Source organism: Cygnus atratus, chromosome 2 (genome assembly GCF_013377495.2).
Source record: "Cygnus atratus isolate AKBS03 ecotype Queensland, Australia chromosome 2, CAtr_DNAZoo_HiC_assembly, whole genome shotgun sequence".
NCBI classification, from domain to species: Eukaryota; Metazoa; Chordata; class Aves; order Anseriformes; family Anatidae; genus Cygnus; species Cygnus atratus.
Genome location: NC_066363.1, coordinates 96,239,747 through 96,744,113, shown reverse-complemented (window position 1 = coordinate 96,744,113; position 504,367 = coordinate 96,239,747). Strand labels below are relative to the sequence as shown.

At 39.7% G+C, this 504,367-nt stretch overlaps 7 protein-coding genes and 2 long non-coding RNA genes across 48 annotated transcripts in view; 4 read left to right on the top strand and 5 right to left on the bottom strand.

Moving 5' to 3' along the window:
* LOC118250043 (uncharacterized) overlaps positions 1–4,890 on the bottom strand; it is a 15,750-nt gene extending 10,860 nt beyond the window's left edge. For 2 of the 8 annotated variants that reach the window (XR_004779294.2, XR_007707908.1), the window contains exons 1-4: positions 4,708–4,890; positions 4,431–4,595; positions 1,908–2,014; positions 1–12 (exon numbers count right to left, since the gene is read on the bottom strand). The exon at positions 1–12 is cut by the window's left edge and continues 124 nt beyond it. This is a non-coding gene — a long non-coding RNA (uncharacterized LOC118250043). Of the gene's footprint in view, positions 13–1,907; positions 2,059–2,705; positions 2,838–4,430; positions 4,596–4,707 lie in introns of all 8 variants that reach the window. The other 6 variants (XR_004779291.2, XR_004779289.2, XR_004779293.2 and 3 more) reach the window with 6 other exon arrangements.
* Positions 4,891–144,650: 139,760 nt separating this feature from the next.
* On the bottom strand, positions 144,651–160,943 carry LOC118250037 (uncharacterized). 2 transcript variants are annotated; one of them, XR_004779286.2, is made up of 3 exons: positions 160,585–160,943; positions 149,803–149,937; positions 144,651–148,708 (listed from the first exon to the last, which is right to left on the bottom strand). It is a non-coding gene; the product is annotated as an uncharacterized LOC118250037 (long non-coding RNA). The 2 variants fall into 2 exon arrangements; XR_004779287.2 differs by having other exon boundaries at positions 149,803–149,891.
* A 7,658-nt stretch (positions 160,944–168,601) lies between these two features.
* NR4A3 (nuclear receptor subfamily 4 group A member 3) lies at positions 168,602–199,767 on the top strand. 2 transcript variants are annotated; one of them, XM_035550571.2, is made up of 8 exons: positions 168,602–168,991; positions 170,842–171,012; positions 173,496–174,379; positions 176,379–176,508; positions 177,474–177,646; positions 182,928–183,127; positions 184,354–184,532; positions 194,217–199,767. In XM_035550571.2, exons 3-8 carry the CDS (start codon positions 173,498–173,500, stop codon positions 194,477–194,479), a joined length of 1,827 nt encoding a protein of 608 aa, XP_035406464.1. In that variant the 5' UTR covers positions 168,602–168,991; positions 170,842–171,012; positions 173,496–173,497; the 3' UTR covers positions 194,480–199,767. The 2 variants fall into 2 exon arrangements, with proteins under 2 accessions (XP_035406464.1, XP_050564921.1); XM_050708964.1 differs by lacking the exons at positions 182,928–183,127; positions 194,217–199,767 and having other exon boundaries at positions 168,631–168,991.
* A 24,660-nt stretch (positions 199,768–224,427) lies between these two features.
* On the top strand, positions 224,428–262,412 carry STX17 (syntaxin 17). Of its 17 annotated transcripts, XM_050709198.1 has the most exons (11): positions 224,644–224,747; positions 225,712–226,305; positions 227,161–227,232; positions 227,926–227,994; positions 230,231–230,413; positions 237,528–237,593; positions 246,284–246,503; positions 252,323–252,441; positions 252,526–252,576; positions 254,608–254,694; positions 255,404–258,296. In XM_050709198.1, exons 5-11 carry the CDS (start codon positions 230,291–230,293, stop codon positions 255,641–255,643), a joined length of 906 nt encoding a protein of 301 aa, XP_050565155.1. In that variant the 5' UTR covers positions 224,644–224,747; positions 225,712–226,305; positions 227,161–227,232; positions 227,926–227,994; positions 230,231–230,290; the 3' UTR covers positions 255,644–258,296. The 17 variants fall into 17 exon arrangements, with proteins under 17 accessions (XP_050565164.1, XP_050565161.1, XP_050565160.1 ...); XM_050709205.1 differs by lacking the exons at positions 224,644–224,747; positions 227,926–227,994 and adding an exon at positions 224,480–224,543 and having other exon boundaries at positions 226,145–226,305; XM_050709206.1 differs by lacking the exons at positions 224,644–224,747; positions 227,926–227,994 and adding an exon at positions 224,485–224,543 and having other exon boundaries at positions 225,712–225,805.
* On the bottom strand, positions 260,020–315,443 carry ERP44 (endoplasmic reticulum protein 44). The gene is made up of 12 exons (XM_035550609.2): positions 315,246–315,443; positions 294,990–295,062; positions 293,278–293,317; positions 290,132–290,247; positions 276,231–276,415; positions 275,597–275,712; positions 271,275–271,332; positions 269,751–269,867; positions 266,739–266,850; positions 266,174–266,315; positions 263,095–263,197; positions 260,020–260,614 (listed from the first exon to the last, which is right to left on the bottom strand). Exons 1-12 carry the CDS (start codon positions 315,300–315,302, stop codon positions 260,513–260,515), a joined length of 1,221 nt encoding a protein of 406 aa, XP_035406502.1. The 5' UTR covers positions 315,303–315,443; the 3' UTR covers positions 260,020–260,512.
* INVS (inversin) lies at positions 315,441–414,932 on the top strand. 4 transcript variants are annotated; one of them, XM_050709195.1, is made up of 18 exons: positions 315,464–315,533; positions 321,687–321,858; positions 329,327–329,493; positions 357,479–357,652; positions 361,925–362,092; positions 367,867–368,047; positions 376,200–376,309; positions 380,715–380,886; positions 385,675–385,830; positions 387,323–387,552; positions 389,143–389,249; positions 392,424–392,636; positions 400,323–400,624; positions 403,022–403,177; positions 403,574–403,826; positions 409,871–410,100; positions 411,137–411,217; positions 413,936–414,847. In XM_050709195.1, exons 2-18 carry the CDS (start codon positions 321,753–321,755, stop codon positions 414,049–414,051), a joined length of 2,922 nt encoding a protein of 973 aa, XP_050565152.1. In that variant the 5' UTR covers positions 315,464–315,533; positions 321,687–321,752; the 3' UTR covers positions 414,052–414,847. The 4 variants fall into 4 exon arrangements, with proteins under 4 accessions (XP_050565151.1, XP_050565152.1, XP_035406511.1 ...); XM_050709194.1 differs by having other exon boundaries at positions 315,441–315,533; positions 403,022–403,826; positions 413,936–414,932; XM_035550618.2 differs by lacking the exon at positions 315,464–315,533 and adding an exon at positions 321,297–321,411 and having other exon boundaries at positions 403,022–403,826; positions 413,936–414,873.
* Positions 414,933–415,053: 121 nt separating this feature from the next.
* On the bottom strand, positions 415,054–467,598 carry TEX10 (testis expressed 10). Of its 3 annotated transcripts, none has more exons than XM_050709197.1 (16): positions 467,524–467,580; positions 466,990–467,034; positions 465,044–465,232; positions 463,856–464,562; positions 458,009–458,252; positions 456,024–456,136; positions 454,032–454,270; positions 449,269–449,404; positions 445,063–445,238; positions 443,426–443,603; positions 432,091–432,179; positions 430,828–430,961; positions 420,357–420,437; positions 417,798–417,979; positions 416,570–416,780; positions 415,142–415,288 (listed from the first exon to the last, which is right to left on the bottom strand). In XM_050709197.1, exons 3-16 carry the CDS (start codon positions 465,221–465,223, stop codon positions 415,175–415,177), a joined length of 2,784 nt encoding a protein of 927 aa, XP_050565154.1. In that variant the 5' UTR covers positions 465,224–465,232; positions 466,990–467,034; positions 467,524–467,580; the 3' UTR covers positions 415,142–415,174. The 3 variants fall into 3 exon arrangements, with proteins under 3 accessions (XP_035406514.1, XP_050565154.1, XP_050565153.1); XM_050709196.1 differs by lacking the exon at positions 466,990–467,034 and adding an exon at positions 465,382–465,445 and having other exon boundaries at positions 467,524–467,566; XM_035550621.2 differs by lacking the exon at positions 466,990–467,034 and having other exon boundaries at positions 415,054–415,288; positions 467,524–467,598.
* Positions 467,599–471,811: 4,213 nt separating this feature from the next.
* LOC118249965 (uncharacterized) lies at positions 471,812–493,760 on the bottom strand. Of its 6 annotated transcripts, XR_004779262.2 has the most exons (18): positions 493,448–493,619; positions 493,206–493,283; positions 489,723–489,791; positions 489,236–489,266; positions 487,590–487,649; positions 487,106–487,186; positions 486,292–486,428; positions 484,835–484,957; positions 483,438–483,480; positions 482,149–482,268; positions 481,187–481,325; positions 479,275–479,320; positions 478,887–478,946; positions 476,991–477,098; positions 475,152–475,248; positions 473,940–474,140; positions 472,833–472,984; positions 471,812–472,037 (listed from the first exon to the last, which is right to left on the bottom strand). XR_004779262.2 is itself a non-coding variant. In XM_035550501.2 (17 exons), the coding sequence occupies exons 2-17, from the start codon at positions 493,254–493,256 to the stop codon at positions 471,958–471,960; spliced, it is 1,446 nt and encodes a 481-aa protein (XP_035406394.1). In that variant the 5' UTR covers positions 493,257–493,283; positions 493,448–493,639; the 3' UTR covers positions 471,812–471,957. The 6 variants fall into 6 exon arrangements, 5 of the variants coding, with proteins under 5 accessions (XP_035406394.1, XP_035406395.1, XP_035406396.1 ...); XM_035550501.2 differs by lacking the exon at positions 472,833–472,984 and having other exon boundaries at positions 493,448–493,639; XM_035550502.2 differs by lacking the exon at positions 472,833–472,984 and having other exon boundaries at positions 493,414–493,616.
* On the top strand, positions 492,297–504,098 carry MSANTD3 (Myb/SANT DNA binding domain containing 3). 5 transcript variants are annotated; one of them, XM_050708721.1, is made up of 4 exons: positions 492,297–492,920; positions 493,811–493,922; positions 498,705–499,150; positions 500,377–504,098. In XM_050708721.1, exons 3-4 carry the CDS (start codon positions 498,736–498,738, stop codon positions 500,784–500,786), a joined length of 825 nt encoding a protein of 274 aa, XP_050564678.1. In that variant the 5' UTR covers positions 492,297–492,920; positions 493,811–493,922; positions 498,705–498,735; the 3' UTR covers positions 500,787–504,098. The 5 variants fall into 5 exon arrangements, with proteins under 5 accessions (XP_050564678.1, XP_050564680.1, XP_050564679.1 ...); XM_050708723.1 differs by having other exon boundaries at positions 492,297–492,909; positions 500,377–503,686; XM_035550505.2 differs by lacking the exons at positions 492,297–492,920; positions 493,811–493,922 and adding an exon at positions 494,826–495,616 and having other exon boundaries at positions 498,705–499,008; positions 499,102–499,150; positions 500,377–503,686.
* Positions 504,099–504,367: the final 269 nt, after the last annotated feature.

Below are 504,367 nucleotides of genomic sequence, written 5' to 3'. Positions count from 1 at the left end.
TAATAGATGCAACTAAAAACAAAATTACAGATATTTTTTTTTCATGTAGACAAAATACACTTAACTTGTAAATCTTGATGTTAATGTTGTAGCCAAAATGGATGTTTTTTTTTCTCCTACTTTATAAAAGATCAATTAATAAACTGGTCAGTCTCCTTGCTCAGTTAATATAGCAGGGAGAGAGAGGTTCTTTAGAAACATCATTATATTGACAAGTGAGACTTGTATCTGGAGTTTGCATCTTTAAAAAGAATCATATTTTACTGTAGAAAACAAGAGTTGCTTCCTGTGTAGTTTCCTTGGGCCTTGCTTAGTTCCTATTATCTTCAATGGTGATAATATGTAAATCTGAATTAATATTTTGGCCCTGAGAAAAAGAAAGAAGAGAGATAGAAGCATTTTTATTTCAATGCCTGCACAACTCTAACTTATTTTCTTAGTACAGATGAATCTACTGGTCACACAGCTAGCTTTTCTTTCACTGAACACATAGCCCCAAAGAGACTTTTGTCTGGTACTTCATGGATGACTGAAGTGTTTGTTCTGTGGGACATAGTCTGGTGGATGGAAAGGTGGAAGAGAGCCATTTTATCCCCAGCATGTGTTTATCTTGTTTTGTTGTACCTCCCGAGCTAACAAACACTCTTCTGGTCATGTGTTTCTACCTCTTCAGAGGAGTATGGAGGGTATTAATTTTCCATCCTTGCAGGGCATGAAGGAGGAAAGAGGGAAAAAAGTTATTTCTCAAGGAAGACCTCTCAAGCTTTTTCTGTTGATATGATCCACTCAACAGAAGGATTCCAAGTGTGAAATACTACCTGCTTTGCCCCTGCCCACCTTTACAGTTAAAGCAATACAGCATCTAAACTCTTACTTCTCATCTCAGCTACACCACGGCAGACCCACACCTGTATATCAGCAATAAGTATATTAAAAAGAACAGGCAAGTGTGTTGACTCTCTTCTCTTTGACATTCCTTTTTCAAACCTCTTTTGATAGTTTCCCCCCAGAAAGAGAGCGAGGAGTGTGCGCAAACACTTGTTCTCCACATCAAGCCTGACTGAACAATTCCTCTGCTATTCTGAGCTTCTGGTGAACTGAAAATTACCAGCTGTACTGATTTGTGACAAACTGTGTGTGTGTGCATGTGCATGTGCGTATGCATGTATGCATGCATGTGCATGTGCACTCTGGGGAAGAAGGAACAGAGACAAACAGAAACTATCATATGTGATGAAGGTAAATTCATTTCCATATATATGACACAATCTAGCATTTTAATTCTGTGAAATACAAATGCAAGCCTTAGCTTATGACTAGAAAGTATTTCTTGGAGCCCTCGTACAAGCACATTATGGAGCGTATGCAGAACAAGGAATTCTCAAATGCATTTCCTTGCTGAGACATTGTTAATGAATAGGACAGCAAACACACAAGTGCAGTCATCATTTACTCAAATTTGAAAAAGAAAATGAGATTGGGTTATGGAAGAAGACAAGTATGCTACTTCCACTTCATATCAGAGGATGGCTGGTCCACGTCCAGATATGTTCAGAGCTGATCAATGACAAGCTAATTTTGTAATCTTCTATAAAGAAGATTAGAAGCAATCAGGTTATCAGAGCTTAACTAGCTAACACTCCTCAGCTGATTTGCAGTGACAAACAGTAACTCATTAAGCTGCAGTAACACATTTGCCACCCTTTGATGTCTATACTCTTAGTTGCAAAGTGGTAACAACCTAAGCTTTTTTAAAATCAGTGTTATTTCACCCCTCGCATGTCAAAATAAACCACAGTACCTATAAAAAAACATGTGGTAACAACTCAGCTTCCTAAATCCTTGCCAAAAGTTGACTTCAATAGCTGTCTACAGAGTCTGCCAGAATGCTGTCAGCCAACTCATACCATGTGTGCCTTGTAGGGTAGTGGCTTCAAAAGGACATCAGATTTGCCAAAATCTCTCCATCTTTTCAGATGTAATCCTTGCCATCACTCATGAAATGTAGTCACATCTAACAGGAAGGAAATACACAACAGCCATCAGCACAGAGCACACCTAGGAGAAAATAACGAATGTTTTTAATCCCTGAACAGGAGCACTTTGTGTTGGCAAAATATAACTACCCAGAGTAGGATACATAATTACATATTGAAATAACGCTTTTAAAAACACTTTCTATGAGTTGTGCTTACCTGGGAACCTGGGAGCCAACCACTGTTTATGGGTGTTCAGACAGTTAGCTGAATCTCATAACCGATTTTCTCAAAGGACTGTTATAAACACACTGTGAAAACTGCCTCCCTTCTGAACATCACCGTCCAAGCAATCTGTCCCCACAACAGAGCTGCTCTTGCAGAAGGACTCTCCTCAGAGGCTTTCTAATCAAATATGCCCCATCTTTCACCAAAACTTGCTGTTCTGGGCAAGGAGCTGGACAAGAACTGCAGACTTGAAAGTCAAAGATTTGATTGTAGTTTCACCATAATCATAATCAGATTACCACTGAACGTGTACAGAAGCGCTCTGCACTGTAATTGCAGCAAGCCCACTGCATGTGGGACAGGTGATCTGTACTGCACAAGCACAGCTGAATTGCAGTAAGCATACGGGAGACAAGAACCCTCCTACTTTTAGATGTGCAATTTGGAGGTCTTTATTTTATCTAACAGAACTGGCAAGAACGCTGACCATCAGATACTTACAGATCAAGAAGACAGTCTGAGTGACGGCTCGCTGCAGAATCCACTCTAGTGAACTTAGGGGATACAGATCTTGTGTCTCTTTTGTGAACTCAGAATCCCAGGAGGATGGGCTAGGAGGAGGTCACTGATGAACTTGAAAAGAAATCTTATCACCCCCGTTACCACCGCTATTTGCTCTATGAAAGCAGCTCAAGAGCCCACAAGCCATGAGACACTATGGTTTTGCACATCAAACTGATCTAAAGGATCAGATGGAGTTTCATAACTGAATGGGCCAGTGAGCAAAAAGAAAGGAGACACCCAACTCCAAAGAGCTGGGCTGAGGCAGGGTGTGAGCTCATTCCACAGCAAAACTCTAACAGCAGGGCACACTGTGTGCCCATGTGTAGGGGGGAAGCTGGCAGCAGCGCTGTCAGTGATGGCACTACGTGCACTGGCCATTGGGGAGGGGTGTGTGTTTTTTTGGGGGGGATGCAAACAGCTTCAGCAGCACACATGGAAGAGAAGAGCAAGTGGTTGGTGGAGAACTCCCCCCTCCTCCCTTTGTCATCCACGGTGATTTATGAACCTCTCTGCTGCTCTGTCCTGGTCTTTTCACTGAAAGAATCCAGTTAGCTTTCTCATAATGGCAGAAGTAATTAAAAAGGAGATCAACTTCAGAGGAACATAAAACACACACAAAAAGTCTGTCTCTTTAATGATATCCCCTACATCCTTTACTGGCGGGGATTCTGCTAATCTAATACCTGTTAATTTTCTTTCTAATTAGGGCTATAGCTCACCAGAGGCTGTGTTATACTTAATTTGTTGGGGTTTTATTATATGGCTCAACAGTCAGCCAACCATTGTATGCATCATGTGATCCTGGTTGAGATCTTTCAGGCATTACTGCACACTGAGGCCCTTGGAGAGAACGTGCCACTACAATTTGTGAGTCACCCGTTCTTGCTCTGCCTAGGTCTTGTCATGTGTGTGCTTGTCAGGATTCATCTCCATCTCCATTACCCCTGGGGCAGAAGTCATAGTTTGTTTCTGCTCACTTGTCTGATTTTTAGCAGATCATATTCCCATCTTCAGAACCCTAAGCAAGTGCCATCTTTGGAGAATTTAAGGTGGAATTGTAACTGCTGATCAAATTCAACTCAAAAACATCTTCAAATTGATATAAAATATCCCCAGTTCAACCACTTTTTTAAGGCTGAGGAAGACTGCTATACAAAGGAAAATAATTGTTAAAACATTCTTTACTGTTACCAAAAAGAAAACTGTTTTTGTTGTTGTTCTTGTTAACTGTTTCCCTTGTCTTTCTGTCATTTTGTTACATATCTACTTCCAAGATTTTAGAATGAAGATGAGGGCTGAGGCAGATTTTATTTGTCTGAAACACATCTGAGATATTTATTAATTTTATTTTGCCAGAAAGCTTTGCAAACAAATTATGCACCAGTTAAACAATTAGCTGGGAAATCATCAGGAGAAAAACGAGAGTAGATCACAGATAAGCAAAGTCCATGGCACTTTATTGACCAGAACTCTATGGCACAATGTATGCATATAAAAGAACATTTTATTAAGCTACCATAAGCTGGCCCAGGGAACTGGCTATTTTTTTTTTCCTTTAGGATGTCTACTTCTGAATTGACAATGGTATTAGTATAACATTTGATCTAAATTGATGATTAAAGGTCACCAATAGCTGCCAAATATTAAACCTCATCAACCTACCTCCGTGAATGCCAGAAAGGAGGACATCTAAAAGTTCATTTGGGAAGTTCACAGCAAAGTATCAGCAAGGAAGCTGGCCTTCTATCTACTGTGTAGATGTACAAGATGCCGCTGAAAATTCAGAAGAGTGAGTTACTTTTCATCAGCCTTGGAAGAACATTTTTTCTAGGAACAAACAAACGAGGGTACAAGGTAATGTGTTGTACCATTTCTACCCAGCATAATAAGTCATCAGGAAATGAAACAACAAATATCAGCTGAGAAACTTCTACTTTACCTTCCCGTGGAAGAATGCAAAACACAGGAAAACAGACAACCCAAACTTGACCAGCAAAAGCTCACAAAAATGAAGGATCTTCAGATGGTGAGAGATGTTATACTGGCTGATGTGATATTACAATTGTATTTTTCTGAACATGCCCTGGCAGGCCCAGGGAGATCTCTAGAAAGGAAGTCCTTGCACAACAGGAAAAAATAGTGAGGGTGGGTTTGCACAATACACATTTAAATTATGCATCTCAAGTCACCCAGTGCCTGGTAGGCCTACGAACTTCTCAGAAGGACAGCAAATATATGTGTGTCCACTGGGAGTCTTCAGACTTCAGATTCTTGTTCAGATTCTTGACCAATAAGTCTCTAACCCAGAGACTGCCAGAACTACAGGGGAAAGATGTACCAAGAGAGGAGTCACTCCAGAAATGGTCTGTTCCTCTACTCTTCTGCAGTCACCTGCTGTTGGCTTCTCTCAGAGAGAAGATGCTGAGCTGAATGGAACTTTTCTACACAGAAAGCAGTTCCTTTCCTCTCTACACACTTGCCACGAGCATCCCCTTCCACCTTCAGCCCTGCTTCCACATGGTATTCCAGTGTCTGTCCTCCTTAAGAGAGACTGCAAGCATCAAGAGACATTACTGCTGATGCGATCATCAGTGACTGTTACTGAAAATCCATGCAGAAATGTGTGCTGTGCACAGGGAAGCAGAGCTAAAATATCCATCTCTCCTTCCCTCTCTCCCTTCCTCCACCTGTAACAGAAAGTCAAGGAATCTAAGTACCACTATCTCCTGTCAGAAGGCTATTTATATTCCTTAGGGAAGAGGTTAGCTAGGGCAAGTCATGTCAGAGTGGCACCCCTTGCATGAGTGCACCCATACCAAACATGCAAATACTACCATGTCCATGTAAGTGCCTAATTTAAGCCAGGACTTCTTAGATGTGCAGGAATGAGGGAAAAGGGCACATTTCATTTCATGTACACACGCTGGTCGAAATCACAATGCTTTGCTCCGTCTGGAGCAAAGACCTTCCTCACAAGAGGGACAGAGAGAAGGTCAGGTAGTGGAAGCACCTCAATCTTTTTAAGACAAAATGAAGCCTTGCATCTCCAGGAGTCCTGATCAGTTCCCAGCTGTAACTCTTTTGATGTAGGGAGCAGTGGGTGCCAGCTGCAAGTCAAGTTTGCGGTGACAGAGTAGGTCCAATGTGAAGCCAGAAACACAAGTCAGCAAGTCAGGATCAGCCCTGACATAAACAGAGTCATACACAGTCTCACAATCACTAGGCAAGTCCATAGTGAAAAGGCAGGTCCAACATCAAGCTAGGAATTCCGTCCACAGGTAAGGATCCAGCCAAGTCATCAGAGCACATAGCCAGGCATTACTACAACAGAGCTGGAGGCAGAGACAGGCACACATACAGCGTAGCTCAGGTAAGGTATAAGATCCAGTGGAGCCCCTGAGCAAAGGCTGTGGGGTGGAGAACCCAGGTGAGGCTTGCCAGAGCAATTAAGTCCCATTAATGCATGCAGGACCTTGACACAGTTTTTCTAGGAGCTGTGCTTTAGGAGAGGTGACAAAGCGTCAAGAGACTTTGGCCTGAGCCAAGTAGCACCCAGCAAAGTAACGAGACCCAGCTGCTCCAGCAGGGCTAATGCTGCAGCATTGTCAGACAGGCTCAGCCATTTCCTGTCCCATAGTTTTGCCCCAGAACATTTGAAAAACAAACAAATAATGGTTAGGACCAATCTTCAGTGACCATGCTCAAGAGAAGTGGCAGCTAGCCAACATGACATTTGCTTTCCTCGCACCCAGAAAAGCCAGCGGCAAACAAATTCTTAAGGGGGACTAGGATGAACATTAAAGTCCTCAGGTTGCACTAGATTGAAAGATGATTGCTGTAAAGTTTAGCACAAAATATTATCTTAATAGAGTGTTTTCATAATGTATGGTTTCAGTGCAAGAGCACAGAGCATTGCTTTTGAATTTCTCAGCTTCTGTTGTTTTCAAAGTCAACCTTAGGACTCTGATCATGATGTTTTTTTAATTGAATTTCTCTACAAGAAAACAAGTAGCTGGTCAAGCACTGGAACTAATGCAGCCTAATTTTAAATGGTTTTGGAACTAGTGATAACTAGCTTAACCCCACTTCTTAACCCTGCTATTAATGACCAGAGAAAGGGAGCCTACTCAGGAAGGAAAACTTTGCTGAGGAGTAGATAGAGTTAGTAGATAGGAGTAGATAGAGTAGATAGAGTAGATAGATCCCCGTTGTCTAGAGCCATTGACTCTGAATGAAGCATTTCCTGTGGCTGGACATTTACAACTACTCTTTTCCAACTAGTGTCTCTGACAGATAACAGGCAGCTATTTTCCCTTCATGAAGATAAAGAGAATCATTCTTTTATACTCTGGGCCCAATTTCATGAAGCATCTAGGAACATAGGATGCTCAAGGTCTCTGGCTCTTTATCAGATCTCACCAAAACTGGCCAGCTCATACAAAAGACATATGTACACGCATAGAAAGTGAGAGGAAAAGAATGCAGGATTGCATGAGTCTCATACCTTAGGAAAGCAGGCAAAAAAGAAAAAATGTGAATCACAAGATAGTCTCTCTAAGTCATTTTCACAGGAAGGTTGAAAAAGCTCTGTAAAAACAGAAAAGTGGACGTTTTTTTTTTGAGGGGATATGTAAAAACAACAATAAATAAGATACTCATATCTTATATTTCCTTGTAATACATAGATCAAACTGTCTGCAGACATTGAATAACTTACACCTTAATCTCCGAGGCAGAAGAGTAATGACATTTACAAAATGGAATATTACAAAGGTTTTGAGTCTTGTGCAAGATCAGGGACTGCATCCACTGCAGCGTTGAGAACAAAACCTGAGCTTTAATGTCTCAAACTATTGCAGAGGAAAAATTATATCTTTATTCTATTGCTCTTTCAATAATAGAGCAAGAAAAGAGATAATAACATGGGTATCGCTTCATCACATCTGACGAAATAGAACAGCAGCCAGCTATTTTCTTAAAATCTTTGTGGATTAGGGAAGATAGGAATAATTCCTTGACTTTTTTTTTCTCTTCCCTTTAGTATTTAACTATAAAAGAATGATAAGAAAGATCATCGTCTTTTGGTATTATTTCATGCTTCACCTCTAAACTGTAATAATCCTCTCCTTCCCCACTTGTTGTGCATCATATTATAGAAGATATGACTGGAAATGTTCTCAGAAATCAACCTAGTTCCTCCTTTTAACTCACTTCCAGCCATACCTGAGAGATAGTTGCCTAAAACCATGGCCAATGCCTCCTTTAATGATGGAAATCTAACAGCTTTCCTAGGAAATATAATTCACTATTAGAATACCCTTTAACATTTTTTTTCCTTGATTAGGTTCTGAATCTCCTTTACTGTGGTATAGATCTATTGTTTGTATTGTTTATATTTAGATATGGTGTCCTATCCATTTTGAATGCTCCAACAACAGACTATTCCTTCCTGCATTGGCATACCCGAGGAATATTTCTCCCATCCTCCTTTGGAGTTCTCCTCTTCAAAAAAACCTTATTCTATGAATTATTTATTTATTCATTTATCCTTCCTTGTCACAGACTTCAGTTACTCTTTTTAACCTCTGCAGAGTATCTCTATTTGGTCCACATCTTTTCTGAAATTTGGTTCACAAAATGCTATGGAACACTCCGGCTGAGATTAGTCCATATCAACATTTTGATATTTCCAGATGGTTTCTTTGGTTTGGCTTGATCTTGTGCAAGCTCTGGAAGTGTGTAAAGACATGTATATTTAGAGAAGGAAAACAAACAAAGAAACAAACAAAACCAACCAAACAGAAAAGCTGCAAATTAAATTAAAAACTGAAGAGTTAAAACCAAGTGTGGGAGTTTGTGGGGCAGAAATACAGTGATAGAATGGGTTATTACTAGCAATAACTAGAAGTTCAGAAAACAAAAATTTAGCCTCATTTGCTCCTGATTGGTGCCTTCTATTACTGCCAGCATTAATGATGCACATAAACTCCTTTAGAATCCAAAGACTTTCCACACATTCTCTCACTGTGATCTCCTATCCATCTCCTGGTAGAAGCCAATCTCCCATTCCCAGTGCGACAATACTTGCAAATTTTCTTCAAGTGCAAGTTCTTCAAGTGAATTCCTGAAGTTTGTTCCTCCAGCTTTGCAAATGAGTCCAGTGTGACCTTTTAAGGAACAGAACAACAGTGAAAGCTCCATGTACGCATTTCAGCTGGATCACACTTTTGATATTGTATAGTAAAGAACTATCTCTGCAAATAACAGAATAAACACTGAATGCCCTAATACTTTTTTTCCAAGTTTAATTTAAGTGAGTCTCTGAAAAATTGTGGGAAATGATTATCTCTTGATGAGACAGTAATCTAGTCTCCTTCAGTAAAAGCTGGGGTTGTTCTAGATGGACTGTGACTCCATAAGGCAGCCAGGATTCCTGAAAGTCTAGTTGTTCACATTGCTCTTCAACCTAACTGAAAACTACTGCTCATAAAGAACTGCAGACAAGAATTCTGACTGACTACACTAAGTAGAGCTAAAAACAGAGAATTTCTGTTAGCAAGATTTTTTTGTAAGGCACATTGAACCACATCAGTGGGATATGATATCCTTGGATGACCTGGTTTTCAAAATAATCTTCGTACAGCCACCACTGGATATTTTCTAATCTTGTTCCAACACAAAACTTATATTTGCCAGACCCTTTCTATAAGCTCTTGGCAGATTTATTGTCATGGTTCTGTGACAACTTCATCATAAAGAAAGTGCTCCAGCCATAGAGTATCCCTTGAAGCCTCTTCCAGGACTTCTAAAATCAAAATCTCAGTTCTGTGATGGGAAAACTTGCAGAGCCTTCTCCCTCCTGGGGCTATCAGACTTACAGCTTTGGGAAGCCTCAGAATCTGTATGTACTTGGGAATCCAGATTTTGGCAATATATTCCTCTTTGGATCTCCCCTGAAACAGTTATGAAATACCTGCTTTTCCAGGAATCCAGCAAATCCAGCAGCAATTCTTCAGGACACCTGTGTTTTAAACCAATGAAAAATATTTGGAAAATACTCAGGCTCAGGAACTTCTGACCTCAAAAGAGGTCATACTTGTCCATATACAGTTCCTTTTCAGAGATGGTCTTTAGCCAGCAGCCTGGTGTTCTCTTTGTCTCACTTCAAAGCTGTAGGGACACCAGGGAGGGAGGAGGATGAAGACAGATATTCGTAATTCAATTCTGCTAACAGCATGGTGGCCCTAATTTTCTGATTTTTTTCAAAAGGCCTGTGATTTTTTACATCACATTGCCTAAAACATGACTTCAGTGAAAGTCTAGACATTTATGGCTACATTGAGTTTTCTTCCTATAAATCCCCTTCTATTCATACTACAAGATCCATGCACCTTTCATGGTGGTTTTGAGCCAAGATAAAAAGAACTATTGATCTTCCAGTGTCTTGTGTATCATGTCTTTCTGTCTTCCACTCGCTTCTTCTACCATCTCTTTCCATAGTTTCAGATTCTTTACCTGACTGAGGATTAGGCCCTTTGACCATACCTACATATAATGCCTCTGGTGAGCTATAGCCCTAATTAGAAAGAAAATTAACAGGTATTAGATTAGCAGAATCCCCGCCAGTAAAGGATGTAGGGGATATCATTAAAGAGACAGACTTTTTGTGTGTGTTTTATGTTCCTCTGAAGTTGATCTCCTTTTTAATTACTTCTGCCATTATGAGAAAGCTAACTGGATTCTTTCAGTGAAAAGACCAGGACAGAGCAGCAGAGAGGTTCATAAATCACCGTGGATGACAAAGGGAGGAGGGGGGAGTTCTCCACCAACCACTTGCTCTTCTCTTCCATGTGTGCTGCTGAAGCTGTTTGCACCCCTGCACACCTAAAGAAACAATTGCCAGCTTTGCATGGTAAGTCTTAGAATACCAATGTGCAATTTTTTTCCTTTCAACAGAGTGCTATAGCTCTTTCCTTTTTGGTAACATAAGCCATAGAGCAAGGTAGAGAAAAGAAATTATTTTGAACCCAAGCAACTTCTCATTCCTTTTAGTTTTTTGTTTGTTTGTTTTTCCTGATTATATGGCATTCATGTAATTAATTTACATAATACTTCTGCAAAAGGTCTTGATCTGCTATGTTCTTTGTAACCCATAATTTGATTGAAAAATTATAATCCTATCCATTTATTCCCATACCTCTACCAGAAAGCATCAGTAGACTGCAGACCTTAGCTGATCCAAGATGCTGTGTCAGTAGCCCAACACTTAGCAGAAACCGCTAGAAATGAAGTTATTGTCAAAAGGTGACTGAAATGCTCCTCTAGAAATTTTTCAATTCCGTGTTCAGTAATCTGGAATAAACATGGGTTAGACTGTCACAAAGTAAAGAAATTGAGGCCAGTCAGTCTTAAACACACCTTAGCAACATCATCTGATAATAGAGAACAAATATTTACAAATTCACCTCTCCCTTTCTCACGTTATTGCCAAGAAAATGCAAACCAACCCAAAAAATCCAGTGAGTAGCACTATGGATTCATCATTATGTATAACACACCTCACACCTCCAAAGAAGCAGTGCTTTGTTGAGGTCCAACCTTCATACCAAAAGTGATTTAAAGGTAGGTCTAGATGTTCTTAGAGGACTTTTCCAACCTAAATGATTCTATGATTCTATGATCTGCTTTCAGAGCTCAAAGGAGGCAGTGCAGTGCATTGCTCATTTCTGTTCATTTCTGTGTTTCACTATTCTATGGTAAAATCCTGGATCTAATGAAGTCATTACAAACCTGTATTTTTAAATGAGTACCACTTTTTATTCAACAAAAATTGTTTCTATGCATTTTGGCATCTTTTAGACTCTCATAAACCAATTGAACCTGTTTTTCTGTCTTTGTCAAATCTATAGAATCAAAGAATAGAATCACAGAATGGTTGGAAGTAACCTTAAAGATCACCCAGTTCCAACCCCCCTGCCATGGGCAGGGACACCTCCCACTAGACCAGGTTGCTCAAAGCTCCATCCAACCTGACCTTGAACACTTCCAGGAATGGGACATCCACAGCTTTTCTAGGCAACCTCTTCTACTGCCTCACCATCCTCATCACGAATAATTTCTTCCTTAGGTCTAAATTAAATCTACCCTCTTTTAGTTTAAAGCCATTATGCCTTCTCCTATCACTACATACTGTTGTAAAAAGTCTCTCTCCAGCTTTCTTGTAGGTGCCCTTTAGGCAACGTAAGGCTACAATAAGGTCCTTCCAGAGCCTCCTCTTTTCTAGACTGAAAAACGCCAACTCTCTCAGCCTGTCTAGGAGACTTGCTCCAGCCTTCTGATCATCTCTGTTGTCCTCCTCTGGACTTGCTCCAGCTGGTCCATACCACTCTTATGCTGGGGGCCCCTGTGCTGAATGCAGTAGACTACATGGGATCTCATGAGAGCAGAACAGAGGGGTAGAATCACCTCCATTGACCTTCTGGTCACGCTTCTTTTGATGTGGCCCAGGCTATAGTTGGCTTTCTGGGCTGCAAGCACACTTTTCCAGTTCACATTGAGTTTGTCATCAGCCAACACCCCCAAATCCTTCTCCTCAGGGCTGCTCTCAATCCATTCTCCACCCAGTCTGCATTTGTGCTTAGGATTGCCCCAATCCAGGTGCAGGACCGCACACTTGGCTTTGCTGAACTTCATGAGATTCACACAGGAACCAATCCAAGTTCAAGTCTAAGTCCAAAAATTCAGTTCAAGTTAAAAAATTTGGACTCGGTCTTCAAGGACTTAATTGTCTGGAAATTCTTATACGTATATCTCCTTATAACTAAGGAAAAGTTATTTATCCAAGAATAGAATGTTCTCAAAGTGCCATCTAAGGCTAAAATTATTCTCCAAGGAACTGAGGATCATCACAAATCTCATTCCCTTCTTGTACAAGGTTCTTTGAGTTTACTTTCAGTAGTATGAACAGCAACACATATTTAAAACAAACAAACAAACAAACAAACAAAAGTTAACATAATGGGCATTAAAAACAAAAGCAATGTCAGTAAAGCCTTAGTAAAGTCAATGGTAATTCCAGATAACGCTACAGCAAAATTCAATTCAAAGCTGAAAGAAAATATAACTGCTCTTTGGAAAGTCATTTTGTCTTGAATAACCTACATCTAGCAGTGACTTTACAGTTGACATAGAATTTGAAGCAGCAAAACTCTACTCCATGTGATGAGATGTGGGACAAAATAATGATGCAAAAATAGAAGGATAAATATAATTAAATATGCCACTCAGAACACAGAAAGCTGAGGCAGGTGTTGTTATAGTTGTCAGCTTTCAGGTTCTTTCTCTCTTGAAATTTTCCAAATCACATCTTGACTCTTCCTTAAAAAGCATGGAAGAGCAAAGTAAGGAGCAGCTATCAGACATTTGGTTTTAGATCCATAATTCCAAGTGGTTTGAAAAGCAGTCTAAAAATTCTGCAAATCTGTTTAAAAAAAAAAAAAAACTTTTGATTTTCTTTTCTTGCTCCTGTAAGATTATGAAAGATGAATTTCTGGAGAATTAAAATCTTAGATAAAACTTGTAAAAATACAATTATTTCATAGAAATGTATCTAAATCACTTTCACTTGTAAACAAAACAGTCTAAAGGAAATTTTAGCATGAGAGCACTGAGTCTGGACTTCTTAATGAAGTCCCAGAGGCAAAAGTATCCAAAGTTGCGTTGTTTTTTAAGGACTGAAATGAGAAAATCCACATCATTGTGAGCGTGTTACAAAAACAACCACCACTGGCAATGGAGAGTCAACTGACTTCAGTAAATGAGGGAAATACTGGCAAACATAAACCTTGACCTCTAGCAGTGATATTCTCATTTCAAGACTTAGAGGTCTACACACATAACCACCTATTTCTGTCAGAGTCTACTCTGCTGCAATCCATCCCTGGGCAGACGGCCAGTGCAAAATCTCTCCAGCACAGAAGCCCCACTTAAGCCATGGGTTTAACAGGAACATAAATGAAGGGAGTGGTTGAAAATAACCTGCCCTTACAAGGCAATCATATTTCAGGATTCCCAAGCTACGGACAAAAGGCATCTGTAAACAAAAGAGTCCCTAAGTCCTGCCTTTCCACATCATCTTCTTCTCTTTGGAAAAGGAAACCTTGAGCAATTTCTGTGACAGGAACAGTTGCAAAGTAGGAAAGAGGGCTTTTAGTGGTTTTGTTTTTCTTTAAACTCTCCCTCTATGTCTATACTAACGGTAGCTGAGCGATGGAGCACACTTTTTTCCAGTTCTGCACAATGTGAGAACAGGGTGATGTGCACTTGTAGAACCTCTTTTGCAGATGGTGAGGTTTTCCTTGATGCCTTCGTCTTTTCCGCTAACTCATAATCTGCCCCCTAGCTTCCTTGGAGCCAAGAAGATGAGGATGATCTTTATATAGCTCTCCTCAGGGACTGGGTGAATCACAGAGTAACATCTAATCCCTCCTGCACTCCACAACTATATAACATCCCAGCTGAATATCAAGCCACAGAAAATAAGTTCCAGTTTTAAATACAAAAATCAGGCAGAAAGAACAAGCATGGTTAGAGCAGTTATCAATTTCCACCATTAAACTCAAACTGAAAAATTAAACAAAGCAAAGGTAAGAAAACAAAACAGAGATGGGCGAAGATGCAAAACCTGCCTAGGAAGGTCAAGATATCACATTCTTTATTTTGGCACCTGATTTTTCTTAAGTTTTAAATATATGTATATTTTAAAGGTATTGGATGAATCTACTGCATGATTTTTATTTTACTTTTTTCTGGAGAGGGCAAGCAGCCATGGTTTTTTAAATCCTTGGCCACCATGTTTGGTATCTGAGCTATATCTCATGTACTGTTTGTCTTTTCACGCCACTTAGAACAAATCTCAGCTGGCTGGAGTCCTAGCCCTGTGGACTGTGAGTCATGGATATTAAATGACCATCATGTGAGCTCCTGCATGCTGCCGTGCTTAGTGTATGACACTGTAAAGTTGTACAGTATCTTATCACAGAAGATCATCAACATGAATATACAGTTTGAGCAGGAGCACTTTCATAACAACATGAAATTAAATTCTTGTTTTAGCAAGCAGTAAGCAAAGGGTAAGGATGTGTGAATCTGAAGCAAGGGTACGTTTCCTTGTTTTTCAGGGGACCAGTAAGCTGCTGGTTCTGGCACAGCAGAACTGGAAAGAGAATGGAAAGATAATGTCTGCAATGGAGGATCTTGTTAGAAACTTTACGTCTCCTCAGGTAAATCCCACGGCATTCTTTTCGGGGGTAATTATAACCCAGTCCAGTCTTACTGATATATCCTACCAGCATAAGGAACCGAACATTTAAGGGTATGGCTATTGGGAACTAGGACAAATTCCAGGATTGGCTGAAATACTACCTCACAATTAAGACTTTAAAAAAAAAAAAAAAAAGATTTTTTTTCACTAATATGATGTAGACAATCCTTAAGATGGATGGTTTCAGTCTAGAAGTAGCCCAAATTAGAGGATTTACTGAGTAATGCATTTCATGCTAATCAATGCCATGCAGGAAATCTGGACTATAAATCAGACTAGAAAAATCTTTGGGCAAGGAGGAAATATTATTTTCAAAAAAATAACATTATTGCATTTCATACCTGGATAGGTAGTTTTATTCCATCCTGGTTATGAGTTGGGTAAATTCCTGCCATCTGCAGTAACATGAAAATCCATTTCAGAGAACATAGAAGAAAACCCCGTAAGAGTTAGCTACAAGAGACCACTTCCATCTTCACTAGCATGAGTAAGTTACTCAGGAAGGAAATTCTTGTTATCCAGTAAGAACTGTTCCCCAGTTATCTTCTGCAGGTTTCTGTGAAATTATGTACTGCCGTCAAAGATGCATGTGAGTCTATAATGCTTCAATCTTCAGTCCTGGCTCCAATAAAATGACTTCTCTTGCTGCCAGTTCCAGCTTAGATCTGTTTTTCAGTTTTGCATTTGTTTTTCCTCCTTGCAACAGCTACCAGCTTCTTCCCACTATCCCAGCAGTTTCCCCTACCTATGCTTATATTTCTACCACATCATAGCTCTCCTTAGGTCAGCCGAGCCAGGCATTCATAGCTTGCACTTTCTAAGAATTTTCGAGCACTGAGGCATTTAAAATGGATTAAGTTTCTTGAGTGAAGCATTGAAACCTTTTCATTTGAAGTCTGTTCGTGGGCCAAAAGAGACAGCTAAAACTCACTACTGATTTTTGGTATAGCAGTCGAGGTTTTTGCAGAGATAAATGCAACAGGAATCAGACGGGGAAAATTTATTTAAATTGATCCATACATCATCAAAATGACCATTATAAAGAGATCAACCAGTCATATCAGAGAAGATTAAAGCTGTTAATGCACTGTATGCAAGTTACCGTGACTGTCAGAAAAAATAAATAAATAAAATAAATAAATAAATACAACGTTGGGTAGTATTAATAGAAACAATATGTAAAAATACAAGTGTCACTAGAGATAACTGCAGTCTTGCATTCCATATTTTAAATATAGGTGCAAAATTGAAAAATACTATAGAACATCTTCAACTACTGAAAAGCTTTCAGGGAAAGAAAAGACCAAGAGGAAGCAGGATTATTCACAGAAGTACAAAGGGATACTAGATGAGAGATAAATCAGTCTCATTAACCAACTAGGAAGACCAAGAACTAATAAAATAAAGTATTAACATAAAAAATTAAAGTATTAACATAAAAAATTAAGACTGAAAATTAGGGAAATTTTCATAACTGTATGAATTCAGAATGAAGCCAACTGCCAATGCAGAAATGAGATGCCAGGAAAAGTTATGAAATTAATGTCACTGAGGATATTCAAGACACCAGCCTGTGGGGAGTCACTTCAGCAAAATAAAACCAGAGCTTTCTGGAAGCAAAGACATGAACCGGAGAATCCACTCACTACCTTGTAACTCAAAAGATCCAGAATAGCTTCTGTTAGCCAAACCATACTTTGTCACACATAGTCCCCATATATTACAACTCAGTTTACTTGAAATGAATGGCACAGACCAACAAGTATGCTGAAAACAGCCTCATAACATGCAAACAATCTGACTGTGACAGCAAGGCTAGTCAGAAACGCTGGGGTATCTGAGTAGAAGTCATTGATATTTTTCCAGCTCCAATATTTCTTTTTAATTTCTCTTGTTTAAGTGAAAGCATTTAAAAACTGTTTCTTGAAAACATACTGCAATAAAACCTCCAAGGGATTTTTATGAATAGATGTGCCTTGTTTCTAGGAAGGATTAATGCTTTTGTGTAAGGGTTGGAAAGTAGTTATACAAGCAAAGGAAAACAGAAGTCACCATTGATCTCTCAGAGAGATTGCAGGCCTGTCAGACTGATTTTGGTGTTTGGAAATAGAAATATTTTCTTCTTTTCTTTCCACAACTGTGATAACAGTCTGTAAGCCAACGTACAACTGAAGTGTCTCCAGAAATTACAGCATTTGCAAGAAATGCACTTTAAAATGATTATAATAGCAAAATATACTGAAAAGCTTGAAATCTGCATGCCCACAGGGCAACATAGCACTACATTTGTGATTTGATGTCACAGGGATGTAGAGTTATTTATTTTTATAAATACTCTTTAAGGAAATATTTAACTTTTCTCTCTGAGAAAAACATTAAACCCTACCTCAGAAAATTGTATAAGAGGAAAGAAATTGGGATTGAGATGGCCATGTTTTGGTTTCCAGTCACTGAAATCAATTCCACTCCACATATTTATTCCAGTCTTAGGATCATAGGCCTGATGCAATCAGACATATTTTATCCTTTATAATATGTACATACTTGTAACATTTCAGAAAGTTTTTGCTGTTTTCCGTGATTCTGGAGATACATGATTACTTTGGTTTTCTAAGGAAATGAGGTTTATATGATCACACAGTCTGTCCATTCATACATCTCTCTTTCCTCCTCTCTTTTGGAACAGCTGAGTAATTTTATTCACACTTGGCATATGGATGAAGATGTCAAAGATAAAACATTTCGACAGGTTCTGTGTTTGGGTAAAGGAAAGAGAACCGAGCTGGTGCTGTCAGAGGGATCCAGCCATGGTGCGTGATTAGGGCCAACAGCCAGGTGGCCACCAGCACCAGCATGTGTACATTGGCAGGGCAACCATTGCCCACGTAGTCCTTCCCCTGCAATGCTATGTGCTGCCACTTGCCCAGCCATTCAGGCAAAGGTCCTGGAACAAAGCTGGGATATCAGAAATGTACTACAGAAAACCAGCTTCTTTCTTCAGAAAAGAGTGGGGATTCCAGCCTCCAAAAGCACACAGCAGAACAAGATAAACCAGATCTCAGCACTGCCAAAATCATGTAAGTAATGAATCCTCAGCATTGCCAAAACAGAGACAGATATCCATAATTACTTAATATCCAGCAACACTGAGGTTCTGCAATAAACGTTCAATCACTCGGACACGTGCAGGGGTATGGTGTTGGATCTCTATTTCTGTGCCAGAATTCATCCTGCAGCACTCGGTAAGGCACTACTCAGCTTGGACTGCAAGCTAAGGGTATTAGTACCCACAGAAGCATCCTGCCCAGTGCTGGGAACTTCGGCACAGTTGGAAACCTATGTAGCATACTGGGTAGCTGTGCTGACATGCAGTCCAAACAGTGGCTTTGCTGCCATAGCTGCCATACTTTGTTTAAAGGTAGTTCAGTTATGAACTCAATCGGCTTCACGTGCTTCAGTATCATCATACAAATCAATGCATACAAAGAAATTATTTGTACCTCTCTCTGACCAGCCATCTTTCTGGAGGGGGGAAGGAAGGTCTTTAAAGAATTAGGGTTTAGAAAGCTTGAAATTAGTTAAGCAAGCACAAACTGGAGAGAGGACTTACAGAATAGAGTATCAAGTGGATAAAGCTCAAAAGTGCTATCCAGCCAACAGTCTAATTATGATAACATGTTATTTATCTTCACATTATCCCTGTTAGGCTGCAAATCCCTATAATTTTTATGTTTTACACACACGACACTGAAACACTGCCTGCAGTGTTGATGTCCACACATAAACCCCATATAGGCAACCTTCAAATTCAAAGGAGAGAGGGCACTTTGAGGGCAAAAGCTACCTGAGCAACTGCAGAAGTCTGCTTTATGACGAGACAAACTCCTTTCTGGAACCCGGCAGCATGTAAACACCATGCAGTTGGTCCGGAGCTGGCACTGACATCAGGAGTATAGGCACAGCCTCAGTCACGGGGCTGAGAGGAAAGGGAGACCTGAGACTGACAGCTGTGTTACAGGGAGCTGAATTGAGAAAGGCTAGGAGAGAGGGTCAAATTGCTGCAGAAGTCAAGTGCCATGGTGTCTGGTTTCAAGCAAGAGTCAGCAATGATCCAGCTGCATTTAACTCCCGTATATTTTTGTATCCAGTATGTTTCTTAACATACCAACTGCTATATGACCTGAAGTCCACATAGTGACACTTCACATGGATATAGGCCTATGAATCACCTCAAGTCAGAGGATGGGAGTGACTTTTCTGTCTCCTTAGGCAGAATTGTGCAAGAGATCACCCTTAGCTTAAAATAGTGTGACTTACAGATCCCAAAGAAGTGAAATAATACTTAATTTAGTTAAGAAGGTCAATGACAAATTCTGAAATGGGTTTTGGTGTGAAAGAAAAGAATTCCGTCTGAACACCAGGCAATCCTTCTGTGCTGTGCGGCTGACGGAGCACTGGCACAGGCTGCCCAGAGAGGCTGTGGGGTCTCCTCCCTGGATATCTCCAAAAGCCGCCTGGACGTGGCCCTGGGCAGCCTGCTCTGGGTGTCCCTGCTGGAGCAGGGGTGGACCAGGTGGCCTCCAGAGGGCCCTGCCAGCCTCAGCTGTACTGTGATCCTGTGAATTTATCAGGAATGTCTTCAAGACAGAAACTGGCTCTAGAAGGTAACATGCTCCACTAAAGTAGAGGCTATGTGAAGGACTGTATGGGATAACCCTTTCACTGGGGACAGCTAGTTAAATGGGCAAAGGAAAGAGAGAGATAGCAATCTTTCTGATGTAATTTTTGTCAGTTAAGCATAGATTTTCTTCCTTATGTCTTTTACAAAAGATTATAACTATTATGTACTTGGTACTTATAACTGTATGTCTCAACCCCAACCTAACTTGAGATGAGCATAGGATGGTTTTATACAGAAATCACCAGCACATTCCTGACCAACAGATGTGGCAAATCCCAAAGCAGGACCCAAAGGCACCTTAGCGTGCACACTCACTGCCCAACATACCTACCAGAGCATCCAAAGAGATGGAGGTCAGGTCAGGAGCTTGTTCAGGAGATAACACAGGAGACAGGAGAGGCAAAAGTATCTTCTAGCAAATGGTGATAAGCAATCTGACATGCAGTGAGATGCTAGGGAGGCCCTGAAGAACAACCAAATCATTAGAGCATCCTTTCTCCCACTGTGCAGAGCTGTGGTAGAGAGATACCCTGATGAGCTGGTATGCCATCCAAAGAATCTGGGCAGAGAAGGTTATTTATAAATTTCCCACCTTTTTACTCCTCAGGAGTCTGAATGAAAAACTATCCTGAGGGGTCCAACTTAAAACTATGGCCTCAGTTATCACATGGGAGATAAAGAACAGAAAGGAGCTTGAACAAGCAAAATAAGCATGCTGGCTTCAGTGTGATGATCATAACCCAGAAAAAAAAAAAAAGAAAAAAGAAAAAAAGAAAGATTGTCCCCAAAAAAGATTGTACCTAGTGAAGGTTGTTGATGAACAAACAGGATGCAACCATCAATCTGTTCATGAGTCTTAAATGCAAAGGCAGAAGAGGAGGCTGAACTCAGAGAGATATTGTACCTGGCATACCACATACCCATGTTGCCATGTCAGGTAAATTAAAGGTACTCCATCTTGAGTTGCTCAGCTGAATTTCAATTCACATATCAAGGCCAGTGACAGGAGTAAAGAGAGAGCTTCTGTGAAAGCATTTGATTGCAGTAGTGCTGAAAACAATTAGTAACGAGGAGGAAGGAGTCCAGTCACCATGAAAGTAGCACCATAACATCTGCCTTATATGTGCTACTGAAAAGGTAATTCCACTCTGGTTTATGGCTCTTTCTAGAAATGTTTACTGTGTGTGAGTGCCCAGGTGTTGTCAGCAGGGAGCTGCAGGGCTGTGAGGTGAGGCCAGGGCTGCCCTTTGCTGGCTGATGCCAGCCAGTTCTGATGGCCCCACTGCAGGGAACAGCTGGGCCTCGCAGCTACAGGTGGGTGCCTCTGAGAAAACATATGTAAGAAAGGGCAGAAAACACCACACAGGCAGTGAGAAGTGAGGGGAAAAGTGTGAAAGAAACAGCCCTGCGAGCACCAAGGTCAGCGCAGCAGGAGGGCAGGAGGTGCTCCAGGCACGCAGCAGCAGTTCCCCTGCGGCCTGTGGGCCCCTGGTGGAGCAGGCTGTCCCCCTGCAGCCCATGGAGGACCCCACACTGGAGCAGGTGAATGTGCTCTGAAGAGTGCCAAAGCCCATGGAGAGCCCACACAGGAGCAGGGGAAAAGTGTGAGGAAGAAGGAGTGTTAAGAGAGGAACTGTTAGGGACCAACCACAGCCCCTACTGCACTGCTCAGGGCTGGAGGAGGCAGAGGAGTCAGGAATCAATGGGTGAAGCTGAGCCTGGGAAAAAGGGAGGTTGGTGGCAAGGTGTTGTTTTGACTTTTGTTTTTGTTTCTCACCATCCAATCCAAATTTAATCAGCCAGTTTCCCCAAGTCGAGTCTGTTTTGCTTGTGATGGCAATTGGTAAGCAATCTCCCTGTCTCTATCTTATCCTAGGAGCTTTTACACCTTATTTTCTCCCCCTATCCTTTCAAGGAAGGGCAGAAAGAGAGTGGCTAGATAGGCATCTGGCAGGCCACCACAAGATGGTATTAACATCAGTTCATATGACTGGAGGGACTGACAATAAGTCATAAAGATGGGCAACTGTTCTGTCAAATAGTGGTAATGTGCAAAAACAGGAGACGAGTAATATTATTAATTAAGTTTGTCAAGGGAAAAATGTTTTCATCCTGTCTGAAGTGTTAGAACTGATGTAAGAACTATAAAGTACAGACCAGTGAAATTCAGATGTGTTTCATCCTGGACAGTCATTTCAGTTTCATATCAATATCGTTCCAGTATTGGATTTTTGAACACATGAGGACTTTATTGGTAATGGCTTGTTAAAGCAGACTTACTTTTAGTGTTACAAACACTAAAGATTAAGAGGATCTGTAGCTACATCGTCTAATTCACTTCATGTGTATCAAAACTTGCATGTGAAAAAAAATGATCTTGAAATCTGGACTTCTAGAATATGACTAGTATCAGGACAAGTCTAAATATAAGATGTCAGTTATCACTTTAGATCTTAAAATTATATAAATGTTAGGAAATGCATTTTGTGTGGCTAGTCTACGTAAATCCTCTTGAAATGTGTATTTTATATACAGAAGAAGTGCTGTGCAGTAAGAGTTCTATCCTAACACTAGGGATAACATGATTGTAATATCAGTTATGGACTATAACAGCCTTTGAGGAACAGAAAAGGAGAAAGAATTCGAAGTGTGAAACCTAGAGTTCTTGTGCATCAGCAGAAAAATTGGTGCTGAGCAACTTCACCAGGTAGTAAGCTCCTTTGTAGGCCATTTGTGACCATCTCTCTCTAGGCTGTGTGTTCAGTGCAGACCGTAGTATGGGGGCCAGCACCAGGTGAGTTACTAGCAAACTACTAGAAACAAATCTAGCTACAGAGCTCTCCACAAAATATTTTACTTTCCTTTTCATAGGGTTTTTCCAGATTCTGAGTCAGGTCAGGTACCTTAACCTACCTACGTTTCAGATTCCCTTTTATATTCAATGCAAATATTAATGTTTGTCACTTGGTAAAAGAACACACAGAGCCAAGGAGGCTCCTTAAGGTGGCTTGAGTGGCTTCAAACATCAAAATGCATACACATTTTAGAGAACATTGAGACAGAAATGGAAAAAATGTTTCTGAGGCATAGGGAAACTTCAGACATGTAGTGCATTTACTGCTCTCCCATGAGAAGCAAGACTTTAGAACTGACTAACACATGTGATAATGTAACACAACTGTGATGAATTTATACAGAAAATGGGCACCAAATACAGCTGGGCTGTCAGTGAAATCCCAATTTATGAGTCAGAATCACTTGAGCAGGTATTGCATGTGAGGCCCTCTGCCAAAGCAAACAAAAGTATTTGAAAGCAGTTCTTTCCACACTGTCCAGGAAAGAAAGACGATCCTGCGAGGCAGGTTCTGAGAAGAACAGGAAGAGAATAAAATTGATTTGCAACAATGAGCTGAAATATCCTGATAGAGAGAATTACTGCATAAATAGTTAAACATCTGTGATTACTCCATTAATGTGCTCCTCCAACTTCATGTATATTTGGCACTGGCTGGTTTTCTTGGGAATCATGCCATGGCCTCAGGCTCCATAGTGGTAGGCTGGATGTAAGTATGCCTGCTAGACACCATTGGGAGGTAATAAATGTCCCTTACCAAAGCAATTTTAATTTAAGGTGTGATTTTACCAAGCATATTAAAATCAGTACTGTCCCATCAACATCAGTCACACAGCTACAACGGCTCTGTGCGGCATGAGCTGCTAGCTATGTAAGTACATCCTACCACAATACCTGCACTGACAGTAAGGATGTTGTTTAACTTCTTCAACTTTTTAAAATTTTTTAACTTTCCTCTCCAACAAATTAACACTGTAGGGATATCAACAAGTAATTTGTGATTTAAGTGGTCTAACAAGTAATGATATTAAGCTCTCTCTGCAAGGTTCAGCTGACCTGGGAGGAAAGGGAGTGACTCAGACATCTGCAGGACCAGGCATATAACAGCCTCCTGCGTACTTTCCATGTCCTGAGTTGCAACTGCTCTGCAAATCACACTCAGGCAGAGCGAAGAAAAGCATTTCATTTCTAACTGGTCAGCCCAAAGGCATGACTCCACCCGGAGTTAAGAAGTTTTCTGAGGTTCCAGACTCAGGGACTGGGACATCTAATGAGGCTGGGAACGAGGAAAAGCCGTTTAAATGTCAGAGAATAAAGGAGCTGAAGCAGAAAGAGACAGATGTTCCTCTGGCACATGGCTAAACTGTCTGTGGGAGACTTTGGCAAAAGCTCGTGGTCTGTGTGTTCCTGTTGCTTGTTGAGAAGAACTGGGCTTTGTGTACAATTCTGTAAATAAACAAATGACCTCAAGACTATCCCAACTTTGAACCCATTTTTCATCCAGATGCACCCACTCTCCTGCAAAGCCTTGGTATTCAGTTTGCCATGAAACCAAAAGGGCAATGAGGCTATCATCCCCTGGTTAGCATACTGAAGTAGCCCAGCAACAAGCAATGCAAAACTGAACTACACGTTGCTCCATCCATTAATCTGCTCTCTTCCTTTTCCCTTTTAACAGTGGTGAGCCACAGAGAAAACAGAGAGTTGTTCTCATCAGACTTCAGACTAGGTCCTTCTTACTTTAATCACAAGAAAAGTTTGATTGAAATTAATAGGTTTGGGTTTTGTTTGATTTAGAAGATGCTTTAAATGACATTTCCTGGTTATATTTTGCAGTTTGTGGGCACAGCACTGAAAAATGCAAAATGAAAAGTAACAATAGTTGACCTAATATTTTAAAGTGAAAGGTATCATACATTAGGAAACTGAAAAAGAAGTAGTATATTAGGAAACTGAAAGAATACCACGTGTGCCTCTGACTTTATTTGAGCTGTATTTTATTTGACATATACTGGCAAGGTTTGAAAATTCAAGCAGATTAAAAAATATCCTCTGAAATTCTGCTACAAGATGGCCTGGAGAAAAGGTTTACATAGGCAAACACATCTTCTTGATTTATTTTCCATCCAACAGTGTTCTAAGACCAGGACTAATAATAGCAAAATAGAGTGGCTTGCAATAGAAATACTTAGTGGTCCTGTGGGTTACATAATAACTACATATCAGGAGCTTTCAGGAGTTGACTGACAAAAATGTGATGCTCTACTATGTTAATCTAATTAGAGCTGTTCTTTGCAGCTTCAACTGACAGTTTGGAAACCTGAAAAATTCTCTAAACCTGGACAGTCTTCCATTTGCCACAGTTCAAGAGAGGACCCTCTTCTTTCACTCTTCCCTTGAACTGTTTTCCATGGAATGCTGTCCATATTCAGAAAAAATGTACAGGTTGCCAAACTGTCAACTAAAGCTGTAATGAATGGCTCTAATTACGTTCAAGTAGCAGAGAGCATTGCCATTTAATCAAATCTGAGCCTTGTGAGATATTTGGCAGAAATACAAGAGAAAGCCTGAGGAATACATTGCCAAAATGTTAGTAACCTTTTATTCTAAATTCTGCTTGTCAGAGAACTGAATGCCAACTGCTTAGCAAAGGTTTTTGTTTTGTGTTTTTTTTTTTTTTTTTTTTTTTTTTTTTTTCGGAAGCCTATATGGTGTCATCATGAATTATTATCCCGTTCTATGACAACAAAGGAAAAAACAAAACCAAAAAACAGCCCCACAATTTCAAGACTAAAAATCATTATCAGTAAGTTAGCTTAATCAGTCAGCTACTGTCACGTCACCAGCCACAGAGGAAGGGGGACCTAACAACATCATTTAACTCAAGGAGTTTCTGCCAGTGCTCAGCTTCGTGTTGTGTACAGTGAGAGACATACTAGCACACTGCTTTGTCAGATTATCTTGTCTGACACTACCCCAGCTCCTTTTCAAATAGCACACGCTTTATGTTCTGGAGAACCATCTTACCCTAACAGTATGAAAGAGTAATCCTTACCAGTGTCTGGTAATCTTTATATTCCATGCCTTTTTACAAATCCAAAATTTGTTACTAACACCCAAATTATTTATTTACTTATCACTGTTTCCTTCAAGACATTTACATTAATATGTAAAGTATATTAAATATATATACAGATATATCTTATTCTTTCCCAAGAAAGGAATAAAATAATAATAAATTTTCCAGACATCTGTAAAGTTAATGCTTGGACAAGAAAGAAAGAAAACAAATTCTCTAGAGCTTTACAAAATCTATTCTGGAGGGTGAAGGAGGCAACAAAGGAAAGAAGTGTCTTCTTCCAGAGAATTCATTTGGTAATGTAAGGTTTTCAATGCCATTTCAGATCCGTTCCATGAAAGCTTTTGTGCCAAGAGCATTCTGAGTGAAACATGATAAAAGAGAAAGGACTTATATCTCAGATATTTCAGGTGCAGTGCAATAAATGACCATCGACTTTTTCTCTTCATTTTCAAGAGATGGCTTTCATTTATTCCACTGGGCATCATATTAGTCTTGTCCTGCCAGCCGTCACACAGCAATCCTGCAGCTTCATGTCCCAGCAGAAGGCTGGACATCAGCCAAGTCTCAATGCTTGCTATTGCTCTTGTTCCAGACCCATTTCCAGCAGGAAAGGCACACAGGAGAAGGCTTCATCCTAAGTTCCAAAAAGTTTCTTTATTCATATTTTTTTTTCATCTGCATATTCTGTGTTCAGTCATTATTGCTTTAAATTGTGTAAAACCTAAAAGAGGGGCAAGCCAGGCTCTTTGCAACCATCTGTCTAATAACTTAGTTGAAGTAGTCTCCACTAATATCATTACTTAACTTCCCAAACAGTGACAGGAGTTGTAGTGAGATGTTGTCTAGGAATAGACTGTCCTACAATGCTCTCCCTCCACAATGAATATTATCAGCCAGCTGCAAATAGCCTCTCAATTTATAATCTTTATCTCTTTTCCTCGCAGAGAACTGAACGACTGGAGTACCAGCCTAAGCCATTGCACTTTCTTTCCTTCTTGTTGATAGTGTTTCTAAGGAAGCCTCTTCTATTTTTCTTAAAGTTTTTTTTTTGGTGGTGATTTGTGAGGACAGTTTTGGGGACTACTGATGGATCTTTTTGGACAAAAGATAATCGTGCTATTATTTTTCTTCTGGAAAAAGCATGTTTTGAAGCAGCTGGTGAATTACCTTTCTGGTACACTGATGAAACGTATTAGCATGGGATATGTAACAGGCAACTTCACTGTTGATGCAACTAAAATATCAGATTAGCTAATATATGGAAAGAAAAGTTTTTTTATATTTTTTTAATGCTGGTTGCATCCTCCATTTTTTAAATGTATTCTTTAAATACATGCATAGGTCTTTCTGGCTTCAGCTAATAACAGATGTTTTAAACATGATGTAAAAGCTCCACACAGAAGGATATTTTCTCTCCTATCAACTTCAGTTTGAAGCATGAAATATAATTATCTTTATATCATTATCTTAGCCTGCATAGTTCAAAGAAATAAGGACACAATCTGGAAGTGTTTCCATGCCAAAAAATGTGCTAGCCTTTTCTTCTAAAATCTGAGTAGCACATAGAAGGGAAGGGAGAGAATCCTTTTTTTCTGGGTTAGTAAAAATGGAGTGTTTGCTTCACTTTATGTTCCAATACAAAGCTTAGTATCTCAACCACTCTTCTTTCAAGGCTAAAGCATGAGATAAGAGTGTTTGAAATGCATGGAAGACACTTAAGCAGAAATAGTCTGCTTTTAAGGCATGCTGAGTGCTTTCTTCAGATGATGTACCACTGGTGCCTAAGGAGAACACAGACATGGGCAACCAGAACTGAGGTCTGTTAGCGGGAGAAGTAACGTGCTCTGTTCTGTTCTGGCATACCCTGATACCCTAACATATACCCTATATAACCATATACCCATACCCTACATATCTCCTATGTTACTCCCAGGAAGAATAGTAACAGCAGCAGTATAATAAGTAAATTAGGTTAGAAACAAGAGCACAAAAATTAAATAGCTATTTTATATAAATCTTAGGATTCTGTAAGCTTCCTCTATGACCTTGATAATTTAAGGTGCAATCAGCTATTCCATCTATTAGAAATACCATTCATCTGATGACTGATAGGTACAACGCGGACATTTTCACCGGAGCTAATCACCTTAAGTTCTTCTTAGAGTCAATAAGCATCTAGTCAGTCTAATTAACACAATCTATGGAGCTATTTATCTCTGCCTTAAGCAGATTTTTAAGATAGGTCAAGTGAATCTTATGCTAGTGGTGCTCATTGCTTTCCACTGCCCATGAAAGCAGCATTGGTGCTTTAGTGGTTAGTGGTACATAGTGAGAGGAATCTGATTCCAATAGAATGTAAAATATAACAGACATATCTTCACCTTGAGAACCAAAACTGTAGGTCACTGCAGTCTTGCCAATGGGATCTTGCTGCTTTGCACCAGGTAAGAAATCAATTCATTTCTATTTGCTTTATTACTGATGGGACTCACAAGAGTTAGTAGCCTCTGTATTAGGTTGTTACTCTCTCACACACTAACATAATTATTTCAGCTACAGCATAGGGTATTGAAATTCATGTCACCTGACTTCAGCCAATTTAATAACATGTATAATGTCGGTATCAACCACCCTCATCTGTCTTATAGTCACTGAAGAGAAACGGGCCTCTCCACATGATGATTCACCTGACCTATCTTATACACAACCTATCTTAGGATTAGATGACTCACTTTCCAGGAGTGTTTTTCTTTGTATCAACAGTAAGGAGCACTAGATATTCAACACAAACATGGATGCCTGATTTTTATAAACATAAGGCAGGGCAGGACTAATTTCACCCACTGTCTCATTGTTTGCAAGACCTGGTGCGACCATTGCAGAGACCTGACTGCATAGTGTTTTACTGGAAGTGCTTCATCCCAGATAGTATCTCGTTATTTTCTTGTTGTTGTGAGGACAGATTTCAGTAATGCAAAGGACATATTTGATTACCTTTGAGGTTATTTTCCTTAGGAGAACAAGAATTACATACTGAAGTTGAGTGAAGATAAGAATTTTACTACAGGGGACATTGTTTCTTGCATTAAAAAAAATCATTCCATAAATTAAACTAGTCACATTTGTGTAATTTTTATATTTGGAGAAAGGGGAAATATTATTTTGAATGAAGATAAAATCATGGGAAAGTATAAGAAATGGATTAGGAAACTTTCCTTTCTTCAGTTGTGAAGAATTACTTCTACCTTAACTCAAGACCTCTTAAGGAGATGAACAACGCCTTGGGAGAGTTCATTATGGTCAGGAGAGAAGAGAAGAAGCAAAAAGCTTACGTATACATTGTGCAGTAGATCACAATGCAAAGATCCAAATGCTGCAGAAAATGGTTTACTTCAACAGGCTGCTGCTTTCCCATAGTTGTACAGCTACAAGATCTGAGCTGGTATATCTTAAAGTACATTGCAGAAAGTAGTGACGCCAGCCCACTTCATTGCGTAATGTATGCATATTGTATGACAGCCCCAGTTAGGACTGCTACAGTTCCTTGACAAGATGAGGATGAGTACATGTTAAAGCAGCCCATGTCCACAGAATGGCTGTGGAGATTTAGGGATCTAAAGGGTTTGCTGAAAGAATTGTCAGTAAAGCAATATTTCTCACTGTCCTACCCAGAAATCATTGCAAATGACTACTCCCAGTGTCAAAAGCCAAGAAGGCATGAATACTGCTCCATGTGAGGTCATTTTTAAATTGAAGGTGGAGATGGAGCATGGGCAATGTGCCACCATTCTCAGCTCAGTGCTAGTTTTTGTTTTTGTTAGTTAGTTTTGTTTTACCCGTGCCTGTAGACAATGCAGCCTTCTGGTCCTGATATTCCAGTATATTTGAACACCCAAGGACAGATAAAAGAATATACAGCACTCACTTCAAAGCCTTTCAGATATGTATCCATATCGTTTGGTACCCTAACGTAACTAATTATGATACCTAAAAGGAACAGCATAGCTCAGGAGTGGCAAGTTGCCCTGAACCTGCAGCAGGGTATGTGTAATCACAAAATACACACGTGTGACTCAGCTGTCAATAGATGATACTCAGTTTCATATAGAACTTATCACAATATTGGTGCCCACTGCTGTATCAAGAGCTACTACTCTGTAATGATTACCCATGGGTCAGTATTATACTTTGAACTTCGGATGCAACAGGCTGGGGTTCCCAACAGATTCAAGAAGCAGATTTTGCCTTACAAGTGAGTTGTAGCTTGAGGAGAGTACTCACAGCTTTCTTAGTCAACCACAAGTCTTGATTAGTTTGGTGGAGCAACTTCTCTTATCTTTTCATTATATAACACACTGAACAATTATGACAATCAAAATACGGCATAGGGCATGATTGATACAATGTGCTAATGTATATTTAGTCTTACATACGAGGACACAAATCTCTAAGATCTTCGTTAAAATGAAATTCTTTATAGAAATCACTCAAATCATCACAAGAACCCTATGGTCACCATTAAACCATGTTATACACACAATAAAATGCATAAAGGTGTTGCACAATCCTTACCGACGTGACATGAAAGCTGTAGCAAGATATCTGCTATAGGCAGGTTTTGTGTGTCCTTTCATAACCTGTTATTTCATACTGGAGGCTGACTAAGCAGTCAGGACAAATGACTTCATGCTGCAACACTGTGAACACATAAGCAATTGCAGACAAATACAGGAATGACAAAACCCTTTAGATGAGGATTCTTCTGAGTTCAACATGGACATTTCTGGAGGTATATAAAGTGCTGATTAAAACTTCTATTTTTAAGAAATTATGGACCAGCCAGCCTAAAGCTGGCCACAGAAGAAAATGGCAAAGAGCCTTGCAGGCCAATATGTGGAAAGTAATTCAAGCAGTCAGCATTTGGACTGTAGCTAGACCTGCAAGTATTCGGTCCTGACTGCATTAAGATGACTTTTGCAAACTGGTCTACCCCAGGATTTTTTTGCCATATCTTAACACATCTTACATAAATCAGCATAGAAGTCATTGCTTTTACATGAAGATTTATGGACACCAAGTCCTGGGAACCAGAACCACAAGCAACAATGAGCAATTGAAAAAATTAAAATGTTACAAAGGAGATGACTTGTTTCCCAATTGGATGATAACCAGGGATCCACTCATATTCATTCAAAGCCTTCTCAGAAGTATTTCTTCTCTTTTGACTAGCCCACACAACTCATCAGAAACTGTACAAAACGGGCTTTTTATTGCTTGCCACTTCACATCCTGAAGCTGAAAGATCCCCAGAAAACAGAGAAAGTGACTGCTGCATGTATATAAAATACACTGATAGGCCTTAATCTTAATTAAGGCCTTCATCATATAAATCAATGATCAGATACAGAGGCCAGTCAAGTGATTAAGTCAGTAATTCACCCTTGAAGAAACCTAGGAATGTCAGTTTCAACAGCTTGAGCTGTTCCCTATATCAAAGTTATTCTTCTGAAAGGCACCACAGACAGCTTATGTCACTCCAGGGCAAGTCTCCAGCCTCACAATCTCTCTTTCTCTCCCCCAAATGATTACAGTTCCTGCTAAATAATTCGGTCACATACTTAGTGCAGATGCTACCATGTGAATTTACGGCTTGGTTTGGGCCTGCACGGAGCCCTCTTGCCACAGCACTTAGAGTGCAAACCACCTGGCTGGACCTTCTACTTGCCTGAGTCCAGTCATGGCAAGTGTGAGGCTGAGCTAAAGGACGCGTCTGCATGATGTGCTACTGGAAAAAAGAAAGCTCCGAGGAGGACTTCATTTACCCAAGCGATGGCAAGGGATGATAATTCTCCTTGAGCAACTGAGAAGTTGTTGTGTTGTTGTAGTCACTACTGGTGATGACACTCTTGCAATTGCCATAAGGAACAGGAACTTCTGGGTATATAAATAACAAAAATATATGGAGCCTGATGCTTTCACCAAAGGTTCTGCTATTTCTGTCATGTGTCATTTCATATTGGCAAAGAGCGTAGGAGAACACTTAGAAAAAAAGCAGAGAGTGTGATAAATGCATAAACTAAAATTTTCAGGAGCTTAGTCTTTTAGTAAATATTACTAAGCAACTCTTCAAAAGTCAAAGAGTCAGAGAATAAAGAAAAAAATTACAGTCAGGAAAGATACCTGGAAGTACCATGAAGAAAGTTTAACTAGTGAAAACCAGCATGGTCTCAGGGAATGGGACTTTACCCATTTACACTAGAAGACCACTGAGTCCTGTATCTGGGACTGTGTTCAGTACAAGCTTCCCCTCAAAAACTTTCACCATCCCAGTTCTGCTAGTTCAAAAGTATCACTTTTTTTGAAACCCGATGCTTCCCAATATGAAGCTTTCACTGAGGGTAGGGGAAGGGAGAGGAAATTTGTCTTTCCTTTCATTTGTCTCCCCCAGTTGCACACTTTGGCATTTTGCCCTTTAAAGACAATTTTTATAAGAGTTTACAGACTCTTGCTGCTTAGAAGATCATAGAGTTCCTTTAATTAGCAGCAACTATGAGCAACTCATTCAATCTCCTACAAGCTGGTAACAGACATCCTACTAACAACAGTATTTCTTAGAGTTCAATATGGGTAGAAGATCTGTTTTATTCGACATATTCTTTGCCTGATTGAAAAATAGACAAAGAAAAGAAAACTAAGGAAAAAAAAAAAAGTTTTGACAAGTACTATGTTCAAACTAGCATTTTTCAGAGAGAAAGACTACAATGCTACTTCACAAAATCATGGCTGATGTAGTAATTTGTAATTCCTATAACCTATCAAGAGACCATTTAGGTATTTGTAGTTATATATTCCTTTAGTCAGTTACAAATCAGGTGGGAGCATTCATACTTTAAAGAAAACATTAAAGCAATGGAGTTAAGCCACTGTAACACAATTGTGGAATCAGAATCAAGCCAAAGCGGTTTTTACTTTAATAAGGCTCTCAAAGTCTCATATTGGAAAACATGCCTGCACAGCAAGTAATTTGGTACAAGTGAAGCAGGCAAAACAGGAGGTCTTTTTTCACAGATACCTAAAGAACCAACCACTAGTTTGGACCCCACCAGCCTCTGTGGGGATTGCAGAGCTTTCAGTACATATGTAGAGCAGAAGTTCAGATTTAGTTTCATGTTAAAGGAATCTAGGTCACAGACACCAGTTGTCCTTTGAACCAAACCATTGCATATAAACAGGCCAAAGATACACTACTAATCAGATAATTAAGGTAGACAAAGTTAGAGGCTAGATGCAGATAACTTCAGAGTAAGCAAAAAAGTGGCTGAAAACGTTTGCACACAGACTATTTTAGAACAGTTCACTCTCAGCCCGAAGACTGTATTGAAAGAAGATCCACAAAAGGCTGTCCTGGATCTAATGCTGTTTCAAATTTTCATTAACAGCTGCTACGAAGAAGCAGAGAGAATGCTTTATTTTGTCAATGACACAAAAGAGGAATGGCCTTCAAGTATGCTAGATGTCAACATAGTGGAGAATTGATCTGAAAAATTAGCCTGAGCATCATAAAGGGCACCTAATTGAAATTGTTATCTACAGAAACATAGGACATAAAACTACTGGCTTAGTACTAGTTTGGGAAAAACATCAAGCCACTTTATCATAGGCTGAACTTAGATTTTAGAAAAGTCACCCTGTTACAAACAATTTAAAGTCACATCAGAATGTACAAGTAGGAATACAGTGTCAGAGCAGGTAAAACCAGCAAGGCTGCAGGTGGAATATGGTTTGCATGAGGTCTAGAGCAGAAACGCCCATCTTATCATAAAATCACAGAATGGTTTGGGTTGGAAGGGACCTTAAAGCCCATCCAGTTCCAACCCCCTGCCCCCTTCCACTAAATCAAGTCACTCAAAGCTCCATCCAGCCTGGCCTTGAACACCTCCAGGGATGAGGCATCCACAGCTTCTCTGGGCAACCTGTGCCAGTGCCTCACCACTTTTGTCACAAAGAATTTCTTCTTAATGTCTAATCTAAATCTACCCTCCCTTTAGTTTAAAGCCTTTACTCCTTGTTCTGTCTCTACACTACCTGACAGAGTCCCTCTCCAGCTTTCCTGTAGGCCCTGTTTAGGCACTGGAAGGCCGCTATAAGGTCTCCTCAGAGCCTTCTCTTCTTCAGGCTGAACAACCCCAGCTCTCTCAGCCTGTCTTCATAGAAGAGGTGCTCCAGCTCTCTGATCCTCCATCTATGCATGGCACCATACACACCATTTTCCTTTCTCTTTATGGTAGATTGTTACTCTTAAAATGCCTGATGAATGCTAGCAGTGTAAACAATAATACAAAACAAAGGTAGCAAAACCAACCCACACAAATCAGTACTACGTTATTACTTTAATCCCTTCCTTTTCTGCAGAGCTACTAACAATCCCAAGAAGCTAGTGAGGAAATGACATCATAGCCTGGCCTTACTTGTCACAGTGTTGGTCAGCTGCTCTCCTGATAGACATTCATCAGCCTGCTGTGGCTTACTTGAAGCAAGTGACAGAAACTGTGCAAAGGATTTTTTAAAATTTTTTTTAGAACTTTACTAGGATTTTTTTTTTCACTTACTACTTAAGACAACAGAAGAGGTATGGAATCCCACCATTTCCAAAGTCCTATGTATGCTTTGCTTCCTTATTTTCTTCCCTACTCTACTGCACTTTCAGGTTGGGTCCATCCTGGAGACAGTCCAGAGTACGCCTTTGTACAGCCTGTCTATCTGATTCAAGCTTTCTCTGAAAGGTACGGTGAGAGGTTTTATTTTGTTGTTTTAAATAGACTTCAAATTCTCTTCATCAGGAGATGATCCTGACAGTCTCAGCCGCCTGCTCATGCTCCCATCTGACATCTATCCATGACCTAGCTGTCACATCACTATAAAGTTATCTGTTTAACAGCAGCTGAATTTCAGATCTGAAGACATTAAAGCTTTCTTTTATTAGTAGCCTTTCCTTTGGCTGAATGGGAACAGGAAAAACTTTTAACACTTTTCCCACATCAACCTTGCGTTGTGTGTAAGAGTTCCTCTAGAAGCCTTGTGAGCATTTTTTGGCCCAGCAGAGACACCATATCTGTAGACAGCTCTCATAAAAATTAAATGGACTTTAGTGCAGATCAAGATAGTTCATAACAACGGCTTGGATTCTTGTGCTGCCCATTGCAGCTCTGTGCATCTACTGATTAGCAAGCATGTATATTGCCTGTTTAGCCTGGAAAAGAGAAGACTGAGGGGAGACCTCCTTAATGTATATATAAGTATCTGAGGGGAAGGTCGAGAGGGTGGAGCTGGTCTCTTTTCATCTGTGCCCAGCAGGAGAAGGAGAGGCAATGGGCACAAACTTAAGCACAGGAGGTTCCGGCTGAATATGAGGGGGCACTTCTTTACTGTGAGGGTGACAGAGCACTGGGACAGGTTGCCAGAGAGGTTGTGGAGTCTTCTTCTCTGGAGATCTTCAAAACCTGCCTGGATGCCATCCTGCGCAATGTGCTCTAGGTGATCCTGCTCAGCAGTGGGGTTGGACTAGATGATCGTCAGAGGTCCCTTCCAACCCTGGCCATTATGTGATTCTGTGATTCTGTGATATGGCATTGTCTTTAGTGAATTAAAATAGCATGTCTTCACCATAGATAAGACATGTATCGTGCTTTTAACACTCACTTGAACAAGATAACCCCATCTTTCTGAACTCAAAACATCCATTTTAACAGGCAAAGCAAATTCTACTCAATTAACTTTAGTTTGTGTGAATGAGGCAAAATATGAGGGCCAGATATGAAAACATAATACAAAAAGATACATAAACAAAAGACAATAGATTTACAAGAGGTGGGAGAAGAGAATGTGTCAGAAATTTGCCAGTTTTGGTAAGATATACACATGGAGCGTTCAGAAGATCAGAACCAATTTATTTTGGTTGGTCTTTACCTTTTGTAGTCTATCTGAGGGACTGCGTGGTGCTATAAAATATGTGAAGAATTGATTCAAAAGTGCCTTTACATGTGTGAAACAGAACCATTAACTGTAAAAATACAGCTAATATGACATTTACTAATTAATATCTAGCATAAAAATTAGCTTTCTAATGTGATGCTAAAGATTCATAAACTGTGTTCCTGTCTAAGCAAAAAGATGCAAGTAGAGATTGTTTTTAAAAGTCTGTTGCTTTCTGTTTAAGTGGGAATTTCTTCCCTGAACACTTAGAAGTTTTCAAGACAAATCACATAAAATTCCAGATTTTTTTTTAAGCAGGAACTGTGGGTAAACATTTATACAGACAATGCCTACTTCTTTGTACACACACAAACAAAAAAGAAAGAAACATTTTTTCTCCATGCACTAGCAGACAGTTTTGATAATGGGTCATAAAGAGAATGAATTCAGATGAACTAAGAGCACTGAAGGTTTTAATTTACAAAATATTGTTAATTGTAAAACAAAAATCTTAAGTGCATAGTACTAAAATCTGCATTGTTATATCTTATTGAATTGGGTGGTGCACATCACCAAAATGCCAAAATTTCTCAGTGTGACTTACTTAAAAGGTAAGCTTCATCTTTTTGAAAAGTCTGTTTTGAATACACCATGGCCTGATTCAGCCACATAATTTTTAGATCCCTAAATTGGAGTGGGTGAATTTCATCCAGTTACTGTTTTCCAAATCTGTATTATTAGTGTTATAATTGTAAACATGCTAACTAATAGTTTAAATCACAAACAAAATGCAACATATCCCTTTCCCGGGCAGGTGTTGAGCCTTGAGGAGAGCTCTATGAAACAGCTCTGCTAGGAAGCCTCAGTGGTAGCTCTCCCTGCTTTACTCTGGAGCATCTTTTATTCTGAGGCTCTCACCCATGGCTCCTGCCTGAGCCACAATGTAGCTGTCTTGTGGCCCGTGCACCCTGGCATTTTGCACCTCAGCCTCCTCCCTCTGAGTTGGCTCTCTGGCTTGGCTGTGGCCCAATCACTATGTCCACTGGACGCTGTCTGACACTGGTTTTCACATCCAAACCTGGCCTACCACAGAATTGCTGACCTGTTGCTGACTTGACTTGGTGGCTTGACCTTAGACCTGCCATCCCGGTGTGGATTTGTCCGGCAGTCTGTGCTCCTGGATGAAGCTCTTGTCATCACTAGACCTGCTCTGCTTGCCATGTTCAGGCGCTGCGGGATGGCACCCTTGTTGGTGAGGACACTGCCCCTCTCTGTGCTCCCCACGCTCAGCTCCTGGCTCTCCTTCCTCCTGAAACCTGCAGTACCACCTTTGGTTTGCTAGAGTGATTGTAACCACACCTATGGGCAGGCTCAGAGAAATAGGAGGAAATACTCATGTTTAGGGAGCAGCATATGGAGAACAAAAAACATAGTGTCAACATGAAAAATGCCAGGTCTGGTAGAAATGGAGGGTAATTTTTGTATGAAAAAGTGTTCCGTTTTTGAAATATCGACTTCAAATGTGCATAAACTCAATTTTAAATGGTTCTCCACTTCAGAAACCATATTTAATGACACAGAATTATGATAGATATGACTATATGTGAGTACCTCATATTTTTTCCTCAAAGTTCACTCCTCTCACAAGTCCCTCTGATGTACAGCAGAATGATTGCAACCTTGGAAAGAGATGACACTCTTGATAAATAAGTTCCATATGTACTGCAAATTGCCACAGGTTTACACTGTCAATCTCCCAGCTGTGGCCTGGAAATCACCAACACAGGGAGTTCTCCTAGCAGTACACAGAGTGGAAGACATTAACTGAAACAATGAAAGGAGGGGTAAATAAAGAGAAAATCAAAGGCTCCTATGAGGATTTTCCTCTCTGTTTGAAGGTTGACTGAACAGGAATGCAGACAAGTCAACAGCTGTAGGTTCACAACATTCCTATAACTACATTCTCTTCAAACAATGCAAGTTAGTGTTACCTTTCTATACATAGTTTAAAAAAATATATTATCTGTCATTGTTACCAGATATTTGACATTTCTTCATTCCCTGTGCACTGATGCTAGGTAAGTATTCATATGCCAAACCATACCATATTTTCTACCTAGCTAGTAGCTTCTAGTCTTCTTTGAATAGAAGCTTCTGAAAACTTTCCTGTTTGAAAGTGAATGAATGAGGAAATATGAAGTATTATTTGTTTTGCTTTCTGACTTTTCAGACAATTTTCTTTGTGTCTTCTCCACAAGTTTTACTTATCCAGGCCATTTAACAAATAGATAACTACAAAGAAAACTGAGATGGGTTGGTCCTTTATGGTGTAATTTTTTAAGTTACAGTTGTCTTCAACCTCCTGTGAGAAATATCAATACTAGATTTTTATTAAATAATCTGATTTTGAAGGTAAGATTTAAAGGTGATATTGGCAAATGTTTGTGGACAGCGACTTTCCTCTTAATGGAACAGAAGTAAGGTATCTAAATACTTAGGCAGTTTTGCCAGTGCTAGTCTTGCATTCTGCAGTCAAGCTACCTCAAGCAGAAGAAAAAGTAGATATGACAAGTAACCAGATTTCCCCAAACTGTTAATGGAGCAGTATCTGTTCACTACCCTTTCATTTCTATTTCCTGGGGTTATTAATGTATTGCAGTTAGCTTCTAAGTAGTTGTAAGACCAAAAGTCAGTCAGGCTGGCATGTAATTATTAATATTTAACAGATAGAATTTTTTATTATAAATCATTATTAAAATAGCAGAAGGATCCGCAATGGCTAATCTCTCCCTTCCATCTGTAGCCAGTGCAGGAAGAAGTGCCCTCTATAAAGTGTTTTACAGTGCGAATCTAGCCTGTTTACTTTTTACAGACTATTCAAATTCATGTGTAAACTACAGTCCAGCTTGGGCCCTGCCTTCCTCCACTGTTCAAGCAGGTTATCTTCAGTAGGCCAGAGTGAGCCTTTAAGAATATCCTTGTATTAAGCGCGATTAAAACTACTGAAGCTAAGCATAGACTGTCTAAAGATCCTCTAGAAAGGCAAAGGAAATGAAAGCCTGAATACGAAGACACTGAAAAGTAGCAAGGAAACAAGACCTACATAAGCGGAGGTCCTCTTACAAGTCCTCCCACTCTGAATAGAAGAATTACAGTGCAGGTGAGAGGACGTTTATTTAGATTTATTTAACTTGCCTATATTTTGGAGAGTCTCCAGTTCTCAAGTCGGGATCTTCCATTTGATGATGGTGGACAGATAAAGCAGACAAGGCTAGTCCAAGACAGATCCTTAACAAAAGGGCACAAACAGTTCTTCTATTCCAAATTAAAATCACAGGATTTTTCTGTCTTCTCTGACCCCTCTGAAGATGTTGATTCATTGCTCCTTTTATTTCTGATCAAAGCGATTCATTCAAAATTGAGAAGTCATGAATTCATGTTACTGAGTTCATGCTTTGTGTAAAAGAACTTGCATTTATAAATTATGGTAAAAACACAGAGTACAGTGGAAAAAAAAAAGAGCAAATAATAACTTTGTAAGAGGAAGTTTTATTAAACTTGAAAAGTTAGTAAAAAATATAGGAAACATAGCTGCTCAGTTCCATCAGTTTATTATTTCTCCAGATTTTACTAATATGAAAAACATCATTCTTCTTAAATCATAGAAGACTACACTTTCAAAATGGATAGTTTACTTATTGCTAGAAAACGTGTTTAGTAAGAGCTCTGTCCTGAGAAATGCAGTGGAGCTTTCATGTATCAGTGTTTGCCCAGGCAAAATTTGTGTTTGTTCATGTAAATGTCCAGCTAGAACACATAAATATTGATTTGTTTGCATAAGAAATATATTTTTACTGGCAAAAACTTTTGAAAGTGTGGCCTAACATCTAGTACCAGACTATTTAATGGCCTTTAAAAGAGAATGTTAGCAGGCAATTTTTTTTTTGAAGCTTGTCAAAATATAACAAATTTGAAATATATGTGTTCAAATATCCAGGTTTGACCATTCTGAATCTTCAGTACAGCATTTCAGAAAGAATAAGGTTTCACAGAAAGGAAAAAGGGTTCTGTTTAAAACAGATACCTGGGAAAACAAAGACATGTTCAGTTCTAGTTACTGCATCAAACTTTTCTGATGCTAGGCAAGTATCCTAATCAGTCCCTCAGTGCCCAGCTGGAAAAAGTGGGAATACTGATACTTCTTTTTTTTTTCACATGGTCTTGCTTCATTAACCTTGAAGCTCTTCGGAAACAGGATTGTCCCTGATTATATGGTTAGGGTTTGCATGAATAAGACCTTGATCTCAACTGGAGGATCTAGGAACTACAGGAGCAGGAGTGGACAGTGTGCAATTAAAAGGGTGAAATGTTTCAATATTTTCAATAGTGCCTTTCTAAATGCATTTCCTTAAGTGCTCATTAAAAAAAAAAAAAAGGGTGGTGGTTCTAACTTTCTTTTGTCTAAGGTTCAGTGAATCAAAATATCTACTATATATTTTGAACACTGAAAAATAACGAACAAAAATATTCAATATTATAATTTAAGCAAATTTCAAATATTTTAAATTTCAGGTAGTAGTTTGTTGTTAGTGTTTTAAAAACAACAACAACAACAACAACAACAAGATAAACATGTTAGTCTTGAGAAACATGACATTAAGATTACTTCCTGCTGCTACTATTCTAACTAGTGGTCATGAAAAATGACTTTCCATGATTCTCTAGGAAGTTATATTATATGAGGGAAAGGGGTAGATTTTTTAATTATTATTTTGCAAGGATTTGCACATGAAACCAGAACACAACATGAAGTAAGATAAAAATTGCATCACTTTTGTCAAAAATGTATCTACTCCTCTACACCCAGGACTGAAAATAAATCACTTTTATAGGTGTACACTCTCTTCCATAGTAAATCAGCAACATTATGTCACAGGTAAAATCACCACTTTTCTTCACAGTTCTAAGTTTCAATACTTGTAATTCAGCATATTTTTTCATGGTAGAAAAGCACACTCTGAGTCCATGGACAATATTTTTCTTTTACATAAAAATGGGCCATGAGAAGAGGAACATCAAACCTGCAAATTGTTTTGGAAAAAAAAAAAAATGGAAGGAAAGCAATTATAACTAGGGCAGCACAAAAAATTGACTTAATGCTGGCTGACCAGTAGCCATTACCTACTTTTTCCACAATAAAAAAAAAAAAGATCAAAGGATGTTCAGTTTCAGATCAAATGAAACTGTTCAGCTTGGGTGTTTTTTTCATTTATCACCTATTTCACTATTAAATGTAACTAACTTCTGAAATAAAGTTTTTTAAATAAAAGTATTAAAAAATGTTTAGAAACATCATTATTAATTTGATAACTTTTCAGTTAAAACAACCCATGCTCACAAATGTTTTTATTTACTCCACATACAAAGAAAGCAATCAAAAATATTTCACTCAACTCTACTTGGCAGCTAGACATCTCTTGGTTTATGTTACTGGAATAAAAAAGATTTTTCAGCCTCTGAAAGCTCATGAGAATTGCTTCAAACCATCAATGTAAATAATTATGGGAAAATTATAGCTGTTTGAAATCAGAGGAAGTCTGACCATACTCTTTGTGATGGTATTATTTCAAAGGGACTGAACCTTGTTGAATTCAGGATGTATCTGGGCTAACAATAACCTAGACTCACCTACATGGAGCTTTCTGTAGCTGCAAAATTCAGACACAAAGCTGGCTAAGTATTTGAGGACAAACAGCACTTTCAGTTCACTGTAGATACACAGCTTTCACTACACTTGTGGCCACCATCTTGAAAGGACCACCAACTAGAGATGACTGAACACCCAAAGTCTACCTACATGTGCTGTCTCCCTAGAAAACAAGAAGCAGCAGTAACTGCTTACATTCATTGCTATGCTGGATCCATTGTATTGGATCCAAAGTGTAATCCATTTTGTCCAGTGAATCATTCTGATGCACCTTTTTAGGCTCAAAAACCTCCCTTCAAGTAGTGACACCATTATGATCGTTGCTGAGAAATCATTATGCTATTGTATTCTCTACAACTCTGCTCTTTCATGGCCTTTTTATTACTGTTATTGTCAAAGGAACACCTAGATTTTGTGAACAGAATAGGCATGCAGCTTGCTTTTAGCTACGTGTACTCAAGAAACCAGTCCCTGTTCCAATAGGTTGACAATCAGCCTCCATTGCTATTTCACCGCAGAGTTAGAGCATTTGTGAAACTATAATTCTACTTGCCACCCATAACTCTCCCCTAAAATTTTCTGGTGAAAGTTCCATTTTTTCTGTTTCTTCAGAAAGTAGTCAATGAAGAACTGAATTAATTGATTTTTCCAAGTCAGCAAAGGCTTTTGAAGTAACCACATCATTCGGCTTCTGAAGCAACTGTATGATTGATTCTTTTCCTGAGCTGTACAGTTCCCAGCCAGAGGCTGCAGAAGGTGGTAGAGACCTCATAGTTCCACATGTCAGGAACATGACTAGGTAATCCACATAAATTATTTCTTATTTTATTTGTGGATTTTGTTGTTGTTGTTTGTTGTTTGTTTTGTTGTTGTTGTTGTTTCTTTGTCTTTTTTTCTTCTCTTAAAGCTATTCCTATCACACTACTCACTCCTTGCTAATGATTTTCACCAAGTTCAAACCTCCCTTGGGCAGAATGGATACATCAGTTTAACGGCACCCACACTTCCTTTGTGGAGAGAGAATCTCTGTGTAACCTATTAGGAACAGTTCCCTGTCCCATTTTTGCTACAGAGCTGCACAAACAGACAGAGAAAGAGTGAACAGGATGTGTCCTGATAAGTCATTTTCTGATCTTAATTATTCTGATGCAATTCTGTTGAATTATCAGTCCCATTTTTTGCCTGTGAAAAGATGATCTGAGGTCTTCGCTGAACCCTGAATTTATAAATCTGTCTTTCTTATTCTGCCCTCCCATTTATCTAACGGTTGGTTTTACAGGACTTCACATCCATGGAAATTGGGAGGCTATAGGAAGTGGAACAGAATAGAATTTCTTTGCTTATTTTTTTCACTGAATACTGAGGAAACATTCCTATGCCTAACGCTAGCCAGCAGTGTTCAAATAATAAGATGCATTCCAAATCCCATGAATTTCAGATACTCAACATGTCTGGTAACTGATGCATTGCTTATTTTATCCACAATATAGGGGTTAGCCACAGGGAATAGAATTTTAAATGTCAATGAATCTTTAAGAAAATACTCACACAAGTGTACTAATACCATGTGTATAAAAATATACCACTAGGGAAGATATAGATTGAAATTGTTATATAAATGTAGTAATATATATAAAGTCAAATAGATGTACTTTAAGAATTTCTTTTCAGTGAAAAATATATGGACTACTAATTTCAGGCAATACTTTATGACATCAAAACAAATTAATAAATACTTCCTTGAAAAATAGCTGTTTAAGTATATAGATACATATATTGCTTGCTATTGCATTAAACCAGGTAAAGCAGAGAGGATATAAAGGAGCCTTTTAAATGGATCATACTAAGTCCTTCTTTGTTTCGTGTACAAACTCACTGGTTTCTGTTGCTTTCACGTAGCTTATTTCTAAGAACTGTATCCACGCTCCACTGTCCTCAGCAAGTAGATGTCCTCTTAGTCTACAGAAAAAAACATTCTTTGCCATTCTTCATCCCCTGTTCCAAGCCACGTGAGTACTTTCTTTCCCCAGAATTTCCTCCCTCAAACAAGCACTGTGTTTTTACAGTCCATTAACCTTTTTTTTTTTTTGTAATTCAGAAATCTGATTGTTTGCTTGGTTCAGCTAATCACCTGGAATTTGTACAAATCTATTGGATACTTTTTAATTTGTAAAAAGTAATTCATGGAAAAGTAATTTTAAAAGATCTTGTTTCTGTTTGTTTGCGATGGTCATATCAAAAAAAAAATCACATTCAGATACTGACTATTGTTACAAATGCAACAACCACAGTTATTGCAAAAGAAGTTTTATGTAAAAATATAGAGTATATTCTCTAGATTCCAACCATTCACAAAGTAATTTGATTTATTAAGAAGTTCTGACCTCCATACTTAGTAAGTGAAGTTAAAGACTCAAAACAAGAGGAAATTAAATAATAAATAATTTAGAGCAACAGAAGTACAACAATGCTGCAAACATTCAAAACAGAAAACTCCATTCACTTAGCTTGTATGACCTTTCTGAGCCTGTTTTTCACATCTATTCATCACAAGTGTGCTATAGGAATTGCTTTGCAAAATTGTAAATTCAGAGTGAAAACCGAAGAGCAGTTTTAGTTTGCAGGTACTAGTCATACCAACAGTAATTCATACTAGAAGCATGGCTCTCAGATTTTTCCTTAGCTGGATATAATCACTGTCATCTTCTTCCATTAACTTTAAATCTGGGCTTACACATAGAAACAGAAATGTTATTATATTCAGCATATCAAATACCTATAAAGAGTAACAAACAGGGCTGAAACTAGAGCAGTAAAGATGCTAGAGTTCCTGCACTGCTCTAACAACTTGCCCCACTGGATCACAGTCATATTGTTCCTGTTGATGGTATTTTATAGCAGAACTTCTCAGGCTTAGTTTACTCTGTGTCATGCTTCTTCACTGTGGTCAGGCACACATTTAAAAACCATGCAGAGCCTACCAAGTGATGTTTGATTAGTCTTTATTCTAATATAACAGCACTTCAGCCCACTGAAGTGCTCAGGAATCACTGCATTGGCAGTTCTTGATCATCACTGACCTCCCTGAAATCTTTATCAGATTTTTCTCTGCATAAGTCAGATTCTTCTCATTAAAAACAGTACATCTCAACACCAGGTGTTCCTCATTCTTACTGGCTGTGCTCATCATACCTCACCATAAAAAAGGCCTTAGACCAAGCTACAGACATGCAATATTGCTGCTCCTCAGTAGTTGTTAGTGGCTAAATATTTTTACGAAAGAAACAGACAATCCTGCTCCTGTAGCATGTCTTAGCTTAAATCATCCACAGGACTTTATTAGCAAGAAACGTTACCAAGTATTACACTTAGTGATGTGTTGGTCATATCTGATTACTTACTGCTAACTAAATTTGCACAGCGTCTTCTCATTGTTCTACACATTTGTTTTTTCTTGTCACTTCAAGCACAGTTGTCAGCCATCCTTTATATCATGTTTTCTGACTATTTCATGGTGAATTGACTATTAACATATATCAGCACGAATTAAAAGTCAGTGTAGGACGTCTGCACTATTGAAAGAATTCCACAATTATCATGGTATTTTTTCCATTCCTGTTTTAAAAATTAGCAAGGACCTTCCTGCCTTAGTATCACTTCCTGTCAAATTAGGTAGAAAGTTTATTCCCTCATTACACTCTACAAAAAACAAATTTGAATACTTTTCTTGGGAATCCAAAATTGTTCCCTGTGGCCACCCTATTGTCTTGAGCTATAGTATTACAAAACTTCTAGTAAAATTGTTTATTCTTATTATATTCCCACTTCTTTTTTACCAAGCAGCTACCAAGATGAGAATATCTAAGCCAAAACAGATCTGTTTTTCTGTAATTCCTCATATATTTGAGTGCACCCTCAGTAAGTTTGCAGATGACACCAAGTTGGGGGGAAGTGTTGATCTGCTGGAGGGTAGGAAGGCCCTGCAGAGGGACCTGGACAGGATAGGTCAATGGGCACAGGCCAGTGGGATGAGGTTCAACATGGCTAAGTGTCGAGTCCTGCACTTTGGCCACAACAACCCCTTGCAATGCTACAGGCTTGGGGCGGAGTGGCTCGAAAGCTGTGCAGAGGAAAAGGACCTGGGGATGTTGATCGATGCTCACCTGAACATGAGCTGGCAGTGTGCCCAGGTGGCCAAGAAGGCCAACGGCATCCTGGCTTGTATCAGGAATAGTGTAGCCAGCAGGACCAGGGAGGTGATCATCCCCCTGTACTCGGCTCTGGTCAGGCCTCACCTCGAGTACTGTGTTCAGTTTTGGGCCCCTCACTACAAGAAGGACATTGAGGCCCTGGAGTGTGTCCAGAGAAGGGCTATGAGGCTGGTGCAGGGCCTGGAACACAAGTCCTGTGAGGAGCAGGCTGAGGGAACTGGGGTTGTTTAGTCTGGAGAAGAGGAGGCTCAGGGGAGACCTTATTGCTCTCTACAACTGCCTGAAAGGAAGGTGTGGGTGCTGGGGGTCAGCCTCTTCTTGCAGATAACCAGTGATAGGACAAGACGGAATGGCCTCAAGTTGCACCAGGGAAGGTTTAGGTTGGAAATTAGGAGACATTTCTTCTCAGAAAGAGCAGTCAGGTATTGGGACGGGTTGCCCAGGGAGGTGGTGGCGTCACCATCCCTGGGGGTGTTTAAGGAAAGGTTGGACCTGGTGCTTAGGGACATGGTTTAGTGTGTGATATTGTTATTAAGGGTATGGTTGGAACAGATGATCTTGGAGGTCTCATACCAACTCCTCTGTGTAGCTCTTTAGCATACGTAAAACTATAAAACTTATATGGGACCTTATGAAGTGAGAAATTCCTGCAGTAGTTTTTTTATTTTAATATTCTCATATTAAAAAATTAGGATTTCACACCCACTTCCCATTTACTTTGGTTTATTTTTCAAAATTCCTGATGTAAAAAATAATTTTTAAAGTCTTTGATTTAACTTGTAGGTTCCTTTGTTTTAATAATTCATCAGAAACTTTGTTGTTGCTTCTAGCTCTAACTGCTTCCTTACACTCCTCAAAAAATAATAAAAATGATGCTTCCACAAGTTGTTCAGCAGCCTGGAAAATGGCTCTGAATCTTTGCCTTTATCCACTTCACCACTGAGATACTCATTAAAACAGTCCATTCTTTATATGACTGCATGCCTTATAATAAAGCTTCAGTATCAACACTCTCTGTACACATCAGTCAGTGGTCTTCTAAAGCCAGCTCTTGGTGACTAACATTACGTGATTCTGGCCTATTTTTTGGATTCTCTGCTCTAGCTGTGCCTCATTTCTTATTTTCAGTTTTTTAAAGGAGCAGTTTTCTCTCTTTCACAATAGCAGCCTGTATCACAAGTAACTTCCCTAAGTCTGAATTAAGTCTGTTGTATTAAGTAACTTTGTGGTTGATCGAGTAGATAAGAACTCCATCGCTGAATGGTAGTGTTCTTGCAAATGCAATTGTGAGGTACAATAAGGCAGTCTTCAGATCTGCAAATCTGATTAATGTGATTCCACTGTAAGCAGCTGTCGCAAATATAGTTCCTTCTCATTTTCCCACTTTAATACTTCAGTGTCAAGATAATTTTAATGTCAATATTAGAGTCCATTATATGTTCCTTGAGTTCTTTCTAGAATTGATTTCCTGCTTCAGTGAGAGCACATATGCTGATACCAAGTTTGCTCGCATCTGGCTTCAAAGATGGTGACTGCACCGATAGATTCTTTTTCACGGAGGTTTCATTTCTTTTCCATTCTTCCGAGATTAAGATGTGCTTTTGAGATACCCTTTTTTGCTTCACCCTATTTGGCTGGGATTTGGCCTTCAATGAGATCCAGATGTTCCATGTTCTCAGCTCTTATTCCATTTTCCATACCTGGGTAATTTATCTGTTTTATTGTTTGTCTTATTGGCTTTTTACCAAAAGGAGAAGAATTTCAGCCTTTGCCCACTCACCAAGCTAAAAGACCAGATCCGGACTCTGGCACATCCTCTCTAGCCTGCCCATTCCAGGAGGTTCTGCTTGCAGCAGAACATGTTTGGCATAGCTCCCAGGGCCGTGGGAACACACAAGAGCTGCCACCATGACTGGAGACTAATTTAGAGTAACAAATAGATTCAAGGGAGACCAAAGCAGCTCACAAACAAGTGGCAGACAGAGGCAGAGCTAAATTTACCAAGCAACACTTTCTGTCCACTCCTTGCTCATTCATCTCTAATGACTCTGTTTATGAGCATAATTACATTTTTCTGCAGGGTTGTTTGAGAGTGCATTTTTATGACTGTATCATGGAGCAACTTGCTAACTCCCCCCAAATAAAGATTTTGTTTGTTTGTTTGTTTGAATGATTAAATTCCAGCTGAAAGATCTTACTTCGCCAAAGAGGGCACAGAAGATCCTCTCTAATATTCATGAAAAAGTGTTATAAACTGGATTTTTTTATGAGTCACAACATGCATAAAATCATTCTTAATATAATTAGCTATTTTATTTTTAGATAACAAAATGAACTTCAAGGCAAATGTAAAATATCTATGAAGGATAACTTCCTTCACAGAAGGAATAATAAGCAGGATGCTTGACTCTTTGAAAAGTAGAACCATACTAATTTATCATTTTTATTTATGTCCTCTAAATTACTCTTAAGCCAGCCGTTATTCTAAAACCAAGACTAATACTTTACTAGATGTGCTGCAAACCATTTTAAAAGTATGGTCCAAATAGTTTGTAATACTAGAATTGAAACAAACAAAAAACAAAGAGAGAGATTGGATACATTGAATGAAAGCTGAATTTTTAAGTGGACAGCAAAGAGTTGTAAGGAGCAAATGAGTGATGCCCCGCTTACTGTATTATGTTAGTAGAAAAACTACTGTACCTTCTACAGTCACATCATTTCCACCAAAAAATATATAAATAAATAAATAATAGAGTCATATATTTGTCATGAATAACAGAGAATTATTTTTAGGCAGTTCTATGGTCATAAAATTAGAATTTGATTCAGAATTAAAGCTTCTCACACATTGTTCCAGACTATAGTAAAAACATCCTGTGGCCCTACAGATACCGGGGGAGCTATTATTGTTCACTGCCTCTGCATACTGTGTCCCCCTATTATGCCAATGTAATCATTTTATACATGCGAATTAACTCTAGAATGTTTATTAGAAAATATATATTTTTTACTTAATTAGCAGTATGGACAGCCAACTAACAACTTTTACTCTGCACTTAAAGGATTAGATTCTCTTAAAATACTGGCAAGTTTAGTCATGCAAGGCAATATATACCAAGCTCTTTCTGAAAACTGATGTTTCTTATGAAAACTATGGCTTTTGTGAATCTCTTTTAGGCTTTGACTGATCTCATCCTAGAATATATAGAATGTTTTCCCTTGCAGGCCTCAGCTGCCCTTGGATGGCTTTGCTGCTCAGCATCAACAAAACTATCTACTCATGAGCTTAGATAAATGGGAATTTACTGAAAGCCAGCCAAACACTAAAAACTCACTCTTAGCTCACAACAACCAGAGTTTGCAGAACATGCAATACAGTGAAGTGTATACATTTAGAGCCTGTTTCTTAATCATAGCTATTTGAAACTATAAGAAAACACACATATCAAATGTTAATCTTTTGTCTTGAAGGTATACTCATGCTGATGGGAGAGGACCATTACCCTCAAGGCACTGTCCACACCATCCTCAAAGTAAATGGCAACAGTCCAGTGGTCATAAATGGGACCAAGATGTGTCAAGAGTGTTTTCCAACTACATGATGAACTTTATGTTTTTGCCTGTGTACTTCTTATTACAATGCAATTAACAGAAGAAAGGGGACAGCATAAAGTGGTAGGAAAAGATCTTAAGAATTATTCTGCAATTAAATATGTGACAAGAAACTATCGATTCACCAAGAAAAAAACTGACAGGATTAAATAGCGAAGTAACAATACTGTTAAAACAGCTACTCTAGCAGAAAGTAGAACACTGGAGTAAAGCAGGGCTTTTAAGCTAAGGAAAAAATGTGAAAATGTGGAACATAAAAAGCCAGGAAAATTATACACTGACAAGTCTCTTCTCAAAAACAAAAGGAGTAGTAGAAAATTATTCCTTGGAAATGTAAAGCACTTTAGCTGAGAAAACACATGTAGAGCTAAGCCACACTAATATGCTATGGGGCTTTCACGAAGTGAAATTATACCTTCACCTTCTTAGATTTTGTTGAAATCAGCTCCTTTTCTCCCACACAAAAAAGGACAGGGCAGGGCAGGAAGTTGTAAAACTCAACAAACATGGTAATAAATGCTGTCCCTTCTAAATACTGTCCTTTGAAACACAGTCCTCAGAAAGTATTAAAAATGAAAACACACTTCATAAACACATTTGGATGCAGCTGCCAAACTGTGTCTGCAATAATACAGTAATGTGCCAAAATTATGCTACTGGCTGATCAGCCTCCACTACAATTTGAACATTCAGTCAGATATTTTGCATGTTATTGCAGATTCTGAGTTTATGGTTGCTTGCATGTCCACTCACTTGCATGTTGTTCAGGCCTGCAGACACTGACAATAATCAATATCAAACTCAAGGAAAAATCCTCAAAGGCCAGTACAAGGGTAACTAGGTAAGACATATGAATGGAAAATCTAAACTGGCCTCAAGAAAGGCATTTAAGTGCTAAAATTTAGATCCCCCACAACACGTTCTTTATATATAATGAACTATTTTTTTTCACAGTAGCAGCATCACAAACACTGTCACAAAAATATCTAGTTTTAACACAAGTCATCTAGAAATCTGAATAAGCAAGAACAAGCAGAACTGAGTGAAAGAAAATACACCAAGTACAAATCACTTTCTCCAAAACACCTCCAGAAAGTCAGGAAGAGGCATAAATTCTGTATATAACAAAAGACAATGAGCAGTGAAAACCAGCATGAGAAGAAGCAAAAGTGTCTATAGCACTTTCAAAGACATTGAAGTGGCTACTGGTAGAGAAATAGTAAACCTTTATCAGTTTAATAAGATCTCAGCAGGAAAGTTTAGGGCCAGCTTAGGGTAAGCAAGGAAAGATTCTTCAAACAGAAAAAGAAAGCAACGGGTGAACGCTTTCAAGACCTGCTAAGCAAATCCACATCTAAAAAAAAAAAAATTTATTTTCTCAGGAAGAGGCATGTAACACATCACATCTCAGCATACGTAAGAGTCAGTAAAAAAGATTGCAGGTAAATACCTTACAGCTGAAGGAAGCTCTAACAGGATGAAGGCTCTGGTGGTATGTCAGAAGATGCAGTGCTGGAACATTGAAAAAAGTATAGAAATCCACCACATGTATATGTTCCTTGAAAGAAAACACCTTAGACTAATGATGATATTGAATGGTCTGTATTTCTAATTAGTTTTAAGATTTGCCAGAATTCAGCTATTTGTTGCCTTTAAAGTTATCCATAAAAAAATACTCTGGTAGAGTTTTGTACAAAATCCTGAAAGGGGAGCCAGTTGATGGAACATAAAAACAGATCTAAGCTAAAGCATATCTCCATAAAACAACACTGAGAGAGAAGATGTTATGGTCTTTACAGCTTGGGTCACACCAGAAGTAATACAGGACTCAAGTGTAAGAGAGCTATCTTTGTGCCCCAGTAGTGTAATGGCAGCATGGACAATTTCAAGTCCATTTTCTTTATGCTAGGACTTTCACCTAGTGTGCAAATGAAACCTGTACGTTTTTTGTTTGTTTTGTTTTGTTTTTGTTTTGTTTGTTTGTTTGTATGTTTTTTGGTCATGATAGCATGTCTCTCTCTTAACTTCTGCATCTGCTTTGCAGTGTATAAGATAATCATACAGAAAATGCATCACTGGAAAAACTGCTGTATTGGATTTGAAGTGTGGTGTATTCCTGCAGGCTGAAATCAAACTCTTGAGAATGGATGGGAGTGGAATCAATGTTGTTCTTAAAAAGCAGATTCAGCTTTAGCTCAATATATCACTTCTTTTCAGAGGCAAAGGTCCAACACTAAGTCTCCCTGAGGGATGGGATTTATCACAAATAGAATATTCATTTGGTTTTCTTCCAATATTCTGTATTTGACTTTCAGAAGTGGCAATTTTTCTTCTTCTTATCAGAATGTACAACGTGCAGTAGCTGTTTCAATTTATATTTAACTGAAATTTTGTATATTAATGAAGTATGGTGTGCATGTGTTAGCTAAGTGGGCCAGAGCACAGTGTTTAGGCACATACTTGATTTTCCATCAATGAGTGACCTCATTAAAGTCAACTGGTTTCCTTGCTTAGTAAAAGCTACTGTGTCCTGAGTACTCTGCTGAACAGGAGTCATAAAGAGGGCTGTACCTGAAGAAGAAAGGTGGTACAAGAGATAATTAGAATCCCAATTCTCTTTGGAGGATATGATACTGGGTGCCAGGTGAGCAAAAGAAAGCTGAAAGTAAAAACATCATAATTTTTTCATGAAATCATTTCAGTTCTCTTTTCTATTTCCTTGCTTTAACACATTAGATCTTTGAATTGTAAATTGTTTTACATTATTTCTTAAAAGAAATTTTCTTACAAACTTCTATCCATGCTAAACTTTATGGAAATGATATTTTGCATGCATATTGGCAAAACCTTTGCCAATGTTACTTTATGTATGTCTTGAAGACATTGATGGTGATACACAATGAGCACATTTTCCTAGAAGTGAAATGGCCACACAGCATTTCAGGATGGGACCAAGAGAATATGGCAGCATTAGTTGTCATTGTCAATGAGTAAATTCGAGGTTAAAAAAAAAAAAAAGAAGAAAAAAAAAAGACAGTTACTACATATAATAGAGTACAAATTCCTGCACATAAAGCTTTATGAAAGTCTGTGTTGTGCTATAAAACACCAAAAATCTGCATTAAGATAGTAATAAATTTGTAAATTAAATTTTTTAAGAGTTAAGAAATGTCAGAATTATTGTTCTCTGCGTAACACTAAGCAAGTTCCATTGTACTTTTATATAACACTGATCACATAAATTAACTAATTTTGTACTATTTTTTTCTACTAGGATTTCTACCTCCATCTGGAACTCAACCAGCAGGCATTCAATTGGTCAGTTAGTGAGAAATTCTATGACATTTTGAAATAAATTTCCCATTCCTGACTTAAGGGAAGGTATCCCTGCTTATGGAAGGGTGTTGGAACTAGATTATATTTAAGGTCCCTTCCAACCCAAACCATTCTATGATTCTATAAGCTCTCTAATGGTACCCATTACTATAGATTCTGAGTAAAAGAATATTTGAAAATGTCAACTAATTGATCTTTGTAACACTGCTGTGAAGAGACAGGGTTGACTGTCCCTAATTTACAGTGGGATAGCAGAAACAAAGGGCAATTAAAGACAAAAATATTCATTAAATTTGAATAGTTGGATTTTAGGAGCTTTTGGTGATGTCTATAACATTTTATGTATCCAGCACTAGGGTCCTGTAGATTCCATCCCAGACAAGAGAGTAAAGTAATAGCAGAAAATTAAGAACACCTTTTAAGTGGTCATTTATAAAGCACTAAGTTTAGGGAATTCTGCCATGTCTACAACAAATAGAATCTGATTATCTGAATAACATCCAAATCTCTTAGAAGAACCTTTGTTTTTCACCCTCCCACAGTCTTCTGGCTCCTTTCTCTCACATCTTCTAATTTCTGCAATGAATGAAGGAAGCCTACAGAGAGCAGTCTCTTTGGCTGTGCAAGCCTCCTACACCATGAGAGCACTGTCCGTCATGTGTAAAAAGCAGGGGAACACCAAAGAATGGGAACACAATATAGTTGAAGACAGTTTCATAATTCACAAGGAGGGAAGAAAGTATTTTTTATTTTTTTTTAATAGAGTGTTAATAGGGCTTGGAATTCTGCTGTTGTGGAACTTTGAGAAATGGAACAATACAGTACGTTTACCTACCTTTGTAGGACAAGATTATGTTGTTAAATTAGATTTTATTGATAGTGATATCCACAAATGTTGTATTAAAGACATTTCAGAAATGTGTCAACAGATATAAGATATGGTCTTGTCATAACCTGTAAAATAAATGATGCAGAACATCTTTGATATTATACAAATGTATAAGGACAAGCTTACTTCCTTCTACTTACTCCTAAATTCCTAACCTGAAAATTTGGGTTCTTGTATCTCTTTCAATAAGTGACCCAGGGAATGTCTGCCTTCTGGAAAAAAATGAGACTGCTAGAATAAATCCTATCAGAAACGCTCCTCTTTGACACTGCAATATAGTCTAACCATATTTTAAAATATTTAAGAGTCGCTCTTGGATTGTACAAAAATCATACAATTTTATATATCAAAAATGCAATCTGGAATGTTAAGCAAGGATTTCACAAACATCTTTTTTTTATATATTGTTTTATTTTATTGTTTTTTAAATATGTCTTGTATACCTATTTTGACTGATGGAAGCAAAAACTGAACATACATAATAGGGGACAAGAAGTACACAAAGTACACAATCTTTTTAATTCAGATTAGCTGACCATCCTTCTGAGGTTTATAAATACAGGGTATGTGTTCATAACATTATGCACCCACGGTAGCTGTGGAACAGGGCTCTGGGGACATGTTTCCTGAAGACATTCTCAGTGAATGTAACATTAATTCCAGCAGAAAACACTGCTGGAATTACTCCATGGGAACAGAACTACAGAAACCACTCTTTAAGAGGGTAAGAAGTCTGATATGGGTACACTGTTGGGGCTGAGTGTATCATTCAACTAGAGAGGAAAATTATTTACTTGGACACTAAAGCTACTTCCAGTCCAAGTTTGAGGATGGATTCTAGTACTTTTATACTTGTTAATTTTCCACAGAGTAATAGCAGCTGCAATGCTTACCAGAGTGATGTGTATTTCTAGAAAGTGCCCTTGTTCCACCCTAAAACAGGAGTACTCTGTTTTAGGAGTTGCTTTCATCCTCTCTTCAAATTTTCTCTATTTTAGCAGACAACTTTGTTGTGAGTTTCTCTGTGCTGAGTCTCTTCTTGTTATTTCCAACTTGTATTTTTCAGCCTCCTGTCTATCTTTATCAGTCAGAGGACCCAACCTATTGATTACAGTAATGAGCAGAGTACACACTACAACTCAGGAGTAAGCCCCTTAATTTTAGTTGATTTCTCTCATCATATGTCAACACTGAGGTTTCTTTGTGGCCCACTCCTGAGCACATCCTGAGCACCCTCTACTTAAGATCTACTTCAGGTCTGTAATTTAGAATTAATATTTCTTCATTATCCACCTTCTCCCTTCCTCAAACTGTATAACTGCTCTACACAAAACCATTTTTCTTGATGGCTTTTCACACTTTCTGTTAGGTTCAGACTGAGTTCTAGAAGAAAAGGACAAGAAATCAGCCTCCCTCTCCTGAAGAGGATGGGTGCTCATAGGGGTGATGAAGACTGTTGGATGGCAAATGGGCTCCTTCAGCCAGGTCCCCTCCACAGCTCTCATTGATCAGTGTTGCTAAGGGTGCAGAAAAAATTAGCCCCAGAGTGAGAACTTGTTTCTTCTTCCCCACCTGCCTCACCAACGGCTATGTTTTCTGCTTTCTAATCCCATAGAATTGTCTACAGTTCAGGCTGCAAAGGTATCAGAGGGAAGAAAAGTATCATGGAGATGCCTGATAGCAGAAAACTCACATTACCATTGAGGAAATAAGGTTATGTTGATGAGCTAATGCTAAAGAAGCATCTTTTAATTAGTGAGCAGAAGTCTGATAGAATGATCTTTGAGAATCAACAAGCATGGAGGTCCTAGATGTCATTCTCACATGTTCACTTTAAACAGTAGAACTGCACTTAAATGAACCAAGTTTGAGTGTTTGTTACCCAGCAGATGTCTGCATAGTTAGGATTTCCTCATGGGTAAAGAACTATGTGGTTTTGAGCACCAGATTAGTTGATCCAGGATATTTTATTATTCTGATCTAGCCTGGTGGTCTCTAGAAGAAGACAATTCTATTTTCAGCTCATTTTCTTCTTTCTTAATCTTCCCACAAGCACGTAAATAAAATTGCCATCAAATTATATCTCACTGGTACACATTGCTGGTCTTTGATGTCCTTCTTTTATCTGTCCCATTGTATCCAGATATTTCTTTCATGTTCTGGTTCTGCACTTTTACATGTTCCCACACGAGCATGATTATTCTACAGCTTCAAGGTGGTTCGTATTGTTTTCTGCCATTGACAAAGGTTTCAGTCTCTGCCAAATTACTGACATGAGTTGAGATCCAACATATAGGTTAAAGTATTAAATGAAGCAACAAACTCTCTATTATCTGACTATCAGAAATAAAATACCCTTGTTGTCTTGGGGCTACATATACCACTGAAGTCCTGACAGAAGTTACACTGTGGGATTTAATTAAAGTCAGTTTTAGTGATGTAGTTCTTAAAGTCTAACCAGGAAGAGAATCCAGGAGAATCTATAGGCTGGGTCATGAAAGCCTACAGATTCAGCATATTCTTTATCTAGAAACCAGCAGGCTGTTTGAGGCAGTTTATTTTAATAGCTCACATATCCAAACTCTCACAGCTGATTCCCTTATCACTCTGTTTCTAAAATGTTCCATCTTCTGGCAGGCCTAGCCAGAGATATAGTCATGATCAGAAGTGGCAAGAAAGTGCTTCCAGAATTCTAATTTACCTCTGCCACCAAAGCAGGGGTAACTCTCACTGTTTTTTGAAGATGAACAGAAGAAGCCCTACATCTCTCTCTCTCTTGATCTTGTCTGTAATAGAAGTGAAATAAGCTCTAGAAGTACCTCAGAAAGAGGAGCAGGGTAAAGAAAAAGACTCTCCAAGGGTCCTGTATGAGTGTTCTGCTTCTTAGCCTCCCTACTGCTTTGAGCAGTAGCACAGAACAATGACTGTGTATGTCTAGAAAATCCAGCACATTGCTCATGAATGGGATGGCAAAGGGATGGATGAACATGGGAATACTGTGTCTGCTGATAGCAAAAGGGACTACATGGAAGCAAAGAAAATGTGAAAGAAAGCAGATGTCACTCATATCTTCACAGAAATCAAGTATCATTTCAAGAAGTGCAAGAAGGAAGATCTGACTGACAGGCCAGTCAGCTTCACATCAGTCCCTGCAAAAGCGCTGGAGCAACTATTCCTGGAGACCATTTCCAAACACAAGTAGGTCAAAAAGGTGATCAGAAGTAGTGTGAGTGGTTTTACCTAGTGGAAGCCATGCTTAAACAACCAGATAGGATCCTATAATGAGTATTTTCAGATGATGGGAAGAGTAATGGATGTTATCTCAACTTCATTAAGGTCTTTGAGGCAGTCTCATTAACAAACTCATATACAAGCTGACACAGTATGGACTAAATAAGTGGACGTGGAGGTGGATTGAAACAGGCTGAACAACCAAGCCCAGAGTGTTGTGATCAGTGACACAGAGACCAGTTGGAGGCAAGTCACTAGTGCCGTACCCCAGAGGTCGATACTAGGGCAATATTGTGAAACCTCTTCATTAAGGACCTAGAAAATGGTTCAGAGTCAACTCTCAGCAAGTTCAAAGGTCACATAAAATTGGGAGGAGTGGACTTCAGCAAGGTGAAAAACTGTGTGAATAGGAATCTCATGAAGTTCTACAAAGGGAAGTGCAAAGTTCTGCCCATGGGGAGGAATAACCCCACGCACCAGTACACAAGGAGGGCCGACCATCTGGAAAGCAGCTCTGTAGAGAAAGACCTTAGGGTCCTGGTGGACAGCAAGTGGAACACGAGCCAGCAAATATGCTGGTTGTATATGAACAAAAGCAAATGAAGAGGTATACAACAGAGAGAATGAGGTGAAAATGTACTTTACTTAAATCTTGCCAAATTTCTTGTGGAAGTTGTTTTATTTCCTCTCTGAAAATAAAAGTGGACTTGAATATAATCTCATAACTTCCAGGTAAGGACAGGAAGTCATTACGGACACACTAAATTGAGTCTGTTAACTTGCTGTCAATCACAGAACAAGATGAATGATAGGTTTGTTGAACAATCATAGCTTAACTGTTTAGACACCAGGCAAGATGGTATGTCTTGCACCAAAAGAACTTTGCTGCAAGCCCACCTTCAAGAGAAATTGCAACAATCAAGCCTACAGGTCCAGCTTGTAACTCAAAGGCACATGCTAATATCACTGAAGAAATAAAAGATTAACACAGGCACAATATCAACAAGTTGTGCTTCTGCCAAGAACATGTTAAAACTACACTTATCTGTGTCTGACAAGTGGAGGGGACACAGAGAGCAAAAACTGCACAGATTTCAGCAAAATCATTGACGACTCTAGGACAGATGATGGAACACATTACTAAGTTATAAAATGGCCTATGTGGAAATGAATGTCTGACTAATTCCAGAGCAAAGTTGGAAGTCAACATGCAACCAACAGATGCTGCTCCAAGCTCTTCCCTTCTCTGCTGCACGTTCCACATACCTATTTGTGACCTGTGGAGGAAGTTGGAATAACCCTAAAGTCAAGGTGTGTATCACTGGATTACAGGATCATAAAATAGGCAGGAAGGAACCCCAGGAAGTAATTTAGTCCAAACTCCTGCTTAAAGCAGAGTCAGTTATGAGGTCAGATGAAATTACTTAGGGCTTTATCAAGCCAGGTGTCAAAAACCTCCAAGGATGGTGCCTGTACAGTCTGACTGGACAACCTATTTCGATGTCTGATTTTCCTCATGGCAAAAAAACGTTTTTCTTACAACTACGGAAAACTATTGTTTCAGTTTATGTCATCCACCATGCACTGCTGTGATAAACCTGTCTTGTAACCCCGTTGGAGGTATCAGAAAGCTGCTGCTACATCCACCAAAAGCCACCTTTTTTTCCAGACTAGACAAGGCCCATTCCCTCAGCCTGTCCTCACGGGGCAAGTGCTTCAGCTCTTTGACCACCTTGGTGGCCTTCCATTGAACTCACTCCAGTTTATTGATGCCTTTTGCATACAGGGAGGCCCAAAACTGAACATCTTTGTGGCCCTCTGCCAAATTACTGCTGAATATGCTCCAATTTATGGTTTTAATTTACGATGTTTTTGATTTACCAGTAGGACAAAATTTGAACACAGTATCCAAATGTGGTCTTCTAACAAGTGCTGATTATAGGGGAATATTCACTTCCTGACTGTAGTTCTGTTACCACAACTCGGGATACTGCTGGCCTTCTTTGCTGCCAGGACAAATTGCCACCTGATGTCCAGCCTGCTGTCCACTAGCCTCCCCAGGGCCTTTCCAAAGAGGTTCACCCCTCCAGCTCTTTCTCCAGCTTTGTGCTCTTGCGCAGTGTCCTTCTTTTGCAGGTGCAGGATTTGGTATTTACCCTTATGAATTTTGTTAAGTTCCTATCAGCCCATTCATCCAGCTTTATTATCTTTGCTATTTATTTCTCAACCTGTTTAACTTATCACTTTATTGCCAACATCTTCCTCTGCTTTTTCCCTTGTCCATTTTCAGTGCCAAAAAGGAAAATCAAAACAAAGCAAAACAAAAAAGGAAAGAAAAGATGGAGGAAGAGAGAGAAGGCAGCAAGAACATAAGATGTGCACAAAGGAGGATGGAAAGAAGATGGAGGCAGGTTCTTTTTAGTGGTGCTGGGAGCAGAAGCAATGGGCACAAACTGGAGCACAAGAGGCTCCATATGAACACCAGGGAGCACTTATGTATTGAGCGGGTGACAGAGCACTGGCACAGGCTGCCCAGAGAGGCTGTGAGGTCTCCTCCCTGGAGATCTTCAGAAGTCGCCTGGACATGGCCCTGGGTGGCCTGCTCTGGGTGTCCCTGCTGGAGCAGGGGTGGGACCAGGTAGCCTCCAGAGGGCCCTGCCAGCCTCAGCCATGCTGTGATCCTGTGATAAAAGCTAAAACTGCAGCACTGAAATAAAAATATTGGTTTGGACATTTGGAAAACATTTTTCAGTATCTTAATAAATAAAAGACTTACTATTTTTTGAATCTTTCAAAATCGAGATGGGTGAAAAATAAGATTTTTTTAGCAATTTTCATTAGTTTAAATACATGATTAAGTAGTTTTGAAAACTTTAAAACTGTCATTTCTAAATGAACATTGTTGGAGTCAGATATTTCTCAGAAAGTTGAATTTTTGTTTTCTTCTAAATTCTGATGTTTTAACATTTTTCCCCTTCTAAAATGATGCAAAGTAAGTGTTTCCCCTAGGATATTTTTTAATCCACTTTAGGTCAACTTGGATGAAAAGTTTTAATTCTGACTTTTTTTGGCCTAACTTACAATATCAGAGTCCTAAATGAAATGCTTTTCCAAAATGAAATATTCAAATATTCTGTCATGACAAGATTATAAAAAAGTTATCAAAAAGCTTTGTTTTGATTGAAAGCAAAACAAACAAACAAAGTATAGTCAATACTGACAGTTTCCCACAGAACATTTACAACTGAATTAATTGACATTTTCTTACTAAGAAACATTCTGCTCAGAATTTCTGAGCCCCTTCCACTGACAAGTGCATGGAACTGTTGCTCTGCCCCAGGCAACCCACCATACATGCAAGTATCCTTTTGAGCTGAAAAACTATGTATTGAGAATATTGACCTTTTTAAGGTGGAATCGTATCACTATATTCTTATCACAAATGTAGAACAAGGAGGAAAAGTAGAGAAACTTTCCACAGAGGGACAGTTTCTCCATGTGCTTCCTCTGAGACAACACCTCTGTGCATTGCTTATGGCTCCAGATCATACCTAGAAGTAGCATCTAGTTCTTTAATTGGTTGTTTAATATGATTACATGGAAGATTTTTGACTTTCATCACCAATTATATTTAACCTGTATTAAAAAAAAAAAAAAAAAAAAAAACATTTTCAGTGTGCTACCAGTGATATCTATTAACTGTAAAGGCTTGCTGATGCACACTAGGCTTCCATTAATCACAAGGGCATGTTAAAGCATCACATACGTTTTATCATGATCTACACAATTTGCTGCTAATAATTTTTAATAATAATGTTTACATTAGCATTTGAAAGGTGATCTACTTTTGCAAATTATTGCATGGTTTTTAGATTTATTAAATTTAGAGAATAGACCAGAAATTACTGCCCTCCACTACTATTTATCCAACACAACAGAGAACCTATTAGGCCAGAAGATTTCTGTTATTCTCCCAACCTCCCTTTTTAGGACGACTTGCTGTAAAGATTTCTGCCCTTACCCCTAGACACAAAGGTTCCTACAGCACATTATTGAAAACTGAATGGTAAATGTTCATGGGGAATCTCTGAGTCAATAGACAATTTCACATTTGTGTGAGGTCTTAAATGTTTTCTACCTAGTGAAGTTCGTACTATTCTAAGACCATATCAGAGAGTTCCACAAATACAGTAAGGCTGAAGGTACATATACACAGTGTATACCATTTACACGTATTGAACTGTAACTGGCACAAGCAGAAAACTTTAGTCACAACTGAACCCAAACAGGAAATTAAAGAAAAACATGTGTTGTTTTGGCTCAGTTATGTATAATTTTGCATGAGGTACACCAGTTTATTCAAGCAGAAGAGCCTCTACAGATCCACAGATCTCAACAGATACAACAGGAAGAGCTGAGTATACAGTGGTGACCCCTACACATAAATATACTGAATACAGTAAACACATGGTTATATCCAAGATATAGATTTCATAGGTAATAGGCATACTGTCTTGTCTCCTATTAGGTGGAAGCTTCTGACTTAATATTGACTATATAAAGGCAAGAAGACAGAAAACAAGAATGTTGAAAAAACAGCTTTTATTTCCCCCTAATGTCATCTGGTCATGTCACTCATCACAGTTAAATCGAATCTCTAATTGCAACAAGCTATTATGAACAGCATTCATGAATTTATTACATGGTGCTATGCCAAGCCTGCATTTGAGCACATACTCTAGTAATTTCTAATTCTACTTCTACGATTATCTGTGTCTAAACTCCTCTTCACCTCGACATGACTTGGCTTGTTAACAAAAAGTGCGTGCGTACATACTGGGTAATATCATGTAAGACACAAACATACACTTTTTATATACATGTATACCCTTGCCTTCATCACAGTTTCTTACTTCTTTTATGGTCCTATTATATTTTACAATTTCATCCTGAATTAATTGGTTTGAAAACTCAAGAATCTTGCACCCTGTTGCGCCATTTACATATGCAGAAGATGACTGCAAAATGCATGCAGAACACAATATTGTCAATATGAAAATGTTTCACAGCCACATTGCATGAGGAGAGACAAGCATAGGAAATGACAGTCAATGAACCACACTCTTCTGTTTTTCATCATTCATATGTTGGGCACTGTAAGTCATTATGAATGCGACAAGATTGCCATGTCTATGACAGTCCCTGCCAAATCTGCAGCCACTTTTGAGGTTCTTTTACACAACTAAAAGAACAAAAATATAAAGGAAATTCAGTCCATAATATTCAGGGATAAATAATAAGACTGGGTGCAATACTATATATCTAAGACCAGTAAAGACACAAAATGTCTAGCAGTTACACAAGATGCAATTTTATTATGATCGTATGTCAGAAATATATTCCGAAACATTAAAACACAGGCTACCAGATGTTGAAGTGCATGACTTTTTAATGTGTTTCTTTAGAGCTAGAAAATAAAAAAATTGATGAAGTGAATGTTTATATTTAGCAATGGTTGGTGATAGCAAAAACAGTGTATTTTAGTTTAGTTTAGAAAAATAAAAAAATTCTAGGTCTTTTTCCTCCATTTGCTCATGTTTTTCTACCTAGACAGTAGTAAAGTCAGCAATTAAAATTAATTTTATTAATCTTCGCTTCCAGGGGTAGAAGACTGAAAATTTAAATCACAAAGCCCATAAACATCATCTGCACTCACAAAATTAGGAATTAATTGATTCTAGACACCACAGTGATCTCTGATTTCCAATTTTTCTAATGCAGTTTTTAGGTGGATCATCCAAAACACTTAAGGACTACAACATACAGCAAAACAATCTATCACAACTAAAAAGTAGAACCTTTAAATGCTTTTTAGCTGGTGTAGGCTCAACAGAATCCTTTGCAGTAGCAGTGTGTGGAATGTGCGCACAAATGAGGCTTAGCAGAGCAATGACATATAAGACATGAAAAGTACAGGTTTTGAAGTACCCAGATAATACTAACAAGATACAGGCAAATACATAAGAACTCTAAAATATTTAAATAAAAGCTTAACTTAAATATGTTAGAAAAACAAGTATTTACAGAAAGTCTTTTTCAAAATGTAATGTTACAACTCCTAATGACTGCTACAGTCCTTCGGTGGGAATTTTGCAGCCTCTCCTCAGGCTCACAGGGTCAGACAAGTGGCAACACCACTGAAGGCAAAAACACATACATCCTGGAAAATCATTTGCATATGTACATATATGAAAAGCGACAAAGTCCTTCAAAAGAGGAAGACTGCTTTTTTTTCTGCTTTCCAAAACATGTATGACAGAAAAATAGTCTTAATGTGTTTGTATTGTGTTTACAAAGAATAACTTATAGTGTTCTTGTTTTGTCCAACGTTGCCTCTTAAACCTCCCTTTTTCCATGACACCAATAGACATTGTCATTAGGACAGAAAAATGAAGAAAAGTAACATTTAAAAGCTTCCAGTGAGAAGGAAAAATATGAGGGATCCCTAAACCCAGACAAAAAGAATGAAATTGAAATCATGATGTCAGTCTTCTACAGATCTTAGTAGCATTTTCCTCCTCAGAAAAATATATTTTCCAACCATCATACACAATAAATATGTGCAGTCTGCATATATTTAGCTCCTGTTACAGACAGGGACTGCAGACATTTTTCCTTAAGTCAGTATTTCTGATTTTAATTTTCTTTGCTCAGTCAATACTTCCAGTGTAGTAAGAACTGAGAGGAACATTTCACTAGGGTTTAATTATTTGACCAACTAATAATAAAATAAGTAACTGCTGACAGATTTAGGTGGGTACCTTTTTCAGATATCTTCTTTATCATTTCTACTAAATATCTTTTTAATTTTGCCCTAAACATGTGAAAGAAGGATATAGTAACCGATGCTCTCCGGAATATTTTTCAGCGCTCTGTTGCTCTCATTAAACTCTATCTTGGCATCAGTTTTAAGGGGTTCCTTATGTTTTAAAATCCCACCCCTCCCATTCAGCCTAAAAGGGATGCCTACATTGCCAAAAATTAATATTTTCATACATTTTACTCATTAACATTCACTTCCTTGCTTTCAGCTCAGTATTCATGGGATCTTTTGAAATTATTTCTCTTCTTTGTGTGTGCTGTGATCTGTTAATGGACTAACTGTGGGCAGAAAGACAGATCATCTTTGTAGGTACAGGGTGATTTCTCAACTGTCTTTGCTGGCTTATTTCCATTCAACAGCTCCTTTTGCACACATATTATTACTCTGCCTCTTTACATTATAGCTTGGCCTGCAGCTTAACTGCCCTTTCTCTCAAACTTCATACATCCATTTTACTTTCTTTGTGTTTTCTGTGTGTAATTTACTAACACTTTAGAAAATAGGCTTTAACTGAATGAAGGAATGACGATTTCAAGCATGCATCCCAATCAAGTGTATGAGTGAGTGTATTCACATGAACGCTTCCACAAAAATCACAAGACTTCTGCACATTTGCACTCAAGGCTGTTCTACAGGCTGTTCAGCTGCTGAAATATCTTAGACAGACAAAACTGAATGAACTAAAAAGGTTTCAGACGTCCCCTTCAACTCTCAGTTCCATGCTGCTGTCTCGATAGACAGCCTTGTCCTTGTTCCACAGTTGTTAAATCTCTTGGGTTTTTAAACCTGCAAACAAGTGACTTCCCTGCCTTTCCACTTGAGTCTTGGTATTAACATTTCACTTCCAACTAGAGAAACACTACCTCGTTTCTTTAACTGCATTTAATGCAAATCAGTTCCCTTAGGCCTGTGTCTTGCAACTGCAGGTGTCCCCCTGAGCCTTTTCCTACAGCAGTGCTTTAGGTTTTTCAGAAAGGTACCCATGACAAAGCAGGCAGAAATTCCTTGACACAATTTCTCTGTTCTTTCAAAAGTCTTCTGTTTTCCTTGTCAACATCTCCTATGCTTCAGATACCTCAGCCCTCCTCTTGTTCGTGTTGTAGGTTGCAGTGTTTGTTCCATGACCTCTTTTCCTTGTTACCCTAGGGATGGTTGCCCAGGTTTTTCCGAGGAGGAATATAATCATGTTCAACTGGTGTTTGTTTTGCTTTGTTTAAGACACGTTCTACCCTAGTTAAAAAGTATCCATGAACAGTAAAACAGCTTGGCCTGACCTAGGCAGCCAACACCAACAGAATACATAGTCTTTAAGATGGCAAAAAGATGGCCCATTACTTCCCTCCAACCCAGGTATACTGCATTTCCCTTTGGAAAGGAGCTGCTACACAATGCCTGATTGCTTAGTAATGGTGGGCAGTAGTCTGGGACATTCTTGCTTTTCTTCATTTTGCTGCATTTCTCCTCTTACTTTCAAATCTATAGACATTTCCTTTGCATGCCTTGCAGGCCAGGCAAATTATTCATGTGCCATGTTTTGCACAAGAATACAATCTGATTGTCAGTGATTTCTTATGCAAAGATAAGAACATGCAAAACATATTGGCTATTTCATTGGGATGCTACAGTGCGTGTAGCAGTTTCTTCATAACCTGCTACACCTGGGAAAAAAACTGCAGCCACACAGTCTCGAAACACAAGTCACAAAACTGACTGGATTTCTCATCTCCAAAAAGCTTCAGTGGCGGTTTTGCAAAATGAAGCCAGTAATGACTTTTCAATGGAGGATAGCCAGGTGAATAGGGGCATTTTTACATACTGAGTGCACTCTTACAAAAAGCCTACAGGAAGAGCCATTTCTACAAGGTTTTTTAGAGGCTGTAAAATAATAGTGAGTTAAAGAATGTCATTAATGTTATCTGGGCCACATCATCCTCTTTGTTCTCTTGGTCAAAGAACAAAATGCCTGAAATTAAAGCTCCATTGTTCCATTTGGTGGACACCTAACTAGTTGAACCATACAATGAGTTAGTCGTGGCTATAATTTTAGACCTCCATTTCAGGTAGTCAGTCCCGCAACTATCTGCTCTGGCAAGACAATGCATGGCTATGGAAGTCAGACTTCCAAAAATAGTAAGCATTCTGCATTTTAGTGGGAGAGCACATTGGAGAGCTCTCATACTGTCATACCCTACATAATACTATCTCTCTTGCTGCTCCAGATACCATCTTTATGACTTTTGTCAGCTCCTCAAATTGAACCAAAAATATGGGAACAACTACTGTGTAAGAGCAACTCATAACTGGAAGTAGGCAGTTAATGCAGCCTTTAAGTTAAAAATGCACAGAAGAATCCCTTATTAACATAAGAATCTCTTATTAACAACAAAACATCTCTTTTTTCTCTCTTACCCATTCTCTGTAAATAGAACTCCATCAGACAGATTGCCTCTGGATGACTGCTGTCCTCAGATCTTCATTTTCTGCTTTTGGGTAACTAGAGGGATCATCTTTGGACTAGGGAGTGCAAAAATGTCTTCAATAGTAGCGCCTCCATTATTTGTGAAATCAATGACATTTCTGGCTTCATTCAAATATTTTCCTGGAAAAATATAATGCCTTTTTACCAGCTCTAGAAAGGAGTAATGTATGATGTATGTCTTGTCTGGGTGATATTACCACAATATACAGCAATTTTCATGTCTGCAGGTCCATTTTAAAACAAAAATATTTTCAGGTAATTCCTTTTTTTTTTTTTTTCTCTAGTCAGAATTTAGTTCTTTGGCTGGTAAGACAAGGAAGCACGTGCCTAACCAAAACACCTAAGTAGTCCCACTGCTTTTTGTAGGCATCTTTATATGTGTAAAAGCTGGTATCTTGGTAACCGGAACTCAAGGGCCAAATTCTTTGCTAGTGTCATGCAAGACCATTGCCTCCAATTCAGCTCCACTGATTTATAAGCCCTAAACGTACAATGAAATTTATCCAAGTAGAAAGTAGAATATAAAAGCATTATGATACTGTCAGCTTTACAGTAGAAAGCCTTGTAGCTGGCATTTGTTTGGAAAAATAACAAGCCTTGAAGATGTTGGCTACATTTCCTTAACAAGTCATCTTATTAATGTCATTCCTCTGTATGGAGGACACTGTGTTAATCCTGGGAGCTTAAACAGAACCAGAATTATATTAAAATTTTCATTTGTCAAGTTCTTTTGAATAAAATGAAGCCCACGACGACAAGACCAGCAATAAGATATGTGGTTCCTTCACAACCTACAGTTCTCCTCTGTACTCCTCTGTTCTTACAAAGCCTCAGGATCCAGGTTGCAAAACTGCAAATCTTGACTAAGTATCCAAGATGCAACTACTACTTTGATCAGGTAATAGTTTTAAGGAACATTAGTTAGAAGTTCAGAACAATTGTCTTGAAAGACTTACAGAGCTGAAGTCACTCACTGGCTTGCTCTCTGCTTGTTTCATTCAGCCGGCGGTTTTGTTTGTTTCATTTGGCTCCATTTCTTGCTTGTTTGTTTCCTGTTGTGTAATTTTATTCCAGCAAAGATTCAGACTGACTGAAGCTCTGCAATGTCCACAGGAAGGTGAAAGGGCAATGTACTGCAATGTTTGGGCTGTGTCGGATGTGCGGTATAGAACAATGTTCCTACTTGTGGTCCCCTGTGGATTAGGTACAAACATATATGGGCTGTTTTGTTCATAAAACCATTCAGCTCTCACACATTTTCCTATATCACAGGTGACTCCAATGTTTAATATAGCTCTAACGTAAAGAGTAGCATAGCTAGTTATGCAGAGATGAGTACCACTCCAAACCAAAATCTGTTTATATTTATATTTAACAACAGGAGGTGTATCCTCTAGCAGATATTCCAGTCTGCCTGGAAAGTGTATATGCTCTATTAAGAGAGGCTTACAAAGGCTTTGACAATTCCTATGGTAACCCAGTAGAAAGGCTGTTACCATGGGGACTAGCCAAGCCCATATAAACCTTCTGTCTTCATTAGAGTATCTCTGAGACTGAATGCTTTAACAGTTACTGTTCTGGAATAGTTAACAACAATCTCTGCTTTCAGGAAAGAATTCATTATTTCTTTCTGGTGCAAGTCCAGTTATTCTTTCAGCTTTCAATAATACTCACCAGTCTGAATACCTGTCATGTACCAAAACAGTGAACAGACTACAAGACAGTATACAGTTTAAAAAGCACTTTGATATTTCTGCCCCCAGTATTATATGATATGTACATTATGCATTTGAAGATGCAGTTAATTTAAGCATAAGGACAGAATAGATCATATTTCTTACTTTAAAATTAAGGAACTTGCATGCACAAAGTATATTCTATCTATGCCTGTGTGGAGCTGCTTATCTGTGAAGTTCTGTTTCCCATTCACATTCCCCTTCTCAGTTACTTGTAACTCTTTAAAATACTCCACAGAGAGAGAGAGAAAACAAACACATTTCTTTTGAATTGAAATGTTTCATGCTTGCTGGTAGTCACATTTGCTTCTCCTCTCCTCTCCTCTCCTCTCCTCTCCTCTCCTCTCCTCTCCTCTCCTCTCCTCTCCTCTTCTCAATTCAACAGTTTTTGAGTTACACAAGTGGAAATAAAAGATTTGTTTCTTCCATACGTTCTACACAATGTGTTTATACATTCACAACTCAAAAATGCCTGAAGGAAGAAACTTCAAACTCCATCTCAGCAATTTGAGTCGTCATTAATTTTCCCACCTCTTTCTTATATATTAATGAGACTAATTTCTCTTGTTTATGCTCTTTTCCTTTGATATATTTGTAAAAGCCTTTCTTAGCACTCTCCCTCCCATATCCTTGGGATATTATTCAGCACGTAAAGGCATGCTGCCTAAGCTACAATATACAGACCTCAAAGTAAATAAATGGAAGAAACAAACAAATGGAAACTCTAAATAAGCTTTGAAAACTTTAAAAATGTGTCCTCAATTGCCTTTGTCTGCAGTTGCCTACCCACATGTGGTAATGCAGTATGAGTTCTTGACTTGAGTCTTAACATTGACTGGGATAGATTAAAATGATTTCTCTACCTTAAAAAAAGCTGTAGAGGTACCCTGTACAATAATCTTTGAGACCTTTCCTAAAAAATCATATAGTACAGCTGTGGTCCCCTTGAACTTCACCTATATATATATACATATATATATATCAATACAAATTTTCCATATTTAATAACTGAAAGTTCTATTTAGGGCAAGAATTCACTCTTTTTTTTTGGCAAAAAACGACAACAACAGCAACAACAACAAAAACAGGATGTGTTTTTGATATAACTTTCTTCCACATTTGCATGTTTAAAAAGCAAGAACAGTCATTACAGCCCTCCATTTTGGATGGATGGCAATAACGTCAACGATTGATGCACCCAGCTGGGACCTTTGTATCTCTGCTCATTTCATGAGCTCTTGCTAAGAAGCAGAAGGATATAGTCTGAGATATTGAGAAACCTCAATGCTTTTATGCATTTGTGAGCCCAAATCTTGATCAACCTTCTACCAGCGGTGCAAGCTTAGGTTCTTCAGATAAGACTCTGGACTACTCTGTCATTTTTGCTGCATCTGTGACAAAGCCAGAAAGTACCATCACACTTCACAACTTTGTTTTTTTGTAGAGATGTTTTGTTCTCCCATTTGATGTTCAGTATAAGATGAAAACAGAAAGTAAAAATTGTTCTCTCTCATGTTTGTACCTCTTTTTCATGCACTAGAATTCTCAGAACAGTACCACACATGCCTGGAAGACATATCCCAGCATTTCATGCTAGCTGCTTTTTTTCCAATGTGAATTTGGACAAAAGGCCAAGGACAATATCAGCTTTGGCGCACATGCTGCCAAGTAGCACCTGATTCAATGTTACAGGATCTAAATGCACCTTCTAGCATGATATATAATATGATGCAACTCTTGAATCAGCCAGAGCATTTTGTACCACAAAGAGTTTCTTTTCCAGAATGGTGCTGATGTCCAAACTTGTAATTAGCTACACAAAATGAGAGCAAAACTTCACATGCTTACTTCACAACAGTGCAGCTAAGAGGGGGATAAAGAAGGCGTAGCTATTTAACAACTTTCTGATTGTGGTTATGCAAAGTGGTTTTTTTTAAAAATAAATACCACTACATTAAAAAATAAATAAAAAGAGAGAGAAAGACAGAAAAGTATGCAGCATAAATGGTAATGCTAGTGTATGCCTCGGTGAGGATCTGAGTTTTCAGGCTAACCTGGTTTTCAGAACTGCAATGTGATTAAGACCCAATTTTATGTGAGCTTGCTGAATCACTTTAGGCATACAGGCAAATGATCCATTGTATTCTCTCCCTTACATTTACATTTTATTACAATTGCTCACACACTCACAACAACCGCACATGCCAACTGGACATACAAGTGCGTAGACAGTTTGAAAATCTGGGTCTTAACATGTTGTGAAACATGCTGGAACAGTGGTTCACAGTGCACAGCTGGGCAAGCAGCCCCTGTATTGCAATGAAGTGTTGACTATCCATATCTCCCTGTCACTATAGTCCACAATTTCACAAGCATTCTCAGTAAAAAGCAATGATACCCATAAGGCACTGTACCAGAACCCTGTGAAACTGAACAGTTAAAGCAATTTTTCCATGGATGACCTCTCTTAAGAACATTTCACAAAGCTCTTAAAATACCAGCATTTATATGTTGGCATAACATTTCCATACCGGACAAAGACTATATAATGAATTCTGCAAGGCGCATGAGGCGACATTACTTCTTGCATTTTCATTTTATTTGCCAAAACTATATGTGCTTAGTTTGAAATGTATTTTTAGCTTGTCTGCTCATCTTTTCTACTTAATTTTCTGCTGGGCACTGAAGTAATGATATCTCAGCTAACCCAGATGGTCACACTTAGACCCTGACACCACTACCAGCACCCCTCTAAGGAGAGCCCAGTGAATGCCCTTGAATCAACCACGAACATGCCAGCTGAACAGAATAAGGTCATTTCTCACCCTTACATCTCTATTGCAGCAAGTAATTGCTCAAAGGAGTGAGGCTCATTCGATGATCGAGAAATCATTGCCAATTATTGCAGCTGTGAATGATCCCTGACCAGACTGGAGAAGGATCCTTAAGCCAGCCTCATGGCCACATACCAGGCACGATATGCAGATAGTATGATACAAATGGCCTAACAGTGTTTTAGAGGGAAAAGATTGGGTGCTGAGTGATGTGTTCATTCCTTCTGCGTGGTAAAACTTACAGTTTGAGATGATTCAGTTAGGGAGTATGTCAGCAGAGAGTTTTTAATCTTGTTAAAGAAAGCAGTCTTCCTTCCTATTGGATACCTACTGGCAGTCTCTAGAGAGATGACTTCTTCCCAGTGCTGCACAGGATCCCACTGCTCGCTGTGCTGGAAGGAATGTGTCAGAACTAATCTTACAATAACAAGTTGCTCTAACTGCTGACATGAATCTTGTCACTGACGTAAGCCTGAGTTGTTTAATTAGTGTTTATGAAAGGTGAAACGATACCATTCTTTAAAAAAATGATAATACTCTGATAATCTTTTATCATAACCACATACAAAGATTACAACCAAATGAAGATTACTTAGAAAGGGGAACAGTTATCTACAGTTTAATAAGGCAGATAAGGGATTTGGAGAGCACAGTATTATGCAGAAGTAAATACATAAGCTTTGGTTTCATGATATTTATTTCCTATTTGGCTTCTCATTAAAAACAATTTGGTGTTGAGAGAAAAAATCAGCTCATTATTATGAATATGTTCTGAAAAATAGGTGACCTCCACCATACTTTTAAAATGTAACATTCCAACAGTGATGGACTTGAAGTTAATTGTGACATTAACCGCATGGCAGAATGGGGATCAGTATTTAGTATACCCCTAATTAAAAAAAGAAATACTTCCATGATTCATAGACCACTATCAAAATGCAGAACTTCGTTTTCATCAGCAGCAGAAGCTAGCAAAAATACATCCAACCTGTCTTTGCTAGCTTTCTTTAAATTAAATTGATAATTAATGCTAAATTCTTGTAGGTGAATCATAACATACATATACACAGATGCGGTATATTCTTCCATCTTCAAAGAAAAATCCATTAAAAATGTTATTAAAATACCCCAAGGGACATTTTCAGGTGTTTTTCTACAGCGATAGCATTAGCTCATGATAAATTCTGCTCGTAGCTTCAAGAATGTTTAATTTCCCACAGTCAGATTGCTTTCTCCCATTGAAAATCCCATGGGAACTGGTTTGAATAAAGGGATACTCAGCAACATTCCTCTTATGCTGTATTTTCAAAGCTGATTTGTGCGTATCTCTAGGGAATCACCAGGGACATAGGGCTGCACACCAGGGTGGGAAAATGTTCGAACACGAGTATTCAGCACAGTGATGTTCTGTGCTAGCTTTTTCATGAATCTGCATTGGGAATGAAGCAGACAGCTCCGAAACATTGGACTTTCCCTTCCTCCATGCTCCTTTTCCACACACTTGTTTGTATACAGCAGAAGGCTGCTGGAGGTCTCACAGAAGGATGTCTGATGTTATCAAGATAATCGCTTTGTTCCCATGCTTCCCCTTTTACTTCCATGCAGAAAGGGAAAAGCTCTGTGTTAAATATTTTCCTCATGTCTCAGCTAGCTGGATCAGTCTTAGTTTTTCCATTCAAACTTCTGGACAGTTTGTAAAATCTCTTTCATTATTATCTTTCTTTCCAAGAGTCGCCACTCACCACACATTTGGTATAATTAATCACTTTGAATTTTGTCTCCAAGAAAAGACTAAACTCGCTAAAAGACAGTCATAGAATCATAGAATGGTTTAGGTTGGAAGGGAGTTTAAAGATCATTTAATTCCAACCCCCTGCCGTGGGCAGGGACAAGTAATATATGCTGTAATATGTGTCCACAGTAAACAGTACATACACAGCACTATCTTGAGCTTCTGTTATCTACCTACCTATCACAGTAGTAGGATCACATCTTACTTTCCTCTGAAAGCCTCTCCTCAATACCCCCCCAAGTTTTTTTACCCATTACTCTCTTTCTCAGTGAGTCCTGAAAGTTATTGTCTGCTCTCCATCTTCCCTGGGTGGTCTAGGTACGACAATACCATCAAGATTCATCTATTCTCCATCTTCTAGCCAACATCCTCTACTCTTACATGCTTCCTCTTGCTTACATTCATTCTGTCCACCTCAGACATTTATTCTCTTCATGCTGGTCCCTAGCCAATCAAGTGCAGTCCATTTGCATTTCTATCAATGACTTCAAAACATTTTATAGTCATACACATACGTCAGTCTTATACATGACAGAAAGGCAGAATTTTCATGCATGGAATCACAATACTACACAGAATTGAATATGGCCTCTTTGCCTCTTCTTTATTTTGTATCTTTTACTGGCACCTGAAGTGACTTTCAGAAATGGCAAACAGTCCTCTGGGTAAGGAGAGAACACCACAGGATCTCCATCACGGTACCTGGGTGACATTCTCCTCTGCCATTCACTGTCAGACTGATACCAAAAGAAGCTGGGCTAGCACCAAACACATCCCATCTAGATTTTTGTCCCCCAGGGGGGATACAATGTTTAGGATGGCTGCATAGAGGAAAAACCTAGTTCTCATTGATCACTGAACAGAAACTATCAAATGCTGCAGTGTTAGTAGGCCTAAAACAGAGTAATCTGTTACATGCATTCTACCCTGCACTGCTTTTTCAGATTTTCTGCCATTTCTGATTCACAGAGGCTAAAAATCCTATCACAACACTGGAATATAAATCATTTCCTGGCATCTTGGGGCTTTAGCTGCAATATCTTGACCAATCCCAAAGGGTGCAGCAGGGTCTGTAGGGAAGGCAAAGCAATGGGCCTGTCCCCTCTAGCTGTGGGTCTAGGAACCCAGTTCACCTGTATGACAGGCTTCTACACCATGACTTGGAGCATTCAGAGCCTCTCAAAGTCCTCCTGGGTCGGTATAGCTTTATGCCACCCCCAAACAGGCGGGTGGTTGTCAGGCACAATCTGGCCTGGACTTTTTTTCATTGTATGAAGTTGCTATGGTATCACCAATTAAAAATTCTAAAAAATAATCTGCATCTGTACAGCATGCTAAAATAACCTACCAAATGACACGTCCTTTCGTAGAAAGCAGTTCTACTAATTGCTGAGGGGCAGATTCCTCCACCCTTCCTCTCACTGAACAGTGCCTTCAAGCTGCAAATACTCCCACTGCTTTTAGCATTTGCCAAGACGAAGTTTTCCACAGAAACCGTGACTCAGGCTCCAAAAATCAAGAGACAGGCTTAAAAAATCATGAGATTTAACTACAGCAGGTGAAGCGTGTTGACTTGAAGGCTGGACTTGGCAAAGCAGGGATTCAACGTAAGAGACGACCTCACAGCTAAGAAGCAGGTGATCAGCAGCTTCAGCAGAGGGTGATCCCAGGCACATCTGAAAATATGTGGGTTAACAGACCTTTGATGCAGTATTTGCCGAAGATCTGTCGTTGATAGGGCTGACCTTAGCTGCTCTCCCTGGTTCTGACCCTCCTGGGTTGACATTAGGCCTGACCTCTTGTCTTGCTTCTGCCCAGTGGTTGCTAGACCATTGACAGAACCTGCCGTGGTCATCAAACTGCCCTGCTTCGGACTGTGCCTCCTCTGTGATGTCACTTCTTGTCCTCGGTGAGGTCATCAATGATGTCACTGTTCCTCCTCAGCGAGGCCACTGGCCCTGTGTGCCAGATCATCTTGCCCTGTGGAGCAGCCCTGCTGTCACCACCCTCTGGCAGCAGCTGTGCAGGAGTTTGCACAGTTTGCCTTTGTGCTGCCCACCTCCAGGCCAGATGTGTGACAGAAAGGCTCACGGCACAACCTGGAGCAATCTGAAAATAACCCCGGGGTGGCCACATGTCAGGAATCCAAAGGAGGCTCTGTGGTAGTGATGGAGTGCAGAGGTGAGGACCATCACTTCTTCCCTAATGACAGCCACAAACATGGATGTTAGCACTACGTGATGATCTCCTCTATGCAAAGTAGTCAAATCAGAGGACGGACTTAGACTTGGTCAGACCTGATGCAATGAGAACCTGCCTTATCTTATTTTCTGCTACTGTAGCAAACTTTTTCACCCCCCTATGTATTGGTAGTAATCTTTTATATCTTCTACCAGAACAGCGAGCCAGAAGATTGCAGAGCACATAAAATGAGACCTCTGCACTTTCCCTCTTCAGTTCAAAGCTTTCAAGTTCATCTTCCCCACACAGAGAAAGCCCCAAAGCTTTACAGCATCAGCCTGTTAGTGGAGGACAACTTAGTTTTAAAAAAAATTACTGGCACTGATTTGTTTCATGAAGTTTGACTCCAAACCCAGAAATAAGTTTTATCACAAGTTTTACAAGACTCTGTTAATTAAAGATAAAAGCATTTGTATCTGCTAATGTTATAAGCTTCCTATCTATAAATAATGGCTAATTAAATTCATATTTTATTTCATATAAGTTTATTAGATATTGGTCACAAACATGGTAATAGTCGCATTTACATAAGAGAGTAAATAAATCCAAATAAGCATCCATATTTTGGCAAGAAAAGCAGGGAGCTGTAATGCCATGAGATCAAAAAGATGTTCCTCTGGATTATGGAAAAGAAAGACTTGTAATTTGCAAAAAGAAAATATTAGTGTGTTTGTTGGTTGTTTTTTTGTTTGTTTGTTTGTTTAATGATTGTTGAGAAGAACTAAGTGAATAACTGTCTGGGTGCTGCAAGTGGGAACATGTCTAGATGCTATAAATTTAGAGGTGAATAATCTTTCTTTATAAAAAGCATAAGAAAAGTACAGAGAAGATGCTCCATCTTAAGGAACGTCCATATAAGCAGAATCAGCTTCCCTATGAGGAAATAATTACTGCAAGCTGCAAAAATAGAAATAAAATCTTTGACGAATGGCTAGTGTATGAATTCCTGTTACAGTTTATTTATGCAGACAATATAGTGTCTGGGATGAAACAGCTCTGTTGGCAGAATGAGCATGAGCCACTCTATGTGGGCTCTCAGAGCACTGCATGGGAGTGTTTACTTCAGCTCTCCTGGAACCATGCAGAAGTGACGTTATCATGCTAGAGCCTGAAATAGGCAGTGAAACCGCCAGCACCAAGACAAAACCGAGCATGTTGCTGAGATCTTCGTCATCTGACAAAAAAAAAAAAAAAAAAAAAAAAAAGACTAAACAAACTAAGAGGAAAAAGTAAAAAAGTATCTGAAACCTCCTCCCAGGCAGATCTTACTGAATTCAAAGAGAGGCTGCTGGACTCACTCACTCCCACTTTGCCACTGTGATTTGCCTGTAGAGTTTTCTGCAGGACAGGACAAACCACATCTATTTGCCCTTTCATTTCTATATGCCTACATTGCTTTATTCTTCTAAATAAAAGCTTAAAACAAATGTACCTATTCTCTGACTCCCATGCACAGACATCAAATTATGTACATAGAAATAGACAACAGTTCTAAGATACTGGGCTTATTTCAGGATATGATGTGAAGACATTTTTCAGGCATTTAACCATCATTTCTGCTTCTCCAAATATTCCTGCTGAACATTATTGCTATTAAAACTTCTTAGGGAGTTCTTAAATATTCCAGAGTTTATATATTCATGAAGTATGGGATTTTGAATATATCAGTTTTTGAGCCTTTTAATCATGCATTTATTATCTGAATACATTTAGTCACTATGCATTAGAGAAAAAAAATATCTTTTCTAGTGTTATTTTAAATAGATATTAATGATTTAACTTCAGCTGAATCTTCAGTGCTGTTTCCTCTATCTTTCATGACATTACAGATGTGTCATCTCAATTTGTTTGTTTACTTATTTCTAACAATTTTTAGTAACAGAAAAAGATGTATTATAACAAGTACATGAAGTGCTGTATCTACACTAAACTATAGCTTTTCACAACTTGAATACAATGTTCTCTAGGGCATCCCTTGGTAAAATACATTAGTATTAATACCAAAGCCTTTAGACTGGAAGGCCTGGATGGATCTCTTCTTTTTACTCTTATGCTTACCATAAGAACCTGATTTATTTCCAGAGGGCTGACACCCACCTAGTTTTACATTTTTCTGAGGCTGTTGTTATCTCACATTTCCTAACCACAAAGATGATATTCTGAAGGCTGTAATTGAGACAAGTGACCTACAATAACAAGATAAACATGATTTTTTCAATAGTATTTCAGGCTCTTGCAATGAAAGATAATTGCCACAAAGTCTTCCATATAACTCCTCACTTCTCTCTGTATAGTAGATTTAACTAATTTTCTACATTTTGGAGACAATCAGAACTTAGTTGGGTAAGATCCTGAGCAACTTCATCAAAGACTGTTCTGTTTTGGACAAAGTGATCTACAGAGATCTTCCACCCTAAATTCTTCACATATCCTGAATTTACAGTATTGAATGCAATTAAAAGTAATTCACAGTTCACTATAGCATTGATACACTTACTAAAAATAGCTTTTAATTATTGTATTTGATAAAAGCTAGTAGGGTTTTTGCTCATAGTCATCATTTCTCTAGTGTGTGTGCTCAAAGGTTTTGTTCACCTTCAGCAAAACAGCAAAAAACACTTTTCCCACTCTCAGTGAACAAAAGCATCTTTCATCTTCTTCATCCTTCCTAAAAAATAGGTTTTCTGAAAGTTAACTTCTTCCTCTCCCTATATGTAAGGTGTGGTTATATCACAATAATAATTAAATTAGAAATTATTTCCATCTCCACAAAAGTGTCCCAAGCTGATAACAGAGAAAATACTGTAAAATAATAATAATAATAATAATAATAATAATAATAATAAAGGGTCAATTATAAAACCCTGAAATATAATAAATGAGGAAAGAGAGCAAACAAGGAAATATTATATTCTTTACTATGAAATATCCAAGTGTTTGTTGTCAATAAGGAAGCCAGATGCACTTCTAAACTACAATTTGAAAGGAAGGTACACACCTTCAGATAGAGGAGATAGCAGAGTGGCATGAGTTTTCTCATAATGTTCCCACCACATCACTCTGGACTTCCTTGATCTCAGCTGCACACAGATAGTCTTCATCCCTAATGTGACCTCAAACGAGCACAGTCTTGGTGACAGAGTCTGTATTAGACTACCTCAGATGACAAGAAGGTAGTCCTTTGTGCATGTTGCTAGCTCTTTTTTCCTTTCTGGGGTACTATTTCAGCTGATAGGTGTATGTAGGCATTTAACAGGACCAGCGAGAGAAATTACTGAGGTGGGTCTCAACTGGCAAGAGGTATAATGTCAAAGATGAGCTTTTGCATAAAACCTCCTTGGAATTCCATTCAGAAGACTTCAAGTGCTTTAGTTTATTTCAGGATAACATAAGAAGACCATGCAGAATAAGAAGAATGTCAGTATGCCCTTTCTTAGTAAAAGATGACACAGTGGGAATAGCTAACACTGCTCCCATCACCTCTCCCAGACCAAAGTAAATAGTGCATGTACTAGGACTATGTTTTCAGTTATCTGAGTGGGAGCTGTCTCAGGCATAAGAGGTTTGAAACCAGCAGTACTGATAAAATCATATGTACCGTCCTACATGTGGTAGACCCTGGGTAAGCACAGAGCCACTAGCAGGGACCAGCAGGGGTTGAATGTTTCATGGTGCAACAAAAGCACTGCACTGATACATTAAAAAATTTGGAAATGGGAGAAATATAAAAGTCTCTGTGACTAAAGAGGACTGATTAAGGGACAGGCTTCTGCACTTTGGAAATAGCTCCAGATGACTTAAAAACCAGGAAACCCAAAAAGTTGTAGAGAATTTGTAGTATGTGAGATAATTGATGGCTGGCTGGTGCAGCAGTATATGCACTTCTACAGATTCCTTTAGTATTACCCTCACACAACGAAATCATAAGGGGAAGGAAACAGTTTTCATCACCATTTAATCACCATTGATCCCTTCAGTGATTCCAGAACACAGACGTTTTGCTTCTTAGAAATATGGGCTTATTGTGCTTATTCCTAAAAGTTTAATTGTGTTGCTATGAGCTGCCCCATGGGCTGCACAGAACTGAGTCAACAGCTGGAGAGAACAGCAGAGGAATCCTAACCCTGAGGTTATTCAAACTTTTATTTTTATACAACAGGGCAGTAAGAGGATGAGTGGTGAAATGCTTTAGGATGTAGGCAGGACCAGATGACACCAAGCTGGGGGGAAGTGTCAATCTGCCGGAGGGCAGGAAGGCCCTGCAGAGGGACCTGGACAGGTTGGATCGATGGGCAGAGGCCAACAGGATGAGGTTCAACAAGGCTAAGTGCTTGGTCCTGCACTTTTGTCACAACAACCCCATGCACACTATAGGCTTCAGACAGAGTGGCTGGAAAGCTGTGCAGTGGAAAAGGTTCTGGGGGTGCTGATTGATGCTCGCCTGAACGTGAGCTGGCAGTGTGCCCAGGTGGCCAAGAAGGCCAACGGCATCCTGTCTTGTATCAGGAGTAGTGTAGCCAGCAGGACCAGGGAGGTGATCATCCCCCTGTCCTCAGCCCAGGTGTGGTGAGGTGAGGCCACACCTTGAGTACTGTGTTCAGCTTTGGGCCCCTCACTACAAGAAGGACATTGAGGCCCTGGAGCATGTCCAGAGAAGGGCTACGAAGCTGGTGAAGGGCCTGGAACACAAGTCCTGTGAGGAACAGCTGAGGGAACTGGGGTTGTTTAGTCTGGAGAAGAGGAGGCTCAGGGGAGACCTTATTGCTCTCTACAACTGCCTGAAAGGAAGGTGTGGGTGCTGGGGGTCAGCCTCTTCTTGCAGATAACCAGTGATAGGACAAGACGGAATGGCCTCAAGTTGCACCAGGGAAGGTTTAGGTTGGAAATTAGGAGACATTTCTTCTCAGAAAGAGCAGTCAGGTATTGGGACGGGTTGCCCAGGGTGGTGGTGGCGTCACCATCCCTGGGGGTGTTTAAGGAAAGGTTGGACCTGGTGCTTAGGGACATGGTTTAGTGGGTGATATTGGTAGTAGGGTGATGGAAGACTATCTTCCATAAATGGAAGAGATGTCCTTGTGTACTCTTTGGAATGCTTTACACTTGCCTGCTGGCTGCATGTCCCACAAGATACCTTGCCATCAAGGCCTTGCTCGTTCCATTCATTTAGACTTTGACAGAGTCCAGTTCAGCTGGCTGAAATCAGAGGTGTCCACATAGAGGGATATAAACTCTACAGGCTTAGATATGAGCACAGATTAGCTATGGGCTACAATTCTGAGAACTAAAAATGGGAGCACTGCATCACCGGATGAGCTCTGAATGGAACAAAAGGATTAGCTTAAATACACGCTCAAAATAGAAAATAATTTTAGCAATGTTGTTCGACTATGAGGCTTTTTTTTTTTCTCAGAACTGATCTGCAAAGGAAAAACTATACCAGAGCAACTTCTCTTCCTTTCAGCTCTCCAGGCTTCATTCTCTTTCAGTACAAATTCTACAAACTAATTTAAGTATCTCAAACAATGAACTGGATGATTTGATACAGTCACGTCACCATGAGCACTGTGAATGTTGCCTCTTTTCTTGGAGAGCTTGCCAATTTACCTGATATTCTTTTGCTGTCTTACAGCCTGGCTGGCCTCTCAAGCAATGACTAAATCTTTGGGCAAAGTTTAGAGATTTGAAAAGTGAAAGTGTTATTTAACTGTGTGTATACTTTTCTTTTGAGAAGGCATGTTGCAATCAAGACTGTAAAGGTCACATCTCATCCCTCCCTTTTTTGTTACCGCTGATATGGGCAGGAAGATGGTCTTGTTTGTGGGGCAAATTACAGTCTGATGTGAGACGTGCAACCATTCAGAGCTCAAGATCAAAAGAGTTGCCCACTGGGAAACGGAACTGACCCTAGCACACTGCTTCATGGCACCTCTGACTCAGAAAAAGTTCCAGGTACATGCAGCTAGGCAAGACTCACTAGAGCTGCTGTATTTATCCAAGGCAGTTTCAGGACACCAGACAATGACTGCCAAAAATACATACTAAACAACCTCTGCTCATAGGATGTTAGGGAGTAAGATTTAACATGTGAGCAAAGATCTCCATCTCACACTCATTTTACCTTATACCCTGTTCCTCCAGGAGATGGGCACATCCTCACAACGTTATCTCTAGCTTCATTTACACTACTTATGAAGTCATCTTCTCTCCTGAACTTCCAATAGCTGTCCAAATCTGATTAAAAACTCTTTAACCAAGCCCACTAAGTTCCACAAGAGCACACCTAGCAGTAGATGTGCATGTTTGTTACTAGCACTTTATCTGAACTCCTGTGTTACACAACTATCTAGCAGTTAAGCCACTCATTAGGAAGAGGAGATCACTAGTTATTTGCAGCACCTCAGTACATTTTTTGACAGCTGTTAGGAGACGAACAATTTTAATGGTCTAATGGGAGAATCCAATTGTCCTGCAAAAGCCCAGAGTGCCTAGGACCAATGTTAAATGATCAGGGAATATACTTCACATATCCCAAGCACCAATCAGTTCTTCAATAATCTCACATCTGGCATTTCTTTGCAGTTCCTGCAATTGCTTTCTTAATGCAGTTCAGTTCAAGAGGATGTCTGAGAAACAACACTCTAGGGCCTATTCTAATATTTTAGTTCAGAGAGCTCTCTGAACTAGAGAAGCAAATTCATCCTTTCTGTTTTTCCAAGTAAAACTCAGTTCACCATCATTCCTAGTCTAGATACAGTTTCCTCATTTGCTTTTATTCTTTGTAACAGCAGGGAAAATTTTAAAGCTGAGCCATTTGTAGCTGTAACCCATTGAATTACTTTCTGGGGAAGGGGCTGAGAAGATCTTCCTTTGGAAGATCCTAGTGACAGTGTGTACGTATTCCAAATCAAAATGCATGCACCAATAAGTTGTTGAGTTTTAAAAAGCCCTTCCTTACTTGTTTGTAGCATAAATGAAGTCAGTGGGGTTTCAAATGAAATAAAACTTGGCACTTCTTCTCAAAAAGCCATATTTTGTTTTGCTAGATCTGCATAACTCAAAATTGTCTAAGTGAAAGTTTCTTGCACATAGGGGAGATGAATTTAGCTAAAGAAAGAAATTCTGTCTTAATTTAAGTCCCTAAGACAAACAGGTGTTTGTCTGTGCAGAATTTGTCCCTTTGGGTCCTTTTATTCTTCCCTTGTATTTACATTGTCTCAGAAACAACTGGGTAATCTCATGATCCACTCACATATAAAATAACGGCAATGACTCCGAGTCCAAAGCATGGATCTCCCAGAAATGAACAATGCCAGTCCTGCTAAATGAAATAAACAATGAGCAACAAAGGCAATGCTGAAAACTCCATTGAGAGAACTGTATTCTCTTATTTTAATTTTTCAGTTTTGCCCAGGCTATGAAGAAAACCATGGAAGTATAGCAGAATTCTTTTTTTTTTTTTTAATCAGTGTTTAAGTAGGCCTAAAAGAAAGCAATAGGGATGAAACACCCTATGCCTTTTACCATTCCGAAATGGTTATTTTTTGGTCTCTACGGTCTCAGGCAAGAATCACTGATGTCTGCAATCACATCATATATTCAGGAAGTTGCAAATAAATGTTCTTGCTTACATTTACCTTAATATAATGAATTAAGAATAATTTCAAACTAAGTAGGTAATGACATGACATTTCTTATCAATGTAGGGAGAATATATTAAATTGTAGTGCACACATACCCCAGATCTCCAGCACACCTGCTAGAGTATATAAAGTTTAGTATTTTGGACCAATCTGAGTCAAAAGAACAAAGCAGAGATCTTAGTTCCAGACCACACAAATCTGGAGATGTGTAAGTGTTTTCCGGAGGACAGCAGTAAACAAGGAGGCTTTTTGTCTCTCTCTCTGAAAAGATCATGGGGAGTGATGCTCAAACTTAAGGCTCCCTGGGGAGTTTTTCACAGCCACCAATCATTATATTTGAAGAAGTGTGCCAAAATAAATCTATTTCTTTTCTGTCTTCTATTTCAAGATGAAAACAAAATATATGTACGGTCAAAGTGAATGGCTAAAACAAACAACATCAAAAACAAAATTTTCCTCATTTTCATTGCTACATCATTAATGAACCATGTAGAAATGAAGGGAGAGAAAGTATTCCTTGGGGAATGTTTTGTTTTCACCATGAATTCAAGGGAATACACACTACAAGTATATTCTAGAAATGCAAAGGAACAGGGCGGGATCTGGTGGTAGCTGACATGCCAAAAATCAACTGTTACTACCAGTGACCAGCAGGAGACAATATTGTAGTGTTAATAATTCATGCTTAATTCCAACTCCTGAATAACTGTTAGCTCTGTTAACCACCTTCTTTTCTGATGGTCAGGAAAACATTAAAAAAAATAATTATTATTTTTAAGCTGGAGGGGCTGAAACATAAGCAGTAAGAAAGGAAGTAAGCAAGTAAGAAGCAGTAAGTTGGATTTTCTGTTGACCTGTGCTAGTTTACCTCTCCTGCAGATCTTTACTGCAGATCTGAGCAAATGGCTTTAGTCAATTGATAGCTTGCAGAAATTTTGTAAGAATTATTTTGCAACCTGTTCTGTGGGTGTTCTCATGTGCCTGATGTCATAAGGTAGCATGAACCTGAAGTCAGAATTATAAAGATATTTTCATACTAATATTTTGGAAAAGACTAGTTTATAGACTGCTGTATAAAGCAGTTCATCGGTTTGAACACAGAATGAATTCCAATATTCTGCTAATGTACAGAGATGTGACAGATAGCCAGATATTCTATGTACAGAGAGTGAGAGAGGCAAATATGTAGGCATTTTCTTCTAGAAGTGGCCCTGTAGTAGCTGTATAGACTGTGATATCCAGGTTCAGGAGAAGATAGGCCATTGGTGATGGTAGCCACTGATTAGGAAACCAGGAACGTTGAAGACAAAGCACATTCCCTGGTCTTCAAAGAGCTTTCTGGAGAAGGATCTACCTGCCCTCACCTCCTAGCGGAGGGTGTGGGAAGACACCGGGTGACCTATCAGCAGTCTCAGGGAAAAAGCAGAGAGGAACAGAACAGTATGAATAACTGGACTTCAGGAAAAAAAGCAGTTTGGCATTGTATGTTACTCTGTCAGCCTACCTTCCTAATTATTTCCTTTTTTCTTTGATAACTGCTGTTTGTTAAGTCAGTTGAATTTTTAACTCATTTAACTGTCTTTTGTTGCTGTTGTTGTTGCTGGGATGAAGACAGAGGCTTAAGCTGGTATTTCTTTACTATTTCCTCAAATATAAACATAGTCTTTATCGTGGCAAATCATGTCTCTACAGGAGGGTTGTAAGTATATGAAGAAAAGCTGCAAGGAGGAAAAGGTAGCCTATACGTTCTTTTCCTCCTTTTTTTTTCACCAGTGCAAAACAGAATATGGTCGCATTTATACTCATTACTCCATGAAGTTTAGCTCAGAATACAAGATAAACTTCATCATATTTCAAAATTTGGTAGAGAGAGGCCATAAAATCAAAAATATGTTTAGAGAATAAGACCTATGAAGAGTTTTCAGTGTGATTGAGCATGTCTGTAGTAACTGCCTGGTTGTAGAAGAGAGACACTGGTGTAGCTATTCTTAGAGATCAGCCAACGGGACCAACAGGCTTGTTTGTCATTCCACATGGCTCAGGAGGAGCTTGGATGCAGAGCTTATCAGTTCTGACAGAGACTCTATGATCTGTGTCAATGTGAGGAGCATGCTGCTAGTCTCTGAAGGCAAGGCAGAAGGAAAACGCAATGATAGCTAACTGCTGTTCACAGAGGAGCTGAAGTCAGACACTAAGCTTTACCTTGAACTGGGAAGAGGCCAGTTGTGTTAGGAAAAAGCATAGCTGGTGTCTACAGAGCACTGTTGAAATTCCAGGACACACTGCTTTCTTACCTGTGGTACTTTGTGTTTTATGGAAAAGCTGGCAATAAACAACTCAGAGACTGCATGTTAAATACACACTTCTTGTTATTATGGCTATCCCAAGACTAAGCTTGAGAGTCCTCTTGCTTTGTATTAAACATTGATGTAATCACTAGCCGAAGCAGTTGCAGAGCCTTTGGCTAAGTAGCAAGCAATCAGTATTTCTGGATGACTACTTGCTACCTCAGATGTCAGCACAGTGGATATTTATTTGCTGAGCAAATCACCGTCATAAAGGGTGACTGAATACAGTTATAAGATAGCAGTTCTAGCACAAAATGAAAACATTTTAGCTACATGATAGCTAACCAGTTTTCACATTTGTAAGAAAAGCATTAATATCTCATCTTCCTTCATCCTGAATCATTAGTGACAGGCAATGTGGGAAAAGGATTCACACTTAGAGTACAAAAGGAAAGATGGAAAGGGAGGAAATTTTCCTATATGAAGCTGGGCAGTGCTGCACTGAACTGTGGGACATCCCCTGTTACAGGCATATTGGAGAATGTTTGCATGGGCAACCTTAAATAAGGTTATGTAGAAACCACTATCATTTGGCCATGTGTTTCTTGTAACAGTTACACACACTGTTAAGCACTACTGAGACTGCTTCAAGTACATCTTTGATTCTTTAGAATGAAGGTTTTTTGTTTTTAAATGAAGACAATTAAAGTTTTATTCTTGGTTACTGACTTGTTAAGCTCATCTGGTCTGGCTTCTATGAGGAGTGGTATTGTTCTCTACATTGAGTCTCCATCTCGCCTCAGGCTTTATGACTTTTTTTTTTTTTTGCATAAAGATTGGCTTATACTTTATGGTGTCTTTCTCCTTTGCCTTGTAGATTATTGTCCAGGTTGCGCTGCACATAATCTTTTCATGGTAATTTAGCAAATGATACCTCATTCTTTCATGTGGTGTCGAGTTATACTATGCTCTCTGCATCAAATATATCTTCTTTTGACTTTGCCTTGCACAAGACCTCAAGATCAGAATATGTTGTGCTCCTCAGCTGAGGCCTTTTTCTTCGGTGGATTATCTGGACTTAACACAAATGATTTTTCCCTCTGTTCATTCAGACTCAAATGCCTAAGGACATAACCAGCTCATTGGTTAAATAACTTCCTACATCACAGCGGTATCTGGCTCAAACCACTTCAAGGGATGAGAAGAGTATTTATTTGAATAATTGTGCACAGTGATGGAAATATCACAGGGTTCTTTATGAATGATATCAAGTGTTTTCCAGTTGGCAACACAGTCAATAGCACAGTTGTATGGAGTTTTGTAATATTTGGTGATTCTTTTGTAAAGAGTTAAAACAGACTTTATCTGACTAAAAAATAACCAACTTAAAATGGTCAGGATCCTATAACATACTGTGACTGTCAGATACCTGCCAAAGCGTGGAGATCTCACTCTATGTCAACATAACAAGGACGTCTCCAAGGGGTCAGATCTGTTTCACAGCAGCAGGTTTAAGAGATGAAGAGCATTTCTTCCCCAGATGCACAGATAACTCTGAAAGATACAGGAAGACCCTCAAGCAGCTATTACAGCTATTCAGTTCAGTAACTGAATTCTGAACCACATCACTCATCCACTTCTGATCCCAGGCATGGTACTGCCCAGCAGTAAAACTAGCCTGCCATTTTATTTATTATAAATTCTGCAGGCTTAACAGGAAAAAAAATGGATTCTTCTCAGGTAGGTATGTCTGCTCTCTGTTTTATCTTTATTTGCCACTCTCTTTAAAGACACAGTAAACAGACAACATCCACAGCCCTGATGTAATTTATCACAGATAAAAGTCTATCCCTTTTTTCCCAGTACTACTCTCTACAGGTGAAGGCCAATCATAATTTCATTGACTCTGAAGTCCACAATGTGGCTTCAAGTTTCTGATCATCAGTTATTAACTTCTGCATAACTCTGTCCTGGGGCTTTATATCGCACTAGAGATGAACTGGAGACCAAAGTAGCAGTTTTGTGACGACATTATATCTCGGTGCTGCAGAAAGTGCTGCTAGTGGTTAGAAGACAGTTGTACAAATTGCAAAATCCAGTCTGGTTTTGTGGACTATCTGTCTTTTCGAGTCTTAAGATGGTCTTTTCTTGTGGTCCTTGTGATCTTTGTTAAGGAGACAGGAGAGTTATACCTTCAAGACTTCCTTTAGAGAGGACAACCATTCAGCACCATCAAAGACAGAATGACCTAACTCTCAGGGAAGGATTTTTTTTTCCTTGAATATAGAACCACAGAAAGGCCAAAGAAAGAATTATGACATTAGAAACTAAGGAAAGAGCAAGCAACAGAAACATAAGGAGCATATGGAATGATCTGTGGGCTAGACGTGGTCAAAAGAAGAAACCGCCTACAGAAGACAAAGGAGAGGAAGGAGAGAGAGGAGAGGAGTGTGGTGGAGAAGGGAGAGAGGGATTCTGTAGTTCGGGGAGAAGCCCTGAGATGCAAAAAGAGGATTCTGGTTGCCCTGGAGGACTGGTTAAAGTGTTATAAACTGATGAGGCTGCTAAGAAATATATGCAGGATATCATTATTTTCAGTTCTATAATTCTTTTATGCTTGCTACACTGAAAAATTATTGGATTTAGAACCTTTTGCAATTCTCATAGCTTGAGAAGTCTCACTGGAGCTCGTTCAGATTAAGGTAGCCAAGATGGTTATGGAACTGGGCTATCTTTCATATGAGGAAAGGCTGAGAGAGCGGGGACTGTTCAGCCTTGAGAAGAGATGTCTCTAGGGGAAATTTACCAAATGCACAAATATCTGACGGGAGGGAATGAAGAGGAAGCCAGACTGTTCTTGGTAGTGCCAAGACAGGACAAGAGGCAATGGGCACAGACTTTAACACCTGAAATTCCATCTGCCAGTAGGAAAATCAAGAAGCTGAAAATAGTTATTTTAAATTAAAAACAACAACAACAACAAAAAACAGTAGAAGAAACCTGTCTTCTGCAAAATCGATAACCATACTGCTATTTCAGGTAAGGGAGACAGTAGATGGCAGTGTCCCCCAGTACTTCCTAGGGAGACACAGGTCTTACACTCAACATCTCTGCTGCAGAACACAGACCCAAACTCCAGCCAGTGACAGATGCTAGACAGGACAGACTTCACTCCCCACCACAATTTAAAAGCAGGCAGTGTCTGGAAGAGTAGTGCTATGCAGCCTCTTATCTCTTTTCTCCTTAGGAAAGCCTCGCAGCTCACTTTTCCTGTCTTGCAAGTTATCCTACTATAAATGACAACTGACAGATGACAGCAGAAGATGATGACCATTTCTGGACTGAAAGAAACACTGGTCAGTCAGCTCATCAGATATGGTCTGTAGTAATGAATTATGACAGCTTTCCATTTTCTAAAATCCTGATATCTGGCCTTCAGACACAATGTATTAAAAAGCTAGGGAAAAGGTCTTAGGGCAGAGGAGAGATCTGGCTTCAAATTGTGTACTTCTGCTGCCTTCCTGTGTCACTGTGTCTCTCTGCATTCTGGCTCCTGCTGCAACACAGAAACCTCTGATTTGGAATATATACTCAACAGGAAAAAATAAATAAATCTCTTTTCCCAGTCAACAAAAGAATGATGAATAACTCCAGTGACTGAAGGAAACAGATTTCTGTGGCAGGTATCTAAATATCTACTGAAGTCTTGCACTGGAAATTGTCGGGTCTATTCCATTAACATGCATAAGACAAACATGATATAAAAGCCCTAAGAGAAACCTAGAACAGAGAGAAAATAAATACAGAAGGAATCAGCATTTTTAAATGTTTTTGGTTTTAATGATATATCAAAAACGGGATCTGCTGTGCAGCAGATACCTCTCAGAGTTCTCTGGAGGAAGAGGAGCATAACAAAGGGACTTAGCTGAAAGGTCAGGAATTGGAACATGCACTCTTTCAGCATTGCTGGATATTCTGTTCCCTTGTAAAAATCAACACAGCTCTGTCAGCCACAATATTGGTACATAAGAGCTGGTTATCTGACCTCTTCTCTGAGCTTTGGTATTATCTTGGACTCTGAAGACCATTATTAGAGTGTTCTGCAGCTAAACAACTGCTGCAGAGCACAGCGACATGAACTTTTGACACCTATAGTGGGATTAAAGCAGGGCATAGACTTTGCAACTGGCCTTGGGTGCAGGAATAAAGAATAATGGCAAACAGCCAATCTGACAGGACTTGTCACCAGCATTTAAAATTAGCCTTAATGAGTCATCCAGACATGTGCTAGATAAGGGGATCCCAAACCATCCACACTCTTAGCATCCTCCCTCTAAAGCTCCAAACCGATACAAAACCTTTCATTACAGCATGTAAGTAATCTGATTTTCATATGCAGAAGGAGATATAAAAAGATAATTTTAAGTATCCTCAGAACATAGTGTGATGCATACCATCAGTATATACAAGTATGAACAGGGGCAAGGGGAGGCAGGAGTGGATTAGTAAATCCAGTTTGATCATGAGGTAGATGCAAAGCTCTCTTTCTGTTTCCAGCATGATGACAAAAACTTAGCCTTGCAGAGTTGCAACAGCAAGGGTAAAATGAGGAATTTCAAGACTTCCACAGGAGAGGGTTGGGGAAGGTTCTCCTGCAGAAACTGCCAAACTGAAGAATTTGTGGCTAAAGCCATAAGGAAGCCACCTCACAAGCTGCATCTGTCAGTTTCTCTTGCAATGGCCCAGCAAGTGGTGCTAACATCACTGGGGGAGAGGGGAAGGGCCAGGCACCTGCACCTGAATCTCCCTCATATGCTGGTTTTAGAGTTTCTCCAAAGTCTTGATTGATTATTTAGCTCTTTTAAAGTGCTGGGAAGGTAGATTTCCCTTTGTGCTCACAAGAATTGGTTTCTGTGATCTTTGCCAAATGCATTCACTTTGTCATATATGTGCATCTCACTCACGTTTTGCCTGTGGAATGAAAGGTTGGCCAGGTTTATGTCTCTAGAGCTGAAAATTTCCTGGACAAAGCAATCAATCTGTGAGAATCACTGTAGGACATAAAAAGATAAAAATCTTCAACTACTTAGGAAGAAAATGAAGTATAGTTGTAAATTAATCCCTAATTTTAGGAGTCTGCACAGTACACAGGTGCCTCTAGAAAAGGTGTTTCACCACAGAGTGAACAAGGTGTGAATGGCAGAAGAGAGCTGTGTCATCACAGAACCATGAAAATGTGGTTATCTACTAAATGACCTTTTAAAATGCTTTTACATCTTTAAGTGCATCATATTATAGCTATCCTACTTCTCCAGACATTTTTCTTTCTTACAATCCTAGTACAATATATGAAGCTAGGAAGGTCTTAAAGTGCTTCATTTAGTAAAAAGTTATTCAGACCGCTACTGTCGTGCCCATGGCCACATCATAGGGTAAGAATAAGCTTTTCTCAATGACATCATCAGCAGTATCCCAGGAACGTGCTGGCATGTGTTCAGCATCAGTGTGTTCATCTTGTTTAACTCATCAAGCTGAATTGGCAAGTAATGTCTTCTACTACGGTTGAAAGGTCATTTCTGTTGGCATTTTCAGCTGTACCACAAGTGACACAAAAGACAGGAATGTGATCCAGAGTGAGATACGGGGAGGTGTTGGCCAGGATTCTGAATAACAGAATTTGCAAACTTCTCAGAGTCCTTAGTTTTCTTTAAAATAAGAAAGCATTGGGTTCATCCTTATGTTACAGAAGCCAAACAGTGACTGAATCAAGTGTTGCTGTAAATCCTTACCTCCTATTTGGCACTCTAGATGTTTCTGTGTTTTCTGTTTCTCCCTATCAATAGAACACCTCACCACCATCCTTTCTTTCAAGCATTCATCCTTCCAAGTCACCCTTCAGCCAGTGCCAAGCCCCGGCAGAATAAGAGCAGCACATAAAATGTGACCACAAAAGGTTCAGCTGTGCCCTTAAGCTTTGGTGTTCACATGCAGCGTACCTCACCATCAGACACAGCGTCACACTTTGCCCTAAATTGTGTGCATGTATGCTTGCATTTCATTTCACATATAATACAGAATATTTTTAAGAACATTTGTCCTATTCTCTAACAGTTGACATAAACATAAAGGTAATAAAAACTCTTACTGTCTGCTCTACCTACTCACATAAATCTGTATTGAACTGGGACATGCCAATAAGGGCATTTTTTAGATCAGCAATCTAAGAGCAAACAAGAAAAAAAGAAAAAAAAAGTTATATTTGCATTAAAAAGGATATAAAATTTTTCTTCCTTAATTCCCCTGTCTTCTTCAACAACAAGAAAAAATAGCCAGCATACTTCTTTCCCCAAAATGATAATGTGCTGAAAGAACAGACCTCTACACGTTTTATATTTTTCAACCATCCTCTGAAGAACCACTACGTCTTTTGTTTTTCTGCATAATGTTTCAGAAGTACCTAAAGAATTCAAATCACAATTTCAAAGCAACATTCCTCAAAAAACATGATAAAAAAAAAACCAACACCTTAAGGATTTACCTTAATTGTTCTGTTTCAAGCATTCTGCTCTAATTCACAAACTGATATGTTTTAATAAGGAAACAGTGGTTATTATCTGCAGAATGTAAGGTTCCAAAAGCCCCCCCCCTTCCCCCACTCCAAAAAAAAAATTAAAATCACAGTATCACATTCTAGATGTTGTAGTAAAGCTATTGGAAGAGGCTGCCATCCTACCCAACATGTCCACAACCCTCACATGCAGGAGAGAACAGGACTAGAGAAACAGAAAAGTATGAGAGGGATAGTTGGAAGACTTTTTGCTAGCTCTTTTTACAAGTGTATTCAACCAAGAGTGAGCTGCATATGAACATATTTATAATGTATTTTTACTGGACAACCCCCCTGCCTGCAGCAGCAGTGTGCATTACTTTAACAACTGTGGCACTGTGCAAAGCAAAAGGACTTGGGAGACCTCACTGTCATCTCTAACTCACCCCTGGCCACCAGCAGTTTACAAACTGCTCCTTGCAAAAACATATACCCCACTTCACAAGTCAGAGCAGTAAAAATCCTGACAGGAGTAGTCTCCTGAAAGATTTTCCTAGTCATTTAGAAATTTCGGGAAATGCAGGTGTTCTATTCCAGTGAACCTACTGAAACCATATTAAGGTAAAGTTATGGACAGGATCCTGATGGTATAAAATAACTCTCCCTCATCTTTAAGATGACCAACTTGTCTTCAGTCTTGGCAGTGCTCAGGCTCTGTGTGTTTCAGATCATGAATTTTAACTTCACGGTTGACCTATTATCTATGTTAAATGAAATGAAATTAAAGCTAAAGCTCAGGAAAAAAAAATCTAAGTTTTGTGATTAAACTGATCTTTTTAATTTTCCTTTTTGTTAGATAATCAGTATATTCTGTTGAATAACTAGTGTATTTCCTAATATAGCTGCAAAGAGTTTCACAATAGCATTCATTCATTTAAAAAAGGACAGAGTCAAAGCTCTACTGTCTTACATCATTTTCAATGAATGCTTTAGAGAGAAATGGCAATCATGAGACCTCCAGCCTACACAAAGAGGAAGTGGTTTTACAGGGTTGCCAGATTAAAGAGTGACATCACATTATCTTCGTCAATGCTGATTCCAGTTCTTCGATAATCAGGCAAACATGGAAAGTGCTGTTCTTGTATCACATGGCCAGACATCACTTTCCATTCATTAGTGGGGTTAGCAGTGCTTGCCTCAGCAGAAGCCCTGCCTCCTCTACTGTAGGAAACTTGCAGAAGCCAAGAAAATGTGACACAAAAGTGCAACCATCTCTATTCCCAGGCTGATCTGTTAAAGATGCACATTCAAAAGCCACTTGCTATTTGTTTATGCCACAAATCAGAGAAAACTGAAGAATCTGCTGCTTTTTCTTTATTTGTTTATTTATGTGACTAATCAAAGAACACCAAAGAATCTGGTGTTTTTCCCCCATTTCTGCATTAATGTGCTGTCACTTTCAATCCTAAACTGACCAGCAAGAACTCTGCAATTTTTGTGTATGTGTGAAATTTCTTACGAAACAGGGAGCCATCAATGTGCTTGCAGTACCCCTTTCTGGAAACCCACTAACGCAAACTGAAAATGATGGACATGATCCCAACCACCAAGAATTCAAATAGAGCATCATGAATTCTTTGGTGATTTGTCTTTTTCAGCAGAGTCCCACTAACTGCCAGGCTCGTACTTTCCTATTAAGTTCCCACACTGAAACTTTGCTGAAATGGGAGATGGCTTCATTTTGTAGCAGACGTTTCAGAGAGCTTTCCAAGGTGACAAATTAAGAAATGTATCGTTTCTCTTAACAGCAAATTGTGTTTAACCTCAAGTTTTGAAGTGAAGAGGCAAGGTCTTTTTATATAAACCTAAATATAAGTACAAAACATTATGTAGAATAGTTGATATGTGCTCTTCATCTGGAAGAGGAAATTTTCTGTCACACAGAGTTTCAAAATTAAGTTCACTGCTGTCTCTTAGCTGAGACTTAATGCTTCCTCTCCACACAGGGCACTAAGTAGGGATGCATAGTGTTCATTAAACACCTCGCACTGCATTTTCCACATAACTTCAAAAAACATGCCAAACTTTTTATGGAAGAATAGATGTGCTCCACCATGCAGCCCAAGGAACCCCTTTCTCAGAGCTCTTCCACCTCTTATGTGAATAAATGTTCTGTAGTACCAGCACACAGAGCGCCAGCACCACTGATGTTAGCACAAGGCTTTCTACAGAAAATCAAGGTACTGATGCAGAACACAGTGCTAGACGGCAGCCAAGGTGAAGATGAAGCAGTAGGCTTCTCGTTTCAGTTTGCTTCTTTATTCTGAAGCTACTGAAGAAGGAAAGAGGATGGAGAAGGGGTGCAACCACACTATATGACTCCATATTCAGAATTTCCTTAAGAAGCCAAACTAAAATTCTTTGGCACCTCAGTAGCATCTGCTGTCCTGCTTCCTCCTACAGTAGCACACTCACCTGAGTACATCCTCTGCCAGCACAAAGTTGCTGGTGGTCTGATGAGAGCCGACCATGTTCCCTAATTTAAATTGTTCAAAAGGCACCTGCAAGTGCATGCTCATCCACTGGTTCTGGGCCTGAAACTTTATTTCAGAAGTTTCCCTGATTACTAGGTGACTGGCAGAAAAAGCAAACAACAAACAAAACCCAAATTGTTCAGTATTACCTTTAAAAGAGCAGAATTAAAAACTTCATTTGGCTCAGGTAATCTGGAGTCAGTTTATCCTCACTCTTTAATCTCTGGGAACTCTGGGTAAACTTAGATGTGAGAGACACCAAATCTTATCACCCTACGAGCAAGTTGTTCCCTGAAGTAAAGTAAGTTCCCTTTTTCATTAGCACAGCTACGTCATAGGTGGTAGAGAAGGAAATCTCCCAAGCCTGTCAGGCCCAAAAGTGGTATCACACGACAACGCCCACAAGGTTAAATAAACACTAGTCTGATAAACCCCAGCTTAACAAAGGAAAGAATTACTGCTCCCTTTTTGAATTGGAAGTCCCAATCAAGATTATAATCCCCAGACACCATGCCTCAAAAAAAAAAATAAAAAATACTCAAGTATATATTGAAATAATTCAGCCAAGGAAGTCTGTCACCGCTATTATTATTCATACACTCGCATAGTTCATCTGAACTGAAGCACTCTACAAATGAGTACATCTCCCCAGGAGTTTTCATCATAAGAATGAAATTTCTCATCTCTCAAGAGGCAACAAACAGTAAATCATTTAGATCATGAAACCTGGATAGCAAGCAGCAAGTTCAGAAGAGCACATCTTATAGCAGAAATTCACTTCCTCAAAATAGTGGCATTTGCACTGAATTTATAAAAATCCATCTTAGCCACTTCTCTTAAGCTAGAGTCTTGGGTTCACAATGGATGAAAATGTTCTGACCACAGACATTTCCTAACTGAAAAGGAATCAGGAAGTGATGCCAGCCTGTTCTGTCATTCAAAGGTTTTGGCTAGTAAGCGTCACTTTAGACCTATATAAAAAAAATAAAAAAATAAAAAAAAATCACTTGTAATCATGGGATGATTACTTATTGCTTTTGTTGATATTACAAATTTGGAATCTAAAGGTCCAACAGAACCAGTAGGCTATTGTGCTACACGTTATGCATACTGCTGTAATAAGTAAATAAGTAGATCCTTTTACAGAAAAAAAATCAGACAGGTTATTGGGCTGTGGACTTTAAAAGCATAGCCCAGGCCTTAGAGCAACTCACCATATGAGACAGCAGTCCGCAGTCTGTGCCCTGTGACGGCACATTATTGGCAGGGTAGACTCCAACCATATGCTCTTTCTGTATTACTGATCTTATAGATGAAAAGCATGTTGTCTCTGTCTGGTCTCTTCTAAAATCCCAAAGCTTGGCAGGCACATTAGTTACCAAGCAGTTTTATTTAATCATGGAGAGAAAAAACATCGTAAAGTGAAATAAAGAATCATATGAGAAAAATTTATCTTTTTTATGAGTGTGTGAACAGTACTCTGGATAGGCACCTTTTGGAAGGGTTACAGAATGCAATGGCAAATGGTTTCTTGAGGGTGCCTTTCCTTTGTCCCAGCTGATCTCCTCCCTTACTCTGCAGCGTCAGAGCCTTTAGGTAGCAGGTACTTTCTATCCCTCCCTCCCCCAGCTCCCTTGCCTCTCTGATGCCATTCAGTTACAGTTTTCAGGTTGCTTTGATCTTCTCCCATGTGACTTTTCCCTCCAGGGTATTTCCACTGTGCTTTCTCAGAGGAGAAGATGACAGTCTCATGAAGCATAAGCTGCATGTTCCCCAAAGCCAGGAAACTATTCATGGTTTCGCATGAATGGACCAGAGCCTTCTTTCTCCTTTATTGTTCAAACAGAATTAAAGGGTTCCTTTGAAGGTGTAGCCACACAATAGCTGTCTTCCAAGCCTTTGCATGATCCTATTTCCAAATGAACACTCTTTTCACTCATCCACATCTCTGAGCACCAGCTGTTCTTCCATTTAGACCAAAACTGTGCAACTGCACATTAATTATCCTAGCTAGGAAACGTAGGGTCAGGTGGATCTGCCTTTGCACATACCAGATTCATCTGTTTCCTATGAACCCATCTGATTTTTATTCTGGTCCTTCTCAATGTCTTTGCTATGGATGACAGTTGAATGAGCGAGCTCTAGTGTGTTTTTAGAAATTACTGTGGACCCTTGTTCTGCTGGCCTTCCTATAGGAGCAGTTCCTTGATATGCTCAAGAGGTATTAACCTGTTCAGTACAAGTGAAGTTAAAGCATCAAGTGCTTTATGGATGCAAGCTTGCACAACAAGGTGCAGGAGAGGTTTTAACTACACTGAGCCAGAGCATTTTTCTAGGCTGTAAATTCACAGGAATCCTGTTAACTTAGCTGACACTTGATCATTGAAACCACAACACCTTTTGCATTGGTTTAGTTTTGCTATTCTGTACACTACAGGGCAGAGTCAACACACCTATCACTCCCCACATCAGCACCTTCTGTTCAGGTTTAGGATGGCTAGTGTTGAGCAATGAGAGTGTACCTGAAATCTAGTTGTGTTCCTGCGAAGATACTCAGATTAAGTCACAAGAAAGTTGCCTGAAAATTTGTTGACTGTTCCTCCCCCTTCCCTCAAAAGTCAACAAATACCCTTGTCAAAAACAAAAGAAGGAATTGTAGAAACTGGTAAGTTTCATGTCCAAGATGGAACATTTGAGGGAGAAAAACTCCACAAATCCCTTCAGGCTACTTACAGTAACATAAGAAAACAGCTTCCGTGTAATCCAAGAAAAGAGAAGGGACACGCACACACACAAGCTAATGATACACTGCTTCCAAGTGGATATCAAATAAAATACCAGCACATATTAGAGATGTGCTGAGACCAAAGTGTCCATCTTTCAACCTCTCTTATCATTCTCTTGTGTCATAAGAAAAGCCTCCACATCATCATAACTGAAAAAATACACCTCATTCAATCTGAACACAGTTTGAGCTTAGTGGTAAATCAGATAGAAACTGTTGAACCACCGAATGTGAACCATGATGTGGGCATCAGACATTTTTCCTGTGGTAATCCAAGAGCATGTGGGTACACAAAGTTTCTCTTTAGATGCACAAGTTGCCTTTACCTCATACTTTCCTCACAGTCCCTTCCTTATCTGTTGTGGAAAAGTCGCTTTCAGCATACACCAAATATCTGCTTCAGATTTAGAAACTGAGCTTGAAGAAAGTAATGTACAAGTCATTTGAGGAATATCTTAATCAGCTTGAAAAGGCTCCCAATGTTTCCAAACACCGAGGGTGATTACAAAAAATCTGAGTCACCTAAATTTTCTAATTACCTGATGAAATTATATTACAGAGTTTTACCACAGTCTGTAAGTTGTTCCATAATTTGTCATTCTCTAACATTTTATCTAAAACTGAACTTCAGAAATAACGGGCTATAATTGAAACTCAGTAGTCTCTCTATCTGGCTGCAACATGCTCATAATGATTTTGCCAAACAACAGTATCCTGTTCGTAGGACACAAAAAAATAACCATGGTTTTAAGACCTAAGAAGAACATGAAATGTACTAGGAGATGAATTCTAATAGGAGAGAAAACAGGGCTGTTCTTTGTGGAGTTTCTCTTAACAGACTTATTCATTTGTACCCATGTACATGCCTAGCTTGGGTAACTGATGCTGTACCGCAAACTGCACACAAGAGTGGATGTGAATTGGTGTCATTAAATCTGAATATCTAAGAATCACAACTAAAGGTCACAAAACTCCCGGCATTTTTAGAATGATCTTGAGAATTTTCTAATATATTATTGCCTTTGTCTACTAGTTTTTATGGTGATGCTACACTTGCTAACTGCACGTGCTTTTCTCCAAAGATAGCTATTTGCTTTAAGAAATAAGTAAATAAAGAGGAGGACCCAGAACCTCAACTAATCCGTAGGCTCCATAAGCAGGAGCTCCCCAGTCAGACAGTTGATGGACTTTTTAAAATAATTTAATCATAAAGACATCCGGAAGAAAAACACATGGCAGGAAAAGCAGCTAAAGAGAGAATAAATCACCCGCAACTGCTCTGCTTGCTGAATTGAATGTTTTCAGTCCATAGCAAGATTTTCAGTGTGCCCAGATGACTTTTGACTTTTTTAGATTTGTGGGCACTTGACACCTCTGAAAATCAGAACAGAAAGAAAATAAGACTTTCTCAGACAGTAAAGCTAGCTTACCAAACAGAAATGTACTTACCCAGCTTGAGGCTAAGGTTGTCTAGGAACGGCAGGCTGCCAGGGACAGCCAAAAACTCAGAAAACTCAGCCAGGAATGATCTGGACAGCTTGGTTTTCTGGTTTTCCAGACATATATTTGGGTTAAACTCAAACCATTCAAAATCTAGTCTATTCTGGTAAAAAAAAAAAAAAAAAGACCTACATGTTTCGAGTACATGGAAGCAATAAGGACAAGGCTCCAGTCGAGATGGATTCACCAAGGCCCAGCCCTAGGGCATCCTAAGAAGAGACGGACACCAGCTGTATGAGACAAGCACACTACCTGCACAGTCAGTTTTCACCTCTTGCCTTCACAGTCTGTCATGCCTGTGGAGGAGTAATCAGGTTGTTGTGACACAGTGATCAGAGTAGATTATACGGTCTTGATTTTTGATCTGGCTCAACTCATCTTTGATCCTTCTCCCTTTTGCAGCTCAGTACAAAGGTTTACTCATGTTGGCTATATTGGATTGGAAATAAGGCTGGAGTTTGCTTTTGGCTTTCAAAGTAGAAAGCCCTGTCAACATAGACTAATATGAGTCACCATTAAGTACTGAAAATAAATCAAAGTGTTCTGACCAATAGACAATCCTGTGTCCAAGTAGGAGGGATGACACAGTAAGATGTCATGATTTGCCACTGCCTGCTTATAACCTCCACTGCACTGACTTCTCTTTTAATGTGTTATTTGCACACCCTCCCCCTTCTAGATTACTTAAAAAACTCAGCGGAAGACAGACACTGCTCAGAAACCTCTATATTTCTTCCCAGTAAGGACATGCTGCTGAGAAAACACGGCTCCAAACACAGCTCCAGATTTCATGAGAATAAAATTTCTCACAAAGATTTCTAGCACGTCACTGCTTCGGTGGATAAAAAATACCCTACAAAAAGCATTTGTCATGGCAGGGCAATACTTCCAGCCCAAAGCAGAAAGCAGACAGATGACCAGAAATCAAGGAAAAAGGATTACCCTTAAAAAGGTGAACCTCCAGAAAGATCACTTTTCCAGAGTGAAATGAAGGTTCAGACCAGATCTTTCACCTATTATCTGTGGTCAACCAATAGAAAATTCTCATAAAAACTCCCTCATTAAATCCTCGTAGGTCACTGCTTTGCCATGAAGAGACATGTGCCCCTAAATTCTACCTGGCAGAACATATATCACTGCCCTGACAACAGAAGTGATAAACAGGGCTTCCACAATGATCAGCATCCATCAGGACCACATAGCTGCAGGAAAACAAAACACAACTAAGGATAGTAAACAGAGCCTGAGAAGAGCTCGTGTTAATCATAAAAGTACATAGCAACTGGACCATGTTTAATCACCTCCCTTATCATTAGGTGATTGTATAAGGGTAATAATGGCCCCTGCTCTAATTCTGGAGCTGCACATGGATGCAGGTAGAGCACTTAGGCAGGACTCGACTTCTTCCATGCTCCAGAAAAGAGTCTCAGCCCAAGCCAAGTGCATAGGTCAGGGCAGTGGCTGCAGAACGCTCACTCCTGTGACACGCTGACCTCCCCTCACAATGACACCACAGCAGCAGCCCTAGAGCGCAGCTGGTAAATTAGCAGTTTGCAGTGGCTTTCCTTCAGACACAGGCTTAACTTGGTGGGTTGGGAATATCCCCATAAAAAGCGAAGGGAATCCTTTGAGTTGTAACAGGAGCAGAAACATAGAAAATACTTGTACTTTGAGCACAACTCATTAAGAAATAAAGATCAAAGATTCCAGCTAGAGTCAACTGCTTTCCAAAATAATCTCTGTAGCTGCCATGGAAACTGCAGTAACCAACAGCCAGAGGCTCATCACTTCTGCATGGCACAGAAGTCAATTCAAACAGTGTGGGGACAGAGCACAAGCGAAAGGAAGTCCCTCCAAAACAGTACAATTTGCACAGCAGGCTGCCTGCATCCTTTACAAGTCAGAAAAATCTGTTACGAAGAGGTAGCCGATGGCTAGTGTTGGAGGTAGGGTATATCTGGTTGGTGCAGCCCAGTTCCTGACATGACAGGTGATTCTCATCCAAAAATTTGTACAGGAGCTGCTATCACTCATAGCAAGAGAAATTCCATTTTTCACTCTACATCTTCTTCAGAAAGTACAGACAATGCTAAACAGTCTATCCATCTATTAACTACAGATGCAATAACTGTTATGGAAGACTGTAGAACTATGTATTTGGTATGAAAAGCTAAGACAGAACTGGAAGACACAAAATCAACATCTGAAATTGGCCACAGGATGTTTGCCAAACCAGTTCCTCTAACCAGAGTGAAGAGCTGAAGACTACATATCTCCTTGAGTTTCGGATTGAAAAAAAAAAAAAAAAAAAAAAAAAGCTCTTCTGGCAGGGAATGCCATAAAACGCAGCATTTAGACAAATGACTAACCTTCATGATGCACAGAGTGGAGTGGAGTTTCCTTCCTATCCAGAACTAGAACTCAGCAGGCAGGAGAAGGAAGGGGAGGGAAGCAAAGAATGAGAGGTGTTACCAGCTCCTCTGAAACACCATCCACCTTCTGAGCAGCATTGTTTCCACTTGCTCTACAGGCAGGCCTCCTGTGATGTAAGAAGACACGGTTCTTAGCTTAGCAATGTTCCACCTTGCACAGGGACCAATCTGCAGAAAAGAGGAAGCAAAGACTTTTCACCTCTATCTTCTGCTCCACAGTCCACAGAAGAAGTCTTCAATGATTTCTAGTTCCTTAAATGTGCAACTCCAACACTGAAAAGCCTCCACATAGAAAGCAAAATAGGTTTTGTTATAGAGGAAAACATTGACACTTGGGTGTGTATGGAAGAGAGAGTGATAGCGCAATTGGGCAGAGTTCTCTGGACGTATGATGTCCCATTCTTCTCAATGTTTAGTGTCCCTAGACTGTTTATTTAGTTAAGGCTCCTTCCATAGCTCAGGCTTTTTGCGCTCTCACTGGCTGAAGTCACTAGATCTGTTTAATGCCACATTTGCTCACTTGCTGATCACTTCTTTCCCTTGCTCTGTGTATTCTGGGAGGTCATACCAGATACACCAAAATGGGGTCATTCTGCCATATGCTTATTTACTATGTGTGTTAGACCTCTTGTGTGCTATTTTTCACTTGTTATCCATCAATATATGTATTTATCTTCGAGTACCATATGGAGCAGTAGGATGGGGTATATATATGGAGGCAACAGATGGTGAGACTCTGTGTGATTAATATGTTCTCATAACTTTTTATTGTCTCTTTTTCTTACATGTTCTACTTTCAAAGTGTCATTACTTTTGTCGGCCCTGCTCTCATTTCTTTATTTCTGTATGCTGTAACAGAAATACAAAGAAATTTAATGTCTAGTTTTGAGATTTGTCTTTATAGTGTGCCAGGTGTTACCTCTATTGAAGTAATTCATAGGTTTTTCAGGCCATAAGGGCCCATGTGTTCTGACCTTTTTTTCTAACACTGGACACAGAATCTTACCCTGCAGCTTCTTGAGCTAAAGGAGTCTTGCTCCCAATTACTGCATGACCACTGTTGGCATTTTATTGTATTTCTTATGGCAGTCATTCTGCAAAACATTAAAACATGTTTTAGAAGACGATACGATAATTCATACTATTAATTTGTAACCTCACTCCATAGTACAATGGATTCACTTTCCAGCTGTGGCACAGGAGGCTCAAGCATGTTTCTCCACCTAATTCATTGTTTCCAGGAAGCTTTCTACATCATCCTTACCTGACAGCAAGGGAACGTTATCAAAGGTCTCACTTTAGCTGTATTGCCCTTCCTGCTAGGTATATTGTTTCCTTTACATGGAATTTATGTGTCCAACACTACAATTCTGGCACTTGCCAAAGTCACTCAGGGTGACTGCTCCTGTTTATTTTTATTGCCAAGCTGAAATGCTGCTTGAACTCAGGATTGCCTCCTTTCCCTTTAATCTTGATGCATTCTGAAAGGAAGTGCAAAACTGAACTGTTCACTGAAGTCTTCAGGAAGAAGTTTTGCTCTTACAACAATGTGTGCAAACAAAATCTTTCATCTTGATTGATAAGTACACAATGCTTTATTCACCAGAGACCAGGATTAGATGAAATATGAACTGTGACTTTCAGAAACTGCTGCTGAAGATGAGACCGGACTGAAGAGTCTCAGTAAGGATGGTGAGAACAGCGTATTTCCTTACTGTAGGGGACATAGCTTATAAATGCTATGCTCATATTCTATGATTTCCCTGAATCCAGATAATGTAAGGGAGGAACATACAGGTTGCTGAGTAGGCTGTTTCACCTATATAGTGCTAACACAGACAGAAATTTCAGATAACTGTCAATGGTTGCCTGTCAATGACTGTCACGAGCTAGACTGTAGAAAGTAACCAGAATTCATGGAAATACAGCTTGGAAGGAAGCAACCACCTAGGGCATAAGAAATTAATAACAGATCATTGAATGATTGTTTTTTGAATGGTCTTGAAACTCTGTGTTACACTACTGTTGATAATTAATTCTTGCTATGTGAAAGGAGGATGTGTGGAACAGTGGAAGACCTCGCTAACTAGATGTACAAATGTAACTCTGTGTGTTGTATTGAGACTGATATTACAAAGTACTGATAAGCTAGAGCTCAAATAATTGGTGAATCAGACTCAGTCAGGTTTTGAGTGATAACCAAACACCCACTAGCTGGATGAGAAAAAGTGAAAAAAGAGACCAATGATATGTCATCAGAGTTGGTTCTCCCAGTCTGCACAAGCTTGATGATAAAGAGTTGCTATTTCATCATTTTTCTATGAGGCGAGGCTCTGCTAATAAAAGGTAAATTCCACAGTAAGTTTATAAATTTGGGGGACTGTGAGAGGCAACCATGAAAACTGAGTGTATCATTAACTTATTAGCTGGTTGATCACTGTTCCTTCCTGGTAAGTCAAAAAAAAAAAAAAAAAGGAAGAAGAAGAAGTGTTTTAATCCCTTGTATGATTCAACTGGTTTAAGAAGGAAAAGTGTTGTGTGTTGTGTAGAAATCCAGCAGATAGGTTGCTGTCTTTGCTAGCATCTCAGAAATATTAACATTTTGTCTACAGGGAACATTGTTGTTGAATCAGATAAACTAAAGAGAAGAAACTACTCGTTTTCAAGAGCCCTGGATGCTCTAAATGTTGAGGATTTCCCAACCAGAGGCTGTTGGTTGTTTCCAGCCAAGAAGGATTTGGCAAAAGATCCAGATATGTTGTGAATGCTTTTCAACTTCTGGAGGTTCAGGTTATATAAGCACAACATGTTTATACAGAAGAAGGGGTAGTTATCTCAGAGGAAGAGGTGAGGAGAAGAGAAAGACTGCATATATGGGATAAATGCATGTTAATGGTCTGCTGAAAATATCCTGTGATGATAACAGATGTTACTGCCGTTACTTTTCATGAACATAATGTATGGGCAACAGCAGGAGTGTGAGTTAGTATAGCAGTACACAGGATTAAGCTTCCTCAGAAATAAATTGCCTTAACACGGTTGTTTTTAAAAGTATTCCAGAATGCATACTTTCATTGCTTATGTGCTCACTATAAATATTTTCACTATGAATAATTACGTGGTATCTTTTTGTTAAATAACAGCTGGTTACCTATACAGAAGACTTGAGTTCGGTATTTGAGTGCTATGCCTCGAATTTTAGGCTGTCAGGTTTCCTAACATATGCTTCAATTGACAGATCTCTTTCTTGTGCTGCAGCAAACATCTAATTGGAAGTACAAAGAGAAACACTGACTGCACATACTTTGTGCAGATATCCTACATATATTAAATATGTATAAGAGGAGAAAGTGGTGTACTGACCAATGTGCTTCAGATTTGAAGTTTTTTCTGATGTCTATAAAGGGCACGCTTCGTTTTCTAAGAATGCATGATTAACATGATTGTTTTCTACAAATAAGAGCTTTGGCTACACACTGGCAGGTACTAAGAAAATAACTTGAATTTCTTTTAGTTGCTGGTTGTTCTTTTTTTAAAACATCATTAAAAACAAAAAAAAAAACAAAACAAAAAAAAAACCACCCTGCAGTCCAAGATCAGAAAGCTGCTCTTCTGTGTTGCCTACTTATCAATTTGATCAGAATATAATGCCAACAGAAAGAGAAGCAGATACCATTTGAATAGGCTCGTAGAAAGACAAAAGAAACCATACTTTTTTCAGTACAGAGATCAACCTTGGTTTTGCACCACTTATATGTTGACAAAGAGATAAATACTCTACACTTCACATATTAATGAGACCTCCCCACTGATCTTCAGTTAAAACTCAGGTGAGCCTCTCTCTCTGTTTTTCCTTGATATCTGGCTTATACGACTGTTTACTAGCCTTCAAGATTTCAAATAAAGTATTTTTCCCCTCCATACATACCCAGTTTGATTATTTCAACACAATGGTTAGTCTTCTGGGATTATTGTTGTTAAGGTGTTTAACTCACATTTTCTAAATACTTATTAATCCAAATAGTTATTAATCGATTTCTGTTTTGTGAATGCTTTATTTTTGCAGAGGAGCACAAATCTTTCTTATTACTGGCATCTGACAAGAAAGCATTCCTATTGATCTGTTTTGTGCTCCAGAACAGGTAGGAAATTTCATCTTCCACTTCAGTGTCATATACATACCACAGTACAGACTAATCTGGTCTTTCCTTAAACCAACCAGCGAGAAATGATCACTTTTAAGCAAAACTACACTCTTGCTCCAGTAGATGTAACACAAAAACAAAGTAGCCCTCTTAGAGATCACATGGTCCAGATCAGGTTGCTTATGATCAGCTTATGACCCTGAACGTCATTTTATGTCTTGACTCTAGCCTTCTTCTGGAGCAAGGAATGAGTCTTTTGGTTTCAGCTATAAGAAGGTTTTAGTTTGCAACTTGTCATGTTGAGGAAGATCACCACCCTATCTAGCTAGAGAAGGTACTTGAAGCCTAACCCTGTGGCTTCAAGTACCTTCTCTTCACTTACTGCCTCCTCTCAGTCTCACAAGCATTCCTACAATTTCTCCTTCAGACACACCTTGATCAGATTCTCCTCTCCCCAAGCAGCATTTTACTCCACTGAATGTGTCCCAGTGAATTTGGGAACACTGAGTTTAGTGGGAGGCAAGCTGAAATAAAACACAGCTCATCATCAGTAAGTGGAGCAGAAGCAGGCACTTACAAAGATGGTAGCATGAGCAGGTAATGAATGATGGCAATGCATGTTTGAAATAAAACCAAAGTGGTTGCACAGTATAAGCAACTACACATGAAAAGGCAAAGACTGAATTGCAACGGATATCTTGATTCCATTTGGAAAGTGAGAAGCGTAGTGCTAAATAAGAAAACTAATACATTTCCTTCTTTTATTTTTGTTGTCTACTGACATGAGAACAGAGCCTTACGTTTTCCACTAAACTATGAAACACATTCATAACAGAACTCAAATATAGCTATTACCATATTTAAATATTTCTTCACTGCTTATTACCTACAAAGTTGGCTATAGTTGCATCCAATTCAAGATGATTACGACATGCATACGAAAGAGCTGAAGGGGAGGAGGGAACAACTTTTGTTCCTAAACAGCTTACCTCTTCAAAAAGAACAATGTTTACTGAGATAAATGAAGAGAGGGTGGTTGTTTTAGATCACTATGACTAATGTTAAGAAACAGCTGGTAAGGAATATTAGGTAATCACATACACAGGCTGCACATTGGGAACATTACGCTAACATACCTACTATAATTTTATTCCCTTCCCCACGCATTTATTCAAAGCTGCAGCTGTGATACTGGCTTTTGAACATTAGAAACTACCAGGAAAAGCAGCATGAATCATCATCTTTTGCTTGTGTTATTTAACTTAGTCACTCAAGTGCAGTTCTTCTAAGAGAACAATAATAGAAGGAAACTCAGTAGTTTTCGTTCAGAGATTTGTGCAGACTCCCTTCCCTTCCCTTTCCTTAGGTTCAATGAGGATGAAAAAGAGCCAGTTCAGCTAAAATACTCACACTTCCATCCAATATTTATAGCTAATCAGTCCATTTTCTGAAGAACATATAAACTGTTAGAAGACAAACTATTCAGAACAGTTGCTTCACCTGCCACAAGGCAATTCCTTTTCTCATAGGCTAAAATTGGTGACTGTTGACTAAAATCTCATAGTCAGTGGCAGAAATACTGAATGTAATAGTTAAAAAAATAAAATAAATAAAATAAAAAGAACTATCCATTATTGTTCTTTTATCAGAGATCATCACTAGATTTTCTATGAATTAGGAGTTCCAGTCACCGCACAGTAATGCACTTAGATAAATTTGGAAATTACAGCCAGGATTTCAGACATGTAGGGGGATTCTGTAATGAAGTGCTTGTGGTGGCCACCATTTCCCTACTGTGGGTTTGAATTGAGTTTTCAAGACTGTATTTGCCTTTGAGAGCACAGCACTTTTGTTCTACTGATTCAAAATATACCTGTTCAGGAAGGAGATACACAGGGAGGTTTGTTCTATAGAGATGGGATGCCTGTAGCCCCCAGCAAGTTCCTCTTTGCTCAGCACTCACCAACCTGCTGCTTTCTTATCAACAGGCCATTTCCTTGCAGTTTTATGATCCTGTGAACATGCGTAGTCCATACAGGTCAGCTCACTCAGAGAAGGGTCTCTACTGTTTCTGGGAAGTGCAACTACATTGGAGTCCCAACAAGCCACATTTCATCCTTAGATGAAAGCCACCTAAAAGTTAGAAGGTGTCTGGAAAACTGTGATTCAGACAGCAGACGTAACTGGGCATATCAGCAGTAACAGTCCTTAGGACCCCTGGATGTTGTCAGAGAGGGATGAGGAATCTACAGGATGAGCTCTTGGTGCCTCATGTTCTTCTGGATGCTCTGTGACAGGGAAACCACAACTCAAGCTGCCCTTCCCTTCCCTACATGGCTAACAAGGGATTCCTTCTGTCCCAGGTTTTCCCAGAACTTTACACACACACAGACAAAGACACACTTGCACAGAACAGATCTTGCTGCCTGTGACACTTTGGTTCACAGTTTAACCTCCAACCAAGGGGATATTTGAGTAAAGAAGAAACATATGCTGTAGAGACATTTCTATATTTTTAATATTTTACTTCCAATTTGCACAAAAGCATCTGGAATTATGCAGCGTAAGAAACATGTGCGTGCAATATCTGGCCATGCTTTGACATTTCATCAAGCTTCCCCTAACCATATCTCATCTCTCTAGCTCTGTTTTTTCTTCTGGACCACAGGTCTGTTACTGCAGACTTACTGAGATGTTGATGAGGCAGATATTCTAGGAAGAGCCCCATGCTCTTACCACATAAAATAAGAGAAAAGTGGGAAAGTCATAAGAAACAGACATACAGCATCAGCAATATCAAACAGATATTGTAGCAGATACTGTTATATACTTAAAAAAAATCAAACAAAACAAAACAGTGTTAAAAACCTTTAATGACAACAAACTGGTGGAAATTGCGTACTTCGCATTTTCGAAGGAAGCCACTGAACAGAGCAAAAGTTTATTGCTACAGATCTGTGCATAGCCAAATAGGAAAGTGTCAGAGTGTCTGGTTGGTAACCTCCCTCCAAGCTGAGGCCTCCAACTTTGGGAGTTCATTCACCTGCAGTCTCTTGTTTTCAGGTTCTAGATCATCTGTTTGACATCCAAAAGCTCCAATCCGTTTTTGTCTCCTCAGGATTGACAGCTGGTCTCTCAGGCTGTCTCAGGTTGAAGTACTTGAAAATCTCCCAGACCTTTATCTCCCCTGGAAGTGGAAGCCTTCTGGCGTACCATTTTGCTCTCTAAAGGAACATGATAGAGCTAAGTAAACCAAAATGAAAAGTCAGACTTATGAACAAAGTTCATAAAGACTGCGACACAACTTAGTTCATATCACAGTAGACACATGGATCTATACAAAAATAAGGCCTTCCTCCATTTCAGCATCCCTTCAGAGACTTCCTTTGAGCTTAGTTCAGATTTTTTGGACCAGTACTGGGATTTCTGATCAAATCATACCCTTCTTCTGAAACACGGGACACTCCCAACCTACCCTATGTTTTCTAACCCAATCCCTCCATTAAAGCAGGTCATTTGTCTCATTTTGTCTCGTCACCCCCTTGAGCCTCAACAGTTAAATCCACCAGAGCTAGACCCTGAAGGCCAAGCCTGTGACACCAAGCACTCTCTGGCATGGCTCCCATCTCTTGACCAATGAATTCCTCTCGTATGGTAATGCGTAAATTGGTTTGCAGCTCTCCCTGCTTTCCTCGAAATCTACTTTGCTTCAGGACACCATGACTATATGCAGAGTCCAAAGGCTTTCACTGTCTGAGATGGCTTCCCAGGATTCGGCAGATCCTCCATCTCAGATTACAAAGAACTAGTGTGGCTCTGAGCATGAGTGAGTTTTAGTCGGGACTGCTAGAAGACAGCTGATATGAAAGCACTATGACAGCTAAATACGTATGCTTTTATATAAACCTTCAAGGTCTTTGTAATATAAATGAAAACAAGATACAAATCCTAAAGTAAGAGAGGAACATCCCACTCTCTGGATCTTGTGACTGCACTCCATTGCAATACTCCTGCATAGAATCACTATGGAGCCCAAAGCATCCCCTGGCCTCCAAAAGAGAAAATGTTGAGTCTCAAGAAGCAATCTTACACCAGTCCACAGGGATATTCTTAGAGAGCTCAAAGAGGATAAATGCACTATTCCTGAGTTCACTGCTCCTCAGAGTTGCCTCCCACCATCCTACAAGCCATTACAGTCTGTCACAACAGTGACAGAATAAGATAGGAGGAGGGAGAATTCCTCCCCACAACTGTCAGACTTTTTAAACTCAATGAAATTGTGAGAAGCTCTATAATTGATTTTAAAATGCTGCAGATAAGGAAAACTATGAACGTGATTAAAAAATGAAGACAATTTGAAAAATATTTGTTAAACATTTTTTTAAATTTTTCTTTAAACAATTTTTTTACCAGAAGTGGTGAAATTTTGGATTGCAAATATGTATAAATTTTCCATGCATCTGGGCACACCTGCTAGCATATTCATGTGCCTATTTGGTTTTGGGTAACTCATCTGGAGCCACCTGCCAAGGCTTGAAAACATTTCTGTTGGCTAGCAAGTTTGCAAATACCTGGCTGGAAATATGAACCTCTCAGCCTGTATGGCCCACAAGTGAGCACAGACAGGTCTGCCTGCACATCCAGTATTTTGGTGTGGAAAAATATCATGCCAGTCCATCCACAGAGGAGAATCGCATTTTCAAGCGATCCACCTCAAACTCTGGAATCCTGTTATGCTGCCCAGTTGAGTAAGCCATAGCAGAGATGTCACTGGCAGTATTAATGTGGAGATCCCAAAGGCAGTTTCCTCCCACCTTGTCTCAGTTGGCTACCACTGCAATCTTAAGCTTTCTTCCCAAAGGGTTAGCTGGATATACTGGGACAGTGGTGCCATATGACAAACAGGAGATCAACCCAGCTGCCCCCTCTCTCTACTGTCTTTTCCAGGCTGGTTGTTTGGCTTACGAGGCAATGTTTTGGGGGGCACAGGGATGGCCTCTCTTGAGCTGCGCCATGAGTGATGCTGGTTTGGCCCCTGGGAGTGCAGATCTAAGAAAGGGGGAAAAACCTGCTGCGCAACAGCAGCTGGGAGAGGGGCGTGAGAACAGCCCTGCAGACCCCAAGGTCAGTGCAGCAGGAGGGCAGGAGGTGCTCCAGGCACGCAGCAGCAGTTCCCCTGCGGCCTGTGGATAGGCCCTTGGTGGAGCAGGCTGTCCCCCTGCAGCCCACGGGTCCCACATGGAGCAGATCTCCACGCTGCAGCCCGTGGAGGAGCCCCCGGTGGAGCAGGTGGATGTGGCCTGGAGGAGGCTGCGGCCCACGGAGAGCCCCGCAGGAGCAGGCCCCGGGCCGGAGCTGCAGCCCGTGGAAAGGAGCCCACGCAGGAGCAGGGGGTCTGGGGGGAGCTGCCGCCCGTGGGGGACCCGTGCTGGAGCAGTTTGCTCCTGGGGGATGGACCCCGTGGTACGGAGCCCCGTGGTACGGAGCTGTGTGGGAGCAGTTCTTGAAGAGCTGCTGCCTGTGGGCAGCCCCCGCAGGCTCAGTTCGGGAAGGACGGCATCCCGTGGGAGGGACCCCACGTGGAGCAGGGGCAGGGAGTGACCTCGAAGGAGCAGTGGAGACGAAGCATTAGGGACTGACCGCAGCCCCCATTCCCTGTTCCCCTGTGCTGCTCAGGGGGAGGAGGTGGAAGAGCATGGATTGGGGGGAAGGTGTTTTTCGTTTGCTTTTTGTTTCTCAGTGCTGTAGTCTGTTAGTAATGGGCAATAAATTATATTATTCTCCCTATGCTGAGTCTATTTTGCCCATGATGGTAATGGGTGAGTGATCTCCCTGTCCTCATCTGAACCCTTGAGCCTTTTTGTATCATAGTTTCACTTCCTTTTCCTTTGAGGAGGGGGAGTGTGAGAGCAGTGTCTTGGAGTTTAGCAAGCCATCAGTGTGAAAACACCACGCAGGTGAAGAATGCCTTGCTTGCAGGTGTATTTTCAAAAGGCAAGTTAAAGTATAGCTGATAGCTATACAGCATACACAGTTTCCAATGAGATTTACAAAAAAAAAATAATACAATAAAAGAAAGGGCTTGACTATTCAAAAATGCCATCTGGAGAGATGCACAGGACATTTGGAGATATTAAGTACAGGTTTATACGCTGACTACTACTATACACACTTCCTTGTACAAAAGGCACAGTCACTCACATAACAAAATCAAAACAGGGCATGAGAGGAAATCTCTTACAGTTGTGGGTGATAATTTAGAGTTTCCCAAAGTGAGGAATAGCCTCCTGTTACTTGTTCCTTGTCAGAGCAGCTGTTTTCTGACACCACTGGCTCTCAAACTGCCTCTGGCAGCTTGTTGGCAGGACAACACTGGGATTCCTAAACTTGCCCAGGTTGCAGATTTCCTAAAGGTTTTATTTGCATCTACTCTGTCCATTCTTACCATGGCTTCCCGAGATCCCTCTTAACACTAGGTTAAAGAAGAAAGTAACAGATTCATTCTATCAATGCAAAGCTGATTCTTCTACCTACATTTTTCTTTTCATTTTAGTAGTCGTGTGAACATCAGCTATAAAATCATATTGTAGTCTCACCCCTATCACAGACTAGAACTATTTCCGTGGCTCTTTTGATGAACCAGTACTTTCCAGAGATGGCACATGCCACATAAATTAACTTTAGGGGAATTACGTTTAGCCAAACTGCAGAACAGATAGTGATCAGACATCTGTCCAACCACTTCAGATAATTTCTGAAGTTTATTCCACCGACTTCAGGAAGAACTAGATTCAAGAGCCTCTAGTGGGCATGTCTGCATACTCAAGCTTTCCACTGACACCTTTAGATGTTGGTAGGAAATCATTAGGAGGATGCCAACACCATCAGGCCTAAGACAGTCATGGTTACGGTGATACCAGGATGCCTGATCTGTCTCAGGTACTCCCTGGCTGGCCAAGGAAAGCAAGCTGCTCCCCTTGGTCCTCCTTTCTAGGGAATCTGGTTTGACGCACACAGTATGGTCAGAACAACAGGTTTGGTTTATTGTCCTGAGTTAGGCTGTGGTGATCAAGGACAGGACTGCCCAGTAGGTACCCCCTGACAGCACTATTAAATGTCTTTAAATGTCTTGCTACCCTTTCTATTCTCTTTTTTTTTTTTCCTCGCATCCTCATTCTCCATTCTCATTTTCTCCCAAATAAACACCAGCCACCCTTATTTGCTATTTTTCCCAAAGGTCCCAGATCTGTTACATATGCAAAAATCAACTGTCATTTGTCATTCTTTTCTCTCTGACCTTCATTATTTTTTCTTTCTTTGGTTATATACTTCAGAGTGTCTTTCCTCCCTCACACTTCTCCCCTCAAATTTTGGGGCTTCTTGCCAAGAGAGATAAACCTCATTTCTTTCCCTGGAGGAGCAACAATTTTACAAAAAAAAAAAAAAAAAAGAGAGAGAGAGAGGGGGAGAGAATCTTAAACTTGCACAAATCCCATTAATAAAAATAGACTTAAGTAGTATTGTCTGCTATTTTTCTGGTTCTCTGATAGCAAAAACTGGTCCTACAAAATACTCTGAAAAATATGATTGCTTTGTGCAGTTTCTGTCCACTTCCATCTCTGACTGAATGCATCTAAATAGAAGCCACTCAGCTCTGCTTTGCTTTAAAATTGAATAGCTAGAATCCATGATCAACCACTGTGGAAAAACACAGAAGAAAGCAAATGGATGTGTTAGGGGCAAGGAACTTTTTTCTGTAGCAGAATTGTTGTACTTTCTGTAGTGACATCCCAAGCACAAACCGTATTGTTTCAAGGAGTTGCCTGGCTCTTCTAGGTGAAACTTTTCCCCTGGAGAGCATTATCCCTTGTTGGATATGACAAGGAAACTGAAACACAGCAAGATAAAGAGATTAGCCAGGAAACATCAGCAGATCATTGGCAGAGTCCGGAAGCAAGTACTTGTCTCCTATCTCCCAGGCTGATGCACTCACCAGCCAGCAGAGGTCAACTTAAGATGCATAGCCTATGTGCTTAGGTTCAGGCTCCCGTGGCAGCCCCATTCCCTTGGCCTGTCACCTCGTTTGTAGGACCACTGTCCCAAGCACCCTGGAAAGTCTTCAACAATTGTAGCAGAACTTGCAGCTTAAGTTCTTGAGTGGTGGTCAAGCAGAGCACCATATGTGAAGCTGCTACCATCGCCAACAGGGCATTTGATTTAGCTGCTCATCAATTGCACATATTTGTGGTTTTCTGGTGTGTGGGAAGCATACGTTCGAAGCTGGTCATGTGCCTTTCTTCCTCTCATATGATTTTGTGTGAAATCCTTAGCTATAACAAGTCCTACAATGCAAAATATATGTATATGCTGGCCTATTGCTTTATTAAGTTGTGAATACTAATGAAAAGAACATTAAAAAAAAAAAAAGTCTCTCCCAGCCAAACACACACCTGTGAAGTATTTTTGTGTAGTTAGCACAATGGCTGTCAGTACAGATGGTGCAGAATCACACCATTCTTTGGGAAATTCAGAGACTGTTCTTCATACAGGGCAGGAGGCTGGCTGGCTGGCATTCCCCTGATTGCAGCAGCTGGTATAAGGCCAAGTATTCATGTAAGCATCTACTGGCAGAGGTCTGTCCCTGTACTAGACTTTCTCCTTTATTCCAGTGCAAAACACCCAGGCAAAACCCACCTGTGCCATTCCCAGTACCCAAAGCCTCTCATCATTGCTGCTAATATTTGGTGAGAACTTTCTGGATGTTCATATAATACATGTTTGTAAGAACCTGGCATGTTCTGAGGAATGGGATAAAACAGCAAATCATACAATTCCAGCAATACTGTCATACCCCTGGACATACCAGTGGCATCCAAAACTCTTGTGGTAAAGAAGTAAAGCAAGTTTCTCCACACATATGATGGAAGAAAGCAGCCAGACTGATCCATTCTAAACACAGCTTCCAAGTAAATTGCAGACATAAGTGTCTATACAAAATCAGACTCAAGCTTAGTTTCAAAATATACACCTGCAGTCTGTGAATAGCTTTGTGAAATTATGCTGTCCTGCCCTTTTGTTAAGATTAACATTAAGATTAAAGAGTGAGTTGGAGATTTCCAAATTGAAGAAAAGAAGTATGAAAGTGTTAAACTAAGCTGACACCATGGAGGGGATATGTTACTTTTACAAGTTTATTTGTGAGAGTTTTTGGGTGTCAAAAGGACTTAATCACAGGCCTGAGGAGACTGGATCTGTGAGATCGTCTTGTAATACTAACGGCTGATACAGCAATGTTTCTTACCATGCCAGATAGTCAGCAATCCTCTGGAACCACCTCTGAAGGCATTCAAGACCAGCCACTGACAGACAGGGACCTAATCTTACAGGTACACCAGTCCAACTTGCAATTCTTAGTGCCCAGAAGCAGGTCCTTTTGGTATTTTAGCTAAGTAAGATGGCTTTTTGTAAAACAAAGGAGCAGGTAATAATAGAGCAAGGTTCAGGCTAACATCCAATTTATTAAAAAGGTGTTAAAATGCAGTTTTTCACAGGAAGGTGAATTTGCCCTTGGCCTGCAATTCATTAGATCCCAGCTCTTGCCTTCACCCTTTTGCCATGAGGGACTAAGAAAACAGCAGACATGATTCCCTAGAGCCACAAAACCTGGTACGTAGAGCTTATATGACAGTTTCCCCAAGTAAGGCTGAAAAACGTCTTTTAGGCTAAAACCTTCCTTTTCCTTTCAAGACAATTTTTATATTTAATGCACAGTTTCCCTTTATGGCAAAAAACAGGCTACATGTAATGGATGATGGTCCATTATTTGTACAATCAGCCAACATCAGCTATTTAAAAAAAAAAAAAAAAAGAAAAAGAAAAAGGGCCAGTGCTATTTTGGGGTGTATCAATAGGGTTATTACAGGAAAACAACCAACATAATTACTCCAGTCTAGACAGCAGTGACTAGGCCTTAATTGGAATAAAGAAGTTGGATTTGAGTACCACAGCTCTAAAAGCTGATTATGAAAAAAAAACACCCCCCAAAAATAAACCAAAGAACAATCAATTAGAAAATACAACCTATGAAGTTTATTAAAGGACCTAGATATATTCAATTGCTTTCCTCTCCCACCCAAATAATGGCTTTATGTATTATTACTTGTCAATATAAGAAAGGCAAGACCCGAACAAATAAATGCAATATGTTTAAGAGTAGAACCTTAATAAAGAGCAAAAATGTAATATAACAAGCTTCATAGCTGAAAGCTGTACAAGTTGAAACTACTGTCACTTTATACGGACACCTATTTATTCGTTACAGCTCAAAGAGATCAGTTTTGTTCTGACTAAAGGGCGGACTAGCAGTACAGTTACCAGAAATCCATATGGGATGCCATATTCTTGACAACCCAGCTTTTAATTGCCTCAGAAGTTGGCTCATCAGCTTTCATGGGTGAAAACATAATAGAAAAGGAAATACTATTTCTCATCCAATTTTATCTCATTCAGCATTCCTGTTGCCCTCACTGTTACACTATCAAATTCAATTTATTGAGATAAAACTGATACTAATTACCTTTTCAAACATTTCAGTTCTTTAGGTGTTTTTTAAAATCAATTTATATGTATTTTTACATGTTCAATTGAAATCAACATTAATTTGTAGCTTGGGTTTAACAGAATCAATATTTAGCAAATTTCCATACCATCTGTTTTCAAAAGAAAAATATTCTTCAGAGTGTGCACTCAAGATAGCAGTGGACATACTGAAATCAATGAAATCAGAAAGAATATTGAAAGAACAAGATCTTAGGGATAGAGTATTGGACAATTTCCTTACATGAGGCTCACAAAGCAGGTGCACAATGGAAACCCTTACCCTCCTGCAAATTCCTCTAGCAAAGGTTCCATGTTGAGACTTGGAAGTTCAGCCCGTCACAAAAATCTGTGATTTCCTGAAAGGCCAGCACATTTTCCAGAGAAAGCAACTGGATCGGTTTACATTTAGTTTTGTTTGTTGCAGCTTAAATACAAATTCAGGTATTCAGGAGGTGAATGAACTGCTTGGTATTCTCTGTGCTTTGATGTGAAGTGTTTTTAAGAATTAGACTGGTGATATATGATTCAGTTGTCAACTGTTTTTTGAGCTTACCTTTCACAAAAAGCATTACATCATTAATTCCAACACAGAGAAGAGCAGGCTGTTATGATTTTAAGAGTGTACCGTAAAAACAAACTTTTAAGTAGTTATTTAGTCATTCAAAGCACCACTTCCAACCTCATCATCCTTAAAGAAATTAGAAATTGCAATTAGGTAATCTTCACCTAATGTTGAAAAGTAACTTGGAATAGTGGGGAAACTTTTCAAGATCCCTTCAACAGCACAGTTAAGATAATGCAGTTATCTTAAGATAATAGTTTTCTGGAGATATGCTTCAGTAGTTCCAAATATTTAAGACTGATAAAATGAAATGTCTTCTGGAACTCTTTTGGCAATTGAAGAAAAGTGACTAAAAACATGATTACACATATTTTAGAACCATATAATGATTTATGTACAGCATACTTTGCTGTGTTAGGGACTAAGAGCCAAGAACATACTAGTGTTTCTGGAAAATCCGTGTTTGCTTTCTCGGTATAAATGATTATATGTTTTCAAAAGCCAAACTATTTGAATGCTCTGCACTTTTCCCATTTACAAATATTCCTAATGCAGTTTCATTGTCGCTTTTAGAACTAATCAAGAGAGAGAGGCTTGTTCCCCTTTCAGAGTTGCAATAATGAACAACTATCAAAAACATTGATATTTTCACAATTTGAGATGGTGGCTAGAGAGAAAAGATATGTCTTTTCAAAACTAATCTTTTAATTGTTTTTGCAACTGAAAGAAGAATCATTACTAGCATGTACTTAAAATTCTAGTTCTACCAAGAAGTATTGCTTCAGTTGTAGATAAGCCTTGGAAAAATGCACTTTTTAATCTTTTGTCACATATGAATGGCTCTGGATAGTACCAGTATTTCCTCAGGATGATTTCCATACTGAAAACAAGGTTTAATCAGCAGGATATATTTATCTGCAAAAGTTTGATTCATGTAGCAAACTAATGAAATAAGGAATCTCCTTTAAAACACGGAAAGACTGGTCATCTTCCTCAAAGGGGAATTATTTTCAGGAAGTTCAACACCTGGTTAACCAGCCTGCACATCTCATACAAGACAAAAAATAGATTTATTTTTTTAAGCCTCAGAATTAAAAGTTATGGCCTATTCCTGAAAATCTGGTGTGGAGCTACTTTTTCAGGTGAGCCAGGGACAAAACTTCAAGTTGGATGGGAACTGTGAGGCAGATTTGCTTAAAGGTTGTAAAATTAACAGCCCGGCTCCTCAAAAATGGAAGGATACATCTTTTCAAGTGAAAAGACAGATATATTATTATTGTATATATATCTGTATTATTATACAGATATATATTAAAATTCAAACAAGAAGAATTAACTCTTTAAAATAGAGGTAAACCAAGAGATTAGGTAAAACAGAAGTGAAACCTTGAAATGATTTGCAAAGGAAGGTCCTCTAGTTATTTTATTTTACTGAAGCACATCCTTTCCTTTAGGCTTCCTGACAATCTGACAAGTTGTTGTCATGAGGTGGATTGAAAACTGGCTGAAATATTCAGCTTCAAGGTTATTCACTGGTTGATCCATAAGAAGCCCAGCTGGATGCAGCGGTGTACCAATCAGCAGCAGTGTACTCCAAGAGTTGGTACTGGGTCCTGGACTGTTTAGCTTCTTTATAAGTGACCTGGAAGATGAGACAGAGTGCACCCTCAGCATATTTTCAGATCATACAAAGCTGGGAGAATGAGTGATAGGTCCAATGGGTGTGCTGTCATACACAGGGACCTCAGCTGGCTGGAGAACTGCACCAACAGAAATGTCCAGAAGAACAACAAAGTGAACTGCAAAGTCCTGCACCTTGAGAGGGAATAACCCCATGCACCAGTACACACCATAGGCCAACTGACTACAAAGCAACCTTGCAAAAAAGGACATGGAGGTGCTGGTTGGCAAGTGGAAAACGAACAGCAAGTCACCCTTGCAGAAAAGGTAGCCAGCAGCACCTTGCTGCATTAGAAAGAGCATTGCCAGCAGGTTGGTAGTGATTATTCTGCACTGTCGAGCTCTGATGTGACTGCATCTAGAGTGCTATGCAAGACAGACATGGAGATACTAGAGCAAATCTAGCAAAGGCCCTTGAAGCTGATTAAGGATTTGGAGTGTCTGATATAAAGAGTCTGGGAGAGCAGTAATTGTTTTTACCTGAAGAAGAAAAGTCTGGGGGGTGAGGGAGCACATCTTATGTATGTGTACAAATTCAGGAAATTCAGTGTAAACTTGAGAAAAAAAATTAAGGGTCCTCAAACAGTGGAAGAGGTTGCCCAGGCCAACTGTGGAGTTTCAGTCCTAGGAAATCTTTAAGACCCAACTGGACACAGTCCTGAGCAACCTGTTTTAGCTGGCCCTGTTTTGAGCAAGGGGGTTGAACCAAACAATCTCAATAGGCCCCTTCCAACCACAACTATTCTGTGATTCTGTGAAAGCTGTCTCTTCTGGAATCAGGCTGTCGAACCTGCCAGCCAGACAGTTTCAGAGCTCAAGACAACCAGCAACACACATCCTCAAGTACAGCCCCTGAAATTTTTTCCTGTCAGCTGAGACAGGCAGAGTCTGTACTACTGACCATTTACTGGCACAATACAGAAAGTATGAGAGGAAAGAGCTTTGCCAGAGGCAAAAGAGCTTTTTTCCAAGACAGGTTTTTATTACCCTGTTCTAGTCTATTTGCCTCATTTGTTACCACTACCCTCTTGTATGCCGCTTGTTTCTGAAGATTTCCAAATGCTTACAGGTGAGTATATTTTAGTTTTCCATAGTTAATATCGTACTGTTCACTCCACACTACTGCAGGCCAATGAAAGGACAAAGCAATACAAATATAATGATTAGCAAGAAGGAAATATGTTACTACATGACAAGAACATGGTATAACATAGCAACTTCTTTAAACATACTACATAACATTTATTACTTCTGTAGTTCCATAAAAAATTCTCATTATCACTGAGGGGAAGGAAGTACCAAAAATGGAAGATAATACTATGAGATATAACTAAACCTTCAAGTTTTGCATTCTCCTGAGCAGAAATGCAATCTTAATTTTGCAGATGAAGCAAGACAGTCATGGGGTTTTTCCACAGATCCTTTCACAGATTTCTTTATAAGGTTGAAAAATATATTGAGAATATAAAGAAATACATTGGTAACAGAAAAAAAAAATGTTGTTTGATCCTTCTGTTCCTTTTTTCCTGGTCTCCAGCTGCAGAAGCATTTGATGTCACCGAAAAGACAGTGATCCTATTCTTCCACAAACACCATCAGCAACTAACAGAAGAGAAGAACAATGGAAAACTTTGATAATCCTCCTCTATCTACAGGATAAATCAATGTTCTCAAAGCTCTCTGGAGCACTGAACCACTTCTTGAATCTTATGGACCATCTATGTGGAACAAATCACATGCCGAGGCGTCAGCTCATGACATAAAAAAAGTCATGTGAGGTTATACAGCAAGGGAGAAGCACAGCAGCAAAAGAAACCAATGGTAGACCACAGCTTCTACCATACCACACTGTTTAGCTCAGAAACATTGTATTTCCACATGGTTCTTCAGATCTGCTTCAGAAAGTTTACTGTGGCCTTTCAAACCACCAAGTTATTAAAGATCAAGTACATAGCATCTTCAAATAATAGTTTATCTAAATAAAAATCTAAATTTATCAAATAAACTTAATTTGTCCCCTTATTTGCATATAACATAAGATGTAATCGGGATTCTCTAATTTGCCTGCACCTGCACTTCTACAGGGACTAAAAATGTGTATCTTTGTCACCAGACCCATCTCCACCATATTTCAATATCTTCCCAATTAAAATAAATGCAAAGCTTTATGCACCTTGTGGGTGCACCAGGTACAGCCAGACTGGCCAGCTGTATATTGCCTGCAAGAAAGCATTATTTTCAGAGGGCAAAAGACTGTGCTATGGTGACTTACCAAAGGCTGCGCAGGACAGCACTTCATCAGCCACTATGTCTTTAGGGAGGTTCCTCTGGCAGAAATGACAAATGAGCATGAGTCCATTTGGCTTTAAGTTTGAAGGAAAATCTTCCTTTCTGCCATGTCCTTTATCATACTGAAGCAAAATATGTTTTTTAAAAATTTTAATGTTCTCTACCTGTATTACAAAATCATGTACATTGTCTGTAGTCCTGAAAGAACTCAAAATCCTATGGAGTAGACATGCAAAAAACCTTATATTTTAGTTATCCCCTGTGCCTTACAGTAAATCAGTATAATCTGTCTTTTATTAGGTTATTGGATGCTGTGGCAAGGAAAAAAATTTGGCTTTTAAGCACTCTGAAGTGAGTACTTTGAAGCCTCAGTAAGTGATAATCAAGAAAAATGGCACTAACATCTTATGATAAATCTTCTCTATATATTTAACTAGGATTACTTGTGAAGCCTCAGAAATTAAAATGATTATATATAGCCTTACTTAAGACTTGAGTTGAGTTTAATAAAGCATGTGATATTGGTTTTCAAAATCTTCTCTTTTTGAACGAAGGTGGCTACAGCAATGCCAGTCAAATGAGCTCTTCTGTGAATGGATGGTTCCCTTCACCCCATAAGCCTACTTGACACCACCATTTGTCATCAAACCACCTCCACATGGCAAGACAGCACATGCACTGTGGATAGTCCAAACAGACTCGGCCTATGACTGCCTAGTAGAATATCTGTTGTTTGCTTTCTGCCTGCCCCTTCCACAGCAGTATGCTAATTTGAGTCTTTTTCTTCCATGCAGCCACTAATTTTTCATGTGACTTGAAAGAATATAAGGTAACCTAGAACTCTTAAAGGTAGTAGATTTGGTTGAATTTGGCCAGCAAATTCAGAAGATATTAGTGTGGAACTGAGAGATGAACAGAGAAACAGTGCCATAGCACATGTCTCTTCCAAAAGTCTTGAAGTCAAGTTAAAAAATAACTTCTCTTAAGGAATCCATTCAACTAGAATTAGTACCTGAGGTTTCAGTGTTATAAAAGTAATTATAATTTTCCTCAAGGGAGGATTGAAAAATTTCTTGATGGCCATTAAAAATAAAAATAAAAATTAGAAAGCTCATGAAATCTCAGTTCTCTTGACAGTTATAAGAGCTTTGCTGTCAACTTCATAGTCTTTTTTCTTGTAAAGTCCTGTTATTTAGCAAGAACAGGATCATTTCTCTATAACATTTCTCCATCTTTGGGTAAAAGAACTATCTTCCTGAGTATCATTACTAGACTATGAAACCCAGGTGCTCTTGTCTAAATATTTCCAAAATGGAGGCTAATAACTGCGAGGTGCTTTAACATTTCTTGAAATGTAAAAACGGGAGGAAATGGACATAGAGAGACAATGAGACTGTAATTCTAAATAATATATAATTTAGTCATTCAATGTTTGGGGAACCTTAAGTTTGCTGCAGGCAATGAAGATATTTACTCTAACCTCTTTTCCACCTATATCATCTTTCTTACGTAATCGAGTTGCTCAGGGCCATCCAAAGGTCTACAAAAGTCAATGAGCTGACCTGGGAGTAGACTGGGAACTGCAATGTTCTAGCAGCAGAAGAAATTGTTCTGCAGTCATACATCTCTGCAAGCATCTCCCAGGTTTTGTTATACCACAAGGGAGACATTTTTTCACTTCTGTCTGTCAAGCTTTGTGGTCATAGACAAGTATTATCTGAATAGCAGCAGTTTCATGTCTATGCAAAGTTGTTCTTGAAAATTACATATGCACAAAGTACATATATAAAAGGCAGCTAAATTTGGTGCCTAATGCTTGCAGTTGTAGTGTGCCTACTTGAGTGCTTCATGCTTGTTTTGTTTTGTTTGTTTGTTTGTTTGTTTTTAACATCTGTCATTTAACACTGACATGTTTCTTTTCCATTTTTTTTAGGATTGGCCCCAGAGTCAACAGTTATGATAATTAAAATATCTATCAAAACAACTGATCTAAAAAAGCACACCTATAACCTACCAGACAATTGATGCTTTCATTGAAATATGTCAGGAGGAAAAGCTTTTTAAGAAATATTTAGAGTAGCTGGTAAAAATAACACTGAAAGTTTACCACAGTGGAACTAGCCCAATGTAGACATTCCCTTGGGAAATATGTATCATTTAGGTATTTATCTTCATTTCACTTACTGTGTCATGATTTTCTTCTTTGTAAACTGTGAAATAAATCAATTTCTGTCTTTAAGATAAATCACAATTCCAACTATTTACATTCAAAATGTGATAATTTAACTACTTTTTGGTACCAAAACCAATTACAAATATCTGTAATATCTACTTTTTTTTTTGTCTGGAAACATCTATTTCAGGTATTTCACTAAAAAAAAAAATCTGATAAAGAAAGGAAGTGTTTCAGTTCAACCTTCATCAGAAAACAATGCTTGCTCACAGTTTTTGATGCAGAATTAGAACAGGGCAGCAACTATTAAATTCCATAACCCAAGATCCTAGCTCTCTTGGGATTCTCAAATACATTCAAAAACTTCCTGGTGCCAGCCACAAAATTCAGTCTGAACAGAACCTGAACACATCTCAGTACTGGGCACTTCTGGGGACTTGGTGAGTGGCTGACATGGACCTCTTTTTTGAATAACTCTCAGCTCAGAAAGAAAGAGCAGTGAGAGCACATGCAAGTAATTGTAGACAGGAGAATGCTTTTGCAGATAGACTTGTAGCAAGAAAGATAAAGAAAGATAGCCTGGCAGCAAGAAAAGTAGCCACTGCAACATTGCCAGCCTATTGACTTCAGCAGACTGGAGGAGAGCTAAAAGACCTAAAAGAAAATACATTTGCATAATGCAAGGATTCCTCCACCAGGACAGGATAAAAATGGAAGTCTTAATGTGCAAGTATTTTCTGAATATTCATCAACTTGAATTTGAATGGTAGGACAGTGTTAAACAAGGTATTAATAAAAGAATAAATACACTTACCTGAAAAATAAGACTTTTTGAACATATAGATATTGTTTGAAATGTTTGGGTGCCAGAACAGCTGAATATTTTATTCACCCTGAGCTTCACGAAGCATGAAGAAGGAACCAAAACAAACCTAGAAAATTTAAAAAGTAAATGGAGAAACAGGGAAGGATGTCCACCGCTCAGTAGACTATACCAAAAGTTTTTGTGCAGCCTAGTCCCACTTAAGAGCTCAAAATGGTCATTAAAAAGTAGGTCCCACATAAGTGACAGCCCCCTTGTTTACACTGCCCTGCAATTTCTTTGACCCATACATCATCTCCTACACAAGTTCCTCTGTGGGCAATTCTCACACTTGAAAAGTTACCATCCTCTATAAGACTCTGGAGAAAGCAAAGATCCCCAAAGACAGCTATCATTTTCTGTTCTGCAGAATAATTTACTGGAGATGAAGAAAGGGACAAAAATCAGGAAGGCATGTGAAAAGATCTAAGGAAGGTAGAATGATTTTGCACCTCCTATAATATTTTAACACAATGAATGTGCTTATGTCACATGGAAATTACAATATTCTAAATTCAAGTATTTGAATAAATGTTTAAATAGGAAACTCCTTCTAAAGGTTATTCTCCTTCAGCAAAGCATGTGTCTGTCCAGCATATAACTGTGTGAGATTCAGCATGTTTGATTTAAATAACGTCCAGTGGGCGTTACTGAAAGTATTTTGGCTTTGAAAAAGGCTGAGCAAAACTCAGGAATCTGACAATGCACCAAACAGTAAATTGCAGTTCTGAGAGTCAGTCTCCGGAAACAATTGTATTTTCTCCACCTTTATTGAGCTAAGTTATTAAGCTAAGGAAAAGGCAAAGAAGGAGTGGCTCTAAGTATGAGTCAAAAGTGCTTACTTATGACAAAAAATGGCAGAGATGAACCGACATCCTTAGAATTACATATTTTTTAAGAATTCATTATAATTAATATATTACATGACTCTGAGATAATTAGTGAAACTTATTTGTCCATCCTTCCTGCACAGAATGAATGCTTGGAGAGAAATTGAAATAGATTTTAACTTGTTCATCATTCCTGTTTAGGACCCATCTCTAAGAAAGCAGAGTGTGCGGTTTTTGAGTGTCACAGGAAAGTAACCTTCTTCATACTGCAGGCCAGAATATCGATGTGCTGGGAGGTGACACAAATAAATATCTGTGTCTGTCAAAAGGGATACTGCAGATTTTCCCCTTTTTCCTAGCTTATGTGGCTGATGGGAGGCTGAGAATGACATCACAAAAAAAAAAAAAAAACAGTGAGAGCAACATTTCACCTGGATATGTTAACTGTTTTGATTTAGCAGGAGAAAATGCAATGTTTGCTATGATAAAATGTCATCCATCCTTCTCATCTGGACATCATTGGGGAGGCTCAGGAGCAAGGAAAAAAGCAGCAATTCTCCATGCTGCTTTCTGACAAGTAAAATGGAGAGGTTAGGGCAACCAGCAAAAATTATACAAAATATTGAATAATGTGATAGTATTCTTCCCATGAAGCTAACCAGAAGGGCCCATTCATCCTGATAACTTTTTAATAACAGCTATTTGTAATTGGTTTTGAATACACTTGTCCGGTACTTTAAGGGGCCTTCCAGTACCTAAAGGGGGCCTACAAGAAAGATGGGGAAAGACTCTTTATCGGGGAGTGTAGTGGTAGGACAAGAGGTAACAGTTTTAAATTAAAAAAAAAAAATAGATTTAAATTATATATAGTAAATGAATTCTCTCCGAGAATACTCAGGCTGCTGAGGCACAGGCTGCTCAGAGAAGCTGTGGATGCCCCATCCCTGGAGGTGCTCAAGGCCAGGCTGGATGGGGCTTTGGGCAACCTGGTCTGGTGGGAGGTGTCCCTGCCCATGGCAGGGGGGTTGGAACTGGGTGGTCTTTAAGGTCCCTTCCAACCCAAACCATTCTGTGACTCTGTGATTCTATGTTTATTGTATACATTAACTTAACCTAACCAATAATTCATGGACACAGTTTAGTTTTGTGGTTAGAACTCTTCCGTTAAAATTGAACTCTTCTTCTTGTCTCTGAAGATAATCACTATCTCAATCCTTTTAGCATCTGATACACTACCTCAAGCAAATTATTTTTTCAGATTTTCAGACAGGTTCTTTTATGTTAAAGCTCTGTATTTATTTGGGGAAATGCCACTCTGCTTCTGAGTTTTAATGATGTGAAAAGAACACAACCCATGCAATATCTTCTCAGGTTGTTTTAGAATTCAATGGGAGGCAGAAAATAACTTAACCACTCTTATTTATTAGTGGATCAGGGACTCTCCCGTGCGAAATGAAATTTGAATTATATTTATCCATGGAAAAATGGCACTTCATTGTAATGTATGTGCCTATCCACTATTCTTAATCATTAGGAGCTGGAAGAAATTATTAGCACCTAAATTCAGCTTCAACATGTTTGGTTGGAGATCTTTTGAAAATCTGAAATAATAATAATAATAATAATAATAATAATAATAATAATAAATAAAAATAACAACAATAATAATATCTACCACCATACGAATGACACTAAAACCATCACCTAGTTACTTCTAGTAACTTCTAGTTGACATGGTAAATCTTTTCAGCAAATAACCTATTATGCTACCCATACAATTATAAAAATGGATAATGTTACCTGGTTCTTAAAATTGGTAACGCCATATAAACTAAAATGATATAAAGATTTGAGATTTAAAAGTCAGTCTAAGCAGACTAAAGCCCCTGGACTAATTATCATCTTTCCTTACCAAATACCTTTTCCTGATTCTATTCCAGACTTTGCTAACTCTTACATGCCAGTTACATTACCTCTTACAGACCTTCTACCAAGATCAATAATAATGATCAGAGAAATTATTTTACTTCATAAATTGATTCTTGGACTGTGTCCTCAGTCAGGTAGAATTGAGTATTCATCTCATAAGTAATACATTGTTTGCTTACATACCTATTTGACTCACCTGTACTTCCAGGATGTCTGGAACAATATTTCTTCATTTATCAAGACAAAGGACAAGACCAATTAAAAAAATTCCTGGTTATGTACAGCTCAAGGTGGCCTTTTTCTCTCTCTTTGCATTCGCTGTTTGCATACACAGCATATCAGTGGCCTCAAGTACAGAAACAAATATCAATTAATCAATTTCTTTTATTCCACAGTTGGCTGAATCCATTCAAGGATGCTGTAAAGCATCTCAGTTATGTACATTAATATACTAATATGAAGAAAAATCAAGCTGAAATGCAAAGTTTAAAGCATAAAGTCTTGCCTAGCCACCCTCTCAGCCTCTTCGTTAGGAATTACTACTATTCCCCCCTTATCTGTTACATATTGATTTCTAGTTAAAACCAAATACTATAGAAACGTTATAGTTGCTACGGTCCTGTCAGAGGTGACTAGCCTTTTAGCTTGGAATTCCACTCCGATTTTCCTAAACTTGTAACTGGTCCCATATGCAATCAAGTCAGTGTCAAACACCTTCCTGAACCATTCAGTGAAATAAATGCCAAATATTGTTTGACATTATTGCAAGTACATCACTGGTTATTTGGATTAAGTCTTGATGCAGTGAGTGCCAAAAACAAAATGAATACTAAGTATCCCAAGTGCATTCATAATAAAATTAAAATCATTTTGTGGCTACCATCATTTGGTTATGGGATCAAAGCAAAAATAATACTAGATGCCAAAAAATCAAGCTCTTTTGTTGTAGCAGAACCATGAGCAATGAAAAATTAAACAAATACACTAGTGGAAGTATTTAGTAAGGCCAAAATCTATTTGCTAAGAACAATTTACAGAAATCAAACTGTTGTTAGTGAAAAGTTCACAAAATAGAGAAAGGATCTGTTTGGTTTGTTTGTTTTTACAAACCTCATTGCATACAAAGTTCCCTCAGTTTTCCTGGCATCTTTCTATGGTTATAATCTGGAAGCAATAATCTTTATCAGAGGCTTCCTTTAATTATCTCATTCTACATAATAACACAAAACACTCATGGCAATCTGCAGGAGTTACGGGTTTTGTTTCTTTGTCAGACTTCTCAGTGACAGACTAGTCCTCAACATCTGATTTCTAAATGCTTTCAAATCACCTCTTAATTTTTGTCACTCTGTCTGGAACCCCAATAATCGATAGAGAAAAGCTTATTGTCTTGAAGCAAAGCTTCAGGTTCTTGTCTCACATTTGATAAAACATGGACTATTATACTATAATGCACGGTGAGATGAAGGAAATCCCTACCACTTCAGAGAAGCATTCTGTAATTAGACCTTAACTGTGCTCTATTTACGAATTTGTAAATTCTGCCATTATGGTGTCTGCTATTTTTGCAAAAGTACTGAAAAAACAACAACAAAAAAAAAAACAACAGCTACACAACTTAGGTAAACAAGCACCTTGGTCGCTACATGGGCTGGCAGTCACCTGCTGCCTGTTTTTGCCCTTGCCCATTCCTCCTGCAGCACGGCTCTTTCCAGCAGCTGGGATGCAGTTCCACAGGGAAGGAAGGCAAGAGGGCACGAAGCACTTACGGGCTCTGGTTTGAGGGCAAGAGGGAGCAGCACTGTAAAATTGATGTGTAACCACATGCAAAGTCATGCACAGACTGAGCATATGATTGCCACAGAATGGCTCAATTCAGAATGAGAAACAAAAGGTCCAGCAGGGTGAAAGAGAATAGCAAAATGTATCTCATATCATAGAATTGTCCTTCTTGCAATAAACGCTCCCCTTGAGAAGAAAAGGAAAGCTGTTTTTTTTTTTGTTTTGTTTTGTTTTAAGTGTCCATGATTTTTGATCAGACTGAGAACATAGCATCACTAAGAAAAGGAGAATGCACAGAAAGCAGTTACAGTCAGCCAGCCAACATGACAGCTAAACACATTCATTGTATCAGAGAGATCTGCACTTTGTGTGTGGCACAATCTGGCCCGACCTCAAGTCACCCTTGCAGGCTCATTACCAACAGAGACCGGCACTGTTTTTGTAGACAACCTCAGGATGAAACCTAAAATCAACACAGATAAAATTACTATGACTTTATATAATACATATCTCAGAAAATAAAAAATTACACGAGAACAATGAGAAGAAGACCAACTTCTCTCTTCTACCAAAGTGACAAATTTCACTTCTTCTTTGCCTTCCTTTTTTCCCTGAACCAAGGTTTGAAGAACTATTTTTAAGATCTAGCACTCGAAGCTTGGGAAGTCCAGAATTAAGACTATCCAAACAAGCATAATCCCAGTTATCCACAAGGAAAACCATTTGATTTAAATTATGTGTTCACAGCCCAATTTTTCCTATGCCCCCCCTTGCCTGACACTGCTCACAGAAAGCACGATACCTACTTGCAGACCAGGCCACTGAAAACTCTTGATTCTGTGCCTGCTTCATATTCTACAAGGCTTTGTACATTACAGAAGCTGTCAGGGGAACTTCAAGGTGAGAGCAGACGTACGGCGTAGGAACCAGAAAGTCAGCCAGGTAAATGCACTTCCATTGCTGCTACAGATGTCACGGGTGACCGAAATCCCCAGGTTTCCCTCCCAGCTCCAAAGAGAGATGTTTTGCATTCCTCACTTTCAGTACGTCTTCCTTCAGGTGTTAGCTTTCAAGGGTGTGATCTGAACAGTCAATTCTGCAGCCAGGTCACAGAGGAGTGTGCACTCCCAGCACTGCTCATGGCCAGCTCTGCGAACAGGGGCAGTGCTGGGAGTCTGCCGACAGACATTGTCCTGTTTGTTATGTCATCTAACAACAACAACAAAAAAAAGTTTGTTATGTCATCAAACAAAACATTCTTATTCGCTTACATTCCTGCAAAATAAGAGTGCTACAGCTATAGGATAAGGACGAGATGCAGACAATTTTTGCCACTCAGTGTTACCCACCCTTGCATTTAGTGAGATAAAATCCTGGGGGGGGGGAAGAGTACAATCATAAATTAAAGATATATCGTACAAGTGAGGAAGGTGTCAAAGTTAATATTGTCCAGGTAACTGTTGTTTTTCTGTTGAGATCTTTATTTTGCCACGCTAATATTATTGCAGCAGATTAGCTGTGTGCATACTCATAGATGAGCAGCAAGCATTATAAACTGTTGAAGTTATGAGACAGAGAATTTATAACTAAATATATAGAAGTTTAGAGAAAAAAAAATGGAAAGAGTTCTGCTGTGGATTAAAAGAAATCAGATTGCCCCTGCATCCACTGGCAGAACAAATCTGACCTCTTTCCCATACAAAAATAACAGGGGAAATAGTTATGGAAATGAAGAGAAATGAACCATGAAAGGGTTACAGAATACAAAATGATCACGCTTCATGTGGCATACGGAAGGTGGCTAGAAATCGAGTGCTTGCTGTTTTTTCAAACACAACAAGTGGAGTTCATTGATGAAAGCCAATAGGAGACATATGAAAAAAGAAAAGAAGATGGTTCTTCACATAACAGGTGGAATTTGTTCAAAAGTAAACACTATCAGTACCTAAATAATTACCAGTAAAAAATGTAGACATATTGGATTAAGTTCAGATAAAAGCTACAAAAATAATTAAGGGAAACTAAACTAACAGAAAAGAAGGAAAGATAAATGAATATATAGTGCTGGATAAATGACAGCTAAGTTATGATTACATCTACAACAAATATTTAAAATGTGTAAACTCTACATTGGTTCATTAGCAGAATCATTTAGAAAGATACAGATACATTTAGAAAGATATTGCACAGATACCAAGGAAAAAAACATTAAGTTCCAAACACTGAAGTTCAATGTTCGGGAAAACTTTCATTGGTCTGTGAAATTGAATTAATTGGCATAATAATAGAATAAACACTAGAATCTATATTAATTTGTAAGTGCAGTAGGCAAAACTAGAGAATATTATAACAGGAGGTTTCCAAAGGATTTTCTAATCAGCAATTTGGGGGGAAAAAAAGTACTCTCTAACCAAGTTGATATTTTTTCAGGAAATCATAATTTTACTTAAAAATGCCATTCTATTGTTGACATTTCAAACTGCATTTTTTAAGTTTTTTTTTTTTTTTTAATTTTTGGTGAAGTGTACCAAGGGATGTATATATAAGGAATATAGAAAAGTGTATATAGAAAACTAATAACTAAGTCCTCCCAAAAGTTATCTCAAAAAAAAAATAGCATCCAGGGTAATCTCCTGAATCTGAAGAGTATACAAATGCAAAGAACTCAAAAGAACATCACAAGCATTGCTATTCAGTGTCACTACAGGTTTTGGCAATCTAATGAACTAGAAGGGATGCCTAAGCATTATCTGAGAGGAAAAATGACTTAATAGACTGCAATCAAGACAAAGAATGAATGAGAAATCCCCGGCCAAGAAATCCAGCAGTCTCTTTGCCTTACAGCAGATAGGAACAGCAGGATCTGGGCCAGAAGTTCGGATCTGTCACTGCATAGCAGCACAAGCTGGACTTAGCACAGCTAGGGCAGCAGCAAAGAGAAATAAACTGGAGCAGAACATGGGTAAAAGTGGAAGCACTCGCTGTAATCCATGAGCTAAATGCAGACAAACTAAGTAGGGAATTATGTGACTTTTGTCCTCAGATTTTTAAATCTGAGGAATTTCCACAGGAAATCATATCTTAGGTGTACAAAGATTATTTCTCCAGCCATATATTGCAAGAATCATTAGTTATGTATTTCTGAAATATGATAAGGAACCTTTGCAGACCATACAATCATTTAATTAATACGTGAAGTACCAGCTTTTTCCAGTTCAAGAACCAAAATTGTGTGATAAGTTCCTAATGGCCATGGTTCATCCACGGGTCTGGGTTTATACTTGTTTCATCTGCATAGACTGTCTAATTTGTTTAGCCTCTATGAAGAATTTGTTAACAGTAAATCAACATTGTCCTTATTTAATAATCTGACTGTGTTCTATCCTGCTGAGTGGAAATAGTCAATTCTGACTTTCAAACATCTTAATTTCAGGTCATTTTATTCGATGGGCAGCATTAGATAAAAAGCATCCAAATTAGAGCAAACATAAAAGTCTAACATGATTTCATTTGGCAAGAGAAATACACACTGACATTTCTTTTGTCATGCAAACACACGCCGAAAACGCAGGGTGAGAGAGAGTTGTATAGTACCGTATTTGTCATATACACATTAAAAGCCTCAGAGGCAGAGCCACACTGCGAATAACTGGGCTCCTGTAAGGTGGGTGAGGGCTTCCCTGAGGAGGCACCCCAGTGGTGCAGGGGTGAAAGGGTACCAGGGATCGGTAAGTGCTGCAGGACAGAAGAAAGGCAAGAGCTGGGCTGAGGCATGCCCCTTCTCATACATACAACAACCTCTGTCACTGCTGGCCGGCTGGGCTCAGACCTCAGTGAATGGAACTTCTGAAATACCAAGTGCTTAAACTGCTGTAATTTGTTCTGTTAGCACAACAAAGAAAGTGTTACAACTACTCTTCACTGCCTCACAAGCAGAATGAGAGGCTGAGAAAATGGAGATCTTCTCTAGACATCTATGGTGAGCAGCAGGACCCTCAAAATACTAGAGCTTCAAGGTAGATCTTGCTAGAGATTTTCTTCAGTGAGCTTCCCAAGGAGGACCAAAAGGCTCTTAAGTTAATAAATAAATAAATAAATACATACATACATCAGGTTGATTAGACTTGAACTTCTTCAAGCCTGGAGCATGAGCAGGTGCATCAGGACCTCCACCTCCCTCCACAGTCAGCAGAGTTCCTTGACCAGCTTCTGCCAAGGAACATGGAGGCACACAGGGAAAAGGAAATAACCCAGGAAGACTGCTTGTGAGTTTAACAGTGCTATTTCCACGTGCAGCCATGAAGACATCCGCACTGATGAAATGCTAGCCTGGTTCCTGGAGCACTGCTGTCCTAGGCCAGCTAACATTACACCAGCCAGTGCCCAACACAGTTTGTTGGTGTGCAGGATCAGAGGGTGCACCAGCACACTGCTGGCTAAACTGTGCTGTCTTAACCAAACCTCAGTGACAAATCCTAAAACTACTTGTGGGAGAACGAATAGTGCATGCTAATTACAGACTATCCATAAGGCCATCATGAGATTTCAACATAGACTACATTTTCCCTCTGTAAACTCTACTTTAAAAGTCTCTTCACTCAATAACATGACTGCCCATGACAGAGTAAATTAATAAAACAGTACATGTGATCATTTCAGCATAAAGTTTGAATGGACATCCTGTTGGCGTGAAGGAAGATTTTGGAGAGCAAAATTGGGTCTACTGGGCCTCAGTGGGCTGATAATGCTTCAGTACCTGGGGACAGCCCCGGGCACATTGAAGGCTGCAGCCTCGCTGCCCAATGCACAGGGTTAGGAAGGGATTTACAGCGCCATGGGCCAGCAGGCACAAAATAGGAAAGAGTGAAACAGAAGGTTAAATTAACTTCAGCATTTGACTTAATACTGGATTTCTTCCTTCCCTCAGAAAAGCAGAATTCCCTACTCTTTAATCCCTTGCAACATGGTCTTGCAGAATTGCACATTCTTCATTCTTCCTCACGGAGCTTAAGCTAACATGAGTTCATTTCACAGACAGGCAGAAGTCAGCACTGAGTTCCCATCCTGCTGTCAGAAAAAAGGGCAAACAGCTATATTATAACTATGACCACTAACTACCCACTTCTCTCAGAAAACACGCATTACATTATTTACTCTATGTAGTACATGTTACACTTCTATAATGCATTGTTTGTTTGCTTATGTTTTAGGATCTGTCTTCTGATCCTTCATAAAAATATTTTGCAATAATCTGATACAGATTTGGGGATCAAACATTTGCATTCCACCAGTTAAGCCCAGCTGTGGCTTCTGGAAAGGCAGAACATATTTTGTGAAAAGGCAAGTAGGAAGGTGACACTTTTTCCACTAAAATATTGAAAAATAAAAAATGACCCTACCTTTGGAATCAATGATTATCCTGGAAATCAAAAAGACTGCAAATGTTAAGCACCAATAAAAATTTAATTATTATTTTTTTATATGTCAAAGCTTATGTAAAGCACGTGCTATTATGTCTAGGCCTTAGAGTCCCACCTGCTTGAATTATGAGGTGGTCAGACACAAAGCTTTTTAAAAAGATGTGTAAAGGTAAATATAAAAATAAATACAAATTTGTAGTCCTTTAAGTCCCATAAGACATGAAAATGTGACCAGGTATGAAATGATGAGGTGACATATCCCTAAACAATCAGAGAACTGGAAACAATGGCTCAATAAAAGGCAAAACATCCCATTCCTCAGCTGGGGTATTTACAGACTGCTGTAGGAGAAGAGAGTAGAGAGGACGTGCTTCAGTCTCCTACTGCTTCCCAGTCAGGCACATCTTGGATGCTGGGACGGCCGTGAGGAGGGACTGCCTGTTCTCTCCCATCACCTACTGCCCTTAGGCTTCTGGTTTCTGAAACCTAGGCCTTTTGGGGGGTTATTTCTTTTAACTGCTTCTAGCCACAGGAATGAAAAAAGTGGCACGTCTCTACCAAAACCTCTCTGGGGGTGGCCCAGATTTAGCTATTGCTTCACTCGCCACTTCTAAGGAAAGGACCGTGTCGTCTCCTCTGGTGGCCAAGAGAAGGTAGAAGGGGCTACTGCTTCAGAGGGGGGGACTGTAGTTTCGTGGGAGGTGCATAGGTAGCTTCAGCATCACGGACAAGAGCTCGGCACCCAGTTCTGACCTTAGCCAGTCAGGGGCCACTTCTACATTTCAGCCTCACCGCGCCCCCAGGCTTAGTGCTATTACGCGGCTTTGCTGGGCAGCGCTGAGATGCTCAGCCCTTTGCAGAACGAAATCCACAGTGACTTAAAATTGAAATCAGGGTTACCAATAACTAAATGGAAATAGTGTTGTTTCCCAGAACACAGCAAATCTTTCACAATGTACTGGGGTGCATGTTTTTCGTCTCCACTGAGCTATGAACAATAGGGAACTCTCCGCTTTTATTAAAAACTTTGAGGGATTATTATTTTAGTTAAGCCTTTAAGAATTCATACCTATCTGGAAAGGGCAGCTTGTGTAATGAACTTCCTGTTTTCATCATAGCTGGATACTGCTTTTTGCTGTTGCCTGTTATTACCCAGTTAATATGAACTGCCTGGAGTTTATTTTTAGCTCACTTGAACCTATTGTAAGGTCTGTTCAAGAACTTAACTTTCAAACCAGAAGATGTAATTACTGCATCTAACACTCACTTTAGGAATACACTCTTAGGTCTTTTCAAACAGCCAAGGTATAAAGTGAAAATAGGTAATGAATAGTGATTGAATACCAGAAACCTGTACAATTCAAAAATTATCTTTTATTTTCAAATTAAAGAAGTCATACTCCATTCCCTTGATCTCCAATTAACACAGCAGAGAGGAATAAATATTTGCCAAAATGAGCAGGGTATATTTTTATTTGAGCAAAAAATGTACATTTATCAAAATGTCTTGAGATCATAAAATCAAGAACTTTGAATTCTTCTGCATCAAACGTTTTTTATGTATATCAAATCACATTTAGCACAAGTGAAAAATCTTTAAGATTGAAATGAGACTGAACGTAAACTCTGCAAATGACACTTTTTTAACAGTCTTTCAACTTCTTACAGAAAAGAAAATAGCAATAATAAAATCACATAGAATCACAGGGCAATTCAGGTTAGAGGGTATCAGAAGGGGTCACCTAGTCCAATGTCCTGCTCAAAGCACGATGAGCCATGAGGTTACTCAGGGCTTTATCCAGTCTAGTCTCAAAATCCTCCAAGGATGGAGGGTGCACGACCTCCTCTGGACAGCCTGTTCCAACATCTGAGTGACCTCATAGCAAGGGTTTCTCCTTGCCCCCACTGCAAAACTCTCTTTTATCAACATCTGCTTGTTGCCTCTTGTTCGACTGAGAAGTGCCATGCTCCATCTTCTTGATGAGCTTGTCCCAGCTCAGGGAACGTCACTGTTATGCCCCCCCAGGACTGTCTCTTCCCCAGGCTGAACAAGCGCTGCTCCCTCAGCCTCCCTCCCCAGGGCTGCAGACCCCTGGCGATGGCCCAGCACTGAACTCAGTCTTTCTTGCTTTCGGTCACCCAGAACTGAACACAGTACCCAAACGTGGCCTAACAAGTGCTGAGAAAATGGGAATAATCACTTCCCTTCACCTGTTGACTGTACTCCTGTCACCACAGTCCAGGACACTGCTGGATCCTGTCCAGCCTGCTGCCCACCAGGTCCTCTGGGTCCTTTCCTCAGAGCTGCCCCCCACCACTCTGTCCCCAGCCTGGGCTCTTTGCACAGGGTCTTTCCTTCCCAGGTGCAGGACTTGGCATTCGTCCTAGGGATAATTCCGTAGATGGTTCTTAAACATGAGCTTAACATTTTCCTCTTCTCTGTTTCGTTCTGCTATTGCAGACTCATCTTACTACAATTTAGCTTAAAGAGGTGGATTACATAAATCAGGATACATTTAAAATCTGATTAGATGAGAAAGAGAGATAAAGAAGTCTGTCTTGTTTGTCACGATGATTTTTTTCACTGTCCTCCATTCCTTATATACTTTTACACTTAATTCTGTAGCTACTTTGGCTTCAGCAGACTCACGAGAATTTACAGAGGCTGTACACCAAAATAAATCAACTATTTGTCTCTTGAGCTAGTCAAAGAAACTAAAGGTCACAGCACTTTCTATATGTATACATTTTGAATAATTTCAGTATTAAAACTTAACTCTAATAATCCTTATATTGTTTGCTTAAAGCCAACTTGATATTAGTAGTAATAAGTACTCTCCAGGAAAAGTGAACATTACTAGGAAACAGGTATATTAAAAAGGATTTACAGATAAAAGAGGAATTTAAGTTTGACAAGCCTATTAATGGTAGGCTCACTAAGTTTCAATTCATTACATATATCAGTGAATACAAAGGAATTTTTTGTTTTGTTGCAAACAAAATTTATTTCTGGCCACCTGCTGCCTGGGAAATTTCACAAACAATGTAATAGTTTTCAAAAAAAAGATGTTATAGGTTACAAAAAAGGATACATAGCATAAGATATAAAGATATATAAAGATATAGTTCTCTGTACTTTCAAGGAGGCTTTTGTGCAATTTCAAATGGCCAAGCAGTATTTACTTGAAATGTTTAAAAACGAAATGCAAAAGATTCAGGACTGAAATTTCAAAGCTAACTATTGCAGGCTGTTGAACAAAGGAAATTTATTTTCTTTTTTGAAGCTTTGATTTTTTTTGCTACGTCACTGACATTGTGATTTTTAAACTGTTTATTGCCTCTTACTTAAAATTCACCCTGGAGATAAAAATAAAAAATAAAAAAAAATCAAGAAACATTGTCATTACAATCCTTTCAAGACAATTTTCAGTGAAAGCTACTTGTGTTTGGTTTGCCATTTGAGTATCTATTCAACATTATGTCTGCTTCCCTTCTCTGCTTCTTTTTACATTTCCCTTGAAAATAATCTGACATCAAAGACCTCATCATCAAAATTACACAGCAGGTATTTGGATGAATTAAAATTTTCACAGTTAGCATATATAATAAATGACAGTTGTGGTGGGCTGACCTTGGGCAGCTGCCAGACGCCCACCCAGCCGCTCTCTCACTCCCCCTCCTCAACAGGACAGGGGAAGAAAATAGGTCAAGATAAAGACAGGGAGATCATTTACAAATTACTGTCATGGGCAAAACAGACTCAGCTTCGGGAAAAATAATTTAATTTGTTACTAATTAAAAATAGAGTAGGATGGTGAGAAACAAAGACAAAAAAATAAAAGCACCTCCCCACCACCACCACCCCCTTACTCCTAGGCTCAACTTCACTCTCATCTCCTCTACCTCCCTGAGCAGCGCAGTGGGATGGGAAATGGGGGCTGTGGTCAGTCCATAACAGATCCTGTGCCACTCCTTCCTCCTCACACTTTCTCCCTGCCTCAGTGTGGGTCCTTCCCATGAGCTGCTGTCCTTCACAAACTGCTCCTGCATGGGCTCCTCTCCACGGGCTGCAGCTCCGGCCCGGGGCCTGCTCCTGCGGGGGCTCTCCATGGGCCGCAGCCTCCTCCAGGCCACATCCACCTGCTCCACCGGGGGCTCCTCCACGGGCTGCAGCGTGGAGATCTGCTCCGTGTGGGACCCACGGGCTGCAGGGGGACAGCCTGCTCCACCTGGGGCCTCTCCACAGGCCGCAGGGGAACTGCTGCTGCGTGCCTGGAGCGCCTCCTGCCCTGCTCCTGCACTGACCTGGGGGTCTGCAGGGCTGGTTCTCTCATGTTTCTTTTCCTCCCTCCTCACTGTGCTGTAGCATTTTTATCCTCTCTTAAATACATGTTTGGCACCGGCACTGGATGGCAACAGCAGTGTCTGGCATGGGGCAGCCCCAGCCTCACCTCACAGAGGAGCCCAGCAGCCCCCTGCTGCCAACACCTGGGCACCAAAACAGCTTTAGTCAGGCTGAACCAAACTCTTTGGTCAGCACGTGCCCCGTGTTTTTCTAGTAGACTGATTCATCCCGATTGTTCAGCATCACCAGGACTCTCAGAGGAGACTCTCTTTTCATTCTGGACTAACCCCGTCTACCTCTGGGTGGAAATCTAGAACCACAAAGACACTACTGGTTTTGACATCCCTGTCCTCACCTGTTGCAGCTAGAAATATTACACATCCTGATGTTTTTCCACTGTCTTGGGTTCGAATACTAATGCTCACACACCATCATTAAAGTAGAAAATGAAAGGATAGATGAACTCTGGCATAAACAAGAAATAGGTGAGTGTTCTGATGTCCCCAGGAAAAGTGGGGAAAAATTGTTATTACCTGTGTTTTAAGCTGGACAACACCAGTGCCATGTATTTAGTCTCTGTTGTCCTCAAAATAAATAAAAAATGGCTCTTTTTAAAAGCTTGACCCTGGCAACAAAATGTAGCAGATTGGGGTGGATGGTCTTACTGCCTTTCTGCAATGAAAGGGAGGGAACAGGAGATTTTTCATCCATGCCCATACCGTAGATTCAGCTTTGTCTAGACCCATCACATTAACCAGACACTTACTCACCTGCAGAAGTTCAGCTGCACTTACTCACCTGTCTCCTGGGATTATTTTTCTATAAGGAGAAATTAGGCACATGAAAATTACATGGATGACACTGAAATTGTTTTGGTGTGCTGGTGTTAGCAGATCTTTTTTTAACGCTATCAGATATTTAATGACAACAAGTAATAACTCTTAAGTTCCTGTCTCACTGCTTATATTTTAATCATGGATATTAATATTTAGGCCTGGATTGTTCTCAGTTAAATCAGAATAAATTCAGAGAACTTACACTGGCTTTGTAAACTGCTGCTTCAGATTCACAAAGATGTACTAGGAGCAATGGTTTTGTACAGTAACTGTATTATAGATTTCACGTTCTTTAAGTCACAGCGTACTACAGGTACATTCAACTTCTTACAAGGTAAAGCATTTAAGAAAATGCTACTGATATATAATATTTGAAAAATACTAGAAACACTTTAAGTGCAAGAAACTGACATCAGAAAAAGTTATTTTTGAGTATTCAGCACCCATCTGTTGCAATTAATGACTTTAAAATGAAAGAGGAAACATTTTAACATAAACTTCGAAACCAGTTCACCTCATTGAGGTCATTTAGAGCCAAGGATAACCTGCCATGACAGGTCAAATCACTGAAGCACTGTATTTACGGGATGACTAGACAAGAAGCTCAGGAGGACTGTGCAGAGGTCTATATGAATACTCCTGCAGCAGTGCAGAGGGAATCCCAAGTCATTAAAAAATAAATTTCCTTGGATTTTCTGATGTGTAATCTGTTATACCCAAATATGACACCATATTTCATTAGCCAAAGAAAATACATCCCACACTGGAACTGGATACAATTGAACAGCTTTAGATGTTCAGTAAATTCACAACTATGCATCACAATTCTGGTGCGTCAGACCCCAAACTCCATAAAATTGCAGTATTTATCTCCAAAACCATAACTGTCTAAACATTTACATCAAGTTTCTTCCATAAAACACACATTGAAAGTTTAGAAATGTTGACTGAATCATTTCCTGTGACTCAGTGATCTGCTATTGCATCTGTGCAGAACACCAGGAGAGCTGTTTTTAGCGTGACAATTTTACAATTCAATGGAATGTTAATGGCCTCTTAAATTTCATATAAGACAGCTTCTTATCATGTCCTTAATCTCTTATCAGATGTTATCTCGAGTGAAAAAAAACTCAAGGCCAGATTATAACCATGGAGAGAAGAAGTAAGAAAATTCTCCCATGCAACCGATCTCAGATTGAAGATTAGCAGCAACTGTGTGCCAGCTATTTCCTGTGATTGATCAGATATCTGGAGAATCATTACTCTGTTCCCCTGGTTGTATGCTACCCAGGATACACAGAAGGGGGTGTGTGCTGCTGGAATTAGAAGCTGTAAACCTATTCCTATTATGAGCCAAAAGGAGTTTATCATGCTCTGAAGCCACCCTTAGAGCAGATCATCGATGTACAGGCTGTTGCAGCTATCTCCTCAAAGGGACTGTGCAACACTGAAATCTAACCAATCTTTAGATATGAAATGGAGAGAATACCACATCCATCCCTAAATCCCATTGGATATTTTCTGTGGATCAGAATGGATCCTCTGCTTCTTAAACAGGCAAACAGGTTTCACCTCCCCTCCTACCATACACAATAATCACAGAAACAATATTGGTGCATGTCTGTATTAACTCTTATGAAAAGAGAGAAACTGAATACCCACACTGTGCTGGCACATGGACAGAGTAAACGAGAGAGAGAGAGAGAGAGAAAGAAGGACAGAAAGAAGGAAAGAAAGAAGGAAGGAAAGAGAGAAAGAGAGAGAGAAGGAAGAAAGAGAGAAAGAAACAGAAAGAAAGAAAGAAAAGAAAGAAAGAAAGAAAGAAAGAGAGAAAGAAAGAGAGAAAGAGAGAAAAAGAAAGAAAGAAAGAAAGAAAGAAAGAAAGAAAAAGAAAGAGAAAGAGAGAGAAAGAAAGAAAGAAAGAAAGAAAAAAGAAAGAAAGAAAGAAAGAAAGAAACAGAAAAGAAAAAGAAAGAAAGATCCTTTTCCTCACCCTCCCTTTCTAACCCTTCTACTTACTTGAAGTGTAAATTGAAGGTGGCTAAGAAGTAGGTTAATATCTGAAACATGTTTTCTTTTACTATACACTCTTCCACTAACACCTTGATAAAGATACTCAGCTTTTAGAATGCACTGTTTGTTTGTTTTAGGAGAAGCTCTTACTATGCGATTGCTTAAAGCAGATAGGAGAGAGCGAACTGTGTGGCTTTTGTTGAGCCTGCATTTTAGAGCAAATATCTTTGAAGCACAGCCTACTGAGAAGAACAGCTTTTCACAGGAAACAGAAGAAAATACTGTGTGCTTGAGACAAATGGGATTTTCCTCGGGCAAGAAAGATGTAATAAACATCTCAATACAAAATTAGTTAGGAAATATGAAAGGTTGGGGGTTGATCTTTGCTTTTACAAAGACAAAGGGAGAAAATGCCTATACTAAGGACCAACAAATTCCTCTACAGCAGATTTCAGATATAACTAAAACATGAAAATAAGTGCTCTGATATATGCCTGCAAACAAACCAACATGACAACAGCGTTTATGAAATGGCAGAAACGTGGAACCTTTCCATCCTGTCACAGCACACCGACAGACTAAAGCAGTATAACTGCTGTAACACACCACGTTCCACATCACCCCTTGTTCTCATGCTCGTCATTTCCATGTGCACCTAATAATAGCATTTTCCATTCTTTCCCCTCCAGCTACTGTTCTGCATGACTCCACCTTCCTCCCCCTGCTCCCTGGTGCCTGGGTCCCAGACTCTGCCGTCCACACCTTCACTGCCATCACCTCATGGAGCTCCCAGTCCTTTCCCTGCCCATGGGTCTGCCTGCCCTGAGTCCTCCTCGCTGCCAGCTCCCACAATGTCTGCTGAACGTTTTCCTGTACCACTATTTGTAAATAATGACGCTTTAAAGACAAAACCCCAGAGTCTATTCCCATCCAAAGAGCTACAGTAGGTATGAGTTGACACGTAGAGGGAAACAAAACCCTGAAATAGCTGCCTCGCAGTTGCATGCAAAAGGCTACTGAGAGACAGCAGTGAGGACACGTGTAGCTGAAGGGCTGACCTTGATGCATGGTATTTGGCCCTTAAAGATTCTTTCTTTTTTCCAATCTTTGTCTTCTTATTCATTACCAGAATAGAAAAAGACGCTTCCTGACAGATGTTCTGAAGTGTAAGTGCAGGTTCCCTTTATCGCTAACACCTGTACCACTAAAACAGGTCTAGCTGTTGGTGGATCTGTTTATTATTTGAGGAAGACAATTTTTAAAAGAACAGAGTACAGAGAAAGTTTAATGCTCCAGATTTTTAAACCTGTTTTCCCAACGTTCCTTTACAGAGATGAAGATATTGAGCAGCAAAGAAAAGTCTACAGCCTTGGGTGAAAGGGGTGGGGTTTTGTTCTGGTCAAATGAATGTTGAAGTTATCAGTCACTCAAGTCAATTTGTCCACTGAGAACAAGAAATCAGACTTACAAAATAATATGATTTGGCCTCTCTTAGCCAAAAAAATACAATTCTCTCTGTCCTTAATTAATTTGTTTGGATTTAGAAGAATGCTCCTATGTTTAACTATTTATGTATAATCATCATGGGACTGAGGCTAATGTTGTTAGTTGATATTTGACCTGCCTTTTCCTATTTAGTCATTGCTTCTAAGGACCTTCATATTTATGGCCCATGTCTTCTTGCTCTAATCTGAATGTCCAGAGGAACAACTGCATGTACTAAAGCAGTGAAGTTTACTCCCAAGTAAGAAATCTGAGTCCCACATGGCTCATACTCAGTATTTTGTTGCTGTTGGACTCTTAATTATCTATTTTTTGTTAGATTTTGTTAGAGAGGAAATCATTCATGTGGAAGAAAAAAAAAAAGAATTAGAGGGCATGAAAGATACCTCATAAAAAGAGAAGACCAAAATCTAAGCCACAAAATTCAGCAAAGTTCAGGGAAATTCAAGCATGTCCAGAGCTAAATATACAGTTTACCTATCAGTTCCTAAAGCAAGGAAAAAAAAAAAAAGCATTTACAAAAAATGGATAAAGAAAAATCTTCAATTTAACAGGAAAAAGGTGCTTTAAGTCACATACAGCGACAACTGTAAGTTTGGTAAGTAGATAAGCCAAACTAGTGGTTCCCTGCAGTTGAAAGTATGAGATCTGTCTGCCTCTTTTTTCTTCTGCTTCTCTCCTTCTGTGCCCCAGCTCTCTTCCTCTTCCCTGCTCACAGCCACACCATCTACTGTTACATTTCATGGCTGTAGCATCAGCCTCTTCTATAGCCTGATTCAATCCCATGAAATGTCAGAAAACTATCCAAGACATAAATGGCTTAAATGGTATGTGATTTCAATGAATTAAATCAGTTCCTGGAGAGATACAAGTGTTAGAGAAAGCACAAAGTACATGATGAGAAGCGAGAGGGAGGGAAGGGTAGAGGACCTCGTCTTTTTGGTAGTAGTGGGCTGGTATGTCTGCTCACTATGTCTCATTTCACCACCCCCTAAAAAGACGCTGCATGAGATGTGGTTTTTTCCTACATATTCCACACCTGGTGTGGACCCATAACTGATCTCACATATTTGGTAGCTATCCTGGAATTCCATCAAAATTAGCATATTTACTCAGGAATCAGACTTCCTTCTATGGCCTCAGAGCACTCCATTATGCTTTTCTTAGTACTTTGGTTTTCACATCTCTTTTCCCCATTATTCAGTGGAGGTGTTTTTAATGAGAAGGATGCAAAACCTTCTGTCTAGGGTTCAGCAGCTCTTTCTCTGGTTTTAGAGCAGGAAGAACTATCTGCACTCAGATGGTCCCAAAACATCAACCTACAAAGAAGCCTCTGCCCAATATTCATCCTGGCTTGAAGGTAGAGCAGACACACAAAATTCTGCAGCTTTCTCCTGGCTCAGAAAGGGTTCTATGCTCAGCTCCATGTTTGCAAAAGAGATCTGGAAAAAATGTTCTTTGTCTGAATGTTATTGTTCCTTGGGGGTGGCAGAGCATGCCCCTTCTGCAAGAGAGAATAGGCTGCAAGGCCCCCCATGGCACACAGCAGCTCCCAGGGAATCTGTGATAGGCCAATACCCCCCCTATGCCTCTAAACCATCCACAGTCCCCGACAGCCACCATGTCAAATGACAATAGTGCAGAATCCCCAAAAGAGTTTCAGTCTTCTGACAATGAATTGAGAACTTTATTAGAATAAGTAGACCAGAATTCCCCTTAAGAAGGCACTCCCAAAGTATGGTCCACGAGGCCAGCCTAAACGCTCTAAGGCTGGCCTGCGAAACTCTATTAAAAACACTGTTTTCAACAGTGTCTCTTTTAAAGGTTTGACAAGACAGCTCAGTAGCAGTACCAGAGAAAGAATAAAGCTAACATTTCCTCCACCGGTCAGAAACTTTGGAAACTACTACCTCAAACCACGTTTTCCCCCATCCTCCTACTCCTGTCAGGGTTTTTCAGCCCCCTTGTGCCAGGTGTCCTCTTACAGATTTGAAGCTGCAGCAGATCCATCACCGCTTCCCCTTTTCCAGCAAGGTCCCGAATCTTCTGAAGGATCTAGAGCCACCCCCTGGTCAGCTTGGTGACCACCCTACCAAACTGGTCATCTTCACCCTGAGGAAACATCTGCCCTTTCAGTTCTTTGGGGCCTTCACAGAGGTGGACTCCCCCCAGGAGGCCTTTTGCTTGGGTTCCAGCATGACTAACCTTAACCTTCACCGCACACCACAGTCCAGCAAAGTTTACATACTTCAGTCGATGGCAGACACATATGGTCTAGCTCCAGTGATAGTGATGTCAGCAGGTATTGCCCAATATTTTCCCTATTTAGATCTATTGCATCTGGATTGCCTTATTTCGTCTTGCGTAAGATTTCCGTGTTTGCGGAAGGAGACCTGAAAACGCTGGGTTTTGACACCTACAAGCCTCCTATCATTTACATGAGGCCACTTGAAATGAAAGTGGACCTCTCACTTCAGCGGTGGTGTTCCCAGCTGCTGACTGGGCAGCGTGCCGGACTAGAAGATTGCCCTGTAGCCAAGAGGAGCTCACAGTGACTAATTTTGCTTTCAGACATCTGTCCCGATCTCTCTCTTACCAGCCTGTTCCCTTGTGGGGGAGTGACCTGAATGTTGTGTGCTTGAAACCACACTGTATTTTACAATGCCTAGAACGCTGCAACCCAAGAAACTGCACTTTTTCATGGCTATTCCTTCCAAGAAATGAAAGGGAGAAGATGCCTTTCTAAGATCTATTCATCATGGTTTTAGGTGGAAGAAGTATTTCTACAAATTTAGATCAGCCAGTAGCTACAACACGGGTAAGTCACAGAAACTTAGTGCCTTTCAGCAGCTAGTGCTCAAACTGGACTCTACATCTCAGTCTTATTCTAAGCTCTGCTCTCAACCTACCCTTTGCTTATGGATGTCCCCAAAACATATTCCCACACAGGTCATTTATCTTCCTACCACTTCCTACTGTATATTCTACCTGCCTCTTATCCTGCAACCAATATGGGGAATTTTCATGTATTTGGTTCATTCACTAAATGAAAAAAATGTGACTATGGAATTACAAGTGCTGTGTGAGGTAACCAACAGGAAGCGTAGTATCTACAACTCCCGTGGTGTTTATTTTGCCCCCCTTTTTTTTTTTTTTTGAGGTGGAGATGATGCAATAGACTGCATTTTTTGTGCAATAGCTATGATCAGATTTGGATGCATGTTTGATGCCTGTCTCACAGTTTTACCAATTCTACAATAGATGTGATTAAACTCTTTGGAAAACACTAGCTCTGTAAAACTCTCCTGGATGCACAGTGGGAGAATATACCACCTTCTAAAGTCTCCTCAGTCAATACAGCACTTAAACACTTAAATCTGACCTTAACTAGTCTCCAGGTATCTCTTTTTCAGGAACATAATAAAGTAAAGCTGCTCCTGGAGTTAGTAATAAGAATTAGCTTTGCTGCTTCTCTGACAATTAGCCCAGATTAAAGACTTGCTGCCTATGACACTTCCTCACTCATTAGAAACTTGGCCCTAGTGTTCATATAGTATGGTGAGGAACACACTGGAAACTTACCAATTTGACTAAAGAAAGGTGGGGACAAATAATGGATTTAGAAGCTAAATATTTGACTGTGTTTTGAAGTTTCAAAATGTCTTAACAGAGTTTCAGTTTCCTATCCTTTTTCTGTCCTTGGCACTACTATTTTCACTTTTCGTCCTGTCCTTGCACCTCCCCAGGATGAATGACGTCCCTTTGTGGGCATACAGAAGAAAACTGTTGGCAAGAAGCAAAACCAAAGTCAAATACTGGACCTATATTATGTGAATTGTCAATACTTTCAAAAAATGTCTTGTTGAAAATTGCTCCATCAGAGACCCCAGACACCCTCAGAACAGCCTCTTTCTGTAGTCCAGAGCAAAAGTCCCGTACATACTGCTTTGGGGAATATTAGTCACATTAGTAATGCTCACCAGTGTGGACAACAGCAGATAAGCATAAGCAGTTGTAATTAGTACTCTAAAGACTGTAGAGAAACATGTACATAATTTGTTTCATCCAGCAGACACTATCACTGTAACCAAAAGTGCAGAAGGACAGGCAGGTGCAAGTCAGCACCCAACTTCTAATATCAGAGAAACTATGCCATGTGTGTGTTTTTCTTCACCTACCAGACCCACAATCACAAATAATAACAATAACAACAATAATAATAATAATAAACACAAACAGCACCTGCTGGTAGCTGCTTATTCCCTCTAAATCCCCTCACCTTGCACGGACTAGGATACTATAAACCCCATCCACACCTAGCCATATTAATCTCATCATCATAGTATTTCTATTTTTTATCTCACCTGACAAACATGTAAAATACAGCTTCTTCTTCATTTTATTGTTACCTTTATAACCTTTGATTCATTGCTGAGGAATTAATTTAAATTAGTGGTACAAAGACAGCAAAAGTCTTCATGAGGGAATTTCCTTTGAAATGAGATGTTGTGATTCTGAACTAGTCTCTTTATACTGAAATGCTTCTGAAGCCCCCTTCTAGCCCTAAGAGGTATATTCTTTTCAGCAACAGCTATGCAATATATCTATGTTGTGCCAGTTTTACAAGGTACTCTGAACAGCAAATATGCATATATGTGTTAATGAATCAAATAGTATACAGAAATGCTGTAAATTACACTCATTCTGAAGGGCAGCATGCTCTTAGTCATGAGCCTTGGGATGCCATTTGCTGATGTTAAACAAGTAAACCTACAACAGCATTTAAGCAGGCATGAAACTTTCCTTTTCAGAATACTTAAGTTCTCTGCAGGCTCCTGTACAGATACTGCAACAAGTCTGCTAGAAACTAAAACTAGCTCAAGTTGTAAAATATTTTCACTTCCTTTTCTGAGTCTCTCTTTGCAAGTTGGAGGCCAGAAATAAAACCAATGCAACATTGACAAAAGATTGACAGCTTTTAAATATTTGTAGCCAAGGTAAAAACAATAATAATAACAATAATAATGTTCTATTTATTCTACTACATTTATTATGAGCAGTCTACACTATTCAAAAGATATTCTTATTTAACATTTTAAATTATTTACCTACCAAGAGCAACACTGTTGGGAAATCACATGAATACTTGCCTACATAGCTTTTTAAGTCTTGTTTTTTTCTAGCCACAAAACAAATTCAGTAAAGGGTGCGATGTGTTGAGCAAAACTGTTAGATGAACACAGACCTCCTAGCACAGAGATTAAGATTCCTTATTCTAGTAAAACTTACAGCTGAGACACAAAATTGTACTGGTAATAGTTGTGTTCAGGGAAGAGGAAGTTGTATTCTTTTAGTTATACCAATATAAATTGAAGCAGGATGAGTAAGAACAAACTTTTCTGCATATGCATATCCTCTTTCAGATCTAGGTGTGTAGGATGAAATTGCCACCACTTCTGGTGTCTCCTCATAACCCATCCCTTGCAGGTTATCACTTGCAGAGCCCTGCTAACAAAAGAGCTTGCATGAACACTCACATGAGTCCCACTGGCAAGGTCATCAGCTGTTTTAATCAAACCTTTTAGCTGTGACTGTAGAGGATGAGGTAAGCACACTTCCATTATAAGATTTATCAGGGCGATACTCTTCAGCAGCAAGGCCAACAATGAAGAGATGATATTCTGACATCCCCAACCAGCCCCGCTATTTGCAAAGTCAGCAGCTGTCACCACAGCCCCAAGCAACTGACTCGGAACAAAACAATGCCTGTCAGAAGCCAGCGTTTAGCCCTGCTCAGCCTGCAACTTATCCACTCTAGGGTGAACTATTAAGGTCTGAAGATACTGATTTATAACTTCGTACGTATACATTGCCTCACGGATGGGGACTCCCCTGCCATTAACATACAGATAACTCACTATTTGCATCACTGATGGAAATCTGACTACCTACTCCAACAGACATTAGAGTTGAGCTGGTATTCTGCTTTCTTATAAGCACTAAAATGCACACTCACCATCTGTGGAAATGTTCTGAAAAATCAAAGGGCTTCATTGAAAGCTTGAATATTTTGGACCATTATTCTGCAATGGCATTATAGTACCCCAGAATGAAAGTGACATCATATGCAAACAGTTAAGAAATCATTCAGCTGCTTCAACTAGAAGGCAAAACTACCATCACCTTTGGTTTACAAGATTTCCATAACATTATTTAGTCAAAAATTTCTTCTCCAGTCACATGTATAGCTCCATTGCTTGGTGTGAAACATGACTAGCTGATATGGTGTCACTTAAATCCTCTGCTGTGTGACTACATAAATACAAAATCTCTAGCTAACATTAAAGTGTTGGCTTCGGAATTAAAGAAGCTCATTACGTGAGTTGCTTAAGTGAGTTGCTCTGATATATTGACTTTACATCTTTGCCTTTGTGGTTTTTAACCCAGTGATCCTCCCCCTATTCACGTACTGTCCCAGCACTCATTACTACTGTTAGCAAATCTTAGGTACAACTTTTTAAAATATTCTGGAGTATAACAAGGCACTACATTGCAAGGCACCATACTTGAGTTGAAAGTAGAGCACTTGTATTGGCATATTCTAGTGAGTATGTCTAGAACAAGGAGGTCTTTTGCATAGTTCTGCTGAGGAGAGGAAGAAGCCTGTTTGGCTTGGTTTGGTTTTAAAATGATAACAATAATGATGAGCACAACATTGTAAACAAAGCTTTTTCTGGCATATGTACCAAGTCACTGATGCAGGTCAGTTTTCAGATATTTGCTGCAGCCCAACAGCCAATGGTACCCAATTGTAAGTTACTCAAGTAGCTACTCTAAAGTATCTTCTTAGCTCAAAATCATCAGCTAGAAAGGTGCACTTGGGACTGCAGAGAGGACAGAATCTTGTGACAGAACCTTGAGACAGAGGCCAAAAACCCACATCTTCCACCAAAATTTAGACGTGGTCATAAGAAACTGGAAACAGTCCTCATAGCACAGCTTATGTCTACAGTGCCACGGCAATGCACAGAATAATTAATATAACCACCCTGTACAATAAGCTAAAAAATCTTCAATTAATAAATGAATGGAATTTAAAATGTTACATAAGCTGCTAAGCTTTAACAATATATAGGTTTTAGGGTCAACAATTTTATGATTAGAGTATCTATCTATCTATATATATAAATACATTTCGTTTCATGATAAAACAATTCTATACTTATAAAATTAAACTACCGTTCCATTGAAATATTCTTCTTTGCACGGCATCATAAATGTAGTTACCACTCCAGTCAGGCAGGTAAGAATGACTTTCTGAGCCTTCTGACAAATTCTTCCCTTCTCTTTCTGGTGCTTCTTCCTCCATGTTCTACATAAGCTGTGATAAAAAGGTGCATATGTGGCACCATTAGTTATTAAAACATGAGACATTAACTGATGGGAGATACTCCCCAGTGCTTTGCTTTTCAGAATTCAGTCAGGGAGCAGGAATCTCAGGCATTGCCTACATTCAATATCCAAACTAAAAGAATTTTTAAACCCTTTAAAATTTTCCCAGGGTGGAATTAAAGAACTGAAAGACATTTTCCCATTATACTAATGTATGCATATCCTCAGAGAAAATAAAAGAAGGACTTGACTCAATCTAAAAGTCTTCTATTGCCATTATTAATGCTACAGCATGGTTCTGATTTTCTCCCTTTAATTGGCTATTTGGTGAATCAAAACATTGATTGCTAATGGTTGAATATATTCCATGCATGATCATACAGAAGTCCACACTGTAGTGTTGTATTACAACAGAAACACATATATGTGAAATTTCCTTTGGAGAGATTTGGTTTCAAACAAACGAATTATTGGCAGAGAAAGTTATTTGTTCACTATTTATTTCGTTTTTTTCTTTTTTTTTTAATCCTTACTTAATTATACTTCAGTATAGCCCTTTAAAAGTTCACTTTTACTTTGAAAACTAGCTCCATGGAAAAAGAAATTAGCTTCTTAATAGCTCCATTTTATTACATTTCAAACCCCGCACCATAACTTGTTACTCCAGCATATGGGTATCCCAGCAAAAAATAAACAAATTACTGCAGCATAATGAATTACTGTTCAGCAGCTGAGCAACGGTAACTGACCGCTTGCGTGCTTTTGGCAAAATCCAACGCATTATTTTAAACACCAATGAGGATATACATTAGGCTCTCCTCACAACCACAACAAAGCAGCTGTGTTTTTCCAAGACATGAATTTCCCTGTCAGACAGCAATCTAGGCTCTGTATTTCTTCCTGAACTACCAACACAGCCATGTACTAAGCTTTACGTCCCATATTTACTGGAAACTACCGAAGGCCCAGTGGCTTCAGCACCACCGAAGGCCTAACAGGAACATGATGGGGTACATCGAGGCCTAAAATGTTCTGGAGACTCTTTACTGTGGAGACAGCATAAAAATGGATAACAAATCTCACCTGGTCCTTGCATCTCAGGCTGCAGGGAGAAAGCTCATCCTTCTCCCTCACACAGAGAGAAATCACTCGATGCAGCACTCCCTGGAGACCTGGTTAAGTACGGAAACAAAGGACACCAGGCTTCAAGAACGACTTCTGGGGGGGAAGAAAAAGTTTTGCTATGAACAGGTGTTTGTTACAGTTAAATACAAGTTTATCTTACAGCAACCTGTGGGCTATGTTGGAGTCACCGCAAAAAAACTTTTAAAATTGTATTATCCAGGAAGAAATAAGAGCAGCCAGCACCCCTGGGTTTGCACTGAATGAAAACGACATGGAGAGACACGGCCTCAGCAAGGCCATGGTCCGTACATGCTGGCTCGCTGTGCACTCGCCTCCTCCTGAGGCAACGTCTGTGGAGGAGAGAGGTTTTCCTACATTTTTTAGTTTTCTTTTTAAATTGACCATCTACCAAGTGAATTTACAAATTCAGTGATAGTGATGAAGGCTGTACAAAAACAAGAAGAGAATAAACTTAGTGGGGGAGCTCCACCTAGCTGGCAAAATTTCTCTTTTTGGCCCAGTTTATTATACTTGCAGAGAAAGATATTACTTCGCTGGGCACGTTGCTTCCACACAAAAGCTCGCTGTAGAAACCACAAAGCCAAGCGGGCATCCTCCAAATGCACAGGGAGGACATCACACTATTGACTCTGCTGCATCGGAGTCCTGAAGCACGAGGTCCCTCCTCTGAGGAGACAGGGATATTTCGGAGGTCCTGTCGAGGAGAGAACTGGGGAGAAACAGTTCTGCTGAGTACATTCCCCTGGCTCATTCCTGCCTTCTTGTGTCCCACTCAGAATGAGATAAAGACACAAAGGAGCAAGCAGACTGAAGACAGAAGCATTAGAAACATGGATGCCAAGTGCATGTGTCGCATCTTAGAACCTTTGTCCCTGTAGCAAAGGAGTAAGTAAATTCATAGTCCTCTGTGCTTCACAATTTACAAAAAAAGAGCGGCTGAGTTACGTGTAAAGGATCAGCAAAGGCAATTTTTACTAAAGAAAATGATTTTACAGTTAAGTTCACAATGCCGTAAGATTAATAATTATTCCTTGACAGGCTGATTACCAGGATGAGATCTATGAGAAGGGACTAGGGTCTTTTCTCACAAGCTCTCTAACTTTTGCATTCGTTTGTTGCTTTGGGTGGTGTTTTTTTTATACTATTTTAATGACACTGTAATACACCCATGGTCAGAAGTCATTTTTAGTAAGGATAAAGCAACCTCTAAATTTTTAAGGCCAGTGGAATTTGAATGGCAGGGCAGAAACCTTGAGTTAGCTGAATTCAGTGTTATAACAGGTCAGGACAAAACCCAAAAATGTAAAGGAACTTTTCACCAAATTGAAAAACTAATCATGTCTGTCATTTAACCTTTCACTTTAATCAGTTTTTTTTTTTCTGGAAATGTGAGATCCTACACATGAAAGCAACTTTTTAAAATGGGATGAAGATGGATCTTAGAAGCCAAAGACTAGTAAGTCTGACCTCCATACTGACCTAGCCAGTAAAAGATATTACTAAGAGAATTGACTAAATTAAAAAAAAAAAAAAAAGGATATTTCATCAGTTTTCATAATGACAAAGAATTGATGACTCACGGCGTAATATTTGAACAGAACACCACTTTCTTAACTAGCTCATAACTTCCTTTGCATTGCAGGAAGAAAGACTTAAAACGGATCCGATCAATCCAGCATAATTAAATTTGATCAAGCAGTTGCTAGCCAGTTTCTAGAAAGAAATCTCTAGCTTACGCTTGATAAATGTGTAGAATGAGCTCCTGGCAAACCCAGCAACACACCTGGGATAAATTGTTAGCTTCCATGCAAAGCACATGTTTGGGATTTTTATTTATTTTACTTGTGTCATTTAAGGAGTCTAAGTAAGTTGTTCCAAGTTCTGGAGACCTCCAAAGCATTGGTGGACTCAGAGATCACAAACCTACAAAGACAGCTCTCACAGGCTTAAATTTGCTCTAGAGGCACTCCTGCAAGCACTGCACGTTCTTCTGGGCCTGCAAACTGAAAGGTTGGAAATTCCTGCTCTAACTGTAAAATGAATGCTTCAAGCCCTCAGCAAAGAAGTAGTTACAGGAAACGTGAGTAACACTGCATTTATGGCAAAAATAATTTCAGTCTAGCAACTTGAAGAAAGAAATTACTCAAAATGGAATATATATATCTGATTTTTATATTTTTAGAAGTTAATCACTTAGCATTGTTTATTAATTTTAAAAAGTGATATACTTGCCTCGAACATCTTTGTTCCTTGAATGGATTATTCCCCAAGTTACCCAATTACTGTCCTTTTTTTTTATTTTTTTTGCTGGGATATCAAACGCTGATACTCAGAACTTTGTCGTCGGCAGAAGTTTTAACCACAGAATCTCTATCAACACCTTCAATTTGATTCAGGAGATACTTTCCCTGAGGCCAACTTCTTGATATTTTCTAAGAGATGCTGAGCAGACCAACACTAGAAAACATGTATTTCAGCATCATCTCACTCGCTTTTTATTGTGTTGTGTTTGTTTTTTGTTTTTAAATAAGTGGAAAGCAGAGAGCTTGAAGACTTAATAAACAACAACATTCTATGTTTCATTTTCTTTTTTATTATCAGACTGAGGTCCAACAAATGGATCTGCCCTTCTGTAAGTACACGTATTCACAACATTGTCCTATTTATGTTTTTCCCTGAGTCCCTAGGTTCACAAATATGGAAATTTCAGTAAAAATATCTAAAATTTCTCTTTCCTGTCTTGCTTTTAAAAGGCTTCAGGGATGAAAGTAAGTACTCTCCAGCCTAGGATTCACTTTCCTGGTGGTTATGACTAGCTGCTCTTCCACAGACTGGCCAAGAAGCCACACAGGTGTAGTTGTAGGCAACTTCTGTGAAGTGACCAGGGGAACCAGTGAGAGCGCTCAGGCTGCAGGATCACCAGCACACAGGCAGTACCATCTCCTTCATCTTCTCTGCCTCCACTTTAGATGGCACCATCTCCTATGTCTCTTAGAAACTGGAACCTGGCTGAAGAAAAATGCCACTAAAACAAACACAGGGAAAGAAAAAGAAAAAAAAAAAAGAAAGAAAAAAAAAAGAGGCTTTGCAGTTAGGTATGTGAAACTGAAAAACCTTCTTTGACATTACTAAGATGCACCAGAGACTACACACCCTCAGACAACCCCACGTATCGTCTCTCACCAGCCTACTGAAAGGTCATAAACATTTTGATATCATAATCACCCAGCAAATCAACGTGTGCAGGGCAACAGAACAGGCCATGGTTTTCTGTATGTGTTTGTTTTTTTTTTTTTTACGTTGAATTTCAGTTACTTTCATCTTCTTACATTCAGAAACAAAGCCTTTCTTTCCTCACAACTGCTACATGCACACTCCACGTGCTCTGAACAAGACGTTTTGTCTGCTACGAACCACAGGGCTGTCCATCACAGGGACTGCTCCTGACACCAGTGCTTGGGACATATGACAAGCTCCACACGTCAGACCGTAACTTCACTGATGCTGCCGTCCTGTCCCTGGTCAACACTGACTACTTTGGGAAAGGTACACCATCCCTCTTGGGCCATAGGCAAGTGAAGGTCTTCCTGAACCAGACGCAGCATCACTACCTTTTGTGTTTAGTAATTAGTGGTGGACCAGTAATCTCTCAGATCATTGCTTTAACGTATTTACTCAAACTGCCTGTATCAATGAGTGCCACGGTGTAATTATTTGCCTTTTTTTTCCTTTAAAAATATATCCTCTTGCTTGTTTTCAAGCTTGCATCCTGAAGACTTCACTTTTGTGATTTATTACCAAAAAAGAAGCCTTTATTTGCCACGTCCTCCCCACCACCGCTCATGACTCTGCAGAGAGCTATCATATTCAATCCCTCTCCCCTGAATTGTTATTTAAGATGAAAAAGTTTTCTGTCCTTATATGAAAAACCTTGCACTGATCCTTGTTCCTGTTCTCAGCTTTTTTCCTAATTCTGCTATATCTTCCTTTTGATGAGGTGGCCCACAACGCATGCAGTTTTCACGATCTCCGTGGATTCAGGTAAGAGCCTGATGGGTTTTTCTTCTTATTTGTGCTCTTTCCACCCCTTCCTAACATTGTTGTACTTGCCTTTTTGACCTCCATTGAGTATCAAGCTGACATTTTCACAGAACTATTCACAATGAGTCCAGAATCCTTCCTGAGTGATAATAGGTAATTTAGAGCGCATCACTGTGTATGTATAATTAGTTGTTTTTCTCCGTGTGCATTATTTTGCATTTATCAATCCCGAATTTCATCTGCCATTTTCTCACTCAGTCACGCAGAATCGCAACATCTTCCGCACTGCTTTTCAGCCAGCTTTAGCTTCGATGTCTCTGGGAGCTTTACCATTCCCTCCGTTCTCCTCAGATTGCTTTTAAACTTAAGAGCACAGAGACAGCTGCACTGTGTCAGATCAGTGATCTCCCTAACCAGGTACTCGGTGCAATATTGACCAAAAAAAGATGCTTAGGCAACAGTGCCAGAACACATCCCTGGAAGGCTCTTTCCATTCTCATCCCCTCCCGAGTTTTCACTCTGTTTTTATACTCTTGATGGCTCTCTTTTCTTTATACTCTTTTTCTTCATATTCTTTATTTGTACTCTCGATGGCTCCCTTTTCCACACACTTGTTTACCCTCCCTTTGGGCACAGGCAAACTTCTAGTATTTGTGATGTCCTTGAGCAAGGAATTTCACAGCTTAGCTACACCTGGTGCATAGAGCCACCTCCTCTTGTTCCAAACCTGACATCCACCAGCTCCCTCTGGAACAGCAAACGCCTGGTCTCCAGTCACCCTCTAATGACACCCATGATTTGGTGGACTTTCTGTCATCATTTTTGAAGACTGAGCCAATTGGTAGCCATTTCAGAGCAGACTTACAGGTTCTTTAGGTTCAAGCCAAGAATTAACAGTGGAGCAAAAGGACTGCAATTGCCAGACGGGCCTCAATATTATCCAATGCTTTTCTGGAAAAAAATTATATGATATATATATATATATATATGTATATATATATATAGTGGGTATTTTCTCCCTGCTATTTAATCTACTTACTCTCATTCAAATGAGATCTACAATGGATCGGGGAGGTTCTTGTCCCAAGAACATTTGCAACACTTAATAAATTTTACTGTTGCACTTCAACAATCCACAGCACATCTGTAAGAGGAAATGTATCAAGAATTAAAGGAGGAATGCAGAAAAATTAAGATGAAGTTAAATATTTTTTAAATCGGTCTTCTGTGTTGCTTTCCAGTTAGCTTTCTATTGTCTTCTTTGACTGGGATTTGCCTTCACCCAAAAAGCATTTCTATTACTGGCCAGGAGACTGAGAGTTTTGAGTATGGGAGCCACAAGGAAGACTACTAAGAGCTGCACAGGAATAGCAGAAAAAAAATACACTATTTTTTCTATACTTCCATATACATTGTTATACTCGGAGTTCTTTTTAAAAAGAAACTGAGATCATCCCTGTCCATGCCCTAGGGTTTTTTTTTTCTGTCAGTGTGGAACGTCTAGATCGAAGCAAGTGAATTTCACGCTTAATTCCGAGGACAGCAAGGTTTACAGGCGTTCTGATGTGTTCCAGGAATGAATCCCTCAGTTGTGGGCTAACTGCAGAAGCAGTTTGTCTCTCCCATTCATTTCCCATTTTGCCAACAATGCCATTGTTCCCGTGGAATGCAGCTGTCATGAGCGGTCGTGACTGCAGAAGGTGCTCCCTAGGGCAGCTTGGGCCATTTCCATCCAGCATTGTGAAGTCTAAGACCAAAACCAAAACCTTGAACTTGTCTTGGTACTCAGCGGGGTTACAGTGCAACGAGCAGAGCTTCGGGGTGATATGCTTTCAGCAGCCTGTGTTACGACGGAGATAAATTGCTTCATTTTGCGTCAGCTTCGCAAATCTTTACCATATGAGTGGCTACTAGAAGTCAGTAGCCAGCTAACGCACCAGGATTCACCGCTTCTAAAGGCACTGTGAAACTGGGGGGGCAGGGAGCGGTCCAGTATTTATACAAGCGAGAGGCACAATCTGAACTCAGGAAACTGTTTAAATATAAATAAATCTGTGCAATTATATATCCATGACTCCACTGAATCCCACACATTGTTCACGCAAGAATTTATTTTAGCTTAATACTTAACATAAAAACGTCTTTCTTTGGTTTTAAGAAACAATTAGGACAGTTTTCAAACAGAAAACATTTATGGTTCGTGTGAAAGCATACAGGCAAGCCCACGTCTTCGTATCTGCACGGTCACTATACAAACTGATTTCTGCAAAGGGGATCGAGGCATCACTCAGAGAAGCGCAGGTTAACACAACCAGTTCTTGTCTGGATTGCAGAGTTTGCTTTCACAAAATTCAAAATCAAGCAAAGCCTTTATTCTTGAGTTACAGGACTTCAGTGCCACATTTCCCATATTCTGTTTTTTTCAAAAAGAGATCTCCCGATGCTCATTCTCCAGCTTTTATGACCTGTAGAGGATCTTCTGTGATATTGCCAGGACTTCTTCCACCTTCCGCTCCTCCTGGTTTGTCAGTCCTACCAAGCTCTACCACCAATCATTTCCAAACCACTGACCTTGTCCAGCCACCCTACCCAACCATCCTCCACCTGCACCAGTAATTGCCCAGTGCCCAAACAACCACAGCCAGGAACGACCCCCGGCTTCCTCAAACACACATTTTCTAGTTTCTCCCCGTTATTGACAGAAGAGGCTCACTTGAAACTAAAACGTACTCCAGATGGCTGCACTGGTTATTTCTACCTTTCTTTACTTCTGTAGCTCTTCTTCCACGACTAAAGCGCAAGCACTGGTAATCAAGCGCAGCACGTGCATTTTAAACATCAAGTGCGTTTGAAAGAGAGCAATAAAACTCCCCAAGTAAGTTGCTGTAAAAAAAAAAAAGTTACGGAACACATACAACATCAAATCCCTCCGACACACAGGGTGACGAGGGCTAACGCGCTAGTAACCGCCTCCCCCTCGCACTAAGACCACGTTGCCTTTTCTCACGTACTTTCAGTTTTGCTTGCAGAACAGTCGTAGAAAGACGAATCCCTCCTCTCACCTTGAAGGAAGAGGAAAAGGAAGGAAGTCCCCAGTCTTTCCTGGCTACTTGCCACTTTGCGTAGAGAGGCCTTAGGAATATTACAGGAAGACACTTTTTTTTTTTTTCCCTAAAAGAAGACGTGGAAAGATCACGTCGCAGGCTTCTCTCTCCTCTCCAACACAAAAATCTTGGCTCAAGGAAGATTGAGCCAAACTACCGACCAGATAAAGGGAGTGGGGGGTGAGATCTGCTCCCTGGTGGGAGACCATCACACGGAAAGGCACGGACAAATCTCATCGTACACAAGTAGCTGTCTCTATCACGTGCCAGATCCCTGAACATAGACTGCAAAACTACTTTCTAACTTCTATTCATGACTGAAGTCAGTCCTGAATGATAGAATCAATGGCAAAAGAGTGCATAATTAAAGCCAAATGTCAAAAAAATGTTTAGAAAAAGGCTGAATGGAGTAAAAGAAAAGACTGCATGCTTCAGATGTTAACCAGCAACTGCAGGTTTCATTAGCACTTCTTCCACAGATCACCAGCTTGTCAAGATAAAGATGTTATTAAAACCCTACAAAGCTACCACGAAATCACTCCTGACTTCACTTTTCATGCAGAAGCAAACTAAAGTAGTTAAGTAGGGAAATGTGACGTGGGAAAGTCCAGAACAGGCCCCTCGTGGAAGGAAGGAGACCTAAAACAGAGACTGGAAACTCTAGAGGTACCAGGCAGGAGAGAGATTAGAGTGAAAAGAAGAACAGAAGGCACAGAAAACAAGAAGAGCACGGTTTTTTTAGTGTTACCACAGGCATACGCTGCAACCAAAGGGTGACATTAACAAACCACATTATCTTGTGCTTACGATGTCAGACTCGAACCATGAAGTTGGCGCATTTTTGCCGCTGATGAAAAAAGAAAAACAAGGGAACCAGGAAAACAATGCCAATTAAAACTTCTTCAGAAGAAGGAACCAGCGCGCGCTGTACTGCTACAAGCACACACAAGAGCTGTACCAAGCAATACTTTTTACTAATTTAAATACTAAAGTGGATTTTGGTGCAATCATGCACGTTGCTATATTCCATCCAAACATGTTTTTCTAACTTACTTTTTTCATCTCAAATGAAACATTTCTGGAAAAGAAGCAACAGTAACTTGCTTAAGGTAAACAAAGTTGCTCTTACAAATACACACCACAGAAGTAATAGAAGGCGTCAAGCTTTTCTTCTTTTTAAAGTACATCTGACACACCTAATTCTGTAAAACAGACTGGAATGACTTCACTAACTAAAATATTCCTGTCTACCTGAAGCTACAGAGCAAACCGTTCAGGAAAGATATTCCTAAAGTATGTTTTGCTTTTTTTTTTTTTTGGTACAAGTACTCAAAGAATGTACGACATTGTCACATTAATATCAGATTTTCTTACTATCAAGTGTAGTTGCAATAATGTATTTATTTATTTTTACTGTTTGCCTTTTGAAATTACAGAAACTGTATCGATTAGCCTGATCACAGGCAGCATCACCATAGAGGACGTTTACTCCCAGCGCCAAGAATTAAGAGTTATCTGAGCCTGGGGAAACAACATAAAGGAAACCAGTGTTTGTTGCCCAGGGAGGTTGTGGAGTCTCCCTCTCTGGAGATATTCAAGGCCCGTCTGGACGCCTACCTGGGCAGCCTGCTCTAAGGAACCTGCTTTGGCAAGGGGTTGGACCCGATGATCTCTCGAGGTCCCTTCCAACCCCCACAATTCTGTGATTCTGTTTTGCTTCTCTAGCGCACCCTAAAAAGCCATGATGGCTCCATGTCCTGTTCATCCTTGTCTGCTTTCCCCAAAGCTCTGCCCTTGTTCTGTTTTAACTTGCCTTCTACTCAAGCTCACTACACTGGTAGAATCACTGCCCACATATTTAAACTGAAGGAAGAAAAAAAAGGAAGCGACTAGGTTGAGCACCACCGAGATCGCCTCCAAGTTCCCACCTTTCTCATCCTCTTTAATCCAAGGCTTTGGGAGCCAGCAGTGAGAAGTGACTCTGTCTTAAAGTCAGCTCTCCCCAGACTACAGCCAAGTACCCCGACTACTCTTCCCTTGGGACAGCAGCTCGCCACACACGTATGTGCTCTTGCTATCAAAAACCTCTTAAGAGCCAACTAGCAAAACGCTTGAACCCTACTGGGAACCTTCAGGCATCAACTGACATTAACAGAAAGCATAAGATAAGTGTAACAAAAGCTTGCTGACAGCATTTTTGTTCGAATACATCTGAAGAACCCAACTTGCCCACCAGTGGCGTTGCATGAGAGCTCTCCCTGAAGCTCTCTTTGAAACATCACCGGGCAGAAATATTAATTAATTAATAAAACTTTTCCTGGAAAGACAGTGCTGTGACTTGACTTCACCACAGTCAGAGGGTGAGGTTAGTTTGAGGGCTCGTTCATAACTAGACTCTTTCATCCTTTTCAGCGGCCTCTAGACAGCTGCCAACGGTGGGGAGTTCATACTTTGGGGAGGATTAGATTGAGACCAAGATACCGGCTGCCCCACTGGCAGCATCGCGGGTAATCTGTCCTACTGCAAGAGCGGCAAGTGTCAGAAGAAATCAGTCACAGGCAACCTAGCTGCCCCTAGTTTCTGCTCACCTGTGTAGCCACACACGCTGTCTAGCCAAACAGTCCAGCAAACTACAGACCTTGCAGATGAAGCGACTGTAGAACCGCGGAGTTTCTCTCCGAGCACGCAATTTCTGAAGGAGCAAACCATTTTCCTAGAGAACTGAAGGAGGCGGCACCTCCAGCTCTGAACTCCTGGAGGGCTGACAGTCTCCGCATGAAGTCCCAACAAACCGCGTGCATCGGGACAGGACACGTCTCCCAGACAAACTGCGAGATTAAGTAATGCTTCAACACGTCTGAGAACTCTGCTAGCTCCAATACGCCTATAAAGCTGGCGTTCCAGGCACAGCGATCAGAGATCAGAGAGGACAAGCATCGCTATTCTATCCACTGCTACTTGCAAGCCTTTCACTTTACCTGCAACGACAGAAGTGGATCTGTCTACCAGGCCTGAAAAACACACACAAAACTCCCCAAACGTGCACGGCTCAGTGGAACCCTACAAGCGCTGAAATCACTGATTCTCTTAACAGAAGTTACTTTTAAATTCCACTGATATAAAAGAACAAGCGTACAACCAAGCACTTTACACCCTATAATTTAAGTTATCCAATCAAATTTTGCATGTTGACCTACAAAATTAAGCCCCACGTATGACAAATGTTATATGAAGAAGCATCTGCTTTTTCCATTTACTTTCTTATTCCTCTGCAAATACTCTTTGGAAGACACACCAAGACTGCAAGCAATGAAAGGCATGAGGCTGTCCACAACCGCGATGCTCCCTTGCCCAGAAAGCTTACAATCAGAAATACGGAACGCTTTAATTGCCACCCCGTCCCGCAATGCTTCAAGTACTGGAATTGGACTCCTTTTCCCAGCATTGTTTTTCCGTGGGCTGGTTTGGCCGGTCAGGCAGCCATCTCTCCGAACCTCGCTCCACGTGTGTAGAACGCAGCTGGGATGCCCACACACGTGGGAGCCAAAGATGCGGTCGGCAACTCAGCGCTCACCTACAGAGGTTACTGCTGTGATCAGGCTCAGAGATGACAGGCTCAGGCTCCAGGCTGACCTGAGCGCTCTCCTACCCCGCCTTAGTCGCGGAGGCACCGCGAACCCTCAGGAAAGCCGTCCCCGTGCCTGAAGCAACACAGAGCCGCGGGGGCGGTAACCCTGGCAGGGGCAAGGCAGCAAACCGCCGCGGTGGGGGAAGAGCCGCCCCTCCAGCCGGCGCAGCTGCCCGCAGAACGCCCCACCTCGCTGCGCCCTCGGCCCTGAGGGGGCCTAACGGCACCGGGACCGCTTTCGGAGACGCTCCTCCGTTTCCGCAGGGGGACAGGAGATGGGGGGGGCGGCTGACAGGGCCGGGGGGCTCCCCCCTCCCCGGACAGGCCGCGGTGTGTGCCCCCGGGGCACGGGAGGAGGAGGAGGAGGAGGAGGAGGAGGAGGAGGAGGAGGAGGAGGAGGAAGGCCCAGGCCGCGGGGCAGGCCGCGGTCAGGCTGCCGTCGCCATGGCAACGCGGGCAGGCCGCTCTCCTCCCGGGGGAGCGCCGCGCGGCTGGCAGCCAGGCCGCCGGAAGTTTATTTATAGCTTGGCCGGATACGCGCTGACGTCACGGAGCGCGCCCGCCCCCGTGCGTCAGCGTAAGGGCGGACGTAATGGGAACGTGACACACGCACGGCGCGAGCTATTTATAGCCCGGGCGGGGGGGGGGGTGGAGGGCTCCGGGCCGTTTGTTTGCCCGCCGCACGCGCTGGGGGTGCGGCCGCGCGCGCGCTGCGTAGGCGCGGTCACGTGAGCGGGCGGCCCCCCGCCCTCCGGCCACGCCCCCGCGGGGGAAGCCGCGCGGCGCCGGCGGCGCGTGACGGGCGCGCGCTGCGGGGGGGAGGGGCGGGGATTCCCCCCCCCCCCTCCTCCGCGCGGGAAACCCCCCCCGGGGGGGAGAGGAGGGGAAGGGGGGGGCGGGGGGCGAGGGGTCGGCACCGGGGAATAAACGAAATGAAACCCGCCGAAAGGGGTCGTGGGTCGGCGGGGGGGGGGGTCGCGGCGGAATGGGTAAAGTCGTGGTTATGTCGCGACAGGAGGGGTAAAGTTGTCGTTATGTCGCGACAGGAGGGGTAGGGTTATTGATTTATCGTGACAGAAGGGATAAAGTCATTGGTTTATCACAGTAAAAGGAATAAAGTTGTTTTATCGCGATAGAGGGAATAAGGTGGTGGTTTTATCGCAATAAAAGGAATAAAGTTATTTTATAACGATAAAAGGAAAAAAGACTTTTATCACAAAAAAAGGAATAAGGTTACTGTTTTATCACAACAAAAGGGATACGGTTGTTGTTTTATCGCCATAAAAGCATTAGCGGGGTTGGAAGGGGGATACTGGGAGCGATTCCTCAATCAATATGGGCGGCAGGGGGCTTTCGCCTCCCCATCCCCAACGCAGTTCCTACGAAAACACCAAACCCGTCCTAGGGAAATACAGGAGATTACTCCGGCGTTAGCTCTCACGGCGTTCCCTTCCGCTCAGGCAGAGCAGCGAGGTCCCCGCCAGCCGGAGCTGAGCAGAGCGGTGCTCCTGTAGGCAGCCCTTGCAGCGACGTCCACTTGTTTGCCCTTCCAGGGGTCCCGCAGGAGGACGGACCCCTCCTCCGGCTGCCCCACGAGCGGCGATGGTGGGTTGTTCGGAGCCGCGTTCGGGTGGCTCGGCCTTCAGTAACTCACGTCCTCTCCCGCCTTTCCCCCAAGGCTTCTCCTGCTCTTTCTCCTCCGCTTCAGCAGGCGAGGAGCTGCCTGGCTCGCCTCCCTCGCTGCTCCGGCAGCCAGCGCACCTGCGCTCGGTGCACTTTGCTCCTTTTGTCTGTGGGTTTGCTTTGGCACCGCTCCAGCTCCCTCCCACCCGTCTGCAGAGGGCATGTGTAGCGTGGCTCCAGGTACGGCACCTCCAGCCTGCCCTCGGTTAGCACGGCCACCTGCGCTCAGGTCTGGACTCCGCAACCGTCTTCACAACCCCAAAACCCGGCTTCTGAGCTCAGCTCTGGAGCTGGAGCCATAAGCTCGAGCACCTACACCATGGGCAGCGGCAAAAAAAAAATATAACTTGACGGCCCATTGCCTCGGCAGCTGGAGTCTGCCCCATCCTCACCCAAAACCCTCGATCCCATCCCAGCCGAGGAACCGCTGAGCGATCCCTCTTGGAGACGGGCAGCCCCGATCAGCAGGGCAGTGAGAAGACAGACAGACGGACAGGGACGTGCTAGGAAGGAAAGAAACGGCGGGCCAAGGGGAGGTGGAAGGGGCAACCAACGCAACGCCGTGCATAGGTAAATGGAAGTTCAGAGAACGTCACCGGATCATTGCCATAACAGCAACGCTCTCTGAAGAAGCCTAAATGGCTATCTGGTATAAATTATTTATTTTGTTTGCGGCAATAATGTTGTATTTGTGGTAAGTAATAAAGAGACTCCTCCTTGGGATGGCAGGTTGGCAATTCGGTCAAGAACAAACTATGGAAATGAAGGGCTCAGAAGGAAGCCGTGGGAAAGGAACTTACATAATAAATAACGGTAATTTTTATCATTTTCCTAATTTTAAGGTAGACTGTAAAAAAATACTAATTTTTTAGTATTTTTATTTTATTAGGGAGGGAGAGGTTATAAACCAGCCCCGTGGCCTTGATCGTTCATTAAAACCCGTGTCTGTATTAATAAATGTTACTCTTTCAAGATCTTTGCTCAGGATAAGATGGGCTTGAGCTTTTTTTTTCCCCCCCCCTCTCTCTTTTTTCTCAAAGCGAAGACAATCAAATAAGATTGTCCTTTTGAAGGAACCAAGGCCAAAGCTAAATGGAGCTCTTGTGTCTCCCCGATAAATCCGGTTTAAAGCTGCTTCGTTATTACATAATTAATGCACTCAAATTAAGATCCCTCTGAATGTTTCTTCATCTCCTTATTTAATAATCTGCTGTGCTTGCATGCCTGAACCTTGTCTGGTCCCGGCTTCTCCCATTCCTCATCAGCTCTTACGTGGGCAGGAGGAATTACATTCCCGACAGCCCCTCCGCTTAGCGCGATCACGGCTCGGTCTGTGGGTTTGTCTGGAAGGGGAGCCGTTCCTTCCCTCTCTACTTTTAATTTTGGATCTCGGCAAGCGAGGAAGAATCGCCTATTGTCTCCGCAAGCCAGGCAGAGCGAGCAGACTGAGTCAGCCCGGGAACATTCGAGCCTCCCCATCTGTGGCACCGCCGAATTCCAGGGCGATTCCACCAGTTGGTGGAGCTTCTGCCTGGGAAAACAGAGCCATTGTGAACAAAGCATACTGCGCATACTTCTAGTGTTCATGAAAGACTTGGTTGGAAGTGTTTGAATCTTTCTCAAAATTTCTTCCTCTGGGGCAGAAATTTCCCATGCGTGGCCTCGATCCAGTGGGTCGTCACTTGGAAAATCTGAGCGCGCACCATCTGACCGTTTCTTTGACTAGTTGGGAAAAGAAAATAAAAACTTTTGACCGTGAATGTACGATGGCAGGCTAGATTAGGCTGGGGCTTAATTTAACCAAGACCAGGGCTTAATTTTGGCAAGGGGCAGCCTGCCAAACACAACACCAGAGGCTGAGCTAGGCCTTCCCTCTTCCCCACCGTGACCTCTGTATGACAAGGGCACCTTTCTTTCCCACTGGGAGAAGCAGAGAAAGCTGGATGAGCTCCTCCCTCTGTTTGGAAACACAGCGGTGATGAGCTGGGGGTCCCGGGTACCTGTTGTAGCATCTCACCCCCCTCACACAAACTCTCTGACCCGATCAGGGAAGGAAGAAGAGTCGGAGCTGTTGTTCCAGGCTGTCCAGATGTGGCTAGGTGTCGTGTTGACCAGGGTCACATCCTGTTTTCAAGACTCTGCTCACCTCAGCCAACGCCAGAACCTCGTGTGTTTATTCTCTGGATGGCAGGGTGCCTCTGAAGGGTAGGATTCCGGCCCAGGCCTCAATCCAACGCAGGCTTTAGGTGACCAAGTCAAAAACGGACCTGTTTTTTTTCAGTGCCGCGTCCCCTAAAAAGAATTCAGAAACCCAAATTAATCATCAAACTCTTTGCGTGCCCGTAGGGAGAGAAAAGGGTACAAACCTGAATACCTGCCACAATTGGATGGGGCCAAACCCCAAATCCCCCTGCTCTGGAGCAAGGGTACATAGCTCGGTGTACTTCTTGCAGGTGCAGTCTTGGGGTGTCAGAAGCCTTTCTGGAGATGGTTACCTACAGGATCCTTCAAAGGCACTGCTGGAAGAAGATGGGTGCTGCCTTCTGTTGGACCCAATAGAGCACTCCCTAGAAAACAGAAGATCTGGGATTTAATTCCTTTCACTGCTTAAAGATCCGAATCCACATCTCCTTATTCAGGAGAATGACCTGAGCACCAGGTTACTGGCTATCCAGGAGGGTACGGAGGGGAAGGGGAGCCTTTGCTTTAGAAATCACACTCAACAGCAGGGATTAATCAGGTGAGAATGCAAGTTCAGGTAAGGCCACGGCAGCATTTTTGTGCTGCACGCACTTAATGTAAAACACGCACGCCGTCCTTGGAGCAGGAGCGGGTACGCAGAACTCCTCTGCTCCGGCAGACAGCCCCGAGCGCCAGCCCGAGCGCGGTTTCACCACTTCAAACGGAGGGGTGAGATGCCACCCAGCTCGGCGCAGGGATCACAGCAGGCTCCTGGGAGGTGGGGAATGTGGGTTGACGCTCCCCATCCCCACCCTTGCCCCCCTGCCAGAGGAAAGCGCTTGGAGCTGGGTGCCCTGTCTCCTGTGCAAGCGCTGAGCCCACCGAGCCGTGTGTAATTAGGGGGCACCGACCGAGTCCTGTTTTGGGGTTTTCCTAGCAGGCAGCATCTAGGCAGAGAACTTTGCAGCCTCAGGACTATCCTGGACTGCTCACGCTCTGGTCTCGCAGAAGACAACTGCAAGCTCCGACGAGGAGTTTGCCATCAAGTTATCTGAGCATATTTAGGAATGGGTCAGTGGGAACTGGAGGTGACCCCCTCGGCCTCTCCACGTTGTTTGGTCCAACAGCCTTCCAGCTCTGACCTCACGTGGCAAATGACCACCTTCCCCAAATCCAAAGCAATAAGGGCGAGCTTTATTTCTCCCCCAGGTTCTCGGGGGCTTCCTCCCCTCATCCTTTTCCTTGTCACCCGTGAAGCCCCCACAGCGACATCCCTGTGGGCCTCCCTTCCACACCAGTGGAGCAAGCCCATGTGTACACAAGGGTTGCACAAGTCACTGCCTGGCCTCCCCGTCCCCATCCCTCTCCCTCTGCCCCCGTGTTTATGCTAAGCTCCACTCATGAAGGGCTTCTAGCTCCTTCCTAAGTATGTGGTGGCTGTCCTCTCCGCTAACAACAGGCTGGTTAATGACAGGCCCCGCTCTCCATGGAGGAGACGGGTGGTGGGGGAAACGTGTGGTGGACAAGCTGCCGGCCCCATGCACAGAGCTGGCAGCTTTGGGGCCATTTCCCCCAAACAGCCAGCGTTTTGTGCAGCAGTGCTTTACAACTGGAGGACCTGGTGCTTTGGGACACGGTTGGACGTGGTGCTTAGGGACACGGTTTAGTGGGTGACACTGGTGGCAGGGGGGTGGTTGGAGATGATCTTGGAGGTCTTTAACAACTTTAATGACTTCTATGATTTACGTAGCACGCTGAGGGTTATCTTGGAGGCTGGCAAAGCAGTCTTGCCGTTGTTTCGGGGTTGTTTGGGGGTTAGGTTGGGGTTGTTTTGGGGTGGGTGAATTTTACTCTCGGAGGCCCCTCGGAGGACGCCGTTTTCGCTCCGCGGGGGCCGGGAGGAGCCCGGGGAAGCCCCACACGGGGAAGGGGCCGCGGGTCCCCTCCTCTCTCCCCCCCCACCCGTCCCCACCGCTTTCCGCGCTGCCGGCACGGCGCTGCGGGCCCTTTCCCAGCAGCGTCGCGGAGACGACGACGAACGACTGAGGAGGAGGAGGAGGAGGAGGAGGAGAAATGACAGCATGGAAAGCGGCGTATTTTTACCAGGGCGGAAAGTGCCACCCTCCCCTCTCCCCTCCCCTCCCCTGCCCTCGGCCGCCCACGCCGGGAGCGGCATCAAAGGGAATCTCCCCGCGGCTGCGGCGGGGCAGGGCCGGGAGCCGCCACCCCCCCGTCCCGTCCCGTCCCGTCCCGTCCCCCCCCGCCCCCCCCAGTCCGCCATTTCGCGGCTCCCCGCTGCGCTCCGTTGCGTCAGGCAGGGCTGTCCCCGTGGCGGGGCATCCCCACGCGTGACCCCGCCGGGCACGGGCCCCACGCGTGGGGGGTGGGGGGAACCCCCCCGGGCCTCTGCCGGGGGCGGCGGGGCCGTTACACCGGGAGGGGGGGGGGGGGGGGGAGGCCCCGTGACAGCGGGCCCGGCTATAAATACCCGCCCGCGCCTATATTTGGCGCGGCCGGCCCGCCAACCGGCGACACAAAAATAGCCCCGCTGCGCCCGCCCGCACCGCAACGCCGCTCGGCGGGCCCCGGCCCCGCGGGCTAAATTTAGCCGCGCCGCTTGCGTCAACGACGCGGCCGCCGTGCGTCAGCCCGCTCGGCCCCGCCCACCGGGCGCCCGGCCCGCCGCGTCCCGCGCGGGGATTGGCTGAGGCGGCGGGGGGGCGGGCGCCCCCGCCGTGACGCGCGGGCGCTGATTGGCCCCGGCGGGGGCCGGCGGCGGGCGCGGGGGAAGCGGCGCCGCGCGGGGAGCCCGCGGCCGGAGGGATCCCCGCGGGGGGAGCGGGGCCGCCGGGGCGCGGGGCGGGCACGGCCGGGGGCTGCCGCCCGGCCCTCCCGGACCGCCCCCGTGGGACCGCGGGGCCCGGCGGCTGCCGGCGTGCTGCGGACGGGCGGGCAGAGCGAGGTGTCCGTCCGTCCGTCCGTCCGTCCGGGAGGTGCGGCGCCTCCCCGAGCTGGTCGCGGGTCCTGCGGGTGGGATGTTCCGGGAGAAGAAGGGGGAAATAAGCGGATAAAAGTGAAGGGAGAAGGGGGAGGGGAGGGGAAAGTTGGGGGAAGGGGAAAAAGGAAATAAAAGGGGAAAAGAGGAAGTAAAGGAAGTAAAGGAAGTAAAGGAAGAAAAGAGAACGAAAGGAAAAAAGGAAAAGGGAAAAAAAAGAATAAAAGGAAAAGGAAAATAAAAGGAAAATAAAAGGGAAAAGGAAAATAAAAGGGAAAAGGAAAATAAAAGGAAAAAAGTAAAAGAAGGAAAAATGAAAAAGAAATGAAAAGGGAAAAAAATAAAAAAATAAAAGATGGAAAAAATGAAAAGGGAATAAAGAAAAAAGAAATGTAAAAGGCGGAAAGAGAGTAAGAGGAAAAAAGAAAAAGGAAAATAAAAGGGGAAAAGTAAAAGAGAGAAGAATGAAAAAGAAAAGGAAATGAAAAAGGGAAAAATAATAAAAAAGATGGGGAAAAAAGGGAATAAAGAAAAAAAATGAAAAGGGAAAAAGGAAAAAGAAAAAAATGAAAAAGGAAAAAGAAAGAAAAAAAGGAAAAGGGAAAGAAAAAAAAAAGAAAAAATAAAAATAAAGGAAAAAGGAAAAAAAAAGTGAGAAAGGGAGCAGGTCTCCGGCGATCCCTCCCGAAGGCGCCCCGCGCCGAGCAGCCAAAGCTCCCGTCCCCCGCCAGCCCTCCAGCAAGGAGCCGGCGCGCCTGCAGCGCGGCAGCCGCCCCGCGCTCCCCGCTGCCGAACGGTCGTCACAGCGACCGCGGTGACAACGACAGCAAAATAGCGACGGGAGGGTGTTTAAGCGGCGCCGGCGGCCCCCGGCACCCCGTCCCGCGGCGGAGCGGCAGCTCGGAGCGCCGTCCCCGCGGAGTCCCGGTGCCGGGCCGTCCCTCACACCGGGCTCACCCCCGGCCCGCCCGGGCTCGGCGCGGCGGCGCACGGGGCGGGGAGGGGGGGGGGGGGGGGTCAGCAGCGTCAGGCTCCCATGGCGTCACGATTGACGTTTCGCATTCCAGCCGCTCTATGGAGAGGCCGCTAGGGCTGCTCTCACATAAATGACGTTCGGAGGCACGGAGCGGGAGAGCAGCGCGGAGAGGCGCCTCCGTCCTCTCTCTGCCCCGCCGCACGCACCCCGCACGGCAGCCCCCGGGTACCCCGCGGCCGCAGCCGCCGCCCGGCAGCCCCTGGCGGCTCCGCTCTGCCTCGCCTCGCCTCGCCTCGCCTCGCCCGGCGGGGACCGGCTGCCGGGGCTCCCCTTTTTTCCATGACTCGGGATAACGCGTCCTCCTCCTCCTCCGGAGCCTCTTCCACCGCCGCCGCAGCCTCCGCCGAGCCCCGCGGTGCTCCCGTCGCCGCCCGGCCGCTGGACAGCGCCCGCTCGCCCCGGTGAGGAAGCGGCCGCCGGGGACCCCGATGTAAAGACGGAACCGACACAGCAAGCGAGTACGTATGGGCACCGCCGGCACCCCGCGGGCGCCGCCGGACAACTTTCGGGGACGGGGAAGCGCCGCCGCCGCCGCGACCGCCCCAAACTTTCGCCTCCCCCCCCCCCCCCCCCTCCAGGCTCCGCCGCAACCGGGATGCTCCGGGTGTCCCCGTCCCGGTGTCCCCCCGGTGTCCCCCGGCACCGGCTCGTCCCGGGCCGGGCTGGCGGCCGAGCCGCCGGTACCGAGGGCTTTCTGCTGGTTGTTGTCATGGAAATGATGCTGCCGGCGGCGGCGGCGGCGAGTTCACGGCGGGGATGAATGGCACTCGCTCGGCTCCTTCCTACAGCACAACTTGTCGCTGCTGCTGCTGCTGCTGCTGCTGCTGCTGTCGCCTCGCAGGGTCGCGAGGGTCCCACCGAGCGCTGAGCCCCGGAGCCCCCCCGGCGGCACCGCCACCGGAGCGCCCCGGCACCGGCACCGGCACCCCGGAGGCTACCGGGCCCCGCAACGTGTGCGCCGGGGCACCGAGCGCCTCGGTCGCCGGCCGGGCTGGGAGCGAGCCGGCAAGGCGCTCTGTCGCGATATGGTGCCGCGGAAGGCCGTCGGGACAGCGCTATCGCGATAGCCGGCGCGCCGCCGGCGGAGGTGCGGCTCACCTGGGTGGAGCTGGCGTTTGGGTTTGGTTGTGTGGTTTTTATTTTTCTTTTATTTTTAATTTTTTGAGACCATGCGAGGAAATTTCCCAGGGTAAGCGCGGAAAAAGCTGATTCCTGCAGGGGGTTCGGCTGCGTGGGGCTCGGTGGTTTTTTCTTTTTTCTTTTTTTTTTTTCTTTTTTTTTTTTCCTTCTCCAGGAAAAAAAAAAAATCCCCCCAAACCCCACAAACTTTGGGAACGCGTCGCTAACTTTTTCCCCGGCCCGCTTCGCTCCGATTACATTCCTCGCCCCGTTTCTCTCTCCTCCGTGGAGACTGTCGTACGGTGGAGCCTGGCCCCGCTAAAACAATGGACCGAGCCCGAGCAGGAGAGGGTTTTCTCCGGAGGTTTCCTTCGGGAACTCGCCCGAGCCCCGTGGATTTTGGGGAGCGAGCGTGTGCGGCTCCGGGGTGGGGGGGGGGGAAGGGGGGTGTGATGCGCAAAGCCGGGAGCGCACCGGCGCTGGAAGCGGAGCTCGAAACTTTTAATTCAATGGAGCTTCCCCCCCCCCGCCCCCCCGCCCCCCCCGCCCTTGGCGGTCCCTGCCGGGTAAATGAAGGTTTCGAAACTCGCCTGGAGAAGTCCCGGTCACAATGGGAGCGTTTCACGCTTTTCCTCCTCGCGTTACGGGGTGGGGAGGGGTGGCACTCGGGGCTGAATGCGGGGCGCACGGAGGAAGAAAAGAGCTCTGACAAGGCGGGGGGGGGGGGGGGGGGGCTTATTTCCTCCTAATTTACAGCCTTCGCGGCTCTGAGCTCCTGGCTCCGGCGGCTGCTCTCCGGAGGGGTGCTGCGTGCTTAAAAGCTCACCGAGTGTCTCTAGGAAACCGGCGGCTCGGGGCGGGGGGGGGCGCATCCCGAGCCCCGGGGCCGGAGGGGGGGACGCAGAGAAGGAGATGGGAGCCGGGGAGGCACCGAACAGCCCGGCAGGCGGGCAGGGAGTAAAGGCGAGGAAGGGGAAAGCTGGGGAGAAAAAGGGGAAAAAAAAAAAAAAAAGAAAAAAAAAAGGAGCAGGAGTCGCAGCCCCCGCCGCAGGGGGCGGAGGGGCCGGAGCATCCCACGGGGAGCCGCCGGGGCACGGCACCCCCGGCCCGCGGGGTGCTCCCCCTGCCCACCCCGGGGCCAAGCTCCCCCCCCCGAGCCGGCTTCTGACTCTCTCCTTTCTCCTCGCAGCGCCCGGGTCGGAAGAGCGCCCCCCGCCGAGGCCAGCCTCCCAAGCAGCCTCCGCAGAGAGGTCCCAGCCGGCACGGAGCCCCCCGCCGCCGCCGCCGCCGCCGCCGCCGCCGCCGCCCGGTGCCGCCCGCCCCACCAGCCCCACCATTCAGCGCGCAAGATACCCGCCAGGTAAGCAGCCGCCGAGGAAGAGGAGAGGTGCGAGGTCCCCTACTCCCTCCCCGGGCTCCCCTCTTTAAGGGGGGATCGCCCCCGAGCGCCGTGGAAGGAGCGGATCGGCAGCCGCCGGGTGGGATGCTGGAGGCTCCGGGAGGAGCGCTGGCTCGGCGCATCCCTCATGCCGAGCTCTCTCTCGCAAGGATGCCGCTAATAGGATGAGAAGAATAACGCCGAATATTCCTGCCCTGATTTTTCACTCCTTCCGCCGGGCTTTGATGACATACCGCCCATCAGCGAACCTCCTGTATCGTTTTTTTTTATCATTATTTTTATTTTTTCCTAACATTGTTGGGTCAAGAAGAGAAAATCCCAGGTTATTTACTTTGCGGGGTGATTAATGTCGGTGCCCCGAGTGGAAAAGTAGGGGTTAGGATTAGTCAGAGGAAGGTGCTGGCAGAGGGCGAAGTAGGAGGAGTTGTGCGGAGCGCACCAGACCTTTACGTTGGGGATATTTTTTCTGTCCTCAGGTCAGACTTATTTTAGACTTAGGCTTTCTCAGCCCACTTTGAGCAGAATTCAGGGCCCTAACCCTGCCATGCTCTCCTTAACTCTCCTGCTAAGGAGATAAAAAACCAAAACCCCAAACCTGTAGCGCTCTGTTTCCCTGAATCCCTGCTCATTTTCTGAGCTCGCAAGAAGCCTTTTTTCCTTCATGGGGCTGCATATCAGCGCGTCCACTTGTGATGTTATCTGCCCGCTCGTTCAGTTGTGTTCCTCAGTGGAAGCGCGTGGAAGGAATTGCTTTCCCTTTCTATCCGATTAAGCAGTGATCAGTGCATTTTAGCAGGCAGTCCTTAAGCTAAACAAATGATAGTAATAGGGCTTGGCATGAAATGTGTGTGCATGGAACGGCACGGATGCAGATATTGATAGGAAAAAGAGACCTTTGTGGGAAGATACATAAATAAGATCGGGAGGCAAGGCTTGTGGAAGTGTTGAAGTGTTGTCCTGCTATCTTTTTTTCTTTAAATACGTGGATTTGCAAGCAGAAAGGTCTTCGCAATTTCAGAAAACAGCACTATTTTTTCTCCCACTTTCTGATGTTTTCTCAAAAAGAAGGAGGATCTGAATACTCTGTGACAACACGATAATTGAAATCTGGTGCTTGGTTTACATTTATCTGCAAGGCAGGCAGGGAAGAATGGAAAGTTGATCTGACACCTATTATTTGGATCCTTGCGCGGCAGGTTCCAGTGAATATTTAAAAGTTATAAGTGAAGGGAGTTCTTAAAATACAGAGGAAAACCCCATTATTTTTAATACAGGTTTTTTTTTTTTTTTTTAATATGAATTCTCTATCGAGTACTTTAGGAATATAAATTACCACAATTAAGAAGAGGTGAACTGCACTGACTTTTGATATACACTTTCTCCGTATTTACTTTTCTGATCTCTTTACGAGAGTATTTGTGCTAATTGATGCATTTTATTCCTCTGCTGCAGAACCAAAGCACATCATGCACCTTTAGTCTGGGTTGCAAATTCTGGGCTAGAGTCTCACGTTGTTTGGCCAGGTGAACCTCAGGTGGATTGCAGCATTGGCTCCATTATTTCTTGAGAGCAACCAAGGAAATAGTGGATTAGTAGGAAATGTAAAAGGAAAAAAAGTCTTTACAGGTACTGTGTTGCTGAAACCCTCCCGGCTACCAGTGAACCACATTAACTTTTACAACTAATGGACAAAAACAATTATATTGTCGCTTTCTTTTAAAAACAGAAATGCCCCTTACTTTTTCTCTTACATTTTTGCAAATTTAGGGATATGTTGTACCGCTCGCTTTTTTTAGGAGAATGTTCCACTACAGATAAGCCTCAAAAGTAGCAGCTAGACACCAGCCCTGAGTTATTAGCTGACCAGAAATATGCTTTGAAGGCCCAGAGCCGAGTAAGCAAAACTGATGTTTGCAAGTCTTAAGTAGCAAATACTGTGATTTGAGCTGTTCCTCTGACACCCGCTGTAGATGCTGTTCCTTTTAAACTAACTCTCGGTTTTAATATTATGCATTTGGTAATCTAGTTTACCCTTCATGAAAATTTTATGGCATGGTCGCACGCATACAGAGATAGATTTAGAGCTATAAACCATTCCCATTCTGCTTATCTAATTCTCATTGACACCTATGTATATTAAGCAGCGGATCTAGGGCAGGCTGGAGATGGATTCTCCTCTCGCTGACGCTGGTATAAATTCGAGTGGCACCAGCGAGCGGAAGAGAGCTCCCTAATACCTAATGCTCAGTCGATCCCTGATACATGTTCCTCGTCAATGACTTGCGCTTAATTTGTGTTTCCCATGTCCAGGCGAGAGTGGGAGTCGGGTGTCTGACTGAGCCCCACGAAATGTGGGAAAGCTTGTCGGAAAGAGGTTAGCGAGGGTCTGGACTGTGGCCTCAGCACGTGGGGCTTGGTGTTAACGTCCCCCTTTGCCCTTGCAGATATGCCCTGTGTGCAAGCGCAGTATAGCCCTTCACCGCCCGGTTCGAATTATGCAGCTCAGACCTACGCGTATGGCTCGGAGTACAGCTCGGAGATCATGAACCCTGACTATGCCAAGCTGACCATGGACCTGAGCAGTACCGAGATCACTGCCACTGCCACCACCTCCCTTCCCAGCTTCAGCACCTTCATGGAGGGTTACTCCGGCAGCTACGAGCTAAAGCCTTCCTGCCTCTACCAAATGCAATCTGCCTCCTCCAGCCAGAGGCCCCTCATCAAGATGGAAGACGCCCGGCTTTCCACCTACCAGCCCTCGCTGCCGCCCTCCACGGACGAGGGGATGCCCAGCACCTCCATGTACTTCAAGCAGTCGCCGCCCTCCACGCCCACCACACCGGGCTTCCCCCCGCACCAGAGCCTGTGGGACGAGCCCCCGCTGCAGCCCACCCAGACCTGCCTGCCTCCCGGCCACCTGATGGAGGCCGCCCCCATGAAGACTGTGCCTCCGCGCTTCCCCCTCTTCCACTTCAAGCACTCCCCCCCGCACACGCCAGCGGCAGCTGCCCACATGTGCTACGAGCCGGCATCCTTGAGCCTCCCCCTGGGCCCCGACAGGCCGGCGGCCGGGCAGGCCCCCATGGAGAGCCATTCGTACGGCCTTCCCCTGGCCAAAAGACCAGCCACCTTAGCCTTCTCCCCGCTCGGCCTCAACGCGGCCACCTCCAGCCTGATGGGGGAGGCCAGCAGCGGCGGCAGCGGCCTCCCCTCCCCGCCCAGCAGGAGCTCCTCGTCCGGGGAGGGCACGTGCGCCGTCTGCGGGGACAACGCCGCCTGCCAGCACTACGGCGTGCGGACGTGCGAGGGCTGCAAGGGCTTTTTCAAGGTGAGAGCTCCGCCAGGACGCGGGTCTCGCTCCCCGCCCTGCGCCTTCCATCTTCCCCTTCCCTCCCACCCGACCCCGCTGGGCGGCAGCAGGCTCCTGGCCTCTGCCCCGTCAGCGCCAGGATGTCGTGTGCCAGGGCTCAGAGCTCCTCCAAACCTCGTTTGTAACGAGATGCATCAGGAAGTCCTATTTCATTTTTCGGCAGGCGGTGGTGGTGCCATTCCTTGCACCCAGGCTGCTCCAGCCAGGAGGGCTGTGAGTGCAGCCCAGGGGGGAGACTTCAGGAGTGGAGCAAAACCAAATATTTAACTTTTATTTGGTTGTTGCCTCATCACTGCTCATCAGTTTAGGTAGAGAGCGAGCTCTCACCCATTGAAAGCACCTAGCCGAGCAGTGACAACACACCACGCCATGTCCCCGTGTAGCTTAGGAGGCTGTAAAGGCAGTCAGCAGCACTGACCCTTCTACATGAGGCAGCTTCTGAGCATGTGCTTATACTTTTAAGACTGGAATTCCTTCTTTCTGCTTTTAGATTAGGGCACTTCATAATTGCAACAAATTCAGCTTGGAGTTCAGGACTTTTTTTTTTTTTTTTTTTTTCAGAAACAGCCTTAAGTGAAACACTTGGTGTAGACTTTTTTTTTTGGGGGGGGGGTGGGCAGTCTAGGTAGTAGGTTCAAGATTTGTTAAATTTGGGGCTGGTTTGGTACATTTCTTTCTGCACAGATAGTAGTCGTGCCCCTGTTCTGGTAAAAGATTTCCTAAGTACGATGGGAACAAAAATAGTCCAAAAATAGATGTAGGGGAGGGCTCACAGCGTGGTTTTTTTTTATTGTACATAGAACTGCTAATATTACTTCGTTATAATCCTTTGGCAACATGCTAAAATACACATCTCCTGTACAACTCGCTTGTTGTTTAAAAATAATTAGAAAACGGACCACAAACAGCCTGGAAATAGCAGCTCTGCTGGGCCTGATCCTACCCCCATGGAAATTAATAGCATATCCTTCACTGGGAGCTGTGGCTAGAGCTTATTCTGCAAAATGATTTTCTCAAGTGAAACAGTTTTCAGTTCTAAAGTGCAATGAACACTATTTGCTGTGTCCCTTGTACTTACTGCATTGAAGCTGTTGTTTGAAATACAACAAAAATATAAAATAGCATTTTCCCATTAATTTAATTGCAGGCAAAGATTTAATACCAAATGTTGAACTGATAAATTTGATCCTCTCCTGATGGCTTTCCTATTAATTTCTTTTTGTGCTAAGTTATTTATTGATGTATTTGATTTTAAATATGGAAATGCATAATATATTTTTGCAACAATTTCTATTATATTCTCTCAAGGCTCACCAGGATTTTACTAATTTTAATTTTTCCTTATAGTTTTTAAAGCACTTTAAGAGCTAATTACATGTCTGTAGCTACAGTATCCCTCTGTCTATTTTCTTTTTCCCAAGCCAGGTTAGCTTTCCCAGAATATTTAACTAAATATGTTTTGTAGGGGGTTCTGGTATTTTTATTTTTCTCCCCGATGATTTTAATGGCTAACCAAACCAGTTATTGTGGTATTTGACTAACAATAGCGATAGCAAGAGAAGTACATCACAGATCATTTTGATTTTATTTTAATAAGGTCAGCAATAATCAAGGGAATGAACCAAGTAGAAAATTGTTCCCAAAGGGATATTAAAAGCGGAGATAATCTAATCCCCAAAGGTAGATGCGATGACCTGGTAATTTCAGATATGATTTTATCATTCAAAGTTGCCTGTCTCCAGAGACTTGCTTCAGAACAATCCTAGATGATTTTCATTGTCAGTAGCTAACACTAATAAAATTGTTTTTCCTGCAGGCTAGTGTGTTAGGAAATTAATTTTATCTAATTATATGAATTGCACTGTCGCTTTTCATGTTGTAATTAAAATACATTTTGTCAGGTTCTAAGTTGTTCACGAAACTATCGGTTTACTATTTCTCTGTTGCCTTTTCTCAGAGAACAGTGCAGAAAAACGCAAAATATGTTTGTCTGGCAAATAAAAACTGTCCAGTGGACAAGAGACGTCGTAACAGATGTCAGTACTGCCGGTTTCAGAAGTGTCTCAGCGTCGGCATGGTTAAAGAAGGTAAGGACTATTGCTATTATTATCCCAAATGGTGGAACATTGCATTTAATGAGTACGTGTGAGTGTGTGTGTGTGGACATGGATGTCTTTACTATGAATATTGCAGTGGTGGGGTTCCTAACTTGCCCCTGAACGTGCGCATTTGTCTAATAAGGTATTGATTTATTTTTTTTCTTGTCACCAAAGTTAGTGGGCTTATCATATTTAGACTTTCTGGGACCCCAGAGTTCGAGAACAGCAAGGTCACGAGAGGATAATTTGACTCTGGCCAAAATGTCTCCTTTACGAACGTTGAATGTCGTTCAGTAGTGCTGTTGGCTTCCACATATTATCTCACAGGGGGCTGCATGTCATTGTCGGGTGTGCATTTTTGCATACAGTCTTGTCTCATTCCCACAAGCTGATTGTAAATTTGCAATTAATTTAAATGGAAACAGGATCAACTCATTAGTCCCAATTCTGCAAATATTTAAGTACGTGAGTAATGCTGTGTGAGCAGTCCCATTGCAAATACCGACATGGATAATACAGCCTATATGGTGTGAACATATTTTTCGGCTGCTTTGAGAAAGCTAAAATTACTTTGAAAGAAAGACCCTGCCATATAGGAGGTGCACTGGCAGTAGTAACACTCGCGTTTCACGTTCAGTTTTCTTTCAGCAGTAGAGCCGTGTGTGTGCGTGCACATATAGGGGCACACAAGCGTGCTGCAAACAAAGCACGAGCGCTAGGAACACAGCTGGGCTTCAACTAAGCAGTCAGGCTGCTGCTGACGACCAGAGGTCTGACGCCGTTCTGGTACCGTTTGTGTTTCTCTGTGATCAAAGGCATCGGTAGCACGTGCTGAAATTGGAGAATGCTCTTGTTTTTGCTGGGCTGGCCATCGCGAGGGAAGCAGGTGCTCGGTCTGATCTGTCGTCTGCTGGTACCAGTCCTCACAACTGATCCCCCTCTTTTTTACGCAGTCGTCCGCACGGACAGCCTGAAAGGGAGAAGAGGTCGGCTGCCTTCCAAACCAAAGAGCCCCTTGCAGCAAGAACCTTCTCAGCCCTCCCCGCCTTCTCCTCCCATCAGCATGATGAACGCCCTCGTCCGAGCTTTAACCGACTCCACGCCCAGGGAGCTTGACTATTCAAGAGTATGTCTCGCTTTTCTTTGTTTGTTTTCTGCATGGAAGTGAGTCATGAACCGCATTCCTACTTACCAGCCAGTTTGCTAAAATGAAAATAAATGTGAAATTGGGGTGAGAGTAAAAGTTTGCCCAGCCAGCCGTGCCTATTCATGGCAGGTGGATAATGATGGGAAAGGAGGTGAGCTGGAAATCAGTGTTAGCGGCTGTTCATTGTCAGGGTCTCAAACACAAGGTTATCTGCTGTATACTCACATGGGGGAGTGAAAGCAACAATGCACAGGCAAACAGAGCGCTCTTCTCGCAAAAGGCTGTGCCAGAACACCAGCCATTACAAAACAATCGATTAATCTACCAAACTCAGTAGTGTCCATATGGCTGGTATCTTAAGTTTCAAGTTACAAATGCTAAAATCTAACAGAACTTTCCCGGTATGCTGTAAGGGTTGCATAAAGTAACATTTGATGGATTTATATTGAAATCAACAGGAATTTTGCCATTATTTAAACGGGGACAGGGTCTGGCTTAGGATACCCCAGCACGAATATTTGTTAAGCAAAATTCACATTTGTGAAACAGACCATTAGATCAAAATTCTAAAAGATTAATTCAGCAAAGCTTTACCACATATATATTTTTGTGACCTTGTTCTTTATTGTATAGTATTTGCCATTTAAATATTGATGGAATATTTTGAAAGCTTTATAAAACTGTTCTGTAGTTATTAAAATGTAGTATTGAAATAGCTTGTGAAATACACTTTTAGGTGGGTTGATACATGAAAAGAAAAAAATACAGCTAAGGAAAAACAAGATCAAATTCCTCCCTCTTAATGAAATATGATTAAGTCTCAGACTGTGAAAAATACAGCTGTATTCAGACAACATTTACATTGGCCATTTATCACTTGTTGCTAAGTAATATTTGATACTAAAACATATTTTATTGTAATCATATAAAAATATATTATTCTATTTTAGAATATGCTTGCATATATAATTTAGCAATTATAAGCATGTTGTAGCTTCTTTTCTTCAAGCTACTGTATACAATTGCATGTATACAACTCCACAATTTTATAGATTACTATTATGAATCTAGTTGTTTAGTGTCTGACAGCCTTTTCGGGGAGAACACTCTGGCCATACTTACACGTATTTTAACTTACCTGGAAGGTCTCAGGGGGTCATTCTGCAAACACTGTGCACTTTGGCAGGAATCTACCGGGTTCCACAGAATTACACGAGTATGACAGCCCAGTCCATGAAAGCAGTATCCAGCCTCGTGTACTTGCTTATAGGAGTAAAATTACAGAATTAAATGAAAACTCTGATTTTTTTTATGTGAATTTTTTCTTTGACCTCCATTAGCTATTCCTCTTCTAATGAAAACAGCCCATAGATCTCACTGCTAAACAATCCTGCTGGTCTTTACAGGAAGCATAGCATTGACAGCAGATTAATTTAGTTTTGGTGGCTAAAAGACCATATATGATTGTGTGTTAGGACCTACTAATATCTAAGTTTTTCTTTACATAAAAATGTATTAGTCTGTTATGCTTGGCAGTACTGATAATACAAAAATAAGCTAAAAATCAATAGAGTCGTATGTTTTTCATAAACTTTATACTTTTTTTAAAAGTTAAGGGAGATCAGGAATGACTACCGTGTAAAAACTGAGATTAACTAAACAAAGTATGCAGGAATCCTACTGTAATGCTAAAAAATCACTGTGAAGGATCCTGTGCCAGTAACGACCGGCTTGCGGCACGCTCGGTTAGGCTGTGACCCTGCCGTGCACCACAAACGGGTAGATCTGGAAACCTGGCTTGGCGTCAGTCCTAACACTTCCATAGCCACGACCTTAATGTTTAGCATGGTCTTCATGTTTGCAAGACGTAACGTCGTCTGGCCTGTTGCAAAAATACTAGTAAGAGTTTCAGAGGGGAACGTGTGGCCCTTCCCTCCAAAAAAGTGCAACAACCTACGCCAAAAGTATAAAATTAAATTATACAACCTACAAATTTTAAAGCAAAACACAGTGGAACCGGTTTTGTTGAGAACATCGCTACTTCTCCTTTCAGCACTGGTTTTAACTTACCAGCCCACAGCAATGGTATATTTAGGTACTTGGTTTCAAAAAGCAATTGCTAGGAAGAGAATTTGGTTTATGAACTCTTTAAAGGCCAAGGGCCGTAGTCAGGTCTCACACCTGTTTTACTGGTACAATTCCATGAGTTTAGACTTCTCAGTAAGCGAGAGGAGAAGCAGACCCTGCACCTTGCCGTCCTTCTTCAGGCAAAACAGCCACTGAATTAAATAGAAATGGTGCCTTTTTGGAGGGGGAGCGCAGCATTTAGCCAATAATCCCACCCCGAGCCCTGGCCAAAAATGAAGCAAAAATCCGTGCTTCTGACACAGGAAGGGGAGACACGTGGAAAAGGAAGCATGGCTTCTGGTTGTCGGATTGTAAATATGCAGAGCCAATGTTGTTAGACTTTTGCAGCTACAGCAGTCCATGAAGGTGTCGAAAAGCAGGCGAAGGGTAGGGCTGCATCGTGCTATCGAGCTCCCCAACACCAGGCTTTTTTAATTTTTAAATTAACGTTGCTCGCTACACACACATCTCCCTCGTGTGTAAGTCGGGCATCCCTTAACTCCTGACGGCAGCAGGGCAGAGCTTTCCCCGCTGGCTCTCCCCGGCAGTGCCTCCAGCCTCCTCTGGCTGTGCAGGACTCAGCCCCTCCGCTCACGGCCTCTTGACAGAGGCCAGGCTTACCAGCTGTCTTGGTCAGAAGTTAGGTCAAATATCACCTCTCCTCAATGAAATAACCACGGGGTGGGGGGGGGGGGGGATGAGGGGCGGGGGGAAGAAAAAGATTTGGGGCACGGAACAGAACCGTACATATGGTTTGTGCTTCCTTGCATACTCATAAGACTGTTGAATGTAAATAATATTTTATTTCAGCTACTCTTTGTAGCAAGCAGTGACATAGTCCTGTGGTTCAAAACTATAGGGCTCCCTATAATTTTTTACCTGTCTTCTAAAAACGCTCTCATGGGCTAAACTGTAACAACAAATACAGGTTCAATTTTTTTTTGGTGCATTCAATCTAATTAAGTGGCCCAGTGGGGTATACAGTACTGTAACATTCAGTTATGTGACAAGGTAGCATTCAGCTTCATTAGACAATGTTAAAACTTTGTCTTACTTTTGCCAAAGGAATGCTTTATGAATACTGAGAGCAATTTAATACCTGGCATAATTACGTCAACTTGTGATGAGTTATATTTTGGGTGAATGTAGGGTAGTATCTTTCTTCTTTTCCTTCTCTTTTCCCTCCTTTTCACTGATCAGAGAATTGAGAACGTGCCTTGCCTTAACACTGCCTGTAGGCAAGGCAGGAATTTCCATCAGCCTATATTTTCCATTTTCCTGTATAGAAAGGAGTCACAGCTCAGCTCCTGCACAGCGGAGCAGGTCTCCCAGAGTCTTGAGGAGCTGAAGGCCATGAATGGGAAAAGCCCACCTCCTCACACTCACTGTTTTGGCTTCATATAATGGAGGGGGTGCAAGGTGTCTGAAGTAGCACTCAATCTTTTCCTACCTACTAACCACCCTGGTGCATCTTGCTGCAGTCCAGTGCCAGGAGTATTATTTTGCACTGCCTGAGCCTTCCTCATCTGCTTCGTTCAGGTGGAGGACCGAACAAATAAGCCTCTTGCAGCATACAAATTGTCTACTGCTGTTCCCCATCCTGTCCGTATTTGGCCTCCTCTTGCTTCGCTGTCATCCTTCAGAGCAGCTGGGGCAGAGTTTGGCTCCTCGTGAACTTTAGCAGAGGGATCACACATTGCATTTGCTGAGTTCACCGTACAAAAGTCATGTAGGTAGTGAGCAGAAAGGGGTCATTCAGGGCTAGCAGCGATACCCCAGACATGGCCAGAGGTGTCCAGGACTTGTGACATCTTTGCTATGGTTCAACAATCAGACTGTGAAACCGTGTCCTTCATCCCTTACCTGCCAACAGCAACCACCTCCGGCGAGGACAGGCGGTGAATAGGACACCTGCCCACGAGGTTCTGCTTGCTGTTCCCCCTCTCTGTCCTGCACAGAGGTGACTTTTGGGTTGCAGTAAGCAGCCTGGGTGATACCTGCAGCCAAAGTGCCGTGCCTGTAGTAAGGTCCTCCCAGGCTCCCACTGCACTATTACCGACCAAGAAGAGATGTGGGTCTTTCTGCCTCCCCTCTGGCTTGGGATGCTAGGAAAACCTCTAGGCTGATGGACTCAGGCCCTAACTGCATGTGGAAAGTAGTTTCCAGAGGGTGTGCAGCGATGGAGACCACCCCAGCTTTTCCTGGCCGAGTCCCAGAGGCAGCGTTTGTGCAAAGTCTCTCCCAGAAATAACCCACGCGATGTCTGATGGGGAAGCTGCTGTTTCAATAAATTCCGAACTGTTCAGCTCCCGCACTTTCCAAGTGCAGAATCCCGTTATATTTTCCCGTTATATTTTCTGCTGTTATATTTTCTTCCCGTTATATTTTCTGCTAGAGAGAGCAGTGCTGGGGAAGTGACAGGGATCCAGCGGGGAGGAAGCAGGAGACAGCAGGGAAGGAGCTGTCAGGGGGTCGTGGGGAAGTTAGGCAAGCTGAGGCTGTCGAGCAGTTGTCTGGAAGAGTTATGGCCGCATCAGCAGGATAATAGGTTCTCCTGAACCTGAAACGCTTCCATTTGCAGGATAAGAGGTGATATGGGGCAGCTGGTTTACTTTCAACCAATTCTGTATTCAAATGAAGCGATGCTGCACATGTCAGATAAAAGATGATTTATCTTGCATGTCTCTATCACTGTCAAATAAAATGCAATTTGAGAGGTTGGGGAAGAAATCTGCATTTTGGACGTACTGAGACAAATTCATCAATGGGAAAATTGTTTAATTGTAGTAAGTTAAATAGTATTCCTCCTCTATTGTGATCAAAATTATCCTACCCACCAGACTGCTGTTTGTGTTTACTAATTGCATATAGGCACTTGTAAAATGTGATAATATTTTACTTAGAAATTTTAAGTGATTTCTCTAAGTCTGGAAATATTTTTGCGGTATGCATCTGAATAGCAGAACGCCTCTAGGTAGCCAGACAGGTAGCTAGACTGAGACCTGCTTAATCTGCCTTTGGTAATAACGCCAGCTTTGCCACAGAAGGAAATGTTGTTGGGCAGGTAACACTGCCTGTTTCTCCGAGTGCCCTATAATGCGTGTAACGTTGCTTTCTGTGGCTTTCATTTTAGTACTGTTCCACTGATCAGGCTGCTGCAGGCACAGATGCAGAACATGTACAACAGTTCTATAATCTTCTGACTGCCTCCATTGACATATCTAGAGGCTGGGCAGAAAAAATTCCAGGATTTACTGACCTCCCAAAAGAAGATCAGACATTACTCATAGAATCAGCTTTTTTGGAGCTGTTTGTACTAAGACTCTCCATCAGGTAACTATTTATTTCGTTTCCTCTTAAGCTGATGTGAAAAATCATCCGTCTAAATGCTTTTAAGGAATAAGTGTAAATATGGTGATACCTTTGAACATTGTCAATTTAAAACAAACAAACAAACAAAAAAAACCATCAGCAATGTCTGCATCCGCAGGATATGGTGTTTAATTTATTTTACGCTGCAAAAAAGAAAAAAAAAAGACAGTGATTTAAAAAGAGAGTATAGTTCTCACTAATGTGCTTCTTTTTATTTGATATACCACATCCTCTTCTTCCCTAGTAGTCAAAATTGATCCTTGGGTACAATTTGAGAAAGTTTGCTTCATGCTCATCAGCACAAACTATAGAAAAGCACTTTTAGTATAAAATCTTTTCCTCCCCCCCCCCCTTTTTTTTTTGTGCATGCACATCTTTGTAGTCTGTTTTTGAAAGGGATAAAGAAGCTTTAAAATCTTGTTCAGATTGTTTTTCTTCTTAATACCAAGTCATTCAGCAGAGTGAGGTGCTATTTGTCAGTCTGGCACAAGTTAAGACGTTTTACCAAAGACACTTTCAGGGACTGGGGAAATTCCAAGCTGGTGATTTGAATTATGCCCTTGTTTCTTTAGGTTGAAAATGACCTTTGCATGCAGCTTTTAACAGGGATATTGGCAATGGAGGGTGGGGAGGAGAGGAGAGCTTGGCTGTAATACCGCTCTTACACACAGGTTTTCACATAAAAGGGTCTATTATGTTATGTGTTGTGCATTATTACACGCGCTTTCCATTGTTTTTTCTTTATCAGTTTTAATAATATGAAAAATGCAGATGAGACTAAATAAGTGCTGAGAGTTGCAGAATCTCTTCTTTCTTCAGTTTTTATTAGTTTTGTGTTTCAAAACGCATGCACGTAGTATTCCTGTGGCTCAAACATATAGTATTTAATGTAAAATGTCTTCTCTGTTTATGCCTTTGGGCAGGACCAAAATCTTAACTAATTAGACAGCCTACACCACATGCTACAGCTAACCTCAGGCTTATAACTCTATGAAGTAAGCAATCATAGAAGCTTGTTTGTTGTACTTTTGCCCCAGGGGAGAAGCATATTGTCAAACGTGAATGCCCACATATGTCTCAGGATAATATGCCTTGGATTTTAAATGACAGACACTTCAATACTGGTTATGCATGTTGCTGTAAAGTAGAGGATGCATTTATAATTTTTTCAATTATTTTTATTTGAGGTCTGATACTGCTGAGGATAAGTTTGTATTCTGCAATGGACTTGTGCTTCATAGACTTCAGTGCCTTCGTGGATTTGGGGAGTGGCTCGACTCAATTAAAGACTTTTCCTTAAACTTAAAGAGCCTTAACCTTGATATCCCAGCCTTAGCAAGTTTATCAGCTCTAACTATGATTACAGGTAAGTGCTCCTTTGTTGATAGAAAGCTTCAGACTCCTATCACTTTACTTTGATGTAGATTCAAGCAATTTCAGTTAACTTAGCAATATTACAGGTAAAGTGGGTGTGATTTTTAAGCATTGTAATGACCATACTGAAATCGTGGACTGTAACATTAGACCATTAGATACACCTATTAAAACATAATCTAACTCTCTATTTCTTCATGGTTTCATTGTTTTCTTGGAATAGTCTCTAAAATGCAAACTGCTTCCAAGCAAACTGAGTAGCTCCCACAAAAGCATTTGAAATACTTGCTGAATTCCCAGAAAAGCCCAGTGAAATGACTAGAGCTAAGTCTTCTGCATAGGCATACTAATACTGGGGTGGCTCGAGAGCTAGAAGCCATACAGCTCGTATAACTCACCTCTCAGCAAGGCAGCTAGACCAGAAAGAGTGCTTCATGAGGGCAGGCAGGCTGATTTGGGGAGCCAAGGTACGACAGGTATTCCGTGTACTGCTTGTTTTGAGAGAGAAAATTGGAGAATAGTAAGAGAAAAGTCCCTTCTGCAGTTTTACAAAAGCTTTTGCGTGTGCGTGTGACCATATCACCCCTTCTGCCTGATGGGGTGAACAGCAGGAAACGAATGTAAGAACCTGCCAAATCTGGCTGGGAAGTACAAGCCAGGGGAAGATAATGTTATGAAGGGTAATTTTCTCATTCCTGAAACAACAAAGCCCCTTGAAGCACATGCTGCGTACTTTGGGCTTTTGGTAGCTTAAGAGGCATGGCTGGCAGAAGCGGGAAGGGTTGGGAGAGAGGATGCCTGACGAGCCATGGGAACACAGCAGAAGTCAGAGCAGCAGTCATCTCTGCTGAAAGCCTCGTGCTCGCTTCAGGACAGGGGCTATCAGAAAGGTACTGCAACCGTGTTGTCCGTGCGTGCTGGTGCTTCAGCATGCCTCGAGCTCAGTCTGCCCAGGGATCCTAGGAGCTCCGCTGGGATGGATATTGATTTCCTCCTGCATTTCAGGCAGCCACCGGTTTGCAGGCAGTAGCCTCAGCAAAATCAGCTGCAGTCTTCATTTTACCTAGGATGAGTTGATGCTTGGGAAACACTGAGATAAAATGCTCAGCGGCAAATCAAAAAAAAAATCCAAAAAAAAACACACAAAAACGCTATAAATTGGCCAGTTCCCACTGACATTTGTGGTACCAAGATTTTGGCTTCAGGGTTTAGATGGTACAGTTCCCTCCTGCATTTGAGTGAGGGGTTAGTTTCTACATGGAGTAACATTAACTCTTTGCTTCTTAGCAGAAGTATTCTCAGTTTTTAATTGATTTATGTTAATTTTTTCTGCAGTTTAGAAGCAATAAATTAAGGCCCAGATTCTTTTTTCTTTGATAAAACTCTTAAGTCCAGAATAACTCATTGGGGTTACCTTGTTGTACATGAAACATTTACAAAATGAACAAAATGTTACATTGAGAAAGAACTTTCCCAGCTTATTTTTGACTTCCATGTATAAACATTCACACACAAGCATACAGATATGCTTACATATATGTAATATATATGCATATATATGTATATACATGTGTGTGCATACATACCTATAAACGAAAACAGTATAGATGTACACATACGTATTTCTATATCTATAAATCAAGGACAGTTGCTGTTTCTCTCCATATATATTTACACACAGGCATATATGCTCACATATATATAGCACTTATCACTGATTTAGGTTATTTGCTATATAGTAGGGTTTTTGGTTTTTTTTTTTTTGATAGACACAGATCTATGGAGCTTGTTTCTGGTTATCTTCCTGAAGACTGAAAGGATATAGGTAGATAAATAGGATCCTCTACAAACTCTCCATGTGAATGTAGTAAAAGCTATTCTACAGGAAGAAAAGTTTTTCTCCTTACAAAGCCATGTCTTACTTTGTGTTCAGTCAGACATTCGTTGGTTTCCCTTACAGAAAGAGTCAAGGTTGTCCAGTGGCTGGCTCAGATCACCCTACAGCATTTAACAGAAATACCTCTTAATTGATAAAGCCCCACATTTCATCCTTTCCTTGATAACAGCCCTTTCAGGAGTTTGCTATTTTCTACTCGTCTCCCCAAAGTTTCTAATCAAATGGAAATAATTGTTGCTTTTAAAAGGAAAGCATTTCTGTCCATAAAAGATTTTCTGTGTTTGCCAAGCTTTTCTTGATTTTCTCCCCCTGTATGAGGTGTTGCTTAAAATTAATGTAGTTTTCTATTTATGCTTTTATTTCACCACGGCAGTGTATTTCTGCTGACTTGCTCTTGAGGTCAAAGTATGCCTTCATCCAGTCCAAGGCTCCTGTGTCTATTGATTTATATTCACAGGTTTCAGATCTCCAAGGGCACTTAACTAACCTAGGGACTCAATTGGAAATTTGGCCACCTGAAAATGGATGGCATGGCATAAAGATGAACAATATTTAAAAAAAATTTAAAAATGAGAGAGGAAATGAGGTAACTATAGCTAAGAGAGCATCACAGCCCAAAAAGCTGGGGCAGTGGTTCTTTTGAGAATTTCTCAATGATAGTATATTGGAAATATTCATAATCAGGAAAATCTTGAGATTTACCTCTGATATTGCATCCCATGAGAAATGGCTTCCTGTCCTCTCGACAGTTTGAGTATGACAAGTCACGTGCTGGTTTTCAGATAGTCCCACCAAAAGGAAAAAACAATGAAGATGAACTTTGGAAATCTGATTTCTGTTGAACATTTGCAAGTCACTGTTTTGAGGCATGGCTTAGATTTAGGTGGATGTTTTGTGTGCCATTTGTTGTCCTGCGGAGAAGGTGCTCTTCTCTCCTGTAATGGATTGTTGGAGGCAGTAGGTAGTTAGGAAACCCTGGTTCAAATCCTTTTCGTGAGTCAGAGCAAGAGAGAATGACCTTTTCCAGGAACATAGGATATCCGACTATTGAGTGTCACTGTCTTTTGTGTTAAGGCCGTTTGACATGTTTTTTGGGCCACAGAGTGGCCGTTGTGTATGATGATTTGGGGACAAGCTGGTGCTCAGAGAGACACCCAAGTCTCAGTGTCTGGTCTGATTCCAACAGGAAGGGAATCTGACCACGAATCTCCCATGTCCCAGATGAATATTAATGTCATTGGGCTGCAAGATATGAAGAAGCAGGAAAGCTGTTTTGTGAATTTAGTTGTTGGCTTTTATTAGAAACACGGCAAAACAAAATGTTGGCTTGAGCAAAATTTTCTTCATTATTACATGAATCGTTCCAGTTCTTATTTTACATTAGCCACTTTTTCATTACTTGATTGCTCAACCAAAAAAAGGGAAAAAATGAACAACCCGGTGATGTGCAACAGTCAGAGCTGGTTTTAATACTGTACAGCATCTGAGGTAGCACCAAATTCACAAATTCTTTCTTCTAGTACAAAAAATGTCCCTGTGAATGATGACTTGTTTGTTCTGCTTGATTTCCTGAGTGCTCTCCATAGCCCAAACAAGGACGTGCTCTTAGGAAACAAAACTTCTTCTATGCTAGTCATCGAAAGTATTGGTGAAGGAGGAAACTAAGAGAAGTCCCTGCTCTTTCATAGGTCCTCTGTCTGTTCTGTGAGGGTGACAGGGAGAACTAACACCCCTCTCCCAGTGAAGGAAGAGGGGATAACTGTTAAAGCTTGTGTTGGGGGCTAAACAACATCCCACTGTTCCCAGTGTCCCAAGATACCGAGGGCTGTTCTCTCATTTTTGGGGTGTCAAATCAGCTCCCCACTAACAGTTACGGTAGTTTCAATGCCCTTTAACTAACCTTACTGACTTGCTTGGATCTGCAAGGCTCCACGTCCTATCTCTACTGCAGCTGCAGATCACAGCACAGGAGCATGGTTGTAGGCATATATGGCCATTCATTCTGCTCAGTAATCTTGAAGAGAACAGCAGGAGACCTACTGAGTATGACAATACTCGCTAATTCACTGCTTGCTTTGAGTAGAGCTAGAGGTACGCACAGCGTAAGATAAACAGGAAAAGATTTTGTAAATCTGCATCCATTAGCAAGTCCATACATTTGTGCTTTTTCTGTTTATTACATGGGTCCTGGGAATTTCCAGTCAGTTCTACAGAAAGAAAAGTGCCATGTTGGAGTGCTGCTGAATTTTCAATTCCTTTCAGATAGGACGCAAGCTTGAAAGAGCACCCAGAATGAAAGAAATGTCGTCTGGTTTATTGTGGGCAGCTTGCAAACAGTTAAAACTCTTCAATGTCAAAGAACATCTTTTTTTCTTTAAGGTACTCCTTTAGGATCTTCCTCTCTCTGTCTCTCTTCTCCTTTTTTACTTCCCTCAGTTGGTTAAGAAGGGCTGGACACAACTTCCTCCAGAGCACATTAGCAGTGCTCTGAGCATCAGCCAGAAGAAAGTAATTAGAAAACGCCGCAAGACACTCACCCCACATCCCCATGAAAGCAAGAATTGAGTTCTGTCCTGTTCTTTTGCTTGTGGGTCACTCGTTCTGTTGGGACGTAGGATCTAATGAGCTAAAGAAGAGTGTCAGCAGGGAAAGAAAACTCTGTTCGCCTTGGGGCAGGTTCTGTCGTTAGTTCCAGTGGTAGATGCCCATGATGGCATCTATCAGTTGGGTGTGTTGCATAGACCACACGTGTCCCTGTGCAACCGCTCCATGCTGGACTTCCTCTAACTCCTACAGAGTGTTGATGGTCAAGCTGTGCAGAATAGACCACATATGAGCTCGGGCTATCTTTTAAAATACTCCTCTAGCCTCACGAATGACCATTTATAATGTCAAAATGTAAGGACTGAGGCTACAGCAAAGATCATCTAAAGGGCGCGCTCCAGCTTAGTTTCAGATTTACGCCTGCTCTAAAACTGCTCGTGTTTTCTTTCTCTCTCTTGTTGCTTCTCTCTTCCTCTCTGCCTCTTCCTTTCTCTCTCCACATCCAAATATTATTGTTTTGCACACTTGACACTCTCAGTGGGATGCTGCTGAGTACAGAGCATTCTAGCCCTAATTCAGCCAAGCTCTTTCAGCATATGTTTTATTTTAAGTATTTTACAGACCAGCCCAGAGCCACTGTATATACTGGGCTTATTCACACTCTTAATGCTTTGTTAGGCTGGCACTAGAACATTGAAGAATATTGTGAGGTTTCAATTAATTATGAGTTTTGTTTGCCTTCCTGCTGTTGGGCTTTCCGTTCCAGTTTACTAACATGGTTTTTAGCACCATCAGTCATACCAAGAAACAGTAATGAGTCCAGGCTGGCTAAAAAGGGTCCGGCTGCTGCAGTTCCCTTCTGAACATGGATTTGTCCAACTTGCCTGTGGAAGGGAGGCTCACCTACTCTTCGGCAGCAGATACCCTCCAGTCCTGTTGCCAGGATCCTCCGGAGTGGGTGCTTCATGTGCTGGGTCTACACACGAGCAGGTGGCAGACTGGAGGAGTGTAGGAGAGCCGGTTATAAAAAAATCCCTCCAGATTGCATTGTCTGCCTTCCCCCCTCCACTTTGACGAGGGAAATACTGTCAGCAGCTGAAGTGAAGTGCTCACTCCTCCTTCTCCCCTCCCACCATTTTGCTGAGGCAAGAACTCTTTCCTCCTGCAGCAACTGGTGGCCTGTCTTAGGGTGCAGTCTTCTTAAAGGAGGGAGCAAACTGTGATGTTCTCTGTGGTCATTCAGCTCACCTGGCTTTAGCTACCTTGCAGAGAGGAATACAGGGCACCTTCCGAAGATGATTCACCCACCTAAAATCTGAACCATCTTCTAAAACACCCATCCTTCCATTGATGGTAGAAGGAGCTCAGGTAGTCCATGCTCCCTGCTTGGGCACCCTTGTGAAGTGCCTGAAAGTTAGGCAGGATGAGCATGGGCCAGGCTGCAAGAGAAGAGGATGCTCCTGGCTCTGTCAAGTTGCAGCCTTGCTGTCCAACCGAGAACGTGCAAGGTGATCAGAAAGCTGTAGGCAACTGAGCCTTGCGTTTCTTTGAGTTATAGAAGGGGAAGAGGATTGTGAAGGGGGAAGAGAAAATCAGATAATTATATTGAAACCGAGACAATCAAGAGGCCTATTTTAAGTCTGCACCATTAATCTGCTGCATATCTGATGGGACTGCTTCTGACACCTCAGAATTAATGAAAGCTAAAACTAACCCACCCTAACACAGGGCACAGAGCCTAAGGGTCTCTCAGATCCTCAAGATCTTAGAAATAATCGCACTCTTCAAGAGCATTTTTCATAAAGGTAGCACTGAATCTGCCTAGCCCTGGTGTAATATACCCCATGACGGAGACTGGGGAAAGAAGGACTAGCACAGCTGGTGACAGCTTTCCCTGCTCTTTTACTCTCTTCCTATCAAGTTTTGGCTGATCAGCATAATTATAGCACAGAGCCACATTGAGATTCCTGGAAATTGTGTGTGGGAAAAGGGGAAAGGTGTAAAAAACTTGCCGTGTTCAGTTTGCCAGAATGAGCTGCTAAGTTTGCAGAGCTTTAGAGGCAAGACTTCCGATGAATCATTTTGACAGGCTTATGGAGAGCATCTTTGCCATAAATCACCGTTTTTCTTGCAAAAATCAATGATATCCTAAAACACAAGGCTGAGAAATCCTATATTCACTTTACCCAGGCCTTTTTAATTGTCCTTATAAGAAAGTCTGAATACAATAATATTTACACACCTCCTCGATCAGTTAGAGAAAATCTATTAGTTTTGACTAGCTGTCCTTCTTGGGATAAATCTTGGCCTTATCAGTCATGTGTGGATAAGAACATCCTGTGGAAGACAGGGAATGATTATGAGGCCACTGATTTCAGAAACAGGGCACCTACTTACCACAGGTGCCTCACTCTGCTCCCATACAGTTAAGTGAGAAAGACAGAGGGTCTTTCTTTGCCCAAAAGACACTGGTCATGTGGAAGAGGCAAAAAAAAATGTAGCAATTTGAACCCTAACTATTAGATTTGAATCTTTGATGTGAATTAGACCCAAGAATCCTCAAGTCTACCCAAGAGAGGTAATGGTCAGATAGTGATGGTAATGCCAGGGCAAAATACCCTTTACTAGCAGAGAGGGCTTCCACATCGATGGCTTGGACTTTACGGGTCTTCAAGGGATGCCTTAAGGAATGGAGACTGAAAACCCCTTCTTCCCATGAGGCAGTTCCAGTTGTGAGAAATTACACTTGTAGAGATTTGCAAGTAGCAAAGTCTATTTTGTGGGTGATTCATGCAGGAGAGGACAGTATGGTTTATCAGAGACTGCTTTCATGTTGTAGTACCAGAGAGCATGTTGGGGACGTAGTATGTCTTAATCCGGAATTTCCTTGATTTTGTTTTTTAAAGTAAGTCTGCTAATATTACAATCATTGCACATACTGTATTTTGCATTGGCTTGCTTCATGGCTAGATGTCACAGACACAATTTGTTCACGAAACCTTCTGAACTTGTCAATGTAAGACAAAGGCTGTTTAATTCTGGCTTGGAATGTTAACAACATTGCTGTGTGCTCAAGAGCCAGAGATAATTTTCCGTATTCTGCTATAACGCACAAATCTACTGAGGCATTGGTTTAAAAATGTAGTCTGCTATTTTGAAGTCAGTTTTGGATCCATTCTAGTATTTCAGCTCTGTAGATCTATAAAGATATCTTCGCTAACATAGCCAGGAGACAACCTCAAAACAGATTAAATATGGAAACTCTTCAAAGGCCGCAAGATTAACTTGATGTCCTGCAGATTCTCTCAGTAGGCTGGTGGTTTGAAAAAAAATACAGCTTTTCAAATTTATATAAAATATTTATCCTCCAAGATTTTTAATGGCAGAATCTGCCTAAGTATTTACTCCCAGTGACCTGTGTAGTTAAGGTTTACGTAATTACACTATACACCATTTACTGGAAAGGCTTTAAATATTCATTGACTCCTCATGTTTTAATGTAAACAAGGCACTTAGAATACACAGGGTTTTTTAATTCCTTCAAGGTGAAAAAGATGTCTGAAGTAGATGTTACTGCTTGGATGAGTGTTGCTTTGAAGCAACAGGGAATGATGATGGTACTTAAATGGTTCAGAGATTTAATGGCCAGAGATTTACACGGTTGCAGCCTGATTCTGATCCCAAAGTAGTATTCTTCAGGAGCTCGCTCTGCATACGTCAGTAAAGTTGCAAAATTGTAAAACGGGTGAAAATTGCTGGAAAATCAAACCTTTCCACTTCTGACTGCCTTCATTGAATTTCATCTGTTTTATTGGCTTGTCAAGAACACCTAGCCAGAACCGTTGGTAAGGGAAGGCAGCGAGGAGCTTATATACACACACCAGGGCAAGGCACTGCTGCGCCTGCTTCTGGGAGTAAAGAAAACTGTACTCATTTCAGGGTTTATCAGGGGGATGGACAGAGAACGTATCTATTGCCAGCTCCTCCTGGAGTGAAGAGGAAGGACCAGGACTTGTGGCAGTGGGCACGACATGGCCCGTGGCTGCCAGGGTTGAGGGAGAGGGCTAGGGCAGACAGACAACTTCAGATGCATCAAACATAGGAGATGCCAAAATTGCTCACTGCTTGTCCGCTGCCGCCACTGTTTTTTTTCATGTCTAATTGCTTAAAATTAATTTCACCTGCATTTTCTTAGATTAACTTACCCAGTATAATGCCGTTTCATGTGTAAATGGCCAGGACTTTGCTCTGAAGCCACTTCTTTCTTATCTGTGAATTTCCAAATCAAAGAAAAAATCAAAACGTCTCAAAACTGATATTATTCTTCTGAAATGTTATATTAATTCATCCATTGAATCTCGATAGCAAACAACACAAAATTATCTCTCTCATGTACCAATAAAGAGCCTGCTTTGAATGAATCACAAATCTGATTCATTGTACCTAAGCTTAAAGAACTGTGGATGTGTTTAGCAGCGTTGTAGCATTTTAAAAGGCTGTTCAAAGGGGAACAAGCCCCAGATCCCCTTCCTTTTAGGAGTGTTGAGGTTTTTGTGATGGATAACATAGCAGCCTTTTCACTTTAGCCATTGCTCACTCAAAGCAAAATAGTTAACTTCCAGGCTTCTTTTATCTCGAGCCTTTTAAAGATGAATAAACTAAAAAGCAGGAGCTGATCAAAATAACAAAGGATGGCGAGGTGCCTTTAGTTTCTTATAAGAGTGTCTGCAAATTCCTGGTGGAATTCTGGGCCTGGCGCTGATGGAGCTGGCTAAGGATATCGATCGCCACTTGAATTCACTGAATAAATAATGGTTGCCATAGTTATTGAGCATTCACAACTGGTGGGGAAGCACGGAAATCTCCAAAACACCTCCTGTGATAGTTTTGCTGCAAAATCACCCAATTAATTCTGTCTCATATCATGGAAATTATGCGAGAGATGCAGGATGCTTGGGCTCCTGGTACTAGAATTTCAATCATAGTTGAGCATCTCTGCTACCCATTGCAGCCAAAAAGAAACGGGGGCTTATCATCTCCTATTTCGTGTGACAAAAAGGTTAAGTGACATTGTATAACCCCAGCTGTTCTAAGAAATGATACACTTTTTAAAGCATGTTTTTGCTTTGAGTACCAGAGCACATACTTGGTTGCGCCGAAGAAAATTAATCCATTCCACTTGAAGGAGGGTTGCTGATGTGTTTGTGTTTGTTTTCTTGTGCCCTCGCTTTGCAGAACGACATGGCTTAAAAGAACCAAAGAAAGTGGAAGAGCTATGCAACAAGATCACAAGCAGTTTGAAAGATCACTTAACTTTCAGTTGCCAAAACAAAGGACAGCCGCTCGAGTCCGCAGAGCCTAAGGTACTGGGTGTTCTTGCTGACTTGCGCTCTCTCTGCACACTGGGACTGCAGCGCATCTTTTACCTGAAACTGGAAGATTTGGTGCCAGCCCCTTCCATTATCGACAGGCTGTTTCTGGACACCCTACCCTTCTGAGTCCAGCCACCCTCCTGAAAGGCAAATGCCCACCAGAGCAGGCAAATGGATCGTGACTTACAGCTAACATTTCTGCCCTCACTTAACAGAAAAGCAGCTCCAGCTCTAGAATGAGGTCTTTTCTGGCGCTTTGACCTTACAACCTGAGGCCTAAAACTTACTGGCTTACTGTTTGGGGGTTGTGTTCTTTTTTTTTTTTTCTTTTTTTTTTTTTCCTGTTGTTGTTGTTGGGGTTTTTTTTGTGTGTGATTTGGGTTTTTTAAATGGCTAATATGGCACTTTTGGACAATGCTATCCCAGCAGCAGTAAAAGCTTAACATGACTGTTTCAAACCTGTTGTTTAACACCTCATGGGACATGAGGAATAAAATGGTAGAAGCTGTGTGTTTGAAAACAAGAACAGCAAATAGTTGTTTGCCAGGGTAGTATGTGTTTTGTGACGATACCTTTAGCATACTTCCTGCATCAAGGGCACATACATCAGCACAATCGAAACAAAAAAATTCACTTTTTTAGCAAAGTACATTCAATTGAACATTTCATATAAATCCAATATAGCAAAATGACAATGGCTGTTAGCTCCCATGTTCAAGTGCAATTTTTTAAAGTGCTGTCTTACTAAGTCTTGTTTATTAACTAATTTATTTTAATATGAAAATAAATGGAAGAAACCAAGTGAGAAAATTACGTGCACTAACTTACCATGACAGAGTTTTCCAAACTTGATTCCATGTAGCGTGACTTACTGACAAATGTCTGTGGAAGACACAGGAACGACTGCAGCTCAGTTGTTCCCTAGACAAGGACATCCGAGTAAGTAGTGGCTGGAGCATACAGGGTCAGCATCAGGGATAGTTCACTTTTAGACTTTAACGTTTGTAACCGGTTAGTAAACAGACGCACGATGGTTTTAAAGAACAAGCAAGTCTTGTAAAATAGTATGAATGTAAGTGCTAGGAAGGATATAGTGGGCTGCGTTTAAACATTCCGTGTTCGTACTCCTTTTTGTATGTTTATACTGTTGATGCCATATTAATATGAAATAATTTGTTGCATAGTGTCTTTATTTGTATAAATGTTTGTATGCATGGTATATTGTATTGGCTTTGCCTGTATTTATTGCAATGACTGCCAGCTCATGGGAGCCCTGTTACACAGGATAACAAAATGGGGTGTTCACACTGACTCAGATACACCAGTTGGAAAACTATATACATATATATAATGTGTATATATATATATGTATATACCTATATTTGTGTGTGTGTGTGTGTGTGCGTGAGCGTGCGCGTGTCTTTTTATTAACCATTTGTATATAAAATATCTGTCAAATCACAAGCAGAGTTATTTTACAGTTTATTTGCAGTGACTTCTAAGGCAGTACTGTTTAGCACTTTGATATTAAAATCTTGCTCATGTTTTGCTAAATTCAAATAATATTTAAAAACTTTAGTTCTAAAAAACTTTATATGCACTGTATTAAGTCAAAATTTTGTTGGTCATTTTGCTAAGGAAATTTTTGAATGTCAACCTGATGTCACTGTATCTTTTGTTAGCTTTAAACATTCTAGCTTTTGTCTTTTTTTAAACTATGCTGTTTATATGGAAATTAAATTATACAATCAAACAGATGCCAAATGAATTGCCTAATTGCTGCAAAGGATAACCCAGATATCGAGTCACTGTATGGTTTTCAAATAGTAATCTGGTATTTTATCACTTACTATGTTTGGATGTGCTTTTATGAAAAAATTATTCTTATATCAAGATTTATAGTAGTGTCAATAGGGAAACAGACTTCTAATCACTATAGTTAATATTTCCGGTTTACCTGCAGATAATATTTGGAAAAGTATTGCTTTTTGTATTGACTTTTAAGCTTATGTGCAAACATAATAGCATAATTAAATATCAGAGAAGCTAATGTTTCTTGTAGGTTGCTGTAACAAGCCTGACCAGCAAGACAAATATATTTTGACTGAACTTGCTTTTGTATATACTATATATATATATATACATATATATATATACACACACTCACACACATGTGCGCATACAAAAACATACAGATGCAGAATCCGAAAGTATGTTTACTTCTGTCTCCTTGTGTAAGACACAAGGTCCTTTGAGAAATCCTTCTACCTAGGGACAAAGCCTGCAAGGTGCTGAGCACCAGCTGAGGGCTCGCAAGCTCTTCCCTCGCGAGCGGGCCCTTCCAATGCATTTTCATGCCGATCAGCATAGTGCAGTGAAATTGCTTTTTTGTTGAGCGAGGTTTATTTATTCAGTGGGATGTGAGTGGAGGTAGCAGGTCCAGAGCCCCACGTGAGATTTCATGTAGCCAGTGTGCTTCAGTCTTCCATAGATAGTCTTAACTGTGATGCTCTCCCAAATCCCATCATCTATGGAGCCGTCCTTCATTTCAACTTCAGTGCACAGATGCATTGTAGAGTACAACCAGTGACAGGTCACGGTGGTAAAAGGAAGAATTAATGCAGAATAAATCTACTACTTTCCTTAGAGCTCTCTCAGAGTGATCATGCCTTTGTCTAGGCAGAATTCAGGAATATATCAGGTGTTAAGGGAGAGTGCCTTGCTTTTGTTTCAGACAACAGTGTTTCAAGAGTTTCTTCACTCCGCTAACTGCAGTACTTTCTCCTTTTTTCCTTTTTTTTTTTTTTTTTTCTTTTTTGTGGTGTTAACCTGTGGGTTGAAAGAAATGCTCTTGTACATATACAATGTAAATTAAAATTATTAAATTGAATAACATTTTTTTCAGAGGCCCCATGTGTGTTGAATAAGTATGCTTAATTCTGTTAAACTCTGATGTGAATTTTTTATCATTTATAAAACATTAAAAAATTGTCGACTTGAGTCTTAAAAGTGGAAAAATTGGTGAAGCATGCTTAAGAACACTGGCAGTTTAATGGCTAGTCCTTAGATTAAAAGAGCTTTTATATGAATACAATAAGACCTGCAGTATCTGGTTACTCGGTCTCGATTAGATCCTGAGAGCTGGACCACGGCTGTCGCAGAGGCTGAACTACCCCAGGAGCAGAGAATAGGGACCCCCTTCTCCTCACTGTACTGCTCCTCCCTATCAGGAAGAGGTTGTTAATTAACTTGCAAATGATGACAGCCACGAGAGATGGAAGGGAGAGCTGTAGAGCTGGTCATCCCACAGCATGTGTGTCTGGCTAGAAAGAGGACAGAGCTCTGATCCCATTTTCTGCCCTGGTAAGACGATGGTCTCCTGTGGGCACCTGCAGCACTTTCTTTGTATGTGCGGCCAGCTCCTTTCCTTCCCATGCCCTCGATTCGTAGGAGGGATGACATCCCCTAGCAGACAAAACTATTTAACCATAAATGCGTTTTCTAAGCACTTCTGAGGGCATCTGCCACTATTCTGCTGTCTCCATAAATACTAATGCCTCCAGCACACCTCCGCAAGAGCTGCTCTGCAGGAACTGCTCAGCTGGAGGCTGCACCGAGTGCTGTGCTGTGCAGGACCTGCGGCTCCTTCTTGGGAAGTGCGGCAAGGCAAAAGGATGCACAAACTCTTCCAAAGTATTTATTGCTTCTTCTTCTTTTTTTTTTTTTTTAATAGCTTTTTTTTTTTTTTAAAAAGTAAACTCCCTAATGGGAATGTCAAGGAGTTTTGCTTAATAGTCCCGTTAGGTAAAACGCAGATCTTGTGACAAACCGACACCAGGGTCTGAATTTTAACCCTACAAGACTAAGCTTACCCCCACCAAGTTTGCGTGTATTTCAACTTGTAGTCACTTCAGGGATGGTAAGTTGTGTCCCTAGGCATGAGACCAGAAATGCATCCCGATCTAGATCACCTGCATTTGCATCCTTACGTGTGCCTTACGTGCTTGTGCTCCTAAACCACACCAGTGGCAGTGTCCTTGATGTGATGCCCGATCGTTGAATCCAGCCTCGGAAGCATGGGCTGAGTCAGGAACATGATAGCGGAGTCACCTCACCTAGCAGAGACCATCCTTGAACAGTAGGCCGACACCAAGGCACCCCAAAATGAGCAACTTTAATCAGAGGTGAGTCAAATCTCTTTCTACAGCTTTCCTACCGTTACTTGTCACATTCAAGTTCACTTATCCAATACACAAAGCTAAAATTTCCGTTGTGATGCAGCGAGGGGAGAGAAAGAGGTTTAATTGTAGAAAATTAAGCATGTCTGACAAAAGCGGCAACTCCCTCTATGGACCCTATGAAACACGTTGTTTGATTAATTATTTGTATTATAGCAACACCTAGAGGCCGCAGCAGAGATCAGGACCCCACTTGGTAGCTACCCTAATTCACACCTACAGTACTCACCCAGAGAAGCTCTGGTCCAAGCAGGCAAAGCAGAAAGAAGAGCAACCCAGGAAAAAAAGGAGTAGAGTGCCATGCCCAAGGGCAGGTAGCACTTTGCTCCCAGAGCTGGGAATAAAAACTTCTGCTTACCGAGTTAGTGAGTGCCCTTATTTTGATTTCCTTTTCTTTCCTTGGGCAATTTACACTTCCACTGTGTCAAATTTTATACATACACGGTAAAGCATTAAAAAATGCAAAATAACTCATGTTGTACTCAAACTGATCTTGTCTGCCCTATGTATATGAGTGGTGGTGGCCTGTCATCCATGGGACTGCTCAAAACCCTGCTCAATCCAATGTTTGGAAGCTGTGATACAAGCTAGATAGTATGTGGAAAAGAGCTATCTAGCTGATCTTTATTAAATTAATGAAATTGATCATTAGGAATATAACAAGATATGGATTAAACAATAATTATTAATGGATAATAAAGATTAACTTTTTAAAATGCCAAACTATTGATGCAGTAATTGAATAAATGGGGAGTCAATTAATCAGCTTCTTAAAGTTGATGACATATTTGTGAACTGTATCCCTGGCCTATATTTCTGAGATTTAAAAATAGAGTTATTTGTCGAATACAAGAAAAAGAAACTCATTTACCCTGTGGAAATGCTTTTAGCATTTTTTCTTTTGTTTGCTTTTTAAAGACACCTTTATTTTTATATTCACAGTATGAGATATTCTGGCTGCATTGGGTTACAGAAGAAATTTGACTGTGTGAAGTTGTGACATGGCTGTGTAAATTAGATGAGATTCTGACTTGAATTCACAGAAGCAAGGATTTTCCTTAAATAGAAGGGTGGGATTCCAGCTGTATGTAATTAGATATTATGTATGTACCACGATACGTATGTATGTATAATGGGACTACTCTAATGTCAAGTACAAGATTCTGAAGTCACGCAAGGGACAAGACCATGATAAATGCCATTTTTTAAAAATTGTTAAATATTTTAGATTGTTTATCAATTTTCCTTAAAAGAACACAGAACTCTGGGCTTGTTTATGTGGAACTTTATCTCGAATAAATAAATAAATAAATAAATAAGCTAAGTGAAATTTAAAGCAAAAAATGTGTTTAAGTAGTTGAAATATCTGGAATAGCATGAAGTCTTTAAACTGCTAGTAACGTGCTGTAAAAAAAAAAAAACAAAAAACCTCCTTCCACAATAACTTGCACTGTGGTCTGAGGTTCTTCCCTGGGATGAAGTACTGCAGTAGAAGGAAAGTGAATCACAGAGATAGTTTGATACCAGAAAAACTTTCAAACCTATCCGAAAGAAAACAGAAATTAATTTACCTTTCATGGGGCCTCACTATTTATCTTGCTGTGTTTCCTAATTAATTGACGATATTGATGTTTACACAGGGATTTGCTCCTTTCCAACTTTGCTTGATCCTGTGAAGAAGCCAGAACACTGCATTTGTAGTAGCACATTTATTCCCATGGCAACAGTCAGGGATTTCACAAACACTAATTAGGGCTGGCAACTTGGACTGTTTTCAGTACAGTCCCATATAATTTTCCCTCTTTTCTCCATTCCTCATTATACCTTACTTCAACAACTGACTTCCTTAGTACTTATGCAGTGCTTTCCCCACAACCTCAAGACTCACATAATGCCTTACCTGATTTAGCGCTGTCTGGATGCTCTTTACATCTACACCTCTGCACACACCCAGTTAAGAAATAACTGCAGTGCCTGCCTGCGTTTGTGCAAAGCTCCAGCTCTTACCCTTCAAATTAATCCAAGTTGCAGCACAACCAGTTGGTTTCTACACTGGTGTGTGCAAAAACAGTAAAGGTATTGATGCATAGCTGCATGTTCCCATGCAAATGTGCTGCCAGGTACTTGTAAAGGTAGATGCCAAACCTTGCTTCAGGTGCTACAAGCCTGCTCACCTAAGCTTAAGTTCTGTGAACATACAAAGTTCATGCAAAATATTTTAATCCAAGCAGATCATGAGCATTTCTAGACATTTAATTGCTATGTAATATTACTAATTGTCTAGTGTGGTTATCCACTTGGCTTAATGCCTTGATTTACTCAGAAGCTTTTTACAAAACCTGTGTTGGTAATGAACTTTTGAGCCTCTCTAAAAGGAAAATGTGTCAATTTATTAACAAAGAAATAAGACAAATTTATAATGGTGTCACCAGCAATAAGGGAGGTTTTACCTCATTAGGCATTCTCAGGCTATGAAAGAGATGTGTCTATCACAGACTCCCAGGATGGCTGAGGCTGGCAGGGCCCTCTGGAGGCCACCTGGTCCCACCCCTGCTCCAGCAGGGACACCCAGAGCAGGCCACCCAGGGCCACGTCCAGGTGGCTTTTGGAGATCTCCAAGGAGGAGACCCCAGGGCCTCTCTGGGCAGCCTGTGCCAGTGCTCTGTCAGTGGAACATTACTGAGCAAAGTAAAGATTCCCATTCTGAGGCTGTCTTAAGAACCAGTCCCAGCCAGTTTTCGAACCATCCTCGCAACAACAAAGAAATCCAAATAAAACCAAGTAGAGAAAAAATGCCACTACTGTCCTAATTTGGAAAGGAAAACAATAAATAAGACCAGTTAGAGTACATTTATAATCTAAGCCACTGTAAATAATTTAAAATTAGGATTAAAATGTTGGAATCCCCTGGAACCTCCTCATTAGGTTAAAGGTAAAGTCATACGATGGAGCGATTGCATCAGTTGACAAGGGAAGACCAACTGATGTCATCTCCCTGAACTTCTGCAAGGCCTTTGACACGATCCCACATGACATCCTGGTCTATAAACTGGAGAGATATGGATTTGATAGGTGAACCATTCAGTGGATGAGGAGTTGGCTTGAAGGTCACACCCAGAAAGTGATGGTCAATGGCTGTATGTCCAGGTGGAGACCAGTGACGGGCGGTGTCCCTCAGGGGTCTGTCCTGGGACCTGTACTGTTTAATATCTTTATCAACAGCACAGACAGTGGGATCGAGTGCACCCTCAGCAAGTTTGCAGATGACACCAAGCTGAGTGGTGCAGTCGTTACAACAAAAGGAAGGGATGCCATCCAAAGGGACCTGGACAAGTTATATAAGAGGGCCCACATGAACCTCATGAGGTTCAACAAGTCCAAGTGCAAGGTGCTGCACCTGGGCCGGGGCAATCCCAGACAGGAGCAGAGACTGGGAGAAGAACTCATTGAGGGCAGCCCTGCAGAGAAGGACTTGGGGGTTCTGGTGGATGAAAAGCTCAACATGAGCCAGCAGTGCGTGCCTGCGGCCCAGAAAGCCAACTGCGTCCTGGGCTGCATCACCAGAGGAGTGACCAGCAGGGTGAGGGAGGGGATTGTCCCCCTCTGCTCTGCCCTTGTGAGGCCCCACATGGAGTACTGCACCCAGGTGTGGGGCCCCCAGCACAAGAAGGGTGTGGGGCTGTTAAAACAGGTCCAGAAGAGGGACATGAATATGATCAGAGGGTTGGAGCACCTCTTCTATGAAGAAAGTTTGACAGCTGAGTATGTTCAACCTGCAGAAGAAAAGGCTCCAGGGAAACCTCACTGCAGCCTTTCATTACTTAAAGGGGGCTTATAAAAAAGATGGAGACCAACTTGCTGCTCAGGCAGATAATGATAGGACAACGGGGGATGGTTTTAAACTAAAAGAGGGGAGAATTAGATGAGAGGTTAGGAGGAAATTCTTCACTCAGAGGGCGGTGAGGCACTGGCACAGGCTGCCCAGAGAAGCTGTGGATGCCCCATCCCTGGAGGTGCTCAAGGCCAGGCTGGATGGGGCTTTGGGCAACCTGGTCTGGTGGGAGGTGTCCCTGCACACGGCAGGGGGTTGGAACTGGGTGGGCTTTAAGGTCCCTTCCAACCCAAACCATTCTGTGGTTCTATGATTCTCTGATTTTTTTTTTCTAATTCAGAAAAGATTTTATACATTATTAGCAGAAGAAGTAGTATTCAAATAATAAATTCTCAGTGTGACCACCACCTTTTTACCCTATATGATGGGGAAGTAAAGAGCCTCTTAAGTTACAGGAAAATGTCTCGTAAGGTATGAAGGAATAGAGAACTTGTCTTGACAGTAAATTAGTAAATGTTTTAGGAGATTTTAATTCAAAACAAATTACTGTACTTGACAAAGAGAGCTTATTGAAATAATATATAACTCATTTAAAAGGAAAAAAAAAAGATTTTATTTAGACATTCAAGTAAAAAGCGAACTGTTAGAAGAAGCCCCATATTCCAACAAATGGCAGGACAAGCTAACATGAACATGTAAAGAAAACCTTTGCTGGAAAAAAAAATTGCCTCCCAAACCTACTTCTTGCCTCCCTTTCTTTGAGGAATTGCACAAGTTTTGAAAACACTCCCTGCTGCCGTTCATTAAGAGGATGAGTTTTAAAATGCAGTTCTAACACTCTGGAGAAATGTGAACCCAGAGCCCTCCAGCTTTGGGAATTTTATTTTCATGGCTTCGTTTTCTTCCCTGTACCCTTAATTTCAAAAAGCATCATCGAACTCATGGCAGGGTTCTTTGTAACTTTTGTGAACTGGGCTGCAGTCAAGAATTTCCACCCTGAGTAATTTTATTACACGAAGTTTCCCGCCTGCCGTACAGGGCATAGCAGTATTCGGCACAGACATCTGCTTTGCATCTGATTTCTAAAGGAAAGTCCTGTGGATTGCTGGCCCTTTGAAATTAAGGAGTTGGGGAACAAGTTTAAGCAGTGAAAATAAAATTCCGAGGCTGGAGGGCTCCGGGTTCAAATTTTACAGAGCTACCGATGCTGTGTTTTAAAGTGATCTCTTGAGGGAAGCGCAATGGAAAGTATTTCCAGCAGCAAGGCGAACTGACGCAGCGCAGTCTTTTGGAAAAAGAGTCAGGATCCATTGCATAGAGAATTACATCCCTTGTAGATATGTGATAGCTGTCCAGAAGGCTTTAAATGAAAAACTTTTCAAAGAAAGTTATCGAGGATGGCGGAACCTGAGAAATTAAAAAAAGCAGGTATCATGAACTAAAACGAAATCTCCAAATTCTTGCAAAATATGAGATTTTTTGAAAGAAAGCTCATTCTAGTCCATGCCTCCAAAGCAGGGTCTCTTCCTGCTCAGCCTGAAGAAGAGGAGGTGCAGGGGGGATCTCATTGATGTGTATAAATACCTGAAGGGAAGGTGCGATGAAGATGAAGCCAGGCTCCTTCCAGTGGTGTCCAGTTCCAGTTCTTCGGTCAGGAGCAGTCACACCGTGCACGTCTGCTTCCCACTCGGTGCCTTCCTCTCCTCAAGGCCAGCGGCAGTGACTGCCTGGATGGGAGACAAAGCAGAGTGAGAAACTGTTTCAGGTTGAAACTAACCTGTTTTTTCCCATCGTCTCCTGCAATGCTGTTTGTATGCACTTCTTTTCCCATTTGCAGTCAGGATAAATTTTAGATCTGCTGCCTACCCCTAATGCCGAATGGGAGCAAAAAGAGCAGCAGGTACTGCTTTCACTGAGCACACCACTTTCATAGGAGTAGCCTGCAGTTCTCCCTGATGAAAAAAGGGCCTCATTGTGCCAAATCATCTTCACACGTGTAACTGGAGACACCCTCTGCTCCGAAGACATTTAAAATTAATGAAGCAAGACAAAGAAAAAAAGAGTTATAATTGCCGTATGGCTACAGCTTCTATGCACAGGTGTGTTTACTGATCTGCTGTCACATGGGAACTTCGGAAAAGTCAAGAAGTGAATCCAAGTCCCTCCACACCAGCCCATTCCTTTAAAAAATGCATATCCTTCCTCTCTTATGTCATGAGTCAGCATACTTTTCCAAAATGGTGTGTTCAGACTAACAGTTGTCAAATTGCTTGGGGAGATTCTAACCTGACATATTTAGTACACCCTTCCCACAGCTCTCACAGAAGCATACAGATGTCAACTCTGATCAGACTCAACCAGGACTGCAAAACACATCAGGTTTGTAGGTCTAAGATGGTCTAAAAAGCAATTCCTCCAAAAATTATTGCCCATTCTGCACGTGAAGACAGACACATGAAGCTTCAAAGGGCAGCATTTCTAGCAGGCTGCCCTAAAATAATAGCCTAGATATTAGTCTGATATTGTTTTCAAACTTAGAAATTTCTGAACCATAAGAACTCTTTTGGAAGTGGACTATTGCTTTGAATGTCAGATTTCAGTCTCCTCTGCTGTGGGGGACTAACCAGCAGGGCAGAAGAAGGAAGGAAGGAAGGAAGGAAGGAAGGAAGGAAGGAAGGAAGGAAGGAAGGAAAAGAGAAAGAAAACGTCATACAAGAGATTTGGATTTCAGTACTTACTGTTAGAAGAGTGATTCATATGACTGAACCACTTAGAAGACTGTAATTTCATAAGGACAGAATAGGAAGGAAACATTTTTAAATCAAAATGCATTTTTTTAATCAAAGACTACACATGGTTAGAAAGCTGCAGACAGTTTACAATCACTGAGGATTTTAATTTCGTGGATTATGACTGCCTAAGGACTCCCGTGCTAGTTCCAAATGAGGGTCCACTTAGCCCAGCATCCTGCCTGCCAGTAGCCAGAAGAAACTGGAAATGCAGTGTATAGAGTGTAAGAATACACTTACCAGCCATCTCATCCAACTGTGGTCTCCAAAACTTTTTTGATTGTGTAGCTCTATCAGTAAAAACATGTTGAGCCTGAACTCCCAGTATACGTATACTTATTTATTTATAAACTATATCCATGTACTATTGCTGTTCTGATATTTTCTTCCTGCACCCCCATGGATCACCTTGTTCACCCCCTGAGGTGCGGGCACCCAGCTTTGGAGACCACTGCTAGAGAGGATGTCACCACATTTTCATATCATTTCTAGAAACAATAAATAAATAAGCTTTTAAACATGGGGAATCTTGCAACCTATGCAGACACATTAGTTACTGGACCTCATTCAGATGGTACAAACCTGCCTTATTTGGCTTCCAGTAATCACGACCCACTTGCATTTACCTCATGCACGCTGAATGTGAGACCAGTTAGTAACAGAAAGGGACAATTTGTCCAAGCTTAAAAAAACCTGTTGCCGTAACAAGCTAGGAACATCAATTTAATGTGGGAAATATTAATAGGAACTGGAAATTGTTCAAGAACATTCTACTGGATATCAAAAAAAAAAAAAAAGTGCCACAAATTTACAAGTAGAAAAGCATTTGTGCTGGGGAAGAAAGAATTTGTGTAACACAGAAGATGCAGAAATGCTAGTCAAACACTAACAATAAAAATGCAAAGAATGAAAAAAAAAGGATAATAGCAGTAAACTGCAAATGTAAAGAACATATTCTGCTGAAAACAACAATATAAGAAAAGATCAATGGGCATCACAGTTAGAAGGAACATACAAGAAATACATTACAGTAAAACAAATTCTACACCAAATATTGTAAGAAACAGGTATCACATTTTGAACAAAAGCTCAGAAAAGACATACATGTTCATCACTATTTCTCTTCTGATTTCAGAACGAAGCAGGAGGATAAACCTGCCCAATAAAACATCGTAGGTGGAACAGAAAGCCTGGCATCAAGACTGAAGAAAAATACGATGCCGAGTCGGTTGCAATTACACATATACACATCAAGTAGCCTAGAGAGAAACAAGCATCATGGAAAAGAGGAAAAATTTCTAAGATCTTTGAATTGCCAACATATTCCACATATTGCCACATATTCCACATAATAAGGAAGAGTAAAGAGTTGATCCAGTTGATCCAGGAAAACAGACCTGTTGGTCAGATGCTGAATCTGGACACATAACCAGAAATTTCATTTAAGAGCCCACCAGCACAGAATCAAAATACTTTGTTGATTAATAACAATCGATACGATTTCAGGGAACACAGGTCTTGTGAAACCAAGCCTTCTGTATTTTATCTTCTTCAGTTTTCCTTTGGTTCACAGCTGTTGCCCTGGTTCACAAAGATAACTGCATTCATACAGTGTATTCATAGGTTTTCAAATAATTTGACCACGGATTTTGAACATCATATTATATGGAACTAGAAGGATATAAAGTTGGGAATCGGTTCCTAGCAGTATTTTAGTGCATGATTTTGTCAATACTACGTTTCCACTGATTGTTTGCACAGGGTACAAAAACATGCAGTATGGTAAACAAGGAGAACGGGCAATTTATAAAGAGTAATTATCTGATTAAAAGACCACATTAAAAATGTGTATAGAAATGTGAGAACGTACACTGAGGAGTAAGAAATACAGTCCTACAATACTGAAAACTGACTTTAGAGCAGGGGCTCAAAGAAGCTCTTACAGCTTATCATAAATCCAGCCGAAACTAGTGTAGCTAATGACTTCCCAACTGTTGCAGGGCTTGCAAGCCTTGGTGGGACCTAACAACCTTACCTGGTCCTGGCAGACCAGGACTCTGGACCACCTCCCGCGTGTCTGAAATTGTGGGGCTCAGTTTAGGGATGAGCTTTCATCCTCTTTACGCACGTGATCAGCCTAAGTTGCCTGACAGATTTTTTTTTCTGGTTCTGAATGAGAGAGAATTGTATTTTCCTACCTTTCTAGATCAACCTGCAAATGTAAACCAGATCTAGGAAGGACACTTGTGAGCTTCTGAATGCATCAGTTACAAGTCAAAATTTAGAACATGATACGTGGTGCAAAAACAAAATGTATGAAATCATATTCACATTCTCAATACACTTTTCCTTGCCATCTTCATGCTCCCTTTCATTACTTATCTCTTTTATTGGCATAAATGTGTTGGGAATATCTGTGCTCAGATGAATTCTCCAACACAAATGTGACTGTTGATGCATAACTGAGAGCATGTTCTGTTCACTAATTGTTAGTAATCGTGCTCCAATTCTGTATCCGAACTCTAATAATCAACTGTGGAGCAAAAAAATTGTAATGCAACTGATGTGACCAATCATATGTTGTAAGCAGCAAGTAGTGTAAGTTAATAACTCACATGCATAGACAATATATTCCTTGTCAGTCTTCATGTGAGGACTCTGAAAATTGTTCTATCGTGAGAAATCAAGATCAGTTCATGAATGTGTACAAAACAGCACTAAAATTACCCTATACTTTATTTACAATGAATAATTCATCCGGTCCTACTAACACCCATGCTGATACTGCATCATTGACCCAAACAGTTACTGTGTTTTCATGCCCCAGCAGAGGTATCACTTTATGCGCCACCTCGATAAAGGTTGCATGCAAACAGGGAAGACCCAGTCCTCCTTCTGGGGCACACGGTTGTCTCCATTAGCTTTAACAGAGCTGATGCATATATTTATGTTGTGATTTCTGCAATGTTTCCCATTTGTTGCTCTAATTTTTCTTTTATTTCCATAATTTTCACAGAGGCTTCTCTTCAGCCACTTTTTCTTTGTGCTACTTCATCTTGCCTTTTATCTTTATTTCACTGTCAGTGTCTGTGTAAGTTAGAACTGACATTTTTAGTTCCTAGGGTTATCTCAAGCTGGTCTGCACCCGGTGATACTCATGATGCATTTCTCTTCATGCCTGATATCTTCCCCTCATACACTTGCAGTTTTTAACTTGTTGATGTTTTTGGTGTATCCTGTATCAGCCTGTGGCTTGGTGGAGATCCACAGATCAGATGTGGCTGCTGTGAGGACAGCACCACTGTGCTTCAGAAGCACTTGGTAAAAATTACATTAACTGTACTCCATCTTGAGCCCATGAAGCCCCAGCTGTCCAGTCTCCGTGTAAGCTGTGCTATTTTTGGTTTGGTGCCTCCTTTTTCAGATTTTCTAACATTTTATTTCATTTCCTTAGTGAAAACATATGGCAAACAGATGCCTAAGCTGGGCCCTAGGCACCCATTTCTTTTTCCAGCCCTTCCAGAATATCTGGGAAAATTTTGAGGTTTATGCTAGTATACGTCGAACTTGCAATTTATTTCAAGTACAACATTTCAATGACAGGCATCAGTTTTGGAGGCAAATCATTTTAAAAACAAGTATCTGCCTCTTCCCCCCCCCACTGCAGGCAACCCTGAAAACATAAACTATCTACCAGGATTCAAAGATGGTAGCAGCTGGGTGTCAATCACAGGAAGAAGCAAGGATGATCTAAAGATCTTCCTTCTCCTTCCCACACGCACCTCTCAAAATTCAACATAAATCAGATTAATCTACAAACATCACTTTAATCTAAAAATCAGATTAATCTGCAAACATCAGTTTACTAGTCCCTCCTGTAAGTAACGCTCTCTGCACAATGGCATGCTCATGGCTGTGTGTGAGATAAAAGTGACACAAAACAATTTAGCATTTTCAATGACTTGAAAATGCTAAATCTAGCTCTACCTAAAAATGACCACTCCCCTCTGAGATTGGGATTCAGCTATTTTGCATGGATGCTGAGAGCGATGAGGTTGGGCAGCAGCCTCCCACTTGCTGTGACCAAGGCAAGTATGACATGGGAGACAGCATGCTCTAAAGTTACAGTAAAACATGAAGGCCTTCAGCAGGGCTGTCAGTTTTTGTCATATCATACACATTTTTCCCAGGTACCAGTCCTGTTTTATGCTGTGATTCTTCTCTCTCCCCTTTCCCGTTCCTCACTCTTTGTTTCTGTATCCTACAGAAACGCTTTTATAATTAATATTTCAATTTGTTTAATTTTTTATGACTTTCAAAAGTATATGTATATTCTGGATAAAGTTATTTTGGTAAGAGGAACCACACATTGATACTGGCATAATTTATTAAGGCTACCTTCTCATTAATTGTTCGCATGGGATCAGAAAGCCAAGAAATAGCATATCTGGTTTCTTTCTGCTTTGTCCCTTTCTCAGGATTCACTCATTCCAGATGTTTATGCTTATAACTGGATCTATCTCCAAGCATGAAGACACACAAAGTGTGTCTAGATATGTTCCAGATATCGCACATCAGAATGTAGATTTATTCACAACATTAAAATGTTTAATTTCGAAGCTATTTCAATGAACAGCCTCTTGAATTCATTGTCATACTCTCTTTTTTCCTCTCTTAAAATGTTGATTTTTGTACAAATGATAAGAATGCTGCAATGCACCATTTTTTTGTATCAATAAGCACAAAACAATTAATGCTGAATTTGATGATCTTACCATTCATAAGACGTACAATGGAAATGTATACATACACTGAATGAAATTGTTCTGAAATAGTACATGGTCAGGAAACACCATGAGCTCTGAGGCCATAGGGCTCCTCCAGAAGTGATTTACAGGTATCCTGTTCCATATTTTACATCAAAATTATCTAGCAAAAAGGAAATATAAAGCAACTAAGTCAACACCAAACAGATTTGTGAATTACATATGTAATTTCCAAGAGATGTTTCTTTTTCTCCCACATAACTTCTAGCAGTGCACAATGTTGCTTACAAATGAGGGATACCTTTTTGTTGTCCACAGAGAGGAAGGGCTAAAGAAAATTATGACTCACTAGACAAGGTAGGTCATTTTCAAGGGATATTTAGTTTTCCATCCAATTTATACCAACAAATATTTTTTTTTTTACAGATAAAGGAGCCATTTTGTGCTGTCTTCACAAAGGGCTAAAGAACTTAGTAAATCTCTTTGCACCAGGAGAAACACAAATGTGACTACTGGAAAGATGAAAAGCTCTGCAGCCCTCCCAGAACCAAACCTTTAAGTGTCTATGGAGCAGCTTCTTCCCCAGACTCCCATTGGTTAGCTGTTGCTTAGTTCTACTTGTTGCTTAGCTCTGCAACACAGACATCAGCAGCTCTTTGTGATGGAGGTGACCACCTTGGTGGAGGTGACCGCCATGATGGTGGTGACTGCCATGATGGAGGTGGCCGCCATGATGGAGGTGCCTGCCTTGACTGAGCCCGCTCAGGCCCACTAGCTGGCAGTACTGCTGGGGCTCTCTCACCTGCTGTCCTCTGGGGGCAGAAGACCTTCTTGCTTCACCCACATCTCCACACTTTCAGAAGTCTCTACAGGTCTCTCTGCTCTGAGTGAGTGACTGAAGTTATTCCTTCCAGCTTGTGCCCCAGACTCTCTGTTGTCAGCTGCTAAACCATTTCCACCGCACTCGATACCATGCTCTTTTACCTGCCTCAGTGCTTCTAGTCATTGTTTTACCAACAAATATTTGTTGCTAGTTTTGCTTGAGACAAGGTAGCTTGTCTTTAGTACCCATGTGAGGCAGCTGAGACCAAAGGTGTTGGACACTACTTGGTGCAGAAGAAATCCTGTGTCCCCTAGTCAGTAAGTGGCTGTGTTACCCCTAATCCCTTCAACCTGTGCAAATTTCTGTTTCACCACGGATTGATTATGCATCTCTGCCTACAGCACCACAGGAGAAATGTGACTGGAAAATAATTTGATTTCTGGCTTAATTTGATGAAACACACGTATTGGTTTCTAAAATGTAGGGACTTTTTTTTTTTCCTGGAATCAGTTTTCGAAGAAAACAGATTGCCATCACATGAATTAAAAATGGCATTTAACAGTGACTTTATCAAATGTATTGGAATATTAGCAGATATATTATGTGCATAAATGTAACACGTTTCACCTTCTTTATCTAATCCGAGAAGTTCTTATTTTCCATCCACCCACTCAGGCACACAACTATTCATTAGGTACGAAAATGAACTGCACACCTGAAATATATTCAGATTATTGTAAAACTGCCTCCACCTTGCTACCAGAACTGCCAAGGTAAAAATATCTGTCTCATTCTCAAAAGATAGATGATGATAATATAGAACTGCTTCTACTTCCAAAGCGCCTATACTAATACAAGGAGTCAAATCTATTTAAAAATAAATTCGCACTTCAACAGTTGCTGCGCTTGATGCATGTATTTCTCACACACACACACACACAAAATGTTAAAAAAGTTATTTCGCTGTAGTCAAGCACTTAGAAGTTAGGAAGTAAAGGAGCCAAGAAGAATCTTCCATGCATGAGGAAACTTATTTTTCCCTTTCATGTGCAAGTGCTATGATACAGTACTTAATTATGTGAAAATTTGCTCCTTCAACTCCAGAATCTACCTTGTTCAACCCAAAGAACACCTTTTCCTCTTTAAATTGTTCTATCTGAACCACCTGTGCCATGAACCCATACAGCCTTATTTAATATTGTCCTTGGCCCTTTCTTTTCTAAGCAAATGAAGCTCATTATGTTGTGCTACCCTTCTCTCCATCAATATCCCCACTGAAGACTTTTGAACCCACAGGGTGATTTCAACCAAACACAACAGAAAATCAGAGGTTTTAAGGACAAAAATTTCATTCAAGTCTGATGTCAGCAGGGGAAAAGAGAGCCCCCACAGAAGGAAAGGCATAAACTCTGCTCCGGCATCAGACCCTCTGGCAGCTCGGTCCTGGTGAAGCTGGCCTTCCCTCACCTCACTGCACCCACAATCACCCACCACAGCCCTCATCAGGCTTCTCCCTAACGAGCAGCTGCTTTTAAAAAATCGTTTAGGCCCCAAAAATGCTCTGGGTGTGGTAGCCAGGAGGATGATGATGGCTTTTACACTCCTTACCGCTGGCATCAACTTTTACACAGGATAAATTTGCTTCTTCTCTTCCCTTCTTTTCCTTGCTGCTGTCATTGCCTCAGTGTCTTGCTTTGCTCTGGCTGGTTTTTTTGGCTCTATCGTTATCCCCCACCTTGTACACTCAGCTTGTCATTAAAACACCCCCTCTAAGCTGAACATTTGGCTGTGCTATTTACGCTTGCAGCCCGGAAGTCTGTGGTAAAAATTCTCCATACGACGCATGTCAGGGCAATTTCAGTATTAGGTGATAAAAATTCCCCTTCTTTCTATGCACACGAGCCACCCTTCAGTCAATATTTCCAATAACTGTCCAGTCTCTAATATAATACAGCTGGGTCACAGATCACAGCAATAATGCAGATGTCAGACAAAATATATACGTATAAAAATGTGTATACTATTTCGCCAGGGTTCACCAGCCATCGCTGCCGAACGTGGATGTTGGACAACATATTGTAATTTTGCTAAATACTGCCAATACAGATGTTTATGCACCGGCAGGAAACGGATTTACTCCCACTGTTCTTTTTATTCAACCTTTGCTTCCATTTTCTCTCATCAGATAGAGGCGTAGCAGCACATGGTTGGTAACCTCTGGTGTATTCATAATCGCCGTATGTGCCACATACGTGCACCATCTCACATCAGTTTCACTGAATGTGCCTTTACTGCCACTCCTCATCACTGCAAATGATTGAAAGACACAGCAGGCAGTGAAAAGCTACAAAACCTTCCAGGTGCATTCAGTTGGCACCACCTGTAATACATCTCAGTAAATCTGCTTGTGTCCATGTACATCCAACCCATTCTCCCAAGAATTACCATTTCCTCATTTTGTAAAGTTCCCAGTGTTGCCTTGCAAAGTGTCCACCTCATTTTTTTTATTTTTTTTTATTTTTTTTCTTTTTCTTCTCCTTCTCTTGCTTTTACAGTTCTGATTTGATGGTTCAGTTTGTATCCACATTTATGTAATGACACATAACCCTGTGCTTTAGTAGAAAATGGCTATTGAAAGGCTGCAGCAAGCCCAAACGTCACTGTAGGGAATACTACAAAAACTACACTACTGACCTCCAATGAACAGAAAAAAAAATAAAAAAAAATAAAAAGAAAGAGAATAGGAACTTAAAATTTTAAGTACAATTCTATGCCTTGTAACTATGATATTTTGTTTGACCTCCAGTATGTCAGTATTGAAATAGGACATTTTATATCTTAAATGAGTCAGATCCTGGTGACACTGAAATCAGTGGCATAATCCCCACTTACTTTGATAAAATGTGAACATTATCTGAGAAATTTACGACAAAAAATATTTGTTTTAAAACGCTGCAGCTGCATTCCAAGTGCACTTTTTTAAGAAATAAGAAACATAAAAATACAGCTTTGTGTAGCTTGACATGCTCTTGCTTCCAACTTCTTTTTCTAACATCCAAAACCATAAAAGAGCTAAAATATAATTTTATATTATCATGTATATCTAAGGAGAGCCTACCTTTTTGCATTAAAATTTTAATTTTCCATACAATCTTCTTGTGAAATGCTATTAGTTATCACACAGAGCCTACTACTCAGACTTTGCAAGTTATTTCAATGGCAACTGAGTAGATAGAATAAAACTGCTGATGACTGCAACCTGTGAAGGAAGAACTATCACACAGCAAGTCTCTAAACCTCCTGTCAGTCTTATTTCCTAAAACGAGTCTGATGAGGTGACAGGCACGATGCTGAGAACAGGACCAAAGGTATCGTGGACAGGCTTGTTTGTTGAATGGGTCCAGAAGGTTTCAGACAGCCACATGAAAGAGAGTTAGAACATATCCTCCCACCTGGAAATGATCATACAAACGGAGTGGAAAGCATCATTTCTTTGCAAATCATGGCCAGATCCATGGCACTGACTGGAAAAAAGCCCCATCAGAACGATAGCCTCAGATGTGCGTTTCTGCATTTTGTGCAACATTTCTCAACATCTTCAGGTGAGGAGTTTTGATAACTTATGTATACAATTGGTATGGTGGTCACCAGTGCTGTCTGAGGGTCCTTTGCTTCAGCTGTGGGTGGCAGTGAAAGTACATCTTTAACACCTCTTCCTCTCCTTACAGTACTGACACCATTGCTACATATCCTTATGTGTGCTTTTAGCACTTCTGCAGGGCTTTGAGGTCTGCCCAGGGAGCAGTAGAGACCTAGGGCATTTGGACAGTGGAAAAGATGAAGAGCTTTGGGGGTGAGTCACACATACTGGAACAGAGCTGGGGAAAGGACAAGGACAGAGAGAAGTAGCAGAGTACTCTGAAGGTGGCAATGCAAAGAAAGGACAAAACTATTAAAAACAAGAAATGTGTGGGCTGGAAGGTGGCAGATTCCAGACTCCCCATCAGAAAGCTCCTCCTACAGTTCCCTGAAAGCCTCCTTCCTTATCCAAAGGATGCAGAGCCCACCTATAGTCCCTTTTATGCTCCTTTGTGGAACTACCTGTAATGACAACGGACTTCCACAGGAAGCACAAGTCACTTTATTGCTACTCTGCTTGCATCTGCATGCAGTCGTTTCACAAGGACTCACCATCTGTTGAGAGCTTCTGCTTCTGGAAATGCGTATTGCATGAACAGTGTCAATTGGTGGGATAGCTCATTTTGCCCATTACTTTTGTGTTCCTAACACTTGGAATGGAGGGATGCAGCAAGGGAGTTTAGGAAGGATTAACGTGTTCTCCTGAAATATATTTTGAAGTTGCTCCTGAAGTGGCAGATGGATGTATTATATACATAAATGTTTATAACATTTGAACATCAAATCCCTGCAGTGAGTCCTTTAACCTAAACAGTAAGACTGAGGTTCAGCTGGTCCCAGGAAATTTCTTTAGCCATTGGCTCTGAAACCGTCCCAAGAAACCCATGGCATTTTTAAATTCCTGGTAAACTTTCATCTGATTCACTGTGGTACTGAGAATTGTCCTTGGGAGGGCCAAACTCTAGTTTGATGAACCCCTGAGTCACATCCTCAAATGAGAAATGTAACCCACACAGCATTAGATTAAAAATATACCAGTGTATAATTTTAATATTCAGTCTGTCTTGGGTTTTTGAACTGTTTTCCTCGCACATGTCTGCTAGACTCCCCAAACAAACAAACTAGGAGAGAATCTAGACTTACTCCTACCATCACCCTAGTCCCCTCTCCCTGGTGGTGAGGGATATTCTGTTCTTATCCAGGCACTGCAGGATCAGTTCTGCCCCAGTTCTTGTCAGCCCCCACATCTAGCCACCATTCACATCAAGTTTGCCTGGGCCTTACCTTTAAATCTCCCAATACTAGAAGGAAAAGAACTGGCAGATTCCCTGTTTGCTTCCTACACCTGATGTTGAAGAGTGAAGGGATGTAGTGAAGGGATGCTGATAATTTTTCACAAGAGGAATGAAGAAGGAGAATAACAATGGTGATGTTCTGAGATATTGATACCCCCTCTCTCCAAAACTTTGGTGTGTCACTTGAGAAAATGATGATGATTATTCCTGTTGAAGGGCAGACACAGCAAGAGACTGGACAAGTCAGTAATAGGCATAGCCAAGGAGCAGTAAAATTCATAATAAAACCCAAAGTTGGGTAGCTGACTTTGCACTTGGAACACAGAAATTTTGTTTCAGTTTCTTTTGAGGCTTGAGGCTTATATGAGCCATTTTGTATTCATCACCACCATCCTATTCACTTTGGGACTGCTGTCCAACTCAAGAGATGACCCTCAGCGCGAAGTAGTCAGACAGACTGAAAATGACATCTGATCATATTAGTCAAATGATGCTGTCAATGTGCAAGGTTCCCCAACATGGTGACACACCAGTGGAAGGTTGATTTACCTGTCTGTAGCTGGTGTAAGAAAGGACTGTTCATAAAGGATTGAAATCCATCATGTGGACAGTATTTGCCACCTAGATTTAAAACTGTTAAAATAACTCAGACTCTGCACCACCCAAGCATTAAGATAATGCCCCTCCTAAGCTTTTGCACACAAAGCAAATATCTATATTCACAGTGCCTCACAGAACATTAATCCAATTACTATTTCTGAGGTGAGAAATGAAGCCATTTTAGTCATAATTTAGGGTTTAATTCAAATTGTAATAATGGTATTTTAAAAATAGACATCTTTAACTAAAAACTGTCTTTCCCACAGTTTATGATTTTTTCTTTTTTTATTTTTATTTTTGTATGTCAGATGACTGTAACAGTAAGAAACCAGTAATTTAATGGCTCATCAAAATACTAAGTGGAAATGTAAATATTCAGCGTGATGTGCAGGGAATTAGTAGTAGCATTAGCAGTAATGGGTCTTGCATGGCTAATTCTCCACATAGCTAGCTGAACATGTCTCCCAAAGTACTCCTCAAGAAAATCAAATTTCAATTACATTTTAAAGCCTTAAATATGCTTTGGAGGCTTTCTTTCTCTGAGACAAAACTTTAACATAGATCCGTCTCTACAAGACTGAACTTCAGGGCTTTACATTGTTACTGACAAATTAAAAGTAAATAGAGAAAGATTCGGATATTATTACAAACAAACTAACAAACAAAAACAAACAGCCCTTACTGTGGAATTAATTCTCTTTGGATCACCTGTATTTGTTTAACGAGCATCTTCACTCTACTGTTGCAGTACTTGAGCAGTTCACATTTTCAGTGTACACAAGACATTCCCGGTAAGGTAGTGAAAAGGTCTACCTAGCTCTGCAATGGAGCTGATGTCCAGCTTTGCACCTTTGATGCTAGACCATTCCTCTTTCCAAGAAGTGCTGATGAGCACCTCCGCAGCAGAACCACCTAACAAGGGAGAAAGAAACGTGTTTGACATCTGAACTTCAGCCGTTTGTCTTATGCCAGTATTCCACCTCATGGTTTACGCCTACCAAGAAGCAGAAGACATTGAAGGAGTTAATTATAAGTGACTGCCTTCTCATTTTGCATCTTTCAGAGAGAAAGGTCTGACTTCTGCCAGAAACAACTTAAACTTTTCAAGATAATACCAGCAACCATCACTGTAAAGGTCCAGGTCATGAGGGGTTCCATAGATAGAAAGAAAATGATAGACAGTGGAAAACGGGTAAGTCAGAAATACAGTGGTTCAAGACCAAAGACGGTTCTCATTTGAAATATTGTATTTTATGGGTTGTTAAGATAATGTTTCAGTTATATTTAAAATTGTATACCACTTGCCATGTATAAGAAATGACAGGTACCTTCTACTAAGAGATGTTGAATTACACCTTAGACATTCCTTCTCTTCACTTCTGACTCACCCTGCCTCCTCCTAGCAACAACTGCTTTCTTGTCAGTGAAAGCATTTCCTTGTAGAACTGCATTATTTGTTATGTTGCTTTCAATCGTTTTCGGTGCAACTGTGTGGCCAGTTCTTAAGCTGGGTAGGCAATCATTGAGCTGGCCATGACCATATACCACATGAAGCAAGACTTTGAGGTTACAGTGGAGACTTCCCGGAAAACTTCTCAGACAATTAAGAAGAAAGAAAAAGAAAAAAGAAAAAAAAAAGAGGGACATATTGAATACTAGGATTTGTTAGAAAAACAATAGACAACAATACTGCATGTAGCTGTCCACAAGGAGTGGTTGAGAAAGCTAGGACTTTTCTGCCCAACAAAAAGACACTTCAGAGCAGAAATGAGAACTACACAATAATGAGTAGCATGGAGAGGGTGGAAAGGAGTCAACTGTGCAAAAGAGCCAGGCTCTTTATGCAGAGGGCAGCAGGTCCATGAACATCCTTGCCAAAGAGGTTTGTGGCTGAAAGAACTTTACTTCCTTTGTAGGGGAGACTGGCTGAACATTTGAAAGAGACATCCACTGGGGCTAGTGAGAAAACAAACCACATCTGGTTCAGGAAACCACCAATGTAAAAATAATAATAATAATGCTGAAGTCTAGGAGAATGTTAAGAAGGAAAACCCACACATGCTTTCCCTAACTGTGCACTTGTGAACGCTTGTGAAAGTGTTGAATACACTACAAAGCTAGATGGCATGCAAGGCCTTTGCTGGAACCAGTATAGAGATTACTAGGTCATTATGCAGACAGGGAAATTCCTGAGTAACTGGAGATACCCCTTGGAGGCTGACATGGATTTTAAATCAGAAACAGTCTGATAAATGTTTTATCTCCAGAAAAACAATTTCCAATAAATATTCCATAATCCAAACTAGCCAGGCTAAAGAACTAATCATGTCTATTCACCTCATCTCTGAGCAGGAGCAAGTTTTTTGGCAGGGCTGAACAATGTACTGTCCTTCTGATTATCCTATACGGAGGAAGAAGGGGGGCAAAGACAACTCCAGAAGTCTTAAAAGTAGTCATAACATCGAGTCAGTGAAAAAGCATCCCAAATGAATGTGGATATTATAAATTTTAATTTATTCCTGAAATTCCCTGGAGTTTTTATTGAACAGGCTGTTGCTCATGACCTTCACGTGCTGGAGAATCAGCAGGATCAGAATTACTTTCCTAATTAAGCAAGAAAAATTAAAAATGCTTTAAAAAGCAGTTTAATCTAATCTGTTTATGAATGCAAGCCCACAATATTACACCTCTGGTGTGCAGTTAAAAGACATTCTGAATCCCTCTTTCAAGGGTGAATGGTTTTACAGAAGGAATGTTTACTAGTAAGTATGGTGGATGAAGTGTATAAATGAATGTTTGTTCAGTTGAGTCACCACTTTCTATTTTTTTTTCCCCTGACTACAGTTTGTATTTTCTTGCGTCAGGAAATGTTGTAATCTTGACAAAGAATGAAATCCTCACCCAGCTAGATTTCATTCTGGAAATTTTACCACTGACTTGAATGACGTTAAGATTCGATACAGAATTTCTAAGGCCTTACCTAAAAACAAACAATGAGCATTTACTCCAGTTGGTAAAAGTGCCTTGTAGAGAAACTCCTTTTTAATTTAGGGGAACTTGCAGGGATTTGGCTTAAGCTGATACTGATGTCGGTTGGTCCTATAACAAGAGAAGAATGGGCCCAAAACACAGCCCTGCTGAAAACATTTTAACCAAATTATCTGAACCTTCTCCTGCAATACAGTAAAATTGCTAATGTGACCTTACAAATGAAACTGAGAATATCTGATACACCACTGCCATAGCACATACTGAAAGCCTCTCGCTAGTTTTGAGGGCGAGAATTCCCCTTCAGATCCAGTGGCAATGAAAAGATGTTGGGGGTAAAAAAAAAAAAAAAAAAAAAAAAAAAATCTTGATTAAATTCCAGTCACGTGGAAGTTTCCAGCCACAATACTTGTTTTAGTATTTTATCACTTTTGGTTATGTTGGTGGTGGACTGATGGAAAGCACTGTAGGAGCCCCGCCATTTAAGACTCCCCAGGCAAAGTGCAGCACTTGCATGTTCCCTGAGTGCACCCCACATGAGCTCTCACCAGCTGGAGATGCCTATTTTGGCTTACTTATGTCAGCAGGGAAATTCTCCTGCGGACCAGGAGTTGTAGGAGATTTCTGTAGCTACCAACTTTCCTGCTCCACTATCGCTGGGGTAGGTCAACAGCAGCTGCTGTAAACCATTTGTGCATCGAGGTCACCGGGTGAGACCTGTGAATATGCTGGAAAAGACACAAATAACCAGTGCAACCAGTGAGGAAGTGTTCCTCTCAAAATAAAATCTGCTTTGTCCTAATAGATCTCCCTCCTACTTTTATACTCTATTCAGTGTAACTGCTCTGGTGAATAGGCTAATGTATAATAAACCCCTCCATCTTCATTACCACCTGGGAGACCTCCTTTCTGCAATACCATACAGGTGATCTTCAGCCAAATGTGGGCTGTTTTTGCAGCAAATTAAATTAAAAGAACATTGTATCAGAATTTCATCAATCCTAAAAACCTACAACATATTTTTTGCCATTAGTAGCTAACAGGTTTTCCCACAAATTAACCTGCAGTATTTTGTTTAGATCAGAAAGTTTCAGAAAATGCTGTATTCCTCAAAATGCCCCGTCAAAAATCGCTGAAAGAGTTTCAGTTTTTCAGGGATGTCTTTTGGAAGGAGATCTCAGTTTGAACCATGTCGCGCTCCTGGGAGACTGTGGGAGAGAGCAATGTTGGCTGTAACACAGTAAGGGCTGTTTTCCATGACACAATGGAAGCTTTATTACCAGTTCCTGCCAGCGCGAGTCTTTTGATAGTGAAACCAGTGTATCTGTAATAATAATGTATTAAAAAGGCAACAGAATTTTGAAATGCTCTACTGGAAAAAGATCTATCTTTGGGAACATAATGTAAGTATCTGGGAAGTTCTGCGTTTATTGAGCAACACAGACTGAAATACCATTCCTAGAACAACTTACCTCAGAGATCACATCTAAAGGAAAGATTGCAGGGAACAGAGCTGGGCGGTAAGATGAAGTGAAGGAGTCAAGTTAAACAAATTGCACATCTGGATCCTGGTTCTGAATCCATATATTTGAGAACTAAGAATGAACTCGTGGAAAAAGGAACTGCTGCAAAAGCTCTTCCTTAGCTGGATGTACAGCAGTTCTCCACCCTTTTAGAAGTCTTCACGGTCTGTATTTTTATTGTTCTGTTATTAACAGAACAGTTTCTCTGATAACAGTATAAGAATACAAGCAGCCATCAGATCTGTAAGAGGCCCTTCAAAAATGATCATAGACATGCAATACAAGTCTGAGTCCGTCTGTAATTCAGCAGGTCCAACTCCATCTGCACAGTAACATTTTTTCGGAGGTATCTTTTGCCTTCAGAGGTAGTGTTTTCCCAGACCTGAAGGTGGAACTCTTGTTCCTTTGATGATCTTTGTGAGTGCCACAGCATTTTGCATTGTCTTTTTTTCTGCCTTGAAGAAATAAGGAATTCTCTGAAGTCACTGCTGGGTTCACTGGGAGATCATGTTAACAATGGTAGCAAAACTGGACAGTTGGGTATGAATGCTGTGTGCACAATGAGATGTGCCAGAAGCTCTTCAGACATTGCCTGTTAGAAATCACACACACACAAAATCTTTCTTTTTGGAAACAACCTTGGGATCCTCTTTTTTTTTTTTCTGCTACATAGGTAGACTTCTTGGTCTTCTTCTGGAGCCAAGACATTTAAAGATAGAAAAGACCGAGTGGTCATATCAGACTGCACAGAATCTCTGACTATATATTCTACAGCAAAACTGCAGCTGTATATGCCTAAGCTATAGGACATCTTTGGAAAAATTCTCAATTTTTTTATTATCAATTTTGTATTGTTTCAAAATAGATTCACAGAAAGCCAACACTGCTTCTACTCCTCACACATCTCTAAGCCATACAAATAAAGCACACTTATGATAAAGGCACCTCTTCATCTGCATTGGATTGTGCTTTTAAAGTATCTAAAATTAATGTACATTTTCCACACCTTTCACAACTTTCTTCTGGACTCTTTCCAATATTTAACATCCCTTTGAAGTGCAAATACCCAAACTGGATGCATTATTTCAGTAATGGTTTAATTAATGCTATAACAAGGACAATACATCCAATCCAGTTGTAAATGATGTTCCTCTGGCTTTGCTTCAGAGTATTAGCAAAAGTTTTATTTCAGGAGCTCATGTTCAGCTGCTTATGTACTGTAATGCCCAGGACCTTTTCAGCGTTGTCTCATGGCAGTTACTCTCCCTCAGGTTTCGAGGGAGGCCCTGAGGCCTGATCTTCAATGTCAGCTTTCAATTTGCCTGTCTTAAGAAAAGTATTATTATAAACGAGGTTATCTTAAAAAGTAAGACATAGGATTTTATCTAAGTGACCCACTGTTACCACTATTTACAACATCAGAGTAGTAATTTTGTATTTTTGTCTAAGTCACTCCTAATAGTACCAGGTCAAGAATAAGCCTCCTCAGAAGACATCTGTATGACAAATCTTCACTTACTATCATGTCTCTTGAGAATTCTCAGTTGCACCGGTTTTGAATCCACTTACTATGAACTACATAGACTTTATACTCCATGCTGTATTTATGAGAATAGCATAGTTTTCTAACTTAGATGGAATCTATTAAATCAACATTATTACCTTTATGAACCAAACTTAAATTCAAATAAGTTTAATCAAATCTCTTTCATAAAAGTGTGTTCAGTGGTGTTTAATTATTGGCATTTAATGACCGTATCCCAGGTCAGAACTTCCATGTTTCTGCCCAACATCTGTGCCAAACTGGTTATGCTTCGTTAGCCTGTGTCATCATTACCGTTTTTTAAATATATGATCATTGTAAGCATTTTTTAAATACTCTGGCATTTATCCAGCTGTATCGTGAGCAACAGAACTAATAAAGACTGTGGATTCTGTGGATTTGGACCCTTAAGCCCCTAAACAACTTTAACTGCAGTAACTACAATTTCTTCTCCACGTGCCCCATGAAAAAAACATCTAGCAGTCTGGAATGATGTGTATGCAAAGTGGATGGCTAATATATACATACTGATTGTCTGGCTGATTGCTGCTAAGAAGAAGAATGTGTAGGAGCTGAGATTTTTGCCTGCTTTTCCCTGTCCGAGGAAACAAATTCAGGTTTTGAAATACCAATTTTCACAAAACTTACAAAAGTGTTCTCCAAACTAGATCAGAACTGGCCCAAAGGGTATGGAATGACAGACAGATGCACAGATAACATAAATAGTGTTCATAACATCAAAATTATCTTTGATTGGAGATCTTAAATCAGTTCTCTTAATACTATCGAGTACAGTTAAAAAAAAAATAAATCTATTTCAATAGTGGCACAGCATCCTCATTAATTGTTGCTATAGAGATATCGCTGGGTAGCCAGATAGTTTTCTGTCTCTATTCAGAGGCAGCAAAATGACCAGAAGTGATAGCAGGCTACCCTTGGATGTTTTGCTTTACGTAGACGAAAATTTGTCCTATAGCTGCCAGTATGCCTACCTATAGCAGCAGCTCTGGTAGCCAGAGGTTGAAATACTGGGACTGGGTCTAATTATCAGTGTAAGGTACAAACAGAATTCACGTATTTTCAAATTGGAATATTCATTAAATACTTACTTTCTGAATGATGTTGTAAATGGAAAAGGGCACAGTGAGGGGAGAACAGAACCTCACTGGCATGGCCTGGGTTGCATTTGTCCCCATAGCCTAATGCTTTGTATCTCCTAAGGATATAAAACTATTAGAGTGTGCCCTAATTAGCCCTATTAGCCCTCCCAAAGGAGGGCTACAAAGATGGTGAAGGGTCTAGAGGGGAAGACAGCTGAGGAGCGGCTGAGGTCCCTTGGTTTGCTCAGCCCAGAGCAGAGCAGGCTGAGGGGAGGCCTCATGGCGGCCTGCAGCTCCCTCACGAGGGGAGCAGATGGGCAGGCGCTGAGCTCTGCTCTCTGGGGACAGCGACAGGACCCGAGGGAACGGCATGGGGCTGGGACAGGGGAGGGTCAGGCTGGGTGTTAGGGAAAGGTTCTGCTCCCAGAGGGTGGTCGGGCACTGGGACAGGCTCCCCAGGGCAGCAGTCACAGCACCGAGCCTGCTGGAGTTCAAGAAGCATTTGGACAACGCTCTCAGACATAGGGTCTGATTTTTGGCTGGTCCTGTGTGGAGCCAGGAGTTGGACTTGGTGATCCTCGTAGGTCCCTTCCCACTCAGGATATTCTGTGATCCCTAGCACCCCACTGGGCAATGTGCCGGGCTTTACCTACGTTACGTGTTATGAGTTACAAACACGATTTAAGAAAAGCTCTCAAAGTATGTGGGGGTCACCAGGCAACCCGTGTCCGCCTTCCAGAAGCAGCCATTTAACCTTCCTCCCGCGGCGAGCTCCTGCCTCGGAGCCCCCCAGCTGCTCGCGGGGCTGACACGGGGGCGAGCCCCGGCCCCTGCCCTGCTTGGCTGCGGCTCCCTCGCCCACCTCGGGGGCAAACCGGGGGCGAAGTGGTGTGCGGGCGTGTGCGTGGTGTGTTTGTGTGCGGTGTGCGTGTGTACCCGGTGTGTGTTTGTGTCTCGTGTGCGTGGCGGGCGGGGCAGAGCCGCTTCCCCGCCGCGGGGGGGGGGGGGAGCCCAGACAGCTCCCTGCCAGCGCCCCGGGCCCAGCCGCCGCATGGTGAGGGGCCGCGGCGGGGGAACCGGGACCGCCGGGAGCGGGAGGGAAGGAAGGAAGGCAGGGACGGAGGGAAGGAGGAAGGAAGGAAGGAAAGGAGGAGGCCGGGGCGGACACCGGGTTCCGGCGATGGCGGCCCGGCCGCTTTCGCTTTCGCTTCCCAGCCGGGGGAGGCCCGGGGTCGGTGCCTGCGTCCGTGCCCTGCCGGTAGGAGCCGGCGGCGTTGGGTGGGAGGCTGCGGGGCGGCGCCGTGACCCCCCTCCGAGCCCCGAGCTCCAGCCCCGGCCCTGCCACGGCCCCGGGGCCCGTCCCGCTGGGGCCGCTTCCCCCGCGGCCGCTGCCCGCAGCCAGGGTGTCCCGGGCGTCCCGGGAGGGGGGCGCAGGGAGGCGACGGGTTTGGGGGATTTTTGGGGTTTTGGATTTGGTGAAGGTGGCCACAAGTCGCTGGGCCAGCACGGGGTTGGAAGAAAGTACAGCGTAAGGTGACGAGTGGCTTGGTGCTGCGTTTAGTAAGGTTTTCTGCTTCCTCCGGGAGAAGCGAGCTGGTGTAGTCCGCTCGGTGTAGGACATGCAGGACCATGCATTAAGGACAAGCTTTCCTTATGTCCCTCATTGCTCGCTGCTTGTGCCCCTGGTCTGCCCTGGCAGGGTGGGGGAAGCTCAGGCCTCGGCCACCTGTTGCAGCCATAGTCCAGGAATACAGGAAAATCCGTGTTAGAGCTGTAATTGCATGTTGCAGGGCGTTGTGGCCAGGTACTGCGGCTGTTGATCCGCTGTGAACTCGCTCTGCCGGTTCAGCAGTGCTCAGGAAACGTTGACGTTAGTCCCGTGATGTCTGGCCTTCTGTAGCTGGCTTAAAAGTGTGAAACAAACAATGCAAAATGCCCATCGAGTTTGCTCCGGGCCTCTCAAAATGCAGTCGTGTGCCCTTCCCTTGTCCGGATCTAGTTTGTCTTGCTGGATCCACAAGGGAACAGATTCACTGGGAGCCACAATCCTAGATTTCAGCCTGCCACGTACAGCCGCTAATTCTGGTGGTTCTGCAGGAGATCCCACGTGGACAGCTCTTCACCCCGCTAAGTGGCTGTTTGCGTCGCTTCGTGGACACTTCAGGGCTAGTCGCCCTGTATTTCACCCTAACAAAGCTGCTTTTCTCTGGTTCCTTTCATAGCCAGTGCAGAAAGGTGTAGTCCAGAACCAAAGGGCACCCTGGCTGTATCCCACACGTTCCTCACTCACTACAGGCCTAAGCCAAGTGAGCAGTGGTGAGTACTCTCTGCCACTCAATTTTGAGGCCAGTACTACTCTGAGAAGTGTTTCAGGTCAGCTTACTGAGAAAGCTGTTGTATATCTCTGTATTTCAGCACCTGTATTCTAATTCTTTGATTATTAACCTCTAAACTGTTATTTGCAATGAGAAAAGGAAAAAGTTTTTTGCCCGTATGGGCCTTAAAAACAAGGCATCTGTGCTGGAGGTACTTCTAGTAGCAGTGATTGTTTAAAGTGTCATAAGTGAGTCAACATCAAATTGATGTGTTATATTGCATTTCTCTGGGTGAACAGAACTCTTCAGATTTATTCCGCTTTTTCCTACCATATTTAAGTGGAGAACACTATGCTGTTTACCAGAAGTTCATGAGCATTACGTTTGATTCATACAACAGCATTTACTGAAATTTTTGGTACAAGTATGTTGCCGTCATAGCAAGACTTTTCTGGTTGACTACAACTGTATGACTCTGTGATTTCTGTGCGCTGCCACAAAGTAAGTGGAGATTTCTGGTTACTGTCAGAATTAAATTCACACTTTCACAGTTTGGAATTTTATGTCTGAAAATCCTTTCACCCTTTACACTTATCTGACTTAAAAAGTGAAATGTGATAGCGTATGCTGCTCGGACCTTGGCTATCTGTAAGAGGAAGTGATTTATTATTTAAAGATCTTGTATGCTTTATATAGCCATTTATTTAGTAAAATAAAGATCAAGCCAGTGAAATGCCTCAGGTTCTGTTGCTTTGTGAAAGGTGCTTTCAAACAATAGCGTGTAGACTAATCCTTTATGTAAGATATACTTAAATAATTTTAAGTGTGTGGGGTGAAGAAACTGGAGTTTCTTGAGTGGTAAGAATCATAGGTGATTTTCAGAAGTGCAGACACCAAGTTAATGATATTCTTTTACTCTAAGTTTACTTCATAATCGTAGTTCCAGTTTGGGGCCATCTCCAGAAAATGTAAATATTAAAAAGAGAGGTATATATAATTTTTGCCACCACCTAATACTTTGATAATGCTGCTACAGTATACTTTGGATATGTCTTTATTATTATTATTTAACACAACTGAAAATTATGCTGCATCTGGGTGTCGATCACTTTAAGTGTTACTTTTGTCACTGAAATATAATTGAATTTTGGTACATTAATTTTGGAAGAGATAATCTCTAACAGGCCTATAGCATCGGTGTTTGAAATGACAAGATTCTGTAATTTCTTTGTTTATCAAATTATCTTGCACAGTGAATATAATGAAGAACAGTTAATTACGTATGGTTTTATCTAACTTTTTAAATTACTGATTTAGTGATATGGTATTCTCTCTGGCTTTTTTGCTCAAACTTAGATGTATTTTAGAGAATCGTATCAGCGTATTCCAGGCTCACAGAAGTCTAGATTTGGTTGAGCTTGGAGCTTGGTAAGTACCTGTAGAGAGAAATGTCCCTTAGTGTGGCTGAGGGACAGCAGGTCGAGGGAGCAACTCTTCCTCTCTGTTTGGCACTTGTGAGACCAGCAAGGTGGTTAGGGGGATAAACTGGGAGAAACTGGGTGGTGTGAGTTTGGTCAGCCTTAATAAGAGAAGGTGGAGGAAGGGGAGATCTTACTGCTGTGTATGGGAAGGTGTTGAGTCAGACTCCTCTTGGAGGTGCACGGCAGTAATATGAGAGTCAATGGACACAAGCTGGATTAGACACAGGGAACGTTTTTTAGTTTTGTTGGTTTCTTTTTAACCCGAAGAATGGTCAAACGCTGGAGCAGGGGCCTGGTAAGGGCATGAGTGGCTATCTAACTGGGCAATGGCCTGTGCAACCAGATCTAGCTTGTGCTAGGTGGCTTCTGAAAATCCCTTCCAACCTAAGCTGTCCTGTTTTTCTATGATTACTCGAGAAACAGGTGTTAAAGCTTTGGAAATTAATTATTAAAATTATCCTTAGGAAAACACAAACACAATAAAGTATGCAAGAAAGCTTAGATTTCCTTGACATTGCATCTGGAACTGACATACTGTTATCACAGAACCATCTAAAGATAACTTTATTTAGCATATTATATTAACTTCAAAAAAAAATGGCAAATCTTTCTTGCATTTTTTCTTATCGATAATTTGTAGCTTAGAGTTTTTATTATGAAAGCTGCTACGTTGTTTGAGGAATCATCAAACAGAAGACCTGAAGAGAATGTAAGGAGTTTTTATGTTTCTTCCTAAGTTTCTTACCCTTAGTTTGCAGTGAATGGTAGGCATCAGTGCCTTAAAAAGGCTCTTAGACACTGTTGTGTTAGTGAATTTACAGTCTGGGAATTTCGATGGTGGAGAAAATGACTGTCCAGAGCCCTGTGTGCAGCTAAATACTTGAATTTTAAACCATTGCTGTATTCAGATTACCTGCTCAAGATACACGGCCACCGGCTACATTAACTCTCCTTCCAGAGTGGAACAATTTGAAAACCAACAGGTTAGGTGACTTACATTCTTATCAATCTCTAGATACCAGTAAAGGTTAGGTACCAAATGAGGGTGATTTTAGCTTGCTCTCAGCTGTATTTGTTCTACTGCAGAATGGGCTGTGGTTTTCCATTAGTTCACGTTGTGTGAGAAGTCCGAAGAAATTGTGTCATCTCCTCTTCAACACAATTCGGTGTTAAAGAAAAGCACGATTTGGAGAATAAATTTCTTTGAGGAACCGATTTTTAATTAATTCTAGCTCATAAACTAGTGGATTAGTTTGTAAGCTGTCAGGAAATTAAATGTGTGTTCAAAGAGAGGAAGTATTACAGTTTGGCATAGGATGCTTTTTATCTTTTGCTCACAGTAAAAAAAAAAAAAAACCTGGTCTAAGCTCAAAATGGAGTTCAACTGGGAGATATGAGTGGCTCTTTCAAAGGTTTTAGGGACTGTGGTGATCAAGGTATAGCGAAAGAACAAATGTATGTTTTATCACTGTGTATTTAGGTGTACTGTTTTTAGGAGGAAAGAGTAAAGCGGCACAAAAGGATATGAAATTCTTTTTACATCCTCAAAAATATGAGGCTACCTACTGCATGTTTATTTGAAGATGTGGATGAAGAGCTATTAATATTAAATGCATTGGGTAAGGAAGGGATTTTTAAGGCTCCTTGGTAGGTATCTCCCTGACTGGTTCAGTCAAGACCTGGTGTAATCAACTGGTGTCTGCCATGAAGGTCTCTCTGCCGACAGGAACCACAGAGCCCACAAAAATCTGAACGTTCCCCCTCCACATTGGCACACTGTAGTTAGAAATGAGAAAAGTAATGTGTAATTTTAACATTAATAATACACTTGGCTGCATGAAAAATAGGATTTTTTTTTTTACCTGTTACATTCTGCTGGGCCTGATCTGTAGCAGGAGGATTACACTGGTTTAATTACTTTAAATTAGTTTGCTTACTGGAAGAATAACCTGATGTAGTTGCTGTTGTAGCACAAGTAATTTAAGACAACTAATTCAGCATGTGTCTTTTTACTCACGCAGTTGTACAAAACTTTCTCATACATGTCTGCCCTTAAATCAACTTCAACTTTCTGTTTTTGTTACAATATATATATATACAGAAAGAAAATCTCATTTAAATAACCTCTGTTTATGCAGTACTAAAACTATATTATCTCACAGTAGTTTTTCTTGTCCCTCGTGTGCATTCAGCCTAATGGAATTCCTTTATATTAGTCATGTGCTCTATATATAGATGCTATTATATACAGCTATATACATGTTACTATATACATAGCTTATTTTAGAAAAGGGAAACTTTGGAATTATGTTTTATGCATTTGCAAAGAATAGAATTCAGGCGGCTTACGTACTGGTTCTGCAAATATTTCAGTAACCTGTTTAAACCCTTTGTGGGATGATGCCTTAGTCGCCAGCGGGGGACAAATGCAGCTTGGGAGTGGAAATCTTCAGTCAGATGCTCTTGATCTCTAGAAAGTGAAATTCCAGATATAATTTTATTGTGGAGTCTTTTCAGGATATGTTTTACAATTTTTCAGACGATTCAGAATGTTAATTGGTAAAACTTGAACTCTGATCAACCAAAGCATCTAATCACAAGCTTTATTCAACCAAAGGCTTCTACCTATCCTTATGCTGCAACATACATTTGCATCTGCCTTATGTATCTAGCTACTTTTTATGTTAGTGTTAAATTTTATCTATGGAAAAAATGATCCCCAAGTCCTGCAGATATATGGGAATAATGCATTTAAATGCAAATAAAATGCTAATAATGTATGCATTTTTAAGTAGTTAATGCTGTTCAAATGTAGTTTTGGAATAGCTGTGATTATTGGAAAGATGGAATTACCTTGTTTTGCTTTCTTTTAAAAAGTGATTCTAAATTATTACATTTTTGTAAGCCTGTAATTTTCTTTGTGTTTATTTTTTCTTTCCTTTTAGGGTTTTTTACCTTGGTAAAGGTATATTGTGCAAATATTAGCTTGAAAGGGGCTTTTTAGGATGTCTGAAGACGATGAAAAAGTTAAGCTCCGTCGAATTGAACCCGCCATTCAGAAGTTCATTAAAGTGGCAATTCCGACAGATTTGGAGAGATTAAGGAAACACCAAATAAATATTGAGAAGGTGAGTGTTCACTTTTTACTAATATAGCTCTTTTTACAGTATAGAAGCAGTCATCCTGAAAGGTTATACACAGATTTCAATGAAAAGTTGATTATTAAATGTTTTAATTCAAATCTGGCTGAAAATGAAACTTCTGTATTATTGTCTGGTCATTCGGTATGTACAAAAGCCTTTACGTTTGTGGGAACCAGTCACTTTACAGAGCGAGAACAAATGATGTTTTGTGTTAAAAAGTTGTGGTAAGGAAAGCATGCTAATATTCTTACTTTCTTTTTAATTCAGAGTTGTTCACTGCCTACTATTCTGAATAATTTACTGTTCATACCTATCTTTTTCTATATAGGTTTTTTAACTGAGCTAAAAAAATAGATTAAATTCATAAACTTAATAGGAAAATAATAGTACCACACTTTAGCATGTTTATGCTTCTTGTTGATATTAGATCACTTTTGATAGTGAAACTGATTATGTTTCCAAGAAAAACAAGTGCGGAGTTAAATTCTTGCGTATGCTATGGCCGTGCATATACTGCTAAAATAAACACCCCCAGCACAGTTGTCTGGCATGAAATGGCCTATGTCCATATTGTTAAACCCTCATATTCTGCAAAAACAGGATGGCTACATCCACACTGCTGTGTTAACTCCTTAACCACAGAAATTCTTTAAATAAGAGAGCCATTTGACCTGGACAAAACTGTGCCAGGGACAGTTATAACAGTTTAGCAGTACTGGTGATCTGATTTTAGACTCAAAACATTACCTCTGTTTATTAGAATAAATGTGTAGCCCACTAGCCCATGGAAACTGAGACATTGGTTCATCAAGGAAGGTGGTAAGAGATTTACTAGAACAAGTGACACCAATAAAAAAAGAAGAGAGTGAGTGACTCAGTAGATGAGCGTATCGTCATAATATCAACGCTGCAATGGAAACTTTGAAACTACTGATAAAATACGTATTTGTTTAGAAAAGGTTATGCTTACCACCACAGAAAAATGAGTGACAGGTGGTGTCCAGAGTTCTGCAAAATTCTGTACACACTGGTGGAAAATCATACATCATACACCTTTCACTAGGCTTATTCACAGCATATAAAATCCAGTGTATATGTAAATCTGTGCAGGACAGCCATCTACACTTTTTTAACACCTGGGGAACAAATGAAAAAGTTGGAAGGAAACATTATCATTTGTGAACGTGATTTTGATTTCCTGAAAGGTGTAGTCTGAAGGGTGTGTGTAATGTTATTGTTGAAACTTTTATATTTTGCTGCTGTCAGTTGTTCACAACTTTACCTTTACTGTAAATTTACCAAGTGTGCAACCTTTTGGATGACATTTTCCATGCCAGCTTTCTTCCTTGAGTAGTTTGGGGATGGGGAGGAAGGAAAATAAATCCTTGTATTATTTCCGAGAACATAGTCAGAAAATAATGTGTTGTTCAAGTGCTAGTCATTTCGTTTTATCAGAAATGGTTAGCTTAAGGGATAGCAAGTGGTTGATAGCTTACAGATAGTCATTTCTTTCAAAAGTAGTGACATGGTTGGAACAGTAACTTGAGTTCTGTTTGTGGGGTGATTTTTGTTAAAACTGTGCGTTTTGCCGTGCCTGTAAAAGTCTGCTGTATTTTGGCCAGGAGGTATGATTCTGAAAAAGAACAATGGTTTGCAGGTACGCAGTAGACACTGGTTAAACTCCACCAGCTGAAGATTACTGAAGAGTTATCCAGTGCTGAGCATACTCCTGTGCCTAGAAATTACCAGAAATCCTTCCCGGAGTTGCCAATTTGATATGTCATGAGTCTGAATGAAAACAGGAAGTTTATTTTTCTGTTTTCTTTCCCATAACTGCGTGCAAGAGGAATCTCTTCCTGGGTCATTTGAATAGAGGATAAAGAATTGGATGGGGAGCTTGTGAAGAAGTACCTCAGGATGCAAAGTGAAAATGCAGAAGTGGTGGTTGGCCATGGAAAGAGAGAAGAATTGGGACAGAGGAAGACTTGGGACTGCTGGGACTCACGGTGGCTGATAATAGTTGGGCTCCTTTCCTTACGGGTGTAATAAGGATGCAATAAGGATTCGAACTGCAATATTCACAAATTGCAAAGTGTAGTAGTACAATATTTGCCTGAAGCAATAGCTTCTTAATGAGATGAGCTATTTTTTCAGTCACAGCATATTGCTTACTCTCTGTTATTCTATATTTGTCTAATTCATTACATTACCTAGATGCCAGTGGATTCAGCATTTTCTTGTCTTGGAATCAGCCACTTTGCTGCGGCCCTGTTTTGTTCTAGAGGCCAGGAGCTGTTTCTGTTCTCCTTCTCCCACAGAGAACAGTTAATTGAGGTACTTTGTGTTGTAGCTGGACTACAGAGTGGTAGAGATCCAGAGTCAGTATTAGCCTGCTTTTGGGTGAGGGGATGGGAGAAGAAAGGAGCCTCGACTGCTGAATTGCTTTGGAGAAGCTTACAGCCTCCTGGATGAGTGTGCATGGTTTTGGTGTGCATGGCCAGTGCCTGGCAGTGGCTGCAGAACTAGCTAACGGCAGCTAGCAAAGAATAATATCAAATAGGGTGGGATTCAGGGTGCTTAGAAGAGAGCTCTGTAATGTCTTTGCCATGCAGGCTGTTTTATTCAAATAGAGACAGTCTTGGTAGCTAAGTTGTTCCAGTAAACAGAGGATGGCATAAAAGCTGTGCCCTTGCCTGAGAGGAGCAAATGGGTGGTCACTGAAAAAAAGGTAGCGTGTTGGTGGGAGGGGAGGCTGACCTGTCTGTACAGAATGGGAAATGGTTAACAAGGCACAAATGGTTTTCTTGCACTTTGAAAGTCAGTGGTGTAATTAGGGAGTGGCAATGGAGGGGATGAGCGTAGCTGTTACACTGCTGGAGTATTTTTGGAAGAGTTTCACTTTGTACAGCTAAATAGAATCTTTGCTATGTATTGTTCACATATGGGGAAAAACAAAACAAAACAGAAAAAAAACACTTACTTAGCATCCATAAACACCCCAACAAGAAACTTCAGATGGCACTGGGTGCTGTAACTGGGGAATGATCTCGGGAATTTCTACATTTGCTACATGTACCTGGCCAGTCAGAAGGGGTAGCCAGCTACTGGTCGATCCCACTGAAAATCTCTTATGTATTTAAACAAAGAATAATTACGTCGTATCTACCCAGATAGTGTCACCATGGAAAGGGATAATACACATTTCCACTTAGTTCAGCCTTGTGTTGCTAAACTGAAGTCTTTGTTGAGCAAGCAGCTCAAATGAGTTAAGCATTTTTGTTTTGCAGACAGAAGGGAGAATCTTTGTAAGGATGATGTTCTGTCTAGAAGAAAATGCAGAAATTTTATATTTTGAATGTAAAAATCTGAGGCAATCTAAAAGTAGTTAGGGCGTTCCTTGAGTTTTTTACGTCGTTGATGATGTCAGTGTGAATGATCTGTTCATTCAACATAATAAATTTGCGTATCAGAAAAATCCTTAAATACTTGTAAACACAGATCTTAAAATTAAGGTATTAAGTGCATTTCCTCTAGAACATCTCTGTTATGAAAGCTAGAAGAGGCAGTAAATATTCAGTGCAGATTTGTCTTTCTTATTTCGGTTAGCCATTAATAGAAAATGTCTGCATCCCTAGATAGTGTCAGTCTTGACAAATTTGATATTGGAATTAGTAATGAGTGGAATTATTAGAAACAAGTAACTATTCCTAAAACTTTTAAGTAAACACTTGGTAACTATACAAGGAGGTATTCAGCCATACTGAAGACTTCGTAACTTCTGTGTATCAATTAAAAAAATGTGACACAAGCATTTATGAGAAGTAACATATATGAGTATAAAACTAGTCCCTGAATGTCCATTTCTTTAAAAAGTCCACACTTTGCATAACGTTCTAAAAATTTGATTTTCTTCATTTTTTTAAATAGTTTTCGAGCTGTGAGAACTATCAATATTTCAGTTTACATTATTGATAGCTTTATGAGAACATGAGAACAAAAATACAGCAAACCTGGATTTGAAATCTATTACTCCAGATACTTGTAAATGATTAGGACATTAGCAGTAGTTTGGCTGAAGTACTTTCATAATCCTTTACATTTGTATATCTTATATACAATTATGGCATTTTAACCATAATGAATGTGTTACAGTACTTCTGTGAGCTGTCAGCATCAGCAGCTTAAATGGTTTTCTCAAAAACATTTTTTGTAAAATTAACTTTCAGCCATGCAAACCAAATATCCCTGGGGTAAGGGGATAATTTTGTAGAATCTAGTCTTGTTTATTTTACAGGCTACTTTTAAGCAAAAATCACTAATTATGTCAAATTGCTTAGAGCAGCAACATTATTTACTTATGATGAAGCCAATATCTCTAACCTCATTTCATGAATATTGATTTAAACCTGAGGTTCCAGAGATAGTCCAAACAATTAATCTACTAAATCACTGTTTGAAGAAACTATAAAATCAATATATAATGAAATTTGACCTTGAGTATACCTTTCCAGAGGAAGTGTCTACCATATATCCATCATCATAGCATCGCTTCTCAAGGATGACAATGAAACACATTTTTGAGTACAACTTTACATGTGAGAGCTTCTAAAGACTTAAACATTAAGAAATCAGTAATTTATGCTTGTTTTTATTTTTCTTTTTATTTTTTTTTTTACCCAAAGATTTCTTGTTTTTTAAAGTATGTTATCTGGATTAGAAGGCCTTTCACTCCAAAGCAGGGAATAAAATGTATGCTTATCAAAAGGAGTTTCAACTTTCTGTTAGGCTCTGTTAGAAGAAGGCAAGGTGGGGAGGTGGAGATACCGACATGCTGCCCTGAACTTTGTTAGTGATAGGTGACTGTCCTTAAAAAAAGCATAATCTTTTTTTAGCATTAGCTTTAATGCTTAAAAATAAAAAATAAAAAAATAAAAAAAAAGAAGTGCTGTGAGACACAGCATTCTCTTCTCTGTTGCTCTCAGTTTTAATTTCATTTCCTGTGACTGTGCCAAAGTTAAAGCATTTTGTGAAACACGTTGTCTTTGGCTAGGGACCGTTCATGTGGTGAGAAGATACCTAAAGGAGAGGTGACACAAAATGAGAAAATGAGAAATCTGGGTCTTACTGCAGTCTTCATCACAGTGTATACATTTGCCTTAGACGTTTATTGTCTAAACTGACATTTATTAAGATTTTAGAAACATTGGTGGGCATTGCCTGCTACAAAAATGAATGCAGGGGGTATTCTGGAAAGTTTTGAGTTTTCTCCATGTCTACTGAGTACTTTCAAAGACAAATGGAAGGGGTCCAAAGCATAAGCACAAAGGTCTTTTTCTAAAAACAGTTTTTAAAAAAGAGTATGACAAACAGGAAAAGAGATTGAGCGTCTAAGAGTAACCTTATGTTTTGGCATTCTGATGTGGATCACGAACTACTTGGCTATAGCACAATTAAATATGTGAATATTCCATAGGTATTTTAACTTCAGGGACCTCACTTAGTTTTACATGTAATTCTTAATGTTATAAAATGGCAATATCTGTCCTCAAAGTTTGCTGTCCGGTTTGTCCCGAGCCTGCCAAAGTGAACATTGCACAGGAGTATGGCCTGCTTTCTGGTGGGTGAAAAGAGGTTAACAAGGAAGAATTCTCTGACCACATGAATGTCATTGCCTCAGGTGTATTAAGTCATTGAGTTGTTTGACGTCATCACCTGCATACTATGAATTTCAAACCAGTGCATTAAATAAACGTGCTGAGCATTTCTGCTAGAGACGATGAAGAGCAATAAAGGTTTCCTAAGGAATTATTGTTCTTCTTCTTTGGAAAAATTCCTTTTTTCATTATTGAGAATGTGGACAATGTATTGTAGTCATTTGAAATGGAAAAGATATTTTTTTCCCCAAACCCTTCTTGTTCCCCCCTCAGAAATTCTTGTTTCAGTACTTTTTCAGGGTTGACTGAAGTGGAAGATCTAATGCTGATACAGACTTTTTGTGCATTTTATTTTAAAGAATAATGGCAATATTTTTAATGGGATGATAATTTATGCAGAAGTTGGTAGTTCCCTAGAAAAATCACTTTAATATGACTTAATTGAACATTAAACATTTTCTCTTACCGAGCACTACAGAATTCTAATACGAAAGGTCTGTTTTCTCTTAAAACAAGAAGTAAATTTATATTTCTTTTCATATTTTAGAAAACCGAGTAACTTGTGTTGCTTGTTGCTCTGGCCTCTATAATTATGCAGAGAATTATTAAAAGATGTACACTGTAGGTAAAATGATTTTTAAATTGGGACCAAAGCATATTAGGCAATTGGGGTGTTAACATCTACATAAAAATACATCAGAAATCATGGTAAATATTTTATCGTTTAAACAATTTAAAAGAATGTTCTAATATTGCCTAGTATTTTAAGTGGATTCTTTGATGGTTTTGGCCACTATTCCTGGAATCACAGTTTCTACTTTTCTATTATTTTACAAAGGCATTCTCTATTTTGATGACAGTGTATGTATCTGTTATTTAAGTCAACAGATAATAGCAGGGATTGATTTGTTTTTATGACAAAAAGGTTTATGTGTGTTCATATGCAGTGATTTTGCAAAACTTGCTTTCAGCTAGTGGAATAATTACTCCAGTCTGTCCTGTGGAAAGTGCTATATGTATAGTTTCCCACTGAAATTGGTGGAGCTTCATGGAGGTGCCAAATTTGCCTTGATATCAGATACCTTGTTGTCCTATATGACCAGTAACTGCTTATCTCCCATCCCCATTCCTATTTCCTTGTTCTTCTCTTCCTTTTACTAACCACCACGTAATTTATCGCACAGCAGTATCAGGATGATGCGATATCTCTTTTCTGTTAAAAACTGATGCCAAAACCCTGCAATTCTGTGAAAATATGTTTTGCAAAATTATTGACAAAATACATTGCCATTTATTTCTCTAATTTTGCAGCAGAAATGTCTATGACTCAGCTATTTTACCATAAGTTTGGGAAAATTAAAGTGATTATTTATTGCAGTTTCCTTTTTCTGCTTAGCCACTTGGTAAAAATAGCAATTATATGAAATATTTTTCTTTTATTTTAGTATCAAAGATGCAGACTCTGGGATAGATTGCACGATGAGCACATTAACGCAGGACGAACAGTTCAGGTAAGGATACTAAAATCACTGTGGTATTAATGGAATTAAATTCCATATAACACTGGTTGCTTCAGAGACAGATCTTGACAGAGAAGTGTATTTGACAGATGGATTTGACAGGTATGTGGTATTGCTTTACTTTGTTTAAAAGGTTAGGAATTTCCTAATTGTGTCTTATGAGGCAAATACAGTCAGAAAGGTTTTGAAACATATAACAACAATGGGTCATCATTGGGAATTTTCAGAATTCTTGAACGATACTTCTTAGTCACCTTTTCAAGTAAAGCTGTCTTATAATGAATTTCGTTATGTAAACTTATGGTGAATTTTTAGATACTGAGTATCATTCCAAATACACAAGTAACTGCTGGTATCCAAATCAGTATTTGTATATGGCTTTAAGTGAAACAAAGTTTGGAGGCTTTGGTCTTTAGTAAGCTATCCTATTGCATTACTAAATTAGATGATGTTAATGGCAATAATAAGATAATACTAGTTCTGAAGCATGGTTTCGGACCAAACACAGAACATCTGGACTACTAGTTTGGTGTGTAAATCTATTATTAGATGCATCATATCGTCAAAGGATGAAATACCAGACCCATTTGTCCACATGGCATCATCTCGGTGACTTCATGCATAGTCAACCATAACTCAGCAGACAGGGAATCTCACGTCTGTTTTTTAAAAAAAGGCATGTCTGGATGAAAATGGTGCCAAAGCTCATGCCAAACATCAGGCTTCATGCTGCTAAATAGTACGCAGCCAAAGAAGATTATCAGTGCAGAAAACCACAAAGACCAGATCTGCATTACAACATTCTGCTGACGCAGATATAACAGCTAGTGGTTATAACACTGCTGTACTGGCAAAACTCTGGGAACAGATGTATTTTAGCCAGCAGGAGAGGCATCTTGTGTTGGTTTCACATGTGGTTTTCAGAGCAGGGGTAAGATTTTGTTGCTAGAACAAACCGTTTGTGACCGTACAGCCTCAAGACAAGCAGGCTTTGTCAGTAGGAGTAGCACAGTTCTAAAACATTGTGTTTTATAATTATGATACTGTGAATTCCCATGTTTGTTGCAATACCTTCCCAACTCCTATGGGAAACGAGGCCAGAGAAAAACATGAAAAAAATCAGAAAGAACTTAATCCTAATTGAACAACAGTATTAGACAGAAGTCAGAGCTAGAGTTACATGGCTTTTTTTGAGGACTGAAAGGTATTAATGAGGTTTTATAGTGTAGATGATAAGTTATACATGAAATCCACTTGATTTTTCTGTTATTTGGAGGTTTGCATGCTTCTTATGTTTTTCATTAAACATTTTTGGAATTTGAATAAAAGGTTATTGTTAGTAGTGGCAAAACAGTCTGCCAGAGGTGTTTGCAAAATCAGTCCTATTAAAACAATGTCATTCCAGCAGATGTGGTATAGAAAGCAGGTGTTTGCTTATGTCTGTGCTCAAATCTATTTTCACGTATGAGGGGTAGGAAAGGCTACTCTTGGAACTCCTTATCATGAGTATCATTTGTCTACCAAGACAAACTCTATCAAGAGTTAGAGAAATAGCAATCATTTTGAGGACGTTGTTTTTAAATACATTAAGTGCTCTAATAAAAACTCTTACTTGTCTCTAGAAAGATTTATGTTTGTCTTGAGCCTAAAGCCTGCCGTTTTCACTTTCAGGCAAAACAAATTTTCTTATTTTTTATCTAATGCTTTTTGCTTTTAGATCTGGATGCAGGTTACACATTAACACACATTCGTGTACCTACAAAGGAGAATAAGTATCTGGGTCCATGCAAGAAGTGTGGAGTAGCTCTTTGTTTTAATTAAATAGTTAGTAGTCTGGAGTACTTGATAATAAATTATACGACATGTAGAATGTGTTTGCTGTAAGCTGTTTAAATGTTTACCAATGGACTTGTGATCTGTTTGTTTGTGAAGAAATCAGATTAATTATTGTGATACCAAATGTTCTCTGCAGCACACACTTTGCTCTCAAAATTAGATGTTGTAAAAATACATTAGGAATCCCTAAGTCAATATTGACCCAAGGCATCCGCCACAGGTTTTAGACAAATATATGCACAGCCACTCTACATTTAATCCATGTGCACGTAATTAGCCATTTTTCTGAATTTTCAGTTTACCCAGAATAATTACTTCTGTTGTACGTTTGATGATGGTCAAAATTATTATAGAAGGGTAGCATAAGTGTATTACACCTCTTCTTTCTGGTGACTGGGTGCCACATTAAAAACTTCTAAAAAGGAAAGTGAAGAAATAGGGAAAATCTTTGTATGAGACATGATGAAATACTTTCAGAAATACTAAGAAAATGGCTTTTGTATACAATACTGTTTATGGTACCAGTGAAGAGTCATGTAAAATCAGTTCACTACTGCAGCCTGTTGACATCTGTAGGGTAAATACTGCCATAATTCAAATTTTCTTTGACCTGCATCAAGAAATGTTTATGATACATCCTTTATAACATTACTTTGACCAAAGTACAGAGAAAGTAACTGGAGACAAGATTACATTTGCACAGTTAAGCTACTGCAATCCTTCCTTAAAATATTATTTATGTTTGAGAGGTTTTAAGATGGTGGATTTATTTACAGGTGCTGTTTACTTCTTAAATTAAAACAACAACATGATAGATAAGTGTCCCCATGTGAACCTAATGACGTTTGACAAGTCTAAGTGCAAGGTGCTGGTTTGGGGCAATCCGAGACATGTTACAGACTGGGAGAAGAACTCATTGAGAGCAGCCTGGCAAGGAAGGACTTGAGGGTTCTGGTGGACAAAAAGCTCGACATGAGCCATCAGTGTGCACTTGAAACTGTGGTGGTTTTACCCCACTGGGCAGCTGAACTCCACCACAACTGCTCTCACACTTCCACTCCTCAAAGGAAAAGGGGGAGAAAATATGATGGAAAGGGCTCAAGGGTTGATATAAGGATGGGGGGGATCACTCACCAAGTATTGCCACAGGCAAAACAGACTCAGCATAGGGAGATTAATATAATTTATTGTCTATCACTAGCAGACTAGAACAGGGAGAATTAAAGCAAACTGAAAACAACTTCCCCTCATCCACCCTCTTCTATGTTCTCTCCCCAAACAGCTCAGGTGAACAGGGAATGGGGGCTGCGGTCAGTCCCTGACGAACTGCTCCCACACAGCTCCGTACCACGGGGTCCATCCATCCCCCAGGAGCAAACTGCTCCAGCACGGGTCCCCCACGGGCGGCAGCTCCCCCCAGACCCCCTGCTCCTGCGTGGGCTCCTCTCTACGGGCTGCAGCTCCGGCCCGGGGCCTGCTCCTGCGGGGGCTCTCCATGGGCCACCATGGTAATGGGTAATGTTAGGAGCTGTGTAGGCTAATGGGGATAGAGTGAGTGAAGTGCTGGAGTTTCTGAGTGCTCTGGGGACATCAGTATTGCCAAGGACACGTGGCTGAAGCAAATAATTGTATGGGGAATTTTAAGGTAGCTGTTGTTGGGAGCCTTAGATAGAACTTCAGATTTTTTCCATAACTGGTGGAGATACCACACATTGCATGGAAAAGACCAAAGTCGTAAGTATAAAATGATCCTGTAACTCAGATACCCTCTGCCTTTTCAAGGGTTTTGGCCTCATCTCAGCCCATTGACATTTGTGTAAGGTGAGGCCATGCAGGTGCAGTGTTTATCCTCCTGTCCAGGGCCTCATGTTGGGTCAACATTGAAGCACTGCAGTGTACTGAACGCTCTTTGTTACTACCCCTTTCCATTGTGCTGTTATTTGTCCATAATGAGCAGCATGCTCTGGCAGCGTGGCCCGGGCTCTGTGCCATGTCACTGACAGTGCAGGTCACTGTGTGTGTTTGCATGCAGTTGAATGAAAACTGAATTATTTCCTTTTTTTTTGGTCACCGGTTACTTGTTCTCAAATGTAATGGAATTGCTTGCACACAAGAGACGGGTGTTTTTGGTACAACGTTTGTGGTGATGTCCTCAAGTGTTACGTATTTGAGTATGAAGTGGTGATGGTATTTTTAGGTGTCCTACGGTAAGGCTGTGAAAACACAGCATCAATTTTTCGCCATTACATTACCTTGAAGATTCAGCTGTCACCATTAGTGAAGAAAATACTGCTCTGAAAAACAAATACTGAAAAAGATGAAGAAAAGCGTTCTACTCTTTTGTGTAAATAAGGTTTATTGGTTTGCTGAAAATTGCTGTTAAGACTTCAGAATTCCTTCTGTCACTTTTCTCATCTGTCCAAAACATCTGTAGACAAACTGCCATTCGTAAAGCATTTAGGAGGAGCAGAATATGGGAAGATACTCTGTGTTTTTAAAGGTAATTCTAAAAGCTGAATGATTATTTTGATTCCCTCTCTCACTTATTAAAAAATATGTGCTGAGTAATGAGGTAAGCTTAATGGGCAGATGTGTGCAGGCATTTTCAGCAACAGGGACTTTTATTTTCTTTTAAAAAAGGTTTAAATGAAGCCCTCTTGGCTCACTTGTGTCCTTTTGTATTTTACTTTATGATATAAATTTATAATTTATTCTGTACTTTTTACTGAACTGTTTGTAAAGATTTCAAAAGTGCAACTACAATGTGTGTGACTTCTCTATTTCTTTCTGTTTTGGATGTGTTGATAGAGTCAGTAGGATTTTCGCAGTAGTTGTGAAAATCATGACACCTTCCATTTGCATTTCTGAAAAAAAAAAAGTTGTGTTTATTTACGTAATCTAGCATCCTGGTGGATCTCTTAGCCTTACCTCCAAATTTGTGGATGCCTTAGAAAAACTGGACTCAAACTCCATGTCTCTTCCTTAGTTCTGCACCTATTCAAGAACAGTGAACCTTATCTCAATAGAGTCCTTTGAGACCCAGTGATGAAAGCTTTATATAATAGCCATCACTCCCATTGTTAAACAAAAATATGCAAACAACATAAAGCTGTGAGAGATTTAGGGATTTTGGTGGAGAGGGCAGGATTAGAATTTATAATGATGTCGGGAAGAGACCAGAAAAATCAATATGGTCAGGGTTGGTAGGATTGCAGGACTTTTTCCAGTTGGGGCAGAACACTTTTAAGGAGGTTATAGACTGATTAGAGGGGTGAGTATTCAGAGAGGGGAATGAAAATGGTCAGAAAATGAGACTTACTTGGAATGACTGAAAATTTTTTTTTGCCCAACAAGTGCCTGACAGCGGCATGTTGTCTGCTTGCAAACGTGAAAAAGATTGCTGCACAGAGGACAGGGCTTGTCTTCCTCTGTTTTGAACAGAATTAGAAATACCTGGTTTAAAATGATGCAAGAGATTTCTGCATTAGATTTGACATGAGGAAAAACGCAGTGGGAATTAGGATAATGAATTCTTGCAATATAGTATCAAGAATGTTGCAGCTCTTCACAAAGAAGTCCTTTGAAAACCAGATTAGATAAGCAACTGTCAGAAATACAATAGGGACAGCTGATCATACTTTGATGGGCTGACTTCACAAAGTTTTTGCCAGCTTTATCCTACAATTTTTGTGAGAAAGCCATTTGAAACAGATTGTTACCTTCCTCTTCTTCTTCTTTCTTCTTTTTTTTTTTTTTGAAATTTAACAGACCAAAATTCCAAATATTAAAAAGAAAAATTCTGCATCATCTTGGCCAAATTTGATGAATTCAAAACTGAGGAGCTTGCATAAATTATTACCTTCCTTGCTGAGTAAGCATGGTTTTAAAAATGGAAGCATTTGAGAAGAGGATGATGTACTTTTATGCTCTCCCCAGAGATTAAGCTCTGTCCCATTAAAAAGATTATGAAAAGAAGTCACAGTCATTTGCATTTCTGTAACATTTATGAGGTTACACCCTGGTGAGCTCCTAAGACGCCTCCTGACAGCAGGGCTTCAGGCCCTTTTGAGGCTGATTCCATGTAGCTTCTGTTTAATTGACAGCAAGTGGAACAGGAATCCTCTCCACATCCACAGTCTAAGAGGTACTAAAATTAAATTCCACCAAATATGCAAATACTATCATTTGATTCCTCTGTCTTCTTTCTCACAAATATTTGATCAGCAGTATAATAATGAGCAATAAAACTGTGGTTCTGATCAATTTCACTCAGTCCTCTGTATATCATAGAATCATAGACTACTTTGGGTTGGAAGGGACCTTAAAGATTTTATATATATATATATATATATATATATATATATATATATAAATAAAATCATATATGATTCTTTCAAACAAAATAATTAAATACTGTGTCTAGATATTCCCATTCGGTCTTTTTAATTTCAATGCAAGTTTTTTATACAATGAGAATTTTGGCATGTGGTGGACTATGACAGTGACAGCATTCTCCCCTTCTTAGTGCTTATGGGCAGGCCATGGGAGAAAGTAACAAGAAGAGTAAGGTAGTTTGTTAAATGAAGGTGAAAAATGTATACAGAAAATTATTGCACCGTGTTTCTAATTCAACGCAGTATCTTGCAAAATTATTTTTTTGTGTCTATTTCCCTATTTGTTTTGTTGTTAATTAGTGGTTTTACCTGGGATTAACCTTAAATAATGTAGCCTAAATTGACTACTGATAGTATTAATTTAAGCATACAATAGAATATTCTCTGAGTAATTTGACAAATGATTTTTACAAATCAATAGTTCTTTCTTTGGTTGCCTAATAGGACTTGTGCAGTGTTACTTGAATTTGTTGTTGATTAATTTCCTTCTTCTCTAATTATATTTCTGTTATTTTTTTCATGCACGTTAAAAAATGTTAGGTCTGCTAGTGTATGTATAAATAAGTTCCATTTGCTTCCTTCTTGTCCAGGTATGCAATATTGCCTTCCTAAGGCATTACGTGTTCCTAATTTGCATTACTGAAAAAAACAACTTTCTTTTCCTAACCTCTCCGTGGTGTTAATCCATTCTCTTGTTCTGATATCAGAATATTCAAACCAATTGGTAAATAGTGCAATGAATAATATAATTTATTATATCTCCTTATAATATAATGCAGTGAATATAGTTTTTATTACAGTATTTTTTTATAATTACATAAAAACATGTCCTAAAGCAATGAGTAGTATAATTTGAACTATAAATTTCTTCCTTTCTTTTTTTAGAGAAAGAAAAGTTGCATGCATTTTTAGATTTTAAAAGCCTAGGCAATAAAATAGCTCTATGTTGCTGTAGACAAAAATTTATGTCACAGGAGATGCCTGCACACAGACTATTCCTGCTAGCTGTGAATAGTTCATACCTTCTTAAAACCCTTGTAATTAAAGAGATATTTTTGTATCTTATTGTATTTGATATTCTGGTCAAATAAATATTTTTGTCCTTCGTCTGAAAAAGAATATATTGTAAAAAACAACAAAAAAAGTAATCCTTCTCCTTTGTCTCTAAAGATGTCTTTACAAAATGAAATTGATTGCTTTGGAAAAATTAGGGATTGCAAATTATTGCATCCTGAAGTGTATTAATCAACACAGTTGCTTATTATATATTTAAAAAGAAAGAAAATTTTGAGAAGCAATCGCTTATTTCATTGGGACGTTATCTCAACTTGTTGCAACTTGTGTAAATATTTTGGGAAAGGACTAAATTGGATGTGCTCACCGAAATAACTTGAATAATTACATAATGATTTAATTAGCTATATATTTTAATCGAAACCCCAAACAAAACAGACTGACTTCTTCACTTGGGGAAGTGGATAAAATATAGAATTGACAACAAGAAAATTAAAAAAAAAATGATGGGGACAACTTTAAAAATATTTCTCCCTTGTTTTGTGGTTGGCTGGTACTCCTGAGAAATTAGCTCACCAGAGAACGTAATAGGCACCATCTTTTCCTTGACCTTTGGTTCTTTCTCTTCAGGGGCAGATAGCTTAATTTACATTCTGGAAAGTAGTCCACTTCCAAAAAGATTCTGACCACTATGTTCAGATGACTACTCTGTGCACTGTGTATATAAACTGTTGTTTTTTCTAAATGCCATTGAAGAGGGAGTTGCTGCCTCAAGTTTTTTTGTAGCGAACCGAGTGACGTTGTGTAAGAAAATAAAAAAAAAAAAAAAAAATGCAACAGACTTGACATGCTGGCTGTGATGTAGTGGCACCCCCAGGTCAAACACACCATGGAGCAGTGCTCTCCTCTATGCATAGTTCATGAGTTCTGACCGAGCTGATTGCTGCTGTCTTTCTCCGTATCAGGACCATCTTCCTCCTTATGAAGAGTAGGAGATAGGTTGGTTGTTCAAAGCAGATCATTTTTAGGCTGAGATACCGGAAGTGAGGATGTCTCTGCAGAGAGCTGTATTTTTTTATGGGGTGACTCTTCTGCAGGAACAGTACAAAGAGACTGAGGAATAGCATTGGTCATAAAATAGCAGAATGTGGGAGACCCAGGATGGGTTCAAAGGGAGGTTTCGGTACTGGAGGCAAGAGCTTTTACAGCACTAGGGAGCATGTCATTGACAGGTGAATCAAATGCGGTCGTACAGTGCACACTGGAAAAGGAAATGGAGGTAGGTGACCGGGAGCATACAGATTGCTTTGAAGTAGGCACCTTTATTTGTCTTAGTTTATTAAAACTTAGAAATGGCACTTTTTTATGGTCATTTAGAAGATATATTTGGTCAAGATGATAATTGCTTCGTAACCACGACTCTTAAAACTGTTACAGCAACTCCGAGCCAATATGAGAGAGATGGAGAAACTTTGTTTGCGAGTCCGACAGGAAGACATCCCTGTTCTGCAGAGAATGATAAATCCAGTGAAAGAGGAAGCTTCATCTGCCATAAAAGACTTCTTACAGCTCCATTCTGAATCTGCAGAAGAACTTAAAAGGCAACTAGAAGGACAGGAGGATGGCTCTTTAACCAGATCCATAACTGTAGGAGGAGGTAGGAGAATTTCCTTTCTGTATCTATTGTATCTATATTGCTGTATCCAGTGAGCATTTTCTGACCAGATGCGAATGAGTAAACTTAAAAGATATCAGTTGAATAATAATAGTTAAACAAGAAGTAGATTTTCTTTCCCTACACCACACTTTTCTCATGACCTGTTGAGTTTTGATAAGTGGAGGACACTCTAATTAAGTATCTTAAGAAACAGAGTAGGCGTGGCCTTCCATGAAGAAGATCCCATAGCCTTGGATCTTGAAATTGGAGACTGTTCCTAAGAAGAACACTTTGTGTTTCACTGTAGCTTGACTTCTTTCCCGCCCATGCAAATCACTTAATCATGTGCAAGTAATCATTTAGGCCATTTTCATTGAATAAGTGCTTTCAACATCGAAAAGAAAACAATTTTTATATGACAGAAGTTATGATATGCCACTGCTGAAATGTGTGGAAAGGTGGACCAAGTCTATATATAAAGGAGAATATCTCTTCCTGTAGCATTTAATCTTGGTAACTGACAAGAAAGCAGAAAATATTATAAATCTGTTGAAATAAAAGATATTGAAAACACACTATAGAACGAACAAATCAGACATTTGCTGTTTTTCTCTCCTTTCCGTACAAAATGTCTTTCATTCTTTGTTGTACCATTCTGTCTTCAGGGGAAGCACGCACTATGCTCTGGCACTGGCTAGCGTTCTCTGCTAATAATCTGTGAGAAAGTTGATTATGTAAGAATTAAATCCTTCTACATAATAGTAATTAGATTGATTGTTGCAGTAGCAACATTGTTTAAAGTTGTTTGGAAATGTCATGTCTTTAAAAGTGAAAGTATTTTCAGTCAATGTCATTGTAGAAGAACCTGCCATCCCATTTTATTTCATGGCCCTTCTTGTTGCTATATAAAGAACTACAGGGACTGTTTCAAGTGTAATTAACAAGCAAGGAATTCTAACAGGGAGAAAAGAAACGTGGATTTGGAAGACTGGGCTTGGTTTTGAGAACGTCAGGTGTAGTATCAGGAAGTGTTATGAAAGTCAAATTATATCAAATATGCAATTCATATATTCTTAGCAGACCAGTAAAAAAGACTGAATAAGCTTTTGACATATGAATTTTGCCTGCTCTCAGCGCCTTCACTGTCTTTTAGCTTTTAGATATTGTGAACTGATTATTCAGGAGTTTATCCTTTGTGGGTTTCCAAGTCTGGCTATTTGCTGCATCCTCCTTCTCCTCCAAAAAAAGGAAGATAACTTAGTTATTCTCTTGCAGTCCTCCAGGATCCCCTTAGTACTCTCCACAAGTTCTCAGAAATATTTGAACTTTCAGTGATTGTTTCTTAAATACTCAAGAATGAATTTCATCAGACTGTCAGGACTTGAAAGCATCTAGATCATCTAAATATTTTTAACCTGTTCTCTTTATGTTTTAGCCTATCTTTTTTGTTTGCTTGTTTTCCTTCTTGTTAAAATTAATTGCATCAAGTATCAGATTACAGCTTCCTTTTTTGTGTAAGGACTGACTTCATCTTTCTCTGGGTCATCATTCTTTCTTTACCTGGCACTGCACCTACTTATACCTCCTTTGTCTTCCTCTAATTTTAATGGCATTCGTGAAAACTGCCTTGCTACCATTTATGCCTTTGGTAGTTGTAATTTATTTGTGTCTTAGTCTTTCTGATATTAACCTTCCACATTTATATTATTGTTTTGTACTCATACTAGTTGTCTCAAAGTCTTGATATCCAGGGTACTGAAGAGTTCTTGCTGAATTCATAATTCTTTCCTATGTTATATGTTTTCCTCTGCCTCGGGACAATTTGCTGTTATCTTCAGTATAGTCTATTTTATCAGTGTCTGCCAGCTCTTCTACATTCTTTTATCCTTTAGGAACTCCTTCCCCATAACTTCTATTAATCCATTTGCTGAATTTGTTAATACTTCTTTTGTGGGGAGCTCATTGTCTTTGGTCTTACTCTAAGGTTTAGAATGGTGAATTCTTGTATTCAGTGATCCCCATCATCCGTATTAGCCATCGCTTCCAGGCTCTTTGTGAGCTCTTCTGTGTTATAATCAGAATAAAATTTAAAGCACCTGTTCTCTCGGTAACTTTCTGCAGTTGTCCTCAGTACATTCTGGTATTTTATTGGAAAGGCCTTGTCCTGGCTTATTGCTTTTCTAACAGTTACATGGATGGCAAACGGGAACTACAGTTTAATTTCGCAGAACAGGACTGTGTTTTTCTTTTTTTTTTTTTTAATCTAAAATACCTTTAAAATATGGAGGAAATTGAGCATAACCACACTTTAAAAAGAAAAGAAGTTGATCATATAGATTGGGATGAGAAGAACAGAAAAATATTATTGGAATGATATGCTCCTACGTGTAAGCTGAAGAATACAGAAATAGCTCATCCCATTTAAAGTGAAACATACAGTCAGGCAGACAACTAAATATAATTATACAGATTTTTTTAAGAAAGTTTGCCTGACTGTGAAAGCAGCTCTGTTGAATTGCTAACACAGATGCAATATATTGCCTATTCTTTTGTGCTTAGAGGCTGCAGTCCTGAAAGCAAATCTTGGCTGCTGATCTTAATCAAAGGAGCTTCAGTATGCCCATTCTTTGTAGCATGTTGCTTCCCATCTGGTGGAGAAGTAAGGAGTTTACAAATTCAGATTGCCCATTTAGAAGGCATGTCAGCAAAATGATGTAGTTCCTTCCCCCCCTTCACCATCCTCAGCTCAGATCCAATAGAAATGGAATTTAATTGCATTTTAAGCAAATATTAACAAAAGGTCAGGTTCTACTCTTAAAATTACTGAAGTCTTTTAACCAGTATATTGAATCTTGCAGAGCATTAGATTTTTATCTTGAGTATAATGAGGTGCGAAGCTGCTCTTTGAAATCTTGCAGAGGTGTTTTGTATTACTGCATTTCTGTGGAGATGCTGTAAGTGAAACTGGTGCAGTCACTTCCACTCTCAGTTCTATTAAAATTGGTTAGACTTGATAAAACATGAAGTTGTGAATATAAATTTCTTACTCATACTTTCAGCCCAAATGTGACTTTACCTTTTTTTTTTTTTACCCTTCTTAATCTTTACCTTAGATCTTTGAAGTGAGAGAAGAATTTTCTTGAGGATGTTTCTTTTCAGTAATTTTTAGCTATTAGAAAATGACAACAGTGTAATCTGACTGAAAACTTAAGTTCTCCTGGTTGTGTGCCATTCAAATCTTCAGTATTATGTATGTATTTTTAGGAATGTGCTCTTCTGCAGTAGGTCAGCATAGCTTATTAAGGACAAACCAGAGCAGGAAACATAATTTGTAAGGAGGTAAATTTGCTTAATGAGTTTTTTGGTGTTTTTTGATTTTTGAATTATGAATACTTTAATTTCAATCACCTTAGCATGCATGTGGCTGATTAGGGAAGAGTATGCTTTTCTTGGTAGAAGAAATTGGATTTTGAAATAGGATTGTGAATGATTGAAATGGAATAAAATACTCAAAACCAATGTTAAATGTCAGAATATTTAGCAAAATTGGTTTATCCAAAAATGCATACACTTCGATATGGGATTAACTATATTGAAAAGGGAAAAGGAGTATTTTAGAACTGCTTATATATCATTAATTATGACTGGCGAGGTATGCTGTGCTGAGTGCACCCCAAAAAAAGGGCCAGCCATACCCTGGGGTGCATTGGGCATGGCATGGCTACCTGGTTGGGGGAAGGGATTGTCCTGCTCTGCTCTGCGCTGATGCAGCCTCACCTCGAGTATGGTGTGCAGATTTGGGCACAACAGTATAAAAAGGACATAAATCTATTAGAGAGCATCCAAAGGGCTATGAAGATGGTGAAGGGTCTGGAGGGCAAGACATGTGAGGAGCGGCTGAGGTCCCTTGGTTTGCTCAGGCCCGAGCAGAGGAGGCTGAGGGGAGGCCTCATGGCGGCCTGCAGCTCCCTCACGAGGGGAGCGGAGGGGCAGGCGCTGAGCTCTGCTCTCTGGGGACAGCGACAGGACCCGAGGGAACGGCATGGAGCTGGGACAGAGGAGGGTCAGGGTGGGGGTTAGGGAAAGGTTCTGCTCCCAGAGGGTGGTCGGGCACTGGGACAGGCTCCCCAGGGCAGCGGTCACAGCACCGAGCCTGCCGGAGCTCAAGAAGCGTTTGGACAACATTCTCAGACATAGGGTTTGGTTTTTGGGTGGGCCTGTGTGGAGCCAGGAGTTGGACTCAGTGATCCTTGTGAGTCCCTTCCCACTCGGGATGTTCTGTGATTCTATGACTCTAATTAATCTGATGTTACAGATCAAAAATATGTTCTGGAAGAATAGGTGGTGACTGTAAAATCTAAAGTGCCTTCCGTGTCTGGATTTTTAAAGGAAGAGGGGTAAAGATAATTAGAAAGAAAAACAAGGCCCACATAAAACACTACATCACTTACTCTACCCTTGTCGCTCTGCTTTTCTGTGTATTTAGTAACTATAGCTGAGTATCGGCTTCAGTGTTAGAACTGTATTGATCTGAGAGTAGTAAGCTTTGGTCCTTGTTCTATTTTGAGATACTAGAATAAAAATGTTGAGAAATGGACAAATGTAATGAAAATGCATCATTTTTATTTTATCTTAATTCCATGAATAAGCATGCTCTATTACTGAATTTTTATCAAGAAATATTAATTTATTTTCCATTGTTTGTATCTGTTGCAGTAACAGTCATATAATATTATTACAGTACCTTGGCACATTCATTGTTTCTAAGGAAGACTTCAATGTAATATTTACACTTTAATACTGTTAGAACTATCTAACCAGTCTTCCCTACATTAAGCTTTGATACTAACCTCCCAAGAAAGTAAACATCAGTGTCCTATTAAAGTAGCTGTCTTCCTTCAGAAATTGTAGTTGTCTAAATTAGCATGATCTTTGCACCGTGTTTACATACATACATACATTCTCCAGCCTGCCTTTCATACTCTCAAGCTATTCCTTAATCCTTGCTTATGATAAGCCAAACTTGTTATTCTTAATTAACACTGAATTACTTGTCTATAAATATTCACTTGTCCATTACAGCCGTAATGGCTCAAGACAGGGCTCTTTGACTGGAGGAGGTATGTGCGTATCTGTTCATTATACCTGCTTTCCCCATTTTCTTCCACAGTCTTTTACATTCAATCCAGTTGATTTAGAAAGGAAGATGCTTAAGAATATCCCCTTTACACTGCTGAGCTTTAAATGTTTGCCATCCTTGCAGTACTGTTATGCAGTGGGACAGAGCACTAAACGTTTGGCAGCACATTGCCTAGATTTCACTGCTTTTACTTCAAGAACTTTTTCCTCTGGCTACTTTTAGACCCAAACGACTGACAATCTAACTGGTAGCATAAAAATCAATCATAAAATAAATAATTGTCCAGCTTTGGAAGTGAGGTGTTTTTATGTACTGTATGTAAATGAAGGTTTTGTCCCAAGCTGTGTTATTCTGTAAACTTTTAAAGCTCAGCTGATATAAAAGCAATTAACTGGGCCTAAATTCAGCAGTGCAATTTCTTCTTCATTCTCAGAACCGATTGTGAAAGTGCGCTGTTAGAAATGAACCCGTTTCTTTGGTAATAATTTTCTTTTAAGAAACTGTGTAGTGCTGTGAGTGAGACTTTTCCCAATGTGAGAGTTTTCAGGGCTGTTGTTAAGCTTGAATTAGATCAAATATCAATTTATTGATGAGAAACGTTAAGAGTGAGAAAACTTGCTTGTATCACCTGCAGTCTGACCAAGTGCATTTATTTGTAAACGTCATGTTTTTCATTCAGAAACTTTATATAACACGGAAGTGAAGGATGGGTCCCAAAGTTTAATCCAGATGTATTCTCCCCTTCCTGAAATACCTCAGAATGAAAATGCAGCTGAGTCCTGGGAAACTTTAGAAGAGGTATGCTGGAACTCCCTTACAGCTATCTTGATGTTGTTGTTTTCAGCAACTATTACAAAATAACATTTGTTTTTTTATTTGTAGGACTTGATTCAGCTTAGCCAGTTGGTGACTGAATTTTCTGTGTTAGTCAACGTAAGTATTAATTCTGCATTCTCTATTAGATAGAAACTTGTAAAAAATAAAGAGTGAATGGATAACACCTAGATGGGAAACAAAAGATGAGCAATACTTCTGTCCATAATCTGAACCCAGACCGAGCTAGCTGTCTCTGGATAACAACAGAATAGCAGAATGACACTAAGTGAATTTATTCAGTCCAATATTAAACAAATCGAGAGTTCAAAATCCTAGTTGCTGTCAGGAAATTCAGGGAGATGCCCATCACTGAGCGGAGGCAGAGCAGTGTCCCCACAGTTAGCTGAGGTGCCTGCACAAAGCTCCTGTCTTTGCTGCTTGGGACCCATGGTAAACGTGCCTCTGGTTTCAAAGCCTGAACATTTGATGCTTTCCAAAGTGGTAGGTGGTCCATATAATTATTACAAGTTATCTAGCACTAAATTGAAAGGTTTTCTTTTGGTTTTCAAGTAGTATCAGAAGAGAAATGTTCAAAAGCGTTAGTTTAACACACATAACTGCCCGTTATGGTTAGAAAACAAATAGCTCTTCCTTCAGTGAGCTGTTGCTACAAATACGTTCCTGGTTGTCCTGTTCATTCAGAATCTGTCAAGGTAAAATTCTGAGGAGACGGTACTCTTTTATTTCAGCACTAGTGATGGGTAATTACTCCTAAATTCTCATCACCGGAGCAACAGCTGATGTTCTAGCCAATGCCCCTTGCCATGCGCTGAACCTCAGAGGAAACACTGCAGTGCCAATTGATTCTTAACATTTCTAATTGTAATCATGAGGACAGACTTCAACAGACCTCACTGCACAGGTTGGATGCTTTCCAGGAACTTTTAATCTCTGAACTGGGAGTACTAGGAAAAGTCTGAAGATTCCCTCACCACTATAGTAACCTTTCCTTACCTTTATAAACACGGCTTTCAAATGGTTTGCACCTTTGTCACCCCCAGTTAGTTCTCAACGTTTAATTCTTCCTTTGCTAACAGGAATTTAAACAGACAGTTCTCATCTGCTAGGAGAGTCGTGTAATCTCCTTGCTGTTGGGTTAGGTGGGATAGGTGAGATAGCTTTTATCCTTTCTGCCGAACCTGTGCTAATTCACATACAAGATTGGTTAGGCTGGAAAAGGACAGATTTTTTTTTTTTAGTAGCCTGTTCCAGGAGTGGGCTTTGCACAGAACCAACATTAGCTATACTAGCAAGTGTCTGGAGTGTTTGATGGCGTGGATTAGATGGTAGATGAAGATACCAAAGCCGGTCTCAGCAGTTTCTGAATTAGAAAGAGGAAAAAGTTCCGAATGCCTTTTATTGAAGGTGAACGTTAGCCATCTCATTATTCTGTAGCATAAAATAGCCTGAGTGCTGCTGAGATTAAAATCAGAACAAAGAAATCCACAAAACCCTCTGTCTTCTGAGGGAAACTGCAGGGGAATCTGACTGCGTTTAGAGAAAGGATGGATGTAGTATTTTTTTTAAAGTGAAAGAACAGTGACATATAGAGCAGTAGCAAGAATATTTTCAGTAGCCACTATCATATTTGTAAAGTTAAGTCGCTGTTTTATAATGTCATACTTAAAGATTTTTATTTAGATTTCTTGGTATTGTATACCGCTTTGTTTGCTGGAATTGGTACTGATCTTATAAATGCTATCTATATAATTTTTTTTTGAACATGAAGCTCAGCAGGAAACGAAAATGCTAGTTTGGATTGTTTTGCCCTTTGGAATGCAAGTTCATCTATTCACAGGAAAGATTTAGAAATCATATGTTATGGGTTGTTTTCTCTAACAGTAGCAACACGTTGTGTAATATTCGCACCGTATTATTACTTGATAGTTAAGCTTTTTTTAAAGCAAGTTTGTATTTTCAGCACAGTTTATCAGATACTATTAATGAACCACCATTAAGGCTGCATGGCTACAGTGTGTGGCAGATGAAAGCGGCTGTGGGGCCATGATTACAGGCATTAAAATGGTGTGTATTGGCCCACTGCTGCTTCCCAGCAGGCTACCTCACTCATAATTCCTTTGCATCTAGTCTCAGCAGGAGAAGATTGACAGGATTGAAGACCATGTCAACAGCGCTGCTGTGAATACTGAAGAGGGAACCAAAAACTTGAGGAAGGTAGGGATCTGCTCCTGCTGGTGAATCAATGGTACTCTGCCTCCCAGCAATCCTCTGTATTAACCCCATTGATCTGCCGTCTTTAATGCTGAGGGAGCCAGCAATTAAGGAAATAAGGAAGAAATGGCCCACAGGTAGCAGGGAAAAAAAAATCAATCTCTTGTAATTTTCTATCACATCCAGGCTACTAGAAAATACCTTTTTTTTTCTTTTTTTTTCTGCAAGTCACATTAGATGATATTCTGATGCTACTTTGGTGCACCTGCAAGACAAGAGCATTCAGCGATTGGCTCACAAGAATCAAGTGAATGTAGGACAACAGGCTGATGATGGCATGCAATTTCAATTTATATGTCAGTGAGAGTTCCTAATAAGCCACAAGCCTGTATTTAGGCGTGTTATTGAAAAGTCTGAGCATTTTCTCAGTTTCTCGTTTGATTTAATGATGGAGATAAGGTAATAAGTAGTATATGCAATCAGCCAGTAGCATGTCAAAAGATCTGGTACCCAAATGCATACATGAGAGCTCTCTTTTGAATTGGTTTTGGTACGTACACGTGGGATAGTAGATCATTTTTTTTTAAATACTAATTTGTAAAGTGTATTTATCACCGAGCATTCAACTCATTGCCAAGAGAGGTGAAGGGAAAATGCACATCACAACAGGCAAGTATCCTAACTCTTTTTTTTTTTCCCTCTCTCTTTACAGGCTGCGAAATACAAGCTGGCAGCTCTGCCTGTGGCAGGTGCTGTCATTGGGGGAGTGGTGGGGGGTCCTATTGGGCTCCTTGCAGGCTTCAAAGTGGCAGGAATTGCAGCTGCACTTGGTGGTGGGATTTTGGGCTTCACAGGTGGAAAATTGATACAGAGAAGAAAACAAAAACTGATTGATCAGGTCTCTTCCAGCTGTCCGGAGCTTTCTTGCCAAAGAGCCAAAAAATCCAGCTGAAGTATAGGTTCATCACGACTAGGAACAAAAGTATAGTAGCCGTGCTAATGACAGACTTGCAGCCTTACACTTTAAATATGAGGCTGGGTTGTGTGAACCTGTGTGAAATTTTGCCAGCAAGTACTGTTATTGTGGGTGGGGGGAAACGGTAACGTCAGAACTTCAGAGCTTCCTCTTTTCAGATGCGATAAGTTGCATCAGTCTTTTAAGAGTTACCTGGGTAACTTCTTCTAATTACAGAATTCTTAGGTGAGATACATGCACAGCCGTAATGATGGATGACAGGTGTTTCGTGCTGATTTGCACAAAATGTCTTTCAAACGGTACCGAGGGAGAGACTTGGAAAACCCTAGTGCTTTCTCATGAACACCACCCAGAAGCTGGAACTTATATTGTAATTAATTATATTTTAATCTAATGCCTGTCCTCCAGAGACAGGGAAATAAGCTCCCATCCATCTTTCATGTTCAGAGTACTTCAAAATTTACTTCCCTTTATCAGAATTCCCAAACGCCTCCTGTGTGTGCCTGTTCAAAACTTGCACAGGGAAGCATTAGGTGCTATCGAGTAAGGTTAAAATGGCGGGTGAGCAATGTGGAGAAAAAATGTGTGTATAGCCAGCATCTGTCTGAATCAGCCAACTCAGATCAGCATCATCATTAGTTTTTTCCCATTTTCATTTAGTTTTTTTTAATTTGTAAACTCCCCATTTGTTCAAAGCATAGTTCAATCTTAGCCTCAGAAGCAACCCTTGAGGACTGCCATCAGAGAATACTCATTTCCCATGGCTCTTCAGCTCCTTGGCACATCTCAAGAGCACTGCAGACGGAACGAAGTGCCAAACCCTAACCATTCTGAGCCAGAAGCCTCGGCTTGCTGCAGGAGTGCTCCTGAGTAGATGCTGCTCTCGATTCTCATAGCCGGGCACCGGCAGCACTCCAGTGGGAGAGCTAAGTAGCTTCACTGGAAGGCGGTGCTGCAGCAGGGCCCGCTCCCTCAATCATATTTTATCCCTCAAAGGTACCATTAGGTGCCAGGGGAGAGGGTGGTGAAGCAGCGAGGCCCCGCGAGTTACCTGTTAAATGGTGCCCCTGGCAGCTGACCAGATCCTGGGACTAGTTTGAAAATGGCAACCTGATACTGTTTGCTTCACGATAAGTAATCCGTGCTTGTTCACGTCAGCGGCGCACCTCCTGCAGACTGCTTACTGCTGAGGCTTCTGCTCCCTCCTGCACTGCACGGCAGCCTCTCAGCCTTTTCAGTTGAGAGTTTGGGACATGCTGTACTGTGAAGCCTGCATAGGGCTAGGTACTGTTTATAGTAAATGCCCGTTATCCTTACCTTCCTTATTTTGCTGCTTAAGAAGCCCTTTGCTTCTGTAACTTCTGCTGTTAAGTACAGGAGTGCTACCGTTTTTATTTTCACCTAAGCTTCCTGTTCAGCACGTGGTCCTACCTCCATCCTTCCGGGACGGTTCCCACACTATTGCTGCTGCTGTCAGGAGGAACAGAAAGTTGAGCTGGGAAGCTGCTGCTTTACGTTTTTAAATTGTTCAGTTCATCCTGAGTGCGGCAAGCTTGCTCGAGTCCTGTTTTATTAGGTGAACACTGAAGTCAGTGTTCAGCGCTGAGGTTCCCGAGCAGGGAACATGGTACAAGGAAGCATACCTTTTAGAAAAAGCTCCCTTTTTTAACCACTGCTTTGATAGCATCATTGGAAAGAACCGTCTGCTAATGACAGATGATAGGTTTTTATGTCTAGGGACACGGTAAGCAACTGTTAGTTACAGCACAAGTACCTTTTTCTGAACAGTTCTGTATTACTTTTAAAATATGATTGAAATTGTTATCAGTCAGAGCATGGTGTCTATTTTAAGTAGGAGCGAGGCTCAGGGAAGCAATGTAACAAAAATAGTTTTCACAAGTAATCACGAACATTGTCAAAACTGCACGTGTTAAAGCTGCAGTGCCTACATCTGTAAAATCAGCTGGAGTGGAAAACATGACCCAAGTAATTCAGCTCATTTGCGCCTGTCATGCAGAAACCCTCTTCTTTAAACGCGTCTTCTTCGGATGTAAATACATTTAACGAGTCTGTAACAACTTCACCCTATGGCTGCTCATTCCTGTGATTGGTAGTTTCTACAGTTAAAGGAAGAAACTAAGGAAGAAGTTCTTAAATAGAAACTATGTTTGATTCTTTGTATGATTTAAAAAAACCAGGTCTGCTTTCCTACAGTACATTGCTAAACCACGTGCATTTATGTGCCAGCAGCCACATCAGAGATGTTGCAGGCTCTACTCTCTCCTCCTGAACTGGACTTAATGCCAGGACAATCTAAAGTCAGAGCCGAGCTACTGCTACAGCTTATACAGTCAGCTTAGTATGGGCTCATCTCATAAAAGATCTAGCACAAAAACTATTCTTCCTCCTTGCGTCTTTAAGGAAGCAATTTAAAAACATTGTGTACACACTAAACTGGGGAGGCTGTTATTTAAGCCATGATTTTTAAAATAGGTGGGTTATTTACATATGTGAAAAAATCTGGGCATCTGAGTAACAGAACTAGCATCTAAATTGCTAGGGATGTTAGTCAGAAGATATGCAAAATATACATAATTCTTTCAGACCAAATAAAAGTTTTTGCCTATCAGACTGTGTAGCATTTATTTATAACGTCACTTTTTATTTCCTTTCAGCATCTAAAAGCTTAATCCTTCAGCAATTTTCTATTACTAAAACCATTATGTTACTAACATTTAGGAATCCTGTACTGAGTTACCAAACACACACTTCAGCTATTAAAATATTTACATTGACTAAAATTAACACGAGTTCCTCAAGTGTCTCAGGCATCTAGTAACTGGTACAGAAATCAACTCCTGGAGTTTAATTAAAGAAAGAACTTGGAAAGATTTTGTTCTGTGTGGGGATAACGCTAATGTTTGACAAACTCCCCTGATAGCCCGGAGAAGAGTTAAAGGAAAGGTTAGCTGAGCACTGAAGGGTTAAGACCAGTGACACAGATGATCAGGAATTGAGGGGCTCAGTTTGAAAAGCTCACATTTTGTCCAGCGCTCCCTGCATGACACGCTTGCTCTACCTACTTAAATTCCTCATATCATCGGATACTTCAAAAGCTTAAGTGATGCTGACCACCACGTTAAGTGTAAGTAGACTTCAGCTGTTCAACCTTCTGCTTGCAAATAGAAAAGTCACTTAGAAGTCAGTAGTCCATCCAGGTCAATGCTTATTGAGAACCCAGGAGAATCTGGTCCAACTCCGACAAAGACACAATGAAGTGACTGACATAAAACTGATGCATCTCTCTATCGACCTGGCGCAGAGATGCCACAGCTCTAGGAACAAAGCCTTACTCAGAAAAACAAGTGTGGATTAAGAAAGGGGGCTGGAGGTGGCACATCCTTCCCTAACCAGGTGAAAGCACCAGCCCTTGGACCGCTGGTTGCATGATGAAGTAACATCTCTAGGAAGAAGTTCAGTCGTCTCCCACCAAACAGCAGTCATAAGTAAGAATCGGAAGGGAAAACAGGAAACTCAAAGGAGTAAGATGAGCACTTTAAGGCACCACCTGGGAATAGACTATGATTTCAGATGCCCTAACAACTCAGTTCTGGGAGCAGCGCCTGCAGCAGATAACAAGTGGCAGCCTTAAAACCCTTCCCCTGCTGCCATTTTGGATTCCAAGGGGAAGGTGGTATGAGTCAGCTGCCACAAGTGCTCCATTTGGAATGAAACATACGAAAAAAAGAGCTCTTAAACAGCCTCGCACTACCCTTTTAGCTACCAGTTCTGCATCTGCTCAGCTTTATCTCAGTGCTGGTCAGCACTAGCACCCGTCTCCTCAGAATCACCCCGGAAAGCTTGTGTGCCTGAGGCTGGAGGTGCTTCACAGAGCAGGCTCTGTGGGGATCAGCTTTTGGCACAGCTGCACAGGGCCACGTGGCTCTTCTCAAATAGCCGAGCAAGAATCCAAGAATAAGCAATAAATAAGGCAAAAGGCAACAGGAGTAAAACAGTGTGGAATGGCTGTTTAGCAGGCAAACGTCTGCCAGGAATGCTGTAACACTTGCATAGTGTTAGGTCATTTAAGACATCAGACATTTAAGACTGACAAAACAAAAGACAGCAGAGCACTCCTAGTCCTCTCCTACTTTGAAGGGTTTGTAACATTTGTGTTCCTGTAACACAGTTATGTGTACAGCACAGTAATTCCAGGAAACCGGAGCAGGTCAGTGCAGCCCTACCATCCAAAACACAGCCATCATCATTACAACTTTTCCTTTCCTCACCTGGTAATAGTCAGAATTGTTTAATTGCTCAAACATTTAGACCCAGTAAAGCACCACACAAGATTCTGTAAAACTTTAATTTATTCCCTTCCCAAGTATCCAGAATAGAAGACCCTCTTAAGTTGGAGAAAAATGTGACAAAGAAAGAGATTACCAGGATAGCTGTTCACATGAAGAAGAAGAGAAAGCACGTACTACCAAGATTACACAGAAAACAACCCAAAAGTCCTATTTAATGGGATAGTGCAAGTTAACAGCATGTCTCTGGCAAGGATACCTTCATTTGGATTATAAAAGTTTTACAGAACAGAGTTAGATCAAGAGTCTGGATGGGTCTCTGGTATTTTACTCTAGCATTAGGAACGTACTGTTTGAAAGATGCTGTACAGAATGACCCACCAAACAAATGTATTTACAAGCCTGGGGAGAAAAAAATTATTTTTCAGTTTATTCAAAATAAAAATACACATAGAATTATGAAAATATAGGTTTACTATTTCCACCACACAGAAGTCAATGCTGCTGTCTGAAAGGCTTGCAAGATCATTTCAAGTTTTTAAAGTTCATCTTTTTCCCTCAATAAGGTGTACCTATGTTCACTGGGTGCCAGCTTCTGGAATGAACTCTCTGGTGGGCTGCTTGCTAAATCCTGAATTGGCTGAAAAACAGAACAAACCGTAAAATCACTCGTTACACATTTTTATCAGCAATTGCCTCCATTAAATGAGCTTCTAACAGTTAGAGGAGTGCACAAATAGCCAGCATTCTCACAAATTGAGCTTTTTTTCGAGCGGGGGACATACTAAAAGTCCCAAGTAGGTAAATACACATCCACACACATATTAAGTGCCATCGGTTAAGGACATTTCTTTTGTTAGCAGATCTGAAAGGTAACTACCATCATACAAGTTTCTGTACAAGTGACTTAAAAGTCTTTCAAATGCACCCTACTATAGATTTATTTGAGTATCTGCTACTTGCTTTGAAGGTATTTTGGTTTGTGTTTGATTTTTGGATACCAGGGCAAAAGTACAATCTCTGCCAAAGTATTTTAAAAGTAATTTCCTGTGAAAAACCAAAAAAAACCCACATGTAACTCAGGGGACATGTATGACTTAGGAGAGCAAGCTCCAGCTTAATTTCCACCCACTATTTCCATTGCACAGGCATACACATCTTCCACAAGATGGCAGGATGCCATATAAAGATGAGAAAGTAAACAAAGCTAGGAAACTAGATCGTGTCCCTGTTCTCCCTCGGAAAACGCACACGAGAGCCAGTGTGCAGCTCTCGGCATCGAGCCTCTGCCCAGATGTGCGGCAGAATCCAGGAAATCGGCAGGCTTCCTCCCTCCCTGGCCAAACTTGCTCCACGTTGTACTGGCCTCGAAGTATGCCTAGCCCCAAGCCGACTGAGCAGCCTGCGCCTCAGTCTCCTGCTCTGCTTGACACTATTTCCTCCAGCTCCTCCCACTGACCTGAATTCAAGTTGCTCACTGAATTCTTGGGAAACACTGGAAGTTACCAGTTAAATGAACTAATGGGGAAAATTCGGCCTTCGTGTTTCCACAGCCAATCATCACAGTCAAAAGCAGTCATTCTCCCTGCCCAAGGCACTCTCTCCTATTCCACAGCCAATGTGCTGTGTCTCCTCTCCAGTGACTGCAGCTGTGGATCCCCCTGGTTCCTGAACTTACTTTCCATTTATGAGTTTACTTGAGCAGCCTACGCATGGGTAAGGTGTTAGAACAGCAAGGGGCTCGGCTTATTTCAGCATCACCAATGCCTGCTGCTGTTCTGAGGCCAGTTGCTCACAACCTTGCTTTGGGGCCAGTCACCCACAGAGCGCTGGGAACAATTCTTGACTCAGAAATCTGCAGGCTTTTCGTAGAATCACAGATTTGTTTGGGTTGGAAGGGACCTTTAAGACCATCCAGTTCCAACCCCCTGCCATGGGCAGGGACGCCAACCACTAGATCAGTTTGTCTAAAGCCCCATCCAGCCTGGCCTTGAACACTTCCAGGGCTGGGGCATCCACAGCTCCTCTGGGCAACCTGTGCCAGTGCCTCACCACCCTCACAGTGAAGAATTTCCTCCTAACGTCTAATCTAAATCTATCCTCTTAGTTTAAGACCATTCCCCCTTGTCCCATCATTATCCCAAGGCACCCCAATACGAGGGGAAAGGGTCTCCTCTGGGACCAACATGGCTCTTTGACGGCTAGACAATATAACATCTATGTCAAAATGACTGTATAAAAACAATTATTTCTTTAGATAGAGTCTGAGGTAACGAGAAGGTTGCCTGACAGACTTATATTTGCATTTCCCAGCATGACACCAAGTGCATGAGCAGAGGGGTGCATCATGGAGACCCAAGACTGAGTAAGACACAGACTGGGCTGAGCTGAGGAAATCAGAGCTAGAAAAGTCCTTTCTTCTCTGCCTACTGGTTAAAGCTCAGCACTGAGGTGCCGAGTTTTGTCTGAAGACGGATCTGGAAGTTATGTTCCTGAAGAGATCCCAGGAGTGGCTGCCATGCATGTAAATATAATCATCTTTAAGAAGAATAGTAAGGAATCCGCACTGACAAATGCAGTCTGTGACTACTATTAATGCCACTTTTTATCTGTATTAATAAAAGTAATAAGCCCCATTACCACTTATCACTCCTTAGTTGATGCTCTAATAATCTGCCTCCTGCTTGGATTGGTGACTACAAGTCAATAAATACAACAACTGATGTTTCCCCTTAGAAGCACCCTCTCAGTACGTTACGTGGGCTACAATGCATTTATGGTTTTATATCTATAAGTATCAGTTTTCCCTACTGAAAATCAAATGAGAACATAAGAGCAGCTTTATAAGCTCAAAAAAGTTGTCTAGACCAGGATCTTTCAGTGGAGAAAACAGATATTCTTACACTCCTTCCTTTATACAAGGAAGATAGGTAGTGTATTTCCCTCTAATGCTCTCCGTCCCTTTAACCAAAAGAAGCTTTTAAAGAAAGAGCAAAGCAGAAATGGCAACATTATGTTTCTATAACAGATTTCTCTTTCAGAAATAAAGTACAGCTATGACAAGGAAAAAAAACAGTCTTCATTAAATGGCCAAATTACATGTGTTTGGTGTATCCTTACCTGACCAGGTGCTACATCAGTTGGATCAGGGCCGTGATGAAACTCTCTATGCAATTTTCCAGAATGCAAGTCTAGTACAAATTGCTTCAGTTTACCTGGAACTCTGGAACAAATTAAACAAACACCCACATGTTTATTAGAAGTTAAGTCCAAACACAGAAGACAAAGTGTACTGTTTAGAGTAGCCAACTTCTGTTCATCTGGCACACTATGTTCACTTTCAAGGGATTAATAGAGGACAGAAAGCAAATGGTTTGTTAAGGTATCCTACCAGCTTCTTTTTCTTTCCACTGTCTCTCGAGAACACAGCAAGTATTTCATCTTTTCAATAACTCCCACCGCGTCGTACTAGCCAATAACTTCATTGTATACTCACTTCAGCTCCCCACTAACCATAATGTAAGGGAGAACAGCAGGCTCCAAGTGCACAGTTTACAGATACAAATGACAGTTGGGTAGCAGTATTGACAAAACATCTCTGAAAGGTTCTCTACTGCCTGAGTAACTGCATATACACTAGAGATAAGCACTAAGAGGATATCAATTTAAATCTAATCTGAAATCATCTACTGTCACCCACAGCAAACGTGCTAAACTACAGCATCCAATTTTATTTGCGAGATGTCAAAGAGACTAAAAAGCTTAAAAGGAGGAGTTGATCTAATAAGCATCAAAGATGAGATTAAAAAAATCAACACGAGCAGCACACGTGCAATCAAAAGATTGCTTACGGAGCTAAAAGATGGAGACAGGTTTAGTAGGGAGCCCTTCATTAGGCCAATTAGGAAAGTGGGACAAAGTGGGGTGAGGCTGGCTACCAGCTGTATTCCAGATCATTATTCAACTCTACGGACAAAAAGTAGCGTTAAGGTCGAGTCGGAGGGTATCAGCGCAGCAGTGCCGCTAACTGTAAGCGAGCGGTAGCACTTTGAGGGACCTCTTCCCTTCCCAGGCAGGATCAGGAATTAGCGCTGAGGTAGAGAAGGGTGTTCATTTCAGCCCAGCTGTACAAACAGTAGGATCGCTGCTCCTTGGGCTCCTAGGAGCCTACGGGTCAGCCATGCTGCTGACGACATTCCTCTCCAACCTCTTCTCCTCCCCTAATGCAGCAAGGGCATTTGGTGCCTACAGCCCCTTGTAGCTCCCCAGTTCTCTCTGAAAAACTCCAGCTGATTTGTTGAACGGTCCCTGTTATCACTTCCAACCTGCAACAGCAGGCTGAATAGGGCCAAGTGGCCAAGGCAGGAGGAAGACATGCTGCGTGAAGGTCTGATTTGCCTCTGAAGTGGCTGTTCTCCAAATCGCAACTCTCTAAAGAGGACAGCAGCAATACCAGTTGAGGAAATCAAAGTATGGGTATCCAAACCCTACGGGTTGGTGGCAGCAGTGAGATTACAAGAAAGAAAAGTCTGGGAAAAAAAAAAGACCAGAAAAATGTACTAAAATGGCAGAAATCCTCACAGGTGAAGAAGAGTCTTAGCATTAAGATTTTAAATGATCTCCAAGCACTCTTCATTTCCAAACCGTTTGTTACGTACTTCTAAGTACCAGCTCAATCTCCCAGAGCAAGACTGAATAATTATTTATCACCAAGCAACTGTCTCCAATCCTGACATCTCTCTCATCTTCATTTGTATGTAACAACTGGTATACAAACAGGCAAGTAGCTGTCATTATTTTGATAGTGTTTCACAGAAACAGAATGTGTAAAATACATAACGTGAAAGTCGAAATTAAACATCTCTATTACCCCTCTGTAAGAGATAATGATTTATTTTAGGACTGTTTTCAAAGTGACAATGAAAAGAGCGCTTTAAAAATGCAAATCACACTTTTTTTTTTTTTAAAGCATTGACACGTGCAGTGAACATGATCTTCTTCCAAAGAAACAGGAGGAGAAAAATAATCACTATGATTTTCAACATGCATAGCTTTAGATATTTGAAAAGCACTACTGCAGTTAGTATTACAAAAAAAAAAATCGAAGGACTACACTTTTAGCTTGTGGAGAATTATGGGGAAAAGGTGGGTTTGAACTCTCCTTCCAAACATAAACATTTCAGGTAGAAAAATGCCTGCTGGAATGGCAGAATTAGACAAGGTTATGCTGACATTGCATGTTAAATCTGAGCTTTGAATCCTTGGCTTCGACCAAAACAAATTATAATTAAAATACTCTGAGTTTCCAAAAGTAAGAATGGGCAAAGATTGAAGTCTCAAAGCCTAGACCCCTAACCAGGACTTCGAAAGCAGTGTATATGGAGGTATCTCCTTTGAAACAGAAAATGGAATTTAACACAACCTGAAGACAAAAACAGAACGCTTGAAGATTTCTTCAGGTCCCTGAAGATGTGTACACATCTTCACTCTTCAGCAGAACTGGGGAGACTAAACATCTGCTTCCTATGACTGCTTTCAAGGCAGCACAATATGAAAAGACAGGCTGATGTAAAAGAGGAATTATCAAAGCAGTATTTCACTTAAGCACCCCAACGCTTCTCTCTCATGTATTTTATTGAGATAATCTGCCACTGATCAACTGTTTTACACAGTGCACTTTGAAAACTTCAGAAACCCAGGCAATAAGGATTTCTCTGCCAACATTCCAGGCTAGACTAATGCAGGAAGGTTGGGATCGCAGAGCAGGAAAAACCAAACCAACAGGCTTCTTACACAGGGCATTTTACAATAGTCATTGCATAACAGCAGTTAGACATTGTCTGTTATTTTAAAGCTTTTAAAGTTAATTGGTACATCTAGAGCGATGGTAGTAAAAATACCATGCCAGGTTCCAAATACTTAACTATTAAGAAAAACAGCAAAACTTTGAAAGAGCAGCCGCCTTCTAAAAACTTAATGTGAGATTCTCTTCTAACATAAAAGCAATGAACTCCATTTAAACAAACACATCACACCCAGTCATACCAACTTAAGACTCTTACATTGACTTGCGCACAGGCAGCTTTACCTATCCCAGATTTATTCATCTTCCTATTATAACCCTATTTAAAATATAGGCATGTGTTTTCCTTTGTTCTTCTCAACAGAAAAAATAACACGCACAGAGAAGAATACTTACGAGAGGTCACTGAAGTCTGGAAAAACATACATGTGCCTGAAGCTATCAATAGCAATAACCGGACAGTCTGCTGGAGTCTTCTGAATATGGAGGAGGGGGTGCCTGAATTTATCACAGTCAGCATGGAGGAAGTTTATTGTACCTTGAAATTGTGTGCAGAAAAAAATCCATGTTAGAATTTATTTTATTTATCCTGAATCCTACTCTAAGTATTTTCACAAATAGTACAAAGGTGGAGATACTAAATAGATACAACGTGCAAATTTGAAATCAGATTTAAACAACTAGGCACACTAAAATAACAGATTTTCTGAAAGTGTTTTTGGCTACAACACAAGCTGAAGTTTTGTTTTAATGGCCTCTCAAACTGTATGAAATTGGTGAGACATGGACGATTTCTGAAATAGTTCCTTAATAATAAATTGTTTCAACTTTAATCACTTCTAGAGGAATCAATCCTCACCGTCAAGAAGCACATAAAACTAGGCTTCTGTTTGACGTTTGCTTCCATTCTACATTGAGTTCATCTGAAAAAAGTCTGTAGCAATAAAGAGTTGATACAAACCTTTTTCACTTATTAACTGTCGTGCAACCTCCTGTTGGAATTTCTCTAAACTCTCCAAGTCATCCTTCATGTGGAAAAGTATGAGAAAAGGAAGGCCTTCTTCTGTCAGTTCCTGTGCAGAAAACAAAAGACAAGATTCATTTCTTCCACTTCCTAAATACACTGAAGTGATTCCAGCAGTTTTCAAAGTCAGCAAGATCTCTGATTTATAAAGACCAAAAAAAGATATAATTAAGGACATTAACTGCTGACCTTTCATCTAAGACACCCAATTTACACAGGTAACTCTGTTTCTTTCCCCTTTATCATATGTAGCGGTTAAAAGATGCAAGTATTTCATTATTAACATTTTAGAAGTTGGTGATTTCTTAGCCTAACTCAACAAATGGGTATCTTTAACTATCTCCCATCCTTAAGAAAAAAAAAGCAGAAGCTAATGACATGACTGTACCGTTTACAATCAAGCACCACTCTTTTGCCAATGAGCGTGTCCTGACTGGTCAACTGCGTAAAGCATCATTATGAAACTCACATGCTGATACATTACTAAAGGTGAGAAACAAATGAAAATCTTTGTTGGACAGGCAAGCTTTAGTTCCTCGTTAGGAATGCATTCTTGCAGCCCGAGTGCCTTCCAAAGATCTCTCTTCAGGGACAGCTAATTGTATGAATTCCTGAAATATTTTATTCAGGAATTTTCTTTTATTCAAAACCAAAACAAAACATGAACTACACATATTTGCTTGCTTCAGAAGTCATTTTTTTGAGTCGAACGTCAGTTCAATTTACTGGAGACCAACTGAAGAAAGCCATTTACCAAAGGAAATGCCTACGATCTCACTTATCTTTCATTTGCACAACTGGTATACAAGCAAGTGCTGCTTTTTCTTTGTTTCCATTCTGTATCTGAATAAAGTCTATGCTTTTTGAGAAAGACAGCACTTGACAGCACTTCTACCACCAAATACAGTTTCTTCAGATACTTTCAATCTGCAGCAAGTTGGAAGAAACGCTTTCCCTATCAGCACGCAGCCAGTTTCATGGTGGACATGAAATAGCCAGCAGCCTCCTTTCAAGCGAGCCTGCAAATCGAGTCGAAGCTCAGTCTTTTAACAGCAGGTTCCAAAAATCCTCATAACTTCAGTGCTCTTGGCAAAACGGAAACTTCCCAACCCGTCACTAAAACAACCCCTGATCACATTTGCTCACTCATTTTTCATTTAAAATTTATAGTAGAAATTGTTGCATTCATATTGAAGTATTCTGGTACCATAAACGCAGCCTAAGTCACATCACTCCCTAGCTTTACTCTGTAGTATTGTGCAGTATATATTACGAGCCTATTTAACTACTATGCAATTTCAGCAGGCAGAAATCCCTATTTTAGCACGTTTAAATTTGTTTGGGTAACAGCGACACTGAAATTTTTAAACAAAGTTGCCAGGCAAAACATCGGGTTGGAATTGAAAATATTTGCCTAAGTAAACGGGAATTGAAGGTTGCAAGAACAACCAGAAAAGCCAAGACACAATGTGATACAGACTGACAGTGACGAACTTTGGCTTCTAAGGCTCAAAAATCCAATTTCACCATGGGAAAAGTACACTGAAAATCTATCCCACAGGTCTAAACACAACGGCATGTGGTATCTTTTACGTGGCAACTGACTGAGTTGCGAATGAAGATTAATATTTGTTTAACTAAGAACTTTCCAATGTAAGTTGGCGGCGTTGACTAGAAGGTCATACTTAAATTGTTTTGTGCATCCCACCCTATTCCTCCCTCATGCAAATTGAAGTGTTCTGCATGCCCAGAGAAGCAGTGTTACATACTGTGCACGTTCAGGATAAAAATTAAGAACTTGTGTAAACTGAGAACAACGGATTCTTCTGTCATGCGACCGATTCTTTGGTTCAAAACCAACGTGGACAACGTGCTGCAATTCATTACAAACTTAACAGAGTTTCTAGCAGATGCTGTGGCTATATACAAATACTCCCTCTGAGATGCTTTGACCTTTCTAATTGTTTTTTTCCCTGTTTATTTAACAAAAAAGTTATAATACAGATCTGAAAATAGGTGAAAAGAAGAGTAAGTCATGAAAGGAAAAAGAAAAGCACTGAAAGAAAATAAGGATAATTAGAAGAAAAAAATGTTTAAATGCATGCCCCCAAATCCCACTTTATGAATTACAGCTAAAGGCAAAAGCCAAGGAAAAGGACACGTGAACCTAAAAAGATTAAGAAGGTATCGGTCTTAAATACATTGACCAAAAAAAAAAACAACAAAAAAACCACGTTCTTTATTATGATTCACGGAAGTAGCCAGCTCCATAGATGGTTAACACTATTTAACTATTATTAGCCACTTCGGAAGTGGCTAACACAGTAACATTTTTCTACTGCTAACTTTAACATCAAATTTTAAAAGCTAACTGACTATAATTAAATGATGGTTCACAACTATTTTATTCTTTTGAACTGTCATGGACATGCTCACATGGATATTTTCTACCTTGACTAGAAACATTTTTTTCAAGGTTGTATTAAGCAAAAAAACACTTAAATAATATTTCTCTCTGGATTTTAAAACAAATCAGTATCTTGTCATAACACTTGCAATTTACATGAATAATACGGTCTACCCAAGGTGTTACGCACTCATGTCACTCACAGGTACTTACAGACACACATTCTTACACATGTATGCTCTTAGTGTCCAACTGCCCACACTCATCAAGTCTCCAGACACTTTTTATATGACCTATATGCATGACTAGTTGTTTTTTTTTTTAAACACTACCAGACTAAAAAGCTATCACAAATTTGCCTCCAGTGAATTTCAAGTCTAACTAAAAAGCTCCAGAACAGCGAAAAAAATCACACGACAACTATTTTCTGCAAAAAGCAAAGCATGCAGAAGGTTGTTGGGCATGAATGAAAGACCCTGAAAGACACATTTTGATTTTGAGAAGGAAATCCCCAAAGCAGAAAGGTAGAAAAAAATTCTTACCTCCCCATTTTCAAATGTAATTTCTCGAACTAGTGGTACACATTTATCTTGTGTCCATGCATAAATCAAATCAAAATTGGTTAGAGAGCCTAAATATACCATATCTGGGGCATTTTCCTGTTGAAAAGAAAAATACTAGTTGAGAAACAGTAAAAATGACATTCCTACTGACCTGACATAAAGGTGACAATGTCTATACAAATATTAAAAACCAATCTTATGCCCATATTCAACTGCCATGCATGTAACACTTCTATAAACTAAGTTACAGAAATACAAGCAAATAATTGCATGATCACTTATGCAATCAACTCCACTTCCTAAGATAACCTATGGGGAATTAACTTCTGTCAGGTGGAGAAATAACTCCATACCTAAAAATACCCTATTTTGTCCATACTACCCTACTCCTCCATCATGCATTTACATCAGATGTAAACTAAATGCAGATACTAAGCTCCTTCATGCTGGCAGTTATAAAGAATCACCAAAAAAAAAACCCACAACATAAAACAAACACACACAAAGTCCTCTAGGAGTTGAAACTGGTATTTTACATTTGCTTTGCCAAAGATATGAATAAATAATAATTTTCCTTTCCTTTTCCTTTCCTTTGTTCACTAGTAGTTATAACTCAGTGTTCAGTGCTACCAACTTTTAAATGTAATTAAAGTTTTGGTTAACACCAAGTAAAGCACAGTTGTTGTGGTTTGACCCGGCTGGCACCCAGCCGAAACCAGGACAACAGCTTAGTAAGCTGAGGGCATGATTAAGCACACATTGATTCAGAAATGCCATATAAGCCTTGTAACTTAATAAAATGTTTTGGCAGAAAAAGGTTTGAAGTCCCCTTTCCCCTTAGGTCACTGTCTTTTTTTAAAATTTTATTATTACGTAAGCGACATTTTTTTATGTATTTCAGAAAGGAGCATATGTGCAAATATTATGTTTCTAAGAAGTCTTGCAGATCTTTCTCCGTACTGGATTTTTCCTCAAGTTAAACTACGGGAGTTTGTTAACATGCTGTTAATTTCTACTATTTTTTTTTAAACGAAGAAAATAGCTTTTAGCTCCCCAATGAGCTAAACCACATAAGACAGGCAAGTTATAGTCAGAAAATTGCCACCTGCATTGAGAAATGGAAGGTTCACCAAGTGTTGAACTTCAGACTTTTTTTTTTTTTTTTAAAGACATCTATAGGAGAAAAAATATCTATATATACCTATATAGGTATATATGAGATAAATTGACTGCTTTACTACAGAAAAAACAATTTCTGGACACTGAAATAAAAAATGTCAGATATAGGTTTTGCACACTTAATTGGCAACAAATGACATCGAGATATTTTTCACTGGCTCTGAAACACCAGCTCCTATGACCCTATTTCTCACTCTGTTTAGCAATGAAATAAAAGTAAGATTAAAGATGCAGCAACATACTGAATGGTGTGAATATAGTCTCCATTAGTTCATATTCATATATAAAGAAAATTAGCAAAATAAAATACATAGTTACACTTACCCCTGGTGGCTTGTAGATTATATTGTCTCCGCTAAATCTCTCTGCTTTTGAAATAGCCCTACAACAAACCAACCAGTAAGCATGTCTCGGTACAGACAAACAAAATAACTGATACCAAAAATCATATTTTAATTTGCTATCTTCACTACATTTTTCCTTCAAAATGTGAAGAATCAAAGTGCTTGATCTTTAAAGTAAAGTGACTTCACAGATTCTTGGTCAGGCTAGGTGAGAGGGCAGTAATGGAAGCAGCAAGCCAGATCCATAAGATGAGAAGTCTGGAGTAAAGGCATCAAAGTGCAAGTGATGAACGCTTGTAGAATTTTGGATATGAGATCAGCAGAGAACAACGTTAATGAATTAATATGACCTTGTAAATTAAAAAAAAGGTAATAATTAAATACTCTTTCTTAAAAAAGGAAATGAGAGAGAAATGGATTTTTGTTTGTATTTATTCTTCCTGTTCCATTCTTTACATTGGAAATTTACGTCTTATCTACCTTTATAAAGCAGGGCTTTGCTAAACTCTACTGGCACAGCTAATGAGAAGACGGAGAGCAAACAAGCCCACACTACATCTGTTTTGAGGATAAAATGGACAGAGAGCACAAGATGCAGCCTGTGGCTTCCGACCACTATGGTACACGTGTGCCTGGAGAACACATGCAGCTCCTCCTAGATATTCACCTTAGCATTACACCTTAGTGAATTCCCCCCTCACCTCTGGCGTGTTTTGTGGTTCCTTAATCTCAACCAAAACAGAGCATCCCAAAAGCTGCTACCTTGAACCCCAGAATTGATCATCTCTTATTTAAATAGATAGGGACTGCTAGGCATGCAACATCAGAGAGATGCCCTGCCTTCTCTGCCATGCCTTGCTGTGCCATCTTAACTGAAGCTGGCTAAACAGACCCAGCTGGCTGATTATGCCTCCAGAGAATGAGATGAACCATCTATTCCTTCTCCTTCTTGCACAGACTAGGAAAGGAAAGCATGTCAACCTCTGGGAAGGCTGACAACCCCTGTTCCAGCTTCTTCAGTTATAATATCTCTTCTATGGACTCAATATAAACACTGCTGAAGACTGATTAAGAGGGAAGGGAGGAAAAAAAAGAACAAAGGAAAAATCTTAATTTATCTTGCTGCAGGAGGAAGTAAATCTCCCAGAGGTCTGAAAAGAACTGGAGGGCAAAGCAAAAAAAGACATCACAAGGCTTAATTCAAAGTACCTGTGTTTCGTTTACTTTATTTGATCCAGTTATCCTTCTCATAGCATGTACAAAAGATGCCTTGCCTAGTATGTTACACCTATCACTATTTTCGCCAGCTTAGAGATGTGTATTTTAAAATGCATTTTCGTATTCCAGATATGACTGCTCCAAGAACAAAAAATTAGGCTTCTTTGTAATCATCATCATCACTGAGGTGAACCACTTACATCCCAATCAATCCTTCACCAAATAACAAGAAAGTGAAGACATTCAAGCCCCTGCCCAATCACTGCTGATAAACTGGTAATACTTTGTTAGGAAATATGAGCTATAGTCTAGGCCTTTTGTGGACCCTCAAGAGTCCTCTTCTGTGTACTTCCATTTCAGTAGCTGCAACTGTGACTGATTTGTTTCAGACAAGTCAAAGTGGGGACATGAGGAGGAAATACTGAATCCCTAAAGATACTTCTTTTCAAAACAACCCAAATGGAAACACCAGCAGTTTGAGTTTCATCTCTCCTTGAAGCAATAACCTAGAAAGCAAGCCTTTTGGAACCATGTAAACCCCTCACATTTGCTTGCTAAAATTAAAACAGTTCTCAGATATGCCACTTTCTTCACTGAATTATCTACAGTTCATCACAGACCTTTAAGATAAACGTAATTTTTGGCGGCTTGTTTTCTGTTTCTGCATTTGACTTTGTATGCTGCAGCACAACAGCACATAGCCATGTTTTCCACTCCTATGAACATTTCAGATTTGCCCTACTGTAGTTCTACCTTTAAATACTAGCTCCGGTGTCTCTTCGTCAGTGCACCTCCTACCTCCTTCTGCTTACAACTCTTCTCTCACTCATCTTGCTCTGTGGTCCCCACAAACTGTAACAGAGTTGTAAAGATCAGCTGATTTAAGAATAATTATCTAGATGATCCTGAACTAAGCAGCACTAACGCTGGTTAAAAATAAGCTATTACAACTACCTGAGGCCAGAACGATTTTGACATAGCAGGGAACAGTTCTACCTTGACTGAATTATTTTTTTCCTGCCAAACTCATCTGTTTCACTTTTAGCCTACCAGAAGTTTGAACACGATGGCTCACATTACTGTCATATCTGCCATACCACAATACCTGCCAAACTCTTTGTTCATACCAAAGTCAGAAATCCCTCCCAGGGCCTGTTGGGAGGCTGAGTCAGAAGAGTCCGACTGATCAGGGACAGCTCCCAGTGAAACACTTTGCTATTTATAATCTCAATAGAAACCACTTATGCAGACTCCCTTGGAAATCTTTTTGCACGTTATTTTTTGTAGGAAGCTTGAGAGCTGCAGCCACTCAGAGCTGAAAACACTTAGTTTCCAGGACTGCTGTCTGGAAGGCTTCACTTTAACACCCTAACGGCTCCAGGCTAGAAAGGGAACAGAAACAAGGCTGGTGAAGTCAAAAATGACAAGCCTCTTTGCAGGACCTTAAGTAACAAGGGCAGGTTACAAATAACCAAACTCTGATCTGTTCCATTATGCTTGCTTACTGCCTACATACAAAGGAAAAACAAATAAGTAAAAAGCAGCCTCTACTTCAAGAGCGGCATCCAACAATTAAATGCTAACAACTGAGTGCTGGGAGACTACTGCTCATTGTACCAGGCTGACAAATAGCAAACCAAGGACTAACAGATTCAAACAATAGGGGAAAGAACCTTAGAAGTATTGTTACCTTTCTAATTATTCCTTTTTTTTAAAAGGCATTTCTGAAATAAATGATTAAAGTCATTTGAGGGGGTCAAAATAACTCCAAGTTCTATTAGTAACTCAGACTGGCTGCCCTGAGAACCAGAACGGATGCAGTTGTCAGAAAACATGCCTGAGATAATGGCCACTTCTTTGGGATGAGCCCAACATCAGTTGCACAAGATCTGATTATTCTCCCATGGCCAAGACTGTTTACACAGTCATAGGATATCTAATTAGGAAGTGGAATAAGGGAAAGCCACCTGTACTCCTGTATGTTACAAACACTCCCCTCTTTGCCTCCAAGACTTTTACAAAAAAAAGACTTCAAGAGGCATAAGAGACTGACAAAAATTTTTCTTCAGACAGATAAAATTTTCTACCTTGATCCAGTTGCTTCGCTATTCTTCATTCGCTACATTCAATTCAAAAAACCCTTAGGGCAACTGTATGTGGTATAAAAGCTAGTATAATCCATACAAATTCCTGATCTTGCAACTGCGGGTAGATTGCAAACCACTGCATTCACATTAATGCCCAATCACTTTAAATTGGTTGCTGCTGGCACATTAAACACTGCAGAAAGAGTCTATAATTGCATTTTATTATGCTACTTAAAAAGAAAATCACTCACTCCCAATTTATTCTGCTTTCCCCAGTGAATATCTTTTAATATTTTTAAACATTGGTGTAAATCTGTATAACAAGGAGAAATTTGAATTTCTTAAGGTTGTTCCAGGCTAACACCACGCAGCTCATCAGTACAATTGCCTTTCTAAACTGTTAACATGTGCAGAGACATAAAACTTGCACGACACAGACCCAGACACAGAAATCGGGCATTTTTTCCCCAAACTTAAGAGGAAACAAGCAAGAAACTCCTGAATTACTCTTTACAAGGAAAAAAAAAGGAAAAAAACTACAAAAAGAAAAAAGACTATGAAAACAGTAACATTGTAAAGAAAAAAAAAGATTGTAAAAAAGAATCAGTCAGTAAAGCCACAAAACTGATAAAGTTTCTGCCAAAAACTTTCCCAACTCTTCCTTACTTATTCCCCTGCAAGGAAGCAGGAGTTTTGCGACACAACTGCCCAGCAACCTCCCCTAAAACCTTCCCAGTTACATTTAAAATGATTGAGAAAGAGCAACAAAAAAGGAAGAGGAGGTAAATCAGTTAGATTTCACAACAAGCATTAGGATTAGAGTTTTCTTCCTCCTTCTCCTACACTTTTCTCAGTGTATTTATCTGAGGATGCCTAGTCTCTTCAGTTATACCACACTGAAATTATTAAAAGAAGTCCATTTAATTAAGCCACATACAGTTCATTAACATAATTTCAGTAATGAAGTCATGCAATCGAAGCATTTAAAAAAACTTACCCAAAGGCAGACAGGAATACACAATCATCATGCAAAATATTCGCTACTCTTTCAAAAGTTCTGTAATTGTCAGAGTCCTTTTGCTCGAAGTATCCAATGATATTTCTTCTACTGCGCTGTAAAAGCAAAGGTTAATTTGAGATAACTTCTAATGTATGAGAAACTATCAATACTCCCTAATGACATTAAATACAGAAATGCTGTTCATTCAATAGTCAACCGTATAAAACATTTCCTCTTGCAGTCAGATGGTGTGTATTAATACAAAGACTAATATTTTAATATTCAGAAGCCTTACTATGAATATTTTTCCAGTGAGAAACATTCAAAGTATCACCTTGTCAAATACAAAATACAATTCCTTTCAAGTGATTAAAAGTAAAATAAGTAATTTGGTAGTGGTGTTACTGTAACAAAACTAATGCAGTTGGAAGAGTTATTATATTGGAATAATTCCTAATACTGGAAGTAATTTTTTTTTTTTTTTAATGCTCGTTCAAAAAGTCACTCACAATATTTCTGAATGGAAAATCCCCACAGTATTAAACATGTACTTCAAGTACATCATCTTTCCCTTGTTCAACAGAAAACAAAACACAAACATATTTAGGAGGAAGAAAATCAAAATACTTACATCAGCAGTATTAATTTCTTCCAAATCCTGGACCTCCCGAATAGGATTGCTCTTCTGCTGCCTGATATAGTCTGCTATTGCTGTCACAGACCTCTGGCCCCTGTATTCTCTCTTCATCATCATTCCATTCCGGAAGAGCTTCAGTGTTGGGTATTTGCTTATCCTGTATCTCTGAGCTATATCCGCTAAAAAAGAAATTAAGAAAAAAAAAAAACAACCCTGAGCACAGTATCTTATATATTTATTTATACACACGCATAGAAGTGGAATCTCTGAGCCAGTAGCCCACCTCTTTAAAGAGCAAACTAAAAAAAGTCACTGTAGGGGAGAGAATGGATAGCAGCTACAGTATGTACCGACCTTCATAAAAAAAATCATGACCAAAATTTAGGTAACTAAAGACTCTGCTAAACTATATTCACATAGTACAGTTCTTGTGAACAACTACAAAAAAGCAGTTTAAATTTAAGACTATGACAGTATAACAGGAAAATGAGAATCTTAAAAGCTCCCAAAAATCTGAGTCAATCCACACAGGAACATTTTAATAAAACAAACCAGGCCATCTTTTTTTTAAACTTACTATGATTTTTATCTCACAGTGCTGGAAATGTAATTGTCACCTCTTCTGTTCTAGAGAATGTGAACGCTGTGCAAAATATTTCTTTTGGCTTAGAAGTCCAGAAGACAGCTGTGACAAATTCTGAGCTGTTCAGGTTTTGAAGATTTCAGCTTTCATCATTAAGAACATCTGTATACAAGTAGTGTGGGCATTCCCTTAAAGACTGTTCTTCATTCGCATCTGTCCAAGGAGCCCAACTTTATTTTAGACCTGGACTGCCTTCATGAAGCATAGTGCTTCATTCAACGATGCAATATATGTTTGTGTTAGTCTAACATAAAAGCACTATTTTCACCCCTAGTTAAATAGCTGATCTGTTATATATGTTGTTTAATTACAAATTTAAAAGAGTAATAACAAACAAAGGTTTTTTAACGATACAGAACAATTAGAAGAGGAGCAAAGAAAGCTGAGCAGAAGTAATGAAGCCCACTTTCCTATGTCCCATATCTTCAATCACTACTAATATAATCAGTTCTTCACTACACCTCAGAATATTTCAAGTGTCCCTTTGTCCCTCAATTAATTTGATTAATAATTGGGACACAAAGTTGCAACAGGCATTGGAGGTAGTTCCTAGCTATGCACTGACAAGGAAAATATAACCAGTAAGTGGTTAAAGGCATGACAAACAGAATCCATCACTCTTTTTACCACAACCTTTTGTACAGTGCAGAAGCTATTCTTGTACCTCTCCAACATCCAGCAACCACTTTAAACAAAGTTCGTAAGTACTTAATAGCTCTGAATGTTTTTCCCTCCTTCAGATGTGGTCGAAATTCAGCAAAAGCTTCAAGAAGTTTTATAAGGAGCAAATGGAGAAACAATGTCATTGTATAAGCTTTGGATTCTTAGGAAAACAGGGCTAAAAACAAATAATAGAGACAAATCATGCAATGCCAAGTAGATTTCCACATCCACTTTCCTTCCGTTTTTTTATTTGGTTTAATTACTTCCTTCTGTTTTCTCCTCCCCAGAAACGTATCTGAAAACAAAATACCTCAGTACCTGTGTGAAAACTGGGTGTCCTCTATTAAAACAGCAGGATGGGATACAGTTTACCTAAGCATCAATCTTGTTTGTACCTAAAAGCCAACTGAATCTCAAGGTACGATCACTCAGACCATTTTCCAGAGTTGCCTTATCCTCAGAGGTGACTAATTCTAGTCAGCCACTCCTCTTCCGCTTTCCTTTCTGCTTTTTTCTCTCTCAAGGAAAGAGAAAGTGAACTTTAATGGACCTATTTATCCTTCGGAGACACAAGTTTTTTTCAGTCAGCAGAAGAGAGGAAGATATTGAAACCGCGGGCTGAATGCACATCTCACTACCTTCCCCAGGATCACAGACCAGCCGAGCTGAAGGGACCTCTGGAGGCCACCAGGCCCAACGCCCCTGCCCAAGCAGGGACACCTTCCTACAGCAGGCTGCCCAAGAGGCTTTGGAAGATCTCCAAGGTGGGAGACTCCACAACCTCTCTGAGCAACCCGCACCTGTGCTCTGTCACCTGTACAGTGAACGAGTGCTTCATGACGTTCAGATGGAACCTCTTATGTTCCAGTTTGTGCCCTTTGTGCTTCTTATCTTTTCACGAACTCCTTCAAAGTCCAAGTGTACATCCCAAGTGACCTGGATTGGCCCCACAGTAGTAAGGCAAGTAAATGAGGGTCAGGCTGGATTCTGACCAGCAGCGTATCTGGAACAGTACTGAAAAATGTGAAAATTAACCCTGACAAGAACGTCATTTCTTCTTGATTACATATTTACCACGAAGCAGATTTGCTATCTTACTCCTACTCTTTTTCTTTTTTAAAGAAATGAGACAGAAGTCCTTTGTAAACTATTATATAAAGGCAGTTGTCACAAGCAATGCACTGAAAATGGGGAGCTAGCTATCTCTTAGCTGCAAAACAAAATTAAAATCCCATGCAACTTCTGTCCTCCAGAACATAAAGCTCTCCATCTCATTTCGACGACTTAGAGAACAAAAAACATTCAGTGAGAACACTCAGTGAAACCATCAGCAGCTTTAATTGCTGTGAAAAAGTTATCACTTGCAGCTTGAGTTACTGAAAACAATCTTTGTACCAGTCTGAGAACTTAAGATTTGCATGGCCGGGATGATAACCACACTTACTCCACCAAAACATTCTTGAATATGCCTCCAACCAGTAAGCTTAGGAGCCTCACTAAGCTCCATTCCTAACGTGCCTCACTATAAAAAAGACAAAATTGATAGGTTGAATTGTGGTATGAGAAAGGATTTGACCTGTTTCTTAAATACCCTGTTAGATTTTTTTAATGCACTGATTAAAGTTAAGGCAAAGACATTTTATCTCCTTAATTCAGAGTACTTTTATTTCAAATTAATATTAGTTTCTCAAAGAAAGACAAAGTACCTACCAACATATTCACTATTAAGTAGCAGATCAATACTTTTTCTTCCTTCCAAATGCTGCTACTTTCTAGTTGAAGTATGTAAGAGCTGCCTGCAAGAAGGATCACTTTGTATTTACTCACCAGAAGAAAAAGTACACCAGCAAACCGGGCATTTGCTGCCTTTCTCCCTTCTTGATAGAAAGACCTTTGGCCTGACTGTCTGGCAGCTTATCAAAATTTGACCAGGGTCTGATGAAAGACAAGGAGCCCTACATATCAAGGTTTACCCCCCACCCCCGGGCCTCTCAGAAAGACATTGAGATTAAAGACTGTTACTACACTACAAACCTCCACAGCAAGACAACAACAAAATTACCCTTTTTTTCCTCACAACATGTACTTTTTCTTCGAAGTATTTCCATAGTTATATGAGGATGCATGTGTTGCAGAGAGTATGTCTTAAGAGATCTTGAACATTACCCGGGACTAAGATTGCAGTCTCTAAAGCTGTGAATCTTCATCAAGCATGGACATTGTATAAAAAAATAATGGTAATAAAATTCCCACTGCCAAGAGTGAATTCAAACATTATTTCATAAGTCAGAGCTTGCATGCTCTTTATAAATTACATTGAGATCCCATGAATACTGGTATTTGAACTAACACAGAGAGATGACAGTCCTACACAAGGAAGTATTTGAAAACCATCCTCTTACAAAATATAAAATGCAAGTGCATGAAAAATTGTTTGAATTCATTCAAAAGTCAAACAGAGTAAATCTTAAATGTTTCATTAAACCCTGGCATTTGATACAGGTAGAGTTAGCACAAGCAGAGCAACTACATTATATTCCTTTTAAAATTGGAAATACATAATGCAAATACATGGAATATTGTTTGAATTCATTCATAGATCACATTAGTTATAGTAAATCCTAAATTAATTTTTTAAAATATTTCCAGCCATTCTCACTGACCATTTTCTGATGAACAAAGTTATTTGAAACAGATGAGGCTAATCTACCTAAAGAAAGAAAAAGTCTCCCAGCTACAACATCATATTTTCTTTAAATGGTTCAAACCTTGAGTTCATATTTTGCCCAATTACTCATCAAATCACAGGCCTACTACCTATGCCACCAGAATGGTTTCACACTAGTTACAAGAGGAAGCTACTGACATACTTGACCTTTTTCTCATCTTCTATGAATCAGAAGCTTAAAGCAGAGCTCAAACAACTGCTGAATTCAAGTGACTCTCTCCTCCCTGTTTCACATGTGTACATGTTGGCGTGAAACCATTCCTAAACCGCCCACACCTTCTCCCATTTATTCAGTATGCTCCAACATGAACGTCTTCATGGTTGCTTATTTCTCTTCACAAATGCACTGTATCGATAGTTATCCTGAGCTACGGAAGAGAAGACTGCCTCTTACAACAGGGATTAGTATCTTCTGTTGTTGTTTTGGGGAAAAATTAGCAAAAAAATACCTTTACATGAAACCTGAAATTTAGACTTATGTTCCCTAAGTCTCCAAACTGTCTTCTGAGCAAGCTTAGCCAAGAAAACATTCTTTATGAGCTATCTTTTCTGATCCTTATTTTTAGCTTATGTATTGCGTGGTCAGCCACTTCTCTTGCTGAGCACCGTGTATTCCTCTACTGAAAGGAATGATGAAATCCGTGGGGGGGGCACGTCGGACTGTTCACAAAGCACTTTACACTTCAACTAAGCTACACCTTCAAGCAAACATGCAGCCTATAACGTGACTCGGATGGCTTCAGACTTCATTGCCCTAGGTTAGCACCACAACATACCATCCCGAGAGTTCACCCAGTACATAACACATCACCGAGAATCCAAAGTCCACTGTCACTCAATTAAAATTAAGTATACAACGAAGAATATGCTGAAACACTGCATCAGGACGTGCTATTGAAGTAGACTCCCACCCACAAGGTAGTTAGTGAGGTTCTTCCCACTGAAAGATCAGCAACATTTACAACTATCTGGGTATGACCCCACCATTAGCTTAGTCCACTATTTCAGTCTTCCAGGGTCGTAATTCATACTACCTCCAAGAAAGAATTATTTTAAGCCTACAGACTGTCTTACAGAGAATTTTTTCCTTTCAAGAACCACATCCACTAGGATTTGAAAAACACTCACAGTTTTCCTAAACATCCACCCCATAATATAAGGCACCACCCAAAGCAATTCACATGCAGAACAGAGGACTAGGATCAACTGAAAAGTTATCTGGAAGAAAATCAGTTACAAAACTCAAAACCAATACCAGTAATTTCTGAAAATACACGTAGTGTCTCTTTTTTGTAATGAGGTTCTGCATGTTGTCTGAAGAACTAGAACAAACCCAACTACTGCATTTCTTAATTTTTAGATGACTGTTACAGGAGTTGTGTAGGGTGCATCCCTTCTTTGCCTCAAAAGCTGTATCAATATTGGCACAAACCAGTATGCTAGCTTGACTTTGCTGCATCTTACACTGATCTCTTTCTGTGTCAGACCACCTTAGCTCTTCCTCACCCCTTGTACAATACCTTCTGTCTTAAAGGCAGCAAGCTCTTTCAGCTATATATTGGAAGCAGAGACTACTACTAAATGAGTATTCTTCTTGCTCACTTGAGATCAATCACATCTCTTGAAGTCCTTCGGGCTACTTTGTCAGGGCATACTGCAGAAGAGACTGAAATCTGTCTTTGGCTGGTATCGTGCAGCAGGCAGGCTATGACTTGGTTGCCATCACGGAAACGTGGTGGGACCACTCTCATGACTGGAGTGCTGCAATGTCTGGCTATAGGCTCTTCAGAAGGGACAGGCAGCACAGAAGGGGTGGTGGTGTGGCTCTCTATATTAGAGAGTGTTTTGATGTTGAGGAACTTGAGGCTGGGAATGATAAGGTTGAGTCTCTATGGGTTAGGATCAGAGGGAAGGCCAACAAGGCAAGCATCATGGTGGGGGTCTGTTATAGACCGCCGAACCAGGATGAGGAGACAGATGAGGAGTTCTACAGGCAGCTGGCAGAAGCCGCGAAATCGTCAGCGCTTGTTCTCGTGGGCGACTTCAACTTCCCAGACATATCCTGGAAGTACAACACAGCCCAGAGAAAGCAGTCTAAGAGGTTTCTGGAGAGCGTGGAAGATAGCTTCCTGACGCAGCTGGTTAGTGAGCCTACCAGGGGAGGTGCCCCGCTAGACCTTCTGTTCACAAACAGTGACGGACTGGTGGGAGATGTGGTGGTCGGGAGCTGTCTTGGGCAGAGTGACCACGAAATGGTTCAGTTCTCTATTCTTGGCGAAGTCAGGAAGGGGACCAGTAAAACCGCTGTCCTGGACTTCCGGAGGGCTGACTTTGAGCTGTTCAGGACACTGGTTGGCAGAGTCCCTTGGGAGGAGGTTCTGAAGGGCAGAGGAGTCCAGGAAGGCTGGGCACTCTTCAAGAAGGAAATCTTAATGGCTCAAGAGCGGTCTGTCCCCATGTGCCCAAAGACGAGCCGGCGCGGAACTAGACCGGCCTGGCTGAACAGAGAGTTAACGTGGCTCGAGCTTAGGAGAAAAAGGAGGGTTTATAATCTTCGGAAAAGAGGGCGGGCTACTCAGGAGGACTATAAGGATGTTGCGAGGCTGTGCAGGGACAAAATTAGAAAGGCCAAAGCTCATCTGGAGCTCAATCTGGCTACTGCCGTTAAAGATAACAAAAAACGTTTTTACAAATACATCAACACAAAAAGGAGGACTAAGGAGAATCTCCATCCTTTACTGGATGCGAGGGGAAACTTAGTTACAAAAGATGAGGAAAAGGCTGAGGTACTCAATGCCTTCTTTGCCTCAGTCTTTAGCGGCAAGACCAGTTGTTCTCTGGATACCCGGTACCCTGAGCTGGTGGAAGGGGATGGGGAGCAGGATGTGGCCCTCACTATCCACGAGGAAATGGCTGGCGACCTGTTACAGCACTTGGATGTACGCAAGTCGATGGGGCCGGATGGGATCCACCCGAGGGTACTGAGCGAACTGGCGGAGGAGCTGGCCAAGCTGCTTTCCATCATTTATTGGCAGTCCTGGCTATCAGGAGAGGTCCCAGTCGACTGGCAGCTAGCAAATGTGACGCCCATCTACAAGAAGGGCCGGAGGGTAGACCTGGGGAACTATAGGCCTGTCAGTTTGACATCAGTGCCAGGGAAGCTCATGGAGCAGATTATCTTGAATGTCATCACGCGGCACTTGCAGGGCAAGCAGGCGATCAGGCCCAGTCAGCATGGGTTTATGAAAGGTAGGTCCTGCTTGACGAACCTGATCTCCTTCTATGACCAAGTGACGCGCTTGGTGGATGAGGGGAAGGCTGTGGATGTGGTCTACCTTGACTTCAGTAAGGCTTTTGACACCGTTCCCCACAACATTCTCCTCAAGAAACTGGCTGCTCGGGGCTTGGACTGGCGTACGCTTCGCTGGGTTAGAAACTGGCTGGATGGCCGGGCCCAGAGAGTTGTGGTGAATGGAGCCAAATCCAGTTGGAGGCCGGTTACTAGTGGAGTCCCCCAGGACTCAGTGCTGGGGCCGGTCCTCTTTAATATCTTTATCGATGACCTGGACGAGGGGATCGAGTGCACCCTCAGTAAGTTTGCAGATGACACCAAGTTAGGTGCGTGTGTCGATCTGCTCGAGGGCAGGAAGGCTCTGCAGGAGGATCTGGATAGGCTGGACCGATGGGCTGAGGTCAACTGTATGAAGTTCAACAAGGCCAAGTGCCGGGTCCTGCACCTGGGGCGCAACAACCCCAAGCAGCGCTACAGGCTGGGAGATGAGTGGTTGGAAAGCTGCCTGGCAGAGAAGGACCTGGGAGTACTGGTTGATAGTCAGCTGAATATGAGCCAGCAGTGTGCTCAGGTGGCCAAGAAGGCCAACAGCATCCTGGCTTGCATAAGAAGCAGTGTGGCCAGCAGGTCTAGGGAGGTGATTGTCCCCCTGTACTCGGCTCTGGTGAGGCCGCACCTTCAGTACTGTGTTCAGTTTTGGGCCCCTCGCTACAGGAAGGACATGGAGGTGCTCGAGAGAGTCCAGAGAAGGGCGACCAAGCTGGTGAGGGGTCTGGAGAACAAGTCTTACGAGGAGCGGCTGAGGGAGCTGGGGTTGTTTAGCCTGGAGAAGAGGAGGCTCAGGGGAGACCTCATCGCTCTCTATTATGGGTACCTTAAAGGAGGCTGTAGAGAGGTGGGGGTTGGTCTATTCTCCCATGTGCCTGGTGACAGGACGAGGGGGAATGGGCTAAAGTTGCGCCAGGGGAGGTTTAGGTTGGATATTAGGAAGAACTTCTTTACTGAAAGGGTTGTTAGGCATTGGAATGGGCTGCCCAGGGAAGTGGTTGAGTCGCCATCCCTGGAGGTCTTTAAAAGACGTTTAGATGTAGCCCTTAGTGATATGGTTTAGTGGAGGTCTTGTTAGTGTTAGGACAGAGGTTGGACTAGATGATCTTGGAGGTCTCTTCCAACCTAGACGATTCTGTGATTCTGTGATTTTAACTTAGGGTATTTGTTATTTCTCAAGCTCTTCCCCCTTTGTTCTAGTTCACTTAAAACAGCCTTTCTGCCTGCTACTCTTGCACAGATGTGGCACTACATTTACCTTAATGCTGTGTTATGAAACACTTAGTAATTCTCTCCTGCCAAATTACTTCTCTCATGACACCTGCACATACTCACAAGACCTGGGAATATCCATATAAAGCAGAGTTAGAAAATACCTTGAGAGACCATCTAAACCGGGCATCTTATGCTAATGACTGCAATACTGGTGACTTGCAGGTTGGCCCGAAACAGGTACAAGAAAAACAATCGATGATCTACATCAAACTCAGCCAGTAAGAAGCTGGGAAACAGCAAATCTAGACCACCTTCTGCTGTAAAGGAGCATTCACAACAGCCTTGCCTTCTCTTAGCGGGGCCTCATCAGTAGGTATCCCATAACCTTTTCCCACAGTCTAACAAAATGGCTCTCCTGAGGAGAGCCATCAACAACCTCTCAACCTCTTTTCTTTTACCTAAAGATAACTTTCAGACTGATTATTTTTTCCCCAGCTGAAATGGCAGGAACACGACAAAATACTTACGCTTGTTTACAGTTTCATATAATTTCATTTACAAACCCCCCAAACTCATGACACTAAGTTATTTTGCTTAACCGCACAGCAGTATGCAGTCTAAATAATTTTTAGGACATTAGCACACACTACAGGAACAGCTAGACCCAAAGAGATCAGCAGTTCATTAACATACTTCAAAAGAATAGGAGTTCCCAGAAAAGTCTGTCTAGCAAAGCACCTCAACATCCCACTTGCGAGTTTTATTTCAAAGCACAAAGACTGATTCAAACCAGCTATTATTTTTGTTTTTATTTTTTTAAGCCAGAAACCTTTGTGTAAAAGAAAATAATAGTACAGTAGGTGTTAAACCCCCATATATATTTGAGTTTATAAGAATCCTGTCCCAGAAATCTTAATTTTGAATTCATAGAAACTGTTCATAATACAAACTTTCCTCCAGAAACGTGAGTTCTTCTGTATTGCAATATTCACTTATTTACAAGAAAACAAAAATATAGTAAATCCATAGTACTAAGTAGGTTTCTAACTTTGCTGCTTCATTGTGTTAACAAAAAAACCCACACCACTCAGAAATAAACAAAAACAACAAAATAAAACCTTCCTAATAATGTATATGCAGAAAGATTTATAATTTTATAGGGAAGGTCACTTTAACTAAGTATTACATTATAAAAAAATGTGCACCTCTATTCCAAGTATTATTAAATTGAACAGAAAAAAAAACAAAGATTTGAACATCAAACAATGAAGAGAAGCTTAGGTATTTATGAGCTATAAAAGGTTAAAGTCTTGGAAACAAACAAGAGCACTTGCCTCAACAGATTTACCTTTAATGTATGTTTCACACCAGTGTAATGAGCAAAATGTGTACATTAATGATTTAACGCACACATTTCAGTTATAATTATCTTGCATGATATTGATAAAGCGGTGTAAACCATAACACATACAGAGGCTTAATAGACTGTTAATATTTAGAATTTGTATTTCATCACATTGGGGCCTAACTATCACTTCCCAGAAAAACATCTTTATATTGGTTATAAGAGCAGACAGAATGATGGTTTTGTCATTAAGCATCAAACATTTGGCAGTGCATCAATAATTCTCTTTAATTTGCTTTGCCCTCAGAAGCCGGTGTGAGCTGTTGGGACCTGCAGAGTGCTTCAATAATAGTGCATTAAATGGAAAGTATCTATGCCTAGCTGACCATTTGAAAGCTATTTTTGAGTGGCCTGACATCAGCTATTTGGGTTCCCTGCCGAGTCTTGGTTTCAAGAAACAGACTATTTGTAATGCAAATAATCTGCCATCTCTCACACATCATCTTCATAGTGAACTGCTAACTGTATGAAATCTGCAGGCACAAAACCTCCAAAAGTGTTGGCATATACCTTTTAGTGTTGCTAAAATATATAGACACATCCAAAAACATAAAGCTAAAACAGGAAAAAAGTATGTAAACTACTACAGAAGGGCCCAAGCCAGTTTTTATAGTAACATCCACCCTTCTTACAAAAAAAAAAAAAAGCAATCACTTATTACATACATTAAAATTATAAAGTTAAAATACTTATACATTAGAATACACCCAATAAACGTGTGCCATGAAATGTACCATTGCTTACTACCCAGCAAATAAACACTGGAAACTAGGAATGACACATAGGCCTTTGCTATTTTAATTCAGAAAGGCAATGCTACTTAGCAAAAGAGACTCGGTCTGTCGTGATAGGATTTCATTTTAATTTGCACATTTTACAGTTCGTGCAACGAAAGATGCGTTCATCTACTTGTTAAATGAAGGACAAAAAATACTAAACACAGAGAACTCACAGTATTCCAGTAACAAAAAGGAGGACCACAACGCTCGGCTGTCTCATACCACTTAGCCCTCTGCACCGACCCCCAGGGGAAGGAAAACAATCTCTGCTGTAGCATCTCCTCCTCTATCCAGGCCTTAGCTCTCCAACAGGCTCTGATCAGCTCAATTCAATGACCATATGAGAAGATTAAGTAACAAGCCCCTAAAGGGTTTCAAATACTTGGGGAAAAAGCAGCTTTCTGAGGCACATAACTGCCAAGGCAAGAACATCTCATGGTTAAATCCAGCAGCTCAAAGACTGTTTCTGAGTTCCGAAATAACTAAAGCTACAGGAAACAAAGTAAAGAGTTTGATGTAAATCTTAAGAATAAACCTCAACAACACAGGCTGATTTTACTACAGTCTTCTGGGAGAATTTTATTAAAAATTTCAGTTGATATCTTATCAATATCATTGACTCTATGAAAAGATGAGCTAACCAGACTGTTAAACACATTAAACACAGGACATTAAGGGCAAGAAAATAAATTAAAAAGAAAAAAAGAGTGAACCAAACATCAAACTGTCATTAATCCCCTCTCCTTCCCCAAGCCAAGTCAGTTTATTTTCTGATAAAAAATTCACTGATGAAAGTGATTGGATATATACAGAAGAATATGCAGAAGCAATTTCAAGTATGTGAGAGTAACTCACTTAATAAGCTGATATAAAAATACATATGCTACAACTGCATTTAGTTTCTACAACTGCAGTGTTAAAAGACCAGGGGTAATTCACTTATTCTGAGATGTACTGCAGGAGCTACACAAAGACAAAACTCAATAGAAAAGTTTCAGCAAAGACTGCATGTTAGACTTTGCCTTTAATATACTACTCCAAAAAAAATTCATTGCCTTACTTGGAAATTGACTTTAAGGGAGGGAAAGCTTGAATACTTAATGCTATGCTTTTGGAATCAGAAGAGAGCAACATTGTGTGTGAAAGAGAAAGAAGCTGACAACATGGTCAAGTATTTTAGACCTGGAAAGGTATTCCAGGCTCCAGAAAATAAGTAAGTAATCTATTATTCTAGAAAAGGCTGTTCAAGAATGCAGTTTAGGAAAACATACATTTGATAGAGACAACATTATAATGAGAAAGCAAAAAAGAAACAAACCACCACAAACAAACAAAACCCTCTTGGACTTAAAAGTCCAGGAGACTAAAGGACATTCTGTGCAGCACACGGCAGGCACCCTGTCTGCTGCAGCTGCTCTGGAAATGCTACAGGCAGATACAGAAATGTGCTGTTCTACACAAAAGGAGATCTGCTTAGAGATTCTACAACTGTGTGCACAATGTAAGTGTTCTTCAAGAACATATATGTTCAAACTTTTCTATCAACTTTTCTTTTCAACACGTCCCTAACGCTCCAAGATAGGAAGGCAGCCGAATGCTTCAAAACCGTTCATATTACACCTTAGGTGAGTAATACCATGCCTCTTTCCCGGCTGAGGCTTTAAAAGGCATCCTGTATCTCAGTGGCATTTAGGTTTCCTGCGGTCACAAATTGGTCTTACTGACCTTTGGGAAGGGACAAGACAATCTCCTTGGTCACTCCTAACAGTCTGAAAAGTCAGCTTACTTTCCACTTCAGATACCTGGTTGATCCTGTTCGCTTCCTTAAATGTATTTTTTATACCTGAGATCTCTTTCAAGATCACAAGACAGGTGCTCTTATTGTTGCGCACCTCCATGTATGCATACAAAATCGAGCACGAAATGGTGTCAGTGAAAGATGCTCATTTGGACTTACTGACTTTCAAATCAGCAAGCGAGAACAAACACATTTCAAGCCAAGAATTCTTATTTAGGGAAAAATCCCCTCAAACACAAAAAAAGTTAGATCGCCAAAACAGGAAAAAAAAAAGCATAAGTAAATGGAATCAGTTACTTTTCAGAGAGATGCAAATGACTTTTTTTGTCCTACAAGGTTCTCTCTCCACATTTTTGGAACACAGCACTAAAACACAACTTTTAGGTCAATAGTAAATCCCAGGGATATGCTACAAAGTAAGAGCAATTCAAATTTCCAGGTGTAATTCTTCTTACAAACCAACAGTTTCATAAAGACCAAATACTACAATCAGTATCAGAACTGAATTTCTGCTGGGATTTGAGGCCATTTGCAGCTGTTACTAATCTTTGGGAATTACAAGCTACTGTAAAGAAACTATGCCAACAAATGCTGTTCTTCCAGAAGCACAGAACAGTAAAGCAGACCTTCCGCTATAAAAAACACCATAATAATCTCAGTGCTATCCTTTTGTTTTTCAGTAGGTAGCAGATGTTCGTTACATTCTACTTATTATAGGATTATTTTAGGAAATTAAAAAACTTCTGGGATTAATATAAGTAAATTCTAGCTTATCTTCTTCATGTAATTAGGGGGACAGGAACATCAAAATAAGCTACCTTTTATCAATAAGTGTACAAACAGCAAAGCAGAACAGCTCAGGACAACTCTACTACCAGGAGTGCAAAAAGCAGCTTGCAGTCCACCAAGACTCTTAATCAGAGCGAAGAGCTGAGCAGAACATCTTGTCAATGCTGACAATTGCTGCTGCTGCTGCTTCTTGGTTGTGCTGTACTAGCGCTTCTCTGACTCCTCAATAACCCAATTCATTCTTACAACCGCAGACCTTTTTTCCTCTCAATAAATGTGACTTTCTTCTGAACATGCAAATACATGTCTATGGATAAAATGAGAAAACAGCACTGGAGATTGACTTGAGAAATTTGGAAGAAGAGATTCACTGATACGTACAAGCAACTGTCTCTGGGCTAAATGTAGGGTCAGGTTCAACTAACTACACTTTAGATTGCTCTTTAGTATTTTTTTTTTTTATACTTCAACTCCGTGAATAGCCTACTGGTGGGATATCACAGGAAAAAGAAAAACTACATCAGGATTTACTTACAGTGCTGATCACAGTCTACTCTAGCAAACACCACTTGATTCTTATCTGGATATTCTTCCTTAATTACATTAGAAGCTTCCTCAAAAATAGGATGCAGCATTTGGCTGAAGCGGCACCTGTGGAAAAGAAAAATATTTCAAAATATTAACTTGAAATATTTTGGTTGATGACTCACAGAACATTTCAATATTTGAGGGAAAAAGAAAAAGAAAGGAAAGAAAAGCTGCTGTACAACAAACAAAACATATAATAAACATAATCATGCCAGTAACTGATTGGATAAAAATAGGTTCAAAAGTAACTTCAAGAACTCAGGTGGGGAAAAAAACAATTCAAGATGCAACCCCCTGCTTTATTAGCTTAAGAAACAACATTAGTCAATTGTAAGTCTTCATAAAATACATTCTATTTAGAAAACTTGTTCTAAAAATTTGTTTTTCCTAACTGACTTATCTGTGGAGAAGGAGTTTTAAAAATCTAGTAAAAAGACTTGGGCTGTTGAGATTAAAATATTCACCAACAATCACCTTCAAGAAATATCAAAGAGATAACTTTACATGGGTCAACAACAGAAGTGTTGCTTATTATTTTATTGCTTGAATTTGATGGAAATTATGCCTAGTACTTAAACAGACTGTTAATAGATCACTATGAATAAAAAAATTCTATGGGACCCTTCTTCCAGCCATGTCAGCTTTTGAAGCAAATCGTCTTTCCGACCGTGAAAAAGGCTGTAGATGTTGGTAGATTAAAGAGGCCCCAGATGTTTTGGTGGTTTTGGGGAGGTTATGGTAACACTAGTGCGCAAGTTCATTATTAATATGTCAATAAAGTAACTTTATAAACTGTTCTTCTAAACACATCGCAGAATTTTCAACTGAAGACATGCAACAGCACTGTGGAAGTTGTCAGCATGAGACCTTGCACCACGGCATCTAAAAGCAAACCTGCAATAAACCAGCCCACACTGAAACACTGCCCAGAGCAGGAAATGTTCCAAGTGTAGAGGCAGGTTTTGCTCTGGAAATACAAACAGGGCTTAGGCTCATCTTCTAAGGCAAATCTGACTCTGGCCAGCACAACTGTACGTTACACATTTATGTAGCATATACGTGTTTCTTTGTCCCTCATTGTCCTCCACTCTTACAGCAGAGTATCTACATCAGCAAAACTGATCTGTTCTCATTCAATTTATTTATGTCGTAGGTTGGCAGTATACAATATTAGGGGGGTTACCCCTGAATGCCTATATATAACGATCATCATTAAGGTTGCAATAGTTTAAATTTATAGCTTGTTATCAACTAGTGAATCAACTTAAAAATGAACACACAACTTCCAATTGAAAGCAAGCCCGCTATAGAGAGGATCTGACCACAGCGGGGACTGCAGCAGGGGCTGTGCTAACATGGTCCTAAAATAAGACTTCTGTTATCTTGCTAGATCAAGTTCTAAAATAGCTTCCCGCAATTTGTCTTTTGCAAAATCCAAACATTATTTTCTCAGTGGCATATACTAAATTTCAGTGTATTAGAATTACTCTCATTAGGTTTGCTTTTCAAAAGATTTTATTAAAGATAGCCAAGAAGTAGTCCATGATCTGTGAGGGGTCTGCAGACCACAGCCTGAAAATAACCATATTAAAAGTTTTATTTATTTTAAAGGACAGCCTTTAATGTACAATTCTAAACAGAACAGGTAAGATATCAGAGCTAATTACTACTTATACCTAGTTAGTTGTACCATCATTATAAAGAAAGAAATCTCACGCAATTTACTTGGTAAATGAATGCAATCTCTCTACATAAAATTCTATTGGTTTAAATGTGCCTCATATCAATAGAAATTGCAGTACCAAATGAACAGATGCAAACTAATTGAACATAAAAATAGTCTATAAAATGACAGAGGCATATACAAAGGTTATTAAACTGATTTAGTTTGGTATAACGTTTATCTTTATGGAAAGTTTAAATGAAGGCATTAAAAACTTCTTCACTGAGAATTTCATTCTATATGAAAAGAGTGGGTATTAATTTTTCAAAATCGCTTTTAAAAATTAATTTAAATTAACACGAATCGCCTAAATGAATTATCAGTAAAGGCAAACTGGTAATTTTTCTTTTAAAATTGTGTGCTTGCTACTTCTAGGCCATATGGACCTACAGGCTTAGACATACAGTGGAATGTCAAAGAGGTGAAAGGAATTAGAAGTTTAATCCCCTTAGATGATATTTGATTCTGATGGCCAACATTTTGTGCACACAAAGCAAAACAGCAAGCAGAATATTTAAAGTATAATAATACTCTGGTTTATATATTGGTTTACATTATAAAGCTATTTACTTTAAACAAGAAAGTGATTTATTTCTCTGACCTCATTTTCTATATTAATTTGCATGTTAAATTCTATTTCCCCTGAATATTTTTCTGTTTTCCCCCTTGTTAAAGGTTCCTTTAGAAGTATTAATGCTGGAACATAACATTTAAAATTACTTCTAACACAATTAAAAAAATAGGGCATGGGTGCTTAAATTAATTCTAATAACAAATTTTATAGGCAATTAAAAAAAAAAATCCAATTAAACAGTTCCAGCAAAGTATGTCTTTCATAATGCCTCACCCCAAACTCTTTCCTTTTCTAGTTGCTCAGATTTCATCCCTCAATTCTCTACTTCTCACTTGGAAGGGCTTCCATATTAGAGACGGATTTGATTTTTAATGTAATTTCAGACTTTTTGTTCACTAGCACATATGTATGGGAGCGAAGCTGAAGGAAAATAAAAGTGGAATATTTTGGGTACTAGCATATGTTAAGAGACCAAAAAATTAATGAAACTTCTCTTGCTGTGAGAAGAGAAAAACAAACAAACAAGAAAGCCACCACACATCAATCACATAACGTGTTATTCCTTACTGCCACAGAACCCTTTTTTTCTCATGGAGGCCCTGAATGAAACAAAAGGTGTTAGAACAGCAGAAGGCGAAGCAATCAAGATGAAAGCAAACAAATAAAAAAAAAAGATCCAGTTTGAAAGTGACATACCACTGTAACTTTAATTACGATACTATTGCCAAACATGACAGTTTTCAACAGGCAAAAGTTTAAACATCGGGGAAAAAAAGAAAATACTTATGTAACTTACCAATCAGCATAAAAATTAACTAAAGCAACATCTGCATTGTCTGGGAAGGGAAGAAGAAAAGAATGTCACATTGTGAGGCAAACTACTTAGCACTTCAATCTAAGATTATAACAATATGCATACAAACAGTAAAAACTAATATTTCTAGATTATTCAGCACACAGCCCACTAGAAAACTGCTAGGATAAATCTTATCTGAAATATAATCTATAGCAAGTGGGAAAGTGATGAAAGAGGCCTCCAGTCAAGTATTTTATTGACTTTATTGATATATTAGATATTAAAGATGTCAATTCTTAAGACACAAAAGTAGTAAATGACACGAGACCAAAAGTAAGTCTTGATTTACAATTAAAGCACTCAAACCCAGAAGCTGCACTCTAGCATCTCTCAAGCATTATATGGTGTATTCTTAAGTGTTAGAAGAAAAAGTTAAAAGCTGAAGTGTTAAGGGTTAGCTCTTCAGGTGAGAAGAATGACAACATGCAGGTTGCCTGCGCAACTTGCTCTGATCTATCTAAAACTGCCTGACTTGCTAAAAAGGTGGATACTAGGGCAAAAGGTGACAAATTTTCAACACCCCAAACCTCCCCAATACTAAGGGACACTTGAAAAAAAAATACTATACGTATATATGAAAAGGTTGCAAAATAATGCTCTATACATCATTCTAAAATACAAAAAAAAAAAAAAGGAAAAGATATCAGAACTAGGAGAACACGCACTTTAATAAACTCCTCAGTAATAAATTGTGATCTTTGCACAATAACCATGCTGTAAACTGATTTTTATTACTAGTAATGGGCTAGATATTGAAAAAAATTGAGACAAGTGCTAGAACTATAGAACATCAGTCACACAGCTTTACAAAGCAGAAATGTTGCTAGATAAATTTGTACTATTGACAAAGTTACAAAGCAGCTACAAGCAAAGATTAAGACGTTAAGAACAGCCTGTAAAAGACAACATGCTAGAAGAGGGACTTTTTGAGAAGGCTGGAAAAAACTACAGTTTGTACTAAAAGTATGGCTTTAAGATTTTCATTATCAGCAAGGAAACTAAGTGGTAAACAGGAAATTAATGAAAACTCAGGGCACAGAGAAGTTTAGGGTTATCCCTAAGCTATGAAGTATTTAAAGTAGTAGGTGGGTACTAGAGAAGGGATTTTGCTTTTTTTCATTCATATGAAGACAACTAGACAGGCAAATTGCATGCTTTTCAGGCAAAAAGGTTTCAGACAAGGAATACACATCGGTTTAACTTTAAGACAGTAATTGAAATACTAATTTGTCTCCTTCCTATGAGGCACTAGAAATCAAGACAATGCTTAACCTCAGAAAAAGCACAGCTGAACAAGCAAGGCACTTAAGGCCTACCAGCAAGGGTTTCAGTTGCTGCTATTTTCTGAGAACTCTTAAAATGTTCTCTTGACAGGTTTTGGTTATATAATCAAGTGCTCCCATCTGCAAACAAGACACCAGGTATTTTTCTTAGCCACTTCAAACTCTCATTTAGATTACAGTGAAGCAATGTGGTAAGTGATACATTTGTTCAGACAGATAATTTTGATCACAGGTATTTAAAACTTCTATGCAGACTGCAATCCATATTTCCAAGGCTAGGGTATACATATTTATCTAATAACATTGCAAGATTCTCACCAATAAGTGGCCGTAGACATATTAAGTAAAAAAAAGATTCAAAGTACTCACTTAAAATGTCATCTATATTTCCACTATCTAGACTTGTTATTTCACTTCTTGTTGGATTAAAAAGCCAAGACACCTAAAAAGAGAAAACAAACCAGTAAGGTATGCAATGTTTCAACAGTAAAGTAGTAACATACCTAAGATTTTAAACACTGTGCTTCAAAAGCTGGAGAGGAAGAAACAGGAAAAATAACTGCAAGTCAGACCAAGAATTTCAGACGATAGCACTGCCACAAATAAACAGATAAAACTTTCTTACAAAGTTAAAGCAAAACTGGTACTCTCTTCATATTATTCTTCACTGTGATGGCACAAATATTACAGGCAGATTTTGTACCTTTAAGAAAAATTTCCACTCATGATTGCGTTCTGAAGAAAGAGGCGAAACCCACATTTTAGCCACCTAACAATCTTGCACAAGTGCACAGGCCCAGCACGTCACTGGCACAGACACCCCAGACTTTATAAAAACTGCAGAACTCACATCAGCACATCATTCAGTTACGAAGCAACTCGTGTATTGTTCTTAATGCAACTATTCCAGCAACACCCGGCTTCATGGAAAAGCACACTCTCATCTTCATTGCAATTGGCATAGCTCTTTCACCTCAAAATGCAGTGGGGGAAGAAAGGGGTTAAAGTTGCTGGTCTATCTCAGCAAGTTACACCTTACTTTCACTTCAGAAGAGATAGGTGTGCAAGTTTTTGAGCAGGACAATACAAACTCTTGACCGGGACATGAATGTTTCATGCCTGAGCAACCCCTGGCCAGAAAGTCAGCCCTTCTCTACGCAGGGCCAGGGCTTGGACTGCTCCACTGAGGTGCCTTTCAACCTGCTCTTCAATGGGCCTATGATCCTTCAGCTGGCAGGGGTGATAGGAAAGGGAAAGGAAGGTTTTCAGTAGAAAACTGACACATAGGCATACAGGTCAAGGAGTCATGTAGAGAGCAGAGCCTTAGGTTTGGTCTTGCTAGCTGCAAAGAAACTCTGCTTAAGCCTAGACAGGCAGACCTGACGGCTGGTTTTACCAAAGGCACCAAGGGAAAAAAATACCAGGAAACAAATGACATTCAAATCACATCATCGAGAAAAGCTGGAGCATCGTGATACGAGGATCTCTGTATTTATGGAAGAGCCCGATACCTCTCCTATGCCAGAACCATGCCAGTGGCTGACCAGGTACAGGTATGACAGCTTTAGGAAACAATTACAAGCAGCAAGTCCCCAGGGCACGCTTGCCTTTGACACTGTCTACAATTTATCAAAAGACTAACTCAATGTCAAACGTCAAGTTTTCCAGCATTTGTTGCCAATGCATATCAAACATTGACTTCCCAAAAACACGAGACGCGGTGGATGTCTTCTTTCATTACATTCAGCTTAAAAAATTAAGGCAGTCTTTTGCAGCGAGACGTTGTCGATAAGTCTGAAACTATCATTGTACACGGCACGTAGGTGAGGTTTCCAGCAATGATTTTCCATTCCTTCAGATCTGTGGATCACTAAACGCTTGCCAGTGAAGATACTGATCCTTTCGTATTTCCCAACTAGAAGCTGCTGGGTTGCAGCTAGAGTCCATCTTACCGTACAGCCTGACAACTCATCAGCTTCTGTAGAAGAAAACACCTAGCAAGGGAAAAGCACTGATAACTGGACGTTACTATATGCAAGTTTAAGATCTCTGGAGGCATTTGCACAGTCTTGCCGTGGCACCTGAAGTCTGCCGGACACAAATGTCTAATGGCTGGTTTTAAGATGACTGTGTACAAACATTAGTGGTTGAGCTGTAAGGTCCATGGCCAAAACTGACTGCAGAACACCACCGTCTGCTAAAAAGCACCTCATTAAGCGACCTATGAGCTTCTTAAGTCGTGGCAGGTCAGTACAGGGGAAGTACCTTTGAAGATGCTGTGTCACTGGCTGCTGACCAGCAAGAAGAGAGGACTCTGCCTTCAGTCTTTGCAGAGGAGCCCCATCGGCCGGGGCACCCACAGAGGAGTGACAGCTGAGGGCCACCAACAGCACGGGCACCTCGCTGTCACCGCCTGGGTGGTGCAAGGGATGACAGCCTCTGTGGTGCTGCTGCACGGAGGTGCTGATAGTAGTGGTTACGTTTGTGGTAACAGGCCAGCTCAGCGGGTGAATGAGCTAGCGTACTTTTTTTGGTACACTCGTGCTGTAGTGATTGCAAGTGTTAGGTTAGGTATAACTCGTGTATAACTGAAGCAGCAGCAATGATTAACAGTAACAGTTGGACTATTGTTTTACCTAACAAATAGTATTACCCAATATTCTTCTTGTTGGCTGCCATCTAATCTATAAACACAGGTGACCGCAAATTCATCTGCGGATTTCAGGGTTTCAGCTGCCCTGCGAGGTCTCAAAACCCTCTGGCTGTATGCTTTAAGATTACAGGGCTAACCTGTCCTGCATATAAGCACAGACAATGCTTGCTTACACAGAAAAATCACACAAGCCTCTAGATAGCGGGAACTTCAAAAGAATGCCCGCAGTAGGTTTTGGTGAAAATATTTCCACAGGAGCCTCAGATTTCATATTTTCTTAACATACCAAATGGGTAAGATATCAATTTCTTAAACGACTTGGCTTTTTCAAATACAATTTTACAGCAGCAACGCTAATCTCATCTAGTAGGATGAACTAAACATAAATTAAACATAACACAGATAAGTATTATGTTTGCGATCAGGAAACGGGCTGTGTTATTTAGCAGGTATACAGATCGGGAACTGCAGTATTCATTTGTAGATTGCTACAATACACTTTAACTTTCAATGCAAATATTTACCTGCAAAGTCAAAGTGCAGGGCTTACTAACCAATACAGTCTTCTACTGGATTCTGTGCTATGTACAGAAAAAAAGCAAATTAACCTAGCACACTTCTTTATAGCACAAATAAAAATTTTCACTGCTTTCTTAACTCTTATTTGCAGAAAAACATGGTGCAAGCTGCGAGTACCGAAACAAAGACTTCAGTTATCTTCATATATTGAAGATGAAATCAAGCTGTAGATCCTATTGCCCCTCCATATTAAACAGTAGTAGAGAAACATTGAGACTAAGAACTTATTTCCCCAAAAGCTACACAAATATGAGAGGATTGGAATACTTTTTTCCCCACTAGAAATATGAAAAATCCTATTTTGTCAAAATATATTCACAAGTATATTCTTAAATGTTTTATACCAACTAAACAATTGTGGGTGCCAAAACCTTCACAGTAAGTACATAGAATTAAGGAGAAAAAAAAAAGCTTTCTTTTCAGAAATACCACCAAGACTCACTTCAGCTGATGCTTTCATCAGGGTATAATGCCTGTAAGGAACAAAGCACACCCTTTTGACCCAGTAATGTCGCTGTCCCCAGAGATGCAAGATGGTTTGTGATATTACTACATTAATATTTAACACGAAGGAATATAAATTCGTATTTAAATTGTTAAGAAGCTGCACAGCTTTGAGAATATGTTCTACCCTTTGATGTGAAGCCTGTGAATGATACACAGGGGCAGAAAATAAGGTATTTTTGAGGAAATTGTTTCTGAACATCAGTTGCACACTATAAAGCAGGTATTGAACTTAAGTTCTGAAAAACAGTGGCTAAAAAAAACTTAAGGTTTTTTTTTCTCCAAACTTTTAAATGCAAATTTAGTATTCCACTGGCCTACATCAGATGGACACAAGTAACTGTTCACATTTGTAACCAGGGAAAAAGTTTTCCAACCAACTGCCCAAGAGCTCCAAACTCAGTGAAGGAATCTTGCAAAAACAAATCAAAAGGAAAACTGTCAAAAATATAGATATAGTAGAATATTTAAACTCTAAGTACTTGAAACCGTAAAAGTTGGATGAATGTGTATTTATAATTTACTCAATCTCTACAGAAAAATGTCAAAAAACGTGGACTGAAAAAGCAAGTGCAGAAACCACATATACGTTTACAGAATGAATGCATTGCTGAGGAAAAAAATGTCAGGAACTGAACAATGCATTGGCAAAGATAAAACTTAGTTGATAAGGGGAGAGGGAAGAGGAGATGACACTTGTGTACGTTTATTTGCTCCTCTTGTCCTCAGTAACCCTGCCAAACGCAGCCCGAATGGATCAGCCCTGTTTCCTGGAAGTTTCTGAAGATAACGCTGTGCTTGTTTTCACTGGGAAGCTCGGTTGGTACAGAAATCCTAGCGTTTCTGACCCACTTTCTTCAGTTGTGAGAAAATATTTTAAGAAATTATGCAGTAATATCACACGGATTTCTTTTGAATTTATCCCCCAAACCACACGCTGAATTGTGAAAAGAACCAGCGAGGGACACAGGAGGGGACAAACTCACAGCAAAACAATTCACTTCAAGTTTGAGCAACTCCTGGCAGGAGCCAGTATTTATTTATTTGCCTCTGAGAAGTAACTACACATTAGCTGACATTCTGAATTTTTCTAACACAAGACCTCAAAGCACTGCCCAAAAGGCAACATTGTCCTCCGCTGACATTATGGCAAAGCACTGCACAAGCTGCCTTACGTAAAACAGCAGGCCTGGACACAACCCATCCCACTCACCCCACAGCCCCTCAAAGGCAGACCTCTCCGACTTTAAACGCCACGTTTCAGATCCCTTTTCCAAAAAGGAAATGAAAATGCACGCCGCCATTTAAATGGCTCTTCTGCTGACAGCGCTGCTCTTCAGTAGCACACATCCAATTAACGAAGCCCGCTGGTCGTTCGGGAGGTTTAGGTAAAGCTTTTATCGACATTTTACTCTTAGCAATTAGTGCTGATAGTTCTTTCAGCGCTAGCCAGACAGGAGAGGCAGGCCTGGAGGTTTAGTGGCATCTCCTTCCCAAATTCATTTCATGTTACCCACCGTTTTCTTGCACAAGAGTCAGTTTAACTAACCGGGCACAACCTTAGAACTGCAAGAAAAGGGAAAAACCAGTTCTGTTGTATTTCAGTTTTTCACTTATTTCTTCTGTTAATTCACATAATGAAACGGAGGCCCTCACTTCCAGAGCAAACCGTCTGAAAAACACAGAAAACCTATTCTTGGAGCACTATGATTTCTAATTAGCACTACAGCTGCAAGGCAGCCAACAAGACCAGCCTTCATTTTCACTTGCTAAATATACCATCTACCCCTTTTTTCCTGCTGGGAAATCCTAGAGGCACACGACTAAACCGCCTCTCTCTCCCCTAGCACAGAATCATTTTATGTCTGGCAACCAGCTCCATCCTACCTCTAATCCAGACTGACACGCTGAAGTTACTACCTGAAGTCTTGGCCCCACAGGACTCTGCCGCTGACTCAGTCCCCAAATACGCTTTCTTTATGCACGCTGCTAATCTGCTGCTGCTCCGAGGTCTGCATTAAACTCACAGACAACTGGAAGCAGATGGGTTTACAGCCTGCTGTAGGATCCTACAAATTGAAAGGAGTCCCAGGGGAAAGCAGCGCTGAAGTTGACAGGCATTGTAAGAGCCCCTGAAGTTTGGCTTCGGAGCCATCAATCAGGAACATCCCACTGGTCCCGTTCCCAGAAGCTCCATAATGAACCACAGCGTCCAGAGCAGAGGCAGGCAACAGTAAATACAGAATGCTGGGGAAAAATAAGGGAAGAGAGACCGTAACTCACCCCCTCAGTAGAGTGGTTCGACTCTTAATTGTCATTGCCATATTCCAGGGCACGCCTGACCATTTCCATAATTTAGACTAACTGAAGGCTGCCATCCCTTATTCTGTCCATCAAAGAGGGTTTTTATTAGGGATATTATCTGTTATTATGAAACAGTGACCTAACCATATTAGTTCAAAATGCTAAATAATGATCACTTTGATGTATATTTAAGTTTGCAGAGCAATTTTTAAACTGATACCCCAAAAAATCAATTTCCTATTATTTTCTCTCAACAGCCACATCTTAAATTGAATCAGGGAAATTTTAAAAACTCAAAGGAAGCTACTGAAAACAGATTTAGGGATCGCAGTTACTAACCTCCCATGGGAACAGAGAAAATCTAACTAAATTCAACTACGGATAATATATATACACACGCACACAGATGTGAAAAGTAAACTTACTCCTTTAGCTAAATCATTATAAAACTGAATGGCCTATAAAGGCTAAACTGTGCTACAGAACCTGCGCAAAGCTAGGTAGACAGGCCACTATATTAAGAGGTAGTGCAATTTTATTTTTTTCTCTGCGTATCTTGTCACCTACTCCCATTTTAAAAGTGTCTCACGGGAATACTTGGTGTAGGTGCATATACCATCGATATTAAAGCAGAAGAAAAAGTTGGAAACAAGAAAACAAATATCACAACTGATCCCTATCTTTGCAATTCCAAATGATATTGATTCTACACTCTAGGTGAAGAAAACCACCTTGCAATTAATGGTTCCTACAGCTGACCTTGCCTGACTTGGAAAAGCATTGTAGGATTGTCATTCGTGCCATTTACGACTGGGAATGATTCACAGCCAAAGAGGTGTCTCAATGGCTTGTTGCCATAGCACTGAAGGCCCCCAGTAAAATGGGGTAAATCTACCTCCCAGCAGCTTGTGCATTCCTGTTACAAGATGCAATATGTTCACTCAGAGAGTCCATCGCAGAGAAGAAAATTAAACCTCGCTATCAAAATGTGCAATTCAACACACCGCATTTTTTCTGTAAGGCTATGAACAGCAGACCCATGCATCTAAACACAGTTTTTAAGCTCCGGTCTCTGGGCACAAATCTAAGGATCACTGGCTTTTAAAGGAATGCTCAAGTCAGGGCTCAAAAATGACACGAGGCGTGTTTAAAAAAATGTCACAGAGATAAGACCTGTAAGTTATTTTCAGTCCAACCCTTTTCTAACTTTGACTTACTTCCCTTCTTGACCCAGAGGGAAAAGGGCAATCTCCAGTGAAGGCCATAACACAGTTTTCCTTGTCTGAAATATCTCATTATAGGCAACGTTCCATATATCTACCAAAGGTGTAAATGGGCGTCTGAACAACTGTACTGCTTCACAAAAAACATATAAAGTAGTCCACATCTGCAGAAATATCAGCTTACCCTAAAGCGCGTTTCATAGCTTCAAAGCCATGAATTCAGCTCCCCAGGAAACTGCCTGAAAACTCTGAATCTTCAGATATTTTATTTACCATGCTTACTACTAATAGGAAACTAGAATTCCCCTGAAAAATAATATAACTTGTGCAGCTTTATAAGAAAAATAAAAAAAATCAAGGGGTGGCAGAACCTCACATTCCATTACCGCTTTCTTTATTTGACATGGCTACCAACTGCTCTGATTATCTGGCAGCAACGCGCTGATTCACTTTCAAGAAGGAATAAAGTACATAGAATTAGATACCCAGAAAGATTAGCACAAATTAAACATCAACAGCTGTTCCTGAAAGTCCATACCCTGAAGTTTCTGAACTTGTCAAAGGTATGATCCAGCAACATAAAATAAAGGGTAGCTTGGTCTTGCCAAGGAGAAAATTTTGATAGCAGAGCAGAAGTTTGCCAACTCTTTTTCACTATGTCAAGGAGAAAAGCCTGTTCTCCGTGAAGGCAATTGCTACACAACACAAAAGCCATTACCAAAACTGTTCATAGGAGAGAGTTTCAACCTTAGAGTTTAAATCCACGACTTCATTCCTCGTGTCACAGATTACACATGTACTCGTACACGTGTGTACACTTGAAATGCAAGTCAAGATTTTCTCAAGACTTTCCTCTGCATTTTAAATAAGTCACAGGCATTTTTAGACTTAAAATACCTTTGGAAATGATTTTGTTGTGTAGGAATAGAGAAAAAATTGTGAGTCATTTCATATAAATAGTCAAGTCTAAATAGAAGGCTCATTAAGGACTGCCTTTGAGACCCACATGCATCATTGCAGAAAGCAACCTACTTATCCCGTTCTTCACAGGATCGCCTACAGTCTTTCTTCTCACCTTTATTCCAGTCTTTATGGACAGGGCCAGTGCAGAACAGACAACAAATGAGGATTCCCTCTCTGTTCTGTCCTTTCTTGGACCGGCGACGGAAATGAAACCAAAACCGTTAAGCAATTCTGTGGAAGGAGAGGCAACCGAACTCAGGAACTCTTCTTTCAAGTGTAATCTCGGAGGTGGGAGCTGAAAGTAGCTGTGGTGTTTCATCAGAAACAGCATCTCCGACCTCACATGAATGCTTGTTGTCTTAGAAAATTCGATTACCTGCTCATGCACTCATTCCTTCAGATTATTCCATACCTGCTGCCTACGCACATCCTGCTGCTTTAAAAATAACACACAGTTCCTCTTAAGTATTAATTTCAGTAGATTTTAGTACATATCAGTAGTATTAGTGCTCAACAAGACAAAAGCCAATCCTTTTCAACTGAAATACCCAATTCCAACATCTACTCACTCTCAGTTGCTTATCTTTTCATTAACCATGTATTCAGTAGCGCAAATACAATCTATTTTCAATTCTGCTCCAAAACATCCAGTTATCTATCTCTTTGTGGTGTAAAAAAAGACGGAACTTGAGCAAAGACAAGCCTATTGAGGTTTACCTTTCATGCTGGAACTTGTTTTCAAAGTAGGTAGGAATCACTGAAGCCAACTGCTCAAATGCAAATTAAAAGGCTATCATAAACATGTATGAACTAGCCCTCCATGATAGAAATACCTCAGAGGCAATTTAGATAAAATATCAGTCAGGTGGCATAATGAAAGTGCAGCCTTCAAGAAATCTGCACTTTCACGTATCTATAACATTCTGCATACGATCCTGGGTAGCAACATCTTGGAAACAGGTCCCACTCTGCTTGGTCTGATTTTTGCTCTTGTTGCTGCCTTTTTTTTTTTTTCCCCCTCCGAGGATGAAAGTATTCATGGGCTCTACACAGCAGAACCCATAAGAATAGTAAGCAAGAAACCCATGCACATTTGCAAGCACAAAGCCAGTTCTAGAGGCAGAGCATTCATATCCACATTCACATCAGCACTGACAGATGAAGCATCAAAACCCTGTGACTCCACAGGCACAGAGTCCTAACTGCTTTAAAGCCTGCAGCTAATGCACTGTGTAAAAATGAAAAAAAAAAGTGAAAATGACAATTAGACCAAAACACTTAAGTGAAAAATACAGCTGGCGTCATTCTCCCCCACCCAAAGGAAAGCAAAACATGGTGCTTTAACTCTAAGGACAATATAAGGGAACACAAGCAGACACGTCAAGTCTGGTAACGTTGTTTAAGTTATGCTGTTCATATTAGTGCTGCTGGCTAGCCATATTTCCAAATGACAAAATTGGCTTAAGGATGTGGAAGCACGGCCAACTTGATTTGGCCCATCCTTATTTCATGCTCAGAGCAACAGCTGTCAAAACTAAAGCAGCAATACGCTCAGTGCAGAGGAGCGAGCGTGTGGATGACAACTAACATTACATTCTTACCCCCCTGCAGTTCGGAATCGCAGTCACGCTGCACCCTACAACCTCAGCCAAACGTACCCACTGATGAATGTGCCCCCAACCAGCCCCTTTTACCAACCTCAGGCCTACAACTTCCAGCAGCAGTACTTCCCGTACCACTAAGACCGTCCTCGTGCTACAGATTTTTTTCTTCCTTCAGCATGACCGACATGCCACCTTCCCTCAGATGACCTCCTAATGTTTCAGCAGGAGGTTAAGGTTTTGGGCAACTACCAAGACAAATACAGTGCTCTGCAGCATAACCATCCACAGCGTATGAAGCTTCAGTTTCTACATGAAAAACCATCTGAGAGCCAGTCCTGTGTTGCCGCTGCTCCTCCCTCTTTTTTCTGGGGAAACCAAACAAGGAAGAATACCTCACAACTTCTAAACCACCAACTTTCTAAGATACGACGGGGGGAGGGAGGGGGGGGTTGCTGCTTCAGCTTCCTACTCCCTTAACATCACAGCTCCGAACTTCTTCTCTTTTAGAAAAGCCTAAATCCATTTAAAACACCACCTTTGTTTATGCTACTTGGATTATTTTCATTTCTTTTCAGGCAAATTTGTGATGCACGCTTCACAAGCCTCCATTTTAGAGATGTGAACTACAAATCTCAGTATATTAAAGCTCACTGGCAACCCATTTTCTTGCCTGTAACAAATGCTTGGCCTGGATGTTTCAGGTTGGTATTTATTACTAGCTACCTTCAAGTGGCATATGAGAGGATAAGGATTTTTCCCAAATAAGCAGTAATAGAAATACTACTCCACAGTTGCATTCTAATTTATATAGTGGAAGCTGAAAAACCTCTGAAGTTAAGGGAGGAAAAAAAGATACATTTCACAATTAATCAATTCACTATCTTCTACGGAAAATTAATTAAAGCAATGCTGCCTGTACCAAAACAGGAAAAATCACCTTTAGGACCACATCTGCATGCGCAAGTTAGAGCTTTAAGAATGAGTGGCTAATTTCAGGCTGCACAGGAGCTATTTCTGCCCTAAACAGCTGCTAAGGGTGCACACAGGCAGTCAGTTTATCGTGGATTACGCTGGGCAGCAGAAGAGTAAATAATGCAGGGGACGGGACACATGCCACAGATACTTTGGAATGCACAAAAGAACGCGATAGGGATACCCCATTGCTGCTTTACATCCTCCAGGGAACACAAAACTCTGCCAGCGGGCTAACTCCCATGAAAACTTGCAAGCAAGCATTCCAGAGCAGTCCTAAAAATAATAGTACCACCTTCACAGGGCGCACCGCGTGAACTGGTAGCAAGTGTTGGACGCGCTGGCTCTGCAGTTAACCAGCTCAATGTAGGGTGCTTGCTGTTTGCAAAATATAGAAGTGGTTACTGTTAACCACAGCAAGCAAAATAGTTGCAGAAATCCTCTGCCAGGTATCACAGCGATGTATTAGCTTATTTTAAAAAAATATTTAACAGCTAGGTGATGCTAATTTTATATATGCATGCATATATACACCGTTGCACCATCTTAACAAATTCTGCTAGCCTATGTTGACAGGGAAAATACAAAAAAGACAAAAATAAAGAACCCTCTCCCCCCTGCAATTACACGTTCTTAACTAAAGCAGTTTGAAATGTCAGTCAAAGGTAATTCCTGAGAGGCCCCCCCACTCGCTGAGTTCCCTTCACTAATTAACAGATCATTAGGAGGAAAGAGCCCCTAACTGTTCACCCTTCCCACCACATACTGCCTTAATTACCTTTGTGAAGCCGCCCATTTGTCTTGCAGTCATTCTCTCCAAAATCCCAAGTGGATCGACTCAACAGGGAGAAGGGGAAAAAAAAAAAAAAAGTATTTTCCTACACACATTTATGAAAATCCATAATCTTCATAACTGGCAAAGAATTGAGGGGCTGAGCGTTTCCAGCAAGGTTTAAGAGAGGGGATAGCAATAAACCATGGCAGAGACAGAAGTGACAGGGGACTAAAGGAACAAAAAGCTCTCGGGATTACAAACGGGGGTGCATCACTGCAACACTTTCCCTTTGTGAAGCTTCTGAAAAAGTTAATTTTATCATCACTTCCTAGTCACGACAGCTATGGGAAACAGCAACACACTGCCACAGCTGTTGCTTTCTTTTTCAAGACCATTGGAACAGGCACCTATGCCTTGCCTTTCAAAGAGCTTCCTTGCTGAGCTCCTAATGAACAAGGTCTCTCCAGGTTTATGCCCAACTGCCACGTGAATCCACTTGGAGATGAAATGCAAGCTTCACTGCCAGTTATCTTACAACAGAAGTTAGATTACTCTTCTTCTCCCCACTTCTCTTCACAAATGTTAAAAACAAAAGAGGCCCCACAGCACAAGCTGACATCTTCACAGACCTTTTGTTGGATGCACCTCGATAAAACACATTAAAACCAGGCAAGAACCACTGATGACAGGCGAGACAAGTATTGCCGAGGAACCAGTCCATTTACTATATTCCATTTCCAGGGCTCCACTTTCTACTTCAGGCTTGTGTTTCAGGAACACCTTTTAGGATAGAAAGCTTCAGAGATAATAAAAATAACAAACAAGCAAAAAAACCAAAGTCTCTCTCCCAGTGCCAGGGAGAGTATCTTCCTTTCCAAAGTGAAGGCAGCAAACCACATACTCGAAATCTCCACGTAGGTTAGGATATCCTTAATTTTGGTCCCAAAGTGAAGCAACCGAGAGACTCCAACACACAGAATATCCCAAGTTGGAAGGGACCCACAAGGATAATGAAGTCCAACTCCTGGCTTCGTACAGGACTACCAAAAAATTAAACCACATGTCTGAGAGCATTGTCCAAACACTTCATAACGTAGTAACCCACTTTCTCCATGAAATAAGCCTTTGGGAGCTCCAGCATTTCACTTCTTCATGCTGAGAAAGCTTTCAGCTATAACTCAGTAATGATCAGGACTCGTGGTAATTGCCATCTATCACCTACAGGACACTCGGGTCTCGATAACAATTCAGCCCACTCCTGGAACACAGCTCTGAAAGGGAAATGGCCCCATGAGAGCCAGCTGATGCTCAAGGACAACCTCTTCAAAGCACAAAAACAATCCACTTCGCTTGCAGAAAAAGTCAGTAAGGTACGGCAGAAGATCTACACGGGTTAACACGGAACTTGTGGATGAGTTCAGAATCGGAAAAATGAAGTACAGAGAAGGTAGAGGTAGGAAAAGGAATACTTGGTAGGAGTAGAGAAACATTGCTCGAGCAGGCAGGAGAAATTAGAAAAGCCCAAGCTCAGCTGGAATTGAAACTACAGAGGGATGTTAATGGTCAACAGAAGGTTTCTACAGGCAACAAAAGGAAGACTAAGAGAATTGTAGGTCTGCTGCTCAACAAGCAAGGAACCTAACGACAAAGGACCCCAAAAAAGACTTAGGAACTCAATGTCTTCTTCCCATCATTTTCTTCTGATGATGTCTGAGCCCAGTAGTAGAATACTGTAGAAGGGAAGCATTACCCACATGAAGGTAAGATCAAGCTAGAAACAAACAAGTTGGACGTGCACAGACACACAAAAGCAGATAGCATGCGTTTTCCTGGGTCCCCAGGAGAATTATGGAGGCAAGTTTTCTTCCCAGAAGCCGTGTCCATCCAGCAGAGATTCAGAAATAGCAAATCAATCTGACCAATTTGATTGTCTTCTGTAATAAGATGACTGACTGTAAAGGAGTTGTTCCCCTCGACTTTAACAAGCTTCTGACACAGTTTCTCAAAGTATCCTTAGAACTAAATCGGTAATATATGAACTGAATAAGTGAACTATGAAGTGAGTGACACAACAGCTGGGCTCACAGGGCTCTCCCCAAAGGTACCAGGTCCAAGTAGTCTCTGGTGGAGTTTCTGCAAGATCAGTATTGGGTGCAAAAACGTTTGTCTTTACTAACAGCCAGGATGGTGGAACAAAGCGCCCCCTCTGCAAATTTCCTGAGGATACCAAATTGGGGAACTGGCTGATATGCTAGAGGGGAGATCTGCCACCCGGTGAGACCTCAGTCAGCTGGAGAAACAGCCTGACAGGAACCTCATGGAGTTCAATGCGGGCAAAGTCCTGCATCTGGGGTGGAATAACCCCATACAGGCTGGGAGCCAACTGGATAGAAAACAGCTCTTCACCATCCCCCGGGACAGAAAGGTGCTGGGGGGCACGCTGAACAGGAGTCAGCAGCGTGCCTCTTGCAGCAAAGGCAGCCAACTGCATACCTCGTGGGCTGCGTTAGCAAAAGCAGAGCCGGCAGACCAAAGGAAGTGATTCGTCCCTTTTACTGGCCCCTGTAGGACCACATCTGAAGAATTCTGTCCAGTGTGGGGTTTGTCTCTACCAGACAGGTTAACATGTGGGAGTGAAGTCCAGCACAAGGCTACCAAGATGAACAGTGACTGGAGAACTGGGTACACACAAAGAAAGGCTGAGACAATTGTACTTGTTCGGCCTTAAGAAGGAAAGGTGTAGCTGCTGCTATCAGCTACCCAGCTGCAGGTTATAGAGAAGGCTGAGACAGACTCAGAGAAGCACAGGGACAGGACAAAAGCTGCTGCTCCAAATAGGTACTTCAGACAAAAATTTCAACAATGTTTATAGGTGCTCGGAGGGATTCTAGAATCTCCATCCTTGGAGATATTCAGATCTCAACTGGAAAAGACCCTGAGCAACCTCACCTACAGTAGTCTTGCTTTGAGCAGGGAGTAGGACCAAAAGACCTTTAGAGGTTCCTTCCAACTGACACGATCACCGAGCTCCCAGAAGAAGCAATCAAAAATGAAAGTCTACAACTTGGGCCCAGCGGGTAAACGCAGTGAGACTCACCACTCCTCTTTGGCTTTAGAGAGAAAGCTTTGACAAATTAATGTAGATGAAGAAATGAGGGGAGGGCAGAAACCCCAAACATTTACCGCAATGAAAAACAGATGATCAGATTTACTTCGCTTACCAGAAACCTCAAGCTGCACACATAATTCCTTGGAAACTCAAGGTACGCAGAGAGCACCCACACGCACATAACTGCGTCTGATATCCCACCTTCACTCGGTTTTCTCTGCTTTCAGTATTTCAGACAGTGTGTGGTTTAAGATGCGTACCGCTACATACTTCACATTTTGCTTAGTGCCAGTGCAAGCAACAAAACAAAGTTTGCGTTCCATCGCCTACGCAAATCTCGTGCAGATCTTGTGGCTCGCTACAGGATTACAGGAGGTGTGCATGCACGTGTGTGAAGGAGCGTCCAGGTTCGGTTTAGTTGTATATGTGAAAAAACGAAGGAACTCTTCTGCAATACGTCTTGTCAGTTTTTGTAATCACCAGAGCGTAATTCAGCATGGACAGGGTCCTACAACTGGTTTGCAGAAACACAGCACCCTGACAACAGCATCTTCAAACGGAAGTGAAGAAGTATTCCCAGTTACTGTTGAGTACAGCCACCGCTTTACAGAACTACCCTTAACAACGTAAAATTAAATACCTGAGAGTCAATAAATTGAAAAGTCAAAATTTCAAAAATCTGTTACGAGCTTTTTAAAAATCCTATGAGCAGTTGGCATCGCTATTTTGAAAAAGGAAGTCACATTTCTACCAACTGCTGGCATGTTTCTGATGAATGAAGATGCATCAGAGAGAAAGAAAGCATAAAGATAGAGCCCACAGCAAGAAATTCTGCTCTCGGTTCCTTTCCTAATCCTATACAATGCGCCTGACCTCTTCTGTTTCTCGGGAGTTCTCTCCAGTTTAGAGTTTTGGAAGAAAACATTGCTTAGCCTTTGACATCAACACACTAAATTGCTTCTGCTCAAATTTCCAAACGTTCCACCTCTACATCGCTGAGAGCTCACTCTTAAAAAAATATTTTAAAATATTGCTAATGCATCTAAAACCACTCCATTATTGAAGCATCCATTACTTGAAGATATCTCTAGACTGTCATGAAGAGCTTGTGAAGCAGCTCTGGTGCACGATTATAAGATTTATAGCATATTTTTATATTTTCTTTTCATGCGAGACAACTCTCTCCCTTCAAGCAAACTACATTCAATAGACTCACATAAGAAAGTTTACACACAGAAAAAAAGCCAAGAAGTCACATAGAATATCTGCAAGCTATTCAAGCGAGGTTTACGGGAGAGCCTGCGAGGTAAACAATTGTTCCTCCTGAATAGCAGCATATCATCCTTAGAGACATTCAAGAAGAACTAGGTTTGATTAAAACAAAGGAGAGGACTACTGCGCAGCAATAGGAATAAGTGGCATACTGTTTTCCCAAGGAAGTGGCATGAGGACCAGTGTCTTGCTTAAGAAAGCTGGCCTGCCAAAAAAAGAAAGCAAAGCAGAAAGTAAGGATATCAAAAGAAAACAAAGATAAGGAGCATCACCTGCCAGTGACAGGATCTTTGACGTTATACTGTCAATAACTCATTTCTACATTTTCCAACACTGCCTTGGTGTGCTGTTTGAAGAATCATTTCAGGTTTCAGGAGCTATAAGCTTCCCCTACCCACCCGCCCCCCTCCAAATTCCCAGGGACGGTTCCTCAGTTAACAACTAATTTACTCTTCAGAGGGCATGACAGATGATGGACAACTCAAAACCCTTGTGCTATTCTTGCAGGGAACCCTTTTCATTATATAAAAGCTCAATGGCCTAAAATTTGCCTCCAATTATAGTCTTTGACTAATGCTCAAATTAGGAATATTTTGAGCAGGATTCCTATAAATACACAAAGAGAGGCAAGTGCACAGAAAGATGCTCTGAACACTGCAAAACTGTACAGAGTTCAGTTTCTCTTTGACAAAGCAAGTAGCGAACTGCCCATTTAACAGCAAGATAAGACATCATTTTTATTTAATTTTCATTTTTGCTACTGGGGTACTTGATGTCATGCTAACAAGACACAAAAAGCAACAGCAGTCAAACAAGAAACAAAAATATTACCCCACAGCATTTTTTTTTTTCCAATTAAAATTTTAATAGAAGACTGCAAGGTCATTGTCTTCTTCTGAGTTCCTCTTCTAAGTTCCTGCTCCTAGCGGCTGCAACTGCACTGCTATGTAAGCAGCACTTGGAAAGCTCAACTAAAAATATGAAAATTATAGCGTAAGAGCAACCGTAACAGTAGGTATTATCCGGCAATGCTAAACCACATCGGCTCACGGGGAAGAACACACAAACAGGCAGCGGTGCTACTCAGAAGATGCTCCAACTTTATACATCCTCAGAGCATCTGGGGCCAAGTATGTTCTTCCAAGGGTGTTGCAAAACACGTTAAGTAGGTGTTCTTGGTTTGTCTGGGACCCCCTTCTGAACAAGCCACAAAGAAAGGTGTAGCAGTAGAGGATTTCTGAACAAGCCACACAGAAAGGCGTAGCAGTAGAGGATTTCTGACACCTGATAAACCTCCACAGATTGAAAGGCAAGGACAGGGAAATCCTTTTACAGTTGCCCGAGGGGGAAAAATAATTAAAAAAAAAAAGGCAAAGAACTTCCCCCTTCCCTTTCCTCGCTATCAGTTGGTGGTTTCCTCTGTTCACATCTATTCCCCAGGGACACCGCCTGCACGAGCCTCCCAGCGGCTTCCTGAGCAACGTGACAAGTATCTGCTGTGCACGTGCAGTAGAGGCATGTGCGGTGGGGTGTCCTGTTCTACAATTTTCGTCATGCACCTGCAGGTGGAGGCAAACACAGAGCGAGATTGGGCAGAGCAAAGCCAAAGAACCACGCCTTGCCTTACAGAAGGATGGGATGAGGCACAGCGTTTATTTTGCTGTCTTGGATTCATCAGACCTGTCCTGCCTAGCATCAAGCCATATACCAATGTGGCAGAAACATCATTCAGCTACGAGCAAGAAGTGATGTTACTTATCCCAGTCTTGCCATCAGCTGGACACCACCCTCCACTGTGCCCTGCCTGCCCTTCCCCTCAGCTCCAGTGTCAGAGAAGCAGGGTTTGTGCCAGCCTGTGCTGCCCTGTCCTCTCCCCAGCCGCTGCTCGTCTCACAGCAGCTCTGATCCAGTACAATGCTAGCACGAGGCTGAAAAGTTGCAAGGGAAAAGGACTCTGTTGGGACTGGTGGGTATCTCTGTGCTGCAATCTAACCTCCAGCGGGATCAGGAAGTGTATTAGGAAATACAACGAGGGAGACCCAAAGCCCTCTGAAATTTTAGTGATCTCCTGCTGTCAAATGTTTTCAGACAAAATAATTTCTTTTCATATCGAGATCGTACCTTTTTCTTTCACAGCATTTCAATCCTCCACGTCTTTTATATAGTTTTCTGCACTTTCATTACAAAACAGTATTTCCTTCTCCCAGCCTTCTCCTCCAGATAAGCACAGCCCTTCCTTCCCTCCCCCTCAGGGAAGGCAGTGTCCTCCTCCCACCCCTGAAGAACTCCTGTTATACTTTCACAACACACAAAAGCAGTAACAATAAACCACACTCTTTTTCCTGGTCGCCAACTGCTGTGCTAATATACTATGTTGATTCTTCTCCTTGCCTTTACTTCCCCTCTTTAGAGATTAGATTTCATCACCTTCTAGCGCGTATCTGCTTTGAACATTCGGAAGCATAAAGCCAAGGCAGGGAGGGTCATTATGTACCAGGGCAAAAGCTCATCCATAACAACACTTTCGGTGTGCGGAGCTCTGGAAACAAAGGCAATATGTATGAAAAATAAAGGACAACTTCTTTCCCTCAGAGGTAGGCTGTGCAGAACAAGAAATATGCTTATCCAGAAGTTTGGAAGCTTAATTATTTTTAAACTTCATTGCTATTACTAAACGAGTCCAGCTTAGTAAGCTGTTTTCACGGCTGTATATCATTGCTCTCTGTTTTAGGAACCACTGATGTAACACTAATAAGCTCGCATCCACAAAATACACCAACTGCCATGCTCAAGGAGGCTCTGCTAGCCAGCACATCCTTTGGATGCAGAGCAGAGGGCTCTCTCAAACCTCGCCATACAAAACCACAGTCACGTTGTGGGTCATAAGTATTCATAGCTGTTGGTAAGGCAAAAAAAAAAGTTACCAGAACTTGGACGTCAATCTGATACACACTACCAGGTTCCCTAAATGCCACAAGAAAACAAGCATGGTACTCCGCAAACGAGTTTCTCAGCTATCTGAAAGAACAAGGATCCTCTCACACTCCCAGCCTGCTCAGGACAACTTTCACAAAACTCTTGACAAACCTACTGAAAGGAGTGATTCATTGTCTTGATCCAAGGATGTAACCAGGCACCTTACGACACAGGGGCATGGCTGATGTGACGCTGAAGAATTACACAGGTAGCATTGCACATGAATATATTAAAAAACAACTCTGATCTGTTTTCTTTTTCAAGTTTTATGTATACAGATCTTTTAAATCTCATTAGCAGTGGGTTTGAATAATCAATACGCAGAGAAACAGCAACTAAAATACGGGGAAGTTTCAGATCTTAGCCGCGATCTATTTCTTAAGTTGACGTGCACAAAACCTAACTGACACATATTAAATTTGCATGGATCCACTGTACCATGAAGAAAGAAAAACGCTTTCATTAATTCCTGTCCAATTTTTCAAACTTGTACTTGCCCATTTAAATGTCGGTTTAAAAACAGTACACACTTCTTGGTTTTGCACGCAGTACTTAATACAATGGTTAAAATATTGATTTTAGAACAAGAGTAATGTTGCTCACATGCTAACGCACAGATATGACCTGAAAATACGAGGTTCATCACTGTAGTCTCTCATATAGTGAGCTAATACACTATAAATAGCCATCTATATATAAACACCTCAAATGTGTTTTTTCAAGCCATACCAATCACGTATACTTACTCAGCGTGAAACTACAGCAAGTTCTTAATATTTTAACCAAAGCTTATCCAGGTAGCAGTGCATGCTTCAAAGGGATAACGAGCTCTGGTCCCGCTCATTAAGAGCTTGTCTTCATGTTTCTAGCCATTCATTCGTTAGTAGATATATTAAAGGGTATTTCCCTTTGGACCCCCAAGGCTCTACCTATCTTTACCTCCAATTATTCCTCGCTTTTTTTCTGGCCGATTTTACTATTTTGTTCAAAATAGATTGATTAAATATGGTGGTGTCTAAGACCAAATCTCGTTAAACTCATTCACGCACGTCCCCTTCAGCTCCACGAGTCGCTCATGGTGTGGAAGGCGCAGAATGTGGCCCAACACAGCCCTGGCAGCGCAGGAACCGGTAGGTCGGCCTGTTTAAAAGATAAGGCGGCCACCTTATCTCCGCAGAAGGCGTGCAGTAACGATCGTGTGTGTGTGTGCAAATCCGGTTGGTTGCGCGGCTAACGCTAAAAAAAAAAAAAAAAAAAAAAAAAAAGGGAAAAAAAAAAGGGGAGGGGGGGAAGAAGCCACAAGCTGACAACTGCAGGCAAATTCCCCCAGAAACTTTCCCCAGCTCCAGCCCCGGAGCCCAGGGGGGGGCTGCGGGACCCCGGGCGTGTCGGGGCCCTCCCGGAGCTGAGAGATTTGGGGCTCCCCTGGGGGGGGGGGGAGCCCGGCCCGGCTCCGGCTGGGGGAAAGGGGAAGCGGCGCCAGCGCCTTCCCCTCGGCCAGGCCCGGGCCCTGCCCGCCCCGGGGCCGCAGCCTATGGGCCGGGCCCCCGCCGCCGGCCTCCACCGGGCCGTGCCGGGCCTCTCCCTCCTTCCCTCCCCGCTCCCTCCCAGCAGGTGCCGTCCGGGGGGGGGGGGGGGGGGGGGACGGGTAAAACGGGGAGAAGGGGGTCGGGGAGGAGCCGTCGCCTCACCATGAGGAGGACGAGGCGGCCGGGCTGAGGCGGCGGCAGGAAGATGGCGGCTCTCATGGTAGACGAGGCGGCCGGCGGGGCGAGCGGCGGCGGCTCCCTCGCGCTCGGCGGCCGCGGCGGCTCCGCACTTCCCCCGTCGCCAGGAAACGCCCGCGGCCGGCCCAGCGCCGGGGCCGCCGCCCGCCTCCGCCACTCGCTTCCGGCGGGCTGGCGCGGGGCGTCACGGGAAATGTAGTTCCGAGGTGGGGGGGAGGAGGAGGAGGAGGAGGAGGAGGCGGTGGCGCCGAGGTGAGTAGCGGGGCGCTGCGGCTGCGGGGACCGCGCGGGGGGCTCCCCGCGGGGGGTCGGCCCGCTGCGCTGTTTGCGTAGCGGGCGGGCGGACGTTACGGCTGTTGCGGAGCGGGCCGGGCCCCGGCTGCGTGGCGGGCGGGTGGGGGGACGGGGAGGGAGCGGCCGCGTTGGGCGGCCCGGGTGGGGTGGGGTGGGGGATTTAGGGTGCCTCGCTTCGTCCCCGCTTAGGAAGCCTATTTGTGGTCCGAGCTGGGCTGTGAGGGGATGGGTGGGGGCTTGTGGAGCTCCCGCTGCATCACAGTGTGGAAGTTGGACCCCGTCACGCTCCGACAGGCTTTATGTCATTGACCGAGTTACACCTAAAGTTCACCCTCGCCCAGTAAAAGTCCAGGTTTTGCACGCAGGGCTTTCTCAAACAGCTCGTGGAAAGCTGCGCTTGGCATGCTTCGCATCGCCAGCATGTACACAAGCGTACGAGGAAGTGTGAGGAGGGAAACAGCGCAGCGCCATATAAAAGAAAGTCCTCATGTCAGCTTATTGCAAGTCAGGCCCCGTTTGGCCTCAAGGAAAAGTTTGGCTCAGTCACTCTGTGACCCTGCAAAAATCACTTAGCCCCTCAGTTTCGTGATGTGAGAACACCTATTTATGTGCATGTGTATACAGTATATACATATATATATGTATGTACGTATATATACACACACATGTGTCATAGAATTATAGAATGGCCTGAGTTGAAAAGGATCTTAAAGATCATCTAGTTTCAACCCCCGTGCTCTGGGCAGGGTTGCCAACCACTAGAGCGGGCTGCCCAGAGCCCCATCCAGCCTGGCCTGGAATGCCTCCAGGGATGGGGCATCCACAACAATTTTAACAGCCCTGTGTTTTGCTGAACAGAAAAATGCTGTCACCCCGATTATCTGTGTAACACAACATGCTATGAGCATAGTTTGGTGTGAAATTTTACATAACTTGAAGACCTCTTGCTGTCCCTGCGTTTCAGATGTCTTGATACAGCTAATGTTTCCGTACATGTTAGCTGAAAAGAGAGAAAGTGAATGATATTCTTGATTCCACTAATATAGTGTATGTTACGAATAATGCCAATTATGTAACTTTTTATAAACAGATCGTGTAGTTATTTCCTGATTTTTTTTAATTGTTGTTTTTCATCCTGTGCAAATAAGCACCTCATTTTGCTGTTAATGAGGATCTTTATCAAACCAGGTATCTTCATCTGGTATATTCCATATACCGGTTCATCTGCTTGCCATATACATGAGAGGAATATCTAAGGAAAGTTATGTATTTTCCTTTTATAGTTCCTCTTAATATTTCAGAATTTCTCTGATCCAGAATCAGAGGTCTGGATCAGAGACCTAATTTAAATTAGGTCTTTAAATGCAGTAATGTTACTGTACTGAGAATTACTGTAGAGGCATTTGGGTGCTTCTCTCACCTGTAAGATTACCGACGCTTTATATGGATGTGACTCTTCTTGTTTTCATCTGGAAATTATGAATATTTTTATTAATTCTCCTCAGTATGCAGGCAGTTTAATATTGCTTATTTATAAGTGGAATGCCTCTGGTGCTTTAATAAGATCTCCAATACTTGCTGAATTTTACACTGCTACCCCTGGATATTTTATTTTGTGGTTCATTTATTCATTTCCAACCCTAACTTGTTTGGGGTGACTTTTTAAGGACTGTCAGCAGTGTGAATTTTTTTAAATAAAATTCATGCTGATCAAACTGTATGGTTAACATCGGGAGAGTTGGGCTAGGCTAGGCAAAATGCAGGTTTTTTCATAATTGTTACTTCTCGTCATAACCTTTCCAACCTTTCCTCATAACTGCTACTTTCTGTCATAACCTTTCCAAAATAAAGGCACAGCAGATATGGCAGTAAAAATGCTAACAGAGCTTTGCTGACATGTGTTCCAGCTCCCATTACTGCCAGTTCTACACTGATGTAGACCTTAGCTTGGAAGCTAGGTCATGCTTCACTTCAGGAATTAGTCCATGCTTCCCAGAAAGTCCGTGCTTCCCAGAATGTTACGACTATTGTAGTCATCCCCCTAATATAATAAAAACAAAAAGGTGTTGTTAGAGTCTTGTTATTAAGTTCATCCAGTGAAGAGACACAAAGGTGATTAAGGGACTGGAGCACCACTCCTGTGAGAGATTGAGAGAGCTGGGACTGTTCAGCCTGGAGAAGAGGAGGCTCTGGGGAGATCTTATTGATGTCTATAAGTACAAAAAGGGAGGGTGCGATGAAGACAGAGCCAGGCTCCTTTCCGTGATGCCCAGTGCCAGGAGCAAAGGCAGTGGGCACAAAATGGAACACAGGAGGTTCTGTGTGAACACCAGGCAGCACCTCTGTGCTGTGCAGGTGATGGAGCACTGGCACAGGCTGCCCAGAGAGGCCGTGGGGTCTCCTCCTTGGAGATCTCCAGAAGCCGCCTGGACGTGGCCCTGGGTGGCCTGCTCTGGGTGTCCCTGCTGGAGCAGGGGTGGGACCAGGTGGCCCCCAGAGGGCCCTGCCAGCCTCAGCCATGCTGAGATTCCTATTTAGGATTTCCTTTGCTTGGTTCCATTTGACAACGTAGAAGACTGAAATGTATTAGAACCAGATGATGCTTGTCCACAGCATTCCTTTAGTGCACAAGGAAAACGTGTGGTTCTTTACTCTGTTGAATATGCCAGGTAATAAAGCTTTTTGAGAGCACTCAGAATTGGCAGTACAGGAGGTAGAAGCACTATTCTTCACTTGTTTGAGAAAATTGTCCAGAGTATTCAGATTCAGTAAGCAGGCAAGTCATGAGAAGTTACCTTCCAATCACATATCTCCAGACCAGTTAGAATGAAAACGGAAGAGAAAATCTGCAGTTAAAATGTAAAGAAAATGTAAGAAAAGACATCAGCGATAACTTTGGGGAATAAGACTACTAACTCAGAATTTGAACAAGTGTGCAATTCCAGCGGTGCATATAGGTCCACTTAATAACATAGAGGCTACTGATGTATTCTCAGTGACCCGAGGAAGCTTTTTGGGAAAAAGGTGGAGGCAAGTTAAATACAAGCTGTAGTCTCATACATCGAGTTACATAGCACAGGATCCATCTCTGCAGCCTTCTTCCTTCTTTCCTCCTGTTGAGATCACAGCTGAGTATTGTTGTGTTTCTTTCATATAGCAGGTAAATGTGTATAGCTGCAGGAACAATCGGGAGAGATGATGGAGATGCTGCAGCTGTATAACTGACACTGTTTCATGTTGGTTCATATTTGCCTAAATCAGAAATGCCTCACCTGCTTTTGTCCAATGTAATGTACAGAAGATAAAGGAAAACAAAGGCCATACTGCTGGGTTGGGAGGAAAAATTTCACTTGGAATGGAATGTATGAATTGCATGTCCTCAAAAGGCAAAAAAGTAGATTTATTGAGGCACTAGAAATGTTTGAAGAAATGTTTTCTTTAAAATGAAAACAGTCATGCATTGGGTCTTAAAGTATGTTTGGGCTTGTTTGGGTTTATGTAAGCTCTGTCCTCCCTGCATTGTCATATGTGCATCTGCACTTTTATTGACTTTCTTAAGCACCAGGTCAAGTGGAGCTTTTCTGTCATTTGTTGTGGTGTTTTATGGCACTTTGTCCTTCTTCCATAGCCTTAAAGCTGGAAATGTTCTTAACCTCCTGTCACATTAGACTCCCTTCTGTTGTCTGCTCCTGGAAGTTAATAAAGCCACAAATCTATCAATGACTTTGTTTATGAGAAAGATCGTAGAAACACAGAATGGTTTGGGTTGGAAGGGACCTTAAAGATCACCCAGTTCCAACCCCCTGCCATGGGCAGGGACACCTCCCACCAGACCAGGTTGCCCAAAGCCCCATCCAGCCAGGCCTTGAACACTTCCAGGGCTGGGGCATCCACAGCTTCTCTGGGCAGCTTGTGCCAGTGCCTCACCACCCTCTGAGTGATCACCTAGTTATGTGGTAAAGTAAGCATGCAAAAAATGTTTGGTGTTTTTTCTGAAATGTAGAGAGGTTCACTGGAAAGGAAGGAAGCATTCATGACTTCAAGAGATACCAAATGTTGTCACATTCTGGTGAGGTTTGCAGTGGAAGAGGAGAGCTGCAGGACAGAAGCACATTGTTACATAGGTTTCAGATGACCAGAAATGGATCCAGAACTATTCATGAGGAAAAATACTTTCCTAAAGTTATAAGGAGCTCTTCCTCATGCAAATAATTGTTGCACTCTCGCAGCCGGTCACTTCAGAGAGGTACAAATGCCGTGCATGCTTGGTGTTGGCAAGTTGATTGTTGGGTAGGGGACTAGGGTGATTCCTGAAATCATTTTATAGGGGTGCCTGCAACAAAAGTTAGGTTTGGGGATATATATATATATTTTTTTAAAATTAAAAGTCTGGTGGGCCATTGGTAGAATGCATGTTTCTGTAATGCATGTTCTTTAAGTGAGATCATTAGGCAATACCACATTTACAGCTTGGTTCTGGAGTCACCAACAGGAAGCAGAGGTGGATTTGTGAATACAGACAAGGGAGCACTGAGGAGTTCTAGTATGTGTATGCAGGCAGACCAGGATCTCGTGCTTCTCTAGTCACACCACTGCTAGTTTTTGTGGGTAGAGGGGTTGGAAGGTAAGGCATTTTATTTCTTATGAATGATGAACTTCATGTTGTGGCTCACGATTTTTTGAGGTGAAAATTTCCCAGAATTCTGTAGACAGTGTTAACTGTGGTAAGATTTGAAGGTAGAAGTTCAGCTGTTTGATAATTTTGGAGAAAATCAACAAGTTTTCAAGCATTCTGAAATACAGTGCAGACCTGAGCTGATCATTATCTTGAGGCACTGGTGGTTCAGTGAAGATAGCAATTCTGGTTCAAAAGAGACTAGGAAGGCAAGTGTATTAAACATGATTTAGGAAGGAAATAGAGAAGAAGGAAGAGAATGCCATCCTACCATCGTAAATCCAATTTTTTTCTACATCTTGAATACCTAGTGGAGTTTGCTTTACATCTCAAGGGGAGTGGATATAACAGAACCATAAAAAGGTCCAAATAAAATGGTCATACATACAGAAAAGCTTCTGCTTGGGGAAGACCTAAATAAAGTACAACTCCTTCAGGTAAAGGAAGATATGGTTGTGGAAGATATACTACAGACATGTAAAATAATTACCAGCGGATAAGAACTGTTTGTTTACTTTCCCTTCCAGTACATGGGATAAGGGTCTTCAAATGCCAAGAGCCAGCTCAAGATAGATGAAGGACAGCAGTTCATCCACACAGGGCTTGGTTGTGCTGCAGAACTCCTTTCCAGTGGGTGCTCAAGGTTTACATAAGCTTAAGAGGAGACTAGGCAAGTTTATAGAAGAGACATTCGTTGAAGAAAATGAACAGAATTTGCTGAGTTCTAAATATGCAAAAATCAAGTCCACTTCAGGAAGTGATTTAGCTAGAGATAATTATAGGTTGGGAGAAGATTTAGAAAGGAAGAATGAAATCATACATATATTAACCCTGTTTTTTGGCATTGGCCAGTTTGAGACAAGATTTAGGACCAGGCTTTTGATCTGATTCATTGTGGCTTTTCTTACACATATTTTTCTGCTTCTGTTCAGGCTTGAAGAAGGCTCAGGATCTAGAAAGCTGGTCTGATTACTTTGGTTGTACTGCTTGGTCAAATAAAAGATACTACTTCTGGTTGTAAACTTTGTCGTGCATATGTTCACAGGCTGTTATGGCAGACGGCCACCAGGTAGCAAGTACTGGACTATATCAAGTCGATACCTGATAACAAACTTCACTGATTATTGAACTGAAGCGTGCATGTCAGCACTCTGAAGAAGGGTCTGTTGAATTTGTAGATAAGCACTATCCTATTTGCAGACTTTTGCAAAGCTTATTGACTGAAATTTATGTTGAAGGCAACAAAACTGTAATTTATATATAGCCTCAATATAGGCTTTTTCTGTTTGAATCTTGCCTAGGGGTAGATTTAATCCATGAAATATAAATGTGTTTGTTCTATCCTGTCTTTTTAATGGGATGGTTTATTTTCTTTAGCATTGTTTGAGTCATTTTAGCATTATATCAATTCAGTTGTATTTCTTTCTTTTTCGTAGAACTGAATTCTTACAAAAAAAATGCTGGTGGTGCAGACCTGACCTATGATAATACCTTGAAAGAGTATGAATATTTCAGCAAACTGCCTCTTCAGTGGTTCCTCATTAGCATCTGAAGTGCATGCCGCTGCTGTTAATGGAGATAAGAGTACCCTCCAAAAGCTAATAGCAGGTAAATGTTTTCGTTGTAGGTGCATTTTGATGACTGCTTCAAGACTGAGGCTTTTGGGTTTGGCTTATTGCTCTGATCCTTAAGATATGTTTTTGTTTCTTGATTATATGTATTTCTAGAATAAATGTAGTATTGAAAATAAGACTGATTTTTCTGACCATTTATTATTAACTGTTGCCTTTGATTGGTACTTCCAAGTGAAATAAAATAGAAAATTGGTAAGTGATGCACCCAGAAGATTTATTCAGGACTCCTATTTCAGGGAATTTAAAATTCTGGAGAAGTGCTCTGGGCTGAAATATTTTGGCTGCATATCCTTATTTTTTTTAGAATTATTGATTTTTTTTTTTGTAAAATTTGATAAACTTTTTTTTCCTGTTGATTTGTATAGTTAATTGAGTCTTGTCGCTGCTTAGAATCGTGGGACGAAATAAGCCCTGTTTGTTACTTCGATGCTCATACACTAATGTTTCTTGAGAGAAATTAAAGTGAAGGAAAGAGTCTAGCCCTATGGAAGCTGAAGTTTAAAAATTCCCATCCATTAAAAATCCCAAGATTTCACCTTCCCTCTCTGCCCAGGAGCTGGTAGGTCATTCTAGGTTAGTAGTTTTCAAAAGCGGTGTATGTTCTGAGTTCCAAAAACAATCTTAGACACATTTGGAAGGCTGCCCTGATGAAGACTATGGTTTTCAGCATTTCTGATTAAATACAATTCCAGCTGATACTGTGAAAGTTTTGTTTGTTCAGCCTATATGAAAATTCCCTTCCTGAAGCTTGGTGAGGGTGAATGACTGTGAAATAATAATAATAATAAAAAAAACTTACTCTATATTTATGCCATGAACTGTCAGTTTTAATGGCTATAATGGACTTGATGGTAATCACCTTAAACCAACAAACCAATGTTTGTGGAACATTTTATAAACAACAGCTGGGCAGTCGATATGCAGATGCTTCTAGAAATCTGTGGGATGCAACTACTTTAAATACATGTTTTTAGAAGTTCTCTGCCTGCACGTAGAGGGGAGAAGGTCTGAGCTTTAAAATCCTGGCTAACAATCAGAAGTGACAAGAAAGATTTTGCTAACTTCAGTGTGTTTTTATTAATCTCACAGCCAAATGACATATTTTGAAAACACAAAGGAAGAAGTACTTTTGTATTGCTGGTATACCTTGTCAAATATACTGCAAAACAGACATTAGAAACAGATATGAAAATCACTCTACTTCTAAAGATGATCATGCAGCAACAAAATAAAAATGCTATGTGTTATTTGTACATGGGAGAAAAAACTACGTGATCCTTGCAGTCTTTGCTCTAATGGCAGAATTTGGCTCTTGCGCTTTGTTATGTCTTGACAGGATATGACACAGACTTTTCTTGTCCTGTCTGGGCAAAAGCAAGAAGTATTGCCTAGCAGAAGAAGAATGCATCAGAGTAATATTTTTAGCTGTTTACCAGGCACTGTTGAAAGTATAACTCAATGCCAGAAGTAAATTGAGGAATTGGCTCTATTCACTGAACTCGATGACTGCACTTAGCAGCATCATATAATTCAGGACAGTACATCAGTGTCGTGTGCGTGTGCTGGATTGCTTAACAACATGATGCTAACACAGTTTGCCTTTGCGTCGGATTATGCTGATAGCAGTATATCCAGGAAGATGAAGTCTCTCTTTCACCTTCTTTTCGGGAGGGAATAGATTCATTATTTTCATCTGAGTTTTCCCTTTTTGGCTGCCGACATAGGAGGGGCATAGAATTTGATTAAACTCTCTCTTAGGAAAATAGCAGCCTCTCTCCTCTGTTTGATAGTTACTTCTTTTCCCACCTGCTGCAGCTTGATGAGGCATGTGTGACTGTACACAAACATATACGCTGTATTTTCCTATCATTCATAAATATGGACACATATGTAATCTGCCCCCCTCACCAGTAAGGTGTAATTTTAAAGTAGCAGGTGTTTGAAATAATACAGTGTGCCTTAGATACTATCTTCTTTTTGACATCCTGTACCAGTTAATGAGCATAAATAGACAAAAACAAAAGGTTAGAAAGGTTAGAAGAAAGAGAAAGGGATTTTGGAACAAACTGTCCCTTTATGCTAACCAGTACTGATGCAGGAGTGTTTAAACGGCTTATAGGTTAAATACCATAAAGCACAGTATACGCCAAGTATTTATTGCATAATCCATATGCTAAGTCTTTGCATTAAGTGAGTTGACAAGTACTGTATGACATTGTTCTGGAATTGTATGATCTAAGGCTTTGGGGAATACTGACAGTATTTTCAGGTTTTTTTTGTTTTGTTTTACAACACTGAACATGTCTTTAATTAACATTGCCTGCAGTATTACAACCCATCTGTATGATTTTAATCTTAGACAAAAAGGGAGCAAAAGTTAGTTTTGTGTTTGGAGGGTCATTTTGCATTTAACACTTTTATGTAGAGTTCAGGGAAGATGCATCCAGTTCTCTAGTTGTTCATAAGAACACAGGAATATGTGTAATAGGCATTTATACTCAAATGTCCATTCAGTCCAACTACTCATTCTACAACCATTATTATGTACCACTCCGATACAAGTGTTTTTTAAATATCTGATACGATGCTTTAGTTTAAATGTTAATTATACAGTCTCAGTTGCAACTATGCAGTTCCATGCTTTTGTTTGATTCTTCTCTCTGCTTCTCTTCCATATTCTGCAGTGGGGGAGCTTGAATAAACCTCAAGTCAGGTATTACAAAAGGCATGATTCCTGCAGGATACAGGAGATGATCTGTCTTTTAAAAATAAAGCAGAATTCAGGTCCTCCTCCTATCCTCTCTTACTCCTGCTATGGTATGAAGAACACGGAGAGATGTTAGTGTCTGATGTGACTGCTTGCATAGCCTGTGAGGAAGCAGTGAGGTCTGAATGTGGGAGTTAAATTTCAGAACTGGGTTGCTCAATCCCATGGTGTTCCTGACCTCTGTTGGCAACCAGATTGTGAAATGCGTAATATGGGTGGGGTGGGGTGAAGGTGTTGTTCATGAAGAGGGAGGGATGAAACAAACTTCATTAGGCAGGCATGTGGAAGAGAATTTAATTTTGACACAGCACATTTTAATTACCCCAACGTGTAAATATTTAGAAGGTTATCTGTGCTTTTTGTGCTAAGCCCCCTTAGCACCTGCAGGTGATAGAGTAGCTCCTGATCCTTGTCCTCTCTCTTACCCTGAGCACAGAGAGGTCCCTTCAGTGAAAAACCCAGAGGACTCACCATTCTAAGGGCCCTATAGAGGCTTGCAAGCAAAGAAAATAATAAAAAAGAAACCTGTTGCTAGCTGAGAATAGTTTGTTTACCTTAAAAAAGCAGTCAAATCACTGGCATCAAGTTTTGAAAGTCTTGCTCATTTTTTACTCAGACTGTATGCAGTCATGGAAACCCTTTGTCATCAGCTACATCACCATTTGGGAGCTGGAGGGGAAAACAGATGTCTGTTGCTCCATTTGGGCAGGGCTGTACTTGAGCTTTAGGCCATTTTTGCTACTCATATCTTCACCCATTTCTTTTAGTCTCTACATTCTGTATATCCTCTAACATATAACAGAAAGGCAACTTGGAATTGGAGATTTAACTGCTGAGTTAAGAACAAGTGTCATGTGAGCATAAGCCACGTACATGTGTCTGATCGAGAGAAATGCAAGTTTTCATATTTCTTCTTAAAAATGTACCTGATTGTGCAAGTCCCATCAACTTCAGTATATTTAAGACATTGAGGCTCTGTTAACACTGAGCAGTGGAATATAGTGATGTCTAAATTGTCAGACTGAACTACTAATACTGGAAGAACTATACTTCATTAGCTAGAGGAACTGGCATGTTTGTTGGGATCAGTGCCATGCTAGGTTATGATTTGGAACTCATTTTGTGTACGTTGCTGCACAGGGCTGCGCGGCTGTTCATAACTGGCTTTGATTTTTCTGTAGTATTCTTTGTAAAATAGCAAAGGTATAAATTTGAAAAAAAGCATTTATTGTTAGCTAAAATATTGAGATGTAAGACATCAACAGCTTCACAATATATAAATCTTAAAATACTGTTTGTTTGGTTTGTTTTTTTCTAGTAGAGGAAAGAATTACCTTGAAATTGTAATTGTACAATGAAATTGTAATACTTTGGAATAAAACCTAGCAAAAATGTTTACAAGTTAAGGAAGATTAAAAAAAAAAAAGTTGTATTCCCTTGTTTAACTCATGTTACATGTCGAATTATTTTCCTAATGAACATGATATTAATTAAAAAAGTGATATTCCTTTCTGTGTAGTGCTTTCTAATGCGCTTAATAAAGAGTACAACATTTTTGAGCAGAAGTAAAGAATTATGGGCTTCAGAAATGAAATTGAGGTAACAATTAAATGAATATTTAAATACAAGTGCTTTTTTTCTCAAAGTTTTGGTTAAAAATCAGAATTTAAAGACAGTATCAACTATGTATGTAGTATTAGTAAAATTACATTGCCTATTTATTTTTTCATGACAAAATGTAGTTATATATAATAGAACAAATAATAATCAAAGACCTTTCAATTTAGCTTTTAACTCTCCTTTAGAAACATTAGAAACTATATTTTTGAAAGTCTTAAAATCACTTTTAAATATGCTACCATAAAAATAAACTTTTTTAATGTCTTCTGTTTTGATGTAAAGAGTAATGAGTAGGGTAGAAGCAATACTTTATCTTCTCCGTTCTAAACAAAGTTCAGACCAACTTCTTATGTAGCTTTTATATGTGGCCCAACTGGAAAAAAAATTCATGTATAAGTTTACAAATACAACTTTCCATTACTTGGTTTATTATTTGTGTTTTTGTTTTTGTTTTTTTCTTCTGAAGAATAACATATTTGGTCATTTGTTTACTGAAAATCTGAGACTCAGCTGTTATGTTCATTATGTGAAAATTTCTAAAGGGAAAAAAAAAATAAGAGGAAAGCTGTCTAGGGTATATGCAGTTCCCAGTGGCTTATCTACAGAAGGTGGAATCATAGCTATTCTGTATCCTCAGGGAGGTAATAATACAGTAGGAAAAGATAGCATCCTATTCAAACAGGTTGAAGTTGCATAGAAATACAAAACAAATATATACACGGTAGAAGTCTAAAAAATGAGACGGGAGAAGGAGATGGCATGTATTAAATGAGGCTATTGATAATGCAGTAAGAATATAAGATTTGTGGAAGGGAAGGCATCAATGTGGATAACAATTTTTTCTGTATACTTTGTGTTCTGATACATCAGTGGAAGCCATGTAGGTGAAAGAGTGGTGATACACATTTGAAAACCAAAGCAGAAAAGAAATCTTGATTTTGAAGAAAATTAATAAATGACCATATAAATCAAGATTAAAAGACAAAAAAAAGTAATGATTTCAAGTCTAAGAAAGAAATTACCATGTTAACATTCTCTTGCTCTCCCTCCAGCCAGAGGGTGAAGTGTCTGACGTGCTAAGGCAGATCGGAGAGCCTGAACTGACAGGAAGCACAATGGCAGTGAAGGTTACTCTCCTGTGTTGGGTAAATTTGAGGATCCGATCCTAAAACTAAATTGTTAGGAATCATTGAGGAGTTGACAAGTGAGATTTTGGTGAATCCACAACAGGACCAGCTCTTGAGTTGATCCTGATCATTGTGTAGGACCTGTATCAGAATGCTACTGAGAGAGATTTTGTAACCCTTGACGAGAGTGTGCATGCATAAGCAACAGCAATCTGATACATATGGTAACTCTAAAAACGGGGAAGCACCTTAAAATAAAAACACTTGTTAAGAAGAATCCAAATATGAGTCTGAAGAGTAAACTCCTTGCTTTCAACTTGAAGCAAATGGAAAATCACTTCTTAAAAGAAACAGTTTAGGAAGGTCAAGGGGAAGTAAGCATGGCTAAGCAGCAGTGTGAGGGTGGATGTTGAAAGCAAGAAGGTGTCCTTCGAAAAGCATAATTTGCGTCTGTGGAAGATAGACGTAAAAAAAATATTTTTTTTTCTTTAGGAACAACTTGCTAGAGGCATAAAAATTAATTATAAAACTTGCTTAATGTTGAGCATGACATGTAGCTCTAGTAGATTGTCAAGATGATGGGGGAGTCAAAGAAGACAAAGACATAGATGAAGAACAAAATTAATTTTTCTGCATCTGCATTCATAGAAGAGCTTAGAAAGGTTCCTGAAAGGTTATTTTTTTACAGAGCAGAAGGGCTTTTCTCCATGCAAATCACAGTCTCTAAGCAAGAGAAGGTATTACAGGATGAATCATCAGCTCTACCTGGTATTCACTCAACAGTTTTAAAGGAACTCAGAAATGAAGCAAGAGAGCGAATGATTGCTGTAACTGGTAATAGCATGCTTAACAGTGGTTTTTTTTTGGTGAGAGGCTTGGTTGGTAGGGAACAAATGTTAATCTTTAAATAGGGATCGAGGGGAGTATCAATCTGCTTGACTCTTCTACTAAGTGGATCAACTGAAATTATAATTAAGAATACAATTACTGGATATGTAGATAAGTATAATATGCTGGGGGGAGTGGAGATTCCTGTAAAGAAAGAGCATTATTACTCTGCTGGAGTTCTTTCAAAGCATCAACAATCATGCAAACAAGGGAATATTTAAAAAGAAACATGAACTTACCTGTAAAAATTCAGTGTTCCTTGAGTAACCGTAGATGACATTCCCATGTGGGAGATGTATTTAGCATTGGAATGTGTAGAACAGTTGATACTGAGAATTTATAGGTGCTAATTTCTTTGTGGTGATGTTATAGAAATATGAAACTTTGTAGTGGGGGATGCACACTGTAAATTTTTTTTGGACTCTGAATAGGAATACAGTGAATAATTTTTTTAATGATACCTCAGACTTCTTATTTACCCTAATTGCTGCCTTGCTAACCATATAAATTCAAGAAAGATCAACAAATATTTTTTGTAGTTTCCTTTCATAATGAACTATGAAGTAAATAATGGTATTGATGCAATATTGTCATCTTTATGCTTTTTAAATAAACACTGCAGTAAATAGGCTTCAAAGCTCATTTTAGTTACAGTGTTTACAGGCTTCAGAAAGACTCTTGGTTTACTTACTCTTGATATTTTTAAGTAACCTTTACAGCCAAGCTCTTTATAACTATTCTAAAACAATTTATAATTCTGCCACTGCAGAAAGTTACTGGTAGTAGGTGTATTTGTGGAGTTGGTGTTTTCTAGGTGTACATTTTACTGTCAATATATTTTGAAATGTCCTGTAAATGTTGGTAAAAAATAAGGCGAAAAGTAATAACTTTGTTTTTATGTCATACTCTGTTAGTTTGCTCATCCTGTTCATTTATAATAAAAGTACTATTTTACTTGAAAGTGTCCTTTAATAAAAAAGTACTACTTTTAGTTAGATATCTGTAGCGTTATTTGTTTTATGTATATATTTATTTTTTAGGAAACTCTGAGCTGAAAGATAAAGAGGACCAGTTTGGAAGAACTCCTCTTATGTACTGTGTGTTGGCTGACAGGCTGGACTGTGCAGAGGCTTTGCTGAAGGCTGGAGCAGATGTTAACAGAGCTGATCGTAGCCGAAGAACTGCTCTCCATCTTGCTGCACAAAAGGTAATTGCATAAGAAGTGCTCTGCTGTTATAGAAACTTAAGGCATTCGCAACAGGTATAGAGGAGATTTTCTTGTATTGAATAAGCTTCTAGTGTTTTTAGAGGCTTTCATTATTGTAAGAGGTCAATAATGCTGAACTACATATATTTAATCAGCGTAATTGTAGCTGTCTGAAGAGACAGTTCACTGATGTTTTTAAGAACTCATACTCTAGGAAAAATGGGCTTTGTCTATTTTGGAATAGACATTTCTAAGACTGGATTCTGTATGCTCTCATACTTCTTAGGATGTCACCATTTATTTCAGTGGATATAATAACGTGTATTTTTAACTGTTCATGCCATGGCTGAGAATGCCACGGCTACAGAAAAAAAATCAGTGCCAGGACCAGGAAGGAAATGCTTTACTATTTGTTTTTCCTTCTACAATTTCAGTCTATAATACTGTCCTATTACATTGTCCCAGTGAAGAGGTGCTAAAGGAAGATTTTAACAATAAAAGGGAATTTAAAGTATAATTTCAGAGCTGCAGTAGCTTCTGTGTGTTTAGTACTGGGGGAAGTGTCTACAGTCACAGGAGAATAAGCAAACTGCTGAGGGAGGGGAGGAGAAAGAAGGGAAAAAGAAGCAGCCAAAGGTGGGTTGTCAAGCTAGTCAAGATGTGAGTTCATAAATTATGAAACAGAGTCTACAGAGAAATTAAAAATTCAAATTTGAAAGAAACATCTTCTTATTTACTATATTACTTTTATACTGTGTTTAAAGCATTAACTGTTCAAAAGCTGGAGTTGTTTTGATCATGTAAGCTGCCTTTTGTTACAAGTTAGCAACTGCCTTGAGTTTTGTAGCGAACATCTATTTTTAATAACTTGTCACCTGTCCATAATCATCCACGTTGTTCAACTGTTTTATATACTTCCTAATATACCCTACTTTTTTGTGTTTATTTTAGTCAGGTTTATGTAAATGTAGCTATGGTATGGTCACAGTATTTAGTGAGGAGAAATGTCAGAGGCTTTTAAAATTGCTATAAGGTTATATGACCAGTTGCCTGGTTATATTGGCTTTATATTTTATAACGTGATGAGCAAAGGAATGTTTTAATCATATTAAAGACAAAACTTTATAAATTAAATTTTCCAGATTTTTAAAATACATTTTAGCATATTAAAACAACGTATTTTCTTGCTTAAATCTTTGTCTATATGTTTATATGGTGGATATTTGTATTACAGCTGTTCAAGGCAAGAGATATTTTGCCTTAGTGTAATATCAATTAATTACACATGCTCCTTGGTTCCTTTGTCATGCTGCAATCGTGAAGGGGCAGTTTGGTCCATGTGACACTTGGACCATGTTAGATGTGTTTTCTGTTGGCAATGCAGCTGTAAAAAGAGGTACCATCTTTACCTTCTGCTATTTTAACAGAAGATTTTATGCAGTCACCCACTTAGTGCTTAATGTGTGTTCCACCATCTAGCCACATAAGTGCTTGTGCTATCATAGTGCTAGGGTGGCAAAAAGTGGTCAGGAGACAGCCCTTGCAGCTGCTTTTCATTTGTCTGACTTAGCTGTACTATAAAACTGCATTCTATGCCTTCTGAGCACTTACTCACTATTGATGTCAGCATATGAAATTAAAATTTCATGTGTGTCTTCAGCCTTTCCTTATTAACATTATAATATATGCATTTTGGTCATGAATGCCTTCTGTAAAATATATAAAATTTAAATTCAAAACAACTTCATGTTCCATACAGTTTTGGTTATTTAATTAATGTTTTGCGTTCTTCTTATTCCTCTTTGATACTTTTGGTTTATGGTATCCTCTCACAATTTTTTTTTCCCAAAGTGAATGCTGAGATTTTCTTCTGTAACCAATACTGAATGTTGGCCTTCAGGCAGAAAAAAGAAAAATGTATGAGATCACAGATTTTTCAATTTTATTGTCAATGTTGGTTAATCACGAAGCTATACATTTATCAAGGCCACTCTGTAGTTTTTGTTGTGTTCAGCTTGGTGAATTAGTCAGTCCTGTCCTGTGTTCCTTCAAAAACCGATTTACGTGACTTTCAAAATGTCTGGTGAAAGGGGGCCTACAGGAAAGCTGGGGAGGGACTCTTTGTTGGGGAGTGGAGTCATAGGACAAGGAGTAATGGCTTTAAACTAAAAGAGGATAAATTTAGACTAGATATAAAGAGGAAATTCTTTACCCAGAGGGTGGTGAGGCACGGCACAGGCTGCCCAGAGAAGCTGTGGATGCCCCATCCCTGGAGGTGCTCAAGGCCAGGTTGGATGGGACTTTCGGCAACCTGGTCTGGTGGGAGGTGTCCCCCTGCCCATGGCAGGGGGTTGGAACTGGGTGGGCTTTAAGGTCCCTTCCAACCCAAACCATTCTGTGGTTCTATGAATTTTAGTCATAGGTATAATAAGATGTTTAGAATCACATTGCTTGGAGATTCATGGTCCTGTTTGCACTTAAGTTGCCTCCTAATTTTAATTTTTTACCTATGAGACCAGAGTAACAGCATTTGCAGCAGGACAAGCAGTGGTCAAGGACCTTCTGCCTGGCTGTTATAGTTTTTATTTTTAAATCTCTTTGCATTTGCTTGTCCAAATTCTGGCATGTGCAGTTTGTTGAAAAGGAATTTTCTTCATCTTTGTTTCCTCTTGCTTTGTGACTCCAAACCTTGTCTGGCCTACGGATAAGAAAAACAATATACCACGTAGCAATTATCTTCTAGGTTTACATAAAAGTTGAGGCTCAAATTGTTGTCCTGTGATTAAAATTGACTATATTTTTTCTAGAAAAATTATTACTTAATCTAGTTCCTACATAGGATTCCTTCTTCCCTCCCTTTCTTTCCTCAGTGTGGTTCCTGTTACATGGTAGTCTTTTTAATTTCCTTGGAATTTTTGGTTAATAATCAGATTTTGTATATGTTGAATGTAATCATGTGACTTCAATCACAAATCATCAGTATTAAGTTAAATGAATTGCACTGTAATTGTCTTTCTTCTCTAGGATGGGATTCTGGTTGGATAAGACTTAAATATGCAGGTGAAACATCACTCCGCTGTCACTGGGTAGTCTTGTCTGCCCCTTCTGGACCATGTAATAGCATGCATGACTTACACGTCTAATTTCTGGCTACACCTATGGGATTTACAAACCTGGCTGTAATTGGTGTGTGTGTGTACATACACATATGTACATACCAGGTCTCTATTACATCTTACTTTTATTAAAACTGCAAGATTTTACTTCATAAAAGCATCTCTTCCTCTCCTTCGAATAGGGAAAAAATGCTAACAACAAAATCCAGCATACAAAATCCTCATTTGATAATGCGAAGTTCTTCCTAAATTAAAGGTAGAAATTACGGCATTGCCCATATAGTCATAGAAAACATTATCGGATGTGATAGTCTCTCAGTAGTTCCTTATCATTTAGTATTTTTTAATGGCACCTCTAATTCCTTTTTAAGTAGTTACTTTGTTATTTGTAGTTACGTGGTTATCTCCCAGGTATTTTGGTGCACTCAAGTGCTTTTCCTTGTCCCACAGGTGTCCTAGAAGCCATCTTTCAGAACTGTGAGGTGTCAAAAATAGCTCTATTTTGCTTTGGATGTCAGTAAACAGTATCAAAGGTTCTGTGCTTGATATAAATACTGTTTATGGTCTCTGACAAAAATATTTCTGATGGCGTAGCTAGGAAGACCGACCCATGCTATTCCATCTTCTTTCAGATCCAAGGGGCTGGCAAAGGTAAAAAGCGAAGGTGATCTGATAACTTCAGCAACTCTAATGCGGTTTTGATATCTAGATCATCTTTACCAATTCAGGAGGAAACTGCGGTGTCAGAACTCAAAGTCACAATGTCATCCTTGTCTTGCCATGCTTTGTCCAAATGACTTTTGTCACTGGGGCGTATCTACAAAGCAATAGTTACCTCAGAAGATGTATCAGGTTCTCAACAAAGGGTTCTTGTAATTTCTCTGTCTCAGACTTCATTAATGTCATTCGGGACAATTCTCCCCTAGCCATCTTTCTCTATTAGCAGATTTGGCTTAAGTGTTCTTACAGCTTTCTTTGCTGAAAGTTCTTGAAGTTAATTAGATAGGGTCAGAAATTTCAGCTGTTAGTACTACTTGAAATATCAATGCTTTTCGAAATCAACTGTGGTTATACATTGACACGGTAACCTTTGCTGATTGGTAGCTTAATGATAATAATTATGTTCTTAATGATAAGTCTTCCATGCTTTGCTTTACATGTCTGCTACGAGTTTCCCCTTTGTTAAAGAGCTTACAAAAATAAATTAGTGGATCTGTAAGATGATGGGGTGAGAACAATCTCATGTAAATGCAGAAATTTATATTGCAGACATCTAAAGCCAAGCTAGTCATCCAGATGATTTTTTGTGAAAAAATGATGAAAAGAAGTAGGCAATTCCTTGATGTAATTCATTCACCCTAAAGTATAGATGTCTACATTAGGACACATTGAGTAGCTGAATCGTCCTTTTAGGCATCTAATAATGTAGCTTTTGATGCTGTAGATGTCTTAATTGAGACGAATCTCATGCAAAGCATATGTTTTAGCAAGTAATTTTCAACTCTTCATTGACATCATCTTTCATACTATCTTTGTTTTCTTCATCAGTCTTAAAATAGAGCTGTTTCAGTCTTTTGTAGGCAGAAGGCCATGTAAATGATTACCTGGTTGGTCTTCTGTGGGTTTTCCTCTGTTCCATTATTAAGGTTAAATGTTTTGGTGTCTCTGTTTCAAGTGGATGGGTGTCCCAGGCAGTATTAAGAGTGTACTCTTCAAAACAAGAAGGGGAGAGGTCAAGTCATTCACTTCAGAAAATTAAATAAAGAAAAAATGATACAAAATATTGCAGCAGTGCACCTGTGATGATTGCCAAAGGTGGTTCAGAGGATGGTTTGACTTCATGAACATGTGTGTAATTTGCTGGGAGTTGAGATGGCAACTGTTTGCAGCAGAAGTAAAATCGTTAACATAATTTGCCAGTAATTTCACACTGAGGAACTGTATTACTGTGTGGGTACAGATCTTTTTAAAACCCTAGAATTTAGATTATTATGAAATAAACATGCTGTGGAGACTGATGAGTGTACTGAGATTGCAATTTAACTACAGACATTCATTTTCACTTGTAAGCATTGTGGTAGCAGTTTTCTCCTAGTCTTAAACTGCAACTTAATTAAAACACCCACATGTGATACTTCTGAACAGAAATGTTTCTACATACCCAAATTGCCTGTATGCGATTTTTTTCATTTATCTTTTATTAAGTAATTTCAGTTTAATGTAAAAAAAAACCAAAAAAACACAGGCCTGCTTCTTTCAGAATTTCTCACAGAGGATGCTCACTTATTAGCAATCTGTTTACTCTGGGGAAGTAACTATCTCTATGAATTCCCCAAGCACAGCCTCTTGTGTTAACAAGGATAGAAGAAAAAATTCAATAGTTTTGCTGTTGGATGCTAATGATATGCACTTCAAATAATCTATCAGGTTGCTTAACTGTCAGGAGGATATTAATTTTTGGTTTCGGGAGCATTAATACTACCCCGGTGGGAAAATAAGCCTTTCATTATCTGAAAGCATTAAATATTCTGTAGGTTATATAAATTCTTTGCTGACACAGTTATTGATAAATAACAGTACGTCCAGGATGCAGTTAGGACTTCTGTGTAAAGTATATGTAACATATATGCTATGTATAATTTAATGATTCTTAATTTTTCTTAAACTAGCAAAAAGTGATTGTTCCTGGATGTTCTCCAGTAACCATACAGGAAAAGAAGGAAGTAAGAAAAGACAGCCTGTGGCAAGGATAAGGCATGGAAGAAAATTAAATATAAAAGGTAGTCTTTAGTTCACTTATTTTATGAAAGATTATTCCCGAGTCTTATCTAATGAGTACAGTCCAGGTAGTCCAAGAGCTCCAAATCCAGAATGTTATTTCCCCTTTCTTCACAAAGGAAAATATATTGATATTAAGGGCTCCTGAATAAAACTTTGCTGGGAGCAATTTATACATTTTTTTTCCTCGCTACCTTTTTCCAGATATGTTTCCTGGAGCTGTAATGTGTTCCTCTGTAGCATGTAGTGTAGATCCTCTTAAAACATTCATAAGGCATTATCTGAACTGTATAAAAGAACACATGCACTTCTTTCTTTCCCAATTTATGTCATGAATATAAATATATAATCATGGCATCTTTCAGAGATGATGGTGGTCAGTTCATGTTCTTTTTATCCTAGGCTGGTTACTTTTTCTGAAATTGCCTCTTAAGTGAGACCTCACAGTGAGCATATATTAATTCGGTGCATTTAGGTTCATGAGGTATGAATGAACTTTACAGTCAGTCTTTCATACTTTCATGCAAACGTACAATTTGGCTAAATGTGAAAAATTTGAATAAACAGCAGTCTGAAACATGAATGTTGGCCAGCCAGCCAGAAGAGGTGGTTTTTACTTGCAGGACTATAGTTCCCTTTGTGTGTAAGTAAACCACAGACAAAAGCTGTGATACGAATGTGTGGTGTGTTTTTTTTTTTAATTTCCCAAACAAAGCGTTCTTTCTAGTGAATGCAGCCTGAAGATGCTCAGGGACAGAAGGCACAGTTTCTTGTGTGTGACTTGTATGTGTTATATTACAGATATGCTGATCTAGCTACTGTTTTTCATCAGAAGGGTTGGTCCTGCCCATCCCTTTCCTGCCACCCATTTTTCACTACTGCAGAACTGCTCCCTGTTCAGTGGGTTAACAGAAAACTAACTCTAGAAAATGATGATTCATTTTCTGACTGTTTAGCACAAGTTCCCATGCTCCCAAATACTTTTCACTATCGGTTGTGCTGATGCTACTGTTGACCTGTGCTGTAAGCCAGGTAATCGTAATGGTTAAGAATAACTGCAGGGAAAGATTAGTGAAAAAGAAAAACTAAAACCACATTGTTACAGATAGCTCATTTACAATATTGTCCCTCAGCATGTTGCTCTGTCACCACTGAGGAACAAGAATAAAACAGCCAGAGATAGTACAGGGCTGGAACTTACTAAATGAACTCTGACATCGTAAAAAATATTCTTAAAATGTTAGGGTAGGAATTCAGCAGCTTTCCAGTTGAGTTGAGGGGAGGACAAGGGAAGTCTTTTGAATTTTTTTTTTTCTGTGTGTGTGATAAATAGAAGCTGTGGGTTTCTTTTGGTATCTTATCTGTCTCTGAAAATCTGCTTTAGACTTCATTAATATTTTCATTTGCCTCTGGATAAACCTATCTTGTTCTAAGTGAGCAAAATATTGAAGTATGAAATAGTGATCTTGAAATCAAAGTATTGGTCTTCTCTAAGGAAGCTCAAGTTCCCAATATAGCTACAGGGCATCTCAAATTTTGCAGTTTTACCACTGAAATATGCAGGGTGTTTTGGAACTTGATTGCACTCACACACACAAAAAAATATCACAAGATAGCATCTTGCAGAAACCATTGTTAGTCAGGTAGGCTCATTTGCATGAGGCTAGGGAGAGGAATGGTTGGTCTGAGAAGGTTCTGGGAAATCAAGCTACACTAGGTATTAGGAGAAAACTGTCTTGTGCATTTTTCAACTTCAGAAACTCTACATCTTGATTCATTATTGCACCACAAGACTGAAGAAGAGGGAAGGCCTTCCATGTCAGTTATGGTAAACATTACGGAGCAGCATAGTTGAAACCAATTGGAGCCCCAGTTTCCAGGGGGCACTTCAACTTTCTGAAAAAGTTTGACAACAATTTTGTTGATATGGAGATCTTGATTTGGGCACTAGTTTGAGACCAATATCCAATTCTTATATTTTTGGGCAATGTGTTTTCAGCTTACAGGCTTTGTCATGCCTTCATAACAGGACAAGAGCACGCGTGTTGATTACTCACCAAGTGATAAGTCTCTCTAGTCATTTGGTATCCAGCAGTCATCTTACAAGTCTGGTTTCAGTCATACAGCAGATACTAAGACATCTGAATCTGCTTTCTTGCTGGTTTTATGTTGCTACAAGATCACAGTTTAGGACAAGACTATGCAAAAATTTGCACCCTGGAGTAGCTCTTATGACTTCAAGAGCAGAATTTCAGAGTAGCTAAAGATCAGACTCTGTCTCTTTACAGGCTGCGCTGGTAAATATGGCATGAATGTCTGTAGGCTGTGGCACATGTAAAATTGACTGTTCAAAATCATTTTAGTAACTGTTGGTTACTGAACTTACTTGTTCTAATAAAATAGTTCTGAAAATACTGTTTGCAATTTGTTGCTGCCTCCCTCCCTGAATATACCTACTTTCCAGCAGTCCTTTTGTGCATCAAAGGAATTGCCTCATGCCTAAACAACAAGAAGTAGTGTCTGGCATTGTCTTTCCATAGGACTGTGTTGTGAAAGAGCAAATAAAGTTGGCTGAGGCACTAAAATGCATTATACTTTAAATATCTGATGGATTTGCACTATAGAAGCATTCTGTCTATAGCAGGCTAACTACTGCCATTTGTAATAGCAATATACTATTTTTCCTCATGTAGAATAGTAGAAACAAAAGTTAAAGGTGACTGGGAGAGGTTTAAAGAGAGGGTTTGCAATAAGGGCACTTGTGGAGTGTTTAGATAAATATTAAGTAGTAGAGTGTATTTGTGTGAAAAGGGATGGACCAAGCGTGCTTCTGTTTTAAATTTATACATGCACATGAAGTGGTGATCTCCAGTTGCCTGGGGCAATTAAAATTGTTGAAAGCGGAGGTTTCAGACTGACAGCCATCATTGTAGCATTCCTATTTTGAAAGATTTTGTTCTAGTTGTGAGGGTTACAAACCTAATTTAAAAGTATAACAAAGAATAAATACGTCTATGATTTTTGTGAAGATGAATAGATTAACTCTTGCAATGTGTAAAGGATGTTCAGATATGACTCCCGGGGAGGCACATGCCCTGGAACACAATTTGAAAAACACAGTGCTGTACGACTTCTGTTTCTGACCTGTAATGGTAGAAAAGATTCACATTTACCAAGAATAGCAGTCATTTTTAAAATATTTTAAATGTTTTGCAGAAAAAAAATTGGGAATACTCATTGAAGATACAACTCATTGAATTAATAAATCTAATTTTTATACAAAGGCATTCACAGATTTTGCTGGTGTCATTGGAAATTAAGGATAGTAATTTTTCTTCAATACTTGGCACCAGCTGGTACTCTAGTATAATAGTTTTTTAGACATCGTATTTAAAAATGAAACAGAAATGAAAAACTCTTAAAATGAAAAAGGGGGAAAAGTCCGAATGAGAATACTTTCAACGAAATAGACAAAATCAAATTGGGAGAATGGTATATATTCTTTTGCTCTGTAAATAAGGCATGTGTTAAGAATTAAAATCTGCAAAGTAAGAATAGACCATAGCAGTGAAAATAATCTTTGATAACTAAGGGGTTTCTAACATAAACGATAAAGGAATTTTTCATGCTGGAAAACCAAAACAGCTCCTGAGAATACGGTAGACTCCCCGTTGCTAGTGAATGAGTTTGCTCGATTCTCCCTGATGTGGAGGGTTCAGCTGCATGAGCCACTAGAGGTCTCTTTCAGCATAGGGAGTTTTGTGACAATTGAATTTTATAAATTCTGAACTAGTATAGTTTTGGAAAAGAATAAGTCACCTTAAAGGCTTTAGAGATATTTTTTTTATCACTGTAAAAATATATCTAATAAATGTTAGACTAAGATATTTTAAAATTATACTACGATACTTGAAAATTCAAATGGTTGTCTACTCTTTTCAGTGATTTATTATATTTGGAGTGCATTTTAGAGCAGTATAGCAATAATTTAACTTTATTCCTAGAAATACTATATGCAATTTCAACTTTTCAGTATTTTTTTCCAGTTTGCCTGAGTTTTATAAGACCCAGCTTACCTAAATGTCCTGTAGGTTCATTTTTTTTTTTAGGGCAATAGTAATCCTAAGGGACCTGCTTACCAAACTATTCACTTTAATATCTATATTTTATATTACTTGTATTATTATATATTGAAATGCATATCTTTAAAGAGTTTAATAATCTCTGATTGAATCAATAAATGCATATTCATCACCAAGAATATTTTGTTAAAATAGTCTGAGGACAAACATTATATATATATAAATTTATATATTTACTGAATTAATCTTTTTACAGTGTTTAGAGTATTTTAAATAGTATTACTTTGCCCTTGCATGTGATTTTCTAGGCATCTGTACATCTAGATGTTACACAGTAACATTTTGTTCAGTTAAACTGTGGATTTTTCTAAATTAGAATAGCAGACATTCATATTCTTATATCTGCTTAAACCAAAGAAGCTTTCATTTCATTTAATTGTTAATGTCATTTGATTTTAATATTATTTTATTTTTAGTAAGTAATTTCTGAAGTGTAGGAAACCCTTACTAGAAAATACATTCTTTCTGGCAGAGTCAAGAAATCAACCGATTAATGATGGTAGGGCAGTTCTGATTGCTTTTTAACTGTTTCAAGAACCTGAGTATTTTTGTTCACACTATTCCTGTAATTGTGTGATCTTAACAATGTTCCCAGGGTTGTGTTTTATTTAATTTTATTTTATATTTTCCCATGTTCATTTCCTGTCGTTTATTGCATTAAACAGTCTTATTTCAGGGACTGTGCCTCTGAGCACTGTTACTGCTTTTGGATACTACCACTGTACAAATACCAGATGTAGCTGATGTTGCTGCTTTGCAGTTTGCCATGGAGGGATGTGACTTGTGAGAGCCTACATACGTCGTCCTAGAAACATTATTGTTGAGGAGCAATTTAAGAAAATGTATAATGATAAATTCAAAACATATATTTCTGGCTTATATCACCCCATGAAGAAGACAGGGAAATTGGGTAGATATTAACTGAAGTGGTAACCGTAACATCTCTCTGCCATGTAGCTTGGGATTCCTTTTTAATGATGCAAGTCCTTGTCTTTCCTAGCTCAAGCTGGACTCTGCAGGGTTAATTTTTCCGGAGTTTCTCGGTGAGTTTGAGAAGAGTTCTATACAAAGGGAATCAGTACAGCCTAGTGGAGAGCGGAGTCATGAGCATTTGCATCCCTGGAATGTTTTTATTGACAAACGGTAGTCTGCTATTGACATTTGTGTCCCTTGATGATAGTTCTATCCTAGCTTATCTTTGCTGGTCAAATGCCTTAATTGTTCTGGCCTTTAATTCAGTCAAAGTTGGAGCACGAGTGGAAGAGAAAAGAGAAGGAACAGGTCTAACAGAGCATCAAGCTTGAGCTGTGAAGCTACTGGCAACGATCAACCTGTCATAATGTTATGATTTGTTCATTTTTATACCATTTATTAGCCTTTACTTGTTGTGCCATTTGGCCTCCAGGGCAGATAAAGTGCTGTCTAATTTGGTAGGTTTGCTTCTGTCAGAGTGGCCTCGACAGAGAGGGTGTTAGCTGTAGTGACAAATAATCAATAGCTGTCGTTGTCATGAGGAACGTGAGTAGTTGGGCCTTTCATCTGGAGGATTAGAGGTCTAATTGGATTGAGAATAGGGAGGGTGGGCTGTTGGGTAACCCTGTCAGCTATGTTAAGCTGTCAAATGTCAGCCTCGCTGAAAGGAAGAAGGGATAGTTAGCTTTCAGAAACAAGGAAGAAGACATATGAAAGCTTTTTTAAAAAGTAATAGGTAGAAAAGTACAACAGGCTAATGTACACTTTAACCCCTTCCTGTTTAATTATACATCTCTGCAGTTAATGAGGATGCATAGCATGTGCGTTTTAGCCCTTCTTACACAGGAGCACACACAGAATTCGTGTGGAATGGATTTGGCAGCATGAAACCAAACCAGACTGGTTCTGTGTCTTGAGAAAATGCAAGCTAACTACTTAACGGGGAATATAAATGCAAAAGATTATGACATAGAGAAGGAAATCACTTAGTAGAAGCTGTAAAGAAACTGAATATTTTGTATTAACGTTCTGTTGTAAAGATACGGTAGTCTTGCAGACGTAAGGAATTGTGTCAGGGCTGCTGTACGTGGAATAAGCACTATTATCAAGTCCTGCAATGAACTGTCAGTTGAATTTTGTCTGTATTTTCCTACTGTTGTTGCTTTTGATCCCTTGTTCTCTGCATGTTTCTTGGAGAAAGATTTGTGATCTTATAAAGAAGATAAATCCAATAAAAGTGCCACTATGCTAGTAAAACAAATAATTTTTTTCATATTAATATCTCAAGGTTTACAGCACTAAAATTTACCTTACCGGAATAAATAATAGGACTAGATTTTAAAGGAGGATTTGTTTGTTTATAAAAGTACTAGAATAGTGCTTTATTTGTTATCTTACTGTGTTGCTGTTTTCAAATCAAGTCTTAAGTGTAGCCATACCAGTATCTCCTTTCTCTATCTAACACACCTTTCCTGAGATCTGTAGTACATGGCCAAAGTTAGTCTTTACATCGTGGCCCACCTCTTTCAAGGAGCTATCATCATTAACTGCTGATGACCTTGAAATAGTGAAGCTTTTACTCATTGTGATACGGGTGTCTTAATCCAGCATCTTCATTTCTAGAGCTTTACCCAATACTTGCTACTGAAATCCTTGCCCTTCCGAGTTCTTTTTTACAGGTATACTGCCTTGCCATAACTGGCAATGATCTGCACTTTCTCCATTTTATCCCCTTCTTAGTCTAACTAGAACATCACTATTGGTGGTGTTTTCTTTCTCTTCTCCTGTAGTATCACTGCTATTTTTATTAACCTAATTAACTTATTTTCATTATACAAACTCTTCTTTCTCATTTTCTAGCATGCTATAATTTCACCTCTCTGCATCTTTGCTCTGCTTCTTTCTCAGTTAAAGTCTTCTCCTTGTCTCAGTTCAGCTTTTTATCTTCTTTTACCATGTTTCCTATGCCTGAGATAAGCTTTCACAACCCAGTCTGCCGAAGAGGACATTGTCAGGCCCCAGACATGTGTATTATCATACTACTGCCTCAATTGAGCAGTCTCGATCTCAAGCATTTCAGATTTCATTTTAAAAATAATAAGAAAAAAGTCTCCAGCTGCAGTGATTTTCTAAAAGATTTGGTAAACGTGGATCAAATGCAAACCATGATGATAGGACATTGAGAAGCTTTCCTTGTTTTCAAGCCCCAGCAAAAAGGAAGTAATTCTGTATAGCATATGGAATGATATCTTAAATATCTATACAGCCAGCTGGTAGAATTACTTTATTTTCATTTATCAAATTCATAGTTATACTTTTGTGAATAAAGTTTAGAAGAGCATCTGGGCTGGCAACTACCACATTGTTACTTTATCTGATCTTTTCTAGGCCGTCTTCTGTAGCAATAACTTTTCAGGCTGATACCAGTGAATAAGTGAAACAGTAAAGTGATCCTGTCCTCAAAAAACCAAGAATATTAAGTGACCATTTAAGGCCAAAAAAAACACCCCCGTACTGCATAACTTAAACTCAGAGATTTTGTTGGGAAGGCAGACTGGAACTGAACAGCATACAGACATGCTTTAGGACAGTTAGGCAAAATTTTGCCCAGTAAAGGTGAGTACTTTGTGCAGGCATGAGCAGTGTTTGTTTTTTCTTTCGACAGAATGTTATCCCATGGTTGGTGTTTGGCTGTTTTAAACTGACTTAATTATCCTGTTTTTCAAATGCTAGCTCTGTTTTACATACTGTTATCAAGTGGTAGTAACCTCTCTCTCATTTCGTTTTATTCAAAGGATAGATGAAAATTTCTCTAGCCTTTGAAAATAATGATTGCACCTTAAAAATGTGATTCTTACTAAACGTGGTACTATACTTGGCATGTTATGAGTCACATCCGAGTAGCGTTCATTTTGTTTCCCCTATTGCTCTTCCTTTAGCACGTTTAGCATTGTGGCATCCCTCAGTGCACAAGAGGCTTGCCCAGCTCTTCTCTCAGGACATTGATGTCTGCTGCCAAGTCTGTATTTTACAAAATAGCTTTACAGGCAGAGGCATCTCCCTGCTTGAGTGTCCTTTCCAAAACATCATTCTTGCATTAATTGCCCCTCTGCAGCTGACCTCACAACTGATCTTTAATGGGTACAGGAAGAAATATTGTTGTTGGGACTGAGAAACCCCTTACTGTTTCAGTCTAAATTTGTCACTGGCAAATTAAAACAGGACTATGACTAGTATGAGCTCATCAGTTTGGCTTAGTTCACTTCTGTGAGCTGTTTGGTGATTTCTCTCTGAACGAGGTGACTTTTTCTGGGTTTTCCATAGTAAAGAGTAAAGGTATCTGTTTTCATTAATTATTAATCTTAGTCTTTTTAAATTCTTTTTATTTCTAAGTGAATTACTTTTATGTTAAATGTTCCCCCATATAATCTTCAATAAGTGTAGTACCAGCAATAGATCATTTTGAAACAGGACACCTTTCTGCTGAATTCTCCAGGAATCTTCTATCAGGTGTCTGACACATCCTTAATCTGATGCTCAGGCTTGTCATTTGAATCAATAGTATACCAGATAGGATGTCTTCAGCATGCCAAGGCTATTGCTATAGAAGGTATTTGAAAAATAAATTCAGATTTTATGGCCAGCCACAAACTCCAGGAGCACTAATTTTTCATTTGTCTCTCTTCTTTGTCTGTAAACAGTAGGTTAAATTGTTGATTAAAGAGAATTAGGTGAATCACGCTTGAGACAAAATGGATGTGTATAAACTACATAAGCAAATTCTGTTGTTTCCTGGAAAGCAACAGCTAATGGCAGCATTTCATAAAATATAAATTTAATTTATATATTTAAATGATCTTTTTTGGTTTCTTTGTAGCCTAATTTGGAACCCTCTTTCTGTTACCTATGTTTTTATTAATGAAGAATGAGGAATTAGGGTTGAGAAATTAATGAAGAATGTTACTAGTTTTAATAATGAGGAAAGATTTCTACTGAAATATTAAGTTCTTTATGCTATAATTATCATCAGTATATGTAAAGCCTTCTGATGGGAACATTTAAATATAAACATATATACAAATAGAACATGTTTTTTCCATGTTCTACTAGTATGGTACAGATTTGAGAAGACTTGAAGAAACACCAGGCTTCACTTATTATTTTAACTGCCTATAGTCTGAGCAGAGACAAGTAAATCCAGTGCTTTTATTACTGCTAAGATGTAGTCTGAGTAGCTTACTAAGGCTTTGGTTTATTTACCAGTACTGTAAGTAGATTCTTTTTTTTTTTTTTTTTAATCTCATACTTCACTGTAGTATCTCTAGAAACTATGAAATATTGTAAGATATATATATATATATTATGTAACCTCAATTATCTCAATAATTATTTAAAATAAGGGTAAACTTAAGTTTATTACAGGTTATTCACAGTATGGATTACCTGTCTACTTCTGTAATAATCCTGGAAATTTCACTATGGCTGGAGAACTTTCCTCATAAATAGAATTTGGTATGTGTTTTTGTAACTATTTCACATGATGGTTTGTTATAGGACTTAATATGGTTGCAGTATATTTAAATCAATTAAAAGACATGACTTTCTTTTCAAGTAAAACAGGAGCTAAAATCATAACACCCCGAAAAAATCAGAGAGGGCATGCTCAGAAAAAGAGTATTTCCGCAAAGTTTTTGTTTTACAAACATTGTTGCTTCCGGGAGCCTGTAATGACATCGTGTGTGCAAGCTCGTAGAGGGATGCAGTTAAGAAATACAAGGTAATAGTGACATGGTACTGGTGAGAGCAGTGCTGAGTAGCGATGGCACTTAGTGTGCTTCCAGAATGAAAAACTACTGAACAAAATCTGGATTAAAAGTTAGGACTTTGACTAAACAAATAGCTGACATTCAGACTTGCTTTTGAGGTAGAATTCGAACATGGATAATATTTTTTTAATAATGTTATTATCGGATTTTAGATATAAATCTGTACACAGCATTGAAATGTATCTGAAAGAATGGAAAGTCTTGTGAACTTTGTCTAAATGCAGGTTTCTCCTGTTAAAGTTAGGTGCTTAAACTTTTTTTTTTTAATTTTTTTTTTGCATAAGGATCTTTTGTCTTGCTGAAATGCTTTTGAGCAACCATCCTAGCTTGTCTTACTTTTCTAGAAGAGAGACAATTTAGGAGACGTTAGATAATGTACATATAAATAAGGAGTAAGAGACTCAAACGTGTGCGAAACAGTCGTTATGCAAACTATACAGGTAACTACTAAAAGTGGAAAAAAATTATAAATTAGGACATTAATCAAAATTTTACTAGGAATGGAGAAGAATGTGAATATAGGAAAATGCAGCTTTTAAAAAGAAAGACTAATATATTTCAGAGATGATATTTTCTTAGTCTTTTAACAGTACTCTTAGTTCAATAGTGTTTAACCTAGAGCCATTTTGATGAAGAAAATGAATATAAAAACTATTTTTTGTACTCATTTTTGGGGGAAGGAAATTAGTGCTTGCTGACAAATCTTTCAAGTCACTGTGCAGTATTTCTTGTAAACTTGGACCTAGAGTATTCACAAAGAAGTGGGCAGTGATGCTGTAAATGTGGATGATGTGTAGTCAGGTTTCCTAGTAAATCACCAGACTGTGTTTTGGGTACTTGTGCCTGAATGACTTGAAAAAAATCTCTATAGGAAAACGGGTCTGTAACAGTAGAAGAGATCGACTGGAAATTAGAATGCTAATTGCATTTTCATTCTTGAAGTGTGTTTTTTACATGAAAACAACTAATTTCTGTAAGGTAGATCACACCATTTAGAGCTCACGAGCTGGAAACACTGCACAGAAAAAGACCATGGACAAATGAGGTCAAGAACTGTAAGATATAAGCACCTATTTTCCTTTAACTTATCCTGGGAAACAGTTTTACCTTGGCTTTTACAGCGCTGGTCAGTTTTTGTCTCTATTGTATCCTTTGACCGGGTGCCAGTTGATAGTTCTGTCTATTCCTATGGAAACCAAGATAGCAAAGCCAATCTTGCAAGAGGCTTTGGGAAGAAGAGCTCTAAGTTCAGACACTGCCTTGCTTTCAGTCAAAATGTCTGATGGTTAGAACTGGTCTCAAGTCATACTGGTGCTGTTGGCTGATGTATTGCCTAAGATGCTTTGCCAGATGGATGAGTAAGTTTAACTTGGAGACTGGTAAATAAGCTTTATAGCTATTCGGCTGTCTGAGGGGTTCTCTTCAGTTGAGTGTTTTTACTTTTGAAATGAGGATGTTGCTAACAAAGTAGTTAAGAGGTACTTTGTGAGATTAAACCCAGTGGCAAAATCAGCAGTGGTTTTGCTGTGGTTGACTTGAAAGGATTAGCATAACATCACGTTTAAATCTTCCAGTGATTTGCTGGATAGAAGACGTTGCATCATCCTTGTCCATGCAGAGATAATAAACAGAATCACAGAATCATTAAGGTTGGAAAAGACCTTCAAGATCATCTGGTCCAACCATCCCCCTACTACCAATATCACCCACTAAACCTTGTCCCTAAGCGCCAGGTCCAACCTTTCCTTAAACACCCCCAGGGACGGTGACGCCACCGCCTCCCTGGGCAACCTGTTCCAATGCCTGATAACATTTTTATACCTTCTATGTTTTAATGAAGAATGATTAGTCCAACTGTTAAGATTTATTGTAAAAATATAATAGAATAAGGCCATGAAGATGATCAGAGGGCTGGAGCACCTCTCCTATGAAGAAAGGCTGAGAGAGCTGGGGATGTTCAGCCTAGAGAAGAGAAGGCTCTGGGGAGACCTCACTGCAGCCTTTCAATACTTAATGGGGGCTTATAAAAAAGATGGAGAGTGACTTTTTTACTCGGGCAGATAATGATAGGACAGGGGGAAGGGTTTTCTACTAAAAGAGGGGAGATTTAGATTAGAGTTTAGGAGTAAATTCTTCACTGTGATGGTGGTGAGGCACTGGCACAGGCTGCCCAGAGAAGCTGTGGGTGCCCCATCCCTGGAGGTGCTCAAGGCCAGGCTGGATGGGGCTTTGGGCAACCTGGTCTGGTGGGAGGTGTCCCTGCACATGGCAGGGGGTTGGAACTGCATGGTCTTTAAAAGTCCCTTCCAACTCAAACCAGTTTGTGATCCCATGTTTCTAATTCGTTCCCTATTCATAGTTTGCGTACCAAAATCATATTTATTGTGGCAGAGATGGGGAAAAAAGTTACTAGGAGCTTGTATTTGTTTCTAATTTTGTCTATTCATCATATGTAGCAACTAAAACTTATATTAAAATGTATTAACATTTAAGCATACTAAAAATTTTATAAATGTGGTCATGAGTTTATTTGCTCAATTAAGAATAATATATGTGTTGAACTTAAATGGCAATATAGTATACGATAACCAGAGTGACAGCCTGCCATTTTAATGGTGACTTTACTCACTCTAATTAGGAATTGAGATTCTAAGTAACTATATTGATTCCTTCCCCTCCCCCAGAACTGTTTAAAAATAATAATCAAATAATAAAATCAGCAGTGCAAGAATCAAAAATCAAGGAATCAAGCAAGAATGCAAAATCAAGGAGTGCAAGAACGGTGCAGTCATACATGTTTAAAGTGTAGTTCCTACAGTGCTAATGACTGTTGTAACCAGGCAATATTAATTCAACCTCAGAGTGCTAGAAATCAAGAAGTTTCACTATTTCATACATAGACAATTTTTCAAAATCCAAGTGTTGTTAATCTATAACTCTAAATAATTATTTGAAATCTAATTAACATTTTTACTCGCTAGCCTATATTTTAATAACATTTCAGAAGAATTCTTGTCAGATTTCTGGCAGTTAGCTGATAATATAAGCATATCAAAATACTTCTTATGATGTTTGAATTTCTTGTGCTTCTGGAATAGTATTCTGTTTCTGTATGTATATTAATATATATCAAATTAGAATTATGATAGTCACAGCTCCATTTTTTTTTTTTATAAGTGTTTGATTTGTTCCCTGAAAACTGCTAACTAACTGGCAGGTGTTGCTGACAAAGTCCATCATATGCTCCATGTCATTCTAAGCAGTTTTGGATGTTTTGAGAATGTGCTTCTTCTCAAAGGGATGCTAATAGATGAAACAACCTCTAAAAAAGTGTCAGTTAGCATCTGCACAGCCCCTTTTCTTTCTGAAGACGTTACAATTCTTGATTTTGAAGATCTGTGATGAAGTTGTTATGTGGGGTGAAGCGTCCTCTCTTCTACACTTTCTTGCTGGAAAGAGTGCGTATAAGTACATTTATGTATGTAGTAGGAGTAGGCCAACAGCAGCAGTTTCTACACTGTCTGTGAACATGAGCAACTACCTTCAGTTGCCATTTTTGTTTTAAAAGGGGAAGCTCATGTAAGTGTTCACCCTTTTAATGGCTTAGCTAGCAATTTAGGAGTTCAGATTCTTTGACTTTCACAGCTTCTTGAAAGCATCTGATTAGCAAAGAGCTGTTCTCAACTTCAGCTGTAGCATCTGTGCTGATCTGTTGGCAAAGCATGCTAATACAGGGCAAGGTGGCTGCTATATTCTGTTTAGGTTTTAAGCTAGAATTGAGGTGGCTTTCATGTCATTCATGTTTTGCTTTCATGTTGTTCATGTTTTGCCCCAGTGAGTGTCTGAGCGCACAGTACAATTTATTATTTGTCACTGTGTAGCTTTATACTGACTTTAGAGACACTATTAAAAGTATCGATAGCTTTGTGTTGGACATGAGCAATGATTGCATCTTATCTCCGTATAAATCCTGATTACTTTTAAGGAGTCCTGGGTTTAAAAAGCTTAGTATCTAATCTGACTGTTTAAAAAACAATCAGACAAACCCATAGTAATCTATTTCACCTTTTTTGTTATCTTAGAATATGAAATATTGTATTTGGGGCAGAATGTGTTTCTTTGGAAAAGCGGAGTAGTGGCCTGACACGGTAAATTTTCATGCACACTTTTAGCTCTTGTTCTCCCCCAGGTTAGGTCTAAACCAAAGGAACAGTGTAGATTAGTGAATATGTAGGTAATAAGCTACGATACAGTTTGTTTTCCTGCTCTCAAGCTGTTGTTTTGTATCCAGATATACTTTCTTAAATATGGTTTGAGTTTAAAAAGGAAAATTAAAACACTAATAATATTTAAAGATAGTAAAAGTGTAATCACTACCCATACTATGACTGGTGTAGTATGAGAAAAGCAGACCTGTTTTAACTTAATAATTAATTCAGCAATGATAATTTTGTAGTGTTTTGTTTGTGAAAGAGTAAAAATAAGTGAATTATGTATTATATTCCTCTGAAGAGGATTTATTGATTGTTAAATAGTCTCTCTGTATAAAAGAATATTGAGAAAATTGTAATAAAGCATTTTACATAAGTGCTGCCTAATTAATAATGAATGTATTTCAAAAATCAAAATTTAATAAGCTAATAAATTATTAAGCTATGGTGGAATATATAATTATCAGATATCCTAAGCCCGTACTGTCATGGATGGTGGACTTGCTGTACTCTTACTCCTTCTCTGTTCTCTTTGAATGCACTCCTTTAAACAAGCAGACCTTTGCACTCCCTGCTTTTGTGGTGACTTTTATTTTTCCACTTGTCTGCAGCATTCTGTGCACTCACTGACTGGGCTTGCTTACTGCAATTCTTTCTGTCAGGAGCTGTGATCAATAGTTAATATCTGATGCTGATAAGTCTCATTTTAACAGTACACAAACAGCAAGGGGCAAGATGAAAAATAATTTTAATCAATGAAACATTCTTTGGGAAACATAATTTGCAGAATTTTGTGGCCTTGTGTTTTTTTGTTGTTGTGGTTTTTTTGTTTTTTTTGTTTGTTTGTTTGTTTTGTTTTTTTAGTACTGGTAGGTAATGTTTTAAGTAGGGAGGAAAGTAGCTGACAAAAGTAGTCTATTTGACCTCAGTAGCATGCAAGGATTTAAAATGAGTTTCTAAGGGATAAATACATAAATATAAATTGAAAATGGGGTGAAACTTCATCAAAAGTAGGTCCCTCAGGATTAACCCAACATTTTGCTAACTGATCTTCTAGACAGAAATTCAACAGATAGCCTTTTTAGGCCTGTACAAAAACGTTTAGTATAGTGCTAGGGGGAAAATTGCAGTTAAACGGGAAATTAGGGCACAAAATGTAAGTTATGGTGAACAATTTAATAATGAGCTGAAAACAAATACTGCTGCACTATGAACAATGAGATTGCAAGGAGTGTATTAGAATTCCTCAACAGTTGCACTTGAATCTACCCTTAGTCAATATTTTTCATTAACAAACTTGGCATCACAAGTAGTACTTCTTCTGAGGACACCAAGGAGTGGCACAAGGGAAGGCGTTATTATCGGCTGAAGACAGGACTGGATGTGTAGAATACCAGAAGTACGAGAATGCTGAAACTAATGGAAATGGTCAGAAATGTGATAGCCCGTAACGAAGTTTCATGTGCAGGGGCAGGGGGACAGAACAATTTATTCTGTATGTTGTGAACCTTTTATTTTAAAATGACTGAGAAGGATGTCAGTGTGCCAACGGATCAATTGATGAAGCAAATGCAGTCCTAGTGTGAATATCTTGTCAGGTACACCTAGCAATAGAGAAGTAGTATTGCTATTCAGTAGGCTGCTTTGTGGGACCTCTTCTGGTACGCTATGTAATATCTTCTTGCTTGTGTTCCAAAAAATTTGTTTAAAGTAGAATGAGTGCAGAGAGCTAGAGATATTTTGAGGAGAAGGTAGGGTTTAGCCTTTGTTATTGAGATAAAAAGACTGATGCTCGTTTAGGTTTTTAAACCCGCACTATACTTTTATAGGTATAAAGAATGTGGTTGGGGAAAACACATTAATTCCACTTAAATATCTAGGCATTTGTTGAAAAGGATTAGATGTCTTTACTCCCTGTGGGTGCTGGAGGATTGGATTCAGTATCCTAGAGGCTCATTTTTAACGTTCGGTTCTGATTTGTGGTTTATACATAAAAAATTCTTTTAATGAAATTCTAGTATTTCTTTCTGTTCTGCTGGAAATATATGCCCTGACCCCATCATCAGAGCTTATGACTGTCTGCATTGGAGAGCCCTTAAAAACCACCTCCTTTGTAAGGGGCACTTCTAAATTGCTTTATGTTCCTTAGATCTGTCTTCCCAGAACTGGCGAAGCAGTTACCTAATTTTGAGTTGGACGCAAAGCAGCATCTTCATGGTTTAACAGCTTGGTGTTCTTTTTAATGACCCATGCCATGTCTACCAGGAAGTTATTTTGAGAGACTGGGCTGCCTTTTTTCTAGCTCTCTATCAAACATTGTATTTGACTAAATCCTCACAAGTGTGGCTGTGCTGTAGCAGTCAGCAGTCAGCTCATGTGCGGCATGTTATAAATTATTACAAATCACTCTTTCAAGTCATGTTAAATATTTCAGATGGGTTAGAATTGTTACGTGTTTTGAAAATGTGGTCTCAGCAATGAAGAGAAATAATGTTTTCCCCACATATTGGCCCCTTTTAACCCACTGATGATGAGGTGCTGGTAGCCTATCCACGGATGTGCTTTTGACACCCGAAGAGGTGCGCATGCTCTTCTGACTATGAATATCCAGGAGACATCTGTGATGAAGCTGCTTCAATATACACATTCTTGGAATTAAGATAATAATGAGTCCTCCACTTCAGGTAGTGTTTTATTGTACAAAACAAAAGTCAGTAATTCTGGTTTTCACATTTATGTTTTTTATATAATGTTACCTTAAATGTCCCTATTTGACTTTCAGTTCACAGAAAGAAAATTGTATACATTTTACAGGAACTATACTCAGCTTCTTTTTAATTCTGAATCAGAAAAGCATCAGATTTTAGCCAGCTAAGAGAAGGAGAGGAAGTGAGATGTTCCCAGTAAGTACAAATTGCAGTTGCTGTTCTTTTGTCTCCCCATAGTGGAGGAGAGATCGACTGCTGACGTTGAGTGGCTTCTACTGATTGTAGTGAGCGCTGTATGTGACCTCTCTGCTGGCAAGTTCACTCATGTGGTTTTTAGAGGAAATGTGTATGATGTCTCACGCTTGAGGAGAGAATGCTTTGTCACCTGATAAGGAGGTTAACACTCCTTCCTGTATGCTAAGAAACTTCTGGAAGAATTTCCTTACATGAAAGATAACACCTTTCACAGAAAGCAGAATTAACTACAGTAATTTGTTGTTAGCTCTGTGTTAGTCTAAGACTCAGGCTTTATCAATGCCTCTTGGAAAGTATTACATTATCTACATTTATTGGAAAGGTAAATTAAAAAAAAAATCCATTAACAACTCTGTATATTTCCTGTGCTGCTAGATATCGTGTGGGGAACAAAAACATCTGCTAAATTCTTTTTTATTTTGAGTACTGGAATATTTGCACAGCTGTATTTTTATGATAGTGCTTTATATATGCTAGGTTGGTTGGCCTATGTGCTACTTACTACCAGAGAGCCAGCTAGTGGAGATGGGTAATGCTATTTAAACCTTCCCAAAAGTGATACCAAAATAATGATTGTTCTACATGTTGCAGTACTACTGAACTGCTTTGGACAACAGGGAAGGAGGAAGCTGTGTCTGCTTGTGTGTTTGGGGGGCTGAAACCTGGTCGAGAAGGTCTTCAGATGTTAGTGTGGCTTCACAGTGCTGCAGGGATCTCTCTCTTTACCTATACTCCATGTGCCTATGTTAGGTTCAGTCACATCAGATACCCCATTGTCCATAGGGACATGCTAGGGAAGAAGAGGACTGCTGCTCATGCAAGGAAGAGAGAAAGAAATGTTAATTCCCTACCATTTCCACTGCTTGAGTGAAGCTAATGTTTTCAATGCATTGGTAATACAACCATAAGTAATTTCAGGATCAAGCTACAACATGAATCATAACACCAATGTTACTAGTACAGAGCCTGCTTTTTCATAATTTCTTCACTTAGGTAACCATATCTGTTGGGTTGACCTGGGCCAGATGCCCACCCACCTGCTCTTACTCCCCCTCCTCAACAGGACGGTGGGAGAAACTAGGTTGAAAAAGCTCCTTTAGATAGATGAGAAAATAAACATGTCCATTATATCATAGGCCTGGAAAAGTAGGTAGATAAGAGTTCACTGGAAATTTTCCGCTAAAACTTGTTCCTGGAAGTAGACTCAATGAAAATACCAGACAATTTCTTTTTTTATTCTGAACAAACTTGCAGGTTTGGGGATAACTTCTTCAGTTTCAGGGATAATCTGAATTCTGGTAAATTCATTAATTATGTTTCTCCCACTGCTTTTTTCTCTAATAAAATATTCAAGAAAGGAAACTTTGGCTGCTTAACTGTTAAGCTCGGGGTCCAGAACTTTTCTTCAGTCATTGCTTGACTGCAGAGCAAAGATAGCTTATTTAACTGTCTACCAAAACCTGTTTTACTCCATCACAGTTAGTATAAGTGGCTGAAATTTTGAAATAAAAGTATTTCTTCTGATCAGACAATCTTATGCTGAAGCTAGTTGTCGACTTGTCTGGAACTGTACTGTAGTTTGCATACAGAGTTGACTGGGCTAGAAATAATTTTAGTAGGATATGGAGGAATTTTAATAATCAGAACTAGAATAGTAAACTTTGGCTATCAAGAACTGAGTCTTCTGTCTTGTTTGATCATAACATTTTCACATAGCATAACAATCATTTTAGAGGAACTAGCAATGTTAAGACACCACAGACTGGCCCAAAGTGCTTCGTGATGCTCTGCAGTCTTTGGGCCAATCAGGTGTGTCTTCTGAGTGAAAGGTAGCAAGCTTCAAGCTTGCCATACAAGAATTTTATAAAAATGAAGGAATTAGGCTACTAAATGCTTTTCAGATTAAGCATACTTTTTCCCCCTTCCGCCTAGTAAAACCTAAATTAAATCTGCCTTCAACCCATGTCTATTATATATTTATAAACTTAATCAGTAATCAGTTGAAGGTGAGGAATTTTTCCTTTGTCATTAATAAGGACAGAATTATTTTCTAGTGGGTGAAAGAAACACAGCAACATTTATGGTATTACTAAAGAAAAAGAGCAGCAGTCAGAAGTAAGGGTAAGAATAAAATCATTACAACTAAGTAATATAAAAGGATGTTGTCCTTACATTGGTGTTGTCTATGATGATGTTTTAATAAACAGTCTTAAATCATTTGGAAGAAAGAGTATCTTTCATGTTTCAGAATGAAAGGATTTATTAAAGATTAATTTCCTAAGGAGGGGGATTTGTTGGTAGCTAAGCATGCAACAGAATAATATAGTAGTAACTTGTGGAAAAATGGTAACAGCAGAAATAAAATAAGAGTACAGAGAACGAAACTCTAATAATAAAAATGCACATTTCCCAGGTTTTATGTATTTTCTTTTATCTTTCACTCTTCTTATCAGCTGAATTCATTCTAAAGGCACGGTATATTTGTAAATCTTCCAATAAGTATCCATAAACAAGAGAAAATCAAGTTTTTTTCTTTCACATGTATGCATGGACATCGAGTAGGAAATACTGAAAACAAAACAAATGTATTATCCTCTGTGATGGAGAATAGCAACTATATTTCTTCCAAGACTAATATTCTCTCAAGTTATTTAGTGTTGTCTTCCCCAGTCTAATTCCCAACCACAGCATGATACACTGCAATTTTAGCTTTTTTTTTCTTTTTAATGAGTTTTCCAAATCATCTTATATTTACCTGTAAAATATGATGGTAATAATGAGGTTTCTTACCCCTAACTCATTCTGAAATGTATCACTAATTCATTTTGAATGTGTTCTGCATGGATTAGTAGCTGTGCAGACATTATGCAGTTCTGCAGTTGTACGTCAGTGCCTACCTTGGTGCGTCTGTGTGTTAAAAGAACAGAATCCTAACCTTATTCTTCCCCTGACACCCAACAGAAGAAAAGAGTTAGTTACTCACTACTCGCTGAACTTGCTGTGAATGTTGTTGAAGAGCTCAGTAGCTGTGCTTTCTCTGGCAACAGAAGTTTGCATTTTCAGGCAGGTTTGTGGTGTGGGTTTTGGCAGACTTTTCTTGTAGGGCTTTCACTGAAGAGCAAGGGTCAATGACAACAAACTGTAGAAGCATGAAGAGGGTATTTTGTCTGACCTCATTCATGATTTGTCTTCCCTGTTTTGTATTTTAAATTATAATGTAGCAGGAAAAAAAATATCACGCATATATTTTAGGCATACTTGGTGAAATCCGCTATGCCCACATAAAGCTCAACTCATCTATTTTTATTAGAAAAAGACCAAAATAGTTACACGTGAAAACTGCCCTTCCAATCTTTATGGTTGCTGTACCACTCTATGAAAAAGGAAGCAGAAATATTCTTATGCCCTGGCACTGGATACTATGGGTGCCTCTGGAATCCTTTGGCCCATCTCTGCACTTCCATTATTAAACCTTAGTGAGATGGTTTCATGGTGGGCTTGGCAGTGCTAGGTTAAAGGTTGGACCAGACTATCTTAGAGGTCTGTTCCAACCTAAATGATTCTATGATTATGCTGACAAAGTTATGCACAATTCTGAATCTTATGGTATACAGAAATGGCCCCGCTCATTAGCATTGCTTCCGCTTGTCTACATGGCTACCTTTTTTTTTTTTCATTGTTTTTCCAAAGGGGCTAAGTTAGCGTACAGGATTTATGAAAGTATTGTAAGAGACTGGAATATGTTAATTTGCAGGTCATTCATAAGCAAAAGAATCCGAAGACATGACTTCTATTGATCTGTGTGTCAATTTGTGTAATTTGTGGTTAATTGATATTTTAACTTGTCAGTATGTGAAATTGGCAAAAGCTAGTATTTGGGGAAATCTTAAGAGAGCAAAACTGTAAGACAGCACACTCCTTTCTCTTTAGGAAAGTTGAGGTAGCAGGGGGGTGGGGATGTTTAGAATACGATCACACAAGCTTTTCTAGATCTAGATGTTTTGCTTTAGTAAGTTATTGCTCCAGCTGTCTATTACTGGTCCTCAACTGAAACTTACTGCTGTGGGTGGTTTCAGAAAAACTCAGTAGGCTCAGTACTGAAGTGGAAGCATCAAAATATCCTGTGTAGCATTTCAGTTACGTGTGAAAACCTCCAAGCAAGGGGCAGTAGAAAATCAAGTCTGGTTATACCTTAACTTGCTACAGCTTCTTAATGATTGCATGATTATATCTTCGGTTTTTGAAAGGCTTCCTCAGTGACTCGAGAAATAGAACCAAATTGTTTTCTTTGGGATCCACCCTCAGTTATTGGTCACAGGAGCATTTCTACCTTATGTCTTTTGAAAACCTAGTAAGTCCAGAGTGTTAGGTATCTTAAACGAGTATTACGAGGCTAGCTGTCCCATCCATTCATCATGCATACAATAGATCAAAACTCACATACACTTCTCTATTTAAAAATGTAAGAAACAATCACTTTTTTTCCACGTATGTTTTACTCATTCAGATGAGTACATTTTATCTCTCTCTGAATCATGTTATTTTTCTTCCTCTCGTTTTAATAATTGTAGTTGGTCGTCATGTTTAGTTATGTTCTTCATCTGATACCTGTCTGTCTTGCTGAAACCACATCTAATGGTTTTATTTCGGTTTGTACATGGTATTTCTGGAGACTAAACCGTTGAGAAACTGACAGTATTGCAGAGTTTTCTGTCGTACTGAACTGGGTCTTACACACACTCTTACAGGAGGTTATATATCTGATAGCAAATAGAAAAGCAAACTTAAAAATCAGGAGTTACTGTTTATTTGTTTGTTTTAATATTTATTGTAGGTTTCCAAAACCTAGAGCTGCTGATGGTTTTTTTTGTTATATTTTTTTTTAAAGTGCTGTAATGCAACAGTAAATATATCTAAACAATATAACCATTTGGTTTAATAAACTGAAATACATTTCTCATATGTTTCCTTACCCAGGGAAATTACCGCTTTATGAAACTTTTACTGGCTCGTCGAGGGAACTGGATGCAGAAGGACTTAGAGGATATGACACCATTACATTTAACTACACGTCACAAAAGCCCAAAATGTTTAGCTTTACTGTTAAAACACATGGCACCTGGAGAAGTGGATACCCAGGACAGAAACAAGGTAAAAATATTGCCTAAAGACAATACTTGTAGCAGCTTTAGAAATTAGATTTACATGAAACAGTTTGAGTGAAAAATTATTTCAGTACTTTAAGAAAATTTTTCAATGTGAAATAGTGCCTAACATGGGTATTATAGTGATCACCATTAGAAATATTAACATTTTCCTGATGATAATATGTAGAAGTTCATTGTACTTAGTTCACTGACGGTCATGTTGAGAGTACTTATACTCACACTCCATGAGTTTTACAGTCTAAGTCTTTCTGTAACAGTGTGTTCCTTGTTCGAATGTGGATAGCATAGGCTTATCTTGCCTTTTTCTTGGAAAAAACTCTACATGTGAAATGGATATTCATCTGCCCTTGTTATCTGTCTGGAAATCCAAAGGCTCCATTTGTAATTCCACTCTTGAACAATGATGTGGGAGGTTATACACTATATGTAGTGCAAATCTCATGAGTTTGCTGATGTCCCTTTGCAAAGTCAAGTCATGCTCTAACCCATCAGTAGAATTACCAGCCTGCTTTAGAAACACACGGAGTTGTAAGATGCTCAGGAAGAATCTACTGATGCTTGTTAAAAAGGGCTGTTATTAAAATGACCAGCCAAAACAGATCATGGATCTTAGAAATGATACAGCTCTTAAACAACTGATTTATTATTACTCTTTTTACAGAGATGATTGCTAACCCACAGTAATGACATGCTAACTCATTTTAAAAGAAAGAATAGTTTTTTAGCATTTAATAACTTGATTTTTGTGATCAATGTGGTCCTTAAGGTTGAGTGCTTAGCAATGTATGATTTGAAACTTTGGTGCAACGGTTGCCTCTATTAGCATGAGTGGAGGGGTATGAGGAGGCATAGAACACATTGATTTTGAATGAAACAGATTCATCCCTCTTGTTGGCATGTTTGATGCATGTTCTCTTTGAGAGATGATCATATTGTCTTTAGTGGAGAGATTTCTAGTAATTCTTATTGCTGATTTATTAGTCTGAGAATGTGTGATTCAAATATCATGTGCTCAAGCAGTTTACATATCCTAAAATCTGAAAGAGGCTTCTTCTTTCGAAGAATCCAGAGATACAGGCGTTTCCTGAGCCCAAACTTTCCCCCAGTGATATGGAAACAAAAAGTTAGACATTGTGAATGTAGACAGCAAATGGAAAACAATGGAAAAAAAAAAAAAGGAACTACCATTGACAAGACAGGCATGGATACAGCTGTTACTGATGGTAGAGGCTTTTTTATGCATTCATAAGAAATGTGTCCTCCATACAATTTGTAAGTGATCTCGGAAATCATGCAAAAACTCTTCCTACCAGGCACTAGTCTACCACTTATTCAAATGTCAGTGCCCTGATCAAGTGTACTTGGATCACCTCTTGTTCAGCGTACCAGTTTGGCAAGACCGGCCTCAGTGAATGCACATCATTCATATCTCGTGTACTATGTTTTCATTCTGTCATAAGAGGATGTAGTAAGTGAAGAGGACTGGACTTTCTAGTGGTGTTACTATTTAAACTCTGAAATCCTATCATGAAGGAAGCAGGATAAGACATCTGCAAGCTCAGTTTCCACCAAATGAATCTCCTGTCCCCTCCAGACAATAGAGTTGAACGCCTGTGCCCTAGCAATCAGCTGTTTGCCTTCCAGGATATTCTAACATGTATCATGGAAACCCTGGCTATAATTACAGCAGTCGTTCTGGAGACATCATGCTGACTTCCTGACCGCATTAATTAATTAACAAAGGTATCTGGAGACCAGCCAAAACCACTTAGGAACCGTGCCTTTTGTTCAGCAGATTTCCAAAGCAGTGTAAAAGCATTGCCAGATTTTCCACAAAATGTACAGCACTTTTATTCCAGTTCCTGTCATGAGTAGTCACAGTAGCAAGGATGGAATTCAGGCTGATGAAAGGCACTCTTGGGGACAGAGACCAACAAGTTTGACCCCGTTGGGTACATCGCTTATTCATTTCCCTTACTGCAACTCTGTGCATCAAGATTGTCAAATATAATTCCTGAACATGAGAGAGAACGAGTGTCTTTTATTTGTGTGTAGGCAATTGGCTGAAAAGCAGGTTCTAAGTGAGAGAAGTCAGTAAAGAAAGACTGCTTTGGTCTCTTGGTAATCAAAAGTTTCTGTGTTCATAGGGTGTCAGTTTCTAGGGATACTGATCAGCTCCACCTAAGAAATAATATATGTTAACTTTTCACGGGTTTCTACTGCTAGAAATGTTTCAATTCAGATCCTGACAGGCTATGATGGTTTGAACATGTTTTACGATGCTAGGCTGTATGTAATTGTGTGCAGCGTAAGTTTTCAGACCTTTTCTTGCAGCCCCTCTAGTTATGCGTCAGAATGAGCTCTTTTTCAGTGAGCTACCAAGTCAACAGAAAGGTTGCAGTATCGTACTATGTTACCATGGTACAAAGCTAACAGCTTAAAGCAACAAACACAAAGAATAGACTCCTTTTTGCCTTCCTCCTTTACAGAGACATTAAGAATAGGCTACTGAACTCATACATTCTATCTCACTATTCAAGGATGCTAATCCAGAGTATCACACTCGTAGACACAAATGTCCTGCAGCAGTTATTTCTCTCTGTTTTCAAATCAAAGTGCCACGTAATATCTTGCTAGGATGAGGGTAAGGGAAGAGGGATGGAGAAATAAAATTCATTCTGCTGCTTACAGCCCTCTGCTACGTGTCAGTTGGGAGAGGTGTCTGATCAATAGATCACTTGTTAATATACTAGCACTTCACTATTTAAAAAAACACATTGGTTTGCTCATATAATTATGAACATTGATAATACATGTAAAAAGCCACTGGCAGCCAGGTATTAGCAGTAGGATTATGGGTGGCCTTTTGATGTTTTATTGGACTACCGTTGGTCAAAATACATTAGATTCAGTAATACTCAATGTATAGAATTCTGAGTGATCAAGGACAATGTCAAAACCTTTGCTCAAGATGAATCCAAGTCCAGTGTCAATATTCAGTGCCTTCTTCCTCTAGAAAAAAGTAATCTTTTATTATGCTTTTATTTTTATTATGCTTTGATTATGTTCTATTATGCTTATATAAATACATGCTTTTTCATCAATTCCTATCATTTCAAGAGTTTTCTAAAATTAAGAGAGACCAAACTAATCACTGCAGTTCTGTATAGTTCAGCTCTGGTGTTGAAACCTGCTTCCAGTGATTATTCTAACGTGGACATGATTGCTTAATACCAAGATCCAATATTTTCTCCAGGCCTGAAATTGCTGCACCCAATGACATTGCCCTACTGGCTACTATTGCCCTATGGATAGTATTGTCTTGCCGTAGTCCAAGAAACCCTCATACAAACAGTCTGCTACCAGAAATACTTATATCCCAAGCATAACAACTTCTCAGTGTGGGTGTCACGTATGATGGCATGGCTTAGACCTGATTCAAGCCTCAGTAGCAAAGATCTGTGAGTATCCGCTCTTCACTTAGGTATATGGACCTATTGCTCAGGTCTTTTTAAAGCCTGTTCTCCAGTGATTCTGAGTTGTCGTTCACCCTAGGCACTTGTATTCTATTTTCTATCAATCCTTTTTATTTTAATATAATAAAAGATTGGCATTGTTTAAAGCTGGTTTTACCTGGGATTAATGTCTACTCTCTGTATAGAATGTCCCTTACCAGAAACCAGTATTGAGAGACTATTGCATACTTGAAAAATACCAGGACTGTTATCTTTACCCTACGTGAGGTATTTTTTCAATGTAGTGATATCAGTGCTAATCATTTGATAACCCTCCATCTCTGGTTTCCAGATGTTTTGGAATTGAACTCAGCTCAGAATTCTAAGGTAACTGCGGCAGGTTTATGGTTTATTCATGTTATGCACAAGAACTTAAAGAATTGTAGGATTTATATGGAGAGAACAGTGTTGTTCTAAGCAGTATTACCTACCTGAAGCACTTCCATGACTGCACTGAATCTGCAACATCCCCCAAAAGCGTAACTTTAGAACATCCATTCTTTGGGTTGTGAGTTACTGTACTTCAGTAATATTTGTTGATCATTAGTAAAACAAATAATCAGGCTACACAAACCATATTGTAGTGATAACGACATTTTCTTTTAGCCCTTTCAACCTCAAATACTCTTTCATTCTGTGAAAATATAATTAAATCATATTTCATGTTCTAACAAACTTTAATATTCATCTCGTATTTATTTTTCACCATGCTTGTAAAACTTGTGAATATTGTGTTCCAGCAAACTGCATTGCATTGGAGTGCCTACTACAATAATCCAGAGCATGTGAAACTTCTCATAAAACATGATTCAAATATTGGAATCCCTGATATTGAAGGAAAAATCCCACTTCACTGGGCAGCTAACAACAAAGACCCTAGTGCGATTCACACAGTGAAATGTATTCTGGTAAGAAAATCTATCATGTCTTTTTGCTATTCATTACTTAATGTGATAAAAACATTTTTGCTTTCTTGAAATTTTTCATTCAAGTCCACTGGCTCTTTGAAAATTGAATCATTTGCTTTTTTTAATATCAATAATTTTTTAAGAAGTCATCTTAGATATGTTTGCTATATTGATGGGAGTTTCTTCTTAGTTCTATAGGTGAATATCTTTGCTCTAAATCATGGTTTATGTATATTCTTTTAATTAGCTTGATGTGTTTAACTGTTCATTTTGTGGGGGAGGGAGGGAGGAAGGGATTGCAAGCTCTCCTGGTTAAAATGTCCAAGTCACATTACTCATTTCAGTTACATCTTGCACAGTGAATTCTCTGTTCTGTGTCTTGTCTTCATTATTTGAAAGTTTATTGCTAGTTAATTATGCTGAAATATCAAATCTTGTCTGTTTTGTCAGAACTCTAGGAAACAGTTGATCATTCATCAGTCAGCCCTTGATCAGTTTATTGAGAGACTTTCCAAATATTTCTTCTGTACAGACTAAATAATTTTTCGTTGATGACAGATTTTCTAGTTTCATTTCCTACACTGCCATAATAAGTACATTAAAATCATGTCCTTAGCTTGATTTCCACCTCAATTTTTGTTCTTTGTAAAATCCCTGAGTTTCACTAACATGGAAGGGTACAGAAGTCTCAGTTAAATTTTCCTCTCGTATTACAACAGTCTCCCTGTAACTCTGTCTTTCAAATGAGTTTCAGAACTAGACACGTGTTGGTTGTAAGCTAACTATAATGACTTCCATGTCTGTTTAAATCTGCTAAAAAGCAGATATGGACTGCTGGATTAAAATTTAGACTTTTCCAAACTTTAGATAGTCAAGATAAATGTTTTTAGAAGTCGCAGTGGATTGGCCCCAGCCAACAGCCAAACAACCACACAACCACTTGCTCGCTCCCCTCCTGTGAGGTGGGGAGGAAGGCAAGACGACTCATGGTTGAAGAGGATGCCAGTTTAGTAGGAAAAACAAAAGCTACATGCTCAAGCAAAGCCAAAAAAGGGATTTATTCACTATTTCCCATCAGCAGGCAGAAGTCAGCCACGTCCTAGTACGTAGGTCTTCAGCATGCTTAGCAGTTGCTTGGGAAGACAAATGATATAACCATGAAATCTCCTCCCTTCCTGCTTCTTTCCCTGAGCCTTTATTGCTGAGCATGATGTTATACGGTAAGGAATTGGGGTCAGCTGTGCTGGCTGTGTCCCCTCCCAGCCTCTTGCTCACCCCCAGCCTCCTTATTGGGAGGAGACAGTGAGCAGGGCAGGGCGTGAAAGAGAAAGTCTTGTCACTGCGCAAGCACTGGTAAGTAATAGCCATATGCAGGTGTGTTGTCAACGCTATTTTAGTCACTAACACAAAGCCTAGCACCATACCTACCACTAGGAAGAAAGTTAGCTGCGTCCCAGCCAGGCACATTACAAAAGTTCAAAAATATTTATCATCTTTCTCAAGGTGTTCTCAGAGATTCTCTTTAGGTAATTGAGAATCCTGACCATGGTAAAGTGTTTATTTTTTTGTTTATTTCTTTTCCCCTCTGACGGCTAAAAGAGCATATTCTTGTTTCTCTCTAGTCTTTTTTTGTGCATCAACTGAATTCTTTATATTCCACCTGTATAAGCTTATTGACGGGAGTAGTATATTACAAGTTAAAATGAAATAGTAATTTAGCTTACAGGATATGCTGTGAAAGTTGATGATTCAGAAGCATTACTAGATAATCTATCTGTAGATTGAATGTGGTGTTAAGTATAAATACCTTTTTTTTGGTGGGGCCTTCAAGTTTAATCCTTTGGTATGATCTTGTCTTCTCTCCAAACTGATGTGGTTTTCCTACTTACCTTTATAGATACCTATGTAGCAGTGTTAAGTCAACACAGCTAAATCAGAGCTCACAATCCTCCCCTACTTTCTCAGTTATTTTTCATCATATTACCCAGCTCCAGATCTATTGCCCAAGCATTACCTTGGGTCCTCATTCCTCCCCCAGTCTTCACATCCAGGTTAACTCTGTACTCTTTCAAATTCTTCCTGCATGTTTCTAATGTACACACACATACAGTTAAAATTTCTGTCATCTTGTGTCTTAACTTACGTAATGGCGTTTCTAAATTCATTAGTACAGTCTTGTAGTGATAGTAGCGCAAAAGGCCTATGACTCTGGCAATGTTACTGGCGCTCTCCATTTTCTGTCACATCCAACGCAAACTGTCTTTGCTTTCATCACAGAGTGCTGTAAGCTCTGTGCTGTTGCTCAGATAGCAGTTGGATATTGATGTCTGCTGCTGGTCAATCTGCATTGGCAGTCTTAGTCTGTTGACTAAGTTACAAAAAATAGCATTGCTGTTGTTTCTGTAATGTTATCTTTAACATTGTGGAAGAATTTCACAGAAAAATACTTTTCTCCAGTGTCCTACCCAGAATTGCCTAGTGCTGCTTTACAAAACCTCAACAAAAGTTAAGCTGATGGTTTTATTGAGGCCACAGTCTATGATACTGAAAAATACTGTCTTGATTTTTCTGTGCTCTGCCATCTGTATGCACCCATTTGTTGTCTCATGTTTTTAAATTCCTAGTAAGGATTGTCGTTCTGTTTCATATTTGTACAGTACTTATACCATTGGGATAGTAAAACTAAGCAATAATGAAAAGAGCTGAACTGAATGCTGAAAAAGTAAGTTCAGTTTGCACTGGTGGCAGTTATACGCAATTGGTTACATCTCTTATCGAAATCCATGACATACAGTGAAAATGGAACCAATGAAATTTTTAGGACGTAAACATGCAAAGTAGGGAGAAACTGTAATCTGGAGATCCTCTCATGGTCAACTTCCTTTTCCACCTTTCCAGATTCAGCAGTGCTTGGTTACATGAAAAACGTTGGGAAGATTTAAGGAGAAAAGAACAGAATAAGGTTCCATTAATATGGTGGAAGCAACTGCTTAGTACTCTGTCTCTGTTTTATATCTCTTCTCTTTGTTTATTCTTCATGGTAAGAGACGTGACATTTATTTATACAACACTTTCCTTTGTTGCCTACATTCCATTGTTCTAATTGCTGCAGAAAGAATGTGTAGCTTCAGTTTCTTCTGTGTATTGTGCTTAAGGTATTAATGTAACGTGACAGTTTAATTGTGGCTAGTTTTACAGATAAAGCACTTATAACGCAAAGAAATTATGCTCTTGAATGCGAGCACAAAGAGGCCTACAAAATTTTTGTTCAAGTGGACAAAAAGGTCAAAAAACATGGGTACTTTTAGACTAGAATGTAAATAGTGACTCTGTCAATAAAAGATTTCATATCATTTTGGAAAAGTGATGCTGTGGATCACAGGGGTATGTTCTGTGGAACACCTGTGGCTTTTAGCCAGGAGTTTTAGGAGTCATGTATTTTAATATGTCCTTGTGCTTTGGAAGGTTCAAAAATTAGCTTTCTAGTTTACATCAATAAATTATAGGTAAAGAAAAGAAGATTTCTTCTTTTTTTTTTTTTTTTCCTGTTTTGTTCAAACAGGTTTTCCTCTGGTGCAGTTAGAACTGTGCATGTCTTCATTCATTTTTAGTCATTCTTAAGTGATTCTCAAAGATTGCTTCTGATTTTCCTGCAGCGGGCTCTATACTCCCCCTGCTGAGCAGTTTGAATAGAAAGGAAATAAGCATAGTAACAGTTTTCTGTTGAGCAGTATTACAGCTAGGGAAGAGCATAAGACTTCACTTTTCACTGTAATGGCTCAGATAAATGCTTTTGAATGCTTACTAGAATAGTGGTATTCATGCTTGGATTACTGTGGTTTGTGCATGTAACAACTTTAACTTTGATTTTCTTTTTAGTTAGAGATTCACATTTATCAACTTATGTTTTTAATAGAAAATCTGTTATTGTGCTAGTGGCTAGACATGGTAATGAACTACAATATGTTTCAAGTATGTAATTTTTTTTGCCTCCCCAAACATGGCTAATGCTACTGATTTAAAAAATGGCATCCAATTTTTTAGATATGTAAAATAGGGAACATGAATAGTGGCTACATGCAGTGTAGAAAGTTAGTAAATGTTTAACTTCAGAAAAATGAATCAAATATTAGGAAGTTGACATTTTCTGAAAATAAGACAGCAAGATACAAAGAATCAGGGCATTGCAAAGTAGGTTACTACTGCAGTATTAATGTAGCCAGATTGCATTTAAGAAATGTAACTAACTTTAAACAATAAATACATTTGGAGCTAATCTAATAAATAGAACATATAGAACGTATAGACTTGGTAGATTAATATTGGGGTAGAAACCATATCCTGACTTTTTGCCGCTTGATTTATCGTTCTCAGTGTTAGGTGTTAATTTTCTATGTAATATTGCATTTCAAATAATGCAAATACAAGTGATTTTTTCCTACATTACTTTATGAAGTACACAAATATGTTAAAAGTTGCAATTAATTTAATGAGAAAAGGATCAAGAACTCACTTTGCTTCATTAACAAGCTGCACTGATCACAGTCTCTCCCTCCTGTTTCATAAGTATATTGTGGGGCATGGTGTGGCACAGTATTTTCAGGATGATCGTTTTTCTTGGTTATCATGGTTTGAGACCCACTCTACTGTTGGAAGTCAGTATGGTTTAAAAATCTCAGGACTATGTTCCTTTTCTCTTTTGCACAGAATTCACACGACTTCAGTGAGCTGTTGTTTTGAATCACTGCAGATAAAACAGCAGACTTGCTCCCTATAGTTTATTTAATCTCTTGTTTTGACATATTACTTCTGCTCTAGATGCTTGGTGTCCTGCATCCTGAATTTCTATTGTTCGGTTTACTGTTGTTTTTAGAGCTACCTCTTTTTTTTTCTTTTTTTCTTTTTCTTGGAAAACGAGTTTTACAGCTAATATTTCACGGGGCTTTATCATGTTCTCCAATTGTGGATCTCTGCAGTGCTAAAATGATGTTCATTTGTACCTGTTATTTGCCTCAGAAAGAAAGTCAGGAAGAGCAATCTGTTTAGAAAAAAGTTGATGAGAAGAAATCATCGTAATATGAAACTATATACCTGCAGGCCTTACATGAAAGTAATCTAGCATATTTTTAAAGAAAATGTGATGAAACTTCAAGTTATATCTATTAATTTCTACGTTATATGATCATATGACTGATCATGATACTTTTAAAGATTTTGTATGTTCAAAATTAAGGTCATTACAAGTAGATACATTCATTAGAAGTACTATCCCTTATTTCTATCCTGTTAGCTAGAGACTGACATCTCTGGTGGATAGTCATGTAGTTTTAAAATACTAGAAATGTAATAATAACGAAAGCTGTAAGATTAACTTGTGAAAAAAGGGGGCTGTCCTAGGAGAAAAATATGTAGAATATTTCAAAATATCTCAACTTTGAAAATCAAGTAAGAAGATCCAGTTATTTTCGTAAGAGCCCGAGGATTGTCTTTTATGTATCTGTGTAAGGAGTCACTTGCACAGATTGACAATACCACAGGGCATGTACTGAAAATCAGATCTTGAACAATAATTACATATATATTTAAATAAAATTCCAGAAGAAATACTTGAAAATAGCTTGTGCTATAAAAAAAATTAAAAAATTATTGGTTGGAGAGCTATATCCTACTGAACAAGGATGACTCTATAGAAGATATCTATTGTAAGACTCAAAATATCTGTTGAGTTTTTCTCTTTGTCTTAAGTATTTTTTGAATTTTGTATTTTTTTAAAGGAAGCTGCACCTACGGAATCTCTGCTTAACTGGCAAGACTATGAAGGACGAACTCCCCTTCATTTTGCTGTTGCTGATGGGAATGTGGCAGTTGTTGATGTTCTGACCTCATATGAAGGCTGCAATGTGACATCTTACGACAACTTGTTTCGAACTCCTCTTCACTGGGCAGCCTTACTTGGTAAAATGGACAATGCTGAAGTTGTTTAGTTATTAATTGATTGTGGTGTTTAATCTTTGTATCTGTTTTTTATTTAATTAAGGCATTGCATTATGCTAACTAATCTCTTAGAACAATAATATTCAGTTTTTGCTAGACCAGTATTAGAAGTTTGTGTGTAGAATGTTGGTTTTCTTTAGCTCCAGATTCTCCAAAGCACTGTAAAATGCATTTTCTCAACAGGCTATATATATTCATGATTTAGTAACAATTAGTGTGTGTGAGATGTTCTTGTGTGTTCATAGGTAAAAAAACTGTTTTGTTAGGAAACTGGGACTGAAAAAAAAATGGTACTCTAGAGCAGGGCCTCCAAAGAGGTATGTATACACTCCAGACTGTACCTAAGACACTGCACTGAGGTGCATGAAAAAAATATCAGAACTTCTATTTATATTTATTTTTCATCTGGAAAAAAAAAAAAACTTTACTAATTTTTGTATGAATTGACACTGGCACCCTTACTCAGTCTGTATGTCAGACAGTCGTGTACAACTTGCAAGATGCCCTGAGAAGTGTTGGCACTCCACAATGGAGAGGGGTTGATCATTGTGTCTTCCCTTGTTCATTTGCTTTCAGCATATTGTGGTGCATTGCAGTTTGCATGTACCCAGTTAAGTAGTTTTACAGGTTATATTATCTAGTTTTTACTGAACTACCACTCATAAAATAAACAAGTGACTTTAAAAGATACCTGCAAAGTAACTGTGGGTAATACTGATAATGCCAATACAAGCAAACGTAAAGAAAATGGCAGAGTTGATGCTTCTTTTATTCCTGGGACTCTCCATCAGCCACTTTTTGAGGTAAAAACAAAGACAATCTAATTAAATCTGACAATATGTTGTCAAAAAAATTACCAGTTATGAATAAGACTATAATATCATTAAGACTTATCAAAGTCTTATCAAAGTCTATAAAGTTATCGATAAGACTATAATATATAATATTTTTGGGGTAATAATACACAAAAAATTACCAGTTATCAATAAGACTATTTGAAATATGGACTGACATCTGCTATAGTTAACAATGAACCTTGCCCTAGGTGCCTTGAGAAATAAACTAACGGTCGTACGAAGCCATCATGATTAGCAAGACATTAAAAAGCTAAGCATCAAGAACATGAAGACAAACCTCTACATTTTTTTTCCAACAGTGTTTCAAGTCATGTAATAAACAATCCAGTGCTTTACAAAATTTCACTAAACTAAATGATGAATCTTTGGCAACCTCTTTTGTTGTTTGTTGCTTAATAGCGAAAAACAAAAAGCTGCATACCGTTGGGGAAACACTTGTTCTGCCTGCGGTGGCAAAAATGGGTAAAATAGTGTGTGGAAAACAATATGGCAACAAACTAAAGTGCATTCCTTTGTCAGCAAATACTGTTGGAAGAAGTATAGAAAACATTGCTGAAGATCTGCAGAAACAGATACTAGAGCAAGTTATGCAGTGTGGGAGGTTTGTGGTACAACTGAATGAAATTACAGATATTTCTAACTGTCTCAGCTTTAGGTATTTGCTAGCTTATTCTTCAATAATGAAGTAGACAAAGAACTACTTTGTGAGCCACTAGAGGGAAGATGTACAAGAGAAGATATATTCTCAACATTAAATGACTTGATAAAAGCAGAGTCTATGGAAAAACTGTGGAACCAGTGACCGGGTGGCTTCTTTAACTGGAATTAAAAAAAATGAATTCCAGGGTGAAGTTGCAGAGCTAGCATCGCATGTGATATTCATTCACTGTATCGTTCATAGACAAGCTATTGCAGCAAAGTTGAAGCCAGAAGCACACAAAGTGCTGCAGGATTAATCATCCATGTGATTAATTTTATAAAAACAAGACCTTTAAATAGTAGAATCCTTTACAGTACTTTGTAATGAGTTGGGGAGTGACTGTGAAGATCTTTTGTTCACTGGCTTTCTCGTGGCAAAGTGCTTAAAAGACTTGTCAGACTATGATTTGTCAACATCAAATAACCCATTTCTTGAGCCTAATGACTTATCATTCTGGCTTCGTTTCAGCCTCTCCTCCTCCAATGAGGCATTAAAAATCTTGACTGGTAAAAGAATCAGTGGATAAGCTCATCAGTTTCTGTAAAAATTCTGAGGATATTAAAGTTACAATGGCTTTTGACTATCTACTGATTCTTGCTGAGGCTGTATGTTCATTCACCTTACCGAGTCCTTGATTTTGGGGATTGTTTTCCTTCTTTGCAGTATGATTCAATTACTCACAGACAATTTCTGTTGCACTTTGAAATGCTGATGTCTAATGTGTGTATTGACTATGGAATTACAGGCATAATAATATTGTTCCAGCCCCTTTACCATCTCGTTGGCCCTCTGCTGAACCCACTCCAGTTTGCAAGCATATTTCTTGTACTGGAAAGCTCAAAAATTGATCCAGTTTTGTAGGTATGTTGTAACAAGTGCTAAGTAAGCAGGGATCATCTCTTGCCTCTGGGCGTGCTCCTATTAATGTAACCCAGAATACTGTTACCTTTCTTTGCTACTAGGACAATGCTGCTTGCTCACATCCAGCTTGCTGTCTGCCAGGTCCTTTTTTGCAGTGTTGCTTACCTGATGCAAAGTGCAGGGCTTTTCATTTGTCCTTGCTGAATTTCACAAGGTTTCTGTTGGCCCAACCCTTCAGCCTGTCATGTTATCTCTGGATGGCAGCCTTGCCCTTGAATATATCAACTGATGCTTGCAGTTTGGTGTCATCTGCAAGCTTTCTAAGATTGTCGTCGGTCACCTGCTCCAGGTTACTGATAAAGATGTTCAGTGGGATGGATCATGGGAAAGATCCTTGAGATAGTTTGTTGTTATAGGTATTCAGGCATAGTACAACCCATTAATTGCTGTCCTCTGAGCTCCATCCAACCAGCATTATACCCACCTGGTGATCCATGCTCCCAGATTGTAATGCCCTAACTTGGATGCACAAGTACTGGGGGAGATACTGTAAAATGTCTTGCTAAAGTCAAGGTAAGTAACATCTGCTGATCTCCCTCCTTTCACAGATCCAGTCCTTTTATCATCAAAGGCAATCTGGTTGGTCAGGTATGACCTTCTTGATCCATTCTCTAAGCAGAGTCCTGGGAGACCTTCTTGGGGAAGACTGAGGACAGGAAGGCCTTGAGTACCTCTACTCCTCATCTGTGTCTGCTCTCACTAAATCACCCACACCATTCAGAACAGGCCCACATTTTCCTTGCTCAGCCTCTTACTGTCAGTGTAGAGGCAGAAGCTCAGCTCATTGGCTGGGATATCCCTTGCCAGTCTCAACTCCGTTTGAGTTTTGTCTTTCTTGACACCATCCCTATGTGCCCAAGTGATGTTTATAAGCTTCTTCTTAGTAGCCTGTCACTGCTTCCACCTCCTGTATAGCCTTTTTGCATCTGATTTCTGTCACAGCTTCCACGCTTAGCCAAGTTAGTCTTCTAGTGTGTCTATTTCTTTTCTTAAATATTGGGATGTACTATTCTAGAGCATGGAGGAAGCTGTCCTTAAATACTTAACAATGTTTGTGAGCTTCTTTTCTCTTCACAGCTGCCTGCATGGCTTCCCAGCTACCAGTTTTCCTGCATAAACTAAAATCTGCTTGCCTGAAGTCCAGGGTATGTAATGCACTACCATCTTTCCTCATTTCCCTCAGGATCTTGAACTCCACAATTTTATGGTCACTACAACTAAGACTACTGCTGAATGTCACATCCCTAGCCAATTTTTGCTTGTTCATGAATAGCCCATCTATCTGTGCTGGTCCTCTGGCTGGTGTGGAGAGAACAGTACCGCTCTCTTCCTCCCAGAACTCCTTAATGTGGTGACACAGATTCTCAACTGAATTCCATCTGCAGGCAAGGATACCATCTTCTGCTGCCCCAGCCTTAGCCAGAAGGAGTGGACTCTCCCTGCAGGCCAAGACATTCTCTCTCTGGAACTCTGTTAGGGTTGAGTCCACTGTGTGCCAGGGGTAATAATTTTGATTGGTTCTGGAGACCATGACCAGCATTGTGGAGCACTTGCACATGGCCATCAGCAGAATTTCCAGCCATACCTGCTCACCCGTCTATGCAGATTGCTGTGGAAACTACTGCTTCTCAGAGCTGAAGCCTAGGCCTGGCTGCTATAGAGGTCTCTCCCTAATATTAGTTGAATGGGTGCTTTACACCCACTAGTCAAGAGTCATCTGAAGTCTGATGGGTCAGAGAGTCCAACTGGCAAAGTGTCAGAGCACTCCTTGAATAGCTGATGGGTCCTTAGACAGTGCTGGAGCTTGCTAGAAGCTTCTAGAATCTCTCTTTCCCCCTCAGAAGCAGACACCCTGAAGTTCCTAGATAGTCTGGAAGCATAGACGAGCTTCTACTGTGTGAATGGTTTATCTGTTACCTACTTCAGTTTGCAGCACACAAGCAAGTCATCCAGTGAAAGCCCCTGCTCACAGCAGGCCCAGTTAGTTGAGGTTCCTTAGGGCCTTGGTTCAGTTGAGTTTTCGGATCTCCAGACATGGAGATTCTACAGTCTTCCAGGGCATTTGTTCTAGTATTTGACCACTTCCGTGGTGAAATAGATTTCCCCAGTTATCAAACTGGGATTTCCCTTGTTGCAGCTTGTATTCATTGCCTCTTGCCCTATCACTGCGTACGTTTGAGAAAAGCCTGCTCCATCTTTTCTATGTTCTCCCTTCAGACAGCTGTAGGAATGAGATCTCTCCTCAGTCTTTTCTTCTTAATGTTGAACTGACCTAGCTCTCTTGGCTTCCCTTCATCTGTCATACCATCCAACCTCCTAACCACCTCGGTGGTCCTCCGCTGGACTCAGTCCAGTTTGTCAATGTCTTTCTTGTGCTGGTAGGCCAAAAACTGTGCAAAGTCCTCCAGATCCAGTCTCACAAGTACTCAGTAGAGGGGAAGAATCAACTTACCTCAACACGTTGGCTATGCTCTCGTTAATACAGCCCAGTTGTGGTTGTCCTTTGCCAGTCAGTAGGGCTCACTGCTGTTCAGCTTGTCCACCAGGACCCCAGGTCTGTTTCTGCAAAACTATTATGTATCCAGACAGTCCTCAGGCTTGTATCAATGGCTGTATTATTATTTTTCTTCCAAGTTATGCTGCTTTGTTATTATGAAAAATAGAAAAAAGATCAAGTTTGACTTGACTTAGCAGGAAATCTTGCTCACTTCTACTAGTGTCCTCTTTAAGAGGCACTGAATGAGATGGCCCTCACAAGAGAGTAAAGGAAATATTGCAAAGGCAAAAAATAATGGCAAAAATTACTCCAGCTCCTCCCCAAAACATGATCAGTTAGATTTTTTCTCTATTTTATGCTGTTGCTGATTACTCAGGGAAAGTTTATTTCTGTTCACATTACTTTCCTGAGACTCAGATGCTCTGTAAATTATGATGTTACATATGTGAATTCTGTGCTCTTTGGTTTTACAGGTTACAAAACTGTATCTTTGCAAAATAGCTAAAAACCTGATTAAATATAAATAGTCTAAATACAGGAAAATGAGCCTCATAAAAAGACAGGCACAAAAACAATACAAGTTTGAAAATTGACCTCCTCGTTTCCATTCTGCTCAGTGGAGAAAGAAAGAAAATAAATGGAGTGCTTGATAAAAAGAAAGAATCTTCCAACATTCTCACTCCCCTTTTAACAGACTTCATCCCTGTGATCCTTTGGGACACTACTGACAAAAAATGCCAATGAAAGAATCAAGTTGTTTGGTGGAACAAGTTATTGCAACTCCAGTGACAATATACATGTAGTTTGTTTATGTTTGCTTGATTGCTTGTTTTTGAGTTCTCAAATTTGTATTTGCATTTGCATTCAAGTTAGTACATTGAATTTCCACAGAGAAATTGTGAAACATTTTAAGTGTCCTCAGATCAGTCCCCCAAAGAAACAGTCATTATCACTTGTTTCTGTCCAAGAAGCAATATTTATTGTGTTTTGAAATCGATTGTGTTTAAAGAGAGAATTTTGTCTGCCGGAAAAATGGAGTGTCTTATCAAAGTGGGATAAAGGGGGAAGGTGTGCCAAGACCACCAGAGCGTTTGCGAACTTGATGAGGTCTCTAAGTGGCATATGCCCGTAAGGAACTTCTTACTGGTAACTCATGATTAATTTTCAGGGTTCTTTTCAAAGTTACATACTGCATGTTGTATATAGATCTCAACGGGTCTATGATGTTATTAAATGGTCTTAATAGTAGGAGTTTTTTAGTATTGCGGGGATGCAGTGCAGATATTCTGTTAAAGGTGATGGGTTGCTGGGTTGCGTGTGACTGTACCTCATGGTATTGTTGCTCCTGGTATTTCTCATTTTGTGAAGGTACGTGAAAGTCTCACCCAAGTTGCATGTCTTCTAAGTAAAAGTATTGCAGAAATGACAGTTCTTGACCTCGAGAATGGAGTTTCAGTGTTTACCTGGGAAAATCTAACTATCAATGTTCTAGTAAAATCCATCTTTGCACCAGTTTATTTACTGTTTCACCGAGTACAACTCTTTTTTTTCAACCCCCCTCAAGTCTTTCTTCTTATAGATGATTTAGGTAGACCTCCTGTCCTGATTAGAGTTCAGTTGCTCTTTTTCTATTTGTGTACTCAAAGTTTGGACAACTTTTTTCCAGTTTCTGTACTCCTGTGGTTTTTCTGCTGCAATTGCACTCTGAACCAGCTTCTTTCAGTGCACCTGTTTAATAGTCCTGAGATGGGAAGAAGATAGCAACATTATGTCTCTTCTCTATAGTGTTTTTTTGGTAGGAAGAGGCAGTGTGTGTGGTGTTGTGGTTCCAGGCTTGTCTTCATTGCTGAAAGGAAAGAAGAATTTTCCTGTACGCCCTAAAGCTATTGGTTCCATGTCCTTCAGGAAAATAGAAAAAAAAATCCCAAATGACTATTCATCCTTTTTGACACAAGCTGACCATTTTCTCTCATTTCTGATCCTTCTATACATACAACGTCTGAAAGTGCTATTCTGCAAAAGAAAGCTTGTCTAGCCCTTCACCTCTTAGGTTTTGAAAAGCTACATACTACATCTGTTACAAAGCTACATTTTCATACCATTATTGTTTTCATTAAGTAGTCTATGGCTAGTTGACCTATTTTTTTCTTCATTTATTCTAACGATTTATGTCAATTGTGCAAAAGGAGCATAATGCAAAATAGGCTGTTTTGCTCTCACACAAGATACTGGGAGATTACACTTGTAAAGTCAAAGGATTTTTATTTATTTTTTGCCTTACAGTATCTTCTTTAAAATATTAAATTATTCAGATATTCTGTGAGCTAAATATGCCTGTGGAAGAAAGCATATGAGAGGATCAGTTGATTTTAATAGTAATACACTATGTTGGGTCTTTGTTTTCCTGTCTGTGAGTTGGATATAAAGTTTACCCATCCTCCCCAGTTTTGTGATTTTAAACTGAAGACATTCAAATCTTTTAATGGAAGGAGCTGTGTGTGTCAGCTTGGTGGTTTTTGCAGATATAGCAACTGGTAGTAGTAGACTGTGCTCCAGATTCTGCTGTACGTAATTAATAATAGTAAGTAATTACTTGAAATTTTGTATGAATAAAACCTGAATAAAGAATCCACGCTTGGATGATGGACAAATGGACATCATTATTAGTCTATGCTGACTTTTCTGCTTCTGACTGGCTGTCGGTCAAATGCAGCGTCTCAGCTGAATCATCAGAAGCTTTTTCTGGACATACCTCATTCATTATAATATTAATATTGCACTTTTTTGACCAGCTAATGCTGGTTTCTTTGTTTAAAGAAGTGCTCTAATGCTGTCCTTTGAAAGAAGTATAAAATCTTTCTTGGGACACATTCCTAGTCATTCATCATTCTGATTTGTAGGCGTGCCTTAGAAATGAGGGTACAGAATATGGAACTGGAATACTATTGGGAATAAGGTGCATGCCAGGCTTAACAGTGCGATTATCAAGTCTTATGATTCTCTCTTAGTGTTTAGACCATTGTGGCTACAACACAAACATTATTTATTGACGTCTGTTCGTTTTCTTCTGATTTTTTAATAGGGAAGTGTTTAACTTCAGGGTTTGATAAATACATGTTTTTATTACATTTTTCTCAGGTCATGCTCAGATTGTCCATCTCTTATTAGAAAGAAATAAGTTTGGAACTATCCCATCTGATAGCCAAGGTGCAACTCCTCTACATTATGCGGCACAGAGCAACTTTGCTGTAAGTAGTACATACCCTAAGTGTAAAGTAAGTGTATTTTGCTGAAATATTTACAGTGTAACAAAGCATTTGAGTTGTTTTTGAAGTCATAAACAGTGTCAGCACAAGCTTAGTTCAGAGTTTTCCTAGTAGTTATATGAACATGTTTAATTTCAAATTACTAAAAATAAATTTAAAAATTTGCTTTATTAGCAAAGGCCCTTCGATTTATATGTTTGCATCAGAGCACACGATACTCACCTTGGTACTTCAATGGAAAGTAGAATGACACCTACTATTTTACAGTGCTTTTGCTTTTTAAGGCTGATTTCAGCAAAATCCAAGCAGTTATAAGGTATCTAGAGGAAGATCACCCCTATAAGGATTCACACAGCTGCTTCAGCAACAGGATTCACACAGCTGCTTCAGCAACAGCCAGACCAGACTTCGACTTCAAAAAAGTGATTAACTAATTAATATTTGCTATTATAAATGTAGCTGTTGTCTCATAAAGCATGGGTAAAGAGCAACAACTTTTGTCACAGTTCCTCGTGATCACCGTATTTTTTAAAGTTCAGTGTTTAGGCAAAAAAAAAAGACTAAAAAGAAAATTGGTTTCTTAGGCAGCCCAATTCTCATATTTTGGTAGAATATGTAATTTTTGTCCAGAGCAAGATCAGATACGGTAGAGCTAAGTAAAAAAAAGCCAGGAGTTTAACAACTGCTGGCCATAGGGGTTGTAGAAGTAGTTCTTAAGCACTGGAAGCTAGGAAGGCTCTTTTCACAATGAGCTGTCACTCACAGTGGAATTATGCCATGCATAGTAAGTTAAGAGCTCCAGTCTAAGTTTTCTTCAGTTGTATTATTCATAATCTCCCATTACATAAAGGGTCATCTAGTGCCTAATTAATGTAGTTATATAGTTTATATTGCACCATTTTCTTAACAGGGGTACTAATTTTGTCTTTGTTGCCACCAACATGTTGTTTTTCATAAAACAAATAAATTTTTAGTATCTTTGTATCTTGAATGGTTTTCAGAAGAACTACTGCAGGAGGCAGCTGACCAATATATATTAATACCACAGCTGTCAGGCCTCTGTTTCCTTGTGAAACCAACATGGCTTTTTTTTCTTCTTTTTGAAGGTGGTCTAAGTAAAAACGTAGAGTTGTGTTGTTTTATTTTGTTTTGTTTTATCTTTTTATTTTAGACTTTCATTGGAGCCCATTTCATTTGTAATTCATGCATTTTCACAGAATGTTTTAGTGATGCTGACTATTGTCCATTATTATGATGTGGTATGTACAGTTTGGGTCTGACTCACATACCTAAAATATTTATGCTGTAAAAGCCTTTCTCTCTAGTCTGAATCAGACTCTTAAACAGGGAAAGATCTATGGGAAAGATAGAATGTTTTTATTTACAAAATAGTGATTATCCCTGTATGCTTTTATTTTTTTTTCTTTTCTGTATTGATACATTCCTACAAAATAATTTTTCATACTGGCTTTATTTCTCAGAGCTTGATTTAGTTGTGTGAAACATTTTCATTGTGTTACTGCCTTTTGATCCCGCCAGCCAGCCAAACTATGACATATTTTGGGTTTTATGGGGAAGCAGAATAGGTGATAGAATCAGACATTCTTTTGTAATCTTGTGTACTTACAATGAATTTACTGTTTCCTGTCTTACATGACGAATGAAACAGGAGAGGCTCAAACAGATATACAAGCCTCTGCTGGCTGATGATGCGATCCAAGCACCAATGTTGGTGCATGCCTCAATTGTCTGGAGCTTCTCTCTCTTTTTTTTTTTTTTTTTTTTCCTATTACATAAAAATCCTAGAGTAATTCCCACCACTGCATTCCATATACAGTGTCAAACAACTGAGTGGAGACACATCCCTGTTTGTTTTGGCAGTAGCATCCATATATTTATGGTTTGAGAACCACATTATTCTTCTGTTCGCACTGCCAAAGTCTGGACAGGCATGGTCTGTTTCTGCATTAAAATAAGATGTTTCTTTGTCTGTAACAAGAAGAAGAAAGTTTGATCTTTTCTGTTTATTGTAAATATTTTGGTTGCTGTCAGTTTTACTGAATTCAGTATCTTGTTCTTTATTGTTTTTCCTCAGGTTATGTACTCACTCTGTGACCTTTTTGTCCTTTTTTTTTTGAGACTGAAGAGACTTAGGTTGCAATTAATTTAGGGGAAGCATTTATTCTTTAGACTAACTTATCCCCGATTATTATAGAAGAAATAGCTATAAGAAGAAAAAATTCCCAACATAACCACCCAAATAGGCTGCCCAAGGGTTACACGTCCTTTGTATCCCAGATAAAAAAGATCCAAACTGACATCCTTTTTTTTAGTTTCTGAATTTCATGTGTGAAGGCAGGTATTCTGATAGCATTGACCTTAATATGCAGAATGCAGGAGTAAATTTTATTTTTATTACTTTTATGGAGATATCCAAGATATTTCACTTTCACATACTTGTGTAGATTTACCACTAAGTGAAATATGGATACCCATGTCTTATTTTTTGAATGTTTAGTAATTCTCAGTTTCTTGATAGCACAGGATGAAAGGATCCAAGTTTACTTCCCTCCTTTACTGTTGTTTTTCAGCTTTGTTGTTTTTTATTCTGTTTTCTCCACATTTTTAATAGAGATAAAACACGTGGTTTTTCATGACAAAATACATGTAGAATTAAAATGATTTAATATTTTTATTTTCTGATTTCTTGACAGTCCTGTTCTAATCTCATTCCAGTTTGGTTTTCAAGCTGTGATATCTTCAGTTTGGAAAATAACTCTTACAACAGTATGGGATTTTCTTCCACTTTTTCCCATTAAAAATTCTAGGAAAAAAAAGCATAGTTAAAAGAAAGGTTGATTTGCTAAAACTTAATGGAAAAATAATATTACTTATTTATGCTTGTAGAATGTGTGCCTTAGTATTGAAAAGGTCCAGCCTTCTTACAGCTTTTCACTTTGCAGGATATCAAGCAGTGCAGAGTTCTGGTAGGGTGCTGAGTTGTTAGCCTAATGAGTCGCCGATTGTATCTGAGGTGTAGCGGTGGTCAATGTGAGTACACAAAGCTATAAACCCATGCTGTTTTGTGTGGAAGGCTTAATGCTTACATTCCTCATTATTTCTGGCTGGACCTTTTTACAGTAAACTGGTAGTTCAGATATGGACCCAAATTCACAAAGATGTTAAGATCTTAGATCACATTAACAAAAAGGAGAAATTTCTTACTTCTTTGGAGGGATGAAATTATAAATACTAATTAAAAAAAATCAACTGATCGGTTGGACTTAGCCTCTTAAACACCTTCATGATTCTAGCTTAAGCATTTGAGCCAGGGCTTTATTATAGCCAAGAAATTCTCATCCTACACAGGGCAGTGATGGAGCTCTTTTGTGGTCACATGAAGGAAAGGATAAAATAGTGCTAACACTAAAATTAAAAAAAAAAATCTAATAAAATAATAAATCCCACTTTTTTCAGATTTTAGTCATCACTGACTATTAATAGGTGTTTACCAACTGTTAGATACACAGCATTTGTAAGCCATTAGATAGAAAAGGAAAAACCTTCCCCCAATTCTTTTTCTTCCAGCAGTGATTACCTCACCCTTACTGTACTATGAGACGTATTAAGAATTTAGCAGAAGGCTAAGAAGGTAGATTTGTTTGCTGAGAGCTTAACACAAACACAGCATTTGAAAAAATAATTATTTAAATCAATCTCTTTAATTTAAAGAGAGATTTTAGTCTGACGTTTACATTGGAAAGTCTCAAGTGGACACAAGTGTAAAGAATTTCTTAATTATTTTTTTTACTTACAACATTTCAGTAATTAGTAACGTGATATAATTGAATATTAGGAAATGTGTCTGTGTTTCTCCTAAAGTCCTGTGTTTTTTTTTGTTTTTGTTTTTTTGAATGGTCAGACTTAGAGTTAAGCAAGCTAAAGTATTTGCACGTGTAGTCATTTTCAGGTTTAAAGCAAAAAAAATACGGCAGAGAAGTATTATGAAGGAAAATTATTTTAGCATCTTAACATTGCAGTAATATCGTGATAAGCCAATAATATTTTTCCCATTTCCCATAGCTTTCTTCACAATGATAGCAGTGTCTTTCACTTCCTTATGATGAACACATGGTATTTGACACTAAAAAGAAAAGAATGTAAAATGAATGACTGTTAAACTCACAGTTAAAGATGTGCCTATGAATGTTGAAGAGGAAAAGGGCGTAGTAGAAAATAAAATGCTTCTGTTGATCTATTAGTCTATATAAACATAAAAAGGAAAAAGGAAGCTTTGATTTGCTTCATAAACAGCCAAATGAGACACAATAGTTTCTTCTTGTTACAGATTCCTTTTAATGTTAATTTCAATAGTATGTCTTTTCAGGAAACAGTTGAAGTATTTTTGAAACATCCTTCTGTAAAAGATGACTCAGATCTTGAGGGAAGAACATCCTTCATGTGGGCAGCTGGGAAAGGCAGTGACGATGTCATTAGGACTATGCTGAATTTGAAACTGGATATTGATATCAATATGACAGACAAATATGCTGGCACAGGTAAGTTGCCTTTCAGTAAAGAGCCACTGGATGTTTCCAGTTAGTGTGATTTCCACCAAATAATGTTAGCATCTATAGTAATCTTTTCCTAGATACATTGCTTAATCCTCAAAATATTTCTGTATTAGTTTAATTACATATGTGACTTACATCTTTGCCTTATTGTGGGAACGAAACAAACTGTGTCTGTGCAGATTGGACCGGTTCATTTAAAACACAGCAAGAAGAGGATATGTATTGTTGTGTTGCTATTTAGTAGATCTCTGATCATGGGAAAGGAAGAGCTATTCTGTATTTTGAAGAATAAAATGAAATGTAATTACATAAAAAGCTCTCCCTGAAAATGCCTGTTAAAAACCTCTATTTATTTATCATTGTTAACCTTGAAACAATATACAACAATCTAACCAGTGAAGAGGCTGAACTATCATCATGAAAATTATTAAATACACATAGCTATGTGTAGAGATAGCGTACTAAAGAGAGCTATTGCACTTCTTTTGTCCAATCAAGAGGTTAAACTTGATAATACCCAAGTTTATCACACTATTGTCAGCCCAAAGCAAAAGATAAGTATACAACACAGTGTTTCAGAATTCAAACACACAAGTCATGAAATTCCAAATTTCCAATAGCAAGTGTAAATTCATCTCTTTTAAGGAAAAAAATGTGGTAGAAACATTGTATCTATGTAGTACATTCAGCAAAAACAGAGTAACAGTTCTGACAGGGATATGGGTGTTGACGGATATGTATTTTCAACAATGTTGGAAATAAAAGTAGAAGTAGTGGAGACATACAGTGTGCTGATGACATCTGAATAGAAAAAAAAAAGAGGAGTGTGGGTATATTGAGCATAAATTTGTAGCAGCAGTCTGTAGGAGTAACCTGTGTGAGAGGAGTCATGATCTGCCCTGTACCAGTCACATCCAGGTCACAAATTTAGAAGTTAAGTGCAGAAATGTATACTTATGCATAATAACTACTAAAATGTTAGCCACACTGATAGAGCACATACTTGTGAATAATACAGTTGAAGACGCTTTCCTGTGTGGACAGTGTTTCTCCTAAAAAGAAAACTAAATCATAAATGTGCAATCAGAGCAAACAAGAATGTGCATTGTAAGATTTGTTTAAATGAATGTTAACATCCTTGTTTTAAAGTGTACTCAGGTGGCATTATCTTGGCTTCACACACACAAACCGGACCGAGCTGCATGCTTAGGTTTAGAGAACTTTCAGTGACAATGTATCCTAAGCAAGAAAAAAAAACAGCAAGTTTAACAGCTTTTCTCTTTTCAGATTACCCTTATGGTTTCTATTATTGAATTACATAAAATTGTAAATAAGTGCAATGTCAGAGTTGCATGGTTCAGCATTTGAAAAACAGCAAGTAAGAATATTACTTGCAATTTGAAATGTTTATACTTCCTTTGGCTTTAGGGTGGTCTTTACGCTGTGAAATACAGTTATTATAAAGTTCTATTTAAAAATCTGAATTCTTGCTTTCCTTACAAACTAGCACACCAAAGATCACTCTTTTCAAGTTATGATGGGTTATAATTTTTGTCTTAAAAAGGGTGACAGATAATATCTCTAAAATCTCAGCCTTTGTGTCTGATGACTTTACAAACTACATACTCTACCACTTTATTTTTGTTTCATCTTTTAGAAGTCCTGCCTGGTTCTGTTCCTTTGTGACAGGTCCCTTTTAAATGCCTAAGAGTATTTCGGACCTTAAAGAGCAGTGACGTTGTAGTTGCTGTGTGCAAAACCTCCTTATAAAGGGGCTTGCTCTTTGCAGACACTAGTCAGAGTCCGTGCTGCTGAAATTACTCAGTTGAGGATTTCATGCTTGAATAACTCAGGTGGTTGGTTGTATTATCCTTGAGTCTTACACCTTTTGTAGCAGTGATGTGTAATCACTTTCTAATCTTGACTTTGTTGTCGGGCTTTTAATCCGAGGAAATTAATGGATTTTCCATTTACTTGAAACTGCCGTTGTGCAGAGCCCACTAATAGTCTTAAAGTTCAGAGCTGTGCCATTCTTTGCTTACTGTCAAGCAATCTGAATTTCACTATTGTGCAAATATGTGCGGTAGCATGAACTTTATTATAGTGAGCTGTAAACCTACAAGGAAGCCCAGGGCTAAATCACCTTCTGAATGCAGACCTGATTTTTTTCTGAAGATTCCGAATCCTCCCCAAGTTTTGGCGAGGGCAAAGTAGCGTTGTATTCTAACAGGAAACCATGTAGTAATAGAAAACAACCTACATGCCCCTGTGCCTGGGATACAGTTGCTGAGGAGAGTTCAAGTTTGTGTTTTGCTGACTTTTGTGCCCAGACCCGGTTAAGCCCAGTTATATTGCTGCGTTAACGTAGCTTTCTGCATTTACTTCAAAAGAGCAAGCTCTCCATTCAGCTCAGAGCTTCGAGAGAGCAGCAAGGCTCTCCTTATTGTGTAGGAGAATGACACCAAGGGAAAGGAATTTCACTGTTCTCGTAGAGCAGCGCTGCAGGAGCATTACAGGGGCAGCTTTATAGCTCTGCCGTCACTGCATACAATGGTGAGAGCTCTGTCTGTCGGCTCAACAACGGTCCTATTGTGAGCAGCTGGCCGAGGAATCTCTTCAGTCACCGTGACTCCCATCACAGAAAATTTGGCTTACAAGAAAATATTGAGCACAAAGTGCGAAACGAGATGCCTGCGTCAGAATGAGTGATCGAGGGGAAGGACCGGCCAAGCTGACACAGCAGCTCTTTTTCTATTGTATTGTTATACACACCCCATGTGTCATCTGACTGAGTGCTTTACTGCCTTTGGTTTCATAAGAAGTGCCGTACAAAAACCAGAACCTAAAGTTTATGGTGAGGTCAGGACATGAAAACCGGGCCGATCCAAATTGTATGAAGCAGCAGGGATCTCATTCCTGTCAAATTTCTACTTATAGCCACCCACTTGCCTAGCTAGCGCAGATCTTGCGGCTTACAGATATTTTTCGGGAATGTGATGAATGCCCCCGTGTCCTTTTTTTTTTTTTTTTTGAACATTAGTACCATCCTAACAGCAGCATTTCCATTATTAAGGCAGCACAACTCGTATTGTCTCAGGCCGTGACCCCATTTCTTGTAGGAAGTACCTCATTTGTCTGTACCACAACTCCAGTTCCTGTCACTGATTTTGAGAATCTGTGTTTTAAGGCAGTGCAATCCTGCTAGATTTGCTTCACTGTCATTATGAACAATCTGCATGTTTTAGCATCTGTGTAACAGGTTATGCCAGGCTACTGTTTCATAAGCTGCTTGAAGCAACATCAGTGGCAAACAGTGGCAGGCAAATACAAAAAGCCTGGCAGTTTGATAGTCTGGCTAAAGTTCAAGAAGCAATTCCTTCTGACTCTGGCCTTTGTGGTGTGCCTTTCTGTAATGCCTCTACTGGATCCTGACCCTGCCTGTTTTAACATTAAACAAGTAGAAACATGTAGGCGCTGTTTACAGCCCCACATCGTGCTCCTTTGAGCAGATTGAATTCTCACCAGGTTCGAGTATTTGTGAAATTTCATAGGGAAATAAGAATGCACAGCACAAAATGATGTGCGATTTATGAATTGCACATTTTTGCATTTTCATTCTATATTACTTGTATTTTGTCATCTATGAAATAATTTAGATGTGAGGCAGCGTACCTCTGAAAATGTAGATTATTTTATTCAATTGCTGACTGTAGGAAATAATCCAAAGCATTTTGAAATCAATTCGTAAGTGAAATCACCAATACATGTCCTCCATTTGCTTGGAATCTCATTGCTATCTGTAGTTTGCCTTTCTTTCAGAAAGAACCCTGAACTGGTTGTACTGGCATTTCAGCATTCTCCTCAACTGCAGGTGACAGTGCCAGCAGGATGCTGTGTTAGGAACTCCAGTCATAAGACACCATGTCTTTGCCTCTGTGGTCTTACTCCACTAATGTAGCTCTGTGTTATTTGTTGGTTTGGATTCGGTGAAATCTGCGTACTTTCAGAGATGAGAAGACAAAAATGCGGAAGAGTAGGAGTCTGCAAAATTAATTAGCCTAGTTTTTATACAACTGAACTTCATAAACTGTAAGGGTGAGAGGAAATGTACTGTCTGGTTTGTCCAATATCTTTTTCTCTTTTCTAAAGGAAGCAAAGAGTTGCAGATACTGTGTGAGATGTAATGACTTTCCACATAATTTTGTGTAAAATTTTCTCCAAGTAATTCTGAAAAAAAAGCAGAGGGATGAACAGCTAGGTTGTTATCTGGAGTTAGTTTTAATTGAGACAGCTTTGCTTGTTTGAAAGAAAAAATGGCACTTTCAAGAAGACATTGAAGAAATAATGAAAGCTTTATTTCTTTGGAAATGGGCAATTTCATGTCCATTGGGGTAATGCAATAAATGCCACGGAACAAAGGCAGAAGTAGATCGTATGATCTCTTAATTTTTTAAGCAAAAGCTGGTAAATGTCCACAGTCATCAGTATAACCCAGTTTTGCTGCTGTTGAGGTTAAAATTCCTATTTGTGCAAGTTAAAAACATGTTTCAGAGCTAACAGCTTTTCTGCTTATTGTGCTGTATTGCTTGTATGACGAGGAAACATGGATTGTGATTGCCTGTCATTTGTTATGATTCTTCAGTTTCTTACAGTTGAAAAGCAGCTTTTTCCACCAAAATAATCAAAGTTATTTTTTAATTTGACCGTTCTAATTGCGAACCTCCAAAGCTCATGGTATGGTGATTTCTTTTTCTTACTGCTTTATTCTTTCAGCATTACACGCTGCTGCGCTTTCTGGCCATGTCAGCACAGTGAAATTGCTGTTGGAACATAATGCACAGGTGGATGCTTTGGATGTCATGAAACACACTCCACTTTTCCGAGCCTGTGAGATGGGACACAAAGAAGTGATACAAACGCTCATTAAAGGTCAGCTGTTAAAAATTTTACAAACCTGTTCAGAATTTTGATGTTCCTTTATGTCTGGCTGTGGAATTAACGGCATTGCAGAGCAAGAATGGGGGTAGAAAATTACTCCTCTAAAGAAAGTATTGTCTGTAAGTACGCTTTGTGGAACAGTATTAGTAAATAAAAGAAATTTTCAGAGCAATGTGCGAAAGGGCTAGAAGAGTTAAATATAAACTTTCAAAACAGGGATAGTTCTTTCCACAGCTTTTTTTTGTTCAAGCCTGTTCAAGTACATTCTAGTCTCTCAACCACATCTTCCCCTGACAAGTCATTGTTTTGGTGTTTTTTTTCTTCTTTTTATTTTTTCTTTCAATAAATAAGAGCACATAAAGCTTTCTCTATGTCAGACATCACTTTTAGTTGTCTTTGGAAACTTTTTGACTATTTAAATGAATGCTTATTTTTAATTAAAGTAGTTATCAAAAATCCTAAATCATTAATATTTTCCCATAATTGGATTTTAGAAACAGTATTTTAATTGTAAACAGAAATGAGACTTAATAATGCACACAATTTTATATAATTGTGAAAGCTCTGCTGAACTGTACAAAATAGGGTGAAAAAACAGTGGTATCTTAGATGCAAAATTCTTTCATTTTAACCTCACAGAAAAGTTTGATGTAGGCTAGAAGCAGTCTCCCTGCTACTGGAGACAGTATCCCATTTATTGTCAGGTGAAGTATGCAGACTAACAAATTACAAGTTTTCTGTCAAACGACTTTTCTTAAAAGTTTGGTTTCCTTTGTTAACTGCTGCACTTTAACTTCCTGTTAAGCTCTTCCTCCAACCCTATATGCCATATAACTTTTGATGCAAGAAGCTCAGTTATCAGAATCCAAGTTATGATTAATTAAATATTTTATGATACAGACAGTCATTGTTGATGGCTAGTTTGAGTTTAGGTAATTGTGGAGTTTTATTTTTGTAATGACTTTTTGCATCTTACAAAAACACAGAGAAATTAATTATCTGCATAAAAGAGTTAGCATGCTTGAATTAAAAAAAAAAAAAAACTTTGTCATTCTTACACTGTGAATATTTTATCTTTTTATTCTATATTGTATGCTTTAGAGATTTAAAAAGGGGTTACATTTGATGTCTAGTTATCAGAAGTGATTGTCATCAAGAAATTTAAGTTTTACTAAAATTAATAGGCCTAGAACATAAAATAGCTAGATTTTTCAAGGCTGGTTGACAAATCTCAAGTTTCTAAAGCATCTGAGAGGATCTCAAAAGCTTATGAAGCTGTTAGTTTACTGACCCTCACTGAAATTATTTCATTGCCAATTCATTTTGGTTTAGGTTTTGAGTTTAGATAATAATGTTAATGTTACATTCAGAAGTATTTCTCTGAATTGCCAGTCTACCAGAAAGTTGCTGTTGAACATAAACATAGTCTTTGTTTTCTCTTCGTTCAAAATTTTCTTGTTCAAAAATTGATTTGTTGTTACAGGAGGAGCAAGAGTAGATTTGGTTGACCAAGATGGCCATTCACCCCTTCACTGGGCAGCCCTGGGAGGAAATGCTGATGTGTGCCAAATCTTGATAGAAAATAAAATCAACCCTAATGTGCAGGATTATGCAGGTAGAACACCTCTGCAGTGTGCTGCATATGGAGGTTACATTAACTGCATGGTAGTGTTACTGGAAAATAACGCAGATCCAAATATTCAGGATAAAGAGGTATGTTGTTGTTCATGAGGCTATTTCATTAACTTAAGAATAACCATAAATTTAAAGATCATTCTCTTCTCTGGGACATAGAAGCATTTTTGCTGCTGTTTATCATGAAATTAAATGCATCCTGACGTAATTTTCCCATGGCTTCACTTCTAAAGTCTTGAATGAAAAATAATAGTTTAATATGCAGCATGAATTGAAGACACACTTTTCCTTTATCATTTTTTTTCTTTGCCTTATCAAAGTGTGATCTTTATGACGAGTCATTTTAAGCATCTTATTTCTTCACTTTTAATGTTCCTTATTGACGAGTGATATAAGAATGTGATTTTGTAGTCTGTAGTGTGTTTCTTCAGCATGTATTAGTGAGGTAGAGCAAGTAAGATATTGCAAGTGAGATTATAGAACTTCTTCAATTATTTATGTGTGTACCTCTTCCAGGTGAAAATAATAAATAAATAAATAAAGGCACCAATGGTTTGTTTATATGTTCTTGTGCCATTGTTGAAGCAGTAAGTGGAATTAGGAGCCAGGATAATTGTGCAACATAGAACAGATTTCTTTGTTATTTGACATTATTTCTCTGAAGTCAGTAGAACTTCATCAATCAAAAGAATTTCACCCAATTTATTAAACTTTTCTTTAGTTATTCATTATAGGGCATGAATAATTCCAGGTAATGGAAAAGTGTTTTTTCTTATGAGTTCTCCAGAGTATTCTGGGAATGTTTTCCAAACCTGCTACCAGCTTCATAAGGCATCAGCCTGAATGCAGGTGCCCACATAGCTCCAGGCGACTTTTTCACGCAGAGACACTACAGGATGCCCTACAGCACTTGGGATTCATAGACCAGCTTGTTAGCACTGGACTCAGAACGTTTTTTTATGTTTTTCCATGATACCCAGTCTTCTAGCCTATTTCCTAAATTTGGAGTTCAGAAAAGCAAGATGCAGACACAAGAGGCGTGCCCTAGAAGTGAAGTGGAAAACCTATGTTTTGTCGATAATAACAGACCTCAAGGTATTCATACTGTGATTCTGTGATCCCAGTCCCGAGAATGGTGATAGTGGTTGTACAGAGTGCAGCCAGTGTACTGTACAGTGAGCGTATTGTGAGTTGGACTTCTGCTTCATGTGAGAGAAGTCACAACTGGAGTCTTTCTTTCTGTGTTTGCCCGAGCTGATAAGCTTTCCCTGAACTTCATCAGATTTTGATTTTTGTAATAATTCTCTCAGTCTTGTCAGAGTATTTTGGATCAACCTAGAAAACAATCTGAATTACAAAGGTTGCTGAGAGCTGCTTCAGACCAGGGCAGCATAGCTGCAAAGAAATCACCCACAGGGCTAGTCTCCTAATGCTAATTTTCAGCTACTTTATGTAAAAAAAGCACTAGTTTAGCAATCTAGTTTACAAAGAAAAAAGTAGGTGATTTCATTTTTAAATGATGTACTCTTTTATTTTAACAAGTGAGTTTATTTAGAAGATCTGCTTGTCCTTCATGTCCAGAAAAGCATTGAATTACAGTACGATTTGTAACTTATATTATGGTGTGATAGAGTTTGGGAATAATTTTTTTTTCTTTTTTTTCTATAGGGAAGAACTGCTTTACACTGGCTCTGTAATAATGGCTACCTTGATGCTATAAAGTTACTGCTTGGTTTTGATGCTTTCCCTAATCATATGGAGAACAGCGAGGAAAGGTATTACTTGTCTGAATGTGTTACTTTCTAATTTAGCATAAGTGCTACTTATTGATTTAAATGTTTAATGTTCAGGTATTTTCACAGAATCATGATCTTCCTTGTATGTAAAAGGAATGCTATAATCTTGAGCTTCAATTTCTAATGTGAAAAATCTCTTCTTTAAGTAAGACATTGCAAGTGTAAACTTCAACTGTTTATACTTTTGAACCTTGAGTTTATGGATTTCTACGTTCTAGTCTCATTTCAAATATTAAGGATGTTTTTCATTTATATGAAGTTGACAATGGATATGGAAAAATGAAAAGGCATTTCCGCTGCTGTTGGCATAGATTGGAATTTTTCTGTTTGATGGGAATACACTATGAAGAAAGAAAATGGGAGAAGTGTAATGTTACATTTTAAAATGGTGATTACAAATTACCTGGTGATTGACTGTATTCTAAAGGCCTGATTTAAAAAAAAATCTTCCTATAATCATAAAGAGGCAGTACATTTACACCTCTTTTCTTTGTCTTTCATTGACACGTAAATAATAGTTTTTTAAAAGTGATTTGGGTTGTGGAGTTCAAATTGGTCACCTGACCATGAAGATAATTAGTGTTAGCAGAAATTTGTAATGCTTTTTTAGAGGAGATGACCTCATCATAATCATAAATAAAATTATGATCAGCATGTCATATACATTTGAATATTTCAACATTTTAAATGATTTAAATACTTTTAAGCCCCGTATTTTAGTGCTAAGCTTGAAACTTCCTTGGTTATCCCAGTTTTTAATTGCTTTTTTTCCCTCATCATTTTTCCTTTGTTCTCTGCTCTAACCACTCAGATCTCTTTTCCTTTTCTATGTATTCTCATTTTTTTAGTGAGAAACACAAATGAAAGCTTTAAGTAGTTCCTAATTAAGTAGTGCCAATACTCTCTCTAGTAATTTTTGATAGAAAATTAAATAAACAGCTGTAGTTAAATTACTCTTAATAAGTACAATTAAAAGCCAATATTTTGCTAGAAAGGAGCCTGTTCTTTTCCTTACATTGCTGGAATGTACTGATGATATTGAACTATCAGAAAAAGACCTTAGCTGTGGTGTTACTATAGTCATTTAGTTAGTATCTATTTTTGTTTCTCTTCTGGCATTCATGTATGTTCTTATGTATAAACCTAGATTACTCAAAATATAACTAGCAGTATTCCAAATGTCAGCTCTTAAGCACTAGTCCATGTGCAGAACAAAGCATATCCCCAATATTTCGAGATGAATCAGTCTTTAATTTTCCAAAACACATATTTTATATATAGAAATTGCACAATTGCCTCTTAGTAGACACCTACAAAACCTTGTTTTATTAAAAGCAGTTTTAAAACAGCAGAAGTTTGGATAGTGGAAAAGAAAGTCAAGTGTTTTAAGAGAGAGTAATAACGACCTGGTGGATATGGTTCATCTAATTGGATGAAATTGCTTTTTCACTGAGTAACAGTTTCACAAAATAGTGATTTTTTTTCCAATATGCCTACAGAAAGAAGCTTCTCTTGATGTTCTTAGAGTGCGGTATGAGATACTAGTTCAAGATTCAAACCTAGCAGTTAAAACTAAATCGGCTTGTGAAAAGATAGAGCTGAGATTTCATCTATGATTTTAAGTTGCCCAGTTTCTTGCATGTGTGTAATCAAGTGCTAGTCTGAAGGGTGGTAAGTTTGTTGTTGTTTTTTGCATTTGGTAATCCAACGGTATGTCCTGGATGCATCGTGTGATGCCAGGCTAGCTTGACCAGCTTAATGCTAGATTACGTGTAACAGTTGATGGCCGATGTCTTCTCTGTGTGTTTTACTGTGAAGCCAGCTTGATTAAAAAGCTATCTGCTTTAGAGATTAAAAAAAAAATCCAATGGAAAAGAAAATTTGTAATAGCCTTTGGACTGACACAACAGATTAATGGGTTGTTGTGAGAAGTGTCCATGAGCAGCCTTGAATGGGTAGTGTCCAGTTACACAAACCCCTATTCAGATTTGATTGAGTGCTTTTTACTTTCTAAGGTAGTTCAAATGGAGTCAGAGAATCCGTGTTTAAGAATATGGGTCTGCATGACTGGGATCCATAATATTGTCTTGGTACATACATATTAGCAGCATAAAGCTTACTTCAATATCTTTTGTACCTGTAAAGTAAAATATTCAAAACCAGCTATACTTTAAAAACGTGTTTTTCTGAAATGAAGCCATTTCTGAAGTACCCAGTCCTGGGTTATCAAAAAATCTGTCTTTCTTTAAATGCTATCAACACACCTTGACATACAGATTTTCGTGTTATGTCATTGTCTTTATTCCTGTAGACACTTCAGTTCAGATACTGTTAATCTTTCCATCAAATCATTGCTGGGTGGCAAGTCCAATTGTGCTCTCTCTGTCTGTTTTTCTTTGCTTACCAGTATTGTGTCCTAGCAAGTTACCATCAAGAAGAACCCTAATTTTCACAATTATATGCGTTGACACTTACTGCTTGAAGATCTTGCATTATATGGTCTTGATTGTGGTTTGTGACTGATAATTTTCATTCACTAAATATCTTTGCCTAATGTTTCAGTGTTGGTGAGGGAGGCAGGCATATTTTGCTTCCCTATCGACAGTAGAAATTGGAGGAATTTTTTTTCAAAAGTGCTTAGGCAACTTTGACACTATTAAAAAGCAAAGGGATTTAATACTTTTATCACCTGCATCAATTTGAAAGCAGACTTAAGTCTTTCTAGTGCTTCTTAAAAAAAAATGTTATTCGTTAATGCAGATTTAATACTCTTGCTGGCCAGCTCTGCTGTCCTCAGTCATTGTTATAGAAGCTAAGCCAGATTCAACAGTAAATCTTCAGAACTTAAATTCAGATTGTTTGCTTAAAGTAGTTACTCCTGTGGCTAGGGCTTTGGAGGATTTGGGTCTGGCACCTAATATTGTCTACTGCCCACCAAGTTAGGAAACTAAAATAAGCCTTAAACATGATCATGGTATGCACAATGAGCAAAACAGGAAAATGATACTTAAAATAAGAACAATAGCCTACTGAAAACACTGCTTAAGTAGTCTTCATACTAGAAGTTGCCTTATTCAGGGTGAATCTCGTAACATGAATGCACATTATATTAGGAATCTAGTTCAGTGATGATTGCCGTGTTCTTTTTTTCAGGTACACACCACTTGATTATGCCTTGCTTGGGGAACACCATGAAGTGATTCAGTTCATGTTAGAACATGGAGCTCTGTCTATAGCTGCTATACAGGACATTGCGGCTTTCAAAATTCAGGCTGTCTATAAAGGATATAAAGTTAGAAAGGCTTTTCAAGAGAGGAAGAATCTCCTAATGAAACACGAACAGCTGAGAAAAGATGCTGCTGCCAAGTAAGTCTGAGACTTGAAATATCCTCTAGCAAACAGACATTTACTGTAAATTTATGTATATTAGTGTATGATTTTATCCATTACTCATCATCACTTTCTGTTCCTCTTACTAAAATTCATGAAACTTGCAAGCATATAATGGATTTTTTTTTGCATAAACTATGATGAAAACAGTTTTTCAGGCAATCCCAAATTAAATAAGAATGTTTATATAATGTTCATGAACAAGGCAAAATACCAAACGCCAGGAAACTAGCGTATTAGAATCATTATCTTTAGCTAATATTCTGTATGATGATAGAAAGTTTGGGAAAACATTTATCACTCTATAGTAGTGAAAATAATTATTGACCTAGCAGATCTTTGATAACAGTTTTGAAAAGAAATTAATAAGTAGATGAAAATGAATGAGATGTACTTGGAAAAGCCCAATTAAATAAGGCTTAACTAACCGTTTCATAGGGGAGGCTGTGCTTTTCTAGCAAACTGAACTCCTTCCAGATTTTATTTGTAATTTTTATCTTGGCAGTATCATACACTGCAGTTAGATTTTATGCACTTGACCATTACCATGAAATCATTAGATTAGATTATAGATAACTAACATATGCAGTTCGAATAGTTGTTTGTAAGATGTGTAGATTCTGATTGAGTTTCTGCTCTATTTAATTGAAACAATGGTAGCAAAGTGATGTAATTCTAAAATACAAAATTACAGAAATGATCATCAGAATGCTTTAGTTGGTTGATCTGTATCCTTAAGGTCCACAACATGAATAAGAACAAATTAGCACATGGTTTCTCTTAAAGAGATTTGATTCTGGAATGAAAAACATAACAGTCTGAAAATAGTTCTATTTTTTTTTATTATTTCTGTAAAAAGAGGTCATATGAATGAAGAGACAACATAATCACTGAACATAGAGGGTTTTTTCTTGTATCTATGTATCATAGACAAATCAGCTGCAGCTATATTTCAAATTAATTAGTTTGCTCTGCATAAGTGGCCAGTCTGACCTTCACTGGCTTTGATTGCTACTACCATATTGGTTAATACTTGTTAACGCCCATTGAGAATCAAAGCTAGAAATACCAGATAACTAATCTCTCGCTCACATCTTTAGCTCCTAAAGTTGTAACTTGCAGCCCTCCTACTGCTGTATTTTCTGAAGTTGGTACAAGTCAGACCCATGCATGGAGAAGCTGCCTTTGAAAATATTCTGAATATCTTATACATTTCTTTTTAATTTGGAGAACTCAGCTTCTTGCTGTGTGATCACAACTGACTTTACCAATTTGAGGTATTTATATTCTTTGTGATGACAGTCATTTTTAGAGGAATCTGTGATGCCCCATCCAGAAGATTAAACAAAAAGGGATTGCTTCATGGAAATTTGGGTGTGGTTTTTTCATTGTTTTCCTCTGTGAGTTTCTAAAGTACTTTCTGAAACTTACTAAGTTGTTGATTTGTTTGAAAACAATAGAAACAAAGTCTGTGTACCAAATACCATAAAAACAGAATTAAAATATAATTGGAGTATACAAGCAAATCAAGTTGACACATAACAAATTTTATTTAATTGCAATTTTATGATCTGTAATAAACTGGAGGGGACATTATGTTGTCATCATTCTGAATGTCCATCTGTGCAGTCCACAGTTAAACTTGGCCAGGGTGTTGTTACATACAAACAATTAATATCCCTACTGATGTTTAAAAATCTGCTCTCCAGATAAGAGTAGACATGTGCAAATCCAGAATAACGGTGAACTAGATTGAAAAAGAAACAAAACTAAAAACAACAAAAAAGCCTACTTTAGTGCATGGATTTAAACTTGTTTTGTAATACGTTCTTTTAGAGAGTCACACTTAACATAAATCAGCCCTAAATCTGCATGTTATTAATTAGCCTGTTCATTAAAAAAAAAAAAAGTTAACCACCGTCTCATATTTGTATTATTTTCCTGTGAAGTTACATTCACTTTATTCAACGTCTGTGAAATATTTGTCTCTCCCAAGTTGCACAAACCTATAACAAAGAATTAGTATGTTATAGAATAAAAATTGGTGCAGGGCAAAACAACATGCACATTATTATGTCATTGAGCAAAGAGATGTATCAGGAGACTGGCTTGGTTAAGCAGAGGAGGAGCTATGACAGAGATAAGAGGTGGAAGCAGTGACAGGCTTTGTGGAGAAGCCTAAAAACATCTCTTGGGCACATAGGGATGGTGGCAGGAAAGACAAAACTCAAATGGAGTTGAGACTGGCAAGGGATATCCCAGCCAATGAGCTGAGCTTCTGCCTCTACACTGACAGTAAGAGGCTGAGCAAGGAAAATGTGGGCCTGTTCTGAATGGTGTGGGTGATTTAGTGAGAGCAGACACAGATGAGGTGGAGGTACTCAAGGCCTTCTTGTCCTCAGTCTTCCCCAAGAAGGCTTCCAGGACTCTCTGCTTAGAGAATGGATCAGAAAGGAGGAGAGCTGCCAGCAATGACTGAGAATTAAGTGAGGGATTGCTTGAGAGAACTCAACCCAGGCAAGTTCATGGGACCAGATGAGCTGTGTCCAAGGTTGCTGAGCAAACTGACTCTTGAATATCTCAGAAGGGTCACAGAGATCCGGGAAAGTCCCCAATGACTGGAGGACAGCAAATGTTGCACCCAGCTTCAAAAAGGGCCAGAAGAGCAATCTGGAGAACTACAGACTGGTTGGCCTCACTTCAGTCCCTAGGAAGCTCATAATAGTCGTAAGCTGAAATGAGAAATTTTGACTGAAAATAAGGGAAAAAAAATTCACCATGAGGACAGTCAAGCAGTGGGACAGGTTGCCCAAAGAGTTGGTGCAGTCTCCATCCTTAAAGATTTTCAAGACCTTGCAGTATAAATCTGTGAACAACCTCATCTGACCTCATAGATGACCCTTCTTTGAGCAGAATGTTGGCCTTGATGTCTTCTGGAGATCCCTTCCAACATGTATTCCATATTGTGTTGAACCGATCAGGGAAGAAGCACTGCATTAGGACAGTAGCTCAGAAAAGGAAGGACACATTTAAAAAATGGTCTGTAGCTCTACATAGAGGTAAAATGTTGGACTTCTAAATTTTTTCAGAAAGAAGCTTTTCTTTTAGAAAACCTGATCTTTAGGAAGATCATGTAAAGTGTTTAAAACATATTCAGAGGAAAAACAATAATCAGGATATTGGGGTTTGAAAGGGCTTCAGAACTCATTCATCAGTTTTTCACCTTCCTTTTGAATTTCTCAGAATAAGTTCCTGAAACCATACTTCTCTGTTTTTCCTAAGTCTTCTGAATTTGATTCTGACCAGTTGGAGGAAACTGCCTGAGAACGTGAATATGAAAGGGAACTTGGATGAAAGTGAATAACAGTAAATAAGTCATGATATTTAGGAAGAGAAGAACAGAAAGAAAATAGTTCAATGAAATAGCCTTCCATAGATTTAGAAGACTGTTCCTAGGGGCAAGAGAGTGCAAGTAGATTATGAGATCCTTCAAAAAACTGGTAGTAAGGCCTGCATGCTGAGTGAAGATAGAAAGTATAGCAAGAGAGAAAATAATGAGCTTTTCAACAACCTGAAAAGGGAAAGCACATAGTGGAAAGTTTGTGCCATCGTCAAAAAATGCGGACAGAAATAAAATACAATGATAAAATTAGAAAAGCTGAGGTATAGAATACAAACAACTAGCAAGGGTTGTGACGTATCATAAGAAATCATTGTAAACATGCATTTTAGAAAGAGGCAAAAAAAGAGTTGGTCCACAGGTGATGGTAAGAAGACTGAAATGTTCTTTTTTTTTCTGTTTTTTTGCTGTAGTCTTCATTAGATGTCAAACTATGTTCAATAGCAAATGGAATTCATACTAGCAACAAAGGGTAGGAATGCAGGATGAAATACTGAAAGAACAATTTAGAGACTAATTGGATGAGGAAGATGCTTTCAGATCAGCTTGGCCTGATAAAATTCATCCTGGGATATATAGAAAACTAGCTGATATAATCATAAAAGGGTTACCTTTAAAACTTAAGGAGGACTGGTGGGACTACAGTATTTGTGTAATGAGCAGTGTCTACTTTCTCAAAGAGGAAAAGGAGAAGGCCCTATGAACTTCAGTACCAAGAATCACAGAATTATTGAGGTTGGGACGGATCTCTTGGGATCACCTAGTCCATCCCCACTCCTGCTCAAACAGAGTCAGCTAGACCAGGTGGCCAAGGACCATGTCCAGTCAGGTTTTGAATACGTCTGCAAATGGAGACTACACAAACTTATATTGTTTCTGTATAGTTCCATATGTACCTGGAACATAACGAAACGAGAAGTAATGGCTGTCCTGACTTTGCTAAGAACAAATTATGTCAAACCAATGCGATTTTCCTTTGTGACAGATTAATGAGTTTTGTGGCCATGGAGAAAAAGTAGCTCTCATTAAGATTTGCCTAAAGTTTTCATACTTTCTCGTGTGTTGCTTTCATTAGCAAATCAGAGCAAAGTAGCTTGAATTAAGCTGTAATTAGATAGGTGAAAAACTGCTTGGAAGAACGTATGCAGAGTAGTTCTTGATGGCTTAACCTTCAATTGGTGGAGGTATGTATTGATTAGAATTTCAGATAAATCCACGCTGGATCTCATACAATAGTGTTTTCACTTAAGAAGTAAAGCGTTAAATTTGCAAATGGTAGCAAGGAGAAGACTAAGCACACTGAAGTCTGATTTAGAAATCAGACTGGTGTTAATACATATGAGAAATGACTGAATTAAAAATAAGAGGTCAGGTAAGGACAAATGCACACCTCTACACATTTTGTAAGGCCAATCAACACAGGAATACTTGGCAGTAATTAACTGGCTTTTTAACATTTTTGTTAAGGACTATCTGTTAAAAGGTCATAGTCGATCAGAAGCTGAACGTGTCATGAGTCAACAGTGCCATGCTTTTAAAAGCAACCATGCAAGATTGTATTAGCAGGAGATAGCTACTTACACAACATGAAACATAACTCCTCTTTGTCCAGATAAAGCCTCAGCAGTAGTAGGATCACAGCTGGAGATCTGTTTTCAGGTAGGATTTTTAAAGTAACTTCTTCTGCAAGGATAACTCTGTAAGTGCTCTCCAGGCACATGGATGTGTTCTAAACTTAAAACGTTCTCCACAGAGCAGATAGAAAAAACCAAATGTTTTTAATAGAATAGAAGAGATTGAATTCATTTTAGCTGGATCAAAAAATCAAAGCATCTCTGTGTCTTCACAAATGGTTAAGGCTGAAACTGTTCTTTTTTGGGTGCCAAAACCTGTTTCCACTGCGTCACTTTTGTAATGAAGTATAAATTTAAGACTCTCAAGGACAAAATTCTGTTGCAGTTAAGGTGGACAATTTTGGCTTGCCAGGTATATTATCACTATCTAGCTGTAGTTGTCTAACGTTAGAGTCTGCATTTGGATCCTGTAGAGTTGCTGAAACCTCCTGAGAATGACTGAGAGCCCTTAAGTTAGAAACTTGTCTGCTTCCTTTACCTGTTCATGAAACCTACTCTCTTAATTGAGACAAGAGTAAAAATTGATTATTTTTTTTTTATTATTTTGAAAATATCTTTCACTGTAAAACAAACTGTATTTGTGACTAAATAAAGCCAATCCCAAGGGGAGGTTTGTAAGTATTCAGGAAGCTTAATCAGCTAAGCTCTACTCTGACAATTAGGATGATGGCCTATGAATAGGGAACTTTGAAATCCCATCCTTTTATTATTTCATCAGTTTCATCTGAAAAATTAGCACACAAATGAGCTTTAAACAAATCCCCTTTTACTTCTTCTCAACTTCCAGCCCTGTGTCATTTCCATAACTTTACAATTGGCATGTTGCTGATGTTAACGTTTTGAGCTAATCTGCTAGTCCAAAGAGTGCAGGCCACTGTCTTTCTTGTGTCACACAACCTGGCTCACACTTCCTTTTCTAACGCTGAGTGGAGGGTACTGGTAGTAGGCTGCTTGATTCGTGTGAAGAAGAGATAATGACTGTTCTGTGAATAGTAAGATCTGATTTATCAGATCAAATGGCAGAGTAATGGCAGTGAGATCCATACTGTACACGAGACAGGCATCCCCACGTAGTCTGTTTGTGGAATGCCGATATTATTTGAAACTAGCCCCTTTTTCCTTGCCACGGGGAATACTGAGCCTCAGGCTGCCAGGAGTGTATTTTTTTGATCAATTAACAGCTTTTCAGGTACAAAGTTCAACCAGCTTCTTCTGCGGGGCGTACTTCATGTGATAGTCCTGACAGATAAAGTTAAGGCTTCTCCCTGGCACGTCACACTGAAATGACATACACTGGCATTGATGCGACTCACAGGAACCGAGGATGGCATGCTGCATAACTAACCTGTCATATGCTGTGCTGTGAGCTAATGTGTCAACAGGCTGCAAACTATGTTGTAGCATTGGAAGCAAGTTAAAATACCAGGCAGCTACATGATACGACATTTACCAGCTGTCCATTCCAACATGAAAAGTGTCACTTCGTCTCCTAACCAGTGCTTAATTTATAAAAACAAATTCAGTGGTAGGTAGATAGGTAACGTTTGCTACTTGTTATTGGGTTATTCTGCTTTGTAGGAAAAACAATTTAAAAGGTAAAGTGTAATGATGTTTCATTGTATTTCAAAATAGGCTGCAAAATTTTATTGAACAGATGTACCTTTCATAACCTTGTCCAAAATTCTTTTATATCTGTGCTATTTAAAAGATACGTGACTTTTTTCATTTTCAGAAATCAAATATAATGATCGTAATGGTAAAATATGTGCACGCAAGTTTTTAATTCCCATCTCATGTTTTCAGTATTTATCATTTGTATAATGTGTAATCCATTTATGTAAAATCATAGAATCACAGAACAGTTTGGGGTGGAAGGGACCTTAAGAACATCTAATTCCAACACCCCTACCAAGGCCAGGGATGCCACCCACTAGATCAAGTTTATTTAAAAATAAATTCTTTAATTATCTACCAATGCCAAGTATATACCAGCAAGTTAGCCCTATAGCTAATTTGCAGTTGGTTGGTAATTGTCTGTATTAGGTATTACATAGGTAAATAAGAAGAATAATTTTCAAACAGATGACATGTCTTTTATGAAGTTTTCTGATTTTCAAATAAATACAATGCATTGCATTACTATTTATATTAAAGCATGGTTCATTACTAATTCAAAGCATTCTTATTAGTATCATGTTTCTTGTTTTCTGACACCTTTTTCAAATCCTTCCACTGGTACTTTTTTTTCCTTAGATTTAAAAAGAAAACTAATGTAAAGAGAAACTATGCTTTTCATTTTTGTATCTGCATTAAAAAAAAAAAAAGCCTAAGTTACACAGTTTTAAATTAGGGGGTGTTTTAAAATCAGTTTTTACTGCTGCAAAGTGAATGGGAAGCTGGCTTCTAAGGACTTAGCCTTCATTAAGCTGTAGCTGCAAGTTAGTTGCTATTTTGGATCAAGCTAAGACCCTTCAATATAACAGGTCGCCCTTTCTCACAAAAAAAAGATGTCATAGTCAAGATTTTGTTTTGTCAGTGTCAGGTTTCTAGAGATGAATGTGTTCAAGTTAGATACATGCTCCCAAAATTTTGTCTTTGAAATTCTTATGGTATTTACTATAATTACAGGAAACGTGAAGAAGAAAGTAAGAGAAAAGAAGCCAAGCTGCAGAAAGGAATGCAGAGCATGGAACAAAGTAAGTTTCGAGTCCAACAGAATCCGGTGAATCGAGACAAAACAACCAGCATCCTGCAGTTGCCTAACAAACAACCTGATATACAGAGTAAGAGACCTCTCTCTCTCAGTGCTTCCCAAATTCAACCAGGGAGAAACAGTAGAGGTTCACCTAAAGCTTGTCACAGCAAAGGGACACCAAAGGATACTTGCCCATCTTCAGAGCCTCAGAGTGATGGTCATAAAATCAGGCAAGGTTTGTAATAATTTTTATTTGGTCTGATTATTCTTTTTGTCCACGTCTGGGGAAATTCATATGTAGGACCTGTTTTACTCTGTCATTTCTTGTTCTTTCATTATTTAAGCAATTCATATGGGATAGAGTTAGATACAGATTCTTGTTTGTGTGCGCTGTCAACTTAGGTAGTCAAAAATACTGATGTGCACGAAAACATATCTACTTCTTCCATACTGAAAACAATTTACCTTTCAGTTATCAAGACCCTCTCTTGGCTAGTGCAAAATACCTGTGTTTGAAATATTTACATATGCCATGTTTACAGAAATACTCTTTTTTTTGTTATTGGAGTGATGCTAGGAAAGTTGACACAGGATCAACTCATGAAGTTCTTTGATCAGTTCTCTTGAGGTTTTTTAATCAATCCTCTTGTGACCAAAACTCGGATGGACTTCATCGGAAGTTTTACTGGAATTAAACATAAATGTAGATCCTGTGGGCTGTCACTTCAGAAAGATTTTCAGCGGTTGCAAACAGTTTTTTTGCACCTGCTAACAGTATGTAAAAACTATAGTTTAGCTGGTGGCTTTATTCTGATCTGTTCTCCACCCAGAAATCCTCCTTTCTATATATATTATCTCCTACGTATGTTATTGCAGCTGTTGAGTTGCATTAATTCTAGTAGCAGCAGCAAAGTTATTTTTTGAGTTCCGTACTTGATATTGCTTCTTTGCAGCTATCTAAGAAAGTTTATTTCAACATGAAAAGGTGATCTAGAATACTTAAATGATGTTCTCCTGTCTTTTCCCCAGTTGTTCAGATTGCTTTGCACATGCTGCTCTAATAACAAAAATGGTTTATGGTTGAAATAAAAAAGCATTCTACACGCCATACTTACAAACCAGGTAGTAGCTTCTGGTGAGTTAAGAATGACAAAGCCCTTTTTTCGAAGACTCTGTTCTTTTTTCTCACATCTGTAAAAAGTAACTTTTTGAGAGATCAAACTGATGTGACAGTGATGGAAGTTTCATACATGTGAACTGAATGTCAGCTCTTTTTTATTGCTGTTTTTTACTGCTGTTTTTATTGATGGCACTGGTAATTTTGTACTTGGCTTCACTGGGAGTGGAATTATGCCCCAGAAATCTTGGCATCAAAAGGCACATTTTTTTTAAATTGCAGTAGCGCACTTTCAAAATTGTCTGTTCCCCTGTTGTAATGAGAGGGAATTTCCTTCTGCATTCTGGAAGATGAGAAAAAAGAATAACGTAGATCTAAAAAATAATTAATTAAAGTAATACTCGATTAAAATAGATTATATTATAGATCTTTTTTCTTCCTGTCCTATAACAGACAGGACTATTTACCCATATGACAATCCTGTGCAAGTTAGAGTAGCCTCTCAGCCTATATTGACCTGTCACCATGATAAATCTTCTCTGTCAGAGACATCATTGATGATAATCCTGAGTTTCTTCTGTATAAACTGCTAATCTGCCATATTCTGCTAACCAGACGAGAGTATCACAAAAGTATTACAGTGAGGGCAAATATAGGATGGTTTTACCAGGATTTGGATAACCTGGGTGATTTTCTTTGATTTTAATATATCAAAGCTTTCTATCTTCGCTTTTTCCACTCTTACATCCCCTTTAACAGCCTGCCTGTCAGGTTTCATCCAGTCTGTTCTATTTCTCATTCTCCTGTTTGCTTCCCTAGTAAAATGTAAGGTGTCTGGTAGGAGGACATTTCCAGTTTTACACCCCAGTCTGGCTCCCAAGTCATTCTCACAAGAGTGTTTAAAAGCAGTCACCACACCTCATTTATTTTTCTGCCCTGGGTGTGGAAATTGGGAAAAGAAATCTTGCAACAAGGGAAAAATGGGAAGGACTTCAGAGTTTTATTTAGGGTATCAAGGGAAGTATTGACAAAACCATTGCCCTGGGTTTCCTGGGTCAGTATGCTACATTGACATTGTGTGCCAGGGTAGAGCAGGGTGGATAGAGCAGAAATTTAGCAAATAAATGCTGGAAACAATGACAGTCTGTTAGGGTGTCCTCACTGCAACCAGAAGGTGAGCTCACGTGGCTGCATTCTTCTGCCATGTGGTGAGCTGGTTTCTTTGGAAAAGACACTGTATTCAGGTAGGTGAAGAAACAGTTTTTCTCTCTGAACTTTTTTAGGCATCTAGTTCAGATTTAGCGTGCGAGAGAGAGATACTTGTAGAATGGTAAGCAAATGAAGAAGTTTGGGACTGTGCTATTCCAAGCAATCATTACTTCTTCTGATTCTTCCTGCTTATACTTTTTTTTTTTCATTTAATTGAGAAAAAAATAGGGTAATAAACCCTGGATCTAATAAACTCTGGATCAGAGACTGAATGCTGAATGTTTGTTTCCATTTCTCTGTTTAAAGAATTATCAAGAAAACACATCAAAAGCAAGCCCAGTTGTGTCCATTTCCATTGTGGCAAAGCAAAAGAGGTGACAAAAGTTGAAGCCAAGCATCAGGTTGCAGCTGCTGCGGAAGTGGGTGGAGAAAAGCACAAAGAGCACACCATCGAGGCAAATGGTACTTCTGCTCGTGGTAGCAGAAGGCATACTTCTGCTTGTAGAACTGCTAGTGCTGGGGAGAAATTAAGAGATCAAAGTCAGTCTTCGTCTGGTAACAGGGACCATGGGGAAGGAAATTCGGTGTTCTTATGCAACGTCAGTTGCGCTGGGGGAATTGCAAGAAATTCAAAGCAGTGTGAAGCTGTTCCAAAGGGCAAAAGGCATCAGCAAAAATCCAGAAATAAAGAGGTAAATGATGAGAGATGTTCACCAGCTGGTTCTAGTAGACCAGGGAGTGCCAAAACGGTATTTGTAAACACCAGAAATGCCAGCGTGCATGCCGTAGAACAAACTAACAATGTGGGAAATAATGAATTAGCAAAAAAGCCCTCCCCTTTATTGTCTGCCGAGACAGAATCTACCAGAACTGTGCCAAGAAATCCAGCAGCGTGTTCTGCCTCTGATGACAGTTTGAACTTGGAAAAAACAGGCGTAATTGGATCCAGGAATGCAGATGATCAATTATGTTCTGTCGCATGGCAAAGTACAAATATTGAACTAATCCCTTTGGAGATTCGAATGCAGATAATAGAAAAAGAAAGAACAAGAAAAGAGCTATTTCGGAAGAAGAACTATGCTGCCACTGTTATACAGAGGACATGGAGAAGGTAAGGCTGCTATTTCAGTAGCTAGAGATGGGATACAATTACATGTAAATCACATTAGACGTCAGCAATGTGTTTTATTTGGTCCTTTTGCTTGTAACATTACCGGTGATAAATCAGGAATTTAATAATCTTTCACCAAACAAGTGGAAGCGTGTTCCAGTTGCCTAGAATTGCATTAGTAAGTTCATAAAAAGTGCAAGGTAAGTGATCACTTTTAATAATTGGAGGAGTTATTAAACTTCTATTTCACACATTGATATTTCTTTGTAGAGCGTTGATCAGGATCCGCCTAAGCCTCGAGTTCACTGCTCTCACGTTCATTAGCAACCTTGCTCGTGTAGGAATGTGATTTTTCTCCAGCAGATTTTATGGTAACCAGATCCTTCACCACCATTTACTGACACACCCAAAATTGTATTCTGACTTGACTTTTAACTCAGTAACCAAACAACAAACAGTTTGGAAGCTCGGAGGGAGTTCATTGCCAAAACTTGAACCTGACTTGAGTATTCAGCAGGAATGACTGCAGCACAGAAGAGGCAGACAGGAAGGAGTGAGATGACCCCATTTGCTTTCCCACAGCATTGTCCTGCTTCCATGAATGCATGAGTTTTGACCTCAGAAGTAGAGTCATTCTTGATAAAACATGCACCTTAGTAGTTAATTTCTTCTCAAAATTGACAGGAGGAGTGTGGCAGCTGTAGGTCAGCATATAATACGTAGGTAGTTCCTATTTTCTAGTTTCGAATTTTTCTTCAGTTTTTATATGGATGCATAAAACTATAAGTTGCAGATTTTTACTCATAACTTATCTTTCCAGGTCTCTCACTAGCTTAACAGTTTCACGTTTTTATCATACAAATGCTTTAATATTTTCTCTTTAACATTAATTGCAGAAAAACTAACAGAGTTCAACTCTAACAACCTGTTTTGTAGTTTAGCAGTGATTCAAAAATTGTTCTCCTGAGCACATTGAATCAAAAGGAGCAGCTGGGAGATGTCTAGAAGCGTTCAGAAAGCAGTCACTTCCTTTCTTTATACGAAGGAAACCTGCAAGTCTCCTTCGACAGCAGAAGCAGGACTTAACGTCCAGCTGCCTGCGGAATAAACGCCGAGTTGCCAGGCAGACCTCGCTTCCCCTGGGTCTTGGTGTCTCACACACTAAATAGCAAATGTGGACATGGGGGAAGGAGTTCTGCCCAACAGGTTGGGGGAATTTAGTCTAGCCTGGTCTTTTAAATAGAGAAGGATGGGGAGGCACCTGCTTGCAGGAGAGGTTGGTGTCAGGCTTCGTGCCTTCAGCATTTCTCCCCCATCTCCTGTAAATATTTTTATTTTATTTTTTTTATATGCAGGCCCTTGACATCCCTGTGTTCTCTCTACTCCTGCAGGCAAGCTTGAGGCAGACATACTGGCATCTCGCTGTTAGTACCAAAATGCCTTTTCACACCTCTTACACTCCTACACACTGCACTTTTCAGTATGTTTATTTGTGTCTCTGGTAAGCAAGGCCACGACCAAAAATTGCGAGACCAGTTCTGAATTGCTGCTGTGCAAGCCTGCTGTTTTGAAAAGAAGAGATCTGGTGGTGTAATACCACGTAGCTCTGAAAGGTGGCAACCATGAGGTTGTGCCGCCTGCGTACAGTGGTGTTTCCAGGCTTGAAAAATCCTATGGACCTTATTTTGCAAGGGGAGTGCTACCCGTGTTCCCCATTGCACAAGACACCAGGTAGCCGAGAGGCAAGTATCACCAGCTTGTTGTTTGCGGAGTTTTGAGAACCCGGCACTTTTTACAGTTAACTTAGGAAGTGCAGAGAAGTTTTGTCCAGCACGGAGACAGCTGATGCTGGCCACTGGTGGAGGTGGGATGGGTTCCAGCACAGGTGCCCCATGGTCCAAGCTGGTGCTTTGTTTGTTCCTAACTGAAATATGGCCATTTAAACATTCACGTTGGCTCAACAAATACTTCTGTTTGCTCCAGCTCTTTTATTGATTAGCCAAAGTATTTCCCAGCATGAGGTTGGGTTTACAGCCCAGTAATATTCCAGTTTATCTCTTCGCTGTTGTTGGCATACAAAAGTGACATTGGCTTTTGTAAGTACACTCCTATTCCAGAGGAATGTTGACATTTTGGAACACGTTATTTTTAATTCATTTTGAGCCTTTTTGAGGGGTGAAAATTCTGACTTTTTAATACAGTGTCACTGTACACAGTACTTCTGTACTTCTCGCATCTTTGGTCTCTGTTTGCTATTTATGACGTACTTCGTATACCCACACGGATCTGCAAGTCAAAGCTCTCACTTTTTTTTCCCACCACTTCTGCCCTCAGCTCCCTTTGCTGCTTACTAGAGGCTGTGAAAATGCCTCCTTGCTTCCCAAATTTTCCCAAATCTTCTAAATTGTCCTTTAACTTCTCTTCTACTTTGAAACCTGAGTTCTTGTCTTGCTTTCAGATCCTTTTGGATACCGAAAAGTAAAGGAAGTCAGGATTAGATTAAGGGAGTACATCCATGCGTGATACTATTACTTCTGAAGGCTACGCTGTTTTCAGTCAACAGCAAATCGAAGTCCTTACAAAGCAGTAGGTGCCCGATACAGCTTTCAGTCGAAGTGTAAAGATACACACTGAGCACTCGTGCAAATCACCTCTCAAGAATCAGGATCTGAAGCCATGTGTCGAGCTGGCTTACCTCTGCAGAAATCTTTGCATTCCATTTAAATTTTTGATTATCTGAGGATTTTGGATAGACCTTTCCAAAATACCCACCTGTAAAACCATGGTGATGTGTTACCTGAACTGGAAGCGTATGAAGGTTCATCCATAGACTGGTCTCTTGGCACTAGGTGGTTATTCACTTACTTAAAAGACTGTGGAAAGTGTGGGGATTAAAGATTGTTTAATAATTTGTTATTTAAAGAAGTAATGAAGAGAAATATATATATTTGTAGCATCTACAAAACTCACAGACATAGTATAGAACATTAATGAGTATCATAAATCCTGCAAGATTACAAGAGAGGCTACATTTGCTACTCCTTCGCTCTCATTTCTTACATCTGCACAGAATTTATTGTTGCTAGAGCTTTGATGGGGCATAAAGTTTGCAGCAACACCACGATGCATTAATTTTGGTGGCCGTTTCGACTGAACACCGGGCAGTTCAGGGGGCAACGATGCCGAGGTGAGGGCACTGAGCTGCCAAGAGGAGTCGTGCTTCCCTCCTACCTTCTCTCTCAGGTCTATGAGCTCAGCCATCTCTTCTGCTGACGGCTCAAGTTCAACATGAGCTTAATTATCCAACTGTCCTGAAACCCATGTGGATGATGGGGGCTGTGAAATCAGACCAGATTTTCTACTCCCTGTTTCCATGCTATTACCCCAGCAGTAATGCTTATTTTCAAAAATATAAAAGCTCTGCCTCTTGCTTTGAAGCACAGACCATATACATCCTCCCAAAAGGAGGGTTCATGTTTCAGTTTAGGACATGGGTCCCAAGTCAGAGGGTCTCCCCTATTTGTCTCTGAGTCCAGGCTTGCGCTGGTAAACAGCCTGCACTTGTCGGCAGCCAGAGAACTGTACGTTAATGACATGTAGAAAAATGTGCTCGAGTCCTGGTATTTCTCTAAGTGAGGGTTACATGCATTTGTCTCACTCCTCTGCAAATTCTGCAGTGGTGATTTTCTTACTGGAAGTGCACTGAAAGCCACTGTGAGCCACAGCACAATGGCGCCGATCCCCTCAAGCATACCAAACTTCCCTTTCTCAGGAAAATGTTTCAATTCCCAGTGTCCGCAAACCTCACAAATGCAGTCCTCCAGAGTGAATGTCAAGGTGTGTGGCTTGCCAAAGGTTAAGTGCTCTTCCTGCTCGCTGAGGCTTTCGGATCCCCTGTGTGCCTCGCTCTCTCCTCGGGGGCACTGGGGCCTGTTCCCTTCTCTGCGGCCCGCAGTGAGTTGACAAAAGCTGGAAGCGATTTGGTTGCTGCTACAGCTGGGCTCCTGCTGGAGTCAAGGGTTTTCAGCCTGTTATTGCTACACGCACACCTTACCAGCAGTATTTTTGTGTTCAAGCCCCTCTAACACTGAACATGACCACCACTTGCCAGCTTTGTCATTCTGCACATATATCCCACCTTTCTTTTACGTGCGTTACCTTTGTTGACTAAGTAGTGGGTATTTTGCTAAGGCACCACAGATCAGATTCATAGTGCGCCAAACTTGGTCCCGTTCTGCTTTTTCTCCCTAGAATCAGAGCAATCTGCTACAGGAGGAGCTTCATTTAAAAAAATGCACACTCACTCTAAAGATATCTGCCTACACCTTCTGTGTTTCAGAGCCTCGCGGTTGTTTTCTCATTGCTAAAAGCTACCAGAAACTCTCTACAAACACTGAATCACGGCTGGGTGCAAAGGTGGCGCGCCTGTGAATGGTTTGTTTCATGCACCAGCACACGCTCCTGGCAGTAATTACTGAACGCCAGCAGAAAACAGCGTACTGCTCTGTTCTGCTCATGCCTGAAACAGTTCCCCACCTGTTTTTCCTGCCGGGGGGCTCACATGGCCCACCCTTAGCACAAGTTATGCTAGCAAGGCGCAGTCGTTGTCACGCTCCCCTCACTTTCTCTTCCTCTTACCCCACTGAAAAGTTCAAAGTGACGTCTTAGTTAACAAAACTGGAGCATTTCTTCTTCTGTCTCTCATTAATGCTCCTGTCCTGAAGTCAGGCAGTGCTTTACATCCTGTGGGCAGCGCAGGCACATACTGGCATGGCGTGGTTGCTCCCCACGTTTGGTACCTACTTTAACGAGCTGCGTACCAGCACACGCCTGGATTCTGAAGCTCCACTGAATTAAGACTAAATACGTTTTTTTTTTTCTTAGGCAGCAAATTTTACAGAGGTAATTTACAAAGCTTATTGAACGTTTAAAGTTATTAGGGCTGTAAGTGAGCATCTCATATCCTTTTGGCATGCCGGTGTGCTTTTGTATCCTCATTTCCTACATACGGTGGCTGGTTCTGAATACCGTAGTTCATCGGATCATAACGTACATTGAAACAGTTTGCGTCTGGTTGTGTTGTCTCTCGTTTTAATTTAGGACTTGTTGCAGATGGAGCAGCAGAACAAAATCCCCTCCTTCTCCCTCCTTCCTCCCTCCCTTCACCGAGGCCTTTTTGGATGCCTGCGGGGAAGCTGATCAATGCGTTTTGGCCGCTTACCAAACACTTATAATTAATATTTTACAAGTGTTACTCAATGCTCATTTGTGACAGGTTTGTGCTGGGAAGATTCAGAGTTAATTGCTAGGCCACTTAATTGACTTGTGAGTGTGAAATGCCAATATCCGATTGAATGCTTCTATCTGATTCAAGACCAAAAAATAAATAAAATAAGGGACCTCCTCGTCTGCTGGGGCCATCAGACACTCCAGGGGGAAGGACGGATAATCTGCGGTCACCACTTGGCACAGGACTGTGACCACACGCAAGAGGTTAGGAGCTGGGGAGGTGCTGAAGGGAAGGGGAGAAAAGCAAGAAGATCACTGCGAACAGAACAGGGCAGGGGGGAGCATCTTTGGAGACCATAAGGAAACCAGCACAGATTTCTGTAGAGATGGGCGGGTAGACTTGGCTTCTCTTGCATTGATTTACCCAGAATACAAAGTGGTAAAGCGCAGTCGAAAATGCGATGTTATTTTGTGAATACAGAGAAAATAGTATTGATTATAGTGCTACATCATAAATATTTATAAATTGTCTCTCCTCCAGATTTTCTGTGTATTGTGTTGCAGAACCGTAACCTTTGATACCCGTAACGCCAGGTCTTTATTAGCTGTGTGAAGCAAGGGATGCCTCTAGAATTGAACCCAGTTCCTACTTTTTCTTCTGAGCAAACGTTTCTCATCCGAGTGACTTGGCACATCAGTGGGAGTTCTGTTTCCCCAGTTACTCGTGTAATCCCCCGTGTGAACTGATGCATGGAAAGCACCGAAGTTAAAACAGGTCACCTAAAACAAGTGCTCTTCTCTTTTCTGCTCTCTAGTTACCATCTACGACAGGAGTTGTTTCGGCTTCTCAGTGCTAAGCGGCAGTGCAAAGATGAAGACAAATGGAGACAAGAGGCAGCTGCCTTCCTCATTCAGGTTGCCTGGAAGAAACAGCTGAACCATAGCCCTCTGAAGTCAGTTCCTTCATGTAAAAATCTGAAATCCGTGAACAGAACCAGCTCAGCCATAAAAACTAGCAAGCAGTCCATCCTCAAGCAGATATATGGTAATTCTGCTTTCACTGTATTTTAAATAACTACACTTTTATTTTTATAAGTTATAAAGTGTTCCCTGTGTTTTGAATTCTTCTATACCCTTCTTACCTTATCGTTAGGGATTTAAACTATTTGTAACAATTAGTTTGAGTCTCAGGTGCTATGGCTAGTTCTGTTTCTGGTTAAAAAAACACCTCTGTGATTTAACGTGGTTTCTTCTAAAGCCGTGTGAATCACCGTGTCACTATTCCAGCACAGGTCTTGAGCAACCAGATAGTTCTGTTGCCAGAGCTGCTCACGTATATAAATGTGGAGAGAGAACAGAGCAGTGACACTGGGGATAACTGGCTGTATCGATGCACAGTGGCTAGCTATATGGAACGCAGATGAACCTTTCAAATATTATTTTAAACTTCTATGGTATTTTGATTATTGTTATTTTTTTAAATACTTCACTTTGAAGAATGTGGTCGTGTTCAGTGTTAATAACTGCTTTGTCTGAAGACAGCCAATTTTTATTGGAAGGGCAAAAATCATCTTTTACAACACTGCAGTGCTGTGCAGTATGCCTGAATATGCAGTGCAGAAGAAAGCATCCTGAGGAAACAATAGAGGAAAAGCATTGTTTTTAAACTCAGGTTCCTTTGTAGGGTGGATCACTGATGGAGTAAAGACATGCTAGCTATATGTACTATAACAAGTGGTAAGTCACTTCTGTTATGGCTCTATAGCTTAGATAGCCAAAAATGATCAAAAAAATAAAAATAAAAAAAATAAAAGGTATCACTTAATGTTCCTTCTGTTATATACTATACTATATATACATAGTATACATATATAGTGCAAGACATTCAAAGTTTGCTTAAAGTTCTGTTGAAGTTGTAACAATTTGCTGTAGTGCAAAATGTCTCACAAGTATCCTCATTGATGAATGAGAGCATTTTTTTAGGATAAAATAATGCTGTAGCCTCTTTGAATAATTTATAGCTATACATAACCACGTCTTCATAGGAATAAACATAGAGCTGTTCTTGTTGTTTATTAAAGGACGTTCTCAGGAAGGCAAAGTATGTCAGCCAGCAAGACCTTCCTCTAAGCTGAAAGTCTCTGATGTGCCACTGGTCTCAGGTACGACACATACACTTTAACAATACTGGGAACATAGCAAATGACTTTAATGTTTATTTATTTATATATATGTGATTTGGGTCATCTTAGAAAAGAAAAAAAAACTGTTCAAGAGCTGGTTATCTCTTATCAAGACAAGTAACTACTACCAACCTGTTGTGATTGAATGTTCTTTCGCTACTTTTGGACTTGAGCACCGTGCTTTTACCCTTATATTGAATCATTTATATGAAAGCCTGTTTTGATTGGGCTAGGGAAGAGCTTAATATCATGGGTTTGTACAGTAATAAGCCACTCAGCTGTGGTTAAAAGCGCTTACAGATGCTTATGGCAGTGGTTCATCAGCACAATTATTTGCTAGCCCTATGGAAGTAAAGGTAGTGGGTTTCTGCATGTACCAAGAATTTATATACCTGTTTGTTAGAAATATATGCTTTAGTTCATGTGTAAAATTTGAAAATCCAAAGTTAGTCATCTAATCGCTAACATTTCTACTAAAATGCCTCAATGGAATTCCTGTCCTGTGCACAGGGCCTCAATTATTTCATAGATTCTTTTTATATACAGTGAATTTTAAGGAGAAAGCATGCATTTATCTGCTGCTTAGCACAGAAACCACATAAGAAGTCATTACTAGGTCTTCTTGGGAGAGCCTCAGTTGTGTTTGTAACTGAAATTTTATCTATGGAACGGGCACTGGGGCAGTAGGGTCTCCAGACAAGTACTTGAAAGTTGGCATGACGGGGACTGTCAAGACATGGCGGCAGAGATGGGGCTACAACACGTAATATACAATAGTAGCCAAAAACACAACCTGTAGAAATATTATCGAGGTCACTAAAGGCTGGAAGCTTTATGCATGGGGCAGTAGCTTGACAGGTAAGTTAAATATGAAGTCATGGTTGCCTCTCCTAGGGGTATTCCTTTGGTAGATGCCTGTTTTGAGAATTTTGCATCACCTGTAGTTCAGAGCCAGGCCACAGACCGATAGAAAAAGCAAATGGCTCAAGGAGACAGTGGTTCACATACTTTGCACAGGAAAGTAAAATACATTTTCCCACTAGTTTACAAAATGCTGACGTCAAAAGGCAATCCACCGGTAGACCTAGCCTTCGGTTTGTCATCTCTGCCTCAGTATGAGACTGAGGCTTTTTCTTCTTCCACTGTTTGAAATAACTGCTTTAATTAAGAGGCACAACCAGACAGGTGTTTGATTGCCACCTCTTCATACAGCCCCAAATCTAAATGTTAAAAGAGCTTCAGCAAATAATGCTTCTTTTCGTTTAACTTTCTAGGACAACAGATCTCCCTGTCTACTGCTATAAAAAGGCTTTCTTCTGAGGCTCGTGTGTCCTTTACTTTCATAACTTGGTGACGACTAGGATAGTGATAGGAACTTTGCCCAGTTCCTGCAGAACACTACCTACTTTTATTCACCTAATAGGAGCTGGGGGAACTTTAGCCCTTACTTAAAGACAATAACATGTTTTTCATCTGGCTGCCTTCGTGCATGACAACATTACGTTTGTTGGAAAAGTTCAGAGCTGTCAGTGGCTAATGCCAGATACTCTACTTGTGACGTAGGTGCCTGGAGTAGGTCAGCATGGACTGTTCAGTTTGAGTCGTCTCTTGCAGAAGGTGCAGCGGGGAAGGTGAAGACTGACTATCAGCCCTAGTTTTCATGTTCATATAGCTACTGGAAAAAGCATGCAGTGACAAATCTCTAACGGGAGACTGACACCAAACTCATTTAACTTCTTGGCATAAGCAGACCAAACACTTTGGGGTGGACACACAGAAGGCGGTGAAAGGAAATACACAAATAAGTAGGGAGCAGCGTGAGAGAGGAAGGGATGACAGGTAGAGAAGGAGAGAGCGTGTAATGGGCTGTACAGACAATGTGTAGATGTTAAGAAAAATACAAAACTGTTCTTGAGGACTGGAAAAATAGTGCCTTTGTGGTACAATTTAAAGTCGTTTTTTTAATATAGATACTTTTTGTCAATTCAGTAAATGACATCTAAAGAAGCTTTCTGCAGCAGGCCAGAAAGATAAGCCCACTTTTTTGTTTCACTGTCAATACCAAAAGTGTTCATGAAATTGTAAAGGAGATTTTTTTGAATTATTGGCATTAGAAAGAATGTTTGCATCCAATCTCTACAAATCTGGGAAAGGAATACACACTGCTTGTAGCACATTATACTAAATGAAAACATTGAATGAGTCCTGATGTTAAGCCAGACTCAAAACTGACGAGAATGGGCAGCTGATGTTCCTTTTTACTTTCTAGTAATTCAGGGAGCACTTGCTTTAACCCTGGACTAGCTTCCCGTATCTTCCAGAAACAACCCAGCACCTATTGTTAGAGGACAGAAATATTGCAAAACAAAATCTCTTGCTGCTCTTCAGCAAACTCAGCCAAGAGCCTTAATTAGTGACTGAACCCTCAGCCTCAAAACTCTCATACGGGTTAAATCCTAAATTAAGCTCCATTATTATGCCTGCATTAAACACACACGGTCATGTTTAACGGTCATGTTTAAGTTGTACTGAGTGCCAGAGAAAGAGCTCTTTTTACAGATAAATCAACAGTGATCTGTGAGGAACAACGCACATTTGTTTCCTGGTAGGTTCTTTGTGAAATGCAGAACCCAGTGTAACTTAAAACTTTTTTTCTCAGCTGGAGTTATTCATCAAAACTATTTTGTTCTTTTCCAGTAAACAACCTACAGTATGTTAATTTGCTGGAGAACATGGGAAGATCCAAGCAGTTTTCATACAACATGAGACTGACCACTGCTGCAAAATCAAAAAGTACAAGACTGAAGCACTAAGGAAAATGGGACATCATCCTGGTATAAATGTATTTTTTCCATAATGTGCAAGTCATCTACATCTTAAACTCGAACACATTTTCAATTTTGTATTATATCAACATTACATGCCAAGCAGACTGCTAAGGAGTTGGACTTTATTTTGTGTACAAATTAGTTTTTAAATGCAACTGTTAATTTATTTACTGACAGGATGAAATCTGAACTGCATTCGGAAACAGAAAAGTGCTGAACCTAGCATTGCAGGGCAGTTGCAGTGGTTCGCAAACATTTCCATTGTCAAAAGTAGGAATTTTGAATGCGTTTATTAAATGCAGTTTCAACAGAGTGAAACTGTACTGGAGATGTAACAGTTCTGAAAGACTGCTGTTCCATTTCACCTCAAATTTATTAAATGTACTTCAAAACCTAACCAGGAAAGGAAGTACAGACCTCATGCTCCACTCTCAGCTAGCTATGGCTTTGGAAGGACAAGTAGAAATGTTGACAAAAAAAATCACTCAGTAAATAAAGCTCTTTCCAAAGCCTATGGAAACTGCTAGGTATGTTTTCTACTTCTGAGATACTCCCCAATTATTTATTTGTTAATAACTGTATTTTTATATATGCATAAAATGAGTTTCTACAGAAAGCAAGAAAGGACAGGGGCCTGCTCTAGACAAAAACTTGTCTTTATATAAGCTTTGGAGCTGCCACTGTACAGTATTTACTTTGCACAAAGCCTTTAAAATACGAATTCACCAAAAATAAGTTATTCTGATTTCAAAATATATGTATTTCTATTTTTTTTCTAGTTGGTGTTACATAATTCTAATTATTTTAATTAACGTGATGCTTAAAAATAATAGCTGACTGGAGTCAATAAAAGTCTCTGTTTCTCTACAAGAACTTAAGCTTCAAGAAGATTCCTTAACTGACCCTTCACTGCGGTCTTTCACAAAAAGAAATTCCAGTAAAGTTACGTTTACTTGCTTGAAAAGAAAGCTCTTAGAAGCAAGTGTGCAGTTCTTTGTAAAATTTTTATTGTTTCACTTACAAAAAAAATTGACAAGCTTTGTTCCAACATCTTCCATTCAAAACTAAATAGAAGTAAATGCTTTACAATAAATGCAGTTCCACCTCTTTAATATACCGTGTTTATAGGGCCAGGTCCCTGGGGGTGAGAGGCAAGGTAGATGTTGAAACAGTAATGGAGGTCTGTTAGCCATTGCTCTTGGACTTCACCACTCTTCAGTGTCTAGAAAGAAGGGGGAAAAGGGGGAAAAAAAAAGGGAAAACTCAGTTTCACCAGCAGTACTAGTAAAGCTTCAGTTCGTTTCTACAGGTGCTCTGCTGAAGATACAAGACAGCCTTGTTCACCCGCATGCAGTGACATTTTTCATTTCACTTACACATTTAAACACGATATGCCTGTTAATGCTGAAATTACTGAGCGTTATTATTTGGTACGTTAAGTCAGTGGTACATTATGAAGCGTGTGAATTATATCAGATGCGTTTCCTTACTCTTTAATTACAGCACAGTTTGCTTACTTTCCAATTCTGCCATTTGTAGTCAATCAAAATGCAAATGAGCATGGTTGTGAGCTCAGTACCCAAGCCTACAGAAGAGGTGCTACCAACAGACCAACCCAGGCCACAGTCCAGTAATTCACCCTCCTTACCATTCTTAAGTGGTTAAAAAAAAAAAACCAACAAAACCCACAACCCAGCCAAAGTCAAACATTACAAAAACTGGCTGAGGCCTTTTCAACACCAAAGGAAGCCAAGGATCTCATTTTTCGCTAGAGAACCTGCATGGTACACTCACATCTGTTCTTGCCACCGCAAGGTTAAATTTTTGGTGATAGATCTTTTACAAAGTTACTACTGGATGGATACCTGCAGCTTACTTACTCAGCCTGTGGGCAATACAAACTGTCTGTGCTCAAAACTAGTAAGAGCTTTGCAAAGAGGCAGCTTCAGATCTGGTTCCTGAGAGGAAAAGCAATTGTAATAATCTCAAAAGTTCTAAAAGGTGGAAGCGTAAATAGAAGGCTGCTGGATTTTGCAGTAGTTGTGAATTAAAAAAACATCTACCACCTTTCTCTCTAGACGCTTGCATACTTGAGAGAGAGAATATATTTCCTCCATATGTATTAAGGGAGTTTGTCTGATTTAATTACATCTTTGTACACAGACATACCCCTGCTCCAATAAAACAGGAAGAACTAGCTTCTTATTTTGGGACAGCTCTCCATCAACCAGGCTGTGCAGGTCATCCACTGCCAGTGCCTTTTGTTACAAAGCTGGCCGCTGCCCAGACCCCCTGGGCTGAATCAAGCTAAATATCAGAACTGCCTGCCCTGTGCAGTGAGTACAGGAGCTCAGAGAAGTAGCAGCCTGCAACACAGCCTGCACTACCGAGACAAATAAAATGGTAACTTGTGTTTTACCAAGTGCAGGGTTTGCACTAATTCGTGAAAATAAACATGAAGTCTATCCTTGTGGTCTCCGGGAGCTGAGAAGAGGTTTCTCACCATAATGTCCTTGATAATCTGTTGCACCAGAAATTCATTTGTCATCATGTGGCTCCTGAGCTGACCATGCTGCATTAGCAAGCGAAGCAACTGAGCAACCACAGGCAGTTCTTCCCGACAGATCCTGCTCACTTGGAGACTTTGCAGCATCACCCTTAGTAATCGTGGCAGGAGCACTAATGCAGAAATACACGATCCCCACAGCATATCCCTGAGAGGGAAAGAGAACAAAAATTGAAATGATTAAGGAAGATTATTTCAAATACACTTCTGTGACCTAGGCCTTGTATTTCTACAAGGAAACGTACCTCTATGTTGAAGCCACTTGGCATGGTTACACTCGCAATTAGAGCTCAAGCAGAAAATTTGTACTGACAAATGCTATAATTGAAAATATTCTGAGATTATGGACAATACTGGGGAAAAAAAAAAATTAAGGTCCTGCCCTGGAGCTACAAGTGTTGCTGAAGCTCCTACACAGTGTAATTTCTGCTTGATGCAACAGGGAAGATTTTTTTTTTTTAATTTCATTTGTAATTAAAATACACCTCAACCTTTAACAGTCAACCCCCCCCCCCCCCCAAAAAAAAGCAATGCAATCAGCTTTTTCTAATATTTAAGTCATTAAATACAGTAAATGAAGGAGGTGTCTGGTTTTAAAAACACATCTTAAATCAACTCTGACCAACTCTTTCTTGTATGTGGAACAGTTATAGGAAAAATTCTGAAGTTTAAACTGTTTAAAGACATTTCTGCTATACAGGTAAATAAACTTACTGAAATCTGGTGTCTGTGGCTTTCCCCCCCCCCCCCTTTTTAAATCAAATGGATTTGCAGTCTATAGAATGACTCCTGAGAAGTTTTGTTAAAGCTGAACCATCACGTCAAGTACAAGCTTATAAAGACTAATCCTATGTGTGTTGTTTTTCAATGTATTTAATGAAACTAAAGGGTAAAGGTGAAGATTAAGGTGTAAGTATTTACCTTTCTGCAGCTAGGATTGTTCTGACATCTAACTAGAACAACTGTAAGTAAAAGCTTTAGACAAAACCTTCTTAAGTTATTGTTTTAAATAATTCCAGCTAAGTTTGCAGATTTTTTTCTTAAATCGCAGTGCTATTTGGTAGTAAGCAAGAGGGGTTGTCCTTTCATTTGACATCTCTAAATACTTGTTATATTTAGGTTATAAAAGCAGAGGCAATTAACACAGTTAGAAAAGCAACATTACCTTTTCTGTACATGTTCTGCATCCTCTTTGTCTAAAGTTAGCAGGAAGTACAGAAGACTGTAACAACAAGAGGCTAAGAACTTGTGTAGATTTTCACTTAGGATGCAAGCTTGATCCAAGAGCTTATTTATGGCACACAGAACAGACCCAGCTGTGCTATCAGGTATTACAACCAATCCAACCTGTATTAAAACAAAAATCCTCAAGTTCATCACTTTATACATGAGTTTTTCTGTTAAACAAACATCTAATGCCAAATGTTTCTATTCTTTCATATTATTACAAATATTACTTTGTTTCTATTCGAGTTAATACATCCTAGTACATTTTTTAAATTCCTGTTTTCCTTAGAAATTGATACCCAGAGCAAAAGAACGTTAAAAAACATTTGAGCCTCAGCAGTCACCCCTGGTTAAAGAAGGCCTACCATACCACTTTTATTGGTCAGTGACACTGAGAGGTGGACTTGAGCCTTTCTCATTCCCCAAACTGAAAATCCTCCACCCAGAAGTCCGAACAGAGTCGCTTACTTTGCTACAAAAGACTTTGAAGCACCTGCTGCTTCTCCAAATTCCTGCAACACACAGGAACACACTTTTCAAAACTGAACTGGTTTTTCTGTGTATAACGTTGCAAGTTACAAAGAGGACAAAATCTAGAATCAAATTTGAGAGCCCAGGTGTAGGTTATGCTCTGAGCAACCAGTACGGAAATAGACTATTATTCGTGTAAAAGTTGTAATGAATTTCTCCAGCTTTTAAACTTTCAACTCTCCAACTTCCAAATAAAAATCAATACAAACAGGCAGCTAACAGCGACTGTAACCACATAAGAAAACCAGCGTCTCTGTGCCACCCCCTGAAATAAACACATCACTCATCTCAAATGTATTCAAAGAGCAAATGCTTTAAGCCTTTCTCTGAAGGATGGTGCAGACAAAAAGAAGCTTTTGGACAAAACAGGTCTTTCCTTTTAAGCATATATCATGGGACAGAGCATCCCTTCTCTGTCTTGAAACAGCAGCGAGCAGTCACTGAGGCAGAAGGACATTCAGATTTACTCTCCAGACAGAAAATCTACTGGGGGCCACCAGGGCTCGTCTCCTTAGAAATCCAACGTGCTGGACAGGAATGGGAGCATTGTGATCGGAGTTAAATTAAAGCTAACGAAACACCGTGGGCCCACAGCTGGGGTGATGCTCTGCTGCTGTTAAAATGAAAGTATTAGCTTGAGTTTGAATTTTATAGGCGTAGTAAAACATATTTTTTAAAAATACACACATTGCTAATGGGGCATCGTTTACCTCCATAAGAAATTAATTAAAGGAGTTTTAAAGTAGCCTAATCTGCTCACCAGCACGTACACGGTTTTAAGCAGAGACAGTTGGTTCACTCAACGGGGTCATCTGTTTCTTTTAGGGAATTTTTGCTGTTGTTTTTAAAGATCAACAAGGAAGTACAAGTTACATAAATACAGAATATATTCCACTGGAATGCTTACTCATGTGGGGTAAGCTATAAAGAACAACGAAGGGTTCATGCTTTTGAATACTTCCAGTATAAATATAATAATGCACTTGGTGTGTTTCAAAGCCAAGAGCACAGATCATTGTCCCAAGCTGACCTTGCACTAGCTGGCTGCAGAAGTAAGAGAAGGATGGCGTTCATGTGTGACAAAAGATAGACTGCAGCTATCACCAAGATTACCAAATAACAGCTTGCCAAATTAATAGTGGTTATCGTGACCAACCACAAATGAGAACTTACAGTGAGCTACACAAATGTCTACGTATGTAGAAGCATCTTAAAAAACAAATTGCCCGATCTCTTAACACTGCTGATGAAACATGCCTATCAGCAAGTCTGGAAGATGTTGTGCACCCAGGCATTTCAACCTACACAAATCCAGTAGATGAGATAGCGCAATAGGTTTCCAGGTAGGATGCTGCCTATACAGTGCCTTCCTTCCCTGCTAGGTGATCCAGCTGTTACCACCCAGTTAGAGATCCTGGGCAGCAGTATCATCAGCCACAAAAATCCAGTGTCACAAATGTAAATGTCATTTAGCCCTCGAGGGACAGTGCAATAGGGTGCACAAGCTGATTTAGAAGCTGTGATTTAAGTCAGCCCCCAAAATCCAGAAAATAGTGACAGATAAGCCAACTCCTATGGAAGCTCTGGACCAGTAATTTTTCAGTAGGCTGTGGATATTTATCAGATCACATTATTAGGGAGTGCAGTGACAGGACAAGGGATAATGGTTCTAAACTTGAGAAAAAAAAAGAAAAAAACATAGAACAAGAAACCTTTCATTTATGGCTATCCTGGCTTGAAAACGAGTTGAAGTACTCAGAAGTCAAAAATAAAATAAAATACCTAAGTTTAGATATTAAAAATTACCTATTATTTTAAAACCCCACTGATCTTGTTGAAAATTTTTTCAAATACTAAAATTATATACAGATTATGTAAAATATGGAAGAAATGTATTTAAGGGTTATTGAGACTAGCACAAGATCTATCACAAGGAAATTAACGCAGAAAATAAAGTATTACTTACCAGATATTTACAGATGCCAGTCTGGAGAATGTCAAAACACTGACTTTGCGAAGGTATAGTGGACAAGCTGTGACAAATCATCTGTTTTAATGAAACAAAAAGTTGTATGTAAGTACTTAAACACGCAACCAGCAACCATTCACTGCATAGCTACACACTTTGCTGACGAACCTAAGCACAAAGTACCTATGAGGACACAGCAGCTTTGTCTCTAAAAGTATTGATTTTTGGCAGTGTTTAAGATTAACATTGTCAACATAAGTTGTTCAGTGGTTAAAGAGAGAATGACCTCCACCGTTAATTTTGTCGGTAGTCGCTTTTTTCCTTTAACCTATGTAACAGAACTAGAAGGCCAGAAGTACTCAATTTGCCTACAATGCCTCGCTAAGCCTACACTGCCTTTCCTCTGAGCTAAAGAAATTCAGAAAACAACTCCTAAATACTATTAACTAGCATGAAATAGCAAAAAGGCAATAAAATAGGACAGGAAAGAAATCTAAAGGAAGAAAGTAGCGAAGATCCATTGGTTACTACTTTCCCTCTATATCACTAAAAATGTTATATTCATAGTTGATACAGAAAGTAATACCACAAAGGGGAAATCTTGTTTTAAAGAACTGCCAAAAACTTTCTGGTGCTTATATTATCGAGCACAAGCAAACTATTAGCTGTCCAGAAGCACGACAGAGAGAGGTTAAGAAAAAGGTCTTCAAAGGTCTTCAACGACAGCAAATCCTATCAGTTCACAGCAACTCCTAGCAAAACAACTCAGTGCAAGCCTATAATGTGGACTACTGTCCTATTTCTTTTCTTATCCTTACTGTTTTTCATTAAAAAGAAGTTGAAGAAGACCCCATGAAATGCCATAAAGCCCCCGTACAGGATAAAGGGAGCTCTACTAGATCTGCTGGTACCTTGCATTGCAGTCCTCGGCAGACCGCTTTCTCTGTTCTCTCCTGTCCGCTTCTAGCCCTGCTAGAGCTGACCAAATTCAGGAGATTGTTAACATGCCTGCTCGATAGAACATGGACTAAAAGGTTGTCAGCACATCGCTAATGGTGATCAGGATTACACAGATCATTGTGCAAGTATTTTATTTCACTGCTAGGAGCATTTACAAGACAGTTTTGTAGATACTCTTGCACTGAATACCCTTATAATTGGTACTATACGTGTATTTTAAAATTAAATATTATTAACCTGCTGCATCCTAGATATGGTATTGTTTCTGCACACTGGCATTTGAAAGTGATAAAATATGAAGCACACGGGAGTATTCCCAAGAAGCACGCTGAAGACATTTGCATTTCAGCAGTGTCAAGGAATGCAATAAAGCTGAGACAGGAGGTTACCACTGGGGACTGTCAAGGGCAAACCCTGATGCCAGCATGACCTAGTATTTGAATGAGTAACACTTGCACAAAAGGTAAAACTACGCTGATGAAACACAGTGGCTGACAGAAACTCTGCCAAGACAGGAGGACTGGACTAACCTATAGAAGAGATTGCATGGGTCTGACGAGTAACAGATGGGGAAATTCAGTGAAACAAAAGTGGAAAGTCATGCCCACGGAGACTAATAAAACTTCTGTATGCAACCAGGAATTTTAACAACTGGAAATCAGGAGAAAACTGTGCATAACTGATTAGGAGGTGAATGGGATACAACTACAGGCAAATAGCTTTTAGGATGGAAAACCAGAGACAATGGCAATAGAAGTGATCAGTGCTACCAAACAGAAGTTTAGCACTGCTCTGTAAGACCCTACTTATTAGGCCATTTCTGAAGTACCGTGCAACATCAGGGTCATACCTCGTTGAGAAAGGTGAACTCAAACTGAACAGTGGTACTCATGGTTGGCTGGGATACAGGCAGGATGGAAATTAGGAAGGATAACAATGAAAGACTTCCAGGAGGAAGTGCAGGAGACTTTTGTTGCTCAAGAGCTCAGCCAGTTTACCGGAGGAGTATGCTATATGCTCGTGATTACATGACACCAGACAGGAAGTTCGGGAGATCCCTTTTAACTCAATACATAGCCACGAGGTCAACAAACTGAAGACCTAGGAGGCAAATTCAACTGGCCCACCCAGCAAACCACAGTTTATTATTAATAAAACCGTTATTAATCATTCCCCCTTAGGACCATGCCCCTGGAATAGCCTTGCTGGTCCCTGAAGGTTCTCCCTTAAACAACAAGTTGCATTTCATGAGGTAAAATTTGCTGACACGGATTTTTCCAGAATTGGCAAGGAGAATGGGCATCACAGCATTGAACGTCAGCTTCTTACAAGGGTTGTGGCAAAGTGCAGAGTATTTGGCAAGCTGGTTTTTCAACCTTTTAAATCTTTCTGACTCTCAAAATAGCACAAGCATTCCCTACACCCAAGCTTTATTTTCATACAATTAAGTGGGAGTGGTGATCCTTTTCAATTCTATAAATTAAATCCTGCTCGAAATGGCTTTCATAACAAACGTTATAAAAAGTGAAACTGAAATGTTATTAGATATGGAAATGAAAAGCAAAGAAAACTTAATTATCACATGAAAATTAGTATTTTTCCTGACAATTTATTTTCCTTAGGCAAGGGTCTGCATGATGTTTAATTTCCATAATAAAATGTCACAGCTGATTCATTATTTTACATTTGATTAGCATTTATCACATTTTTGGCGCATTCATAGATTGGTTTTGGACTAAAGCCAGGGCAATTTTGTTTCAGAGTATTACTGAGGTGAATGGACAGGGAATGAGCATTTTTTGATCACTGGGGGGGAAAGGGAGGGGTGCCTTTTTGAGACAAGCATTTTACAACAGGATTGGTTTCATTTGTTGTTTTTTTTTGTTTGTTTTTAATTTTGTCTGAATGCCCACTTAATTTGCTCAAGTCAAAGCCAAAGAAAAGCATGCTCTGAAATGCGAGGATTAACAGTTATTATGCCAAAAATACCACAGGCTTCATCGTTCATTGGCGGCTTCTCGAGCCGAGCCTTATCCGTCAGACAAGCCCAGCCACCCATTGCACCAACGGGCCCTACAACCACTACAGGGGCCTCCCTGCTTGCTGTACCGAAGACGTACCCCAACACCATCCAGCTAAAATGGAGGGAGGTAGGCAGGAAAGGTGGTCTGGGGGTGCTCTCTGCTCTTTGGGGATCCTAAAGCCATGGAGTAGACTTGCAATTTTGAGAGGAAGGCACCTGCCAAGGCATGCTTGGCCCACTGACAGGAAAAGCCTTCAGAAAGTTGGCTTTGCTCAGCCCCCTTGTCCCTATGCTGTGTATCAGGTCTCAGAAGATGGGTCAAGTCGCTTGCTAGTTTAGTCATCTTCAGGTGGATGAGTTTTTAAAATGCATTTTTGCTGCTGACAGCCAACCTAACTGACCCCTAATCCGATCTGAAATAGGCTTTTTGTGGCTCTAACGTACAGAGGAATCCATCAGTTTAATATTGCTCATCTGTTTGATGCTCTCAACTCCAAAAGACAGAGACAGGAGGAAGCCCAATCTCAATCTGAGCCCTCATGGCAAAAGCAAAAAGGACAACAGATGAACCAACAGCAAGGCTTTGTTCACGTGTTTAATTGTTCCCACTCCCTAACTCACTCCGTGTTTCCCATAACATGATAGATTCTGGGCTCGAAAAGCCTCAAGGGAAATATTTTATCAGCAACTGCCCAGTGAAAAATCTGCGTATTATTTCAAGTTTAATCATGCTGCCAAGTATTCCCTTTTTCAAAGAAAATTACTGACTTTCCACTGAAGATACACACAAGTATGAGCACGGAGAGGATCCAAGCACGCAGGAAAAATAATGAATCAAGTGTTTTAGCTAGCCACTATGCGGAGCCTGACCAGAGCCCCTCTAGACCCCAGAGCAGTGATTTTTTTCTAAAAGAAAGTTGGCAAACACCAGACGCTATATCCTAATGTGAACTTTAAAATGCATTTTTCAACTCAAGTCGACATCCACCTCAAAGAGCGGTAACTAAAATATAACAGGTTGTTCTGCAGTCAATTCCCAAGCCCTTGTGAAATGACTGTTTCAAGCGAGACCCTACCCCGTGTAGCATGTTACCGCGGAGCGTGGAAAACGAGAAGTTTTCAGGTGATGGGGCAGGCAATGAAGCTTGTTGTCTGAAGCTTGGCCAGCTTCTCCCGGAGCTCCCTAGCTTATCAGACAGTGTACTCCCTTGACAGGTGCTGCTTCTCTTTCTGAAATAAATTGATTTGACAGGGCAATATTAACAGTGCCCTGAGTTGTTGAGAAAGCTGCGTACACCAAGAGATCTTTGTTCACCTGCCTTGGCTAAGCTCACAGGGGCGGATGTGAAAGGTATTCCTGATTCAGTGACTCAAAGCAACACAGAAAACCCACACGATCACAACAACAAAACAAACCCAGAAAATAAAACCTAGGTTAAAAAAAAGAAATGCAGTCTGCAGGAGAACATTACATAGTTGTGCAACAGGGGAAAAAACACCATGTCTAGCTTTACTCTCAGGGTAACAGAAGAGGAAGGCAAAAGAACTACAAATGATGAAGAACATATATTATGTTCTACATCTTGATACTGTACATATTTCCAAAGATTAGATGGATTATGAAGCATGGTTAATGTCCAATTACTGGCTTGGAAACATGAACTGCAGCACACAAACCCAGCTTGCATCTGTTGAACTGCAGTAATTGCCTACATGCAGGTTCCTAGGCTGTGGCATGCAGTCTGATATTAAACCTATATTAAAAGTCAACTAAACCAAGTGAAGTTATCTTTATTTCCCATGGGACACAAAAGGCTAGGTGACAATCACCACTGCTCACCTGCTGTACAGCAGCCTGGTCACGTGTCACAATCTGGGTCTGGTAAGATTTGGTACGAGGAGGCAAAGAGCTATTAGCTGCAGTCCTGTTCTCTTGCAAAATGACAGATTTCTCTACTATTTATTTCTTTTATGACAAAAACAGGATTTATACTCAACAGCTAATGTGCTGTCTAGAAAGAGATGAAGCCATACCTGAAAAACAGCAAAGGTCTGGTTCACGTGTTTGCCCCCTCTCCAAGCAAAAGAGCTTGAAAACACTGAAAACCATACACCTGGGAAGCTAGCTTGGCTCACAAAGCCTGTTTTTTTGAGCAAATTTAGTTTAGGTATCACAAAACAGGATGTGAATTTATAGCATAATGCACAGTAACTATGGAGACATTAATTCACGTTAGCAACACGCAGTAACGTATCAGCTGCCAGTGATAAAATGGCCCAAGACATGCTGGAGATATAAGATACAGGTACAGTAAAGCTCTGGCCCTAAATACTGTTATTTAAAGTTTTATATCTTAAGAAAATTATGAAAGACATCTTTAAAAAAGAGCTATTGGGAGGGATTCCATTTATTTATATAATTTCTCTGTTTTGTTTCTTAGGAGCTTGCATTACTTTTCAAAAAAAAGCATTTTTGTTTCTAAATATTAAACTTGGATACGATGCATCTTTACAAAACAGTAATGGGCTTATACAGAATCTCCCCACCTCAAAGAGGGTAAAAATCAGTGTCTTTCTGGTTCAGACTATTTAGACTCAGTTGTTTTTTTCTCCCCAGTGAAACTCTGATCTTGGTATCTCAATAAAGACCATAAGCTGAAATCTTACAGGTATTTCAAGTCAAAATTTACGTCTTAAAATTACAGTAATTTCTGAAGTGTTGACCTCTGCTTAAAGCTAAGAGACAGCATCATAACTCCACCTCTTACTTCTAAAGATCGATATCCTCACAAGACTTTAATTCATATGCATTGACCTGCTGTCTGTGATTTGTCTTAATTTTCCATAGCGTGTCAGTGCAGACACAGCCTGCACAACTACTTCATTTTAAAACTTTCCCACTTTTGACACACTTTAGCATATTACATTACATACGTCCCAATATTTTTGAACTCGTCTTCTCTTAATAGCTGAGTTTACTAGTGATTGCTCTGAAACATTTTGCTATTTTATTCCTTCAAGTCAACTATGTGCTGAATATAATCCCAGAACCCAGACTTCAAGCAGACCTTCAGAATGATGGTTTGCTTTCCCCCCCCCAAGCATTCAAATGTCACAAACATCAAATATTGTAACAACAGAAATTATCATGTATACGCTGTTACCTTGTTAATCTGTTCCTTTCTGTTGGCACTATTTCATTTGATTCTGATAGAGCAATTCAATTACAGAGGAGTGAACAATATTACCGACAAACACTATAGGCACAGTTAAAATGAACCAAGTCTGAAGCCCTTCGGGCTGCAACAATTTATTCTGGAGCCCCATCTATTTTAGCTGCAGGGATATGATTGTAAATAATTGGCTTTAATAAGGCAGAAGTCATTGTAAGTATAAGCATTGTAAGCTCCAGAAGATGAACCAAGGTTTCCACATTTACATTTCAGCTCTTTCCGACAAAATATGAAGATTAACCTTTACAGTTACACCAAATGGCATTTAAAGGGACGCTTTTCTTAAGGATTGCTCCTCAAGTGAAAATCACCATTACCTAAAAGCCTCCACAAAATAAGGAACGTGGCTTTGGATTTGCAGTATTACCAATTACTGCTCTCTAGACAAAACGTACAACCAGCAACCACCTCAGAAGGGTTTTGTTACAAGCCACTTAGAAGCGTTAACTCCTACTGGAAGTGCATTTGTTTGGTCCTTTCACCAGTTCTGCTTACCCGCTGCACTTGGTAGCACGTGGTCATGTTACAACGCACTCGAACTGCCATCTGAAAATGCCTCAAGTCACTCTTTTCCTTTACACCTGGTTATAAACTGCTCTGTGCTTATCCACAGCCTCTTCTCCTCCAGTTGCTCATTTCCATAAGACTTACAGGAAACTACCACCTGCGGCTTTATCCTTTTAGCAGAGCACCAAACACTAGCCAACGGTATAGACAGTACTAGTGGTGGAAGGAAAAGAGTAGGATGGATGACTAACAGATCCTTCATCTTACCACTGATCACCAAATTCTCATTTATTCATAGGAAACCAGGCTGTCAAACCCTAACTCCACCAGCTCTTTATTTCCACCCACAATAAAATAGATTTCCTTTAAGAGAAAACCCTGAATTGTAACTACACAACATCAAAACTCTTTTAGAGAGACAACTCTCAACATAAATAGAGGCCAAGATGCTGCCTGCTCTGCAGCTAATGAAAGGCTTGTTTCACTTACTAGATGTTTTTCAAAACTACTACAAATATTTTGCTTAATAATACAGCACCACCATAAACTTGCTTATCCAGCAAATGAAAAAGATTCAATATTCAGAGACTGTGCCTCTGCTCAATTCCACCAAAAGCTACACCAGAAGCGTGACTAATTAAAGCTGAGTTTATTATTTCCTGTAGCGCTTTATCTAAACGAAAGAATTTTCTGCAACAGCTAAAAAAATTAATCTGAAATTGTATCAGTGAATGGGGGACAGCACTTCAGATATCTCATGAGAGTAAAAAAGCCTTCCTCTTACTGAAAAGCCACTGCACACCACGGCATGCACCTGGCCCCAGCACAGGGGAAGACACCCAGTGCCTCAAGTAACTCCCTTGTAACTCCTAGGCGAGGGAACAATTACAGACAGGCTCCATGTTACAGAGGCATTTCTCATTGGTATTTTTATTTTCTGACCGAAAACTTGAAGACTACCGGTTGTTGCACGTTTTTCTCCCAGCAAAAGTTTTCCATTGAACATAGAAATCTGGATGGACAGTCGGCCAAGTTTCTAGCTGATTTAAAGAGATTTAGTGCCTCCAACGCTCCCACTACAGACACATCTGCAAGTAGATGCAGAAGTCATCTGACAATAAATTAACTGAGATTTGAAAGACATCCACCTTTACAACAACGGCACCAACACCTTGAACTACATCCACTTTGAAGAAAGTGGTCTCCAAACCTACCTCCCTCACTCCCGGGAAAAAAAGAGCTCACCCATGCCTCAGCCCCAAATCCAATGCACTTCCAATCACATTGGCCTTTGTATCACATCGTCTTTCAAGAATTTCTAAAAAGATCGTCATAATTTGCTGGTAGTTTTCTTCTCCCCAAAGGTTGCAGCTCCGTTTTTTTTGGGGGGGAGAAGAACAGTTTATTCCATACCTGGTAGAAACTATTTGCTCTATAGAAAGTATTCCTGTGCAATATCTGGCAAATTTTGAGGAACTGAAAGTTTTTTCCTAAGCCAGGATTTATTTAATTTTAAATGGTCCAGCCCCCAAATCCTTAAGTTCTTCTGGACTAAAGTTCCCAGAATATTTTGTTTGCAAATTGAACACAAGTAGAATACAGCTCAGTATGTTTGAAGCAGGAGAACAGTGCTCAATAAGGAACAACACAAGGAAAAGAGACCCCCCATAAAATTTACTGAACAGAAAAGTGCATTGTTTGCTTATGGTCAGCCACCAGAACCCCAAGGTCCTCCTCTGCATTGCTGCTTTCCAGCTGGTCAGCCTCCAGCACTTACTGGTACATGGGGTAATTCCTCCCCAGGCGCAGGAATCTGCAATTCCCTTTACTGACCGTCGTGAGGTTCTTCTCTGTCCAGTTCTCCAGCCTGCCCAGGTCCCTCAGACTGGCAGATAACTGTCTGATCTATCACGCAATCTTTCCAGTTTTGTGCCACCCTGCAAACTTGCTGAGGGTGCACTCAGCCTTACCGTCCAGGTCACTAATGAAGAGGTTAGAAAGTACTGGCCCCTGGGGTACACCACTAGTTTTCCTTCCAGCTGGACTTTGTGCAGTTGTAACAATTGTAAGAATCTACAAAATGCCACAGATCCAGGTCCCATTGCTCCTTATACACAGATTTTTGTTCCTATTTTCTCTCCCGACTTAGTCCCCAGAAAAGACTTGAGGCAGACCCATAAATGCATCAGTACTGCAATGCTCCACATGGTGTCTGAATCCTCTTTCATGACTAATCACAGCTCTTTGTTTAATACCTGCGATCCACTTCTGAGAACCTGAGAGAACAACTTGTATCTTTCCCAAAAAAAGGTACTCAACAAGAGCAAGTTTCTGCACGATGACTCTTCTTGCTGGCACCAAAGCACTGAAAAGATTGTGCTAGGACAAGCCTATCAAATTTGCAAGCAGAAACCAAGGACACAAGCAAGCTATCTATAACCCAACTACTTCACTGTCCCCGAGTGAAAATATTCCTGTTGTGTGGTCTCTCAACCAGTTTTGATACATTTGCGGAAGAAGCAAAAAGGGGAAAGAAAGAGGACGCAAGGCGTGGCGTTTTCAAAAATAGACAGATATAAAATCCTTCAGATGTATGGGATTATGCTAACTCTTTGAGAAAGATTTGCAAGTGATCCCTCTGGTGAGTTCACAGAGGAACAATCCTGTGTTCTGTACAGAACAGGGAGAGAAAACACTCAGGTCTTCCAATACTGGAGAAAAGCATTTTGCTGAAAAAACACATCATTACTGCCCAGAAGAGACAGAACAAAACAAAAAAAAAAAAAAAAGAGAAGGAAAGTTCAGCTGCTCCTCAGCTGAAACTAACTGAAGACAGGATATCTAAGGATGTGTGTCAATCATGGTACCAAGTAATAAGTTTACTTAAACTAATTTCCTATAGATAACAGTACACATGCAATACATGCTTTGGACTCTTAAACTTTTACAAGTTCAGAGAAAAAAACCCTATGCTGCTTTCTTGAACAAAAAATACCAAAATATATCATACAGGTGTTATATTCTTCCTTTCTGTATTCATGACAAAATTCATAAATACCATAAAATTGGCATGTCATTAAAATATGATTTCACTGCTTGAAGTGGTTTCTGCAGGCTAAGCAATAAAAAGAGTTGAGCCATAATGAAGACCAATATTCACCTGTTCTGTATAAAGTCTGGTGGCTCAGATCCCTTCAGAACCAACAATAAAATTAAGCTTTTAGTTTTCAGTACTTACGACCTTACAAACAGATACCAAATTCACAATGAAGTTTCTAATCCAGTAAACTTTGATTAAAGTTTAAGCATCAGAAGTTATTCTAAACCACCAATGCCAATATTACACCAAAGTAAAAATCTCATTTAATGCAGTTGTTTTATAGTTAACTAAGGAATTTCTGAAAGAAAACTCTTCATAATTAACACTTTTACAAGTAGTTTATTTTTGAAAGCCAAAACGTTGGTCTTCATCTTATTAATGTTCAAGAATTTCCCACTGAGGCTTCTACCTATTTTTTTTCCATGAGCACCATTCTGCATACCATGTCTGAATATTTACCTTTTAAAGCACCTTCCCTCAAAATATTATCTGATAACTAATAATAAGAAGACATTAGCAGCTTGACAACTACAATATTTTTAATTCTTTTTCAACTCATGACAATATTTTAGGCATCTGTGGAAAAGGGATAAAGAGCATTCTGAGTTTCAATGCTGTCATTTAGAATTAGTGTTGATGTATTACCTCTGTCACAGCCCAGTGGTGTAAAAACTGGTCCAGATCAGTTAGGTAAAGACGGACAGGTGAAAGCTGTGTTTGGCTAATGTGTGGTTTTCCTCTAATGCCCTGGAGACTAGTCAACTCCTCTCTCGAAAACCCTAGAGAAAAAGAAGCAGTACAACAGCATCACAAGTCAAGCCAAGCACTGTTCTACTTAAACACCATCGTTGACAGAGAACTGTCTTTTAAATTATGTCCACATAACTATAGCGAAATACAAGTTCTGATTTCCAAAAGAAAATACCTATATTTTAACAACCAAGGGAATACCAATTTAAACTATAATGTGGTATATTACAAGACAGTACAAAGCCCACATTGTATTTTCAACTTGCTTATCTTTTTTTTTTTTTAAAAAAAAAGAAAAAACAGATATAATGCAAGACAATTCAATAGGTGTCCACAGTAACTCAGGAACTTTCTAATACAGCCTCAGGGGTTCAAAAAAAATTCATTCAACTAATTATTTCTAGCCAGGTATTAGATGTTACGGTGAAACAATTACTGCTCCAAAGCAGTCACTTCATTTTTGCTTTCATTTTCTGCATCATCAGTACAGCTGCCTTCAATACTTTATAAAGAAAAGGTAATTTTTGAATGCAAAGTGGCTGCTACAAATGATTCTCTTTACCACAAGGGCAAGTCAGTGGGAAATGTTTCCAAGTACCATTATACCATTTTAACCACTGTAACTTCTCAAACTTGCATCACCACAGAACAGAATTATTTTTGTATCTGAGTAAGAATATAGCAGCAGAAGTCATTCTGTTCACATGACAACCATGGGCAGCTCACTTCAATGTAGTTTGATTACTTTATTCTGATGGAATGTTTTTAATGGCGCAAGTACATCCACAGGAAATCCAAAAGGCACTCGTTTGTATTGTTATGAACCAATAAAATGCATTTAAATAAACCGAGAAAATTCTTATTCAAGCCATATGCTGAATATAGATTTTCCTCATTCTTTAAGCAGAATTCTGCTAGACATCAAGAAAAAGTACGCAAATATTCAGCCCAAATGGCAAGTGAAAGCAAAAAAAACCAGGGTGTCAAAAATCATATCAAGATAAAAAAGGATATACCACAACAAAAACAAGCAACAAGATTAGAACTACTCTCAGGAAGTAATTACTATACCATTTATTCCAAATTAAATCCAGCAATTGACTAACAAAACAAAATTTCATTTTGTTAATTCTAAATTATGACATTGACATGGATTACCTATAAGGGTTGAAAACAAGAAGCTGAAATAGTCCACATCATTCACCGAATTATCCTGCACTTGGCACTTCCAGCCTGCAAAGGATGATCTACACAAAACCAATAGTAGATAGGTTATTAAAAACCATATAATTGAGAATTCACAACCTCCTTGCATAATACAATCAATTAGCATGACTAAATTGTTAATTTTAGCATTCCTGTTTCTCACCGCTGTTGTCAGAGTAGCATTTTGAACAGCTTCAAAAACAGGACTTGGCTCTTTCAAGACAAGTAATATTGCATTTTGTGCCCCTACATGAGCTTAGGTTGTTATGTAGACTAAATTACTGAGGTAGCAATTTTTTATAAATACCGGTATAACCTTTATTACAGTGACAACAGCCAACACACAGCAAATTAAATTATTTTTATTTCCCTTATTTGGTAAAAGTCATTATATTACAAAGCTGGACTGTTTTTTTCATTATATCCACTAATTCTGATACAACTCTTTACAGGAACAATAGATACCATTTAAAAGCAGCTTCATTGTCTACTTCAGAGCAGCTAAAGCTATTAAACACAGAACTAAATTAAAAACTTGCTTTGCGATTTAGTGCATATAAAGGAGCAGTATACAAAGACAACAGCAAACCCATTATTAAAGCCGCCTGACACTTCACTTTTCAGGGGCAATCCGTAAGAAGACTACTTTCGTTTCTCAAATTAAAAGGCATACATCCCTGTGGAAGCTCAGAGCAAACGAAGACACCATCAAATGGAGGTGCCTTGCCTGTGCACCAACATAGAACCGTGAGAAGGCCAGGAGATGACAGCAAGTACCTCGCACACATTTTCCTCAAAACGCGTATTATTCAAGTTTTCTCATTTGCTGCTGCTGCTGGCACTTCTACTGTAGGCTACCAACCTTCGATCCAAGAGATTGCTGCTCTACCTTCTTGCAATTTTGCTAAATTTCAGTGCTTTGGAATATAACTTCCCAAGCCAGCTATCTGCCTCGGATCACTTTTTCCCAACTCCGTTCTGCCAAGCATCCCAAGTGGTTTTGCCCAGGGGTAACAGAGCTCTCAAAAGCTTGCTTCCCAAGAAGTTTTCACAGCTCCGTGCTCTGGGAATAAAACCACCAAGAATACCACGTGGAGGTTGGTACCCTCTCATCTGAGTGCTCACTCCTCCCATGAAGAGGGTAGGGGATTGCATGAGAAAGCTTGTCAGAATTAAGTTTAAGATAATAAAAAAAAACACTTTTTTCCTTGAAACAGTTAGCAGATGTGTCAAACTCTTCACTAAAGGACCGGTGAATGCAAAACTTTTACACAAACTCCAGATAATGGACAGAAACTCACTGCAGGCTAAAAACCGCACAAACCACAACAAGATCAGGAAATCCCCGAAGACAAAAAATCATTCTGGGGGTTGAATTGAGTGCTAGAGCTCTGCTTACCCTGTTTTTGTTCTTTCCTACGCACCTTGCTCACAGCCTGTGTTGTGGACAGTGTACTGGGCTATGCAGACCTGTTGTCCGTAACAGTGCCACTGCTTTTTCTCCTTACGTGAGCTTGCAACGTGTGTAGGATCCTGAAGCTTACAGCTCAATGTCCAGAAATTTTCCAAACGCTTCACCAGTTTTGGTTTGACGCCTGTATGTGACTATTTTCACACTCACAAAACAGGACAGGGGTTTTAAGCACGCCACGGTAAGTGTCACCGATGTGTACGCAAGAGGAAGCGGAGAGAATTGCTGCTCTTCTGCCCTGGGAGCATGGGGGCAGTGCCTGATCCCGAAGCCTGGCAGAGCTATTGAATGCTTTTAACACTCATCTCCAAGCAGAGCTACGCTGACACATGCACATACAAAAACAGAATCCTGAAATTCAATTACAGTTTACTTTTTTAAAAAGCCAAAGCTATTATACACATTAAAATAAGCCTCGATGTTACAGGAGCATTAAGGCTAAAAATATTTGAACACTCGATTTAGAAAGTGACAGAGAAAGTTGCCTACAATCTTCAGCTTCGCCTCTTTGTGCGTATGCTTTGGAGTATGATGTTGTGTGTCATTTTCTCTAAAAAAAATCTATTGTGTCATTTTCTCCAAAAAAAAACTCTATAAAAAATCATGCCTCATTCAAATCACAGCTGAATGGACTTATCAGGATTATGCAACAAAGGATGCTCTGACCTGCTCCTGCCTTATTACCTATAACATGCACAGCATATGAGGCATGAGAAAAAATAAGAAAGAAGGAGCTCACAAATTCAGGTGAACAAATAGGTTTTAGGGATTTTACTGGATTGTACAGTTATCTGTATTCTGAGATGCTATATAAGCCAAGGACCTCTTAAAATTGGAGGACGGAGTGAGGTAACACTTCTCAGAGTATCGTCAGATTAGGTACTAAATTTCTTTTAGAAAAGAAAAACCTATTATTCACCGTAGAGGTTTCTCTCGTGCTTTTCTTCCTGCTAGTTACTGCCAAAACTGCAACAGTTCAGAAGTGAGTAAAAGACTGAAAAGAGTAACAGCTGTGGAATAACACAGCTTCAAGTATCCTAAAGAGCAGCACGCAGACCCACCTGATCTCCAGTGCTCCACTTGTACTTAAAGAGAAATTGAAGTCAATCCTTTGCTTTCAAGACAGAAAAAGCTAAATATTCTGAAAAAATCAGCTCCTGTTTCATTGTGAATTCCTAAATTTAACAGGTACTTCCATGTTTCACATTTTCCTTGCCTCTGTTCCTCATCTGTAAGATATCACCTCCCCATCTCCTACTGCTGTGAAAAACACAGCACAAAAGCCCATAGAAAGGACATCCCTGTTTTCCAAGTGAGGTATGGACATAAAATAAATAAAAAATAGAGTCTTCTACTGCAGGACAGGGACAAAGGCAAAGCTAAGCATTATGAAAATACTCCTCCATAGTGAGCATGCTGCATTTAGCACACATTGGAGCACGGAAAAATAACCTGAGATCATGAAATCAAAGACAACCAGAATCTCACGTCAATATCAAATTAAGACTAATACCCGTGCCTTTCTAGTATTTCGAGTGCAAGAACAGCACTACAGCATAAAGAAAGTTTATTTAAACTAAGAAGTCTAATCAGTTACCTTTGAATTACCTTTGAATTGATTCAATTACCTCTGAATCCAAGTGTCTACAGTGTAGTTAAAGCTACTCAATTGTGAGATTCATGCTAAAGCAAACCAGAAATAAGGTAAAGAACATAGAACAAAAGAAATTTAATTCTAGAACAGATGCTGACATATGAAAACCACAAATTTTTTCAAAGATCTTAGTTAAGTATATTAACGCTACTACCATGGATAATTAAGAACTACGTGAATGTTAAAATGTTTAAATGCTCATAAATTAAACGTTAGTTAACAAAAACCTGATTTATAGATGGAAAAGAGGTGACAAGCTACCGTACCCTCCCTTTTTTGCATACATTTTTCCTGACAATGGGAGCCTGTTATCAAATTGCATGAATGAGACCTTTCCAGTCAGCTAGTCCAAACCTACATTAACTGTGATGAATTCCGTGCTGTAATTTCCATAAGGTTATCTGCTCTCCACGAGAACAGATCTACTGAGTTGTGGAACTGCACCTTTAGGTAACCTGTTCCGTTCACCAAACGGTATTAAAAGAAAAGCTGAATCCAATTAACTTAAAAATCACTGCTGTTCTTGCCATTAGTGTAGCCCGTATTTCTCAATGACAGCAGCAGTTCAAAGCACAACGTTTATCATTTCCTGCTAACTTTTAACTCCAGATAGACCTGGATGCCTTTGTCTGTGCTGTTATTTTCAGTTTGGGGCTATATCGCAGGGTTGCAAGGTAGAACAACATTCATTCTCATTCTGGAGAGCTATGTGCACATAAATAATGAAACACACTGGAAGGAACAAAACCACAAGGAAGTACCATACCAGAACTGTTGCACCTTTATGGAAGAAAAGTAGAAGACATTTTCCTCAACGTAAGCGTGCACGGCTGTAAAATCTGTTCTTTTTAAAAAGCCTTGTGCCAATATTTATCTCAGCTTTGGCATAGTTTATTTCTGTTTAGCTTTAATGAAAGCTAATTTCAGTCACATTAAAACACAACTGCAGTAACGTATAAACTCAGGTTCTTGCATCAGCTTCATCAAACCAGTTGCATGTCACACTGTTAAGGAGGATCAACACTCGGTTTTCAAACCGGTTTTGGAAGGGACAGGAAACCAAGACTGCCGCACAGATGTTGAAATTATAAAAACTTGAATATTTGAGTATTTCTCCGACTGTGTCCCCATCTCCCCATCATTCACACCAACTCAGTTCCAGGTAGCATGGGTCTTGAACACAAACTACGAGAGCAAGTGAAGAGTTTTTCCTCTCCCTTTAATACACTACCATATGCGGACAATCCTTTGTTAGTGTGAGCTGCTTTTTTGTTGTCGGTTTTTTTGGTTTTTTTGTTTTTGTTTTTTTTTAACTTCCATTATGTCTTTTCAAGGATCAAGTGTTTCCATTTGGAGATGTGGCAAAATACAACAAACATCTGCAAGGAATTAAGAGGGATTTGGAGAAAAATATGAATCCTATTTTAAGAAAATAACAATTTGAGCTATGCATTGTTAAAAGTAAGCTTGTCAGCTACTCATTTGCTCTAGGGCTGCAAAAGTTGTGCGAAGAAAAAAAAATTGCTTACACATTATAAGTGCCAGCCCAAATCAGAAGGAACATTCACTAATGAGCACAAGGCATTTACTGCCTGCTGCAATTTTAAGTGCAGCAATGTAATTCTTCTCCCCTCGGTTAGGGGATATCAAACCACAAACAAGAACCTGGAGACAAATTTAGAGGGCTGTGTCCTTAAACACGAGCTTAGCGTTCTCCTTCTCAAGCGTTACACTTCACCTAACAGCGAGCAAAGAAAAGGAAATTTGCTGAACAGATCTGGCTGAAGGAACGCGCTGTAACACACCCCAGGATCTGACTGTAGACAACTGCAGATCCTTCCTGATCCTGCAGCAAGCAAAACAGATCTGTCTTTTACCCTTTGGCCTCAGTGGCATCCAGTCAGGGAAATGCCCGATTTCTGAAAGCACATCTTTCTTTCTAGTTTATATTCAACAGTGCCTTAAGCATTTTTATTACCTTTTTCAACTCTCCTCCTTCATATTTGTGTCAAAATTGAGGGGTGTGGAAATAGAGCTAGAAAAAGCCCTTCACAGTGAACACAGACTTCATTATTCTCATATTTTTCTTAATAACCTATTCATAATTACGATGCCTTCTTATACAAGTATGATTTTCAGCTTATTCTTCAAGGTGTATCGAGCTGACTTTCCTTTGTACCACTTGTAAGGCTGGTGGTGGTGGGGTGGTGTTTTATTTTCAGTGAGGAAGAACCTCTCATTCACAGCAATGGGTTACAATAATCTCTCCAGGTTCTGTCCTGATTGCAAATGTTTTTTGGGAATATAACGTTTTCCTTGTCTACAACAACGCATTCACTAAGCCTTTAATAAAGTAGCATGTGGGCTCCCAGTTACCTACATTCTCACTGACCTCCTCGAGCCATGTTGTCAAAGGTTGCAGACCCCATAACTAGGGCAACTAAATAAAATATTAGCGTTTACCCTGAAAGAAAGTATCTGTAGAAAAATTTAAACTCCACTATGGCCCTAGAACATCTGAGTAATTATGTGGAAAGACAGAATTTCACATCTTTCAACGAACAGATGGTAAAAGTCCATTCCAGTTCTTTCTAAGCACCAGATTCCTGAGGGTAGCAGGAACCAACATGCCCACTTCCTTGATGTGATGCCAACTGAGCTCCCTCGTTATTGTCTGGAAAGCAACAGAATTATTTTAAAGTCACTATCTCTTAGGGAAATAGCCCATTTAAAGTGATGACAAGCAGAATGCACGTTATCCCCGGAGTTATCTCAAACCTATGAAGTCTAGGAATTCCCACACGATTTATGGCTTGCTTGGAGGGAGCACTCAGCTTTTCTGTGTATGGCCCTCATCTTTCTCCTTTTCCTACAGCAACGAAAACAGCAATTCTTTGTGAGACCCCAGCAAGGAGAAGCCCAACAAGAATAAGAAATGGCTGCTTGAAGCCGTTGGAGCCACTTCCAGATACTCCACTTCAAAAGATAAATGTTATAAATTAATTGCCTCCCACACTGTTTCATTTAAATATAGGCAGTGAAATATTACCTGTCCGATTCTCTCTCTGCTACAGTGAAGTAATTTCCAGACACTCTGTTCCAATAGATAAAAAGTTCTAAAAACTTGTAACTATTATGCACAAGTAAGGCACATAAATAAACCGCATTTATGTAATTCTGCTGAATAGATTTTCCTTACTTGTATCTCGAGACACGTTAAGAGGAGACAGAACTTTCCTCATAAAGTCAGCAATCTAATATCTTAGTTATTTGATCACAAGGTAATAGTCTGCATTTCATAGAATAAAATGCATCATGTAAGTATTTGGATTATATATTAACTAGCTGAAGTATCCTACCTTATACAAAGCAGAGGGCCTTGCAAAAGCATCTGTCATTCAATCACCACAAAGACACTAAGAACTACCAAACAAAACTAATAAGTCTACCAAATGGTGACAGGTGATATTCCTCTGCAACTGTTAGCTTTTGATATGTAGAGCATATAGATTTTGGTATGTAAAGATAAGACCTATCTTTTGTCAGACAAACAAGAAAATCAATCACATACAAGAAAGTGCATTTACAACATCTAATACAGGTCCATATTTAACAGAAAGATTTGCCTCAAATAGTCTTCCAAAAAGCAGTCAAAACCCAAGCATTTACTTCGCTGTTCCTTTAAAACAGTCCTGAAATAGCCTATCTTCTCTACAGACACAGAAAGTAGGAGCAAAAAGATTACACTGAAAACTCTTTCTACCTCTACTTTACAATATTGCTAAGGTTTATGACCTTAATCCCTATTAGACGACTCATAATTAATACATTTCTTCAATTCCTGGAGGGAATTCCTTATTTTTCTATAACCGTATCCTCATGGAATCAGCCAGGACTCCAATGTCAAGATGAAGTTACGACTGGAATTCCAAACCTAAGCTCCACTTACGTGAAACATTACATATTCCCTGCCCAACACATTTTAACCATTCTTTAATTGGTAGAGAACTGCTATTCATGTATTTACAGTCTATTTCAACAAACCATGAAATCAAGAATATTTTTTTTACATTACTTCTTTTAGAAATGCGGCACATTGCATCAAGACAAAAGCCTGTCTCAATACTTCAATCCAAGTAGTGCCACCTAAATAATGAAACCCCACCTTGCAGGTTCAGTGCAAACACTCTTAAAAATACTTCCCGTATCCTTCCATTTGTCTCCATAAATTTCAGCTTGTCGGAGTCTTAAATCAGAAGGTGACTCGGAGAACTTAACTCCTTCCAAGAAGTTATTACCTCTCATTTCTCTCACTCTGAGGTCACAGACTGTTCTTGTGTTCCTCCACACCCTTTCTCGCCCCTGTTGGCATATGAACAGGAGTAGGGGGAAGGATTTATACCCCATAAGTCTGGCACACCTCCATCTCTCAAAACCCTACCTGACTGGATTTACAATTACCTACATCTCAGGACCCGCACAGTAGGCACACAGCAGGCACTGGAGAAGAAGGGCAGGGAAATTAACCCAAGCCACCACCTTCTCTCCCTCATTTTCACCTGAAACTCATCAACTGCATCTATCCTGGTGAACCGACCAGCAGCAAGTCCTGTTCTTTGGCAACGGAGAGCAATCAGTGTAGTATGGCCACGTTCGTACCTTTAAACTGTCAGCATCCAAGACAGGGTGGCTATATTTAAGCCACCATTAATTTCAGGATGGTCCTTGCCCTGTGCTATCTGGAAGAGCTGTAGTGCACAGAAGCCAAGAGCATTGCAAGAACTCTTCTAGCAATACAACAGTATAGGTAATTACCCTCCCATGCTCAGAAACCTTCCCGTTATATATGGCATTACCGTCATCATCATCTTGATTCTCAGCACACAGAGTCCACCGTGGCTCACTTGGTCAGCTCCTGCAGACCAGCTGGCTATTAATTTCACCATCACAAAAATTAAAAATGGAAATTACAGGATGCCTTCAAAATCCATTTCCAATTAACAAAAACTTCCCAAAGTTAATATGCAATAATTAAATTTAATGTTTACTGCTTGGTACCATGACAGGGCTGTGGTTCAAGCCATCTGGATACATTTACTATCTACTTTTATAGTTTGTACACACATGCACACACACGAAAGATATGTAAGAGTTTCTTCATCTTATAATGATTGTTCCTGGGATAACTGTAGCAGTCTTATCATCATCCATATGTACTCTCATCAAATCCACTTTAATGTGGCTTCTCCCTGGCAAATAGACATGGGTATGTATGTGCATTCTCTGATGCACGTAAGAACGTACATGATCTGCCACTCAAGAGTAACGTGGAAATAAAAGCTTTAAAAGAAATTAAAAACAATTGCCAAATACAGCAGTGAGCCTCTGATGCTACTGAATGCAATCTATTTAAAGCACGACAGATAAGCAGGTGGCTTAGAAGAAAAGAGGTTTACAAGAACTCCCCCATCACAAAATTGAACGAAAACGTAACGGAAGAAAAACAGTGCCATCTAGCGACAATATTCATTTTTTATTCATAAGCAAGGTCTCTGAACGGACTGATTTGTATCAGTTTCTTTAAACACCACCATCATCTGAAACTACAGAAAACGTTCCATGAACCACACTGTGCCACTGAGCTGTGAAGTTGTATACATTTCGGTATAGTACTGTTCACCTCAAGAACTTCGATGTTTAATTCAAAGAATCACAAGTGCTGTAAATGACTACCAGAACTTACCTAGCCCCTATTAATTCCTTTAAGGCTTTACCTCTGCCATCCATGACATCCAGACATAAATATCTGCTGTGAAGTATATTCTATACCTCCTTCCTACAGTCTACTCCAGTATGTCTCTCTGCTTTTGGAAAATCTTGCTAGCGTTCTCAACAGATGATTTTCTCCCATTTAATATTTCTAATCCCGCTAAAACCGCATTCTCCCACCCTTTTCAACAGCCTTTTACACACACAAAGACAAGTTCCCCCTCCTTCCCAGTCTTATTTGCCTAACAATGCCAATTTGTTAGTCATTCCCCTTTATCACAATTTACAGACTATCATTCTTCATCTGCTCTCCTTTAGATTCAGTCCAGTTTGTCCATATCATTAGCTAAAAGCAAGCCACGAAACTGGACACAATAATCCAGTCAGGCTTTACTGATGATAAGAGCTAGAAAATTAGCTCATGTATCCTGCATGCAATGACAGGTGATGAAGTTCTTGAAACCCAGATAAAGTTCAGATCTAGAAAATGGACGACTTTTTTTTTTTTTTTCCCCTTAACTGCACTAATCCCTTCCCAAGCAAATAGATGCATCAGGCTTTTCTGTTCTTGAGAAGTTAATATTAATTGTTACTTATCTCAGTGTTTTTGCATGCATGGTGGCTAATCTTAGCCACCAGACAATGCTCCCAAAGAATTTTTTTTGGACATCTCCTTCACAGCAGCCACTAAAATTTCTGACATCATCGTGGTTCTCCAATTCTTAAAGGCATCCTATGTTGAAATTCTTACCATAAAAATCTATGATCAAGGCCATAAAAAACAAAACAACAACAACAACAAAAGTAAGCTTCACTTACATATTAAGAAGCTGAGCCATAGCTGAAAAAAGTCAAGCTTGTTTTCAAGTCCTTTAAAATTTCTACCACAAACTTTCAAGTTGGCAACGTAGGTGAGAGTATTTTCAATGCTGTTACATTCACTTTGTCTATAAAAAGGTTATTCAAATCTCTACAAGGATTTGCATTATTTTCAGATGTTTCTGAAGAAAACCAATCAGATTCCTTCTTTTTTAATACTGATTCCTCTTAACACTGTGGGTACTACCTTACCAAAGAAAAACAATGCTCAATCAAGATTAAAATCTTTTTTCCATACTTCATTTTTCATAGTTACTTCAGATCAACTTCTTAGGTAGATAACCCACAATCTTTGAATCCAACTTCGTTTAAAGCATGTTCCAAATGCCATAAATTAAGATCAAAAGACTTTCTTTGCACTTCTGAAAAAATGAAAAGTTGCTCCTCCTCCTCCACTGCCAACATGTAACCTACTTTTGGTAAGCGTACCGCCCCCCAGCAGTCTCTCTCATCTTCTGCCAAAAGGATCAAATGCCCGCAGACCACCTGCACCTTCTTGATAATCTTCAGCTACACTATTACTGTAAAAATCTCCCACACTGAAAATCAGATAAGATCTAATAAAAAAAAGCACCTTAGCGCTTATTACCATCTTCAGTTCTCACAATGCCTGCCTTTCATTTGGTCAGTTTGTCACTGAATTTGTATTATATGGCAAAGATTTTTTTTTTTTTAAATAAAATTGGAGATCCATATTCCCAAAACTACACAGATTTTCACTTTTACAGCAGTGACGCATTCTATAGAGAGTATTATAAATTTTATCACCATCACTTTAGTCACCTTACATGGCTATTATCAACAGGTCTGTATCTGGCAGTACATCATAATTCATACAAGCCTAACTCCTATTTATTTATCCAAGCTCCAACAACACTGAGGAACAGCAAAAAGCAAGCGTATTTTTTTCCAGAAGCAGCAAAGCAAAATAATGCAATGAAATCCCAGCAATCCTTCCGCTCACTTCTGTGGAACAGCAATCTCTCCCCACCTTCATAGTCAAACATGCTCAAGCCAGGAGAAAAACAACAGGTGTGTGAATGATTTCTGCGAAGACGCTTGCCTAGCAACTACAATTTACAGTTATTTAAGTGTGGTAACTATAGGAGGAGCAAGTTTTAAAAACTTTGAAAGAGAGCAGAACATGAGAATACATACTGGCTGGTTATTTTTCACTACAAACACGGTGAAGTCAAAGCATTTAGGAGGTCAAGTCTAAGTATTTACGAGGAAGAGCTGCAATCTGTGGCAGAACAAAGACCACCAGTGATAACATTCAGCGTAGAGAGTGCTCAACAGTGCATAAACCTTAAAGACAAGGAATATGATTTTAATATAAAACACTGCAGAAAATCACTCAATGTAAGGCCAGGAGAAAAATTTGACAGAAGCATTAACTTCACGATGCTAGTTCTTACACCCGGTGTTATCTTTTGTGTTTTAAAGCAGTGCAAACCAACTAGGAAGTTCGAAACGTTTTTACAGCAAACTAAAGCACAGGTTAAGCATTTTACCTCATGCGCAGTATCCCAATAAGAGTGGCAGCCAGCTCTGACGACATTCTTCCCATAATACAACAGCGACTCAAGCAAGCTAGCAAGCTGGCAGGGAGGCACGGTAGGAAGTACACCAGCTGAACCAGCCGCCGCTGAGCCTCAGCTGGGAGCAGAACCAGAGTGCCATCTAGCGGGTCTGAAAACATACAAAGAATGAATTAAAAGCTAGGCACAAAACATAGTTTTCTCCTACTGTCGCTAAAGTATTGAAAGTTTGTAAGTGTAGGAAGAATGAGACGTAAGTCGAAGAAAACTGAGGAGCAGAGGAAGCAAGGGTAACAAAAGCAGTAAGGAAGGCCAGTGGGAAATTATGAAGAGTGAAAATTATAACAAAAGAATGCTTATAAAAGAATAGAATCAAACACTTTTCACTTGCACAGTATTTTCCCAACTAACTAAAAAACAAACAAATGTCCTTCATTATGCAAATGTCTAGGGAGGCACTATGAAAATTATTTTTATAAATGCATCTCTCCTTGTGTTCCAGTAAACAAACGTCCACGGAGTTCCTCTTCTGCAATAATGCTCTAAGGAAACTGATTCTACACCAGTTACAAAAACTTGGGTTACAAGTTATATTTAGGTTAGTTTCCTATAAAACATATACAGGTGCTATGTTTCAGGAAACGAGTATCAAAACACACTTAGATCCAGCACTACTACCACAAACTATTGAAAAGAACTGAGTCCATAAGAGGAAAAAAAGAAAATCAAGAAGCGTTTTATTTAAATTGAAGTATAATAAAAATAGAAACATTTTGTCTTTTGATTTTTAAGCACATAGAAATCCACTGTCTCATTTCCAATTTCGTATCTTCAAGAACAAGTAGAAGCTTATTTTTAAACTGAAAACAGATGATACCACCTTATTTTATGAGCCCTGGTCAAGAAAATAGCCTAAATCTATCACAATACTCACAACAAAATTGCCAGACTGAACAACAATGCAATTCTAGAGAAGAGAACATTTTCATTTTCAGCAGAAAAGCCCATAGGTGCTAACAGGCAATTTATTATCGTCACAGGAACAAAATTCTTACAACAGTATAATCACATTGACGGACCCAAATACATTTTATTTCTTGCAAACAGGAGAATCTATTTCACTCATCGCTTTCAGAAAGGAAGCAAGGTATGCGTTTAACAACATATGGACATACTATTGTTTGTGTTTCCTGAAACAGCAAGTAGGAGTCCACAACCCAACAGACTATGTTCCCCCTTCCTTACGTAATGACAAGCAAGAAGTTCCCTGGACCCACAGAACTTAAACCACTTTCAGGCAAGGCTTCAGCTTCAAAAAGGAACCAGCATGCATTAAGTTAATAGGAAAAAAAAACATATTTGGAAAATTTTGGCAAATAGTATTAGAACATCAAAATGCCAACATTTTAGATACACAAAAACTTTCATACAAGTATCTCATGCAGTGACCCAGCATTCCTTTTAACCTTCACTGTAGGTGACTGATCTCTCCCCCCCACAATACACACTTCACATTCACCTAAGAAACACTTCTATTTTCCATGTATTGCAACTTTCCTAAAAAGTGATAGAAAAAAAAAAAATCAGTATGCTGTAGAGCAAAGTCTTACCGTATATTTGATCAGCAGTGGCTTGTAAACTTTGTAATAATTCTTTGTTTGAACGAGAAGCAGCAGAATGAATGATATCAATCAGCTGATTTGAAAGCTCGGGGTTTCTCAAGCCAAGCAGAGCAAGTTGCTGAGGTAAACCAGCCAACCAACGAGATAAAACTTTACTTCGACTTCTAAAGAAAGAGGGAAAATTATTTTGGGGAATGAAGAACAAACAAAAAGCCTTACCTTTTCCAGTCTTGACTAAGTTGCTTTAATGTTAGGTATAATTAAATGGCAATAAACTGCGACAGTATGATTTGCTTAGAATATTTCACCTGAAGATGTGAGCATATTGGTACGCTACTAGGGTTATAACAGAAGTATTTGTTTGGTACAGTTTTTGCACTACATACTTACAGCTTGTTTAGAAAGCAAGTGTGTGAACTGACCATATGCTGGCAAAGCAACGTTTCCATTTCTCATTAGATTTATCATTTTATATTATTACCATATTCTGGCTACTCCTGGACTCCCCAGTCGAGCCATTATTCATTACTAGAATTTCAAATTCAATTCTACCTTTACTGACGCCTTGGCTCTTCAATTCAGATAAATCTTAAAACAGAACGAGCAACTAGAACTGGTTGCTTTAAATAGGAGTCGATAACATGATTTTAGTTTCTTTTCTTTCTCTGTTCAAATGCTACAGTAAATCAACTATTTTTGTCAACCACAATAAAGTATCTTTTCTGCCCCCCTCTAAAACATCCAAACCCTCATTTTTTTTTAGCCAGCTTCATTTCTTAATCAGGAATGATGATTAAAAAAAGCAGTAATATTAAGAAAAAGTGAGACTAAAAGAAGTAAAAATTTTCCAAAATGAATCCTGGGTGATCAGAGAATGCTGTTTTCCCTTTTTTGATCTTATTATGTTTCTCTTTTTATTATATATCAATGAGTAAGTACTGAATTATTTTAATGAAGGTTTTCAGGTAGGTCTTTTACTCACACTTTTCAAATTTAAAAGTAATTTTTTGAAGTGTAACTTAACAGTTAACACAATAATTAAAGGAAGAATTCTTGAATCCTATTTATTGTCTTAGCACTGAATCCTATGGCACGCAGACAAACTTCAAACATGGCTCTCCTGAAGTTACTCTTATTAAGAGACGCACACTTTATTAACAGATCTGTTACATATGTATACTATAAAAATTACACCAAAAACTGTAGGGACAAAACCATACCACTACTCTCACTGTCTATAAGCCATACAGAGCTAATAGTTATTTATTTTCCCCTGAACAGTAACACAAAGCTACACACTGCAAACATAAGAAACACAGTAGAAAGGAAGCATAAAGGACAACTGGAAAAAATAATATAGTTGAATTTGCAGGATTAGCAATTAAGGAAATTTGACATAAAATTCAGGATGAAGAAATGTCAAGAGAAACTTTCTACTGTGACTTTTTAAAGTCGAACTACACTTCAAGGTCTTTACTTCAGAATTACCAATTGTGCCCTGAAGCTTAGGCTGCACAGCACAGCTCCACTGAATGAATAATGTGATCCCGCTGAAACCAGACACAGCATTAGGAGTATGGCCTCACCAGTACTCAGCAAAGACAAGAATTTTAGTCAATCTGCTCGTCACGTTCCTCCTACTGTAGACCACGGTGGTTTGCCTTACTCATGGGAGGAACGCACTATGAACTTATATGCAGCTTGGCACCTATTTTTTAACTGCTACTACTGCTGCTGCTCAGCAAGAACTGGTGCATGACTTTATTCTACTCCAGATACAGAGTTGAATACATACCCTTATTGAAAGGCGACGCGATTTCTCTTGGCCAACGTCAAGCTTCACCAGGTTGCTCTGAACTGAAGCCCCCTGCCATTTAGCACATGCCATTCCCTCTATCTTGGCACTGTCTACAAACTCACTGGGTGCATCCTATTTCATGACCCAGGCCACTAAACATTGCACAGCACTGGCCTTAGCATCAGCCCTTCACATATTCCTGACCAAACACTAAACTGATTCCAGTCAAATTCTCTGAAATTGCTGTTTATCATAATCACCCTCTAAAAGCTGGTAAGGAAAGAAGGAAAAACTCGAACAAGCTTTTCCCTCACCTGAGAGGAATCTTCGCTTATATTTATGACTTGAAGATTCTCCAGAACTCATTCCCTATTCAAACCAATTGGCCTGTTAGTACTTCAGGAAACTTCACTAATTATGGTTTTTAATTTCCTTTAAATGTCTTTGATGCTAAGCTTTAGAACCGGACAACCCCACTAGAGAACTGTTTTTATTTATCCTTTCTAGTTTAAACTAAAACAATCCAATTGCATAGACCAATCCTATTTTTCAAAGGCTACCGTTTCTGTGACAGTTTTACTTACGAGATCAAGTATAATTTACAAACCAAAACCATTCTATCACCTCAGTACTAAATAGATGATACATGTATAAATCAAGAAGTTCAAGTTGAAGGCGTCAGTAAGATTAGCATAACGCTGATAAAAATCATCTAATTTTCAACAGACTTAAAATCCCTCACCAAAAAGTTTGAGGAAACAAAATGTCTATAATAGCATAAGAGGACATTAAAGGTACGTGCCCTCCACCTTCCTCCCAGGCAACAGTAGGCCAAAATCTGCCATCCATTCTTTGAGAATCAGATACACCTAAAAAATAAAGTTTCATTTAAATGATCTTGGAAGTTGTTCTAGCATGAACTCTGCTCCTCTTATACTGCTCTCAACAAGCTTCTGAGGAAAAAAAAAATTTGAGGAGAGCAGCCATAAGAAGGCTAAAAGAGCTATAATATCAAGCTGAATGGCATAACAATACGGATGTCAACCAGGACCCACTTCCCAGTTCACATCTTGAAGACTGGAAAACACTGTTTCTAACGGAAAGAAATGGATTGTCCCAGTACATAAAGATTAAGCTATCTTAAAATGTCATCATACATAGGTGTATATATTCTTTTTGCAAATGATTTTGGCCTTTTGAGATTTCACTCTTCAGTTACTAAAAATGTTACAATTCCATGTAGAGGACTGAGAAAAGGGCAATAACAGGAAAGCTACTGCTGTTTGTGACATCTAAAAGTTGAAAGTTAAAGCTTTGTAGACATTAGATGGCCATATGATGCCGTGGATGAGATGCTCAGGACTTGTTCAGAAAACAGTGGTTATGTAACCTCAGGGAAATTAGTATGGAAAGAATCTTCTTCACCCAAAGTGAAAAAGAAGAGGAAAATGCTGCTTAGCCTTTTCCTGTCTTTCAAATTCCCTTTATTTTTTTTGATATTCATAGCATAACGTTAGATTTTTCTGTCTGTAGATCTAATTATGTGTATTCAGGCCTGATCACAAAGCAGGATTAAAAAAAGCTGAGGACTGACAGAAAATAACTATATTCCCGAAGCTTGACTGTGCTAATGGATGCCAGCATTTCTGGGGACCCTGAGGTTTGATTTTTACCTGTCAGCAGAAGCAGGTATCATTGGTATGATTGCGTGCCCTTTTCAGTTCTCAAGACTGATGCAGACTGATCTCTATTTAAGTATTTTACATAGTTGGAACCACATGGCTTGGTTGAAAAATACATCACCTTAACTTTTCCAGAATAGTTTGGACAAATCTTATGCTGAAAAACTAAAACAGCAATATGGAGAATCATTTCCTCTTACTTGGAGCTAGTCAGGTATCTAATAGATGCATATAACCGGGAACCCAAAAGGACAGAATACTTTCTTAAACCTAGTCTCTTTAAATCCACACATCCAAAACAATTGAAGTGTACTTTTATTAAAGAAAATAAATATGGTAGGCTAGACATGCACTAATGGAACCACTTAAGTCACAAGTCCATGACCTCGAGCTGGAGTAATGGACATGGCTCCATTGCAATGGCTGCACAACAGTGACGCATCTGGGAAGGACTACCACAGTCAGTAACAATGAGCTTGCAGAAATATACTCCAAGTTAAATCTTAAATCTAGTACTTATATTAGAGAAAAAGACACATAAACTAACACACATCAATCTCAAATCAAAGGGAACCTGAACTTTGAAATTTCAGTGACAGTGCCAAACCAGATCCACAATGACATCTTACAACACATAAATTCAATATCCTAACTTTTGAAATAAACATGCTGTGTTGAAATGAAAAAGAATATAGAAATATAGGTGTTTTTTACCTGATTCTTTGAGTCCTCAAATCTTCTTTTTGGTAAACTCTGCTAAAAAATTTCAAAAGCAATGTACGAACAGGAAAAAGGAGATTCCGTTGCTGGTATAGTGTATATACTGCTTTTATCAAGGGTTCTGTAGCCACTAGAATGAAAATAAAAAAATAATAATCAAATAGTGCTGCTTAATCTTCTGATTTCATACATACACGCACACATATTACATATAATCTGTATCTGCAACTACCTACAATTATTTCCATTGGGGAAGTACAAAAAGGCTTCAAAACAAACCACCGGATAAATCTGTGAATCATTAAAACACCTCGTTGTGTAGCTTATGAAAGAAGCACAACTATAGAAACAACATGTACGTGAAAACTTCAGAGCTTCCTGAAGACAGCTCATTAACTACCTCGAAACCAGTGCAATAAGTAATAAATTCCTGTTTTCCACAGCTATCTTCCACATCCTTTTTCCCTTGCGCAATAACTTCACATCACTGGTCTCCTTTACTCTTCACCTTGTTTCCAAAACCTCACCGCCACTGCCTTCAGTTATCTCCATACTAACCCTCCCTGCCACACACACATCAGCCTCATCAGCTCTCCACGTCTTCGAACCAGCTGGCTCCACACCACATTTGCTGATTAACCAGAAAATACATACCTTGAGAGCCACTGGCAAGCCGCTACAATGAGATCTGCTAAACTTGCACTGCAACCTTTTCTTCTCTGAAGCTTTAGCCAACTATGCTTTATCACCAGACTTACAACAATGTTTGAGTTCTAACCTCATGTCAAAGGTGGCTAAAACTGGCCAGCAAGTGCAGAAGTTATTATAGTAGACTGAAAAAGAGACCAAACATTTTCTTTAGAAGCCAGACTGAAATATTGGAAGTAAAAGTTAACAAAATGTGAAAAAAAAATAATCATACAAATATCTGAATTCTGAGAAGACAAGCCTAAAAGAACAGGGAAGTATCTGAAAAGATAAGAGACATGAAGAGCACTACCCCTCACTCAAGTTGTCTGAATAGGGCTTGATCCCAGTGAACTAATTGCTGTCAAGATGTACTTAACTAGCAGTAATCACTTATTTTCATTTTTTTCATAATCCAAGACGACAAAACTTTTTGTTTGCCATTCAGGTGTACAAAGCAGTTAAAGTTATGCATTCAAAACCAGACACAGTGACGTGTTCCACACTGAATAGAGCTACTTCTGCCCCTGGAGACCACATTTTAACAGGAATGCTCCATACTAAAAATGATTACAGGTCCAGTTCAGGGGCCAATCTTAATCGAAAAACTCCAGTAAAACCAGTGAGATACTGTACAGAGATTCTCAGGAAAAGATACACTATAAAAAGCACATGAAATGGCATGGCCATGCTTAATCATAATGCAGGGAGCCATTGAGAAGTTGAAATCTAACAAATCTGTCAACCAAGAAATACATCAAATATTAGAACAAATTTTAATTAAGATAAATTCTTTTTTTTTTTTTCCACTAGAAACATTAACTTATTCATTTCACATACTCCTCTAATGAAGATTTATCTTGGACTGCATTTCTTAAACAGAATGCTTGCTTATTCTCAATTAATTAGTAGTTCATTAATTAGCTGGAAATCACAAAGGTATTAATGTTAACGGAAAATTTTATAAGAAATAAATATTCTAAGCATGTAGAATATTCAGCCACCTTCAAAATAACTCTCCATGGCACGTTCAGTAAAGCAGGTCCTACTGTTTGAATTGCTTCCTATGAACAGAACAAGTTTAAAAACAAAAGCAGTTTTAAAATGCGTTATCTAAAAGTAGTATTTAAAAGGCCCACATTGTACAGATTTCCAAAATGCAGCTGAGGTCTTCGTAGATTTTTAACATAGTCCAGTTTTAATTAGCACGTGGCAATCCTCCTCCTGAAGTGACTGAGTGTTCTCTCACTTGAGGAAAATTTATCAAAAATACAACTAGCAGGTAAACTGCTGCTAAACTTATACCTGAGAAATGCAATAAAGCAACAGACCTTCTAATTACAAAGAACAGATCCAGAGTTTGATCTTAAACAACAGAGAGAAATCTTCAGACGTCAGCTTGAAGCTCTTCTACACATCCAAAGTAAATGGTACGTTTCATACCAGAATAAAGAACTACTCAAAATAGGCAGCTGTGAAAAAAAGGACTGCAAAGATACCACCATATTTTTGTTGCGTAATGCTGAAGATTTTGACCTTTTTTTTTTTTATTTCATCTCTCATTGTTTTTTCTGTCTAGATTTCCCCTTTTTCGATTTCCATTGTGTTTTAAGAAAACATTGACTTAAGTAGCTCTTTTTTTTTTTGCATTGTCTTCTTAAAAATATATATATACACACACACACCTTCTCAGGCCCTTAATCTCAATTTCAGATATGTTTTAAACAATTCAGATTTATCTTCAGTATGTGCCAACTTCTGGAATATCATCATATACAATACAGTCCAGAATTTCTAGAACACCATCAAAAAAAATCAGGAAACTTTTTTCCACATAGAATGGTTTAGGTTGTAAAAGGCCTCTGGATATCATTGGGTCTAATCCCCCTGCTCAGGCAGGATCACCTAAAGCTGGTGGCGAGGACCATGTCCATACAGTTTCTGAATGTCTCCAAAGAGAGAGATTTCCAAGGTGGGAACTCCACAACTTCTCTGGTCAACCTTTGCCAGTGCTCAGTCACACTCACAGTGAAAAAGTATTTCCTGATGCTCAGAGAAATCTTCCTGTGTTTCAGTTTGTGCCCACTGCCTCTTGTTGTGTCACTGGGCACCACTGAAAAGAGCCTTGTTCCGTTCTCTTTACAGGTATTTATAGACATTTATAAGTTTCCCCTAAGCCTTCCCTTCTCCAGGCTCTCTCAGCCTTTCCTCGTAAGAGAGATGCTCCAATCCCTTAATCATTTTCATGGTCCTTCACTGGACTCTCTCCAGTAGCTCCATGTCTCACTTGAACTGGGAAGCCCAGAACGGACACAGTACTTCACGTGGCTTTACCAGTGCTGAGTGGAAAGGATGAATCACCTCCCTCGACCTGCTGGCAACACTTCTCCTCATGCAGCTCAGGATACTGTTCGGCCTTCTTTGCCACAAGGGAACATTACTGGCTCATGGTCAACTCGGTGTCCACCCAGATCCTTTTCTGCCAAGCTGCTTTCCATCTGGGCGGCCCCAGCATGTTCTGGTGGATGGGCCTGCTCCTTCACAGGTGCAGGACTTTGCTCTTCCTCTCGCTGAACTGCATGAGGTTCTTGTCGGCCCATTTATCCAGCCTGTTGAAACTATACTTCCTCTACGTCTAGCAAATGAAGTTTAATCTTACATCTAGTCAGGCTTTTAGTACTGCACAAGGATTATCTAGAAGGGACAAGATAAATTGTTTACACAAACAGATACAGATTCCTGAGGTAAACAATTTCCTACTCGCAACAAAATTCCTGAACCTTTACAGAATAAGAAGACAAGATCCATATGCATCAGTCTTTTGGAAGTTCACTTAAACGTTTTTTTCGTTTGTTTTTAAAGCTTAAAGCTTTTATTTTCTGCAATCTTGAGGAAAATTGTTTTACTAAAATGGCTACTTTGGTTAGAAAAACACAAGCTATTCTCCCCTATCTGGCAAGAGTCTAGTAGACAAAGCAAAATTCAATGTTTTACTACAAAGAAAAGTGCGAAGTATCTGATATAATAGCTGGAAACATATTTCTTCAGTATCAACTCTTCTGCTTTAGCTCAGATGATGAGACGGGCACACCTCTCTGACTGTGGACTATTACTTGCCTTCAGCAGGAAGCTAAATTTTGTAGCATAGATAGGAATAATTAGTTATTAGCTTTGTTGCCAGGGAGATAGTGTTTTCTATAAATGCCAGTTGGCTGTGGAATTTAATTCTACCAGACCGGTAAGACACAATAGACCACTGTCACCTTTAGACTTACTGAGAAATTCCTTTCTTTAAGAAGTCCTGCATCAACCAGTGAACAGACATGGCAAACAAGGTCTTATCTGGATCACAGTCAAGCGTTATTTTGGTGAGGGGGTGGGAAGAGAACCCAAAACACTGTGTTGGTCGTGCAAGTCATAACTGCAAACGTGTTTTCCCTTGGAAGGGGATTAAAATCGAATGCTACAGCAGCTTTCATCTGAACTATCTTGGCATTTCATAGAATCATAGAATGGTTTGGGCCTGGAAGGGACCTTAAAGACCATCCAGTTCCAATCCCCTGCCATGGATGGGGATACCTTCCACTAGACTAGGTTGCTCAAAGCCCCATCCAGCCTGGCCTCGAACACTTTTCATGTTACCATAGAACTAGAACGGTCATCTGACATTACTCGAGGACGTCTACAAGCTACATTAATGATTTTAAATAAGGACTAAAATATTAAAATATCATGCAACTCTCCTTCCTTGTAATTATTATTTTTTCCAGTAAAGAAAAAAGGTATTCTTCCCATTTACAAGAATGCCTTAAGAAGTAAAAACAGAAGACAGGTGCACAAAAATATACTTTGTATATCAACACTATGAATCTAGCAGCATTCCTAATAAGGAAGCAATTTTCAATGCCACATACAAGGATATGACCATGGAATTCAATTTACCTCTACAGACAAAACACACTATGGATGTAACAACCACGGATGTAAGACAAAGTGACCTGAAAAGAAAAAAGTAACAATCTCTTTGTCAGTGCCTACATTTCGCTTTTCAGAAACTACTCACATCTTACCTTTGTTCTGCTGTATTTGCATTAGTCTCCAAGTCACACCAAGCAATCTGTTCACCTGCTTGCTATTCAGCCTGCTGCCATCCTGGAGAGTATCTGTCACAAATTTCCTTATCATGTCCAACCAACCAGAATCTGCCTGCAGTGTTGAAGCGCTTGCTAGTGAAACCATTATGTCACACAAGGTTAAGTTCAGTAAAAGATGGTCTACACTGTTTGAGGGTGTCATACAACACTTGTTGCTAAGGAGGAAAGGAGGGGAAAAAAGAAAAAAAATCAAAAAAAATTATGCCTTTTAATATACAGTTACTTCAGTAGAAATTATACCACATGGAGAAGAAAAATTATAAATACTGATATTTTAAAGCAAACACACTTTTTAAAAGAGTCTTCATATTTGACTGTTACATCCCATTCAGGTAAATGACAATTTTTGTTTTGCCACCATGATACCTATTTCTTGTATTTATAGCGGCAGTGAGAACCAAAGCTGTAAATTGTGTCTCTACGGCTGATTTCTCCTCTGAGACTTTTACCCTGGTCTAGCACCACTTTTAGGTGACTGAAACAGGAAAAGGAACACTAGAAAAACTACCCCTTAGTTTTGTTTTTTGTGTTTCGTCTTCTGTGAGGAATCACATGGATTTTGTCACCGTCAGACAACTAAAAGCACCATGAACAGCACAGAGAAATTCATTTATGTACCTTTTTCCACTCTCCTATGGAATAAGAAACACATTTATCACTGTTACTATATTCTTCAGAGGTCTGAAAGTCAAAATTAAGGGTTACCAAGAAAGGAATCAAGGATGTTGCAGCTTGACATCTGATGCTGGAACTTCAGTTCACGCTGACTGAACACCCACAGTATACAAAAAGAAAGTCAAAGAATTTATCTACAGAAAGCTGCACATATGAATACCTACATTCAGAATGTGATATAGAGTTGTGAAAATGACATAACAGAGCACTTTACCCTGTGCTAACTTAAGTCTAGTCACTCGTCAATTCAATAAAGCCAACTGTTAAAATACGGGGAAGTAAATCTCAAGGTATGGGCTTAATTTACACATTGCATAAATGCTAGTATCTTTTTTCATGTTCAGAACGTGTTGACACGAAGGGCTATCTGCAGTACTGTGATAAGTTTCTGTAACATTTTGCAAACTGGAGAAGGAAGGAAGCCTTAAAAGGCCATGTGAGATTTCTAAATGCAAGCCTTCACACCAATATATCGGTAAGTAGGGAAAACAAAAGGTAACTATTTTTATTTACATCACACAAGGCTAAGTTTTTGGAAGTCCTCAATTAATATCCAAAACAAAACCACAAAAGTCTCCAGTATCTATCCAACAGCATACTTATTAAGTGCAAGAATAGGGCACAATTTAGGAGTATAGTGAAGAAGGATGCACAGAACTTTACTAAGTCAGGGTGTCACCTACAAGACAAGAAACATGGTTGCTTTGCCCAACTACTAGTTCTCAGATTTTCAGTTTCAAGAAAGGGAGTTCAGGTCAAAACCTGGAAAAGCAAAACATTTTTTGGCTTTATCAACTTAATGGACAAGGCTAGCTGAAATGAAAATATTTCACTAGGAGCTATGCCGTACCTCTAATCTATGTGCCCTTCTAGGAATGGAGAATGCAATACTTGAAATACCAAACACGATTTCAAACAGAAATATACCTGCAGCACGATAATGATAGACCCTTAGAATAAAGCAAGATTCCACTATGACAGCTCCATTTTCAGCAGCACAGTTTGCAGTACTTTCACTTCTTTAAAACAGCTTTTTCATTTCTACTGGAGGACTTTCAGATGACTTCCTACACAAAACTTTTAATAAGTACAACCAAAATGCTCTGGTTGTACAGACCTCCCAGGAACACACAATAAAAAGTTTAACAACATTAAAAACTTAGTGAGGCTCACATATATTCTCTCATTTTACGAAACTAAAAGCTGTTAACACAACACTGATTTTATTCTTACCCTTTCCATGAATCTTTCTTTTTGTGCCTTACTGTTTCTTGTAAATAGTAAGGAAAACTACGCATGAAGTGGTGCTTGAAATCAACAAGGTAATTCATTCGGAGCCACACTTCCTATTAAGGAAAGCAGATGACAGAAAAGATGGTAGTAAGTGAAAAACATCAATGAAATCATGCACAAACTGGAAGATCCACAAAACAAGGGAGTAAAATTGTGATACAATTCAAGAGTGAGGGATAACATTTAATCCAAACTGGACCAGTGTGCGTTCCTAGCACATACTAAGGTGGATATACACAATATTAAACCAAGTGAGTTACAGGTATGAACTGAAAGCGCTTTTACACTAATTTATCAGTGAACTCTGATTTACTTGCAGTGACTGTCCTGAATTTTCCATTAAGACATACTCTGAGACTACCTTTCATCTTTCCCATTATTAACATACTCATAGTTCAAGACTTCCAACAAAACATCTTACTGAAAAAAGGTCATCCTTACACAATAAGGTTTTTATATTCAAAAATAATTTTACTTTTTGGTTTAACAGACATTCTCAGTCACCATTCCACAAACTATCTAGCAGAACCCACCGCACACACACAGAAGCTTGCACTGTTATTAAATTGATCAGGCACAGCAATCTTTTTTATGTATCCAAATATTAAGAGAATGACCATTAAACTATTTCAAAGATTAACAGGCTCCCACTAAGCGCATTCAGAGTGGTTTTCCAGAAGATCTCTAATAAGCACTCTGGCCCTTAGAGCCCAAGGACTGTTTCATAAGCAAAACTTGCATTTTCAAACTGAGCTATTTGAATGTACTTTATATATAAGATAAATATAAAGGAACAGAGAACATACAACTATAAAATACAGTATCCTCAAAAAAAAAAATTCTTCTGAACATCTTAAGGTCATAATGCACCTGTGTGTACCTCAAATGTCTTACAACTTGACACAGGAGCACTCCTTTCTTGTGACCAAAAGGCAGGCACCCTGTGGCTAAGGGCAGCAGCCGTAAAGCACCCTAAAGAAAAAGGTTAGCAGCAGCAGGCTGCCACAGCCTCCTTTCTGTCTGCTCCCAAGTGGCTCTGTAGAAAGGACAGAGGTAAATGGGAACAGCATGTTTTGTTCAGGGAAACTAAATTCACCCCTCTCGGGCTGTCTGTGTACGTTAGCTAACTCTAGTGTAATGGGTTGATTCCAGATTTTTTTGTAGTAATTATTCTGTACGTAGATTTTGTTTAGCACTAGAATCCTATACAGAGATGAAAGAGCTGTCAAGATATTCCTTCAACAGCCAAAATGACAAGAAAAGAGTGTGTGTGTGTTTTCGCGTTTGCAAGGCTTTCTGAAGAGCAGCAAACATTGCAAAAAAAAAAAAAAAAAGTAATTGATTTATCAAAATAAAAGACAGACAAAATAATCAGGGCAAAGACCTTCAAAGATGCTTTCCAAAACTCTTATTTAGGCTTTGATTCAGTGTCATGGGCGATACTACCAATCACGATACAGCAGTGTAGGTACCGCCAAACAGTTACAGACTTCATACAACCCTTGTCCCTTACCTTTCCAAGGGTTTAAGGATTGTTTTTCATTCCACTACCCCGATGTGTAAAACCTTTCAACATGTAAAAACAAGAAACAAATAATCCATACCACACTTTGGTCAGATTTATATTCTAGAGGTTATCTGGGAGACAACGCTCCTCTTCTCCAATATGATTTTCAGGCTCATAAGTTTTCGTGCTGGTCTGTCAGGAAGGATTCCTGGAGACTACTGCTGAACTCACTGCTCAGTTCAACAGACTCTTTTCTAGAGTAAGAGACCTGACAAAATCCAAACTCCAATTTTGCTCGAACCCTAGGCTTTTTCTCTCTTACTCAAATATTTCCACTATTTCCCACCACCAACTCACTGGTTTCTGATCAAAACAACATGAACTCTCATTATTATGCCACGGATCACTTCTCCCTTACCATTTTGTATGTTTCATCGTGTCGCTTTGTGAGCTTCCACAATAAATGTATTATACTAAGCACTTGCTGCATAAGCTGCTGAGAATCTGATTCCAAAAGATTTCCGAGAATGGGAGCTGATTGTGCAGGAGATGCTTCAATCCAGCACTCTATCAGTAATGGAATTATTATCTCAATAAAACCTTTTAAATTTTCAGCCGAGGACAGGCCTTTTTCTGCACTGTCCATTACACTTGCCAGAGACCTAAATGACAAAAGCAAAAAAAAGAAAAAGAAAAAGATAAAAGAAAAAGATAAAGATCACACCTTTAAAAACAGATTAAGCAATACTGCTTTCCTTTCTTTATACCAGAAAAAAATATTTTTAATACATTACAGGTTCGCTTTCCTTCTTGGTAAATATTTCAATAAGGAAAAACGGAATCATAGAATCACAGAATATCCCGAGTTGGAAGGGACCCATAAGGATCATCGAGTCCAACTCCTGGCACCGCACAGGTCTAACCCAAAAATTCAGACCATAGTTCAAACCAACTACAACAAACCTGTTCCCGAGACTCCCTGCAAATCTGTGTGCTTCTACAACAGCTTCTTAGATTTCAGCACTTCTCTCCCCACTGTTACATGTAAGGTCTACAGAAATGCAGAAATACGATTTGTATTATCATATCGCCTTCAAGTACCAGGTAAGATTTCACTGTGCTCAGCACAACGGAATAAAAAACTTTTACCTTAAGTTTTAAGCTCCTTGAAGCAAAATAATGAAACTGACTACAAAGTATTGTCAAACGCATGAGGTTTATTACAGTTAATAATGATCTTCAGCTATAATAAACGTAATGGTTGCTCATAATAATAGAAAAATCATTCTGCCAAACCATAACCAATTCCCATTGTGACGGCTTAGCTTTAATGCTCTGGAGAGCAACTAGCTCAAAAATTATTAAAATGATCTGATAATAAACAAAAATTATCCAAAAATAAAGAGATAACGTTTAAATCAAACTAGTATACATCTCCCAGAAAGCAAGAAAACCAAGATTTTTTTTTTCCTGGTAACACTTCTGTTTTCTTTTTCCACAAGGGATTATCCACACAAATGACAAAATCCTGCTCCTGAGTATTTTCAGGCAGTTTATATCCATTTTAAGAATGTTCTTTAAAGAAAGTAACTCATGAAGCACTCCTGCTATTTTTGAGCAATACGGAAGCTTTTGGAAGTGTTTCTAAACAACGAAAGAGCTCTTAAAAAGTTTAAAAAAAAAACACAACACAGAGGAGCAATGTTAACTTCAACTCATAATTGCTGACATTGTGAAAGCAAAATCATCATGGAACACAAAATGCTCATAGCAAGAAATTTCTATAATTCGAAATTCTTAATATAAGTAAAAATTGGTATGCTCAATTTCCTATTAAACCCCTTCCTATTTCAGTGATGTTCTCCAAGAAACTTTTCTTTACAGATAAACACCCAAAATGAAATCTGAAAAACTACTTGCTTTCTTCCCACAGGTTGTTTACAAATATTTTAATTTGGTATTGAATTAAAGAGATTAACCAGTTTTCTCTGGTCATCCTACCATTTTCAAGCCATCCAATTTGCTATATCTTTCAAAGAAGCTTTAAAAAAAACAAAAAAACCCTCAGCACTAACAGCAACAACCAATATATGCAGTCAACTGTTTTTTGCTTTTCCTCTTTAAAAAAAAAAAAAGGATTTTTATTAACTATCTGCTCTGCAGACACTACAGTGAAGACATCAGTTTCTTTTAGACTATAGGGTTTAAGGTGGATAACTCTAATGTAGACATCTAAAGGCAGAGTAGACAAATCTCATCTTCTAGTTATACCCATCACAAATCCTACAGCATCACTGGATGATTAAGTTGCTCCCAAGACCTCTAATTTCACTGAACAATGCTGTCCTGTAAATGCTAATAACATGAGAATACTAGACACTTGGCTGAGATTCTGGAGTGTCGGTAATTGGGTAACATAGTTCTGAAGTCATACTTTCAAACAATTTCTCTGAAAAGAATACCTGGTATTACAGCAGAGCTCTGGCATTACAGCAATCTGTTTCTGGACCAGAAAAATCACCTCATTAAACAACGAGCAGTGCATGAAACCTGAGAACACACACCTCAAGATTCCTACTGAAGTATAACAAAGCACAGCCCTCTATTTTAGTGCTCATCTGAAACAAGGAACGGGAAGAAAAAAAAGAATCAGTGCCAAAAGGGATATCCCACCCAGATGCTGAGAGCATCTGGGAAAGAAAACTTAGCATAGCTTTCACGTCCCCCCTCAAAAGAAGCCCCTAGGTCTCAAAATATTCTCCTCCACGCATGCAAGGTTGACAGCAAAAGGGGTACATAATGACAAAGTATGCATACTGAACAGATGGCACTGATCTGGTGAGTGCATCCTTTGCCATACACGGTCATACGAACCAGGAGAGTTTGATGTCAATTAAAGTGTCAATCTTTCTGTCCCATATCTGTTACCATTAGTCCTTAATAGCAGGGTGGCTCTGAAAAACACCACAAAACTCATTACCTTCACTTTGGGATAAATTATTATTAAGGGGAGCTGTAAGATACTCATGTACGTAGCGCCTTAAGCTGTCGTTTTTCTTAAAATGCCAATATTCCTATAAGGAATACCAAACAAAATAATTTTTCTTTGTAACATAACCGCAACTTGACTGTAAGGGAGTGAAAAAAACTTAGGGAAGGGAAACTTAGTCAAGGAAGCATAAAAGAAACAGAAAATAGGAAAAGAACAACTGGCTGCTTGAAATAGAAAGTCACTGAATGATAGTGATTTCTTTTTCTTTTGGTCTTGCAGTCTAAATCAGATTACTGTGCTCCTCTTCCTTAGGTACGCATCGCCTATTTCAGCAGAAAAACACTCAGCTGTATTTTCCACTTCTATCTGATGCACAGCACACACATATACATTCACTGTGCTTTGTCTTCCATCTCGGTCACTCGAGTCTTCTCCAATTTACTCTGCAGCTTCATTTTATCCTTTCTTGGCAGAACAGATGCTCTATCATTTCGCTTCAGTACCGTTTCCAGTCCAAAAAAAGATGACACACCTTGGTACCACCAAATTCAAGCCGTGAGGGCCTTCCATTTTTCCAACCCTGAAACGAAGTGATGCAAAAAGCAGCGCAGTCAGCAGCAACACATCAGGCAGAAAACACGTTCTAGTAATCTCCTACTTCATTGTGGTCTTTAATTCACACATAGTAGGAAGACCTAACACACAACAGAACGTAACAAAGCCTTAATATTTGAATTGCTGAACCACCCAGCATTCCAGAAGAGATCTACGCTGTTCACCAAATGCTAGTACTGCTAGCTGGAAAACCCTTGGAAAATCCTGTTCTGTAATCACTAAATTATCTAGGAGGCGGCATCCCTACCTGATGAACCACCAAGATTAAAAAGATACAGGAACACACACACAAACCTATCAGCAACTTCAAAAATTTAAAATATTATTAATGGTGTTTGGAAGCCTACTTTTTAAAGAAAAAAGTCAAAACTTATTTGCAGTATTAGTGATGAGCCCTTTTACCACCAATATACACACGCAATGCAATTAGTCACTTCTGGTTTGGCCAACTCTTACTACCGATAGTTAAGACTTGACTATTTCTGTGTCAACTTCTTTAAATAAAACCACACACACCACTTGAGATTTTGGAGATCTGCAACAGAGACATTCTGCACCTCTTACTAGGAGTCATTTCTGTCCCTGCAGTAATGGTCACAGCAGAGGCCCAGGAATGACCGTCGAAGGCCACAGTTGGGATTGGAAGAGACAGAATTAAACATCTTCAGATTACTAGAAAAGATTTCAGGGAGAAGGGCTTCACGCTGTAGGCGTCTTTCCTGTTTCTCGTAGCAAACAGAAAAGCCCCCAGGTAACCTCCACTCTTAACATTCCACGAATATCCAGTAAAACAAGCTCTGCTAGCCCCTTCGTACAAAAGGGCTGCACCAACCAACGAGCAAATACAACAGAACGAGAACACTTTAGTACCTTGTGTGGCTATCCCTTCTCTTGCCAATCTTCCGCTCCGCTGCCATCAGCTCTCTCTGCCAACTTGGCCTCGGACGCTAGCAGTGTTGCCTTCTACTCTTCCGGCTCCTCCTCGTGCTTGGAACGGCTTTGTGAAAGCATTTATAACCAGAAGCGGATCACGATGTTTCACCGAAATCTAGCTCCTCAGAAAAGGGGAATCCAATTCAGGAGACACCAGGTGCGGTTTATTTTCCCCGACCTTGGACACAATGCACCTCCAGCTGTTACAGGGCATGGCACAGCACGCACTGCGCGTCACTCGGTGCGCAGTACAAGAACCCCCCGGTACTCGGTGGTCCGTAACTCTTTGCCGCTGTCTGCAAGACGAGGTCCATAGGACCGTTTTGCACCGAAACCCTCCCCTGCCTTGAGGCTGGATTTCACTGCTTTAGTTTCTAAGGTAGGTTTAACTGCAGCAGCTATTGTTGGACATCACTGAACTCTTAAGCTATGCTAACACCACTTCCGTGACAATAAGCTTTACAATTTACTTAGCTTCATATAAATTTCCCATACCTACCACAGGTAACATGCTATCTACCAAGAGGAAGCCTAAGAGAAGAGGAATGGAACAGCCTTTTGTATGTCACCAAGATGGAGATTGAAAAGACCTGCTAATTCAGGCCCACATCTGGGGCATTAAAAGAGAACACCTCTTCTTCTGCACCTCCTTCAAAGAAAAGAGGCGGACATACTGAAGGACCAGACAGTGGGTTTTATACCTTTTTTCTGCCACTGACCTCCTAGATCAGTTTGGTAAAAAAACACTTCATATCCATCCCGTAGTCAGTCTTGTTCGGCAGCAAAACAAGGACTGCGGTTTCTCTTCAAAACCCCCTGAGATCTACAGATTAGAAGTGCTGTGTAACAGCTAAACAGCAGTTCTGTTTTTCAGGTAGTTCATGCCAGCTGTTCTACCACCACATGGGTAACATCTATAGTCATAAGTACACATCAGGATGGCAACATCAAAAAGGTACCACAAGAAGACTTTGGGGGTGGAGGGGCAGGGCTCCCCTCTGGTTTGAGGTGAATCAGAAAAGACAGAGAGAAACAAATATGGTTAGTTATTTCTCCCTAAACTTCAGTTCAGATCTAGTTAGAGCCCCAGACCTTTCTGTTACTAAGCACGCTATGCTTTTTTCCCCACTTTCATCAGCATGTCTCAGCAGAGACACCCTTTATCCATAATGAAGGCACAAACTTGGGAATTGATTTAGAATATCCAAAATTGGAAACTGAGCAGAGCTTCCCACAGCCAGGTGCATCTTATCGTACTATTTTACAAGGAGGCTACATTCAGATGAAGAAATTACACTCCTTCTCAAGTTATTATAGACTCTTGGAGGTGAAAGCACAAAGTTTCAATCAAGTTCCTTATTGCTGTGTAACAGATAGATTCACATTTAGTACAGAGAAATCCCTGTCCGCTTGCCCCCACACGTATTTGATACCCTGCCATACTCTGTAGTCTTCAGTTTGCAATCCAAAAAACTAACAAGTTGCTCTTCCAGAATTATCATGAATAGCATAAATAAAGCCTATACTTGCTAACAAGCTATCTGCCGAGTTTTTCCAGCCACTGCAGTAAAACTGCACGTTACACTAAATACCCTGGAATACAACTAATAGACAATCCCACCATGAGAATTAAACAGTTGCTTCCGACAGCAGCAAGCCACAGTTCAACACTAATTGTGGCCATCCAGGTGACACGAACTAATTTGGGAATTCATGTTTTCTCACCTCAGTCTAAAGGAGGAGTTGATCTTTGGTCGTAAGCCACCGTTCTCATACAGCTGTATGTGCTGCTGATTATTTGCATGGACCTTCCAGCTTATACATATGGGGTTCCTCCCAGAATGAGGACTATCCTTTTGTTCCTGAAGCCCTTCGTCTTCGATTTCATTGGATCCATCTACCACAGCCTGGAGAAACTTCTTGAGCCTGATGAGTACGTTCAGCCTCCACTGCTGAGAAGTTACCCTGCGGTTTGGGTTAACAGACAGCATCCAGGAAAGTTTCTCTCTGCTTTTCAGTCTTTTTGACAGTTGCTGGTGAGAGATAAGCTCTACAAAATTCTTCAGTAATATAACACTGCGGTCTGTAAGAAGAGCTGGGTATGCTTCCAGTAAAACATCCAGGACTTTCAATGAATCTTCCTGAATTCCCACGCTGATGTGAGTCATGGCACTGGAGAGATGGGCACTTACCAAGGGGAAAAACGGAGCAATCTGTTCAGCTCTTATTTTTGAAGCCAAGAATTGAAGCAGCTGAACAGCCGCTCCTCTGACACCAGAATCTTTGTCTGTAAACACAGCTGCCACCTCACTTATTATATTCGAAAGGTGGGCATCAATTACAAACGGATACTGAGACAGGAGCTCTTTGAGCCCAAGAAGTGCATTTTGCTTAACCCCAGGACTGTAATGGTGCATCTGTGAAAGCAGATCCTATAAGGAAAGAAACATGTACATTTGCTATCATTATCACTCTAAAGACTTTTAATTTCCTCACCTATTTTCTAGCACATTTTCTCCTAAATATTAGAAAATACAGAATCTATTCTAATGATGTATTGCTGTCTGTAGCAGCGTTGTAAATTCAAAACAAATGTAATATTGGTTTAAAGTATAACAACGAAAAAATCAGCAATATTCAACAACATGAAAAACAAGACACCGTAACTTGTCCTTCAGGTAATTACATAACTGTCGTTCTCAAGTACATATACAAGCTTACTGACTTAACAGAGGCACAACCAAGAATTGTCCTCTCACAGCTAGTCTCAAAAGTAGAACTATAAAATTTTAGTCTCAACAGCTCTCTTCAGTTTAAGAGTTGCAAGATATGGAAGACAACGCAAAGGACGGAAAGCAGAAGGTACATGTCAAGTCATTATCTGTCACTTCAGAATGTATTATCACAATATACCTTTATGTTAAGTTTTCTGTTTTGTGCGGTAAGCAATCCATCTTCTTTAAGCTGTTCAGGAATTTGTATGGCCTTTGTTTTGAAGGTGGTATCTGTTGCATTTTCTAATTTTGGCTTTTTTTTCCCAACTTTTAATTTCACTTTCTGGAAGTCTTCTTGATGTTTCCTTTTTTTAGTCATTCTGATTCTCTGCAAAAAGACATTCAGAATTTTAATACATTACAAATACATTTTTCACCAAAAAGCAGCAACTTCCTAGTGAAATCTACTGTTTTTACTCTCTTTCCTATGTATAAACTGTTGCCCACTACTGAGACAAGATGGTAAGCCAAACAGACCCGCAGGCTGATCCAGAACTGTTCTTCTAGTGTCCAGAAAATATTCCACTGTTCCTCTGGTTGCCTTTCAATAAAGTGAAAAAGAGTGAAAAGATCACTTAAGTATCATCATCTTCCACTGCTTTATCAGAATAAGTTGTGGTTTTCTGCAATTTTCTGTTTTTCTTTAACAAATGGTCCTGCTGATAAGGCAACTTTTTATGTACCTGACCCCTTGTCATGGCTAAAGAGCTCAGTTAACAGTTTCATTTCATTCGTACATTGTTTAAAAACTCGATCATTAACAACATACTTGTTTCCACCCGTAATATCATGCATCTCACCAGGCCTTCACTAATAACGGCAACATAAAGAAACTCCAAGAAAACTTCCACTACACTCTTAAAAGTCCAGGATGTGCATTTAAGAATAATCATTAGGAAGAAGAGGGGGTGAAAAAAGGTTAAAAGGCACAGAATAAAAAGAGGTTGAAAAACTAAGTCATTGAATAAAGCCTAAGAAATATGGTAGCATAAATAGCTTTATTTACTTGCACAGTAATACTAGAAGAGATATGCAATAACCAAAAAAAAGCCCAGTTCCCAAACTTCAGTTTCTTGGCTTGGATACATCTGTACAGATGAAAGTACACCTAGTTCTACCAGACCAAAAAAACACTACACCACAGGTTCCCTTATCTTCCTTCCCTGCTCACTGTCCCCATACATCTTCTAAAATTACTCAAAACAAAGCTCTAGAAGCTGATCACGCAATACTCAACATCTTGTACAAATTGTGCCTAGATTTCTGATAATTAAGACAACGAATCCATGGTCCAAGGACTCCTAGAAGTAGTCGCAGAGATTACTTACAATTTAAAAGTGTGAAAGGAGAGATGAGCGCACAGTTTTTACAATGTTGAGGTTTAACATTTCATAACGTCCTAATAATAAAAGGTAATTTATGCATGGAAATCTGAATACGTCCAGATGTCATTGTATACAGATATATCCAGCTTTAAAAGTTCACATCAGATATGTAAACTTTTTGTATCTTCTGTATGACAGGAGCTCGCTTTTGAGCTACTCTTTGGGTACCTAACTTTCGCGCATTATTAATAACTGATCTGTAGGAACACATTGTGAACACAAGGTTCGACATTCATAAAGCAAGTTAACTAAAAAAAAAATGAAAGAAATCTATATAGGTGGTTAAGCCTAGAAAAATAAAACATCCCAACGATTGCTTTATGACCACTATTGACTCCAGAAAGCAGAATTCCACAGCCGATTTTCCAACAGACTTCAGATTTGGTAAATCTGTGCTGTACCACATTATTTCATCCACACACCACAGCTACATGTGAGGCCACTTTAAGTGAAGCGTAAATTTAGGATAAAGAATCTGTTGGCTGAAGAGACTTACACCTTGGGGTTTGGTCCCAAAATAAAAAGGTCCTTTAGCATCCTAGCACAACAAGTGTTCATACTTGGTTTCATAATTTATATATATTAACGTTATGCATTTTTAAGGAAAGAACTACAAGATTTTCGCTACTCAATTAGAAGACACAGAGAAATAGCTAAAAGCTTTAGTCATGACCGACTTCCACTTACTAGCTTGCCTTACCAGATGTTAGGAGGTCTCCCTCTACCAGATGTCTTCCACCCAACACTGAATTACAAATACAGGCACACACACACACACAGGGACAAAAGCAATAATTTTAAAGCAGAAAGCTTACGAAGCCCGTTTCTCCCGGCAGCAGAAGGAAGCCCAGCTTGCCCTGCACTGCGTATTTCGGGTAGGGTTTATTGGGAACCCAACCACGTCCAACTCCCACATCCCCACAAGCAGAGATAAAATGGTCACAGAACCCGCGTCGGGAAACCCCCAGACCCTATATAACCAGACGCTGAGGGCAGCGCACACAACTTGCAAAATTATTTTAATTACCGGCTTTTAATGACCTGCAGCCCCCCGGCGGCCTCCCCACCCGCGGGCCGGGGGCTGCAGCCGCACGGCCGCCAGGGCCCCTTCCCCCGCCGGGACCCTCCGGCCCCGCCGCCCTGCCCCTCGCCGGCCCGGCCCTGCGCCGCGCCCTCCCCCGGCCCCGGTCCCCTCCGTCCCCCTCCCGCCCTCACGGCGGCCGCGGCCCCTCACCGAGCACGCGGCAGCGCCAGCCCCCGCCGCGCCGCGCTGCTCCGCGCCGCCCCGCCCGGGAAACGGCCGCCCCACGTGAGCGGGCGGAGAGCACCGCGCCCCGCCCGCGCCCAGCGCCGCCTGTGGGGCTGGAGGACCGCAGCTACCGGGGCTCCTCGGCGGGCTGCCCTCGGGGGAGGGGGGCGAGGGTCTCTTACGGCGCTCCGGTGCCTGTACCTTTCTGTATCACCCACTAAAACGTGTCCCCAAGCACCAGGTCCAACCGTTCCTTGAACACCCCCAGGGACGGTGACGCCACCACCTCCCCGGGCAACCCGTCCCAATGCCTGACTCCTCTCTGAGAAGAAATGTCTCCTTATTTCCAACCTAAACCTCCCCTGGTGCAACCATTCCCTCTAGCCCTATCACTAGTTATCTGTGAGAAGAGGCCGACCCCCAGCTCCCCACAACTTTCTTTCAGGCAGTTGTAGAGAGCAATAAGGCCTCCTCTGAGCCTTCTCCAGACAAAACAACCCCAGTTCCCTCAGCTGCTCCTCACAGGACTTGTGTTCCAGGCCCTGCACCAGCTACGTAGCCCTTCTCTGGACACACTCTTTGATTTAACATGATCAAATGTTAAATCTTAACGTGATTAAATCAGGTTTGTTTCACATACACGTATAGCAGAGCAGTCTCTTGTAGAACAGGCCCACCTGTTCACCAACAGATGACAGCCTTCTCGCTAAACAAGATGTTTTTAGCACTTCCTGCAAAAGAAGTATTTTGTACGACTCCACTTAAGCACAGACTCACGCTTCATGAGTACTGCCGCAGTTGTGTTCTTCTGCTTGTGCCAGCTTTTTTTTTGGCGTCACCATCCCTGGGGGTGTTCAAGGAAAAGTTGGACGTGGTGCTTAAGGACATGGTTTAGTGGGTGATAGTGGTAGTAGGGTGATGGTTGGACCAGATGATCTTGAAGGTCTCTTCCAACCTTAATGATTCTGTGATTTGTAAGATACTCAGAGCTACATTTTCCACTTTGCAGCCTGACAAAATTTCAAAACAGAAAGTGATGCTTTTGCAGGAAACTAAGTAGCTTTAAAGCAATCTGTGATTCTCACTCTACCTTCTTCTCTGACCCATCTTAACGCATCGATTAGGAGAACAATTTGATCACATCGCTAAAGTAATTATGTTACACTAGTTTGATTTGAATGTATGTGGATGCTTGCTAGAAGTTCAACAGCACTGAAAGATGTCAGCATTCCACCACACAAGGCATTAATTACATCATTTTAATTACCGGAAGCTGAGCTGTCTTGGGTAAAATTTCTTATTTGTAGTAAATACTAGGATCATTTTTCATGTTTACTTTGAGCCCAGCTACAGAATCACAGAATCGAAGGGACCTCAAAAGATCGTTGGGTCCAACCCCCCTGCCAAAGCAGGCTCCTTAGAGCAGGCTGCCCAGGTAGGTGTCCAGATGGGCCTTGAATATCTCCAGAGAGGGAGACTCCACAACCTCCCTTGGCAGCCTGTTCCAGTGCTCCGTCACCCTCACTGTGAAGAAGTTCTTTCGCATGTTGGTGCGGAACTTCCTGTGCTCTATCTTGTGGCCATTGCCCCTTGTCCTATCCCCACAAACCACTGAGAAGAGGTTGGCCAAATCCCTCTGTCTCCCACACCTCAGGTATTTATACACAGTGATGAGATCCCCTCTCAGTCTTCTCTTCTCCAGGCTGAACAGACCCAGGTCTCTCAGCCTTTCTTCATAGGGAAGATGCTCCAGGCCCGTCACCTCTTGACTTGTATCTCATATTCTGGCTTCCCACCTTCTCTGCTGACTGCTTCTGGAAGCCAGGGCTTTGTGGAGTACCTTAAAGATGCTGGGTTACAAGTGTATCTCTTACTTTCTCCAATTTTTTACTTTGAATCTGTTTAGGAAGTGCTTGAGGTCATTTGAATGTGTTCAGTTAGATTTTATGCTCTCTGCAGTGACAGAAGGTAGGAGTTAACAGGGTACTTACTAAAAGAGCATTTTCAATGAAATAGATGAATGGCATTGTGCTCCATGAGAACATTTTTAATTGTATTTCTAAAATGAAGTTACATAATAACATCTCCTCCAACAAAAATGCAATAATAAAACCCAAGATTTGCATTTACAGAGTATAAAAACAATTTAAAGACTTAAGAATAGTTTCAGTGAAGGCAATGCAGAGCCAGCGTTAGCATTTCAGGTTTCACATATGCTATCAACCCCTTGGGCACACTATATGAGTTTTGTACACTGATGCCTAGATCAAATTCACAAGATGGAGCCTGCTGCTTCAAAAGGGATAATAAATTTCTAACTCAGAAAGACATATCACAATCCTAGAAGAAACTGGAAGCAAAACAAGGGCAGGATGTTTCTATAACTCTAGAGTTACGATCAGAGGTCATCACAATGTACACCAGGCAGCTTGTCTTCTGTTGCATACTCAAACATTTTCATTTCCTGTCAATTCACCTGAGCGCCCTTCTCTTTCACACGTTACGCCTTATAAGAGAAGTTCAAGTTCTGCAATTTTGTTAAAGATTTCTCCCAAGCTCTCTGGTGTCTCAGTAAAATATGTTATACTAAGGTAAAGCTAAAAGAAAAATCAGTCCCCAATTGGTAGAATTTTTCTTGTTATTGCTTAAGTTTTAAATTCAATGAATTCTCCGGATACACAGAATGTCTGCCTTGGTGTTACTTTAACGATCAGTGTATAATATTAAGTCCAGCACAACATTTCTTAAGCATCATTAGTAGAGATAGTGCCTTAAAAAAAAAAAAATTGGACACAAGTAAAATATTATCTTTAAAAACTGTTTTGGAACAAAAATACAGTTTTCCATTAGCACAAGAATATACTGAGCCATCACAAAACACAGGCAGATACAAAACCAAACAAAGTAACACTTTTGTAGACTCTATTTACACCAGAAAACAAAGTTTTAAAGGGAGACTAACTGCACAGCGGATTAGACTCTGGTCTTATCTCTGTTTCTGAACAGAACAAACTTCAAGACATTCTAGAAATTCTTCACAATTTCATTAAAATAGTATTTTTTTTCTGTTTTAATTTCTTTATTTGTCATTGAAACATTTTCATTCCTACGTGGTTAATTCTAACTAACCAACTATCCATACTCCTCCACAGTTAGTTTGTTCATGGAACAAAACTAACCAATTCTGCTGCTTTTTTTTTTTTGTTACCTTTCTTTTACGGCAGCTTACATTCCAAGATATGAAGATTTGAAACCACCACGATGAGGATTCTCAGTTCCATCCAGATCTCCAAAAAAAGTCTGAGTTAACATTAAAAGGTTCATTTACCATCTGGCCCCATCATGTCTGTATTATACCAGCTTTTGGCTGCAAAGCTGAAGAGCTTTAATTAGAAGCACTGAACGCTACCCAAGACCACACGCAGGAAGAAGATTTTAATTAGGCAATTTAATTTTAAAATTTTATTTTTTCCAAACACATTAATCTGTAGCCATCCAAAACATTTTTCTATCCTCCTACCAAATTAGTAGTGGTTAACACATAGGACTTATACATATAAATGTATATCTTACATATATATATACACACACACGTATATTAAGTCAAAAACACTATTACAGTAGGTGAAAAAAAGTTTACCTTAAAAGAGCCAGAACTGAAGGATAGTATAAGCCAACTTTCACTTTATTCTCTTACTGGTCACATAAGAGAAGACAGAAGATATTTTCAGTACCACTTCAGTGTGCCTTAAGCATAGTCTGCTTACGTCTCTTGGGACATACCTCTGAGTTTGCAAGCAAGTAAACCTCTGCTGAGTTTGCTAAATTTTCCAATTATCTAGGCTAAATAAGTTACCTATAGTCCGTGCACTTCTCAGCTCAGAACTGAACTGACAGCACTGGGTTTTTATTATTAATCTTTATTTAGAAATAGGAGGAGACCAATTCATTATTCTTACATGGAAGGAGATTTTTGATTTCAATAGCCTTTGAGTAGGGCTCTGCAGCCACAGGCAATAATTTCCAACTACTTCTTGTAGCATGAATTTGAACTGCTGACTTCTATTATCCCTTCTGTTGTTAGCTCTTTGTAAAAGAACCAAAAGAACCAATACGAAGAGAATAGATTGCCAATATACAGAATGCAAAAATATTTAGGAAAACAACAGCTACCTGTTTTAAAAATATGTTTAAGCAGCACGGGAAACATGAACTTTACAACCTTTCCACAAATACAGAAATGTCAGCCACATGGAGAAATAAATAACAGGAATCCCATAACCAAATTTTTAATTAAAATAACCCTGTACAGAATTTGGATATAGTAAAATCAGCTACATTGAGTTCATATCAAGTAAAAGAACATTCTCAAACTTACAGAAAGTAAATGCTGCAGTATTAACTCTGCTAACTACCACGTCACTGTGTGCTGCCATTGCTTGGTCTTCTCAGAGTCCCACTTTCAGTCAGGATCCTTACAACATTTGGAATATCAATTCCTTTGTTAAAGGTTTAAAAAAAAACAAAAACAAAGAATAAGTGGTTTGATGATACATTTTAAAGCACAAGTTATACTGAAACATTTAGATGATGACATGAATTTGGAGCTTTTCTTATTAAATGAAAAATACTCTAACACTTAAAAAATGGAATGTGTTACTTAATTGCCTGGAAACCATTAACCATATTCCTGTGAACAGCTCTAATGTTTCAGTAAAGGGTCTGTCTAGCCCTTCTAATCTGTTGCTGACCTGCAAAGATCTGTAGCCGATGATAAGGAAAACATTACCAGACGTTCTCCATTTTAACACTGCACCAATAAGTCAGTGTTCCTTCATAGCACAAGCAAGAATGCTACGTTGCTTTGATTAAACTGATGCCCATGACTTTGGAGGAGGGAGGGAGGGGAAAAGTAGAAGAAACACAGGGTCAGCTTAAGTGGTAATAACAACCACTCAGTGGCCATAAACAAACGCTAAGGAAAGAGTAGGAATGGGACCTGAAGTGTGCCTGAAGCCTTGTGGATTATGGGAATATTATGCTCTCCCAACCTCAGATCATCTTTAGATCAGGAGACTTTTCAAGTCTGATAGGGCACACTTCTAAACCTTTTGCAACTCTAAATTCCTTTATACAAAATGATGGAAACAGAACTGTATGCTCTATTCCAGACACAAGCAAAGCATGAGTTTATGTGACAGCAAAATAGTAACTCCCCTTTCTCCTTCCATTCGTTCCTTAATTCTTTGCATTCAGTTTATTCTTCTAACTGATAAGTTGATATTTCCACTAACCTGATGAGGAGCATTTGAACTTCAGTCAACCAACACTTCAACTGATTTGAATAATGTTGCGATCACAATTTTGGCATCCAGATATTCATCCCTTTTTCCAGGTCACTTAAACAGCACAGGCTTTAAGCACAGGCCTACAGAACCTCCTTACGCTGTAAAAAAACAATTGCCTGTTTGCTATCTGTTTCTTATCTGACTCCTTTGCTGACTCCTTTCAAAACAACTCCAGAAAGTCTGGAAGGAAGGATTTCTTATCATAAAATTCGTATACATCCCCACCACCAGCACGCTGAGCAGACCATATTTATCCAGGCGTCTACTAGTTTCCACCCTGTTTTCCTAAACAATTCTATTCACCTCTCCAACAAAAACTGGTAGTTTTGAGGATCACCTAGAACGCTGTACTGGCTCTGGACAGGATGGAGTTCACTTTCTCAGCAGCCCAAACAGTGCTGTGGTTTGGATTTGTAGCTAAAGCAGCACTGATAACACAGCAGTGCTTTCTCTAGTGCTGAAGTGGGCTTGTGCAGTGTCAAGGTTTTTTCTTTTTCCCCTCACTCTGTACTCCCGCAGTGAATAGGCTGAGGGGGAACGCAGCTGGGACAGCTGACCCCAATTGGCCAAAGGCATATTCCACACCATATAACATCATGCTCAGCAAGCAATAAAATTGGGTGGAGATAAGCTGGGGAGGGGGATGTTGTTCCCTCCCCCATCTCTGTCACTTAAATAAATTTTGTCATGCGTCAAATTTTTCTAACTTCTGCTCTTCCTATTCTTTTCCCTGTTTTTCACCAGTTATCACAGTTGAGATTCTCTTTTTTCTCTAATAACAATATGCTTGATTTTAGTTTACTGTCTTTTACCATGTAGATGTTAAATAGGCACAAATGAGAAAACAATTAAAAAAAATCAGTGTTTATTAACACCTTCACAGGAGTGCAGCCATTTTGAATTACCATTCCTAAACTGGCTCCTGAAAAAAATAAAAGGGGAAAAAAACCTCTCCCTAGTATCTCGAACTTCTTAATGTTTCACAAAGCTAACAGAATTGTTATGTATATTTTCATATGCGTTTGCATGCGCCTTCATGTATATGTGAATTACCTCTGAAAGCTGGGTTTGCTGCTGCTATTTTGTGTAGAGTAGCAGTAACTTCCTCAACATTCATATTTCTTACACTGTTCAAAAATTCAGCAGTGATGTTGTTCTCATATGCTGCTTCCCAAGTGCCAGCTGAGAAGTTTTGCAGGTCATCTTCCTCAGTTACTGATAAAGACTTCTTAGCTGATCGGCTGCTTGAATAGTCTTAAAGAAAATCAATACTGTTTTTCAGTTCGAGAAGATTCTGAATAGTCTTCATTACTTAGTTATCTAACTAGGGCTTTTTAAAACGTTAATTTCCAGTTTTGCACAGCATCATTGGTAAGGTTCACACCTGGCTTCGCTAATAATATTTTCATACAACTGAGAGTTAGATACGCTTTTTATTTACAGAAAATCCTTAAGAAACAAGGGTGGCAGGTGGGTGAAAGCTCTTTTCTTTATGGCTTACAAATGGAACTAAAAAGGAACTAAAAGTTCCTAGTCTTTCATATTATAAGCAATTACAATTTTTTTATTAGTACTGTATTGAGGTTTACAAAAGTTAAGTTCTTTGGAGAAAAAATGTCACTGCATAACAAAAAAAACCAACATATATGAAATAGATACGCTTAGTACTCCATGCATTTTTCTCTCCAAGTTTAGGACAAAATTTCCCACCACATGGCATGTGAAAACTAACCATTTATTTATATTAAGAAGGAAATTCTCTCAAAGAAATCCAAGATTCTTTGAAAAAATTCCTCAGAAGTACTGAGGTCAAGTAGTAGCAATATTCAGCTCTTAAACAGAATTTTCCATCCTCTACAACATAATTGTATTTCCACTAATACCTTGCTTGGACTAAACCTGCACTAAGCCTCTTTTCCACCAAGAAGAGAAAAAGATGCGCAAAAAAACTGCCAGTTATACTGTGAAAGACTCCTTAGAAACAATTGATTCTGGACAGAGGAAAGTCAGAGTCAATACTAACTCAATTTCTCCTCAAATCCTACAGTTAAGCAGGATGAATGTTTTCGAATAGGCTGTCCTTTCTAACATCTGTAGAGGAAAACAAACAAACAAACTATTAATCTATGTTACTTGACCTTAGCTTTATTCTGCTTTTAAGCTCTACTTAAGAAGCAGGAAAAAAAAGAAAAAAAAGCTTTTTAGAATTTAATCTTAATCAGTGTTAAGAGTAAAGCACATTGAAGACTGCAATGCTAACATTACCAGTATCAGAATCACTAATGTCTGCAGAATTCAGGTCAGGTTGCTCCATGGAATGTTCCAATACTTCTCCTCCATTATGTTCAGTATCTAAGAGATCCTAAGAGTTTGAAAAAAAGATGAGTTCAGAACTTCATCAAAACAACACCCTAAAATGACAAACTGCTACATTTTAATGACCACAGAAACAGATGAGAGATCAGTATTTCTGCTACCCTATTTGAGAAAAAATAACATTTCTTTGAAAATTGTATGGCTGGAAATTAACTTTGATGCACACACTGCTCATGGTATTTGTCTACATCTAAAAAGCACTATATTAGGCTTAGTGATACTTACACAACCTAATTCTCCACCTGTCAGATCTAAAAAGGAAGTATTTTACACTAAAAATATATTTTAAATTATCTGTTGAAAGATCACGGTTTAGGGTATTCAAGTGTTTTCCCACATCAAGATTTTTTTATTTTATTTTTCTACAACTAATAGATTAGAAGTTACTTCGGTTAGGACTTGATGGTTTTGTAGCACGTCAACTTCTGCCCTCTTTCCATACGAATAAAACAACAAAAAAAGTCTTATATAAAAGAACAGCAGGGATAAGGTGAAAGTAAACTTATTAAAGAAGTAAAAAAATGTAAATAATAAACGAGAATTATAGACATGAAATTTACCACAGAGAAATACTGCCTTTTGAGGCAGAAAGAAAGCAATAGAGGAAAGATGTAATACGGAGAGCAAAGATAAACCTTACAGCAAAATCCTGAACTAAGAAAGGCTTTTCAAGACAAAACAAAACAAAGCAACAACAAAACCACTCTTATTTTCCTTGAATCATAGAATGGCTCAGGTTGGCAGGGACCTCAAAGACCACCCAGTTCCAACCCCCCTGCCATAGGCAGGGACGCCACCCATTAAATCAGGTTGCTCAGGGCCTCATCTGGCCCTGAGCATCTAACCTGGTCTGGTTCCCTCCAGCTTGTTAGGCTGGTACTTAACTCTTATTTGGCATTTTCCACTCAGGCTCAACTTTTAAACAAAAAAATAGTTAAGTAACTGTAGCAGGAGGACTAGCTGTTGTGGCAAATGAGAGTTTTGTTCAATACTGACAGTTCTATGAGAAAAATTAGCAGTGTTTCCAAAGACAAATATGGTAAATGGATTACCACAAGAGGTTCCTGCCATCCCTGTTGGCAACGGTGCAACGAATAAAAAATCATTCCAAGTGTGAAGTCTGAAGGTACAACATAATGTGAACTGGAGAGATAGGGAGTGCAAATGGCTACTGCAGCAAGCTCAGAGAAGTACTCAAAACATTCATGTTTTGACTGACTTATCTTTACACAGACACCAGTAATGACGGGAGCAGGGAGGAACTGGGTTTTTAATAGCAGAACAAAACTGTGTAAGAAAATTGATGTCAGTGTCTGATTACACAGTGAACAAAGTGAGGTCAAGACTGGGAAAGGAAAAAGAGAACAAAATTATCACGGAGGTCAGAAGAGATGAGAAAACCGTAAGTTAGGATTAAAAAGGGGGTAAAAACAGCAGAAAAACAAACAAGGAAAAGCATGGGAAATAAAGGACAAAATTATTTTTGGCTTCTATTTAAAAAAAAAAAAAGCACACCTTTGGAGACAATGCATTAAGACTCCTCAACAGAAAAGTGGTGAGTTTATCCTATCATAACTACAAAAATTCTTCAAGCATTTAATGGTCACAACTTTCAATACGGTTGGCGTGGCAATTTTAACTATAAATAAACCATCTGCAACAATAAAAATACGTAATCACAGGAATCTACAGACCTGTAGAACAAAAATAAAACAAAATCCACATTACTTTTTTTGATGCAGACTGCTGACGATATTCCACCAGTGCATCTGTGAGAGTCTGTGTTACTTTTAGGATAAAAGCAGCATCGTCTTCATTCAGTATCTCAAAACTTTGCTAGGGGAAAAAAAAAAAATCCACAACATAAAAATTTTGCCTTTGAAAGATACAAATACCATAATGTATAAACAAATCCTGCAGGAACCTTGTTGTTTTTTATATCTTTATTCTTCTGTCAGATGTGGCTAATGTTACAAAGTAAATAAAGTTTTATTTTTAATCCCATAAATTGTAGGGAGAAGGCACAAGGTCACAGAGAGGGAGAAATGGGAGAGGATCCTAACAGAATGATGCTGTGGTTACCTGATACAATCATTTGAAAAGGAACAACCCAGGAATGTTCCTGTAAATACATACACGAAAATGCTTTTCCTTAAGTATTTTGATTCTCTTCCCAAGATACCTGCATATGAACAAATGCGTACAATTTCCCTGAGGCAATTAGGTCACAACCCATTTCTCCACAACGTAGCAAAAAGCCAGGACAGTACTGAACTTGAAGATATTTAACAAATTGCCTTATAGTAATTCTCCTCTCCTTCCAAAGAAGCCTAAGGAAACAGTAGAGTCTCTGAAGCACTGAAGCTCTACCGGGGGAGAAAGTTCTGGTGCTAACAGCCCTCTCAAGGACAGATACACGCGTTGTTCTCTTGTCTACATTAATCAAGTTCCACTGAAAACAATTCCACTGGGCACAATATAAGAGAAGTACAGGTCTGTCCTAACAACTCAAAGTCTTCCAGATTAAAAGCAAACATCTTCAAACACTCCAGACAAAGGAAAAAAGTAAATCACCAATAACTAGCAATAAATTCATATGTAACAGCATAACTGGGGGTAGATTATATTTTCACACTAATAGTATTTGTCTCTTCAGGTTTGCACAAGTCATAACTTGTTAAAAAATAGGAAGAAAAGGAAGATTAAACTTGGGCAAAGATGTATCTGCAATCAGGTAATGAAAGAGATCCAATTATTTTAATGATAAAAGTTGAACATACAGCTCAGTTAAAAATTATTCAGTAAGAATAATCATTGAAAAACTGGAATTATGATATGAAGAGCAAATCCAGAAAGGATTCTTGTATAATTAACTTCCACTACATAAGACAACTTTTGTTTCAGAAGAGGAAGAGAAGATCAAAGTAAAAAAATCAAAAGAAACGCATCATGGAGTTTGTAAAGATATTAGTGTAAATGTTGATACTGAACAATTTTCAAACTGTCCAAAACAGACCGTTGTCCCAATCACATTCCCAACAGTCCTCCCCTGTTTTTAGAGGACAATCACACTACACAAGAGGATGCCTTGATTCACATTAGTTACTAGTAAGATACAATCTTTACAGTTTCCTCATTAAAAAGAGGAAAGAAATTACCATGCAGTAACAGGCTCACAGTAACTACCAGTTAAGATTTTCATTAATTTTGTCTCTAATGTTTTAATGAGATTACCATTTCCATATGCAAGATTGTGAATGTTGTTAATACATGTAACAGCTAGCAACTGCTAGTTTTCCCCTCTGTTTGCATTCCTGCTGTGAAATGTGCACAACACATTTTTGACAACTGAATTGAACTCAGCTGTTCAGTCAAACAAAGTGAATAGGTGGGATATTTTTGTGTTTGTTTGTTTCTAAAATATACAACCTGCATGTTATTCCTTAAAAACTGCTTCTTCCCCTTCTTCACAACCAAAATGTTTCAGTAACATTAACTAGTTCCTAATTAGTATTTGATTAGTAATTACTAATAAACTAATTATGAATCAGTAATTGTTAATTACTTAGCAACTCTATTAGAATTTTTCAGAGATGAAATTGCAAGGAAAGATTTAGCACTTACCAAATAACCCAACAGTTCTTCCTGACTAGTGAATTCCTCAAGATTTGCTGCAGGTTCTTGCTGTTTAACATAAACAAGATCTATTATGTGTACTATTTATAACTGAAATTAAACAGTAATAAGTATTATGGTTATTCTAGGTTCTTGCTCTAACTAAATTGTGTGTACTTGTACAGAAACATGTACTTGTGTTTTCACAACAAAATCAGAAAAAATGTGTTTTGTTTTTTTTTTTTTTTAAAGTTTTCTTAGCAACTTGTAGGTAACTTATTGTTGATAATATTAGCAATTTGAATAAGCAAAAGAAAACATAATTGCTGTATATCAAAGTAATTATTTTCCCAACTATGTGTAAACTGGAACAACCCATTAAAAGAAAAATATTCACCTCAAATTCCTCGGTTTCTTCCTGCAATTGTTTATTGGTCTCACACCTTAAGATAGAAAATATACACATTATTTTTTTGTTGTATATAAAAATAATATACACACACAGTATCCAAATGGTTGATCTATTAAAGGTGTGTCAGTCAATAACTCAGTAATTAGTTTAAATTACTGACACACTACAGACTGTATACTTCGAAAGGTCACACATTTCCTTGCAGACATCCTAGTGGTTCCAGATATAATCATAAAATACATTTATGATTTTTTTAGTGTAATTAGCTACATAAGTTCCAAAACACAGAGTTAAGAAAAAAGTTTGATATTGGTAATAAAAGCTGTAAACGTGCATTGCAGAAAGACAATGCCCCTAATTACAGTACAATTTTTTATTAGCACTTCACAAATTTGTGTTTAAAAACAGTTGGTCAGAAATAGTAGTATTTTATAATGTAGCCACAGGAATACTGAGCATACAAAGCCTCATAATTAACTCCAAAGTAACAGAATTTCTCAGACTGATGTTGCAGAATTGTTAAGTAGAAGCATCATTTGACTGTTTGCTGTCAAATGAAAATCAGATCTTACTTCTTTTGAGAAACTTTACATTGAATTCACATTTCAGAAGTCTCACAAAAATAAACAGGAAGGAACAAGCTGAAGTGCTATTTTAGTGACTGTAACTTCCAAATTAGTCTCTCACTGAACACCTGACTGCTCATAATTACCCAGGACCTATCTGAACAACTAGATTAATGAGAGATGTGTGATTTTCCACAGGATTCTGTTCTTAAAATTTAAAGTATAGGACTGCACAATGAGGATCAGTGTCAGGTAAAACTTTCAGAACCTCAATGTGGATGTCCAAGATTGTATTAGTTTCCTATCTTTGACATTTTTACAAACAAATTTACTCTCAAGATAAATAACTAATATAGTTATTTGAAAGCTAGACAAATACATATAAAGATTCATAAACCTAGGCTTAAATCTGGTTTCAATTAGTCCTTTTCCTTAATGGTTGGTTGGCCCACAGAGAGAGAGAAGTCCTACAAAAAACACATTTCGGGAACAAGAAAATTTCTCCTTTTACAGCTAACAGTAAATAAGAAAAAGGTGGCTAGCCCTTCATGTCTGACAGAGAAACAACTGGTTTAAAGTCAGGAAACATTCTAAGAGAACGCCATTAAAGCAAAATCAAAGAACTAATTGTTGAAACATGAGTCTTAAGACTCATCAATATATGTATATCCCTTATCAGCTGCTTTCCTGTAGTTCCTGGTGTTGCACAAAGATGACTGATGTTGAAGCCATCTCTCCCACACAAGGTGGATAATTCAAACTAAAAACTCACAGCACTGCTATTAATAAGGACTTTTACAAACAGCAAGCAACTTAGTTCTATCATTTAAGAACCACATATAATATTTATTATTGTTCCTCCGTGAAATCTTTTGTAAAGATGATACCCAATTGTTGCAGCTATTCACTGATTATCTTTTCCTTCTAAAATTACATACAGTTCATATACTGCCCTAATTGTCTAACATGAACCTGTAAAAGTGAGTTTTTTAATGCGCTAGCAAAGATTCTTTTTGAATTTGTGATAAATCAGGATTACACCTTAAGGATAACACAGCCAAAACAAAAACTAGTTGCATCTACAGCAAAATCTGAGGTGAATTTACATGCGCTAGGTTTTCTGTTGCCGACAAAAGCTTATGGAAAAGCACATATTTTCAGAAGACAAACATTCTACTATTACAGCACACATCTATTCTTCACAGCACACTGTGCAAATCCCATGTCAGCAGACACCACCTACAACAGTTTCCTCTGAGTATATTTAAAGGGTTTTTGGGGCGGTGGATTTTTTTTTTTTTTTTTTTTTTTTTTTTTTTTTTTTTTTTTACTTTTCAGAATCGTTGCCTTTGCTGTCTTCTTCAGTCTTGTTGTCTTTGCTGCTTTCAATAGGCTTATTAGTTTCAGCCTTCTCATCTGGTTTTGCCTGTTCTTGATGACTTTTTTCCGGCTCCTCTTGAACAGTCTTTTCTTCAAAAATGATAAAAACAGTATTATTAGTAATGGTTTTCTAGTGTACTAATTTAAAAGTATTCTTTGCTCATATATTTTAAAGACAATATTAATAAAACCTAAAGGTGAAAGGAAGGTATCTTGAAGAAATAAAAATTAAATAAAAACAGAACCTAAAAATCAAAGGCTTGGTTCAGCCATGAACCATTCAGCCATGAAGCATGTCTATATTTCTGGTAAGAAATATTCTGAATGAGAATAATTATAATGCATTTAGACAGTAGCCCAATTTCCCCTTTGATATTAGTTTACAACCAAGCAGTAACTTCTGATGTTTCTTCAGTTACAAAGCATTCACTAATTTTTACTCTTTAATCTGGTTTTGTTTTCAAGAAAACAAACATTAGTCAAATATATTAGATGTTCAAAAGAAATCTAAGCAATTTATTTCCTTTTGATTCTCCTTGTGCCCTAAGCAAACAGACTGGCATACAGCTCTTCCCTATTTTTGTTCCTGACAATGAAGAATGCCTAATGTGTCCAAAAGAAGCCTGGGGCCCTTCTCATAGAAATATTCATAGTAAAAACTTCTTCTTATGAATTTTGTTTCTGTTATGAAGTATCCAGCTATAGCAACTTTAAGTAAACCTGGAGAGTTTTCTTTACAAACACTAGAATTATGCTTTCTGTCTGCCACAGATCCCAAACACATCCATGCACTGTACATGCCGCTTCTATAGCGGAACATAGCTATAGAAATTATACAAAAAGTACATATAGAGGAAATAATTCATGCTTTGTTACGAGTTAAATATATATATGTACAGCCTTATTCTCTAACCTTGAATAGGGTCTGGCATCTTTCCATCCTTATTTTTACAATCTGTTTCTTCTTCATTACTAAGCGACGTATCCACATGCTGAACTTTAGCTTTTGAAGGGCTGTCATCTGCATTAGGATCTAAACAAATGCATTCAAAATGTAGCAAAATGGACATTATCTTGATAAAAATGAAAAAGAAATTAGTTCTAGCGGTTCTAAAAGTGCACCTGAATTTTAACTAGCTGCTTCTGTGCACAAATAGAAACAGTTACAAACATCAGAACAATTTTAGAAGCATTATTCTGTGATAACGTATTAAATATGAACTAGACGTTTTAAATATTTTATACCCTGGTTACAATTACATACATAAACTACTTTCTTAACATAATTAAATATTATAAATTATAGTAGCGTGCTACATGGTCATGTGCAAAATTAGACACATTAAACACAAGGATTTTGAACAGGATTCAACTTATTTCAAAACTCCTTCTTAGATTCCAAATGGTTCTTTCTTTTTCAGAGTATGACACTGCTAATTGAGATCATTATACAAATACTCTTCTCATTACTTCTACTGAGCTATTTTAAAACACAGTTTAGACATTAATATGCAATAAAACTATTTACATTAGTTTTAATTCAAGTCTGTATTTCCATGCAAGTCTGAGAATGAGAGTTTCATAGAAATTCTTATCCATTTTCTAGAATAGCATGCAGTTGGACTGTCTGTCCGTCCAGATGGTATTGTACAGCAAGTTTTGGAAGATTGATTAAACTGAGTGAAGAAGTCTCAGAGATACCACGTTCCTACAGCTTTGTGAGAATCAAAGGCTGGTAAAACTGGAAAAGTTTTCCTCCACAGATAAGAGCTTTGGCTGTGCTTTAAGGATTCCATCTGGCTTTCTGGACTGCAGGTTAAATGCACACACTGAGGTCCAACCTGCTCATTCCGCCCAGTTCACCAAAATGCCTGTGAGCAGCTGGCACTGCAGAGAGTACAGCTGTTACCAGGTAAAAAGGTAAATGTGAGGAAAACGTGAGGAAAAAGGCAAAGTGAGGAAGGCTTTGTGGGTGAAGGGGAGAATGGAAAGAGAGAGAAAGAGCCATAAAAAAGGTCTTTCTAGTTGCTCCTGAAAGAACTTGCCCATCCATCAAATTTTCAGTATACATCAACCTTACAAAACGCAGCTCAGAACATACGCGCACACTACCATTCTGACCAAATCTTTCAACCTGCCCTGAAAGAAAACTATCTTAGATCACAGCAGGTTTACAAGTTACATCCCACTGAGCACACTTACATTCTTGCCATCTCTTCCTCATCATCGGGGCATCCGTAACAACCTATAAATAAAAACCATTTACGTTAGCTATTTTGTGGATACAGTTTTAATTTAGGTATTTCATCAAATATTTATTTTTTTAAAGATATGACCGATAGTGGTACACACAAGTGTAAACCACTGAACGGACATGCAAGAGTAGTTACTTGAACAGTTATTTACTACAATTAAACCTGTTTTAAGAGCTTAAAAAAAATAAAATAGCTGCTTTTAGAAAAAAAAAAAAAACAATAAAATTAATTTATAACAGTTTATATACCCTCTACTTAAACATTCCTTAAATCAAGAACAATTTTTTTATGGATGTAGTGAAACAGTTCATGGAAAGACAAAACAGTCTACGAAATATAAATGGAATTAATTATTTCTATGCCCATGACGAAAAATCTGAAACATACATATATGCATGTATGATTACCATCAACATAATGTAATTAATATTCTCCCAGTATGTTTATTTGCTTGCAAATAATAATAGTCTGCATGCAAACAGATTTCAGATTTAAGCACTTACAATTTTGCTGAAAGACAACCCTTGCATAATTAAGTAGGATTTGGGGCTTGTACAGAAAGAATACTTACTAGCATTAGATCTTGCCAAGAAACACTGCTTAACAAGCAGGCTGTTTACACATTGAAATTGATGCAGAGCACAAATTTAAGGTATGCCAAAAAGAACACTAGGCACCTGAATTAAGTTGTCATGAACCACAGTAGTGAGGTACACCTGAAGAAGAAGCTTTACCAATATCCTGGCCAGATAAAGCTGGTAAACGTTTCTAAACATTATTGCAGTATAAACAACAACTGAAAGCAATATGAAGATAACTTCATAAGAACATGCTTCTAACAGTGCAACCCCTCAACAGTTTCAGCTCATGGTGCTCCTATGAACCCATGCCATTGCTGAGAACCTCACATCCACCTGCAAATTTGTATACTTTCCCGTGTATATCACTGATTTTTTTCATCTGTTTCTTTTGTGAACTGCCACAGGATGCTAACAGAGCAGAAACTCTAACCTAGAAAAGTATAAAGGTAGCTTCCTAGCAACAATTAAACAAATTGTTTTACATACACACACACAACTGGGAATTGGCTAAATATTAATACAGATATTTTGTATATTTGTGCTCCCTAGAGTTGTATTTCTGTATAGTCAGATAGCATGAGTATTATTTCAAACAAGAGAAATACTTAAATACTTATGATGGGAATGACCAATGCGAAATTGTATACAGAGTAATCTTGGAAGAAATATTAAAAAGACAAAAGCACTTGTAGTAAAGGTTAAAAAAAAAAGATTTTTTTTCAGTTTATAAGTGTATAACTTCTGGCATCCTTAAGAAATGTACCTTCATTTGTTTTCTTCCTTCTTTCTTCTCAATTGTTAATGCAACTTGCCTAACTTTTCTGTTGAGTTCAGAGCCTTTACCCTTAACTTCATCAGATTCTGCTATCTCAGGATAATGTTGTTTCTAAAAAAAAATAAGATGCAAATCATGAAGTCATGCTTTATCCTATGCAATTCTTTCAAGACCTAGCACAGAAAGAGAGAATCATGGGAGAAAAATCAACCTGGATACATAAAAAACAGAAGTTCCTGAAATGTTTAGGTATAGAATTGCAGACTAATTGAGGGGACTGAAGCTGAATCTTCAGCTGAATCTGCTCAAAGCAGGCTTGACATTCAACTCTGAACTGGCTGCACACGGCTTTTTCTACTTGGGTCTTGAAAACCACAGTAGACAGATTCTACAATCTTTCTGGGCTACCTGCTCCAATGCCTGACTGTTCTCACAGCAAAAAACTTCTTTCTTATGTAAAGCCAGAAATTCCCCTGCTTGAATAAAGTTTCCGGCCACGCACGTCCATGAAGGGCCTGATTCTGACTTCTTAATAACCTCCCCTGAGGTACCGAAGGGCTGCTACTAGATCCCCCTGCAGCTTTTTCTTCTCCAGCCTGAACAAGCCCAATTACCTTAGCCTCTTCTCACAGGGAGAGTGCTTCAGTCTCCTCACCATCTTGGCAGCTCTCCACTGAACTTGCTTAATTTCATCAATAACTTTATGGTTTGCAGAAGCACAAGGCTGGACACAGTATTCTAGATACGGCCTAAGAAATACTTCTAGATACGGCCTAAGAAATAGTCTCCTGCCTACAGTTAATCCATCCCAGGTGCATGACCTAAAAGTTACCCTTCTTGAATTATTATTACATTTTACAGTATTTAGGAATGTAACACAGATGGTGTAAACAGGAAGTACAAGAGCTAAGAACAATAAAACCACCAATACAAGTCTCACTGAGCATATCCAGCTGAATTAATGAACAGAAACAGCAAGATCTTTAAGAAGGACATTGTTGCAGAACCAAAACAATACACCCTGTAACAACATTAGGTCCTAAGATATCTAAAAGATGGAACAATTTCTTCATTGATTCAGTTCTTTACAATAATTTTAAAAAATTAGTTATAATCCTACTTCTAGTCAATTACAGCTGTGCATTTCCTTTTTGGCATTGTTAGTCAGCCAAAATAAGATACAGTAACAACTCAGTGTCAGCAACGCACCTGCACACACATTATTGACGAGGTGAATTTTAAATCCACTTATTAGACCATCAACATGTAAGACTGCAGTACAAATTTACATATTTTCACAAAACCTTATGCAACAGCTTAAAAACACCAGATTTTTTATTAAAATCTGACTAGCAAATTCTCTACTTAAACCATTATACCAATAATAATAATAATAATAATTAAAAAGAAAAAAAAAAACACACATCTTTACTGTAAAAACTTACCAAGTATGCCAGTCTATGCTTGGAGCCGCAAACGTGCATGAACATGTTACTCAGTCCTGTTTTACAGTGGCACAGTTGACACTCATAGAGAAAAGGGAAATTGTCTTTTGATCGGTATTCGATTATATAATTAAGTCCTGCATTGATTAAAAAAAAAAAGTTAGAAAATTTGATGTTTGCTGAAACAATGTGTTCTACTTGTTTCTTAGGCTCCAAAATATAATCAGTGCTAGCTACAAAAGAGGTATTAAAGGAAACTATCATTACTGCGTGTCAAACATGTGGATTAAGATTTTTTTTAACTATGAGTTATTTCATCTTTTGGTTGTCTAGACTTCTTCAACATCAAACACATAAAACCAAATTTCTTTGAGATGCCTTATTTTTACCACAGCACTTGACAAAATGGAAAAAAAATCCCTTAAAAATTAATAGCAACAATTCTTTTGTTACTATTTGTACATTTTAATACATGCTCCTGTAGTTATTCTTCTAGTCCAGTACACTCTCCCTTCCCTCCACAGGGCTGGCAGCTACAATTGGACAAAAATAGTAAAGCTCATTTAAGTCCAAGTTTCCTTCTATCATATCACCTTAGACTGTTTACAGACCATACTCTCAGAAGCATTCTAGGCTAAATCTAACAGTTTTGTCACTAAGATCGGTCCCTTTTATACCATACTACTAGGTACTCAATGTAAAGTTAGTAAAAATCATAACGTGCATTAAAAGTTTACATTTTTACGATTAACTCAATACTCTTTTAAAGATAAACATCACACAAGCAAGCTATTACAGTATTAAAAACCCTCACCGAGTGCAGGTTCTGAATCTTTACATGTGTTAAGTTGCTCTTCCAAAGTCTGTCCATGAAATCTCTCTGGCTCAGTTTGCACTGTAAGATAAGGTCAATTTCATGTAATCTCACATCATCCATCGATCAGTCTTAATGGTCTCAAAATATCTCCAAAATGAAACAAAGTCCTGACTCTAACCTTCGGCCTAGAGAAAACATGCTAAGTAATTCACGTATAAAGTGAATCCCTGCTCATAAAGAGCCCCACAGCCCAAATCAAGTCAGTTACTGAGAAACTTTATCCCCAAAATCATATTTTCACTTGTTTTATAACATCTTGTGTGCAAATATTATTCTATGTATTATTACAAATATTTACTGTAAATGGGAAATACAATGAATAGAAATGAACTCCAAACAACCTTCTAAGATCTAGACATCTGTACCTCAAAACATTTCATTTCTCTCTACACTTTTTTTTTTTGACATTAAACATTCTTACCATAATCAGGAAGTTTTTCAGGTGTTTTCACTTGATCTCCGGTGCCACCTGCAGCTTTAACTAAAACAAAAACACACACACAGAGACAAAAAAAACAGAAGTGGAAATTTGGTATAATATATATATATTTTTTAAAGAAAACTACAGACAACAAACATGTTTTGTTTTGAACGTGCTACATGATTTTGGGGATAAAAAATATTTATACCAAACAACAACAAACTTATTTCATGTCAGCCAGTTCAATGAAGCAGGCAGAGGCAAACCAATGCAGCCTCTAGTTACCTTATAACACGGGTTTTAACACACAACACAAAATTAAATTCTTAAATAGTGGCTTAAATTCTAAGCAATTTTGACTGTAATTTAATTTATATAAAGACAACCTGCAACAAGGAGAAAGTCTGACTGATTCTCTATGATGCCCATACCTTTTATTCTATAATTAACAAAGCTTTATTTCATAAATTTCAGGGCTACTTTAATCCAATACATCACAGAAATTCAATTTAAATCCACTGATCTTGAGACGCTTAAACCTCCTGCCTGTCAAGACACTTGATTCAGGCCAATAACCTCCCTGTCCTTTTTAAAAGCTCTACAGCTATCCCCTTCCCAGTCAAGTATTTTTTTTTTTTTTCTGTTGGCATATGGCATGTGTTAGGGCTGTGGTTGCAGAACGTTAAGAAAGACAGAGATAATAAGATAACAGCCACGTAACGTGATCTGTCATCGAAGAACTGTGAGAGGGAGAGAGATCTATATAAGATGGGACTGGGGCGGGGTGGGGGGAGTGGAATGCCAATGCATGCAAAGGAAACAAGCTGTCATGAAGAGAAAACTACAAAGACTAAGAATATAAATCATATTCTGGTCACTAGAACTCATCTACTTTTTTTAGTGTCCAATCAATCTGGGAAAAGGGAGCAGGGAGGAAGAGAAAAAAGACGTGTTGACCAATTCACCTCTAAACATTTCAGGGCATCTATGCTGATTAATATCTAATTGCTTAAATTTGCTTTGAAGACTGTACAAAATATCCCAGACTGGGTAGGTGCAATGACAATGCATACTTGGGCCACAACTTTCAAACTAAATCCCAGGAGCAGTGCACTGCGCAAACCTGTATCACTGTACAAACCAGTAAATACGTTTTGGTGCGTTATAAAACACAAGTAGGAAAAGTTATAGTTAAACCCTCATTCCTAGTGGAACTAGACTAGTTCATAAAAAAGTAAGTTTTAGTGATAATTTAAACCTATTAGAAGCACTTTGCTTCAGCTAAACAAAAATATCTGTAATGAGATCTTTAAAAAAGCAAATATAAAGCATGTGCAGAACACATACATTTAGGAAGTATATATATATTTTAAATGTAATTTCAATCTTGAATGTCTTTGAGGTTGCTCAAATTTTTAAATGTAAGCGATCATTAGTATTGTAGCTAGTGCATTTTAACAAACTTCGCTCACATTATTGATTTTTCACTGTAGGATTATACAGTTACGTCACCAAAGAACCTAGGTCAGGTCTTAAAGCACAGATCTTGAGAAAGGCTTTTTCTTGTTTCATAAATACCTAAATTGGGGCAGGGAGAAAGCTGCACCTATAATATAGGATAGGAACTAAAAAAATCTTGCACTTACCAATACCATGAGCTTTCAGTGCTTCTTCCACCTAAGTTAGTGAATTATCAACAACCAAGGAAAAAAACCGGTCACTTAAGATTCAAAAGATAGCAAAGTAAAAGTATCTTTGTTTATTAAATGAGTTAGATTAACACTAACACCTTAGATCACCTCAAGAAAATTACAGTATACTCAAAAATATATTTTCCCTAGGTACTCTACCATTTAAATAATTCCATTCTGCATTTATTATCGGTCCTGTATTCTGATGTATTCTCTGTCTCTACTAATCCAGAATACAAAATGCAAAGTTTTATCCATCTTTTCTGATGGTACCAATGTACAAAACTAAGTTCCACTTTATTGCAGTAAACAAAATAGCAAAGCAACAAAACAAGTTAAATATCTGAAATTGCACACTCTAAAAAAGATATTTCAATACTCCATTCTATTGCTAAATAAATCTATAAATCCGACAAAAGGTGCACTCAAAAACTGATCTTACCGTCTTATGCTTGAATCCAAGGAAGTGAGTCTGCAAGTTTAATGCAGAAGCACACCAGATTTTGCAAATCTAGGTTAAAGAGAAGAAGTGTTTCTAGCAGTGCACATAAACCAACAGAAAAAAAAAATACAACTGATATCAAAACAAATCACGACCGCTGTTAAAATGTCAGCGTAGGCAAGTTCCATAAAAGTACTATTTCTCTAAGACAAACTAAAGAACTTTACTAGACCTCAACTAGAACTTTTCTTCACGAGATTCTACAACCACCAAATAGCCACGTGATTAAAAGGAATCTCCACATCGCATAAAGGTTTCAGGTGTCGCCAGAATCCTGCTGCTATCTCATGGCACATTTTTGCGTGGATAAGCCAAGACAGATCCAAGATCTTCCTCACACCCTACCAACCAAGTCTGAACCAGAGGCAGTGCATACCTGTCACAAGCCTATACATGTGTCCAAAGCCAGTTTTTCTCAGAGCAGCAGGCAAACTAACAGACTTGCGCTCTGATCTGTTTGGGGCCTGTCTCACTCACATGCATGTCAAGTGTTTCAGTCACAGCTGGTTTATTTCCAAATACTTCCTCCTCATCTAAAAAACATCTTTAAAAACAACAGCAATAACTCTGAGAAACAGATACATTATGATTTTATTTTTTTTTCTAATGAGGAGCTGCAGTTTAATCTTCCACTTCAAAAGAATGCCTTTATCTAGAAACATAATATTATTTCAATTAAATTAAAATTACCAATTATTTAATAAAATTATTGGCTTGGCTGTCTTGACACAACACAGTCAAACATGCAAAAGACAGCAAAGTAAGTTTGATGCCAGTGCTATATAAGGAGAGAGGAAAAAGTAAAAAAAAATATGTTCAAATAATAACAAAATAAAACAAGTCGGTAGGAATCTTCATACCCACCCAGAAAATCCATCTGAAGGACCCTAAGAACAAAAGATGTCTTAATGTGTCTTCCTATCTTCTCCACCAGAGCAGCAACAAATATAAGCCTTAGAACAAGAAGACGAGCTCAAGATTCTTAAATTCTTTCAGAAGTTTTCAATACACCTGCTGCATCTACACCTCTACCTTCCTAACACCTGGGTCCCCATAGTCCTATGCTTTCTTGCATTCCTGCTCACTGAATCCTTTTGAAAGGGTAGTTTTGTCTTCTTGATGTCCATTGAGCGTATGAGACTAAAACAAAATTGACTAATTTATGCATATACAAAGAAGATAACAGCATCCCCAACATCCATTCTTAAAAGTGAGAACAGTAACTTCTTATATGGGCTTTAAAAAAATCTGAAATATGCATAACTAGAGTATGGTCGAGTTGCAAAAGCAGAAAGATTTCCTGTCCTGTTCAAAAATGTTTACATGGCAAGAGTTTCATCCTCCTACCACACCATAACCATGCATTTCTGTGCCAGATGTTCTTCTGTCATGCCTCGGAATACAAATTAAAACCCCACAAGACATCCCATGCCCTTCCAGTATAGGATCAACATCCAGGAGTCTCATCTACCCCAACAAAGTCCTAGAGTTCTCAGTCTCTCACACCTGGTTTCCAGTGCCCTGGCACTCCTGTTCACCAGAGTCAACACCACAAAGATGCAGAACCTGCCAAGATGCAGCAACTCTCACCACGCCCTGGGTGCACTAAGAACTTAGAATTGTCACAGCACTGCAGTCTACCTGCCACAACCCCAAGCACCTGGCCCACGACTGGTCTGGCCAAAGATTTATGGGCAGGTGAACCTACAAGGTCCTGCAACCCTGTGCAGGACAGTGGTGTAATACAGCTGACGGCAGTGGGAAGTTCCTCCCAGGAGGAGGATGGGCTCTCGAGGAGGTAGATCAGTGCTTAAAAGAAATCCATATAAAACCAGAGGCTCCAGGATACAAGATGGTACCACTGCTCCTCTCTCGTGTCATCTTTGTACACTAAAGAGCTGCTGAAACCAGAAGTGGAGTACAGAGCCCAGCAGTAGCCAGACAGCTAAACACAGAGTCCAAACCCAGATGACCACTCTAATACACATGCTGTATGCTAATCTCTGTGTTTTGATAGCACTGTGTATCATCATTCTGTAAAATGAGAAATCTCTGAGAAAAAAAGAAACAAAAAACATAACCATGGAAACACACAAACCTTTTTTCATTCCTGTTTTCTATCCAATTAGAAATAAAGAAAATGTTTTGTTTTTCTTTTCATCTGAGCCTCTAACAGACTACAAGAAAGAAGTTTTATTACTCAACATATGCTTCAGTACTCTTGCCCCTGCTCAGACAAAGACACTTAGCAGGTGTATGGACAGGCTTGTTTCAAGCAGACCACTGCCCTGGGTAAACTAAGGGAAGAAATAACATTTTGTAAATAACCTTAACATTTTTATGTATAAAGATCTATTTTTGAAAGGGAACTCCCATCACAGCTTCTTGAACGTTAGCAAATTATCAACAATAACAATAACCTACCTAAAACTAAGAGACTATGCTTGTGTTTATGTGTCCTGTATTTGCACAAGATGTAATGGCAAAACTTTACAGTTAGTTGTTATTTTCACAACTGGTAAACTTCAGAACCCTAACTATCTGAACTGCTGATACTTTCTGTTGAGGTTTCAAAAAAAATATAGAGCAATTACTAAATTTGTAAGTTTATAAGGATCTCACAAAATTAACAATAGGGAAAGTACATTAAAAGATTAGAGAACACATAGGCAAGAATACTGTGCAATAAAGGTTACTAAGCAAAGCTGGCCTAAGTTAAAATTGGAAATATGCTAAAACTGAGCAGAAGATGGGCAAATCATAAACCTAACACCATCACAAGCCAACTTGAACATAGCTGCTGTTTTCTCCGGTGTTCAGCAAGAAGTAGAACCAGTACAATAACTGAAACCGCCCATGTTTGGTTTGAATTCAACATGACAAAGCATTCACATCAAAATGTCACTACTTCCCTTAAGCTTCCTGAAAATAACGCTCTGAATCAAGAAGCTGAACGAAGCCAAAAAACAGGGAACCAGGCACATCAACACTGTGGTAGCAAAACTGAAAGAGGAAGGCTAAGAGGGGAGGAAGAGCTGCAAAAGACCTTCTCCTCACAGATTAATTCACTATATAAACAAGAAGGACTACTGGGGATCGGTTTGAGGAAGCCCAAAGCTGGCAACAGGTAATATGCAGGTAAGAAGGAGGCTGTAATGCAAGGCTGCTTTCAAAACCACGTTAGCTGTAAACCACTGCTGTCCTAAACAAATTCTCTCTATGTGGTGAATGTCAGGTTTCAGCTGACTGTCATTCTGTACTAATAACTGGAGTAACTACTTTTTGAAAAGGTGAAGTATCAGGCCAAAAACATGTTCAGAGATTCCCCAGAAGAAAAAAACACCAGTTCAGCTCAAGATAAGAGTTCAAATTCGGTTCCGTTCGATTTCGCGTTAGTTACAATTCCCAGCAAGCAATACTTACATTGCAGTAGAAGGGGTTTACCTGCTTCTTTATCTCAGCTTCGGGGTCCATGGTTGAGCTTCAGATGATATGGCAACTCTAGGGAAAGTACCAGAATAAAAAAGATTGTTATTTTAGATCCAGGAAATCGCCCAAATCCCCGGGGCACGGCAGGAAACCACTCGAGCTTCCCTCGGGCAGCACAACACCGCCGGGAGCCCTCGCCCACCCCCGGCAGCAAGACAAAGGCGGCCGCCGCCGACCTTCCCCACGACCCCTGGGCTGCGCTGCCCTCCTCAGGGCCGCCACATGGAGGCCGCGCCGCCCCACCGGGGGACACCGGAGAAGGCGGCGGCAGGGCCCTGGCGGCCCGGAGAGCCCCCGGGCCGCCGCTGGGAGCGCTGTCGGAGGCAGAGCCCGAGCTGGTGCCGTGGGGAGACGAGGGAGGGACGGACGGAGGAGGGACGGACGGAGGGAGGTGGCGGCGCTTTGTTGCCAGCCCGGGGCCGGGGGGTGGGCTCGCCCCCGGGAACGCCGCCTTGGTTGTGGGGACGCGCACGGCCGGTCTCCTTCCTTCCCTCCCTCCTCCCTCCTTCCATCCCTCCCTGCTTTCCTCCCTCCCTCAGATGTTCCTGAAGCCGCATGTCCGCCCTGGGTGGAGCGTCCTTCTTTGTCGAGCGAGGAGCTGTTCTCCCGGCTGGCTCCGGCACAAGAGGAGCGAGCGAGGAAATATAAAAGGCAAGCGCCGCTTGAGGGGTGACAAGTCCGGGGGAGGGAGAGCCCGGTGGGATTCCTGCTTGTGCCTCTTTTCGGGGGGAATTGCAGGGGAATTTCAGGCGGTCCTTGGGAATAGCAACCTGCAGCCCTCACCTTTCTTTGCCACGAACTGTTTTGGATGGCTTCCATAGGCATCGGGATGACCCGTGTAAAATATCCTTATAGAATCATTATATCTATGCCTTTGCAATATTACATGTATTTAAAAAAAAATACATAGCACGTATATAAAATGTACCAGAAGAAATCCAGGCAAAACACTGTGAATTTTAACTAATAGATGGTTTTCTTCGTTTGCTGGACAGTCCATGATAATTACTAATTTGTGTTACAACAGATAAAAGCACTCAACTGCATTTTTTAATTATTTTTTTATTTTTTTTAACCGTTTGCATGTGACACGTTTTCCTTGCAGGTCTCATTCATGTTTGTAATGTGCATCTAATCACCTAGTGATTGCACATCTCAAGGTAGGTAGGGTCAGGCCTGGAACAGCCCGATGGAAGGATGCTCTGTGTGGAAAACCTAACATCTGAGGAAGAAGGAGGCTGTTTACTGCTGGTTCTCTCATTCTCCAAATGAAACATAAACCTGTTGTTGTGACTGGATTTGGTCATTGCATTCCCATGCCTTTCTTTCACCCCCAGACACTGGATGAAAAGGACAGCATTTGTGACTGGCTACCAATGCTGTAAATGGCTGATCACGCTTAATGCTTCATCAGTAATTTAAGTTGGATAAATAAATTTTCTTTTTTTTTTTTTTTAGTCCTTAACTATTTCTGAGAGCAATCCTGTTAGCATTGGCAAATGAATTCCATTTTCACACCGTAAGTGACTACAGTTTGCAGGCAAACTGTTATTTTTGTTTTTCGTTAGAGTAACCTTCACATTTGGGTTAAGGCTTCCATCATAATTTTCTCCTTGCATTTTCTCATGCCTAAAGAAAAATTTCAAGCTCTGAACATGCTCACATGTGCCAACGTGAAGTGATTTTCTTTTTCAAAATGTGCTTTTTTGTAACCGGTTGGAGTATGAGTGTGTGTTTAGATGTGTGCAAGCAAAATAATATACATTTACGTACTTATGAACATATGTACATTGCTTCACTTGTGTAATCTTTTTTCCAAGAAATTCTTCCAGCAGAGCATAGTCCTTCCTTTATAGTCCTCAAGAGAAGAACGCCACACAGCATTTCAAAGTGTCAGGAATTGGGAGATATTTTTGTTATTTTTAAAGTGATAGAGGTTTGTGTGAGAGAGGTACTTAGGACACTGATTTGTTTTAATGCAAGTTATGAATGGAGCTATGCCAAAGAAGATAATTAGGATAAAGTAATTCCTTACTGCACAGGACAGTCTAACAGCCTGAGCACCTGTAAGAGTGTGGGAAGCTTTCTGTTCTTTGTTTCTTTGAATTTACGGTGCAACTGTCCTCATGTGCAGTCACATTCCCAAATCACATTCCCAAATCAATCCTGTTTTTTGCATGAGCTATATGCAATAAACTGCTTCCATTTCCACACAGATTCCTATGTGCTAAATTTTATCCTGGGCATACATCTTGGAAGGATCTTTCAGCCTCGAAATGGAAATTATTTCACTTTGTGAGAGTCCTTTCTTGTATTCCACTGAGGAGCCAGTGGGCTGTCAAAAGGTGATTGATATCCATAAAAAAAAGGGTGAATACAAATGCATGGTAGTATTTTGCTGCAAATCCTCAGTGCTGTAAATTTTCTGACATCTCAGAGTGCTTTCAACTTACCTTATTGAAAAGGGGCTTTCATATAATGAAGTAAGCAGGCTGAGTGTGTAACAGCTTGAAAAGAAGCTTCAAGAATTTTGATTTTATTCCTCTGTATTAAGTGCATTAAACTGCTTTCAGCAATTCTTGAGTTCTTTTATGCATGCTAATCATAATCCTAGCTTTGTCATGGAAAGGACACCAGTGCAGTGTGTATGTGTAGGAAAAGTAGTTAGGAATGTGTATGGGGGAGGGAAAGGCATTAGTCCTGTATTCTTCTCAGAGCAGAACCTATGTTTCCACTCTTAAACGTACACCATCTGAGCTTATGACTAAGGAATCTCAGATCCTATCACAGTAAAAATAATAGCAATAAGTGAAAATGGGGTATAAAAGTGATACTTAGGGGTTTGCTGTGGCAGCAACCAGGAAAGATGAGCTTTTATCCTAATACATAGGGTGTTAATATATACGAAGTTACATTTTGAAGTATTTAAATGTTTGCCGATATCGGTTGATCTCTGACAGTCTTTGTAGCCAAATACTTAGCACCTTTAGCACCTGGAATCTAGAAGTCCAGGTATTATTAAGTTTAACTTTTTGAACTTAGTCTCCAGAGTTCCTGAAAACCCATTGTTCTGCTAATCAAAGCAATTTTCTACAAATAAATACCACTATTTTTAGTCTGAGTTTCTTGCGTCCTTTCAAAGCTAGAAGCAAGATTTACATGCCTCAGTGGAAGGCCCGTGAAACCTCTGATCCTGGCTCTTTGGGGTCATCAGCTATTGGATCTTATGACTTGCTGGAGGGATTGCTTTCTGTTCTGCCTCTCAGTGAAACTAAGGCTAAGACAGATTGAAACATCAATATTTAGTTCCAAGAATTTCACTGAAGCAGCTGTCCAAAGCAGCTCAATGGTTTGGAATGGTACAGTAAGTACCTAAGTAAAATCAGTTAGCAGATAGAGTCTATTTCATTATAGGTCTCTTTTATTCTACGGGTTTTGAGAGCTGTTTCATGGAGCCAAGTTCCCAGTTTGCATTATTTTTTTTTTTTTTGATTGCTCGTTTCTTGACTTTTTGGCTTATTTATTTACTTACTTTATTTAAGGAACTTCTGCAGCAGATGTTCTCTTCTGTGTATTAGACCTAGACGTTATAATAATGATTGGTATGTGATACTTTAAACTTTGTTTACACGCACATAGCTTGTACTCTGAGATTGTAGGTGCTTGAGAATTCCTGCTCACCAACACATGGAGTGCCTAAGTTTTCACAGAGATTAATAAATAACTTGATAGAGTGTGAAGGAGGAAACGCTGGATCTGGGAACATTACACCCTTACATCCAGATGCCCAGCTCTCATCCTTCTCCCACCTGTTTCTTTCTTGCGTAATGAACAAGCTGGTCTGTGAGCAGCAGAGCTAACGAAGCCTGGTTTCCTATGGATCTATGCCCTTTGTCCACTAAATCCTGTCTGCTCCAAAACTCCAGCTCTCCCATTGACACCAGCATTTCTGAAGAGACCGCAGAACTGCGACTAGCCAGGATCTATGTAGGTTCCAAGTGTCCAGTCTATGTGTACCCAGTGATTGCCTGGTTGAGCACTGACAGAAATAAAGTACAGAACTGGGTGCTTCTTTTTCACTAGGGGTACAAATTGGCTGCTGCCAGTGACTTAGCATGCTTAACTGTATATTGTAGTTTCTTAAACTCAGACTGTTACTATTTTCTATTCACTTTTTTTCAGCTTTGCTATTCTGTGCTTTGTTCAACAGCCTCCTCCATCCCTCAAATCCTCTTCTTTCTTTTTCTGGGTTTTATCATATGGGCTATAATAATCTTTATCATCTTTAGAATATTCCTGTTCTCATGTGAAAGATGGTTTCTCATTTTGATATTAACTTGTCTGTTAGCTTTCTTTGTTAGTATAAAGCCTTCACTGAAAGAGGTGAGAATAAGTGTAAGTATTTAGACATTTGGAGGAAAGGAATTACAAGGATGGTACAAAGAGAATGCTAGTGTAGTGGAGTTAAGAAAAAAAAATATTTGGACTGAAAAAGAGGAAGTCTGACTGTGGCATCTACTGAATCATCAGGTAACATTATGAGAGAAGTAGTAGAAACAGTAGGCAAAATACTAGAAAAATCATTCTGGGAAAGAGTTCTAGACTGTTAGGAACATGAACCAATTATGTATGTTCTGTCCCTGAGTTTTATGTTTAAAACCGGAAGAAATGTGAGCTAAGAAGTAACGCTTTTCCTTTTTGTACATAACTATTCAGAAGTTTCTGCCCAAGACTTGAAACTAACTGGGGCTGCACAGTTATAGAGGGAGTGAGATCCTGATCAGGATCCTTCTCACTGCTGGATGTCAGTCCAGAAGGGCTGAGTGTGGGGGAGAACCAAACTATCAGAAGTCTTTAAAAAGAGATCTTTTTAATATAATTTCTTACAGAACTTTGAAATAATACAGAAAGGATGTAAGGGAGAAATCAGTTATACCTATAGAACAGGGACAGAAGAGGGTCTTTTGTGTACCCAAGGAAAGACAAACCTGCTGAAGACAACATTAGATTTAAACCAGAAGTGATCAAGGGCTGGATTTCAGAACTTGCTCCACGGTTCAGGGCTTTGAAAACTCTCTGAGTGTAATGAATAGAAAAACAAGGTGTTAAAAACAAGTTACTAAGTAAATTGAACACCAAATATTTTATAGCAAGACAAAATATAACAAAGGCAGGAAGCATCTTTTCATTAACATATACTTCTTATGGAACTGTGTAGCCACTAAAGTAGCAATAGAAACCAGCTTATAATTATGCTATCTAACCTGAATGTTTTGTTATTTACCGTAGAACTATGCACAAGCTTTTCTAGATAAGGAAGTGTTTTGGAATCAGAGGTTATATTTAGGAGTTGTTTGCTGAAACACAATTACTTGATACTGTAACCAGTTCTAATGTGTTTTTTTTTCTTTGTTTTCAACATTGTTTTCATAGGATCTTTGGCTTCTTGGAGAAACAGTAAAAAATGCAAAACGAAATAATAAAGCCTGCTAAATACTTCTCAGAAGTGGAGAAGAGTGTGCTGCTTGCATTGGTTGAAAAGTACAAATATGTACTTGAGTGTAAAAAAAGTGATGCAAGAACTATTGCCCTGAAACAACGCACCTGGCAAGCTCTAGCTCATGAGTATAATTCGCAGCCCAGTGTATCACTGCGAGACTTCAAACAGTTAAAGAAATGCTGGGAGAATATCAAGGCACGGACAAAAAAGATAATGGCACATGAAAGACGGGAGAAGGTAAAAAGAAGTATTAGTCCACTTATAAATACTCACATCATAGGGAAGGAGAAGATTGCCAGCATAATGCCTGAGCAAATGTACTTTTTGCAGAGCCCACCAGAAGAAGATTCGGAATATCACCCTGATGCTTCTAGTCAAGGTATAAATGTTGTTGTGATGATGCATGTAGTTTTCTTTTGTCTGTGGTTTTGCCAGTGATTTCTTTTTTTTTTTTTTCTGCCAGCAATCTAAATCTATCCACTTAGCTGTGACTGCTGGTTACAGAAAAGTAATTTCAGAGCTGTGATATTACAAGACTGTCTACTTCCCTAGGCCCCCAGGAGTTAAACTAAGATCTTAGCCTTTTTTTTTTTATCTAAGTCAGTTTTTGACATATCTTCTGCTTTGTAACGAGCATCACAGCAGGCATCACACTGGCTTTACAGAGAACAGAAGGGTCCCAAGGATATTTTGATCCTTTGTAAAGTGTCATTCTGTTGGGAGAAGGTCTGAGCAATAAAAACAAAACAATCCACCAGCAGCAAATTGATAGACAACTATCTGCTGCAAGAGTTCCCTGCAGGTCTTCCCTCCTTTCTGTTCAAGAAGGACTAAAAAGTGTTTGTAGAATCGTATTTCACACTGCAGTCCACACTGGAGAATGGCATTTTTGAAAAAAGTTGAGTACTATATTCTTCTTTGTTTGGCAAGCATACACAGAAGGAATAGTACAAGACTATAAGGGAGCATACCTACAGTTCTTTCTTGCAGACTTCAGGAATGTCCACATAAGACCTTTCTTGCTAAAAAGAAAAGAGTAATTGCATTGTTAGATAACATTCTTGCATCTTCTCTTTCATGATTGTATTTACCATAAGTAAAGACAATAAATTGCAGTGGTTACTATTGTATTCCATGAGTAGTTTCTTTTATTTCAGTAGAACAAGTAGAACCTTGTTGAAGTTAGAATAATATTAATTGTTTTCCAGAAAATATACAACACTGTGTTTATGCTATATGCAGTAATGATGAGGAAGGAGTAAGTAGTAGCCTTCCCCGTATTTCTACAGTCTGTTGGTGTTATTGTAGATGCGACTCTTTACCTGACACTCAGATCTTTCAGGAGATGATTGCAGGTCACATACAGATTTGACTTAAACATCTGCATTAAGGTTCAGCTCCAGGCTCAGCCAAGCCCAGAATGGTTCAGTTCAGATCATTATGTCCTCAGTATTTTATACTAGAACAGCATTATGTGGTGGCTGCTCTATTCTGGTACAGAAGCATAAGGTTTAGATGTATACAGCTCTAGATATTATCACAAGTTTGTGTTTCTTGAGGGAGAAGAGGGGTATACTATAATACTTTTTCTTTTCTGTTTTACAGAGTCATTTGTCATCTCAAGTAGAGAACTTTGTGAGGAAGAGAAAGAGCTGGTACATTTCCCAGTGTGTGAAGGTACCTCCCAACCTGAGCCTTCATGTTCTGACGTCAGAATAGCAGCGGATAAGAACTACAGAAGTAAAGCGTCGCAGGAAAGTGCTCTGAAAAAGATGCATGAGGAAGAGCATCATCAGCAAATGTCAATTTTGCAACTGCAGTTAATCCAAATGAATGAAGTTCACGTGGCAAAAATACAGCAAATAGAAAGAGAATGTGAGATGGCTGAAGAGGAACACAGGATAAAAATGGAAGTGCTAAATAAAAAGAAAATGTATTGGGAGAGAAAACTGCAGACCATCACAAAAGAATGGCCTGTATCATCCTTTAACAGACCCTTTCCTAATTCACCATAGAGCATAAAGTGGCGGAGTCAGTCTGATTGAGCACATTTATAAGTAACGCGCACTGGCAAGAGGGTGTTTTAATGTGAATGTACAGTGACAGGATAGGTGCCCAGCTGATAGGGAACACACTTTGATGCTTAACATTTAGGGAAACACTGGTAGAGTCTGCCAAGGGCAGAACGGTACTGTTCATTTGTAGGTAATCCTGACTTTTGTAACTTTCAGACATACGCAGTATTCTAAAATGTGAACATATTTTCTGCTCTCAGAATACCCTAACATCCTTTGAAATTTAAGGTATTCTGGGTCTTCTTTCATTGGGTATTCTTGAAAAAATGTAACAGCTTTAAACATCAGATTATAGTGTTTATTTTGGTTTCTAGCTCTTCATACCTACCATTTCCTAAATAAAAGCAAGGGTTGCTCTCTGCTATTGAGAGAAAAAGCAGTTGACAGATGTTATGCTGGTGCACAGAAAAACAAAACAAAGCAAACTTTTAGCCTCTGGTTAATATAGTCCGTAACGTACTCTTCATAGAAGATGTGAAAGTGAAGGAAGTAGCAAAAGCAACACTGTAGTAATTGAGCACTTTGCTTGTGATGAACAGCAGTAATATTTTCTATCTGGCTGGCTGATTGAGAGAATGGCTGTGGAGTGGCCCTTGTGTTCTTTGAGCCTTGACCCTTATGAAGTTGTAAAGAAGGTGACTTCTTCCTCAGAAGCCTCTGTGCTTGTCCTCTCTTTTCCAGGCCTGTCTTGTATTCAAGTAGAATACCGAAATAGGAGGGCCGCATGCTGCTGCCAATGCTATGTGCTGTGCACGTGGAATCGTTCTGAGGGGAAGACCTTTTTAACAATTCATAAAGCTCTTAAAATGTAGCAAGTCATCTAGTCCATCGGCAAAGTTTCCCTCTGTCTCCCCATGCAATACTTAGCAGCTAACTGGAGTATTTCAGCCTCGCTAGAAAAAAGGCTAAGACTTGCCTTCTTTTCCATAGCTTTGGGTGGTAAGCTAGGGGATCATTCCTGTCTTGGAGTTCTGTTTTATTCTGTCCTGTGTGTTAAGGTGATGTATTTCTTTGCTTTGCTGTCAGTGAGAAGTGACAGACATGATTTGTATGAAAGCATTCCCATGAAGGCCCCCGCAGAGTTTGGGGGCCCAGAATAGTCGATGGTAGGAAAGCACAAATAAAGATAATCCTTCCTTAGGCAATAGTTTGTTCTAGTGGGGCAAGGGTTAAGAAAATATGAAATACAGAACTCCATAAAGATTCATAAGATCTTCTGATGTGTGAAAAGCTGTTTTGTAGGAAGCTGTACTGCTAACATTTGAAGCAGTGAGAAAAATGAAGAAAAGCATATATTTTCAATGAAAATCCCAAGTATCCCATTATTCAATAACGCATTTTTAGGTCACGATTAATAAGGTCACATCTAGACAGAGAGCAACATATTTAAATTAGGGTATGGCACAAAACATGCTGTTCTTCCCGGTTACACTCCTATTTCTTCCCTGGATATTCTTTCTGGTGCAATTTGTTTCGGATTTGGTTTTTGGCAGTTGGTTTCTTGCTGGTTTTTTTTGTTATTATTATTTTCCCTTTGAACTCCTTTCCCTGCTGGTGATTCATCTTTGCAAGCACTGCCATTATCAACCACAATACTCACAGTGGTTAACGCTGTGGTACATGCACTGCTCCCTTCAACATGCTAACACCAGCAAATGCAATGGGAGTGATTTATCGCAACTTATTTTATATTACAGAGGAAAAAAAAAAGCAATTTTTGCAGAGCTGCTGCAGGATTATAGAGCAGGTCATGTATGAAATCTGAAGACAGATCTTTTTGACAGGAGACTCGGTTTTCTTATAAATTGGCTGTATGAAGGAAGCAGAGGACTTCCAAACGAAGATATAATTATGGATGCTTTTTTTCTGCTGCATGGAAACAATATTGGAAAGTAGGACAATGATGCACAATAATGGTAGAGGCAAAAGAAAGCAGTGAACAGGAGTGAGGACCTTTATGGTCTGAGGTTGCATTCTGTGTTTCTGGAAGGCAAGTCAGTTATTTGAGTGGTTATGACAGTTGGTTAGGCACCATCCAGAAAAGAGATAGAAAAGATATTTCTCTTAGCCAGTGATAGGATTCTTTCCACACTGCTCCAAAGCGAAAGTAATTTGAAACTCTGTCATTAAAACTAAGTGTGCTAAGGTGCCAAGAGGTGACCAATGGAGACAATTTCAGCACTGTGAAGAGAGCAAGAATGGAGAGACAATCCAGGTCTAGATAGCCTTGTGGTAAGGTATGAGTAGTCCAGGGAGAATCAGTGGTGTTTGAGATAAGGGTGGTTTTGACTCCAGAAAGCTATAACGTTGCTCGTGAAAGATTGTTTTATTTTTGTATGTAAAAAAAAGTCATTTAAAGTATGCATGTTTTCAGACTGTACTAAGTGGGTAATGTCTTTATTTTGGTATGCATACCTATTCTGAACCCAAAATTTACAGTTCTTAGGCTGAACAATAGAACCTTTTAATTCAGCTTGTACTTCAAAGAAAGAAAATCAAAGAAAGAAAATCACAGGAGAAAAATTAAAAAGAACCAAGATGAAGATACGAAAGAAAGAATGATCAGTACATACACAGAGGAAGAATGGGCATGTCACACCTAACACAAATGATCCAGCATGCTGTTGTGGTGGGCTTAATGAAGACCCAGGTTTTTGCTTTCCCATCTGTGGTCGACTGTTGGCTGCTGTAAGGTTGGTTGATAGAAAAATGTCAAAGATCAGCGTGATGAAGTAATGTGTCTCCTTGCCAGGCTTTCACTTCTCCACCTAATGGCTTTATAAAGTGATTGCTGTGATGGAGTTCAAATGACATGAGAAATGCGGGGTTTTGTTTGCTTGTTTGTTTTCAGTTCCTCTGGTTTTAGATTTTGTCTTTTCTTTTGTCCAACTTTTCGTAGTTGTAGTATCGCCATCCCAGAAAATGTCAATTTGTTCCTCTGACTTTTTTTTTCCAGCTTACATCATTGAGATACTTTTCATATCATTGTGTTTTCCTGTTAAACATCTGGCCAAGCTAAATAGGCATTTTCCCAAGTTTTTTCAAAGATAAACTACAGCAGTGCTAAAATACCTATTCTTCTCAGGATTTGTTATAAAGTTGTTGGCAAGAATGAAATTAAAAGATACACTGGGCCAAACGATCCCTGTTTAATTCCATAAGAAAAAACATACCAGACAGATATGGATATTTCTCGGACTCTGTTCTTACAAAGAGAAGGTATGACCTTCTAGCCAAGGTGAGGCAAATTTCTTCATGCTCTCCAAAAAGACACTAGCCTGTTCCTAGCTCTGTCTCTCCTTGGAGATCACCTAACTTACCTGATATAAATCGTCTTTATTTGATAAGTTTTTCCTTTGCATTTATTCCCTACATCTGCTTCCTCCTCCCCCTCCCCCCACCCCTTTTAATTTTTTTTTTTTACTAGCAATATGTGCAGGAGATTTCATCCAGAGTTACACATTATGCTCTTTTCTGTCTTGGCCAGACTGCCTATATCACATCTGAACATGAGATGGTTG

Bases quoted from the DNA above. Each gene is read 5' to 3' on its own strand.
- TEX10 (XM_035550621.2), bottom strand. From the start codon at position 465,223: ATGACTAAAAAAAGGAAACATCAAGAAGACTTCCAGAAAGTGAAATTA. The intron at 445,239-449,268 runs GTAAAAAACACC...CTCTTTCTTTAG, and splicing joins TTGAGGACTCAAAGAATCAG to AAGTCGAAGTAAAGTTTTAT. The intron at 417,980-420,356 runs GTAAGTAATACT...GTTTTAATACAG, and splicing joins CTGGCATCTGTAAATATCTG to GTTGGATTGGTTGTAATACC.
- ERP44 (XM_035550609.2), bottom strand. From the start codon at position 315,302: ATGAGAGCCGCCATCTTCCTGCCGCCGCCTCAGCCCGGCCGCCTCGTC. The intron at 275,713-276,230 runs GTAAGTATTTTG...TTGCTTTTACAG, and splicing joins AAGAAATTAATACTGCTGAT to CGCAGTAGAAGAAATATCAT. The intron at 260,615-263,094 runs GTAAGGATACAC...TCTGTTTTTCAG, and splicing joins CTGATGTAGCACCTGGTCAG to CCAATTCAGGATTTAGCAAG.
- STX17 (XM_050709207.1), top strand. From the start codon at position 230,291: ATGTCTGAAGACGATGAAAAAGTTAAGCTCCGTCGAATTGAACCCGCC. The intron at 237,594-246,283 runs GTAAGGATACTA...AAACTGTTACAG, and splicing joins ACGCAGGACGAACAGTTCAG to CAACTCCGAGCCAATATGAG. The intron at 254,695-255,403 runs GTAGGGATCTGC...CTCTCTTTACAG, and splicing joins GAACCAAAAACTTGAGGAAG to GCTGCGAAATACAAGCTGGC.
- MSANTD3 (XM_050708721.1), top strand. From the start codon at position 498,736: ATGCAAAACGAAATAATAAAGCCTGCTAAATACTTCTCAGAAGTGGAG. The intron at 499,151-500,376 runs GTATAAATGTTG...TCTGTTTTACAG, and splicing joins CCCTGATGCTTCTAGTCAAG to AGTCATTTGTCATCTCAAGT.
- INVS (XM_050709194.1), top strand. From the start codon at position 321,753: ATGAATATTTCAGCAAACTGCCTCTTCAGTGGTTCCTCATTAGCATCT. The intron at 321,859-329,326 runs GTAAATGTTTTC...TTTATTTTTTAG, and splicing joins CCTCCAAAAGCTAATAGCAG to GAAACTCTGAGCTGAAAGAT. The intron at 368,048-376,199 runs GTAAAATGGACA...CATTTTTCTCAG, and splicing joins TCACTGGGCAGCCTTACTTG to GTCATGCTCAGATTGTCCAT.
- LOC118249965 (XM_050708718.1), bottom strand. From the start codon at position 493,256: ATGGACCCCGAAGCTGAGATAAAGAAGCAGGTAAACCCCTTCTACTGC. The intron at 489,792-493,205 runs GTAAGTATTGCT...TCTTTAACCTAG, and splicing joins TAAACCCCTTCTACTGCAAT to ATTTGCAAAATCTGGTGTGC. The intron at 477,099-478,886 runs GTAAGTGCTAAA...TTTTTCCCCTAG, and splicing joins AAGAACTGTTGGGTTATTTG to CAAAGTTTTGAGATACTGAA.
- NR4A3 (XM_035550571.2), top strand. From the start codon at position 173,498: ATGCCCTGTGTGCAAGCGCAGTATAGCCCTTCACCGCCCGGTTCGAAT. The intron at 183,128-184,353 runs GTAACTATTTAT...TTTTTATTTGAG, and splicing joins GTACTAAGACTCTCCATCAG to GTCTGATACTGCTGAGGATA. The intron at 184,533-194,216 runs GTAAGTGCTCCT...CTCGCTTTGCAG, and splicing joins AGCTCTAACTATGATTACAG to AACGACATGGCTTAAAAGAA.